This window comes from Macrosteles quadrilineatus, unplaced genomic scaffold (assembly GCF_028750875.1).
Source record: "Macrosteles quadrilineatus isolate MER2022 unplaced genomic scaffold, UCM_ALF_1.0 Scaffold_9__3_contigs__length_116548681, whole genome shotgun sequence".
NCBI lineage: Eukaryota > Metazoa > Arthropoda > Insecta > Hemiptera > Cicadellidae > Macrosteles > Macrosteles quadrilineatus.
The window spans coordinates 51,537,712-52,089,266 of NW_026542602.1; the positions used below are offsets into that span (position 1 = coordinate 51,537,712).

At 36.3% G+C, this 551,555-nt stretch overlaps 12 protein-coding genes and 1 long non-coding RNA gene across 18 annotated transcripts; 7 read left to right on the plus strand and 6 right to left on the minus strand.

The window, feature by feature from the left end:
* Positions 1 to 66,433: 66,433 nt before the first annotated feature.
* LOC129001958 (rho GTPase-activating protein 23) lies at positions 66,434 to 224,857 on the plus strand. Its single transcript, XM_054429407.1, has 33 exons — positions 66,434 to 66,651; positions 76,815 to 76,855; positions 129,636 to 129,737; positions 133,875 to 134,129; positions 138,446 to 138,599; positions 139,161 to 139,330; positions 140,678 to 140,798; positions 146,125 to 146,237; positions 146,471 to 146,654; positions 147,502 to 147,900; positions 148,445 to 148,552; positions 149,370 to 149,480; positions 150,306 to 150,644; positions 153,148 to 153,231; positions 155,117 to 155,228; positions 157,009 to 157,095; positions 177,372 to 177,486; positions 191,419 to 191,517; positions 211,114 to 211,314; positions 212,908 to 213,034; positions 213,140 to 213,309; positions 213,447 to 213,535; positions 214,355 to 214,592; positions 214,790 to 215,005; positions 215,839 to 215,959; positions 217,414 to 217,568; positions 218,305 to 218,413; positions 218,928 to 219,021; positions 219,167 to 219,297; positions 219,943 to 220,109; positions 220,352 to 220,442; positions 223,566 to 223,699; positions 224,029 to 224,857. Exons 2-33 carry the CDS (start codon positions 76,817 to 76,819, stop codon positions 224,596 to 224,598), a joined length of 5,205 nt encoding a protein of 1,734 aa, XP_054285382.1. The 5' UTR covers positions 66,434 to 66,651; positions 76,815 to 76,816; the 3' UTR covers positions 224,599 to 224,857.
* Positions 224,858 to 230,841: 5,984 nt separating this feature from the next.
* LOC129003433 (dynein axonemal assembly factor 3) lies at positions 230,842 to 233,612 on the minus strand. The gene is made up of 4 exons (XM_054431726.1): positions 232,937 to 233,612; positions 232,091 to 232,312; positions 231,663 to 231,816; positions 230,842 to 231,420 (listed from the first exon to the last, which is right to left on the minus strand). Exons 1-4 carry the CDS (start codon positions 233,548 to 233,550, stop codon positions 231,040 to 231,042), a joined length of 1,371 nt encoding a protein of 456 aa, XP_054287701.1. The 5' UTR covers positions 233,551 to 233,612; the 3' UTR covers positions 230,842 to 231,039.
* A 1,685-nt stretch (positions 233,613 to 235,297) lies between these two features.
* LOC129001953 (zinc transporter ZIP1-like) lies at positions 235,298 to 251,582 on the plus strand. 2 transcript variants are annotated; one of them, XM_054429403.1, is made up of 8 exons: positions 235,298 to 235,380; positions 235,671 to 235,785; positions 242,864 to 242,996; positions 243,932 to 244,034; positions 244,341 to 244,514; positions 245,655 to 245,840; positions 248,180 to 248,420; positions 249,579 to 251,582. In XM_054429403.1, the coding sequence occupies exons 2-8, from the start codon at positions 235,749 to 235,751 to the stop codon at positions 249,659 to 249,661; spliced, it is 957 nt and encodes a 318-aa protein (XP_054285378.1). In that variant the 5' UTR covers positions 235,298 to 235,380; positions 235,671 to 235,748; the 3' UTR covers positions 249,662 to 251,582. The 2 variants fall into 2 exon arrangements, with proteins under 2 accessions (XP_054285378.1, XP_054285377.1); XM_054429402.1 differs by having other exon boundaries at positions 235,319 to 235,785.
* A 146-nt stretch (positions 251,583 to 251,728) lies between these two features.
* On the minus strand, positions 251,729 to 259,081 carry LOC129001952 (cyclin-dependent kinase 7). Its single transcript, XM_054429401.1, has 9 exons — positions 258,784 to 259,081; positions 257,556 to 257,615; positions 256,940 to 257,048; positions 256,504 to 256,676; positions 256,268 to 256,395; positions 255,408 to 255,585; positions 254,825 to 254,997; positions 253,005 to 253,117; positions 251,729 to 251,881 (listed from the first exon to the last, which is right to left on the minus strand). The coding sequence occupies exons 1-9, from the start codon at positions 258,829 to 258,831 to the stop codon at positions 251,841 to 251,843; spliced, it is 1,023 nt and encodes a 340-aa protein (XP_054285376.1). The 5' UTR covers positions 258,832 to 259,081; the 3' UTR covers positions 251,729 to 251,840.
* Positions 259,082 to 260,895: 1,814 nt separating this feature from the next.
* On the plus strand, positions 260,896 to 281,045 carry LOC129001951 (sorting nexin-27). Its single transcript, XM_054429400.1, has 10 exons — positions 260,896 to 261,167; positions 267,586 to 267,688; positions 268,177 to 268,305; positions 269,193 to 269,326; positions 270,337 to 270,466; positions 273,193 to 273,370; positions 273,816 to 274,066; positions 275,085 to 275,234; positions 275,333 to 275,464; positions 276,799 to 281,045. The coding sequence occupies exons 1-10, from the start codon at positions 260,902 to 260,904 to the stop codon at positions 276,865 to 276,867; spliced, it is 1,542 nt and encodes a 513-aa protein (XP_054285375.1). The 5' UTR covers positions 260,896 to 260,901; the 3' UTR covers positions 276,868 to 281,045.
* A 2,819-nt stretch (positions 281,046 to 283,864) lies between these two features.
* Positions 283,865 to 326,702, plus strand: LOC129001950 (myogenesis-regulating glycosidase). Of its 3 annotated transcripts, XM_054429396.1 has the most exons (16): positions 283,865 to 283,954; positions 284,845 to 284,961; positions 288,467 to 288,573; positions 290,287 to 290,449; positions 298,068 to 298,202; positions 299,126 to 299,274; positions 300,329 to 300,490; positions 300,623 to 300,839; positions 301,013 to 301,283; positions 301,618 to 301,808; positions 302,308 to 302,482; positions 323,348 to 323,541; positions 323,729 to 323,840; positions 324,612 to 324,814; positions 325,400 to 325,579; positions 326,313 to 326,702. In XM_054429396.1, the coding sequence occupies exons 1-16, from the start codon at positions 283,943 to 283,945 to the stop codon at positions 326,448 to 326,450; spliced, it is 2,526 nt and encodes an 841-aa protein (XP_054285371.1). In that variant the 5' UTR covers positions 283,865 to 283,942; the 3' UTR covers positions 326,451 to 326,702. The 3 variants fall into 3 exon arrangements, with proteins under 3 accessions (XP_054285371.1, XP_054285372.1, XP_054285373.1); XM_054429397.1 differs by lacking the exons at positions 283,865 to 283,954; positions 284,845 to 284,961 and adding an exon at positions 286,525 to 286,683; XM_054429398.1 differs by lacking the exons at positions 283,865 to 283,954; positions 284,845 to 284,961; positions 288,467 to 288,573 and adding an exon at positions 289,331 to 289,376.
* A 1,092-nt stretch (positions 326,703 to 327,794) lies between these two features.
* Positions 327,795 to 348,879, minus strand: LOC129003434 (A disintegrin and metalloproteinase with thrombospondin motifs 7-like). Its single transcript, XM_054431728.1, has 25 exons — positions 348,822 to 348,879; positions 345,449 to 345,567; positions 344,793 to 344,889; positions 344,391 to 344,533; positions 343,431 to 343,575; positions 342,553 to 342,746; positions 341,960 to 342,049; positions 341,044 to 341,168; positions 339,833 to 339,982; positions 338,932 to 339,078; positions 338,112 to 338,256; positions 337,488 to 337,589; positions 337,198 to 337,407; positions 336,643 to 336,754; positions 336,013 to 336,137; positions 334,782 to 334,902; positions 334,188 to 334,314; positions 333,302 to 333,422; positions 332,362 to 332,502; positions 331,378 to 331,496; positions 330,423 to 330,630; positions 330,005 to 330,058; positions 329,132 to 329,329; positions 328,350 to 328,436; positions 327,795 to 327,881 (listed from the first exon to the last, which is right to left on the minus strand). Exons 1-25 carry the CDS (start codon positions 348,877 to 348,879, stop codon positions 327,795 to 327,797), a joined length of 3,225 nt encoding a protein of 1,074 aa, XP_054287703.1.
* A 444-nt stretch (positions 348,880 to 349,323) lies between these two features.
* On the plus strand, positions 349,324 to 423,844 carry LOC129003435 (histone-lysine N-methyltransferase ash1). The gene is made up of 27 exons (XM_054431729.1): positions 349,324 to 349,555; positions 351,864 to 352,019; positions 353,438 to 353,554; positions 354,923 to 355,063; positions 356,842 to 357,015; positions 363,018 to 363,692; positions 389,521 to 389,718; positions 390,374 to 390,673; positions 391,245 to 391,402; positions 392,459 to 392,627; positions 392,839 to 393,566; positions 395,126 to 395,375; positions 395,643 to 397,825; positions 398,463 to 398,561; positions 399,100 to 399,320; positions 399,710 to 399,930; positions 406,319 to 406,505; positions 407,564 to 407,724; positions 408,439 to 408,834; positions 409,522 to 409,789; positions 410,388 to 410,726; positions 411,379 to 411,639; positions 420,457 to 420,607; positions 420,941 to 421,112; positions 421,928 to 422,098; positions 422,681 to 422,821; positions 423,704 to 423,844. The coding sequence occupies exons 2-27, from the start codon at positions 351,912 to 351,914 to the stop codon at positions 423,842 to 423,844; spliced, it is 8,130 nt and encodes a 2,709-aa protein (XP_054287704.1). The 5' UTR covers positions 349,324 to 349,555; positions 351,864 to 351,911.
* Positions 423,845 to 461,970: 38,126 nt separating this feature from the next.
* Positions 461,971 to 480,540, plus strand: LOC129002806 (D-glucuronyl C5-epimerase). 3 transcript variants are annotated; one of them, XM_054430878.1, is made up of 12 exons: positions 461,971 to 462,144; positions 463,458 to 463,610; positions 466,552 to 466,695; positions 467,230 to 467,401; positions 469,378 to 469,611; positions 470,014 to 470,183; positions 470,409 to 470,549; positions 471,240 to 471,427; positions 472,927 to 473,086; positions 473,430 to 473,674; positions 474,189 to 474,326; positions 476,328 to 480,540. In XM_054430878.1, exons 2-11 carry the CDS (start codon positions 463,482 to 463,484, stop codon positions 474,316 to 474,318), a joined length of 1,713 nt encoding a protein of 570 aa, XP_054286853.1. In that variant the 5' UTR covers positions 461,971 to 462,144; positions 463,458 to 463,481; the 3' UTR covers positions 474,319 to 474,326; positions 476,328 to 480,540. The 3 variants fall into 3 exon arrangements, with proteins under 3 accessions (XP_054286853.1, XP_054286852.1, XP_054286855.1); XM_054430877.1 differs by having other exon boundaries at positions 474,189 to 480,540; XM_054430880.1 differs by having other exon boundaries at positions 463,468 to 463,610; positions 474,189 to 480,540.
* A 952-nt stretch (positions 480,541 to 481,492) lies between these two features.
* On the minus strand, positions 481,493 to 483,070 carry LOC129003436 (pickpocket protein 28-like). Its single transcript, XM_054431730.1, has 2 exons — positions 482,820 to 483,070; positions 481,493 to 482,522 (listed from the first exon to the last, which is right to left on the minus strand). Exons 1-2 carry the CDS (start codon positions 483,068 to 483,070, stop codon positions 481,493 to 481,495), a joined length of 1,281 nt encoding a protein of 426 aa, XP_054287705.1.
* Positions 483,071 to 488,014: 4,944 nt separating this feature from the next.
* Positions 488,015 to 498,340, plus strand: LOC129004064 (uncharacterized protein C3orf38 homolog). The gene is made up of 5 exons (XM_054432447.1): positions 488,015 to 488,287; positions 493,083 to 493,324; positions 493,684 to 493,836; positions 495,449 to 495,641; positions 496,394 to 498,340. The coding sequence occupies exons 1-5, from the start codon at positions 488,167 to 488,169 to the stop codon at positions 496,570 to 496,572; spliced, it is 888 nt and encodes a 295-aa protein (XP_054288422.1). The 5' UTR covers positions 488,015 to 488,166; the 3' UTR covers positions 496,573 to 498,340.
* Positions 498,341 to 502,647: 4,307 nt separating this feature from the next.
* LOC129004433 (uncharacterized) lies at positions 502,648 to 509,102 on the minus strand. Its single transcript, XR_008491709.1, has 3 exons — positions 508,871 to 509,102; positions 505,776 to 505,867; positions 502,648 to 502,980 (listed from the first exon to the last, which is right to left on the minus strand). It is a non-coding gene; the product is annotated as an uncharacterized LOC129004433 (long non-coding RNA).
* Positions 509,103 to 510,332: 1,230 nt separating this feature from the next.
* Positions 510,333 to 511,682, minus strand: LOC129003437 (uncharacterized protein K02A2.6-like). Its single transcript, XM_054431731.1, has one exon. It carries the CDS (start codon positions 511,680 to 511,682, stop codon positions 510,333 to 510,335), a length of 1,350 nt encoding a protein of 449 aa, XP_054287706.1.
* Between the last annotated feature and the right edge of the window lie 39,873 nt (positions 511,683 to 551,555).

Consider the following 551,555-nt stretch of genomic DNA (forward strand, 5'->3'; position numbering starts at 1 on the left):
CCTTGAGATTCTGAACATATTTTAAACGGTGTCCTACTATTTGCCACCAGTGTCGTTCGCCACCAGTGTCATTTGCCACCAGTAGGGTCAGTTCCTGGAATTCCCGCCGTGGCCGTTCCTATGAGTCATAACCATGTCGATAAATGTTTATAACTCCAGTTACAACTGTAAATTGTGAAAATTAATTTTACCATCTTGTTCGGCAAAAGAAAACGCACATTTTGAGTCCAAAATCACATAATCGCAAGTTAAACAGTATAGGCCTATCTATGTTAAGGTATTTAAGCTATTTGAATATTCCTTACATGGCCTAAGATTAGATAAATAATACAAAAATAACATTTGGCACAGTATACAACGCATCAATGAGATTAAATCCCAATAAAATACTTGAAAAGACGCAGTTTCTTTAGTATTCTGCGAATATACAGGGTGAAGAACTTAAATGTACCACCTTTGCAATCTCAGAAAATATTCGATTTAGAGAAAACATTATATGGGGAATTTCAACTACTATCTTATGACATTCAAAAATATGAAATCTCTTCCTTTAAAGTCTGATATTTTCAATATTTAACTTAAAAATTTCTTATCAGACACCTTGTATTTTATGACGATTTTAGACTGTAATTTTAAAAATGTTTTCAGTTTAATTTTTTCTATAAAGCTACGTAAAGGAGTTGTACAATTTAGATTAAAGTAGCTTTTGGATTCAGCATGATATAGCTCCTAAACGAAAGTGCAAAGAATAAATTGTAAATGTTTTAAAATTACAACTACATTCTAAAAAGATCATAAAATATATTGAAATTATTCCGTTGAGAGGTTAGGTTCATGTAATTAACACCCCCTACCACGTACCACGTACTGGTGAATATGGGATAAACAACAGACCTAAAAACTATGTTTTGTTATCATAAGTTATCTTGAAGTTCTTTGGAAAGAATCATTCATATGTTGGTATTATGTTGTGTAAAATTCTGCCTGATAACTTCTTAAAATTAAGCAACTAAAAACATTTATGTTAACCAAGTCCGTCTATCGTCTAAATTAATTTGTTGATTGAATGCGGTTTTATTTAGGCCTAGTACGTTTTATTTAGTACGTAGTTTACATTTTTATTTAGCCGCTTTAGATATGGTTTGTATTAAAGATTCATTTAACTGTGATGTAATTCTTGTGCAATATGCATCTACTTATATATAATTCAACTTTGAAAATCTTTGTACAACTAAATCTAGAGTTCTACTGGACCGATTTATTAATTCATTCATTGGAAAGCTTAATTCATGTAGATTTGCAAATCATTATGAACGTTTTAAGCGAATTAATAAATAAATTAATTAAACTAACACTTTGTAAAACTTGGTGAGAACAACACTAACTATGTCGTAACACACTACAAAACCACAGATAGGAATGAGCGTTTCCGTCATGTATTTCCCTACTCCTAGAGAGAGTGTTGGAATTGTTACCATAAAAATGTTGCAAGAGAGGGTGATAGTGTGAATTATAGGTATTCCTTGGTCCATCGGCCGGTGCCTAGAGGGGTGATGACCCACGGACTAGGGTTGGGGCTGATGACTCACCCAGCCAGGTATAAAGTGGTGGCAAATGACACAAATCCTAGAGTGGTGGCAAATGACACTGGTGGCAAATAACACATATTCATTTTAAACTAGAGGTTCTCCCCCACAAAGTATGTGTGGTAGCTACGAAGTATTAAAACAGTATTTAGTACAAACTATCGCTGTACTGAATCAAAATGTTCTAATCTAGTAAGATGATGTTTTCTTGACGTTGTATAATTACTAAGCTTAGGTATTGCATGTGAATTCGATGTTTTGTTGTAAAAAATATTGTTGAAAAACATTAACACTTTTTTATTATTAGTTTTATTTTTTGTTACAATTAGTCACTCACATAAAACTTGTTCGTTTTGTTATTTCGATGAGAACATCAGGGATTGTTTATTTGTATGAGAACTACAGTCAACTTTTGAACAAAAACTCGAATGAAACTTTGAATTGAAAAAGTTATATCGAACTAAAATACTGTTTTAAAACAAGTAGGCCTATCACTAGCATATTAGTTGTGTTATTGTTGAATGGGGTTACTTTGTTCTATAATCTTACTAGCATAATTTTTTTTATGACGCCAGAGCACAGATGCGTATGTACAGAAGAAAACCTAACCTTAACTTAAAGTTCAGTAGCTATTGCATGGTTCGAAAATGGACCCAGCTGATCCTGATCATCGGGCCTTAAATAAATTATCCTAGTTAATGGAACAGCTGATATTAGTCGGTAACAAAGCTACACAGCTGATTATCTCACTACATTCTTCTGTACTATTCTTCACTCATGTTTGGGAAGATGGCGTCCCCATCTCAATGATGATAATATTGATGATTGAAATTATTATAAAATATAAAAGAAGTTAGGTTTTTTTGTTTGCTGTGTGCTACCCACACAACACTAATCAATTTCCCTTTTGATTAAAAATATATGAAACTCAAAATGTAAACACAGAATACTAACTCAAAACATAACTGGGTGACAGTGTGTTGCAAAGTTACAACCGAATATCATAATTAATTGTTGATGTTTCCAAACAAACGTTGTAAAATGAACTAAGTTTAAACCACCCCAGTGAAAAGTAAAGATTTGCTTGCATTAAAAACAGATGTGTAGATATACAAATATTTATCAGTTATATTTTATTGTAATGTAACTTGTTAACTTATCAATTGCCTTGTTTAGTGTTAGATGATGACAAAGGGATACCCGTATACCTGTTACATTTTAGACAAATGTTTTTATTTCGCTGTTCCCATCAACGGGTCAAAGCTATTCCAAATGGCATCAGAACGGATTCACTGGCGTGAGAGCGTTTCGTCATAAACAAATCGAATGTGACAGGAGCAATCCACAAAACTGCATTTGTTCATTTCGCAGTTAGTAACGTTTAACTCCTGTACTTTCATCATGACTTTGGATTGGTTAAAACATTGTTATCAGCTGGTTGATTGAGTAACTTTGTATAAATAGTTATTACTGTTTCAATCAGAAGTGTTAAGAAATAGCCCCTTTATTTTCTCGGATTTCTATATTCGAAGAATATTTAACGATAATAAATAGAAAATCAAAAATACCTTATGGAATTTTGGTTGAAAGATATAATAGCCGCCTGCTTGAATATGTATTTAAAGTATAGAAGTGAACATACTTTTAACTGTATCTACTTATATACTTGATACAATAAGGGGTTTCTTTGAAGCCTCCCCTAATGTCGTCATACTTAACTGATTTTTACAATTGATGTGTCATTTCAAAGCTTATGACCTAGTGGAAGGTCGAATGGTAACTTTAAAGTGAATTAGGGCTTTGCCCTCTAGACTTTGATTTATTTCTAAAGGCTGCTTTAGAAGATCCTGTACCAATTTGTTTATGGTGGTTTCAGATGTGAATTTCAATACTTTTTCAGTGAAAAAATTTACTTTTTCAGCTTAAAATCTTCACCGCAGATAGATTGTAAACAAGAGACAAAACAGCTGATGACAATTGATTTATATAGACTGATTTTATTGATAAAATTGTCACACGATTGGTATATATAAATAATAATGTATTATATAGATCAAAAATTAATTGACATATCAAATTTACTGTATTGCAAAGTAGTAGTTTTATCCTATCGTAATACACAAACACACACATTCTAAAATATATTGCATAATCGTATCTCTTCCGAAATACGTGTTGAACCCTATTAAATTGCACAATTTGTGGGTCCCCTCGTCAATAATATAACTTGAACACTTGCTATAAACAAACAACCCCAACCCTTATGACAACACATGTTTTACTCCCAATTTCATTTCACTTAACAATCACAGAAAACTGCAAGTGTCACACAACCGAATTGTGTCATCTGAAACAGGAAATTGGGTAAAATTTCGCCAATAAGAGAAATTTCACTGCCTTCCCACCTTCAAAACTTCTTACATAAAACAAATTGTTTACAACATCCTTGTACTCCACTAGCCTTTATGAATACTTTGGTTGTTTTTTAATAAACTATTCGTACATAGAAAAACAGCAACTGACTTATTTTGAACATTATAACGTAAAGATTACTTGTCTTGGTTTCAATATGTAAAGCGGTCTAAACAATAAAAATAAAATAGTATTTTCAACTTTGCAACTTATTTTGCAAATATTATGAAATCATTGGTTTTCTATAATGTTCTACATGTTTATGTTGGTTTTAGATTTTTTTGCTTGTTTAACACCATAGGCTAATACATTTTGGAGTCTCTAACTTAAAATGTGACGAAACACTAAATAAATAAAAAATATTTGAATTCCATGAAAAGGAAACCAAATTATTTGCTACTCCGTAAACTGCAGATAACCTAAATGTGACATACAAAAATAAAATAATTTTATTGGGGTATTAAGAACTATTTGCCAAGTAGGATACTCTTATAGATGTGTCTACGAAATAACAAATTTCAAAAAGAATGACAATATGATAAGACTATTTGGCACATATATTTTCAGATCAAACCTACCTTGACACTGCATTTGTGTATGTGTATACCACATCAAGTAGTTGACTTGGTTTATCAGCTCTAAAGCTCAGATTGATGTAACGGGTGATGATAGCTTTATTGAGAAGAACTCTAAAAGCTCCAATCACACAGTTTAAATCACGTGAGAGTGAATGAGAAAAACATTGTCACTGCGAATACACTTTCTGTCGTGATAACCAAATTTTATCGATGTCGTTTTTTCCTATTTAGAGTACTTTATTTCAAAACTGAGTTCGTGAATAAAAGTAATTTTTCATCATACTGTCCGGAAAGCAGCCGTTTTTAGGTAAATCGTCAGCAAACGTTTTCGGGTACCTTCGAATAGGGGAAAAAACATGGTAAATTTGTCTGTTCGCTAACCTCAAAATTGTATCAGTGTATTATGAAAACGCTGTTAATCACACGATATTTTAAAAGTTATGTTTGTAAATAGTTATTTGTGTAACTAGTGGTGAAAGTGGCACTTTGCTGCACACGAGAGCAATGTTTACGCACGAGCCGCAGGCGAGTGCGGAATGATCTTGAGTGCAGCAAAGGCCTTTTTCTCTCGTGTTACACATTATATTTTTCCTACAGTCACTATAAAGCATATAAATAATTAGTCTTTCAAACACTATACAACACGTTTTTAGGTTCAGCTGGCAACACAAATAGGTGCCCTAGAGAAAGTAGTACCCGCGGTCTGTATCACTCCGCTATTTTTCCTCGGCAAGAAATGTGTTCCGCGTTTTGAGAATATAGTTCCGTATGTTTTTGTAATTTGAAGTGGTTTCCGCGCCTAAAAAAATGCTTTAAAGGTATTTTCTTGTTTATTAAGATCGTAGGAATGTTTTAAAAACGTTTAAATGAAAAGTCCAGAAAGTTCAGAAATGCCTAAACTATAAACACGAAATGACAGGTTAAATCGTAGTTATAATAGTCAATCAGCTGCTCATAGTATTATTATCTTTAAGTGTTGCCAACCTATTTCCAAGCGTACACGGATTACGTGTTATTAGAACCACGCTGTTTTGTGTTGTTTCGTTGGAATCCTGATGTGCGGCAAAGTATAAACCGTACGGCAAAGTATAAACCGTACGGCAAAGTATAAATATGCAGCAATTAGCAGCTTTCTGTACTATAAACAGTACAAGGAAGCCAACTTTGTCGGGTGACTGTAGGAAAAAATATTTACATTGTTGACGACTTCTCAAATTATGTGGTCTATTGTTGTAACGGTCAGAATGTTATTTTCACAGTAGTGATAGACAAAAATGTTTTTAGATGATTTCGGATTTACCAGAATAATTGGTTTGAACAGTATTTCATCTCATTGAAAACTAAAAATTGAGATACATTAATAGTACAATGTTTTTTATGAAAACTTTCAAACACTGACAAATTTGTAACTTTTGTTACTAAGGCTTGCTCGTTATGACCGTTTGTGATATTATTTTCACTTTTACTTTAAAAACAGTTACTTCACTACCAACAAAATTACATTTTCTCACTATTGTGGGGTTGTAATTGATTAAAATACCTGCACTGGAGTCACATGATTGTAATAACTGTCTCATTGTTAATCTTTGTAAACAGACTTCAACTAGGATGCGGGTGACTCTGTCACTGTCCGCTCGTCACGTTGCCCTCAGCTGGTTATTTTAGTAAACAGCAGTTATTTTTGGAAACATCAATGAATTAGTTTTAGGAAGTCCTATAGGTACTTTTAATTCAAATCCAGGCACTTATTGCAAAAAATGTACTTTAATGAGTTCCCGAACTAGTCCACCCCGATAGGAAATGGGTTTTGGTAGACATTTAGGGGTTTTCTAAACTGTAATAATTCTCAAGAACATAATAAAGAAGGTAATAAAATGAAGGTCAGCAAAACCACTGGTAATCTGATTAGTATGCAGGTTTGCTGCTGGGGGTATTTAAAATATGTACCATACGTGGTCAACAATCAGAGGAAAAACTACTCAAGATTATTTTTGTAAGTAGGTATAATTAATTTGAAAAAAAAAATTGATGTATACGTTAAGTTCTCCTGATTATGTTCATATCAATAACGCTTCCCTATATTTTCATACCTTGACCATTTTAAAATTTAGATTAACTACGAATAAAGAGTATAAAATATAGTTCGTAGGATTGACCATGAGCTAGGAATTTATAATCAAACTTTCGAATTTGCTTCCTTACAATTTTAACTCCACATTTTGACCAGTAAGGTACTATAGGTTCTTTCAAACCACAATGCTATATTCGCTCTTATATAATGTATATTTAATATCACATCAACAGAAATCCCAGTCGGTGCTTTTTGACCCTTCTATTTTGAATAAAATATCGAATGTTGAGAAGAAACTGAGCAAATACCTCAAGGGAGACTGAATATCTTCAGGAACTCGTCTGTTTGAATATGTGAACAGTCCAAAGTCGCATTAAAAATAACCTGGGACAACCTTATCGCATGACGATCTTCCTCAAATAATTGATTTCCGTTTATGTTCAAGACATTTCACAACTATTTCACGATCATTTTTTTAGATTACATTCCCAGTAAGAAAGTTAAAAGCAAACTAAATATTAATGTACTCCATTGAAATAATTTGTTGGTTGTTTAAGTTGAAATTTTAAACGATTAAAAACTCAAAATTGTATGATTGTAATTATTCTTCTGACGAAATGGTTAGTATTTTTTCCTACAGTCACCCGACAAAGTTGACTTCCTTGTACTGTTTATAGTACAGAAAGCTGCTAATTGCTGCATATTTATACTTTGACGTACGGTTTATACTTTGTCGTACGGTTTATACTTTGCCGCACATCAGGATTCCAACGAAACAACACAAAACAGCGTGGTTCTATTATGCACGTAATCCGTGTACGCTTGGAAATAGGTTGGCAACACTTAAAGATAATAATACTATGAGCAGCTGATTGACTATTATAACTACGATTTAACCTGTCATTTCGTGTTTATAGTTTCGGTATTTCTGAACTTTTTGGACTTTTCTTTTAAACGTTTTTAAAACATTCCTACGATCTTAATAAACAAGAAAATACCCTTAAAGCATTTTTTAGGCGCGGAAACCACTTAAAATTACAAAAACATACGGAACTGTATTCTCAAAACGCGGAGCACATTTCTTGCCGCGGAAAAATAGCGGAGTGATACGGACCGCGGGTACTACTTTCTCTATTGCACCATTTGTTTTGCCAGATGAACCTAAAAACGTGTTGTATAGTGTTTGAAAGACTAATTATTTATATGCTTTATAGTGACTGCAGGAAAAATATAATGTGTAACACGAGTGAAAAAGGCCTTTGCTGCACTCGAGATCATTCCACAAACAAACATTGCTCTCGTGTGCAGCAAAGTGCCACTTTCACCACTAGTTACACAAATAACTATTGATAACTGTTCTACAATAGTGATGCAAGTTGGGACAAGTTGATTGGAAAATGAACTAGGATTGAAAAGACACTTTTGCCCTTGATATGAACTTTATATATTTTTCGTTGCAAAATTGTACAAACTAAGTTAGAAAACGAAAATACTTTAGAAGTAAATATAAGTAGATATAATACCAGAATATGACCCCACTTTCGGCGTTTTTGGACCTAGGACTTTTGAATTTTTTTGGTGAAAAAACACCCAAAATAGGTAAAATATGATGGTTTTACCCTATTTTTGGCGTTTTAGAGGCTATATGGGGGCATTTTTTGGTTAAAAAATGTTATTAATACTGAAAAAACAAGCCTGGAAATGAAGAGCTTTTTTTGACCACTTTTTTTAAAGACCCGGCTCTCGGCATGCGAACTTGGGCGTGCTCCCAACCCATAGGCATACTTCTGATCCCCAGCGATGACAAACTAAAAGTCTTATGAAAAAATGTTAGAAACAAAAATTGAGGAACATCTAATCATCTATACTTCTTCCACTGAAAGTTTTTCTCTGACCGAAAAATAAAAAAAATCCTCGCTTACTTACTTTTTCATGTTTGCTTTGAGTAACCTTTTTATATTTTTCTTAATTAATAATTATACAGTGGCATAAATTAAATTATATTTATATTGTATTAAACAGTAGTTTATGTAGAATTTTAATATATAAATTTTATGCTATAAATATTTTTTTAGAAGCTAGACAAACATGTAAGTGATAGAAGGCGCATCACTTTGAACATCGTCATGCCCCCGACAGTGCCGTGCTGGTAATACCTAGAGTTTGAAACTATTGCTATTGTTGAAATTATATTATAGCACATTTACATACAAAAGAAACTGGTAAATGGTTTTAAATTGTTTAACTTTTTATGCTGTATTATTATGTTGAAGGCTATTTTGGTTGCTGGAATTTTAGCTGTTTTGTTGTATATCAAGCCTTTTTTTTAGATATAAGTATTTTTAAACAATAAATCAGACCTTTATTTACTAATGCTATTATTATATTACAATGCATTGGCATACAAATGAAAATGGTTTGATTTATTTGTACTCATATAAAATAATATAATTCTTTTGAGTTATAGGGATGTCTGGTGATTAAATCACAAATTTAGAATATTTAATAATGGACTTTTAAAATAATGGAATTAAGTATAGACTTATAACATTTTCATGATAACTGTTTGATTTATTTGTACTCATTTAAAATAATGTTAAAATAGTATTTGATTTTTATGTTGTATTATTGTTTTTTGTTGTTTAAAAGTTGGAACTAACATAGTGTACCTAAATTTAACCATTTGTCGTATCTCAAGCAGTTTTTGAGAAATAAGCATTTTAAAACGATAAAGTCACACCAGTAATGCATGGAGTTTGTAACCATTACCAACACTGATATTATGTTATAATACATTGTCATACAAATGGAACCATTTAATTTATTTACCAAATGGTATTCATATAAGTTTTAGATTTTTAAATTTTTACCCTGTATTATTGTTTTATATCAAAAGTTGAAATCAATGTAGTGTGCCTAAATATGTTTATTTACTGTATCTCAAGCAAATAGATAGAATAGGATAAAGAGGTGTTTTTGGTGTTTTACCTATGAGAATAACATGGGGAGATTTTAAGCCACTTTTTAAAAAATCGTGCTTATTTATACATTTCTATATAAATGTCCAACTCCAAAAATATTTTCAATCCATATTAATGTCTGTATCATGTGAGATTTGTACCAGTTGGTTTGAAATATTTATAAATATAATGTGTTGCTGGAATCACCTTAAATGGCAAGAAACACATAGTGTTGGGACCTCTGGTAAAATATTGGATTTTTTCTAGTTTGGATTAAATATTTGTGAAAAATTGAAAAAATATGTTTTTTACTCAACTATTTTAGCGTCTTGAAACATGTATTACCGAGGAATCAGGCAAATATTTCGTGCCGAAATTATATTTTACCTTACGTGAGAACTTGGAATCATTATTTAAACTCAGTCCTGCTCCACAGTATCATTGCAGGCTTGCTTCTTGTCCCAAGTGGTGAATTGTGTACAGTTTATGTGTGGTGCAAAGACTGGGTTTTCTTTTTAGTTGTGACCAGCTCATTCCTAAGATGCTAGATGGTATCCACTTTGCCTCTGAACATAAGCAAATTGTAATCTTCAGTTTAGGACTTAAAATTAATGTCGGATGCAATGCCTCTCTAATCGGAAGTTTGGGTTGTGATGAGCTCAACCCCTATCACCAATATCAGCATAGATCCATTGAACTATTATGTGTTATTGTACTTTGTGCTGATTAATATGTGTTTGGTAAATTAGCATGGCACAACACACAATCCCACATCTTGCTAATCGTAGTTGGTAGTTTAACTTAGCAACGATAATAACAAATTATTATGTCATTGCATTATTATGTCATGTCGGGGGTCTATTTGGTGGTCAAAGTAGAAGTAGGGAGCATTGACTTTCTACAATCATGATGAGATATCCAGCCAGAGCCTCAGACTGTAATAAAAAATAGATGCAAATGCAAACTCTAAAGGCCCTGACGACCATGTTGTATACTTCCAGGCTGGAACAACCTTTACTTGGAATATTGTATATAAAATTGTTTGTATACATAAGACTCTTTTAGTGAATGTACTCTTTGATGAAAATACAAAATAAAGATGAAAACTACTTTATGCAAAGAAGAGAAAGTAATTGTGAAGGGTAGCTACAAACAATTGCATTTTAGTGAGCAATGAAAGTTGCTATAATTATTGGGATTGTTTTGGGTAAGTTTATAGATATGCATTGTGTTTACAGGAATTAATCATAGTGGGGATGCCATTTACATCGAGACATATTGATTTAGTTAAAGTGATAAAACGAAGACCATGATAGTGGTGGATAAAGATTTTATTTGTTGAGCAATCGATATGAGAAGGAGTTTCTTGTTAAACAATAACCTGGAAAACCAATACAACATAATGCACTGTCATCCCTCATTGGTATTGTAACTTACAAGCTCTGTTGTTCTTTACTCATTTTCAAAAACATATAAATTATAAAATAAGCCATTTTGTTGTTTATTTTACTGTTATGTATTGTAAGTGTATATATTGAAATAAATGGTTAAATAAATGTAAGTTGAAAAATGAGCCTTATTTTGTCACTAGTTTATTTACATTGATTTGAATCACATTTTTGAACTAACAGATGATTAAATTATTAATTGCATAACATTTGAAACATAGAGATACAACATTTACATTATTAACTGGAAACTATATATCTATATTATTGTATGAACATAATTTCTGTATTTCATATATGTAAAAGCAATGAGACCATGCTAAATTACAGGATTCAATAACAAAGGAAGCTGATATTGTGCTATATACCTGAGGGTGTAAATATAGAGGTGGGTATTTCCATAGAGACCTAATGACGAATTAGAATGTGAAAGTTCTATGGTAGAAATATCAAGTATGCAAGAGTGATCATCAGAGGTAACATGGTCATCAGGCAATTCATAGAGAGGGGTCAGTCAGGTTGAACTAGTATATTGCAGTGATTCATCCAATATAGATACAATAGTTACAAATAACCAGAACCAATTACTGGACATTGTAGTTACCAGTTTTCCTATCCTACTGTTAAAATATGAACCTCATTTTAATATGAGTTGGTGAGTTCATGCCCGGTAACATGAATGTAATAATGGTTCTAAATGTATTTATCTTATTTTATGGTAGATTTCACTATGTGTGCTTACTCTATGGTAAAATTCTTTGAGATCATTTAATATTTAACACACTTAGATTAGTGAATAAATCATCAAAGTGCGATATAAATATGCTGGGTGAAATGTATTAAAACTTGCTTCCAGTTTATCTATTAAAGGATTGTCAAACGTCTCGGTTTTGCTAACTATGACCTGGTGTCCCAAAAAGGGCTCTTAAGACCATAAGATGACAATACATAAAGTTTGGACTATTGACTGTGATGTGAATTTATGCATACTTTGTCATACAAATTTTACACTATAGTATTTTTACGAGTTCTGACTGTGACTGTGATGTGAATTTGTGTGTATTTCATCACATAAATTTCACTCTATTTTCACTCATTTCACACCACTATTATGATGTGCTGTGCCTGCATGAGTGTGTTGAGCCATGAATATCATAGACTACCAAGCTATAAGGACGTATGCTAGAACTGATCTAACCTCTGCCAAACCCTGAATACGAGCCTGGAGGCACAGACTTTGGACCAAGGATCAATAATTGTAAATAGACAAACCTGTGTGATAGGATATAGAACACTGAAAAATAAAAATGTTAGAAACTTTAGTCTTTTACTTATTTACCCTTATCACCCTCTGTTTTGGAGGAAACTGCCTTACAACCAACATTATGAAGATTGCATTAATACTCATGATCTTGGTCATTATAAAATTTATCAAACATAAATCCGTATTTGCCATTATTCATAGACCTTTCCTTGTCTATTATGAAAAAGCTATCCAACACTGGTGGTAAAGACTTTTATATTGATGAAATGAAAAGTCATTATTAATATGATTGTTAAATATAAGGTTTAAAATTTATATTGCCTTGTTTGGATAATATTAGAAAATGTACGTTATCACATAAATGTTTGTGTACTTTCTAAGTAAAAGCAGTTAATATTTTTATGTTGACCCATTGAGAGAAATTGTATACTATTTGTACTATAAAAGGTCTATTCATGCATATCAGTCCAGTAAAAGTTCTGTTATAATCCAGTCATAGGTCAGTCTCATTTGCATCCATAGTTTCTCAGTCAACCTGTCAGTCATTTGGTTACAGTCTGTTTTTTAACTCTTCATTAACCGATGTTATATAACATTTTTTATTTGAAACACAATATTCTATAAAATTTTCATTGGCCAGTTTTTGTTGATTGTTATAAACTGTACTTGATATACAAACACATACGTTGTCATCAGTCAGGCGTCCAAACAATTAAAAAATATCGTTGAGAAGAAATCGGTTGTTGTATTTAACAACATAAAGGTCGATTCACAAACGGTATGTAATAGTTTAATCACGTCACAGTGTATACAGCAACTGACTGTGACTGTGATGTGAATTTGATTAGTTGTGTGTAATGTGTGAAAATAGCGTGAAATTTTTTAAATTGCTTCCAGTTTATATGTTGTCATTAAGCAAGCGTTTAAAAATCCAACAATATCGTTGAGAAGAAACCAGCTGTTTTATTTGACGACATAAAAATCAATTCACACATAACACGTCACAGTTCAATCACATCAGTTACGACACAGTGTATACACCAACTGACTGTGACTGTGATGTGAATTTGTGTGTACTTCGTCAAACAAATTTTACACAAATTTCACATATATTTTCACACATTTCACACAAATATTTGTGTGAAATGTGTGAAAATATATGTGAAATTTGTGTAAAATTTGTTTGACGAAGTACACACAAATTCACATCACAGTCACAGTCAGTTGGTGTATACACTGTGTCGTAACTGATGTGATTGAACTGTGACGTGTTATGTGTGAATTGATTTTTATGTCGTCAAATAAAACAGCTGGTTTCTTCTCAACGATATTGTTGGATTTTTAAACGCTTGCTTAATGACAACATATAAACTGGAAGCAATTTAAAAAATTTCACGCTATTTTCACACATTACACACAACTAATCAAATTCACATCACAGTCACAGTCAGTTGCTGTATACACTGTGACGTGATTAAACTATTACATACCGTTTGTGAATCGACCTTTATGTTGTTAAATACAACAACCGATTTCTTCTCAACGATATTTTTTAATTGTTTGGACGCCTGACTGATGACAACGTATGTGTTTGTATATCAAGTACAGTTTATAACAATCAACAAAAACTGGCCAATGAAAATTTTATAGAATATTGTGTTTCAAATAAAAAATGTTATATAACATCGGTTAATGAAGAGTTAAAAAACAGACTGTAACCAAATGACTGACAGGTTGACTGAGAAACTATGGATGCAAATGAGACTGACCTATGACTGGATTATAACAGAACTTTTACTGGACTGATATGCATGAATAGACCTTTTATAGTACAAATAGTATACAATTTCTCTCAATGGGTCAACATAAAAATATTAACTGCTTTTACTTAGAAAGTACACAAACATTTATGTGATAACGTACATTTTCTAATATTATCCAAACAAGGCAATATAAATTTTAAACCTTATATTTAACAATCATATTAATAATGACTTTTCATTTCATCAATATAAAAGTCTTTACCACCAGTGTTGGATAGCTTTTTCATAATAGACAAGGAAAGGTCTATGAATAATGGCAAATACGGATTTATGTTTGATAAATTTTATAATGACCAAGATCATGAGTATTAATGCAATCTTCATAATGTTGGTTGTAAGGCAGTTTCCTCCAAAACAGAGGGTGATAAGGGTAAATAAGTAAAAGACTAAAGTTTCTAACATTTTTATTTTTCAGTGTTCTATATCCTATCACACAGGTTTGTCTATTTACAATTATTGATCCTTGGTCCAAAGTCTGTGCCTCCAGGCTCGTATTCAGGGTTTGGCAGAGGTTAGATCAGTTCTAGCATACGTCCTTATAGCTTGGTAGTCTATGATATTCATGGCTCAACACACTCATGCAGGCACAGCACATCATAATAGTGGTGTGAAATGAGTGAAAATAGAGTGAAATTTATGTGATGAAATACACACAAATTCACATCACAGTCACAGTCAGAACTCGTAAAAATACTATAGTGTAAAATTTGTATGACAAAGTATGCATAAATTCACATCACAGTCAATAGTCCAAACTTTATGTATTGTCATCTTATGGTCTTAAGAGCCCTTTTTGGGACACCAGGTCATAGTTAGCAAAACCGAGACGTTTGACAATCCTTTAATAGATAAACTGGAAGCAAGTTTTAATACATTTCACCCAGCATATTTATATCGCACTTTGATGATTTATTCACTAATCTAAGTGTGTTAAATATTAAATGATCTCAAAGAATTTTACCATAGAGTAAGCACACATAGTGAAATCTACCATAAAATAAGATAAATACATTTAGAACCATTATTACATTCATGTTACCGGGCATGAACTCACCAACTCATATTAAAATGAGGTTCATATTTTAACAGTAGGATAGGAAAACTGGTAACTACAATGTCCAGTAATTGGTTCTGGTTATTTGTAACTATTGTATCTATATTGGATGAATCACTGCAATATACTAGTTCAACCTGACTGACCCCTCTCTATGAATTGCCTGATGACCATGTTACCTCTGATGATCACTCTTGCATACTTGATATTTCTACCATAGAACTTTCACATTCTAATTCGTCATTAGGTCTCTATGGAAATACCCACCTCTATATTTACACCCTCAGGTATATAGCACAATATCAGCTTCCTTTGTTATTGAATCCTGTAATTTAGCATGGTCTCATTGCTTTTACATATATGAAATACAGAAATTATGTTCATACAATAATATAGATATATAGTTTCCAGTTAATAATGTAAATGTTGTATCTCTATGTTTCAAATGTTATGCAATTAATAATTTAATCATCTGTTAGTTCAAAAATGTGATTCAAATCAATGTAAATAAACTAGTGACAAAATAAGGCTCATTTTTCAACTTACATTTATTTAACCATTTATTTCAATATATACACTTACAATACATAACAGTAAAATAAACAACAAAATGGCTTATTTTATAATTTATATGTTTTTGAAAATGAGTAAAGAACAACAGAGCTTGTAAGTTACAATACCAATGAGGGATGACAGTGCATTATGTTGTATTGGTTTTCCAGGTTATTGTTTAACAAGAAACTCCTTCTCATATCGATTGCTCAACAAATAAAATCTTTATCCACCACTATCATGGTCTTCGTTTTATCACTTTAACTAAATCAATATGTCTCGATGTAAATGGCATCCCCACTATGATTAATTCCTGTAAACACAATGCATATCTATAAACTTACCCAAAACAATCCCAATAATTATAGCAACTTTCATTGCTCACTAAAATGCAATTGTTTGTAGCTACCCTTCACAATTACTTTCTCTTCTTTGCATAAAGTAGTTTTCATCTTTATTTTGTATTTTCATCAAAGAGTACATTCACTAAAAGAGTCTTATGTATACAAACAATTTTATATACAATATTCCAAGTAAAGGTTGTTCCAGCCTGGAAGTATACAACATGGTCGTCAGGGCCTTTAGAGTTTGCATTTGCATCTATTTTTTATTACAGTCTGAGGCTCTGGCTGGATATCTCATCATGATTGTAGAAAGTCAATGCTCCCTACTTCTACTTTGACCACCAAATAGACCCCCGACATGACATAATAATGCAATGACATAATAATTTGTTATTATCGTTGCTAAGTTAAACTACCAACTACGATTAGCAAGATGTGGGATTGTGTGTTGTGCCATGCTAATTTACCAAACACATATTAATCAGCACAAAGTACAATAACACATAATAGTTCAATGGATCTATGCTGATATTGGTGATAGGGGTTGAGCTCATCACAACCCAAACTTCCGATTAGAGAGGCATTGCATCCGACATTAATTTTAAGTCCTAAACTGAAGATTACAATTTGCTTATGTTCAGAGGCAAAGTGGATACCATCTAGCATCTTAGGAATGAGCTGGTCACAACTAAAAAGAAAACCCAGTCTTTGCACCACACATAAACTGTACACAATTCACCACTTGGGACAAGAAGCAAGCCTGCAATGATACTGTGGAGCAGGACTGAGTTTAAATAATGATTCCAAGTTCTCACGTAAGGTAAAATATAATTTCGGCACGAAATATTTGCCTGATTCCTCGGTAATACATGTTTCAAGACGCTAAAATAGTTGAGTAAAAAACATATTTTTTCAATTTTTCACAAATATTTAATCCAAACTAGAAAAAATCCAATATTTTACCAGAGGTCCCAACACTATGTGTTTCTTGCCATTTAAGGTGATTCCAGCAACACATTATATTTATAAATATTTCAAACCAACTGGTACAAATCTCACATGATACAGACATTAATATGGATTGAAAATATTTTTGGAGTTGGACATTTATATAGAAATGTATAAATAAGCACGATTTTTTAAAAAGTGGCTTAAAATCTCCCCATGTTATTCTCATAGGTAAAACACCAAAAACACCTCTTTATCCTATTCTATCTATTTGCTTGAGATACAGTAAATAAACATATTTAGGCACACTACATTGATTTCAACTTTTGATATAAAACAATAATACAGGGTAAAAATTTAAAAATCTAAAACTTATATGAATACCATTTGGTAAATAAATTAAATGGTTCCATTTGTATGACAATGTATTATAACATAATATCAGTGTTGGTAATGGTTACAAACTCCATGCATTACTGGTGTGACTTTATCGTTTTAAAATGCTTATTTCTCAAAAACTGCTTGAGATACGACAAATGGTTAAATTTAGGTACACTATGTTAGTTCCAACTTTTAAACAACAAAAAACAATAATACAACATAAAAATCAAATACTATTTTAACATTATTTTAAATGAGTACAAATAAATCAAACAGTTATCATGAAAATGTTATAAGTCTATACTTAATTCCATTATTTTAAAAGTCCATTATTAAATATTCTAAATTTGTGATTTAATCACCAGACATCCCTATAACTCAAAAGAATTATATTATTTTATATGAGTACAAATAAATCAAACCATTTTCATTTGTATGCCAATGCATTGTAATATAATAATAGCATTAGTAAATAAAGGTCTGATTTATTGTTTAAAAATACTTATATCTAAAAAAAAGGCTTGATATACAACAAAACAGCTAAAATTCCAGCAACCAAAATAGCCTTCAACATAATAATACAGCATAAAAAGTTAAACAATTTAAAACCATTTACCAGTTTCTTTTGTATGTAAATGTGCTATAATATAATTTCAACAATAGCAATAGTTTCAAACTCTAGGTATTACCAGCACGGCACTGTCGGGGGCATGACGATGTTCAAAGTGATGCGCCTTCTATCACTTACATGTTTGTCTAGCTTCTAAAAAAATATTTATAGCATAAAATTTATATATTAAAATTCTACATAAACTACTGTTTAATACAATATAAATATAATTTAATTTATGCCACTGTATAATTATTAATTAAGAAAAATATAAAAAGGTTACTCAAAGCAAACATGAAAAAGTAAGTAAGCGAGGATTTTTTTTATTTTTCGGTCAGAGAAAAACTTTCAGTGGAAGAAGTATAGATGATTAGATGTTCCTCAATTTTTGTTTCTAACATTTTTTCATAAGACTTTTAGTTTGTCATCGCTGGGGATCAGAAGTATGCCTATGGGTTGGGAGCACGCCCAAGTTCGCATGCCGAGAGCCGGGTCTTTAAAAAAAGTGGTCAAAAAAAGCTCTTCATTTCCAGGCTTGTTTTTTCAGTATTAATAACATTTTTTAACCAAAAAATGCCCCCATATAGCCTCTAAAACGCCAAAAATAGGGTAAAACCATCATATTTTACCTATTTTGGGTGTTTTTTCACCAAAAAAATTCAAAAGTCCTAGGTCCAAAAACGCCGAAAGTGGGGTCATATTCTGGTATTATATCTACTAATATAACCTCTCAAAACGACTTCCAGCTCGTTTTTAATTTTGTTTAATCTAATAATCAGCTGTTTAAGAGAGGTTCGATCAGGTTTAGTAGAGGTTTGACCATTGCAATTAAAGTAATTGTGTTACTGTACATTATACTATCGATATATCGAACGAACCATTGACAGAATACAACAATAAGGCACTGGTTAAATCATTTGATAAATCATTTCGTTACATGTGATTGCTTAGGCCTACAATCAAAGCTTACAACAGCTGACTTTAACTCCCTAGGGACTAAAAAGGCGTTTTACTCTCTAGGGAGTAAAGATCTGCTTTAATGCAATGAATGCATTAAAACGGCTGCTTTTGCAGTATAACGAAAACTTACAATTTTGTCCCTGTCGATTTTATTTAGCATATTTCAACGATGTTTGACCATAGAGTCTCTAAGACATTATAAATTGACATTAAAGTTTTAAACTTAACTCCACTAACCACATTCTTAAGTTGAATTCAATTTCCCCACTTTAAGTTTAATTAACTAACGCGGCTGCATGTATAAGACGAGCGGAGTGCGACTTTAACATGTTTTACGCCTTTTTTACGTCCGACAAATGAAGGTTTGAGTTTTCCACGGAGGGGGAAATTAACTCGTTTTATTAGGTTTTAAACCGCCGAACGGAAATGGCGTGCGAGAAAAGTCGGTTTGCCAGCCTTTGTCTAGAAATCCTTCCGCGTCTGTCATAAATACGATTTAGGATTCATTTGGTCGTCATATTTTTAAACGACATACGCGCTTTTAACATACTCCATGTTGCGTTTTCAATCGAATTTGTCATACTGGAATTGCAATTAATTTATACTTTAGATGTTTTTACGTTCATTTAATTTTTTTATAGTAAATAAAAGATTTTGTGTCAAATTTCAAGCGAACATCAACTTAATTACACAAATAAAGTTGAAAAAGGTCGAAAGTAAATGGGATCTCCCAGAAATATGGACCGCATAAAAATATTACAACTTTGTTACCTTATCAAACGTCTAATTAAATACTTTAGTTTACTCACTGGTGTCATAAAAGGACACCCCTCTAAGGTAATATTGTACAACCCTGACCGCTCACTATAAAATCTCAAGGTCATTGGAAATTTTAAAACCTTTTGGTATCATTAAGCGCCTTGATTTAGGATCCGACATTTAATAACTAAGGGTGTGGTAAAAATCCTTAGTACCTGTATTAAATCAATTAAATGTCCAATACTTAGGGCCTTAAATGTTAAAATGAAATCTACACAATTTTAGACGCACTTTTACGTTAATATTGAATGAAGGTGTTTAGATACTACAGTGAATTCATTTTGGTAACGCTACGTGATTTAGGCTTATTCATTAACTTTTAATAATACAAAGTTAATAGGAATTATCACGTAAATTTGGGAAGATATTCTAGGAAATAAAAAAATAGAATTTGCGTTACCTCTGAGAATACGAATAAAATTACAAATAGATGCAACTAAATGGGTAATATATGTAGTTTTATAACGTTTACATTAGTTTAAAACAAAATAAAATTTAGTATTGACAGAAATAAAAAATTTTTTCAATAGTTTTTTAAAAACCTAAGTGGAAATATGAGACGGTTTTTAAGATGTATTCAAACCTAGGAAATCTGCAACATAATGTGCCATGGCTTACGGTACTGTGTCCTAAGACATTTAATCGATATTTTCTTAATGTCCATGTTGACTTGATCGGGTTGTTATAAAAATCGTTACACTCAGATGCAAAAACGTTGTATGTAAAAATTTAAGTAATATGCTACATTATTCACTGTATTATGCCTTTGTGATTAAATTTTTGAGGTGTGTTATAAATTTGAAATGTTGTCTATTGTATATAAATATTGAAATTAATCATTTTATTTTCATTCAGATGCTGTTATTCATTGAAAAGTGCTCATAACATGTATTTTGTCGGCCTGAATAACAAATTATTATTATTTTGGAAAATTTGTATTCAAATCTTTCAACTTGTATTAATTCATAAGTAATCAATAATTGACTAACAGCTGATTTTCATTACATTTTAAAATAAACATCTGGTAAGAACACATGTTAACACGCTCACAATGATAAGTGTAACAAACGTCCAATATGTTGAAGTGCAAGCTGAATCCGATATGGCTAAAGCCTGCACCAAAGCCTTTAGAATCTAAAAAATAATCTATTTGAACACGACGAACCATCATCGAGATTCCAAAGTACACAATTAGATTTATTTCATCATCTACTACAATCAGATCTCTTCATTTAAGTATTAAAAATCAAGGATATCATAAATTCAAAATTTTATTGGATAATTTCATATATTTGCGTTAGAAATGCTATTACTAAAATTCTATTTGCTATTATTTGTATTTTTTTAAATTGAATCTGACATAAAAAAATGTGTTTAATTTTTGAAAGTGTTTTGGTTCATATAACAAATAATTTCGTAAAAAAAACTTTACAACAATAAACTGCAACATGGTGTAAAATAATAAATTTATTAAAAATATTTCAAAGTATGCAATGTACAAATTATTTGCACTTTTAGATCTGTGTAAAGTATTTGATAACCGTTCTACTACGCAATTTATCTTGTATAGAAAATAATACAATTTTAAAACAATCCTATACACATTTCTGATAAAAGAAATTCAGTGAATTCCTGTTATAAATGCCGAATTCAACCGCAGTGTTCAAATGTTACATGGACAATATAATATCGAACACACATTTCCATAGCTTGAGTTATATGACATAAGTGAGAAGCACATTGTAACCCTATCTGCTATCATTAGCATTGATCCATCTGATGGAAGGTGACGGTAAACTTGGCACTGAGTTTGTACAAATACTAACATTTTATTGTACAAAATGGAATTTGTTTAAAACATTAAATGGGCTGAATTGCAACCATTTATATGATACAATTAAATGAAAGTACCTGCAGTTTTTCAACATTGATAAGTACTAGAGGTCGTCCGGTGATCGAAAACTTGACCAAAAATATATAATGTACAGACCTCTATTTTACCCCACGCTGTAAATAAAACATGTGATTGGAATTTCTTCCATTTCTTTTGATTTTCTGTTTATATTTCGTTGTTATTTCGTCACCGTCATAGCAACCCATAAAGCTCATGTTAATTTTTTTTTTATTTAAAATAATTTTTGTGCTCTTTATGAGACTTTTTTTTAAATCTTTCTAATAGTATGCTTAGACCTTCCTTGCGATACACACGTGCTGAGAAAAAGGGTTTTAAGAAACATGCTTGCCTATTATTATAAAGGATAGTTCATTCCAATTGAATACCTGATCAAACTATAAAACTTTTTATTTCATTTCATAAATTATGAAAACATTTCAGCAATACTTAATAGGTATACCGGTATAAAAAGTAGTTGCGAGCATACATTTCTACCAACATCTACTTGTTTTATGTTTTGCAAGAACTGTACGTTGAGTAAAGACCTACTTAATTCAAGTAAGACTAAAACATATTTTTGACATAAAATAAATGGATTTGGTTTGTCTATGCAATTGTAAACTACTGCTAGACTTACAATGTCAGTCATTGATCATTGATTACATCATTGTAATCATTTTTTCATGTAATTCATGTAATTACATCATGTAATCAATGATTGTTGTGAACGGGTTTCAGTAAAACGCCGTACTAGCACTTTTATGCAATATGAGTGATGTGTCTGTTTTGCATCTGGTACATTCCAGGCGTTGAACCAGAAAATGCTGCTATTCTTGATTATTAAAAATGCATAGTTTGCTGACGATAGAACGTTTATTTTTTGTTGTTAACAATTAATGTTTACCTTTTAGTTTACAGTTTTTTTTTCAACATCTGTGAGTAGGCCTACTAACGGGTTTAAAAATTAATTATGTCCAAGTGTATTTCAATATACAATTAATAATATTTTCAAGATGCTATTTATTTTGTTGTAGTTTTCCTGCTAGTGTACCAATTTCTTAATAACTTGAAAAAAAAATTACAAATTGTAGCTTAAATACAGTAGTTTCTATAGGCTTTCTAACTAATAAAGTACTTGTTAAAAATAAGCGTTTTAATTTACTACATCAAATAAATATGAGGACGTATTCATACTAGCTTTAAAGGGTTTTCCAGATGATAAATGATTATCAGAATTTGGAATACTTAAGTAGAGTGCCAGAAACTTTTTTTCGATTGATCAGAAACATACCTTTATTGAGTACTACGACTATCCGCAGTACTATCCTAATAATTAGACCAATTCGTTAATTACGAGGAAAAAATGTGGTTCGGATTCCACAATGAAATGAAATGAAATGAAAATGAAATGAAATGAAAAACGTTTATTTATCCCAAGAATATAAACTAAAACAGAGAGTTGCTTTACAACTAACAGTACAATATTTCTAAAATAAAATAAAATAAAATTGCCTTACTTATGGGATAGGCCTACATGGGCAGGTGCCTGTGCGTAGGCCTGGCTGTTATAAGTCTAGCAAATTGAGGGCACACACTAAAATTGGGAAGGTTTTTAAGCCTTGTTAATTAAACTTGATCGTTTAGCGGATAAGAGAATGTCGGCGACGACAACCAAAGCCAGTGCACTCTAAGACAGGAGACATTGTGAGGGCGAGGGGGGGTCGAAGGGTCAAGGATTGTTTAGTCAGGGTCAAGTAAGGTTAGGTCTGATCAAAGTTTCGGCCTCTTCATTGGTAATCGTGTGCAGTAAAACAAGCATCTGTTTTTTAAATTTCTGTATTGAGGGTAAACTAAAAATGTGTTGAATATTATATTTTTGAATTAGATTTCGATATAGAATCTGAGCAACATAAAAACAGTTGGTAGTTAGAACTGACTTATTAGCCCAGTCAATGAATGCAATAAAACACCCTTTTTCGCAACTAAATGGTGGAAAGCTGGATTTTGTATATGTGATAGAACCACATAAGAGGTGTATTTTCCCAAAAGTCCCCACTTCTACCCCTTGAGCTTTCCCCCCCAACCCCCTCCAAACCTAGAAATTGCAGTGTTTTTCTTAATTGATCATAAGTCGAATACTATGTAAGCTATCGAGATGCAATTTGTTTTGTTTTGTTTCTGATTAGTTTTCCTACAACTTTTGTATCTATAACATTTTTCTAAAACCAATACTTAGAGAGATATAAAATTTAAACTTCGTTAAAAGCTTTGTTTCAGAGTGCAAAACTTTGTTTTTATCTATGTATACTTTTAATTAGAAATAATACGCAAATATGGTTCGAACCAAAGTTTTAGTACGTTTCTCAAGGTTTACAAACATATTATTGGTTAGTCATCTAGGTGACCGGGTGAAGAGCTGGGCGTCGGCAAAGAGAGCGCGTGCGCGCTAGTTGAACACCTCTGCGCTGCGTCGTCGCATCTAGCCCAGCCAATAAACGCACAAACTGCCTTTTTTTCGTAGCAAAATAGTGGAAAGCTGAGTTTGTTATATGTGATGGAACCACTTAAGACATGTATTTTCAAAAAGTTCCCGATTCTCCCCTTGAGCTTTCCCCCCAAATCCCTTCCAAACCTGGAAATTACAGTCGTTCACTTTACTGGATATAATTCAAACTCTACGCATTCCATCGTAGTGAAATTTGATTTGTATTATTTATAATTAGTTTATCCAAAACTTTTGTACTAAAAGTTTTCTTATAAAACTATATCCAAAGAGATATAGCATTTTAACTTTTTTTATGTTTATGTTTTAGAGTACCTACACAATTTTGTTTTACCCTCTATATATTTTTCTAAATAAATTACGCAAAAAGTGTCAGAAACAAAATTTAAGTACCTATGTTTATTAAGGTTTATAAATATATTTTTATATTTGGTTAGTCGACAGAACGAACTGATGTAGTGAGGGCGTCAGCAAAGAGAGCGCGTGCAGGCTTCTTCAAAGCATCCGCGCAGCGCAGCCCTGCCCGTCGATGCATCGCGTCGTAGGCACCGACATCGCTAAGTTCTCAAAGATTGTGGTTGTATACAAATGCTAAGGCTTTGTACTTCGTACTTTACTACCAAAACAATCTGTATCCAAGCTTAACCGTGAACTGCAAAAACAATTATTATTTAGATGGAACCCAGTCATTTACTTTATAATAACCAGTTTTGGTTCAGGTAAATTAATCTCTACCTACTTACTTGTTATACTTGCAATGCCTGTAATACTTGATTTCTTCATCTTTGACCAATGGAAGTTTGATAGATTGAGGTATAGAACACTAGGCCTAATAAACACTTTAAAAATCACTTAAAAACATACTCTTTGCTCTTCCTTGCATTACAATGTGCTTTCCATTATCTACCACCAATGGGACTCGCTTTGTTCCCCGCAAGATTTATACTAACTGCGCCTCGCGGTCAGTATAGATCTAAAAAGTAAACTGCAAAAAAAATACTAATTAGATGAACCCTAATCATTTGTACATTTCTTGAATTTATTGTCAGTTATAACTCGTTTCTCACTTGAAATAATAATTGTTTTAATTATGTCTGTCAACGGCTACACCTATTGACAATAATATACACGGATACAAATATTGCATTACATAAAGCTGCGTAAGAAACATACTGAACCCAATGATGAGATGACCCAATTCGCCTATGGGTCTGAGGATGATTGGAGTGTCGAATCGAAATCTACCACCACTTACCATCTTTCATTTTTTTCCCTTTTTCTTTTTCTTTTTCTTTTTTCTTTTATGTATATTTACAGAATTGTGAGTAACATTATAAGGGTAAATTTATGTTTTAATTGTTAGGCTATTAGACGTATTTTCTTTTATTTACTTTCCAATTAATTAATGTAATAAGGCATTTATCCAAAAGTTATCAATAAGTAAATAGAAAACTATATTTGTGTCCCCATACATGCAGGCAAGACTATTTACGGGATACATACAGGTGGATTATTCAAATTTCCTTTCTTAACATATTGTGTAGATGTGTCAATCAAATTGGGTTTTTTTCGTAAAAATTGTCATCAATGTATTACGAATCTGCTTTACGGCACTAATACGTGGTAGAGATCAATCATTTTTAGAGACTCCATACTGTGAATCTTGGTGACGTTCTGGTCTCTAATATTTTGATTGTTTTCATGTTATCTTAAAAATAAGTCAGCATAATAGTTCTTAATTGGTTTGTGGTAGACATTATGCAAACGTTTAACATCGCTAATAAAGATGAAGGCGCTTATTAAGTGTTTTAAAATCTCCTCTATATAGACTTAATAAAAAGGTTAGTTTTAACATTGACTGGTTATAATTTGTATTCATTACCATGATTAAAAATGGCTTATAAATACTGTATTACCAACAGTTTTCTACGTTGTTCGGGATATTATTTTAACACAGGCTTACAACTCATGGCAGAGCAGTAAGCTAACCCTTACTAGCGGGAAGCGTGAAGAGAGGGACATATCAATGACGCAGTTTGTATCAAGGATTAGTGGGTCGATGAAAACTTTTACTGACCGCGAGGTGCTTCATTTAGTCACGGTTTCGATTGGAAACAGATTGTTTTGGTAGTTAAGTAGGCTACAAATTAGGGAGTCTTAGGATTTGTATGAAACAGTTGAGAACTTAGCGGTGCCGGTCCTTGTTATGCATCGACGGGCGGGGTTGCGCTGCGCTGTCTTTGCCGACGCCCACACTACATCAGTTTTTTTTAGATGACTTAAAGAAACTTAAGAAAAACCTTAAAAAATGACCTTAAGAAACATACTAAAATTTTCTTTCTGACACATTTTGCGTATTTTATTTCGAAAAAAATATATAGAGGGTAAAACAAAATTGTGTACTCTAAAACATAAAACATTATAAAAAAAGTTAAAATGTTATTTTTCTTTGGATATAGTTTTATAACAAAATCTTATAAATTATACAAATCAAATTTCACTACGATGGAATGCGTAGAATTTGAATTATATCCAGTAAAGTGAACGACTGTAATTTCCAGGTTTGGAAGGGATTTGGGGGGAAAGCTCAAGGGGAGAATCGGGAACTTTTTGAAAGTACATGTCTTAAGTGGTTCCATCACATATAACAAACTCAGCTTTCCACTATTTTGCTACGAAAAAAAGGCAGTTTGTGCGTTTATTGGCTGGGCTAGATGCGATGACGCAGCGCAGAGGTGTTCAACTAGCGCGCACGCGCTCACTTTGCCGACGCCCAGCTCTTCACCCGGTCACCTAGATGACTAACCAATAATATGTTTGTAAACCTTGAGAAACGTACTAAAACTTTTGTTCGAACCATATTTGCGTATTATTTCTAATTAAAAGTATACATAGATAAAAACAAAATTTTGCACTCTGAAACAAAGCTTTTAACGAAGTTTAAATTTTATATCTCCCTAAGTATTGGTTTTAGAAAAATGTTATAGATACAAAAGTTGTAGGAAAACTAATCAGAAACAAAACAAAACAAATTGCAGCTCGATAGCTTACATAGTATTCGACTTATGATCAATTAAGTAAAACACCGCAATCTCTATGTTTGGAGGGGGGTGGGGGGGAAAGCTCAAGGGGTAGAAGTGGGGACTTTTGGGAAAATACACCTCTCATGTGGTTCTATCACATATACAAAATCCAGCTTTCCACCATTTAGTTGCGATAAAAAACATTTATTGACTGGGCTATATGTAGCTGAGGGACAGATATTCCAACATTGAGTGAATATCTTGTGTAGTGTTGATGTGTGACTGCTGTCAGGATCGTGTTTGAGTGTTTGAATGTGTGACTAAGACAATAAACTGTAGGTCCCTTGGTTGCCATTAGCTGTATGGGCTATTAATTAACACCTGTGTCTAAGGAACATGTCGGCCTTAGTCACTAACAAGACTACAAGATCGCGCCACTCATCCTACACTCATCCTTCACTCATATTTGGGTTAAAATACGCACATAGTGGCGTCCCCATCTTAAATAATTGATAATTGATTACTGATTGTGGTATCAAACATACTGTGTATGTGTAACAATTGTTACAATATATTTTTTTACATATTGTCGAGTTTATAAATTGACAAGATGAAACCTGAAACGAAAGCTCGCCCGAAGGCGAAGTAATGACCAATGCTGAAACTGAAAAACACATCTAGTGAAACCTTTTAGTTCAATTCTGGTTTTGACAGTAAAATCAAGCGGTAACAGGAGTTAGCGTAAAACATATAACACTGGAGATTGGACCATACCAATTTAAAACGCCCATTGGACGTTTGTTTCTGGCATTCATCCCAAACATAAAACAGATTGACTTGAATTTGAGTGTTTCAAATCATGTGGTAACGGCTAGTTAGATTGATTTGAATATTTTATTTTTGTGTGGACCAAAATGCTGATTGCCAACTAAAAGTGATTTATGAAAAAAAAATATTAAGTAGTAACACCGAAAGGTGAAGGCATGTTTTACACAGTTATTTTATAATCTTCACTTTCTGTAAGGAAATTCGTTTCACAAAACATTATAGAATGATTTAGCATGAATATTTTATACATAAACATAAAATATTGCTCAATACATCATTGCATTATGTATAATTTAAGAAGTTGATGTGTTGGTTTGCGATTTCATTGATACTTATATCAATGAAATCGCAAACCAACACATCGCAACTAAATCGCAAACTAACACATAGATTAATAGTTTGTCTAACACCTTAGTGTTAGACAAACTATTAATCTATTGGTTAGTATGTGCACACCTCCCTGTACATATAATTATTACTATAAGATACATTTTTCTGAATTTTTTCTTTATCTCTAGACGATACCTTTTATCTGTTTATTTTCCCAATTTTCACTTTTATCACAAGTTACCCAGTGCAGAAAATTGCCGAACTTAATTTTAAGGTATAAATCAATGGAAGTATTCATATTGTTACAAGTCAGGAGCCCCGCGCAACAATAGCCAGGTGCCGTCACAAAAGGGTTGTTTGTTTACACGGGTTTCTCAGAACGCACCACTGATAGACAAAAGACCTATGTCAACGGACTACCTCAATAGGGGCCCTAGAACCTTCTACTTCTACGCCGGTTTGTAAACAACGGATGCTCGAACTCTCCACTCTAGAATGTTCCACGAAAAACTTATATAAGGGACCGTCCTCCAGCACACGGCAGTTGAGTTGAGTTGAGCCTTCCGAGAATCGTCGCAGCAAGCGCGTGTCGGTGTTAGTGACCAGTGCTAGTGCTTGTGGCAGTGACAGTGTAGTGACGGTGTAGAGACAGTGTAGTGACACTAGTGACAGTGTAGTGACAGTATTGTAACAGAAGTGATAAATCCTATAGAGGCTAGCTGTAAGTAGAATCATTGTAAATTAGAATAGGCTTTAGCTAGGTTTAGATAGGGTTAGCTAGGTGTTAGGTAATTTTAATATTTGTAAATATAGAATAATTAGTGTAAATAAAATAGTTATTATAAAATCGCCAAGTTTTATTTGTAAAGAACCTGCTAAGCCCGCAACAATTGGTGTCAGAAAGCGGCATTATTTTGGCGATTTTAATTGTAAAATATTGAGTTTTGTTTTAGTTGTATTAGAGATTAGTAAGAATCAGGGATTTTGTTTCATATTAGTAGTTTGTGTCGTAAATTTGTTTACGGAAAAATTAGTTTATTGCTATTGTTGAGCTTGTATCATCTGAAAAATAACAATTTATTGTAAAAATAATTGTAATTGTTTTTCATAAAAATGGCTTTCAAAGGTGTGAAACTTGATGAGTTAAAAGTAGCTGATCTTAGAAGAGAATTAGAAGAACGTGATCTAGATACCAATGGAACTAAATCAGCCCTTCAGGCACGCCTTAAACAAGCTTTGACTGATGCAGGTGAAGATCCAGATAATGTTTTATTTGAAACATCTGATATGAATAAAATGCTTAAAAACCTAGAGTCAAAAATGTCGGAAACTAGTAAAACGTTAGAAAACCTAGAAGCAAATATTGAGTCTAAAATGTTAGAAAACAGCAAATCATTAGAGTCAAAAATGTCAGAAAATAACAAAAACTTAGAAGCTAGCATTGAGTCAAAGATGTCAGAAAATAACAAAAACTTAGAAACTAGCATTGAGACAAAAATGTCAAATGTAGAATCAAAAATGCTGAACAAATTAGGTGAATATTCTAGCAAAGTTGATAGTTTAGAAAGTAGGATAAATGAAATCGATGAGAAAGTTAACTGTATAGAAAAAAATCTAGAAGATAGGTTAGTTGATAAGCTTAGACAGGAGATGGCTGCATCGGGGAGCTTCACACCTGCGTCATCGGCTAGCACTGACGAACTTCGGCAGGATAACACCCCAGAAACGATCTCCAAGCCAGCGCCCACCATTGCTGCCGCTGTACCTCAGAACATCGTTCCTCATTTCGATGGTAAAACTCCCTGGGAGGACTACATGCTTCTCTTCGAGACAGCGGCTATGGTCCATGGGTGGACCGAGGAAACAAAGGCTTCGACGCTGTGTCTTGCACTACGGGGCGATGCGTTAGCTGTTCTGCATGCTATGCCAATGGCGGAGCGGAAGAATTTCGCTGAACTAGTAAGAAGATTGGACATGCGCTTCGGGCATCGACACATGGACCAGCTTTACCGATCTCAACTGCGGAACCGGATCCAGAAACCCAGCGAGTCACTTCAGGAGTTCGAAGCCGACATTGCTCGCCTGGTGAGAAACGCCTACCCATCGGTCACGGATGATGTCTATGAGAGTTTGGCGGTGGATAAATTCCTAGACGGTCTACGTGAACCTGAGACTCAACAGGCAGTGAAGCTCGCCAGACCTAAGACCCTGAGTGACGCACTGACACAGGCACTGGAGTTCGAGGCTGTACGGCAGTCGGTGAGAGGTCAGGCCCGAGTCCGTGTGGCAGACGCAGAACCTACATCTCCACTCGACATCGAGGAGCTGGTGAAACGAGTTCTGGAGGCGCTAAAAACACGTCGCCGGCAGATACGCTGTTGGAGCTGTGGACAGATGGGACATCCCCGTAGTAAATGTCCTTCGACCACATCAGAACCGAAGCAGGAAAACTAAGGAGGGTTGATGGAAAGGGGCAACCGTCAGCCCGCAATTTGACAGCCCCGAGGAATAGTGTAAAAGTTGCTTCACTGGGAAGTCAGTCAAGCAGTTTCTACATCGACGGAAAGGTGAACGGTCGTCTCCAAAGCTGTCTTCTGGATACCGGGGCGACTATGACAATTCTGAATCCGAACACTGTGTCAACTGAAGATATTTCACCAACATCATGGTCTTTGCGTACAGCTACAGGTCAGCTGGCTCAGGTCTACGGGCAGACGGTTGCTACCTTCCACATCGGCGGCTGCGTATTTAAACATTGCGCACTAGTTGCCGACATAGACGAGGACGTGATTTTGGGAACTGATATAATGGTGAAGTACGGATTGAAATTAGACATGTCAAGAGGATTAGTGACTCTCGGAGACGAAGATGTCATACTTCGGCGTGGAAAAGACATCTCTGCACGCGTACTTCTACTAGAGGACACAACGCTACCAGCGCGCAGCCAGGTCATCGTTCAAGCTACTGTCGAAGGAGATTGGACTAGTGGGCAAAGTGTTCTACTGGAGCCAGCAAGTGACAGTGAATCCCAGCTTGGTCGGGGTGTCTTTGTCGCCAGATCCTTATTTAATTTAGGACACGGAAATCCGGTACGACTGATGAACTTGAATGGTTTTCCTGTGACGATAAAAAGAGGAGTGGTGATCGGAACGTGCGCGGCTGTTAACTCAGTGGTACGACAACTAAAATCATGTCCGCCATCCCCAAATAGATTGCCGAAGGAGCTGGAAAATTTCGTGGAGAGCACCTGTCAGGATCTGACGCATCAGCAAAGTGCGAAAATAAGGGACTTCATTACCAGATGGCAAGATGTCTTCGAGTACGGAAGCGGACCTAGAGGAAGAACAAACATAGTACAGCACAAGATAGACACCGGAGATTCAAAACCCATACGTCAGGCTCCTAGACGACTCCCGCTAGCAAAACGTGACGAAGCTGAGAAAATCATAAAAGAGATGGAAGCGGATGGTGTCATCGAGCCTTCTAGCAGCCCTTGGGTGTCACCTGTGGTACTAGTGAAGAAGAAGGACGGCTCAACAAGATTTTGCGTAGACTATCGCCTTCTCAACAATGTCACCAAGAAAGACAGCTACCCTCTACCCAGGATTGATGACACACTTGACACTCTGGGAGGATGTCAAATATTCTCAACTTTGGATCTGAGAAGTGGCTACTGGCAGGTCGGGCTCGCTCCTGAGGACAAGGAGAAGACGGCGTTCTCTATTGGGACAGGACTTTGGCAATTCACCGTCCTGCCTTTTGGACTTTGCAATGCCCCTGCTACTTTTGAAAGGCTTATGGAGAACGTCCTCAGGGGATTGTCATGGGAGACATGCCTGGTATACTTGGATGACATTATCGTCCTAGGAAAATCCTTCGAAGACCACCTGAAGAACCTGGAGAATGTCTTCATGCGACTGCGGACGGCTAATCTGAAGTTGAACCCCAAGAAGTGCAACTTGTTCCGCAAACAGGTCAATTACCTCGGCCATGTCGTATCAGACAAAGGAGTGTCTGTAGATCCGGAGAAGATCAGAGCTATCACCGATTGGCCAATACCACAAGATAAACACCAAGTTAGAAGCTTCCTTGGCCTGTGCGCTTACTACAGGAAATTTGTTAAGGGATTCGCTAATATTGCCAAACCGCTAACTAAGTTAACCGAAGACAAGAGAACCTTTGTTTGGGATGACGACTGCGGGAGGGCTTTTGAAGAGCTGAAGACCAAATTATGCAGCGCACCCATATTGAGCTATCCACAATCAGACGGAAAGTTCATACTAGACACGGACGCCAGCAATACAGCCATTGGAGGAGTCCTTTCTCAGCTTCAGGATGGAGAAGAACATGTGATTGGATACTTCAGTAAGGTCCTGTCAGCGCCTGAGCGTAATTACTGTGTCACCAGGAGGGAGCTTCTCGCGGTGGTTAAGTCCATAGAACACTTTCATAAGTATCTGTATGGAAGAAGATTTCTCTTGAGAACGGACCATGCCGCACTGATGTGGTTGCTAAGATTTAAGTCTCCGGAAGGACAGGTTGCAAGATGGTTAGAAAGGTTACAAGAATATGACTTCGAATCAATCCATCGTGCGGGACCGAGCCACAGGAATGCAGATGCACTATCTAGAAGACCGTGTGGGGACAACTGCGTGCACTGTACACGCAAGGAAGACAAAAGTGCATCAGTTCTTCGCGTGACCGCCGTTGACGACGAATGGGACAGTAAGAGACTGTCTGAGGACCAGAAGGAAGACCCAGACCTAAAACACGTCATGCAGTGGAAGATGGACAATAAAGGAAGACCGTCGTGGCAGGATATTGCTCCATTGTCTAAGAACGTCAAGACCTACTGGGCGCAGTGGAACTCGATTTTAATGGAAGAAGGAGTTTTGAAGCGAATCATCGAATCGGAAGAAGGGGGGCACCGAAAACTCCAACTAATAATTCCAAGGAAGAGGGTTCCTGAAGTGCTAAGGGAAGTGCACGATGGAATTTCTGGAGGCCATCTAGGGGTACATCGTACACTGGTGAAAGTAAGGGAGCGCTTCTACTGGGCTAATCAGAAAGACGACGTCATAGACTGGTGCAGAAGGTGTGCGACCTGCGCAGCATCAAATGGCCCTGTCAACAAACGAAAAGCCCCAATGAGGAAATACAACGTAGGTGCCCCGTTTGAGCGCATCGCCATTGACGTAGCAGGACCGTTCCCCATGTCCGATTCTGGAAATAGATTTATTTTGGTTGCAATGGATTACTTCAGCAAGTGGGTAGAGGCCTATGCATTGCCTAACCAGGAAGCGGTAACAGTTGCAGATATATTAATCAAGGAAATGGTGAGCAGATTTGGCGTCCCACTCGAACTTCATTCTGACCAAGGAAGGAATTTCGAGTCAGCGGTATCTATATATATAATACGTGAAGCCGTTTTTTGTTAACGCAACTCCTCCCTTATTTGTGGACCAATTTCAACGTTTAAGGTGTCAAAAGATTCGTCTCAATATGCAGTTTTGCAATAAGGTTTTAGAATTTTAAAATTCCTACTCTTAAGGGCTTGAGGCCCTCTCAAAGGTCGGGTTTTCCCCATAAGAAATACATAGAACAAATTTAAAAACAAAAACCAGCTGTTTATGAAAAGAAACTCATTAGCTTTTTGGGAGTAAATATTGATGTTTGTAATATTCAGTAGGTTAAGACCAAGTTAAACAGTTAATCAGTTTTGTTGGAAGAACAGAAATGCCTCAAGATCAAAGAAGAAATATTGAAAACGGGAGGATGAGACAATTAATAATAAGATATCTTATGCGTATGAGGAGAGTAGAAAAAGAGAGGCCTGGTCTAACAGATACCCATCCAGATACACATTCACTTGGTGTGATGAATAATATTGGCCAGCTCTGCTATGCAACTTACTTTGGAAGTGAAAAATATACGAAGCACATAGTGTTGTCACGGTGGTAAGGTAAATGTCAGATGAAATGATGCCTTGACTATGATAAGTTCAAGTACCGGTAGTAAGATTATACCAAATATTGGCGGACCTAATGAGTTTATTGTTAACTTTTGTATTACTCCTCTACTTCAATTGAGGAAAACGCAAATGGATTCTTTACTTCTATGTTATGTTGCCAGTTCCTCGGACAAACTTATACAAAGTTTTTTGACTGATTTCACCAACACAATCCAGACATTTCAAGTCGAAAATAAGAAGTTTCAAAAACCCATTTGCTATTGAAAGTTTTAGTGGCAATATTAGACCAAACATAAGTGAAGGAATTAGTATTTATGTAAATGACCCAACTTAAAGTACTTAACACAGGTTATCAGTAAGGCAACAGTTTTCTTCAATTCTCAATGCTGGAAAAACTTTGAAGCATCATGTTAACTCGAATTGAAGCAGATCGTTTAGCATTAATTAGAAGTTAATTATCAGTTAAAACTGAGAGCAGATATAATGTAAGTGAACCTTGACGACGAAAATACAGATATTTAAAATTAGTTTCTAACAAGTGTTTAAACAACTCTAAGTTGTAACTAGAATTACTCGAATTTAAGCATAACGTTTTCCTCGGCGTTATGTTTCATTCTGGGTCCTCTAGTTCTCTAGAATGTGTGAAGTTCTTGGTATCCGGAAGACTCGAACAACACCTCTTCATCCACAGTCAGATGGCATGGTAGAGCGCATGAACAGGACGATGGGAAGATACCTAACAAAAGTTGTCTCCGATCATCAGCGGGACTGGGACCAATACCTGCACCTGTTCCTACTTGCGTATAGGAGTTCGGTCAACGAAACCACCGGCCAGACTCCAGCCAACGTAGTTTTCGGCCGAGAGCTCCGTCTTCCATGCGACCTGCAGTATGGTTTGAAGCCAGATGAATGTGTGGTTGGCGAGGACTACGTATCGGATCTGCGGAAGAGGATGGACGAGATACATGAGAAAGTTCGTCGCAACATATCTGGAGCAAGTGACAGGATGAAGGAGAGGTACGACGTGAAGGCCGAGAAAGGAGGGTTCACACCTGGTGATCTCGTGTGGCTACACAACCCCCGAAGGCGTCGTGGATATTCGCCAAAACTCCAGAACTCGTGGGAAGGACCTTATGAAGTTATTTCCCGTCTAAATGACGTCATCTACCGGATTAAGAAGCAACCAAATGGCAAACCCAAAATAGTCCATTTCAACAGGCTTGCACCCTACAAAGGAGATCACGGCCAACAAAATGAACAACAAGTTCGCAACATCTCAACCAAACAAAGAGACGTCGTGCCCGAGACACGTGGAAAGGCGGAATTGAAACTGTTATATAAGGACCTCTTCACCTTGCCAGTGGATTATGCCTTGGCCCACTGCGTAGCAGAAGATCTGAGAGCGTCGCGAGGTATAGCCACAGTCTTCAGGAAGAAGTTTGGAGGGACTGAAGATCTTGAGCGTCAGAGACCCGCCATTGGTACCACCCTTCACCTGAAGCGCAATGGACAGCATTTGTTCTACCTCGTTACGAAGGAAGCGTCAAGCCAGAAGCCCTCCTACGAATCGCTGAAGAAAAGCCTGCAAGACCTGCGAGACAAGCTTCTTCGGATTGGAATCAAAAAGCTTGCTATTCCCAGGCTGGGATGTGGTTATGACGGACTGGAATGGAGGATTGTAAGAAATATGGTGCAGGAACTTTTTGAGGACACTGACATCGACATTGTGGTCTGCGTATACAACCCATGGGGAACCGGAGACATTATAGGTCCAGAAGATCCCAAACTTCGAGAGAAATCTGTTCTGGGTCAGAACAGTCTTAAGGAGGGGGCAGTGTTACAAGTCAGGAGCCCCGCGCAACAATAGCCAGGCGCCGTCACAAAAGGGTTGTTTGTTTACACGGGTTTCTCAGAACGCACCACTGATAGACAAAAGACCTATGTCAACGGACTACCTCAATAGGGGCCCTAGAACCTTCTACTTCTACGCCGGTTTGTAAACAACGGATGCTCGAACTCTCCACTCTAGAATGTTCCACGAAAAACTTATATAAGGGACCGTCCTCCAGCACACGGCAGTTGAGTTGAGTTGAGCCTTCCGAGAATCGTCGCAGCAAGCGCGTGTCGGTGTTAGTGACCAGTGCTAGTGCTTGTGGCAGTGACAGTGCAGTGACGGTGTAGAGACAGTGTAGTGACACTAGTGACAGTGTAGTGACAGTATTGTAACAGAAGTGATAAATCCTGTAGAGGCTAGCTGTAAGTAGAATCATTGTAAATTAGAATAGGCTTTAGCTAGGTTTAGATAGGGTTAGCTAGGTGTTAGGTAATTTTAATATTTGTAAATATAGAATAATTAGTGTAAATAAAATAGTTATTATAAAATCGCCAAGTTTTATTTGTAAAGAACCTGCTAAGCCCGCAACAATATAGTAATCATAAAAATATTCAAAGTCCATATTCTCTTGCTTTTACGTAAATAATTTACACAATTTAAGCCTACGTACTTCTTGAGAAGGAAAATTATAAATGGTTTAACATCTCAAACAAACATTACCAAGATTTTCTTTAGAAAATCTATTGTGTATTGAAAACTATAATTGGTTTAACAACAGACAAACAATACAACGATTAAATTAAGAAAATATATTGTAATCTAATTGGCAAAATTGTACCCACTAATAACAACATAGCGTTTTATTGTTCTCAATAACAATAATCTATCTATATATTAATAGGCAAGCATGTTTCTTTGAAACCTTTTTTCTCAGCTCGTGTGCATCGCAGGGAAAATCTACGCATACCGTTACAAAGCTATTTTCCTGTAGGTGTGCAGAATCCCTTTATAAATTTAAATAGGCTCAAAGATAAGCACAAAAAATGAGTTTAAAATTTTGAAAAAATTAACATGGATCTTATGCGTTGCCATGATGGAGACAAAATAACAACGAAATATAAACAAAACAGAAAATCAAAACAAATGGAAGAAACTCCAATCACATGTTTTATTTACAGTGTGGGGTGAAAATAGATAAGTGAGTACATTACATATTTTTGGTCGAGTTTCGACCACTGGACGACCTCTCGTAAAATATAAATATTTGGATATTTCTGAGTTTAAATCCAACACTAATTCTATGCCAAGGGGATTTGTGTTTCTAAATTTGTTTCATCACTAAACATTTATAATTTCACTGTATCATATGGGCTCTAGAATGTGTAATATAATACGATATTATCGTTACTACACTTAAAAATGTCGTGTTTATTATCTAACCTGTAGACAAACCCAGCCAAAGTCTTTAGTTAATTAACCAATGTGGGACAGTCAGGATTCCCAAACTGATTTTGTCCCCTGACTTATATACTGACTGGGATTCCAAACTACAAAACTTTTTGATAGTAATAACGTAATCGAAAATATGTTACCCATTCTAGACAAGAAGTTCTAGACAGCTTCTGTACTCAATATCATCCGATTCCAAGAAGCCATCGGAAGAGAATGAGGATCTGTCACAAAAGATTAATATAATTCATAATCTCAATATTTTTTTCTGCAATGTGTCAACCAGGCTAAAACGTTTTGCATAGTTTTTTCAATCATCACTGCCTTATAAAATGATATACCCATGTGTATTGGAGTTTCAAATGTACATTGTGTCAATTATTATGTCAGTCCGGAACAAGACTAAACTTTTTAAATATTAAAAAAACAGATTTTATTTTCAATATGGGTCTGGAGGGATTAGAACGAGAGTCTTCTGTCCTTGAGGTCCGGGCTCCTGTTCCGCCGAGTACTAAAGTAAATTTACTATGTAGTAATAAAATAATAAACCAGATGGCTCGGGTTCTACCTTAGTAGTAACATAGACTGTCTATGGTAGTAAGTCCACACCAAGTAAAATCTACTACAGGTCACTTTGGAGAAGGTAACTCTTTTCTGTAGGAAATCTTCATTTTTGGAAATCAACCCAGTTTATATTAGTCCCAAAAATAGTTGATATTTATTTTGGTGACAATATTCACCATTGCAAATCAGTTGCATCCTACAACCCTATTACACACCAGACTACATGAGTGGGTGTGATTTTATCAGCTGTTCGTATTTTCTATCGTCTACCGGAAACAGCTTGTCGTGGTACGAGCGTGGTTGGATGGTCGAATCTATTTCCTGTATTAGTTACGCTTTTGTATGGTTATAAGGTCCAAGTTATGGATACGCTCTCACATATACAATTATATTTTATCTACACCAATTTCTTTTAATGAATAAAATTTCCATAAAAAAATTAATATTGTGCTAATCAATTGTATGTATGTTTTCGTCTTTATTTTTCCTTTACCAACTCATAAATTGTGTACCTAATTATCCACGATTTACCCAGTGATTAAATTAAACAAATACTCCCGCCGCAGCAAACCTGACGCCTAAGCGAATTTCCATTTGGCTGAATTGATTTTCAATTGATCTATTTAAATAACATTAGGTTTAACGAGTACCTAGGTTTGCTGCTACAAGGAAACTAATAAAGTGTGTGTTTTAAGTAAAATAATTATTGCTTAGTATAAAATGAATATATTTGCCAAGTTTGATCAAAAGATATCCATAAACAAGCAAACTACAACATTTTACAATATTCTCCATAAGAATAACATGGGAATTTTAAATTTACCATTTTTTTAGTTTTCTCCGTAACCAATAACCGTGCAAAAACACTTTGATATACCAAATTGTTTGTTTTTTTAAGCTCTTTAAGAAGGTTTAGAGAAAAATTGGGAAATTTTGTGTTTTGAGGGTCAAAAGTGAGAAAAACCAATTTTTACCCCATAAAACCCCCCATAAAACCCTGTTCCCATGGTCCGATCATGCTGGATCGCGAACTCATTCAAGTTTATCCCGCCTTACACCTTCAAACCAAATTTCATCAAAATCGGATACAAATTACTCAAGTTATCGTGTTCACGGACACATATATATATATATATATATATATATACATATATAAAAATTTGAACGAGTGGTGTTTTTGGCCTCTGGGGACATCAAAATGAAAAAGTAAATCGGTCCCAGGCCTAAGTCTTACCATGAGACCTACGGTAATAGCTACTTCCCTATAGGGAAATTCGCTAATAATTGTAAAACAATATGAAACTAAATCGGTTTCTTTTTTAAAATTTTAACAATGAGTTTGTTGCTATTGTAACAATCAGCTGATCCATAGTTGTGTATTACGATCTTTAGAATAAACTACTATTTTATCATGTTCAGAATTTATTATTCAATTAAAATAGTGTAATTAATACATAAAATAAACGGTGTTTGTTTTACTTGAACTGTAAGAATTGATTGATTATGGACAGATTAAAATTAATTCTAAGTACTAACAAGCTTTACTGCGCGTTTTCTGAGGCATAATCAATGGTTTAACTACAGATTAAAAATTATACACTGTTCTTTATGTATACTCTTCATTTCGTCGTTTAATGTAACAAATAGGTTGTCCAAACTTTTTACTCCTGTCCTCCCCCCAACACACCTCACACACACACAAACACACATGCATACACTGATGACTCCAGTGGCACGGAAATCATCTCAGTTCAACCGTTATGATTCTGTTTGCAGTACTTTATTAATTTATACTCTGCGCTCGTTGTTGTTTTCCAATATTCCGTTGTCATTAACTGAGTTTGATTGTTTAATATATCCTGATCAGTATTCAAACAGTGAATGAAGTATCAGGTCAAATAAGCAAACTAAAACAGGAGTTTCTAAAATGCATAATTCCATATTTATTTCAGTTTAGTGTTTACTTGTATGAGAAGCCTAACACTGTTGTTTTATGCTAACACTGAGTCGAAATATATTTGTTCTGATGGAATTTTTCCCGCCATTAGTGGATGTCTTCCCGCGCAAAAGAAGAGCCAAGATTGATTTAAAAGTTTAAGTGGAAAGCTTAAGGCCGGAGGCTTATTGGGAGGGTTATTGTTCGATTTTCATTGTTCTCAAGAAACTGTATAAGACCACATAGACGTACTTGGTTTATGTGTATTTTTTACACTCTTAAACGCTAAATTTTATGATGATTTGTTTATGAAGTAAATAATAACCACGAAAGAAAAATTTATTTAGTAACTTTAATCTACTAAACCAACAATACATTTTTCTCAGGCTCTGTTTTGCTTGGACATAAAATAACAATGCATATTTTAGACGGTGTTTTGAATCTTGTACGGACAAGGCTCACTTCACTGGACCAAAAATAAACGATCTAATAAGCGATGTATGAATATTCTGTGGTTGCCAAGAAAATGGCCTTTGTCCCTCACAGACTTAAACGTAAGAAAGCCAACCAGGTTTTCACACAGTCACTTAGCTACAGCATGTCCCAAAGGATCTTTTGTGACAAGTAGTGAACGATACTTTTTATCAAGATGAAAAGAAAAACTCACAAAGCTACAAGGTGTCATTGAATAGATTTACAATAATTTATTTAAAGGTCAGCTGTTTGACCTGCCCACACAGTTTTTTGCCACACACGATTCCAACGAAACAACAAAAAACCAGCGTGCTTTTATTAAGCACGTAATACCTGTACGCTTGAAAATAAGTTGGCAACACCCACGTACTCGTGGCAACACCTAAAGATATTACGAGTACGATACGCTTGTGCAGCGTTTCCCATTTCGTTCAACGCTTGGATTTAACCACGATTTAACCTAACCTAAAAACAGGTCGTACAGTGTTTGAAAGACTAATTATTTATATGATTATAGTAACTGTAGGAAAATAAAATGTGTAACGCGAGTGCGAAGTGCCACTTCGGACACTAGTTCTTAATAACTATTGTTTGACAAAGGCGTTTATTTGGGTTAGAAAGGTTATATTTAGGACAGGCAAAATCATATGTTAATCATGTTAATTATGCTTAATCGGGAATAGATCATTTTTGGATAGCCTAGCTGTACGAAAAATGAACCATTTTCGTATACAGGCTAAAAACATATAGTTTGAAATTTGCGGTAAATTATTTTCCTGCTCTGATGAGGCAGTTCGCGGTCGGGTCATCTATGAGTGGGCTTCAGCTGTTCGTCAGAGGTTATACAACAATGAACAGTTTGAGTTCAGTGTTTCAATACGAATCCCTATTGTTAACACAGTATACAATGTTTGCTGAGAATGCAATTCTTCCTCGCCGTCAGACGTTTTGTTTTCGACATTGTATTTTGGGGTTTATTTTTTTTTAGTTCTCTGTCGATAAAGTTGTCCTAAATATTAGGGCTAATTAATTGGAGCTTGTTGCTGACTAGTATCTTTGATCTAGTACAAATATACTCCATCTCCATGTTATACTTTTCGCCAGGTTATGCTTTTTAAATCGTAGTTAATTTGAGACACCGACAGATTGCGCTGATCTGAATTACTAATTTCTGTCGAATACACAAGGTTTTTTAATGACTTATTATGAGCTGCCAGTATAGCAACTGTTATGACCCATCAACCATGACATCAACAAAAAATAAGGACGAAAATATCATTTTAGACACTAGAACATTCTGTGACTGGTTCAATCAACTACATTCGTTTTTAGTAAAACACTGGTGACAGCTGGTCCATATAAATGGGATGTCCACTTCTGTATCCAATAGTCAATGCAAAGTAGTATTTACAAAATTTAACAACATTAATGATACAATAGTTTATACATGTTTATGTTATAGATTTACGACTAATGTTATAGACACGGATCAAATAATCATATGAGGTAAGGTTTTATCAGTGCTATAGGGGTGTTATCAATTTCACAAGCATACGCGATAATGAGAATGACATGTAACGTTAAATTGTGCTAAATAAAACTTACAAACTTACTTATGTAAACTTTAATAGAACAAGAACATTTTCTGCGGTAATCTAAAAACCAGGAGAGGTCTTCACCTTCGTTCCTTAATGAAAATTGACCTTTCGTAAACAAGTTAAATTTAATCATCTTCATCGGTTTGTTCATGTTTTGGAGTGTTTTATCAAGAGTTTAATTTATAAAGGTGTTCATTTTAACATTGTGTCAATTTATAATAGGCATTGGTTATTTAGAATAATTTTTCAGATGTGTTTTTTAAAGATGTGTATTAAACATGTATTTTTACAGTATGTATTGCTTGAAACTAAAAGCGATAATGGAATTAATGGTTAACGGTGGTGAGTATAAATACGCCTGCCACCGCTAACTGGTTCACTAAGCAAATTTCCAATTTCCTGGGAGTATCACTAAATTTCCTTAAAATTGGCAGATTTATTTAAGTAAAGTTAATTTTTAATGACTACTTAGGTTTGCTGCTACAGAGAATGAAATAAAACCGTGTTTTTATACAAACATGGCGTGAAATACAAACATAGTATTAAATAGATAAAGTTGCTAAATTTGATCAAAAGATATCAATTAACAAGCAAACAACAAAGATGTATTCACTCCCCACAAAAATAATAAGGTAATTTTAAATTTACAGATTTATGGAATTATCTCCGTAACCATTAAATGAACAACAGTGCTTTAGTACTAAAGTATTAGATTTTTAAGCTCTAGAAAATTGTTAAGAAATAAATAGCAAAATGTTATGTTTCGGTAAAAGAAAATTGATTCTTACCCCATAATTTACCCTTTTCAGCTGTAGGCTCTAATTTTTTCACTTGGGCAATAATAGATTGTGCAATTAGAGTGAAGGGGTTAATTTAGTGTGTGGTTGTGCCGTAGGAATACATTGATTACATAATGTGCAAAATATCTTTATCCTACGCCACAAAATGAGAAACTTATTTAAAACCAACAAATCACGTTAATATCTCATATCGATTGCAAATATAGAACGGTATTTTGAGCGCACTTACCACTAACCACAAGTGTGTATCAAACAAATTGATGGGACTGATTGAGAATCCTGTCCGTAGCCCCACAATATAAAACCGTTAATAAAATAGGTATTAACATCTATATTCAATGGTATTAAACAAACATTGTTATTTGGTTACGAATCAAAATAATAACAAAGAACAAAAATAATAAACAAACGTATTTTAAATGTCAGCTGATCAATTAAATTAACAAAGATTAATCACAGTTTGCAGCGGATTAAATTGGTTGAATAAACATCGATTAATATAATACAAAATCATAGACTTATGAATGAGTAAGCAAACGAAAGGTGTTTGAATACACTAATATTATTTTAAGTACCCAAACAAACTTTCCAGGATTATTTCTACGTATCAATAGTTTTGAGGCTTTTTTAACCAAACAAAGATTTACGATGCTTCTAATAATAAAATGGAATACTTTTCATGTAGAAAGGAATATTTATTTATCGTATTGCACAAGAAACTGGGGTTGGCATGTTCATAAATATTCCTTATTTGTAAAAAATTACATAAGTATCCTAAGCTTAACCTATATAAATGGTATTTATTCATATTTATCTTATATATATATTTAATACAATAAATTCCATTTCAAAGTTAAATTCGAAAACTTTTTCGAACTGTGGTCATAACAAGTCTAGAAATATTAGTGATGAAAAACAATTTTAACGATTTACCCATACAAAAGAATTGTTTGGAAAAACACCACAAATTTATCATACTAATTTTATTTTCTTGAAATTTAAAAGAGGGAAATTATATTTTCTGTTCCAATTCCAAATATGTAATTAATTATCCACTTGACGCTCTTAAATAAAGTGTTAAGCACTAAACCAACATTAAAGATGTTAGCCAATCTTTATGGAATTGTTTTTGAAAAGTGCAGAATTGGAGATGATTACCCCAGGAAATTAAAAGGTGTTAAAGGTCGCACCAATAAAAGGTCTCAAAGAACTTGATGTCTCAGTTCAGTTTATTCCCTTATTTACACATCGTTAAAGACCTTTCATTGGCCTTTTATTGGCAGAACTTTACTTTGACTTATTCTCAAACACTTAAACAACGATAACCTTGGTTTAAATCAAGTTTTACCTACGGATTGATGTCTGTAGGTGTTAAGCGAATATAATGTACATTTTATATTTACAGTTGTCTGATATTTATGATATCGGCTATATTGTGCTATATTACGCTAAGATGTTACGCTAAGTTACGCTAAGATGTTACGCTATGTTATTATTACGCCATAAGATGTACATCTAACGTAGTTGCCATTTTTAGAACTTATGACATTAGATTTCAGCAATAAATAATTATTTAACTTCAGCAGATTAATTAATTTTGACCAAAAATCACATTAATCGATGCTTGTCGGATATTTATACTCAAGTATATTTTATATAACATTTTTATGTGTGTAACTATCAGACAAGCTTGATGTTGTTAAAAAGTAAAACTTTGACAGCTGCGATGTTACTAAAATTTAATTTAGTGAATGATGCTTCAGGTTAACTGTCACAAGTTCGAAGCATGTCCAGCATGAAGTACTTCTGATACCTCTTATGGCAACTATGTAAGTAGATCCTCATATAATTGAAAATCGGGTGTCAAGGCTGTTGAATTTCAAATTTTGTGTTATATTGTAAAGGTAACAAAATTGTGAACGAATGTCTATTCGAATATAATGTTGTTGGAAAATAATTTAAAATACACTATTTAACTGAGAAATTTAAGGTTGATGACTCAACTTACGTAAAATCTTCACACGGGGGAAACAATAAAACGTGATAGTTGATATATGATTTCAACTACTAACATTAAGGTAAAAGTGCAATTTACTACCAATAATTTTCAATGAAAAGACAAATTCGTAACCAACTATTGTATGATACATGCTCAAGAAGTGAAAACGTATCAATAAAATTATCATTACTTAATCACATAGAGGCGTTTACTATCAAGTAGTGAAACTTTTCCTGTCATTTCTTTAGCAGATTTCTTACAAAGGATACAATAGGATTGTTTAAAAACATGTATAATTATATGTTTCATGCCACTTTGCTTGCTTAGGGTCCAATCAAAAAATAATCTGTCCCGATTTTGACGACTCAAAACCCGTCACGATTTTGTCCAGATTGGACTTAATTTGATCTTACGGCTTCTAACAATATCACTGGTTAATAAAACTAGTTTAACAATTGGTCATTAAGGAAATAATAAGTGATTAACTTGTAATAAAACATTCCGTTGATAAAAAGACTAAAGTATTTAGTTAATTTATGAAATGGACTTTTTCTATTCATATCATCCTCCAAAACGTTCCCAATCAAAAATCTAATTTTTTAATCTTCCAATTCATGATACATAACGATACTGTATCAATCGTAACCATTCTTAAAATATACATTTTGACGGTCGAAAAGTATTATTTAATAACCGTAATAAGATTATGAGCTTATACGAAAGATGTATAAATCACATGGCCACATACGACATTTTCAGTAATTCAAAATCGAAAACCTTGCTACACCAACCTCATTTAAAACTTAGTAAAGGTCTACAGCTGATTTTAAGTACAACACTCACACATCAGTCTCAAACCTCTAATTTGAATGTATTAGTATTGATAATCCTACTAATATTATAAATGAGAAAGTTTGGATGGATGGATGTATGGATGAATGGATGTATGTTTGTGACAAGTGAACGCGAAAAATACTGGTCGGATTGGGCTGAAATTTGGCATGATGATAGCTCACATTCCCGATTAACATATAGGCATATTCTTATTTCAAAAATCCTTTCGGGCTCCGCCCCAGTGGCTCTGGAGTTTCCCATGTTAACCTTATGAGAAATGGAATTATTTAATCTTAACAGCTGTTTCAATTAAACAAGTTGGTTCTGTTCTATAGCATTAAAGTTACAAAGATTACCAACAGGGTGCAGCACTATTATTTCTTTTACATTTATGACAACAGCTAATTTCAACCAAAAGGTGAGTGAGCGTAGCGAACGAACTTCAATCTGGAGGCGAGTTAGCGTAGCGAACGAGCTCCAACCTAAAGGTGAGTGAGCGTAGCGAACAAACTTCAACCAGGACGTGATTGAGCCATGCGAACGAGATAATCTTGAAAATTAAGAAGTTAAACTAAGAAGTTAAATTAAGAAGTTAAACGGGCAAAGCCCGCGGGTTACAGCTAGTTATTTCATAAAACTGATGTTTTATTTTTAATATAAATACCGCCTGTGTAAATTTCCTTCTAAGGAAGTCAAAAGGTTTGTTTTAGTTAAACTTAGGAACTCGCAGACACTATGAAGTGTGTTTAAACAATGTTTTCGAAACACTAGGTTGAAATCTTGTTAAATACAATACTTTACATGGCTCAACTTATCACGACAATTTTTTAAGCCGTCACTTTGAAATTAAACTTATACTTTTTTAATTCTGACATTTTAATAGAATTTATTGTATGTATCCAACAATAATGTATCCTATAATGTACAATGCATTTTATATCAAAATGCTTTAGTTAATTCTTGTACAAAAGTAGACGAGTACTCGAAGTTATAAAATAATTTTCAGAACGTTCATGTATAATACCAAAGTTATTGCTGATACATATTAAAACACACTGAATATATATATTCATGATTTGACATTTCGATTGAGTATAGTTGATTTAATTTGCTTTTTATAAAGTTTGTTTTATGTAAACTTTTGTGTAAATACTCGTTGGATAGTATTAACCCAAAATTTGTGAGTGAGTGAATTAATAAAACTGCATAAATAAATTGTACACTTTAAGGAATAGATTATTGATATGAAAATGAATTATTTAAAATCATATAAGTTTATGAGTTATCAATAAACCTAAGAGGGGTTATAATAAAGCCCTCATAAATACACTTTTAACATTTATAATGTTTTAAAAGTGTATTGTTTAGCTGGAGATTACACATTGACATATGGGTGTGTTAAAAATAATTTAGCGTAAGTAACATTTTTTAAATACTTCATTTAAATGTAAACATTTTAAATTAAATTCTTGGTTATGAATTTGATAAAACAATAAAATACTGTAAAACATTTTGTTTTTCAAAACAGTTTCAAATGATGAATAGATGATCAATTAGTTAATAGAAACACTATAAATATGGTAATAGCATTACATAATACATCGGAGGGTAATGTAAAATAACATGATCAATGAAGTGAAACATATTTAATATTGTTTAATGAATAATACTGGAGCTCAGTTTGCAAGTGATCTAAAATGCATTACATCAACAATTTTAAGCTGATATTTACATTAGCTTTTTCCTATGAATTCCGTTTATATTTATTTTATTATATTGTGGTGTAAAATGTGTATATATAGTATTAAACGTAGTTAATATAACAGTTTCATTGTTTTCAAATAAGTTAAGACCAACTAGGACCGCTATAATGTAAAGTACTCATAAATTATATTTAGACTTAGGAATCTTGCTATCGTATTATTTAAATTAGTTTAGTTAACAATTAATTACGTTGCGATGGTTATAGCTTTATTCTTTGACTATTGGTTACCGTTGCCAAATTATTTGTTGTAAACGCAATTGGGCTTCTTAAATTAATTCTTGTAGCTTGTATATTTTTCGATGATTTTGAAGTTTGAAAGATTCTTAATTAATTGCAATTCTATCTTGAAATTTACGCGAAACGAAATTTTGTATTCCTTGTGATCACTGAAATATTACCTTCAATAGGCGTTGATAAAGGTGCTTAGTATTATTTTAACATGAAACTGTGAGAATAAAGTATTTAAAGATCAACTGTACTATCACAATAGTATCATTTATTTGTTCAATTGTTTAAGGGAGATATAAGGTAAAAAGTATGTATTTGAATAAGAGCAAAGATCATTTTTTCAGTATTTTATTTTTTTAACTACGGCTTTTAAACGCTTTTAAACACAAAGTAAAGTATTTAAAAGATTTTTTAAACAATGAAATCTTATTTAAATACTTTTAAGATCCAAGATTTATAACTTTCTGACCGACGCGTGTTTTAAATTATTAACAATTTATGAAATAAGTTTTTAATTAAATTCACTCTTTACAATTAAACTACATACTGGCCGATGAACCATTCCAACACAATCAGAAATTTTGAACAGTTTTAAAAGAGTTCTGAAAAGCAGTTGGTATAAGAACATATACATTTATTCTCATCCAAATAGTGTATAGTTGTTATTTTTCATATTGTTAAAAAAATCTCCAAACGTTACCATCAACATATACATATATTTTACGTATATATATAATACCGTGAAGCGCACCTACCTGTAAGACCTAGTCACCGCGTATGAGACTGTTGCACAGGGTAGGAGGGAGATTTTATACCGGTAGGTTGGCACTACTTGTATTGTTGTACCTCCCTCTTCCCACGCTTTTCCCTCCCATTTCCCTCCTCTCCCGCTAACATACTATCTCCATTTCTGCTGTCTCTATATTAACTTATTTCCTGACCGACGCATTAGTAAATGTGGTTTACTGTGTGGTTGAAGAGATTGCCTCGAAATTGACACAGTTGGTGAATCTGGAGTAATTTGAAGCGCAGTTTGTAAACCAACACAAGTTTGATTTATTTAGGTTATAAGTGAGTCAGTGACGTATTCTTAGTTGGTGTGACTTTGATTTTGCTCAATTTAAGCTTGTATAATAATGGAGGTATAAATAAATATCAATGATTAAATTACAGTCCTATCAAATTATGTAATGTACATTTTCTCTCACAATTCAAAAATATCATATTAACAGAGTTTGTAATACAAACTTTGGTGTCATGATTGTAAAATAAAAAAGTATTAAAGGTGTATACGTGTATATAAACTTGTAAGTGGTGAATCAAGAAAGAAAGAAGTACTTTTTTAAGATACCAACACATTTCTCATCAGAATAATTATAATGACGATTTGTTTTTGTATAAGGAACTAGACTTAATTAAGGAACTTTTAACCATAATTAAAAGCTTGCCATAAAAAAAAACTCCACCGAATGTGAACATTTATTTTTCTAGTCGTACTATTATACGGCCACGGCTGTTACGTGTAGGTGTTATTATATGCATGACTCACCAAGTACCATTTAAATATCCTTCTACTGTATATTGAATATCTACTATAGAAAGTTCAAAACATAAACCTAAATCTATGATCGGTAAATAGCCATAACAAATAAAAAGGTTAGATAACAAATTGTGACGAATATTTGTTTTTTTTTTTTTAATATTTGTACTTTGACTCCAAAAGTCAATGTAGTATCACGATAAATCTATTTTATGATTCTGGTGAGAAAATGGCAAACCTTTAAATTTCAAGCGATTTTCACATAAAATTTTATTCCAAATCATTTCGTGGGTTTTATAGTACGGTAACTCTAATTGCGAATATGTTTTTCAGCTTTTTACTACAATATTTAAATCTGTCCCTGCCTGAGGTAGGGTTGGATATAATTGAAAGCCAAAGTATCGACGAAGTTTTCCCCCCACACTTCAGGGGTGTTGTACCCTAAATGAAGTTTAACAAGGAAACTCTGAGGGTTTTAATGCGGGCTTATGTACTTTTGGTAAACAATTTAGTAGGATAATTCATATGACGACATGCGAGCATAGAGTGTTATAATATTGGATACTGAAGTAGACATACCATCTATATGAACCAACTGTTGCAATTTTTTTATTTAAAAAACACAGTTGTGTTAATTAGTCGCAGAATGTGCTAGTTTCTGTAATTCTATTTTCTACCTTATTTTTGGTTGCTGACGGATCATCATTGTAATTGCTATCGATCATAACAATTACTATAGCTTACAATTGGTCATTCCGTCAATATAACTTTGAAAAAAATTCGTGTATTCTGTATCAAAGGTTATACTGTTTCATGAAAATTTTTCAGGAAAATTGTCTTTTCACTGCGCACATATACTTGTCATCATTCGTGAAATATGAATCATGCTTTGCTGTGTATTTCATATAGGTTGTTATTTTAACAATTTTTTGCAAAAGGTTGTCGATTATAAGTTTCTATTATTATTTTAGAGTAAATTTTCTCTTTGTCAAGTCAGGGATATTTTAACGTATGATAGGCTACCACTAAGGTAGGAATCGTTTTGAGTTCATAAAAAAAAGGCTAAAGCTAATCAAAGGTGTAAATTATTTTCCACACGTTGTCCGCTGAGTGGTTATAGTGCTCTAACAATCAAAAGGGCACCGGTTCGATCCTGAGAAAAGTCATTAGCTTTTTGTAGATTCAAAACTGGACCCAGCTGTTCCTGAGAGCTTTAAAATTATCCTGTCTAAAGAAACAGCTGATCTTAGTCAGTAAAAAAGCTACACGGATCATAACACTTGAACTTACCCCTATTTGGGTTAAAATACGCACCTATACCTAGGCCTAACCTATTCATATAATTCACCTAACCTAACCTAACCTAACCTAAGCTAACCTAACCTATAGGTGGCTCCCCATCTCAATTGGTAATTGTAATAATATAACTGATGATTTGTACTGTTTATAAAATGTGTTCCTTTTCAGTTTTAACTAAAACATCATCGTACATAACTCTACAAACTTGAAATGTTTTGTTTACTCTGTGACATTGTACAAGGTAAGTCATTATCGGCTAGGCACGTCCAGACACGTCTACCTACAACTTTGATTGGTCATCGTGGAACGTGACTAAAACTTGAACTTGAAGTTATCTTCTTTTAGTTCAAGTTTTAACGGAACCATAATTTCTTTGGGTTTATGAGACATTAGCCTTCTATCAAAAATCAGTTAGGCTACAAAAATACTAACAGACCTTTTCAAAAACGTCGCAGCAAGCCTGCAGACTAAGCGAATTTTCCCTTTCCTTTTGGGTTTTCACAAACAACATTTCTTGTAAGGGAAAAATTTTCTATCTATTTTAATAGCGTTCAGTTCTTTATCTTTTAGCTATTCCCCCTTTTATACCTGTATGTAAACTAAATTAACAACAGCTGATCTTTGTAAAACAATTAATATTTTTTGTACAAATAAACATTCCACTGTGGTTCTTCTTCTGCAATGGCTTGATACATTCTCTCTATTAATTTTCATTTATTATACACAACCACTCTACAAGTAGCATTAGGTTAAAAAATCGCTAGTTTTCACCTACAAGGATAAGTAAACTGTGTTTAAGTGAAGTATATAGCTGAGTATGAATTAGATTGTCACTAAAATTTGATACAAATATATCCATAAACAAGTAAACTATTTATCAGGCTAATTATACAAACAACATGGGAGTTTTTAATTAACATTTTTTTTCCGTATCCATTAAACTAATGGGATAACATACGTACATAAGTACATAGCTTCAATGTACTTAATTATTTTTCCAAGCTTTACAAACTGGTCTATAAATTAATTGCAAAATGTTATATTTTAAGGGGGAAATTGGGAAAACGCTTTTTACCCCATAAAACCCCGTTCCCATAAATAAATTAGTATGTTAATGTATTTGTCGGCCTCTGGAACAAAACGAAAAAGAAAATTGGTCACGGTATGGGTATTACCAGGTATTATCATGAATCCAAAGACCTACGGTAATAGTTTATACCCAAAGTGGGAAATTTTCCAAAATCATACTCTTATCTTATAAATATTGTTTCATTCAAGCATAAAAACTACATTCAACAACAAGCTACATTTTTCAAAATATCAAATAAATACATGACTATAATATTAAACAATAATTTCCGGTGGTTTTGTAAGTCGATTAAAGCAAATCACATTTAATCCCATGTTGTTGACCTGGATAATTTGACGGAATCTACACCAATACAGTAATGCAGGTATAATTGTGTACTGACGATCTGAATCTAATACAGGAGTGATCTTAGCATTAGTCAATTAATGATTATAACTATACAATATGTAAAACTAGCACAATTGTTTAGAACAAATTACATAACTGTTACTGTTTTACTACTCTTGCTTTATATTTATTAAGCAAAACTACCATATGAATTAAATGACACCATAGTCATTTTCGGAATATATTTTTTTGGTACTTACGTATTACCACCACACCGATAAATAGACTTCCAAATAAGATTTTATAATGGGCATCTAACTTAAAAAGCTAATGAGCATAACGAACTTTTGAGAAAACCGTAAGCCACCATTCAACCCCATACTTGAATGAATGTTCTTGATGTAAAAATTCCCCAAAAATTATCAGTTTTTCTACAAACCCTCTCCTTAGGACGCAAACATTAATAAAAGGTTTGTATTTATTCAGATTTAAAATATTGAAGATGCATCAGCTGTTGTATTTTTATATTTATAGTTTGTTTACTTTTTGGAGTTAACCTATTGATTATCATCATAGATGTGTATAATAAAAGTTATCTATACTTATTTAATACGCAAGCAGGATTTTTGTGACAATTACTCCTCCGAAACTACTGAACCGATTGACACGTTTTTGGTGTCATTGGAAAGAGCGTAACGTGAAGTTGTGCAGGAAACTTTCTTTTTAGATAAATAATGAGAGAGTGAGGCCCTGGGGCCCTTTAAAGTTTCGTATTTCTCCATAAGATTAACATGGGAAACAAACATTGTTTTGAAACTCCAGCTGTGGTCAGAAATTAAATATTACTAATTGGTCTCCATGGAAGCATGAGAAAATTAACAATGTTTACATTTGCTTTGACATTTAAATGTAAACAACCAGAACTGTCAAATGCCTATTTCACAATTTCAGACAGCTGATCCAAAAGAATAAAACAACTATGTGGTAGGTTTATTTAATCTTAAACTTTATGATAGATTATTTATTATAAATCTATTTCAATGATTATGAAACAGATTTTTCCCGTTGCGAGAAATAACTTAGGTACGGTACATTATAAAAGCTGACAGCCTTTTTACTTGACTTAAATTGTAAGCTTACCTTTTCCCGTCCATGGGCAGTTTAATAGTTAAAAATTAACCCTTTAAACTGGAATAGGACTGTTATGTAAATTGTGAGTATTTCCATTAGTTAATAATCTTTTAGTCGACTCTTTTGAAATTATCGGAAATTACGACTGTCATTAGTTTTTAAACAAATCATTTGTTTATAAATAAATCCTGTACTTCTTTGCAATTGCTCGATTTCGAGCAACATGTACACTAGTTAGTTTTGATTCTGCCATACAGTTTAATGCAAATACACAAGATATTTGCTTAACCAATAAGCACGATTGAGATTTGCCTGTTTTATAATTGGTAAGTGTTAAACTATTTTTACAGTAGTATTAGAGTCCCTATTCTCTTAAGTATTCTTGCTCTATTCCGAAACACAGGCAGAGCAACTAGTACTAAAGCTGCAATGGTACAAACCTGATTAAAATTTTCAGTTTCAAAAATTTCGAATAGTTCTTCAAGTTAACCCCTTAAAAATAATACTTGCAGATATGTTGGTAGTTGTTTATTTCTAGTATGTAAATGGTGTAAACAGGGTACCGTAGCACTACTTTTTATTACACAAGATTTAGGCACATTACACTGATACCAAAAACTATTACGAATAACGCAATAACGCAATCTAATAAGATTTTAGCATTGATTAAGTTTCACAAGCAGCAATAAATGTGAAAAAATTGTAAAGAATTAATTCCCACACTATTTGTGCATAGCCACTTAAACCGGATTAATGCCTTTTTCTTTGCCATCAATCTATACGGTAATGCCGCCAAGTAGCAGATAATTCAACACAATATCTTGAGTACGTTAATCCATCTACCTGGATGGCCCTCACAGTGCTCCAGGATTCCAAATCCTTAGATAATTATTCTAATTAGGGAGATGTACGATTCCATTGAGATTTATCGTCATGTAAACTGTTGTTATCCTCTGTTAATCTTTATTAATAATGGTCCTCCTTCAGCTTTAGACACAGTCTTTTGTATCAGAAATTTCAGAGAGGACTGAATTTCTTGGTATATAAGGTTTTTTAGTCTAACAAAAAATATAACAACAAATAAGGTAATATAATAATGTCACAAAAAATATTTTTAAAGGTTTTTCATTTTGATTAAAGCTATTTTTAAATCCTTCATCGCAACTTTCGTTTGAGTACGCAAAATGCATTATTAACTTTTAATAGGTTCTTGATTATGAACATATAACGAGATGTCATATTATGAGTCAGGTCTGGTGGGATTAAGTTGGGTTAGATTATGTTGAACTGGGTTAGGTTGGGTTAGGTTAGGTTAGGTTGGTGCTAGGTGGTTGGCTTAGGTAATATTAGGTTGAGCTAGGTTAGGTTGGGTTAGGTTAGATTAGGTTGAGCTAGGTTAGGTTGGGTTAGGTAAGAGTAAGTTGAGTTAGGTTAGGCTTCAGCTGAAACAACAAATTTATAGTTAGGGAAAGTATTTGTGAAATACTAAATTTTAAAAATCAACACTACCAGCTTACCTACCACAGCAAAAAAAACATTATTCATTAATAATTTTCTTACGTTACTTTAGCAGATAGCTTACGGACCTAGCCTAATTTAACATATTTAATTCTGCACTAATTGAAACCGTAAAAGAGTAATCAAATGGAAAAACAAATTATGAGCTTAAAAAGGTAATCAATTCGAAAGCGAGAAGATTCATTTGTAATCAAGACGCTGGGAACGGTTGTGTTGTTTAGTCCCTTTTGTGTTGGGGAAGCCGAACGAAACCAATGTTTTATACCCCACCATTTAAAACAAGGCTTTATTAAATTCTGTTTGTAAAATGAGTTCTTATATTTGTTTCGTTTGCATTAAATATTTAATTACACAATTACATATACTGTAGTTTATGTAATCGTACATAAAACGAGATTCTGTGTTGTAGTGTTTGTAATTTTAATATCATTGTTAAAATTGATATGACATTTCCAATTATTTTATCAAATTATTCAATTATTTTCCACCAATAAAAGTTAGCGGGAACATCTATTTTAATTTATTTCTATTAACGTACTGTTGACTATTTATAATTCTTTCAGCATTAATCGTAGTAAATCAGCACCTTAAATCAATATTCGTTTCTGTTCAAATTTTGAAATACATTTGAAAGAGACATATAATTTTGTCTAATTTTAAACATCGAAGTTTTGTTTGCATACTGCTCTATTATATGGCGAGGCAAAATCATAATCATGATTGCATAATAATAATTGCATAGTAAAACTTATTTAATCTGAAGAATGAGTCAATCAAACTTCGAACACGTTACACATGTGTGTTGGACTATATTATAGTCCAATGTAATCCATTACCGTTATATGAAAACCACTATGATTTTCAGATTGAAAATTTGTATTTATCTACAATCTCGCTCAGAATTAGATGAGGCTAGGTTAAGTTAGGTTGGGTAAGGTGAGCTGAATGAGGTTAGGTTAGGTCATGTTTGGTTAGGTTGGCTTAGGTTAGGTTAGGTCATGTTAGGTTAGGTTGGATTAGGTTAGGTTGGGTTAGGTGAGCTGAATGAGATTAGGTTAGGTAATGTTAGATTAGGTTGGCTTAGGTTAGGTTAGGTTTGACTGGGTTGGGTTGGATACGGTAATGAGGTTAGGTTAGGTCGGGTTAGGTTAGGTTTAGGTTTGGTTAAAGCAGCTCCATAACCTAAAACTTCAATTGTGTATTGCTGCATACAAACTATATCACTTTACCCGTAAAAGGAAAACTTTCGATCCCTCCTCCCCCTTGGACGGCCTAACCAGATAAATCCCACTCTACGCGGTAAGATCCAGTAATCGCAAAGTTTCGAATTTGCGAGTTCGCGGTTTCGAAGAATCACTGCTCGTGCGAGTTGCGTCATTCGCGGGCCTTTGACCTCATTTGGCATCGAATCGCGGTCATAACGCACGAGATCTGAAGATTCGGTTGACTGGCGACGATAGCAATGAATGAAACTCTTATCTCGCCTTCAATAAGATGAAGGCTAGGTCATTGATGTTTAGTTCGTTTCAAAAATTGATATAACTCATAATTAGTTGCGTTATTTGGTCATTATTTATGTGTTTCTTAGTTGCTGTGAGGTTCATGCGGTCAAAAGTAATGTAAATATAATGTTTGCTAATGAATGGTGGTTTCAATATGAATAATAGTAAGTAATCCTATAGCATCAAAACGAAAGGATTTAAATTATGAAATTGATCACTATGTGGGCTACCATTATTTTTGGTTTGGTTTGGTTATGAAATGTGGAAAAAAGTGTATTTTAGCATGGGTTGTTTAATCGTTGTGAGGTGTTTACATTAAAAGCAATAGTCAGATCTAAAAAAAAATTGTTTTCATTATGATACGTCCACACTCAATCATTAGGATGTAATGCATATGAATCCAATAATCATTTGACATCGTATGATAATATTTAGACAGTAGGATAATTATATAAGTAAACACGAAAGAATATACATTCTTAAAAATTTCTCTCTATAAAATCTTAAAAAAGATTTTAATTTCGTCACGATACAGGACAGGACTACTGGGGCTTTCTATGTTCATGTGAATGTAAAACATTACGATTGATTTGACAGCACAAACGACGAAATTGTTTAAAAATCGTAAAAAATCAATCTTGCATTGATTTTTTTAAATGATCATTGATGTAAAATGTATTTGTTGTGTTTTGATAAAAGAATAGATTCGAATAACTTAATGAACTCATTTTATTGAAAATGTAAAACACAAAACAAAACTGTAAAATCAAAACATAAACAATCATAATAAAATAATGATCAGCTGATCAACTGGTATAGATCAGCTGGTATCGATCAGCTGGTATAGCAGTATTCATTTCAAGACGAGTTAAGGAACTTAGCATTTAATTCCCCACTTCAAAAAGTTAATGATTGACTGAACATCGGAAACAGACGCATGTAAATTATACAAACAGTTTTCGACGTTTGTGATAATTGTTTGGCTGCAGAAACAAAATCACAAATGATAATTGTTCAGCTGCAGAAACAAAATCACAAGTGGGACTTTGAAAACAACCTACGACAACTTTGACTTTGACCGTAAACACTGTTTTTGCAGCAACAATTACGCGCAAGTAGTACGCGCGATTCTGTGAAATCATTGAAGGTTTATTTGTTCGTCGGGGGCTCGTCCGGCCCTCGTACTATCTTGGTAGTTGTCCGTGGCCATGAGCTGCCGCTTATCAAACTGATAGTAAGTGTTATTTGTTATTGGTACTTTTTACACATCCGGTCGCGTTTTGTTTTTTTTTTTTTACTAGGAAAATTTTCATCTAAAGAAACAAAACTAGTAAACTTGACTGTCCGAAAATTCTTAAATCGATATTTCAATGTAAGATACTGTTTCAATATAGGCTAGGAACATAGGTTTGCTTATGCAAATATAGTCTAGTGTGTACCATTAAAAAAAATCCTATATATTAATAGCCAAGCTTGTTTCTTTAAAACCTTTTTTCCCGCTCGTTTGCATCGCAAGGATAATCTACTCATACTGTTTGAAAGATTTTTTCATGTAGATGTGCAGAATACCTTTATAAATTAAAATGGGCTCAACAATAAACACAAAAATGAATTTGAAATTTTAAAAAGTAACATGGGCCTTATGGGCTGCCCTTATGGGTTACGAAATAATAACGAAATATAAACAGAAAATCAAAACAAATTGAAGACATTTCAATCATCACACGTTTTATTTACAGCGCAGGGTGAAAATAGAAACTTCTGTACATTAGATATTTCTGGTCGAGTTTTCGACCACTGGACGACCTCTAGTTAAAATAAATAGTCTACAATAATAATAATAATAATAAATGCGATCAAAATACAAAATGTTAAAAATATAGAGCTATTTATTTTGTTTCCTTTTGGTCTGTACGAAATTTGGACTTTTGTTATTTCGTTTAACATGTATTTTTATGATGTTTCAAATACCACAGCCTATTCAAACGGGTTATTTCGGCAAAAAAATCGTGGAAAAATATTGTTCCATCTAAACATGGAGTAAAAACGAAGAATACGTTTTAAAGGGTATTGATTGTTGAAAAGTACACGATTTTATAGATGGTCATAAAACTTTAACTTTGTAAACTTTTCAGAATTTAATAAAAGCGACACATTTAACGCGATTGCTAGAGTTTTTATGATTTTTTATGAGGTTATATACAACAATTAACTTTCAGCAAAGTACACTCTATAGTTACACTGCTTAGGAATAATTAAAAACAAAACTATGAAATTAACGCAAATACTTATCAACTTTATGTCATAATAAGCTTAGTTATTAATGGGGTTTTAACGCAACAAATGTTTTTAACATTAAATATTTTTTAAATGCTACATACTTTACTGTAATTTTAAGCTATAAGCCTACAAAATATATTTTCCCAAAACTGTTACATAGCCTATGTGGCATCCTTTTCAGCACTTTTCACATACGTATACACGTCTAATTCAAAACACCCTTTATTATAACAGTAGTTTATTAAAGTATCGTGTTTGATTTTTCGTTAACTACGTTTTAAGACATTTTCGCTTGGTAATCAAATTGTATCCTTTGAATTAAAAGTCAAATGTGTTTGTAAGCTTTTCTTACAAGGCCAAATTCTACATACATTTTTCAACGACTTCCACTATTCAATACAATTTTCCAAAATTTGCACATAAATGAAAGCAAGCAAAAGTAAAAGTTCAACCAAAATATTTTGTGGTAAAATTATTTTTGCAATACCAACTATTAACGAATTGTGCATAATTATGCGTACCGTATTTAATTGGTTGAAACATCAAAATCATGCTAAAATACATAAAAAATACAATATAAAAACTTTTTACCTTATTTGTTGGTGGAGGAAAATAAGACACTGCTGCACTCTAGCCAACAACACTGATGACTACACTGTAAGAGGCTACTTTATAGACTACCAGCTGATCTGACTGGTCCAGCCTGTATGTCTTGGGCTTATCAGTGTGTTAGGTCAGATTATGACCTCTTCCTTATCACTCACCAATAGATTATCGGCGGTTTTCTTTGTGTTTTGAAGCGTTTTGGGTGTTAACTGGCATTGTTTATGATATAAGGTCAAGCAGCACTAATTTCATGGTGCTGAGCATTAGAGGTTCATTAGCGGATACTTCGAGTCAATTTAATGATGTTTAGAAGATGACTAACATGTAAAACTCAGTTAAATCCCATTACCATGACGTCGGCTAAAAATGAAAGGTCATTTCTTCTTGCGCTGTAGCATTGACGTTAGGCGGGCCTGCTGAAGCAGTCTGAGATTATGTGAACTAAATCATAGGAGAATATAACATTAGCTGTATGGGCTATTAATTAACAGCTGTGTCTAAGGAATGTCGGCCTTAGTCACTAACAAGACTACAAGATCGCGCAACTCATCCTACACTCATCTCCATTCATACTTGGCTTAAAATACCTACTATGTATGGTCGCCATTTCATCGAACAGTATTAACATTATTAACAGTATTAACAGAGAAATAGATATAGGGCAAACTATATAGTTTAGGAATGACAAATGTCTAAACTTAAACCCCGCCGCAGCAAACCTGCCTACTAAGCAAATTTCCATTTGTCTTAATTGATTTTCAATTAAATCTATTCAAATAACATTAGGTTTAACGAGTACCTAGGTTTGCTGCCCCAAGGAAACTAACTAATAACGTGTGGTTTTTAATAAAATATTAATAGCTTTGTATAAAATAAATAAATTTGCCAAGTTTGATCAAAATATATCTATAAACAAGCAAACTACAACATTTTACATCATTCTCAATAAGAATTACGTGGGAATTTTTAATTTACAATTTTTTGAATTTTCTCCGTTACCAATAACCATACAAAAAACTTTGATATACTAAATTGTTTGCTTTTTAAGCTCTTTAAAAAGGTCTAGAGGAAAATTGTGAAAATTTGTGTTTGAGTGTCAAAAATGAAAAAAAAAAACAATTTTACCCCACAAAACTCCCCAGAAATCCCCTTACTTGATCATTAATTCTCACATATTTATTTTTAGCCGTTTAAACTGCAACATTCAATATGTTGAACAATCATTGTATGACAGTCAATACCCTATACAAAACATGAACTATGCCAACACGAGGTTTTCTGGTTTAAATTAGGTATATATATTTTTAAAATCAATAATATTTTACCAGTAGCATTTATTAATGAATACCTGCGGTCTTTAAAGTAAAATTCAAGGGGTCTACATTTTTCACAAATGTAATAATGAATATTTTTTTTGCGCATAAAATGGCTGGCACTCTTTTTGTTATTACGATTTCACTAATGAATTCCCGAAAATTCTACGCGGTCCTAGCTGCTAACAATTCTTTATGTCCACCTCTTCAATTTATCCTCAAATATTTACCATAATCTACAACGCCCAATTATTACCACCATAGCTATATGGAGCTCAGTACAACATCTTCGAATCTTATAAAGTACAATGCCTCATAAAAAATAATTAGACAACAAATCTTTCTCGGTATTTTGTCTAAATTGTTGACAAAAAGTACGCAAAGTAAGCGTTGATTACAGGGTTCGTAGCAGAGGCCATGACAGTGAGATAATGCGCTGATTGATGGGTTAGATCACCGCCTCAGCATGAGATAATAAGTTACTGTACTGGGAACAGCAAGCCAGCAATACAGCAACAAAACAACACAGCAACACAGCAACACAGCAACACAGCAATACAGCAACACAGCAACAAAGCAATGTGGGGGGTGTCTCACCGAATGTTTTTTTATTACTCCGTACCGAAAGTAACTATTTTCGATAACAGCTGATATAAAAGAAAGTATATGTTTCACAATCTCTAATTTAGAGCGAGGGAAAAACGATCAGCTGATTTTCCCTCGCTCTAAATTTACTTTTCCTCGTGATTAGTTCTCAAACTATCCAATACGCGCGCTAGTTTTTTGTTATGGTTTATTTTAATTATTAAAATCAGCTGTTTTTATTGTTGCACGATCTAAATGTATACAGAAACAGGCATTAGTTTGTTTTGCTTGTTTGAAATTGCTCAAAATATGTCTGACATTCTTGACGACTTGGAAAACAGCTTCAGAGGTAACCAATCACCTTCCACCAGAGAAATCGTGAGAAATATATAAAGAGGAATACAGAAAGTTTACAAACTGTTGCAAATTACAAACTTTTAAGTCAATTAAATTAAGTAATCTATAACAATCTATAGTCATGAAACCATATATGTTGTGAAGTAGATTTTCAAAGATTTAATGAGTGGTATAAAATTAATTTAGTACTACTGAAGAATGTTATTCTATATGTGAGAATTTTTGCGTCGTGATGAAAAGTATCGGTCATAACGCGTAGCGAAAGCTATTTTCCGACACTTGCTCCATTATTCCCGTCCTCGGCTTCGCCTCGCACGTGAAAATAACTCTCACATGCTACGCGTCTCACGTAAAATTTGGTTTTCCTGTGTTCGGATTTGCCTCACACATGAAAATTGAGCGCGCGTCGGAAAATGCCACCTTCGGCCCTAGTAATGAAATATACTATTACTTTCTCATACCATGGAGAAAGTAAAGTACTGACCACAACCGCGATAACTCAACTAATACTTACATCAATTACAGAACTTGTAAATAAGTGAATGATAAGTGCGTTTGACGTCTGGTAGCCTATAAGTTTGACTGAGTGACCCAATTTCACAACTCATTTGCTAGATCCATCGAGTGATTCACGTAGACTTTGTCCCAGTCGTAGAAGCGCGGATTGAGCAAAACCTAACCAAATGTTCAAGTTCCTTCGGTGATGTTTTGGGAGATGTTAGTTTATCCAGTAACGTGACTGCAGATTGTTGAAAAATACTTAGACGCAAAAAATTGGTAGGAATATTTAGATTTTTGCAGCATTTTACAGTGTTTAAATAAAAAACATACGCCTCTGAAATAACACTAACTCTAATAGTGTTTATCATTATTAAAGAATAGTGGGGCTGTGTTGAAATCATTTATTAGTTTACAAAAATTATTAAAATTGTACATTTTAAAATGTCATTTCCTGGAATATGGAGTAGACTATGCCATTACAGGCCAAAACATATTTTGTTGGATAATAGCCTATAGTCTGTGTGCCTAGTGAAATTACTTTTGTTGGACCTTTAAATTGGGAACTGAATGAATGAATGATTGAATCTTTATTCCAACAAGGTATTTACATAATTTGTACACAAATATTTAAAGGGGGAAAACATAAGTGAATTTAAAAGAATAAAATAAAATTTAAAACATATTATAAAGCAGAGAACTATATAAAAACATACAACAACCGTTTCTACCAATCTTATTTTAAACATTTATTTAATTTCAGTTTACTTCTTACACTTTATTCTGCAGGATTGATCTCGATGAATTGGTTGGTTTTACTGTTTTAGATGACAATGTTCTCCAATACGCTATATATTTTGACCATATGTTTAGAAAAGTGGTACGATATTTTGAACTACTGTATACAATTATACATGTAACTTTTGACAAAGATTCCTTTCATTATTTGTATGAAGGTAGGAAATTAATATTCTTAGAATCAGAAATCAATGGTGGTTTCACAAATAATTTCCACAAAAACATATACGCATCAAATGAAACGTTCGATATACTCAAATACGTACATTATATATGCAACTGGGGTGATAACTAACAATAGGCGATAAGAATAACGCATTTCATTACAACTGTACTACTATGATCAATAGGGCCTACTTAAAATATCGCACTAAATACTTTCTCTAGATCTCACACTTTTTTGTGTCTATAAAAGTATTATCAGTCAATTTCAGTCTTTTTATTGGTTACTGCATCTAAAATGTGCATCTTCCTCCAAAGATATATCTTTATAATTAGGTACGCATATTGTATGTTAACTTTTCAACTTTTAAAACTTGTAAGATGAGCGTAGATTAAGCTATAAACCTACGTTTAAAACTCAGATTGATTGGTAAATCTGGATTCACCGATACTCCGGACTTGTACCGGAAGTAAAAGTCTTCAGGAAACTGGAGCAGCGGATCTTTCCACTCGAAAGACGCAAAAAACTTGCGCTTATCAAGTGCATTGATAACCCAAGTCAAACGAAGCTTGCGTTCAAGTCAGCCTGGACGGCTTTTGACCCTGGACGATCCTGACACATTTAGGCCTATACTACAAACACTACAGAATTATATAATATTCCTCTTCAATGTTGTTTTTCACCAGTTTACGTAATTTGATCAGTGGGCGTTTTATACACGAAACGCTCTCCGAGATCAGCGCGTCATATCATTTCGAATCCAAAATAAACAATGATTATGCAGAGTTGTTATTTAATTGTTTGTGTCACAATTATCTATTCAAATACATGTTTGTAAACACTTTTGGAATAGCTTCGGCAATCTTTTTTGTATTTTTGTGTGAAATAATACATTTTGAGCCCTTGTTTAATGCAATGTTAATACGTTGTCCGATTCTAGTATGATTTTGACTTGATTTCATGTATGTTTTAAAGAACAAAAGGGTCATATGGTTAAAATAATTCGGGATAAAACATACACCTCGTTTTTATGTTTACACATCTTTTCTAAGCGTTTGTTAGTTAATCGTAAGTAATTTTCGGGCCACAAAATACGAAGATAATAAATTTTACAATTTGTTATTGGCTAATTAGGTTGTCGTTGGGTTTAAGCTATCTCCTGTTGAATATCTAAAATATCTCGGATTAATAAAATCCAATGTATGGTTGTTTGTTCTTTATGCGTTACCAAACCGGCCATCCGAGCGTTGTGAAACTATGGGAAGTTGTTCTAAAGTATAAGCCCCCGGAAAGGTTTGTGTGAAATGAAATTCTGGAAAACTCCTCAGGGCTCTTCCCCGGTGGTGATTAAAATTACCATGTTATCCTTATGGAGATTTGTTTAAATTTTGAACGGATGAAAATTTTTGAGTTTTTGAATTTTACACAATTTCACTAATATATAAAGCAAAAAGGTTTCTCTCAGAGGCATCCTAAATAGGCGTCGCTAGTTCGATAGATATTATTCAAGTACAACTATTACACCTATTTCAGAATACTCTGGTTCACTTGAAAGTATATCTGAGATTACTGAGAATTTAATGGTTTGATTATTATCTGCTACACTATTGCCAACTGTAATGGAAAATAGTTTTCTTAAACGAAAATCGGGGTAGTTTTTAAGTTTAACCATTAACACAAATATATAATTACGTCATTATAGTTTTGTGAACTGTGATAATTATTTGGAATTAGTAAAATAATTTTTCATGAAATTTTGTGTCTATTCAAATACAGATTTTAGCAGCTAATTAAACTAGTAATTTTTTCGACGAATATTTAAGTGTAACGTGATAACATAATAATTAAGTAAACAGTCCAATGCAACTTTCCATGCAAATCCTCAAACTCTTTCATACAGCTCTCCACCCTTAAACTGTGACGGCCTCTTATTTCTTTAAGATAGTCATAAAGCTAGATGTTCGATTGCGATTGAGAAATCACAAGAGGTTATGACCTTCGAGTGATAAAGAACGGAACAATAAATCATTCAATGACCTGATTACGATTAGGATTCTTAGATCCATAAAATCATCCCTATCTTCAAGTGCAGTTGTGCAAACGAAATCTTTCATTGCATCACAAAAATCAGCCCATTTTATCAGTAATTTGTTTAGTTTTAATGTAAAAAAGCTTTGGAACTTTGCAACGCATACTTCAAGTTTTGGTTACATGTTACCATTATTAAAATGGCTACACGGTAAAAAATTATTTGTAGAAAGCAGTTAAATGTATTAAATTGTTGTATAAATATTAAGGTATATATTAATGTGACAAAACACAACAACTAACTCTCAAATAAACTATTTTAGGCTTTTTAGACTTATTGAAATGTAGAATATTTTTTTAATCTTTTGAATGAATTACTGACAATATTATGATGGATTAAAAGACCATAGAGAGGCTATCCGTGGGAGACAAGGTTTTGGAACGATTTACCTGCACATATGTTTTGGTAGGACAACAGGAATCATACAAGTATATATGCAATGCACACTTCTTCGTTTACAAACAGAAATATTTCATTGAAAGTTTGTTAAATATTTAAACTTTATGATTCAATAAAAAGTGTAGCTATCTGACTATTTCAGATAGATTGGTTAATCACAAATGAACGGGAGTGTATTTCGCTGTTAACGATATCAACAATGCTCGAGCAGAAATAGTTCCGACCGTGTTCGCTAGAGCTCACTAGTCATCACAGCAAGTCGGTAAAGCAGCACTGACTTTTTTGCCCACATTGAAGTAGGACTTCTCTGTGAGTAGGGCCTAAACACATTTTTACGACCCGTATTCCCTTATTTTTTTAAACTCAGCCCTAATTACAAAAGTACCAAGTGTAAATGGCCAAATGCAAAACAAGCTCCTAAGTTGGCAACCCTGCATCCTTTACTGATCAGCTGATATGCATTGTTGCCTACGCCTTTAATTGGAAAAGGCTCAAGTTCCAATAAGCCTACGTTTTTTTTATTTTCTACAGATCCGGTTTCCTTAAATGTTTAACGAGTCAATAAATAATTGATTTATTAGATACTAGAATCCCACATCTAAACACCATTTCAAACCGTTCTTAGCACAAAACTAATCATTGATTGACCTTTACAATGTATTCACCTAAAATGCATACCAATGAATAGGAGGTTTGTATTCAATGTGCATAAGTTGAATTTCACTATCAATAAATCCCCAAAAACCCTAATATCATAGATAAAACATAAGGGAGTATGTTTTATCTATGCTAATATCATTGACTTTATATCCACGCTGTGTAGTCAATGCTAATATGTAGCATTGACTAATAGTCAATGTATGTAGACAACAATGCAACGATTCCATCACCGACATGTGCTGCTCCAAGCAGCAAACTTCGGAACTACGTGTATAGTACTATGCTTCGCCACCAGGTCGCTCTTAATTACTCTTTCATTGTACTGTAGTTCGTGTTTCATCTCATAGATAGCGTTCACATGTTCAAAAGGATATTTCGAAATATTTTGTTTTGTTGTGTTGGTAAACAGCATTTCTCATTCCGCCATTGTGGCATTGTGGTCTGCTGGAGGTTTACGGTGTAACTGTTTAGTAAACGGTGAAACGAACGAATTTAATTTATATTTCGAGCGTTGTTTAGTGTTTTTGTTGAGAAATAACATGTTATTTCATGTGTTTGTAAAAGGAATGACGAGGTTAAAACAGTGTGGTGCAGTGTTCAGTGATTCAAAATTGGATGAAACTTTCAGCTAGTTTTCTGGATCAAAATCCAATAAGGTAGCACATTTTAGCCTAGGTTCTGACACTTGTTTGACATGATTTAGTTTAAAAGTTCTATAAGTTAGTGAATTATTATAAGAATTTGAATGATTTTTAGGTATACATTCCAATTTTCCTTTTCTTACCTTAGATAACTTACCGAGTAAGAATAAGTTACACAAAATAAACATGATGAAAAGTTTTTTGTAGGTCAAAGGTCTGAGACTCAGGGACATTAAGTTAGGGTAGGGTAGGTCCCAAATAAGTCATGTAACCCTTTTAGTGAACTAGACTTAATTGATAAATAAACTTAGGCTAACTTATGTTAGTAAGGTAGCCTAAGTTAGAAAGTTTGGGTAAGTTATTGGTTAAGTTTAAACTTAATTTATTGAATCGGATACTTTGGCTGCACTTTACTTGACGTCCTACACTCATTCGAATGAAAATATCGATCGATATATCGATTAATCGATTGCTTCATTCGATATACCGTTTGGTTAGTTAGGTAAGGTTAACCTAACCTAACTAACCAAACAATATATCGAATGCAAATATCGAATCGAAAAAAACAATCGAATGAGTGTAGGACGTCAAGTAAAGTGCAGCCGATACTTTTATGTTCTAATGTGATGGAGTCGGTTGCCAAAAAGAACGTAGGGTGATTAATCAAAACCCCAGTTTTCCATATGCTAGATCCTAATCCTATGCTAGTTCGCCTATGCTGCAGTTAAAGGCTCTAGATCATAACTTAACTTACCGGTACTGGTGCTTATTTTGTAAGTTAAATCTTGGACTAGAAGTTAGTGTCACCGATGGGATTCGTTCTAGATACCTCTTGTACAACAGCCGAGTAGGCCTACTCTATCCACTACACCACAAACACCGATACGGTAGCTGTAAATCGTATCGTCACTGCTGGACGCCTAATCCATGTTCGGTTACCTGACGCGTATCCTCCGTGTATTTTGCAAGGCTAAAACGATCTAACTTAGATTTCATCCAGACTAGGTAGGTAACCGAGAAACTGTCATATTTCTCCACACCACTCCCTAAGTTAAGGTAGGTAGGCCTAAGTTATTTACTTGCCTATCTGATGGGTTATGCTAAATCTTCCAATTGGGTCTGTCAAGTGAAGTGGGTGGATTTGTAAATTCACAGCTGTAGAAATGCTCAGAGCTAGGCCTACTTAAGTTATGGCTCCTGTGCACATTCCAAATAGGACCGCAAATCCCCCATAACATTTAGGCCTACTTAATCGAAGTGGGGAGGCCAATTTAGAAGTTGTAAAATTATTGAAGACTATTTCTTAAGGCCTATTTGTCAATTAGGCGCACCCATTAGGCCACCTACTTTTTAATTCTAATCTTTAAGTACAGTAGCCTAAATCTTAAATTTTGTTGATGTAGGCTACACAGCTAAAAGGGATGATTAATTAAGTTAATGATCCATAGGCAAATACCTATGTAAAGGTAAGCCAAGTACCTAACTTAGTGTTATGTTCTTTTTAAATCTGCGGTTCCCTGTTCAATCTCAACCAGAATTCAACAGCTAAGTTTAGTTAACTTTAACAGTATCTCACGTGCATCTTTCTGGGATCCGATTGAACATTATTTTGCTCTCACACTTCCCCCGTCAAACTCCTAATAATCAGTTGAAGCCTGAGGAGTCGTGTACCATGGAGTCCGGCTCCTGGAGTCACCGATCCTGGATTTGTTTTTTGTGATTTGTGACTTGCATGTAGGCCTATCTTTTTTATTTCTTAATTTGCTATACATATTTGACATGATCTATTTGGATTATGATGTTTAACCCTAGCAGTGGCCAATGTTAGAAGTGGGGAATGGCCAACCCATTTTGGCGATTTTGCAGACCATTTTGTGAAAATTCGTAAAAATTCAACCGTACAAGTAAACCTAGCCAACCTCATATTCATTTTGTTCGGAAAGAACAGGAGAATCTAGAAATAGTAATATCATAATGATTTAGACAGTGTATTTTATCGGTAAAGTGAAAAAAATAAAAAAAAATTGAATTTTTTTTGAAATTTCAAAAGCGGCCTCTGAATTTTTTTTCTACGGATTATTTTATGGGAAATTCATTATATACATTTTGTAGACAATCTAATTCCCTACATAGAAATATATAACATGTTAGGAAAATATTTTTTTTATAAGTTTTTGGGGCGAAATATAATGACAAACGGAGAATCGAAAAAATTGAAAGCCGTGCAGTGTTAGTTTATGTTGTAAAAAGTTCTATAATATATGTGTATACTAATAATGATATATACATGTTTGTAAAGCTAATGAAGTAAGGAATCAAAAAAAGTCATAAAGTTTATGGTAAAAATAATTTTTTACCTATAAACATGCGTATATAAAATAATGTTTTGATATTTTAGCGATTTCTCGAGAAAAAAATTCACAGTACTTAGTATACAACTTTTGTACCAAATTTGTTTACTTCAAACCAACATAATAATCTTGTGGTGTATTCAAATACCTACATAAAAATGTATAACATGTTAGAAATATTTTTTTTGTAGGTACGTAATAGGGACATAATAATACAATAACCGCAAAACCGCAAATAAGTGTAAACTATAGCCTACAGTGTTTGCTTGTGTTGTGAAACATTATGTAGGCTGATGATATGTAGCCTACATATTTGTAAAGCTAATGAAGTAAGGAATCCAAAAAAGTCATAAAGTTTATGGTAAAAATAATTTGTTACCTATAAACATACGTATATAAAATAATGTTTTTATATTTTAGCGATTTCTCGAGAAAAAAATTCACAGTACTTAGTATACAACTTTTGTACCAAATTTGTTTACTTCAAACCAACATAATAATCTTGTAGTGTATTCAATTACCTACATAAAAATGTATAACATGTTAGAAATATTTTTTTTTGTAGGTACGTAATAGGAACATAATAATACAATAACCGCAAAACCGCAAATAAGTGTAAACTATAGCCTACAGTGTTTGCTTGTGTTGTGAAACATTATGTAGGCTGATGATATGTAGCCTACATATTTGTAAAGCTAATGAAGTAAGGAATCCAAAAAAGTCATAAGTATGATGGTAAAAAGTTATTTTCACCTATGATTATGTATCAATTTGAAAACGTTTTGAATTTTTTGCGCATTTCGAGAAAATGGAGTGTACAGTATTTAGTAGCCTATATAATTTTTTTACCAAATTTTTTACACCCAAACCAATATAAACATGTTGTAGTGTATTCATTTACCTTTATAAAAATGTATAACACCTTGGGTAAATCATTATATAGCATATATAGCACCTCTGAATATCAGAATCGTCATTTTTGAACATGATGCTAACAAAATACAGTAGTAGGCCTATTTAGTATAGGCTATAACTTTTTTACAAAATTTTTTACCCCCAAACCATTATAAACATGTTGTAGTGTATTCATTTACCTTTATAAAAATGTATAACACCTTGGGTATATCATTATATAGGTACAACAATCTCTGAATGTCAGAATCGTCATTTTAGGACATGATGCTAACAAAATACAACCTTTTATGAACACTATTTCACACAATTCAGTAATATTTATGCATGAAGATTACTGTTATACACACACACAACACTTCACTAACACTAACACTACGAACTAATAACATATTTAGTAATAAATCGCGGATAAAACTATTACCAGCAACAACACAAACAAACAATGGCAATACAAGACAGCTGACAGACTGTAGCAAGCAGTCACTAATGACTCACTTGTCGTCTACATGCGAGCATACAGAAATAACCCTGAGTGCAGGGCTGCCACTCTCTGAATCTAAATTTCTTCCTCTTCAAAATGATATACTATATGACTAGTAATAATAACTTTCACTGTATATAATTCGTATTTTCCATACTGTCACCAGACGACTGTTGGCCATTTGTTAGAAATTTCGAAAACAGCTGTTTTCATAAAATCGTACCGATTGTGCAATCAATATTTAGTTATAAATATCACTACCACAATGAAGATAAAATCAATGGCTATCCAGTGGTACCACCCACAAAATCCCAAGACGAAAATTACCCGAGCAGGGTAATGCCAAACAAGACGTGTTTTGCCAGTTCCCAAGTGTCGGCTGCAAAAGTCGTACTGCGCCAAAATTTCATTTGATTTCTAATCGTCGTGACATTGTTATATACCTGCTACAGGGTTTGTTTATGTAATCAAATGAAAGTTCAGAATGTGATCTTTCGAATGGTATATATATTATTCTCATCTGAGTTGATTGTAAGTGTTTTTTTACCGTTAAAAAAATTTCGGCCCATACCGTCACCAGACGACATTGGCCATTCTAAGCATCAACGTCATACCGTCACCAGGCGACGGTTGGCCACTGCTAGGGTTAATGATCAAATAAATGTGTCTAGCCTGCACCAATGTAGTAGCAATTTTAATCTTTTTTATGAGATAGTGGTCCAAACCCTGGGGTCTTGTGTACGAGAGAGTCACAAACAGGAGAGGTGTTAAAGCACACTCAAAATGGTACCTAAGCGAGAAAAGGACCTTATGAGAAAAGGCAGAAGGGAAGAAAATTTAATTAGGCTAAGCAATTGTATTTCACATTTCACCTTCACTCTTTAATCACTTTTCGTTCATTTAATCTCAATCTTTCAATATTGTATCTGTATCAGCATGTCAACCCTGTAGTGTCAACCCTTGTAAAAATGGTGTTATACCGTAAACAAATAAATAAATAAATTAGCGGAATAAAGTCTAAATAGCTTGGGTTTCTGGACACTCCAGAAATGAGAAAGCATTGGCCAGAAAGGGTGCAGAAGAACAGCTGACAGAATAGCTCAGGCTTAGCCAAAGTCCGAGACAGAGTTAAGGTTCAGTAGGCGGAGTCTTGAAGGACCAACCTAGGTCTAAGGACTTCAAAAACAGACCCCCAATGAAGGACTGCATTGTCCATATGAAGGGGCAGACGAATACCCCCCCCCCCAAAAAAAAAACAAAACAAAAAACTTGGGAAACTGGTTTAAAAGCCAATCTTACTAATCCCCATCGCTTCTCTTCCATGACTGAGGTAGTAGAATGCTACTACCCTAAAAAAAAATACCCTCCCCCCCCAGAGAAAAAACGTGATGTCATTAAACTTGAGAGACAGCCGGTATGTATTAAAGTTGTGTCTACGACCGGGACACTAAGTTACCCCTTAAACAGCCTACCTGCTGACTGTCCTTCACACCATGTCAATGTTTTGAGGCTCAGCCGAAAATAACCTTTCAGTGGACTTTATCGTAAAGTTGCTTTGGTTTGTTCGTTAGTTAACCAGATTACTTTGAATCTTTCAGACATAAGTTACACTAGTCTTGTAGTCGCTGGTTCGTATTGCTATGTCAGAACTCAATACTGGCTGGATGTCGGATATTATCATTATCATTTGAGATAGTTTAGCCTACGTATTTTAAGCCAAACATTTATTTATTTATTTATTTCGACGGTAATCGCCATTTTACAAAATAATATTGATTGAGTGAAGGAGTATGGAATAGAGTGGGATAATCTGTAGCTTTGTTACTGACTAAGATCAGCTGTTTCATTAGCAACTTTGGTCATTGACTCTCAGACTATAAAGCATTGGCTCTACATCATTCATGAATGGTACATTAAAAAAAATATATATTCTTTAAAGTAGGGAGAATTATATAACCTTATAGCCTAATAAATAGTTTTATCATACAGATACAGCCACCTCAAATTTCTTACTGTATATAGCAGGGCCAATACTGTTAGAGTTGGTGATATATCCTACCAATTACCGGTAAGTGATGGTGGAGGTGCCTAGTATGATGATATTTTGCCAGAGGACCTGAGTAGCCTGTAGAGGTGAGGGGAGGGGAGGAATGTAACCTTGACATGTATACACCATGTGACCTCCAGCCAATCACACTGCGCCAATCGTCATTCTCTCTAATTGTTGTCAATTATTGTACTCCCCGAGCTGGTGGCCTTGCACAATATAACCTGCGAATCTTGGTGCTCTAGGGCTGCTGTGCTATGTAACAGTCCATCAACAAAATAGTAGTTCATCATTAAAAGTGTTAATATTGAAGTCCCCCACTATGCGCGTATGTCTACACAATTGTGCTTCTGGCAAATTTGAATTTAGATTGTAATCTTTAGTCCTTAATGTGTAACTAAAAATTAAAAGAAGCCAACAATACCTTAGGCTAATTCCCTGTGAGAAATTGTAGGCTTTTATTGTAGCTAAATGAGTTATGTGGTTTTAACCAGTTGATGTTTTCCCTATGCTTGAAACTTTCATCATTTACTTTAGTTCATCCCGTTGGTTGTTTTAACATGTCTCTAGTTTCTTGGATGCAGTAGATTAAGTTTGATTACGCCTAACTACTTCAACCAAGTAAGATTATGTTCTAGCAGAATAGAATGTTTTAAGAAAATTCTCTTATTTTAATTTTAGCAGATTTTAGTTAAATGGGCTAAATGGCTTATGTTATAAAAATGGATATCCATCCCACTGTGATGTATTTTCCTACTTCCTATTCAGTTGTTAACACATGTGTCATTTGTGATTTATTTTATCATTATATAGACCTAAACATATCTGTGTGTTATCTTTGGTCATAGCTTCTGAAATAGACTTATCCTTTATATGAGCCATTGATGCGACTGTCTATGATATTCTCTCACTTAAATGTGTTTCGCTGTACAGTTAATCCCTGAATGTAAGAGCAACTTGTTATAGTGACAGAATACTTTTTGTTGGACCTAAATACCTTCAATCGTAAGTAGGCTGTGTGCTTTGTATGGGGTTATTGAATGCCAAACTCATGTATGATCCTACTAATATTATAAATGAGAAAGTTTAGATGTATGGATGTATGGATGTATGTTTGTGACAAGTGAACGTGAAAAATACTGGTCGGATTGGGCTGAAATTTGGCATGATGATAGCTCACATTCCCGATTAACATATAGGCATATTTTTATTTCAAAAATCCTTTCGGGCTCCGCCCCAGTGGCTCTGGAGTTTCCCATGTTAACCTTATGAGAAATGGAATTATTGAATCTTAACAGCTGTTTCAATTAAACAAGTTGGTTATGTTCTGTGATGTTCAATAGCATTAAAGTTACAAGGATTACCAACAGGGTGCAGCACTATTATTTCTTTTACATTTATGACAACAGCTAATTTGCAACCAAAAGGTGAGTGAGCGTAGCGAACGAACTTCAACCTGGAGGCGAGTTAGCGTAGCGAACGAGCTAACCTGAAGGCAAGTGAGCGTAGCGAACAAACTTCAACCAGGACGTGAATGAGCCATGCGAACGAGATAATCTTGAAAATGAAGAAGTTAAACGGGGCAAAGCCCGCGGGTTACAGCTAGTGTTAATATAATTTGAATTTAATTAGTATATGAATCTTTCAGTTACTTCATTTGTTTATGTTTATGATCTATTATACTGAGTCTGTTCTAATATTTGTGAAATGCTGTAATAATATTTTAGAGGGAATAATTCTTTGTAAAAAAATTGTTCATGGATATAGGAAATAATTAAGATTCTATAATCATTGCCCTATCAATCTAGGCTCTTATTCATGAGGTTTATTGTGATAGTTTTTCGTTTACAGTGCAAACCATGAAATACATTCTTTTATTATACCTTAAAATCTATCTTTGGTTTTGTATGGTAGGTAGCATAAATAAGTAATCACAGTAAGATTTAACAAAAACGTACTATTATCAAGTTAAGTAGTACAGTTAAATTTTGTTTCTAAATTTGGCATTTGGAAAACCATTTGGCATGTTTCTAAGAACCAACATGGTCTCTTTTGCATACTGACCCCGATGCAAGGCCCGGGTATAGCTGCTAGCAAATAGAATAGTAGCGCTGATTTGCAGTAGCTGTTCAAATGGCGCTACTAATTGCACCAACGATAACATTAGGTTTAACGAGTACCTAGGTTTTTGCTGCCTACAGGGAGGGCAACGAAGTGTGATTTTAAGGAACATATCATTAGCTTACTATGAAATAAATACATTTGCCAAGTTTGATAAAAATTGATCCATAAACAAGCAATATTACAACAGTTTACTTATCCTACTAATATTATAAGTAAGAAAGTTTGGATATGGATGGATGGATGGATGGATGTTTGTGACAAGTAAACGCGAAAAATACTAACGCTAATTTTAACCAACTAGCAACAAAAAGTTGTGGTACACAATGAGAACTTAACTTTTTTTCATGGTTTAGGTGCAGTGGTAGAAAATTAGGGCTATGGTAGATACTGTAGGACACTATAGGATACCGTATAAATTAAAAGACAAAATTTTCTTAAACCGTGTCCTCTCCCATAACTACAATAAGCATTTATACTTATATGCCAACCCCGTACGAAGGACGGGTACTCTGCTAGTATGTAAATAAAATTGGGTGGAATGACGTGTTTAAGTAACTGACAAGAATCAGCTGTTACTTTCGCTTTAATCATAATGGTATGTTAAAACCGATCAGTACAAATTAATGATAGTAATGCCTTCAGTTACCTAGTAAAACCATAGACAAAAGAATTAAATATAGACTGTCAGCCGTGCTGCGGTTACCATAGGTTCTGGCGCACACCGTTACTGCATGGCGCTCCCAGCAGTGTGTGCCAGAACCTATGGTAACCGCAGCACGGCTGTTGGTCTATAGCCTATTTAATTCTTTTTGTATATGGTAAAACGTACCTAGAATATTACGCTGTGTTCACAATATTTAGGCAGTTTGAGGGGAAACAATTCCATCCCCTCCACCTCACCATAACTTCAGCTGATCAGCTGATTTTTATTCATCAGCCTTAAAAAAAGTGGTAGGGGAACCCAGGAAAACTTCTCTTTAAACCGCCTAAATTTTGTGAACAGACTTTAGTCCTCAAGATCTTTTGTCAGCTGTTTTGTCTTTGTCTACATTACAGTTAGCCTATTTGTTCACATATTAAAACAAAGTTTTAATCAAAGTAATTTTACTGAATGTGAGTTTGGACAATTCAATTGCATGGCAATCACAGAAAGTTTAATAACTTACTCAAGACATTGTGGGTGGCTGGGAGGTCATCTTAGATTGTTATCTCTAGATAGTGAAAGAGACCTTGCAGCTGAATCTGAGGATTTCCACGCAACTGAATGCTGATAGCCCCGAGCCGAGTGATTGTGAAATACTCAGGCTTTCGCTTTCCAACCTGCATGAGTGGCCGAGGGATATGTAATTTTGTGATGAAAAAGTTAAATGTCTCTAGAATCAGTAATGGGTTAATCAGTAACACCCCACGGCACAACTTTCGACGAATTTGAAAATCTATTAATTTCTGGTGGTTTTTGTTCTGATTTGAAATTCATCTTTTAGGCTGACCACTTTTTAATTGTTTTAGGTTCATCGTCATAGTTGATGGTGTTTGATTTTTGTATTCCCATTTAAAAAAAGAACGCTAGTTTGATTTTTTTAAATCTTTAAAGTCTTAGTTTTATATTGTCATCAGCATAAGCAAGAAAGAAAGACCCACCAGGACAAAGGATTTTGTGCATTCCTAATAATCAATAGTGTTCATCTGGTAATCAAAAAGTTGCTGGTTTGATCCTAAGAAAAGTTAGTACATAATCAGGGTTGCCACCTCAGGTCAGAAAAAAATCGGGACATTGCCTCCCTCCCTCCCGGATTAACATAGGCTTAAATACAGGCATAAGGAACCAAATTGGGACTGTCCCGGCAGAATCGGGACGGGTGGCAACCCTGGTACATAGCGTTTCTGTGGTTTGCTACCGGGACTGGACCCAGCTGCCCTTGATCATTTGATGATGGCTTTTAATAAATTATCCAGGCTAATGAAACTGCTGATTTTATTCAGTAACAAAGGATACAGATAATCTCATTCCATTATACACTCATCCTTACCTTATATTTGGGTTGAAACCTGTCGAATGGCATCTTCATCCCAATTTGTAATATTGGCATGATCCTTATGTTCCTAAATTTGTCTATTTTAATTTAAGTTATGCCTAGCTAATTAACTAGCAGTTGTATAGTGACTAATGCTCTTCATTTGCTTATATCTACTTCTCTCAATCCTGTATGTAATTAGTTTCTACTTTGAATCAGTAAATAATCCAACTTGTTTGTTCCAGGGATGGCGGAGGAGGCGCGCTCTTCGAGGCAGGAACCCAAGGTTTGTTTATAATTTCTAACCCTTAAGATTAGTTGAATTTTTTCAGAGCACAGAATAGCAACTACAGTAGACTCCCTCTTATCCGGACTCCTCGGGACTGAGGCCAGTCCGGATAACGGGTTTTCCAGTTAAACTGACATCCCCAAAAACTCTTTAAAACGGACTGTTTACTGTGATATTCGACTTAAATTTAGGTGAGCATTGTATTAAGACACGTGATCACTGGTCTCAAATCTTTCCCACGAGAACAGGCGTTTCAGTACTGCCCACTTCCTGCTGATCTAGTCCGGTTACACCAATGTGCTGATGAAAATTGTCCGGTTAAACCGATGTCCGGTTAAAAGGTGTCGGGATAAGAGGGAGTCTTCTGTATAGAGGGAAGGAAGAGAGGCATTTAAACAATTTTCAAAAGTTGCGTTAAAATCCTTCTACATATAATAAGCCTAACACACATAGTTTTCATGTGATTTCAACTAGTTAAGTAAGCTTAGCTGGGTGGTCGAGAGTGTCATATTTTCATGTTAGCTGGTTTAAACCCATTACGGGTCTGTCTGTACTGAACCGAATTTGCATGGTCATCAGGCAAAATTGGATGATCCTATGACCTTTCCAACATGTTGATGTACTTCAACAAAAACATAGTTTCGATCCCTTCCTAAATATTTATTAATGTCTGGTGTTAACATAAACAGAAAATAAAGACACAATAGTGATTTCACTTAAGATTGTAAAGCTAAGTTTCTAGAATGTTTGTAATAAAGTATGATCGTGACATAAGGTTTTTTATAGCGTAATTTGTCTTATGTGGTGACCGCACACACTCTGTGTGGTTTGAATTTATTTAGGTCATTGTTCTTGTATTTATCAGAAGTTTGTTATGTTTTCCACTTTGCTTTGTTTGGATTTTTACTTTATTTTGTAATTTTGAGTTGCAAAATTACAATAGCAGGTTGTTAGTTCGGTTTATTGACAAATTATGTAATATTTCCCTACCTATTAATTGCTTTAACCAATTTATTTTTGCCCCTGGTTAGGCCAAGGGAATTAGATGTGTAGAAGAAGTAAGACAATTTCACAATAGACAAGGATCTTAAAAAGATGATTGGAATAGGATGAATGATGTCATCATAAGATAGTTTAGTGATAGATGAAGTGACATCATTGTTTGTGTTAGATTGTCCATTAGTGGCCACTTTTAATGGTGGCTTTGTTGAAATTAGAAGATTTTCAATTTTTTATTCACTATGCTAATTTATGATTCTTCTATCTTAGCCCTTCATAATACAAGGTTTTTTGAGAGTTCTCTTCTAGGGGCTAAATGTAATTCAGCTAAAGTTTGGCAACAGCAAAAATTAATTTTCCATGTACCGTCAAGTTTAAGTACCGGTACTTAAAAACATGGACCTATTTTTTATTTCGTATAAACATTTTATAAACTATAGAAATATTTTATAGCATACAAATATGTTGCAACAAGCTTTTAATATTGTATGACAACACAACTGTTTTCTTCCTTGGTTATCGTTTGAAAATTCTTAAAAAATTAAAATTGTCGTCCTCATTTAATTGACAACCTAATTAAATTTAAGATACATAATTTCAAGATAAAGAGTAATTTGAAAAGTATTTAGTTAAAATCCTTCAGCCCACTATAATATGAGTTAAGTCTGCTTGATTGAATGTTTTTACTCAGATTTGGCCCCAAAATCACCTTTATTGTAGGGTATAAATAAGTTCCGGGTTCTGCTTATTATGTAATTGGGGTCTAATGGCCATATCAAAATGAATTTCAAACGTATAATGGCGAAAATAATCTAGTTTGCCGAAGAATACATTTAAAACTTGTTTACCAATAAGTCCTGTACGCTCCTTATAATTCTGACCGATTTTCGTACCCATAAAAAGCACGTCTGAAAATTAATAATTTTTTACACACCGTAAACACTATTTAAAAGCTCGGTTATTAAAAGAACACATCATTTGGCCATAATCCAACAGCAATGACGTCCGTGACTCTAGAAAGTAAACGTGGTCTTCATAAGAACAGTTTCAAATGGTAGAATAGGGCCTATTGTGTTTGCATTGTAGGCCTATTACACAAACACTAAACGCAAAATCCGTAAATGTATCTCGGTGGCAATATAATCAATCACACTCTTTTGCATCGTCGGGTTTATGTGATAAGATCTGGTGCTGGTAGCGTCTACGGGATACGGTCACAGAGTATCGGAGACGCACAAAGATGCAGACGTAGACGGTGTGACCTGGTTAGACGAGTGACCCTCGGTCATTTCCGGCTCATCCTGCGTCCGGCATATCGGGGGCGATACAACCGGCAACTAGTAACTGGGCAGATCTGCGTACCAGTCCTACGTTGTGGTTAATCACATTTTGGGAACGGTTGTGGGTTCTGTTTTAATATTATGACGTAATAGCCAGGACAGTTTGCCACGGCTTCCTATTATCCGGACTCCTCGGAACTGAGTCCCGTCTGGATTAACGGGGTTTCCGGTTAACTGACGTCCCTTGAATGACTCGAAAACAAACCCAATATCAAACGCGGCGTCTGTAAAGTAAAATGAAAATAGCCTGGAGATCACAAAGTTTACGACAATATGACTGGGATATGATTGTAAACGTGTTAGCCTACATAAGTTTTTGCCAGCGACCACAGCGTTTTTTTGTTACTAATGTAGGTTAGCATTAAATCGTGCAGTCTTTAAAATTAAAGTGCGTAGGATGACCAACCTTCCCCTTAAAACACAATACCGTCAAATTGTAAAGAAGGTTAGTTTAGGAAAGTGGAATAAGAATAAGAAAGTGATAAGATGGCCGATAAGGAGAGAAACTATTATTTTAAACGTCTAGTACTGTAAGTTTATAAGATGTCAATAGTTCATCCACATTCTGTTTTCTAAAATCACGACTATAGTCTGTACTATATAACCTGTACCCTAACCCTCCCTCTACCTAGGACTGGCCCGAGCCATTATTGGACCCCAGGTTAACGGAGGGTTGGAGACAGGTTTCTTCATACAGACTATAATCAGATGACACCAGTCGCACCTCGCATGCATGATATCCAGCGGGCGTGTACAGTGTTTGTTACGTTCCGAACCACCAATCAAGTATAACGTCTCAAGGTGTTTGTAAGCTCTGAGTGGTTTTATTGTGCAGTTTCCAATCAATGGAACCATTGCGTGAATGTCACCTCGAGTAGTCAAGGGCGGACGTTTTTTGTTCGATCGCTTCCGCAGCTTGGTTAACAAAGTGGAAGATATTCGCAACAGTTAAATTATACACCTAGTGCATTTACTACTTGGGTGTCCAGTTTTGCCCGAAAAGGTCGAAAGTGGAAGACGTAATTTACTATTTTAGTGTATTTCCCCTTTGGATAAGCTTAATTTCAGTTGGTCTCATGGTAAGTCATAGACCCGGGAACGATTGAAATTTTCGTTATGATATCCCTAGAGGCCAAAAACACCATTCATGTGCCCTTTAGCACGATAACACGAATGAAAAATTATTTTGTTGAAATTTGCTGCAAACGTGAAAACCTACGTTATTCTAACGTGTTCGTGAATGAGCATAGTCTGTGGGAATGGGATTTTAACCTTTTTTAGAATACTGTATAAACTGTTGTAGTTTGTTTTAGGAAAAATATTATCGTTTCTTGTGTACTTTATTGGATAAAAGTACTAATCTAAACATTATTAGACAAATGTTTGCGATGCGATTATTAGGACTGTTTGCTATGCTGGTGTATCTCCCCCTCATTGTCATTTGATGGTCGCGAATTAATCTAGCGCTCGCAAATTCATAAGTGGTTTATGCGGGGTACATGTTGATGGAGCTACTGCCGATGGTGAATTGTATTGTAACCCTGAAGGTAAAACTTGTTCGCAGAAGAATTAAGTCCCTCGATACTCCTTTTGCGGTTTCCAACCGGGAGTAAGGTTTTCTCGAACCCATGAACTATTTATTACACGTTTATTTTGGTATAGAAATTTAAAACCTGTGCACATCTATTTTGATTATGGAAATCATCGGTGGGGGATTTGAGCTTTGATATCTGACCCTGATAATAAATGGGCACTAAATAGGATGCTGTAACTTATTAATCCTCACCACACTGGGAGCTTTCGAGTTATCGAAATTCACTAATATATTGATTCTAGCTCAAATTAAATGTTTGGTTTTACTTATCTTGTTTACTGTAAATTTAAATGGTAAAAACATTGAGATGTCGTCCATTGTCAAAATAAGCTGACATAATTATCGATTTTCATTCTGTATGGACATTCCAGTGGTTTCTGCAGTTGTTCGCATAAAAAATATGCATAAAAAAGTCCTCGCATCGGAGTTAATTTTGGATAACTGTGAAATAGCCACGTTATTTTGGGTAATTTTAAATTGTAAAATGAACACGATCATTAAAGAGGATTGGAAGGCCCGTCTAAACCAAAAATGATGAAATAGCCACGATTGCAATGTTACATTCTGTGCAAGTGTTCACCAACTTGTTCGACTTGTTCTGGGTAGGCACGGAGCAACGGCTACAGTGGCTGCGGACCGGAAGCGTGAAAATAGAGCGAAGCGAGCGAGAGAAAGTGAACGGGACAATGAGCAATAGGCTGCACTTTCTCTTATCCGTCTGTCAATCTCTGGTCTTTGTCTATGTCTAGTGTGTAGTGTAGAGGCCTTTGTCATCATCAGCATTTCTCATGTTTATTGTTTACTCACACACATCACCCGCACACACACATAAACATCGTGTGAGGCGAGAATTGATCGGATCGTTCGAAAATATTGCTCTTTATTGTGGAGATTGAAAGGTCTAGACTATTTTGTTATGTAGTCCTATTCATGGATAACGCTGAATTCTAGAATCAGGGAACTGATTTCTCTTAAGTTCTTATATATTGTGTTGATGTCATTTCATTTTGAATCTTTTACATAATCGAGATGAGGACTAGCAAATACGTTATGCTACTATTTAGCTAAATAAATTCGCTGTTAATTAGTTAAATAAATTAACCCGATTACTGTATTGAGGAGTGTGAACACTGAACAGTGTCTATTGTTATGTATTCATGAATTTATTTATTTAATTGACCCTGAATTGAGCTCAACTAGTTTTGGCTGCAACACCAACTGATTTCACTAATCTACAATCCTTTATTAACCTGTATAACCTGTATTTTGAATCTTTAATAAACTCCTAAGATGAATACTTGTGATTAGATTTAGATGTTCATTTGGTAAATTCAATTTAACTGATATGATCTATATTAATATTACATAGAGGGAATTTGTTACATTGGCTAATAGGTTGGTCGTTGGTCCACAATACAAGAAACTACCAGTATGTTACATAGATAAAACATACTCCCTAAGATGTTACATAATTATTGTATCTGTGTATTTGATGTCAGACATACTGTATATAGCAATAGACTACAGCTGTGTCATTGGATAATGTGATCACTCTCATACCGAGATATGTTTTACATGAGTTTCTTAGACAGTAAATAATATCTTATAGCGGAAATTCCTGCTTACGGTGAGACTTCATGCCGAATATAAAACAATCTCGGGCAATATCGGTTTTAGGACCGTTTTAGAAATTTGATATAATGATTTGTGCATGGCGAGTCACATTTGAATTATGGTGAACATAAAACTAATAAAACTCGGGGGAGCGAGTGTAGGAAGACGGGCGTGGGCGCCGACTACACCACCCTAGGGCTTGACTCCCCCCCCTCCCACGATGTTGAAAGAAGCCTTCCAGAAGTATCAGACAACAAACAATAAATACAGGATTGTTTATTAAAGCTGTTTTTCATATTATTTAGCCCCCCTACTTACTGCATATTTCATAACTTTGAGCAAAATTAAATTGTATCAATACCAGCTTGAATTTGAAGGACGATGCAAATCCGAGGCCGATAATGAATGTTAATAAAAAACATACATTTGATCTGGAGGTGAGATATATTTTCCCACATAAGGATTTTATCAGATGTGTCCAGAATGCATTCGATTTCAGGCCTGAAAACCTTAAGCAGCGGCTACACTTAACGTTGTTAGCATACGTTAGGGGATTTTAACCTGACCCTTGGTGTGGTTTGTGTTCCACGAAAGATAGTAAACATCTCTGTTTTGGAGCGATATGAAGAAATAATTAGAATGCATTAAAATACATAATTGTATATCAGCCTGGAGAAAACTATTTAAATTCGCATCAGATAAGCGGCAAGATGGGCTAGAGATAGCGTTGCTATTTATATATTGGAAAGAATTGGCTATTCGGCATTCGTATAGTTTATGACATTTCACAGTTTATGAATATAATAAAATATTTGTCTTCTAACAGTAGATATTCAAATTAATATTATAATGTTTACAGTAAAAACGTAAATGTATGGACGACTGCACCACGACAGTTATGTCATGGGCGAGCGCTCATGAGATTCAATGGTTCACTATTGGAATGTGGTCGGTCCGACAGTGTCGTACGGCCGAAATCGTGTAGTGGGTGAGGGGCAAATAGAGAAATATTTTATTACATTCCTAAGACATTTATTCATTATATTCATACAGTAGTGCCAACACGTAATAATGTAAATTGTTCAACAGCATCTATCGTCTTAGTTTTAAGGTCTAGCTAACAGTTGATCTATTTTCGCCAGTTATTCTCTCGATGTGTAGTGTTTGTCGGCGAGTGGTGGTGAGTGTCCACTGATAGTTGGAATGATAACTCGCATACAAGGCGAGGGTCAAGTCGGAGTCAATGTGTCAACCGTCAGATATCTCGTGGCAAGCTGCCGACTCGTCGGTTATAGCCTATCTTTGTAGACCATGTGGTTGGAATATTTGTAAACTTGGTAGTTAGAATCATGTGGGTGTCCACAAACGATTATATTTTTAACCGACTTCCCCACTACCAACAAAAGGAGGAGGTTCTCAATTTGTTTGTGGCGATGTTTTTTTTTTCTATGTATGTTCACCAATTTCTCTGTGATTCTTTTACCGATCAGTGTGGTTCCACCACCAATAAAACCAGGAGAGTTTCTATTTGGTACCTTATATATTATGTTTAAGTATAATATTTGTTTCGGTGAACAATTCTGAAAAACTTAAATATTCAACATTTATTTTGTTTACATTTGTGCAGATTGTTTACATTTGTGTAGAGAAGGCAATAAATAATAATAACAATCCTACAGCTGTTAGTTGAAACCATTTAAATGAAGCTACAGACAATTCTTCATGAAACAGTTGCTTCATATTGATCAATAAACTATTTCTTGCCATGGAGCCTAAATGAATTACATTGAGAAAAATGCATTTTGTTTTGGTTACTATAAAAAATGTATTTTAACGTTTGACCTGATTTGTGTATACAGTAATTCTGTTTTTATTAGTATTGAATATTCTGACTTACAAAAACATATATGTTTCAGTGAATAGCTGTATGATATTGACAAATAAAGGTGTATTGTGAAAACCAAAGCATTCGTAAAACAGGTCTAAATATAAATTAAATGCAATTATTCCTTACACGACCTAAGAAGTGTGACAGTGCATAATCGTCAATTGTCTTAAAAGTGTTAAATACTTTAATTACATAACATGCATTTGCAGATGTGGAATGTTTATTGATATTCTCTACCCAGTTACTATATCATATAAATACTATTATGCCTGCTTCGGAAAGTCCTAGAGGAAGATGATTTGCAATTTCGACTAGGCTATATTTTGATCAAACAAAACCACCTACATGTGGCTTGCACCACTTTTAGCTGAACCAATCTTTCATATACATATTTCATTTGCAGATGTGGAATGTTTATTATTATTCTCTACCCAAATAATATAACATATCAATACTATTATGCATGCTTCGGAAAGTCCTAGAGGAAGATGATTTGCAATTTCGACTAGACTATATCTTGAGCAAACAAAACCCCCTACATGACTTACACGACTTTTAGCTGAACCAATCTTTCATATAATATTTTCCAAAGGTACTATTCGTGTTAACGACCAATTTTCCACTTTTGAGAGATTTTTTAGTGCTGGTGGCTGAGGAATAGCTTTCATATTGTTCCAAAAGGCTTGAGACGTTACTGTATTTCTTTTTATAATGTAGAAGTACACGGATTGCAGGAAACGATGATGTCTGATATTTCAATGTATCTAGAAAAGACAATTGGTTTTTCATTAGGCCTAATGTAATGGACAACTCTTTCTTTCTTAAGGAATATCTAAAAATGTTTATTTTCATACCCATTGATTATGTAACCTGAACAGGTGACTCAAGCAGTTTTAAAATAATGATTGTTCTGTGGAACTTTTGATTGTTTCAAACAGTTTTGCTTTTCAAAAAACCTCAAGTAATTAATACATAAAAAATTATACAGTCACTAAAAATCATGAAATAATTTATTTTTGTAAAAAAATACAACCGACTTCAAACGCTCTAAAAAGATTGAAATAATTTCAATAAAGTAAACTTTAGTATTAGGCAAGCTCACGTATTTCAAGTCGGCGCGGCTCAAACTGCAAATATGATTGAAATTAAATATTGTGTGTGTATTTTGAAAATCAATAAATTGTAGCTGGATAACATAAATATATAAAAAACATACTGAACTTGTTTATATATTAAAGGAAATATTTTCTTGTATTTTATGTTTACTTCAGAATAAATGCATTATGAAAATAACACACACAAATGTTCTATATGAATAGGAAAATAATTTAGTTTGATATTATGATAGGGAAAAGAAGCTAATTTAGTATTAAAATGTTACTTTTCTAAGTTAGAAACATTTAAATGCGTTATAATCTTTTTAAAGATACTCGTTAATACCACTATAATGCCGATCTCTGATTACGGCAATAAAATAACACTTAACGCATAACTATGAAAAAGACATGCAGATTAACACCTTTAGTTATAGATAGTCACCTGCAATATGGACCCCCTCTTTCAATTTTGTATCAGAAATCATCATAGAGCCGCACCGACTTAAAATACGTGAGCTTGCCTAATACAAAAGTTTACTTTATTGAAATTATTTCAATCTTTTTAGAGCGTTTGAAGTCGGTTGTATTTTTTTACAAAAATAAATTATAAACTAACCACGATGTCTCGTTTCGACGTACGATGTTCTAGATTTTACAAAGTTTAGTTGTACTTATTACTTATTGTTTCTGAGTTTGTTCATCTGCATAATTGTGACCGACATAATATTTTTTGACTAACAGATATAATAAAGGTCGATTCACACATATCAGTTCAGTCACAGTTCCGTTACAGCCCAGTTACAGTTCAGTCTCAGTTGCATCCGCAATTTCTCAGTCAATAGTCCGTCAGTTGGTTTCAGTCAGTCTTCCGTCTCTAAAATTAACAGTAATTTACAGTCAAAAGTTTTAAATTATAAACCTATATTCTATCAAGTTGTCATTGTCCATCTTGTTGATTGTTACAAACAGTACTCAAAATATAAACACAACCATTTAAACAACAATAACACTATTTTCTAACCTTAAACCGGTCCGTCAGTCGTCCAAACAATCCAAAAGTATCGGTGAAAAGAAATCTGAAATTAACTGACGGATGCCGGTAGAGCGACTGATGGGACTGCAACGGATAAGTGTAGATAGCGCAATAGAAAATCCATTAAAGAATATTTTGTTAACTGTGACCTGTGACGTGCCTGAAGTGACTGGACTGGGACGTTCCGGCTCAACCTACGACAAAACGTAACGATTAGTCGTTGCAGACAAGTCGTTATGTTTTATTGGAGCGTGTAAACCCGGCTTATCTGATGTGTGTGAATCGACCTTAAACCAGGTGTTGGCTGACATAGGGTACCTCGTTTTTCCTACATCACCCCTTATGATTTCTTCTGTTAAGGTGAATAAGGAACATCGTCTACCAGACACTAAACACCGTAGTTGTTGAACTAAGAGACAATTAAGGAAAACTTTTTCAAGTATTCCAATAAATTGCGAAGAAGGTAATTTCATACACGAATTGAATGTACCATTAGGTGGTGTCCTGAAAGAAAGACTTCATTAACTTTCCATTTAGCGAATTCCCCTATAGGGAAGTAGCTATTACCGTAGGTGGTACGGTAAGACCTGGAGCCGGGACCAATATACATTTTCATTTCGATGTCCCTAGAGAAGCCAAAAACACTACTCAAATTTGTATACATACGTCCGTGAACGCGATAACTTGTGTATTTTTCTGTCCGATTTTGATAAAATTTGGTTTGAAGGTGTAAGGCAGAATAAATTTAAATGAGTTCGCGAACCAGCATGATTGGGCCATGTGAACAGGGTCAGTTTAACTCAACATTCTAATCACTCAATGCTCCCTTTATTCGACAGCTAATTTCGTTCATGCGTAAACATGATTTACAGCTGCACGGGTTTATTTAACGAAGCCACTCAGATTTTGAGAGCCACGGGGAGTCCTGGTATTATTCTTCACAACGGAGGCGGTTTTATTGCAAAGACACCCCCTGGCGCCGGCCCGCCCAGATTACCCTTACAACCCTTATTATTTCCAAAAGGGGGGTTAAAGTGCGCTATGTTTGTAGTAATGGGGATTTACCGTTGGTAAAAAATCACAATTTAGTGGGAAACTTTGAGCTGAAAGTGTAGCAGCTTATGTATTTCTGTGGATGTTTCTTGAACACTTATAAACTACTAGACTAATTGTCGTCAATGTTCTACGATCAGACTCCACTTAAATGATGACGCTATCTTACTTAATACTGTATGGTTTTGGACCAGTGTTTCCACACATTTAAACCAAAAATCCCGCTTTTTGGGTCGAAAAAAATACCGTTTATCCCGCTTTAGCTTTATGAAAACCCCCGTTGCATCTCGCATGCATTTTTTTGCTTAAAGTCGAGAGATATTTTTGTCGTATCAAGTTTAAATGGCTCTTTAAAACCTTGGTCAAAAATGATCTAATTAAATCCTTTGCTACAAAATCCATTGGGGTTCGATTTCATTTGGAAAACAATATAAAAAACTGTCTCAAGAACCGAAAATCCCGTTTTATCCGCGCATGGTCTGAAAATCCCGCGTATATAGACACTGTTCCGAACATCTGCCCGTTAATTCAAAAGGTTGTGATCCACATTTTTCGGGTTTGTTTGATTCGTCATCTCTTTCTGTTGCACGTAATCTCGCTAATTCGTTTGTAAGATTATTAGCATCATTACTAACGCTATGGTGTACTCGCGTTGAAACAATAGAGTTGTATCAGCTGTCGACGAGAGGAAGTGTGTTATTGTCATTTCCGGTTGCAAGTCGGTCACTTCCGGTCTCTTGTTTGCTGGTAATTACCGGGACTTACCGTCAGTTGATACTGTAGCGGTACCAGCGGTACCGGGCGGTGGTAATGGATACAGTACTGTAGCGTCTCTGCTCGCTCCTCGCTCTGTAGTTTGTAGTACCCATGAACTTTTGAGAAAACTACAAGTCACACCACCATAAACCATTTCGGTACTTAAAATGTCCATCATGACGAGAAACGTTGCGCAAAACTATCCATTATTGTAATATTTTACTAAGAATTAAGTGAATGCACTGTTTTATGTCATAACTCAAACTCAACTAACTTTATTTACCTTTTTACAAACATAGAATAACAAATAAACATATGATAATAATTAATAGAAATTAACAGGTGTTATGAAATGAACTGTTCTCACAACATCCTCCCTTTTAAGTTTGAAAGTTCTTCAACCAGCTTGGTTTTTGTATATTTCTCTTTGGACGGTTGTATGGTTCTGTTTGATGTGTATTTGCTGACAAATTTTGTTCACTGTTTTCCTCTCTTAAATAAGGGGCAAGTTTGAGGTGGAATCGATTTCTTCTCACATTCCTCTTATCAGTTTCAACAATATATGAACGAGGGCTGTCCAGGATTTTCACAATTTTGCCATGTCTTCTAAGGTCCACAATCCAAACTGGGTCTCCTATATGAAGAGGATTGAGAGTTTGCACTTTGTGCCTTCTATCATAGTTGTGTTTGTACTTCTCACGATATGTTTCTTCTCTCCCTTTAAGATCCTTTAGATCTGGTTTTCCACAAAGCAAATGTCCTGTCTGAGGCAATGTGCTCCGTAATCGCCTGTTCATAAGAAGCTGAGAGGGACTGAACCCATTCCAGAGGGGTGTCGTTCGATAGGCTAGAAGCGCTAAATAAGGGTCTTCCACATTTTTCTTTAGAATCATTTTGGCGATTTTCACTGCCGCTTCAGCCTCTCCATTGCTTTGGGAAAATTTTGGGCTACTTGTTACATGCTTGAAGCCATAAACTTTGGAAAATGTCTTGAAATCTGAATGTTCAAGGACTTGAAATTGAGACCCACAGTCAGACCTAATTTCTTCTGGAATGCCATGTCGACAGAAAAAGGCTTTGCATCTCATTATTACTTCTCGTGATGTTAATGACTCTAATTCAGCTATCTCAAAATATCTGGAGTGTCACAGTCAAAAACCAAACGCCTTCAAGTTTGAACAAATCCATCGCAAGTGTTTTCCATGGCCTGTCAGGGAATTGTGTGGGAAGCAATGGTTCATGACTGTTCCTTGAATGTTTAATACAAGTAGGGCATGATTTCACCATACATTCAATGGCTGAAGAAATTCCTGGCCACCAGACTGACTCTTTTGCCCGTAAACGACACTTGGTGATTCCAAAATGACCTTCATGTACTCTTTGAAGTGCCCAAGACTGCAGAGCTGGCGGAATTACAAGTCTTGAACCTCGTAGTATCATCTCATTATCCACACTCAGCTCATCCTTAACTGAATTATACGGTTTTAGGTCATCTCGTAATGATGTCTTAGAAGGCCAACCTTGGATGATTATTTTTTTCAGTTCACGTAAAGTCGGATCTTTATTTTGTTCCTCCAATACTTTAGCAACTATGCAGTCGTTTATATCGATGGACGACAAAACCATTTGAACAAACGCTTGAGTTTCTTCTTCTAACTCACGGTCATCAGTGCCTGAAAATGGGAGAGGTGCTCTTGAAAGAGCATCAGGAACTAGAAGCTGCTTTCCAGGAATATAAGTAATTGAAAAATCATATCTCATGAGACGCAATCGAATTCTTTGAATTCTTGGAGACAATTCATCAAGATGTTTGGATTTCAAAATTTGAAGTAGTGGTTTGTGATCTGTTTGTATTGTTATTCTCTTGCCAATAATAAATTCTTGAAACTTTTCACATGCCCAAGCAACAGCTGTAGCTTCCCTCTCGATGTTTGCATAGTTTTTTTCAGAAGGAAGAAGGCTTCGGGATGCAAATGATACTGGTCGTATAGAACCATCATCTTGAACTTGAGAAAGAGTTGATCCTAGTCCTTGAAGCGAGGCATCACAGGAGATAATTGTTTCCCGATTTACATCGTAAATGGCTAGGCAAGGAGAGTTAGTCAAAATGAGTTTTATTTCATCAAATGCCTTCGCCTGCTCTGGACCCCATATCCATGGAACGTTAGCTTGAAGTAGTGAATTCATTGGGGCCAAAATCTTAGCTTTGTCAGGAATAAACTTACCAAGAAAGTTTACCATCCCATTGAACCTTTGAAGTTCTTTTACGTTTTTTGGGCAGTCCATTTTGAGAATGGCGGAAACCTTTTCCTTATCAACAGAAATTCCATCGGATGAGAGGAAATGCCCGAGGAATTTAATACTTGACTTCCCAAACTCAGTTTTGTCTTTGTTAAGTGTCATTCCTACATTTTTAAGCTTTTCAAGTACTTGCCGAACAACTGTATCATGTTCTTCTTTCGTTTTGCCCCAAATCAGAATATCGTCCATATGGACTGCGACATTTGACTGGTTGTCTAAGATTTTGTTCATGCATTTCTGAAAATGTTCAGGTGCTGATGTGATTCCAAATGGAAGTTTGAGAAATTTAAAACGTCCAAAAGGGGTAAGGAAAGTAGTTAGATCCTGGGAATTTACATTTAAGGGGACTTGCCAAAAACCACTGTTTGCATCAAGTTTTGAAAACCATTTTGCTCCTGAGATTGAGCTGAGAGACGTTTCAATTTTGGGAATCGGATGATAAGACCGCTGGATGGATTCATTCAACTTTGTTAAGTCAACACATATGCGGACATCTCCATTAGATTTAGGCACTACTACCATTGCTGAGCACCATTCAGTAGCATGCTCAACTGGTGTGATTACATTATTTTGTACCATACTTTCTAGTTCTTTTTTCACTTGACACATTAGGGGTAAAGGTACTGTCCTAGGAGTGGTTATTGCGTATGGTTTTGCGCCATCCTTAAGTGCTATTGTGTAGGGATCAGGAATGACGCCCAGACCACTAAACATTTCATGGTATTCGGTAAAAAAGTCACTGTCTACCTCTGCAACTGAATTAACAAAAGTTAAAATCTTCAAGTCCTGTATTGCTGGACGACCAAGCAAGGGTGTTATGAGTCCCTTCACTACGTATACCATGTGATTTATTTTAACATCTCTGTATTGGATATTAGCTCTAACACAACCTACAGTTTCTAATTTTGTTCTACCAGCCCCAAACAACTCAACTAGAGTCGGCTGGATCCTACTTGGATCAACTATGCCAGGGGGAATTACTGTTACATCTGCCCCTGAATCAATTTTAAATGTTTGTGGTTTTCCCTCAAATACTAATTCTAGTTTCCAGGGCTTACATTTTGACCCATCCCCAAGTGTACCTATGAATACTTTATTATTTGAAGGTCCAAGTTCACTTACTTCATTTTCGTCAGTTACTTCCTGTGCTTCTTTAGATCTGCAGACCTTCGAAAAGTGACCAATCTTTTTGCATAAGTTACATGTTGCGCTTTTTGCTGGACACGTGCTTCTTGGATGGGACGGTTTATAACCACACCAGATACATTGCGCTGGGTATTCTTGTTTCTTTTGACGAAACCTATATCCTTGATTTTGGTTTGAACTCGATGACGTAGTTGCTTCAATTTGAACTCTTTTCTCATCACATAAATCTGCCTTCTCTTTCTTTACGTTATCTGCATGTCTAATTACTGTGATGGCCTTGTCTAAATTCATCTCGGGATCTAGCAACAAGCAATCACTAAGTTTCTCATCATTTAAACCCAGTATTAGTACCATCAACACCATTTCATCATTAAGTGAACCCCAGTCACAGGTTCTAGCCAAGGAATGGAGACTAACTATAAACTCTTCAACTGTTTCATTAATTTTTTGTTGTCTCTTCAAAAACTTTGCTCTTTCAAAAATTAAGTTCCTCCGTTGAATAAAATGTTTGTCAAATAAATCTAAGACTTCTTCAAATGTTAGCGTTGATTCGGTTGCTAAATTAAAAGATGCAAAAATCTCATCAGCTTTCTCACCTAATGTGTATATAAGAGTGTTGATTTGTTTGTTCTCAGACTCTTCAGATAGCCCAGATGCTGACCGATATCTTTGAAATCGTGTTTTCCATCTTGGCCAATCTGCTGGTACAAAGGAGAAACTAGCTGGAGGTTGAATAACTGAATGAGTGTTAGATACAATGATTGACTTCATAGTTGAATTGTTGTATTCATTTTCTCTGCTTCTTTCATTTTGTTCTTGTTCATTTTCATTATCTTCATAGTCAGATTGTTTCCTTCTTGGATTTCTCTTCTGAGGCATAGCTCTAAACCGCTGCCACCATGTAATATTTTACTAAGAATTAAGTGAATGCACTGTTTTATGTCATAACTCAAACTCAACTAACTTTATTTACCTTTTTACAAACATAGAATAACAAATAAACATATGATAATAATTAATAGAAATTAACAGGTGTTATGAAATGAACTGTTCTCACAACAATTATTTCATCAATTATTGCCCTTTAAGGTTGTAATTTCTTTCTAAGGGAACTTTCCATATATCTAATGTTAAAAATACCTCAGCTGTACTTATTTGTATGTTATTCTTACAATTTATTGCCTTATTCAAATCAGGTCGTGATTATTTGTATGTATACTGTATTCTGTTTCGTTTATTTCAACTTAACTAAACCAATTAATAGTGTTATTAAAACTTATGAAGTCAAACGAGGTGAAGCCCGTGGGTAACAGCTAGTCATTTGGTAAAAAATGATTTTTTTTACCTTCCTTGTATGCAGCAAACCAAAGTACTCGTTAAACATCCTGTTATTATGAATAGGAAACATCTAATCTTGCTAATAGAAATTTTGAGTCTATCTGTTTGCTTGGGTGAGTGTATTGTTTATTTATACACAATTGTTTCTCATGGACATGTCCAATCTGTGAATGTTTGTCGCGTCACTGCTGAGACAATCGATCTGTCAACAGACTGAGGGTGACTCATCGCCACGTGGTGGACCACCCCCTCCTCCCCCTCCCACCACTCCCACCACCAACCCATCACTAGTAAACCGCGTGGAAATTAAAATTTCGCAACTACTAAGGAAGAAGTAAAATCATAAATTGAAATCTGACCCCCCTATCAGATCTGACACATTAAAAGCGGTTATTTTGTGAATAGGGTATTGCCAATTTATTGCACATATTAAATATTCTAGGAAGAGTATTTCATAGCAATTTATTGTTTTAAGGGGAGCAGTGAGCGAACACTCCCATGGGAATTATTATGGGAAAACATGTGTTTAGATAGGTACATTTATTTTTTAAACCGTTAGAGATAGCCTATTGATTTATTTTTTTTTATATTCATTTCTTAGATTGTTTTCTATGATTTCATGCTATATAAACAAGAAATTAAGTATAGTTTTTAAAATAAAAAATAAAAAATTACTAATTTGTTTGTGTTTTTTTTAATAATAAACAATTTATTTTTAAAGTAAAATTAATGGTAACATTCTAAAAATGCATGAAACTATTCACCATGGTAACAGGAAGTATTGTGTCAAATTTGGGCTTGATGAGTTAAGTAGTTTTCTTTAGAATGGTATCTAAACTTATAAAAACTAACTTTCGGATATTCACATTTGAACCCTTGAAGGGCAGGCTCAGTATAATCCAGAAGGGCCCTCTTTCAAAAATCCGGGGAAATTATTTTTATATACAATATCAAACTATGGGTACTCAAATTGTTCAGTTTTTTTTCCTAAATGCAAATATGCAGTTTGATTTAAGATTAGACTATTACAAGCTTAGTAAATCAGGAAAAACCAGAAAAATGGGTAGTTTCCTTAATGTATCTTAATGCAGAATTAAAGATTCCTTCTTATATAAAAAATTTCCAAAGTATAAAGTGTTATATGTTTTCTTAAACAGCACAAAATACACAATATTTTGTCATAATTTATTACAAATTTATTTTTTGGGCATTTTTGCACACTGCTCCCCTTGTTTGGTTTTATCCATATATTGGTTAATAATGCGTAGATAGAACCATTTTAAGGTTAGTATGTTTTGCTGTTTTATGCTGGGTAGAGATAAGTTTGTTTGAAAGGTGTTTAGTTGGATCTATAAGTACCGATTATTTAAGGTCATAATGGTAAAAACGTACATCATATTGTCAGGGTGAATTTTCTTCATGACTTCTTACAACTGATATATCTCTAATACAAATAGGTACTTTTCTGTTAAAGGGAAAATTCATTATTATCGATAGTTTTTTCGATACCTATTTTTGTTTTCCGATCCATTACAAATTGACAACTGATCTTAATAGGCTAAAATAGTCTATTATATGGGGATTAAGAAATGAAACTGTTCTAAGCTAACCTAACATAACCAACCAAACTTGCTGTACCATTTAAAAACTCTGTTTGATAGCAGAAAAGGCAAGTTAAACACGGAATTTTTAAATATTACAGCAAGTTTTGTTAGTTTAGTTGTTTTTTTTTAACAGTTTCATTTCATTATCGTTTGTTTATACTGAACAATATTTCTCGTAGTTGTCAGCTGATATGTTTTAATTTGTTAATATCGATACATCGAGAAAAAAATCATCGATAATAATGAATGTTACCTTTAACAGGAAAGTACCTAAAAATATTAAAACTCAAACATAACTTGATTTGTATGGAGTGGCCTAAGCAGTGTAGGTTTGTATTGTTTACTCAAATAGGTAAACAAATTGTACAAACAATTTTTTTGTTGTTATTTTATGGGGTTTTATGGGAAATCGCTATTACAATTCAGAAATCCAGCAAATGGAACACATCGTGGTTATAGGCCTATTGATTAGGGTCTACATGTCACATTTCATCAAAATCGGAACACAAATGTGGTCTCTGTAGCTCCAAATACATCCTCACACACAGGCATCACTTCGAAGTTCGAAAACCACTTTATTTGAGATCAAGGGGGCCCAATACGAATCCAACCAAAACCATCAAAACTTGAACTCGACAATTTTGACGAAAACGATAATTTCTCCGTGCTATGTATAGAGGGGAAAGTATAAACGAAGAAAACTGAATTTGACTAGTCAAGTAGCCCCATTCCAACGTAGCACACTCACTCAACATACTTGTTGATGACTGCGAAATTCCTCTGATATCTGGGCAATCCGCTACTGATAAGAAATGTTATCACACATTACACGAGAAGGTCGACGAGATATGACAACAAGGAGATAAAAGTTAAGTCATTGAAGCGTCATGGACATTAACTTCGGTGTTTATGACGTACTGAGTATAACCAATAACCATACATCCTCTTTGGTTTTGAATTTCGAAGATTTTTTGGCCCCGCCGCAGCAAACCTGCAGAAGCGCGTTTCCATAAAAACTGAATGGGATTTCAGTAAAATACAGGTATTTGCGTGTATTTCCTTAAACATGTTTTACATTACAGTATTCCATTTTAAATAACATTTATTTGACTGACTACTTAGGGTTGCTTCTAAAAGGAAGGTAAGAAGTTCTTAGTGAAATGTTGATACTGTAGCTTAGTATAAATACATGTTTTTTTTTAACTCTAGTTACATTATGGGAAATTCGTTAAAAAAACAACAACACAATCGTAAATTTGGTTTACCTCAATAGAGGTGTTTTAGTTATAGACATGTAGTGAACCTCTTTTTTGGTTCGTGATCCAATACTATATTTCTAAAGTAACCTTTAAGTGAGAAGTTAAAGCCCTACTAAGGCTATAGGTATTTTTATGTGGTCAACAAAATTAGATGGATGCGTCTTTTATCATCTATGCTGTTTACACCGATTGCCCAAAAGCCATGTAACTTACAACTGTGAATTCTATTCGTCTATTCGACATAATTTAAAATTAGTTGTAAACAAACACGGGCTATCTCGTCGCTGCCAAACAAGATAACGTCCATTGTTTGAACTGGCTGACTTGGCTAGAAACGCTTTCTGTTCTGTAATGACAATGAGAAGGTCATTCAGCTGTGAGGGTTGTTGAGCCTGATTGAATTTCTTGTTTGCTTACGTAAGTGTTTCCATTGTAGGCGTACTACAACGTATTGTTGAATAGTAACAGGGATCGCTTTAGCATTTGACTAGAGGGGCCAAAACTTGTCTCCGGGACATAACGAATAATGCAATACTATTTTACCTTTAAAAATTGCAATACTAGTACTTCATAGCAAAAAATAACATTCAAGAAAACTTCATTTTATAAAAAGTTGTACGAGTCTTATAAAGATAATCATTATAGTAACGACAATATAGTAATGATAAATACCCCGCCGCAGCAAACCTGCAGACTAAGCGAATTTCTATTTGCTTGATTGGATTTACACTAAAATTGCTCACATTTATTCCCTATTTCAATAGCATTAGTTTAACGAGTACTTTGGTTTACTATACAGGTAGGGTAAAAACGTGTTTTTGTGAAATGTTAATAGTTTAGTATGAAATGAATACATTTTTCCAATTTGATCAAAATATGTTCATAAACAAGCAAAATACAACAGTTTACTTACTCTCCATAAGAATAACATAGGAGTTTTATTTTTTATTTTTTATTTTCTTTGTAACTTTTAGATGCATAATAAAGCTTCAATATACAAAATTATTTCTTTTTTAAGTTTACCAAATGGCTTGGAGAAAAATTATGAAATTTTGTGTTTTTAGGGCCAAAAATAGGGAAAATACTCCATAAACCCCCATTCCAATAGTCCGATCATGAAAGTTCGCGAACTCGTTCGAACAACGGATAGTGTTTTGGCCTCTGGGAACCTCAAAACGAAAAAGTAAATCGGTCCCGGGTCTAGGTCTTATCATGAGACCTACGGTAATAGCTTATTCCCTATATGGGTAATTCGCTAAATACATTTTAATGAATTCGTCGCCTTAAAGGGTTAGCGATAAATATTACGAGCAGAGTCTATCGTGCAATTTTTAAGTACAATTTTGGTTTGAAAAACAACAAGTTCCAAGTGTTGTGTCTTGTCAGTATGTCTACATTGGTCTACATTCATTGGTACCGCGGGTTCCAGCTTGAGTAGGATTCTACAGTAAGCCCAGTTCATATTGTCATCGGGGATTTGATGATAAACAGCGCTCGGTAGACAATAATGTAGAAGGAACTGACCTTCAGCGCGCCACAACACGTACACGGCCAACAACGTGATACAAACAACAACACGGGCTTCCGTGGCTCTGAGTAATGAGATGTGGATTGTGGATTTGAACACTGTAAACCTGAGTCATAAAATCATCTGTCACTAAAGGTCAAGTCTTTGATACGCCCAAACATTCTGTAGAATCAAGTGTAATGATTTTTGTAGCTTTACTTACTAGATCAGGTGTTTCATTCGTCAGGATAATTTATTTGAAGTCCATATGATTATGGCTTTCATTATTGAGTTGGGCCTGAACGGTGGGATTCGAACCACTCAGTTGTGCCGTAATTGTTAAAAAAAAAATTGTTATCGATTGAAGAGATTTACCATTGATATTGTATGTATTTTAATGGACTTGTTGGTTAAGTCCGCCAGTTTAACTATTACTCCAATCAAAACCCCAATGTTACAAATAATATCATAAGTAATAAAAATTCCTTTAGTATAAAAATTATATTAACTCTGGTAACAATTTTGAATGCACGTTAAACGTAAAACTTAATAAATTTTTTTCTTTTTGGTCAGAGGATAACTCGTGTTACACCAACACTGGTAACTCAAATATTGTAAATGTGGCAAACTGGTGATTCATGTGGTTACAGTGCATTGTAATAATTTGCAACATAATCTCAGACGGTATTATAAGAGCGCCTTCAACGGACTGTTATTCTATCCGCCAGCTGCTGTGTACCAATATTGCTGTCGAACCTTTGAAGGCGTCTTGCCTTTGATTCGTTGGATGGGACTGAATTTAGAAGATTTGCAAAAATATTAGTGGCCTACTTCAATTTTACTTTTGCAATTTTCTTTTTTTATCTTAAGTGATAACTGTTACTTTTTTATTAGATTAGTGCCAAAAACTTATCACAATTGCATAGCTTACTTCAGATTTTTTAAATTTACTTAATTATTTGCGTGATTTTATTATTAGTAATGTGGAATTGCTTTTTAATATGGAATTGTTCAAAATTTGCTTTGTATTATTTGCAAAGTGTTATTTTATAAAAATCTATTTTGTAAACCAGAAGTTATAACATCCACCATAAATAGTTTGTATGGTAATTTGTATCGTCTCGGGATCAGTCGTAGCAATTTGATCTAATATTGTATCTCAAATGTACGGACTTGGAAGATAATTTTTATTTATGTTCAGTAACAAGTTTAATACGATATTAGGAAATGAATATCACTTTATGTCGCACCATGGACAAATAGAATAAGTATTTAATTCTTTTGTCTATGGTCAGACCTTCCCAAAAACACAGGTAACACAATAACAAGAGTCGGTTCAGTCAGTTGATGGCAGTTGGTTGCTGAGATAAGCTTGCTCTTCTCTTCCTGTGTGTGATTAGCCCATGGGAACTGAACCTGAGATACGTAACGTCATTAGTGCTGCAGTCAGGAAGTCTACACGGGGGGATTTGTCTGATTGATTGAGAATGTGTCATCGTTAATTGATTCTAGTGTTGGGTTTCGATAATCGATATATCGAAAAATCTTTGTTTTGAAGCCTATAGTTGATGTTTTTGCCATCGATAGTTGTCTTCCGATATATTTTTAGTATCAGTATTTTACTCCAATATTTTTGTTAGTAGCGTATAAATTAGAATATTTATTCCGATATTTATTTTATACTGTCATTTTGTTTTACTAAATATCGATGTTTTTTCGTTATTTATCGATATTTTGACTTCGATGTCCCAACACAACTCCGGCGTCGTCTCGCGGAGACATCGCGATAATATTCTCGATGCATCATTTTCGCATACGCTCTCTGCCATTATGGTGATTTCGTTATAAAAGCTCGACTTCGATAATTTGTTCTGACTTGTTTCTCATTCACTTGAGCTTTTAGGCAATAGGCTCGGCTACAAATCTAGCAGTTCCCTTTATTTTACCCCAACACAAATCCCAATGAACTTAAAATTTCCTCCACCCCCCTCTTGCTACTCCACTGGTTGAGTTACTCTGCGTTTCTTGATAGTATCCTGTGTGTTGTGACCTCGGCTGTAGGATGGTGAGGTTGTGAGGGTCAACACACAACACACTGACAGATTGACAGTTAATCCCTGTGATCCGCAGAGTTGACGACGAGACACGGACACTGAGGCTACAGTGAGGGTCTGACATACCGCGATACATCACGGTTCACACTACAAGCCGTACGGTCGATAGGACCGCAACCAAAGGGCGTTAAAACAATACAGTTCAATCAACATGCAACATCAACCCGTGGTCGCCGTGCTACGTTTTGCACTTCTTTTCGTTGATAGTAATTTGAAATCGTATTTTCATTCAGGAAAGCGTGAAATCACGTTGTAATTAGACCAATCGCAATACTTTTTAAATAAACCACGAATAATTTGTATGTGGTGACATTTTATCTTCCATTACGATTGGTAAAGAAACAAAGTTTCTCATGACATTTCGGGCTTGGGATCCGATTCCTTTCTCAGGTACCTAAAAGCACAAGGGCTGCCTAAGTTGTACAGTGTAAAGTTACTCCGTTGTCTGTGCTAAAAGGTAACAGGATTGGTACACAAATTCAGCATAAGCTGGAAAAATGTCTACTATGTGGGCTATTGTTATTTTTAAGTTTTGGTTGAGTTAGTGTACGTACTAATATTTGAGGTGCTTTCTATCCCGTCGATTATATTCCTAATCCCGAAATGACGAGATAACCCTTTTACTGATCGTGATGTAAAATGTCCTCATTCGTTTCTAAAATGATTATTGAGCTACACAAATCAACAATATAAACTGCCTCTAGTTTTTACTAGATCCAATCCTAAATCCGCTACCTTAGCAGGACACATTTACCTGAAGGAGGGATAGCCTTGGTGTGACAAATGGAGTCGGGTCTTCACCAGGGATTTATCACACCACCCTGCAGACTCCCATATACAGCTAGTGGCACGCCGACACCAAGGTTCTCGGGGAAAAAACTGATCAATTAATTCACCTGGCGAAAACATCGGGCGGTGGTAATGTACCAATTAATGGCGGCAAAAAACCTGTCTGGACACCGCTGCGGGCTACGCGGCGAAGTGTGGGAAATAGTGGAATGTCAGACATACCAGACAAAATGGCTTAGAAACGGATAAAATAGACACACATTGGTGTTGGTTGTGTTTATAACGTGTTTTGCTTTAAATTATATTTTAGACTATAATTAATTAGTGGTCTTTGCTCAGTTCTCGACATAGTCGCTTACAGCAGTTAAATTTATCAGAAATTAAAAACAACCTAGAGTGAGATTAGGATAAGCTGGGAAATTAATGTGTATCTGTAAAGAGAGGTGTCTATGGCTAGAACACTTATTTTCGTTCATGATTTACTATTTGGACAAAGGGACACCTAGCAGACAAAGGAATTGCAATATGTACTGTGAGGCTTGAGTGCTTATCAACGCCATTAGACACTCACTGCGATTAAATGTTCAAACAAGAGATTGTCAAAGACTGGTTGTTTTGTCAGAAATTTATTGTTAGCTGAATCATTAACTTTATATATGTAGGCTAATAGGGATTTATCACAACCTATTGTCGATGAATATATCAGCGAATTACCACAACCATTCGGATTTTTAAAAATTTAATACCGAGGGGTAAACCTACGAGTTCGTGAACTAGCAAGATCATCGGATCATAGAAACGGAGTGCCAAGGTGTTTTAACATTTTATTGTCAAATTGTTACCCTTAAAACACGAAAATGCCTATTTTTACAACCATCATTTAGAGCTACAAACCCCGATTATTTTGTTTGTTGAAGCTTTATGTACAATTTATTGATGGTTAAGGAGATAAATTTGAAGTATGTAAGTTAAAAATGTATATGTTATTCTTATAAAGAAGAAGTTTGCTGTATTTAGCTTGTTCGAATATATTTTCAGAGAATTTGGCAAATTTAGTTCAATTCAAAATATTAACATTTATATCACAAAACCCCAAACTATTAAATTCCTTGCATTCAGCAATAAGTACTCATTAAACCTAATAGGGGATAAAGCTGCCATATTTGGAAATTCGCTTAGTCTGCAGGTTTGCTGTGGCGAGAATATTTTTAAAATCTGTAGTGTCCTAACATTAGACAAAGCTATCTTCGTAGACCCCTGGTGTTCAGAATCAAACACTTCATCAGCCACTGCCAATGTCATTCATATTGTTCTGTTGCGATCGATACGATAACATTCAGTCATTCGAATCCTCCAGGCTAATATGAATACGAAATGTCAAGGTCAATACATCAAAGTCGCCGCCCTGCTTCCTAGTAACATTGAGTTAAATGTCATAATTTGGAGCGCTGAATATGTAAATGTATTCCCATTGACAGCTTTGCCTCAGTTTGGGCCTGTTTATAAGGCGAGATTTGTTTATGGCGATCTTTTGAGGTGTTATGTTAATTCGGACATCGTTGTATAATTCGATAATCGGCGCCTCCGGGGATGAAGTGGCTTTTGGAATATATTTTAATAAATTGTTTGTGTTGGGAAGTCCTTTAAGATTATGTTTTCAATGTTTTTCTTGATGTGGATTTGCGTTTAAATGTTTTCATTGTTATTTGTTTAGGTTTAAATTTGCTTTGTAAATGACTTGTTTATAGTTTGACTTTCATTGTTGAAGGTCATATTAATATAAAATAAATCCCAAGGGTCTGAAAATCAGCTAGTGGGGAAACTATAAATAATATCAAATACATAACAAAGTAAATTCCCTTCACATGGCTAAATCTAGGCCGTGAGCCCCTGAAGTCTAGCGTAAGGAGTAGAAAAGCAGTATATCACTCGTTGATTTTGAGCTACTTAGTTTGAGACCCTGTACTACGTTACACATCCACATGGCTGATCATCCGTCTTTTCCTATTTAAACTTAAAATAATTTAACCTAGTTTCCAAAATTTTAAAACAGTTAGGAAAAACAGCTCATAAATCTGAAATATTTCCATCAGTTTAGTCCATTGCTTCAGAGCAGTTTGTAACATAGCATTTTCATTCGGATCGGATTGAGATTTAAAAGATTCCCTTACTTTATACTTTATACTTTCTTATGAAATGGCAACCATACTATGTAGGTATTTTAAGCCAAGTATGAATGGAGATGAGTGTAGGATGAGTGGCGCGATCTTGTAGTCTTGTTAGTGACTAAGGCCGACATTCCTTAGTCACAGCTGTTAATTAATAGCCCAAACAGCTAATGGCAACTAAGGGACCTACAGTTTATAGTGGAATCCGTACCACATTTTTTCCTTGGTATATCCCGAATTGGTCTAATTATCAGGATAGTACTGCGGATAGTAGTAGTACTCACTAGTGCGGACGTTAATCCACACCAGGGAGTATCCCATCCACAGTGCATGCCTATAAATATCCACAATCCAAGACCTCCAAGTAGCTGGATTACATAATATGACCCTATTCAGTACATACTATAAGTTAGGGTAAATTAACTAAGTGGCTGACTTTAGTCGTGGTTACTTCACTCACCAACCTAAACCTTAGCAGATAATCGTAAAAAGTAGACCCTACCCATAAAATGTTCCATAAGATTTGTTTTCCTTATGTCTTGCATAGTTGATGAAACTGGCCTTATGTATTGAGTATTCCTGTGGGGGAGTTACGTTTCCGATGAAAGGTAGTATTTTTATCAGGTCAAGTGTTTTGGATGGAACAACAACTGCCCAAAATGAGGTATAACTGACTCCAAAGTTTAATGGATGCTTTGCAAAACCCCAACAAGAAACGGCTGACAAATGAACTGTACAAGGGAAATGTACTCAGAAAAGAAAGTATTCCGAGCAGCGCCATTTCCAAAACGGGAGACAAGTCACATTGTACGCTTGACCCCCTCACCTGTGAGATGTTGGTGACGTCATCTGGTGATGGTTGATGACTACGAGTGGTTGTAGGGTGATATAGGTATAGGTCAGGCGAAGTTAAAGTATGAGTATGTATTATGTAAATACAGGGTGTACACGAACTCTCTGGGAATATTTTGTGTTTGTTCCTTAGGTTAAAACAAAACAATAAAGAAATATTGTATCTAAAATGTCTGACTTTATGTCTGTAGGTGATTTTGATGTAACTTGAAATATCTTAAATGATTGGCTTCATATTTAGTACTTTTGTGGTGATAATTTGGACATATATTTTTTATACACTTATGTGTCAAATTTCAATTTGTACTTATTCAAAAATGGCTGTTAAAAATCTTCCATGTTCAATATTTTTTAACGTGTTATTCCACTAAAACTCATTAAGGATATGTATTTTTAGAAACTCGTATGACTAATCCAGCGGTTCTTAAATGGTTAGAATCGTTTCGTAAACAAGAAGTTATACAGTATGATAGTTTGTTTTTACTGTGTATGTGAATTTTGTATATTGAAGCGTTGTTGTATGCGCAACGGTTACGGTGATAATTAAACAAAATTTTTAATTCCCATGTTATTCTGACGTAGAATAAATAAACTGTTGTAGTTTGCTTGTTCATGGATATATTTAAACCAAAGTTGGAAATATTTTTTATTTAATACTCAGCTATCGACATTTCAATTAAAAAAACCACATCTTAAATATCTTCCCTGTAGCAGCAAACCTAAGTAATCACTAAAATTAATGTTAATTAAATAGGAAATAAATCTGACAATTTTTAGGGAATATTTTAATATAAATCCAGCCAGGTAAATGGAAATTCGCTTAGTCTGCAGGTTTGCTGCGGCGAAGGTATTCAGATTCTAGCATTGTAGTGAGTAGGTTAGTGTCGTCCCAGCTGAGCTACCTCAACACTCCGTTATGACGTCACCAGGCAGCATCAGATAGGAGTGTACAAGGGAACCCTATTACCGGCGATACTGCAGTGGTGTACCGGAGACATTGTGTTATCTGTGGGGAAAGTGGTGGCTCAAAATAGACCAGATAAAGGGGAAAGTAAGCTTATCTTAGTGTCGCCACTGTGCGGGTGTGCTGGCACTTTCGGGACTTCCTCCAGTTAGCTTGTCAAAAACATCACAATGAGCAAGAAGTAACTACGATAGTTTGGGAAAATCACAAATAATGCGTTTGTACCTTGAGCCGTTTTAGAAATAGAATTTTACCGATATTTATGGGTTTTTGTGCAAAATCGTTAAAAATCAAAGTTACACTTTTTAACATACAATGGATTGAACCCGCATACCAAGTTTCATTCAAATTGGAACACAGGTGTGTGTCTGTAGCTCTGTACACATCCACGCACGGAGACGTCCTTTCGACATTTACTTCTTGGGGGTTCAAGGGGGCCTAAGATTCAGAACATGAAGATTTTTAAATTTTTTACCCCCACATACTATGTATTGGGGTGAAGTAAAAAGATACTTGATTCACATGAAACATTATGTGAGATAGTTGATATAATCTTGCCATAACAACTAAAGGTGGGAACCAAGCTATGAGCGTGACCCTGCAACCCGAATGGTTGTTTGACTTTCACAACTAGAGTAGCCTACTATTAACGATCAGGGGACACATTAATTTTTTAACACTTTTGATTTAAAACCACAAACACACGTATACTAATTTTATTCATTTAGGAATTTTACATAACAGTAACCGTGCGATATTATAGTCTTCAAAATTGAACTTGTCCACATCATAGGGTCTTTTTAAACACGAATTTAATGTTCCAAAACAGTAAGTCTTTTGAATGAATGGTTAGCAGGCTACAACGGTATTATGGCAATCCCTGCGTGGCCATGGACGTTACCACAGCTGTTTTGGAGGTGCGGGTAGACGTGTTGTGGTATGTATGAAAATTGGCGGGTATGTTACGGTGGCCGCGCGCGAACAATGACAACCATACTTTCACCGACACGGGCGGCCGCGCACACTACACGCACCCGCATGTACAGGTACACGCGCACGTCACCAACTAAACAAGATGTGAGTGTAGGTGTCAGAGTTATCGGATTACGTCCCTGTATAGGCAGAGCTAACGTTATGAGGTTGTACAAGGTGTTAGAGATTAACTGTAGAAAGGACCATGAGGTCTTTAAAAAGTTCGCATCAATAAAGATTTTCATTTCATTTACAGGGTGAGATAATGAGAACATCCTGATTTGCAAGCATTGCAAATTGAATACGTCTAGCCCTATACATATAAAAATAGCACATTTCAAAGCTTATCTTATGCCATTTGAGCTTGATAGTCTTTTCCATTTGTTGGAATCAACGTCCTATATCTACTTAACATTTCTCGAGTCGCTAGGAAAATTCGTCGACAGCCCGTTCCAGAATTTCTTCAGGAATCGTCGGAATCTTTTGGGCAATGCTTCTTTGGAGCGACTTTGAAGAGTTTAGAACTGGAAACAGTCCTATTGGTCGAAAACTCAAACGGATAAATCTGCTGATTGAGATGGCCAGGGTGTGCTCGAAATCTTTAGATATACAATCACGTACATACCATCTTCCCATTCTTCATTTCTTTTTTCTTTAGATCATCATCAAATACAATTCTTGGTGCGGTCATGGATTGATCGGCTGTGAATGTAGTGCCTCCAGCCAGCTTAGTTTGATGGCTTCCACCCCCGCTTTTTTGGGTAGAATAAATTTCTAAAACCCCAGTTAGTTACCCAGTTACCCATCGTTTTCTAATTTGGAACAACCTAGTTGGTCAGCTTGAAAATGTGTACTGAAAAACGTTTTAGTCACTAATGAAAAGGTCTAACTAACAAAAGCTCGGAGTTTATGTCCCCCAAAGTGGTACAGTTTAAGGTTTTAATCAAAAGTATTCATTTTTTGCAATATTTACTATGTGACAGCGAAACAAATTGGGGTGCTCTCATTGGTTTTATATTGCCAACTATACATGACGATACTGTAGAGAGCTATTGGTGTAGGTGTCAATGGTTATATATTTCCAACTAAACGTGACAGACAGTAGTGCAGGTATTATCTGTTATCAGATTAGCGAGGTGTAGGCGGGGCTTGTGAGGTTCTGCGCGCTTGTAGGTTATGTCCGATGTCGCCAGTTGGTGATAGGTCGCCGGGCTGGGAGGTGCGACTGTTTTTTCCCAAAGTGGCGCGTTGAGCACACCCTGTATTTACGGTTTAATTTGTAGCTTGCGTATTTTCGTCTGTGGTTGCAAAAGTGTGCGATATTATGTGATAGTCATATTATATCGCGTTACTAGATGGGGGTTCTTAAAATGATTCTAGGAGGTGACCTTTCTTAAGAGATATAGACCTCGGTTTTTGACTAAGTGTTTGTGCAAAATCTTAATATTTCCCGAACACATTAAAAATATATATTTTGAAAACAAAGACTAAAAATACTTTGTGTGAAAGTGTGTTGTGCAAAGAGCTCATATCAGTGACAATATCATTTGGGTCACCGACAACACCAGGTAATGTGGCAATGAGGGTAGATTACCGTTGTTGGCACCAGTGTAGTGTCTAGCTTGGCTCAATTAACATACTGGCAATGTGAGGTAATTGATACGGTAATGTACTATTGTCTTCACATACCACAACACATGCTGAGAGAGATTACAATTCTATCTCGGTGTGAGTGTAACTGTTGTAGTGTTTATACGAGAACACATTTTGGTATTAAGGTGATTAAAGGCCATAAAATAACGGAAAATCTGATTTTTACAAAAAACGGCTCAGACAATTTTGATTAAAATTTAGTACGTTATGGGTCATCTTAGTTCTCAAAAGAACTGTACAACTCCCAATGCTGTACAAATTGAGGTGTAAACGGTATTATTTTTTTGTGTCTATACAATATTTTAGCTACCAACCGCTTGCCCATGACAGTCGTAAACATGTTAATTAAAGTTTATTTTCATATTTATTATATAAAGTTGTATTCAGAGAAGCAATTTTTTTCTGATGATTCCGCCAACATCGTTCCTCAACATACTATGTTAGTGATGTTTACTTGTCATGATGGAAAATGTCTGCAATAATTTAATAAATAACACTACTCATCACAAAAATTGAAGTTCACCAAAGATATGTAGTGATGTGTGGCTAACAGGGGTTACCCTTAAGACCACGATAGTGTATATAATCTCGACATGTACAGACAGTTAGTTAATGACTGGTGTCAAATGACTGCATCTGTCAGTGTCACCAGAGAAGTGATCCAAGGTATTCGTGCGGTCGCAAATATATTAATAATCTGTACCGGGTCATGTTACACGTCAAACATGGCAGATTGTAGGATTTGTAGTCGTGTCATTTAAGATTTTCTGCTAACAAAAGTCTGTTTGCTTCTCACATTCTCTCTAAATCAGTTTGTTCGATGTGTAGCTTAATGAGTTTTAAAACCCATCACTATGAAATATGTTGTACATACAAGTGATAATGTACTACACAAATCGACCTGTCAAAATCCAAACAAAAATTTCGATAAGTAGCTTTGAACATTTTACCCGATTAAGGGTTTTAATGGAACATGAAATTGAAAATCTGTAAAATCTTTGATATCGCGACCATGATGTATTTGCAGTCTTTAAAGGTGTTAACTGTACTTTTCAACGTTTGAAAAGTATGGCTTTGCACCTGAGAAAAGTAACAATTATGCACGTAAATAAAATCCTAATGTGGAATGTCTGTTCTTATTTCCTAAAAGTTGAATTAGTTACCGCCTTTATACAGTTTTGTTCGTTACAAACATTAGAAACAACCATGGTTAGAAATTAAAATCACTGTGATAAAACCGTTTACTAAAATATTTCAAACATAGTTTGTGAAAGATCCAAGGTTCCAAGGACCCTGCTTTTGTGGACATTAGCAACACGGCAAAATGAATGGTCATTGAAGCCTGTGTGGTTAACCAAAATTCATCAACTCTTCGCGACCTCCGACTTGAGCCTAAGGCTGGTTTTATGCACCGCGACAGTCGCGAGTCGCGAGTCGCGCCACGTCTTGCGGCTGACAAAAATGTCACGCGACAGCGACACTTTTTTGTCGCGTAAACTCACATCCGGTGGTGGGGGAATTAAAGAAATCAGTCTGTTCGTAATCCAATGTTGTGTGTTGTGTTTTGATGTAGAAGTGATTATTAAGTTGTTTAAATATAGACCCTGTAGTGTTGTACACGTTAATGACAAAACCCCAGTTATTTAAACAACACATACAATTTACAGTTGGAATTGGGTCAACCCTCTTAAAAATGTCATTACACAATATAATGATGTAATTTATATTACAAATAAAGAGTAAAGAACTCATTTATATACTAATTATTAACATTAATCAATATAAGTATATGGAGAATATACCACGTGGAGTATGAAAAATGCTACTGTCGCGCCGCGACTGTCGCGGTGCATAAACGTGCCCATTGGATCCAATAGAACTTGAACCGCGCGCGACGCATTTTTTGAAGCTGCGATTCTAAAACCTGTCGCGGGTATTTAGAGTCGCTCCGCGGCAGTTTGTCGCTGTCGCGGTGCATAAATGCTCCCATTTAACTCAATAGAACTTGAGTCGCGCCGCGACACGCGACACGCGACTGTCGCGGTGCATAAAACCGGCCTAATGTACATTATAGTCTGTATGGTGAAACCTGTCGCCTGGGACTGCTGTGGGCCTTTACTAGTCTCCAGGTGGACGAAGGGTTAGGAGATAGGTTCCATCAAACAGACTATACAGGAGTTGACGACGAACTCTTGTGTGACGCCAAAGTAATGTTTCTAAACCCTATAGGACTGTTAGAAGTACCTACCAGAAAATCTTCAGCCTATCACCTCTTTAGAGCTATAGAGCTAAGAGCTGGTCAGGCGTACTATCAGTTGGGATGGTGACTGAGTGTAAAGGTGTGATCTTAAAAGCGTTCACACTTTTTGGAGATTTTTCACTTCATCGTCCGTTTTAACTCTCTGGTGTAAACTGTCAAAATTATTTTGTGACCATGAGAGTGTTGTAATACGGACATTCAGTTAATTTGATCACCAAGAATATATCCATGACTATTTGTGAATAAAAATCTGTAAAACTTCCACCATGGATCATTCGCTAAAATGTATTGCACACTACAATCTTTCTTTATGTACTCGTGGTGGCAAATCGTTACTCTGATGCGTTTGAGAAGCCGGACCTCCGAATCCCCAAAGACCCACTTGTACAGATTCTATCATCAATAACCATCGTTGATGAGTCCGTTATGTAACTGCTTGCGTAACTCTGTGTGTACGTGCTGTAGTTGTGCCTACAATGTGACTGCTGTGCAATATAGTCAATGTTAATGATCGACTATTTCACTTTGGATGTGGTTGAATGCAATAAAGAATATCTCTTGTTTGAGGGGTTTCGAAAGGAACGTCCGATCTTGGTGGAGACACTTCATTTGATGTTGTTCAGTTTTAAAAAGTGGGAAATGTGTTCCTGAATCCCCCAAGAGAGTGCTGAAAGAGAAGAGAGCTGTGATGCACCAGTGCAGCTAAACCCGGTGGAAAATTGAGGTTAGAATACCTCTGGCGTACGAAGGCACTCTTTTTTTAAATATTGCAAACAGTGTCCGAGACGGTTTCCATTGCCTGAATCGACAGGTTTTTACTTTTTAGTGGCTGAGAGTCCTACACATTAAGACCATTGACTTGGATAATGAAGTGGAAATACCATCGATATGGACCAGCTAAGATAGTTCTGTGAGCCAGTCATAGATTGCACTCTGCACTTAGCACCAGTGTGTCTGAAATTAAATTTTCGTCCTTATTCTTTGTCACCGAGATTTTTTATGGGGCGAAAACTATGCTATTTACAGCCATGTTATTAGTCGTGCTATGACTTTGACTGAAACCCCCTCATATTCGTCAGAAATCAGTAATTTACAGTGCTTCTGTCGGTGGTTCACGTCAACCGGGGACAACTTCAGCATGGGGATTGAGTGTATTGTGTTATCAATAGTAAAAGCTTTGACACGGTGCATTTGCCCTCTTTAATTCTCGTAAAGTATCTTCTTTAGTTCCTCGTAATCCTCCTCTTTTTCTCTTTGTGTTAATTCTTGGTTAAATTCTGGTAAATTCGACGATACCTCTCAGTTTGATACAGCTTTAACAACGTGAAATGTATACGGTGGTGTGTTAAGCTGACCAGTATGTTGATAAATGTTTAGATCACAGAATCATTTACCAAATTGGTACTGTGTCATGTGTGATATCTTAATAGACACTCTCTAATACATTGATCAGTGGTGTAAAGGTTTGAGCCATACCGACTTCAACGATTATATCTAACGACACCTCAGCACAGATAAACCACGGTGAACATAGCACTCGTGTAAGTAATAGATTTAAATCTGCTCGTGAAATGCAAATTATATGGAGCCTCGTTATCGAAGCTATTACAACGAGTTAACAGTTAACTGAGCTTATCAGTGAATTGCAAGGACTTTCTGTGACTTTCACCGTTAACGGTTATCGCTAGCTGATAACGAGTCGAGACTTGACAAACAACGGTGTTAACGGGTTCTAATGCAGTTATTGATGTGCAATTGAGGTTGCAGCGAATGCAATTTTGGTTTAGTGTTGATGAAGTTTTCGGTTTACTTTTTGCTCAGTATGATCATGAAATTTGAATTAAATTTTAGATAGTAATTATTCGCAAGGTATGCGTACATAGAATAATTGAGAGCTGTAGAAGAATTACACAATATTTACGATTACCAAGTCATATACCAAGCTCCTGGAAGAAGCTGTTATGAATTTCCAAATAATTTATAGTACTTAATCACACTTATTGATGTGCAACATGCATCTTCCAAAAAGTGTCCGTAACACATTTTTTGTTGATTTTAAGCGGCTAACAGTAGGTGAAGGTCAAAGTAAAAATCAGAACTGATTTATGCATGAACTCAACCTTTTGTTCAATTTATCATGTGTGCAGCAACACAAATTTGTCGAACATTCAAATATTCTACACCCTAAAGGGAAATGTAAAATTAAACCAAAACATCGAAATTGTACCTTTGAACATATATTTGTATTTACCTATCTTCGTATATACTATTTCATTGGTATTTTTGCTCCATTGTCGACTGTATACCAGCACTACTCAAGTTCTACCACGCTGCCCAGAATCAACTACAGTCGAACCTCGATAAGAAGACCCTCGATAACAAGTCAACCATTAATCAAAGTGTAATTTTTAAATCCCCTTAAATGTATCTAATCCGTAAGCACGTGTCATCGCAAACCTCGATAAGAAGTCAACTTGACAAGTATTATTTAATAATTCCCATGAGAGTCTTGTTATCGAGGTTCTACTGTATGGAGGAACTGGTGTTGAGTTATCAGACACGTACAGAGGTATGAGATATGCGTCGTAGATGTACACGAGTCGGAAGCGCGGCTCATCGCAGTGTGGATGACCGATTAGACTTATCAGTAGCATTCCTGAGTCTTTGTGGCTCAATTCATCCAGTTGTCCGTCATCAGCCGAGATACGTGACCGGATGGTTAAACTGTGAACAAGGTGGTAAATAGCAAAACACTTTGTGTGAGGGAGGCTACCATACAGAGTGATTTACGTACATCAGGTTATAAGTACAATATCGACAAAATTATCTTTTTCAGATCCATTTTCATCAACTGTTCACAATATGATTGTGCGTATTCAACTGAAGAAATTACAACTTGTGTTAAAAATATATAAAGCAAGATGTCAGCAGTATTGAACCTTTGAAAGTAAAGTGAAGTCTAGAAATAAATAAACTCCATGGGAAGAATAATTCTAAAGGAAATTGCATTTCTACTTGCCATTCTTCCCTGCGCTGGATCATGTTTTGAAAATGACTCATCAATCGTAAAAATCGGTGGTACGAAAAAGGTGTGGTACTGAGAAAACCCTTATTGTATTAACGATTTGTACGGTAGTATTTCATAACTTCATAAACTGTAATGAAATGAAGGGTGTTCGATAAATTGAGAATGACCGCGTGTCTGCATTGGACGAATTTAATCTGTGGTCAATTTATTGAGGTTTACCATTATTTGTCCAACATTTTTAGAAACAAAGACGATTATTGTATTTAATTGATCTAGCTTTGATTCACTTTTGTATTGAAACTATGTTGTACTAAGTGCAACATATTAGTGGCACCATATTAGTGGCATATTAGTGGGATAAGTAACCCCTTTGGGATAATGGTGGACCTTTGACTCTTTTTAACAGCAAAAATCCTAATAGTGAATAGCCTTTTGGAGAACTTGAACGACGTGTTTCACTAGCAGTAAGAGTTGAATCGGGTCACTCTAGCTTTATTATACTATATTAGTGGCATATTAGTGGGATAAGTAACCCCTTTGGGATAATGGTGGACCTTTGACTCTTTTTAACAGCAAAAATCCTAATAGTGAATTGCCTTTTGGAGAACTTGAACGACGTGTTTCACTAGCAGTAAGAGTTGAATCGGGTCACTCTAGCTTTATCGACGTCAAGTTGTCTTCTGCATTTTGGTCCTTCAAAAATCTGAAGAATACACCTTGACGGGTTCGCCACCGTCAAGCTGTACCCTTTCTTGTCTGCATCAAGTTGTATCTACGTCAAGCTGTATCCTTTCTTGTCTGCATCAAGTTGTATCTACGTCAAGCTGTATCCTTTCTTGTCTGCATCAAGTTGTATCTACGTCAAGTTGTCTCTATGATGAAGAGAGACAACTTGACGTAGATACACCTTGACGCGGTCCCGTTGAGTCAGATGGTCAGCAATGACAGGTGTTAGCAGGTCGTGAGAAAGGGGATTGGAATCGGAATGAGCCACGGGAACGACATATTGGAATATCGTTGGCTCGTTTCCTGCTTAGGAATTGTGGGTTTGAATAATTCCTGTGCATTAGGCATCGTTTGATACTACTTTCACTACATTGCGTAATTTATAAGAATCGTCGTACAATGAAGTGATATTTTCCAAGTTTGACTCGGTTTTACACACTTTTTAGCGAATGTCCCATTATAAAGGTACTAAGCTATCACCATAGGTCTCATATAGACCCGGGACCGTTTTTTTGTGTGTTTTATTTTCCCAAAGACAACAAAATACCGGGTGATTCACAATGAATAGCCTGGTTTTAAGGCTTTATAACTTTCATACTATTAAACTTACTGCTATAAAACACACATCAAATGAAAAATCAACTCAAAGAGTTTAGGTCTTCCAAAGACACATTATTTCACAAAATCGATCCAGTAGGACTGTAGATTTAATTGTTCAAAGTTAAAAAGTGATCTCCAACTGTTTCACCACTAAACATTTGAGGTTGCTTGACGTTTGTGGAAATAACTTTTAAATGGTGAGGAAATTGACCAAAGTGGAAGGAAATATTCCGAAAGAGAATAACATTTCCTACAATTTATTATTATGAATTTCTTGACAATACTCAGTAAAGGCAGCCAAAAATTGCCAGAATGAAACAAAAATTTAAAATCCCTGTTTTTGATGTCTATTGTCTACATTGAAAACAGATATTTTCACATATTTTTATTTTGAGGCAATTTTTGGCTGTCTTTAATGAGTATTTTCAAGAAATGGCTGATAGTAAATTGTAGGAAATTTTATTCTCTTTCGGAATATTTCCTTCCACTTTGGTCGATTTCCTCACCATATATAAAAGTTATTTCCAAAAACGTCAAGCAACCTCAAATGTTTAGTGGTGAAACAAGTTGGAGACTACTTTTTAACGTTGAACAATTAAATCTACAGTCCTACTGGATCGATTTTGTTAAATAATGTTTCTTTGGAAGACATAAACTCTTTAAGTTGCTTTTTTTTTAATAAATCTGTCAAGTTTGAAGAAATGTTTTCTGTAAAAGCCAATCGGACAAATGGAAATTTGCTTAGTGATTAGGTTTGCTGCGGTGGGGGTATATAAATGGATGGAGTCTAGAAGTGCTGTGACAACAATGATTCTACACAGCCAGCCAGCAAGTGTGTTAGGGTGTCGGTGTTGGTGACAACAGTATTGTTTTGCACCTTGTTCACTATTTACGGCTCATTTATTAATAGTTGTAACTAGATTCTTGTTGGATGCAAGCTGGGTTACGCAAGCATATTGCCCGTGAGTCAGTGTCTCAATTCGTTCTGTCTTGTGATTGTATTTTTCTAATCAAAGATTTATCTTCGATTCTGTTGAACGATTGATCGCCAACTATTCGAATAGAATAATCCCTTGCCCAGTCTTGCCGTGAAATCGGTCTACTATGCCAATTCGATTTTAGGAATACGTATTAATAGGTGCGAATTCCTAAGTAAATAAAGTGTACACTACTTTTAAGGTAGTTTCAACGCACGTCGATACTATAGGTGGACGTTGTTTAGCGTAATAGGATAAATAATACTGTTACTGAAGTGTCACCTATTACCCTGGTAATAGGTTACTGGAAATACCATATTATTTTTGTAACGTCGTTTGAACTGTTTAAACGATTGAATGAAAGCTATCCTTCTGATCAGGACCTCCCAGTAACTTGGTACGGTTATTTTCGTAACTTTGTCCGAACTGTTAGAACTAGCGAGTGAAATAACGCTGTTCGTGTCTTCCTAACATCGGCTTGAACGTCATTAACGAGGAAGTTATATGTGTAAAAAATAATAGTATTATTTTACATATTACAGAAAAGCTTAGAAACGTTTCTGACTATTATTGCAAACTGTACGCGACAGTTTGTCTACTTGACGGAGTAAAACACAAGGCGGATCACGGCGATGTTGGTTGTGAAGGTTTCAACGTCAATCACAACAATACTATATAGACAGACACGCGACAGGTACCCGAGGGTTTGGGCGAACAACTCGTACTTTCAAGGTGCCGAAGCTAAGACAGAGTAAAGGTTACATTTATTGAACCAATTAATTGTAAATTTGTGTCATATTGTTGTGACGAGACATGATCTTAATGCATCAGTCAATCAATGACGCGTTGTTTCTAATACAAGTTTTGGAATGAGGCAAATAGAGTTTTGCCTATAGGGGAATTTTGCTAATATTGTTGAAAATGCGAGAAATGGCTCTCAGAAAAATTGAGAAAATGATCACGTTGACATTCACCTTTGAATTCACCAAATACCAAATGCACTAGTTTCAGATGAAGATGACGCACGTTGATTGTTGGCAGTTTGTGTAGGTATGGCGAACGTCGGCCACGCGCCGCGTCAGTTCGCCTTGTTTGTTTACTCACCAGACAGGGTTATGTCCTATTCCGCCCGAGTTTTATTTCGCCCGTAACCTAATTACTCCCAGTTCGCCCGCGGTCCCAGATTAACCCCTATAATCCTCAGCTCTACCTGCGTCAGGAGTCCTATTCCATCCACGGAGGCAAAGCCCCGCCTCCTAGGACCCCACCCACCCCCAACCATGTAAAAGCCCTCCCCTACCCATCACCCGGTTATCCACCTCCGATTGACAAACCAGACAAACCAAGTGAATTTCCTTTATAGTATTAATGTGAAGTTTAAACACGAAGTTTTTAGCATTAAAATATAAAGAGGCATGTGCCCTTTTTGATGTAGCCGTTGTAAAGATATGTTAAATCTTTATAATCTGGAACTTTCCTTTGCGTTGAAACGCTTCAACAGTGATATTGATACATGTTTACGACATAGCAGATTAATACAATTTTTTACCTATGTGCTGTTAGTTACTGTATGTTTGTCTCCCTATCCAAAATGTGCAAATAAGCAATTTAATTATTTAAAATATTGCGCTTAACGGCAAACAGAAACATACGACAACACTGCAATCCAAGACATGGCCAAACAAAGGCCAATAGTTAGCTGCTTCTGGTGTTAAATATCCAACTGCACACCTTTGAGTTTTCTTTATTATACAATTTAAATAATTCACCTATTGGGTTTGATGATGATTGGAGTGTCGAATCGAACTCGATCACCATTTGTCATCTTTTATGTATATTTATCGTCTGGTGAGATAACAGTATGAGAGCACAAAAGTTTTAAGTGTTATTAGACTATCTTTTTTTTACTTTTCTATACAATGTAATATAGCAGTTTACGCAAGGAATGCGTTAAGATAGTGTCGTTAACTCTTTTTACGCGAGTTGCGTACACTACTTTACCTACGACAATATTTTCTCATGAATAACCAGACAGGATGTGAATGAAGCGCGAGGGATGTTGACTTGGAAAGTCCAAGCGTTGTCCGTGCGAAATAACAGGGGAGAAATAGCAGAGTTTCGCATTTTTCCACGAGAGGGTGGTCATTATGGATTCGTCATCGGTATGCTTCTTTTTGGGGAGATGAGAGCTAACTCATTTCCATATGTGCCGTTGATTGTTACACATCGCGATGGAGTACACTAATGTCATTTATACTATATACATATTTGTATATTTATACTACTTGTCATTTATACAAAATATTTATTTGTTTTAAGTTTTAATTGACATCACAACACTCACCCGTTTCCACGCTAAACACGCATCTACTAAGTTAGCCATTTCAGTGCAATTCTTAGAATTAAAAAGATTAAATAGTTCGTTGCATCAGTGTCAGTGGGAATGAGATTTTATAAATTAAACGAAAACGTAACCTCTCTTAGGAGGTTGAATAGTGATATGAATCAATATGAATAGTGATATAAGTAATTTAAATATTGTCGTAGGTAAAGTAGTGTACGCAACTTGCGTAAATAAAATAAACGACACTATCTTGACGTATTCCTTGCGTCAACTACTACATTGTATACGAAAAGTAAAAAAAAACGTCTAATAACACTTAAAACATATATTTGTGCTCTTATACTGTTATCTCACCAGACGATAAATATACATAAAAGATGGCAAGAGTTCGATTCGACACTCCAATCATCATCAGACCCAATAGGCGAATTATTTACATTGTAGGCTATAATAAAAAAAACTCAAAGGTGTGCAGTTGGGTATTTAACACTAGAAGCAGCTAACTAGTGGCCGTTGTTTGGCTATGTCTTGGATTGCAGTGTTATCATATGTTTCTGTTTGCCGTACAGTAACTAACAGTTCATGGACAGTCAATTTTATTAATCTGTTATGTCGTAAGCATTTATCAATATAGATTACTGTTGAAGCGTTTCAACCCAAAGGAAAGTTCCAGATTATAAAGTGGTAGGGGTGATGGGTAGGGGAGGGCTTTTACATAGTTGGGGGTGGGTGGGGTCCTAGGAGGCGGGGCTTCGCCTCCGTGGATGGAATAGGACTCCTGACGCAGGTAGAGCTGAGGATTATAGGGGTTAATCTGGGACCGCGGGCGAACTGGGAGTAATTAGGCTACGGGCGAAATAAAACTCGGGCGGAATAGGACTACACGACCAGACAGTCCATTTATTCTCTCGCACGCAATTGAGCCAAGCCGTTGGCTCGTCGTATGTGTGTCAGAAGGCTTTTTAGCTGTACGGCCCCTCAGAGCGAACCGCTTACCTGTGGAATATTTATGATTCATAACTACAACAGGTATTGTGGTAGTTGATGGATATGGGATTTATTTGATTACTAAAACATACATGATCTTGTCGATTAGTTGATCAAGCTTAAAAGCAAGATACATTGTTTTGTAAGGAGACAATTCTTCTACACTTGACAATACTAATGTTGAAAGTACCTGATAAAAAAAAGTGTCTCAACTTCTTTGCCACAAAATTTCGAAAGTTTCTAAAATTCCTTAGATTTCGGTTTCAAAACATTTGACCCATGAAAATTGGCCGGAAATCTTTTCTTCCCCATTCCATCTATGAAATGCAATAACACATTATGTTCTGGAACATTTTGAAGATTCTGTCTAGGCCCAACCCACAACTAAAAATAAGTTTAGATTAGTGCATGCTATAAGAAATCGGAACTGCCAGCTTCTTCTAGAGCTATGCACCAAACCAGTGGCTCGTGGCTCTTGGCTCGTGGCTAGGCGAGAGGGGCGAGGGCGAGTGACGTGAGAGATGGATTGAGTGGCGCGGCAGTACGTAAACTGAGGAGAACGAGACTGGACTCCGGGCGAGGAGAAATTAATGGACTTGTCGGTAAACAAACATAGACACACACACACACATGCACACTCTCACTCACACAGATGCTGTACTCTCAAATTTGTACTCGAGGTCGGAATAAATCAGGAGCTAGCGCTACTACAGGAGTTGTGTGAAATAATTAACACAAAAAATCTTAGACCTTGAATCTTTATATGTGCCGTGAACGCGATAGCTTGAGTAATTTTTGCCCGACTTTGATGAAGGTGGGATAAACTTGAATGAGTTCGTGAACCAGCATGAGCGGATCATGGAAACATGGTTTTACGGGGGGTTTTATGTGGGTAAATTGGGTTTTCTCATTTTAGCCCCTAAAACACAAAATTTCCCAATTTATTTCTAAACCTTTTCGAAGAGCTTAAAAATCAAGTACTATAGTATATCAAAGTGTTTTTGTATGGTTATTGGTAACGGAGAAAATTTAAAATTCCCATGTTATTCTTATAGAGAATATTGTAAAGTTATGTAGTTTGCTTGTTTATGGATATATTTTAAATTTATTTATTTTTACTAAGATATTAATACTTAACGAAATAACACAGTTAATTAGTTTCCTTTTAGCAGCTACCCTAGGTACGATCGTTAAACCTAATGTTATTTTAATAGATTTAATTGAAAATTAATTCAGACAAATGGAAATTCGTGTAGTCAGCAGGTTTGCTGCGGCGGGTGTATTGTATATTCAAACGTTATACGACTAATGGTTGCAGAGAAACCTACAAAAAACTACAAATTTAAAATCCCCATATTATTCATAAGTATGATGAAATTAACTGTTGTAGTTTGTTCGGGGGAGGAATGTTGTTCAAATTTGGCGAATTTGTTTATTTTATAAGTACAGTGCTATAATACCATCCCCGTTGGAACAAATGAAGTACTCATTAATTATTGTAATTTATATAGAAAATAAATCTGACAATTTTAAATGGGATATTTGAATGAAATTCCAACCAGATATGTGGAAATTCGGTAAGCCTACAGGGTTGCTTTGGTGTATTATTGTATTAAATAGTAAACGTAAGTTAATTTTCGCCTCATAATAATTTCATAACATCAATGAAGTGATTAACATTTAGATATTTTTAAGTGAGTATTTAAATTGAATTTTTAAATTCCGAAACCGCAGTTATCCAATTTTTGTCCCATGAAATACTCGATAAACTGTTAGACCCAACATTAGACATAAACAATGTTCCATCGGCTTATATTCGTGGAGAACCTCATGTTTTACACCACAGAGTCATACATTTACATGTAATTTGTCTCGTAGACATTACGGTTGTGTAGGTTGAGTGTTGAGTGAGTGAGTGAGTGAGTGAGTGAGTATGTAGGCCAGTGTTACAGACTACTGTATCTACTGTTACTGGCTGGTAGCCAAACGTGGGTCACTCGTCCCGTCCTATGCCACTGGAATTTGGGTCCTTCTACAGTCTAAGGACGTTTCTGTGTTGTAGACTCAGTGCACGGTGTGTAAAAACAATTTCCATGATTATTAGAGCTTTTGTAACCTCGAGTAAAATTATGCAAGGGTCGAAAAGATACTTTTTGCTCGTGTAATGCTTTTTTATTCCTTATTTATAGTACACCATTCAAGAAACAAAATTATTAATTCAATGTAAATGTTGTTAATTTTAATTCGAAGGTAAAATAGATGGAATTTTCTTATTGCTAGTGTTTTAACCACTATGTAACAGTAAGTAAGTAAATCCCACCCACTTTCAGTGACTAATGTCCTTTCGCAAATCGGTTACTGTTATAAATTACAAAATTGTTTCATCCATGTTTTGCTACATGATCATCTCTTTTTGTTGTTTGGGTACTGTATTAAACAACATAATACCGTAATAAAATTATTTGTATTACAAATTTTATTTTGGATTTCAATGTGTCTGAATATTGCTGATGAGAGAATTTTTTATTTAAATGTACAATATAACAAGATGATAAATAAACAGGAATTTTAATAATCATACGATAATATGTTTGGTGATCAAACTATTTTCTTCGTAAAATCAGCGGATGAATTTTACAGTTGTAAAATGTATGGTTAGATCCCTCAATTCCAGCGGAATGTTTTTGCCCTATTGAGAAAAGAAGCCACTTGATCCAGCAACGCATTTTTATTCAAAGTTGATTGGCAGCAGTGTGTCGTAAACCTGTTTTCTTACTTGGACAGGAGTTATTTCAATTCTTAGTGTAGATGAGCTTTCTAGTCTGTATGATGGAACCTGTCTCCTTACCTTGCGTCTATTTGGGAACCTGAGACAATCTCGGACCATTGGTCAGTCCCCAGATAGACCCGGTCAGGAGACAGGTTCCAACATACAGACTATAACCCTTGTATTATACATACTTGCTTTCTCGTGACCCTATCTCTTCCTCTGTTTAGAGCTACTGCAATAAAAGTTCCCTAAAGCAATAAACTGTACAGGTACTGGACGTAGGGAGGGGAAAGTACTGGTCAATAGAGCTGCTACCGTATTATCCTCAATATCAGCTGTACTTCCGCCCGGAGATGGGTCACGTTATTGTCTATTACGTAACACCAGTACCCAGTATTCAGCACCCAGCAAGCCCTCACTGCGTTACCCAACCTGTTGTGGTTGTGCAACCCAAACTACCTCTAAACTAACGATTTGCTACTTCGCCACGCTTAGGTTAGTTTCCGTCGGTGAAAACTAGGAACCCATTTTTTACCCGGAGTTTGAACCAATTTGTTCGACAACGACGATTTATATCTAACTTTCTAACATTAAATGCACCGCTTCTGGACTGGTTTGTTGATGTGTATTGTTGATGTGTATTTACTTTATGGCACGGGTTTCGGGGTTTCTCAGGGACACATTCCCGGCCATTGTGTGCGAGTGCGATAAAGATATCGACCAAAAAGTAGCCGCGACACCCATGGAATGAGGAAGCCCCAGATGAATGGGCTGTTGCGGTTGTAAAGTTCGCTGCAAGTCGGGCGTCTGGCTCCACCCTATATAGGCACATGGATATAGGTAGGTTGTGGGCCCTGGTAAAGACTAGTCCAGTATTTTTTTTTTTTTTTTTTTTTTTTTTTTTTTTTTTGTAAGACCTGTTGTGTGATATTTATGGTGTTAAATGTTTAAAGTACTAACTTACCGTTGCTTTTGAATCTCTTAAGATATTTTCATTTTGTTTTGAGAAAAGTTGGAACAATTTTGTCAATATTATTTATTATGGTCTATATGTGCAAGTGAATATATTTTTGCGTAAAATCCAAATATGAAGCGAAATAGCAAATCTGAAATTGTAATCTACAAAGGAATGGACACTTAAGTTAAGTAACATAAGCGTAAAAGATGAGTCCGTGTTATTTTTTAACGGTTTATAGGTATATTCATATTGTTTTGAGAAGTATTGGGAACATTCTTATCAAAATTATGGTGTATGGATGCAAGTACATAGATATTTTCCCAGAAAGCCAAACATGAGGCGCAACAGTTAACTTGAAATTGAAATCGACAGGTAATAAAAAATTCGAGTACAGTACAACCCATAAGGATCAACGATGAGTAGATACCACCTAAGCTTCGATTGGAAATTGTTTGTAGCACAGATTAAAAAGAATTCTGTGATTGTAGGTCCTGAGCATTCCGTTGACGGCCATGTACAGTACATTGAATAAGTTGTAAGAATAATCCAATTACGAAATGTGGAGCATTATTGTTGTGTTGGTACCCGGATACGACTGTGGTTGTGGTGGACTTGGCTCGTGTAGATGACAATGTTTGAGAAGCGTATCTTCTCCAAACACGTGCACAGATATGACCACTGGTGGCGCCGGAGAATGCATAACATTCTATTATAAACGGTATCACCAAATGACATACAGTATATACTTTCGTCTAAGAATTACCCTTATTAATCTTACAAAATAAACATTCCCCTTATAATTAGAAACGAAGACAAGAGCCCCCTCCCCCCCCTTAGTTCCAACCCCACCGTACTTTTATGTTGTTTGAAGGCCCTTCCACAAGAAATGTACCAAATTTGGCTTTAACATGAATGTTTCCCCTGATTGGTCTTCGTTATAGTGTTAGCAAAACGAGAGTGCCGATGGAGACCAGATCAAGTCCCTTCACACGCACGCACCCCTACGGGCTTACCCCAACTCCGCGCGGTGGTCAGAAATCTGTCAAAACCGACTGCCCAACTCCGCGCAGTGGTCACTTCGGGTCCCTCGCGGCACATGCCCAACTCCGCGCAGTGGTCAATTTTGGCTCTCACAGCCCTGACGGATGAGAGTTTGTGCTCTAAGTTTGAAATTATGATATATTTTAATCATTTATAAGAAAGGGAAAGTAAAAAGGTATATGCCTACCCAAAACAGGAGACGAAGCTTAAAAACCACTAATATAAGAAGTTTTAAAAAGCCCGTGAGAAAGAGTGACTGTAAATTTATATGTTCCAAAGTCTACAATACTCAATCATTCACATTAGCACTGGGTTTATGAGCTTACTGATAAACTTGAGTACCAAATTCAAAAATGTTAGTCTTGTAAACAACCACAGATTGCTTCAACAAATTGGCTGTAATCTCTGTTTCATAAAACAGTTAGCTATACACCTCAAATTGGGGAAAAAATTGGCTGAAATTGGTTTACGAGCATATTTCTTTTAGGTACATCTTATTAAAATTGGCAAATTTTACGTCTATGAAGAGGGTTTTCATTGAATCCAGACCCAGGCCAACGTTTTAGCGGATTTCCCATTTACAGGGTGATTGATATAAGTGTGCCAGCCGTTTTATTCGAAAACTATAAGAGATATCAAAAAAAAGTTAAATGGTAAGTGCCTTGGATTTTTTATTAAAAAAATGGTAGTCAAGTCAAAAAAATTATTTTAGCCACCATTTTTTCAATATGGCCGCCAACTTTGATTTTTCTTATGGAACACCCTGTATTTTATGATGTATTCTGGTAGAAAATGTAATTTTAAGACGATTTTATTCTTGTAATTTTTTTTCATAAACCTAACCGTTTCAAAGATAATAATGGTTAAGTTTTGAAATTTTTGCATGAGAAAGAGTTTCGATAAAGGCCTAAGCAAGCATGCCAGCTGTTTTATTCTAAAACCATTCAAAATTTCACAACTTAAACCATTATTATCTTTGAAACGGTTAGGTTTATGAAAATAATTACAAGAATAAAATCGTCTTAAAATTACATTTTCTACCAGAATACATCATGAAATACAGGGTGTTCCATAAGAAAAATCAAAGTTGGCGGCCATATTGGAAAAATGGTGGCTAAAATATTTTTCTTGGCTTGACTATAATTTTTTAAATAAAACATCCAAGGCACTTACCTTTTAGTTTTTTTGATATCTCTTATGGTTTTCGAATAAAACGGCTGGCACACTTATATCAATCACCCTGTATAGGGAATAGGCTATTACCGTAGGTCTCATGGTAAGACCTGGACTCACTGATTAAATTTTTCGTTTTTATTTCCCAAAGGCCGAAAACACCATCCGTTCAAATTCATATATATATATACCGGTATATATATTTTATGTGGATATATGTAAGTCTGTTAGCACGATAACTCGAGCAAAATGATCTGATTTTGATTAAATTTGGTGTGAACGTGTAAACCGTTTATTCGAACGAGTTCACAAACCAGCACGATTGAACCATGTGAACGGGGGCTTATGTATATATTATGAAAGTATAACGGTTTGAAATTTCTTTTGAAACCACTTTGTAAAGCTTAAAAACAAATAATTCAGTATATCGAAGCGTAAAAGCGCCATAATAGTTACAGAAAAAATGCCAAAGAATTCTTATTTTTAAATTCTCATGTTATTCTTATGGCGAATAAGTAAACTGTTGTAAATTCCTGTAAAAGAAACATATTTTGATTAAATTGTCAAATTCATTTATTTTACACTTAACTATTAACATTTCACACTTTTACCCTGTCTCAAACACTTGTTGATGGGTCTGTAATTGACGGGTACCTAACCTTAATATTACAAGTGGCCACCGCGCGGAGTTGGAATCGGCCCTAAAAGTGACCACCGCGCGGAGTTGGGCTGAACCCTTCGGGGGCCATAAAACTTTTCCTCGGATTAAATTTGACCACTGCGCGGAGTTGGGCAATCCCCACCCCTACAGGTCTCCATCGGCACTCCCGTTTTGCTAACACTGTACTTGTTAATGGGGTAAGCGGGTTTTTTTGTGTTTAATGGACCCAAAACTCTAACTAGAAAATTTTGACGAAAACAATTTTTCCTGCAACAGGGGTAGAAAGTAACAAAAATCATGTGACTCCAAACGAAAAAAAAACGACGCAAAATATTTACAGATAGATCTAGCGGTTGCTGTTCCAATAATTTTGTTCGTCAGTTTCGTTCCAATTTCTAATTTTACTGCAATCACACCTGACCAGCTGGGGAAGTCTGCAATGTCGTCTGTTTAATTATATTGGCCGAGAGTATAGTATCGTTTGTGACAAAAACCGCGCGGTTTCGAGTTACCGGTGACCGCAGAGGTTTGACCAAACTGGGCGACACGACGGTTACCGCGAAGTGGCGAAGTGCGTCACTCAGGTCTGGCAGCTGCGATTGCCGCTGATGTTATCAGGAGCATCTGACTGGCTTGCAGACAGAAAGTGTCCAAAATTGTACTAAAATGCCCCAGTGCAATCCTACAGATTATAACCAAATTTCCGTATTGGATTTTACTTATGTTTTCCTTTATGTCAGAATCATTCTCGATTTAGGCCTAAATAACATGAGGTTAAACTAATATGTTGCTAAAGTGATAACGTGCGTTTTTAATGACATCCTAATCCTAGCTTAGTAAATTTTTAAAATTGTTAGTAAATTGCTTAATAAATTGCAGAATTATATCAAAATATAATCTATATCCAAAACAAGGAAATTGAACCTACATCTTACGCATATACCTTGCTAAAACTTCGTTTTGTTTTCTAAAAAAATACATTCAATATTTTTTAGGCTCTACAAAATTGCTTCGAAAGAAAAAGCGATAGTCATGTTTTGGTGTATAAAATTGCGAAACCCCAGTTGTTATGCATATATCCCCCCCATAATTTAATACCCCCTTTCCCAAACTCCCAATAAATGGTCGGTGGGAATAGTTCCCGATTTTTGGTTTCTTTCGACCTCAAAACGTAAAAGTAAATCGGTCCTGGGTCTGTTTAGTTCTTATGAGACCTACGGCAATAGCTTATTCCGTACATGGAAAATACGCTGACACGAAACTATTAGTATATTGAACTATCACTAGGAAAATTTACACTATGGAAACTAAAAAACCTTGGGGAATATGTAAGGTTTTCACTAGATTGGAAAGGCTAGATATTTTATGTTGGTAGAAACGTAGAAACCGCGTAAATTGCTTGTAGCGTTTCTGGAAGTAATTCAGCCACACTTCCGTCCAATTGGAGAAATCCGATAGTCTGTGAGGCGTGGTGTGGCGCAATGTGTAGTGGACCAGGCAGGCCCAATTTGTTGTGATTGTTGTTATCATGCAACTCCGACCATTCACTATCCGGTAGGTCCATTTCGTCGTAGTTCAAGTATTTATGCTTTGTTGATTCTATGTTTAATGTTCATCAACTCAACTATTTACGTTCGAATGTTGCTCAATGTTTTGTCCCTGTGAGTCTTGGAAGCGTTGCACAGTTCAGGTGACTACAGGTACGACTATGACTATGACTCTCATTTCACAGCTTTCTCTAGAGGTCATAACATCAACATGATTGCCCGATACGACAGTTTCACCGCTACTGAACACCTTACACCTTACATTACACCTTACACGCCAAACTTTACACCTTATATGCTACACCGTGACTAACTATTTCACCGTACTAGAGTGAATACAATAGGTAATCTATAATTTTAGTAACCAGCGAAATAAACTAGCTACTTTAACCACCTCAAAATTGATAGACCGAATTGAACTGTTTAGATATTGCTGCCACATCGTGGATACGGAACATGGATGTAACGGACTACGGTTCTGTCACCGTCACTGTCACTGGATGAAGACGAAGATGATAATGCCGAAGTAGTATGACGATGATTTGAAGGTGACTGCGTTGATGTAATGATAACGACGATTACCAAGATGGTGAAACCCCAATGATGACGACGACTACGATAATGACGAGGACGACGATACGAAGATGATAACGATGATGGAGATGATGGTGATGATGACGACGAAGATGACGATGATGACGACGACGAAGAAGATGATGGCGTCAACGGAGATGTTTATGCTATGATTATTATGACTACAGCGACGACGATGACGTTGATGACGATGGTGACGAGGAAGATGATGGCGATTATGACGTCGACGGAGATGATTATGATGAAGACGACGACGATGACGTTGATGACGATGATGATGATTGGGATGACGTCGCCAGGTGTATTTTTAGCGCGCCTCGTGCCCCGACTGACCGATGCCGTTCACTACTGTACTCGACGTCCGCGGCAACAATTACTTTATGTGAAGTGGGTTTGTTTCGTCTTCTGTTTGCATTGTGTTTTCATAGTTTTTATTGTGTTTGCGCGCTTGTTGTGGGTCTGTTATTGGTGATGAACTTAGTGTGCGCTGTGCGGATCTGACGAAAAAGTGAAAAAAATATCGTTTGTGCTGTAATAAAAACTTTATAATTGACTGTAAGTGATTTTTTAAATTAATTTAGGTCTTTTCTTTTACACAGCTGAGTAGTTATTTTAACAGATTTTGTAGTTTATCATGAGGTTATCTTTAGTCCCAAAACCTTTAAATATTTACCCTCGGCTATTAAAAATGTAGGAGAAACAATTTTGTTGAAAAATTTCTTTTACGTTATGAATATAGATTCTGTCTTGTAAGTTGGTCAGATTTCGAACATTTGCATTTAAACCATTATCTCGATTCATCGTAACTTTGGTTAGTTACTTAGTCTTTACAGATTTTAGTTGATACTTTCAGATATTATATATGGAACATAACAGTGCTTGTATTGCTCTTATACATTAAACAAGCTATGTTCAATTAAAAACCCCAAAAAAGTGACGGATGGACTTACATTTTTTTAACGCATACTTAAATATTAAAATTGTTAACGTAAACCACTATGGTTTAGTCATTTCTGGTTGAATCTTGGATGAAAATGCAGATAGAAGTATCTGGTAGAAACAAGATGCAAGAATGAGAAATGGCCAAATTAACCATAGCTAATTAGTAATTGACCTATGAACTGACTACTCCCAGTTCCCTCTGTGAATTTAATGGGATTAGTTCTTCAATTGATATGTTTACTTATAGATATGGTCATTTTGTTTGAGTTAAGCCTCCGAATCACTGATCAAAACGTGTAGATTAAAGATATGGTCAGCATTAATTAAATCTATAGTCAAAACACACCATTATTTTTAAAGCAAGCTGTTGTTTGTAAATTTTAAACTGTGCTGTTCAACTGAAATGCATTTTAACTTATAACATTGTTGAAAAGGGAAATTTAGTACACACACTATAAGAGAAGAAACACTACATAAATAATCCATACTCTAGTACGAGCTATGTCTGTTTATCTGTCTGTTTGTAATATATATATCGAAATCCAGCGGAAGGATTTTGACAAAATTTCGGAATTAGGGACCTAGCATATATGTAGCCCTAAAACGTGATTGACGACCAGGGCTACAGATATACACATTAGATTGTATATCTGTAGCCCTGATTGACGACAGGCACTGCACTACCTCAGGAAAATTTTTATTTCGCTACACAACTCATTTGAAAATTTTCAAATTTAACAATGGCCTTATGAATAATCTATCTACAGTATCTATATATTAATAGGCAAGCATGTTTCTTTACAACCTTTTTTCTCAGCTCGTGTGCATCGCAGGGAAAATCTACACATACTGTTAGAAAGATATTTTCCTGTAGATATGCAGAATCCTTTTATAAATTAAAATAGGCTCAAAAACAAGCACAAAAAATGAATTTATTTATTTTTTTAATTAACATGGGTCTTATGGGTTACCATGCTGGGGACAAAATAACAACAAAATATAAACAGAAAATCAAAACAAATGGAAGAAATTCCAATCACATGTTTTTTCCCAATCAATGTAATGATGCATTTTTACAGGAGATAAACATGTAACGAAAACAGGTTATTTCACAGTAGTGTAGCTAAAAACTATTAAGGTTAATCAGTTTTGTAGTATTGTTGGCTTGTTACTTAAATTCACTAATGTGACTATAAAGCAGAAGCGATTGTTCCAGTTATTGTGTTTAGTCGAGTTTATTTCCAACTCAACAATGGCACTTCATTCACTGGCTTTGTAAGAAGTATATTAGGCTGAACCAATTTCCTAATCCATTTAATTTACTGTCTCAGTGATTCAGTTTTGTTACGAGAACGAACCATGTGACAATAAACGGGATAATTTTAGGTTTGGCAGGATGTAAGTTGTAAAACTAAAATTGAAGCATGGTTTAGCATGTAATACAATTACATAAGAGGTCAACGAGTTTCAATTAAGTTTTTAAGTTGTAAAGAATCTACACCCAATCATAAATTATATGCTATCTTATTTTTAAAAAACTATTTCAAAACTTATGACGCAGCCTTTTGATACTACTAGACCAATTTTATTTATTTTTATTTTTATTTATCTTTATTGTTTTTTCCATACAACAAACAAACACAAAAATACATTTACACAAGAAAAAATAAACAATAACCACCTTAGGTTTAAAACCTATGTCGGTGGATTTATACACTTTCTTAAATTCTAAAATATCGAAGAATCGGTCTAAGGAGAATTCTGAAACCTTATTGCAAAACTACATATTCAGACGAATCTTTTGACACCTTAAACGTTGAAATTGGTCCACAAATAAGGGAGGAGTTGCGTTAACAAAAAACGGCTTCACATATTATATATGTAGATTTAGCAGTTTCCAAGCATGTACAAATAAATTCTGTTTTAATAAAAAGTATGGGACAGCTATAGGTTGTTGACTTTAGTATCCAGAAGTCAATGGTTAGACCAACACTGAGTAGTCAAAAAGCATAATGTATTTTCACATCATTTAGAAAAATTACTTAAGGTGTTTGATTTTCTCATGAAATAAACTGATTTATAACTCTGGTGATTATTGAAGTTTACATGTCTATGTGTAATGTTGCAGGGTTGGCCGAGTGGTCCGAGGAGTCTGCTGCTGCGAAGGGATCATGGAGGCTTTGGGTTCACGCTTCGTCACTTCATCGTCTACCCTCCAGAGTCATACACGGTGAGTAAACACACCAACTGTTAGTGGGTTAAACTCTTGAGAGATGCATACGCTATAGGTATTGTCGTGGTGAGGTCTATAGGTTATCCACAGAGTAGTTTAGGCAGTTAACACAGTCGTTTGCAAACTCACAGCCCAAACGGTTTAATGATGACACAACTGCTGTACTTTCAGAGCACCAAATTGGGGTATGTCAATCAGAGGTTTAACTTAAATTCATTCAATTACAGTTTAAACTATTGTTATCTATCACAAACCCGGTCTTCAGCGCTCGATCGCATCGCAAACATAAACTTACAACCAGGAGCTGACGTGTTTTCTATCTCGTTGCAGAAAGCCATTATGTAGAGAAATTATGCCATTTGCAGAGAGCTACTACTCCCGAAGTAATTGAAATGAGTTCCAGGAATAGTGACTGACACCTGCTCCGATGATGGCTATCTTTAACACCCAAAATGTCAGCTTCTAGTTATAAGTTTATGTATATTGTTGTTTTTTGTCATATTTTCTACTTTTATCTTGTATGTTCAGGCAGTACAATTTTGATCTAAAGATTTTTCTATTGTAACAACATTTTTTGTAAGCTGTAGTTCTAAATACATTAACGCTTACATAATACAGTGTTGTTTATTCCTGTTAAAATCGGCTATACTGTCGAAAATAAATAAATAAAAATCAGTGATGCGAAAATAATCAACCACCTGAAAGAAATGTAATTTGCATAGTCTTAAAAAAGTTTCATCTGAGAAAAGTTTGTCCACCCTTCTTGAATAGTACCGAGTCATTAACGACCTAGGTGTTTATAGGTTAATCTAGTGAATGTTTTTGTTTTTACACACTGCCATCACATCTGATAGCTCTCTAGTGGTACACACAATGCAGTGTGTGTTCACAGACAGGAACTAATCATATGATAGGATCACTCTTTTGTTCTCCAACCTCTACAACACAGTTAATTGTTTCCAACGACTAACTGGCTACAACATAAATTGCATCTGACTTCCTAGTAATCTGGCTGTGTGATGATGTGGATCATCCCAGCTATCAGCTGTCATAAAAGACGATCTGGATGATTAATTTTTGGAGAATATTTAATTTTGCCTATGCCTAGAGAAGTCAGTTATAGAGGAGAGACTCAATGGTACACTTAAGTGGTGTCTAAGCATTAGTCGCTGGTGTCTTGAGCAAAGTCCAATACTGTCCTCCTCGATATCATGTACTACAACGCTCACAGTGGAGGAAGACCTTGTGACCTGTGCGATAGGATTTTCGCCCAGTGCTCACCATCGGGGGCTCTTCCTTGCTTTTTCACAATTACGTATATTTCTGGCACAACATACTAGAGCTAAAAGTGCACGGTTGTCCCATAAGCATATTTCCTCTGTACCTTACTTCTGCGTGCCTTTTCCTCGTTGTTTGGTTAAATAGAACCCATTGACCATTCGATAAAATGTCTTGGAAACTTTTACAATTTGGTTGAACTCAGTTGATTTGAATATTGCTTATTAATTTCCATTCAAACTTTTTACCTTTTGATCGATAAGAAAACTATGTTTTACTTACCTTCTTTATCAGACATGCAGTTGTTGTTTATTTAATCATTTTTCTCCAATGGCTAAAAAATCATATTTTGCTCAAAATCAAGCCTAATAGACTACGTAATTGATATTGCACTAAAATATTGAGTTAATAATTAAAGTTGACGTCTTGGAGCTGTTTTTACACGACCCCTGTGTTTACACATCGGCCTTGCTGCGAGTGTTTTGGACTTGGAAAATTTTAATGTAGTAATTTCTAAGATAGCTAGTAAAAATAATCCAGTTTAAAAAAAGTTAATGCACATCGCTGGTAGAAAAATCAGTGTTAGTTTGTTTTAACTCTACTGGACATATGAAACACAAATAAATATAATGGAACAACACAGTTTTTATCATCAGTTTTAACAAGTTTTTAGCAGTTGAACAGAGTGTTACCGCAATGTTAGCTGGACTTGTGAGCCAAGTTTATCAGTTGGTGCGAAACTCACCAGATGTCTGTTGTTAGGTCTAGGCTGCATTACAGTGTTGTTGTAAAGCTAAATATACCTGGACTGAGTCATCTACAGCCTCATACCAGTACAATGTGGTCTGGTTACTGGTCTGCATAATATGTGCGACGGTACAGTGTGCACTGATGCAATATTGAATACCTTTCACCAAGAGAAGAATAGAGTTTTGACTCAATATTTTCTAGTTTATTTCATTTAGTCACTTATTTTGTTTTTACAGCGACCACTTTTTATTTTGTAAGAAGTATTAGTACTAGTATTATCATCTAGTCAAAAATAATTTACTAAATAAGAATTTAGTAAGGGGAGCTCCCCCCCCTCCCCTTAAAGGGAAACCCCTATTTTCTTCAGCTATACATTAGAACCCCGGTTAACCGAAATAAAAGGGGGAAAGCCGGTTTCGGATAACCAATTTTTTGGTTAACCTATAATATGATAAAATTGGCGATGTATTACCATGGTTTGTAGGAAAAGCTAATTTTCGACAATGTATATATAATTCAGTGTTTTATTTCAGCTACAAAAATGTTACAATGGGTTAAAAAATACTTTAAACTAAACAACTGAAGTTACTAAACCATTTTACAGCCCTGTATTATTTTATGGAACCATTTCTGTTAACCCGGGTTTTGGTTAAGCCGGGTTTCGGTTAACCCGAATTCGGTTAACAGGGGTTCTACTGTATTCACTATCAGATTTAAACTAGAACTGGTTACATTTTCTTTTTATATACCACAGAACAATTTTTGGGTGTGACGCCTGGCAATAGTACACCATAAAACAATTTTAGGGTGTGGCGCCAAGGGGATGACTAAGATTGGTTGTTAACTCAGAAATGAACTATCAACAAACTTGGATAAAAGCAGTGTTATTGGGAATCGGAGAAATAGAGCAGATGCCAGGCGTAAACAGTCACAAGAATATAACCCAGGTAGTGCTGGTTAACAGATCTTCACCATGAGACTAAATATAACCATTGATATCATTCCTCATCAGCATCTTTAAACATTTTTCCTTTACAAGTCTTATCAAAACTGCATTTCTTTTACTTAAAATGCTAATTAGTTTTTGTCTTTGGGTCTTGGGGATAGTAGGTAGTGGTGCAAGCACATTTTGGGAGTTGCAAAATCAAGATTGGCAAATGCATGTTTCAAATATTTTTCAAACCGTGACCAATTGACAGCTTCAAATTTTTTTTAAATTACGAGTATGAAAAACTTGATACTGAAAGATTATTGCGAAAAATCAAAACCAACAACAGGAACACTGTCAAACATTATTCACTGTTGTGTAACACTGGACCTCTCAAAACTGAATGTTGACCAGAAAGTCATCCGATACGCTACCAAAACTGAACCGTAGATTAACCTAAATCAGAGCAGGAGATGTGATAGGCAGCTTGACAGGCTGAATGGTTTAATTGTACACAATTAGAGATATCAGAGCAACGGATTGGGCTGGGCAGTGGGCTGATTACAGTGGAACCTTGTCAAACGGTGATTAGTTTTTACCTTTTGTGATTGTGATCGCCATTGTGGAATTGGTAGGCTGTGTGTAGGATTGTTGAGTAGGTACTTTTAACTTTGCTTGGTTGTTATTTGTAATTATTCGTAGAGTGATGAATGTTAAATTTACTTTAAGAATGTAATCTTGAGAAAGGGCTTAGGTTTTAAGGATTTTTTAGGATAGCAGGCTTATCTGAACCAGAAAGAGTTGGGTAAAAGTAAATTAAACTATACAAAAGTTAGAATTTTTCACTGTCACCGATAGCATATTTTTTAAGGAAGAGTAGGATAAAAATAGATTGGACCTGAAGAAATCAAATTCTTGGTTAAACATTCTGTCAGTGGCTTAACTTTTGTGTATAGTGTAATCTATTTTGTGTTTTTTCCTGCTGGAGTTGACTTTCTCATACAAGTAAGCCTGTAATGATAAAAAAAATCCTTTTCACATACTTTGTTATTTAAATACTTTGTTATTTAGTTTAGTGCAACAATACAATCAAATTTCAGTTGTACTCACCATTCACGATGTATACTCAGACGTAAACTTTCTAAAGACTTATTGTCAAACTTTGCCGTGGTGTGCAGGTTCTGGCTGGAGACCGACGGCTGGGGCTGCGTCCTGGCGCACTGGATGAGCCGATGGACACCATCTTCGTGAGGAGCGTCAAGCCCGGAGGAGCTGCAGATCGCGCAGGTTTGCGTACAGGCGACCGCGTGGTCAGTGTCAACGGAGAGAACATCGGTGGTCACTCGTACGCCAGTGTGGTACATAGGATACACAACAGTGGGCCTTCCCTGCATCTGCTGGTGGTTCCTCAGCAGCTGGATATCCTGCAATTGGTGAGTCGTAACTCGGATATGCATGAAAAATATTTATTTTAAAATAGGATCAGTGATTAATTTGAACAAACCTGTAAACTCAATTATTCCATGTATCTTTTTTATATTCTATATTTATGAATCAGGAGGTAAGAGACACAGGACCAATTATCATTGGCATCCAAAACCCAGCCTTTAAAGTTTGTTTATTTATATGGAAAAGATTACTGGTACATTAAATTGTACTGTTTTTATGTGACGTAGAAACTATGGCTTTTACGGTCACTAACACTAACACTACAAACTTGGTGATCAAGGTTTGACCATGTTACAGACATAAAATGATAACTAGACGCTGACGTTCAGGCCTTGTTACAGAAAGCTATCATTGGAGCAGTTGTTAGGCACTAATAATGACAGTGCTAGTACTGCCTGTTGCTAGTATTGATAGTATTGCTCTAGTATTGAGACCACTAGAGCCCAATAATTTTATGTCTGTGACGTGGGGGAATGCTGAAGACCAAGTTTTTAAGTAATACACTAATTAGTTTTTATGTGTTTTTACTTTTAACAGATTAATAAATTTTGTAATTTCGAAATTATGATTTTACTAGAATCTAATGTACATAAAAGAAAGATCCTAACAACAGTTTGCATTTTGTAATTAAGTTTTATATATTGTAAAACGTTAGTGAATAGAAACATGAAAGGAAGCGATTTGTTGGCTAATGATTTTACTAATTTTTATTAATTTTACCAAAGTACAATTGTCTTAAAACAACAAACTATTGGAAATTACAATTTAAGCAGTCTAAGTACAATACCTAGAGAGTGTGTAAAAGTCTCATTTCAAAAAGTACGTTTTGTAATTAAACACAGTAATTTGAACTACAACTTAGACTTTTCAAAATTAAAGATTTCTTGCAGTATTGAATTAATTTATAACATTCACTTTTCTCACAAATTCATAATTCCTTTGTTAAACATCTAATAGTTTTTCATATAGGTACATATACTGACTTAAATGTGTATATTGGTTCCTTTATGTTCCTTTATGTTGTTGAACATCATTAATATTGTTGTTAACTACTTTTTAATCACGTGAAATGAAAAATCACAATAGTGTAGTATAGTTATGGGTCTACACTTTAAACTGACTACCAGGCAAGCAATATTTAAAGTCTAAAATTCCGTGGCGCCTTCCTGACCCAGTAATTGTCAGTTTTTAATAAGCAAGCAAATGGCTGGATATCTTATCATATTAACGACATCATATAATAGTAATTTGACGGCCTTGAATGCCTCTACAGAGCTCCCGCAAACATAATTATCAACATAACCTCGGTAATTGAAGCATCAAATCTGCCCTTTTGTAGTTCAGGGCCTGGGAGCGAGGACACGTACATTTCTAGACCGTACTCGCAGAAGCTTTTAAAGACAACCTTAAACAAACATGCAATTATTTTAATCTCCTTACAAGTCTCCGGGGAGCTTAGAAACACAACTGACAACTTTCAAAATGTAGATTAGAAATGGCCATAAAGTTGTGCAGTCGTAAACGCAAACCTGCAGTTCTGTCTGACCAAATATAGACGCAGGGAAAGGACAGGCCGAAGAAAACTTGTAAATAATCCCGCTTCTGCTTGTGTGGTCAGGTACTCAGATGTCGTTTAAAGGACAGGATTTGTAGCCGTTTTGTTGATACTTTTATTTGTTATTCCTATAAAAAACTGTTATACTTATCACTGAAATTTAATAGCGTTTCCAGTATTTTGTATGATTTAAATCCCGTCCAAACAAAAAAAGTTTTGTATACCATTACTAGCATAGCCTATTTTGTTTTAGGCTATTGACATTATCCATTGAAAGTATAAGAAATATGGTCTACATAAAACTGGAGATAAATATACAAATCTAGTTTGTATGTGCCAAAAAAATTATAATTTGCCATGAAATGTTTTTAAGTTTGTATTTTACTTTGTTAAATTAAGGATGAAAGATTGGATATACAACTAACTTCAGCCCGGATACTATGTGACTCGCTATTGGCCCGAGAGATAATTACCCCCACTCCCCCCTTCATCGCAGGGAAATCTTTCTCTCTTGTGCCCCTAACAAACCATATAACCTCTTGTTTACCAATGCTGCCTTGACTAACTTACCTGAGAAAAGAGTTCAGAGCAGTTGAAATCACCCATAAGTCCACAACACAATAAACTTGATATTCACTCCCAGAGTAGGCTTCTTCTTCTTTTCTTCTTCTTCAGTGTATTTCTAAGCTAAGTGCTTTTTCCTCCCAAAAACCATTTTACTCATTTGTATTTTTGCCGACACATAAGTTTGCGTCTGTTGCACTTTCCCTACAAGGTTTGTTGTTACACAGTCAGATGATCGGATATTAGCATATCTACTTTCTCAGCATCATCACTTTCTCATCGGTTTATTGGATGTCACACCTTTCTCTGTTCATTGCCTCATTCGTCTGATTGGGATGCGTTACTTACATTGCATCTTAGAGAGAAACCTGTTGCCATGCAGTTTATAGGGAATCTCAATTAGAATGTACTGAATCATCAGGAGTTACCCTTGAAATCAGTTTAGGCCTATAATTTTTGCGACATGTTAATGTATCTTGATGTTGAAAGAGGTCATGTTACTTCTTCTCGTTTAAATATTTTGTGCTACAAACTGATGTAATTTTGAAATACTCACCAACCCAATTAAATTGTTCAGAATGATGATCAATACAACATAGTGAGCTTAATAATCAGGTCTCTGGCTCAATCTCCGAGAAAAGTCAGTAGCTTTTTGATGGATCGAAAGTAGATAAACTCTTATAACTTTTAATAATTGACACTGACTAATGCAACAGCTGATCTTAGTCAGTAATAAAGCCACATACTTCCTTCATTCGTATTTGCGACTTTTAATACGCCCTATTAAAATCCCCATCTTAGTTTTTGACAAAAATGATAATATCGATGTTTTTGCTAAATTGTAATTTTATATTTTGTTGTTTATTATTGAACAATATAAATAGCTTTTGACCATTACTGCATCATGTTAATTACAGTCAACAATTTTAAATTATTGTCACGTTGATATTTTGTTAAGTTCTTGTGAGTCTCTTTTGAATTTCTGAGTTTCTTATTTATTTGTAACAAAGTAGAAGCAAAGTAAACAAAGAGATTCCCGGGACCATTATACATATTTGAACAACAACATAAACAGACATAATTCAGCGGAAAGTCGGTCTCGCCACCGGGCCATGTGGCAGAACTGGACTGCAGTGTACCATTTGTCAACACTGGCCAGATGGCGCGAAATGAAATATTATTTATCGTTTTGGCAGCACTGGCTCCAACCTCATAAACAATCATTGCTAATGTTAACAGCCGGACACTGATCCCCGTAGTTTGGCGATTAACGTAACACCACCCATCGATGTTTGCTGATGTATAAATAGGTTTTATGCGTGTTCGGACGTGTAAGGCTGGCCGAGGTCCAAACAGACGTCTGACTGATCGGTAACTTCGCAACTCGCTTACTTGGTTTACATTTTTACACTGTTGTGAAATAAGGTATAGACCGCTATTGTGTTGTGTTAACTTATGTATTTGTTGATTTAAGCTAGGTTTTAAGATTTTTTTTTAATTTTATGTTTTAATGAAACCCTAATTAAGTTTTAAAATCGATTAATATTATTTTTGGAGCTAAATATATCCAAATGTCATGTAAAGATTTGTGTGTTCATTATACGCCTTACTATTGTATGGTGTCGTAGAAAACTAATGGTTCATTAATTTAAGTTCTCATTACAAACCTCAATCAAATCTCGGATTTGTTCTTATTTGTTAAATGAAACATAAGTGTTAGTTTTAAACAGAATTATAATTAATCTCTAGCTTACCTATTTTTGAAAGATTTAGCTGTTTATATTAGGTTGTACTCCTTCAGCTAATCCGTGTCAATAACCCTATAAAGTTTTTATCACCGTCAACAGGTGCTGTTTCAACATGTAACTCGTCTAATTTCCTTTAACCTTGCAATTATTTTCTTGTCACTTTGCTTGTCCTATTTATTTTTAATAGCCTTATAGTTTGAAAGAATACGACCTATTATGTGTTATTGTTTACTACAAGGTTTTGTTTGTTAACTAGGTTTCATCCTCATGTATTATATGAGTTAAGTATTAAAATATGAAAAACAAGCTAAACAAATCACCACTTGCTCTCCGCAACTCTTCCGACCTTTTGGGAATAGTAAACAAAACCAAACTACATCCATATAGTTTGTTTAGTTGTGGTTGCTTTAATAACAATATGACATGTTTGCAGTATTTCAACGAGACCGCTCATAGGCCTGAGTCAAACTTGGACCTGGAGCCAGGCATGGTGTGGGGAGGAGCAACACAACGGCGCGTACCTCCAGTACCAGCCAATGACAGCGACTCTACCAACACTGCGGGCTGTAGACTTAGTCTGGACGCAGGTAAACATATACATATACCTTCCAGTAAAGACAAGGATGTTTAAATACTGATTACAAAATACCACAGAGAAGTAAGGTCCAGAGGAATCTCGCTTACGGGACGACCGTTCCCTTTCAGCCCTAGTATGTTGCAGTTTTTTGCTACCAGGAGGAAGCGGGATGTTTTTTGGGTTTTGTGAAACGTTGGACATTGATTCCAAGGATGATTGCGTGTGATGTATGTATGTGTTTGACGAATCCTGGACATCACTAGACAAAAATAAAGGCGAGTGACTGAAGGCTACAAACAATCTTCATAAATGAATAACACCTCACTTAAAAGCATTTCATTTAAAAACACAAGGTCTTCCTCTATTGCGAGCGTTGTAGTAGATGATGGCGAGTGTGGTGGTGTTACACTTGCCCTAGACACCAATTAAGTAGACTGTAGTGAACTCTATGTGCGGCTTATTCAACTATGTTCATATTTGCATATAAATCAGATGTCTACTTCAGTATCCATTGTTTATTCTCGTCTCAACAAAGTCATTTTTCAGACTGTACTGTAATCTATGTTGGCAGGACTGATGTGCCGTCGTGACTCGAGCAGCCAAGACGGCAGTGTGGGAGACCTGAGCAGTGATGACTCGGTGATCATCAGTAGGATACGCAAGAGTTGCGAGCAGAAGAGGGAGTTCCTAGCAGCACCTCTATGGCCACAAGAGGCCCCCACGTCCCCGCCTGGCATCAAGGTAACTTTGCCTATTGTATTGCTGGGATATTGTTTGAATTGGTCAATTGGATATGTTAACAAGTGTTTCATGGCTTGAAACTAAATTGCTCTGTGTATCCTATAACAATTTTGGTAGTATCCTGAAACTGAACAGCTGCCGTGAGGTTGAACCTGCCAGATTTTAAAGTCCATTGCTGGTGTGACAGATTTTAGCAAAAAAAAAAAAAAAAAAAACTAAACCTTAAATGGATAGAAAATGTTGGTTTTGGCTTTTTGGTTGTTGCACGATAATTTTGAGATGATGACACAATTGCAAAGTCTTCAGGATTTCGAGGAACGTACAAGATTTTAAGGTGATCGCAGGTGACGGTGCTGATATGCACATGATTGCGGAAGATGTTTTTCCTGTGATTGCAGAAGACAATGATGATGTCTTTAAAGACTGCAGTATAACCTATACTTTTTTATTTTTTCCGTTTGATGATGTCTTTGTGACCGCGTCAGATGCTCTAAATTTGGTTGTGTTTGCATGATAGGATGTTGATGTCTTCAATATCATTACAGAAATTAAAAATTGTCTTTGATCGTGGGTGAAAATAATGAAATCTTTGCAATTGCAGCAGATTAAAAAAAATTTGTCATGGATTATGTTCATTTTTGTTTACACACTAAAATTTGTTATAGATACCTATACCTAACACTGTATTGGCAGAACCATACAAAACATGCTAAAACATTACAGTAGACTTCCTCTTATCCGAACACGTTTTAACCGGACATCGGTTTAAGCAGACTACACTCGGCAGAAATGACATCTCTTTAACCGGACAATTTTTATCAGCATTTTGGTTTAACCGGACTAGATCGACAGGAAGTAGGCAGTACTGAAACGAATGTTCTTGTGGGAAAGTAAAGATTTGAGGCCAGTACAGTGAGGATTAGGTGTCTAAATATGCTCTCCTAAATTTCAGTCGAATATCACAGTAAAAAGTATGTTTTAACGAGTTTTTGGGGACGTCAGTTTAACCGGAAAACCCGTTATCTGGACTGGCCTCAGTCCCGAGGAGTCCGGATAAGAGGGAGTCTACTGTACTTAGCCTAGATGAATGTTTAATGTTAAGGTATAAATATTAACTAATTTTTTTGTTGTTTCAAGGCTTATTGCATATATTTCCCATCAGTCAGACATATCACTAGTTATGGGATACAAATTTCACTGTATAATTGAACATTAGTGATATTTTTGTACCAGAAGATTAAAAGTCTAAAAACATACACAGTTTTCTATAATCCCCAATCTTGATTTGACTCTGTGTGACAGATATTTTAGTCATTTACACATAAATTAACTGTTGTTGTATTCCAGGAATTCTACAGTAGACCACAGAAGCTCCAGCCATCTCCTCATTGGCCTCCTAACATTCCTGCCAGTCCAAACCATTCTCCAAGCAGGAAGGAAAGAGAAGACACACCTCCGAGAGATAGAGGTAACGATTCAACCCATTGTAATAATAATAAGCAATCTTTCAATAGTAAATGTTATATTTTACATATTCGTTTTGCACACCGTTGAGCTTTTACAAGAGTGTAAATTTCCCAACTGAAGATTTCTCGGGTATGTCTGTTGTGTAAGTCCCAATAACAAACCAGGGAGTTTCTGTCAAATTTCAATTATCCCAGTCGTTGGTAAATTAATTTAGATTTTCGGGTGAACAAGTAAGTTTTTGAACAAAATAACCTCATGCAGTACATCCCGATGTGATTTTAGGAAAGGTCCATCGACCAATAATGCTTTGGACCTAATTAGAGGAATCGTCTGATCTTTCAAAGCCCAAAACAAAACCCATTAATACTATGCTCACTGAACATATGATCTCCCCTTTTATGATCTCAGGAAAGCGTTTGACTTGGATATTATTCTTTTACAAAATTAATTAATCTCAAGTTCACCAGCTTGGATTTTTTTTCAATGAAATATTTTCTAAAATGACATAGAATTTGGGTATACCTCAGGGTTTGGTACTAGGCCCCCTATTGTTTATAATATAAATGATATGCTATCATCTATATTAAAAAGTTAATTTCATCTACTGATTATACCACTTTTTCCCAAATCAGTAGAGGTGAGGTGAATCGTCACTCTGTTTTTAAGTTTTTTTCTAATAAGAAGCCATAAGACATATTTTTATGAGTTTGAATAAACCTTTACACAACGTTAGCTACAACGAAGCTATATATATACTTTTATGTTAGGCAGTTAATTCTATTCATAGCGTTTTCACTTTCATTAAATAAACATTTTCTTCTAGCTGTCTTTAGATTCGGATAAAAAAGTCTGCTCTCTATCCACTGATAACTTTGAGGAAACATATTCAAACAACTTAAATTCCCTAACAACACATATTCAAGGTAAAGACCATGTTATAAGTGAGAGTGGCCAAGATAGGTCCTGCCGATAAACATATGTTTCAGTCAGGATGAAATTCCTGGAAGGTTTGAGCAGACGTCTGCGGTCTGCGTGTCAAAATGCCATTACCTCATTATCCTAAGGTGTAATTTTCCGGTTCTACCTAATGCGCCCTTGAGACGTTGTGTCGACCTTTTGGTGTAAACTTGTTCAGTTAATGCTAATAGCTGTAATTTATTTGTCACTCAATTATGTTCAATAGCTGTTCAAACTGATTGTGTTCAGAAGTGATTGAACAAGATAAAACTTCTATGAGTTGTAGGCCTACTCAAAAGTTTATTTTATCTCCATGGAATTTTGCATGAACAGAAATTGTTATTTGTTAAAAAGTTGCTATCCTGAAAATTTAAGAATGTATTATTATTGAGTTTGGGAGCAAAAACTATAAAACTAAAATTTGTGGTTTTAAAACAATTGGAAATTTAGACCCTGCAAATATATTTTACAATAGCTTTTAACGTTAACAGTGCTTCAGTGCATGTTTTCTTGATTTCAACAAACCAGCAAAAAAGAATCAGAAAAAATAATTGATTACTAAAACCTATTGATTAGCAAAACCGCATTATAATGTTGTTTTAACTTTTGGTTCAGCAATCTTTGATCAAAGTCGTAAACTATGTGTACCATTCAAGAATCAATAGTACTTTACATAATATTTAACTACCCCATCCTCTTAGCCAATGAGCAAGAACCGATAAAGAAACTCTATCCACAAACTGTTCTGCGCAATATAAATAGAAGACATAAAATTGATCACAATGGGAAAGTTAACTCGCGTATCAATTGATCAGGTTGAACCTTGTTATCAGATTAAATCTAATGTTGATCGCCTCTTCATTACACAAGTGCTAAATATAAACCACTTTCCCTGTGAACCTCATCAATGGACCAATTAACCGAGCCTGTAAAAATAGCGTGTAACAGCTGCGAGCCACTTTCCAGCTGACTCGTTTGTCAACATTTCATGCTAATTTGTCACTCCTTCTTGTCGAGGTAGAACTTTTGAGTTGTTAATTATGCTTTCCACTGATTAGTAATTTGCTTGTTGTTTTATTTAGCAAGTTAAAATGTAGGCTACTAAAAATGTTTAGTTAGGATTTTATGTGTATGAATCAGGATGTTTAAAGCTTGACATGTTTGAATAAGATGAAAGTTGGGTTATATTGAATAATTTGTACAGTTTCAAAAATATTAGCATAGTATAGGCTACTATTTATACTCTACCCATATTATTTTTGTTCATTTTTATTCATAAAGAATATCAACTAATGAGGCTCATGATTTTGTTTTCCTATAGGAGTCTATCAGACACATTTTACTGTGAATATTATTTTATCAATGACTTGCAATAAGTAGTTGTTAAATAAACGGTATCAGCATTCTGACACATACTTTCTCCCTTAAGCTTGTCAACCTTTATCACGGATAAGCGGTGGGAGTAACTATGATATTTTATAGTTAAAAATCACAAAAGTTGCAATAACTTTTTAACTGTAATTGTTAGGGATGGACGGGTCCCGAAATTTCGGGAATTTTTCGGGAAAAAAATATTCCCGATTATCGGGACGGGATTACATTTGACTCGGGAATTTTTCGGGACGGGATTTGGTCCGATCGTCGGCGATTTTTCGCTTCGCGAGTGCCGATAACGCCGTTATTGCGAGCGATAGGTCCGCGAACGCAGAAGACGAAGTCATACCGACGATCGCGCCGTGACCGCGGAGTCCTACCGACGATCGTGCCGTGACCGCGAGTCATACCGACGATCGCGCCGTGACCGCGAGTCATGAGATCGCGCCGTGACCGCGGAGTCATGCTGACGATCGAGCCGTGATCGCGAGTCATACCGACGATCGCGCCGTGACCGCAAGTCATACCGACGATCATGCCGTGACCGCGAGTCATGACGACGATCGCGCCGTGACCGCGGAGTCATACTGACGATCGAGCCGTGATCGCGAGTCATACCGACGATCGCGCCGTGACCGCGAGTCATACCGACGATAACCCCGTGACCGCGGAGTCATACCGACGTTCGCGCCGTGACCGCGAGTCATACCGACGATAGCGCTGTGACCGCGAGTCATACCGACGATCGCGCCGTGACCGCGAGTCATGGCGACGAAAGCGCCGTGACCGCGGAGTCATGCTGACGATCGAGCCGTGTTCGCGAGTCATACCGACGATCATGCCGTGACCGCGAGTCATACCGACGATAACCCCGTGACCGCGGAGTCATACAGACGATCGCGCCGTGACCGCGGAGTCCTACCGACGATCGCGCCGTGACCGCGAGTCATGACGACGATCGCGTCGTGACCGCGAGTCATACCGACGATCGCGCCGTGATCGCGAGTCATGACGACGATCTCGCCGTGACCGTGAGTCATACAGACGATCACCCCGTGACCCACGAGTCACAAGTTACTATAGGTACCTGTAAATTGTTACCCATTTTTTGGTTTTTATAGATCAGTGCCACAAATGGTAAAAATTGATTTCGTATGTCTTTTTTTGGTAACTGCAATACAGTACTTTCTTTTTATGCACAGAAAAAAATCCCGTCCCGTCCCGTCCCGAAAATTGGGAAGGAAATAAAAATCCCGTCCCGTCCCGTCCCGAACTAAAAATTCAATCCCGTCCATCCCTAGTAATTGTTACAGCAATGGGGGGTTGTACTTTTTTTTTAGAATTATAAGGACCATAACATATAAATTTTGACCAAAACCAGATTTTCTCCAAAAATCTGATTTTTTATTAATTTTATGGGTTTTATGGGAAAATAAAATAAGTTACCTACAATAACTTTTAAACCGTAATTTTTACAGAAATAGGATTTATGTACCATTTTGTTCAGAATTTAAAGGACTATAACATACCTAAATTTTTATGAAAATCGTTTGAGCCATTCCCAAGAAAATCCTGTTTTCTATTATTTTATGGGAAAATCCCAATTAAAAATCTAAGTTTCAAAAAAATGAAAAAAAAACGCCTGGAAATACTGTGGATTAGTACCTAAATACCAAATTTCATCAAAATCGGACCACAGGTTTGGTCTTTAGCTCTGTACACATCCGCTCAAACAGACACACAGACATCACTTCGAAAACCACTTTTTTGGGTTCAGGGGATCCAAAACGGATATTTCCACTCAAAACTCAAACTCAAAATTTTTGACAAAAACAATACTTTCTCCATACAGTATACTATGTATAGGGAGAGGAAGTAAAAATTAAAATTCATAAACCTTAAATTCTCTTGGAATCAATTTTACCCGGTGTACTTTATTCTCGCTCCCAGGACTTCATTAACAACTATTTGTGTTTATTTATTCCAACGTTCGGCTTGACTAGTGAGTAGTGACTAAAGTTATTTTCACCATCATCAGTCTTCATCACTCTTGATTGCTGGCCTCATTCTTGTTTCTTTGCTGTAAATTCGCTTTATTTTGATTACCTTTGAATTCCAAAATCCCAATTCTTTTTTAATCAAAAATCCACAAAATACTATTGTGAATTTTTTGGAATCAGTTTGTCACTAATGATGAATATTAATTGGCTCATAATTTACACACCTATACAACTACAGTAGAATCCCGATTATCCACAATGATTGTATAGTTTATTTTACAATTTTGAATGTAAACGTAAAGTTAAGCTTCAATATAGGTTTATGCAATAATAACCTTTTAAAATGCAGTGTAGAGACTTTGTAACTTTGTTTTACATTTTACACCCACACACTTATATTTATAAACAAATAATATTGGAGAGCCTACCTATAGGCCTAGTGACGACAACAATTTAAACACACAAAATGTAACTTATCAACCGTTGGTTGTAATAGGGGACACATTGGTTGTCGGTGAAGTTAACAACTCTATAGTCTGCTTGTGAGATGATGGGCCTCCTCACAATAAATGTCTTGGTCGTAGTTGTATAACATAAATTTCTTTGCATAGTATACTTTTTTTGTGAGTTTTTTTGGACGTGGTTAATCCTCTAGTGAATAGTTTGGAGTCTATTGTTATAGCTGAGCAGCTGAGTGGTAGTGCTTGCCTATCAATCAAAAGGTCGCCGGTTCGATCCCGAAAAAAAGTCCGTTGCTTGATTGCTTTAAACTTGACCCAGCTGTCCTTGATCATTAAACTTTTAAATGGTCCTGGCTAATGAAACAGCTGACTTGGTCAGTAACAGAGCTACACAAGGCATACTTCATTCTACACTCATCTTTCACTCATGGTTGGGTTACAATACGCACCTAGTAGCATCCCCATATCAATTGGTAATCAAAATAATATAGTCTGTATGCTCGAACTTGTCTCTGACATGTCCGTGTTGTTGCAGGCTTTGTGTGCGGAGGTCCAGTTACCAACACTCCCGGTGATCGCAGACAGAGACAAGGTTTTGTCAACACTCTTACCAGGATACAGGAGACGACGCCACCACTACCCTTCCAGGTGAAAATTAACTATGCTAAGAGAAAAAAACAGCCATATATTTGTCACCGTTGTTTTGCACTCAATGTTCTTAACTGTAGTTAAAATTTTCAACTAGTGAATAATAGTGTTACGGTGGCCAGATTCTTAACGTTTGTATAACTAAAGTATGTCATGACATGATGACTTCTAACATTTATCAACATTCTAGGTATGAATTTTGTAAATTTGTAATGTATGTATAATTTGGTCAGGTGGTGTCCCAACGAGCAAGACAGTTTGAAAGCGGCAACATGCCGGACCGCACAAGTTTGTACAGGTCAGAACTGGCGCGTCTCAACAACAAGCGCATGGTGCCCGACGTGAATGTACGAGCTCGGGAGTTTGAGAACAAGACTGACCGCAGAAACAGGGAGAGTCGATCACTCGACAGTGCTGGTAAGTGACTCTTTATCTTACCGAACTGAAACCAAAAGGGTGAATAATGCTCCGAGCCACAAACAGCTTCGGCACCCCCTCCTCCTCCGGGGAGTTTGGTGCACTCCACTAGAAAGGGGAAAACACTGTTGCAATTAGAGTACAGTAGCTGAAAAATAATTTTAGCAGTATGGAATGTTAAAAAAAGAAAAGATAAGGCTAGAATAACTTTACGGAAGCTGATTAGGTTTTTTGTTTTTTCCAAACGTTGTTTTTCTTTAGAGAGGAATATTGTTACAAAACTATTAAAACAATATCTTTAAAATGGGAAATTCGGCACCCCTACTATTACGGTCTGAGGCCTGACTGGCCAGATAAAAATTTGAAAAATTGTTATTTTTACTGTCTAATGCAGAAAGATTCACTTAAATTTGTATTTTAAGAACCTTTAGGTATGTTTAGCTATAAATGTTTTAAAATTTGAGTAACTTTATGATTACAGTACCTTAATAGTTAGGAATTTTGGTTTTGGACTAGTTTATACAGTATTACTTAAAGTGTCGTCGGCATACGATTACAAAATAAGTTAAACTAATTGTAAAACTATGAGTTGTTACAGCATGCAGACAAAACCCATTCATAAACTTGAGTTCCTTGATGAATTAGATCTAGTAAAACAATTTATGTTTGTCAGGGAAGGTAGATGTTTTGGTATGTTAATGGAGAAAAAACTTAATTGAAAAGGTTTTGTGTGTTAATATTTACTATCTAAATCACAAAATCAATACCTAGCCTTTGTTCCAAAACTTGTTTAAATATTAAATAAATTTAGCTGAAAATTACATCAATGTTAATTTCTTTTATGCAGTTCGCTTTCTGTGTCGAGTTCTAAGAAAAAAGATGACGATCGATTGGTTATGGTCATCAACGAATGAAAAACCACTTTTGATTACGGAAAGTAAAAAACCTTTAAAAGGAGACACGAGCTTCAATGCAACTGTGGATAATGGAAAGGAAAACAAAAATAAATCTTCCAGTACTTTGTATTTAAATATGTATCGGAGGAAACGGAAAAAGAAAAAAGACAAAGATACAGTCTCTCTAGATGTTCAGTTTTATGATTCAGACAAAATAACAAAGCGTGGAACTGCTGTGGAAGGATACTCTGATAAATGTAAAGAGAGACAGAAAAATGGTTTTGATAAAATAAGTGAAAATAAAAATGAAATTCCTGAAAAGAGATTGGAGAGCAGGGACCAGTTGTCCTGTAAGTTAGAGTGTTGGTGTGGCATAGCATCAGCTGGTATAGACAGTGTGCATAGTTTGTGTGGGCATTTGACAGAAAATTATCTAGAACAGATAGTTGAACACGCTTTTGTTTGGGTATGGTGTGGGTTTTGAATTGTGTTTTTATGTTTGTAAAAAGTGGGATTTGGAGCTATGAGTTTTGACAACACAAATTTTTCCTGAATGTTAATAGATTTAATTAGGGGAAAACTGGATTAAATATCAGGCCTGTCAAGCTGGGAGGAATTTCAGGCGGGAGTGACCTTCCGGGAGGTCTGGGCAGTTTGACCCCTAGCGGCAAGGGAAATTTTGGAAATTTAAGCCTGAAAAACAGGGTTTTAACCATTTTTACTAACGTATGAAGAGAGTTTTAAATAATAATTTTTCCCATACTTGTTTGAAACAAATTTCCCTCAGATCTTGAGAATGCTCTTTTAATGTGTTCCCTCCTAAATCAATCCCTCAGTTATCTATTTACTTTAGTTTTATAAACGGTAACACTGTCAGGTTTTGTGTGTTTGCAGGCAACTTGCCACCCAGTGCTCTGTCTGGGAACAGGCTGGTACCTGTGGGTGGACGAAGGCTACATTGTGAACCTCCCAACTTGTCCGAGGCTCAACATATCTCCTATGGTAAGTGGATCAAATATAGCCATTAACCATCTCACACCTGTAGCTCATCAATAACAATGAAAACAAGCTGCAAGTCGTTTTGAAAAGCTATATTTTCATGAAAACAGGGTGGCTAGTGACCTGGAATACCTGGAAAACCTGGAAATGTCAGGGAATATTAAATATCTGGAAAAGTCATGGAAAAGTCAGGGAATTTTGTCATAAGTCAGGGAAAATTGTAAAAGGTTCAAACAAACTTTAATAATTGTTAGGAAAGGTCGATCTGGTGAGAGTATGTGTGCCGTGTGGATGGAAACTAAGAAATATGTCTGTACAAATAAATTTTGTGTTTTTGTACAATTTAAATTTTGTTATAAACTGCGTATCATCTTATCAAACCAAGTTTAATTTTATTAAGGAAGTTGCAAAGTTTGAATATAAGCTAGTCTGTATCTATAGATTTTATGTATGTTTTTCATATAAACAAACATAAGATATTCTTGAGATAAAGATTAGTCCTTTTGAAGAATTAGTTAGTATTAAAATTGTAATTTTGAATTTTTCGATCAGGAAAAGTTTAAAAAAATCATGGAATTGTCAGGGAAAAGTCAGGGATTTTTCAACGTGATTTCACTAGCCACCCTGGAAAAGTATTTCTGTTTTCTAGCTTAATTTGATAATTAGCTATGCAATATGGCAATAATTATCGTTCTTCATATGGGCAAGTGTATTTTCAAACCTCGCTCCAGAAAAGCTTGGGTCGAAAAGACACTTTACGCCCTAGTTAAGTATACTATTAAAGTGTAAGTAGTTGGTCTAACTGTTTTGTTGATGTCAGATGAGAACCTGAGACCGAGGAGCAACTTGGACGATTCGTGGCCTCAGAGACACCGAGCTGTCAGACAAGACTCTTACCTGGCCGCATGTAACAAGCCTCCTCTGCCGCCAGGTAAAACATTCAACACCGTCAGCCGGGTTGATAACGGATTTTAGTTCACCCTTGATTTTTTTTTAACTAAAAGGTGTAATAGAAATTGTAGTAGGATTCCTTGACACAAGACAGTGAAACCATTGTTCAGTGGAACTTGGATGATTCAAAAACTGAAAGACCAGTAAAACTATTTTTGGAACAAATGTCTAATAATTTCAGTTTGATGAGTTATATTAGATTAAATTTCCAAAATGATGTTTGAACCTTGTTATTTAGGCAATGACTACATAGTGTAGTTCTAATGACGAAGATACAAACTAAATCAAATTGAAACTGTTGTTGAACTCTAGTATGAATTAGCAAGTTCCACTGTACTTTTACTGCAGTCAAAAACTATTTTCTATGATATTGTAGTCAAATGAATATTATTCCCAGTAGCAAAACCAAATTGTTTTATTTTGCTTTAAATATCTTTAAAAGTAATTTGATTTAGAATACTTTGCGGCCCCTTAAAATAATTTATGCTGCAATCACCACAAACTGTAATAATAATTCTAGCTTACAAACAGAAGGTACACTTTCATTAGCAATTATCCTTAGGTTTTTTTTATTGGTTATAAATATACACCTACATTTCACATGTTTTTACAAAGTAATTTTTAGATATAGATGTTATCAAAATTTGTAACTAGATTGTGTTTTTTATTCAAGTTTATTTATTTGATTTTTCCTCGTGTGTTTTGTTAATTTCACTGAGTAACCCTTTAGAGCAAGGACACGTTTTTATTTATTGACCTTATTTTTGCATGCTGTTTTATTTTAATTTTTCCATTTCACCCACAGCTGAAGCACGTAATGGGTTGACAAAAAGCATTGCGGAGGAGGACATCGATGATACTCCCCCTCCCATACCTCCCCATGGTATCACACCCAGACCTGTTCCCCTTAGAGTTCCTGAAATCCGGGTGGAACCCTCACCCAGAAATGTCCGACCTGTTTCACTTGACTCAGATATTCCGCCTCCTGTACCTCCACATGGTATCCCAGAAATCCGGGTGGAACCGGTACCAAGACCTGTTAGACCCACCACTCTCAACCTTTCTCCCCCGTCTCATCAGTTCCCACCCTTACTTCACCCGCAACACCCGCACCCGCACAAGGCTCATGGAACTGCTGACGCAGGTTAGCGGCTTGAGATGCTTGGTGGAAGGATACTAACGCTAACCGAATGTTGTGTGCCCTTAAAAATCTTTCTTCATTGTCAGTAAACTTAAAGTGGTAACTTAGAGGTTTTATTAGATAGACAATTAATTAATGGGGATTTTATCTTTAAGCTATGTAATAAAATCTATTTAACTTAATCGAAGCTTGTCTACAACTTAATATGCTTTACAAATTTATCATCCTTTTTTGTGTGTTTTTTTTCATACTTTGAGTGATAGTCAAAACAAAAATATCAAATACCAAAAACCAAACCATAACTTTAAAAAAGTTGACTTTCAAAATCTAAATGCTAAACTTTTCATGTCTGGTTGGTTAGGGTTACAAAATCACAGGTCTTGTTATAAAAACATGAATAAACTGGTGGAATCTAAAAACTTAAAATTTTTACAAAGTTTTGGTGGTTTTGGAATTTGAGATTGGGTTTTGACATATCACTGAAATAATTCGCCAGATTTTTTAAAGGGCACATAAACAACGATTTGCTGTATTTCTAACAAATCACTGCCTGCTAAATTGGATAAATCATTGTAACAATTTGCCTAAATTTGAATAAACTTTAGTTATGCTTTGCTTAAGTTAATATTGGAAACAAAATATGCGAATTATTTCATATACGAGTTGATGGTGTACAACTCAAGAATGAAACAAGTAGGTATTATTTTCGCAATAACTTTTTAAACATTTGGTATCCTGTATAACCCACGCAGTGGACAATTCCTGTTGCCAAGCTAATTCCCGATTGATTTGTATTTTTTATTGTAGTTTTAGTTAACCCCGGTTTTGGTTTAACGGAGTGTGGTTAAAAGAAGGTTTATATATCTTAAAATAAGTGTAGTAAACTTAAACAAGCTTAATGCATGTCTAACATGAAAACCTTTTTTTAATTTTTTATCAGCTTGAATAGATGTGACGATCCCCTGACACAATTAAATTAACTACCAAAATACATCACTTAATGGCCTTTGCAAGTAACAATGTTAAGAGTTAGACGAAGAAATCTTGAATACTGTTCAGTGTTATTGCTTATTGAAACCACAATAGGTTTCTATCAGTCCTTGTGCTACCAATCCAAGACACATACTGCATAACTGTTGATGATGTTGTTTTCAAACATATTGCCTAGAGCATTAGAGCAAAGCCTTATATTTTTTATAATATTGTCTAGCTTATATTGATATTTGCAAGAGCCATTGGATTCGTAATTTGTAGAACTGTGTATTAACAATATTTAGATTTTAACCTTACATAGATATAATTGTAGAAGTGTAGGTTTTCCTAGCTGCTGGGTACAGCTGCAGAACTGTGTATGTCGAGTAAGTGCTTAAGTTTTTTTACAAGGGTATTTTTCTAGTACAGTAGACTTTCGCTCATCCAGACTAATTTGGCGGACCGCCCGGTCCGGATGACTAAGAATCCGAACTATCGAGAGTTGAGCAAATATAGTACTGTATGTATAGCCGTTTTTTTCAATTTTTTTCCAGGTCCACAGTATTGATAGCCATGCAAATACAGTTCCACTAGTAATAATTTTTACTGCCGTGTTATAAGAGTTTTTGATTATCCGAGGTAGTCTCGGTCCCGTTTAGCTCGGATAATCAGACTTCTACTGTACTGTGCCGCTAAAAGAAAATCTGGATTGCCGATCCAGACTAGCGGGAGTCCGGACAAGGCCGATCCGGATGAGCGAGAGTCTACTGTATAATGATATTCCAATACGGAGTGGGTTTATTCATCAGTTTTTAGTGTTTACAGTTTGTCCCTTTTGAAAGCATTCTTTAAATCTGGATGTGTGGCGTTCTTATAAACTCATGTTCCGCGATTAATTGTTCATTGTTAGACAAAGAAACTTTTCTTTTATTTTACATAGCCTAGCCAAATTACAAGAAAAGACGTTTAAGTAAATCAATTGTCTTAGCCTCAAGATGAATTAACTGTATTTTAATCTCCAAAACCTAAATTAACTGAACTAACCAAATGCAGTATTTGGCACAAAGTCAGTCATAACTGAAAACAGTCACTTTCAACAATTCAACACTGCAAAAACCATTGAACTAATGCAGGAGATTGACAGTTTGCTGCAGAGATTGGAAGTGACTGCTCTTGGAACAGTTGCTTGTTTCACAGTGTTCCGGGGAATACAGTCTGTGCTGAGTTCAGCAGCTAAGAAACCCCTCGTACCTAACCCTCAAGTGTTGGGGGAGCGAGCTGGTCTAGTGGTTAGAGCGCGGGTCTTTGGTTCAAGAGGTCCCGGGTTCAAATCCCGCCAAATAACCAATGGATTTTATCTAAGTGATAATGCCGCAACCCCTAGGTCTAGCCTGAAGTAATGTGAAAAACAATTCCGGGCTCGTGCCTAGCGTCCTAGGACAAAAAAACCCCTCAGGTGTTGAGTTCCGGAAAACGCAGCTGTATTTACCAGCCAGGAAATCCAGTGTTTACAATGTCGATTGTTTGTTTGCAGAAGGCTCAGGTACAGAAGAGGACTCCAACGCTTCCCCTGGTTCTCCCGGAGTGGTGTGGAGAGACAAGGCACTCAGTGATGCAGGTTTGTCCCTCATTTGGTACCAATATGCTGATTAGTATACAAATTAGTTCATTAATTGTCATTAATAACAGGTAGGGATGGACGAGATTGGATTTATAGTTTGAGACCTCTATTCCAAGTAAACTACATATTTTTAGATTGTGCAGTAAAAACATAAAAGTTAATAATCGACGCATATGACTTGAGTTTAGGTAATGCTAGTGATGTAAAATACCCGGGTATTTAAAACTCGGGGTAAATACCCTGGGTAATTACCCGGGTAAATACCCAAAATCCATAAATACCCAGGTATTTTGGGTATTTATGAAATCGATTGAAATTCATTTATATTTACCCCTAAATATGTTATTGTTATCATATTACATGATAAATTATGATAGTCTATAACACCTTTTACAGCCAACTTGAAGCTTTGCTAGTACCTTTTATTTAATGATTAACTAAAGCACTTTAAAAAAAATAATACATAAAGTTTCCAAAAGGCATGGGGTTTCGTGTCTTAAATCGAGTAACATCAGTTAAATTTAACTTACTAAAAATAGTATATTAAAAAAGGTTGTGGCTATTTCAATTTTTATCATTTCATAATTTTTTCATGAATTTTTTTCAATTAAATAGCATAAACAAAATTATTTTAATTTATAAATATCCAAATGTTATTAAATCATGATAGTACAAATTTTTATTGTATTAAATGGCTTGGAAGGCTAGACAGACCTAAGCCTGATTGACATAGGCAGAATGGCAGAATACTAAAAGTAATTAAACTTTTCTGTGTTACCGCTTAGTTGGAAACAATAATATATTTGGACAAACCTACAAAAAGAATGTATCTCTTCTTTTTTGGTCTAACTCAATATCATTTCAAAAGATTTATTGTGCTATAGATTTAAATGTTTTGTATCACAAGTTTATGAAAATATTTTTTTTTTATGTTGATACCATTGATACCAACAAAATATCTAGAACAAAAATATTATTAAATCCTGCCATCCTACAGATTGAATTTTAATTATGGAAGTGTACCCTTATTTTCTTAAGTTGTTTACACATAGGCCACTACTAGGTTAAATTTTCCTGTCCTTCTAAATAATAATTATTACTTTACAAATTATTTTTCTTCACTTTCAATAAATAAATTCATCTATCTATCACAGAAATTCATAAGTAGATAAATCATAAGTAGTTAGGACCAGTGCAACCATGCGACCAGGGTATTTATGCCGATTATGCTTTATGCTGAGACCTGGGTATTTATGGCGATTATAACCAGAAGTAAAGTGCTAGAAGTGACCATATGAAATTTTGTTTAACACATTTTATCATCATTTTACTATTCTTCCAGGGTAATAATTGCAAAAAAACATCTCAATCTTCTCTAACTTTAATAAATATTATAAATACCCAGTTTTTGGGTATTTACCCGGGCCTGGGGTAAATACCCGGGTAAAAACCCAATTTATATTTACCTACCCACTGGGTATTTACCCGGCCCACATCACTAGGTAATGCATAAAATACAACACGTTTTACCTCAAATTTAACTATTTTTTAGGGGAACCCCCTATACCCTCTGGCCCCCTCATAGAAAATTTCAATGGCACCCAAGTTATGTGTATGTATAAATAATCTGGGGATTTTCAACTACCATTTTAATTTAGCAGGGAACCTGAAAAAAAATAACTCCTGATTGGAACTGTGGAAACAGTTGACTTAATAGTCAGGTAGTTGACGGCTTTACATACCGAGCAAGTTTACTGAATTCTAATTTTAAAAATAACCTTTGTGTCTCCTGTATTATTTTGCCCATTTAACTAACTGTATTCAAATAACAATCAACTTAGGCTGCATTACTCAATAGTTGAACTGTGTGTTGTGATTTCAGGGTCGGAGGAGGACAGAGCCACAAGACGAGTGTCGTACCTCAAGGCTACGTGGCCGGACCGCATGAATGTGGACAGCGACCCCGACGTCAGCGACACTGAGCCTCCTATCAGGTATGTCAAATCTGATATCAGTGTCCTTTACTTTCCCCACCACAAGTCTAGTCGGAGCTTACCTCTTTGTAACATCACAGAGAAGGAAAGTACAGTGGAAACTCTCTGAGACAACCGTGCGCTTTCATCTCTAGTAAGTTGTGCTGGAAATTCACTTGTGAAGAGCAAGGAAGAGCCCAAGCGGCGAGCACTGCGGAAATTCCTACTCTCTCTTTGTAAGACACCACTTAAGTGTATCATTGATTGTTTCCTCTGTACCTCCTTTATCTGTGGTCAAATTTAGTCTTGTTGTAAATGAAGGGAGGAAAAATCAACGTACTTGCTGTGTGAACCACGTTCTGTGATTGTATATCTGTGATCTAAAGACTCAATCTCTATTAGGCCAGTGTGATGTTTGGTGTCAGACAGATGGACAAGTGTTTGGGTACAATTTTTTAGGGACAATTGTTTGGACATAAAATAAGTGGGTAAGAACAGGGTTGCCACCCGTCCCGATTCTGTCGGGACAGTCCCGATTTTTCGTTCCTTATGCCCTTATTTAAGCCTACAGTAGACTCTCTCTTATCCGGACTCCTCAGGACGTAGCCAGTCCGGGTAACAGTTTTTCCAGTTAAACCGACGTCCCTTGTTAAAATGTACCGATTAAATGCATACTGCAAACAGTATTTGACTTAAATTTAGGAGAGCATTGTATTTAGACTCGTGATCATTCGTCCCAAATCTTTCCCACAAGAACAGTCGTTTTAGTACTGGCCACTTCCTGCCGATCTAGTCCGGTTAAACCGATATGCTATAAAAATTGTCCGGTTAAAGAGATGTCATTTCTGTTGAGTGACTTCGAGAGACTTAGAGACATTGTCGTTTCGTCGAGACCGCAAGATATGCTACTCCGATGTTTGACTTTTAGGCTGTTCCGACCATAGCTTGGTCCCATCATGGTTGGATATGAAGGCTATACTGTACTACTAGTTCGCCATCGCAATGTTGGAGACGTTAACTTGAGGACAACCCTGTATATGACACAGAGTGAACAATATACTGTAAGCTGTTTGTCACCCAAGGAAAACAGTATTAAATTAATCCCTAATCGATAGAGAAATATATATCCCTAAGCTTCTCACTCTTATCTGTTTGGTTGTAAACAAACTCTTGAAATGTCTTTGATTAAAGCATTGATAATAAAAGTCCTCTTTTGTATATTTCTACATCTAAGTAAAGTAAGCTCTAGAATGGTTAACCGTGATTTCTCGTTTTAACAATTCAATTGTGTTGAAAATGATAATGGTAGAAAGTTAGTAGTTTCAAAAAACAATTTATGCTTGAGCGATCAACAATGTTCTTGGATTGACTAATTCACTAAAAAGTAAACATGATTTAAGTTGCATATTTTTTACCTTTTACGTTAACCCCCAAAATGATTCCCATATTGTTTTACTTTTAGAAACGGCTGTTATTAAGGTATTTGATCTGTTAAAAATGAGTTGATTTGCAGTAGAGTGATAATTATGTCTCTTCATAAACTGGTTGTGAAAATTAAAAATCAATTGATTTCCCATGTTAGCTAATATAATTGAGTGCCCAAAACTGGATTTGAAAAACTTTGCCTGTCTTAGTAGTTTTGTAATGTGATGATTATTCATATCCCATCGATCATGAGGTGCATGGAAGAGTAGCTAATGTGCTTGAATTTTTTAGAATAATTTCTGAACCTGCGCTATGTTTCATACCCTCAACAATTTCTGTGAGAACGACCATCATCAGGTTGTATTTCCATTTCTAGACCTGCTCGCAAGTGGCGGCCTCCTTTATTCCCAGACGACATAACCAAGATTTGCAGAATTTTTGAAGACCACTGGGAGAAAAAAGGGTTTGCAATTGTTGAACATTTTCCTAGTTTGGTTTTACAGCTGCTGCTTAACAGACCGCTTAGCCTTTTAGGTTTTGTTTTAAATTTTGAGGAATTATGTGTGTTTCAGTTTTGGTTTTTATTTCAGTTTAAGTATGATTTTGTGTTAAATGAAGTTTGGTTGGTTTTGATTGACATTTTTCGTGTTATTTCTGAGGTGAAGAAGATCAAGGTTTTGCTGTGTACAATTTTACTCTGTACAACAAAAGATTAGCATTTTGTGGCTTTGCCTGAAAAAACAAAGCGTAATATAAGAATTTTGGCAGTTTTTAGAATAGAGTGGAATAGGATAGTATGTGTTTTTATCTTGGTTAAAACAAAACACTATGCTTATTTTAAACGTTTAATAGTTAAGCTTTTTTTTTGGGGGGGGGGGGTTTTAAGTATTTCGTCACTGCACAGTTACAACACAAATAATTAACTTACGCTACAGATCACACACATTTTGCAGTGAGATTTCTCAATAGCGCTCAAGAAGTTTGTTGAATCTAACCTGCAAGCGCTAGTGTCGTCGTGTGCTAATAGTTTCAATCGACTCGTTTGGCCAACGTTGGCGTGCTAGCTCAGTTGGCTCATGGCACTGACGAGTGGAGTGTTGAGGTCTTTCTGCATGCACGGGTTCAAATCCTGTACATGAGCAATCCACATTGAGCTTACCAATGTGTGGCTTAGAGGGTCCTCCTTAAATAAATGGTCTCCGGCTCGGGTGGAAGTTGATAACGTTTTATAAGGATTGGACACAACACCTGTATTGCTTCTTTTTACATTGGTAAAATTGGTATTGAGGAGCAGAACACGGATTTTTCTTTTTTGGCTATTTTGGTTAAAAATAGACACATTGTGTTTAAATGCATGTACTGTATAGTAAAAGATATAAAAGGACATCATCCAAAAAAATACATGAATAGAGAAATTAAAAAATTCTGGCGTGAACCAGGCAATTTTAAAAGTTGAAGTTTCAAAATTTGAGATTCAGTTTTTTTTATAAAAAAAACTTCTTAAAGAGGTAAAAAAACTGAACATTTGTTTTTATGATAGTGTTAAGGATAGATTTTGCGAAACCTTCATAAACCCAAGATATTTATCATTCTCATCCAAGCAGTTAATACCAACAAGATTCCTGTTATCACTTGCTAAACGCTTGACTGGGATGTTAATTCCATTGTTGCTGACTTTGCAAATCACTCATAATCTATGCTTGCATCTTCTTATCTTATAACCACGGTTTTGTATAGTTCAACAGTAGATACCCATGTTAGCATTGTGTTCAGTCGCTGTAACTGAAATAGCCAGTTTAATAATAGGTATAACATAGTACAGTATTGTAAATGGCTATCTCTATTTAAAGTTGAAACGTACTACTAAATGCTGCTATCATAAAATCGATAAATAAGTTTAACAACATGTAAATTTTTGTTTTTTACTTCTAATCAAAGTTTTTATTGTTGAAGAAGACGTAATCTGTATGAAGTGGTTCCTTTTGGATTATATTCATGAAATAGACAGAAAAATGTTTAACTTGCGGGTATACTCGGTTCAGATTGCTGATAAGTCTTAAAAAATTCCTCCAGAAGTATGACTGTTATTGAAAAATAGGCCTGATAAATTAGAATATTTTTGTGTCACGCCTGAAGATGATTCTTATCATAGTTTTTAAAATAAAAATCTAAAAAAAAACTATAAATAAAAAAAAATAAGATAAAAATCATACATTTTAAATATCCCTCTTAATTATTTAAGTAGCTTAGAATGACAACTGTTTCATAATATAGTATTATAGTAAATTGAAAATAACATTGGGATTAAAATAATGTCTGGAATCTAAATGTTCATAGTAAAAATGTAATTTAGTTGTGATATATTAGTCTCTGTCTAGTGTTTTCTTCGAGGTTACATTTTTAGGGGACTACAGTTTTGTAGTGATTGGTACTTGGGGTTTTTATAAGAACAAATACATGTAACAATTAATTGTCCATACTATTTTTTTTGTTCTAACAAAATTAACAACCTGTACAATTTTTTTTTTATTTATTTCTTGTAGACTACCCTATAAAGTAAATCATGTTTCCAAAGTTTGACTGAAACAAGTGTTTGTTGTGCAGTCGCATATTATTTACTCAATTTGAGATGTTAATACAACAAAAAATCACCCAGTGTAAGGTCTTTAAGTAAATGTGTAGTGTACATTTGATTTACTGTTTTTAATGAAGTTTGAAAATTGTCTATTGGTTCCAAAGGTTTAATTCATGATTCCACTCGATATCAACAATTTTAATCTAGGTAGGATTTAATTTTGTTACCAATATTACAAAATCTAAATCAAGTAAAAACTGTGACTGTTTAGTCAGGAAACCTAAAATGGTTTAAAAAACCCCCTTTTATTTTCACTAAACACGACTTTGCCTTCCAATAAACTTTTCTTCTCAATTTGCTGTTGCTAATCCTATAATTCTTGCAATATACAGTAGGCTAAAGCTAAAGTAGTATCTTCCATGATTAATTCTGATAATCCTTGATTATGACACTGTTAGTCTTCAGTTATTGTAGCTGTGGAGGTCATCATGTACTTCTGGTTCTCCATTTAAACTATTTTCATGCTTAATTCCATCCAAATCTTCTTTTTCTATTTCATTGTTCAGTCCAGTCCCATACACTCCCACATAATCATCTGGAATAGTTTTAAGTTGAAAATCTTGTGGATTAAACTCATGTTCTTTTTCAAAACTGTCATTTGTCAGATTTTTCTTAAACAGTGTTTGAGTAGCGTTACTGATTTTGTCTTTCATTCCTTGTAAGTTTGGTGATGTCTTAATATGTTTATGAATAGGAGTTTTAGTTGTTTTATAAGTAATTTCATGTTTTTGTAACAGTGGTTTGTTGGATTCCATTTCATTTATTGGTGTTGATTTTGAACCAATACTGTGTCCTGTTTTTTCAGCCTTCTGACCAGTAGTTTCTTTCTTAGGTTCATTGTTTTCACTTATCAAGTTCCCATTTTCTAACTCAAACTTACTTAAAGTTCCATGTTTTTGCATTTCTGCCGAAAAATCATCATCAACAGCAGTTTGACATTTATCATTTGAGTTGGATAAGTTTCCCAAGTTTTCCAATGTTACAAGTGCCAAATGATCTTCCAGAGCTTCTAAAGTATTTAGAGCTCTTGAAGACCTGTTACAAATGTTTTTGCAAATTAAATCACTTACGTTTATGGTGAGAATTAGTTTAATGTGAGCAATCTTTCTTTGTTTAGTTTCCTTGTGTATAGCAGGTTTTTGTGCTTCCAGTGTCTGAAACATAATACAAATTCTAAGTGTATCCACTGACCTATTGAAATACTTTATAGTTTGACTGTAATAGTGAGAATACTACTTAATAACTAAAATCATTGGTTAACCACGATTGGTTTATATAAAAACTTTGTCTACTCATCATCAATTTTAGCTGATATTAAAAGGCCTGCTATAGATTATCAATCAATTTTTTCACTTACTATGCAGTGTAAAAATGCATTAGGGACTAAAATATTTTGATGTAAACAAGAAATTTTGTTAGCACCACAATTGCTGTTGTTGTATACTGCTTGTTTCTTTAAATAAATGCTAAATATCAATTTTAAATAATTAATAGGTTGAAAATAAAACATCTTTTACTTGTCGTTTCTTTTAATGTAAATTAAATAATATTATTATTGTTGTTAAGAACCCCTAATAGACCTATTATCCACTAAAAATCTATCTTGCTTTTTAATACCAAGGTTATTGTTTATAAAATATTTTTCAGGGGTGTCAGTGTAAATAAAAAAAGAGATCATACTAAACTATAACAAATCAAACTGATTACTGTTTTATTAAAAATAAGTTATTCTTCCAACGACAAGTTATACAGCCTTTTCTTAATAGTCATCTGGCTGCCTAGGGCATTAGTTGACCTAGGGGTAAATTGGTTGGGGGTTTTGGGGCAAAAATGAAAACCCCCTGAGACTTGAGGCATCTATAGCATATTTCCTGTTTTACTGAAAGGGCCGCAACTTAGACTTTCTCACATAAAACGCAGTTCAACCCTCTGTTAGAACCCTGCGGGTATACAAAGACTTACGAAGAACTCAAAAATCTTCAATGAGCTTCAGCGTAGTCTCCCCTACAAGGCTATGGCTTCAGTCCCAGGAGCCCGCTGCAGATTTGAAATAATGTCAAATTCCCACAGGCCACAAATTTATCTAATACACTTTCTGCAACTTTCGTATTCTTAATTTTCCTTACTAACGACATTGCCATAAACCGGAAGACAATAACTAAAAACAGAAAGTGTAAGGGCTTGCATAAGGCAAAGCATGGAGAGAATAATTGAATGTGTCACAGCACCCTGAATCATGAATGGTTTTTTAATAGCCTCACTGACATTGAATTCCACAATCAAAATATAAACCCAGGAATACAGCAAAATGTTTTGTTTATTGAGTGGAACACTTCCAAGAGACACTAAAAAAGTGGTGAAAAATACAGAAAAAATACAGATTTGTTGCAGGAAATGTCAGCAAAAAGCATTTGCTGTGTTCAAGCATGCTATGACTAAAGGACCAAGCATGAATGGCTGTGACGCAAAATTCTAGGGGGGGAATAAACTAGTATTCACCAAGTCAGGCTAGGCCTACCCCTAGAACCGGCCACACTCAAATTTCTTCCCCGGAGTGCTCAGAAGGAGCCGAGAAAAATCCAGGGGTCGATACGAAGGTGTCACGGCTTTGACTGATCAATTTATTTAAAATTTAATCGAAGGCTCAGAGCTCTAGAAGCGCTCAGGAAATCCTGCAGACGCTCAGTAGGAGCTCTGAGCCTTCGATTAAATTTTAAATAAATTGATCAGTCAAAGCCGTGACACCTTCGTATCGACCCCTGGATTTTTCTCGGCTCCTTCTGAGCACTCCGGGGAAGAAATTTGAGTGTGGCCGGTTCTAGGGGTAGGCCTAGCCTGACTTGGTGAATACTAGTTTATTCCCCCCCTAGAATTTTGCGTCACATCTCTGGCGCCCGAACATTTGGACTCGAAAACACGGTTTTGACTTCGAAATTTATACGAAATGACTGGAGAAACTAAATCCACGACTTCTAGTACCCCGACGACTATTGCCCGACCCGATACGCTACCGATCGGCCACATGACAATATCCACGGTGGGAATTCAAACGTCAACGACGACCACGACCACGACGACGATCTCCCAAATACCTTCGACGATGGAGAGCATCCCGAAATCACCGTTGGACGACTCACGCGTCGGCTGGATTCATACTCTGAGCAAACAGCTACTGATAGCCGAGATGAGTAAATATCATCTAGAAACTGAGGGTAGCGTTGCCGAACTTCGCAAACGGTTTTGTGATTATTGGAAGAACCCGTTGGGAAGCATCGGTCAACCGATGAACCCGACGGCGATAGCGGCATCGGGGCCTACAGCCTCGACAGCCTACGATACGCAAATCCGACAGTGGCTGGCACCTCCTTCCGCGTACCAGGAGATGGCCAGCGTGCGAGAAATGCTCGGAGTCTCTCCAAACGCTGATTCCGAATCCGTTCGACGAGCCCTCGCGGCGTTGGTAAAGCGTCCGGCCTACATCCCGTCGACCGGGGAAGACATTCTGTCGTACCCCGTACCCTCCGGTCTACCGACGGAACGCGAATCCCGCACGATGTTTGAGAGTCGCGGAGAACGGCCAACTACTTACCTGACGTCACACGACCTGACACTTCCTCGACAGCCTATCATACCGGCACGAACCCAGACGACGCGTCACGATTACGAAGACCGAACCTACATCCCTCGTCACGAGTTCGAAGACCGGACCCACGAATGGCCGCGATCCAACCAGGGCCTGGTGACGTCACAACCACGACCCGCCTTCTCAACCTCACGTCCAGACAACCCCAACCCGTGGGGTGGGACGAGAGTGGGAGACGACACGCCGTCGTTGTGCAATCGGGTCCGCAAGTGGAATCTGCGGTTTGACGGCAAGAAGGACCCGGTCTCGTTTCTGGAACGTCTGGAGGAGTTGGCGGAAGCCTACTCGATCGACCTCAACGAAGTGACGAAGGCGTTGCCGGAACTTCTTCACAGCCCGGCATTGCTTTGGTATCGGAACTGTCGCGGCAGCTGGCGGACGTATCAAGATTTCAAACGTCAGTTCGAAGATCAATACCTCCCTCCATTATATCGACAAGATCTAGACGACGAGGTAAGGCGACTCTCAACGTTGATTCGGAGGAGCGGTACGTTCTCGCAGCAGGGTAAACTCGACCTCATATACCGCAACATGCGCCCGGAGTACAAACTCGTCTTACGTCGTACCGATTTTTGTACTCTGGAGGAGTTGCTGGAAAGAGCTGAGGGGTACGAGGCGTATGTACGTTGCTGACAGACCTTCCGTCCGCCGCCACCACCTTCGATGTCGCTGATCCCGGAAACCGCCTACGTTCGAGATCGGAAAGTCGACCGGGTCTACAACAGCGCGGCGATTGATCGCTGGTCGGACGACCATGCCGAGGAATCCGAGGTGACGGCCAGGTCACGACCTGGTAAACCCTTGGAGGACGGCTGCAAGAGAACGACGTTTGCTCGGTCCAACTCCCGCGACCCTTCGCCACGAGACGATTATAGGCGAAGGCGGACGCCCGACCCTACGAGGACCAGATTACCCGGTACGGTAGACCAACGGTCGGCAAACTCACGGCGATTCGTGTGCTGGAACTGCGACGAAACCGGACACCTATTCCGTGAGTGTACGAAGCCCAAGGTCCTGCGTTGCTACCACTGCAAAAGAGTAGGCACCTCGACGCGTCGCTGCAACTGCGGCTCGGGAAACGGACATCGGGTTCAGTCTGCGGGAGGTCGCCTGAGCCCCGTAGAACGAAACGTCGCACGACCTCCGAGGAGTGGAATCGCTGGCTTGGCTTCATAACGGAATTCACGGGAACCGTCAACCGCGAACGCACCCCCAGAGATGACCGACCCTTCGTCGACGTGGTCATCTCAGGTGAGACGTTCAGCGCCCTCGTAGATACCGGCTCGTCGGTCAGTCTGATTGGAGATCGCGCCGTACGTCACCTTCGGACGTGCGGCAGCGTACCCGACCAGGCTGACGTCAACCTACGCATGGCCAACGGAGCGAGTTGCCGTGTCTCGGATCGGTACAGAGTGGACGGTGAAATCGTGGGCCAGGCGTACTCGTGGGATGCCCTGTATGTCCCGAACCTGAGTGTGGAGGTGGTACTCGGCATTCGGTGTATTACTGACCTCGCTCTTGTCAGTGTACACACCGCTGTACAGAACCTCCGCAACGACGACGTTCCCCCTTCCTGTCCGGTCAACGCTATCCAGACATTGACTTCCGACGAAGACACGCGACTCGCGGAATTCCTGGAACGCGAACTACCACTGTTTGACGACGTTTCGGGGAAAACGGCGTTGGCTGAGCACTCGATACGGCTCAAAGAAAACGCCGCCCCCGTCAAGCAGCGGTATTACCCCAGAAATCCCGCGATGCAGGCTGTCATCGACGAAGAGGTGGCGACGATGCTCCGCGATGGTGTTATCGAACCATCGGATAGCCCTTGGAGTTCGCCAGTCGTGCTGACGAGGAAGAGCAACGGAAAGTTTCGTTTTTGCATCGATATGCGCAAAGTTAACGAATGCTCTGTCCCCGACGCGTATCCGCTGCCCAGAATCAACGCAATTCTGGAGAAATTACGGCCGGCGAGATACATCAGTACACTGGACTTAAAACAAGGCTATTGGCAGGTTCCGTTAGCGAAGGAAAGCCGACCGATCACCGCATTCACCGTACCCGGGTTAGGCCTATTCCAGTTTACGGTAATGCCCTTCGGACTTCATTCCGCCGGAGCGACCTTTCAACGCCTCCTGGACAAGGTCATCGGTCCGGAGCTTGAGCCGAAGGTGTTCGCCTACCTCGACGACCTCGTTGTGGTGTCCGCCACGTTTACTGAGCACCTGCAGATCCTCCGGGTGGTCTTCGAACGCCTTAGAAAGGCTGGCCTACGTTTAAACCCAGAGAAGTGTAACTTCTGCAAAAAGGAGCTCAGATATCTCGGACACGTCGTCAACAACGAGGGGATATCGACCGACCCAGAGAAGGTCCGTGCTATCGCCGAGTTCCCACGACCTACGAACGGCAAAACCCTTCGGAGCTTCCTCGGTCTCGCGTCCTGGTACCGTCGTTTCGTGGACAGGTTTGCCCAAGTAACCGCCCCGATGCGACAACTGTTGAAGAAGAACGCTCGGTGGCTGTGGGGCCCTGAACAGGAGGAATCGTTCGAGGAACTAAAACGACGCCTCACTTCCGCTCCTGTCCTAGCCTGTCCCGACTTCTCGGTCCCGTTTGTCCTCCAGACCGACGCGTCGACCATCGGTCTTGGAGCCGCTCTCACGCAGAACCAAGAATCCGGCGAAGTCGTAATCGCTTACGCTAGCCGACTGCTTACGGACCAAGAGAAGAACTATACAACGACGGAGTTAGAGTGTCTTGCGTTGGTTTGGGCGACCCGAAAATTCAAGCCGTACCTCGAGGGTTACAAGTTCGTCGCCATAACCGACCACGTCGCGCTGAAATGGCTAATGAGGCTACACGAGCCTAGCGGACGTCTAGCGCGGTGGGTGATGGAACTTCAGCAGTACACCTTCGAGATCAAGTACCGGAAGGGCACCCTGAACCGCGTCGCTGACGCTTTGTCGAGGCAACCCGTGACCAACGAGGGCCAATCGGGCCTGGTCGCGGTGAGTCACCTCACATCGGAGGTGACAGACGCGCCTCGCGAGCGACGCACGACCAGACGCAGGGAATCGACGAGACCGGAAAACCAACCGAGTGACGCGATGCAACCCGACGAACGCCCCAACGAAGCCAACGACGTCCCTCCGACTGATTGGTACGACCGGTTGTACGCAGCTGTGACCGCCAACCCACGACGCTATCCGCGATATCAAATCGTGGAGAACCGCCTTTACCGAACCTCCCAACGCCATGGGAGTGGTGGTAGGCTGTCCTGGAGAATGTGCGTTCCTCCAGGGCAAGTAGAGGCGGTACTACGACAGAACCACGATGACGCTACGGCAGGACACCTTGGTGTCAAGAAAACACTTTGCCGTGTAGGGCCCGAATATTTTTGGCCTGGATGGCGTCGGGAGACGAAAGCCTACGTGAGATCCTGTGATGCATGCCAAAAGTACAAGGTGGCGCAGACGAAACCGGCAGGGAAGATGTACTTCCGGGCTCCAAAAGGTCCGTGGTACACGGTGTCCGCCGACCTAGTGGGTCCGCTACCCAGGTCTGGCAAGGGCCACCGCTTCCTGCTGGTGATCCAGGACACGTAAAGCAAGTGGGTTGAGCTATGTCCTATCGGGTCGGCAACGGCCAAGAACGTTGTCAGTAAAACTAAGGAGATGCTCCTTCGATACGGAGCACCTGAGTCCATAATCACCGACAACGGGACTCAGTTCGTTTCGAACCTCTTTAGAGACCTGGCGACGGATTGGGACGTAGCTTTCACAAACACAGCTCCCTACAGTCCGCAATCGAACCCGGTAGAACGAGTCAACCGTGTCGTGAAGACCATGATCTCTCAGTTCGTGAAGGAGAATCATAGGTCATGGGACGCCCATATCGCCGAGCTCCAGTTCGCCATAAACACCGCCGTCCACGATTCGACGGGTTACACGCCGGCGATTGCTAACGTTAGGCCGCGAACTCAGAGTCCCGAAAGCTGTCCGAGGGAAAACGTTGGAGGCGACACCCGACGTTGACGGACAGCCAACGCTCGCCGAAGTCCACGACAGACGAACGCAAGAATTCGGACGCATCTACGAGAAGGTCCACGCCAACCTCAAGACCGCCTACGAGCAGCAGGCAAGGTACTACAACCTCCGCCGGCGGGAGGTGAGGTACCGCAACGGCGATCGCGTGCTGCGGCGGATTCACACGCTGTCTTCCGCGGCCGACGCCGTGGTCGGGAAGCTCGCCCCCAAGTTCGACGGACCCTGCGAGGTTGAGGAGCGGCGTGGGGCCAACCTGTACACGGTTAGAGACGTGCGCACGGGGGTGTCACACGTGGTTCACGTGAAGGACCTGAAGCCCTACCACCAACGTTGAGGGCCGACCCCTACGGATGATTCAGAAGTTCTTTAGTTTTATCGTTCTTTTATTCGTTTTTCGATTTTACGAGAGGTGTTTTTATACCAGTTGGTTTTTATTTTCGTTCAAGAAGTCCTTTTTATTTTGTTTTCAAGAAGATTTTATTTTTTCGTTTACTTTTCCCTCTCGTACACGACCTCTTCTTCACGACGCCGTTTCTTCAGCTGCCCTTTTTTGAGACCCTTTGGACCATCCCCCTCACGTTAGAAATCTTTTTTTTTTCTCTTTTTTTTTGTGAAGTTGGTAAGGGGTGTGAGGTACCAAATTTTAAGGGGGGTAAAAACGTATTGCTAGTCAACAAACACCATTACTTACCCGATTTTTATCCACAACATCCTAATCCTAGGCCTATGTGTTGGCCCTAGCTTGGGCTATGGGCCAAAGAACGTAGGCCTACTTTTGATAACAGTGAAGTACACGAACACACCCACAACTACATATTTATTCATAATGGCACTCCGTTTCACATAATAAAGTTAAAACGACCGATTTTACGAATATTTAACGCCGATTACAACATCACTTAGCCTCAAAATGGTGTTTGTTGACCAACGACAGACGACAACTAGACCGGCTCAACAGGTGAATTTCCGATCAGCTGTTGACTAGTTCTCGAACTCACCACCAGAGCGATTAAGCCTCGACCGAGGAAATCATGATTTGAGCCGGACAAGATTATTCGCGGTTCAACCGTCGACTTGTTCACGAGAAGCTCTTGCGAAATTACGATCACGCCATACGATTCTACGTTATTGATTCAGGTTAGCTAACTTCGTTGTTAGACTTTCTAACGTTCATTTTATTATTCTTTTAATATACGTATACTCGTCTGCCACTCATTTTTACCCGTACAAGTTCGATTTTAATTTTCTAAATTTTATTAACTTATTCTCTGTATACACTAACTTGGCGTCTGAACCCTAGTCTACCTGCGGACGGACCGGGGCCGAAACCTTTCTCGCCCACTGTTGAGCAGCTGTTTCCATAATTAGTCTCCTAGTAGCACCTCCACTGCAATTATGAACTTTTTTGTGCGGGACGGAATTTTATTTTTTTTTCTGCACAAGCAAAAAGTTCATGAAATTTTAAGAAAAATGATACTAAACTTGACCATATTCCGTTAAGTTAAGCTTACGTTTAAATTATTTGTTATCTGGTTGATGGTTGATATAATTGTATTTTAATATAATTTACCAAAATACCTAACAATGTTATTCATATTATAAATATGTCGAGTGGGGGGGGGTAAAATATTCATATTATGCATACCGTTGATATTGTTATTTATATCTTTGAACTAACCCCCATGTCTTCCGGGAAATGAGTGATTCACGTCCTAAGACCTCTGACGATTCTGACGTGAGGGTATCGTCATTAGATTAATCGCGTATTGAAATGCTATTGATGAAATATGTATAATCTGCCGAAAAACTACGGTAGGCCCGTCGTAGGCCTACGCTTTATACAGAAATTTAATTAGCTTAAAAACATTTACTCAACCCATACACATAATTCTGTGATTTTTTATCGACAATTGCCATATCCTTAGAAACATGATGATTGTATGATTATTTTAAGTTCCATTTGGCCCGTACAAAATGACGCAATTTTGACTTTTCATGCCAAATGCTACTTTCGCTCGCATTTACGATTAGTTTTTTTTACCTTTTAACACATAACATTACGTATACTTAATGAAATGTACGGTTTAAAAGTGTTTCACGTTTACAATAGTCTTAAATGTGATTGGTTAGATCTACTCAAAGAAACATATGAATTAGGTTGTGACCATCGACATGTTAGTTTTATACATCGATGGTTGTGACAAACTACATCACCTCAACACGTTTTACATGTTTTTACTTCTTAAACTTTATTCCCCTAACAATATTAGGAAATTTAAATAAATCACTATTCCTTTTTTGTGTTTGTAGATTCGCGATGCACGTCTGATTTAATTAAAGATAATTCATACATAACGATATTACAGTTTTATTTCTATCCCTTATAAAGTTGCTATTCCTCGTTAGCTACTGTACATATGCCTGTAGGTTCTACAAACGTAATAAGAATATGGTCAAGTTTGGTATCATTTTACTTATTTATTCATGGACTTTTTGCTCGTACAGATAAAAATGTAAAATTCCGCCCCGCACAAAAAAGTTAATAAGTGCATTGGGGGTGTGACTAGGTGACTAATTATGGAAACAGCTGCTCAAGAAGTGAGCGAGCAAGGGACGGTCCCGACCCGGTCGCAGGTAGTCAAGGGTCCAGACGCCAAGTTAGTGTATACAGAGAATAGTTCTTGCCGACTCGTCCAAAACCCGCCAGTTCCTGCCTGCCAGTGACTAGCGGTGGATATTTTTCGGCTCTTTTAAACCAATTGGCTATTAAATTACGTTAATTCGGTTCGTTTCACGATTAAATTATTACTTAAGTTACTCCAGTTAATTCGACGTTTTAATACCCCGAGACTCGTCGTCTGAGTTCTAAACCCCGTCTTTGGCGGGTGAAAGAATCGAGTCTTGGGAGCAGGCTGAGTTGAATAATCAGCTACAAAAATTAGTATTAAATTTATTTTAAACCACTCACGTTAAATTATCCGTCCAATTATATTAATTAGGCCCCGACGACTCTGTAGGAATTGCTTTTTACATTAGATTCGATTTTATATTATTTACCTAGGCCTTTAGCTAATCATTTTAAAGTTCATTACGAGTAATTGAATCACATTGGCTTCAGATTGAATACTCGTCAGCCCTACAGAGTCATTCTAAAAGTTAGGCAAAATTCTCTAAAACACTTTTACGAAGGCTGGGATGATATAGCTCCAACTGGGCGTCTGCAGGATTTCCTGAGCGCTTCTAGAGCTCTGAGCCTTCGATTAAATTTAAATAAATTGATCAGTCAAAGCCGTGACAACTTCGTATCGACCCCTGGATTTTTCTCGGCTCCTTCTGAGCACTCCGGGGAAGAAATTTGAGTGTGGCCGATTCTAGGGTAGGCCTAGCCTGATTTAGGTGAATACTAGTTTATTCCCCCCCTAGAATCTTGCGTCACATCTCTGGATATAAATACTCGTATTAAACTGTAAACTATCTGGCTAAAGACGGTGGTGGATAATAAAATCGAATCTAATGTAAAAAGCAATTCCTACAGAGTCGTCGGGGCCTAATTAATATAATTGGACGGATAATTTAACGTGAGTGGTTTAAAATAAATTTAATACTAATTTTTGTAGCTGATTATTCAACTCAGCCTGCTCCCAAGACTCGATTCTTTCACCCGCCAAAGACGGGGTTTAGAACTCAGACGACGAGTCTCGGGGTATTAAAACGTCGAATTAACTGGAGTAACTTAAGTAATAATTTAATCGTGAAACGAACCGAATTAACGTAATTTAATAGCCAATTGGTTTAAAAGAGCCGAAAAATATCCACCGCTAGTCACTGGCAGGCAGGAACTGGCGGGTTTTGGACGAGTCGGCAAGAACTAAGTTAATAAAATTTAGAAAATTAAAATCGAACTTGTACGGGTAAAAATGAGTGGCAGACGAGTATACGTATATTAAAAGAATAATAAAATGAACGTTAGAAAGTCTAACAACGAAGTTAGCTAACCTGAATCAATAACGTAGAATCGTATGGCGTGATCGTAATTTCGCAAGAGCTTCTCGTGAACAAGTCGACGGTTGAACCGCGAATAATCTTGTCCGGCTCAAATCATGATTTCCTCGGTCGAGGCTTAATCGCTCTGGTGGTGAGTTCGAGAACTAGTCAACAGCTGATCGGAAATTCACCTGTTGAGCCGGTCTAGTTGTCGTCTGTCGTTGGTCAACAAACACCATTTTGAGGCTAAGTGATGTTGTAATCGGCGTTAAATATTCGTAAAATCGGTCGTTTTAACTTTATTATGTGAAACGGAGTGCCATTATGAATAAATATGTAGTTGTGGGTGTGTTCGTGTACTTCACTGTTATCAAAAGTAGGCCTACGTTCTTTGGCCCATAGCCCAAGCTAGGGCCAACACATAGGCCTAGGATTAGGATGTTGTGGATAAAAATCGGGTAAGTAATGGTGTTTGTTGACTAGCAATACGTTTTTACCCCCCTTAAAATTTGGTACCTCACATGGCATCCAAGTCTAAATTAAGTTTACACACATTGCTATTGACCTGGTGAGAGTCGTGATGCAGTGCTAACAGAGCATTGTCAGTTTAAAAAATATATTTAGCAGTGTTTTAACTGTTACTGCATGGAAGTAAAGAGGTTGAACAAGATTGGCCCTAGACTACTGCCTTGAGGAACGCTGATTTATTTTACCAATGAGGTTTAAAATCCCCTACCCTATTTGATCTTTTGGCTCCTACCAAATAGATAGGTTTGGAACCATGGTACAACCAGATCAAAATCTGAAACCCTAATCATGTCTACAAGATCTCTTCACTGCATTCTACCCACCCTGCTGTCTTCTGCTCCATAATAATATTCAGTGGTTTATACAATAAACAAACTAGGACACTATCTTAGTAAAGACTGATTAATTTAAACTATGTGTTAACAAATATCATTGATTTTAGCAATTTTGCTTGAAAGGAACCAAGGTAGATTTCAAAATTGGTTTTTACAAAATGTCCAAAATAATGATCTGGATCCGAAAAAGGTCATATTTTAGGAAAGCCTTGAAAACGCAACAAAATAATTAACCTATGAGTAAAGAGTTGACTATTTCCTTGTTACGACTACAATGTATACAAACCTGATGCGCCTGCAGGGTAGATGACGACCAACGCAGTACAGCCCTCCCTCCCCTCATCGAGAGATGACGCGTCATCACTTAACTTGAGATAAATCATGTCACATGTCAACGTCTCAGTTGCTGTCGTAACTGACCGCGCGTAGTGGCGGCGCGTGCGCGTGTGTGAGTGTCAAGTGGTGACAAGTTTGAGGTTAGGTGTGCCTATTAGTGGCAGCCATTTGCCATTTTAGTGCCGAGTTTTTATGGAGTGTTATCTGTGTGAAGTATGCAGTGTTATTTTCTGCTAAATGAACTTCTTATCCTTTTGTAAATTTGCGGTTTTTTTATGTACTTGGGAAAGCATTGGGTTATTTATTTAAAGTACACGTTCGTTTTATTTTATCACGGAACGTAGTTGTTGACATGATACACATGATTAGCCAAGAACGGCAGATTTTGTGTATAAAATTAAGGAAATCCACTTTTCAATAACAATTGTATGTTTTAATTGCATTTTACCCGTGTTTCAGTCGGTTTTGAGATTAATTTTAGAGTTTTATTTCAAACAGTAGTTAGGAAAAATGTAAAAAAATATACTTGATCTAATACGTTCACATGTTAAAATTCAACCTGTGAGTGGTAAACACTTCAATCAATTTAGGTTCGCAATTTTCCCATTCCTTCAAATTCTATTTGTTTTCATACTGGGAGTCAACGGTTTGATTCTTATCTCTAAACTCAGTTAATTCCGACTTAAGTTTCCATTAACAAACTGTATAGGGTCTTATCTGGAAATGTTTGCTTATCTCATCCACCGTCAAAATAACACCTTCCAGCATTGTTGACATGACGTGATTAATTCTCGAAAATATTCTGCTGACCGTTACGTCATTTGTTGTGTCAACATTTTGATCTCGTTAGGTTTTGTGTAGCTAAAAAATATTTCGATGTGAAGTTCCTTGAATTCCTTATCGTATACGAAATCTTACATTGTTTATCTAATCTCAACTGGTTTAACACTAAATACAGATCGAAGAATGGTGTACTCGACCACCCAAGGAGTCCAATCTCGAATGACTCACAAGTTCGCTATCAGTTTTATCTGGTTCAGTGCCGTATAAATGTGCTAATCGATCGTTAATTGAATTTGTTGTTTTGAAGCTGATAGCGCTAGTTTGCAAGGGCAAATTAATTTGATATCCTCAATTTTATTGATCGGTCCCCTTGGCAGTTAAAATTCAGTTTTATTGTATTGTGAATAATATTTTAACAATAATATGTACTATTTTACTCTGTAAAGACGATTTTCTTCGGCGATCAAGATTTAAACGATCCAGTTTTTGTAAATTATTTATTGTTATTTCGATTCTTGGTTTTATTCGTGCCTTATTTTCTACATCTATACGCACATCTTGACATTGCTAATCTTAAAAGCCTAGAGTTTCACAAATAAACTAAATACAGAAAACATTGTTTTTCACCTATAGACTACATGTTTCCATAACGTAGTCCTTTCTAACCGTTCTGTAGTACATTTCTAAATCCCAACGCAAGTCGAATGTTTTATTTTATTTATCGATTTAAAGAAGATGGCAAACGTTAACGATATCAGACATGACACATTTCGTACGAAGATAACAACAGACAGGAAATTACCTATAAAAATATATCGATACCATACTAACAATCAACAATTGTTTTTCTCATCTCTCTGTGGCAAATACTTAATTTTTTTCCTGATTTCTGCTGCAGGCTGTTGAGCTTCTACCAATAGATTAATTAGACACGATTTTTAATAGTGAAATGCATTAGATTACTAGATAATTTGGGGACTTGCGATGGGTTCTGTTGCGAACCCCATATCCGTACAGAGGGAAGTGACAAGTGACATGTGCACTGATAAGCGTGCGCGAGCTACGGAATGTCAGTGATTGTTGATGTTGCCGCGATGTGTTGTTGCTGTGTGTCCGTGACGGATCTATGGCGGTGTCTGTGTCCGTTTAGCGCCGTTTTCAAGCCCAATCTGTCGCCACTCAGCGTCTCAGACCGTCTGGACTTGATTACCCAGGAATTCTCTGTTGGCCTCTCCACGCCGAAACTCGGGTAAGAAACGCCGAAACAGAATAATTATTTATTTTCTGAATAAATAGTTTACCACTCTTTCTAAATGGGCCACACTATCGTTGAACGAATAGGATTTGGTTGTTATGTAACGTGTGCATGTTTGTGTTCGATCTTTTTCCTTAATTAACTTATTTTTCTGAAATTCAGTAGAACGGACAGTAGGAGCTGAATGGCGTAAGATAGGACTTCAACGAAAACAAACTGTTTAATAGCGTGTGCGTTTTTCCAATAATTAATATTTACATTTTTATCTTCACTAAGAAAGAAGGGTAGTTTTCTTTTAAAGGTTGAAAGGGAAACTATTTATTTAAAATACAAAATAAACCAAATGTTTCCCATTTGTTGCCCAACATAGAAATAAAATGAAATTATTTCTTAGGTAGTTATGAAAAAAATACAAAAAGAAAACAGTACTCAAACACAGTAAACGGATTTATACAGTAACTGATTGTACGAGGAAATCAATTTTATTGCTGTATCAAGAACGCTTCATAAACTTTAAATTTTATAGGAGGTTATGCCATTTGAAACTAAATTAAGAAACTATTATTGAGATGAAATAATAACATTTTTACGTTTTTTACGACTGCGACTATTATACCGTTGTTGCTCTGCCACTTCACAAAAACACGTAAAAAGCGACTGAATTGATATTGTTTTAAAAGTAAAGTTTTTATCTAAGGTTATCAAAATAATATTTACACCATGAAAATGCAATTTATTTCCAATTAATTGCAGTGGTACTACTATATACCAGTTTCTTTGTTGAAAGAAAATATTACTTGGTACGAATTCTTTTAACAGTTTTGTGACAATTACACGGTAAAATTGACAGTTGCAAATTTTCGTTCGCTTTTATGCTTAATTAAATCGATCCGTTTGTGATGTAAAGTTAATAAATATAATAAAATGATAGTTTGGAATCTTTTCTTTCAATTGGTGCACAAATTGTTCTATTTTAACAATTTTTTACTTAACAATAACTAACATAACGGGACTACAGTTGTTGGGGTAAGTGGAAACGTGGTCAAATTATAGTCGGACTTATTGTGCAGTATAGGGGTCTTGTAAGATTCTACTTTGCGTAGATTGGTTGGTTGTTGGTTGTCCGTGTTATCTTTGCATTCCGACATCTCTGCCTCGTGACAACTGACAACAAGGGGTCTATTGTATCCTCACTCCGCCAAGCCACTACCAGGAATCACCTTATCACCAGTTGCTAGTCCTCTACCCAATGTTAACGATAATTCTAACTTACTCATTCCTGAAAATCACTATATAGTTTACCATATTATAGTGTGGTTCATGTTAATTTATCAACTTCTTTTTATAAAACTTGTTTGTTTCATATTTATTTTGTTGGGGAAATTTCCTGAATATTTCTATTCTGTGCTCTCTGGAAATTTCAAATAAATTATTTTTCCTATTATTTACATATGTTTAAAGTGCAAATCAATAATAATTAATTTATTTAAGCAGAACTGAAAGAAATGTCATTATATTTTTTCCATTTTAACCACCAAAATGAATTTAAGACCTTAATTGAATATGAAGTTATGTCTTTCTGTTAATATAGCCTAAAAGATGTTGATAACTAATTTTGTACTATATTTCAAGCATATCCCTCTTACAACTTATGAATTTATTACAAAAGCTCCTCATCATTTTTCAAAACTAGATTTTATATGAATTGCTGATTATGTTTTGTACAGTTTTAGTACAAATTTACAAGATATTGATTCTTAAAAAAAAAACAGATTATTGAGATTCCTATAACCTGTGAAAAGTTGAAATAGCTGATGATCACATAATGTTAGATTTATATTAATTCAAGATTTTCAATACAGAAAAACTCTTATTAGTTTATTTATTTATATTCATTCTAACAGACATCTCCATTTTTTATACCTGTGACAAAAATAATTATTACACTTTTGTAGTGGTTATTAGGTTATTTAGAAAAGTCTTACAATATCAAATTTTAAATCTTAAAGCAACGTTGTACAATTTGTCATTGAACCATTATTGAATATTAATCCTGTAATGCTAAGCTGTTCTGATTAACGAAACATTAACATTTGCCTGGTGCCTCCAGCCTAGTTAGGCACTGTGCTTGCTACTGGAATACCAAGCTTGTCCTTCTGTGTAAGGCATTCACTTCCTGTCATTGTAATATCATGATATCACTACTTAACATAAACATTCCTAGGTGCTGTTCATCTGCGTTGAGCAACTCATGAGATCGTGCTAGGCTGTGTTCTTTCAAGTTCAGTATGTTTTGTTAAAACTCAAATAGAGCTTAAAAAATGTTTTGACTGTGAAGGTTATACTAATTATTTTGATAAAACATTACTAAGTAACCCAGTAAAATTGTTTGATGGTTTGGGGATGAGCATTTTTTTGTTCAATTGAATTACTTAACGTTATAACCCTTGATTAAAATTTTTTTAACATCTGTGGCTCGTACATAAAACATGACGTGCAGAACAAAATTTGTGTTTCCGCTTCAAAAGATAGAGCCGTTTTTAGGATGTCTCGTTTCAGTTTGTGCAAGCTTCTCCTCAGGAAAAATAAAATATTAACATTCCCTTCGTTATTCATCCTCAGTTGCCTGCAATTCGTACATAAAAACTTAAAAAGTTTCTGACCACATCATCAACAAACACAATACCGATACATGCTTCGTAGCAGAAACCCTACCCAACACCCTAAACACAAGGCTAGCTTCTTCTAAAAGACAATTGTGATACAACAGAATCAAATCCTATATTGTGCTCCCTGAACTTATAGGTGAAACACGATACTGAGCGATAAGGGAGAAAAGTTAGAAGTTTTTTGCTAGAAAAGCCTATTGGATTTAGGTTTATAAATAATAAAATAGTGACCGGGGAAAATTGTACTACAATGTATTAACATAGTATTTTTTTATTTTACTCAATAAGCTTTTGGTTTTTTAGGTTAAGAATTTTGACGCTATCATACAGACTATTTCTGTGCAAAACTTATGTTTATTTGATTTATTTCAGAATCTTGATTATCACAGGAAGACACAATTTTTATTACAGGGTCGCTGTTTAGTTCGAGAGTAACCCAGTGACAGTTGTTGTTTGGACCTGATGTTAGTATACAGTTGTTGTTTGTTGTTGTTGTACTATGTGATGTGTTATGTTTTGTTACAGTGGTGTGGAGCCCAGAGTGAGTCTGTGTGAAGATCTCTCCCTGCCAGACAAGGAGAACCTTCTCATCATCAAGGAGGGACTTCTACACTGCAAGTTCAGCCTCTTAGATGGCAAGGTGGGTTTTTATTTTTTGTGTTTTCTACATCAGTGGTATATTTTACGTTTTATAAGGGAACTATCCAAACCCTGGTCTTGTTACTATCTAGTTTCAGGTTTGAGTTTTAAATCTTGAAACTCACCCATTAAAATTTAGACTTGGAAACTTTTCCAAAGTTTTGATTGTTTTGATATTTGATAATCAGTTTTTATACATCACAAGTTTCTTCCTTTTCAATTCTTAATTTTTTAGCAATTACTCATAATTTCTAAGGGGAAACTAACTCTGCAGTTGGTAAACGAAGCAAAATTGATAAAGCCGTTGAACAAGCTGAAAAATCAAATACTGAATGAACTTTTGAACTTGTTGCTCTTACTTAATAGTGTGGACAGTTATTCATTTCAGAGATCTTGTGTTGGTTGTGTTTATCATAGTGTGTATACAAAAGTTCTGCAATCATTCTTTACACACTGTTTAACAGTTAATTTATCTCTTGCAAACAATTGTTGCTTTAAGCGTGTAATCAACAAATTAGAGGTTAAACCATTTTCAAAGTTTACTAAAATCCCCTTTTTTCTCCATTCTTCATAGAGAAGTATGCAACTCATTGAAAGAAATTACTTTTTTATACGTAGATAGTTTAAATATACCAGACTTGTCTAATGCCGCATTAAAATCTAGATACCCCTTTGGTTGTTTTTTGTAAATTTTTTTTTCATTTTGTAAATTGAGCTGTACTAAAGCTCGTGCGTTTCCTGGTGAAGGCTGGGGGTATGTGGTTAGAGTGGCTCTGAACTGTGGGGTCTTGACTGGAATTAACCCAGCTAGATCCACATTTAATAAATATCGTGCTGATTCCACTACCCAATAGCACTCACGTAAACCCTGCCCAGCGTAAGCCAGCTTTGATAAGTCGTGAATAAATTCATTAACTACATTTTTATTTAATTTTAACTACCCCTCGCCATTGAAACTCGCCTGCAGCAACTTGCCCTAAACATGATATCGATAATTGTAAAGTTAATTTAGTTACATCAGTTAATTTATTGTTGGTTGAACCTGCCCTAATTTAGAAAAGATACCCCTTACCCCCTTTATCCCCCAAAAGATTACAATTAATTAGACATTATCGGTACTTTACCAACTGTTGACCAAGGATCAGGACCTCCTTCTTCTTCGGCGACGGATCTCAGACAAACCTGCTTGCCGGCGGTTGGTCTTTTCCGGTTGGAGCGCTAGTCTCGGTCCGACTAGAGCTGTCTGCCTGCCTTTGGATCAGCCGATGGGGTTGACTCTTACCTCAATATATATAATTATTGGCGGTGATGTGGGTTACTCCCACAGCTCTCCCCCGCTCCCCAAAAAAAGGAGCTGGAGCTAGCATGCTGGACCTGGAACTTCTGGTTAAAAGGGGGCAAAAAATTAGTGTTTGGGGTTTTGGTAGGCAAGGCTGCTGCCATGGCTACACTAGACTGCAGTTCCAGTGTTGGCAATTTACTTAGTTGGCGGGGCTTAAACAGTTTATTATAAATATACAAATAGGATAGTAATCCATAAACAAGTAAATAAATATCAATAACAAATAACAATGAATAAATAGTTTGAATTATAACAATGCGATGAAACATATAATTCTTAAAGGTGTATGATCCTGTAGGGCGCTTTTATGTAGGTTCGCTGCCCTAAGGTTAGCATGTTGATCGCATAACTGACTTAATCTACTTAAAACTACCGGTTTGAAGATGAGAGATGTGTTTGTGTAAGGATTGGTGTGTTAGTGTTGGTGAGCGTGTATCCTCAAACTATTTCGAAGTAGGTTGAGGGGAACAATCCGCTCTTCCCCACGGTCATTAGCCCCTGAACTGCGCTAAAAGATGAAAAAAGTTAAAAAAAAAACTAGGCACAGTTCACGGTCTAAAAGAAAATAAAATAATTTTAAATATGCGCAAAAAATGAATTTACTCTAAAACCAATGACGTGGAGGAGAGCTGCAGCTCAGGTTGTAATGGGCGATCGCTAAACCCTGCCGCCTTCTGAAGGGCGTGCCTACGCGAAACACGACCTTAGTCACAGTTGGCGACAGGTGCAGGCTCCATCACAACCCTGTGTGTGTATGTGTGTGCTACGGAGTGAAAAATTGTACAGTATGGACTAACCTAACTTAATCTAATATCACCAGCTGAGAGGGTTCATGAGATGCGTGAGTTTTTGATTTAACGGGTGGGTGGGGGTTTAATTGATGTGGTCGTTCGTGGAAGTCCCTGATTCGGGTGAAAATAGTGCTTGAGCTGAGAGACATGAGCTCGCCTCACAACCTTTCCTGTCTTTGGATCCATTAAAATTACTGTGACAGGTGACGTGTATGCCTGTATAATAGCGGGTTGTGACCAGAGTGGAAGCAATTTAGCATTGATTTTGTTGATTGCCTTGCTCTGGTGGTGTAGTCTAAACATGACCCAATCGCCTATCTTGAAGGATGGGGGGTGTCTTCCCTGATTGTATTGTCTTTCGCGGGCTTCTCGTGCTTTAGTTAAATTTTGGTGCGCTTGTACCCATTTGTCCCTGGTTGTTTGGGGGTTTGTGTTGTAATTTAGTAATTGGTCCAAATCCCAGTTTAGTTCTAATGGATGATTGATCTGAAAACTTAAAAAAAGGTCTGCTGGGGAATATCCGGTGCTTGAGTGTTTGGCTGAATTAAAGGCTATCTGGAAAAGATGGATATTTTGGTCCCAATCAGTTTGATGATCTGAGTGATAAATTCGAATGGCTATTTTGATATTCTTGTTCACTCGCTCGGCATGGCTTGGGTTTGGATAGTATGGAGTGGTGGTTATGTGGCGGATCCCTAACTGAAGACACATGTCTGAAAATTCTTTAGATGTAAAAGACGAAACGTTGTCTGACACCAGATATTTTGGGAAGCCGAAGTAAGCAAAGAGGCCTGAGCGTAGAAGTGAAACTGTGGTTGCTGACGTTGTGTTCTTGGCCGGAAGAAAAATTGCAAATTTTGAAAATGAATCGACAATTGTGAGAAGGTATTTATTTCCTTTCTTGGAACGTGGTAATGGACCAATGTGATCTATGAAAATTTTTTCAAATGGTCTTGTCGGTACTTCGGAGGATAAGAGTCCTGCTCTAGAATTTAGGGCTTGCTTAGATCGTTGGCAGAAGGTGCAGGTTTTGACCATGTCGGTTATGGTTTCCTTAAGGGTTGGGGACCAAAAATGCTGCTCGATTCGAGACCAAGTCTTTTTGATGCCTAAGTGAGCTGTGGTTGGGGCTAGATGATAATATTTAAAGAGAAGTGGTATTAATCGGTCTGGAATAACTACTCTGGGTTTGGTTTGGCTTGGAAATTTGTGTGTCAGTACGTTGTCTACCATTGAATAGTTTGGTGGTGGTTTTTTTCCTTTCAATGACTTAATGATTTGTTGTGTAACTGTGTCTTCTGACTGATGTTCCCTAATATCTTTAAAAGCGTCTGGTATTTTAAATAAAACATTGATTTGATGTGGGTGATCTGATGTGGGTGAACAAGCTACGGGTGATGTGATTGGGGGTGGACAAGCTACGGGTGATGTGATTGAGGGTGGGCCTTCCTCGAACATGCGAGAGAGACAGTCGGCTACTACGTTGTCTTTTCCCTTAATATGATAAACTGTGAATTGGAATGAATTGATTAGTGTGATCCAACGTGCGATCTTGCCTACCTGTCTAGGATGGTTCAAAAGCCAGGTTAGTGCGTTAGAATCTGTATATAACTCAAAATGTCTGTGTTCTAAATATACACGGAATTTCTCGAGGAAGTGAGCTATGGCAAGCGCCTCTAACTCGAAGGCACTATAATTTTTCTCGTGATGTTTGTGGGACGTGAACCATATACCACTGGCAGAAGTGCATCGTCGTACCTTTGGGACACTATTCCACTAATGCTAGTTCTACTGGCATCTGTATGCAAGACAAAGGGCAGATCAAAATTTGGCATCTTAAGGACTGTAGCCGAAGTTAAAGATTGTTTCAATGAATTGAAGGCCGTTTCCTGCTCTTTTCCCCAAGTGAACTTTTCACCCTTCTTTTTGAGTTTGTTTAAAGGAGCTGATATTTCGGAGTAATTGGGGATAAATTTAGAATAGAAGGCGGTCATACCTAAAAATCTGGACAACTGTTTGAGTGTTCTAGGGGTTGGAAATTCATCTATGGGTTTGGTTCTAGTGTTGCTAATTGATAGGGAGTTGTTTTTGATTTGATGACCTAAAAATTCGATTTCCTGCGAAGCTATCACCATTTTTCCGGGATTGACTGTGAGACCTGCTCGTTCGAGGCGACGAAGTACCTCTTGGATGTGCTGAACATGTTGTTCAAAGGAGTCTGAATAGATTACTAAATCATCGAAAAAAGAAAAAACATATTTAAATTTGATATCACCTAATACTTTGTTCATCAAATCGTTGAGTACCATAGAACCGTTGGCCAGTCCAAAAGGGACATAATTAAATTCATATTGGGCCCAAGGGACCACAAAAGCTGTCAAGGGCTTTGACTCTTCATCGAGGGGTATTTGGTTGTACGCTGAATTGAGGTCTAAAAGAGTAAACCATTTGGCCTTACCTAAATACTGGAATGCCGTTTCAACTGTGGGGGTAGGGACTGCTTCTAGGGATAACCCATTATTTAAGGCTTTGTAATTGACGACCATTCTCGTTTTCCCTCCTTTTTTGGGAACTGTAAATGCGGGAGCTGCGAAAGGTGAAGTGGATTCCCTAATAACGTTGTTTTTTAAAAGCTCGTCGATATGTTGTCTTAAAATTTCTGCTTTTGGTGGTGAAAATTGGTATGGGCGGGACTTGGCTTGATGACCTGGTTTCATGTTTATATGGTAATTGATGAGATTGGTTCTTCCTAATTTCTTGGTTACCGTATTGGGGAACTGCTCAATTAAATTCTTAAGTTTGCGAATTTGATCGTTTGTGAGATTGTCACCAAAGGTTGGGCCTATTGGTTGTTGTTTGATTTCCTGTGGTGAATCCTCGCCGAGTGTTAATATAAGAGGTTGGGTGTATGGGAAAATGATGGTTTGCTTTGCTATGTTTATTACTGCTTTTGTATATTTCAAAAAATCTACGCCTAAAATAACTTTGACTGGTAATGTTTCGGCGATGTAAAAGGGAAATGTCCATGAGAGGTATTGAATTTTAAAGTGAAGATTGACCTTGAATTGAAATTTTAAAGAGCTTGACGACGCTGTTGTGGCTGAAGTGGAAACTTTAATTGGCGGACCTGTACCTGTAACCACTCCTTTTATTGCCTTAATGATGTCAAAAAATTCCTTAGAGATAATTGAGCATGATGCTCCGGTGTCTACTAAAGCCTGTGATATTTGATGCTGAAATTTTAGAGAGACAAAGGCTGATTTATTTAATTTGGCTTTGAGGTTGTTGTTACTATTGTTGGGTTGGGTGGTTTTTTGTTGTTGGGGTGTGCTAGTGTTGGTAGAGGTTGAGGCCTGAAGGGCTTTAGTTTGTGGTATGGCAGACTGAATGGTCCGGAGAGATGCGCTGCCTAATGACCTCCCCTGGTGGAGTTTAAATTCCGCTTACTATCAGAGGAAGATGGTTGATTTTCACGATTGGGCTGCCGATTGAAGTTAGTGTTACGTGGATACGTGTTGAATCCTCGACTCGGGTTACTTGGTGGCTGATATTGGGGTCGGAAATTGGGCGGTTGTGAATTGAATTGGTAATGATTGGGAAATTGTTGAGTCTGATGATATTGTTGGGGGTAATTGGTTTGCCAATGGGGTTGTCTGTGCTGGAAATTATTTGAGAAGTTGCCTCTATTTGGGCGAAATTGGTAATTGCTGTGGTACTGAGGTCTACTAGTGGATGGTTGCTGGTCTCTTGGTTGATTTTGGGTTGATTGGTCTAACAGGCTTGCTGACAGGGGGGCCACATCAAGTAAATCCTGAATTGAAGTGATAGGCTTAAGGCCTGCAAAGGTTGTTCGTGTTTGCTGATTAATACCTCTAAAAATGGTTTGAAAAATTTCCTGTTCAGGGGTGCTAGGAGACAAAATGGTGTGCAGGGTTTGAATGTCTTTAACAAAATCGGCTAAGTGTTCCCGTTGGTGCTGACGCCTATATAAATTTTGGTTCTTGAGTTCTCTCAGAGTGTCCGAGGTGAAAAAATTCTCCCTAATGCTATGTAGTGTTTGGGGCCATGAAAGATTTTGTGCGATCGCTGTCATCCAGAATTCTCTGAAACGGTTCGACGTATAAGGCATTATGTTCATTATGATGTATCTATCTTTGACGAGATTTAATTGTATGATTTGGTGTAGCTTCTTAAGGAAAGTGACCAATTCGCGAGTATCAGCGCCGGAAATTCTGGGAAGCTCCTTTAGCAACTCCGTGACGTATGGCGGACAACTAAAATTTTCTGTCTGGCTCTGACTTGGCGTATGAATTACTTTAAATTGTTCTGTGAATGTGTTTGCCGTTTGAGCGACCGCGTTCAAGGTCATTGTTTGCAAGGACTGAATGAGGACTTGTATGTTTGGGTCTAGGATTGGTGAAGGACTGTGAAGGGTGTTGGTACTGGTTGTAGCTGTAGTTAGTGGAGTAGTCGTAGTAAATGTTGTGGTTGTCATGGTGGCAGTAGGAGGTGAAGTTCCAGTGATTGTCGTGACAACAGCGGTAGGTGACATTTCAGTGTTTGTTGTGACCGGTTGCTCAGCGTTGGGTGCTGGCGATTGAAGGTTGGCTTCATTTGAGCCATTATGCTGAAGATTTTCTCCATTGAGACTTCTCACGAAATTCTTCAGAATTGACCTATTTTCCTCTAAGGTCGGGGCTGAGTTAATATTCCAAGCAGCGCATTGAGCTACTGCTTGTTGAGCGTTAAGCGCATTAATCCATGTTACCGTGCTCGGTACATTCTCAAGAGTATAAATTGGCATATTATTCAATACGAAGACTGGGGGCTTAGAGGGGGGTGGGGGTATCGACTTAAAAAAGGTGAAAGGTGTTGGCGATCCTAAAACTGTATGATTGGTTCTAAAAAAAAAATTATTATGTGTGTGTTTTATGTACCTATACAAAATTATAAAATTGTTTAATCTATAAAAAAAAAAATTTATTATTTGAGCGTATTGCACCGGACGCATTGTCGGGCCACAATCCCTATTTTCCCATACCCAATTACTTTCCCTGAAAATCTGCTTATCGTTTGATTTTTTATGTTAGGAGGTAATTACAAGTGGAGAGTTAATATGGGATTGTAGGATTGTTTTGTCATGGAACCACCCTATTCTATTGGACACCATACATAAAAGTTTGGAATAACCAGCAAACTCTTGTCTCATAATGCACTGTCCCTATACAGCGACAATAAGTCAACGGTGAGCCTCCAAGGCGTTCGGTTTCCCGGATACCTTATGGTGAATGGAGGAGAAGCGAACCCCGGTTGAAACCTTTTTTGGGTTTCACAAACGCAATTCAATCCTATATCTTGGTGTTCAAAGGGGGCAGCAACAAAAAAAAAAAAAAAAAAAAACAATTTATTGATTTGGGGAGAGGCCTCCGAGTTGATGGTAGGGGAACTTTTTTTTTTTTTTTTTTTTATTTATTTATTTAGTTTTTTTTTTTGGTTGAGCAAGTAGTAAGGAGGGTGAAGACAAGGGACGTTGATACCTTGGCGGCTTTGAATTTATTGACTAGTCACATTCCATTCCATGTTCCCCGACGACGCATCGCGGGCTACCAGTGTCACCTTGCTGGCATTTCTACTTTTTTTTTTTTTTAAATACCAGGGGTATGCACTAGTCCCGCGGATGAGTGATACGATGGGTTTTTTTTTTTATCCATCCCATCACCACCCACGGGTGCCATGCTAATGGGCCGACAAGCAGGGCCGGATCTAGGAACCGCGAAACCCCGCAATGCGGGGGGGCCCAGGCCCTTAGGGGGCCCAAAGAGGTCGTAAAAATTACAATTATTTTAATGCATATAAACATAATTGAATAGGACGGCAAGTTTAGTTTTGACAGACAAATAAATATTGTCAACATCAAACCTAAAGTTAGAATTATTAAGTAAATTTAGACTTGTGATTTTACTCGTCGACAACTCGGGACCTCGCCCTAGCTAGACAGTTCAATCTCGCCACTTTCAGTCAGTCCATACTCAGTCAGCTCAGTCCAGTCAGCACGTCAGCTGCATCGGCGAGCATCACAGATCCACTACAGTCCGATCGGACCGAGCGACGTGGACGACGAAGTGTCAACTAGCACTAGCACTCACTCTCACGTCTGTTGAGCTGAACAATAAGTCATAAAAGTCTGTCGTGGTACAGGAGGGACTTACTTGTACTTATCTTTAGCGTTAATGACCTAATTCGAATCGAAGGCGTTTGGGACTCCGTCCAAACAGTAGTTTAAACTATTGCCATGACAAGCGCTGGGTTCAGCGAGCGATCTCAATCTGTCAACGCAATTATTTAGAGATCAGTCAAAATAGTGAATACTACTGTAGTTTTGTGAGGTTTGAGGTTATGTTTATCGTGCCGTGCCGCCGGTATTCTATAGTTGTTAAATTAAATAATTAATTAATACACACAGTTGTACCTGTACCTCTGTTTCTTTTCGTTATAAGTGTAGTTAAGTGCGAATTAATGAACAATGAATTAGGTGAAAAACATTTCTACGAAGTATGCCAGTGGTGGGTTGTAAGCAGCTGTAGGGGCCCTTGGAGGACTTTTGCAGGGGGGCCCATATTTTGTAGATCCGGCCCTGCCGACAAGGGGGGGTTGTACCCGTCTTAACCCTCCCAGTGTTACTTGACGAAAATTCGGCAAGCACCACACTTTGTATAGTGTTACTTGCCGATTTTTCGACAAGCAGACATCGTTTACGGCGAAGGCTCTATAACTGACTGAATCGGATTGAACTGGATCGAGTTAGGTATCGTTCTTTCCGTTACATTCTAAGCTGTCTCCAGATGTCTGTCTCTAAGCGCTATTAATTTTAGTTCTGAAAATATTGTAGCAGACAGCTGACGTGCGTGTATTTGTAAACAGCTAGGTTCCCCCGGACCGATGACTGATGTGTTTTATTACGTTTATCATTGTTTTAGTGTTAAAAATCAAAAGTAGTGATATACGTGGTGCATTATAAGAAGATTTAAGTGGTTTTGAAGTGCTGGTTGATGATCCTGAAGAAGTAGGTAGTGATATTGATGTAAATTATCAGCCAGATTCCTAGCTATGGTTAGGCTATGCATTCTTAGCTAAACGCTATGTACTGAAATCAGTTTTTTGCCCATAACTTATTTATTTGCAAATATACTTCCTTATATTATTATATATTTGTAATCCTCATAAAATTTAGAACAAAGTGGCTATTTTCAAATATTTATAGGCCTATAATTTATACAATTTCATTAGCCGCGAACTTATTTTTTTTTTGAAAATTTTCGAAATTATATTTTTTTTACCTAAAAAATTTTTTTTTTTTTTAAATGTTCCTTATGTTTTATATATAATATTGAAGCCCATGATTTTCCAAACAAAATGGTATATAGAACATTAGAATTAACATTGTTTTAAGCTTCTCAGATCCGTTTTAATAAAACCTTGCAAATGCGCCAAAAATAGGTGGACATTAAGGCCTAAACTATGGACACTTGGAGGGTTAAGCTGGATTGGAGTTTGGAAGCCGCTTAATTAAATATTTTCCAGGTGAGGTAACAAGGTGTGATAGGTATAAAGGTACTTGCTCATGATGATTTTTTTTTTTTTTTTTTTTTTTTACATATATATATACATATATTTATAACATATAATATACATATATACATACATTTTTTTTTTAACAAAAGGGGATACCATTCAACTCGAATTAAGTTATTGTTTTTTGTTCTAAAGACTTGGACCTCAAAACCATCAATCATCTATGTGATGTCATCACATCACCTGAAATGTGACAGTGCATCTGAGAGACATGTTGACTACTCGCCCTAGTTCTATTTCGGGTTGAGTAACCCAACTAAATATTGACAGAGTCCCTACTTGGTTCCAGACTGGATAAGGTGGTAAGGTGACCTATCTTGAATTCGTAGAAAGCAGACTTTCGTTTCAAATGAAATTAAATTGACGATTTCCATGAATATATTTTTTTTTTTAACATTCATCAAAATCGTCATAAATATACCTAGGCCTACACTAAGAAATGCATCGATGCTTGTGGCTTGCGACAATGGTCGGCTCAAACGCTTTTGTAAATTCGCTGCAATTAATTTTTAAAAAAAATTATTTATTTTGTTAATTTAAAGTGAAATGTTGTTCAAATGATTCCCTAGTATTTCCACGAGGCGCGAAAAAGTTCTGGCATTGAAATGGATTCCATCTTTTCTTCCCGAAGGGTAATATTTTGCTTCAAAGTATCGATGAGCGCTGTGAGTTGGAATATCCAAACGTAGTAAGTGTGTGGAGTGAGACTGTAAAGTGGCTAAGTATTTGTTGAAGTCATCAATGTGAGCGAGTGCGTTGTTGTTCTGTGCAAGGCGTGGAAAGTTAGGCAAGGCTAGGATTAATAACAGTTTGGGTGTGTGGCGTTTCTTAACTAATTTCAATAAAGACAAAAATTGATTCTTCATATGCATCAATGGCGTATTTCGAATTATGTCATTCGTTCCTAAGCAAATAAGGATAATTGAATTCGGCGGTATCGACGAATGCGTTGACTTATAATGTTTTTTGTAATCAGCTATCGTCGCGCCGGAAAAACAAAATGATTTTTCTAAAGCTATTAATGATCTGTGCTCCTGCAGAAAGTTGGCATATCTACAGAATTGGGAGTCACCCATTAAACTAATTGCGTACATTTGTAATTGTGATTTTGTTTGATCCTTGGATGGTAATAATTCGAAGGGGGTGGGGGGGGGGGGGTTATGATGTGCTGATGTGCGGGGAGGGGAATTAATATAATAGGCCTACTAATGAGGTGAAAAATGCAAAATAATTAGTCGTGGGAATTTTCAACCATGTGGGGAAAGCCTAACTTATGCATATAGCACATTAAATAATAGGCCTAACCGATAACAGAGTTAAACAATAAACTTATAAGTTAAATATAATTAGCCTACTGTATTACTCATCAACAAGTACGCTCCAACGCATCGCAAAAAAGAAAATTTGGTACAACTACTAACTGCGGGAAAAAAATTTACTTAGGCTACTGTGGCTGTAACTAAGAATAATGCAACTGTAACTAATTTATAAACAATGCAAACTAATTTATGAAAATTTATTGCAGGCTTAATAATCCAGTAGGCCTAACTGTAAAAAACAAAGCGCTAGATCATGAAAGAGGACCGCCAGTAACAATTAATCTATATCGATGTTTGCGTGAATTGAGGGGGGGGGGTGATTGTCCCGAGTAATGATAGTAAAATGTTACTACCTTTTGTGTATCGCATGCTTTACTCAGGTACTGAATCAAGTCAGTAAAACTTATTACATCTTGCGGTCAACCCACCCATTGCCTAATTCAACCTAAACTGTTCTAGCAATCACCGTACTAAATCTAGCAAATTGTGTAAAAAAAAAAAAAAAGGGGTGTAAATTTCACTATTAAAAATAAACTAGGCTGCTAAGATCAAGAATAAAGAACAATGACCTGATTCTCTGGTAGGAATTACTTAAGATTAACTACTTAAGACTAACTAGGCCTAGGCTTACCTAGGGCTAAATTGCTTGAAACCACCACAAAAAATTATTGTACCCAAAAGGAGTTAGCCTACACAAAATTACTGTGCATGGTGATAAATATACCTCTTCTGTATGTAAAAGTCAAGGGCCATTGCATTTGAATACTTAAATCAATTTAATCTGAACACACTGCAGCTTTAACCTAACAAACTTACCTACTTATGCTGAATATACTGAAAATAGGCCTAACTAACCTTGGGGAAAAAATATTGGGAATTATAATTATCTGTAAAATAAATAAAAGGTACGTTACTTACTATTACTATTGAAATGTGTTTCGCAGCTCAAAAGGATGCTTCACATAGCCTAGGCACTCACATGGGTTAAGTAGTCCCACGTCGTACTAATTACACGCATATTCGTCACTTAAAATCGGATATTGAAATGAAAATTTATTGTAAACACGCCTTGACATTTGGAACCTCAACTTAATAAATAAATAAATTCCCAGAAGTTAATTTAATATCTTGATGAGTCAACTTGCTCACACGAGGTCACGCCGGAAATTCCAAACTCGATCACGTGATCTGACCTTGCATGATTACACAATGGAATTCATGTTCTAAACCATTACTGAACACCTTAAATTACCTTCCCCGAAAATAAAAAATCGTTTTAAAAGTGAAAATTATGGAACTTAAGACTTACTCAAAGCCTGGCCAGCCGAACAGGATCCCGCGATAGTTACTATGCAGGCCATGATGATGTTACGTAACGCTTTGCTCTGCTACCAACTGTGGGGTCTTGACTGGAATTAACCCAGCTAGATCCACATTTAATAAATATCGTGCTGATTCCACTACCCAATAGCACTCACGTAAACCCTGCCCAGCGTAAGCCAGCTTTGATAAGTCGTGAATAAATTCATTAACTACATTTTTATTTAATTTTAACTACCCCTCGCCATTGAAACTCGCCTGCAGCAACTTGCCCTAAACATGATATCGATAATTGTAAAGTTAATTTAGTTACATCAGTTAATTTATTGTTGGTTGAACCTGCCCTAATTTAGAAAAGATACCCCTTACCCCCTTTATCCCCCAAAAGATTACAATTAATTAGACATTATCGGTACTTTACCAACTGTTGACCAAGGATCAGGACCTCCTTCTTCTTCGGCGACGGATCTCAGACAAACCTGCTTGCCGGCGGTTGGTCTTTTCCGGTTGGAGCGCTAGTCTCGGTCCGACTAGAGCTGTCTGCCTGCCTTTGGATCAGCCGATGGGGTTGACTCTTACCTCAATATATATAATTATTGGCGGTGATGTGGGTTACTCCCACAGAACCGGTTTTGTATGGGCTTCAACCCTACCCCCAGGCTTCACCAGGCAACGCACAAGATATACCGAGAAGTAAGGTACAGAGGAAACCTGCATATGGGACGACCGTGCTCTTTCAGCTCTACAGTAGTTTGTTGTACCAGAAATATACTTGTGACAAGCAAGGAAGAACACTGTGCGCAAAATCCTATTTGCACATAGCAGAGGGTCTTCCTCCTCCACCTAAGCATTGTAGTACATGATGGTGAGGGGGGTCTTTGCCCTAGACACCAGTGACTAGTGCTAGACACCACTGAAGTATACCGTTGAATGTTTCCTTTGTACCTTACTTCTCCGTGGAAGTATAATACAGTATTAGCTCTTCATTAACATTTACTCAGAATTGAACTATCTGTCATGAGCATTTGTTTCTTCTTTTTTTGATCTTCATCAACCCCAAGTTGAGTTACGAAAGAACAAAAATATCTCATCAAAACATTATATCAAGGCAGAATCAGGAAGTCAGTAAATAAATAATATTCCAATGAAATATTTCCATTCTTTTTCTTCCAAATCAAATTAAGTAGTTTAAAAAGTTTAACAAACCTAAATTCACTTGGTCTTCTGGTGATAGTCGCATCAAATCACTAGAGTCTCATTTTTGCCACAGAAGATGCCTTATAGGAGGAGCGATAGTCTGGTTTTGTAGTGTAAATATTGATTTGACGGACACTCACCGGAAGACTGAATCTTAATCTTAAGCTGGTGATCAGTGTGGTTAATAGTAGAGGAAACATCTTGATAGGGCAGTTTAATTTTCAAAGAGAGGTTGGTTAACATCTTGACATAACAAAAGAGGCTTACCAACATAGTCCTAGCGTTTAGCTAAATACAGGGATTATTATACTAACGTGTTGTCCTTGTTACAGAGGGCCACTGACAGGTCATGGAAGCAGGTCTGGGCAGTGCTGCGAGGACCTGTGCTCTACCTCTACAAGGAGAGAAGGGACTCTTTGCCCCAGTCTGAGGTAAGGTGTCATATTTATGCATGTAAAAAGATTTAGTTTTTTTTTTTTTTAGGACGCTAGGCAAGAGCCTGGGATTGTTTTTCACATTACTTCAAGCTAGACCTAGGGGTTGCGGCATTATCACTTCGATAAAATCCATTGGTGAGTTGGCGGGGATCGAACCCGGAACCTCAGGGACTGAAGTCCCGTGCTCTAACCACTATGCCAGCTCGCTCCCCGAAAATATCACCATACAGTAGAACCCCTCTTAACCGACCTTGTATTAATCGTTAACCGGATTATCCGCCCTAGCTCGTAAAATATTACTGTTTGTTTTAATCGACCTTCTTATGAGAGCAGTTCAGTTTAACCGCCGCTATCTAGCATCATCTCTGCATTTTCGTTCCCTCACTCGGCGATACAGTGACGTAACTACGGGGGGATGAGGGGGATAGAACCCCCCCATGGAAAGGAAAAAAAGCTGTTTTAGTTAGGCTGAACAACCTCTTCCATAATGGTTTAGTAATGAACATTTTTCTTAGAGGATCAATCAGGAATTTTTGCGGGTAATTTAATTTTTTAATCTATGTATCTTTAATTTTTGTAACGTATATTTAAATTGAATACCGTACATTCATTATACAAAGCAAAATGTTTTTAAGTTTGTCCACCGTCCTTAGGTCTGCCTTGCTTCCGTTGCGACGAGGCGCGGTGTAGGGGTGGGTGGCGGAGGGGTTCTGATGCCTGGGGAGGGTCACTCTTTCCACCGCAATAATTTTACCTACAGTCAGGGGTAAATCGCGAAAAAAATATTGGGGGGGGAGACACTTTGGATTTCCCAACTATATTACTCGAATTAACCCAACTATATTACACGAATTTCCCAACTATATTACACAAATTTCTCAACTATATTACACAAATTTCTCAACTATATTAATATCAAGTTTTAACTGTAGCTTATGGATATTTTACATTTAAATCCTCTTTATAGCTGACATACAAAAATAACAAGAATGCAGTTTCTCACATTATTGGTTTTGACGGTCAATCTTCATTGTTGATTGTGCCTTAAGTGTCTCAACAAATGTCCACACTGTAGATCTACTGATCAATTTTCAGCCTGTTAAAATCAATTCATAATAAAAACTCAGTAGATAGATAGGCTCTTCACGCGCAGCTCAGAAGGCTACAGTACAACAACAACTTGAAATGATAATTTGTTCGTTTGTTGTGTTGTGATAACATTATGATTTAGTTACTTGCTATATCCTGATTCTGACCGGCCAGAGACAGCCTAAATTGGGTTGATTTTTGTAGTTCTTTTGAAAGTGATTACCTGTGGAATTCCAGAAAACGCAAGTTTGGAGTTCTGATTTTTCAAAGTTTTCCGGAGGGGACCAGGACTTCAGATGCTTTGATGACACACTATCACAGCCTGACAATGGCTTTGTTTTCATGGAATTGATTACAGTATTTCTACTACCTCCTTCTTGCTTACGGGTTTTAAGAAAAACGAGGTTTCAGAATAAACAGATTTCAAAATTAGAGGAATTTTGACAAGCATTTAAATTTCCACTGCCTACTTCCACAAAAAAATCTATCGAACACATTAGAAACCAATTTTGGATCAAATGAACAACTCTCATCCTTGATGTTGCTGAGAATATCAGAACGTAGTTTCCTCAAGCATATATTTTCATTTACAATGAATGTTTGGTTTACACTGTGCTTAGTTGTATTTGACAATGTTTACATACTAAAATTATAATTACACCTTTAAACAAAAGAATAAATCATTTTTAATTTAAGAAAATGATAGGTTGGTTACAACATTTTAAGATAGCCTAAGAAAACATAAGTTTCTGTTGTATTGTTGACACAATCAGGGACCATTTTCTGTCTCGGACAGGGTAAGGTCATCTCATGTAGGGTTCTGCTGTGGTCCCTGGTAGGGTTCTGCTATCGTCTCTGGTAGGGTTCAGTTATCATCTCTGGTAAGGTGCTGCTATTGTCACTGGTAGGGTTCTGCTATTGTCTATGGTAGGGTGCTGCTATTGTCACTGGTAGGGTGCTGCTATTGTCACTGGTAGGGTGCTGCTATCGTCTATGGTAGGGTTCTGCTATTGTCACTGGTAGGGTGCTGCTATCGTCTATGGTAGGGTTCTGCTATTGTCACTGGTAGGGTGCTGCTATTGTCTATGGTAGGGTGCTGCTATTGTCACTGGTAGGGTTCTGCTATTGTCTATGGTAGGGTGCTGCTATTGTCACTGGTAGGGTTCTGCTATTGTCTGTGGTAGGGTGCTGCTATTGTCACTGGTAGGGTGCTGCTATTGTCACTGGTAGGGTGCTGCTATCGTCTATGGTAGGGTTCTGCTATTGTCACTGGTAGGGTGCTGCTATTGTCTCTGGTAGGGTGCTGCTATTGTCTCTGGTAGGGTGCTGCTATTGTCACTGGTAGGGTGCTGCTATCGTATATGGTAGGGTGCTGCTATCGTCTCTGGTAGGGTGCTGCTATCGTCATTGGTAGGGTTCAGCTATCGTCTCTGGTAGGGTTCAGCAATCGTCTCTGGTAGGGTGCTGCTATTGTGTCTGGTAGGGTGCTGCTATTGTCTCTGGTAGGGTGCTGCTATTGTCACTGGTAGGGTGCTGCTATTGTCACTGGTAGGGTGCTGGTATTGTCTCTGGTAGAGTTCTGCTATGGTGTCTGGTAGGGTTCAGCTATCATCTTAAGTAGTATTTAGCTACAGCCTCAACTAGGGTTCTGCTATCTTCTTAAGTAGTATTCAGCTACCACCTCAGGTGGGGTTCAGCTATCGTTCTTGTCAGATACCTCAACTAGGGTTCTGCTATCTTCTTAAGTAGTATTCAGCTACCACCTCAGGTGGGGTTCAGCTATCGTTCTTGTCAGATACCTCTACTAGGCTTCTGCTATCTTCTTAAGTAGTATTCAGCTACCACCTCAGGTGGAGTTCAGCTATCGTTCTTGTCAGATACCTCAACTAGGGTTCTGCTATCTTCTTAAGTAGTATTCAGCTACCACCTCAGGTGGGGTTCAGCTATCATTCTTGTCAGATACCTCTACTAGGGTTCTGCTATCTTCTTAAGTAGTATTCAGCTACCACCTCAGGTGGGGTTCAGCTATCGTTCTTGTCAGATACCTCAACTAGGGTTCTGCTATCTTCTTAAGTAGTATTCAGCTACCACCTCAGGTGGAGTTCAGCTATCGTTCTTGTCAGATACCTCAACTAGGGTTCTGCTATCTTCTTAAGTAGTATTCAGCTACCACCTCAGGTGGGGTTCAGCTATCGTTCTTGTCAGATACCTCAACTAGGGTTCTGCTATCTTCTTAAGTAGTATATAGCTACCACCTCAGGTGGGGTTCAGCTATCATTCTTGTCGGATACCAACTACGTTTTGAAACTTAGAACCAATTAGAAAATCTCATATAACGGATTTATAATTTTAAATTTATCTTTAACTAAAATTTTTTACATTAGTTCAACTTAGAATTTTTAAATATGCAAACTAAGTTTCTATGGGAACAATTTAAAGTTTACTAACACAATTAATTATTACTAGCTGTGTACCCGTTCTACGCACGGGGATCTTATAATATTCAGTTGAAACCTTCTTATATAAAGAACAGCAGTTGGTTTGCATATTTTAAGATATGCTGGCCAAACTATTATACATAGCTTCATTTTATGTTGTTTTTTGTTGTTCCGGATCGGTATGACAATCAATAAAAGGTTAAATTACCTCTGTGTCTGCCGGTCGATCCTATAACGGTAGGCTTACTTTTATTTTTACTATCTGATCTCGTTTGCATGGCTCAATCACGTCCTGGTTGAAGTTCGTTCGCTACGCTCACTCACCTGTATGTTGGAGCTCGTTCGCTGCGCTCACTTTCCTTCAGGTTAGCTCGTTCGCTACGCTCACTTGCCTTCAGGTTAGCTCGTTCGCTACGCTCACTCGCCTCCAGGTTGCAAATTAGCTGTTGTCATAAATGTAAAAGAAATAATAGTGCTAGTGCTGCACCCTGTTGGTAATCCTTGTAACTTTAATGCTATTGAACATCACAGAACAGAACCAACTTGTTTAATTGAAACAGCTGTTAAGATTCAATAATTTCATTTCTCATAAGGTTAACATGGGCTTCCAGAAATTCCACGTCAAAAATCGACAAAAACTTGATTTTCAAGGGTTTACTGTTAAATATCTAACTGTCTCATATTCGATGAAATACGTCTAAAACCATCTCATATATGTATAGTATTTGGAAAATAAGTTTCAGGCGGGACAGTGCTATAGTTATTGAGGAGTAGTTGTAATAAAGTGCGTATTTTAGCGTTACCAAGAGAATGACAGATAGACAGACAGACAGACAGACAGACAGAAATTGAGATAAGGTTTGATTCGGTTTCTCTGACCTATGAAATGTAAAAATAACCAAAAAGTTCATTATTCTAAGCAATGTACAGACAAAACTCTAATTTTATTTATATAGATTATGTTTTTGTTATGTCTTGTACTAACAAGGTGATCCTGGTCTTGTTAAGAAAACTCTTCATCACCGTGTTGATGCCAGATTGGTTCTAAAAAAGATTGCAACATTCAATTATCCTGGACCCCTCTATTTGCTGGGGGGGAGGGGTATTCCATACTCCCCAGGCCCCCCTAACTGAAAGCACCATTCCCAGACATTACGTTGGTTTTGTACACTTCACACACTTGATCTTGACAATAAATTGCTACGTGTCTTCTTTGAAGTGTATGGTCAGCCAAAAAGTGTGTTACAGTATGCATTCACATGTAGTGGGTTTTTACAATTGCAGCACAATAGCAAGTCCTCAGTAATGGGGAAAAGTCTTTGAGAAGGCCAAAACGTCTGTGCTAGTAAGTGCGCTATCAGGGCATGCCTATCGGCGTCACACAAAAACGTTCAAAATTACCTAATCTATAAAACCAAAGATAATCTCAACGAAGTGGACCATGACCCCGCTGCTGACCGACTCCTTTCAAATACTCGGTAGTGCAGGGCATCTATGAATACTCAGTGAAGTACTCATAGTACTCATGAGCTACTCAATTCACCTTATCTGCTTGCCAAAAGTCGTCCTATCAAGCACAATTTAAGGTATTTTGTGACACATTTAGTGTAAATCTCCAAGTGACCAAACCAAACAGGAATAATGTTGGGGATCCTTTGTTTGTTAGAACAACTATCTCTGTCATTGCAAATGCCAGTGACAAGCCGTGTACATGCATCTAAAGCATTGCTCTTCTGAATCTTAGCTTTGGTTTCTTAGACGCCTCTCGCTGCAATTAAAGTAGGACTGTTGTAAGAAAAGTTTGACAGATCATGTACCAAGATAGATTCCTGTGCAGCCCTGGAGGTAATGGAAATTTCTATTCAACCTTTTGGTGGTTTCATCAGAGCACGGTCCAACAGGTACTCCTCGATCATTCGCAGAAGGTAGATAAGAACGCAAAACATTTGCTCAAGCACCCTTAAGAGTATTGCATCACCGGGCAAAGTTGAATGTTCTTCATGGCAATAGTGACAAGAAGAACAACACGGGATGACCAGTGGTTGTGATTTTCCATCCTCAGCACTGTCTTAACTGGATGGCATCTATGGTAAATTGACCAGGTCGGAAACCAAGATATGGCATGGACAAGCCTGCCTCAGTCAATCTGAAGCAGATGAGTTTTTTCAACACCATGCCGGTGGTGTAAAGCATGCATAAGGGATGGTATGTAGAGGTAGTCTTAAGGATGAGTTCAAGGCTTCTTCTGATTGACAGGAATACACCTTCAACTGTATTGGATATTCAAGAGAAGTCTTTGATTGATCTCAGCAATGAGCTTTAAGTATATCTACATGATACCTTGAGGACCAGATGCCCTTATGTTTAGAGGATGTACTTGGTTGTGCTGTAATAAAAAAAACAATCACATTTTCACTGGTACCGCAGGGGACTTTCACGTTTTTGTTGCAATCTCGGGAGACATGCATTACTGTATCACAGGAAATAATGTGAAATTCATTAAAAACCAATTAACGTGTATAATGATAAATAATTTTAGGAAATCAACACATTCCAAAACAATCCAATATTGGCCTGATCTGATTTTGACCAGACAAAGGGGTCTACATTTTTACCGGAAGCTTAAGTAAAAATCTCTAGTCCTGTAGTTCAAAATATTTTTGAAAATTAAGGGCTTGAATGTATTTTACAACAAATTGCACTAAAACTTTGATGAACTTTTGGGCCATCAACATGCGTTTTTATGGGGAAAATATGTTTTTTATCACTAACAAATTAAAAGATACCGATAAGTTTAAATTTGAATGTTGCTAAGAATCGCAATACTGTAGCTGTAAAATGATATTTTTTTATATACGATGGTATTTGGAATGTTTTTGTTTTTGCCAGCAAACTATTATCAACAAATATTTTTTTGAAAAGAAAAATTGTTTTTGTGATAAAATGACATATTCATATTGGATTAAAGTTTAGCTCATTAGTAATGTAGAATTCCAATCAGAATAGAGATCCGGTATATGCTTTTTGATTTTTCAAAAAAAACTTCTGGGTATTTTAGAAATCCACAAAAAAGAGTTACCAATTTTAATCACCAATAAACAATAATCAAATTCTTAATGCGCTAAAATTTTTAATTAAATAGAGCTCTAAAACTATGTATAATATGACTATGATTGTATGTGAATTGAAAATTCTGAGATTTGAACTACTGAACTTTGCTTTTCAAACATCCTTTATTAAAAAAAAACACAATTTTAAATATTAGGCCTAACGTTATTCCTTAGAGTTGGTTTAGTGGGAAAAAATTATTTCTTTATTGTAATACCACCTTACAAGATTCACTCTGTATAATGTTTTAACAAAGTTTTTTCCTTGTGTCTACGCCAGTGGAATTTTTGTAATGATGTCTTATCATACGCTTTTTAGGGGAAAGCTTGAATTGAATCATCCACATTTAATTTGCTCACGAGTTTTATTGGACACAAAGCTTGATTTAACTGTTTCGACCAGCATTGTCATATGCTTTCGTCCTGATATGATAACACAACTGTACTAATTTTTTATCTGTTAATTTTCGAATTGAGTACTGAGTAGTCTATGAGTACGTGGTGCTAAAGTTTTTTCTACCAACCAATTTTTACATGACTTAAGAAGCACTTAACCTGAGCAACATGAAACGTCTACTCGTATTCGTAGCACCGTGGACCGTGGCCTTGATAGCGCCGCTACGTTATGCGGGTCGTGCAGTGGCTGTGCGCATGTGCGAGTGTTGCGCACGCGCTTTCTCGTGCTTCCGGCGGCGCGTGGCGTGCCCGCGTTGCGTTGCGTTGTCATTTTGTTCCGTCGCTCTTCTTACTGCAAATAACCACAGTCCTACTGTTGGTCCTTCGATGATGAAATGAGAAACTTTCCAACCAAGAACCAACTCCAATGAGCAACGTGAAAATATGTTTTTAATGTAGGGTGTTATGAAAATTAAGTATACTGAAAATTTTGGTTTTGAGTTCAAATCTAAGAATTATTAAATAAAAAATAAACTTCATGACATACGTAATTGTAAATTTTTAGAAACATTCTAGTAGGCCTACAATCCGAAATAGATTGTTGGTATTCGATTCAAAATGGTGGCTTTTTTCACTTTTTGTAAATGTATTCTTAATAGCCTGTATCCTCCTAAAAATGCAGATAGTTCTACTTCGATTAAAATTCCACATTCCTTATTAGCTAAACTTTAATCTGACATGAGTTGTGACAGAAAAACCACAAATATAAATTTTCAATAAAAAGTTAGATCCACAATATGAATCTGAAAATATTGGAACAATTGACTTGCAGTATTGTTCCCTCGTTTTCATTGGTAAAATTGCTTATGATTGACAAACATTGTTTACTTCTATCAGAAAATACCCGTAATTAAAAATTCAAACTCTTAAGCAGCTCGGCTTATTGAATAACATTGCAGTTCCGTTAATTTATACTAGGACATGTTTTTCACGACAGTCAGTGATAAAAATATCATTAGAGCTAGAGGGGTGCGGACAATATCGCCAAGGTCGTGGAATCTTGGAACCACACTTCTGTACGCTCGAGTAGCCAATGACAATAGTTATCGTGTTCTTGTGTTAAAAGCGGAGGTAAAAACGAAACCCTTGTTAACAACCAGTCTGTTTGGAATGGAACTGGCGTCAGTATTATGGCAGGGGTGTTTTAAAAGTCTACTGTAAGCAGCGAATTCATTATAAATAATTTCTTGAATCCGGCTTTTTCGACCTTTCCCCCTGCTAATTAGTAACAACTAATATTCGGTCGTTGTCGTAATATTTGAATCGCAATACCATAACCAAAACTGTCATCGTATACAGTGTTTCAATAGCAGTATAAATGTTGCCAACCAAAAGTTAAATATCTTTAAAGTGATGTCGAACAAAATTCAAAAAGAGATATTTTTGTTCTTTGAAATGTCTTGAATTATAAAACAATTTAAATTGGAAGGAAATACGACCGGGGTTTAAAGTTTGCCAATTACATGAAGGAAGTTTGATTTCTCTTAATTGATATTTATATTTCCCGTATGTATGAAGGTTGACTTTCAAATGTGCATCCTAATTCTAGCATAAACGGCGCTGTTTAAACACAGTTCCGTGGTTTTATTGTATTTCTTTCGTGTGCACAGAATTTATTGAAATGTTAAAATATTTCTGTGCGTATGTTAGTAACTATTTCCCGACTGGACACAGCATATCGTGAAATCCAATAATGTAAAACTAGCCTGTAAATTATATTTGTAAAATGTAACACTCATTCCCTACTTATTTATCTATTTTGCATGGTGTGCTCTTTGGACATTTGTATGTGCTCTTTGGACATTTTTTTTTTTTAAATCAAGAGGAAATGCATCTTTGTTTTGTTATTTTAGTTCAGTGTTAGTGACTTGGCCATTTGTTAAAACCGAACGGCTCAATAAATCTTGAATCTTGAATCCTATTGTATTCTCTTCACTAATTACTTATATTCTAATGTTGTAAAATAGTTGTTCCAATCCTGTATTTGTCCTCATATTAGTCCATCGGTACCTAATTCATCAGTAATAGTAATTCATCGGCTTGTGCGTTTTTAAACACGTTTGAAAGTTCACCGAATCCATTTTAACCCCCAAATTGCGCAATGGCATCGAGCTGTGAAAAAAATGAACTAAAGGCGTCACTTTCCCTCATTCATACTGAGAACTAACATCTAAATAGGACGTTTTTTGCCAGGTGCATTTAAATATCATTACTACATTATTATTTCTACTTGGGCGAGTGAAGTCATTTGTTTGTATTTATGATCCATCCCGTTTCCTGTTCTAATGTCCGTGTTGGTTGTTGTGTTGTTTTATCCTGATATTTGAAACCTGTGGTCCAGGTGGACTTGCATGTAAATGAGAAGCGGTTGACTTCAACGGCTAAAATCATGAGGGCGGAAAGTTGGTTAAAATATGCGGGCGTGTGCGCACGCGAACGGCACGCGCGGTCGACCGCCAAACTGTATAAACAATTCCCCCCTCCAGTAGCAAACCTGCAGACTAAGCGAATTTAAGTATACCTGATTTAATTTCACTAAAATGATTTTTTATTTTAGTCTCTATTTAAATAACATTTGGTTTAACGAGTACCTAGGTTTGTTGCTACGTTAAATGAAAATGGATAAAAAATTATAATGGTATAAAAACTTAATATGCCAAATTTTATCCCAATTCATCCATTTTTAACGAACTGAAACAGTTGGATTGTTTCCCCTTAGGAAAAACGTGGGGATTTTGAATTTCAATTTTTTTTAATACTCTCCGTAACCTTTTATCGTACAATAGTTCTTCACTGTACAAAATTATTCGTTTTTTAAGATGTACTTGATGGCTGTAATGAAATTAGAGCATTTTCATGTGGTAGCCTATGGGTAAAATTTTGAAAACCCCATTTGTTTAACCCGGGTTTTCATGACCCGAATTTGCTGGCTCGCCATCATTCAGGTCACGTGCATGCCAAATTCCATCAATTCGAACCGAATATGCTCGAGTTATCCTATTCACGGATACAAACTTGTATAACAAAAATTTGAACGATTTGTGTTTTTGGCCTCTAAGGAGTCAAGGAGGCCAAAATTTAAAAGTAAATTAGCTTTGGGTCAATGTTTTTGCCTTGCCACATACAATAACAGCTTCTGCCCAATAGAGGAAACTTGCCAAAACTACAATAGTTTTTTTTATGTTTAATTATGTATAAAAGGTACATTTTTATTTGGATTAATAATAATGTGGACATACGTATTTATCTAAAGCACCACAGCCACAGTTCGGCCTTGATAAACCAAGTGTAAACATCGGACGTAGCGGCACAGCCTTCCTACTGAACGACGCACCTCCTTATGGAATGTTACGAGTATTGACTTCAGCTATTAAACACGTGCTGGAAATATCACTTGGTGGAATGTGATATAACTCAACTCTACCGTACTTTGTACATTAAGCACAATTTGGATATATACAGGGTGTCCATAAAAAACGTTTCAGGACTTTGGGAAATGAATCCTCATACTAAAAGAAAGAAAAAAGTTTATGGGAAGGTATGTCCGAAAATACATATTTACCCAGATATCCGCCATTTTGTTTTTTATACAAAAATATTTTTATTTGCTAAGTTTTGTATTCAATGATTATGAAATTTGGTAAACATGTTAACATGCACAAGACTAATAATAGAAAAAATAATAAAGTTATTCCGATTGAAAATTTCAAAATGGCGGCCGTTTGAATTTTTCTAACTTAAATAATTTACAATCGGAATAACTTTATTATTTTTTCTATTATTAGTCCTGTGCATGTTAACATGTTTACCAAATTTCATAATCATTGAATAAAAAACTTCACAGATAAAAATATTTTTGTGTAAAAAACAAAATGGCGGATATCTGGGTAAACATGCATTTTCGGACATACCTTCCCATTAACTTTTTTCTTCCTTTTAGTCTGGGGATTCATTTCCCAAAATCCTTAAACGTTATTTATGGACACCCTGTATATAGGTGGTACGAATCGAAAATTACACAATCTTTCATGGTTATTGATTGTTTTTGAATGGCCGACGTCTTAATATAGTTTCTTTTGGGGATACTAGTTACCGTGTCGGAAACTATAAACTTTATTTTACCAAAACCTAATCTGTGTTTTTCACACAGTTAAGACTTCAATAGTTATTTGTGTAACTATGCGACGTGACACTTTGCTGCACATAGGCAATTTGCACTCGCGTTAGAACATTATATTTTTCACACAGTTATTATAAATCATAGACATAATTAGTCTTTCAAACACTAAACAACACGTTTAAGAGGTTAAATCCAAACGTTGAACGAAATGGGAAACACTGCACCAGCTGATCGTAGTCGTAGTATCGTTTCCAACCTATTTCCAAGCGCACACGGACTACGTGCATAGCACGCTGTTTTGTGTTGTTTGGTTGGAATACTGGTGTACGGCATAAGTAAAATTAGTGCGGCAAAAGTAAGTAAATGCAGCAATTAGCAACTTTCTGTACTGAATCAGTGCAAGAAAGCCCACTTTGTCAGGTGACTGTAGGAGAAACTATATTTCTGAATAGAAAATAATATAAAGCATTGACTATTGGTACTATTTTGTATTTCAATATGCTGCTTGTGTTATTTGCTAAGAAAGACTATTAGTACGAATAACGTTTTTGGTTTCAGACACTGGAAAATAATTTCTTAGTTACTTGATAATTTAAATGTGCAAAAATATTTTAAATATTGCCTCCAAATGATCCACCCTATCTAGAAACTCGATAACAAGTCAATATGGAATTATAAAAACTAGAATATTCGTAAATGACCCTTGTTATAGCAGCCAAATTTTGAGTTTCTTAGGTTTCACCTATTTCAGATTTGGTTTGCACCGTGAACTTCAATTGCAACGAACAATTAAATCAGTTTCAACCCAAACATTATTAACATAATTGTTCATAGTGTTGAAAAATGTGTTGTCGAAATCGCAGTATCCCGTACGTGTGAGACGTTTCAAAATATCCGCCTCCAAAATCACGTGTACTCAAGTCGGCATTGGGAAATCGGACGTGGCATTACGCAGCCTAGAGCGCAGCGACCGAGCAACCGGAAGTTCCGGTGCAGTTTCCCTGACGATGTTACTGCAGCAAGCGTGCGTGCTCATGTGCTCACGAGGGAAAGCTTAGCAATATACAGTAGTGTACTGTGACGGGCAGTTAAAGTTTGATTGTTATGGCGTCTACTAAATTATTTTACCCGAAGAAATGTGATGGCTTTGTTTTTTGTTTATGAATATCCGTCTTGGCGTTAAATACCCCCACCGCAGCAAGCCTGTAGACTAAGCGAATTTACATTTACCTGGTTGAATTTTAAATTAAATCTATTCAAATTACATTAGGTTTAACAACCTAGTTTTGCTGCTACAGGGAGGGAATTCAAGTGTGTCTCTAGTAAATATTAATATTTTTACTATAAAGTAAATAAATTTACCAAAAATTGATAAAAAATAAAGCTCTTAAAATAGGTATAAAGATAAATAGGGAAATTGTATGTATTGGTCGTCAAAAATTAGAAAAATCTATTTTCCTCCATAAAACCCCCCATAACATACCGTTCCCATAGTCCGATCATGCTGGTTCGCGAACTCATTCAAGTTTATCCGGCCCTTCACCTTCAAGCCAAATTTAATCAAAATCGGACAAAGATTACTCAAGTTATCGCGTTCACGGACGTATATACATTAATAAAAACTTTAACGAATAGTGTTTTTGGCCTCTAGGGACATCAAAATGAAAAATATCGGTCCCGGGCGGCTTCCTAGGTGGCTTACCGTGCCACCTAAAGGTAATAGCTACTTCCCTATAGGGAAATTTGCTAAAAACAACGACAAAACAGTCATACAGTAACTCAATATTCAACATTAAGATCCATGCCATTTTAAAATAAACGGCTTCAACAAACTGACCGTTTCTCCCATTAGTTCGTCAACAACCCTTTTGGGAGTGAGTAACAATGATATTTTATGGTTAAAATCCAAACAAATTGCAATAACTTAAAAAAGTCATTCTTACAGCGTTGGGTGTATTATAATTTTATTCAGAGTTCCACATACCCTACCATATTTTATCAAAATCGTTCCAGCAATTTTTGTTAAAACCTGAGTTTCCATTATTTTTACGTGGTTTAATTGGGAAAATTCCTATTAAAAATCGAAATGTGAAACAAATTTCTCAATTTTTCCTCTATAGGGGGAGAAAGTAAAAATGCTTGAAAATGGAGTCATAGATAATTTTATAGCAACGTTACGGAGAAAGTGCATTTTGAGTTTGGATGGTTTTTATACAGGCCTATCGTGTTGATGAATTGCCTTTGCGTTTTCGTCGTAATTAATGGGGTTAGTGTCAAGTCTTGCCGCATCAAACTGTCGTTACTAGTCTAGAAAACTAAATTACGTTTTATTATTCTTTTCTACTATTATCCGTGTAATGTGTAATATTCGTTTTACTAGCGACAGCTGTACATGTAGGATCTAATGTGCACTTTATGGTCACATGCTTCAAATAACAATTCACTTCTTTTATGAACTCTAATAAAAAGGATTGGCTGCATATTACGTCCGGGTATTTCTTTTAAAACAAAACGTGCTTAAGTTGTTGAATTGTCTTTTCCCCTGTGAGATTCATATAGCTTCTCGTATTGTCATATATCAATATTTGTGGCTCGATAAACAAATATTTTACACGTTATTTATTTGTTATTGGTTCACCGTGGAAGTCACCGAATTTTTATTCTGTTACGGAAAACTCGCGATACTCTCCAACACCGGTTTGATTCTATCTACCTGGATTCTACAAATGTTAATATTTATCATTTATGTGTGTATGTGTATCCGTAAGCACGAGCACTTAAACAAGTATGATCTGAGATTGATGCAATTTGATAAAAAACTGTTAAACCTTTATTGGAATTTTTCAGCGAAGCGTTGGACAGGTTGGGTTGGTATGGAGTATAAATGAGGTTTCCCATTTTTTATCCTAAAATTATAAAATTTCGCAATTTTGTTTTCACACCATTTTTTAGGCCTAAAAACAAATAATTTAATCTTTGTTGTAAGCTTTAAATGGTTACGAAAAAAAATTTCATTCTCGCGGAGATATAAATAAACTGTTGTATTTTATTCGTTTATGGACATATTAATGAAATTTGGCAAGTTTATTTATTTCATTCTGTACTATTGACATTTTGCTAAAACACACTTTATTCTCTTCCCCGTAGCAGTAAGAGCAAACCTAAGTACCCATTAACCTTAATATTATTTTCATAGGGAATAAATCTGATATTTTAGGAAAGTTTAGTGAAAATCTAATTGGAAAAATTCGCTTGAGCATGTTTGTTGCGGTGGGGTATTTAAATTATGTACAATACTTAATTATAGACGAAATAGTGTGTGTGTGTGTGTTAAGGATGCACAAGGGTTACGAGGTCCAATGATTGCCAGTGTGGGTAAACTGCCAATTATACGTAGTATCGGCCTCGGGCCTGCGATGACGACAGAACAGCATGGCGAAACTGTACTTGCGGATAAGACAATAATTATACACAAATTGGTGGTTTATTTATAATTATTCATCTTATAACACCACAGATTGTGGGCTACGTCCAAATTCACCAACATTTTTGGGGTCGTTTCTAATGTCCAAATTCACCAACTTTCTACCTGGAGCAGGTACGATATTTCTCCCGGCGGGCGGGGAAGGAATTCCGAATAGTTTGCCCTCGCCTGCTCCGTCTCGTCTCGGCGAGAGTGTACTGCTTAGCCCTAATAGTACTGTTTAAGCTGTGATTGTTTAAGGCAGCTTTAGGTTAGGTTAGGTTTAGGTTTGGTTAGGTTTGGTTAGGTCAGGTTAGGTTAGGTTAGGTTTAGGTTTGGTTAGGTTTGGTTATGTCAGGTTAGGTTAGGTTAAGTTAGGTTAAGTTAGGTTAGGTTAGGTTACAGTGCACTCTCGCCGAGACGAGACGGAGCAGGCGATGGCAAACTATTCGGAGGGAATTCCTTCCCCGCCCGCCGGGAGAAATATCGTACCTGCTAAAGGTAGAAAGTTGGTGAATTTGGACATTAGAAACGACCCCAAAAATGTTGGTGAATTTGGACCTGGCCCAGATTGTGTGTTGCTATCCAGGGGGGGGTTTAATTGTGAGGAGGGTTAGGGTAGGGGTTTAACCCCCCCCCCCCCATTGGGCTTAAAATGTGCCAAATTTGTTTACAGTTAAAAGTTATGGTCTACAATTCAAAAATCTCTTATCTGCCTCTAAATAGCCTAAAAACGCGAGTTTATAGGTCTAATTTTCAGATGTTTTCCTGGAGAAAGGCCCCCTCCCTTCCCTAGAGGGGGTATTAGACCCCAGACCCCCCCCCGGTGTAACCCCCCCTAGGGTCGTCCTAGTTACGCCTAGAATAAAGGGGCATATCTAGCCGCCAGTTGTGTTTGTCTATAATGCTTGGATAACCAATAGATGCGTCAAAATTAAATAACACCTCAAGAATGTCAACATTGTGACTTAAAGTTGCGTCAACTGTTCCGTTTAAGAACGTGATCAAAAAGTTCAGAGATGCATATTTATCGCACATAGATGTCGTTAAAATCGCAAAAGAAGGATGATAAACTGTCAACGTGTTTTACTGAGTAGTAAATGATCACTAAAAATGTTTTGCCCAGAACAAAGTTAACACTGTACATATAAATGATGTTTATGAATACAAATAATGTACTGGATATAGGTTATGGCACGGTATAGTGGTTTAACATTTTATTCGGTGTTAACAGCAATTAATCACATATAATAACGAAAGGCTTACTAGATAAATATTTTAAAATACAGTATCTTAAGCCCATTTGTGTATTTCACCTTCTGTTAAAAAAAAACTCCCTTGTCGACTGCGTAAGATTATCCAATACATTATATTCATATATCATATAAATTCGGGTAAATTGTGACTTTGACTTGGTTTTCTCCTCATAACTGCAAGTGGAGCTATTTATAGAAGACAGACAAATCCAGATAAGTTGCTGTGATTAACATCGGAATCTCTGTGGTTAGACAGAGTCTGTCCAGTGATGTATTGATGCGATGACACTGTCTATGAATGGACACCACTGTTTTACTGTTGCTGGATGAGCATTTTTTTTTCTAACGCCGGGTGTATGAATATCGGTTCGATATCTGTCGTCGTATCGACCATTCGATTGTCACAATTATCGTTAGTCCTCATCGAATGAAAACACACAATGTGACGCCACTACACAGCCATTAGCGTTGTTTTCAAAATTGATACGATCGATTTTACCGATTTTCCGGTAACTCATGAAACAAAACAAAATTAATTCAGGGGTTGTTTTTTAATCACAATAGTGAAAAATATTATACCCAATGTGACAATTACTGTACCCAATCCCCTCTAACTACATCTTGTTAACATTAACTTTACATCAATATTCAAGTCATTAATAATAAGTTGTGCAATACTGGTTGTGACCGTGAACTCTGCTGAAAATTCTACAAGGGGGGAATGAAAGAACAATCGAAAGTAATCGAAATTCGATACATATTTCGATACGACAAACCGATCGATGTCTGCCCCCGTCGCTCGCAAGAAAATGTGCTCACCAGTGTGTGCTAGTGTGCTGCGCTGCGCGCGCTACGCTAAAGTCTACAGTACAGTTCAGTTCAGTGTCAGTCCAGTACTATTGTTGGCTGCGTCGTGTTGATTGTTGAGTGTTGTTCGGTATCTTGACGTGTGTGTTGTGATTATTTCCGTGAGTGTAGTGCGCTCTCGCAAGTTGTCGGGGTTTCGCTGTTGGAGTGTGTATAATATTGTGGTTTATAAACTAATTTTTATGCATACTGTACTTGTAATTTGTGATTGTATTATTTGATTGCAACAATGGCTTTATCTCGTGAGGGTTTTTATTTTTCGTTTTTAATAATAATAGGTTGAAATTAAATTAATTCATTTAATTTTCATTTTTTTTATAGGCCACTCAATGTAAATTTGATTTTTTTACATCCTAATCTTATAATAAATAGGTTTTATTTTTGTATTGGAAAACAAAATAATCCGTCTATAAATCTTGATACAAGAAACCTAATTTATTTTCTTAATGTTGTATCTAAATATAGAACTAAATTTTTAGGAACCCAAAATACACGATAGTTGGATAAGATAATTTATTGGACAAACTCATTGTGACAAAAACAAATTACAGTTAAATAAAATATATTCTTTTGTTGAATATAAAAACCCTCTTTATATATCCATCAAACTAATTTAATTAGAAATAGGTTGTTCATTATTTCACTGTGACTATGTTTGCTATTAAATCAAATTTAACAAAATGTTGTAACAGCAACAAAATTATAACTCCATTAGGTAGTTTTCTCTGTGCCTCTTTAAGTATTTTTCGAATTCAAAATCAGGGTTATGGACTGTTCCCTTTAAAAAAATTTAAACGCAGAAGAGTGGAATGAAATTAGTTGTGTTAAAACTATTTTTATGACTAAACTTATTGTTTAATTTCAGTTTATGGACTTTGCTTATGTTAGTTTAAAACACAGTACAACATGCATACAACACTCAGCTTAGGAAAAGTCAAGTCAAATTAAAATATCTCTCCCAATAATTAACTTTTATAAACACTATTGAGACCGTTTCCAGCACAATAAATGTATTCAAATTAGCATAACTGTTTCATTGACGAAGTGGTTCTAATCCGCAAAGAATGAAATGTTTTCCGAATTCCTCGAGTGTGGACGTATGTGTCCCGGAGCGTGACGGATCTGCGGAAGTTTGACGTAACGCTAAGCAGAGTGTGACAGAACTTGCACTTACATTATCTCATACTCATCTTATACACTTTCCCTCACATCACTATTCTTTAATATTTATGTCCATGTACACATAGATGCACAGGAAACCTGAGAGATTTAAACTTTCTCTGCAGATTTTTGAGTGTTGAAAACCCTATATTTTTACCGGTGCATTATTTACCAAGGCTAAGTATGAAGTACAATGTACAATCAAATTCAAAACTTAAACTAAGTTCCAAGGGGTTGTAAATAGTACATTATCTAAAGCTAAAAAATTAAAAGTTGTTTTATTTGTGTTGATTAACCAAGGTGATAAAAGTTAAAGAGACATTGACTCGAATAAATTTGTTTCCAATCCATAGTTGAAGAGAAGCTAAAGAAACAAATCTTATACAACATACTGAAGCCAATAAAGTAGTCATTGTGTAAATGTTATGTAGGGGTTTTGTCACACCACTAAGTACTGTAACTGCTTAGGGAATTAGTTTTATTTAACTTTATGACAATTCCATTATTAAATGTCCAAAGATTGAAAGTTGTTCCTAGGTTGACTTCTTTATTTGTAACAGTAAAAGAATTCATATTTGATTGTTGTTTTGATCCAGCGCAAATTGATGCATAAATGTATGTTACTAACGTTTAAACAGTTAAATAGTTTCTGTTCTGTTAAATTTCAAAACTATCATAAAACTTTATTTTCATATTTTATTTAGTCCACATCCATTTTAATTGGCAAAACCAATCACAAAACAAATTTCTTTAATAAAAACAGTGCCAAAAATCTGAAGCATTTATGAAGGATATTTGGGTTGAAACACACTTTCCCCAAGTCTACCTTAAATGTTTAAAACCATTATATCAGTGCGCAATGGGCCTTCTCATTGCTTAACATGATTTTGATAGAGGCTCATAGTTTGATAGGGCTTTTACTAAGTAAAAAATAAAAGTTCTATAACTCATTGTTCCAAAGAGTTCTCATAACAACCGAATGAAGTTTCATAAAATCTACAGTGGAAACTAAAAGTTGTATTTTGGAAGAAAAGCGGTGTAGTGTTTGAAGATGGTCGTAGTGTACACAGTGAGTGTTAGGACTTGAGCGATGTTGTCCGGAGCTATCAGTGAGTGCGATCTGACCAGGGAGGTTCACACCACCAGAGGCTACTCGTCCTGTCTCCCGATATTCTTTCATTACCGTCGACCCAGGCTCAGGCGATGGGGAAGCTACGGCTCTTGGGTGGGTAGTTGTACTAGAAATTATATGGTTTTGGACCGTTGACGATGAAAAGTTTGGGTTATTTTAGTATTAACACAATTTAAAACATAATTTAGGCATTCAAGATGAAAATAGCTTTACTTTTACTTGGAAAAAATGTTTCAAACTTTTGAAATTGTGTTTGTTTTTTTGTTTTTTTTGTAAGATTTTCATTCTGTAAATGTTAGGCTATGTGTGGATCTAAAAATCTTATGGATGGTTTGTGATAAGTTAATGGTGATAAGTTTTAAAAACCAAGATTCCAACGTAAATCTTAATCATCTATATCACCTCAATAAGAAATCAAACTTGTTTTGCATTTTCCCTATATTTTGTGTCAATTGGATCTCTCGAACGGCAAAAGATATAATTGTTTATTGTATGTTACAGACACCAGCCGGAGCGGAGGCCGAGCAAGTGGATGTGAGATGTGCTATGGTGGGACCTGCAGACAACTACACGAAACGCAAACATGTGCTGAGAGTCAAAACACTTAGTGGCTCTGAACTGCTGCTGCAGGCTGCTGATGCTGCTCACATGGCTCACTGGATTGTCTCTCTAGAAGAGCAAGCCAACAACAACAACACCCAGGTAAGTCACCAAACACAAACATGTGCTGAGAGTCAACACACTGAGTGGCTCTGAACTGCTGCTGCAGGCTGCAGACGCTGCTCACATGGCTCACTGGATTGTCTCTCTAGAGGAGCAAGCCAACAACAACAACACTCAGGTAAGTCACCAAACACAAACATGTGCTGAGAGTCAACACACTGAGTGGCTCTGAACTGCTGCTGCAGGCTGCAGACGCTGCTCACATGGCTCACTGGATTGTCTCTCTAGAAGAGCAAGCCAACAACAACAACACCCAGGTAAGTCACCAAACACAAACATGTGCTGAGAGTCAAAACACTTAGTGGCTCTGAACTGCTGCTGCAGGCTGCTGATGCTGCTCACATGGCTCACTGGATTGTCTCTCTAGAAGAGCAAGCCAACAACAACAACACCCAGGTAAGTCACCAAACACAAACATGTGCTGAGAGTCAACACACTGAGTGGCTCTGAACTGCTGCTGCAGGCTGCAGACGCTGCTCACATGGCTCACTGGATTGTCTCTCTAGAGGAGCAAGCCAACAACAACAACACTCAGGTAAGTCACCAAACACAAACATGTGCTGAGAGTCAACACACTGAGTGGCTCTGAACTGCTGCTGCAGGCTGCAGACGCTGCTCACATGGCTCACTGGATTGTCTCTCTAGAGGAGCAAGCCAACAACAACAACACTCAGGTAAGTCACCAAACACAAACATGTGCTGAGAGTCAACACACTGAGTGGCTCTGAACTGCTGCTGCAGGCTGCAGACGCTGCTCACATGGCTCACTGGATTGTCTCTCTAGAAGAGCAAGCCAACAACAACAACACCCAGGTAAGTCACCAAACACAAACATGTGCTGAGAGTCAACACACTGAGTGGCTCTGAACTGCTGCTGCAGGCTGCTGATGCTGCTCACATGGCTCACTGGATTGTTTCTCTAGAAGAGCAAGCCAACAACAACAACACCCAGGTAAGTCACCAAACACAAACATGTGCTGAGAGTCAACACACTGAGTGGCTCTGAACTGCTGCTGCAGGCTGCTGATGCTGCTCACATGGCTCACTGGATTGTCTCTCTAGAAGAGCAAGCCAACAACAACAACACCCAGGTAAGTCACCAAACACAAACATGTGCTGAGAGTCAACACACTGAGTGGCTCTGAACTGCTGCTGCAGGCTGCTGATGCTGCTCACATGGCTCACTGGATTGTCTCTCTAGAAGAGCAAGCCAACAACAACAACACCCAGGTAAGTCACCAAACACAAACATGTGCTGAGAGTCAACACACTGAGTGGCTCTGAACTGCTGCTAATTTCTAAAATTCTATCTACTACCCTTTTGTTTGTTGCTGACCAAGTTGATGGGCCATAACAGTTACTATAGAACAATCATTAGTTGGACTTAGCAAAAATTCTGTTTATTCGGCTGAAATTAGTAATTAGATCATTACAATCTGTTAGTGGCTTACATCAACTACCACAATTTTGATTGAAAAACTGGCGACAACTTTAACATGGAATTGGAATTTCTAGTTGTTTCAATAGTCAAAGCTTAAAACTGTTTTATTAAAGGATTGTGAATTGTTTTAGAATGCAACTGGGCCAAGCCTGTCCCCTGCCTCCGCACAGAAGGGACTTCGTAAACTGACCTCCCTCAGAAACCGCTCTCCTACAGGACAGTCGCCGGTCAACAAGACTAGGAAACCAAGTCAGCAAGGTTTGTACAGTACTTTTGTTTGGCTTGAATATTAGAATTTGAATATCATACATTTTTTAACCTACTGATATTTGCATTATTACAACACTTGTATTTTGATTGCAGTTGAGCCGATATCGTCGCCCAAGAGCAAGACGTGGAAGGGTCGTGTAGCTAAGCAGCTGCGGAGGATACAACACAGTGGGTCGCCTACCACCCCTCACCCTCCCTCCCCCTCCACACCTGTCTATCCTGAGGGAGCGACTATCGGGATACCGTTGGAGGACTGCCCACCGGTAAATACAGAAAAGAAATGTCAAATTATTTAACTTTACTCTTTAAGAAGTATCACTGAGTTTGTCCAGAGTTCCAAGATTGAAATATGAATGAATGATAAGTGTAAACCTGCAATTATATTTTTGTTTTGTTTTAGTCCACCGTGAATGAGTTTGTACCGTTGATTGTGGAGTTGTGTGCAAATATCGTGGAGGAGAGGGGGCTTGACATCATTGGAATATACAGGTTAGAAATTATTACACTTTAGAATTCTATGTGCACAAAGCCAATTAACTCATCACCGTTGCTTTTGTTATTTAATACTACAGTGCAGTGCAACTATTAATAGCTGTAAGATTAATTTAATACCTAGTGTTGTGACTCTCGGTGTTTTTGGACACGTCCCTTGTAGACACGCTATTCTAATTGTCACTATTTCTATTCCTTAATGGTATATTACAATAACTTTCTCTGTTTTTCAAGCTGCCAACATTTTTTTAAATATCCTACTTGAGTTCAAAGTTTTGAGTTTGAGCTACTTTCTTAATTAAGAAATTTGCTGTGTTTGCTACTGACGAAACGCTGTTAGGATACAGGAAAGGTCAATGCAGTGACCACGGATAAATGTAGTCCATTCTTTTAACTTTCAGAAGTACCTCATTATAGTAATATTTACAGTATTCCTGTGTTTATGGATGTAGTGTAAAAGCTAAACTAGAAACAGCACTGTATTCATAGCATTAAGCCAACAGAGCATAAAAAAGGCCTGCTAAAGCAGAGAAAAGTCCACTCCATTATGACTGAAATTTGTTCAAAACCCTAAAAAAACATGAACTACTGTTATACAAGGTGCTGCTGAGACAAAAACCTCCCTGTACAAAAGCTAACATCACTAAGCAATTTAAAGTAACATGGTTGTTAGCGGTGAGTGCCAGTTCTCAAATTCACTGATTCATTTACTTATGGGCTGGTAGGAAATTTAAATGTAGTGGTTTTAACAAAAAAACTGAACATTTATGAGAAATTTTACCGTCTGAAAGAGAGTAAAACTTATTACTTACGCAGGGTCCCCGGCAACACAGCGGCTGTGTCGTCACTGACCGAGGCAGTCAACCGAGGACTAGATGCAGCATTGTTGGACACAGATCAGCGATGGAGTGACGTCAATGTCATCTCGTCACTGCTCAAGAGCTTCTTCCGTCGTCTGCCAGATTCCCTGCTGACCACCGATCTCTACCCCTCGTTCATACAGGCTGACAAGATAACAGACCCGCACCTCAGAATGGTTACCATCCGTAAATTGGTAAGATTTACTTTTCCAATTTCTATGACAGTATGCATTGCTAGTTCTACAAGCACCCCAGGTTCACTTTTTTCTACCTGTCTTAAAATATTAAACATTATCTATGGAATAAAATTTGATTCAAGTTATGCAAAATATCTATTTGGACTGATTCTTACCAAGTGTCACATGACCTGACGGCTGATGTTGGTCTGCAGGTTCAGGAACTACCAGACCACCACTATGAGACTCTGAAGTACCTGCTGCTACATCTGAGGAAGGTGGTGGACCACTCCGCTACCAACAAGATGGAGCCCCGCAACCTTGCTATTGTGTTTGGCCCCACATTGGTGCGAGCAGCAGACGACAACATGGTTACCATGGTGACGGACATGAGCCACCAGTGTCGCATCGTGGAAACGCTCATCCTGCATGTGAGTGGTCTTGTAATACAGACAGAATAATACACTGAAAAGTTGAATGTCTCTAGGCTATTCTTTCCGGTTTTTAAATATTTTTGTTGAAAGTCTAGAAATCCTAGCGACGTATCATATTTAAAAGTGATAACGAATAAAATATGATTTTATGATTGGTTTTTTTGTGTAAGCTTTTATGGCACCGAAACATTTTTGAATACCGGTATGCATATTCACCAATTAAATTTACAACTATCACAATTTTTCTCCTTTTGTATCATTGTGTCAAGTTAAAAGATATTGATTGTAGAAAACAAGATGCTGCCATGATTGCGTAAATCACAGCAATTGTAGACAGACACTGCTGCGATTGCAATAATTTATTATGGAAGTCACCGCCATCAAAATTCTCGAGCGATGAGGAAATTCTCAGTCATTGCCCTGACCACCAAAAAAATAACAGGAGTAAACATGGTCTTCGGAGATGTTAACAAATGTTGCCGATATTGCAGGATTCATGACGGTTGTGCAGTGATGGCAGGTAATCAACTTGGAAGTTGCCACTATGACTGGAGATAATTACGAATGTTGTTGTGATATCAGGAAATAATGACGTTTGTACCGCAATCCCGATAAATCACCACAGATGTTGTCACAACTGCAGGAAATTATCCCTGCGTTTGTGATGAATCAACATGGGTGCTTTGGAAGATCCTCAGAGTTATCGCTATGACTATGAAAGTTGATAACGGGTCTTAACATGATTGTAGGTGATAGTGGCAGATTTTATTGCGACCTCGAGAAATCAACTGATGTTTGTAGACTACTAATTTTGCTGTATTGTTGTATAGGTGGACTGGTGTTTCGGTGATGACTCTGATTTACCAGAGCTGGAGGTAGGGGAGGGGGCAGAGCCCGACCCAGCGGTGGCCAATCACAACCTACTCCTGGGCAATATACACAAGGTGGAAGGTGAGTAGAGTAGACAATACTTTGTGTCAACTACAGATTGATGGTTTCTGGCTAAGGATCGGAAGATAAAAGTATGTTCTAGTGCTCAGTTGAATACAATTTCATGGCTAATTTATGGACCAATCATTTGAGATTGAAATTATGTTAAATATTCAACAGTGATATTTTTGTTTTACTAATATTACACTTGACGTTTTCTCAAGCATCGTCATTGAAACTTTTTCCTCTGATAACTTGGTTGAAGTGGACATACTCTAAAACAGCCACAGAAGGTTTTTATTTCAGCCCACTGAACTTCACAATCACGTCACTAAATACTGTTTTTACTTAGATACTGCTTGTTGAACGAAGGTTGATGAATTATTTTAGATTAAAACATAAGACTTTAACGTTATCTTTACCTAAAAGCATGATTTATTTTTAACTTCCTTTGTACACAGAGTGTCCCACGAAGAGGTAGCTATTTTTTAATCAATATACCACACGTATTTTGTAAGCTAAAATCTTGAAACTCTCACAATGAATACATATGTAGAAGAAATACCCTAAGTGTCACTTGATTTTTTTTTTAATCAGAACAAATTGACAGAACAGTAAAATAAGCAAGAAAGGTTTTTCTAGCTTTTTTGAAATAGTGCATAGCAATTTATGGAAATCAGTTTGAACGTATGCAATTAATGTATGTAAATTAGCTTATGTAAGCTAATTTACTTCAACCAAAACACACCCATTAATTTGTTATGTTATGCCATTTTGTTCTGATTACTCAGAATCAAGTTGGGGCGTGGTGTTTTTTAGCATATTTCACATAGGAAACGTGGATGGGCTATTTTTTTTTTATTTTTTTTTTTATTGCAGCTGTGGAGTTTCAAGTATGTAGCGTGTATTTCATGGATCTGGTATATTAGTTCAAAATAGATATCTCTTCATAAACACTCTAGGCCTATATCATTTCCTGTAGTAATTATTTAGTTTCCTGTGGAATGTATAGTGTTATTCTTTATATAGTTGTCAATTACTAACCATTGCTATATTTTTATTATATATTTAACTTTTCTCTAAATAACAAAGATTTGAAATTATTTTTCTCGTATACTTGAAATTTGTGTATCTAAGTATTTTGACATATGATTCATAGTATTATTTTTTCTTAGAGTTGTTTAACTACTTTCTACAGTTAAAAATTTTAAATTCTTATCTAATGTAAAAGCATGAAATATTTCGAAACCCGTGTATTAAGACATCAATGTATTTCACTTTGATCTTATTTTTCTCTAATCATGCATCATACTTCAAGTTTTCCAAACAGAATAAATTGAAAGTCCAAGCTGGTATAGTTATTTAGTAGTGATCGGTGTTATTGTTGTGCACGTTTAATGGGCAGCGTACAGTAGATGTGACTGAGTACAGAGTAGTGAGTGTCGTACCATTGTTGTATTGGATGTCGCATGCAGGCATGACGAGGGATCTATCGGCTCGAGACATTGTCTCTTCCATCATTTGTGCAGCAAACCGCAAGATGATGAAGAGCAAGACACGCAAGACTCATCCTCAGACGCAGCCGCAAGCCGCGACCCACAGCGACGACACCACCGAGGACAAGAGACAGGTAAATCAGATCAGAAACTTTGAGAATTAATATTAGGGTGCAATAAGTAAACAGACATGATTGCGGCAAAGTTCTGGAAAACTCCCATGGTCCATGTAGACATCATCATCGTCTTCCGTGATCGCGGCAAAATCTTGAATATCTCATGCGGTTGCGTAGATTACACCATTGTCTCATACAGTTACGGAAACATTATCATAGTTTTTCATGATTGCTACCAAATCTTTAGCATTTTCCACGCTGTTGTAGACATCATCTTTGTGTCTTCTTCAGTCAAGAAAAATCATTGCCATTGTGGTAAAAGTGTGAATTCTTTTATTGTGAGATCACTTTAGGCACATTCTGCATTTGTAATAGTAAAAGCTCGGTTCAATTTGTCCTATTTTGTATAGAATACTCTGAATTTTAGCAAAAATGTATCCATCCGAATGTAGTACGGTCTAAATTAATTTGGATGATTTGAGTTCTACTGTAATTTAATTTGTTTGTACTATATACGTTCCTTGTATCAGTGTGGACCAAGGTTTCGACCTTTTTTGGGGGGAAAATAGATACGAGACACCCCTCCCTCAAGAATTAACATATGCTTAAACATAGGCCAAAGCGACCGAAGTCGGGACTATCCCGCTAGGATTGGTACGGGTGTCAACCTTGGGCTGAACTCTTTCCTATTCACACGATTCAGGTTAGCATGTTATCTCCAAAATGCTGATTTGTGGATCATTTTGTGCTCTAGGTTGAGAAGAGTAAAGTACAACACAGGAAAGAGAGACTCACAAGTACATCTGGTGAAGAAACTGTCAGTACACAACAGACTGTCTCTCCTGCCAGCCGACCTGACCAAGGTTTGTACCATAGTTCAGTGTTCGTGTGATTGATAAGGGTGGTGCTGGCTTATTGGTTTTCTTGCAATCGGGCAAGATAATGATGATGTTTTTACAATTATGGGAAATGTTTGTCTTTCAAAGGATTATTGTACTTGCTTTCCATGAGTTATTAGTGAAGCATCTGCAATAATCCCTGCAACCAAACATAAACCTACCATCGCCAACAATAAACCAAATAAATAACATGAATATTGTATGTGGATTACGCTAAAATATACGCTGGTGGTAATTTTATCAATTTAAAATAAAAAATATAGCGGATAACTGATAAATCAAAAACATAACTGAAACCTAACCAATAAAGCTTATATTTGACTCATCACTGAATAATTAATTTCAATTCAAATACCTCAATGTTATTACTGTAGTCAATTGGCTTTTGCTTAAATTAAAACCCCAGTATAGTTAGTGTAGTACAACTAACATTAATAGTCGGCTGCAAACTGTTGATGATTTATGTTTGATGTTCTAGTGGCTGAGACAAAAGGACAAGCGCAGATAGCAGAGTCAGGGACTATTAAGACGTACGCAGGTCTCTCCGCCACCACACAGGAGAGGATACGAAGGTGATAACCTAGACTTAATTGGCTGAAATGTTTGTATAAATGGTTACATTAAAAATTATTGAACACTAAAATATCAAAACGTTTTTCAATGTTGATCTTTTTCATCTATCTTTTATCAATTGTTATCCAATTTATCTTTTTCCAGGTTTGAGTTGGAGACGAAAGCGATGCTACACAGAGATGCTGCCAGGTTACGGAGGATAGAGGCCGAGAGAGACGGAGATAGAGAGCAGAGCAAACGAGAGTTGGAGGTGGACGATCACACCAACACACCAGGTAGGGTTTTACTCATGATGCTAAGGTCTGTGGGTTGCTGCTATATTAGGTCAGGTCGGGCCTAAGGGATCGGTTCTGGCTTGAAATAATTTTTGTCTGTAATTAGTAATTATATGCGAAAGAAAATTGACGATTTGTCATAATGGCGGGTGATTTTCACAGTTTTGCTGCCGCTGTGGGTGACGATGATGATGATGCCACTAATTAGTTCGCAATGGCAGATGATGACAATTAAGTTTCTTCGACAACAGGAGACGATTATGATGTCTTTTCCACCACGTGAGACTTTCAAAATTTGCCCTGGTCGCAGATTAATGATGATATCTAAATAACTGTGAAGGACGTGAAGTAGGGCTTTTCCGCAATCACGGAAGACTATGTCGACTATGTTCAAATGACCGCACCATATCTCCAGGATTTTGTTGCAATCACAGAATCAGATCAAAACTTTCAGGCTCTAACTCATATTTTTAAAATTAATACTTCCTCAAAGTTTTTGATCAGACTTAACCTAAAGTGTAAAAAGGTTTGGCCCGCAGAACTCTATGCTCAATTCTACACACAGAGACTGCAAGGTTACATAGGATAGAGACTATGTAAAGTACTTTATCATAGGTTACATAACACCCAACTGTTGTGTTGTAGCTATCGGGAAGAAGATAGCAGAGTGTGGAAGGAGTGGAGTGTCTCCGAGCAGTGCAGGAGACAGTGGTGTTTTGCTGAGGCGGGGCTCCTCCGTAGAGAACATTCACCAGGCAGAGTCGGCCACTGATACCGGCAATCTCAAGAGGTTCAAGTCCAGCAAAGAACAGGTCAGATATTAATCTCATTATTACCATAGATAAATCATACTCCCTTAGTAGATTTTTCATACTACTGCTGAAGTCAATCAATAAGTACGTACATCAATTGTGTTATTAGACTCAATTATCTTGCTGAAGCCTCTTGGATTATTCAGTTATGACAGTACTGATGAGACTTGACCACAGTTTGGTTTTGTATGGCTTTGTACATGTATCTAGAGCCCAGTTTAACTGTTTACTGTATTTGTCAGGGAGAGGCAGGACTTACGAGATGTGGCTCTCTAGACTCTGTCCATGACCTGACGCCTTCTGAGAGACCTCCTAGTCACTTGTCTGATGAAGGTAAGCTATTCACTACCTCTTAGGCTGGGCTATTGACCCAAAATTTCCATTTATTTGGGGTCTGTGGGATACACTAGTTTACTTTCGGTTGGGTCAACAATTTAGACCCTCGGGGTTTGTACATTATAGAGCCTATTGTAAATGTTCAACAACATCTTCCCCGGTCATGTTGAAATTGTGAACAACTTCTGTAGTCACAATATAGGATGTCTCCTGCAGTCGTCTTCTGCAGTTGTGGCAAAATTGTGAACATCTTCATTGGTCTTGGGGAAAAAGTATAGGTCTTCCGTTGTTACGGTGAACCTGTCAACATCTGTTGTGGTGACATCATCATCGTCTCCTACAATCGGATATAAACTGTGAACATGCAGAGCTCGATGCTCTCGGCTCGACCCAACCCGAATGTGGCTTGAAAATTATTCCTTTTTCAAACTCCTTGGTCAACTTTTGGCCCAACCCAACCCGAAAGTATAAGGGACCTACAGACCTCTATCATTTATTTGATGAATGGTTAAGTTTAGTTTAGGCCTACCTTTAAAACCTATTTGTTATTAAACAGGTTACTTTTATACTGTATATGTTGTGTATTGTTTTCAATCATCCTTAATGCCTCTTGTAATGTAGGCCACTTTTGCTTTGAAGTCCTAAACCTTATAGTTTATTGTCTCTTGATAATATCGATGTTATGCAAAATAGTGAATTTATATGTTATATGTTAACTCAAGTTTACACTGTCACTTCCCATCTATAAAACCAAATCTGAGGGAAAACAGCCTAGTGGTAGTTGATTACATACAGTATATGGTTCTAACTTCGGGTCTGTTGGATTTGCGTGCAGGCCGAAGAAGGGGCCGAATTTTTGCTCCTGGTTTCCAATTTGACTACGCAGACTCTAAGCCCCCGTGGCGACATTAATCCCTCAGGTAGCAACCCCTCCACACCTTCCCCGCAACTCCTGGCTTGTCTAGCTTTGCTGTACATAGACCACTGGCGAAACTACGCATAATAGTGGGTTAGCCTCCGGACGTTGTTTCTGGTTTTGATTAACTGTTAACTGATTACGCGAAATGATCGTCATATGTAGTTTCAGTTCTACTACTTTGGAACCAACATCAAGCGTGTCGTCTGTAACAAAAACCTTTAAAAAAAATATTTCAAAAAACCTTAGTAACATTAAAGTGTTGGGGACGCTCACAATTGGTTTGATATAGAAATTCTCAACTTGGTGGCTCAGTAAGCTGGTCGGACTGCAAAACCAAGGTACAAAGTCCTCACCGACATTTCAGTGCCGCCAAAATTTATCAGCGGCGTTAATTCTTGTACTGTACTAGCTCCTTGCTTTACTTTATATTTTATAAGCACAATCCTTTGAGGCTCATGTAATCAGGAAAATTCAGAAATAGACGTTAACCTTTTAAAATATATACATAAATTGCAGAGGGTGCACCTGCAATGAATCATAATTGTTAATCCGTCAAAATACTTTCCTATCCTTATCTGTGCGCAAGTTTGTTAAAAAAATTTTCATCTGTCACTGAAGTGCAGATCGTATTTGTTTGTTGAGGTTTTTGACAAAGCAGTCTCGACACCTAGAAGCATCGGTCCGCCCAATAACCGGGACCCTAAATCCGCCAATTGTATTGCTTACAGTACAATATGTTGAACCCTTAGCATCAAATTGATGTGTCAGTTCTATGGGTTATGATCTATGGCCAGGAGCTTGCCATTAACTCGTACCTGTCCTCTGCATGTTGTTTTCTTCTTAATCGTCTAACCCAATATTTGGTCCTAACCTTCATTTCATAAACCATCCTCACACACTCACCCACCCCATCTTCATTTTACTTTTTGTGAAACTAAAAGTATTTAGAATTTAGATTTTATAAACTGGTGTGACAGTTGATTGATTAACATAAAATTTCTAAAACGTGTTTGCTTAATAGAAAGGGGCAAAATATATTTAGTTTGGTTTTTTTCCTGTTTATCATTTGGTGTTATATCTATTCATGTTATTAAAATGTCTCTTAAAAGAGAATATTAACATTTACATCATATATTATTTATTATTTATTTTGAACTTATAGGGTAGCTTTTTTATCATAGAAGGATAAGTAGGCTATGTTTTTCTACTAGAGAATTAATTTAAAATGAATCAATTATAAAAATTACACAACCCTGAGGATAGCGACTTCTTTAAATATCCGATTTTGAAAATTTACAACCAGAATCAGTTTGCAAAAATGTGTACATCAAGTGCATGTTCTTACATTTTTTGCTTGGACGATAAATTTATCGTCCGTTATATTAGTTCATTTAAAATTGACACAGTAGTATCATTTTATTTTATTCTTTATTTGTGTGCATTTTAACCTCTGGATTTAACAATGTTTTGTGTTTGGTGTATTCTGAGGACAACTTTTCATTATTTACTATTGTATTTAATGTTTTCCCACGCCGTTTTTCTTCCACTGTTTTCTTCCTTGCCATCAATTTTCATCATTCTATATTTCTGAATGTACTGATTGCTTGTTTTTGTTGTTTCTTGGCATTTTATTGTTGCGGAAAGTAAATAATTCTTCATTTTATTGTTCAATTCTAATGTGTTTCATCATTTCTTTTCTTCTGATAACCTTTAGCTGTCAATGAAATCACCGAATAAGTATGCCCATTCTGTTAAAGCGCTTAAAGATATGTTATTATTTTGGCTATTTTTCTTTGTACATTCACAGACATTCCTCGCAATAGCAGTTTAATACAATCCGATACTTGCTTTTTTCATGCAATTTCAAGTTAAGAATTTTTATGATTTTTCCTTGTGGTTGTGAAATAACAAAAATTAAGAGTATTTTTACTTATACATTCATTTAATAAAATAAAGAATTGTGTGTTTTTCTGCGTAGCAATTTATTCAGCCGGGTCTTTTTCTAAATGTGTCTGTAGCACTTGTTTAAGGATTACGTTTTCATAATATGGCTATATCCCCAAGTAAATTAATTTATATCTACAAAATTTATTAGGGTGAGAGAATACTGTTGAATAAAGTTAAAAGTCTACTTTTGTAAAAATAAACAGTGTACTGTGTTTGAAATCAGTGTCTGCCACTGAACTTGAATTGTTGTCCAGGTGGGGACTTGCTGGTCAGTTTGACGTCTACGTTTGATGCCAAACTGAGATCTCTGTTGTCGAGTGTGTCAGACAGTTCCTCGCCTTCTCCTCCTTTCAGCGACCCCAGCCTTCACAAGGCCACGGATAAGGAGGTAAATACTTGCTGGCAATTCTCTTTATGGTTGTGGATTATATATTGTCGTTTACAAGATTAATAGTAGATATCATACTATTCTAAAACAAGTTGGTCGTTAAAAATACTAAAATTATGAATGTTGATAGCACTGTCAACTTATGTCCATATCTGGCGTGTTTAGTGATAATTTACTTGACATAACCGGATGTATTTAACCTTATGTTGTGAACAAATTGATATTGTTAATGTCCATAGTATCTGAGTACTTGCAGCTTATGTATTAATGAACATTAATGCATTTAATGTACCTTATGTTAGTTGTTACATTGCATTTTATTGTTTCAGGGAAAGGAAGATGAGGCCAAGGAAGAGTGCTGTACAGAAAAGGAGAAACCAGACCAAGAATTAAAAGTTTCTAAAGAAGACAACGCAAAAGACAATGAAGAAAAAAATAAGGAGAATACTGTAAATAACGACTCGCGAGTTTTGCACCCTTATAGGTCAGAATCTGCCAGCAAAGACGAGAGAAACTCCCTGACCAAAAGTGATTCTTTTAAACTGAGGCGGTCTGAATCTCTCAACAAAGACTCCAACAGCAAGTTGAAACGGAGCGACTCGCTGACAAAAAACGAAAAAACCGAGTCAAACTTGAACAAACGAAGACAGTTGGAAGCGGGTAGGTGGAACAACGCGGTGAAACTGAAGCGGAAGACAGGGTCTGCTATAGATAGATCCATCAAGAGACGTCACACGGTCGGAGGAACGAAGGACTTTGATAAGGTTCACTGGTTGGATAATAGACAAAGAGAGGCGCAGGAGGAAAATAGTAAGAAGGAACGGAGGACAAGTTCCCCGGACCTCAGTACCTCACGGTTGTCTGCCGTCGTCTTGCTGCCCCTAGAATCTCATGTGTAGCTAGTCCCGTAGACTTTACTCGTCAAGAATGTTTATAAATGGATTTTTATAGTGTGAATGTTGTTATACTGAGGCTAAATGAACGTTGATGTGTGTCGAAAATGACAATTTTTAGTATTATTAGGGAAGAAAGCTGCAAAGCAGCAAACTGTCTCTTGGAAATTGTTTTTTTCTTGGTTATTCGCTTTTATTGTGAATATGATTTTATCTTCGATACTCTATTAATTTTAATAAATTTTAATATCAGTGTTTACTATAACTTGTTATATTTATCTTTTTTTAAGAAACCTTAGTGACTTTAGAAACTGATTATGATTAAATTATAAGCACTACTGTGATAATGGAACGCATTTAAATGAGGTTAAAAAGGCATTTAAAATGTTTAAATTACTATCTCTTATTTCAAATTTAATTAATTACATGTAAAGCGACGACAGCTATGGTAGTCTGAAGTGGATTATTTGTATCCTTCTTTACTGTTTCTACCAGAATAAAGTGAAATACACTCAAGTAGACAACTCTCAGATCTTTAGATTGATTTGAAGAATTTAAGTTACTAAACAGATTTTACGTAAAGCGTAATTTGCTTCTTCTTATCACTTTTATTGATAGGGTCGCAAGTAAAATTGCTCCTTCAAGGATGTGTACAAAATTCTAACTTGAATATCTATTAGGGATTTTTTTTTATCAGGCAATTTTGATTTTTTCATTAATAACTTAATGCAACTTTTTTTAAAGTTTAAAGACTTTAAAAACCATTTCTACCCAAACATCATGGGTTATTTATTTATCAATATATTTGATCTCTGGTTTACTAGATTAAAAGTCAATCAATAGTTAATCTATCATTTTCATGTGATTGATTAACCAAGTTGTGTTGTAAGAATGCAACAACTTAAAAATTTATTGCAGCTTGTATTTTAAGACCTTTAGCAAAGCTTTATTTCGAACATTTTTTTGGAATTTTTAGTTTCTGTTGGTCCGTTTAGATTTTTAAGATGTATATATATTTTGTTGTGTATAAATTTGTTGATAGTGCATTACAAGTTGCTATACTTTTACATAAGGTTCTGCTCCTGGTTGCTGGGCTATGGTGGAAGCTCTACAAGCTTGTTTAAGATTCTCGTTTTCATATGTTAAACTTTAACAATATTTTATGTCTGCAATATGAAATTCAATGTATTCCTTTTGTTTCAATTTTTTTATAGTGATATTATTATCTTTTTTCATTGATTGCTTAAAATTATTATTCAGCAAAAAATACCGTCCTTTTTACATATATTCTCAACTTACCTTTTAATTATATTTTTCAATTTTTATTACTACTGATTAAAAACTATTGTTATCAATAGTGTAACAATTATTCATGACAAAAATTACAAGTCAATTTAACCATGGATTACGCCATCTCGATCTTTGTTATAGAATAGGTCAGTTATACCGTGAAAATTGTAAAATATTTACAGTTCAATAAAAAATTGGTAAAATTACTCATTTTTATTCTGCTGGACTGAACACGTTATACAACATTATGTGAACATTTAAAATAAGATTTCTGTCCAATATACATGATATTAAATATAAAAAAACAGCAATATCTATATAAATAAAATTAGAGTTTTGTCTGTACATTGCTTAGAATAATGAACTTTTTGGTTATTTTTACATTTCATAGGTCAGAGAAACCGAATCAAACCTTATCTCAATTTCTGTCTGTCTGTCTGTCTGTCTGTCTGTCTGTCTATCTGTCATTCTCTTGGTAACGCTAAAATACGCACTTTATTACAACTACTCCTCAATAACTATAGCACTGTCCCGCCTGAAACTTATTTTCCAAATACTATACATATATGAGATGGTTTTAGACGTATTTCATCGAATATGAGACAGTTAGATATTTAACAGTAAACCCTTGAAAATCAAGTTTTTGTCGATTTTTGACGTGGAATTTCTGGAAGCCCATGTTAACCTTATGAGAAATGAAATTATTGAATCTTAACAGCTGTTTCAATTAAACAAGTTGGTTCTGTTCTGTGATGTTCAATAGCATTAAAGTTACAAGGATTACCAACAGGGTGCAGCACTAGCACTATTATTTCTTTTACATTTATGACAACAGCTAATTTGCAACCTGGAGGCGAGTGAGCGTAGCGAACGAGCTAACCTGAAGGCAAGTGAGCGTAGCGAACGAGCTAACCTGAAGGAAAGTGAGCGCAGCGAACGAGCTCCAACATACAGGTGAGTGAGCGTAGCGAACGAACTTCAACCAGGACGTGATTGAGCCATGCAAACGAGATCAGATAGTAAAAATAAAAGTAAGCCTACCGTTATAGGATCGACCGGCAGACACAGAGGTAATTTAACCTTTTATTGATTGTCATACCGATCCGGAACAACAAAAAACAACATAAAATGAAGCTATGTATAATAGTTTGGCCAGCATATCTTAAAATATGCAAACCAACTGCTGTTCTTTATATAAGAAGGTTTCAACTGAATATTATAAGATCCCCGTGCGTAGAACGGGTACACAGCTAGTTTTTTATAAAATTATATTTTTAGAGCAGACTTTGATCAAGAAAAGCGACTCTATGTGATTTTAGATTTAGGCCAAAGAGTATAAAATATGTAAGATATTGAAAACTGTTAAACAAAGTTTTAATTTGCAGAGTGATTTTTATTTGAGCTTTTGTAAGCATATTTCCTTAAGCTCTTTTATTTCAGAGTTGTTATTATGTTGATGTTGTATCATTTTATCATATATGCGTTAGTTGTAATTATTTATTTAGCCACAATGTACATTTTCATTCTGATCGTTGAGAAGTTTATTAGGTTAATGATTTAAAATGTACTCATGTATAAACGTGATTTTAGCTCTGTACCTTTGTAAAGAATTGTCCAGTGTAAATATAGAAAAGTCACAGCCTCTTCTGTTCTTTTACTAACATGTCACCTATCACAATCCCATTGGTAATTGTTTACTGGCTACTGTATCTGTTTTGTGTTCTTATCATATACGTTTTTTCAGACTGTGGTGTTTATCATTTAGGAATGATAAAGGATAGTCATGTATGAAGAATTATCTGTTTTGGTTAACAAACATCTGTGACCTAATTCAACATTTTGCTAACATGACATTTCGCCATGTGACATGTGCATCATTACAGACAAATTGCAATTTTTAATAGAATGGAATCTATCTAGGAACCATTTTTTTTTACCAGTCCTTCCTTAGTAATTAAATTACACTAGAACCTCAATAACAAATATAAATAAGACTTATCAAGGTTGACTTCTTAGCGAGATTTGCAATAACATGAGATCAAGGGTTGAATAAATTCAATGGGATTTGAAAATGGCCCTTATTATATATCAAGGGTCTTGTTATCGAGGTTCCATTGTATCTTTTATTCACTAAGGAAAAGGTTTTCAAAAACAAACAGTAGGAAAGGAATATAAGTTTGTATCAAACTTAACTGAGATATTAGAATAGTTTAATATTGTCTGTAAATATTTCTTGATCGTAATTACATCAGTGATAGTATAGCCTGCTGAGTAGTGGCATGCTGCCGGCTGCGTGTTCGCTTTGCATGTGAAGGCTTCACACTTGTATCCGTTCCCATCACTTCACAGAATTCACCGCTGTGGCTGGCCTTGGTCATGACCTATCCTATAAACTGTGAACGTGCAGAATCACTACAGTCATTGTCACCCAATCTTTTAATGTTCAGGAATCTTAAAGTTGCTACGAATTCTCTGTGGGTGATCTTCACTGCATTCTTTGTAGTGCAATTGCAATATGCATCAATCCAAACAAGAATCTTTTAATGCCAATGCATCTAAGTTTGCAAATAATATATGTGGCTGTTCTTCACTGAACTGTTTGGAGTGATGTGCAATGCAATATGCACGATTCAAAACTTTTTTATTGTTCTATACATTCAAAATTGTATTGATGAATACTTAGTGCGCATCCAAAAATCATCTATATAATGGTATGTTTTTGGGAATCTATTAAAGTACCTTAACACATTTTCTTCAATACACATCTATTTATTGTACAAAAAGTCCTATACAACAACAAAGCTATTTTGACTTTGTGGTTCGTGCCATTTTAATAGCATTTTGTATCATTAATAGAGAGAAAGATCCAAAATTGAAGGATTGATTTGTAAGACAACAAGAAATAAAACGTTTGATGCAGACATTGACACTGACTGAGTACTACAAGAAAGAGTTTATAACTATAAATTAAGCCTGTAAGAGATCTACGTAGCTGGAACAGATTAAACAACGTTATTGTTTATGAGGTACTGCCGTTTGCAAAACAAATAGTTTTTAAGATTAAATACATTCAAATGCATAATGTGAAACAATCTAAACGAGTCATTTTGAAAATGAAATTCCTTCAAACCTAGGGATATGGCCGGGACTCGAGTTTTCGAGAAATTTGTGAGATTAAAAAAAAAACTCGTTGGTTTGAGGGAGATTGACTTTGCCCCAAGAGTTAAAATAAATAAGAATACTAAGAATGCCTTCGCAAAGGAAACGCAACAACAACGCGCTCCTGTATTACGGGTATTGCAGAGACTTTCTGAAGGCGTTTTTTAACTGTGTACATCTAAAAAATCTGTTTTCCTACAGTCACCCGACAAAGTTGGCTTCCTTGTACTGTTTATAGTACAGAAAGCTGCCAATTGCTGCATATTTATACTTTGCCGTACGGTTTATACTTTGCCGTACGGTTTATACTTTGCCGCACATCAGGATTCCAACGAAACAACACAAAACAGCGTGGTTCTATTACGCACATAATTCGTGTACGCTTGGAAATAGGTTGGCAACACTTAAAGATAATAATACCATGAGCAGCTGATTGACTATTATAACTATGATTTAACCTGTCATTTCGTGTTTATAGTTTCGGTATTTCTGAACTTTCTGGACTTTTCTTTTCAACGTTTTTAAAACATTCCTACGATCTTAATAAACAAGAAAATACCTTCAAAGCATTTTTTTAGGCGCGGAAACCACTTAAAATTACAAAAACATACGGAACTATATTCTCAAAACGCGGAGCACATTTCTTGCCGAGTAAAAATAGCGGAGTGATACGGACCGCGGGTACTACTTTCTCTAGGGCACCATTTGTGTTGCCAGCTGAACCTAAAAACGTGTTGTATAGTGTTTGAAAGACTAATTATTTATATGCTTTATAGTGACTGTAGGAAAAATATAATGTGTAACACGAGTGAACCCTAGTTACACAAATAACTATTTGCGGTCATTTGTTCATCCTAATCATATTGTTTAGGACACATTTGAAACTTGGCCAATGACAAATAATTGTTAGTAGACCCGTACCATGTGGACTTCAATGAGCATTGGATATTAGTTTACAAGGTTTAACCTGCTATTGTCCCCTGAAAGTGTGTCTTAGGTCAATAATGTATTTATTAACTTTTCCATTCACATCTTAGCCTGGTTAAAAGGCTAACAATGGTCCTATCAACCTACCACGAATCGCATGTTCGACATGATGGCTTGCAGATGTGTACAAGATTCATTTCCCTCCAAATAACGATCTGTTTTATCGTAGTAATTCTCACGGTAGTTTGCCTAGTTAGCACGGAAGGCGCCGATGTAAAGTTTACTGACATCCCGTCACAGAGTACCTTCCAGTGCTAGGCTACGTTCCTTATTGTTACCCTTTACACGTTTTAAGTCCTACCTATTTGTAGTTCATACACACAAGTATACAGAAATGCTTAGTAATCGTTTAACATATAGCAGAGCTTTATTAACTCTAAAATAACAACTCATAATCTAGAAAGTTAAAAATGTAATCTGCATCTAAAGATTGGAAAAATCTAATTAATTTGACTTGCGAAGCAGAGATGATTAATTGTGGACAAGAGTCAATGATGTGTCACTAAATTAAATTTACATTTATACTAACAATATATCACAAACTGCCTTATGTCTATATAATTCAAACAAATAGTTTTAAACAATATAGGTAGAAAATATATATCATGTCGGAAAACGTATTTACTTAAAGTTAGCTAGTCCTTTGAACTTAGAGTTAACAATTTATCTTGGTTTTTACTTAGAGTAACACGCATTTACATAAATTATACTAAGCAGTAATAATGTTTAAATGATAGTTGTTATGATTTCAAAAGAAGAATTAAGTTTCAGAAAGTGAAACAGAAACTTCAACTTAAACCTTGATAACCCGCGTTTAAAATTGTTTCCTCGCCAAACACCTGAACGTCTGCGCAAAGCTCTTTCACTGTAGAGAATTTCTGAGAGAACCAGTTACACAACTTCCCTGAACAATTGTTACAAGAGCTTAGGAAACTGGATCTCTGACTCCTCTCTACTGCAGTTTTACTGAGACTTTGCGTCGATGGGCCAGGATGTTTGGCGATGCATTACTCAGTCTTTCCGTTCGACCAAAAATTTCGCAAGATAGTCATTGACGCCATCAACCGGCCGCAACGGACGACAGGAGCGGTCCTTCCCCAGCTGGACCAGATGTTCGGCAAAGTCTTCCTTCTCCTTTTTTGACGTCCCAGTGATGAACTTTCTCGTCTCAGCGAGAAGGACTCCGCCCGGCCTGACCATTGACATGACGTCATCACTGAGTCGTTGAGTGAGGTTCTGGGAGACCATCACCACGTCGAAGAAGTTGCGGAACCTCGGCCGCCGAGGTAGCTCCAGCAGAGCATTTGTGGAGAGGAAGTGAACCTTGGTGTCGGGCACGGAAATCGCCGAGTAGTCCTCCTTCCTTCGACAGTCCTCTTGGATGTCTACAACCTGTGAAACGACACAGACTGACGGAAATGATCGTTTAAATGTGGTAGAACTTTGACCTGACATAAGGTGGAGCAAAGTAAACAAAGACGAAATAGACACAGTAATCTTTTAGGTCAAACCATGTTAAAATACAATTGTATTGACACCAATGTTAACTCTTCGTTTTACTACTGTACATTTAAATACTAGGCTACTGATAGTAAAACCTAATTTGTGACTGGACACTGTGTCTGCATCCTTACCTTCTCCTCACACTCCGGCACCTCTAGAACTTCTGGTAGCTCTGTGATGACTGCACCAAGGTGGGGATCCGGTGCTGCTTGAGGCTCATATGGTGTTTGGGTGGCTATCTCATGAAACATCCGTCTCAGATTAGCCTCCACTATATCTGTAGACCTGTAGCAAAGAAAGAAATTTCGGATATTTTGTCAATCGGACTTCCCAAATGCCCTTCCCAACACTTAGCCAATTGGTATTCCTATCATAGTATATTCTAACCTTTAACTGATTTTTTAACTCACTCGTTACCCAGTAGCCCAAAAATTGATCGATAGATGATGAATCAAACATCAAAGTTTCTCGAAAGGGGCTTGAGTTAGATACAAATGTTTATGTAGAGTTTAAAGTTGGTTTTAGTTTCATTATGATATTCTTGAGTTAGCTCACTGACCTGTGTGTCATAACGTTGTTTCTGACCTCCAGGAGGTTCTTGTCCTCGCTGTCAGTTCCGAAAGCCAGGTAGGGCGGAGACACGATGTCCCCCAGGTAGCCGTGGTTCAGTAACCTGCTACCCAGCTTGACTATACCGGACGCCATCGTGGGGTTGGGTTCTGTCTCCTCGCACTCCAGCCAAGTAAATGCCACCCCTGTCCCTCTCCAATGTTTGTACTCCCTGAAAAGCCACACTTAGTCTCTTTGTATGGTGTATATTGTATTTATATTCAATTAAGAAATTCAAACTATATAAAAGGCAAGAGGTAAATACTAAAATATATACGACCTTAAAAATAAACACCTACGTAACTGACAGGATTTTTCAAAGATGATGGATGAGGTGCTAATGTTGTATGAACTTTAAAAACGTTATTGTGGACAGAACAGTGCAAACTCTCGTTTTATTTTAAAACGTGGGACACATCTAGCCTACTGCATATTTTTGACTACTCTAGAGCTCTTCCAAACTATCACAGTTATTGTTTCTCAACGTTGTATAGGCCTATAAGGCAACCTGTAACCAAATGTTCATTTTTTAGAAATTATATGCAATACGATTGAGTGTGTTTATTTAGTTTCATAATCACTCTCATTTGGGGGCTTGATTTAAACCTCAAATTCGTTATCACAAAACCGATAGCTACATGCTTAACTGAAGAATTCCAAAGGTGTTTGACATGAATAAATTTTTATTTGCGTATACTGGTATCAACCCATCAATTTTTCTGTCTCCAGAATCGCTACCACTCTCTTCTACTATTAGATTTTATTTATTTCATACACTCACTATAGATTCACTCACCTGGGGTTAATTCTTTCCCCTTCTGGTATTTCCTTGAGTCTCATGTAGTAGTCCCAGTCGAACACACCCTCCTTGGAGTCATATCTCGTCCCCAGACTTTGCCGAATCCTCCCGTCCCACAGCTTCAACACGTTTTCGAACCTATTTTTCGCCCAAAACTGAAATATCGTCTCCAGATTGTCTCTTTCCTTGTACTTCATCATGCTCACGCTGACCAACGGTAGTCTAGAGTTCAGATATACCTCACTCGTAATCATATTCACTAACTGATATGACTTTTTTACTATGTACTTATTGGTGTTTGGTCTAACCAGAATGTTTCCATATACCTCCATCCATAGTCGCGTTTTATCAAAAAGTCCCAGTTCATCTGGAGGCTCTAACGCGATTAGTAGTAGAAGAATTTGTCTCGCCACCATTTCTAGCATTACGTCCGCCACGTAAAAATTTATTTTCTTTCTAGGACGTTTGTAATATCTTGAGATTGTCTGTAAAATGTGACGCGCATCAGATGCGCCGATTATCAAAATGTTAATTTCGTTCTTTGACATCACAGATTTCACGTCACTTATTTCTTCCAGCACATCCACTGCAGGCCCGTAACCCCAAAGCATTTTGAAACTTATAAAATGTTTAATTTTAGAAGTTGAAATGTTTAACCTATAACCACTCAGTCACCGCGTCGCAACCAACTGATGTTCAACTAAGTTCAGTAAACAAGTGTTGCCAGGCAACGGTATACACTCACGCTAGGGCTTTCTCACACAACTCTTAAAGGTTTACTGATGCATTGATTAGCTTTCTGGGAACCACAACAAGGTTCTTGTTATATGTTATTTACCCAGGACATTGTCCTTTGTCAACCCCCTGCGGGGTTAGGTGAACAATGAATTGTGTATCAATCCTTAAACTTTGAAGAAAGCCAATTTCCTGAATTAACCGAAAACTATAGTGTATGAATAGTTTTGTCAAAATAATCAGCATTTCTCTGTGGTGGCTATAAGAACATTTTAGCCTGACAACGCTTTTATGTTTCAATATTAAAATTAAATTTCACTTAAATAAAATCCAAGCTCCCTTATCATTTAGCCTACTTCTGGTTTGTATAATTTATCGCACAGAAGAGGGTTGCACGGAATCACTAAAAGAAGTGGCTACACATTAACAGAATTACTTAGAGCATTGACTATTTTTTTAACTTTCCCCATTCTAAGAAAAATAAAATAAGTATTTGAATTCCAACAAAGTTTTGAGAAGTAGTTCAAAGGATAGCTTAAAAGTATTTAGACATCCATGCCAACATCACCATGGTTCAACCTAACCAGAACTAGTAAAGAACTAGAACTATTTGGTTGTGCTTGAAGGTGTCAGAATTTTACATTTTCTCAATTGTGTCATATATGACTGGGGAGGATAGAGCTCGCCGAGTAATCAGAAGTTTGCTAGTCAAATATTCCGAGGAATATCAAAATATGGTTTAAAGTTGCGTTTTTCTAGACGCGGAAGAGGAGAGCGCGGAGAGTGGAGAAGCGTATAACATGGAGTTCCGCTCTGCTTCTAGGAAAACAGTGACATTAAATTACCTAATACAAGAGGAGTCCGCTCTCCACGTTTCTTCTCTCCGCGCTCCGCTTCCGCACCTAGGAAAACCCAGCTTAATGGTTCGAAAGTGGACCCAGCTGTATTGATTGTTGGAAATGATCCTGTCCAAGTAGCCAAATGATCTTTGTCAGCAACAAATCTGGCATCATATACAACATAAATCATTCGCTCATATTTGCTTTTAAATTTGCATCCTATGGTGTGTCGATGTTGTAAAATTCCAATCTTTGTAACAGAAATAACCCAAAATCATCTGGTTTTTTTACAAACCTTGATAAGTTGCCAAAAGGAAACTAGATCCAAACCACACAATAGATTCAAGTTTAAAAATCTTGTACCAAAATGTTCTATCATAGATTAACAAACAACTATGGGGTAAACGGGGGTTCCCAGTTTTCTTCTAACGAGGAATCCAAGATTGATTGGCCCCAAGCGGGAAAAACCAATCCACCTGATCCCAATCTTTACGCCAAGATTGAAATAAAGAGGTATTTTACTTTTATACTTTATTCTGAAATGGCTAGAATAACAGCACATAAATACCAAATTTATATACCAAATTTAATTTAAATATCTGTTATGTAAATTGTTAATGAAGATAATCAATAACACAAGTTACATTTTAACATGTTTAAGACAATCTGTATAAGAAGCTACATGACCAAGTAGGTGAAGCACGCTTAAACACGAAACACAAAGAATCAGCTGTTTGACTTTTGATAAAATCAAATCAAATGCTTTGCTTTGTTTTTGTTGTCTGTTGTGCTATGGCTATGAGTTGTTTTTGTTTTGTTTTGTTGAGTTTTTAGTTGGAGTTTGATGATTTTGCGATTGCGATTTCTGTAAGGTTTAAGGTTAATTTCATGCATGATATTAGAGGTTTGCGTTTTATCTTAGATCTTTCTGAATTAGACCACTTAAAGATATTATTGTTTTGATTATGTTGTCCTAGAAAACTCAAGTGTGTGTCTCATGTTTGAACTTGCTTCTCCTTCTCTTCTTCTCTTGTTATCATTACAATAAATTTAGGTTAGGTACTATCCTGTCAGAGAAAGAACTTGAATAGGCCTAAAATATAACTAGCGTAGCGAGACCACTGCCAGGGAAGTTAGTAACTTCAGGCTGCTTCCAGGTTAAAACTAGTTAAACTGGACTGGACTAAACACAAATTGTCCTCTACAGTATTACCGTACTTTTGGAAGGAAAGGAAATGTCTGGAAATAGCTTCAGTCTGGGAAATATTTCAAGTAAGTAGGCCTATCATATATTAAATAACTTGGTTTAATGGTTAATATGTATGTGCTATCAATGCATGGCCTTAGGGTATTTAGGCTATTCAATCAATCAAAGTTAAGTTCCTTAATTCTCAGCGTTAAACTGGTCTACAGAATAACTCGCGGTAATTATTGCGATGAACGTGACCATGGGAACCTATATAGATTTTTATATCACTAGAAACTAGATTTTTTGCTGAAAATAACGGTGCAAAAATTTTTCCGCGCTCACAAATATTAACGGAGTTACGGCTGTTTTAAGTTTTAATTACCTTTGTAAGTCTACTGACTAGCCTATTTAAATTGACGATATTTCCTCACCAGAAACTTTGTATAACTATTAAATTTATGTAAATTGTAAGTGATTTTAAGTAAATATTAGACTCACACTAACAATCAATAGGTTAATTAACGCAAACTTATTAATTTCAGCATAAAGAACGTTCGGGAAACAAAATAGCTTATCTGTACGCAGCTAAGTGAAATGGTTAGTGGCGACGGCATGATGGATTTGACAAAATCCAGTTCCAAGTTCTAGTAATCCAATCCCCTCCACAAAATAGGCCAACATTGTTACTTTAACCATGTAGCTTTTATGCCCTTTTGAATCCTTATACATGCTTATACCTAGAATAAGGATTTTTACCTAGGCATACTTCTAAAGTCTAACAACTAACAACTACTATTAAACATACACTAACAAACAATGTTAGACTTCTCATTCCATTCTAAAATCTGAAGTTTTTTCCATGTCTAGTTCATGTTGGTGACACTTGAGCGCTAGTGTCATAACACTTTGTTAAATATTATAAGAGAGTACTACAGTAAAGTATTATTAAATATATTAGTAATGAACTGTGCTTTACATTTGGTAATATAACCAGGGGATGAGTGATTGTGTTATTGACTTAAATAACACGTTGATTAGTCTATGAATACATATCTATCTATATATTAATAGGCAAGCATGTTTCTTTAAAACCTTTTTTCTCAGCTCGTGTGCATCGCAGGGAAAATCTACGCATACTGTTGGAAAGATATTCTTCTGTAGATGTGCAGAATGCCTTTAAAAATTAAAATAGGCTAACAAATAAGCACAAAAAACGAATTTGAAAACTTCAAAAAATTAACATGGACCATATGGGTTGCCATGATGGTGACGAAATAACAACAAAATGTAAACAGAAAATCAAAACAAAGGGAAGAAATTCCATTCACATGTTTTATTTACAGTGTGGGGAGAAAATAGAGAAGTCTGTACATTAATTATTTTTGGTCGAGTTTCGACCACAGGACGACCACTAGTTAATATTAAAATAAAACTATTCTAAACTAACCTAACCAAACCAAACTTGCTGTAGCATAAAATATAAGTATGATGACAGAAAAGGCATGTGTGGAAGGCAAGTCGGACTTTATGCGGATTCGTGACTGCATTAAGTCCTTTGAAGGTAGGTTAGATTAGGTAAGTTAAAGTGTAGGTTATAGTGAACTGAGTTGATAATTTATATTACACACAGGCAGTTGTTGTGCCATTAAAATAGTGTGTTAACCACAACAAAATACCTTCCTAATCTAACCTAACTTCAAAACACTTAATACAGTCACGAATCCGCATAAGCCCGACTTGCCTTCCACACATGCCTAAATAAAATCATTCTGAAATAAGTTATTCAGTGCCGTGTTGTTTCTTAGATGTTTGTAGCACATGTAATTGAAATGACTTGATTGACTTATTTTTATTCTCTTTTCTTCAATTTCGTTTTCGTATTTTCATTTTCATTTCAGGTTCAGTATAGTTGTACAAGTAAGTAACAGTTAGTCCATTCCGTTGTTCCGTAATTCCGTAATGCGGCAACGGCAAGCAGTAGCAGTTAGCAGAAGCAGACTAGAATAGAATAGAAAGTAGATAAAGGAATTCAAAACGACAAATTATCTTAGTTACCTTAGTTAATATTCGTGGCCTCGGAGACATTTTTGCACTGTTATTTCCTGGTAAAAAGTGAGTCTTCTACTTTAATTACTTACAATTAATTAACGTAATATATCAAGTATCTGGAGAGAACATTTCATAGGCTTATAAATAGGTTAGGTCAAAAAAACAAAGTACCGGTTGGTAAATAAAACTTAAAACAGCCGTAACTCCGTTAATATTTGAGAGCGCGGAAAAATTTTTGCACCATTATTTTCAGCTAAAAATCTAGTTTCTAGTGATATATAAATCTATATAGGTTCCTATAAAATAATTAATTTATAAAACTCATTTAAGTAAACTCAACCAAAACTATTTATTTACAAAAACAATAATCATGTAAACAAACCAAATAGCAGATGATTCATAACTTTATAACTCAGCTGATAACAATAATCCTACATTTCTCCCCACCCAATTTAGGCTGAATTTCCGAAACTGTGCTCATCTTCAGGTTCCGTTTGCATTTTCCATTGAGGTGGATCAGTTGCACCTTCTCTTGCTCTCAGCTGGTCAGCGTGTTTTCTCTTTATTTCTCCCCCAACTAAAACGTTGTATGATAGCTCTCCCGTCCTTTCTTGTACTGTTCCTGGTCTCCAGCCCTTCTTCGTTTCATTTTGAACCCACACTTCTTGTTTGGCAGAAAACTCCTTTTGTTTGGATTTTAAGTCGTGGTAGTACTTCTGTCGCCACACTTGATTTTCTATTCTCTCTCTGCTATTATACCTCCACCTATCCAAAGCTGTTGGTAATCTTCTACCATAGAAAAGGACTGATGGTGGTTGTCCTGTGGTCTTTTGTGGGGTATTTCGATAGGCAAGCAACACTTGTAAAAGTGCAAGTGATGAACTGAGACCTTCTTGTTTGCAAGCACTGTATCTACTCTTGAAGGTTCTGATAATCCTCTCTACTAAACCATTGGTTTTTGGATGATACGGTGCCGATGTGACATGACATATGTTATTGTTCTTACAAAAAGCCTTAAACTCATGGGACGTGAAGGGGGTGCCATTATCGGATACAATTTTTTTAGGAACGCCGTACCTCGAAAACCAAGTCCTTAATCTATTTACAAGAGCAGCAGTTGTCGTACGGTCCATAACTTCGATCTCAACCCACTTTGAGTAAGCATCGATTCCTACTAACCAGAATCGGTTGTCGAATGGACCTGCGAAGTCGAGATGAATTCGCTCCCAAGGATCACTTGGCACATTCCAAGGATATAGAGGTACTTCTGTGTCAAATGATCGGTTACTCTGGCAAGGGTGGCATCTACGGACATAAACCTCGACATCCTTATTCAGATTAGGCCACCATACATAATACCTTGATAGGGATCTCATGGCCTCTATTCCAGGATGTCCTTTGTGGAGTTCTTTTAATACATTTTCTCTCAAAATCTGTGGCACCACTATTCTTCCTAATCGCATGATTATACCGTTTTCTAATGTCAGCTCTTCTCTCTTATTCCAATATGGTTTCATGGATGGTGGCAAGTTTCCTGTATCTTTTGGCCAACCATGTTCCAGGTAGTCTATAAGTTTCTTCATATTTGGGTCTTTCTTATATTCCAGTACAAGTTCATGATTTGGATAAACTACGTCGATTTTCTCCTGAACCAATGCTCGAATCTCTCTCTCATCTGGATCCAATACTTCTTGTGTCTTGAGTGAAAATCTAGACAAAAAATCAGCCAAACAATTATCCTGTCCTTTGATGTACTGGATCTCAAAATCATACTCCATTAAATACAAAGCCCAACGAACCAAACGGTTGTTTACTACTTTGGTAAGATCTCGATGCATTCCAAATATTCTTTCAAGTGGCTTGTGGTCCGTCCTCACCTTGAAATGTCTCCCACTGAGGTATTGTCTAAACTTCTTTACGGCAAAAACTAACGCCATAGCTTCCTTGTCAACTGTAGCATACCTTTTTTCTGCTTCCGTTAGTGTCCTCGAGGCGTACATGACTGGCCTTTCCGTTCCATCCGGCATCAAATGTAACAGCACTGCACCAACCCCTTGTTCACAAGCATCACATTCAATAATGATCGGCTTTGATATGTCGTATGGAACTAATGTCTTCTCTAATGACAGGATATTCTTCAACTTGTCGAACGTACTTTGTTCGGTGTCAGTCCATTTCCATTTAGTCTTCGTACCAGTCAGCTTATGCAAGTTCGAAGCGATAGCATGAAGATTAGGTATGTACCTTTCGTAAAAATTTAGTGCTCCTAGAAAAGCTCGTAATTCTTTCACGTTTCTTGGCCTTGGTGCGTGTCTTATGGTTTCAACTTTGTCTTCGGAGGGATGAATACCATTCCCATCTATTGTATGACCTAAATACTTAACAGATTTCTGAAATAACTTACATTTTGATAGTTTTGCTCTTATTCCACTTGATTCTAGCCGCCTCAAAACTTCTCTAAGAGTGGTTATATGGGTAGTCTTATCCTTACTAGAAATAATTATGTCATCAAGTAGAACTCCGACATTAAGTCCTTTTAGTAAACTTTCCATGTACCTTTGAAATTTTGCCGGACTCGAGGAAAGTCCAAAGGGCAACCTTTTGTAGCGAAAGTAACCTACATGAGTTGCTATTGTCAGATACTTTTGTGACTCGGGGTGTACTTTCATTTGCAAGTACGCGTCTCGAAGATCTATGACTGAAAATATCTTTCCATCAGTTAATTTGGAAGTCAAGTCATCAAAGGTTGGCAAGAGGTGTCTTTCCGGGACGATGTTTGGATTCAAGGTTGTACGAAAATCGCCACAGATTCTTACTCTACCTCCGCCCTTGTCTACGTTAACTGTTGGGGTACTCCATTCTATCGGTGTTTCGGAAGGGTCCACTGGTTCCAAAACTCCTTCCTGTACTAATCTCTGTAATTCTCGCTCCACTGCCTCCCTTAAGGGGAATGGAACTCGTCGTGCCCCGTAAGATACAGGTTTTGTTCCACTTTTTAGATGGATGACTTCATTAGAGTCAGATATCGTTCCTAGCTCATCACGGAAGAGTTCGGAAAACTCCTGAGTTAATGCCTCTACTTCTTTTTGTAACTCTTTTCTATAACTTTCTTCGTTCTTACCTGCCTCTTTACTACTTGTCTTTCCATTGTCAATACGCCTAACCATTACTTCTCTAGGCAAATTAAGATTGAAAGCTACACTCCACGGCAACCCAAATAATGGAACATCATCTTCTAGTAATACAATGACCGGCAATCGCTTAGTACGATTACGTAAAGTAACGTCCACAAAAGCCTTACCCATGACTTCTAGCTTATTTTTCCCATAGCCAGTGATGACATCAGACGTCTTTTTGAGAGATTCGCCACTTGAATTTATCCTATCCCAAAGAGACAAACTTATAGCACTTACCCGAGCCCCGGAATCAAACTCCATTCTAACATTATACCCGTTCAATTCTACATCTATTGTAGCTCTGGGAACCTTACTCTTGACTGACCTAATTTGTGTACCACTAACATCAATATCAGAACTACACTCATCATCATAAGTTTGATTACAAGAATCATCTACTTTTCTCAAATTACCATCTGTTCTCTTGACAAAATTATTTTTACTTTTGCACATTCTTGCGAAATGGCCTCTCTTTGAACATTTCTTGCACACAGCAGAAATAGCAGGACACCTATCTTCACTAGGGTCATGTGTAAACCCACATCTATAACACCTATTGAAGCCAGTAGATTTCTGTACCTCTGGTTTCCTATTTTCCTTACTGTCACTTACTTTGAAAATCTCATTTTTACACGCATGTTTGGAAACTTCTTCTCTCGCACGTTCCATGGATTGAGCTAACTCTAGTACTACTGTTGACTTAACTCGCTCACCTCGGTTATCAACTCCCTCGGGCCATCTTTGTCTGACTTCGACTTCAAATTCTGGACAGTTGCTTCCTACTGCAAACCTATCTCGTACTCGTTCATCTAAGCTATCTCCATATTTACAACTTCTAGCTAAAGACTTCAATCTGTTATAAAACAAAATAAATGTCTCACCATCTTTTCTTATAGCTCTTTCAAACTCAAACCTTGTTGCAAAAAGGGTCCTTGTAGGCTTGAACAACCGGTTGGCTTCCTCTTTGACTTCGTCGTAGGTGCACTCCTCCCAGGCCCTTGGATACATCTGGTCCGACAGTGCCCTGAGGTGCTCCTCTCCGACATTTGCCAATAGAAGATCTCGCCGAGCCGCCTGTTCTTCTGAGTCAGCACCACCCAGTCCCTTAACTCTGCAGGTCAACTCAAAACGAGCTATGTAGTCTTCCCACAATTGTTCACTATTGTACTCTTTAAATGAAAATCTGCTCATTCTATCTTGTATGCAAGACATGTTACTAAAATCAATTACACTCTTATACTGAGATTGGTCTGTTTTCCTCGGCATTTCCTCGTCGCCAATATAAAATAATTAATTTATAAAACTCATTTAAGTAAACTCAACCAAAACTATTTATTTACAAAAACAATAATCATGTAAACAAACCAAATAGCAGATGATTCATAACTTTATAACTCAGCTGATAACAATAATCCTACAGTTCCCATGGTCACGTTCATCGCAATAAATACCTAACTCGCATAAAATACTAAATACACTGTCACTGTGTATAAATAAATAAATAAATAAATCGAGACATAACCCATAAAATCAATAATAAAACTTGCAAACAAATTATAACTTAAGTTAATGATGATTTTATTAGGAAGGGTATTTTTTTTATAATGATTGAAGTAAGGTGAAATTGTATCACAAAATATGTAGGCTAGAATAAGAAATCATAAGGCTACATACTTTTTCAACTAAACCTTCTACTGAGCTATCACAATAGTCTTTTTTCATATAACGTACCCAAATTAAATTAAAACCCCTAGACCCTTCGTAGTTTTAATGATTTTTTTAGAATTCAAATTTCTTCCAGTAACCTAGTTCAACTAAATAAATAAATAAAAATGCCTTTATTTAGTTTAAGTTATAGTTACAGTTATTAGTTTATTAGTTATTAGTTTAAGTTTAGCTTAAGTTAAGCACTAATTCATGCTTAACTTAATTGCAGGTGAAACATGGACTGTAACAACAAAATGTGCCTTTGTCACTTGGTTGTTTTTGCTCACTGTCATGTTTGCGTTGTTGCCAATGGCCATCGTCAAAAGTTATCGCACAGAAAGAGACGCAGATAAGCGAACCAGGTTGGTTTCAATTTTATTACTGTATGTGTTTGTCCAAACTTGATTTCAGGCGTCCCTTGATAAACCGACACTTTGTAATCTGTTGTAGGCCTACTCAGCAGTACAAAATATATTAGATTCCCTAAAGTCACATTCTTTAACTTAGGTTAGGTTAACTAACCGACAGAAATATTCGATATATCTAATAACGATACGATATTTTTATTCAGATTTTGGCCCCACTTATGAAAGTCCACCTTTCCTCTATACTACCCTCCCTACGATGTATGTGCAGTCACTTTGTGATTTGTGACCTACCTAACCTATAAAGTAGTTTCAATAAAGAAATATATGGTTTAGGATTTGAAACTTCTTTGTGTTTTTATTTTTTGTCTATTTTCCATGCCAGTTGTATTTTTATGTTTTCAAAGGGAATTGTAGACGGTCCAACGTCGACCTTTTTGTTAGATAGCATCATTAATTCATTGCCCTATAACAAATGGCATCTGGGTCTGGAAACGATCTTGCTTTGATTTGAACCAGCGACCTTCGGATTTGAAGGCGAGCACTATAACCACTTGACTACCCAGACATATCAATGCTGTAAATGCATAATTGCTTGTAAAAATTGTAATGGTGAGTACTGTATTACTTACCTATTGTAATTCTTAAATACTGTTTCTGCACCTGAACCATCTCTTTTTTCCCTGGTTTGGACTCTAATACACACAACCAATGTAAAAACTGTTTGGATTTAATCTAATCTTGAGTTTTAACATTCATAATTTCTAGAACCTATTTTTTTAGAATTCAGGAAGTAAATTACTGTTTGATAAAACATTCTAAAGGAAGCAAACGTTACAGTACTGGTACTCACATAATTTTTTTATTTCATTATTCCTTTGAAAAATATGGCTTTAATTGTATATCAATTATGAACTTTTACTCTATTTTAGATACTCAAGACTTATTGGGATGCTGAACTGTTTTGCCGGTGGAGTATTTTTAGGCACAGCTTTACTTCATCTTCTTCCAAATGTTATGAAACTGCTGAGTCAGGTAAAATGACAAAAATGTCTACCATCAGTAAGTTACCTGATTTAGTATGTTCTTCTAATATTCATGAGTACTGTTGCAGTGACATAGCTAGGGGGGGGTCGGGACCCCCCCTTCCGGTCTTAAATATAATATTTTTTGTTAAATTATAAGTCCTCCTTAAGTGAGGTCCATCTTTCTATAAAAGAATAAGTTGTGCTGTGTATTGTGGTGTGTTAACAATAATTTCTTTATTAGGTACCCTATCAAAATAACAAACATAGCTAATTTCTTTTACCTCAGGGTTTTTCCTTCCTCTAATGATTACAGTTGAAAGGCGACACCAACTTCCCTGTGGCTGAGTTCACCGTGGCGCTCGGGTTCCTAGTGGTGTTGGTGATGGAGCAGATTGGCCTCGCGTGTAAGGAGCAGGAGGTCGACACAATGAGTCCCATCGAGCGCCTCAGTCAGCCTGTGCTGCACTCTGAGATACTCTCATTGAGGGTTAGCAATATAGCATCTAGAAATTGTGTCACTTTTGTGTTGTGTTCTTAATCTGTCTTTTGATATAGCGATACAGCAATCTTTATTTTAGCAAAATAATAATTCTGGATTAATAAAGTAGCAAAAATATTTATTTTGTGTTGAGATGTCATCGGCATTTTTTATGTGTTTTTAAGGGAACAGTCCTAATGTTACAAATTTGCTATAGGCACACGAAAATATTGTAAATTATAGCAAAGACATTGTTGGGTTTGGTAAAAAATAGGTATTTATGCACCAAAGTAAAAGTGGCACTTTATGAAACAAGAAAAATATTTGGACACACGAGGCTTGCTAAACATTTTATTGAGTTTAAAAACTATACGCTGGTCTGTTTTGTTTAAAGAGCTCATTAAAATGCTTTTAAAAGTTTTAAAACTTTTATTGACACTGGTATATTACTGCCGATTGTAGTCTATAGGGGAAATTTAATGCGAGTGGTAGACACTAATACTCGCCTTAGGCTGGAGCCCCCATCCCCCCTTTTTGGTTTGGGGGTAAATACAAATGAGCCACAGGGGACAGGTTGTTGTCCAGTATTTTTCCTGCACCTACTTACATTTGGGCCTAGTTTGCATGTCAATGCATGCTAATTCTCCATAGGAATACGTTAATAAAGCGTTAAAAAACAATCTTTTTAATTGAAAATCCCCCATTTTTAATTTTGTTTATTCGGTTAAAATTATAGAAGGTCACTTTAGGCACTTTTCTTTCAACGTTAGGAGTATAAAAAGTATAAATATATGTACGAAAAGTCGTTTTAAAAATTAAAAACACGTAAAAAAATCGAGAAATTTTGCAATTTTTGGAAGTAGGGCGTTTTTTGAAGGTGAAGGAACACTAATATTAGATTACTATCTTCAGTGAAAGTTTGATTAGAGTAGCCTACATTAATGTATCAACTCGCTATGACTCCAAATATTGATGTTTACTTTTGTTGCATTATTCTAAATCTATAAACGTAGTGTACATCAGACATACAAAGAGGACAGTAAAGAAACTGACTATTATTCCGCTATGCTATATCTCATCCTCTCCAATGGTTTTAAATTTTATTGCCTAATAAATGATCCATTGCTACATCATGTCTGTCTGTTTCAGGCAGATGAAGTGCGGGCTTGTCCTGAGCTGCCCACTCCAATACAGCAGGAGCCCACGTCACACCTGCGCTCGGTGCTGCTGCTCGCCACTCTGTCTATACACTCGGTGTTTGAGGGACTAGCCATCGGCCTACAGACTGATCTTGACTCTGTGCTTAACATATTTGTAGCAGTCATGGTCCACAAGGTGAGTTGACTCTGGGTTCTCTACTTGCAAGTTAGAAGTTGTTTCGTCATGAGACAAATATCAAAGTAATATACGGTAGAACCTCCAAATACGAATTGCTTACAGAAAGAATTTTTAAAAAACTTGATACCCCAGTTATAAAAAATTGCAGATCTTTTGCGGTCTTGTAGACATTATCATAGTCTCCCGCAATCATGAAAATATCGTCATTGTTTTCCATGATCGCGGCAAAATATTGAACATCTTTCTGAAGTTTTGTAGACGTAATAATCTTTATCTCCTGGAGTAACAATCAAAATTTTCCTTCGCTATAGTGGCTAAAGCGTGATTTTTTTCATGGGAAAATCTTTTTATGCTATCTGAGGTACCAATAGAAAAGTTCAGCTGGATTTGGCCTATTTTTTTTAAATACCCAAATTTCAGTAAAAAAACTAAGCATATCCAAATTTTCAGTATCAAATTGTGGTTTGGTTCCAATTAATTCGGATGGTTTGAGTTCTACTGTGGGCCTAACAAAAAGATTTTTGTTTACAATTAACCAGCTCTTTAGCAAATTGATAAGATTTACCGAGCAAACACAAAAACAAGTGAATAGTAGCAAGCATAATGAATTTTATAAAAAAGTTTTTGGGCTTCTCAAAGCAGATGTAGACACTAGAGTGTTATGCTTATGACTTAATTAACTATTTAACTATTTTTTAACTATTTAATAAATAAACACGCTCGTTTCAATAATGACTTAAATTTGGCAAAATTAGGATTTATCGAAGGCGTTTGATAGCGTTAATCATGAACTATTACTTTTTAAATTAGAAAAAATTTGAATCAGATATAACCCTCTTAATTGGTTTAAATCATACTTATCAAATAGACAACAGTTTGTTGAAATAACTCACATCACTAAAGACAATTATAAATCAAAATACAGTTCAAATATTGGAACAATAAGATCTGGTGTACCTCAAGGATCGGTCCTGGGACCTTTACTTTTCATTTGTTACTTAAAAAATTTTAAAAAGTGTCTAAATTTTGCCCCATGTACAGGTTTGTATCTCTATGCAGATGACTCTAATCTTAAAGTATCTGGGAAAACTGCAGAAGATGTTGAGTTGCTATCCACAATAGAAATAGGCCTAGCTTGTATTGAGGATTTTTTTAATAATCACAATTTAAAATTAAATGAAAGTAAAACCAAATGTGTCCCATTCAAAACAAAACAAAAACAATTCCAATCCTAATATTGAAGTAAATAAAAATAAATAACCAATTGAAATAACAGAAGCCGTAAGGTTCCTTGGCCTGACATTGGACAGCAACTTGTCTTGGGACAAACATTGTAAACTTGTTATCAATAAAATAAATTCTGGTCTTTGTGCGATTAGAAAAATGTCAAAACTATGCAGTATTGATGTTTTAAAAATGAACTATTTTTCCCATATTCAATCCCATATATCTTATGGCATATGTGTATATGGAGCCACCTCAAATTCGAATCTAGACCAAATTTTGACAATACAGAAGCAATCAATCAGAGCTATGTTAAAAATGAACAAAGATGATTCTGCAAAAGAACACTTTAAACGTTTAAGGATCCTCACTGTTTATGGTTTGTATGTTCTTGAATGTATTATGTTTGTCAAAAACAAAAATTTTATTCCACCAATTAAAGAAAATAATCATAACTACAATACACGTAACAAAAATAATTTTGTAATTGGAAAACACAAATTAGAGCTCTTCAAAAAAAAATACTGTCAATGCAGGACATGAATTTTTAAAATTTATTCCTTTGAAAATTAAAACTGAACTAAAACCCAACATTTTTAAAAAACGTCTCAAGGAATATTTAATGGACCTGTCCTTGTACTCTTTAGACGAATTGAAAATGGCGATATCATAGTTTTAAGCATTAGTTTTAACTTATTTGACACTATTCATGTACAACTATGTATACTATGAATGAAGATTCTTGACTATGACTATGACTATTTAATAGCCACTTATATGCCTTTTTGTTATTTGAAATAGCCAATTTGTGTATGTGTCGTACAGATCTAGCCTAATCCAATCATTGTTGGTAAACATTTAACGATTTAAATCATTAACCTTATTTAAAAATTTGTTTGAATACTGTTGATTAGTCTTATAATTAATGAAACAATTGTGAAATTAAGAAGAGAATTATTTAACTTTAGAGGTATTACATTTCCAGGTGCTACTGGTCGTGAAAGATTGTTTATAGCCATAAATACTATTAAGAACTTTGAAGAAACATTCTGGTTTCACTTGTCACGATTTATGTGCCTAAGTTTGAGATTTGTATGGTGCTATTTTAACAGGTGATTGTGTCGTTCAGCGTCGGCCTCAGTCTGCTACAGTCACAGCTGAGGTTGGTTGCTGTTGTCGCGTTGGACGTTCTGTTTGCCCTCATGTCTCCTCTGGGCATGGTGGTAGGACTGTACGTAGACACACTACACAGTGTGAGACAACAGCTGTTCTCAGGGATGCTGCAAGGCATAGCTTGTGGTACCTTCCTCTACATTACATGTTTTGAGGTTCTACCACGGGAACTGTCACAAGGTTAGTGAATATGTTCGGGTTGTGTGGTTCAATCAATTTAGGAAACTCTCTGTATATGAGTCATCAAGATTATGGATGGATTTAACGTTACTTGAACTCAGTGTCAAATAAATCAAGGTATTCTTGCAAAATGTTTGGTTTTAACTTTGACATTGATAAAAGTAGAAGTTTAATCCCTATGTAAAAGATGTTGGCAGTTTTAAAATCAAGATGGATGTAGGCCTAGTTAAATTGAGCCTAACAGATCGCGATAATACAAATTACTGATTTCTACAGAATTTGCAGACTTTTTAACTGTAGAAAGGTATTGTCATACAGTATGACACTATGGATGTCAACACGTAAATTTTACGAACATAGGAATCGCGTACCGTAAAAGGTATTTTCACAGTCACAGTGTGACGCTAAGTGTATCAATACGTAAATTTGACGTGTACATAGGAATTGCATACAGTAAGGTATCGTGGGATGCTAAGGGTACCAACACGTAAGTTTGACATAATGCCGGCCATTTTACTATACACAAAGGGTATTGTTATGTAAGGTTCCAAGAAACCGATTAGCAAGGACATAAAGAAACACACTACAACCCAACCAAGGCAAATGACTGCTGAGAGCACTGCTGGAAGGAGGGTAGCATTGGTTGAGGGGGGTGGATGCTAAAAATAACTTGTCCTACGTCAAATTGACTTGCGATACCCATCTAGGGTTTACCAGCTTGATAGATGACGTATTGTAAGTATAGGAATTTGTTGAAAAGGAATAGAGATCAGCGAGCTTTCTTGAGACAGAGTCTAGAATTACACAATAAGAGAACATAATGCGTAACAGTGATATTTTGATATTTTCATGTACGACTTTTCAGAGAGGAGGTTTAAAAGAAAATGTTATGTTGTCGTTATTGTAAGCTATAGATATATTTATGTCACTTCAACTATCTCACTAACAAAAAAAAAAAGGTAGAAAATATAATTTTTGACAATAGTGCACACTATGTGAATGGCTCATTCAATTATTTTAATTAAGAAAATTGTCAACAGCTGGTCCATATTAATTGATGTCTTCTTTACTAACCAAAAGTCAATGGTTTTACTTTCTTCCATGTTAGTTTGAAAATTTCATTTCAATAAAATTTGTTAAAACAATTTTGTGTTTTAGGTCGAGACAGGCTGTTGAAGTTGTTGTTGCTAATAGTTGGATTTTCTTCAACTGTCGGAGTAGTGTTCATGGACAAAAGCTGACCAGCAAACACAAGAAAGATTCCATCGTACAAATTAGTATCTAATACTAGGTAACATTTGAAACGTGGCTATTCCTCATAATGATCCGGTTAGAAGCTGCATGGTAATTAATTATTGTTATAATGTAAGGCTTACCTTACGATTTAATTGATTTATTGTGGAGACCTAGGTTTCTACGCTGGAGTGTTTTTGTCAGTCCTAGGCTAAGCTCAACTTTATGTTTTTCATCTCTTACTTGAGATATTGTCGGTTGAATCGAATTTTTTCAATCTGTTATGATCTTTTTAATCCTAACCTCCACTATGTCTTTGTAAATATTTATGTATATTCAGTGTTTGTATTTGTAAAAATTCTATTCAACCGACAATATCTCAAGTAAGAGATGAAAAACAAAAAATTTAGCTTAGCCTAGGACTGACTGATAACGCTCCGGCGTAGAAACCTTGGCCTCCACAATAAATCAATTGGATCGTAAGGTGATCCTTAGATTATAACAATGTTTAATAACGATCCAGAGGCTATTTCTCCAAAAGAAAACAAGTAATTAATTAATTACTGTCACATTATTGATCACACAGAAAATGTCTTTCACATGAATTTATTAGAGATTAATTCAAACTATAAGACTGAGAGAAAAACATGTCAATTATTTCAAACTGAAATTATGTTGAAAGTAGATATAATGAGAATAAGCATTACTAAAATCACTAGGAAAGTAAAACATAGGCTACACGAGAGTTTGATAGTATTAAAGGTAGATTTTTCTCTGAAAAGTCAATTTTTATTTGTTAACATTAAAAACCATACATTTGGTGATTATTTTCCCTAAGAAAGGCTTCACTATTAAGTTAATTCTTAGATGTTTTGTTAGTTCAATTATGTGCCGATTTAGTATACATTCCAATTGGTCATCACTGATGGCATTATTGTAAGGTCGAGCCCCTCTTAAGAACAGACTATTTATAGCACCATTTATAAACATCACAATATTTTATCTTTTATAATAGGTCTACTGATTTGTTTTAAGGTCCTAAGCTCTCGCTTTCTATATTTCTTTTAGGTTTCTTTCAAAAGGCAAATTTCATTTACGGTGGTTAACTTTAATTTAATTAAAATAGATTATACAATTTAATTTCAAACTTTACATGCCTATACTGGCATAGTTCCGTATTAAGTTGTAAATCATGTAGTTTTAATTGCTGTGTGAAACTTAAAATGTAAAAATGTATTTATTTTGCAAAAAATATTCTGTTAAATTAGAACTTAACAGTTATATTTAAGATTGTTCTGCACATATTTTCTTATTGGTTGACAGAATATGAATATTTAACCAATAGGTTTTTACATTTCAATTGTTATTTTAATAAGTCTTCCATTTTTATAAGCTTGTTTAGTTTATAAGGAAGAGCTAAAATGTATTGTGCAAGAACTGTAAAAGGTAAACTGTGGCAGAGGGTTTATGATTTCGGTTATGTACAATACAATTGTATAATTGTACAATTGTATATAACTTTTCTGCCATAAAGATACCAAGCAGCTAAGGGGAAAACTTTTGATTTTTTCCTCCTGCATATTGTTTATACTGAATATACTAGTACTATCTTGAACAATATGTGATATTTTAAGTAGTGAACTTGTTACTTTGTAGTAATTTAATACCTTATTATTACTATTATGAATGCTGGCATATAGCAGGTACAATACCAACATGATCAAGAGTTACTGAATAGATGGTTAACCAATTATAATAAACAACCAATCATAATAAACCAATTATATTATAACAGATAAGACAATAAGCCAATATTTTTCATTAGCATTATGTCCGGTGCCTTTCAAGGAGTGTTTTATATGCTTTGGAGTTTTGTAATTATATTATCTTTGTAAATAAAATGTAATCCTCAAAGTAAAATTCAGCAAATGTGGTTTATTACTTTCAATTACCATTTAACACTAAAAGCCATCAGCATAGTTTCCTGTCGACAATTCATGGGTATAACAATACCAAACATACTTAAATCATTAAAATTAATCTTAAAACTTGAGGTAATAAATTAAACTCACAAAAAAGTAACAAAAATGTCTATTCTTAAAAAATGTACACAAATAACAGTCTTATGAACAGTGGCCAGCACTTTTATCCTGAGATTATTATTTTCCAAGGATGAGGACCAAAGCTTTAAAAGGTCGTATCAAACATCAGTTTCTTTGGTTGCACACCTGGAAAACAATTTTTAATTATTACTTACATATACTATTTTACACTGCTATTTCTGCCGACATGCACGTATTCTCTTGCTTTAACATTCAATCGATCCTTTCTAATGAAACCGCTGATCTTAGTCAGTAACAAAGCTACACAGGTCATCACACACCATTCTACACTCATCCTTCACTCATATTTGTGTTAAAATACGCACCTAGGTGGCGTCCCCATCTCAATGGTTGATAATTTGAAATTCTTTAGGATAAACTTGTATACATTACTACCCATGCGAGTCCAGAGTTTGACTAAAGCTGGTTCTAGAGCGGAAAACAAACAGACTCACCCTCGAACACACAGACATAATGACAATTATTCCGAATAATAAGTACTGTGTATACATATTTGCTAGACAGATAAAGATAATGAAGACATGCATTTTTCCCATAATCAATTAATTATTGTCAATGATTTTCAACTGCAGACAGACCATTCAATGTCCGATTTAATAGTTCATGATTATTAAAGAAAGGTATCTAGAATGTGGTAACAGTAGAACATCGATTAACCAAAGTCTGGTCATCAGAAACGTTGGTTAATCAAAAAGGCTGAACCGCCAAAAACCATCAAAAAGGGTGTTGCCGCGATCACAAGAGATTATCAGCAGTGATGCCAAGACTGCAATATATGACATAGACATATCCTCACGGATGTTAAGCCGGGTTTTCCTAGCGCGGAGTCGGCGAGCGGAGAGAGGAACGCGGAGAGCGGACTCCAGGCAATTTAATGCGTTTTCCTAGGAGCAGAGCGGAATGCCATGTTAATTTCAATTCCGCTCTCCGCGTTCCTCTCTCCGCTCGCCGACTCCGAGCCTAGGAAAACCCAGCTTTAGAGTGAGATTACTAGTGTCACCGATACCACAAGATACAATTGCAGGACACAATAAAAACCAGTAAAAAATTGTTAATGTTAATAATCAAAAGTTATGTCATTATTTTGGCTGTGAATGACCAGTTATCCTAAAAAATCAGTTATCCGAACACCCTTAATCCCCAATTGTTTCAGATACCAATAATCTACTCTTTACTGTTACCTATGTAACATCGAGGCTTAATCAATTAAAACACTGCTAACACTTACCGCCCTCTAGTTTGTCAGCCAACTTGCGCTTCAGGCTGGGGCGTTGAGAGTCCTGACTGACAACGTTTGATGGCAGAGGCAACTGTTGGCCTAGAGATGGACAGGGCTTGTTGCTGAAATCAAAATTGAACACATTTTAGGTTAACATTGACTCAAGTATTAAATTCTTTTATTCCTAAAGAGTTGTCTATTGTGTAAGAGTGAATGACGTGATAGTGGTGAACAGGTTTAGAATCTGACACACTTTTTCACAGTCACAAAATCCCAATGCAATTATTTTTCTGACTATGGGTAAAAATTATAGTTTTCCACATTTACTTTCACAGTAACTCAAACAGATTATTGATATAGGCTTATCAATGTATTGACAAATCATTTGATCAATAATTCATTCAGTTCCTCTGTATATACAGTGGAGTCCCGATAATCCGAAACAAAAAAATATTTTTTTATTAAACTTTTAACACAGTTAGCTGTACCTCGTCAAAGTATTCCGTAGCGGCCGGGCGAGATAGAATTTTGTTGTAGAGTATTTTACTAAATATTTCACCATTTTGTTATCAACATTTTTCATTTTCGTCCCGGGTTCCAATCCCGCCAAATCACAAATGGATTTTATTAATAAGTGATAATGCTGCAGCCACTAGGTCTTGCCTTAAGTAATGTGAAAACAATCCCGGGCTCGTGCATAGCATCCTAAGAAAAAAATTTTTTGTTAAAATTTAAAAAAATAAAGAAAAAAACAAAAAAAATGTTTAATCCGAAATATTTGGTAATCCGAAATGGGTCCGGTCCCAACCATTTCGGACTAACGGGACTCTACTGTATACACTTCTGTTCTGACTCCATTATTTTAACAGATATGAGGTGTTCTGATCTTTGTCGCCCCTAAACAATTTTGGTTCTGTACTGATTCCAAATTTATGAAAGTTTTATCACTAGTGTAAAATCTGTCCAAGGGATGATCATTTAGAATCTTGAAAAAATCGTAAATCTCATTTAAAATTTAATCTATAATTTACTATGGAACTTTATTATTAATAATTATTTACTTTCAACAATCAATTCTGAAACTTTAGTACTGTAATATTTTAAGATTCTTATGTCAAAGGAATTCCTAATTTTTTTAGAATAAAACATCTGTTTTCATAGTACATAAGATTTTCTTCTCTAATTAACACAAATTTTGATAGCACTGGCAAACAGTTAAAAGTAACTATATATGAGATTAATTTTTGTTTTAATTCATAAAATGTCGTACGAGTACTCAAATCCTTTATTGAGATATGTGTACAATAGAACCTCTTTAATCCGAACCCCTTTAATCCGAACGTCCACTAATCCGAACACCTCATTGGTGTACTCTATACACAGTACAGTAGGTAGTTCTATATTGTATAGGCTATTTAATGTAGGCCTACAGTTCTGTTTATTCACTGACTTTACTACTGTATTAAATAAACACTGTATTTTACTTTATAAAGCATTGTTTAACTTTTCCCATAGCAATTACGATCCATTTTAGCCTTGTTTTAGCTATTGGTATGTAAAAACAACAGTATGTTCTGTAATCCGAACTATTCAATAGTCCGAACTACCTCCGGTCCCAATTAGTTCGGATTAAAGAGGTTCTACTGTATTTGATATTAAAATTGACACATTACCACTCAAAACCCGTAACATAGGTATAGATGTCATGCTAATAACCTTTAGAAAATACCAAATATTATTTGTCCACTGACAAATTTATCTTGGAAATATTGAAAAAAATCATACTCCCCACTAATACGTAAAGAGAGGGATTTTTTCAATGAACTTACCTAAAGTATGGCATCTGCAGCGCCTCAGAGCACGAGAGTCTGTTGAGAGGGTTGAGTGCGAGCAAACCTGCGATGAGGTCCAACAGATCGTCTCCGGCCGCTGTGAATATGTGGTTCAGAGGAGTTCCAGGGAACGCTTTAAACTGGATGTAATCAGTCAGACTGGTCACTCCCTGAAACAAACACTTCACTTAAAAAAAATAATATTACATCCTATTGCATAAATAAAAGTGGCATAGCTGCTGAAATATCGTTAGTGAAACTAGGTTATTATGGGTGGTAATGTGAACTATATCACAATTTGTCCACTGGTACATCCACACAGAAGATTAAGCATTGTAAACACATTGGATTTATTGTCAGTAAATTCCCACACTTGGTACAACAAATATTTTGATGGCTACAACAATCACATTGTTGTTTGTTTTCATTAATTAGAAACATAAAAACTACAGATTTTTTTAAACTTACTGTATTTAGATAGTTCACTTAAGCTTACATTTTTAGGATTTACTGCATTCATCTCACAAAGAGTATGCGTTTCAAGCAAACATTGTACAGTATTATTCTACTATTGAGTTACCGGCCAGGTCTCCTCACTGGGGGTGCCGAGGGCCTGGAATATCTTGGTGAGCTGGTCGAGGTCTGACTCGCCGGGGAGGAAAGGGACTCTCAGTAGCAGCTCGGCCAGTATACAACCCACAGCCCACATGTCCACACCCACCGCGTACATTCTCGCACCAAACAGCAGCTCGGGGGCTCTGTAACAACCATGTAGCTGTGACAGAAAGGTTAACCAGCTTTGAGGCTTATGTAAGAGTGACTTTGTAGGATCTCAGCAAGACTTTTGACTCAATTTCTCACAGCGATTGTTTCTAAAAGCTTCATTATATTATAATGAAATAAATATTGTACAGTTACATATTTTTAAAATATTAATACTTTTGATACTTTTCAATGAAATGGCTTCATTCATATGGTTTCATTCGAAAATCACTCATGATTTTAAATAGGTTCTTGCTGGAGTCCCACAGGGATCAGTTCTAGGCCCTTTGTTATTTATATTGTACCAACCTGTTAGTTAGATTGTGACACATGAGGACATAACATCTGTGCTAGCACATGGACAATGTTTGAATGATGTGATAGAGCAACTGTCTCAGCCAACTGTACTTCAAATACTTCAATTCTAATTATCTAAATATAAATTAAATTAAAACTGAAATCATAATATTTATTTATTTTGAGATAAATGGACAATATAATGATGCTTAGTCAGTAGAGGTCCTTGCTGTCAGAGGGTTTGTTTTCAACATTTAAAAGTAATTAAAATAAGTTAACGAATATTTTACTTTTATATAGGTTAAAAAACACCAACATTATATTATTGGAACTGTATTTGAGTAACAAAAATATAAAAAAAATAAAAAATATATACTATACCTGTACCACCTGGTGACGACTTGATGTGTGTATATTCTTGTTGGAGATCCAAAGAACTTTGCCAAGCCGAAATCACCAATTTTCAAGACACCTTTTGAGTTAACCAAAAGGTTGTTGGGTTTTAAATCCTGAAAAGATAAAGCTATCGTAAATATATAAAATATATTCGGTTAAATCTGTAGTTTTCCAAGGTAAAATTATTAGTCAAAATTATAAAAGCAAATATTTTACATTACCCTATGTAATATCCAGTTCATATGAAGGTATTCCAGGCCTTCTAGTGTCATAATCATGTAGGACTTGATGTTGGCAGGAGTTAGCACAATGGAGGTGTCTTTCACTATCACCTCTAGGTCTGTATCCATGAAGTCAAACACTAATGAAATGTTGGATCTGTGTCCAAAAACATCTGGAAGGAGACAAAGTTATTAAGTTAAGAACAATAAGAACATATATTTTTTTAATCCATATGATAGTAGGATAGTTGAGACTCTACTGTATTTTCTCAACCTTATTATTCAAATCAAACAACACAATTGATTTCGGCCTACTTATTAAGTTTTTGTTTCACTTTAAAATCAATCTACTGCCCATTGATCACATAAAAGTTTCCAAAACATTTTGCAGCTTAGCGTTTGTTTATCTGCTAAATAGACTGGTTAGTCTACTTACCTCGAAGAGTTATTAAGTTCTTGTGACTTAACTCTTGTAAAAGTTTTATTTCCCTCAAAGCCGTGCGGTTTATCCCATCCTTGGCTTCTGCTTTGCTACCTAGTTTGATCTGCAATCATTAAAAACACTCTAAGTGTGAAAAATCTTTATAAAGTTTTCATAATTAAGGTACCGTAGTGAAAAATGTTACTGTGATAAACTGTTTAAAATAAGCAGCCTAAGATTACGCTGGTCGTAGTACCAGACCTAGTCTAGTGTCAGCTCTATTCATTCATACCAAATTTGATCGAAATATGACCACACATAATTTAAATTGTAACGTGTTCAAGGACGTACATTTATATGCATATACATTTTAACGATATTAGTGTTTTTGGCCTCTGGGGATATCAAAATGGAAAATTTAAAAAACAATAAGTTATTATTTGGTAATAAATAGCTTCATTCCTATACAGGAATTTCGCTAAAACTTGTTCAACTTCCATGTTTTAAAATCACGGGTACTTAGTGGAACTTCCCTTTCAGCTTTGAGGTATGAGTTTCAACTTACATAAGCTTCTGTAGGCTAGATTAAGTTTAAGTTGGACTCTTTAGTTGAATTAAAACACTTAGGTACCTTTTTTACAGCAACAACTTCATTGGTCTTCACATCCCGAGCCTTGAAAACTGTAGCAAACTGAAATAAAAAATTGCATCAGAATTAATTCTGTTTTGGAAAGGCAGCAATATAGACTCCCATTAAAAATGCTGAATACTTCACCTTAGGACCTTGTATTGTTCTGTTAGAATTTGGAACCAAAGTAGGCTTATGAATAGCCTAACTTTTATTTAAGTTTATAGTTAAGTTAACTTAGATATAATGAAAGGTTAAAGCGAAATACCGTACTTAATATTTAAAAAAAAAAATCCCAGGTGAGGTATCGATAACATTTTTGTTGACCGACAAATTAGATGATTCTTAAAAAAAATTGTATTCCAACAAAATGACTTGAGATTGTTAAATTAGCCTACCAATCCAACGGTATTAAAGTAGCCTAATTTAACTGTGATAGGCCAACTAAAAGTAAACAATCTAGGTAGGTACCGGTACTGTAAGCTAAACCACATGATAAAATATCAATAGGCCTGAGCAAAAATAAACATTATATATTACCTTTTTACATATATAACTTAATGCCCATGGTTTCCATGTGATGCGCTATGGACCCAAGAGATAATTGTGCCCCTATCCACTTAGCCTACATTATAGGGGAATTCGTCTCTTCCTTGCGACCCCGACAAACCTAAAACCTACCCATTGCCCGCTCAGTGTAATAGTACCCATATAGTAAGTTAATAAAGGATATTAAGGTCACGCATATCAGAGTATCAACATTGTATCTCTGGAATGTTTGGGAGTCATTAGAGGGGGAGAAAAATTACGAAGTGTTGCATGCAAAAACCTAGGCTATTGATGGCAATATTCCAGGACAATAAGCCTGTGTATAGTAGCCTAATACACATATAGTTATGTGATAAAGGACATGTTTATGCATAGCGTTGTATCTCCGGAATGCTTGAGTCAATAGGTTTAGAGAGGGTGAAAAGTAACAAAGCACTCACGCACAAATTTATTGGTGGTGCTATTTCGGGATAATAAGTTAGTCCCGAGTAGCATGATACCTGTATATTAACGTGATAAAAACATGTTCACGCATAGCAGGAATGTCGTAACTCAGGAACACTTGAGAGTAAATTAATAAGTTACAAGAGAGTTAAAATTTAAGCTCGCACAAAAATCTATTGGCGCTATTCCGGGCCATACAATAGGTGCTTCAATAACACAATAAAACGTTTTCACTTACCTGTCCTTCCCCAAGGAAAGAAATTTTTTCATATCTCAATCTCTCCATTTTTTTTTTTTTTTTTAATGGGTAAGTTAGGCCTATAGCTATTAAGCTAAAAAAAATTGAGTTAAAGTTAATATGCTATGCACTCTATCTTTTCATCCGTCTGTTATGTGTAAAAATTACTTCTGTTACTATTTGTAAGAAGCTAAACTTAGATAGGCCTAAACACTTTGTTTTTATAGGCTACTAAGTTTAAACCTAATCCCTAGTCTACCAGGTCTGGTTCTTATACTACTTGACACATCTTTATACTGTATTTACTGTGGTTGAGGTTGAACTAGTAAACATACGATAAAGGTTTAACCAATGAGAAAAGGCTAATAACATGAAACGAGAGACCTATTTTAAAACGATTAATTAAATTTCCATCAAAAACCTAGCGATGTAGAGAATTAGGTTTTTAAGGTTATCTAAATGTTTTGTTTTGTTTCACTTTTTTGCTGATAAATTGCCTAGATTCAGCTTTGGCAGTACAAAATGTCATCATGAAGCTGATCAGTACCGGTACTTCACAATGGGCGCGTTCAGGGAACATGTACCGGTGCACCGGTGCAGATTAACCGGTGACTTATTCACCGGTACCGACCCGGGGCAAGAGTCTTGGTCTCCCAGAACGGTTATTCACCGGTTTACGGTACACATCTGATTATAATTTACACATTCACCTATTATTTACTTTATAATATTTAAACCAAACAAACTTGTCCTCACAGAATAAATTATTTGAAAATTATTCACTTAATACGTAATTTAACCCCCTCATAGAATAAATTATTCACTCATTACGCAACATAACCTATAAAACTGATGAACATTATTCGATGGACCCGCCATCTTGCCGTAGCTGCATGCTGTTGTCCAAGAAACAGACCAATCAGAGGCCGCCGGTGTATTATGCACCGTACAATTTCTCCGGTGCATAAATCTTGCACCGGTGGAGGAAAAAGAGGAAATAGCTGTCTGCTAGGTTAACTCACCGGTCTCCCAGAACGACACATTTTTTGCACCGGGGCAACACCGGTGCACCGGTGCATGTTCCCAGAACGCGCTCAATATCTGTCTGTGTACAGTCGGGCTATTTTAACAATTAATTTAAAGTAGCACCCACCCAAATGAGTTATTCATAATCTTCTACTTAGCAGAAAATAGAAATCTTCATTCGCGATGGTGGCGGAATCATGAACATTTCCATGGTCTTTGCGAAATTGTGAACGTCTTCTTTATTGGCAGCAAAATTAAGAACATCTCCATGGACGTGGTGAGAAGAGATAACTATGAGATAACTAACGGAGGCAAACTAACTTCTCCTACGATCACGGCAGAAGCGTTAAAATTTTCCACGGGCGCACCCCGCAGTTATAAAGACATCATCGTCACCCACGATTGCAGCAAAATTATGAATATAGTATTATGATCGCAGTGAAATCATTACAATATTCCTTTTCTCAGCGAAATCATGAACATCCCTTTGTATTGATGTATTGTGAAACACTGAGTACTTTTTCAGGGTTAAACCAGGGCCAATTTCCATGGTCGCTGTAAAATCGTGAATATCACCATAGATAAAATACTCCTTTGTGTAGTTTAGTCTATGATATCACAAATGCAATGTTTTCAGGCGATGGCAAGCGTTCCCACCCTGGCTAATCCACTATAATGAGAATCCCAAAGCACAAGCTCATCAGTTGTTTCGATGCACATTTTTTTTTATCTTTTTACGCTTAATTTCGCCGATTTTTCCTCAATTCGTTTAAGTAACTTAAATGTTTGACTTCATAGATAAAACAGATCTATGCTTATATTATATTATAAATGCTTATAAGGTGTATTTATTCTTTAGTTATTCATTTCATACATAAATTGAAGGTATCAACCATTGACTATATTATCAACGCACCCAAACTCTATTGGACTTAAAAATCATGAAATTAATCAAATACTTTCATATAGTACCTTAACATTCTTTTAAAAGAATGTTCGCAATAATGTTCATTAGTAAAGTTGGTGAACCTGAAATGTAAGCTTCTTCTGCAGAGTGTCGAATCCGAATGTCGTTCTGTCAAAGGAGCAAACATGGCAGACACCGAGTCGGACTCTTCTCCACCTAATGAACAAATTTTTAAACCTATTACGCCAGGGTCGCCAGGTCCTAGAGTTGTGACAATTTACAAAACTGAAACGGGATTTGGGTTCAATGTTCGTGGACAAGTTTGTGAAGGAGGACAGCTTAGAAGTATTAATGGCGAATTGTATGCCCCACTTCAACATGTCAGTGCAGTGCTTGAAGGAGGAGCTGCAGAAAAAGCTGGAATTAGAAAGGGAGACAGGATTCTTGAGGTGTAAGTATTGTCATTGTCGTGGATATCGTTTATTCACTTTTGTCGTTATTAAATGTTTCTCTTTGGTGTCTCGTGTTTAGATGTTTTGTAATGTCAGCTAGGCCTATTGAAAAATATTTAATTTTGTTAGTAGGCTACTAGGCCTAGTACCAATGTCTTTTAAATATTACTGAAGGTATGATTCCTAATCCCTTAATCCTGTCATTTGCTACATTTAACGTGGTAATAATAGCATATCTTCTTCCTTTTCAACGCATTCTGAATTAGTAAGTTAACAACCTCAATATAACCAATATTACCATTTAACACGTTCGCTGCGGGTGGGTCAGTACTGACCCACGGCGATCGAATCGCTCATGCTGCCGGGTCAGTACTAACCCACACTGCAGTGAATCAATATGTTGCTCAGTGCTAGCCTAGCGTCAGTCGAAGGTGGACCTACACCACGTTAGCGTGTAGTGTGTGACTTGCTTTGTTCACCGTTGAGTTGGTTCCCGCGGCCCGCTCCCGCCGTGGCGGCTGGGTCGGTACTGACCCACATTACTGTGAACGCCCCTCGCTTTGCTAATTTTTTGTGCTTTATGACGTCATATTCAATTTCAATTATTTTTTAAACTATTTTATTTCAATAATATTAACATTTCATATCTTTTATATCTGTAATTTTTGTTTAATATTTAAATTTTTTATACTCCGGTTCTTGATGGGTCAGCACTGACCCATGTATATGACGTCACATTATGAAGTCATAATCAATTCCAATCAATTGATATACTATTTTATGTTGGTTATTTTATCATAATGACTACATATATATTTAGAACATATATTTTTAGTAACATATATAATGTATTCAGTGACATTTCAATTTTTTTCTGACTCTGGCTCCTGATGGGTCAGTACTGACCCATTATTATGACGTCACTTTTTGACGTCATATTCACTTCCGATCGTATTATATAATATTGTATTTCAATAAGGACACAAAAAGGAATGATATCTATATAAATAAAATTAGAGTTTTGTCTGTACATTGCTTAGAATAATGAACTTTTTGGTTATTTTTACATTTCATAGGTCAGAGAAACCGAATCAAACCTTATCTCAATTTCTGTCTGTCTGTCTGTCTGTCTGTCTGTCTGTCTATCTGTCATTCTCTTGGTAACGCTAAAATACGCACTTTATTACAACTACTCCTCAATAACTATAGCACTGTCCCGCCTGAAACTTATTTTCCAAATACTATACATATATGAGATGGTTTTAGACGTATTTCATCGAATATGAGACAGTTAGATATTTAACAGTAAACCCTTGAAAATCAAGTTTTTGTCGATTTTTGACGTGGAATTTCTGGAAGCCCATGTTAACCTTATGAGAAATGAAATTATTGAATCTTAACAGCTGTTTCAATTAAACAAGTTGGTTCTGTTCTGTGATGTTCAATAGCATTAAAGTTACAAGGATTACCAACAGGGTGCAGCACTAGCACTATTATTTCTTTTACATTTATGACAACAGCTAATTTGCAACCTGGAGGCGAGTGAGCGTAGCCAACGAGCTAACCTGAAGGCAAGTGAGCGTAGCGAACGAGCTAACCTGAAGGAAAGTGAGCGCAGCGAACGAGCTCCAACATACAGGTGAGTGAGCGTAGCGAACGAACTTCAACCAGGACGTGATTGAACCATGCAAACGAGATCAGATAGTAAAAATAAAAGTAAGCCTACCGTTATAGGATCGACCGGCAGACACAGAGGTAATTTAACCTTTTATTGATTGTCATACCGATCCGGAACAACAAAAAACAACATAAAATGAAGCTATGTATAATAGTTTGGCCAGCATATCTTAAAATATGCAAACCAACTGCTGTTCTTTATATAAGAAGGTTTCAACTGAATATTATAAGATCCCCGTGCGTAGAACGGGTACACAGCTAGTACAACAATAAAGCTTTTTAGCAATACGATTCGATTTTATAATTTCCTTTAGCAGTGAACGTGTTAAATGTTAACTTTCTCATATCGTTGACGTTCATATGCAAAAAGTCGTATGTAAAAAAAACTATACTTTTCAAGAAACAAAGGCCTCTGCCATTGGAAACATTTTTCAAGAATTTTTCTGCCTGTTTCAAGAAACAAAGGCCCTTCAAGCCATGAGGCCTCTGCAGTTAATCTTTGTGATTTTAATTTTATAATTGTAAATGTTTACCGTACACCTGATTCTAATTTTTATGATTTTGTAAATAGCCTAGAATGTTTATTATTAATGATAAGTAAGTCAAAGTATGCCAACATAGCTATAGTAGGAGATTTCAATGTTAATATATTAAGTTTAAGTCAAGAAACTAATCATTTTTTAAATATTATGAGATCTTTTGACCTATATCCAGCCCACAACCAACCAACCAGAAACTCATCTTGTCTTGACAATGTTTTTACTAATATTCACAATGATTTTTTGTCCTGTTCTTTCACTGCTCAAGACATTATCTCAGATCATGCTGCTGTTTGGGTTAAGTTTTTATCTATGAATAACAATTCAATCATTGACAAAAATAGATCTCAACTAAACCCCAAACCTGCAATAATGAAGAAACGCCTGACTGCGGACCATAGGGTTGAAAACTTGAGTTTTAACTTAGATATCTATGATTGGTCACCTCTTTATGGAACTTTTGATGTAAATATAGCTTGTTCTTTTATATTGAATGTACCTATTAAATTATTTCTTGAATTTGTATTGTCCTATAATTAATGTAAAACATAAGGGTAACTCTAGGCCTACAAAAAAAAATAAGAATTGGTATAATGCAGAACTTAGATCAATGAAAAAAAACTTTGTTGTGTCTATATGATAAGTGGAAGGTTAGCTTAAGCAATGATGATAAAACTAGATTTAATGCCTTTAAAAAAAATGTATAATAATGCAATAAGAGATGCAAAGATAGCGGCTAATGATTCAATGATCTTAAATTCATCTAACACATGCAAGGCTGCTTGGCAAATAGTGAAGAACGAATCAGGACATTCAAAGGTCAACACTGACATTCCGTTATCCCCCAACACACTCAAAAACTTTTTTGTTAATGTTGCAACACAGTCCAACGCCTACCCTCCTACCAGCCCCAAGTATACAGACTTTATCAAAAACTTTCAACAGCACACTGGAAATGGTTCTAGGCCTAGTAATACTAATGTCTTCAAATGGGAGGAAGTGAGTGCCAAACAAGTTGCCTCTATTGTGTCTGAACTGAGCAACTCCAAAAGTGAAGATGTGTATGGACTTAGTAACTGTATTGTGAAAAAAATAGGTTCTTCCATTGTTCATCCCCTCACCTTTCTTATCAACCTCATTTTAAAATCTGGCATTTTTCCTGACTCCCTTAAAGTATCAAAGATCTCTCCAATTTTTAAAAAAGGTCAAAGAAGCAGTCCAGAGAACTATCGCCCAATAGCAATTGTTCCCATCATCAGTAAAATTATTGAATCATGTATTTTTAAGCAGCTGTACAAATATTTCTCAGTTCATAATTTACTATATGACCATCAGTATGGTTTCAGACACAAGCGCTCCACAGCCATGGCTGTTGAAACAGTTGTGGACTATATTCTTAAGGGGTTTGAAAGGAAACTGGTAGTTGGCTCCTGCCTAGTAGACTTAAGTAAAGCTTTTGATACAATCTCTCACAATGTTCTCTGTAGTAAATTAAGTTTTTATGGTATCAACAATCTAGAGTTAAGCTTGTTAAGTTCATATTTAAGTAATAGAAAACAGATTGTTGTAATTAAGGATACTGTTTCTGAAATGCTTAATGTAACAGCTGGTGTTCCCCAAGGCTCCATTTTAGGGCCTTTTTTGTTTCTAGTTTTTGTAAACGATTTTAGTTGCAATATTCCAGTACTGAGTGTGTTGTATGCTGATGACACAACTTTTGTAGTGTCTGCGAAAACTGAATTTGATGTAAAAACTCAACTCAACAATGCCTTGTCAACTGCAAAGTCATGGTACTCAGCCAACAATCTAACCTTAAATGAAGATAAAACCGAATTCCTGTACTTTTCCTTAAAAAGTCAACTGTGCAATAACCTCACTAAACCTGTCAAACTCCTTGGTATCTATCTAGATAGTAAATTGACTTGGGAAGAACATGTTTCTCAACTTTCTAAAAAGCTGTCTCGTATTGTCCACCTGTTAAGAAAGCTTAAGCATAGTGTCAGCTTAGAAGTTCTTCTGATGACATATTTTGGCCTCTTCCACTCACAAATTAGCTATGGAATTCGATTGTGGGGAAACTCTGCTGCCTCCAACAAAATATTCACTTGGCAAAAAAAAGCTATCAGGACTATTATGGGTCTTACTAAACCTGAATCTTGTAAACCTAGTTTTATTCAGCTCAATATTTTAACTTTGCCATCACTGTATATTTTTTCCAACCTTATGTATGTAAAAGAAAATTTAGTTAACTTTCCCATGCAGCACAGCAATCATAATCACAACACTAGAAATAAGCACAATATTGTTACACCTTATATTAGATTAAGTAAAACCTTCAAAAGTTACCATTATCAACAGTATCTATTGTTCAATAAGTTACCATTAGAAATTAGAAATCTGTCTGTAAAAAATTTTAAATCGTATGTAATGACATTCTTAAAAACAAATGCCTTTTACACTGTAGAAGATTTTTTAAACTTGTAGGTTAAGCCACCAATGTCATGTGGATAAAGTAGTATCTAAGTTGAAACTCACTCAAAATGCTACATACAACCCTATGTGTTGTACTGTATGACGTTGCCTATTACTGTAATAAGTTTAATGGCATTAATAAATTCTTATTGAGTCTTATTGAGTCTTATAAACAATAAAAACTAAAATCATAAAAAATAGGTGTCGTTTTGTTTTTATAAAATAGCAAAATGTCTTCCGTTGTCAGTGGTTGTAATGTAGTTGTTCCAGGCTTCTCTGCTGCACTGCAGCAGCGCAGCGCTTTACAGCTCAGTTTTTTTTAGCTCAGTGGGTTAAGTCGCTTTGGCAAAAGCGAACAGAGCGGGTTTGAAACCCACCATAAGCTCCTTGGGAGTTGGTGTCAGGGCACAGGCAATGATATCGGCATCCTTGGGATAGGCTCCTGGCACAAGCTGCCAGGAAACCCAAGAAAGGCTCCGGTGTGGCGTGGCTATAGATTTAGGCCTGCATTGATATTATACGCTTCCTCCTTAAGAGCCTAGAGTATTAACTTATTCGCCCGCTAGAAGACAACAGCAAATCATAGACTTAGGCATAGGTCAATATGCAAATCAAATTAAAGGTCTTTATTAGTAGAATACATTGCTGCAAATTTTATCTCAAAAGAACAACTGAGTAAAAAAAGGCAGCAGTTTAATAGCTATTTACCTTACAAGTGTAGTAAGAGCGTCTTTACATCACGCAGGTGAATGTTGTGCAACAAGCGGTAGCGAGTTGCATAATTTACCTAAGTGATGTAAACACGCTCTTGCGTAACGTGTAACGTACAAGATTTTACCTGACCCGACAATACAGGAGGTTACGAACAATATTTTTCATCATCCATTTCACTCATCTTCTAACAGTAACGTTCATTAACAAACTAAAGCTAGGTTAGGAAAATTCTTCAAAACATAACAATAAAATTCAAGCGCACAGCTGATTTCTAGCGTTGAACGTCGTTGGCTCCATAGAGGTATATTTTTTAAGTTATGCACTCAATGTTGTTTAAATGGGTTTCATTACATCACCGAGTGAGTTTTTTTCAACTTTACATCACTCGAGAAGTAAAGAAGTTGTATACATCACGCTTGGGATAGGGAAGTTTAACATGACGGGTTAGGTAAAGATTTAAAATGGCAAAATCAAGTTATCTTTGAACGCCTGCAATTTTTGACTTGGTTAAGCTCACTTGAGGTCCGGGTTGCGACATTGTATTCTACTAAGTTAACAGAGACCTTAATTTGAGGTACGTCAACGTATGCTTACATTTAAGAATCTTGACATACTCCTCGTGGACCGTCCCCCATTGGAGGTCGGGAGTCAATTAACCCACGAAGAACAAGATATTTAGGTCTAACAAAGATGTGCAGAGTTTAAACATTTTAACTCTTACTGTTTTTAAAAAAGTAGGGGGGAGGAACTTTATAACCACCGTGTATCATTTATTTGTGCTGTGATTTGTCTGCAAACTTTCTTCAGGCTAGTTAGCTGTGTCTTCTCAAGATACACACAATATACCTACAAGAAGTCCACACACTAAACCCCCCCCCTCACTAGCTTCTCCTACCCCTCAGGCTTGGATCTTTTAACTCTCCTTACCCTACTTTGTCCCTACCCCTCCAACGTTAATTACTAAAGATGACACACATTGCACATTACAGAGGTCAGATTCTATTTTTTGTTTCAGGAACCATGTAAGTGTCGAGGGAGCTACTCACAAGCAGGTCGTTGACCTTATCAAGTCAGGAGGGGACGTGCTTACGTTAACTGTTATATCCGTCACACCTCAGGTAATAAAATCAATTGAAGAATAGAAAACATTTATAGGCCTAGTCATCATTACGGTACTTTTGATTGAACCAGTAAACGAGGATGTATTATGACTAGGGATTAGTGGAATATAACGTTTGACGGTTCTTAAAACTTTAGTGTAAGTCCTGTTAAAGCATACAGTACACAAAATAGAGGTCAAATACATGGTGTATTTGAACTGTCACTGTGTGCATACAAAAACGTCACTTAAAGAGCAAAGCCTTTAAATAATATTAACTCAGTGAATATAAAAGTTGTTGCTTATGGTTTCGGTTTAATGTTTTTAAGTCTACTGTAAATTACTAGAGATAAATTAACCAGAAAAGTTTGCTAAATATTTATTTGACATGTGCTATAGTGTTTTATCCAGCTTGTGTATTGAGGGATCCTTATGAATTATCTTGCAAAAATAAAATATCCATCCTTAACAAGCCTTAATCTCAACTCTGCTGTTTATCGATTGCAGGAAGCAGAGAGGCTAGAACCAAGTGAGGACCAATCAAGCTACAACTATATTGACTACACTGACAAACGCTCGCTGCCAATCTCAATACCTGATTACCACTGCATAGACAAGGCCGGCGAGAGATATGTGGTGAGTAACTCTTAATAAATGAATTACGCCTATATTGAACATTAATAGGTTGGGAAAACAACAAATAAAACCTGACTACGAGGAATCCTTTTATATAGGCTATTTAGAATAAATTGGTTGATAAAATTTATTTTTAAAAGCCTAGGATGAAACGTTGTTTTTTCTTTCTTTCCCTGCGTATGTAGGCTATGGAGAAAGATTTTTTTTCTTACATTTTCAATTTGATCTTTCTGTTGATATATTTGTTTTGGGGCCCCCGAACCAAACCACACCTGTGGTCCAATTTAGACAAAATTTGGTATGTGGTTACTAATCTATGGTAGAATATCTCCAGGCGCTTTTTTTCATGTTTTTTAAAATGTTTTATGGTGATTTTTCCATTAAAATCCCATTAAATAACGGAATATTCAGATTTTTTCAAAAACGACCCAAACGGTTTTTATTAAAATTTAGTATAGGTAGTCATTTGAACTCTAAACAAAACAGTACAACCCCCATTTCTGTAAAAATAACAGTTCAAAAATGAAATAGTTAGTGTGGGGTTGGACTTTGTACTATTTGTACTTTGACCTTAGGTCCTATTGTATTTAACTTAAAAACTGGCTTCTTGATATTGTAATAATGAAACTAAAATATTCTTCACTTTATAACAAAAAGATATTGCAACTTTTGTGATTTTACCCATTAAATACCATACTTTCTCCTATAGCTTGCCCGAGATAAGGATTGAGGGCAATCTAATGGGAGAAAGTATGCGTTTTAGATTGCTGATAACGTTTATTTTATTTATTTATCGTGATAGAATATGCTATATAAATTAACCATCACCATAAATGATCTTCAAACGAACAACTTTTTGTCATATTTGATAAAACTTTGTTTCCCAGGTATTTAACATTTACATGGCTGGAAGACATCTGTGCTCCAGAAGATATAGAGAGTTTTCCAACCTTCACATGAATCTGAAAAAAGAATTCATTGGATTTAGCTTTCCTAAACTACCAGGAAAATGGCCATTTACGTAAGTTTCTGTATAACAAGTTAAAGCTGTTGAAAGTACATGATTCTTTGTTATAAAAATTAATATTTAGCTTCCTCGTCCTTGAATACAGCTGACTGAACAAACTAGGTGTAATAATTATCTAGTTATTGGTTTAGATTTGCTGTGATGAATAAATCAAACTAAATAATCTATTTTTGTTTTATCGTTTTTCCTTGTAAAAAATACAGTTTTAATGCTTTTAAGCCCTTGAAGTAAAGTATCTGGGTTTCTTTTTTTCACACTATCCCTAGCTAGGTTCAATGGCAATTACTCAATCCCCTTTTGCCTTTTAACTTAAACTAGTGTCCCTGTTGCTCGATTTCGAGCAATTGCTAAGTAAATATTTGTAGCAAACTGTTATAATACTATATTAGCAAACTTATTGACTGTTTATGATTAACCTATGCTCTTCTTCTCACTTTTGATTTCTGACAACAGCTGGAGTTTCATAAAAATTTTTGTTTCCAATGTTAATCTTATGGAGAAATACGAAACTTTAAAGGGCTCCAGGGCCTCACTCTCTCATTAATTCCCTAAAAAGAAAGTTTCCTGCACAACTTCACGCTACGCTCTTTCCAATGACACCAAAAACATGACAATCGGTTCAGTAGTTTCGGAGGAGTAATTGTCACAAAAATCATGCTTGCGTATTAAATAAGTATAGATTTTCAATTAACCGTAAGCAAACCATCGTAAAAACCAAGGCAAGTGTTAACACTTGTAAAACGATGAAATGGATGAAGCAAATATTTTGGACCACAGTGTCTGTTAGTTTACTCAGTGGCTAACAACAATTTGACCACTTAAACTCAAAACCATGCCTAGATACTGATCCTAAAATACTTAACACCATTGGCTAATTTACTTAAACCTTAACTAACAACTAATTTTAAGTTTTGACGCAATGATATTGTTTTCAAACAGTAGTTTTAATTTTAATTCAGAATTGGTGCTGGTAGACATTTTAAATATGAATGTTGAATGGTTAGGTTGAGCGAACAACAACTGGACAGCCGCAGGAGAGGTTTGGAGCAGTACCTGGAGAAGGTGTGTGCTGTCAGAGTCATTGCAGAGTCGGACATCATGCAGGAGTTCCTCACAGACACTGACGACCAACAGGTAATTGACCTTTAATACCACTGTTACGAGACACAAGGATACATAACTTATAATAGGTAACATTAGGTGATAAATTCAACATCAAACAACAATTTTTAATCATGTTGGACAGAAACTGTATGGCCACAGATTGGAAATTCTGGGAAAACTGAATTATCTGTGAATTTGTTGTACCGGGAAAACCAGGAGTTATGCGTTAGTTTTGGAATTTCGGTCGGCTAAACCATTGTTAGTGCTTTTTATGGATTCAAAACAAATTCGAAGGGCTTAACACCCAGCGCCATACTTTACTTGCTTGCCTAATGCTCATGTAACTTCTTTAGTGCTTAAAAACCCTGACTGTTAAAACATTGTGAACATTGTCTCTGGTCACAACAAATTTGTTAACGTTAACCACGGTTACAACAAAATTGTAAATTTCTTCTGCGGTCACGTCATAATTGTGAACGTCTTCAGCAGTCATGGTTAAGTCAAAAACATTGCGGTTATAGGAAAATCAAGAAAATTTTTTGATGTCATGGCATAGACATAGACATAGACATAGACATATTTTATTCATGAATTTGGTACAAATGATACAATGCACATCTCAATCGTCAAATACATTATATGGTCTAGTAACATTTAAAACAAAACGAAAAATAATTAGTTAAATCTATTTTATTCTAAAGATTTAAACAAATAAGTTAAATAAAAATGCCATGTTGAATGAGATCAGGCAGACAGGAATTCTTCGGTACTATAAAACTCGCCTTCCACCAAAAAAGTTTTCAGCTGTTTCCCAAAACCTTTAGAACCCAACCTTGAACTGCACTGCTTTACTTCTTCAGGAAGCCTATTAAAGAAAAATGGGCCCGAAAAACTTGCATTCCTTTCAGAAAGGGTCAGACGATGACATGGAGTACGAAGATCTTCTCCGTGCCTAGTGGGGTATCTATGACATTGACCAACCGATGGAATATCCTTCAGATGATTTACTGCAGACATTATTGCTCTGTAGATGAATATAGAAGGCAAAGTTAAAATGTTGTTCTCCCGGAAGACTCCTCTGCATGAATGGAGTGGTGGTAAGCAATTGAGGATACGCACTGCCCTTTTTTGTACGGTAAAGACCTTATCAGCATAGGAAGAACCACCCCAGACTTCAATACCATAAGTCATGACTGAGAAAAAACAACCATAGTAGACTGCAACTAACATTTCCCAGTCAAGAAGAGGTTGCAGCGTCCTAAGTGCATGACAGATGCGGTTCAACTTGCAACAAAGCTGTGATACATGTTTGGACCATGACAACATTTTATCCACAGTTACACCTAAAAATTTCACAACAGAGCACTCTTCTATCTCGAACTTATTCAACGAGATAGATTCAGGGATCTTATTGAGAGTTAGGAATTGCATGAAAACGGACTTATCGGAGTTCAGTCTAAGATTGTTCAGCGATAACCAACTTAAAAGTGAACCAACTGACTCTTCAACTCGGGATTGCAAACTGGAACATGGACCTCCAAACAGTAAGGTTGTGTCATCCGCATAGAATAGTGACTTAGCTGAATGAAGATGTGCTGATAGATCATTAATATACACGATAAAAAGCAATGGTCCGAGAATACTACCCTGAGGAACCCCGAACTTGCATTCAGCGAGATCCGACCGAATTCCTGAAATCTCAACAAATTGCATTCTATTTGAAAGATACGATCGGAACCAAGCTAGGGGAACTCCTCAAACACCATATTTTTCCAGTTTCTCACAAAGAATATCGTGATTAACTGTATCGAAAGCTTTCGAAAGATCACAGAATACACTCAGGGCTGGTTTGCGCTGTTCAAGGTTGGATAATACATCCTGAACAAACTCCACAATTGCTTGAGTGGTTGAGCGACCCGCTCTGAAGCCATATTGATTTTGTATGAGAATGTTATTCATGTCTAGATGATTGATTAACCTGGAATACATAACCCTCTCCATTACCTTTGATAAAGTGCAAAGAAGAGCAACCGGCCTATAGTTGTTAACATCGCATTTGTCAGAATAATTGAGAATGACCATATTCCGCAGTCACATTAAAATCGTCAATATATTCCATAGTCACAGTGACATCAGAACTATGTGACAATAAAGAATTATTTATTTTATTTATTTATTTATTTATCACTGTCTTCCACAATCACGCTTGGCCTGACAACATTTTTGGCCTGAACTGATCCATTTGGGTTAACTGTTAGCCCGATCTGACCCAAACATATTGGTGACTTGTAGACGCCAGTAAAAAGGTACACTTGGGGACTGGAAATCTCGCCTGGGTAAACCAGGTTTTTGCTGCCGGGAAATTGAGGGAAATGCGTGAATCTATTTCAGGTGTTCTGAGGCCACCCTGATGTCATTAATATCAACCTCTGCTCCTACTGTCTATATCCATCCTCAGTCTGTATGCCTAGTTAGTATGAAGTCAATGACTTTTATTTCAAAATTAAATATTTTATTTGCATTTTTGCTATTCATTTAACATGTCATTTTGGATTTCTTGTAATGTTTTGTCGATATCTAACTCTTCCATTGTAGGCTAAACTATTTTCAACTCTCTACATGATGCATATGTTTTTAATATTTTCCATCATTCATAATAGCTTAACCTATTTTTTATCTGTAGTTCACAAATAGTTTCACCCATTACCGTTCATATAGTAATGTAAGGTTTTGTAATAATTTAATTGATTTTGTAGGGTCACATAACTCCTGTGGATCTTAAAATCTTGTTGCCTGACCGTGAAATCGTCACTGTTACTGCCCGCAAGAACTCGACAGCAGACCAAGTCTATGCAAGTGTTGTTGAGAAGATCCGCATGAGTAAGAACACTGCGCTATACTTCTACCTGTTTGAAATTGTTGAATACAATTTTGGTAAGTGTTCACTTGGTACAAATTATAGCTACTGATTTAATAAAAAAAACATTGCAAATTAGAGCACATAGGGGCCTACATGACAAATTCAGATTTATTTTTTAGAAATATAAAATATTAATAATATGTTAATAAACTGTTAAATTTTTATCTAATTATGAAGGCTGTCCAGTTAGTAAAAGATGTTTTGTAATTATGTAACAAAGAGACAAAATCCTATTTCACCACTACATTCTAAATGGGAATTTTATGCTATGTTTTCATATTGTCATTAAAATTATACATAACTCATGAACAGTGCATATAAAACTTAATTCTACATATCAACCAAATAACCCTTACATTAAGTGTTCTACAAATTAAATAGATACTTGTCTACTAAGTCTAAATTTAACATTCATATTTTAAACTACTTCACTACTAACTTGTTAGGTTTATTCCTCAGAAAGAAAACTGCAGCCCATCGAGCTGCCCCATCACCTATACATACAGAACTACAGCACTGCCAGTGCGACGTGTCTGTGTGTGAGGAAACATCTGTTCTCTCTCAAGGCAGAACTGTCGCTGACCAATGATGAACTGGCGATGACGTATATATTCTGGTCAGCTGTGGACGCAGTAGACCGAGGTCACATCCGTGCGGACGACAGGCTTTATCAGCTCAAGGCTCTGCAGGACGCCTCCCGCAAACATGAGGTGACACACATTGAAAAAGTACTTGGTACAAAGTAGTAGAATAAACATCTTCGTACAAAGTGTCAACACTCAGTAGTCGGTAGTAGGCCTACTTAACAACCCTACCTACTGTAGTAAATCTCCTAACCAAGCCTGGGGGCAGAAGTAATAGAACCTCACAAGCTACTGATAAGTTTTTAAGTATGCTAACTATGATTGGGTGTTGATTAGGGTTCTGCAAGTCCCCGATATTTTCGGGTCAAGTTGGGCCGACAGGGGGCCAAGGGATCAGTTAAGGCCAAGATCGGATCGAGCCAAAAGGAGCTTTTGTTTTCAAAAAACAAAAAGTGTCTATGAAGATGGGCAGTTGAAAATTGACGATTTTTCCTTAACCACAAAGCGGTTCTCGATCACGCCACAACCGCAGAAGACGTTTACGATTACATCGAGACCGGGGAAGATGTTTAGAACTTTGCTATTACAGAACCGCAAAAATATTTTCTATTCCATCCTGCCGGTGGAAGATGTTTTTTTTTCTTTTGCTGTGACTGCAGAAGACAATCACTATTTTGCGAGAACCGGGGTGGATGTTCTCGATTTTGCTGTGACCAAAGAATATGTCTGGGATTTCACTGTGACCGTGGAAAGTGTTAACAATTTACATGTTGAAGAGGTTTACAATTGTAGTAGGCCTATAGCATTTTTTTAAAAATCAATATTTACCAAAGCAACCTGACTTTGGCCTGAGACCGAAGAGCCAACATTTTTAACCCAACTTGACCTGACCTGAAGTAAACAAATCTGGTCCGCAGACCCCTAGCGTAAGAGCAAGATTTTGAGGTCACTTCTTTCTTTGTAATCACTATTTTTTTTTAGTTCTTGATACTATTGTTTAGTGAAGCTTTGATGTGCAAGTCTGCTTTTACTACTATTAAACATAATTTATGTTAGGACAAATTAATATTTTGTACGTTCAAGACGAATCTTAATTCTGTTTAATAATTTTAAAAGTTGTTTTGACAATTTCCACTGTCCACAGTATTTAGCGCTGGCCAGAGAGTTGCCTGGCTACGGGGAGGTAGTGTTCCCTCACTGCGGTTGTGATTCTCGCAAGGACGGCCACGTTATAGCCTCTGTCGGCTTCAACAGCTTCAAACTACTTGCTTGCCAAAATGACGGAACCCTCGAGGTATAAACTTCATGAAGTATTTTGTGCTACTATATATTCACCACAATTGAATTGGAGGGTAAGGTTAGTCAGTTGTACATTTTGATGTTCTGTTACAGAGCCAAGTAGTGGAGTTCTCGTGGTCTCATATCAAACAGTGGCAAGTAGATAAGGAAGGAATGGTGTTCTGCTTCCAATACCAGAGAAACAACAACCCTAACCCAAGATGGGTGAAAATTTTCTCTCCTTATGTAAGTCTTGTATTTTCTAATATCATTGTTTACTTATTGAGTGTCAGTGTCAAAAAAACTACGTTGAAATTGGATTTCTCTTTCTAAATAGATTTTCAAATAATTCTAATTTAAATAGTTTGAAAATTGATTTATTTGATAAAAATATTTAGGTAAGCTTGTTGGGTTAAAATAAATTCATAAAGTGTTGTGCATACTTATGCACAAATTACAGTAGAACTCAAACTATCCGAATCGTACAAAAATTGTAAAACATAAACTATAGTAATAAGAATTATTTTTTAAGTAGGCAAAACCGTGCAACCGCAACAAAATTCTTAACATACCCCTTTGTCTTGTTAACATTATTGGCATCTCCCGCGGTTTTGAAACATGATCATTTTCTCCCGTGATTGCGGCAAAATCTTGAATGCTTTCTGTTTCTGCATTTGTGTAGACATTACCTTCGTCTCCTGCGGTCACAAAGATATAATCATTGTCTTTTCTAATTGTGAAAAAATCTCCTGCGGTGGTATGGATATGATCATTGTCTCCCGTGATCAAAGAAACATCTTAACCTTTTCCGGGATCACAAAAGAATTATGATTATCCCTCTTCATTGTGTTTACATCATCACTGAATTTTTGAACGTATGGCCATGGTTGGTTTGTCCTAGGGGCTTGTACGCGTGGTTGGTCACTGACAGATGTGCTTGGTGTGTGTGTGTGTGTGTGTATGTGTGTGTGAGAGAGAGAGAGGGAGACAGGAAGATTATTTTTGTACAGTTTAAAATGTAAGTTATTTTCTTTTGTTAATGTTTCTGTATCCATCATTTAGATTTTGTTTTTGTTGTATATTAGTGTAATTGTTAAAATATATGTGTTATATTTATGACAGGTTAAGTGTAAGAAAGGGCCATGTGGCCCTAACTTTTGCCTGTATAAATAAATAATATTTCATTTCATTTCACTGTCTCCCGTGATGAAAGAAAAATTCTGATTATCTTTTGCGGTTGTGTAGACGTCATCGTCTCTCGCAGTAGAAAAGAAAATCCTCTGCAATCACGATGAAAGTATGAAGTTTCATTCACAAAATCTTTGCGATTTTGTGATCGCGATAATAAAAGCTTAGCTTGACTCGTCCCATTTCCTATTAAATAACACCGATTTCAATAAAAATCCTACCAGTGCGTTTGATTAATTAATTGTATGTGGTCCCGATAAACTTATATTGTTTTAGTTCTACTATACTGTAATACATGCACACTGCCTATATGAGTGGTCAAGTATCGTGCAAAGGCGGTGTAGTATATGGTTAGTCACTGTGTTTAGTAATCAATTTGTTTACATTTCCAGTACACATTTCTGGGCGAATGTTTCGACCGAATACATGAGGAGCTCAAGTGGGCCGACACGGGCGAGTGATGTAGTGACGACCTAGTCCATTAACTTGACTCTCAGTATCGAATTTGTTTCAATTAGACTATGTTATGTGATATTACCCTACCAGATGAGCTCTAGAATGTTTGTGGCGAACCTACGTTGACATTCCACTAGATTGTAAAATCGTCGTTTAAGTAACAGTTTTTAAAACCTAAATTGAAATTCAGTTGCTTGATTCATTCTTGGATTTTTTTACTCATGATTGAGTAACCAAAAATGTGTGTTTTGTGGGCAATACAGTTCACTGTAATTAACTTAGCATATATTTATTTTCGCAAACCAAATGTCTTGAGTAATTTGTATTCGACATCAAAGAACTGTTACTGAACTGACGCTGTCCTGTTTAATCTCACCCGTTCCTGCAGAAGCTACAAACACTCTCGGCTCACTTGGAAGTATGATCTTGTTTTATTTTACGAATTTTATAATACTTATTAGTGTCAGAACGTGTTATTTTTGTAATATATTTTATCGTTTGTAATGTATTAGTTATTTAAGTGTGACAAGTGAGTTGGAACATGAAAGCCATTGTTTGTAAATACGATTCCTATGTTTTGTTATTGTATGCGTGTTGTGTAACTTGTCACTCCAGTAGAACTGCACTCACGTTTTCTCTCACTGTTATCATGGTTGCGGCTTGCCCAAAAAGTTTACTTGGACGTCGTTGCTGGTTCTCATCATTGTGTTGACAAGACAGTAGAGGCTCGCTAATATGGCACATTCCAGACTTTAGCATTGCTGGATTATTGAAGGAAGTTTTTGCAAGACTAGCAGAAATACCCCGAAATAAAGAATCGACATCTGCTGATTGCTACGGAAGTCTGAGTGATCGCTACAGAAGTTTGAATGATCGCTACAGAATTCTGAACAATCGCTACAGAAGTCTAAACGATCGCTACAGAAGTCTGAGTGATCCTTTTAGAAGTGTGAATGATTGCTACAGAATTGTGAAAAATCGCTACCGAAGTCCGAACAATTGCAACAGAAGTCTAAACGGTGGCTACAGAAGTCGAAACGGTCACTACAGAAGTCTAAATGATCGCTACAGAATTCCAAATGATTGCTACAGAATTCCGAGTCATTGCTAAAGAAGTCCAAACGATGGCCACCTCAAAGGATTGCTGAAAGTGCCAGACCATCGGATGCTGAACTAGCGGGCTATTACTGTACTTAAACATTGTGTAAGTAAGTGCACAATTTCTCAATCAGTCACTGTAAATTTAAATGACATTAACAATTTGGTTTAACAAGAATATTGCTTTACTTTTGGAGAAAACTTGTTATAAGTTTTGGACTTTTGGTATTTATTTAATATGAACACATGTTCAACTCCGTCCCCATGTGTAACTGTTCATTATCAGCCGAGTCACCATAAAGGTTTTTGGGCAAGCCTAACTTAATCAAATTTGTTAATATACATATTATATATGTAGATATCTTTGATCTTTCAACAAATTAGATCTACACTGGCATTATTATAGAAGAACATTATTGGTATTTTTAAATATATAAATCTGTATACTTTGTTAATCTGTACATAAAATATATATATATACATTGTACCGTTCCCTCATGTTTATGTGTCTTATGGTCTTAATTCTAAAGCGGTGTTTTCTTGCATCTTATTTACCAAGAAAGTAAATACGTTTTAGTGTTTATTTAAATATTCAGATAAATTTAGTTATTAAAAATTATAACTACAAGTTTTGTTATAAATAATTTCCTATTAATTCGTTACATCACAGAACTGAATTAAATGTAATGCAAGAAAACATTAAAGGAGTAAAGATATTTTTTTTAGTATTATAATCGTTATTGTTTGAAATGAGGAGTATTTTGATTAAGATTTAATGGATTGCCTTGTATTGCTTAGTTGGATTGCAGTGGTTAGTAACATTCAAATTGGTTGCCATTTGATTACAAGTGGCCATTTAAAACCAGAGGCAAAGGCTGATTAGGTACAACTGCAAGTAAAGTAATTATTGTTTGAGAAAATAACGTAAAAATGAGCAGGAAATGTTGTCTATTTATTTTTTAACATCAGTATCATTAACTTAGTAATCGTGTACATAAATTGTCTCTCAAATTTCATTAGTATCAAATTGGGATGGTTGAGACCGATTTATTTAAATATTTTTTTAATATTTTAAGAATTATTTATATCTTATAAATAGTGCTGTATTTGTTGCCAGAACAACTGTATTATGCAGGTCGCAGGATTTTACAAACTTCAATATCATACCAGTTTATAATCTATAACTTTCCAGCATTTTATTTTATTTCACTATTCTTCTGATTTCATGTTTTTACTTCAAAAGTTTTATCTCATATTAAAATGACCTTATGACTACTTATTTTGTTATCTTATGATTAAAATTTTCTTTTGAATTAAAAAAAAATTGATCGAGGTTTTAAGTGTATTTTTAAAGTTTTGTAACATAAAAGGTGTTTTTTCTAACAATTTTTCCTAAGATGCACACAAGCTGAGAAAAAATGTTTTCAAGAAACATGCTTGCCTATTTTAATATATAGGATGTTTTATTGATTTTTATTGTCTATATATAAATTTGTTGGATTATTATTGTTGGACTAACCTAAAAGACATTATGAGCATTATGGAGCTTTCCTAACTCCATATCAAATCAAATCAAAACATCCTTTATTCATTGTGTACAAAATATACATGAATAGTGTCAATTCCTAAGAATACCAACATAAAAATAATATAAATAAATAAGCATATTATGCTGAAACGGAGTTCAGTCTCAAATACAGCATTTATTATATACTATCTCCAAATTTATTAACTTCAAAGTTATTACTAATATACTTTTGAAATTAAGAATGGATGGGTTATGGCTGTCTGAATTTGTTCTAATATCAATATCTAATGTTATTTCTGTGCACGTAATACAACTTGCACATTGTGCATTTGCTTAAAAGAATTAAGAAGTATATTTATAGTTAGTATGTATACGTTTCCCAATCAAAATTTTTTAAATAATTAGTTTGTAAAATAAGTGTAGCAGACAACTATATTATTTTGGTAGTATGGGATCTGTTTGTATTTTCATTGCTTCATTTTCCCTTAATATTTTATTTAATTAATATCATGTTATTGTTTTATCATTGTACCATGATTAGCCTATACTTTCTATAAATAATTAATTGATTATCTTGAAATAAAATGTATTATATATTTGATATATATCATGATTACGACACATTAGAATAATCTAGTTAAACAATCTTACTTATTTAAAATATTTTATCATCGATTGAATTTTGTTTACCCTTTCATTGAGTGATAAATTTGATATTTTATTGTTTACTTAATTTAATTAGTTGCCTTATTTAAGTGCTAAAAACAGGTCCAAAGGATTTAAAGGAATTGTAGGTAAAGTTTTACCAGGTAAAAATTTCAGGATAGTGATATTAATGATATTTGGTCTTTGTTCTAGTTATGCCAATTAATTTCAACCATTAAAAGTTCCATATTTATTGGAAAAGTATGTTGTAACTTAGGAAAATGTTTATTTTACCATACTCCCGAACTTGGGTGATAGAAAGAAGTATAAATTACAACATAAAACCATCTACTTATTTAGTCACTCCTTCATAATTAACAGTTTCTACAAATTTTCAACCTATCGTTCAATCTCTTACGTCCAATTTTTAAACTGTAATAGTTTAAGGAGTTCTCGATGATAACTGTCTGTGTCTTTTAGTTCTGTAAATTCTTAAATTGTGTATCGATATTTTTATATTTTAAAGCTGCATACTACATAGTACAAAATTATTGAAATGGTCCTAATAAATAATGAAACATATCTTAATTTTTAATGTTTCAACTTTCCGCTCACAATATTGTTGAGCTATGTGAACATTGCGTAATCATTAGCTTTTGTTTTTATTTATTTACATTAGATGAAGTTAAATTTCATCAATAAGTTTCCTGTTCGGTTTTAAATTTCAATCTATACCTTTAGTTGTATAATCTACTTCATGCTACATGTTGTTGATGGCGTATTCAGTTGTTGTTTGTGTTTGTTATAGTTTTATCCAACAATGGTGTGATATTTTTGTTGTTCATTTGTGATCTTCAACTATGCCTCATGTGCAATCTGTTTCACTGGTGTCAATAAACATTATTTCAGCTATTTTGATGGTCTTTAGTCACAATACCCTGGAGTGTTTGGTTTTGTTTTATAATTATTCATTTTCTTTGAAAAAAAAGAAAATGGTACCATAATCTGTGAAATTAATAATAGTTACTGCTGTATAAATTATTTCTAGAGGACGCTCTTAAAGGTCTAGTGGTGCTGACCAACGTCCTTATAACGGTTTACGGTATTAAATATGAATTGTAATTCAATTTAACAGCTGATTAGGCCTACCGTTTCCTTTAATTGCATTTTCATTTTCAACCACAGTCAGATTGTAAACAAAGAAAAATGATGATGATAAAAGTTTATGGAAAGGGATTTAAATATGCCTCTTTTATTGATAACTGCAACCTGAGGTAGCTAATCACTCTTAATGGTATAGATATACAATTTAATGTATACATACTACACGATGGTCCGGCCTTTTCATAAACCCGGCCTACCAGCTGCCTGTTCTAGCCGAATCATCGAGGTCCTACTGTTTTTTTAACTATGTAAATTTTTTAGTTTTTCATTTAGTGTTTTTCCAATTACAAAGTAATCTTAGAAGGGTAAAAGGTTGTTGCATAAAATCTTGGTCTCAGAATTGAGTCTTGAGCCTTACTAAAATGAACAATTTGTGCTAAAGCTCCTTCATCACCAATGATAACAATACAAACGTTCGGCCGCTTAGAAAGCGACCTCCTCCAGCATTGGTTTAGCATTAGCGCGCAGGTCGTTTTCTAAGCGGACGAACTATAACAACATAAAAACTCATCTCCAGCAAATAGTATTGTCTGTATACATTCCATCAAGTCAATTTTATGTCAAATTAACTTGGGGTCTTGCCTTTTCTTTTGCAGTTCTATATCAAACCAGACAAATGAAGTAATAAAGAAGCATTTATCTATTCAGTAGTTATTGCCAAAGTGAATATTTATTTGTACTAGATGTCGTCCAATGGTCAAAAACTGCCAAAAATATGCAATGTACAGAATTCTCTATTACCACCCCACACTGTAAATAAAACATGTGATTGTAATTCCTTCCATTTGTTTTGATTTTCTGTTTATATTTTGTTGTTATTTCGTCACCAGCATGGCAACCCATAAAGCCCATGTTATTTTTTTTTATTTTAAATCCATTTTTTGTCCTTATTTTGAGCCTGTTTAAATTTATAAAGGGATTCTTCACATCAACAGGAAAATATCTTTCCAACAGTATGCGTAGATTTTCCCTGCGATGCACACGAGGTGAGAAAAAAGATTTTAAAGAAGCATGCTTGCCTATTGATACATAAGATATTCTTGCAATGATAGTGGTTACTTGAGCATATCAAGAATCTACAAAAAATATCCTCAGTTTAGGATAGCCAACTAAAAAGGTACAACTTACAAATCTTTAGGTAGTTTAACGTGTGACGATTGTAAGCCCCCTAGCCCCCAACAAATGGTTTACCCACTGGGAGTATCCACAACTCTAAAATGGCTATCCTGTAAATGTCAGAGGACGTAGGAGTGACTCCTACACTCATCAGCACTTGTTAGTTCTTTCTAAAAGGTAAGTCAAGTTACATCTCTCTAGCCATTTATTTTGATATTAAACACTCACAGTTACTACGGTATATACTAGTATAGGCCAAAATTGAAAATAACTTTTGTTTTTATATATGATATTGGAAGGAATTAATCTTAGTATCCTTAAACATTTTATAAAAAACTGTTTTGTTTGGTCTAATAGTAGACTGACCACTTCAAGACAATTCCAGGTATATTTTAAACTGAATCATTGATTTTTAAATGGCAGTTTCCTAGAAAAAGACAAGTAAAATTAATGTTTAGTCAAATATAAGCAAAATAAGTCAAGTATTTTTTCTGTTTTTTTTTTGTTTGATTTTGCAAAAATTACTACATAGGGTTAAATTTTAGCAAGAACCTATTTTCCCTTCAAAGTTTCACTTCTGCTCTGCCCTTCTCCATGCTGTTTGTCCATGTAATATTTCGGATTATTAAACTATGTAAATAGACATTCACTTAAACCTACGTTGGTTTAAAATTATGTCAGTGTTAGGGAAGTTTTTTTTTTTTGTGAAGTTGGAGTGATTCTTGTGCCAAGATGATCAAATTTCCGTTCAGATAAGTTTTTGCTAAAAAAATCCACTTATGTAGGCCGTAAAATCTTTCATTCCTTCTTTTTTGTGTCTTTTCAATGCCATTTGCTTTTTTAACGTTTTTGTAAGGAAACAGTTTAAACCATTGTTTTGATTGTTACTACCTAAAGTTGACGTAATTGGGCTATTGACAAATAGCATCTGGGTTCAGTTACGATCTTGCTTGGAATTAAACCAGTGATCTTCAGATTTGAATGCGAGCACTATCACCACTCACTCCTAGGGGAAGCAAGATGTTTACTGGTAGAGCACGGAACTTTGGTCCCCGAGGTCCAGGGTTCAAATCCCGCCAATCACCAATGAATTTTATCTAAGTGGTAATGCCACTTCCTCTATACCCTAGCCTGAAAGTTATATGTAAAACAATTCCCGGCTATCAAACCTAAAGGAAAAAAAATACCATGTCTATTTGGATACCCAGATCATTTAACAGCAAAACAATTATGCATATCATTATAAGATAATTTACTTCTTAATTGAAATGTACATTTAAATACTTTCATATACCACTTCACAAAATGTTTACACAATAAAGTACGAAGCTGAGCCAGCTGAGAGGAACTGTCAACAGACTGACAATTAGTGGCTAATTAGCATCTCCATGTGGCTAAAGTCCTTGAAGTGTTGGCCAGTAAGATATTTGGTTACCTGGTCAGACTCCTGACTGGCTGTTCTACAGTAAACAGCCATGCAACTGTGAAAACATGTGTTTTACCCTCTAAGAACTTAACTGCTTTGCAAAATGGCCAGTGAGGTTAGTTTTGCTTAGTTTATTCATTTTTTGGTTAGTTTATTCATTTTCTTTATATCTGCTGAGTAGTTTGTAAATACTATGTGTTTACCTTATTTTACCAATAAAATAGTTTATTTTGATTCAACTGTTGCACAGAACAATAATTGATTGGTATTAGAATATTTACAAGTTAAAACATTATTATTTACAAAATACCTTTTTTAACCACAACAACTTTTGTTGTTGAGAAAATTGTTTAGTTTAGACTTGGTCAACTTTGTGAATTTTTTAATAAATTGGGTTATTATGTTTTTATTGTATTAATTATCAGTTACAAAACATTTATGATCTTTGTGAATAACACTGGTTTGAAATTAAGGGTCTTTAATAAAGTTAGTAAGTTATTTCAAACACAATAACATTCAGTAGTTCCAAACTTTTTTGGTTTGAGTTTTTTCAGTACTGTACCGGTAATTTGGAAAACAACCAAATAAATTGATTTTCATTCAATACATTTTCTAACCATAAATTATGCTCTGCTATTTGAGAAATGCACAGTTGACTTAGGTATTCATCAACTAAATGTTAAACTGTGAGAGTAGAATCCTGCTCAAGGACTCTTAAACTGGTTCTGAATATTGATTAAAAGGTCAACGACTGAATCTATAGAATTATTAAACCTCATCCAACAAACTTTTTTTCTCGTCTTGCAAATAATTATACAATTTATTTAACATAATTTAATTTGTGTACAATAGGTTTTATAACATGTTATAATTACTAAGTTGTGTCTAAAGGGGTGTCACAAGTTTATTGAGTGTTTTGTGTAAGTATTAAACGACCAGTATATTATGTATTGTTAGAAGGCGCAATATGTTATTAGACTAATACTGCAGGATTGTTAATTGCAGGAACGCAGCCAGCTGCTCCCTCCGGAGATGCAGTCCGCAGTCAGACTGTCCCGGAGAAACTCTGTGTCCCTGCCCTGCGGACTGGAATCAATGGAGCCTCCGGAATACGAACCTCAGGTAATATCCTATATATTTTTTTATTTACAACTTAAAAATATTGAGTGCTAACAGTATTTGCATTGGATTCTGGTCTGTATGATGTTTATAAAACGTAATAATCTGATTTGTTTAGGTAAGGTAACATTATATTTGTGCACAAATATTTATTAATTAAAAAAAAACTTTATTCTTCAGAAATTTCAAATGTGGATTTTTACTCTAACAATGAGCAAATTTAAATTCTTAAAACCAATAAAATACTGTAATTAATTTTAAAATAGGTACTTCTGTCAAAAGTAAAATTAAATATATTGAAATGTTTTCTAAACATGTAAAAACGGCTTAGTATTATTTATACAACAGTTTACAGTTTTAAAACATATCCTAAATAGCCAGTCTTATTCTTTAACCACCATCCTGTAACTAACTTAAACCTTCTAAGAGAGAAATAATTCCTTCAAAAATTCAGTATAATATAGAATTTAAGCATGAAATAATAGTCATTAATAAACTATTTATTGAATGTGTACTAAAAAATAAACGAAGCATATCTATTTAACAACAGAACCAAACAAACAACAACAAAGTACCAAGTCTACATGTCTATTTATGGTTGGAATACTAATTGAAGTGGTTATTGTCAATTGAGCATTTAAGAAGTCTTTACAGTTAGATACGACATTGAAATGAAGAGCATGTACAGTTTAAAATAATTCCCCACAAATGTAGCCTACAAGAACGTTTTTGAAAAAGGCTTGAAATTAAATTTATTAAATCTATAAAATGTACCATTATTACCTACTGAAAATACATCTATAACTACTTAAAACCATACAATATTGAATTTCATTGCACAGATACTAAATTTTTTAGACCGTTACATTTTAATTTTATTAAATTATTAGTTTGACAAAAGAGCGGTTTTAAAATAAAACTAAGAAACATTTTTATGTTGATTTTTGTGTAAAATTGACAGAAAGTAATTTTAGTTTATTTTCTACATAATTCTCAATAGACAGAGAACCCCTTTACAAATTTTTATTTCTCTTAGCTATCAATGAGTAATGGTACTTATAATGTTTAGTTGCGATTCCAACATACGTTTAAAATCATCACTGATTAGAAAAATTTGTCATTAGACCATCAATTTACAATATGCTATCAATCTAACAGAATTTTGGTAGATAGTTACAAGACTGTTCCCTAAGGAGACGTAACAAATGTCACATGCATGAATATTCACAAAAAAAATAGACAACTTTAAACTTTTTAAAGTATTTAAATTCCAGTCGTTAAAACAATTTGTACAAAAATAAAAAATCTAAATTGCATTTTAAAAGATATTAGGAAAAAAGTTAATATTGATAATTCTTAAATAAATCTATTTTGTCTCTGCAACATAAATTGTTATCTAATTTTCTGTTTCTTAGTCATAACTATACTAAAAAAGGTTTTGTATTTTTTCATCTGATTCATACAAACAAAAGAGGAAGTTTCCAACAATTTAATCTTCTGAGGAGGGCAAGGCTCTTGACCTTTTCAAGATAATGATGAAGAATGCAAGTTTGAAAGTATGTAGAAACAAGATAAAAACAACGACCATGCCTTGTTGGTTGGATTTGGAGTTGGGTCCTTTTATAACTGTTTTGCTCATTTTATTAATACAAATATTGATTTAAAATGTAAAGGACATTATTTGTGTGTTTTATGTGATTTTTATGCAAACTGGCTTCACAAAAGGTTTGTAATATTTACACAAATGTAGTGCATAGATCTATTAAATTCATAACCAAACCCTATGTGAATAGGAGGCGTTAACATAGATTTAGTCTGATTAAATAGTTTTTCATTTTTGTTGGATCATTAATTTTTATTAGTATACATGTAACCTATAGGGCAATTAAAGGTAAGTTAAACAGTTTCTGGATTTTACAAGGAATCCCAGGAAAAGGTTTCACATTTGAAATTCTAAACATATGGACTGAGTGAGAATCAAGTATGGTTAATCAATTTCCTTTTATTATTATTTCAACTAACAATAAAAAAGTTAATTGAACATGTGTGGAAAGGAGTAAATGTTACCATAACTAATACCAGATTTTCATCTAATATTCCCCAGAAAACTCATTTGATTAGAATACAAAGGTTTGTTGCTATTTCTTTTAAAAAAGTTAACTTAAACGTATTTACTCACACACAACAAAAAACCTAATATACTGGCTGAGGATAGCAACTAATCCTAATGTAACTTGTTGTGATAAAACTTGTTAAGTTACTGAATGTACAGAACTATTTTACAATACTTTGTTAATGTCAAATGTTTAAACTGAATTGTTTATTAGGTACCTATAATAATTGGATCAAGTATCACAAAAGTGTAAGGAAAGTACTAAACAAAATTAAATCGGCAAAAAGCATGGTGGGATTTAAGAGGGGTCTTAGAACATTTCTCATCAACAAGGTATTGTATTCCCTTGATGAACTGTAGAATTTTAGGAGCGTTAATTTTTAATTTGTATAAACTTATGTTAGATTTTAAGAACTTAGACTTTAACTTTTAACTTTTAAGACTTTAGACTTAAGAAAAACATGTAAGAGAATTACACTATTCATGTACTTTGTGCTTTAATGAATAAAGAAATATTGAATTGAATTGAATCAACTAAATACAGTTAGGATAAAAACCTTTAAATGATTTATTTTGTTGAATGCCGTATTTTATAAACCATAGCCTATATTAAATTAACAATGACACATCCTCAGATCTTAATGAAAACTGCCTGATGTAGATGTGGTATTGCAAGAATTTAAGTTTCAAGTTACTTTGAAGGTTCAGCTATAATACAGCAAAAGAGAATTAAAACAAGTTACTCTTTTGCTGATAAAATTTGTAGTTGACAAGTTTTAGGTACTTCGAATGACCAACGAGACAGAGATTTGTACCGATTATTTGATGGCTCTCAGGAAGTCCTTATTGAAAAATTGATTGTCCCTTCTCCCCCCCCCCCCCCCAGGGCTGACAACGACCATCTCAGAACTTATCATTGAATAAGTTTGAAGAATTTTGCATCAAAATATTCCAAGATTATCTACAAAATACAATTATCTTGTTAATAAAGATTTCTGTTACCAAATAACAAAATGATCCTAAAAATTGTTTAAGAAGGATGAGTGAAAAACGGATGTTACGAAGAAAATCCTTGTATTTAGATAGTATAGAAAATTATTCCTGAGCCAGCTAGTAACATAATCATTTTGACCCAAGATAACAACTTGTGAGGAGTGTTAGCAAATGGAGCAAAATGCTTTTAAGGGCACCTCTCGGATTTACCGTACTATATTAATGTTAAAATTTTCTCTGGCTTAACAAACTTATGTGATAATATTAGAAATTGAATTTTATTTCAAAGACTTTTTTGTCCAAATTGACACCTAACCATGCAAAACTCAAGTGCATGTTTTCCCGGTCATTTACAAATCACAAACCATTATTGATTGCATTTTTAATTGTGGATGTTTTCAGCTAACACCAGAGAGGACGCGGCATCACACTGGAGATGGTTACGACACAAGCGACACTTTCAGCGATGGGGGGGTTACTGAGGAGGACAGTGAACCCGAACAAACCAAGTCAGTAAATGTTAGGACGTTAGAATTAGTGGTGTGCCAAAACCGAATCTCAAATCTCAAAGCTATCAATACTTTAGAAAGTTTTCAGTTTCGAGGTTCGATCGGCAAGTTTTGAGATTCAAAACTCAAAACCAAAACGTTTAGCCTTAAATATAGACCACTAATTACATGTTTGAATTGATCTAATATTCATGTTGTTATCAGTAGCAGGAGTTTAATTTATTTCAGTTGTTTATCTAAGTTAGGCTTAAAAAGTATGTGATTAAATAATCCTTCAAATGAGGTTCTCGCACATAGGAGAGGGTTTATAAAAACTTATATTTTCGGGGAAGTTTCACTTCAAGACCTTTCAACCAAGAATGTGGTTGATAGGTGTGCGGCTAAGGGTTCGGCGAACTAAAAGTTCAAGATCTTTATTAGCTTAATATATAGATTATAGTGGTACATACCTTTTGTTTGCCTTACACCATGTGAATGTTTTCTTTAGTACTGTAAAATATATTGTTATTTTTTATAAGCATAAACAGTCAACCATATTACAGGGATATAAAATTTATCATCCATAATACAAAAAATATCCATGATATGCTAACAATAATTTTACTAGAAAAAACAAACAGCAAATAGTAAATAATCATTTCAGAAGTTTAACATGGATTAAACACTACTAATTGAATTACCAAAGCCCACTTTTAATAATCAAATGATAAAAGAAATAGTGAGGTTAAAGAGTGCATTTTATCTATTCAGTCTTCAAGAAACAGTCTCGATCACAAGATTTCAGTTTTCAATGGAGTTGTTTGGTAAAGTTTTTGGAATTTTTAATATGTTTTCATTGTTTTATTCATTTCAGAATCAAAAACTTTAATGTGTATGAATTTGATTTTTGCAGTATTACTCACTGAGTAAAATTTATTTCCATAAAGATTGACATTAGATTGTACAATTTTTAACTCCATCTCTTCCAATGTGCTACAATTTATTTACAAATTGTACCGTGTTATCCTCTAAATAACCGGTTTCAACTTAATGTTTATTTTATTTACAGATTACACTTAAAATAGTGGTTGTACAAGTTTGTTCAAGCTAAAAGATATGCCTATCTTTTTGAACATGTTTCATAGAATTATGAGTTATCAAGTCAAGTTTTGGAGACTTTGCTGCACAAGCTGTTAGAAAAAACATAACCTCCAAATTTTTTGTCAAACTGCCATATAGTTATATTTCAAAATGCCTTCGGCAAAGTTTGCTATGAAACATTGTAGGAATAGATTTTATTTGTTTCAACATCAACTGGCCATCATCAAAGGCCTATCAAATAGTGAAGTACCATCACAATTTTATCATAGGCGAGCCAGTGGTGACTAAAGAGATAATATAATATATAGAACTGGTCTTGAAGCAGTGATGTTTGGCATTTCAGACGAAGCATTTGACAATTTTACCAATTTGTACCTGGAGTTCAAGAAAGATACGGTTGTAGTATCCAATGTAGGGCTGGCTAAGTCTTATTAACTTGAGGGTGCCACACTGCAAAATGTATTTTGAGTGTTAACATCACCCTTTAAAGAACTCAAGAAAAATTAGAGTAAATGTGTATATTGTTCATGGTGTTTATATCTTTATGGACACATTTATATCCAAACCCCACCCTTAACTAGATTGTTTGAATGTATTTTTTTCTCTACGTTGAATGTGAGTGTTGTACCGTAGGACTCCAGCTCGCAGTATGAGAAAGAAGTCCATCAAACCGGCTCCTGACAGTGGAGAGTCGGATGATGAAGTCATTGACGTTCCGTCCGACTCTCCTGCTAACTCCATGTCCAGCATCAACTCCATGAACTCAATCTCTAGTCTACTGAAGGAGAAGTTGCTGGTAAGTAAATCTTAGACATCACAGAAAAGTATAAAGGAAACATATTCAATGGTACACTTAAGTGGTGTATAGCACTAGTTACTGGTGTCTAGGGAAAAGTCCAACACCGCCCCCCCTCGTCTTCATTACTACAACGCTCATGGTGGAGGAAGACCCTGTGCCCTGTAAGATAGGAACTTCCGCTCAGTGCTTGAGCTCATTCTTGCTCGTCACAAGTATATTTCCCGTACAACTAGAGCTGAAAGTGCAATCAGACAATGACATATTACTAAATTAATTTATTTGATCTTAAATGAAATTTATTTATTTCTTAAGTGATACAACCATTGTCCCTAATTGACAACATGCCAGTTTGTTTGTATTGATTTGACCTTAAAAATTGACATGGGTACATTGAACACATGATCGCACCATCGATGTATATAACCTAACACCATCGATGTTAGGTTATATACATCAATGGATCCCACTCACTACAGCCTACAGCCAAAAAGGTTCATCCCCAAAGATATTCCACCATACCTCAACCGCTTCTAGCTAAAAAAATCCAACTACATATTTATGGTCGAGTTTCGACCACTGGACATCCTCTAGTATTTATAAATATTGTAATAATCTATGCCTAATCTATGCCTGCCTTCTTTCATATACAGTTGAACTAACATATGTTTTATTAATTGAGCGAAGCTCTTATACGTCGACTCTTATGCATTTCGTAATACGCAAACTCCTCCTAGACGGCTGAATCAATCGTTTTCAAATTTTGCATGGTGATAAAGACCATATCGGTGAGTGCTAACATCTATATGGCGTTAAAAAAGTCTCTCAGGAATCCGCCCCACAGGGTCTCAAAGTTTCAATGTAATCCTTATGGAAGCAGTATTTGACACATAAACATAAACATATGATCAGCTGTTTTTGAATGCAGTAAATAAAGAGATAGCATTATTCCACAGATATTAGAACAGAAACGGTATGGGTCATAAATATAATCAAATGACGACACTAGCTTGAGGTCCGTGACGTAGGAAGTGGTGAAGGAAGTAGTAAAGGTTAGCAGTCTGGAGTGTGGAAACTGTTTATGACGATTAGATTAAGGTATATGCATTCCTAAAATTTTATGGAAAGGGATGAAAACAGGCCCAAGACGTAGGAAGTGGTGAAGGAAGTAGCCAAGGAGAGCTGTCCGGAGTGTGGAAACTGTCTATGACGATTAGATTGAGGCATCTGCAATCCTAAAATGCTATTGGAAGGGAAGGAAACAGGTCCGCGACGTAGGGAGTGGTGAAGGAAGTAGTAAAGGCGAGCTGTTCGGGGCGTGGGATCTGTATATGACCATTATATTAAGGTATCTGCAATTCTATGATGCTATGGGAAGGGAGGGAAACAGGTACACGACGTAGGAAGTGGTGAAGGAAGTAGTCAAGGCGAGCTTTCCGGAGTGTGGAAACTGTCTATGACGATTAGATTAAGGAATCTGCAATCCTGAAATGCTATGGGAAGGGATGAAAACAGGTCCCGTGACGTAGGAAGTGGTGAAGAAAGTAGTAAAGGAGAGCTGTCTGGAGTGTGGAAACTGTTTATGACGATTAGATTGAGGCATCTGCAATCCTAAAATGCTATGGAAAGGGATGAAAACAGGTACACGACGTAGGAAGTGGTGAAGAAAGTAGTCATGGCGAGCTGAACGGAGTGTGGGAACTGTTTATGACGATTAGATTAAGGTATTTGCAATCCTATGATGCTATGGAAAGGGATGAAAACAGGTACACGACGTAGGAAGTGGTGAAGAAAGTAGTAAAGGCGAGCTGTCTGGAGTGTGGGAACTGTTTATGACGATTAGATTAAGGTATTTGCAATCCTATGATGCTATGGGAAGGGAGGGAAACAGGTCCGTGACGTAGGAAGTGGTGAAGGAAGTAGTAAAGGCGTGCTGTCCGGAGTGTAGGAACTGTTTATGACGATTAGAATGAGGCATCTGCAATCCTAAAATGCTATGAGAAGGGATGAAAACAGGTCCACGACGTAGGAAGTGGTGAAGGAAGTAGTCAAGGTGAGCTGTCCGGAGTGTGGGAACTGTTTATGATGATTAGATTAAGGTATCTACAATCCTAAAATACTATGGAAAGGGAGGAAAACAGGTCCGCGATGTAGGAAGTCGTAAAGGAATTAGTCAAGGCGAGCTGTCCGGAGTGTGGAACTGTTTATGACGAATAGATCAAGGCATCTGCAATCCTAAAATGCTATGGGAAGGGAGGGAAACAGGTCCGCGACGTAGGAAGTGGTGAAGGAAGTAGTAAAGGCGAGCTTTCCGGAGTGTGGAAACTGTTTATGACGATTAGATCAAGGCATCTGCAATCCTAAAATGCTATGGGAAGGGAGGGAAACAGGTCCGCGACGTAGGAAGTGGTGAAGGAAGTAGTCAAGGCGAGCTTTCCGGAGTGTGGGAACTGTTTATGACGATTAGATTAAGGTATCTACAATCCTAAAATACTATGGAAAGGGAGGAAAACAGGACCGCGATGTAGGAAGTCGTAAAGGAATTAGTCAAGGCGAGCTGTCCGGAGTGTGGGAACTGTTTATGATGAATAGATCAAGGCATCTGCAATCCTAAAATGCTATGGAAAGGGAGGGAAACAGGTCCGTGACGTAGGAGGTAGTGAAGGAAGTAGTAAAGGCGAGCAGTCCGGAGTATGGGAACTTTTTATGACGATTAGATTAAGGTATCTGCAATCCTAAAATGTTATGGGAAGGGAGGGAAACAGGTCCGCGACGTAGGAAGTGGTGAAGGAAGTAGTAAAGGCAAGCAGTCTTTGGCAATCACATTGATGTATCTGCAATCCTAAAATGCAATGGGAAGAGAGGGAAACAGGTCCACGACGTAGGGGGTGGTGAAGGAAGTAGTAAAGGTGAGCAATGTTGAGTGTGGGAATTGATTAATGTACGGTATCTGCAATACAAAATGCTATGGGAAGAGACTGTAGACTGTAGGTTAAAATGATTACGAAGCTCGAATCAATACATATTTTAGATACATGCAATCGTTTACAATCGAAATTTACAACTGAGTTAACAATAACTGATTTTTACTCCATTGAGGCTAAAAACGATTTTTACTCCCTAGAGAATAAAAATGCTACTTTAGACCCGCAACGCATGCATTAAAAACTACTGTTTTTACTGCAGTATGATAAAAACAATATAATATGAACCCTTGATGACTCCGCTCAATTTTGTGGATGCCTCTGCGAACGCCACCTAGTTATTATGATTTTGTAAACAGTGTCCAAATAAATACACATTTTTTGGTCAAGTCCTATTTTTTGTCTTGTCTGTCTAATATTTTTATCATTGGTGCCGAAACCCGACTTATAAATCATGCCAAGAAATATGTCAATTCGAAAGTCAGGGAGAGAGAAACACCCTCCAAATAGATATTCCCCTGAAATGGTAAATGATAAGAATGATGAACCCATAGAAAGAGATAGTCAACCTCCAAAACCCCCTACTGAGACAAAAGCCACATCTTCAACTTCCAGCAAGCGCCGGTTACTTCAACTGCAACTAGAAGAAATAGAAGAAATGAACAAACTAGAAAAAATGCAGGAAGAAAAAGAAATGCAGCGCCAAAGAGAATTCGAGGCTAAAGAAAAAGAAAGAGAGGAGAGGGAAATGGAACGACTACGTCAAGCTGAAGAACGACAGAGGCAAACAGAGGAGAGGGAAATGGAACGACTACGTCAAGCTGAAGCAAGAGAATTAGAACGACAGAAGCGTCTACTGAGAATAAGGACCGAACTTGAGTCTGCTTCGGTCTTGGGAAGTAGTCAGTCCGCCTCAGTCTTGGGCAGTCGTCATTTGGAATTGGAAGATAATGAAGACCCTGAGAAGGTAAGCTTCAATATTGCTACTGTTGAGGAGGACTCTAATGTCAAAGTCAATAGGTGGCTGAATGAGGAACCGTCAGTTCCTTTGACATCGTCAGCCATCGTGTCCACGGCTATTGATAAACTAGCAGACTCCTTTTCAAAAGCTATCAATTTATCTAACCCCAACCAACCTGTCTCTTGCCGACAGCGTCTTCCACCCTTTAGCGGGAAACCAGACGAATGGCCCATGTTCTATTCCTGTTACAATAAGACTAAACACCTTTTTAATGACGATGAAAACCTTGACAGAATAAGAATTTGTCTGGAGGGAGATGCCTTCAAAATGGTAAAACCTCTATTTATATCAGGTAAAAATTTGAGTACAGTAATGAAAACTTTACAAATGCGTTTTGGACATCCAGAGTTTATAGTCGAGTCAATGTTGAAGAAGGCGCGCATGCTCCAACCAGTCAAGGAGGATGACGCTGTCAGCCTTATTGAGTTTTCAACAACTATTTTAAACCTGACATCTACCGCAGAGTCGTTGGATTTGGAAATGTACCTAATAAATCCTCTCTTGTTGAATGAACTTTTAAGTAAGCTTCCCTATACTCTGAAGTACAGGTGGGCTGAACATGTAAATAGCATGCATTTAGAAAAACCTACTGACCTGAAAGTATTCTGTAACTGGCTTGAAAATCAGTGTTCCATTATGAGTATTTATTTTCGTCCACTCGAGGAGACAACGCGGAAGAGAAGTGACCCTAAACTAGTTTTTACTCATTCGCCCAATGAAAACGTTTGCATGTTTTGTCCGGAGAGTCATGAAACCGATAAATGTAAGCTTTTTAGAAAAGCAGAAGTCTCGCAGCGGTGGAAGATGATAATTGAGAAAAAACTGTGTTTCTTTTGCTTCCGTCGTCACCACATCAAATTTTGTAAGTTAAAGAAACCTTGTGGAATCAATGGGTGCAAACTATACCACCATCGTCTTCTGCATACTGACAGTGCCTCTAAAAATACCCAAGAAATCAGCCGGGATCGAGTACAGAACACTTTCAGGCAGGAACTGTATATGAAAGAAGGTAGGCATAGATTAGGCATAGATTATTACATGATTTTGTAAACATATGTTAGTTCAACCATAGATAAAACATCTGAAGACAATTTTATTGTTAGTTCATGTACGGTTTATGTAGAGGTCGTGTTTTGTTAACAATTTGTTTCCCATTATTACAGCCATTTAAAACCTCGTTTAACCAAATAATACGATCTAATCATAAACAATAACTTGTCCCCTAGTTATATAACCAAACAGTAAAGCACAAATCAAGAAATTAACCCCAAAATAATGGAAACAAAGTTTCATCGACACTAGCGCCTTTGTGTCACGTACATGAACTAGGCACAAAAAACGTGCTTCAAAATTTACAATGGGATGAGAAGTCTACTTGTGTTGGTTAGTCTATGGTTCAACTGTATATGAAAGAAGGCAGGCATAGATTAGGCATAGATTATTACAAATATCTTGCTTCTTGTTTTGCGTATTTACTTATTTTTGCGAATAACAAACAATGTTGTGTTGCCATGGAAACCAGATATCACAAAAAATCAGCTGCCGTAAGGTAAACAAACAATTGTTTTTCTATGTTATCTATCTAATATATAAAATTCTCGTGTCACAGTGTTTGTCTGCAAACTCCTCCGGAACGACTTCACCGATCGTTATGAAATTTGGTGTGTAAATTCTGTAGGTATGCGAATAGAAAGTAAACTATTTCCCGTTTCGAAATTCTTAAAAGGGCTCCGCCCCAGTGGCTCTGGAGTTTCCCATGTTAACCTTATGAGAAATGGAATTAATGAATCTTAACAGCTGTTTCAATTAAACAAGTTGGTTCTGTTCTATGATGTTCAATAGCATTAAAGTTACAAGGATTACCAACAGGGTGCAGCACTATTATTTCTTTTACATTTATGACAACAGCTAATTTGCAACCAAAAGGTGAGTGAGCGTAGCGAACGAACTTCAACCTGGAGGCGAGTTAGCGTAGCGAACGAGCTAACCTGAAGGCAAGTGAGCGCAGCGATCGAGCTCCAACCTAAAGGTGAGTGAGCGTAGCGAACGAGCTCCAACCCAAAGGTGAGTGAGCGTAGCGAACGAACTTCAACCTGGAGGCGAGTTAGCGTAGCGAACGAGCTAACCTGAAGGCAAGTGAGCGCAGCGAACGAGCTCCAACCTAAAGGTGAGTGAGCGTAGCGAACGAGCTCCAACCCAAAGGTGAGTGAGCGTAGCGAACGAACTTCAACCAGGACGTGATTGAGCGATGCGAACGAGATCATCTTGAAAATTAAACTTAACGGTACTTTCTTTCCATCGGTCTGTCTTAGGGGAAACCTATAACTTTGGCGATACGAAGTTCGCCGGGTCAGCTAGTACTATTATAAAAATGAGGTGGTTGCTGTATGTATGGGAAAAGTAAACGCGAAAAATACTGGTCGGATCGGGCTGAAATTCGGCATGATGATAGCTCACATTCCCGATTAACATATAGGCATATTTTTATCCCAAAAATCCTTTCGGGCTCCGCCCCAGTGGCTCTGGAGTTTCCCATGTTAGCCTTATGAGAAATGAAATTATTGAATCTTAACAGCTGTTTCAATTAAACAAGTTGGATCTGTTCTGTGATGTTCAATAGCATTAAAGTTACAAGGATTACCAACAGGGTGCAGCACTATTATTTCTTTTACATTTATGACAACAGCTAATTTGCAACCAAAAGGTGAGTGAGCGTAGCGAACGAACTTCAACCTGGAGGCGAGTGAGCGTAGCGAACGAGCTAACCTGAAGGCAAGTGAGCGTAGCGAACGAGCTAACCTGAAGGAAAGTGAGCGCAGCGAACGAGCTCCAACCTAAAGGTGAGTGAGCGTAGCGAACGAACTTCAACCAGGACGTGATTGAGCCATGCAAACGAGATCATCTTGAAAATTAAGAAGTTAAACGGGGCAAAGCTTGAGTATAATTGCAATAAGAATTTTATACTTATATTCCAACCCCGTACGAAGGACGGGTACTCTGCTAGTAACTTATAAAAGTAAACCACTTGTGATTTTTCTACGTAGGGAATCAATTGAACTTTATAATAGAACTGTCATTTGGTGCTTGGATTAATCTTAGAATTTGTAAATCAAGTTTACTTTCAAAATATGTTTAAAAAATGTTTATTTTTATAATCTTTATAATGTTGTTGTTATTGTTGTTTTACACTTTGACTATCCAATTACCAATTTTTTGTAGACAATTTTACTGTTAACAAAATGGCGAAAGAGTTATTAATTATTTATCTTAGGTCTTCATTCTATAACAATTAGAGTAAAAGTCTACAAATTCGGTAAAACTAATTGCCGACAGAGGGTGCTGCAGGCAGCGCATTAATTCCTTCCCCAATGGGTTAATTGTCAATTTATCTTCTTAATAAACTGTATAGGTTTGATGAAACGTCACAATGTTATCATAAAGTAATCATACTTGTCTGAAATTTATTATCAAGATACTTTATCTGGCACATTCTTGATTTTGAGAACTGAAGAACTCTTCAGTGATAAAAATAAATTCAAAGATATAATTACCCAATTGTATGGAAATTTTAATACTCTACTTGTTTTATTATTGAAAGTGAGCCAATACAAAAGGTCTCAGTGTTGCAGACCCTGTTTTTGTTAATTTCTGAAAACTTGATTTATTTCCTTAGATGACATTTCCACGAGGGATCCGACAGAAGAAACCCAAAGAGTACAAACTTCAAGGGTTTGTCAGCCTGATGTTCCTAACAGTTGTTTTCCTTGTTGGATTTGCTCATGTCTTTTACCATCAGCAAGTATTACAGGTATGTAAACTAAAAATGTTGTGTACTTTATTAGAATTTTTTGTTCACATTCATAAATACTGATTTATTATTTGCATATTATTTGATTCAATCGGAGGTGTAGTGGGTGACGGTTTTGAAAGTGAAATTATTTCAGACCTGTTCTTAAAAAGAAATGTGATAGTTACGGTGACATCTGCGACAACTGTCAATCGTATTTTTTTACTACAATATTTGCGCCCAAGGTAACACTCCATAAAGCACCTGTCAAGGGATTTTCCTTGATTTTCACAAAATTTGTCCAACATACCACAGTGTTATATTGTATTATGCAGAGTTCTATAAATGCAATAAATTAAAATAAAACACTTTTTTCCACAATAATTTTTGATAAATTATATGGTACATGAACAGCGTGTTGAAAATGTATGCACAGCGGCATTGAGTAATGCAATGAAATAAATATTTACAAACCTTTGCTGTTGATACAACTAGGCATTCCATCCCCATGTTAAATGTGTCGCAATTGTCGTAGTTGATTTGAGGCATAGATTGTACTGATCTAAATCGCTAATTTCTGAGGAATACACAGGCTTTTTTACCAAGTCAAACTGATGAATCAACTTATTGTGAGCTACCCATCAAATTGGTCGGCAACCAACAAAATAAGGGAGAAAATAGTATTTTAGACATTAGCACATTCTGTGACTAGCTCTCACAACTATGTTATTTTTTAATAAACAATTTGCGGCAGCTGGTCCATATAGATGGGATGTCTACTTCAGTGGGCCTATCCAATAGTCAATGGTAAAACCCTTTAGCCGAAATCAAGTAGTAAAATACCAGCAATGTCTAGTTTTGAATCCAAGAGAAATTCTTGGATCTTTAGGCTAAATCTGATTGACATTTTGTGACACGATGAACAACATTGTTTTATTTTTTAGAGAGCATACTTTGATAGAATAAGATTCAACAACATGGAGAGGCTGGTGAGAGTGTTCAACTTTGAAGGACAAGAGATAGCTCTAGGATACCTCGGCACCGAACTGCCAGAAACCTACAGAGTGTTCGACTGTCTGCCTCAACATGAGAGGTAAACAAAACTTCTCTTTATATTCACATAATAGACAATTAATTTATACAGTCAGTAATGAAATTGTCGTTGGTTTAAAATAGTTTATTTTACATAGCTTAAAAAGAACAAAATGAAAAGGAACGAAATAATTGTGTATTTTACAAATGAAATATTTCTTCTATGTTTTTTTTCTTTCTAGAAAATTTGATTAGACAGTTTAAAAGCCCTTTGAAATGGATGCACTAAAATCGTGCAGAAAAAATATTTTTTGAAAAGAGAGAACACATGGCATTTTTGAGCGATTGAACTCTTTCACTGAGACTTAACAATAATATGAAGGCCGTTTGTAAATTAAGGTCTTCACTTAGCTCCAGTCGCAGCCAAGCAAGCTAGTTCTAATCTTAGACCAACGTCGTCCTTACTTTATCCACCACAATTTTAGTAGGTTTCCACCCCTTTGGGACTATTAGTGTTGTCATAGTATACGAAAAAGACGCTCCCGCCAAATATAAATCAAGCTTTATGATAGTTTAGTGGTCTCGGTCAACAACCGTCAGTTGACAGACATTAACAGAGCAAGGTGTTTGGACGTTGCAAATGTGCGTAAGGGGAGGGAGTTTGTATGTTCCCAAACATGAACACGATGTTTTGCATGGTTTTGGCTGGTTGTGGGCTTTCGTCACTCTTGTTAATGACAGTGACCAATGTGGAAGTAATTTCTCCTGCAGATAGCGCGGTGTGACTGAACACAATAGATTGCTGAACTGATCTGTCAACTGGCAACAGATTCCTAGGGGTCAGGAGTTGGCCTCCTTCCTACAGAAACATATATTTACAGAACGTGATTCATACTTGGCTGGAGCGTACATTTTTGTTTATAATGTTTTTGAACATTACGACGATAGTAATGTGAACAAACTGGAATAGAAGTGGATAAAGCAATTAAAACATTAAATTTGTGTCAGATTCAAGCTAACATGCTTGGTTGCAATAGGAGTTCAATGAAGACCACGGACAACCCTATCGTGGCAGCTCTTAGACTACAGATAGATTTTTCTGGTTACTGTTGTAGAGACGACGGGTCTGTATGTATGGAGTGGATGAACCTGGCCAGACTCTACCTGAGTTACTCCGAGCAGGCCGGACTGAGATGTTACCACTTTGATTGGCTCAGTCAGGATCCTAACCTCCGACCTACAGACTGTTACGAGGACGGGGACAACTACGGTCATTGGTGAGACTCAATTAAAATAATCACTTGAAACATCTGCAAATTCTTTTGGATTTTAACCAAAGTGTACTGAAGATTTGCAAGGAGTAAAGAATTGAATATCAACTTACTACTCTGTACTTTGTTCACTCCCAGGTACGGAGGTGGTCGTACGCTAGGCATGGAATGGCCAGTGGAGTTGGGTCGAGTGGAGATGTCTGCATTTGTGACAGGACAAGTCGGTCGACATCGCTGGGGCGGAGTGTTGAGGAGGTATTTCATAAACTCGAGAGGCGTTGCGATTTCAGTTGATCCTGACACACCTCTTTACGTCTCCATCAATGCTGATAAGTCCACCAGACTTTGCCTTCAGGTGAGAGTGAATACTTTGTGCACTTAGATGTTAGATGTAGCAAAGCTACAAAGATAATCTCACAACATTTTACACTCATCCTTCATATTTGGGTTACGTATCTAGATAATAATATTGATGATTAACTGATACATCCAATACAATATAAATTTGCACAAAAAATGTTACTTTAGGGTCGGCACGATGAGTTTGCTTACATGTCTTCACGAGGACTTCCGAGGCTCAACTACTCCATCTGTACGTCTCGTAACATGAAGCTGCTCCACTCCTCCCTCTCCGAGAAGTCTCTCTGGGACGGACTCCGTGAGGAAGACAACTCGGTCATCAACAGTCTGTTGACGGAGCCTGTGTGGCAGATCGCACCGCAGAACAAGCACCAGATGATTGAACAGCTGATAGTCAACTACACTGAGGACGTCATTGCTCTAGGATTCCTCCGTCAGGGTAGATAACATGTTTTATCTCATCTTGGTTTAAAAAATGTTAGTTAAGATCTAAAAATTAGTATCCTATATAATAATAAGAGTATCGGACCACAGGTGTAGTCTATAGCTTAGTACACATCCACGCACACATACAGACACTCAATAAGACATTACTTAAAAAAAACACTTTTTTGGGTTCATGGGGACCCAAATTGGATATTTCACCCAAAAGTCAAATTCAAAAGATTTTGACAAAAACAATCTCAAAATCCTCTTTAGGGAGGGGGAGGGAGTGAAATCAATCAAAATGTATTTGGAATGAACCTAATATAATTGAAGTTCCTAACTTTCAGGTCACGTTCTGTTAAACGAGTTTTGGCAGGGTGAGGTCGGTGATTTCACTGTAGACAGAGATAGGTTTCCTACGATGCAGAAAACAATCGAGATAATTCACCGCAGGGGGTTCAGAATTGCTCTTACAGTGCAACCTTTCATCGGTACTGAGTCCAAGAACTTTGCTGCAGCTGTGAAGAATGGACTACTGGTACAGTATTCTTGTTAAAAAAAGTCATAAAAAAACTCCTAAGAAATATTTTTTATAAAAACCGTATTATTTCATAGTATATTTGTCTTTGACTCCTATGTTTTTCTCAGCTTTACTATTGAAACACTTTTCAATAAAGGTGGAGAGGATGGGAGTAAAAACCAACTAAACATATATTATAAATCTGTATCTTAATATTTGAATGCAACATTTTTGCCAGAAAAAGAAAAATGAGATTAAAAAAAAAAAGATTATCCAATATTACTCACTTTTAGTTCAAAATTGTAAACCTCAAATGGAAATCCTAAGCCTAAACTTTAATAGAAAACGTCAAAAAATCATAGTATACAAGCAGATAGGCCTGCTACAATTTGTATTTAAATAATACCAAAGTATAAAGAGGTAAACCCATATAGAATTGTTTATTTTTATTTGTTTGTTTTGTGGGGGAGGGGTTCTAACATGTTGTTTGATAGTAATTATTATTGTAACTACACAGGTGACAGAGCGAGGAATAGACCCGTCAAGGCGTATCCCAGCTTTGACATCGTACAAGTCAGTGGCGAGCGCTGGCATGATAGACATCACCTACAATGACAGCGTCCCCTGGCTTCAAAGACAGCTGCTTCAACTGGTCAAGGACTATCAGATTGACTCCTTCTATCTGGACACTGGTACATCAGCATAGCTATATTTATGTAATACCTGATTAATATCTCCAGTTGTTGGGTGAGCTGGTCTAGTGGTTAGAGTGCGGGACTTCAGTCCCTCAGGTCCGCAAAATCACCAATGGATTTTATCTAAGTGATAATGCCACAACCTCTAGGTCTAGCCAGAAGTAATGTGAAAAACAATCCCTGGTTCGTGCCTAGCATCCAAGGACAATAAATATATCTCCAATTGTAAAATCTGTCTGAAATGAAGCTACAAGGGTTCAAAAATAAAGGCGTCTTTTGAGCTCCCGTTGCGGCCATGCAAGCTAGTTCAAATCTAACACCAACCTCATGTTCCTTTTTTTATCCGCTATTTTAGCTGGTTCTCACCCCTTTGAAACGATTAGTCTCGTCATAGTAGCCAAAAACAATGTAAAAGGAAATCAACGCTTCTACCAAGTTCAAAAAATGTTCTATGATTATATTTATGTGGGATGGTAAACCCTTTTGAAATATGTTGCCTGTTGATATAATATACAGAAAAGTGTTCAGATGTTAATTATATGCACACTTGGCTAAGGGGTTTGCAAAGGGCTGTAACCAACAATTGCACAACGGGGCTGGTAGCAAATGTTCAGGACTAACCAACAAGGGCTAGCCCACGGAGCAGAGAAAAGTGACTCCAGCCCCTCCCAGCCCCTCCCCCCCCCGTGACGTCATGAGAAGGAACGATGCCACACGCCGCCAGCACGCAGCGCCTGGTATTGCGTTTGCGTTGCAAATACACTGTCCTGCAGCTCTCTACGTTAATGGAATTAGAATCAAACTTATATATTTCTATTCTGCATGAATTGACGATTCCAACGGTGCAAATATATTTTGGTTTAATAATGTCTGTGATTTGTAATAACAAGAAATACTTACCTATTTTTAAACGTGTGACATGAAAATGTAAGTAAGCGTAAACTTTTTTTTATTTTTGAGGTAGAGACAAACTTTCAGCGAGAAAGTTGTAGATAATTAAATTATCTACAACTTTTATTGCAAACATTTTTTTATAAAACTGCTGGTTCGATCAGTAATGCAATGAAAACACAAAACTTCATTTAACTGCTGTCCCGGGGCGACGCACGGCCGGCCGTACCGCGTTTTGCCGCATATTGTTTTGCGACAACAATTGACTTAACATATTATTATAAATATTTTTAATAGATATAACTTAATAAATGTTTTTCTAAAATACATTTAAGATTTACAGTAATAAAATAGATCAAATCTAACTAGTATAATGCCTACAACGGAAAGTGTATTGTAATACTGTAAAATCCTTCAGTTGTATTACAATTTCATAATGTGATTTAAATTCATAACATACGGTTATATGTAATAAGTAACAGTATATTCCAAAAGGGTACATTGCTATATTCATTTACTTATAATATTATTTTAGTTTAATGATATTTTCTCAGTATACATTAGATAGCTCATGAAGAATAACAACTTTTGTCCTCATGTATTAAACACCGACAAATAGGATACATAATATTCTAAGGCAAACATGGCTGAAAAATAAAAACATTGGCATTGGTGCTGTGAATATTTTTAATTTACATAAATGTAATAAAATACGGTAAACAACTTACAAAATAATTACTTTGGTGTTTTGTTCCCTGATTGTACCCATTTTGACATTTTTTGTGTACTTTTTCTATTGTCTACTACTTTATTCAGTCTATTCAGATGCCTAATCCTAATTATAGTCCTTAATTTAGCATAGAGTTTAATTGCCATCGGGCAGACACTGGGATACTTTTCTTTTAATACTTGTTCGAATCTTGCCACTACTTTTCTTTCCCTGTCAAGGCCACTGCCATGTTGCATTTTGAAATCATTTTCAAATAGCATCACTTGCTTCTTCCATCCATCTGATGGTTCCGTAAGACCTGAAATATAATGACCCGTTTCAGTTACATGTTGTATTTTTTCAGTCGCAACTATGCATTTTTTAATTTCCATCTCAATTTATGTATGTAATTAATCTGTACTCAAGGTAATAGGTGTAAGAAAGGATAGGATAAGCAGGCTTACCTTAAAAAATGTAGGCATCCCACTTCATTCACTACAGAACACAGAAGAAAACACAAACAAACAAAATAAACACTGGATATTTCGAGGCCACTGGCCCCTTTCTCAACATGGAGAGTCACATTAGATATTAAGAGTCTTTCACTGGTAAGGAAGCAGTGTTGCCAACACAAGGTTATGAGTCATTGATTTTATTTACACTTAGTCTAAGCCTGCTTTTTAGGTGTGGAAGGGGAAAGGAAAATGTTAGGCCTATCTGAGATTGAGGTTTGGGGGCTCCCTGGATTTGGTGAACCATTGATAAGAGAGTTCCCATCTCCTTAGTTGTGATGGGTTACAGGTGGGAGGGAAAGATCTTATTGTTCCGTATTCAAGCATCTACGCAACCTAGGTGAATCCAGACTTCATTCATATTTTGTTCTGACCCTTGCCCTGTCACGTGATGTCTGGCAATTCCCCCCATTCCTCATGTACTCTTCAACCCGGCATCATGTTCTCGCCATTTTCCCTAGTTTTGTATTATAATATTCCCCTACTCTATTTGTGGCATATAAATTGAACTTATATTATCGTATGTTTATCTTATGTATTTATTTGTGACACACCTAACAAAAAAGTGAACTGAATAGTTAAAAACTGTATTCAAACTGTTCTTGGTGCAACTACCGGTCGCGTACGCGAAAGCTGGCCAGCAAACATCAAGTGCGTCAACGGTCTACTAGACATCACTTCAGTAAAAAGGAAGGTACCAAATCACATTTCTTCCTATTTAAAAGTTTATTATTTTGTGCTCACAGTGTGTCTCTAAAGCTGATCTTAACATAATATATCTCACATCCCTCATTTTTTATACAGTCCACCATATCGAAGTTTACCCCCCATTCGCTGGTCCTGTCGAGCCGGACTACATTTGCCAATTAAAATATAATTGATACAGTACAATAATTTATTTCTCAAATGAATGTTTATGATCAGTGTCACATCCCTAACTGGTAATATTTTGTCTTGTGAAACATTATTACGAACAATTTTAATGTCCATTCCTGTTTCATACCAGACAATTATTTTCATGTTCAATTTTGTCACTGCCACCTAAATCACGTCAAGTTAGGCCTACCTAGTTTGTCTTGAAATAAATCAAGCTTAGAACATTTTTCAGGATTGAATATTTATTCACATCTCATCCATAAAATCCTTTTAAATAATAAGGTCTCACAATCAATTCAGCCTTATTATTTGGGTGTATAAATAAAACTGCAAAGTTAGTAGTTATTTCCCTGAAATATTCTATCCCATTGTCCGCCATTTTGCAACAACGTTCTGTCCTTTGCGATACACCTTGGTAGTTGGTAGTTCTCAACTTCGCCAACAGATCGCTCTGCGCTACATGGCAACCAATAACCTACAAGATTAGTGAAACGGTGGAACTGAGGACGAACCAATCACCTGTCTGCTATTAAACTGAAAACTCAACTCATCAAAACTCTGTTCATCTACATCAGCTGTTTGTTTAAATATAACCCGATATTGAATTGAAACATATCAACATAACCTGCAAGTTTGTTTATGTTGTTGAAAAATGAAGACATTATTTATTTAATCAAATACTAATTGATAAGGGTCCTGAACTGGAGAAAACTGGTAATTATTGTTATTGCTATACTCTCTTTATTCATTATTGTAAATATTATTGTCAACAGAGATTATTGGTGATAATAACAAATTGATAATTGACTTCACTTTACTATTGAAGTTGAATTGCAAATTGATTTATGCACTTCAGTAGGCCTAGATTTATGAGATCATTATTAATTTAAGATTTTGGGCTATTTTATGAAAACCCATCTATTCTTGTTGTGTGTTATTTAATTTGTTTGTTCATGATGAGATTCACTACCCTACAAAGAAAAGCAAAACTTGTTAAAAACAGGTTTCAGAAAATAAATAAATATTTGTCAAACCAACTTCCTCGAACTGAAGGTCAAGAATTGACTCCTGCTAATATACAGCGTTTACACAATTATAATGAGGAGGTCAGAGATCTATTTACTGACTTTAAAACTTTATTTAATAGAGTTGTGACTGATGACCCTGCTTCTGATTGTGATGAGGAGGAATCATTTTCAATGCATGATGAACTTTCTGACTTGTATGTAGCCCTTATAAGTGACATTAAAGTTCTTTTGCCAGTTGAACCTGTTGTAACACCTACTCCACCTCCAGCTTCTCTGCGCCTGCCTAAATTTGAGTTGCCTAAATTTAGTGGTAACTATGAAGAGTGGGTTAGTTTCTATAATATTTTTGAAGCCTCTGTCAATGCGAATAATTCTGTCTCCCCAGTGAATAAGTTTCAGTATTTGCTTAGTGCCCTGAGTGGTGAGCCCTTAGACTTGGTTAAGAGTCTTAATATTACTCCTGAAAACTATGTGGTAGCCCTTCGACTTCTCAAGGATCGCTATGAAAACAAGAGACGTATTGTCACTCAGCTTGTTACAAAAATTCTGGATTTGTCGCCTATTACTAGTGGTTCGCTTAAGAGCTTACAATCATTTCTCACTGTATATAAGGAAAATACTCAAGCCTTGAAAAACTTAAATCATGACATTACAACTGAAAACACCCTGTTAGTCTTAACACTTTTAAAGAAGATCCCAGCTGATATTAGAAAATCTTTTGAAGACTCTCGCGCCTTAAACAACGAGATCCCTCTTGTTAATGATTTAATGACCTTTCTTGAAATGGAATCCAAACGTTTAGAAGGTGCTAGTATTTGTCTCAGTTCACCATCTACCTCAAAGTATTCCACTGGCCAAAAGTGTCCTACAAACATAACTAGGCCTAATAAGTTTACACGTGAAAGTAAGCCACATTTCACCAACCATACAAAAACTGCTCTTGTCGCCACAACCAACTCTTGTAGATTTTGTCAAGCTGCAGATCACAACATATACAAGTGTCAAAATTTCCTAGCTAGAAGTGTGAGTGAAAGATCTGAGTTTATTCGCAAGAATAGGATTTGTACAAACTGCCTCGGTTATCTTCATAACACTTTCAACTGCCCCTCAAGTAAAGTGTGTCAGATTTGCTCCAAACATCACCATACTCTATTGCATGAGCCCACACGTAGTTCACTTCAGGCACAGTCAAGCTATCAAACTAAGCTGTCTCCTCAAAATAAGACCTACACACCTAATTCATCTTCAAAGAATACAACAACTATTAATCCTACTGCTTCTACAAACGTTAACGCTTTTGTAGGATTGTCTAGTCAACTCAATCCAACTAAAACCACAATCCTTCTTGGTACATGTTTAGTTCATGTCTCTTCACAACATGGTCAACATACTGTACTCCGTGCTGTGCTCGACTCCGCTGCCCAACTTACCCTTATATCAGAGAAAGCTATTCAACTCATCAACGCCCCACGTACTCGACTCCATGATGAAATAAAAGGAATCTCTGGTGCAGTTATTAATTCTAGAGGTATCGTACATGTCAACATGTCTGCGATCAATGGAAATCCTTTGGCTAAAAACCATCCTTGTATGGTTTTGAGTAGTATCACATCACCCCTGCCTCAGATACCAGTTTCACACCAGGTTAAGGAATCTTTGAAACATTTTATCCTAGCCGATCCCTGTTTCGATCAGCCTGGAGAGATAGATTTACTTATCGGTGCAGACTTATTTGCCCTAACCCTCACAGGCGAACAGCATAGATTAGGACAAAATTTACCTCAAGCTCTTGGAACCATTTTTGGTTTTGTTGTGATGGGCCTCGCTCCTGTAGCCTCTGTAGCAGGAAACTCATCAAACACATTTCCCATCTCACTCTTGACAACTCATGATTTGGACCTTCATAATTCACTTCAAAAATTCTGGACGCTAGAAGAACCCCCAATACGGATCAAGGCTCAGACTGAGGAAGATACCCTCTGTTTACAACATTTTGAAAACACCCATAGACGTGATGACTCAGGTCGTTACATAATCGAGCTGCCCAAGAAACCAAATCATTCCCCTCTTGGTGAATCTTGTACCAAAGCACAATTGAGACTTAGCTCGATGGAAAGGAAATTCTCTAATCAACCCGAGTTACAAAGGCTCTATTCTGAATTTATGGATGACTACATTGAATCAGGTCATATGACTATTTGTAAAGAACCTCCCACCTCTGAATACTATTATTTGCCTCACCACGGTGTCTTCAAGGAGAATCCCCCGAATTCAAAAATACGTGTTGTTTTTGACGGCAGCGCTAAAACTACTAATGGCATATCATTGAACGACATTCTCATGCCTGGTCCCAAACTTCAAAATGATATCAGTGATGTTTTATTGTATTTTAGATGTCATAAAATTGTATTCACCTGTGACATACGTCAAATGTATCGTCAGATCTTGGTTTCTGATAAGGACAAAAGTTATCAAATGATATACTGGCGTGCTAGTCCAGATGATCCACTCCAAACGTACAAACTCAATACAGTTACATATGGGCTTAATTGTTCCCCTTTTATTGCAATCAAAACCTTGCACCAGCTAGTTTTGGACGAAGGTCAACCATACCCACAAGCTTCTGATATCTTGACCAAGTCTATCTTCTATGATGATATTATAGCTGGAGCTGAAGATCTTGATAAAGCTATGTCAGCTCAAAATGAACTGAAAACATTGCTGTCTAAAGGCGGTTTTGAACTCCGTAAGTGGATCAGTAATGCACCCCAACTCTTGGATCAGATTCCAGTCGAACACAAAGAATCACCAGTGGAGTTGACTGATGGTAGTGAGGCCTTCTACAGTGTATTGGGTTTAAGATGGACCCCAGAGACAGACATGCTCTCATACAAAGTAAAGAATGTTGAAGTAGGCCACTTGCTAACCAAGAGAATGATTCTCTCAACAATCGCTAAACTCTATGATCTCCCAGGATTTCTCACACCTGTAATATTTTGGGCTAAAACACTCATTCAATATCTTTGGACCACAGGTCTAAAATGGGATGATCCAATTCAAGATGAGATAAGAACAAAATGGATTTCCTTTTTAGAAGAACTACCCGTGATCCAAAACCTAAGGATCCCACGTTACATCTTTACCTCAACTCATAAGCTTGCAGAACTTCATGGTTTCAGCGATGCTTCGGAGAAAGGATATGCTGCAGTAGTCTACCTCCGTGTGATCAACTTATCGAATGATGTTAAAATTAATCTGATAATGGCCAAATCTAAAGTCGCCCCACTAAAAAGAGTATCTCTGCCTCGTCTCGAACTGTGCGGTGCTCACCTACTTGGAAAGCTCCTGCAATACTGTTCAAATCTTCTTTCGTCCCACATTAAGATTGACTCGATGTATGCTTGGTGTGACTCTACCATTGTTCTTACATGGATACGCACTCACCCCTATCGCTTAAAAGTCTATGTGGCCAACCGTGTCTCTGAACTACAAGAATTAATCTCTCCTGAATCATGGCATTACGTCAAGTCCCTAGACAACCCAGCAGATTGTGCAACCCGAGGACTCTCCCCATCTCAACTCTTAAGCCACCAATTGTGGTGGAAGGGACCTGAATGGTTATACTTGTCATCAGATCTTTGGCCAAAGCCCGAATTCAGTTTAATCACTGATCAAGACACTCTTGAAGTCAAACCAAATCCCTTGAATGTCCTAGTTAACGTTGAAAAGTTAGAAAATGACAGATTTGATTTACTTGAAAAATTCTCATGCTTTAGAAAACTTGTAAATGTCACTGCTTATGTTCTACGATTCATCCATTATCTTCGTGGGAACGCCCGACTAGCTGGACAACTTAGTTATAAAGAGATCTCTTCTGCTAAAATGAATCTCTTCAAACTCATTCAAATTTCATCTTTCAAGGATGACATCACAGCTCTGAAAAAGGGCACTCAGTGCAGCTTAAGACTGGCTCGGTTATCACCTTACATTGACGATAACGGTTTGGTAAGAGTAGGCGGTAGGTTGAAACATTCGAACCTTACTCAAGATGCCAAATACCCAATCCTGTTACCTAAATCTCATAATGTTGTAAAACTGTTGGTCATGCACTATCATCTCAAATATTTACACGCAGGCCCTCAGTTGCTGCAATCGATCCTCACTCAAGAAGTATGGATATTATCTGCTCGTAGTGTAATCAGATCTGTAATCTTTAAATGTCAAAGATGTTTTAAGTTGAAACCTACAAATCAACCTCCACTTATGGGAGACTTACCCGAAACTCGACTACGGCCTGTAAGACCATTCTATCATACTGGCATGGATTATAGCGGTCACTTTGAAGTGAAAGTACACACCACTAGGAATTCTCAAAAGCTTAAGTCATACCTCTGCCTATTTGTTTGCTTTACCACAAAAGCGGTGCACTTGGAAGTTGTAACTGATCTCTCAGTGGACTCATTCATTGCTGCTCTTAAAAGATTTGTTTCTCGTCGTGGACTTTGTGCTCACCTATACTCTGATTGTGGAACGAACTATGTCGGTGCCTCCAAGCAACTGAATAAGACCTTCCAGAATTTCATTGATGAAAGGAATACTCAAGATGCTCTCACTAACTTCGCCCTCGATCATTCAATTAATTTTCATTTCCAACCACCAGCCGCGCCTCACCAAGGAGGCCTTTGGGAGAGTGCCATAAAGAGCTCAAAGTACCATCTCAAGAGAGTAATTGGAGATCAAATTCTAACACTAATGGAGCTGATAACTCTTGTCACGCAGGTGGAAGCAGTATTGAACTCTCGTCCACTAACAGCTCTATCAGCAGATCCATCTGACATCACAGCACTCACCCCAGGTCATTTTCTCATCGGGACATCTCTTGTTGCAGTACCTGAAGTAAATGTATCCGATATTCCTGACAATCGACTAAAGCATTGGCAAACAGTTCAGGCTCTACATCAACGCTTCTGGAGAAGGTGGCACCAAGAGTATTTGCACCAGCTTCAACAAAGGAAAAAGTGGATAAAGCCAAACAAGAATCTTGAAGTAGGCGATTTAGTCATTATCCATGACCCAAAAACACCACCACTTCTCTGGCCTCTTGGTCGCATTGTGAAGACATCACCTGGAGCAGATGGCATCGTTCGAGTTGTCTCCATCAAGACTTCGAGAGGAATCTTCTGTCGCCCTGCTACCAAGGTGTACCCGCTCCCCTAATCACAAAATATTTCTATTTAATGTCCTATTTCATGTTTATATTTATAATTGTCATATATATCATATCTTATAATTAGGTGTGTCATCATTATCTATTGTGTATATATATCTACATTGTATTACTTGTGCCCATTTATGAGTCAATGAATCAATTTATGAATCTGTTGAACCATGTATGGTTCAAGGCGGGCGGCATGTTCCGTATTCAAGCATCTACGCAACCTAGGTGAATCCAGACTTCATTCATATTTTGTTCTGACCCTTGCCCTGTCACGTGATGTCTGGCAATTCCCCCCATTCCTCATGTACTCTTCAACCCGGCATCATGTTCTCGCCATTTTCCCTAGTTTTGTATTATAATATTCCCCTACTCTATTTGTGGCATATAAATTGAACTTATATTATCGTATGTTTATCTTATGTATTTATTTGTGACACACCTAACAAAAAAGTGAACTGAATAGTTAAAAACTGTATTCAAACTGTTCTTGGTGCAACTACCGGTCGCGTACGCGAAAGCTGGCCAGCAAACATCAAGTGCGTCAACGGTCTACTAGACATCACTTCAGTAAAAAGGAAGGTACCAAATCACATTTCTTCCTATTTAAAAGTTTATTATTTTGTGCTCACAGTGTGTCTCTAAAGCTGATCTTAACATAATATATCTCACATCCCTCATTTTTTATACAGTCCACCATATCGAAGTTTACCCCCCACTTATTATTTTTGAATTGAAACAACTGTTTAAATCTTGCATATTGTGGCTGGTAGCATGAATAGGCACTGGTTTTTCTGGATGGTTGTTTTTTATATCTGTCCTATGATTGTTCATTCTTGTTCTAAAACTGGTGGTGGTAAGTCCAATGTATTGAGATGGGCAATGGTTGCATTGAAGTTGATATACAACATTTTTCGTGGAGCATGTATTGTGTCCTTTAATTTTGAAGGTTTCTCCTGTTGATGTGCTTGTAAATGTTGTGCTGGGCCTATTAATGTGGCAGGTTTTGCATCTTGCCATGTCACATGGGAATGAGCCTTCTATGGGTTTGTCTTGGTCTTTGTTAGGTTTTGACTGTTTAGGGTGAACTAACAACTTTTTTAAATTGGCTGGTTGTCGGAATGTAGTTGTGGGAGGTTTTTCCAAGAAGTCTTTGGTGTGTGGGGATGCTCTGAGAATTTTGAAACCGTCTTTTAAAATTGTGTTTAAGGATTGGAGGCCGTGGTGGTAGGTCGTGATAAGCTGCAGGTTTTGTTGGGAGTTTCTTTTTTGAGTAGGCCTAACGTTGGTGGTTTCTGATTGAGCCAGACGGATCTGGTTTTCAACTAGATTGGCCGGATAACCTCTTTTAGTAAGGGAGTTTTTCATTCTGCTATTGAACTTTTCCAGTTCTATGTCAGAGGAACAAATTCTTTTGGCTCTCATGGCTTGGCTGTAAGGAATTGAACGTTTGGTGTTGGTAGGATGGCAGCTATTGAAGTGAAGGTATTGCAGGTGGTTGGTTGGCTTAATATGAATTCCAGTTTCGATGACACCATTCTGTAATTTTAAATTTACATCCAGGAAAGTGATTTCTGTGGTTGACGTGGTGTGGGTGAATTGGAGGGGACTGAAATTGGAGAGGTCATTTAGAAATTTAGTCAGATCCTCCTCTGAATTTGTCCAGATCATGAAGATATCGTCAATGAAACGAAACCAGCAGGTGGGTTGGGTTTTTTGTGTTTTCAGGAATGATTGCTCAAGGCGGCCCATGAATAAATTGGCATATGATGGGGCCATTCTAGTGCCCATTGCAGTACCCTTTATTTGTAGGAAATTTGTGCCTTCAAATTGAAAGTTATTTTTTTCTAGGATAAATTTGGCTAAGTTAACTAAAAAAGCTGTACTCGGAGACGTATTGTTAGGCCTTTGGTCCAGGAAATGTTCTATAGCAGCTAGGCCATGTACATGAGGGATGTTTGTGTATAGTGAGGTGACGTCTATTGTTACCAATATGGTATTTGGTGGTAGAGGGGTGGTTATTGAAGATAGGCGGTCCAGAAAGTGGTTTGTGTCCTTAATATGAGAGGGTAGGCTAATGACATGTGGCTGAAGATAAGAATCTACGTAGGCTGAGATGCGTTCCGTTGCTGAGTTGCATCCGGCTACTATTGGGCGTCCTGGAGGAGGTGTAATGTTTTTATGTATCTTAGGGAGAATGTAAAACTGTGGAGTGGTGGGACTTTGGTTTATTAGTAGATTTAAAGATTCCGGAGAGATATTTTGGTTGGGTGCTTCTTTGTTTAGCCAAGTGGTTAGTTCAGTGTTGAATTTGTCGGTTGGATCTTCTTGCAATGGTTTGTAAACACTCTTGTCAGCTAGTTGTTTATAGGCTTCCGTTTGGTAGTCTTTTTTATCCATAACTACTGTTGTCGATCCTTTATCGGCCGGGAGAATCATTATAGTTTCATTTTTCTGTAAGGACTGCAGAGCTCTTCTTTCTTCTTTTGTTAGATTGTTGGTTTTAGGAAGGTTTTGTATGAAATTTGGGTCGGTTATGGATTGCATTATAAAGTTGATGTAAAGTTCTATGGGATGATCAGGTGGCAGTGGTGGTGGGTCCCAATTTGAAGGTGGTTTAAATTTAGTCAGACATTCTTCAGGTTGAGGGCTATTCTTCAGAGCAGTGGGATTTTGATGAAGGAAATACTGTATTCTTAAATTTCTGGCAAAGTTAAAAACATCTTTTCCTAGAGAAAATTGATCAATTTTTGAGGTGGGTGTGAAAGTTAGGCCTTTGGACAAAAGGGAAATTTCTTCACTTGTGAGGTTATGTTCAGATATGTTTAGTACAGAGTTTGTGTTAACATTGTTACCTGGATTTATAACATCACTTTTGTCTTCAGCTGTTGGGCATTTCATAGGTTTTGGTAGCATTGGTAACTGGCCTATTGGTGTAGGAAGATTGAACAATGTTGCAAGGCTAGGTTTCTCGCCTAGTAAAGGCGCATTTGTGGGTTGTGGTTGGGCCTTGGTCATCTCAATGTAACCTTGATTGCGAATTTGTTCAAGGCATAGATGTGATAGTTTCTTTAATTTTATACCAGCTAAAGTGTTCTGCAATTTGTTAGCTTTGGTCATTGTATCATTCATAGCTTCTATCAAATTAGGATGATTGGAGAGTAAAAGTTTGGTAACTGATTTTAGGCTAGTTTGTAGGTTAAGTTGCTGGATTCTGTATTCATTGAGAATCTTTTTGGTGGCTTCTACAGATGTATTTTTAAATAGGTTAATAAGTTCAGGCCACATGAATTCAGGTGTACCAGACAAAGGAGGTTTGATAGTAAGTCCCTTTGGAAGTAGGCCTAGAGTAAGGCAGGCTTCTAGGAACAATACATGTGTGTTGACTTTGGCCAGTTTGAAGGCATCATTCTTTAGTTCTTTCAGCCATGGTTTTGAGAGGTTCATGATTGAAGAAGTGTAGGGAAATGTTTATAGGAAAGATGGATAGGAAAAAGAACAAATATTTTGTAAGATTTGGAAAAGGAAATGTTGTGAGTTTGAGGTTAGGTTTGGAGAGAAAGGGCTAATTGCCTGAGAATAGGTGTAAGAAAGGATAGGATAAGCAGGCTTACCTTAAAAAATGTAGGCATCCCACTTCATTCACTACAGAACACAGAAGAAAACACAAACAAACAAAATAAACACTGGATATTTCGAGGCCACTGGCCCCTTTCTCAACATGGAGAGTCACATTAGATATTAAGAGTCTTTCACTGGTAAGGAAGCAGTGTTGCCAACACAAGGTTATGAGTCATTGATTTTATTTACACTTAGTCTAAGCCTGCTTTTTAGGTGTGGAAGGGGAAAGGAAAATGTTAGGCCTATCTGAGATTGAGGTTTGGGGGCTCCCTGGATTTGGTGAACCATTGATAAGAGAGTTCCCATCTCCTTAGTTGTGATGGGTTACAGGTGGGAGGGAAAGATCTTATTATTTTTGAATTGAAACAACTGTTTAAATCTTGCATATTGTGGCTGGTAGCATGAATAGGCACTGGTTTTTCTGGATGGTTTTTTTTATATCTGTCCTATGATTGTTCATTCTTGTTCTAAAACTGGTGGTGGTAAGTCCAATGTATTGAGATGGGCAATGGTTGCATTGAAGTTGATATACAACATTTTTCGTGGAGCATGTATTGTGTCCTTTAATTTTGAAGGTTTCTCCTGTTGATGTGCTTGTAAATGTTGTGCTGGGCCTATTAATGTGGCAGGTTTTGCATCTTGCCATGTCACATGGGAATGAGCCTTCTATGGGTTTGTCTTGGTCTTTGTTAGGTTTTGACTGTTTAGGGTGAACTAACATTTTTCGTGGAGCATGTATTGTGTCCTTTAATTTTGAAGGTTTCTCCTGTTGATGTGCTTGTAAATGTTGTGCTGGGCCTATTAATGTGGCAGGTTTTGCATCTTGCCATGTCACATGGGAATGAGCCTTCTATGGGTTTGTCTTGGTCTTTGTTAGGTTTTGACTGTTTAGGGTGAACTAACAACTTTTTTAAATTGGCTGGTTGTCGGAATGTAGTTGTGGGAGGTTTTTCCAAGAAGTCTTTGGTGTGTGGGGATGCTCTGAGAATTTTGAAACCGTCTTTTAAAATTGTGTTTAAGGATTGGAGGCCGTGGTGGTAGGTCGTGATAAGCTGCAGGTTTTGTTGGGAGTTTCTTTTTTGAGTAGGCCTAACGTTGGTGGTTTCTGATTGAGCCAGACGGATCTGGTTTTCAACTAGATTGGCCGGATAACCTCTTTTAGTAAGGGAGTTTTTCATTCTGCTATTGAACTTTTCCAGTTCTATGTCAGAGGAACAAATTCTTTTGGCTCTCATGGCTTGGCTGTAAGGAATTGAACGTTTGGTGTTGGTAGGATGGCAGCTATTGAAGTGAAGGTATTGCAGGTGGTTGGTTGGCTTAATATGAATTCCAGTTTCGATGACACCATTCTGTAATTTTAAATTTACATCCAGGAAAGTGATTTCTGTGGTTGACGTGGTGTGGGTGAATTGGAGGGGACTGAAATTGGAGAGGTCATTTAGAAATTTAGTCAGATCCTCCTCTGAATTTGTCCAGATCATGAAGATATCGTCAATGAAACGAAACCAGCAGGTGGGTTGGGTTTTTTGTGTTTTCAGGAATGATTGCTCAAGGCGGCCCATGAATAAATTGGCATATGATGGGGCCATTCGACATGGGGCCATTCAACACACATGTATTGTTCCTAGAAGCCTGCCTTACTCTAGGCCTACTTCCAAAGGGACTTACTATCAAACCTCCTTTGTCTGGTACACCTGAATTCATGTGGCCTGAACTTATTAACCTATTTAAAAATACATCTGTAGAAGCCACCAAAAAGATTCTCAATGAATACAGAATCCAGCAACTTAACCTACAAACTAGCCTAAAATCAGTTACCAAACTTTTACTCTCCAATCATCCTAATTTGATAGAAGCTATGAATGATACAATGACCAAAGCTAACAAATTGCAGAACACTTTAGCTGGTATAAAATTAAAGAAACTATCACATCTATGCCTTGAACAAATTCGCAATCAAGGTTACATTGAGATGACCAAGGCCCAACCACAACCCACAAATGCGCCTTTACTAGGCGAGAAACCTAGCCTTGCAACATTGTTCAATCTTCCTACACCAATAGGCCAGTTACCAATGCTACCAAAACCTATGAAATGCCCAACAGCTGAAGACAAAAGTGATGTTATAAATCCAGGTAACAATGTTAACACAAACTCTGTACTAAACATATCTGAACATAACCTCACAAGTGAAGAAATTTCCCTTTTGTCCAAAGGCCTAACTTTCACACCCACCTCAAAAATTTATCAATTTTCTCTAGGAAAAGATGTTTTTAACTTTGCCAGAAATTTAAGAATACAGTATTTCCTTCATCAAAATCCCACTGCTCTGAAGAATAGCCCTCAACCTGAAGAATGTCTGACTAAATTTAAACCACCTTCAAATTGGGACCCACCACCACTGCCACCTGATCATCCCATAGAACTTTACATCAACTTTATAATGCAATCCATAACCGACCCAAATTTCATACAAAACCTTCCTAAAACCAACAATCTAACAAAAGAAGAAAGAAGAGCTCTGCAGTCCTTACAGAAAAATGAAACTATAATGATTCTCCCGGCCGATAAAGGATCGACAACAGTAGTTATGGATAAAAAAGACTACCAAACGGAAGCCTATAAACAACTAGCTGACAAGAGTGTTTACAAACCATTGCAAGAAGATCCAACCGACAAATTCAACACTGAACTAACCACTTGGCTAAACAAAGAAGCACCCAACCAAAATATCTCTCCGGAATCTTTAAATCTACTAATAAACCAAAGTCCCACCACTCCACAGTTTTACATTCTCCCTAAGATACATAAAAACATTACACCTCCTCCAGGACGCCCAATAGTAGCCGGATGCAACTCAGCAACGGAACGCATCTCAGCCTACGTAGATTCTTATCTTCAGCCACATGTCATTAGCCTACCCTCTCATATTAAGGACACAAACCACTTTCTGGACCGCCTATCTTCAATAACCACCCCTCTACCACCAAATACCATATTGGTAACAATAGACGTCACCTCACTATACACAAACATCCCTCATGTACATGGCCTAGCTGCTATAGAACATTTCCTGGACCAAAGGCCTAACAATACGTCTCCGAGTACAGCTTTTTTAGTTAACTTAGCCAAATTTATCCTAGAAAAAAATAACTTTCAATTTGAAGGCACAAATTTCCTACAAATAAAGGGTACTGCAATGGGCACTAGAATGGCCCCATCATATGCCAATTTATTCATGGGCCGCCTTGAGCAATCATTCCTGAAAACACAAAAAACCCAACCCACCTGCTGGTTTTGTTTCATTGACGATATCTTCATGATCTGGACAAATTCAGAGGAGGATCTGACTAAATTTCTAAATGACCTCTCCAATTTCAGTCCCCTCCAATTCACCCACACCACGTCAACCACAGAAATCACTTTCCTGGATGTAAATTTAAAATTACAGAATGGTGTCATCGAAACTGGAATTCATATTAAGCCAACCAACCACCTGCAATACCTTCACTTCAATAGCTGCCATCCTACCAACACCAAACGTTCAATTCCTTACAGCCAAGCCATGAGAGCCAAAAGAATTTGTTCCTCTGACATAGAACTGGAAAAGTTCAATAGCAGAATGAAAAACTCCCTTACTAAAAGAGGTTATCCGGCCAATCTAGTTGAAAACCAGATCCGTCTGGCTCAATCAGAAACCACCAACGTTAGGCCTACTCAAAAAAGAAACTCCCAACAAAACCTGCAGCTTATCACGACCTACCACCACGGCCTCCAATCCTTAAACACAATTTTAAAAGACGGTTTCAAAATTCTCAGAGCATCCCCACACACCAAAGACTTCTTGGAAAAACCTCCCACAACTACATTCCGACAACCAGCCAATTTAAAAAAGTTGTTAGTTCACCCTAAACAGTCAAAACCTAACAAAGACCAAGACAAACCCATAGAAGGCTCATTCCCATGTGACATGGCAAGATGCAAAACCTGCCACATTAATAGGCCCAGCACAACATTTACAAGCACATCAACAGGAGAAACCTTCAAAATTAAAGGACACAATACATGCTCCACGAAAAATGTTGTATATCAACTTCAATGCAACCATTGCCCATCTCAATACATTGGACTTACCACCACCAGTTTTAGAACAAGAATGAACAATCATAGGACAGATATAAAAAACAACCATCCAGAAAAACCAGTGCCTATTCATGCTACCAGCCACAATATGCAAGATTTAAACAGTTGTTTCAATTCAAAAATAATAAGATCTTTCCCTCCCACCTGTAACCCATCACAACTAAGGAGATGGGAACTCTCTTATCAATGGTTCACCAAATCCAGGGAGCCCCCAAACCTCAATCTCAGATAGGCCTAACATTTTCCTTTCCCCTTCCACACCTAAAAAGCAGGCTTAGACTAAGTGTAAATAAAATCAATGACTCATAACCTTGTGTTGGCAACACTGCTTCCTTACCAGTGAAAGTGTGAAAGACTCTTAATATCTAATGTGACTCTCCATGTTGAGAAAGGGGCCAGTGGCCTCGAAATATCCAGTGTTTATTTTGTTTGTTTGTGTTTTCTTCTGTGTTCTGTAGTGAATGAAGTGGGATGCCTACATTTTTTAAGGTAAGCCTGCTTATCCTATCCTTTCTTACACCTATTCTCAGGCAATTAGCCCTTTCTCTCCAAACCTGTACTCAAGGTAAGTTATACTTGAAGTTGTTTTTTTAAATAAAAACCAAGAGTCAATAAGTATTAGTTATTACAAGATAATTAATTAATTAACTAATAATTACAAAATATGTTTTGTGTGTGTCAGTTACGGAGAGGCTAAAAAATATGACAATTACATTTGTGGAATTAGGTTAAACTGTAACGAGTTATAACTAAAAATATTCATACTCGCAGTAAACATGAATAATCAGCGAATTTCAAATGCCAGCATATGTAAAGTACAAGTAAATAAAGTGTTATTAACCACTACGTTAATAACAAAACAGCTAATTTCCTATACGGGAAATTCGCTAAAATTAATCATTATTTATTAATTTAGTAAATTAAAGCTTTTACCTCCACGAGAAATAGATGATACCCAGCTTTTCTCCAGGGTTGAATTCTGCGGTAGAAGACTTCTTGTAACAGTTCCCAAGCTTGGGTCAAGGTGTTTGACTTTGAACGCTACGTATCCTGCAATATAATTAATAGCTTCTTGTTCAGCCCAGTCCTTTTCTTGGCCAATAGGGAAGTCGTCAGCAGAAAAACTTTCGTCTTCATCAAATGGTTCATCAACCGTTTCTGTGATTTTGACCTGCTGAGGTTCATCAAGAGGAGTTACTTGCTTATCGGCTTCTTCATCGGCTTCTTTAGCACTGAAAGCAGAGTCTAACAATTCAGCTGTTAGGTAAGTGCTAGTTGATGTCTTATCATCCTCAACAAGCTGGTTCGACTTGGGAGATGGCTTAGGTAATTTATTAGAAAGTAACAGTTGTTTAATCCTGTATGTTACTTCTGTGGCAGTTGGATGGTCGTTAAATCTTCCCATTCCCCTCAGTTGCCCAAACAAGCTTTCTAATACATCCTGTGTTAGTCTCACGGTTAAAATGTGTTTCAAGCCAATTTCTTTTAGATCTTCGTGAAGTTTCAGAAGTGAGGAGATGGACATGAGAATCCCTTTTTGGAAAGGAAGGATGTTCTTCTTTCCAATGACCCTCATTGTTGAAATTGTTTGTTCAACTTCTGCTAATATTTTCTTCTGATCTCTAAAAACATTTTCATCAATGCCAAAGGCGAAATTCATAGGGTTATTCCCATACAATCTTTTGCTGTTCATGAGATCGGAAAATTGGTCCATTAAATCGAAGAAATCTGAAGCCTTATTATTACCTAACAGCACCAATATAGCCTTAGCCACTGTGTGTGAGAATACTGCTTTAGCAGGGCCGACTTTTTGCCTTGCATTTCCCTTTAAAGCTAGAAACTCCGGTTTGAGTTTATGGCATAGCCTTATTTCACCTTTGTCTTTCTCTAACAAATCAGTAAGTAAACTTACTTTTATTTCAGTTCCGTCCCCTAACTTTAAGCCGCTGTCCAATAAGTGATTTCTCATTAATTTAAAATAATGAGGCATGTCTGCAAAAACGTAAATGTTTCGAGATGCACAAGCAGGGTTTACAAAAGAGTTATTGTCAACGCATATTTTTAACTCTTTGTACAAGGTATTGCAGCCCCCTAAATCGGATACAACAGCAACAACCCGTATATTACTTGTTTCTAATTCTTGTATTATATTAAACAATATATCTTTATTCATCGTTGTATCAAAAGAGTAGTAAACAGGTTGTTTCCAGGGGGATACTAAGCCTCTTGCCAGAACAACCTGGACTCTTGAGAAGGGTCCTAGAGCTTGGTCGAAACCTGCGTGGTAACAAATTTTACTATCGATGTGCATTTCATCGAAGCTTAAAATGCACGTTCTTTCAAGGTCAGTCATTGTTTCTGAGCTTTTAGACATAAGTTCTAAAACATTAGTCAAAAGACCAGGATCACATTGAAACTTTGAACACCATCTTTTTAAAGTTGATGGTGAAGGCAAGGGGAAGTTCATTTTTTTCCTTAAAAATTCATAGGTTTTCTGATTGAGAGCTCTTAAAACTATAGCTCTAGAAATGTCATCAGAGTTCCACTTCACTGTACTTTTTTTACTAACAACAGCTTTTATTTGGTTTGCAGTAAAGATCTTTTTAGCATTGTTAAAAAATGAATGACACTGTTTATTACATTTCGAACTTTTTACTGAAATGTTTTTTTGCTTGGTTAAGGCCATTTTCAAATTAGTTTTAGTTGTCATTAACCTTTTAAATTTTTTTGCATTTACTTTAATTTTTTGTTTAGCTTTTTGTAGTTCGCTTTTTAGTGCGAGCAATTCACTTTCAATGGCTTCAATCTTTTTTTGTTTTTCTAAACAATTTAAACAATCAGTGATGTTCTCTTGACTACATGATGTGTTAATACTTTTACTACTTACATTAATAGAATTACTTTCAATATCTTCTGTCATTGATTCAACATGTTCCAATCTAGGTTTTTTAGGGCTTAACGTTTTTAAGCGATCTAAAGCTGCTTTCTTAATTATACGATTGTTGTGTCTTTCATACCTTAAGTTTTCATGGTGGTCTTCGTCACTCGTCCTATTTAAGTTGATCGATGGAACAGCACCCTTTTTCAAAATCTTTTTTTGTGGCAAGCCAAGGAGTCTGTTTTTCATATCGTCCTCATAATCACTAGGAAGAAAGTGGTCACTACAAATCCTAGCATTGTTTTTATTTATAGGATCTGCCCTTTTGCATTTAATTTCCCAAATAGAACTGATCGCTGGATCTTTAGGAAATGTGTGATAAACAACACCATTAGTTTTTCTTTGATAATTTGCGCACGTTGCTACAGAACAATTAACAACCATCGTAAACAATTAGAGTACAACTCACATTTCACCACACACTATCACCAACAACACTACTATAAAACTGTAACACACACATGACAGAACGCGGTGAGAAACGCGACTAATAAGCCGGGTAGCAGCCACGTGGTCCGCGAGTGTCCTTGTAGCTACGTCATCGAGGGGGGAAGTAGGGGAGGTGGCGGGGCCGGGCGGCGCGCTCAGACTTCAAAGGAGTGGGCCAGCCCTTGTTGGTTAGTCCTGGCAAATGTTCATCAGTTTCCATCAAGACTGTGATTAAAGTTCAGTTTTGCCGATCAGTGCGATAAAAACTAACAGGGTTTACCTTTGTTCGCTGTCCTTGGTTGTTTTATAAAGACACACCTTATCAGTTCACTTATCTAGTTGGGTAACACCACTTGTAAAACTCTTCTAAAATTTGGTCACTCCTCAAACCAAACGATGCAAAGCATTGTGGATGAGTTTACAACCACCTCCGTAAAAAAAATACATTGGTGATATTTCAACTTAATTTGAAGTGTAATTATTTATCTTGGGTTGTGCAGGAACGGCCTACGACATGCCACTCCACTACAGCATGCACCGTAACCTTACAAACCCTGACGAGTACAAAGCATTGTTCACCACCGCCATCTTGAATGCAGTCAGTGTGATTGGAGTGTCTGGTGCGATCAGCCGACCTCCGGCTCCCATCTTTGTATCTCTTCCCTCCCTCCCTTCTACATGGGAATCTCTGCAGGTACACTATTGTCCATAGTAAATCAGGTTTTGTATTACAGTTTTATTCACTTCTCTAGGTTCGTGTGAATATTGCTTAAAGTTAGACAGTTTTGTTTTCCCATCTCGACCTACCAGTAGCATAAATCAAATTAGCTCCCGGTATTTGCTTTAAACTTTGACGATATATTTGATGGTGAATTCTTTAGGTCATCATTCCAACAACACTTACTTTTGGAATCATTGGCTACCCTTTCCTCATGCCAGGACCTGTCGGAGGAGATTTCATTGTGAAAGACCCGTTGAGATATTCCAGTTCAGGTAAGGATTGCTAATCATTCCATCTGATTACTAAAAGTATGTTATTGATTTGATATGAATATTTTGTGAAATCTTATTCAGCTTGCTAACGTAATTCTTTGTCACCAAAAACCAAATAGGGCCCTCTCTATCCTAAGTAATCATAAAGAGTAAAAGCTTTGTAAAACTTAATATTTTTTTCAAGGGAGTGGCAGTGCTAGCTGTAGACACCTTCTAAAAATATCAATCAAATGAAAGATAGTTTTAGAAAATAAACATTTTATTCTTGATTTTATTCCAAAAATTGAAGTATTTTTGCAAATCTTTCCTTACATCATATTAGCAAAAGCCTGAATTAGAAATCAAGTTTTCAAGCAAGTTTAGAGTCTTAATAAATGAAAATTATACCCATAGCTGATATTAAAGATATTTTTATTCTTAAACTCTTAATGAGCTTTCAGCTAAAAAATTAAGCAAACACAACCTTGACAAAAATGTGTCATAACCTTTGACAGTGAGCCTTATTTGACAAAAAGATTAGTAAAATAGTATTTGTGAATATCTGCAGGATTTTAAATTAGACAGATACTGGATTCAATTCTTTTAGTGCTCATACACAAAAACTGCTTAGTGAAATTGTTTTAAGATTTTGACGCATAGTTCAACATTATAGTGTTAGCAAAACGGGAGTGCCGATGGAGACCTGTGGGGGTGCGTGCGTTTGAAGGGACTTGACCTGGTCTCCATCGGCACTCCCGTTTTGCTGACACTGTAATATCACTTGAATTCCAGGTAACCAGTCCTCGCCTGACTTTGACTTCACCTTGGAAGAGTTGATGGACAAGGGACTACCCAACAAGGAGCTGTACATTCGTTGGCTGCAGCTTGCAACGTTCCTACCAGTTATACGCTACTCCCATCTGCCAAGCGAGTACAAAGACGACGATCAGGTCTTAGAACTGGCCAAGACACTTACAGCTCTACGTCAAAAAATGGTAACCCTTCAACCAGCTATATAGTAGATCGCGCCACTCATCCTACACGGGTGTCATCTCCATTCATACTTGGCTTAAAATACCTACTTTGTATGGTCACCATTTCATTGTAAAGTATTACAGTATTACAGATTAAAATTAACAAATTAACCCTTCTTGGGTGATTTTAAAAAACCAATCGTTGACACAAGGAGTTTTTTTTTGTGGGTATCGAAACCTTATACAGTGCAATTAATTGTATACATGTTAAGGTATAAAACCATGTATAATCAGTAAAAGTGTACATTGAATCAATAAATAAATTCAAAATTAAGTAAATTGGCAAAATATATCCCCAAAAATGAAAAATTCAAAATACAAAACAATATTTTGTAGGTCTACAAATAGTTTATAGGAACACCTAGTAATTTTAATATGAGCGTCTATAAAGAAAATGTTCATTGTTAATTCAGAGAGTAGGTTCTTCAATACCAGATTGAGCTTATTGAACAAAGTCGAGTAAGAAAACATTTATTGCAAAAGTATAACTCGTGAAATTTGTTTATTAAATTTCTAAAACAAGTGTTGCTCCTTATCTTTTTTCAGGTAAACCCTCTCCTGAAGAAGTACGCACAGGAGGCCCTAGACTCTGGCACTCCTCTAGTCCGACCTCTTTGGATGTTAGATCCTAGCGACTCGGCTTGTCACCTGGTCAAGGACGAGTTCTCAGTCGGAGAAGAACTCATTGTCGCTCCCATCCTGCGGCCAAACACTCACGAGCGAGAGGTAAGCTACATCCTTGTCCCACTTCAAAAGGGGAAGGGTGAAAAATTCTAGAGTACGATTAATTTCTCCTTCAATTCCCCTTTACAGCTATTGATATTCTGGCATTCCGACTAAGATGATTCCAGTCAAAAAGTTCACAAATTAAATGAATCCCATGAAGGGTTAGAATTCATTTCCTACTAGTGGAACATCAAACAATCAATATTGATGTTTTTACCTTCCGACGTTCCTTAACAGCAAATAAAAACACCAGAACGTAAAATCATCAATATTTATTAAACTTATTTGTTTATTTACCTGCAAAAACAAGTCAGTTGGTTGTGTTTGTTCGTTACCATGCCACAGAGAAAGCGCAGAATACTATGTTCTAACAGTTTGTGCTTACCAAAACTACGTAATTCTGTCGAGTACGTCGGATATGTTTGATGAATGTGGTATATTATTTTTGAACAAGGCAGTAACAATATAATTCACACAACACAGTCGGTTGAAGAATTGTTATTGTTGATCAGCAACCTTACTTATGCCAAGCAAATAACTGTTTTGTATCCCAGTATTTACTATAACTTATATTCTACATGCTTATTCTGGTAAATATCTTGTTCTGTAGTTTTTTACCTTAAAGGACACAATTTAAACAAAATATTTAAAAAACTCACTGCTATCGTTTTTTTTATATTTTATAAAGTATAATAAGAGTACACTTATTTGATTAACACATATTTTTTTACAGGTCTACCTGCCAGCAGGAGTTTGGAAGGACGGAATAGACGGCAGCCTTAGAAAAGGTTCTCGATGGATCCACAGTTATAAAGTTCCCTTGGAGAAAATTGCTTATTTCCTCAAGATGCCTGATAACACTAGGTTTTGAAAATCTATTTCCTTTAGTAAATCAAGTCACAGACATACCTGAACTAAAGTTGTGATGTTAGTCAATCAAATGTTTTTAGAGGTATTAAAATTGTAAACATTTTACTAGTGATGGTTTTAACTTTTGGTTTCAACCAGCATTGTGATAAATAATAATGGATAAGTTTTAACTGTAAGAATTCCATGTACATTTAGACTGTTGTGTGATAGTGTTGCATTTTGTAAATAAATTTATTGTGATTTTTTCATTCAATTTATTTGGTTCTGTGTTGTCAGAATAAAACAGTAGGCCTAATGTGTTGATGGATATATTAAACAGTTTTCCTTGTGTAATTCAATGTTCCATCAGCATAAAGGTAGCCATCAGGGTATTAATACTATGTAGGCCTACTATGTAGCTAAATTGTTATGAAATTTTGAATTAAACACCTTGGGTACTTCGATACAGTACAATGCAGAAAAGAAGGTATACAAAATTGAATCCACATCCATTATTACATAGCATATGTTATTTAAATTAAATGGCACAGGTTTCACTTTTGTTTAACAGTGAATGATGAACGTCTTGTGTAGATTGGGCTTTTGTACTGTTTCTTTTCTCGTCTTTAGCTTGTTCTCCCTAAAAAATAGCACAAATTATATTTCAAATATTGAAAGTGTTTTTTTATCATACTGTCCGGAAAGCAGCTGTTTTTAGTCCTCTAAATCTTCAGCAAAATCATCGTTTTCGGGTAGCTTCAAAATAGGGAATAGAAAAAACATATGGTAAATTTATCGGTTCACTAACTTTAAAATCTTTTCAGTGCATTATGAAAACTCTGCTAATCATGATATTTAATGTTATGTTTGTAAACAACAGAAATATAAACATTGAGGACAACTTTATATAACCTCAAATCATGTGTTCTAATTTTGTAACAATTGGAAGGCTATTTCCACAGTATGATGAAAATAGTTGTTCATCACACGGAGCAAAAGTGTCTTTTTGGTACATATTTAAAACATGATTGCGCACCAAAAAGAGCCACTTTTGCTCCTAGTGATGAAAACGGCTATAAAAACCTTATACAAGGTTATAAAAACCTTGTATAAACTATAGCCATGACTATTATAAGAAAATGTTGGCTGCAAACAGTTGCAGTTTTTGTATCTAGGAATAGTTGCAAATAGTTAGGAAACACATTATATTTTTTTGTTGCCTTCATTCTTGAGCAAAGAGGTTTGTATTCACCCCAATGCAATAGAAACCTTAGGGTCGAGAACAAAGGCAACAAAAAAGGTAATTATAATTCAAGTTCTTGAAACTGGTAGGTACACAAAGTTAGAAAACAGTTTAGAAAGAGGTTCAATACGGGACTGTTTGTAATAAAGATCTCCAACTAGCTCCCGTCAGTTGCATGATAACTTGGCATTTTCTTTCTCCTTTGTCTCCCTGTGCAGGAAACATTTTGTAACAATTACAAAGAAAAAAACAACTTATTTCATAATTTAGTGAAAATGCAACAAGTTAAAGGTCTTATATAAATATAGAAGTAAAGAAATTTTTCAATTTCAATAAATTCTATAAAAATTGCCACAATGTGCTTTCCAAGATGATTTACATTCTGTCAGTCTTTGTCTGTACCAAATCTATCTTCATTCTACGCTCGTCCTTCACTCTTCTTCTTAAACTACGCACTTTGCTGTGTCAAGATCGTCTACCTCTTAGAGTCTTCAATATAGATACCAACAGAGAACAAACATTGTTTTTGCAAACTATTTACAAAAGATGTTTTTCACTGTGGATTTACTGGGTATTTTTTTCAATATTTAAATTAAATTACCCAAATTAAGATCGTATAATTAAATTATTTAAATTATAGTAGAGTATTTTAATTGCTCAGTTATAATTTTTACTTACCATGGATACTTTTGTTGAATTTCTATTATAGCCAGGCCCATGGATGACTTCCTGTAGTCTTTCCAATGCATCTTTACCTGTCAGATTCTGCAGCATAAAATAGCATCTCATTGTAAAGTATGAACGTAAACTGTTATCACCACTAATCAGAAAGGAGTGTAACTACTCGTATTGTTTTTTTTTTTTATTTAATTATTTAATCTTCATCTATTCATACTGCAATTGGTTTTATATTACCTGTCGTCAGTTCCAAATTACAGTTCCCACTACAATGAATTTTAATTAATATCCAGAGCGATAAAAGGACAGATACATTTGGCAATAAAATTAAACCAGCTATATTTACAACAAAACCCACTGGTGATGAATTTAGTTTACTATTCAAAAGTTTTCCCAGTTGAAGATCAGAAAACAACAGCTAGTAGTAGTAGAAACCTTAAACACCTCCCACTTGAGAAATATTATTATATAAAAAAATTACATACTTCTAGCTCCAACAAAAAAGCTGCTGAACACAAAGGATAACAAATAACAATTGAGGGTAATCAATTATAATCACAGGCCAGAGAAAGGGCAAGCTGTTCCCCTGAGGACGACAAACTTCAGTCCCCGAGGTCCCAGGTTCAAATCCAGCCAATCACCAATGGATTTCATCAAAGTGATAATACTTCAATCTTCAAGCCTAGAATGTGAAAACAATCCTGGGCTAAAGCCTAGCGTCGAAGGATGTGAGTGGACGAAAAAATCACTGGGCAGGAAAAAAAACCCTCGGAATTACTTACTTGCATCTCACAGGAGAGAACCTTGCTGGGTACCTCATCTCCCATCTCTTCGAACTCCTTCTCCGTCAAGTTGAGGTGGTTCTCGTCCAACATGACCTCGTGCAAGTGTATAGTCTCGGAGTGGACTACATCCTTGACTGGGACTATTGTGGATCTTGACATGTCACTGAACGACTTTCCTCCTGCCTCGTTCTCCCTCTAAACCCCCGTACATACATTTGTTGTTTTAATAATGTTTCTTGTGTTTCCGCTGAATTCTTTGGTCTTTCGGTGAGAGCTGTGTCAAATCGGTATTTGCAGTATTTACAAAACCAATAGCTTCACCAATTCTAGGATGCCTATTATAGAATGGGGGAAACATATGGTTTTGTAAATAGCCATTTAACGCAGATCTCACTGTAAGACCGAGAATTTAGTGATGACACCGGATGCTACAATCTAAGATTTTTAAGTTTTTTCTAAAAAAAAATAATCAAACTTCAAAGCTGTTTTATGTTTAAGTCTTACAATGAGACCTATGGTAATAGCTCATTCCCTATGGAGCACTTTCTAATAACACAAAAACTATGAAAAACTGTTGTAGAAGTTTTTAATGGTAACGGGTAGTGCATTATTCTCTGATATAATTATTTTACTCTCGAATTACAGTCCTACTTTGTTATGAAGAATTGCAATATTTATCAATGTAGGTGTTTGCCAAGTACTGTAGTTAGTTACTGTATTTTCACATAATTTAATCACTTATACTAATTGTACTTTTTCAGCTTCAACACATTTATATAGATTTGTAATACTTTACGTCATTTACATTAGTTTTAAACCATTATAGTAATGATGCTGAATATTTAGAACATATTCGGTATGCACACTTACTTTTTCAATCCACTTTTTCATCGGCACCACTAGTACTTCTCTCTTTTTAGCAAGCTGTAACATGCAAATACATGAGAATTAAGGGACCTTATTGTTCATCAGTACTGTTTATGATCGGATTAGTTACAATAAAATAAAATCTAACAATTTGACCGACAAGTCAACTTATGATTTATACAGTTTTCCTGGAATTTTGAAGCACATAATCTGAGGACTTTTTAATCTGCTCTCCGAGGGTCTTTATTCAAGACTGCATAAACAACAGACATATAATGGGTAATTTTATTCAAGAGAATATGCCTGTCCAATCGGCACAACAGCTACGAGCTAATGATACAAAGATACTAAAGGTTCACGAATGGAATCCCTTGCTAGACATTACTTCTGGACAACTTAACCATGACTCAGTGACTCTTACATTACTGGTGATATTATCCGTACAAGGCTTGGGAGAGTTGCACAGTTGAGACTTGCTGGGCATTTCTCCGCAGCACTCACTCGGCTCCGTGATGATCTCCTCGTCATCGGTCAGCGTCGGACTCTCCTTCACACACTCCACCAGCCTCGTACGAGTCCCGGATCTGAACAGACAGCCCGAGCACGGACCCCACTTCCACACCTTCCATCTGGGAAATGCAAAAAATACAAAAACCTATATTATTCAACTAGATGTTTTATTTTATTTTTATTTTTTTTTTTTTTTTGCCTCCTGATAACAATTTAAATTATTACTAGACGTTAAAATACCCTAATACGTCAATTTGATCAATGTCACCGATGAGCACAGACCGGTTTCAATCCAGCAATGAGGTCATCCTCAGGCGAGGAAAGACCTAAATCACTACAAAGAGGTTGTCAGAAAGTCTAAAAATACGTAACGAAGAACACTTAAACACCTTTTTGTTAAGTAATGTGTAATTTTTATGTTAATTTAAAAAAATGTGTTAAGTTTTCTTCTTTGCGTACGGTATTTTAAAACTTTTTGACGACCTCTTTGTAGTGAATTATGTCTTTCTTTGCCTGAGGTTTGGTTGAAACCGGTCGCCGCTCATTGGTGACGTTGATTACATTGACGGATTAAGGTATTTGGAGGTTTAAATAGAGAACATCATGCAATTTATACAATGTAGAAGTCTTAAATTCTTCATTGTAATTTGGACTACATTTTGGATGGTATATTAATCTATACAGCGTGTCCTAAAAGTAAAAGCCAATTCACAGGAAATCTTTCTATGAATCAATAAAAGAAAATCTTTTATCTAGATCTTGTTTGATAGGAAATTTTAAAAGTCAAACAAAAGCGTTTTTGACATTTTTTAATAAAATCCTATCCTATAACATACGTAGTTCCAAAGAGTAAGGAAAATTATCACCTTGTGCGACAAGGCTGGTCATTACAGGCTCTCGCTCTGGGTTCAGACTTGGGCTTGTCCTTACAATATGAATCTTTAACTTTTCCATCTCGCTCTTCCACACAGATTTGTTTCATAAGCTGTAAATAGATAATGCTCATCTTTTGTTAATTGGAACATCCTTAGAATACTAAACAAAACAATAATAAACAAATTGTTTTGCACTAATTCTGATTTTATAATGTATGTAGAAAGACTCTGTTGATAAGAAAGTGGTTTTAGGAATCTTAATTACACCGATTGTTACTTAGCTAATATTCAGCATTTCTATTTAATTAGTTCAATCATTTTGATTCTTGTTGTCCAAATCTATTTTGGAGGAAAAAAGTTTAGAAAAGGCTTATAATTATTCAAACATGACTATTAAAGGTGTGTTTTACTAGCTAGAGTTTCTCGAAACAACTGTTCACTCTAGGGTCAGATATTTACAGGGGTTTTCTTAGCTGCTGAATTCGGCAGGTCCTAAAAAAACGAAGGTTGTGCAAGATTTACAATGCCACAGCCATTTTCAGCAGCCAAATTCGGTAGCTAGGAAAACCCTCCTTTACACAATTGATTTACAGAAATAAATTATTTTGTAAGGTCAATTTTGTTTCTAAATTAGATCTGTGGTAAGTTTCCCTTACAAAAGGCAACTTTTTTTTCAATAATTCCCCCTTCAAACAATCATTTAAAAATTGCCATGTGTATTGCGATTGTGTTTATTTTAAATTGAATCCATGGTATATAGTACTTACTTTTATTTATTTTCTCATCAAAAGTCATTGCATGTGTTTAAGAATTTAAATCCTCATACATGACATTTCTGCTACTAACAAATTCTGTTATCAATTGTAGTTCTGGTGCAGAGGGTAACAGTTAAATGAGGTTCCACTGTAGTTACGAAAACACAAACACTTGTGATTATCTATACCAAAATACTCTGAACAAGTCTACACAACTGACCTGTGTGCCTCCCCCACATCGTGCTGAACAAGGACCCCAATCCGCAAACTCCCAGTGGTACTTGGGAGAGTAAGTTGGTTTCTCCGATGGAATCGAAAAGGAGTATTTCATCCCTGGATTAGTATCCTCAAAGAAGACCCCCTGAAGTAGAATTTATTTTGTTAGAACAGTAGGTGAAGAATCAAATCTCTGAAATCTCAACACTTTTTATCAAAACTGTGCTTAAATTACGTTAGTAAATAAGTCCTTAGAGTGTAGGTTTTCCCCATAAAGCTTGTCGGGGGTTCAAGAGACTGTTGTGTCTAAAGACGAGAGGAATTAGAAGATTCCCAAGAAAAAGGAACAAATAAATGAGGTTTTTTCTAGGGAACCTCCACAGGAATATCCTTGCAGACAATATCCTCAACCGAGCTTGTTCTAAGATAGCTTGTTCTAAGGCACGGCAGGTATCTAAAGTCTTCATCTGTAGAATTTCTATGTCCTCGGTCTCGGCACCAGCAGAGAATATGTCAGGATGAAAGGAATTAGATTCATAGTTGTGAGCCGATGCTTCACTGATCAGTGTAGTTTTCGACGATACGCCGCAGGAATTGATGCCATGTTCCGCGATCTCAGTGACTACCGCAATAACGGTCAACAGATGTTATACATGAGTTTTTATAATGAAGTTTATTGTAGAAATTTTCAATATAGATTGATCGTCCACATGAAAAAGTTTGTTAGGTAAATTAAAAATGAGTCTAATGTCTACCAAAAACGAATTGACTAAAACTAAATTAATCGTGGCCATACTGAAAATATTTGTAGGCTTATAGGTTTTTTTAACCTCTTGAACAAATCAAAGACCTCGAGCAATGCTTGGTCCCCTGGTACTCATTATTGAATTCCTTATGGTCTTAACAAAAATTGTGGATAAAACATTTTATGTTTGTTAGTTTACCCATAAAACAAGTGGTTCAACAATAGGTCCTTTTATGTGGATTTCACCTTTTTCTTTTTCTGGCTTTTCATGAACTCCTTTTACTCCTCCAAAATCATATTCTCCTTCCAAATATTCAGTGCTGCAATAATTCAAAATTTGAACATAACTATGATACTGTGGTTATAAAAACAGAGCGTTATGAGATTTTTTCAAAAATATTGGTTTTATTTAATTTTTACCTTTAAAACACGAGATTGTTCAATTTTTATAGGAACAAAATTTGTATGTTGAAATTAGTTATGTTAATTTAGTATGTTGAAGCGTAATTGTACGCAAAGGTTACAGAGAAAATTTAAAAAACTGTACATATCTGAAATTCCCATGGGAGAAAAGTTAACTGTTGTAGTTTGCTAGGTTATGGATATAAACAAATTTGGCATTTTTTTAAAATTTTATACTAAGCTATTAGCATTAAAAAAAAATGACTTTTGTCTTTCCTTGTGGCAGTAAATAAGTACACGTGTCCTAATGTCATTTAAATAGGGAACAAATTTGATATGTTTAAGGAAATATTTTGGTGAAAATCCAATCAGTGGAATGGAAATTTGCCTGCGGTTTTGCTGCAAAAGGGGTATATTTTTGTTTTGTTTTACTAACTTTGTACGTTTTTCTGATGGGTAATGGTCGTCAAAGGTTTTTTTGCTTGGTTCTTGATGATTACATAAAATTTTGAATACACCGGAGATTGCTATGTTAAGCATCTCCGTAATAGTGATTACATTTTCTGCTAACACATTTTTTCTGTTCTTCCAGGATCACAGAACATAATTACCAGCATATCAGTGTTTGTTTATATTAAAATAAACTTTATTCGTTACAAATGTTAAAATCGGATTTCACTTACTATCCTCCGTTTACGTAAAATGTTTTATTGTCTATTGCCGAGACAGCAATCATGTTCCCTGTTGGCTTTAACTCTTCAAAGTGAATATTTCTTGCTCCAGGGGGGACTACAACTAACTCAGCATAACCTGGTGAAGAGAATGAAAATATTAGGTAGGTGCATATACAAGTTAATCTATAAAAAATGTACTATATTTATTGACTCATGGACAACAAATAATTTAGTATTTACAATTAGAATGATACTATGTGAAAATTGGTGTTGAGAATGAATACTTAATATCTCAAAATCAAATTTCAACTTTCATTTCGCTGTTTGCAGAATGATTAGATTTGTTCAAACCAACAAACCTTTTTTAAGCATTTTTAAAAATTAATCTGTTGAGACTGCAATCAATGCAGAAATAATATATTTATTATTTGGCAGATTCTAAATTAATTATTTATATTGTGAAAACCAAAAACACACAAAAAACATACAGTATTTGGTTGTTGAGTACATTTAAACTGTCATTTTTGTTGCTTTAACCATGAATATTTTTCAGGTGATAATGAAAATCACAAATAAACAGTTCAATCAGGTTGTACCACCCACCTTTCTTCGGGATAGTTTTGATTGTTTGATCAACAATGGTGCAAAGAGTTCCATCTCCTTCACAGTCCCCGCAAACATCTTCTACAGCATCAGAGAAGAGTTTCCAGTCACATCCGACAGCCTGAACCAAAATAGTTAATGAAATGAAGATAAACCTATTACGCATGTCTTTCTGTCAGACGAGCTCTGGTGTAACTTACACCCTTGCAAACCCTGTTTTACAGGTGGGGAGGGGGGGGGGAATTACAGACAACCTTAAAACTTGTAAAATTGTGTTCTAAATAGTACATATTAGAGGTGTGCGTGCTGGAGCTGATCCCAGCCTTAAAACCCTAGAGATCGAATACCAAGTCATAAAATCAAGTTCAAGCCGAGTTTTTACAGCATATCAAGATCGTATGATTTAAATCTCACGCTTTTCTGATGGAGGACGACAATAAAGAGAAGATGATGATGTCTACATGACATGATCACAGAATACGTCTAAGATCTTGCCACAACCACTGGCAGATGATAATGTCCACATGATTGTAGTGGAGTCCAGGATTTTTCTACAATTACAGAAGACAATAGTGGTTTTTCCAGGATCGCGGAAGACGTAGATGATGTCCATACGACCAAGGGAACTGATCACAATACTACTGTGATAACATAGTGATGAATTTAGTGATGCACCAAATTTAAGATTACAAAATTTGATACTTCTTTTCTAAATACATCATAACATTAAATTGTATTTTGAACAGAAGATTTGTGACAATTTAATTTATACTATGTGGTACTAAGTCAAATTAATTATTTTAAAAAGCTTGGCTTGAAAAAAACTCAAGCTTTATCCAAAACATCAGTTTCATTAAGATTCTGAGGTTTGCACACTTCTAGTACATACATAATTCTCTTTTAAATGTGTATTCTATTATTATTACTAGCCCACCAGTTAACAGCGGAAGTCTTTGTAGTTTATTAGCGGCGTTTTAATTTGTTTTCCAGAAGTATTTACCTGGCTGGAAGAAAAACACTAATGCAAGTCACTTAGTTTATAATTTCTAATTCATCATCATTGTACATTTTTCCTCTGAAGAAGCCTGTATGGGGTGAAATATCAAGTTTATTGTGTGTTGAACTTTCTTTCTGCTCTCAACTTCCTGAAACTTTTTTCTTTGTAGGTTAGTTGTTTATCCATTTCTTCTTCCTTAATGTATTAATTTATAGTTTAAAGTATGTTATGTACCAAACAAGAGCCTTGAACACAAGTGTCCTTGGTGCCACGTTTACATCGAGTCCCGTCTTTAACTCTGGGAGCGAGCTTGGTGAATACGTTCTGCTCGTTGATACAGTACAAGGCACAGGGATTTGCTGGAAATAAAAAAAGTATTTACAAATACAATAACTTATACAGCAAATTCAAGATTTAGAATCAAGTGTTGCAGTAAAACCCCTCTCAACCGCATCTGGTTAAACCAAAACCATAATAAAATATCCAAACAATTTGAAAATCACCTAGGCAATAAAAATTGCCAATGAGGTTCGGTAGTTGGCTAACAGAATGAAATGGAGCAAGACGACACAGATCTCTTACTGTGATAAAGATGAAGTTTTATCAATTTTCAATTATTTTAAGAAATATATTTTGTTTATTTAGTTGTACATTTGAAGATGACACAAATTATTATAACGTAAACTGTTGAACATCTCTTTGAACCTAGCCTTTAAATTTAAACCATTGATTAACTGTTAAACTGTCATCTTAAACTACCTCGCTCCCTTTATTTTATCAGAGTTTTACTGTATCTATTGGGGTTGAACAAAAATAATAAACATAATTAGTAAGATTGGTAATCAACAAAAACATATAACTTACGATCTGAGTCTGGTGGATCAAATGGTTTCCAAGTATGTATCAATCCCTGATATGCTTTATCATCAAACTCAGAGCATTGTGTTGCTTTGAATGCAGGCCCTGGAGGACAGTCCTTAGAAGGAAATAATAGATGCAATAATGAATTAGTTTAAACTCTACTTAAAATTTTATTATTTGCCTAAAATTAAAACATTCATTCTAGTAGTGAATATCAGGATTAAAATGTCTAAACAATAAGATTATCAGGATTGCAAAAAAAAATAAAATTAAAAATCTAATTTGTAATTTGAAAAATCTTCCAAAGCATCCATTTCTTCGTTCTATCTTCTCTAAGCAATGGTTTACGGTATGACAATGACGATGTTCAAGGGAAATGACTCCAAATCTACCTTTTACCTTCCTTTTTAGATATGCACTAAATATCAACAGGTTCTCCTCACTCCTTAACGGCTATAAGTCACTGAAGTGTGGAGCCTCCAGCAACAAGGTTGCAAATAAATAAAGTCACAGTGACCTGACAGCAGTAGTTGCGGAGCTTCGGTCGCCAAGTTATACCTGTGTATTGCACATTGCGTATTCATGCCGCTGGCCGAGGCAGTAGCGTCCCTTGTGCTGCGGCTGTGGGTTGTCACACTTCCGTTCCCTCACGGACACTCCTCCGCCACAGCTGCGGGAACACTCGCTCCATCCCTTCCACTCTCCCCACTCTCCGTTGACTGCTGCCAGTCGCTGTCCCTGAGCCACACACTCCTTGTTGAAACACCACTGCAATGAGAAACATACTCAGAATAATGATTAACAACTTATTTTTGATTATTTTTTACCTTATTTCTGATATTCTTTACCTTGTTTGGGCCGCAGTTTGTTCCTTCCGCAGGTGGATCTCCCAGAGACATCGTAGAAGCTGCGTCTCTCGTCTTACACCACAACTGGCTACACATCTTGTCCTGAGGACAAAATCATCTCTCAAAATTTTTTTGTTCTATATTATCCGTCATTTAAATATATTTGGTCTTAATTGAGTAAAAAGTTGTGTTTGAACCTATCCCTATACACAATACCTTAGTATATATCTTATCACCTGAAAACTCTTTTTGACAAGAGCTCAAGTAACATACAAATATTTGGTTGAGCCAGGGTTGAAAAGAGACTTTTGCCATGTTTTATTAATATTTTTTGTAATATACTATTTGTTTAGGTAACTAATTTACAAATAGAAAGTGTCTTGTATTTGTACCATTATGAATTAGCTACCAAAATGGTTTCCATCGTAGTTTGTTAAGATAAACCCACATTTGTTAACGTTAATAGATATAGTAGAAAAATAGAGTAGATAAATAGTCAATACTATTACTTAAATACCAGTATAATGTCTCCGACGCAATAATGAATGAAAATTCCTAACAGCAAAGCAGTAGTATTTGCGGTTTAGTACATAAATGTTTATACTGTATAACACAAGTGATTACCCCTCCTTGGTCGTAATGCATGTAGTCTGGCCCGAACAGGAAGGTACATTGTTCATCAGCATTGTAGAATGCTCCGGGCGGCATCTCGTCCAAGGGGAATGCATGGTCCTTGGGCTCGTCCAGCATACACTCTCCCATCTGGGAGCTGGAGAAAAGTTGAGTACTTGTTAACTATGTAACGACATATACTCAGTTCTAATGAGTGAATCTGTAGAAGTAAAATAGTTTTCATTTTTTAAACTCTACACAACAATTAATTTGCATCAATACACAGTTGATATACACAATATATCTCCAGCAGAAAAGAAATAACTTGAACTTGGGGAACCTCATTCTGTCAATATTGGTCATTCTCACCACTTACGAAGGAGTCAAAATCTTTTTGGTTCACAACGGGCCAAGACCCATTGATCATTGGGCTTATCTTAAATGCTCATGATTAAGAACCAGCTGATATTAAGGTTTAGTTACAAAACTGTCATGTCATCTGTTAAACACTCATCACCCTAAAATACGCACCCTGCTGTTTTAGTATTATAAAAATCTAATCCAAACCAGTTCTAAAAATGTTCTTTTTTACATAGAATAATTCGTTCAAACAGTAAAACCCGTTATAAATATAATTCTCATACTACGTCCAAAAGTGATGTATAAAAATGTTCACAAATCAAACACACTACTTTTAGCTTTGCAATGAATTTACTTAAATCAAAGTGGAGTGAAATAGTTGTCGAAGGTTGTAACGTATACTCGGTATGAATTATTAGATTTAACGCATTGATTAGACATTTTGTTAGATTTGTTGTAAAAGTATACACACTCAAAGAGTCCAGTGATGAAGCCTCGGGAGCAAGAAGACCAAGCACTGGTAGCGCCAGTCACAGTCGGGTTCATGACCGTAGAGTCACCGCCCGGCGCCACCGCCTCACAACCACTCTCATCCGGCGCATCGTGAGTACAACCCAGTCTGTAGACAATCATAAGCACCAGTGAGCTTAATTGTTTGGTTATAAACTTGATTAATGCCAATGTATATTGTTGAAGTGGGCACCATAACGTCGCAAAACGTTATCTTTATCACAACAATTCTAAATTCACAAGAGTAAATAAATTTATTCCACATCAGTGATAAATGATATACAGTTTATATACTTAATGTATTGATATATATTATATTGGGAAAACAAACAATACTTGGTTTTGTATTAACTATAAACCAATTATAACCACAATAAGCTAACAATATTTTGTAGAGCATATACCGATAATCATAATCATATTGTGTTTATTCTTTGTGTACAAGGAATGGTACAATTTGTTACACTAATGGTATTGAATCTAATCATGTATTCAATTTCCTAAAGGTCTCATATAATTCATCATCATTATCAATTACCGTGGGTAATTCATATACAGTATCAACTTGTATTTATATTTCACAATTTAAATTTATTACTATCTTTAATTTAAACATTGGTTTTCATGTAGTTAATAAGGAGTATAATAGCATTTTGTATATTTATTTGTGAAATTTTACCATTATGTTAAACTTAAAATCATACAACAAAATATTTAAATTAATCTACACTTTGAGTATGACATGGTTTTAACAAGAGAAATGCTGTGATAGCTAAGAGATGACCTTTTAAACTCTTTTAAGACATCATCACTCTCACCCTTCCTCCCAATGACTTAAAAACATGTTCTGTATAATATCTCACGTGTGACCAAGCTCGTGCGCTGTGGTGACTCCTAGTATCAGCCCTGCGTCCTCGTTGATGCAGCAGTTCTGCGTGTCCGAGCAGGCAGAGCCCAGGTTGGCCAACCCGAGCAGTGAACACGAGTTGTCCTCCTCTGAGCAGATGTCGTACCTACACTGTCAGTCTGTATCAATACAACATGATAGCAACAGTTGTGGAAGGGTGTGGCCAGGTTGGCTAGTCAGCAATCACTTAGGGCCACTAAACAACCTCTGAAACTCTGATTTGTTTTTACTAGTGATTAATAAATAATGCCTACTAATTCTTAAAAAGACAACAATAATATCTTTGCGATATAGAAGGATGTTAAATTTTTCCAAAATGACAGGAGATGATGATGATGTCTTTGTGGTTGCAGTGGATGTACCTACTATCGTTACTATCCTGCGTGGGGACATCATTATCACCACCCGCCATGATATCCTTGATAGCGGCGAATTTAAGAACATCTTCCACAATCGCAAAGACATCATCATTGTGTCCCGTTATTGCATCAAAATTAGTAACATCATAATTGCAAAGACACCATCATCGACTCTCGTGATCGTGATAATATTCCCTGAGATTGGAAGCCATCATTATCGTATCCCACAATTGTTGTAAAATTGAGAAAATCAAATTTGATCGCGGTGACATAATCATGAATCCCCTGTTGATTGTGGAAAATTTGTTTAAATCTCCCTTAATAACGAAGACAATATCGTTGTATCCTCAATGATCTCACAAAATTGTTGATATATATCCGTCATGATGGCAAATGTAATTATCGATTCCTGCTATTTAGACAAAGATCAATGTCATCATAATGAAATTTTAGTACATGAAATATGCCGAAGGTACATGAAATAAGTCATTCAAGGGCTAGAGTCCCGGGGCCCTCGGTGATTGCCCACTAGCAAGTTTGGCCAGACTACTCTTGAGTGAATGCAAACCAATAAATGTAAACTATATAAATAAAAAAATATAATTTATCATTCCAAACAGGTGTTTATTGCTAAATCTTTTATTGCTAATTCACAATAATTATTGCAATAACTAATATTCGTTACTGTATGCACAAACAATTTTAATTTTTGCCAAAAATTATAAGATAGGTATTGTAAATATTATGAATGTAACATTTATTTAACACTACTCAATAGGGAAGTATTTTTCACAATGATTAGGCCTACCTGGTAAACAATACTGCAATGTCATGATGGTTAGGATGGTTGTGGTCCTTAGGGTTCATCTTATTCTGCCACTTACAGAAGCTACTCAGCGTGTTTTCACCTCTTGTATTGATTTCCAGGTCTAGCTGAAACATAAAACATTCAAGATCCATCTATACAACTACAGGGTGGCCGAAAAGTCCCTTTACACAATATTGCAGTACATATTACACTGTTTAAACGTGACTGATCAGCAAATATTCATTACTTGAGTAGTAGGGGAACAGTGGGGGTAGAGAATAAGGCCTCACCTTCCTTCTCAACCATCGCGACAGCCCTAGGACGCGGTGACACCCAGTAGAGAGTAAGGGCGTTTGCACGAGTCACCCCGGAAATGCTGAAATAAAAGAGCCAACGAACTTGGCGTCGAGTCAAGCTTTGCCGAGACAATGGAGGTATGCATGCCGATGTTTTGGACTAAAATGTTGTTTACTGGTGTAGTCTACAATAAATTTCAGATTAAAATAGATTTCTATGATTTTAATCAGGTGTAGTCTACAATAAATTTCAGATTAAAATAGATTTCTATGATTTTAATCAACACCAATTGAGTTTACCTTTAGTGTACAGGGACTTTTCGGCCACCCCGTATATATTTAACTCCACAAAACTGACTGTCCTTGACTATTCAGTTGTATGCAAATAAAATGGTAGATATTGGAAGGGGTCTCATTTTAAATAACTATGACTAATATTTTGGGGGATACTACTTTATCATTATTTATAATCATGAAAAAAAAAACTAAATATACAAGAATAACCTTGTAAAAGAAATAATTTGTGATTCAAATTAATCCAAAATACAATACTGTGTAAAAATATTGAAAAATATGAGACTTCTTTATTTATAGTTATATCAAGTAACTAACTGTCATACCTCATTCTCTTGTTTTTCAAGGTAAACAATCCTGACAATTGTAATGTCAATGAGATTTCCAATGCTGGCATCGTGATAAAAATCTGAGACCTGAAACATAGCAAAATATATGTCGGTTTTGACACTCGATCGTCATGCAATATAACATACTCAACCTGTACAATTTTACTGTGAAACTATCCCTTTCTGACAAACAGTGAAAATACCCAGAGTCGATGTTAAAGAAGGCAATAGCCGTTATCGCGTCAAAATCCTTAACCCTCTTGCGGAGGTTTTTTTCATCATCTCCAGCGATCATGGAAACTTGTCACCGTTTCCCACGGTCTCGGCAAAATCTTGTATGTCTTCCGAGGTCTTGAAGTCATCAACATCGTCTCCCGTGGTCACGGAAAACAACGTCACCGCTTTACGCGATCTCGCTAAAATATTGTACATCTTCCGAGGTCTTGAATTCATCATCAACGTCTCCTGCGGTCACGGAAAAACATCATACCAAAACTCAACAATGCTGGTATGATTTTCTGTCAATTGTTTAAGCCCATACTATTTAAAAAATTGCATTTAAGAATAACCAAATGTAATATAACATTCACCATGTTCATGATACAGATGATGTATTCTTCGACATCATGGTCTTTGTGAAACATAAGGAACTTCCTGTCAGCCACGACCATAGCCTCGTACCATCGTTGAGTGGTCACTCCGACCTCCGAGCGCTTCTCGAGTGCCTTTGTCTCCAGCATCGAGCGCAGTCTACTACACCACATGGCCCACCAGTCTTCAGGTGCTTTAAAAGTATACATCGGTAGACGTGAAACATATATTTATTGAAATAAACAAGACATTGTTGATTCTAAATTGGTGCCATAAAATTAAGTTCCAAAAGTATAACTTATTTGAAAGCAAAAAAAATTATTGTTGGATTTATTTTAAATGTATATTAACTTGCCCTTTTATTGTAGGCAAATTTGTTAGCCCACTGAAAATGATTCATAAAACAATCATAGTCGGGAAAATTTGTATCAGCAACATAGCTAAAAATTTCAATAGTACCACAACAATAGTACCAATTTCAAATGGTATGTATTTGGCAAAAACTTGATAATTCATTACTGACCTCATTGACAACCCGATACTGTATTTAAGAGACTCGAGTAAACATCACGAAAAGTGTTTTTTTTTTAGGGGTGCTATAAGACAGCAAACACTAAATATACTAACTACATTATATTGTGTTTTGAAAAACCGTAGTCAAAGTTTGATAAACAATAATTATGCCAAACTTGTGTAACAGAAATCTTTAACTTCTGACCTCTCCTATCATTCTTATTTCATTCACTAGTTTAAACTAAAGTGATTTCCATCCGGTTTAGGACTGGGTAATTGACACCTGGCACTCACTCTCAACAGAACAGTCTTAGTAGTACTGAGTGAATTCCAGAACTAAATGGTTGTTTAATCTATCTTTTACCTCCTTTAACATTGCATGTTTTGTTGTGGGAGTTGTCGAGGGATCGTTTGTACACAACGTGGACATGTTCTTCCCCCTCCTCTGGACTATCTCCGTGCACTGGCTCGACAAAAAACAATCCATCCTTGGTGCGTACGTATCCAACCTGTATGAATACAAACGATAACATCATTTACATTCCAGAAAGAAAAGAACCCAGCGTAAAGGTGACATAACTAAAATTAATAAAAACTATCAATGGAAATGATCCCCATAAAGACAGTTGATGTGCGTTTTGGAAGATTCTTCATTGTTGTTTACTTTGCACCCAAGAAAAACTCCTGAATGAGTAAACTATAATCTTAATAAAAATTAAAATCAGATATATTTACAAATGTACTGTTACTGAAAAAGAAAGAAAATCAATGCCCTATGTGATACACAAAACTCATAGTTTAAACAATTAAAAATGAAATTAAATTGAATGAGTACATTAGTACTGGAATGACAGGCTGGGGCCATATCAAATTGTTCCCACCGCTACTACTGGCATAAGTCTGGGACTTATTTTCCAGGCCACTTTACGGGGAAAAACATTCTTCTCAGACTTTGGCCATTTTCAATCCTCTTCTGCATACTTTATATTTCCCTAAACCTGAACAGCACGTCTCGCCTCCCACTACCACCCTGAGCAATTGGGATCTTTGGGATTCCCTCCAACTTTTCCCCTCCTTACTGGAATGAGATTCCCCTACCACCCTGACTGTGCAGCCATGTAGCCTTTCTACTAAAAATCAGAATATTCACTGATAAATCCCAAAATTAGTTTTAATGTAATTGGTTTCCAACATTTACATGCCAGTAAAATACGGTTGAATAAGAAAAATCACCCCAATACTAGGTTTAAAATGGAACTAATGTCATTACATTATGAGATGCGACAATAATATGACTAGTTAGAAGTATCTGTAAGTTGTTTACCAATCCGTCGCAGCCAGACAGAGCGACTCTTGAGCCAGGTTGTCCACGCACAGAGCCTCGGTAATGGCAGAGATGTTTACGTGGCCGTTGGAACGTAGAACCACTCACGTCTCTGCTTCCTCTTCTGGTTTCCACCATCATTCCTGACAAAAAAGATGATGATACAATTGGAAAGACTAAAAACTGTTGTAAAGTCTTCAAAAGCATATAATGATTTTTAAGTTGCTGTCAAAATTGATTGGATACATCTATCACACCTCCCCATCGACACATTATTGAGGATAAAATAGACTATCAGTCTTTGAAGGTCTTTCGAGAATTTCGTGTAGGACCAGGATCATGATATTACAAAAGTTGGATTTTTCAACTTGTTCGAGAGTCTAGGGTACTAGATATGCTTACCTGGCGACGTAACATGAGGGTTAGGTTCCAGCTCTAGGATATGAGGCTGTCCGTTGATGTCCAATCTATAGTAGACTCTTTCACCATCTAGATTGCGCTGTAAACACCCAAAGAATTAAAACGAGTAAAATACTGACAAACTCTATTACATCCATTACTCTATGTTACACAACATTTTTGGAGGATGAAATTCAAAGGTATATATTGATATATAAATTAATACAATTAAGTTTTTTCAGTATAAAAGAATTAGAAACTGACCCAGAAAATTTTGTTTTGCCATATTAATTAATACATTCTAGGGAATATTTTTGATAGGCCTAGTCAAAATTAAAAATTAACTATAAGGAGCTGTGGGTATATAACTGAATTAAAAATGGGACGAGCACTGTGAACAATTACGGCACACAGCTTCTATTGTGTTGATCGTAAGTAGTATTAGTTCACTCTCTATCACTCATGTACTTGTCACACTTGTACTTGTTCACCATGTGTTCACTATCGTTCACCAAGATCTAGGTCGGAAAGAATGATCATTTCCACATCTTTTTTTCACAACCTACCACTATTGAACAATATGCTAGGTATTCTATATGTGTACAGTACACACACATTAGGTACGGTAGCCTATATACCTATTACAAAAGTAGTCTTACCTTTTTCCTCACAGATGGTTCATAGTAATGATTCAAGAAATGTGAATTGAACGATTCGTTTGAGTGAATTTTCTGAGGGACGACTACGTGAAAATCTTTTATATCCCGTGTATAGCGGCCTATAAAAAAATAAATAGAAAGCCTCAACCCTAAGAACAGTTAAAAACACTTCTAAAATTTATGAACAGACCAACGCATACAGTGGATGACTTGTCCAATGTCATGTTGGATTTGTCAATTGGTCTTATGAACTGAAATTATAGTAACCCTCCAAATACTATTAAAGACTGAAGACAGACGAGGTACCATATTTTGTTGTGTATTTGTAATATTGTATATTTTTAGATTTTAATGACGTAGCTTTTCCTAAAAATCTGTAAGAATAAATGGGTAATGTTCGGTAGCAATAAATTAGAAGTACATGTAATAAAATAGGTACCAATTTAGATAGGTACCTACTATTGTACTGCCTTTTGTGTAAATGCTATAAATCAATTAGTTATCAATACATACAAACCATTAACAATTATATTCTACTCGGTACCTACCATGAACAACATGGATTTCAGTTGTGGGTTCAACATTTACAGTACATGAACCAATTAGAAAATTAAAATTAACTAATATTGAAGCATAACAGAGTTGTAAGAAAACTAAGTTCAGCACCATTATTTCAAATTACACTCTTAAAATGTAAACATAAATTGAAAAATTATTAGAATTTATAATTTTTTGAAATTTTAGAACTGTTTTGTTTTGTTTCACAGCTGTAAATTTGATGGTAAGGCTGAATGATCACATGATAGGTAGTTAAAAAGAACAATAGTACATTATCAGACAGCTGAAAAACGTTTGGCAGCACACCTGCGCAAGCTAATATCCAATCAATCAATTGATGTTTTACCAGCGGTTTCATCAAAGATACTAACGAAGAATCAATAATCAAGAATTGTTATATATCAGGTGCTGTAATTGTATTGTTTGTATTTATTATAGATTGTGGTATGATGTATTCATTGTAAATTGCACTAACCGTTGATTATCAAATAAAAAATTGTAATAAACAATACCGGTAACTGGTAACTTAAAGAAATGAAAAACCCTATGAAATGAAGAAAATATCTATAACAGATATTGGGCTATTGTTATATCTTGAAGAAGTGATTGTTGCAATGATTGTGTGCTGTCAGCTGCCATGTTGCCATGGGAATAATTTCTTTGGATTCACGTTTTATTTATTTAGTTCCAGTACCTACAATGGATTAAGTTACCCTGAAAAAAATTGTCCCCACCACAAGGACACTGTTTTTTTAGCAAATTTCTAATATAGGGAATATGCTATTACCGTTGTAGGTCTCATGGTAAGACTTGGACCCGGTACCGATTTACTTTTTCATTTTGATGTCACTAGAAGTCAAAAACACCATCCATTCAAATTCATATATATATATTCATATATTCATAACCTTATATACTGTATATGTCGGTTAGCACATCTATCTATTATATTATTAAAGTGATACAATCAAATTTTAACGGTTAAGGTAATTTACCAAATAAAAATATAGGCATATGGCACATCAAAATGAAGCTTAGAGTATGTAGATTTGCCGAAAAGTATTGATATGGATGAATTTCTTAAGGGCTCTGCCACACAGGCTGATTTCCAAAGGGCTACGCCTGGCATGCTTCTAAAGTTTAGATGATTTAATTTAATTTATTTAATGAAACAGCTGGTCAGTACAATGAACTGGTGTTTGTTTATTTACTCGAAAAACATGTTTGTGGCGCTCTATGTAGATTGAGGAGGGTTATGTTTGGTTTTAAAGAAAGGTTGTATACGTTTTGTAAAGTATTGCTCAAAGTTTCATTTTGTAATTTTTTAAATAAGCTACGTATAAAGAGGCTTGACTAAAATTGAAGAATTATGGTAAAAGATGTCATTCATGAAGCATCAATATGAAGCAATTGATGCTATTGCTACACTAAGGTATGTAGTCATGTTCTTTTGGATCTATTAACATTAAAAGTAGGGGTTTGAAAGTAAGTAGGTTTACACTTTTGTTAACGATTATTCGATATATAGTTGTTTAGTTAGAGGTAAGGTTAATCTAACCTAACCAACCAAACGATATATCAAATTAAACAATCGAATAATCAATATTACTCATTCGGTTGTTTGTGCCAACAGATATGGAAGTGTACCCAAATCAGTTTATATTTTCATACTAAATCATAGAGTTGTTGTATTTTAAAACACACATCGGCACCACTTTAATAACTTTCTGGGTCACATTTTCTTCCCGTTGCAACGCACGGGTATAGCAGCTTGTACTTATTTAATACGCAAGCATGTTTTTTGTGACAATTACTCCTCCTAAACTACTGAACCGATTGACATGTTTTTGGTGTCATTGGAAAGAGCGTAACATGAAGTTGTGCAGGAAACTTTCTTTTTAGGGAAATAATCAGAGAGTGAGGACCTGGGGCCCTTTAAAGTTTCGTATTTCTCCATAAGATTAACATGGGAAACAAAAATTGTTATGTAACTCCAGCTGTTGTCAGAAATTAAAAGTGAGAAGAAAAACATATGTTAATTTTAAACAGTCGATAAGTTTGCTAATTTTACAGTTTGCTACAAACATTTACTGACATGGTTGAAATGAAATATTTACTATTTGAATTCGGGTTGGCGTAAATATTTCAATGGAAAAGCGAGAGAGCCTGGATAAATTAATATATTCTGTTATGTTCATCTTGAATATTTCCATAATCTTTTGATCGAATCTTTTAAAGTGATCAGAAATTATGAACGTTATTCCTTTTAAAACAACGACTCTAATACTTAGAAATTGCTCGAATTCGAGCAACAAGGACACTAGTATATTATATTTCACTGTAAAAAAAACCTGAGTTTATTACTAAATTTAATTCTAAATTTAGTTCTGAGAAATCAAACACAAGATAACATTTTTAGCTTTTTTTATTCATCCCAACGAATTGTTTCTTAAAGTCCATGGTCGTGTATATGGATGTAGCATGGCCGCCTTTAACTCCAGGCCGCGGCCGTCGAAGTGGCAACGTCGCAAGTAGGGTTGTAACAGCTGTGTTTTGTTTTGGGAGAAGCTAATGGTATTTGTGTATTTAAGAAAGCTTGGTTACTGGTCTATGACAATATTGACTTTGCTTGTACAGATACAAATTTTCAATTCATATTTTTTTGGTTTTCAATTCTGTAGGCCTATGTTTTATTTTCAATATTTTAATAAATTTATGTTCATAAATTTTAATTTTAATCAATAAAGTGTGAATAAATGAGCTGATGTCCCCTGTCTGCCATGTTATCTTATGGTCTGACACTAAACAACCCTACTTGCGTCATTGCCAATACTACCAGGCTGCGGCCTGGAGTTGAAGGTGGCCGTGGACATAGTCCTGCTGCCGGTCAAAAATAAAAAGAACAAAAATGATGTGATTATAATTTATAAAAAAAAAATAATTATAAAATACTATAACTAAAATATTAAAACCCTTTCAGACCCAGTACACTCATAAAATATAATTTTCTAATAAATGTCTACATAATAAAGCCAAAATCTAAAAAAAAAAATAAATAATAAAATTAAATTTAAAAAAACACTGCCCAGGCATGTACTGTATATGGAAATATCATTTCTCGGACTTTAAGAGGGTTCTACCACTTCTACCAACCACTACCACAGTAAAATTTTAATTTTGGAGTTTTGAAATAATGGCTCTCTAAAGCCGGAAGGAAACCAGGTTGAGTTTCAGTTTCGAGAACAGACTGAACACCTGGACTATTAGTTCCGATTTCCTCCGATGAAAAGAGAAGTTTAGTAGAGCGCTGATGTTCGTTAAGGAGTCCATTACAGGCGTTAGTGCTTTACCTTGCAATTAATAATATTTATTGCATTTACAGAGCAAGTAATTTGGTAGAAGTGTTTATGGTGAACAATATTAGTTGTTACAGTGATAACAAGTTAATTTGTAGAATGTTTTTATCCCCAAACTAGTAAAATAAGGTGTTCTTTCTTACCCGCCATTTTGTTCAACCAGGAGTGTTTATGGAGAACGGCGAAGATTCAGGTAAACAAAAGTCAATATTTTGGTTTTATCAACAAAATGATTAAGCTCACCGTTACTTTCGTTATTATTTGAATAACTTCGTTGACATTATTAGTGGTTGATTACATTACATTATTTTAATGCGTATTGATAAACGATCTCACAAGAGAAAATACATTCTGTTACGAATGTCAATGTTCGATGAGAAATGTAAAAGCTGATTTATTTATTCGAACCAGTTAGTATAGCCTACATTATTATAATTTTTTCACCTAATAGTCACATGTATACGCAATACATTGACCCATAATAGTGAAAACCACAAGATTTGCAGTTTAATGAAGCGTTGTATTGCCTGAAACATGATTTGTGAAATTTTAATAGCAAGTTTGAAAGGTCAATCTTTGATTCCTGATTGGTGTCTGCTAAAATGGTGACTAGAACCAGAACCTAGCCTAGACCTGTAACTTACTAACTTAGCCTATCAAACAAATAAGTTATTGTTTTCAAATTTGATTCTAGGCCAAATCCATAAATAAGCTAAAGTTAGTGTTAATCGATGAATTTAATTTGATAGGTACCTAACAAAATAATGATTTAGGCTTAACTTAACTTAGTTTAGGCCTACATGTCATTGCTTAAGTAAGTTAGGCCAGTCAAAAAATCCATGCTCTTAGGTCTATAACCTGAGTTAGTGACCATGGGAACGTAGCCTATGGATCTAAATTAAAACCTAATGTATACGTCCTAACTTAAATAACTAGGAACTATAGGCTATAACTTATGGCTGCACTTTACTTGACGTCCTACACTCATTCGAATGAAAATATCGATCAATATATCGATTAATCGATTGCTTCATTCAATATATCGTTTGGTTAGTTGTAAGGTTAACCTAACGATATACACTAACCACGATATATACTAACCAAACGATATATCGAATGAAACAATCGAATTAAAATATCGAATCGAAAAAAACAATTGAATGAGTGTAGGACGTCAAGTAAAGTGCAGCCTAACTTATGGCTATAACCAACTTAATAAGGTTAACTTAAATGCTTTTTGACAAGAACAAAAGGTACCTATAACCGAAGAAAGAATGATATTGTAGCGGAAGCGTGGAGGAATGTAGGTAGTGCTATAACACTCCGTCAGTGACACCATTGAGTTTTACTCCGGGTGCCGTTTTTATAGGTAGAAAAATATATGATATTGCCATCCGGCAACTTTAGGAGTAGGCCTACCATAACAGTAGCTGCCTAGACCTCATGTACACCTTTCTAGGAACCAATTTAAGGACATAATTTTATCTCACACCTCCCCCGCTAAACCTCTATTAAGTTTTATTCAGTTCCGAAGAGCTGCTTAGCAAGGCACCTGGCCATTAAGTGCAACATTTAATTTAGAACGAACTAAGTTTTTAAAGTTACATTCGGGTGGTTTTTTACTAACTTAAATTGAAACAGCCTGGAGGTTAACAACTTAGTTCTAAATCTCAACTTTAAGTTAAGTTACCTTATCCTTATCCAACCTAACTTTCTCAGCACTAAATTAATCTTAATACAGTCACAAATGCGGAACAGCATTAGACCTATCTTCTGGAATCAAGCTCGTGGTCATCAAGCGGAATTTTGAAATGTCATACAGAGGTTAGAGTAGAACAGTGTCATTCCATTACTTAAGTACAATCCATTGCAAAAGATGACAAGTAACTAACTTATTTTTAGCGTCTACGAAGCCATAGGCCTAATCATGCCACTTACTACTCTGCCAGGTTTGCGTTATCATTTCATCTATAGGCTGATCAGCGTAATTACCGTGAATGTTTTGCATTTAAATGCATTTTTAACAATTAACTTTGCCGATCTTCCAAGGTAGCCTAGATGAAAATCAATGTCCTTGTGCCGCTTGATGATGCCTCTTTGCAGAACTGAAACTAGTTGCTTCATCTGCAATTTTATATAAATTGTCTATCTGTAGGTATTTAAACCATTAAAAAATATTTGACCTCATTGACAATTTGGGGGCTAGTATCTACAAGGAAATTTATTCTTCTCACTGTACCTGGATCAGTTTATATCATTCAACCCTAAACAGTAGGGTAGGCTATATTCCTGTATATTTCTGTAACAACGTTTAACTCGTCTCCTTAAGTTAGTTGCTCACATTGGCCTACCAAATCTTCATAATTCAAAATAATTATGCTGCCACATATAGTAGGCTAGGTCTATATTTGTTGTGTAACTTGTTTAACGATTTACTATAGTACCTATATTTTTAATAGGTACGGTAGACCTATTTTAATAATTGTTACATCTTCCTATAGGTGACAGTTCCAAGGAAGGCATGAAGGCTTCAGCATAGCACTTGTGCTATGGAGCTCTACAGCATGAATATAGACAAAACACCGGTTTACCCAGAACATGTTCCATACGAGGCGGCTGCGCCTCCCCTGGGAGTGGGGCGCTCCCCGGTCAACAAGGTATGTTACAACCATCGTACCATTTAGCTTGGTAACTACATAGGATATAACATATGATAAATGATGGATATATTATATTACATTGCAATCTCGATTGAGGGTAGGCCTAGTTCTTATTGTGAGCGCAATTTACACATCTATATTTTTCACGTCTGTAATGGCATATAAGTTAGGGGGTAGCAAATTTTTATCCCCCTGGAATTTTACTCCTGGGCAAACGTGACGTAACAAACCAGGGGGTAAAATTCCGGCCGCGAACTTTTGAGTTTTGCGACATCAGCTCGATGGATTAAAGGCGGAATTAAACATATATTTTAATGGTTGTGAATTTAATCAGAACACATCAAATTATACAAACCTAGAGTGTACGGCCCGGATTTTTACCCCCAGAATTTTACCCCCTGGCCCAGATATATAAATTAGTGAGAATGATTAATTATCTTCATTCTGTTTTAATTTATTAGTAAACATTTTATTTTTAAGTAGCCAATATTAATTTATTTGTAACATTAACTAATCGAACAGGTTTTTAATTTTAATTTTGAGATTCTAGTAGCCTATTAGAATTCAATCTTTGAAGCCAACAGTTGGTTAATATGACGTATAAACAATCAACTGAATGATAATTGTTTCGAACAGTTCTTTGAAAAAAAATATAAAGATAGGCTACTAAATAATGACATGTTTACAATTAATTAAACAGAAATAAGGAAATCAATAATTCAATTTCTAAAATCGGCCAGAGGGTAAAATTCTGGGGGGTAAAAATCCGGGGGTAAAATCCGGCCCGTACATCTTTAGTTGTCTAAACGCTAGTTATATGGACAGGGGGTAAAATTCCGGTTTTTATCGCTAATCTAATTAATCACGCTCTCGCTATTTTCATTAGACTTCCAAATCTGCGGGGGTAAAATTCTGGCCGCGAACAAACTTTTGGCCACTCAGGTTACTACGTCATAGTGACGTCAGCTTTGCCCAGAGGGTAAAATTCCAGGGGGATTAAATTCCGGCGACCCTAAGTTAGGTTTATTTTAGGAGATAGCACTACCAGAGGCTTAGCCTACAGGAGACTGTATGAATTTATTATTCATCATTGAATGTCTCAAAGAATCTAAAAAGGGACCAACCCAAGAACTCCATATAGCCTAGCCTACATTGTGTATTAAGTTTCAATAGTGATATTTATATTTAAAAGTCATCGTAAAACGGTATAGTTTTTACTGTCCATCAACGCTGACAAATTGATCCCCACACCGTGCGATTGAAACTTTCCACAAAAGCTGATGATCTTTTTTTCCCAAGTTTACTGTTCTGATCAGAGAGTCTATGACTTAGCTTTCATGTTGAGACGTAACTGTAAATAATTTAGGAGTAAATTATCTAAGTTAATCATTTAACTGTAAATATGGCATTTGCAGTTTGGGCCTGTGTCTGGTGACTTACTGGCCAGTTCCTGGAGTGCTATAATTCATCGGCCTGCCGAGGATTCAGAACCGGACGATCTTCCATCAACTGTTGACATGGACGCTATCAAGGTGTGTGGAATAAACCTTAATAACAAAAGCGACATCCTGATGTTAATTATTAGTAATTATTAGACCAGTAACAGCACTGGAAATTGAAGCTGAAGAAATAGAAAGCTATGGCAAAAAGGTGTTTCCCAAACATTGAATTTTTTCATACCGCAGAACTCTTACAAACAGAATTGCCTAACCATTGTTAGAATGTTAGAATACATTGTTTATGAAAAAGGCAAGATTGTTTGAAAAAAAACTTAAGTATGTCAAATCACTAGTGTCATTTGTGTTTCAACAAAAGGTCTGTTATATGTAGGCCACATATTTTACAGCACGCTGCGGCAGTTATGTTTATTTGGGTTATCATAAATATGTCTGTAGGAATTTTCTCGTTTCGTTATGAATCAAACGATACCAGATGAGTCATACTTTCTATTTATGATAATCCAACGTAACAAAGTGGTACATGACACAGCGTGCTGTATAAGGGTGGCCTCCGTATAATACCAAAGTACCCAATAGTGTACGGTAATGTCTATGATGGCAGATGCCTCTCTGGTTTATTATCCAAAGCCGCATCCCCACTGCTGATGGTGTCCGCACGGCAAAACCAACCGGCTTCCTTTGATATGGACTGACAACCTGTCAGTTTGGAATCGGCCTGTGGCATTACTGATCGTAATAAGCCAGCTATGTGTCCACACTTGCTGCTTGTCATGCCGATGTATGCCATTCTGCATAGTGGGGATGCGGCTTAATGCAGGTAGAAGCCCAGAGGAGCTTAGCAGCGTACTTGCGCTTTTGAGATTTTTTTTTTTTTTGGTGGGGGGAGGGGATATTTTATTTTTCTAAACAACATATTGTCATTTATAACTTTTGTATACGTACTGATAACCCTGAAAAGTTTTGTTGTTGAGTTGATTGCACGATGAGTCTTCAATGTGATGTGATTTCTTGGGTGGTTTCAATTTCAACCTAGATCGCAGGAGTATAATTTTGTCTTGAATGGAGGAGATAGTGATGATATCTTTGTGATTGAGGGGGATGTTTTAAAGGTTTAATTGTAATCACAGGAGATGACGATCCTTAATTATTGCCAGCGATGTTCAAAATTGTTAGATTTCACCGATTATAACATTATGATATGCACGTTTCTTGTACAAAAAATGCCTGCAGTAATTTCTGTAACAATGTAAACCTAGCATCACCAACAAAGGAAAATATTAATTTGTCTAATATTTTAGTGGTTGGTAATTTTATCTATCTAAAACAAAAAATAACTAGTCAGTTATTTTTTGTTTTAGTTATTTTTTGTCTCTGATTGGTAGTCACCAATCAGAGAAAATCCGAACCGATTCATGACTAATTTAGTGTTATGTTGTCCAGGAGCCATTGACCCCGATGCCTGCTCCGGTTCTGACACCCAAGCCAGAGCCTCCGGAACCTAGTGGTGACTCGAGCTCCGGGTCTGATACTGAGGCAGACTCGAGCTCCGACACAGGCGGAGAATCCAACACTGACTCTGAGGTAACGGACCAGCTAATACTTGGCAAAATATTTATTTTAAGAACCAATACTCTACAACCATGCAGCCGAAATAGCTTTAAGATTATCCATCAACTTATTTACTACGTTTTGAACAACTAGTTAATTGGTACTAAAGTAGTAGGTAGGGATGTGTTGATTCCCGATATTGACGATATTTGGATTGGTATTGTTATCGAGATCGATTGTCAAAATAAGTCAATGATAATGACCATATGACTACAGGAGTTATTCAATATTTCGTCGTTATTGCACAATGAGGTTTACCGTGGCCGTAGGAGACAATTATGATGTCTCCACAGCCATAGGAGATGATCAGAACTGAGCCAACTTCACAGAAGATAATTACCAACCGACCGCAGTAGATGTTCATAATTTTTTTAGCATTGTAAGAGACGAGGATGATATTTCAGTTACAGCAGAGAAAATTCAGGATTTTTCCATGAACGCAGGAAAAGAAAATGATCTACACACGTCTGTAGGAGATGATAATGATGTCTACATGGCCATGGGAAATGATTAGAATTTTACCACAATTGCAGAAGACGATGATGATGATGTCCACACGGCCACACTAGACGATTGTTATAATTTTTCCGTGACAGCAAGAGGCAATAATGATTTCTGCGTCCATGGGAGATGATCATGATCTGGCTGTGATCGTAGAAGACAATATTTATGTCAACATGGCCTCGGGAGATATTTAAATTGTTACCGTGATTGTGGAAGACGATAACTTTTCCGTTACTGCAAGAGACGATGATGATAGATACATGTCTGCGCTAGATGTTTAGGATGTGGCCTCTATCGCGGATGACGACAATAATGACCGGAATCGAATATTTTGCCGGAATCGCACAAGACTGGTATGATGCTTTTGTTACTGCAGCAAATATTCAGGATTTTTCCATGAAATAATGATGTCTTCACGACCACGGGAGATAATCAGAATTTAGGCCCAGTGATGTTTCCATTACCGTGGGAGGTATTCAGGATTCTGCTTACGGTGGAAGACGATAATGACATCTACACAACCGCGAAAGACGATAAAGACTCCTACACAACTGGGGAATGACTGCACTGCCGTGTGATATGATCAGAATTTTGCCGGGAATACAGACGACAGTGATCATATTTCTGTGACTGGGAAGATATTCAGGATTGTGCAGTGATCGAGGAAGAAAATGCAGATACCTCCATCTCCAGTACATTCTTAAAGAAATTTATGATCATTGTCCACTTGAGCTATTTGATATCTTATTCATAGAAAAAATATATGTCTCAGTCAGAGTTGGGACAAGAAAGCTGATGTATAATAAATTATTACAGTAGAGTCCCGAAAACTAAGCGTAATGTGGACTGGAAGGGTGTCGAGTTTGTGAAATGTAGGGTTATTGGGAACTAGGGTTATAAATAAGAACAATACAATTTGTAATCCTTTTAGCTGCCTTATTTATTTATATTTATGTTACAAGTCGAATTAACTGCTCCAATGTTGTAGAAAGGGATTAAGATATCCTTAAACATAAAATGTATGTGGCCAGTATTGTAAATAATAGTACAGGGTTTAGTCCTCATTTTGATGTAGTAGGCCTAAATATCAAGCTATCCAATAAATTAGATGTTGAAAAAAAGTGGAACCCAATGAAGAACGACCTTAGATGGTGTAATGTCATATTTTTTAATGATGTGTTACTTAGGAGTTCTGATTTCGTAGATTTGTAATGCTTATGAAACTAACAGAAAGTTTGTGTTTACAGGGAGACAGCCACAGTCACAGCAGCTGGTGGTCTCTGTGTGGAAGTGAAAAACAGGCACAGGCTTCTCCAGTCAGGACCAAGGTCAGCTCTTGTAGCTCCAACAGCAGTTCTAGTGGCTCGGAGCATTCTACCACCAACGGACAACCACCTAAACACTTCTCTATCCAGGACCAGGTAGGCCTACCGCTATAAAATCTCATATACGCTACCTAATTGTTTTCTGCTGTACAACATATTTACTGTAAGGACTAACACCTTCAGTTGTGCGGCTACAGAACTGGAATTTTGAAAATCATCATGAATCATGAATTCCATTGATCCATAAAAACCCTGACTGTTAAACCATTGAGAACATCGTCTGCAGTCAGGGAAAAATGGAATACATAATCTGCAGTCTAGGTAAAATCGACAACATATTCTGTGGTCACGAAATAATCGTGAACGTCTTCTGCTGCCATGGTGAAATCCTGAACATCTTTTGTCATGGCAAGATTGAGAACATCCTTAGCCAAAGCAGTGTTGGTGAAATAAAAAATATATTCCTTAGTTAAATTCAAGAATATCTTTAGCCGTCAGGGCCATATTGAGAACATAGTCTGGGGTCGCAGCATAATAGAGAACAGTAATGCTGCGGTCACAGCTACGTCATCGTCTCCCATCATTACGGCACAGCTGTGAATATCTTCTGGAATCGCTCAAGATCGTATCATTTTTATTGCACATTTCTGCCTTTACAGAAATATACATTCTGCTTGGTTCAACTCGACTAAGTTTGGTCTGATGATAATTTTTGTCCCAAACCAATCCCTCGGCTAAACTTTTGTTTGACTCAACCTGAAAATAACTAGGACCCGCACTCCTAGTAAAATAGTACACTTGACTACTTCAAAGATATTGCTGCAGGGAGAAATGGGAAAAATTTGTTAATTTTTCCAGGTGTTCTGTGGTCACTCTGAGCTGTTATCCCTAGGCCTATACAGAATCTCCTCACTTCAAGACACTACCCCATTGGTGAATTATGGTGCCTAGCACAATAAAAATTTCATCCCATTTGTTTGATTATTTCTTTTACAACTACTTCTTTAGAGCTTGGAACACTTTTTTATACTTGATTCCTCCTTAATTCGAGACCTACATACATGTTGTGTAGGTACTGTTTGTATGTTCACCCAGCTTCATAGCTCAGGTTATACCAAAAGGGCAGACTAACACGGTATAGCCCTACTGTACAGAAGATGATCAAATTTTGTATGGATGTAAATGAAAAAAAATTAATGAATAAAGGAATAGTATATAAATGGATACAGACAAACTGATGAGCATTTTTTTAAATACAAGCTTCAGAACTCGTTAATGATATTAAATGCAGTGTTTCATAGGCCTACATGTTATAAATTATGCAAGTTTGTAAGGGGGTTTCATATCTCTCTTATCCTTAAAGATATCAGCTTTTCACTATGGAGAGGATAGTCAACCCCCTTTTCCTGACTCACACACTATGTCCACTGCGGGAGTTCGGAAGGGTTGACAACATCCTACTGTTCAGTCTTGAAGAGTTTAAGGTAGGCGTTCTATCTCTGAACAACAACAAGGCTCCTGGACCTGATGGGGTACCCAGTGAAGCCCTCAAGAAGTTTTTATTGATAAATCCCCAGATTCTTTTTAACACTGTAAGGTACCAAATTTTAAGGGGGGTAAAAACGTACTACGAATAAATGAACACCAGAACTTACCCGATTTTTAACCACAATAGCCTACTCCTAGGCCTATGTGTTGGCCATAGCTTGGGCTATGGGCCAAAGAACGTATGCCTATTTTTATTCACAGTGAAGTACACAAACACATCCACAACTACATATTTATTCATAATAGCACTTCGTTTCACATAATAAAGTTAAACCGGCCGATTTTACAGATATTTAACGCCGCCGACGACATAACCCCAAACTGGTGTTTATTTGTTGACAGACGACAGACGAAACTAGACCAGCTCAACAAGTGAATTCGATCAGCTGTTATCTAGTAGTACTAAGGTTCGCCGCTTGAGCGCGTAAGCCTCGAGCGGGCACGAACGAAGGATTTTACTCCAAGACAGGATTATTCGTTCGTACGCCGTCTTCAAAGTAACTTCGTCGTTACATTCGCCCGGTATCAACGCTTGCACGATTTGACGATCGCCGATAGAAGGTTAGCTATATTAGTTAATCACATTGCTACGATTTACGTTTAAATTTCCGTTTAACATTCGCATTCCCGTTTCCAAATTTGATTTTCAATAACTAAATTTAATAACTTAAATTTCGCTGACTTGATTCTAGACCCGCCAGTTCCTGCCTACCAGTGACTAGCGGTGATTATCGTTTGGTTTGATTTAGATCAACTGGTTTCAAAATTACGATTTCCACGAATGATTATTATGTCCGTTTATTCTAATTAATTCGCCGATTTAATACCCCGAGACTTGTCGTTTGAGTTCTAAACCCCGTCTTTGGCGGGTGAAAGAATCTAGTCTTGGGAGCAGGCTGAGTTGAATAATCAGCTACGAAAATTAATACTAAATTTATTTTAGACCTATCACAATAAATTATCAGTTCAGTTATATTAATTAGGCCCCGACGACTCTGTAGGAATTGTTTTACCTTACATTCGATATTAGATCGATTACCAACGTCTTTAACTAATTAGTTGCATTTTAATACGAGTATTTACATCACGTTGGCTAAGATTGAATACTCGTTGGCCCTACAGAGTCATTCCAAAGGTTAGGCAAAATTCACCAAAACACTTTTAACGAAGGTAAGGATGATAGATAGCTCCAACTGAGCGTCTGCAGGATTTCCTGAACGTTTCCTGAGCTCTGAGCCTTCGATTAAATTTTAAATAAATTGATCAGTCAAAGCCGTGACAACTTCGTATCGACCCCTGGATTTTTCTCGGCTCCTTCTGAGCACTCCGGGGAAGAAATTTGAATGTGGCCGGTTCTAGGGGTAGGCCTAGCCTGACTTGGTGAATACTAGTTTATTCCCCCCCTAGAAATTTGTGTCACAACACATACAATGTCTCGCTCCATTGTGTTTCACTCCAGCTGGAAAACAGTAAGGCTTGTGCTCATGGGGAAGGGGAAGGGAGACCCAGACCTGCCATTCTCTTACAGACCTCTCTGTATGTTGGACTCAGCTGGGAAAGTCCTAGAGAAGTTGATCCGTTCCCGACTGAATGTCCGTGGGTGCTGCGGTCCCCTCGTCAGTATGGCTATAGGAAGGGGTGGTCAACAGTTTAAATTAAGGAGGTGAAGCGAGCTGAGGATTTTAACCACTAGTTTTGTAGGGCTGTGCTGCTCGTAACACTTGTTGTGGGAAATGCATTTCATTCCGATAGGTGGTGCGATATGCTTGACGCGCTGAAGAACACCTTCCACGTGCAGGCATACTTCATGCGCATCATAGAGGACTACCTTCGGTTCCGCCTCATTTTATGACATTAGGGAAGGCTACCGGACCATGAGTGTCACTTCTGGTGCCGCTCAAGGTTCTATACTCGGCCCAGACCCTTGGAACCGTCAGCTACGACAGCCTCTTGAGGTCTGTCGAATGCCTGAAAAAACCATTATAGTTGGGTACGAAGATGATGTTGTGGCTTTAATAGCTGCACGTAGCGTTGAACTGGCCCAGTTGAAACTGAACAGAGTCATGTGCACCATCGAAGCATGGATGGCAGACTCTCGCATCCTTTGAGCAAAACCAAGAACGTGATTCTGACCAAAAAGAGGATTGACACCATTGATCCGTGAGAACGTTTAAGTCCGAACCGTTTGTGCTGCCAAATATCTTGGGTTCATGGTGGACTGAAATCTTAGTTGGCTGGACCAGATCTTCCAAATGGCAGACAAGGCCGCTAAGATGGTTTCTTCCCTTAGCCGGTTAATGGCCAATGTTGGAGATCCACAGTCCAGTCACAGAAGGTTGTAGATGTCTGTGGTCCAGTTCATACTCCTGTACGGTGTGGAAGTGTGGGCAGACACACTCAGTCAGGTGTACAGGATGTGGCGCGCATGAGTGCAGCGTCAAGCAACACTCAGAGTGGCATCCACCTATCCAACAGTGTCCGAACCGAGTCATTCCCACCACACTTTTGACGGGGGAGAGGAAGCCACAGGGACGCTGGACCAGGAGACAGATTTAACAAGTACTGCATTCTGTTAACCAGCAGAAGTGGATTATTACTTTGTCCAATTTCCGACGGAACCTGGATTTTTCCAGTCATACCTGTTCAGGATGGACAAAGCTGTGTCGCCCGATTGCATCTACTGCCCAGGCACTCCCAACATTGCAAAACACACACGCTGCCCTGTCTTGAGACTCAAAACAATGTAGGACTGCTGTCAGTGAACACGGTCATATCGATGATGACGGTGAGTGAGGACAATTGGACCTGTGTGTCACATTTCATCCAGGGTATTCTCCGTGCAAAAAAGACCTCGAGATGCGGTCTAGGTCATAAAAGAAGTGAATGCCAGAAGCAGAGGGAACCCTGCGCTTAGGTCACAAGTTGGACTGACTTGAAGAAATGTGAACACTCTGATCCATTCAGGAGTCTCAGGCTGGCCACCTTTATTGTGCGTTTTAAAATGATGCACTTAAGTTTTCTACATATTCCAGTTGAGGCTCTATAACTAGCAATTCCAAGATATTTGACAAGGTTCATTCTTTCAAATTTGGGTGCTCTGATGTCTTTCCCATTTTCCACCATAGAAACATTTTTTTTTGTTTTGTTGATGTATGGACTAGATGCCATTTGCTTGATAGTACTCTGCTTCCTATTAATGGCAATGTATAATCCAATTTCTGGTGGTTTTAGTTTGAGGGTTTGCAGCTTAAGTACCGTCTCGTCATACATTAGCGTTGAGCAGTAATTTTCTAGCTATCCTGGAAAATCACTGACAAAGAATAGATAGATCCTAGACTGACGCATGATAGATCCTAAAACAGATCCTTGAGGTACCCCAAGGGTGATGGCTTTGAGATAGTGTTTTAATGAATCCCTGCTTTGGGGAAGAAGCTGTTTTCCGCCATAGAAATTTTTTTGTTTTTGTTGATGTATAGGATAAGATGTCATTTGCTTGACAGTACTCTGCTTCCTATTAATGGCAATGTATAATCCAATTTCTGTTGGTTTTAGTTTGACGGCAGAAGCTGTTTTGTTATTCCTCTTCCTATTGTTTGAGTTTTGACCTATTGAGTTTTCCCAGCGAGATAGCTTCTTAAACATTTTTCTGTTCCTATTACTCCATTGTCTTCAAGCTGTTTTATTAACATATCAATGTTAAAGCAGTCAAAGGTGTTTGAAAAAAAAACAGGGAAGATTGCAGTTGTTGTATTTTTTTTGTTAATTCCTCTGAATAATATGCCATCATCCAGATCATTGCTATTGTTGTTGATCTATCAGCCATAACAGTATGCTGCTCTTTGGGGTATTTGATTTTTAAAGTTATTGTGGAGCCTTTGAGAAAAATAGTCTAAGATAAGTAAGCCTGTGGAGCAGTTAGTCGTTGAGTGCTGTCTTGCTGATTTTCCTTTAGATTTGTACTTCAAAACAGGGCTGTTGAAGACACCTTGGATTTAGATCTGTGATGAGAGCTCTTTTCCTACATCTATTATGGAAATGTCATGACATACATCTATGTTATTTATGTACAATCCTCTGTTTAGTCATTCTAACTGGCCGATAGTGTAAATGAACCTTTAGTATTCAGTATGTACAATGGTGGCTGTCTTAGGCACATCATAGTACTTACATGATGTCCTGTTGGAGTCAAAGCACTAAACATCCTGTGCTAGTCGGCTATCTTTAAATTCCAGCTGTCTCATGTTTGCCTTGGATAATATTAGCCTTGGTAATATTTAGAACCAAGGGATAGCATAAGGTTCAGGAAGGCTAAAGTACTCATAAGATAGAGAAAACTCATAATATTTCGTCCACTGGGGACACTTTTTTATTGCAGTAACTGCAACTAATATTGCCTACACTTTAAAGTCACTCAGCGACGAATTATTGTGTATTTTCGGTGTGTAATATGACCTAACCTACCTAGACTTTTTTTCTAAGGCAAGCTTAACTGCTATACCTTGAATCAGTCTTGTTGAATAACTTATACATATTCTACTTTCTTGTTTCAGGGTGGTCTGAAATTAAAAATATCAGCTTTGAAGATTACCAAAAAACCACCAGCTAGGGAAGAATCATCATCTTCTAGTTCGAGTAGTGAAGAAAGAAGCAATTCTTCGTCAGATGAAGAAGCAGACAAATCCTCCGATGCAAGTCAAGGCAGCTGTAGGTCACCAAGACCTAGAAAACAGATTGAGCCAAGAAAACAGGCGCCACCTACTCCTGAAGTAAAGAAACAACCGGACGAAGAGCCTACAAAACCAGTGAAAGATGAGAGCCCTGTTAAAGAAAAAATAATTGAGAGCCCTGTAAAGGAAGTGGAAGAAAAGAAAAAGCGGGTCTTTGAAGAAAAGAAAGAGGTAGCTTCTAGAAGTTCGAAATCGGTTGTTGAAGAAAAACCTACTAAAGTCGTCAATAACAGCACAAAACTAGTCAAAGAAGTGAGCCGCCCTAGTTCTCTACGAGGCTCAGCGCGTTTAGCAAATTTGAGATCAGAAACAAAAAACGTCAAGTCTCCAGTGAAAGTGAACAATAGGACTAGTGAAAGTGTTAAAAACAGTCGGGTTGCAAAAGTCGTCTCCCCTCCTAAAAGTGCTGAGAAACCATCCCCTCAGACTACTAACAAGCTGAGGAACTTCAGACGGAAGTCGAAACCCAGCACAGAACAAGAAAAAACACCTTCAAAGGTGAGTGGTTACATACATTTTTTATTTATTGTAAACATAGTAGTGTTGTGAATTTTTTTGTAAAACACTCACCATGGTCTGATAACTGACTAACATCTGAAGTATCCTCTATTTAACTGCGATACTGGGAAATATATACAGTCTTGTCACATATGACCTATCGCTTACACAAATGCCCATTAGCTCTAGCAAATGAAATGGCACTTTAACAGCAGATGAACTTTGAAAGACGCAAAACAATAATTTATCAACCGAATTACAAATACTTGAAATCAACTAAAACCTAATCAGTTAAAACATCTGCTCAACAGCTCTTAGCAAGATAACACTTTGGTGACAGCTTAATTTCAAACTGTCCAAAATTATATAGATTAGCAGTACTGTACTTGTAGACACTAGCCCACTCCTTATAAACTAACAGGGTACCCAATCGAATCTGAAAACCTTAATACGGTGATCAAGTCGTGAATTTTGTTCAAATATAATTAGAAACAGGCCGATTGGGATCCTAGGTTTGAAAAAGATAAGGGGAGTATCAAGGAATTGTCAATTGTATTAATTGTGTTACATTATGATTTTTTTATAGATAATTACCAGTAAAAAATAGTATTAACCTAACACGTTCGCTGTTACGGACGTTCCGGAACGTCAGCGGGGCCACGGCGCCAGTAGCTAGGGACGTTCTGGAACGTCACCGTTTATTGTTGTGTTGTTTAATGTTTTCATGGATCAGCCAGCTCGTCACGAGCGTCTTATATCTTTGCAGCTCATGGGGACGTACTTTTCTGACAATAGAATATGTAGTTTCCCAAAATCACCACCAGAGACACAGGGGGGTATAGAACAGGGCTTTTACCCACCTCTTTTCTGCTAGATAGCGACACTACTACCGACTGCAACCTGGGTCGTGCTGCTATCTATCAGAATCGCTTGGTACTATGTCTAAAGCCTGTTTTATTGCAGAACATTGCTATCCAGTATAACTACTGTTGTTTTTACTGCAATTCAGTGTATCAGCAGCGAGCACTAGTTCAGCTCTTGGCGCCGTCCCGGTATCTAGCACTTGGCAGCAAACGTGTTAAGTAGTTATAATTTTGGGGGGGTGTGCATTCAACACTTTGTCATCACGACTATTATCCGTGATCGCGGCACTCGCATGATTATACGCTATGGTCGCCAAGAAAACTTTATCGGCTTTCAAGATTGCTGCGAAAACGTGAACATCTATGGACATGGAGACATCATCATTGTCCCCCAGTTTCAGGGACATTTTAATCGTCTTACGTGATCAGTGGGACACTGGGAATTTTAGATCGAGCGATTTTTTGCAGACGCTTTCTGCGATCACAAGAATAAAAGCTCGGCTGGGCTCAAATTTCTCACTTGATACTCGTCACTCAAGCTTTTAGCGAATAGTACTGAGTCAAGTAAGTAAGTAACTTAGCCAAGAATATGAATTATATTTGATCGGGTTGGAATCTTACGTATCTACACCCCTCAGTGCTAAACTCAGAGCTAGGCCATAGCCACTTCTGTGATGTCAGCAGCCGCTACCTCCGTTGCCAAGTCTGTGATTCAGCTATGGGGTGACGAAGCGAAGATCTTAAACTTGTGTAGACTGTTCAAGACAATCTAATTTAAACTCTAAACACACACACATCTCTACCATAACTACAACATAACTATGTTATGCTTTCATTGATTTAGCAAAGACAGGGAAGAAGATTCTTTCGTGGTGGTACAACACCTAGACTAGGACCAATTTTTTTGGTTTCTTGGCCCCAGAGAAGAAAAACAGTAGTACTGTAGTTCAAATTCTGATTTATGTATGTATGTGCATGTATTAACTTATGAGGTTTTAGCTAAAACAAAACTTCATTACCTTCCCTATAGAAGAAACCCTAAGGACTCGTTAAACCTAGTGTTATTTAAATGTGGAATAAATCCTACGTGTCTAGTGAAATATTTTTGTAAAAATTTAACCAAGTAAATGAAAAATGATTTGCTGCAGCCCCCAGGTATTGCCCCACATCCGCCTCCAAACCAAACCAAAATATAATAAAAAGCCAAAGTAATCAAAAGCGCTTTATGTCAATTTCTTCCTCATTTTGTACAAACAATTTTTTTTAAGTATTGGAGAACCAAGTCCGGGATTAAACCAGCCCTGAATGCATGCAAGTGTGAAAGCGTACATAAGAGCTAATATGTTATATTACCCATCCGATACGAGCCTGCATTGGAAGTTTAAGATCGTCTTGGTGTTTTTGCACCCGGACAGAGGTTTATATTTGTCGAGGTAAAACCGCACTAGTGTGAAAGCTGCCATAAGATTTAACAGTCAAAACAGTTTCATCTGATACGAGCCGGACCCAAACCGCACTACTGGTGTGATTTTGTGAAAGAAAACTAAATTTAAAGTCTTCATGTTAAATATCACCCAGCCGATAGTTAAGTTATTGCTAACAAACAAGTTTCATCAATTCTCAATCGAGGCCATTTGGTTTTAGAGCTCTCTTATCAATCTGATTATTTTTTTATGAAGTGTTGCACAATAAATACCTGGGGTTTTCTATATTTTATTGTAATCAACTTATTTTGTCTTGTAAGAATATTATATTAGCTAACATTTGCTAGGCTTACTAGCTTAACTATCAAAAAGAAGTTGATTAAATATTTGCTTATATAGTAATTACCGGTACTTATTTTTGTAAAAAAAACAAACAGAAAAATTTTACCGTATTAATATTCTATGAATAATCAATGCATATTTAGGAACCTTCCATAATCATGGAATTTAAATGCTAAATAAAAAGTTTCTAAAAACTTTTTCATAAGACTAACCATTTTTTCAGTAAAATTAAATTTTTAAATTGTAATAAGTTAACTTTTTGTTCTAACATAGGTATCTCACTATTGTACCTTAAGAATATACATTCCAAGTTTAACAAAGATTGGTTGAAACAATCTAAAGATAGAAATGTTTATGTAAAAAATCCAAAATGGCGGATATCTGGTTGATGAAGTTTTTTGGAACATTTATTCTTGATTATATCCTTAATTTGACCTTTTCAAAGTTTGGCTGTTTACTTACGCACGTTAGCACAATAACTTAATAACATAAAAATGATTAAACCTACTAGGGTACATTCATTCAAAAGAGTTCGCAAACCAGCATGATCAGGGGCCATGGAAACAGGGTTTTATGTGTTAAAAATAGGTTTTTCCCAATTTTGGTTCTTAAAACAATTAGGTCTAAACTATTTTGTAGGACTTGCAAAAATAAATTGTACATTAAGACTTTGTAGTATACCTCTAATGGTTACAGAAAAAGTACTAAACACTGTAAATTTAAAATTACATGTTATTCCTGTGTAGTGTGAATAAACTGTAGTTTGCTCTTTTAGGGATATATACAGTATATATATATTTTTATCAATTTCGACTTATTTGTTTATTTCATACTAAGCTATTAACATTTCAATAAAACACACTTTATTTCCAAAGCAGCAAACCTTCGTAGCCTACTCATAAAAATTATTGTCATTTAAAGAAAAAGAAATATAACAATTTTAAGGGAATTATTTTGTAAAACCCCCATTTAGGTAAATGGTAAATAATTTGTTTTGTCTGGAGGTTTGCTGCGCCGGGTGAATTAAGATAATATTTTTGTGAAAATCTGATCAAATAGAAATGCTAACAGTCTGCAGGTTACATGCAGTGGGTGTATTTTTAAATAATTTTTATAGTTGAAGAACTAATTAATAGCAAGAACAGTTGGTATGTTTGCACTGTGTGTAGAGAGGCTGCTATTGGTGCATGCACTGTGCAGGTATTTGTCGAGTGCAGTGAAGCAAGCCAGTTGACTGTTGACAGAGACAGAACCAGACTGGTGTGACCGGTTTATGACAAGATGTCAAGGTCGTGAAATTCTTAACTAATAGCCGACTCCATTTGTCAAACAGTAGCTAAGCCACCGTCTCTGGTTTTCTTGTTTAATGCTTTCAAAGTAATCTGTATTTGAATCTCTGTGACAATTGGGAAAAATTTGAAACACTATTGGATATGTTATGGAGCGTTTAAAGTTTGGAAAATATTACAGAAAATAACTTATTCAATTAATGTAGATGTTTTGTTTAAGTTTATAACTAAAAACAATCTTGAACATAGTTTGAGGTATAAAATTCTGAAAAACTAACAAAAACTATTTATTTATCGGAATTACGAATATTTTTTCATTTCTTATCATAAGTTAGTATATTGGTAGGTCAATTTTCTTTATTTATATAATAATATAACTACGGGACTGTTACAAGTTAAACGTTATTAAAATCCTATTTAAAAATTTGTATTGTACACCATTGGCATTTTATAACGTTTTAGAAGGAAACGGTCCAAATCCCTAAATGTATTTTAACTAGCTTCAGTATCATATAACCTGTTTATTCATACGTATGTGGCAAATGAATGAAAACTACTTTGTGTTATTTGTTCAAGTTTTATTTAAGTACAGTAGTTACCTCTCTAAACAAAATTAATCCAAATTGTGCAGCAGTTGATGACCAGTTTTTACTATTTAAGCATTTGTGGTAAAACCAGTACAACATAAAACTTGAACTTTAATGACTAAATTTCACTTTCATCCAAGTATTTAGTGCCTATAATCTTTGTTTGAAATAAACCCCATCGTCTACGCACATTTGCCTACAAAGTACCCATATTAATCGGGCGAAACCAAAAGGACGAGTCGTCAATGGCCGGATAATGACGGTGAAATGAGACGAGACAGGAAAGGCGGCTAGGTACAAATATGGCAGGAACATTAAATAACGAGTCTGGGTAAATTAGCGGTGAGTAACGACCGCCCGGGCTATAAAGATTTGCTGCCGGTTGCATATTTTAATTGAAGGCTAAGGTCCCGGACCAAGGTCGGAGCCGTCACACCGTGACTGGGAACGTGGGACGTACCTGTTTGGTTACGCTCACTGCAAATCACTGACAATGTTAATCAGACTGTGAGAATCGTCTGTGAGGTTCTTATATCACATTTATTACCGGTAATTAAAACATAACAGGGATAATTACCAGGGTGTTGTTTTGTTATGTGGATCTTCTCTGCAGATTGTGTAATTATTAGTCATTGTTTATGCAATTCGTATTTGTACGTTTTTCTACTCTGTACTGTGAATAACATGTATCCACGAATCTACAAGTTTTGATCAGGAAAAGTTTTCCAGACAATTTTTTTACTATTTTACAATGTGTTATTATGGTATGCCCCCAAAGAATTAATAAATCACACAAATTCAGAAATCAAATAAGGATTGACTGTTTATTCATTTTAGGCTAATTTGCTATGGGTATGAAATAGAGATGGAAAACACTGTTACTTTGCAATAATAGTCAGGAACGTTCTTTAGCTTTCTGGTAATCACCAAAACAATACTTTTACTTTTTCACCTATTACTTCCTCGTCCCGTGGTTCTGGATAATTATTTCATTCGCTTGTTCAACAGTGCGGAAGACTTAACAAAATGCATAGGGTATTCTCAACAATCTACTGTGTTTTAAGTTAATTGGTGAAACTCCCAAATACAGTATTATCCTATTTTGTTTAGTAATGCCTACCTCTTGAAAAATATGCTTAAGATCTATCTAATTATTTATTTTCTGAGCGGTTTCCGCAGTATAGACATCTTATGTTATTGATCAGTTTGAACCAGAAGGTTGAGAAGTGAGTGAGTTGTTTAATTGTGCCACTCAAAACCTGTTAGTCCCCTTGAACTGTGTACAGGTCGAGCTGTCATTTGTACAGTCCGCTGGCAAAATATTTAGTGGTCATACCATGTGTGTTCAATCAACACTAAAGCTTTGAGAAATTCATATTTCTGTGGGTAAAAGATCGTCTGGTAATTTTAATCCTATATTCTATGTGTGCTTATCACAATGGTAAACATACCCTCGCCATAGTAAACCTGCAGACTAGGGGAATTTCCTTTGTCTGATTGGATTTTCCAAACGATTTCCTTAAATTTATTATATTCACTATTATTTACTCTTAATATTATGTTTTCCATATTTTAATCAAAATATAACCATACACGAGCAAACTACAACCAAAACTTACTACTTTTTCTCCATAAAAAAAACTTCAGAAATTTACAAGTAATTGTTTTTTCTCCGTAACATTGTATAGCTGCGCTTCAATATATAAAAATATTTGTGTGTTTTTAAGTTCAACTTGGCGGATTAGGGAATAAAATTTGCATTTTAATGTTTCAGGGTTTAAAATTTGAAAAAATCAATTTTTGAAAAATTGTAAAACCTTAGAACACTGTACATTTAACCAATTCTGTGGGTTAGCGAAGTTTATCCAGTCTAACACATTCACACAAAAATTCTTAAAAAAAAACAAAATTAATTAAGTTGTTGTTTTCATAGACACATATAAATAGAAATTTCAAAGCCAATTTTTTTTTACCTCTGAGGATGTTAATAGCCTTATAGCAAAAAAGTCTAAGGAAAAGTCCCTAAAATCAAGTAAGTTCAACAGCTCGAACACCATGAAAGCATATTAGGCTATTTTATGTTTCTGCCTAGATGTAGGTGGTTAGTAGACTATGTTGTCATTAGCAATTCACATGAGACAATTGGTAGTTGCGTCTGAAGCACTCTCACGCCCACCGACTGACACCCACTCTTTTATGAATAATTCTCTCGGCAAATCACTTGCTCACAATAGGTATACACTTGTGTTGCAACGTCTCAATATAATATGACGCGGCTTTATCAGCTAATAGTAGTTTATATTGTTGGAAGGTTTAGGTGGTTTTCGTAATGTCTGTTTCTACAATAGAGTAAAAGCTGTATTACTATGGTTGGTGTGGGCAGACTTAATCTCTTATAGGATTTTGCTGTTCTTAGAGTTGTAAATACTATTAATGATGAAAACTGTATTAGTTTTTATTTTTAAAAGGACGTTATAGGCTGAATAAGAGATATTATTGAGCCGTTATTTTACCCTTTGGCTATGTCAAAACATGATTTTCACTTGCATACTAAAGGTCTAAAACTGAATTCAACATAGAGAATCACATTGAACAGAAATATCACTATCAAAAATCCTACTAAAACTATGTATCTGAATTTCGGGTTAATTTATTTTTTACCTTTCCAATCTTTGTATTTTTGTTGACTTCACTAATGGATTAATTTGTTATCGATTTATTTTTCACATCAAACATTTTTAGTAAGTAATCGTTGGGAAATCGAGTTTTCCTTTTCAATCAACTTCTTTTATCGGATATAAACTGATAGTTTACGTTTCCCTGCTTGTTAAAAATATGATTATGTAAGTTGTCGGGAATGACTTTTCCTACACAAATATTCACAGGGCTGTCTACGTTAACTGGCTTTTTCACTGTTGATCTCAAGATAGCCACAGCTGTAGGGTCTACTTCTCAAGATAGCCTCAGTTGTAAGGTCTACTTCTCAAGATAGCCTTAATTGTAGGGTATACTTCTCAAGATAGCCACCGTTATAGGGTCTACTTATAAAGATAGTCACAGTTGTAGGGTATACTTCCCAAGATAGCCACAGCGGTAGGGTCTACTTCTCAAGATAGCCTCAGTTGTAAGGTCTACTTCTCAAGATAGCCTTAATTGTAGGGTATACTTCTCAAGATAGCCACCGTTATAGGGTCTACTTATAAAGATAGTCACAGTTGTAGGGTATACTTCCCAAGATAGCCACAGCGGTAGGGTCTACTTCTCAAGATAGCCTTAGTTGTAGGGTATACTTCTCAAGATAGTCACCGTTATAGGGTCTACTTCTCGAGATAGCCACAGTTGTAGGACATACTTCCCAAGATAGCCACAGTTGTAGGGCATACTTCCCAAGATAGCCACAGTTGTAGGCTCTACTTCTCAAAATAGCCACAGCTGTAGGGTCTACTTCTAAAGATAGCCACAGTTTTTGGGTATACTATACTTCTCAAGATAGCCACAAGCCACAGCTGTAGGGTCTACTTCTCAAGATAGCCACAGTTTTAGGGTATACTATACTTCTTAAGATAGCCACAGTTTTAGGGTATACTATACTTCTCAAGATAGCCACAAGCCACAGCTGTAGGGTCTACTTCTCAAGATAGCCACAGTTTTAGGGTATACTATACTTCCAAGATAGCCACAGTTTTAGGGTATACTGTACTATACTTCCAAGATAGTCACAGTTTTAGGGTATACTATACTTCTCAAGATAGCCACAAGCCACAGCTGTAGGGTCTACTTCTCAAGATAGCCACAGTTTTAGGGTATACTATACTTCTCAAGACAGCCACAAGCCACAGCTGTAGGGTCTACTTCTCAAGATAGCCACAGTTATAGGGTATACTTCCCATTTGCAGCAAGTAAAAGATGCAAAGGGTCATGTCTGAAATTATATTCACTAATAAAACTTGGAAGACCAACTTAAGCATTTCTGAATTTCTATAATCGTTTCTTGGATTTCAAAAAGAGGTTGGAGAGTATTCAAATAGGCTATAAAATAAACAGTCAGATTGTGAATGGGAAGGTAATGTCAGAGGTTATTAGTAAGCAGTAATTGCTGCCACTACCGTATGTTGTTAGACAGCAAGGCAGCTAAACTGCATACAAGGAGCATGATGGGGAGGGGAGGAGAATGCACCCACTATTGAGTTGATTATGACGCACTTGACTGAGCGAGTCGCTAAACGAGTCGACTCCTTTGGAAGAGTTGTTGTTAGATCATAGTGAGTGCATCCGTTCGGGAATAGTGCTCTTAGACGTTTATAAGTGTCTTTATCTGTCTTTGGTTTGTTAAGTCTATTAAGAAGTAGATATGTAGGATTTTCCCGGGGTGATAGGCAGTTTGAAACTAAATTAAAAAAAAATTAGAATCAGTTAATTAACGATATTATATAAATAGGTCATAAAGTACTACAAAAAAATAAATGAAAAATAGACAAGCTTACAGCGTATACGTCATACATTAACAGGTATATTTTAAAATTTGAAGAGTTAAAAATAAATATACTCCATATTTTCGTAAAAAGGACGTTTAAACAATCAGGTGTACAATCTAACTTTAAATAATGATTTTGATCGAACTCTTGAATTACAGTTTGACAGCACAGTTATTAGATAAGAAAAAGTGAATTACTAGATTGGCGAAAAGTGTTTGGTGGGGAAATTATATGTTTGAATCTCATTGAGGTTTAGTTATTTACCTGAAAATTTGTATTTGTATTCGAAAAACAGTCACTGTTTTTTTACGCTGAACATAATATTCCGCATTTTAATATATAAGCTTACCCATACCCTCTCAGTTGGTTGTCGCTTTCTGCGTCGCACCTCGGAACAGCTCGGTCCGCGAGATTCGACTCTTGTCCGCGAGTAGTTCAGTGAGCGACTGTTGGAGCAGGTCAGTTCTCTCCCCTCCTGCTGCTGCGTCGACGACACGGATCACAACAGACGACGTGTTGTGCCGCTCGATACCACGTGTGTTTGTTTGTGTCGCGTCGTGTGTTGTGCAATATGTGATTCCTGTCGGTGATTGGCTGATAGTGTTCAGTGTTGTGCGTCATTCCCCCGCATCGACCAACTGCTGTGTCAATCGCTAAGTTTGATTTGTGAAGAATTGTGAGTTGAAAGGTGATTTGTTGAGCGTTGATTTTTAGACTACTAATTTTCAACCGAAGCTATTTATTTCAATTAGTTTTCCAAGATGGTTTGAAATTTTTGATTGTGGAGGAGCATTTTCTTCAATGTAACCGGATAACATTTATTTTTTGTCTAAACGAAATTATTTAACAGATCGAAGCGCAAAAATAGTATTTATCCGTATTGTTTGAAAGATATATTGTGTTAAATCTTTTCTATGTATTGTTTTCAAAATGTTTTGAGCTCAGAAACTGTTAGTAAACCTTCCTTTTGAATCATCACAAAGATTTTACTGCCGCTTAAAATTGTTGTTGAAATGTTCGTCTAAAATTAACTACGGTCTGTGATTGTTATAGCACAGTATTGAACAACGTGATTGTATTGTGTTGTCTACAATGTGTTTCTCGCATTCAAGGCCGCGGCGAGGCTGTTGTTTTGGCGGGAGAGGCGCCGTGACCTTGAACCGATCTCGCCTCTTATCACGTTATCACTGATTGCTTAATCGCCGCCCTTTTATTTAAATTTGACTTTCTTTTCCGTTGTAATTATTGAATAAGCGCTGCTTACATTTTATGATTCAATTTGCATTAATCTTAATATATCTTTGGATAGTTAGTTACTTAGATAATTAATTGGTATAATCCAATTAATTGATCAAGTAATGAATAGTTGAATAATGCTTATTGTGAACGTTGTTTCATACGCGTGTCAAATTTGAACCCTAAACGAAATCGTTCAGTTATTTAAATTAGGCTAGCCTTCATCCTCCACGATGGCATATATTATTTTACGAAACTCGAAAATAAATTTATTTGAATATTTGGTTCCGTCACAGCTTTTCATAACTTTTACCCCTTCCACGGTTTGTTTAAACACATGATTGAAAAGCCCCTTTCTAGTTTCAACGAGTCGCTCGAAAGTGAGCCAATTTCTGTAATTGCCGTGCAGAGCCGTGTGTGTGTGCATCCTTTCGCGAACGGGGACAGGGCAATTGTTTAAAGTGGATTTTTCCAAAAGAGGGATCGGTGAATGAAGTTGTGGGAATGGAACAAAACAGAAGGGGTGCGAGCGGCGTAGTATGTAGTAGGATGAAAGCGAGAGCTGGTTGTGTATTCACCCTAGTGCGCCCTCCCTTGCAGCCCTCTAATTAGGCTTTGCCACTGTAAGTGGAGGGGTCGACACGGGGTAATCGTTCTGGCGACTGCTGTAAGTGATAAATGATAGGTGACACCGGGTACACCACAACAGTGGGTGGAAAAACTATAGTGTTAGTGTTTGAACAAAACTTCCGAGTTGGAGGAGTACTCTAATTCAGTAACTAGACTTATTCATGATGTTTACCAAAATCACTAGATTTTTTAATATGAGTTCATAGAGAATTCATGGCGTTTCGGCGTCATCAGTTGAAGATGAAAAACTTTTTTAAGCTGGAGGATCGTAGGTGAAAAGTTTGTACCTCTTGAAGAGGTTGACGCAGAAAATCTCCATTGATTTTAATATTAGCGAATAAACTAAGGCATCGATCTATGCATTACAGTATACTAATTATTACGGATTGAAATATGTTTGGCAACCATCTTGGTAACAGTTAGACAGTACTATTAAAACAATAGGCTTTGCTATGTCCCACCTGCGCATCTGACGAGAACCTTATACTTCATCGCAGCTTAATGTATTGGTGTTTGGCAAGATTCGAACCCGGGAACTCGGGTATCGAAGTCCCGCGCTCAACGCAATGGACAATGGATTAGGCTACTTAGAACTTAGAATTTTAGGCCGTTTTCGTGGTTCGTATTACCATGTTGAGATACTCTAAAGTTTAATTCTCGCCAGTTACGACACCAATTTGTAAGAACGTCACCATTGTGTGATGAGTGATGCCCCCCTCGCGCGCCTCCGGCCTCGCTACTTTGCTTGTATTTTTAACCGGCAAACATTCACCAAGGTCGCATCAGTCATCCTGGCACAGCTTTGCTTTATTGCTATTCACTTACAGCTTCAGTCACGGTCTGTTGACTTTGTTGGTTTTACATTAGCGTCACGATTGGTTGATTACTCGAGTCAATATAGTCATTATTGATCAGTAAGTTAGCCGCGAAGTCAAACCTGCTGTTGAACTGGATGTTCCTTTATTCTGGTTGTTCGATCAAATATACAGGGTGTTGAAAATGTCTGGAACCAACATTATATCTGGTGAGTGGTTAAAGAAAAACAACTTATATTTTGTGTACGGATATACTATGGTTTTACCTATCTTTTGGTGCCTTATGAAATTTTTTACCATTAATAGGGAACGTCCTGTGGAGGATGCAGTAAAGATTTTTAATGGAAGCCTATGGTAAATGATACATCATTTTAAAGGCCATTTTTTTCTGAGTAAGGAGCCGCAAGTTTTATCTCAAAAGGACCACCCTAGCAAAAATGGCGACTGTTTGAAATTTAAAAACCCACTTATAGGGAACGTCCTGTGGAGGATGCAGTAAAAAGTTTTAATGAAAGCCTATGGTAAATGATACATCATTTTAAAGGCCATTTTTTTCTGAGTAAGGAGCCGCAAGTTTCATCTCAAAAGGTCCTCCCTAGCGAAAATGGTGACTGTTTGAAGTTTTTGAAAATAATTGAAAGCTTAATTGGTATTTCTGTTAAAAATAAGTTTAGTAAAACAACACAAACAATTTAGTTAAATGTTTTTTTTCAGTCATTTTACAGTTTATCACGTGATAAACTACTGTACTTCGTAACTGGCTTGTAATTGATAGCATTTAAAGGAAACAAATACGGACCATTTAAATAGCAATGTTTTTAAATTTCAAACAGTCGCCATTTTCGCTGGGGTGGACCTTTTGAGATGAAACTTGCGGCTCCTTACTCAGAACAAAATGGCCTTTAAAATGATGTAGGCCTATCATTTACCACAGGCTTCCATTAAAACCTTTTACCGCATCCTCCACAGGACGTTCCCTATAAGTGGGTTTTTTAAATTTCAAACAGTCGCCATTTTCGATAGGGTGGTCCTTTTGAGATGAAACTTGCGGCTCTTTACTCAGAAAAAAATGGCCTTAAAAATGATGTATCATTTACCATAGGCTTCCATTAAAACTTTTTACTGCATCCTCCACAGGACGTTCCCTATAAGTGGTAAAAAATGTCATAAGGCACCAAAAGATAGGTAAAACCATAGTATATCCGTACACAAAATATCAGTTGTTTTTCTTTAACCACTCACCAGATATAATGTTGGTTCCAGACATTTTCAACACCCTGTATATTGGGTTCAGTTACGCTCGAGGCACCAAAATTGTCTCCCTTTTCACTTAGGTGAGGGGTTTCGGGGAGGGTAGATTATTAACTAGGTTCTAGCGTGATTTTTCTCATTACTTCAGGCTAGACCTAGAGGTTTCGGCATTATCATTTGCAAATCCATTGGTGATTGGCGAGATTTGAACCCGGGAGCTTGGGGATGGAAGTCCAGCGCTCTACTGTACTATTAAACCAACTTTCTAGCCCCGGGAAAGGACAATCTAAGGGAGTATGTTTAATCTATAGTACAATGGTACATTATAACTTACTAATCGTAAAGAAATATTCCAACAATAATGCAACATCGACAACTTTACACTGATAATTACTTGGGGAGTGAGATATAGTGGTAGAGCAAGGGGCTTCGGTGCCCGAGGTCCCGGGTTCAAATCCCGCCAATCACCAATGTGTTTTTATTTGTGTGATAATGCCGCAATCCACTAGTACTAGCCTGAAGTAATGTGTAAGTTCCGGGTTAGAACTAATGTCCTAGAATGGTGAGACATAAACAAACAAAAAAAAACACTTTTAAATGTAATAATTACTTTAATCGTGGTCTAAAATTTGGTTGGTTACTTGGGGTGCAACTAAAAGGAAATGCGTTGCCCCTTCTAAAATCAAATCGGAGTCAAATCTTCTCCATCAACTCGGTCACGAACTGCGGAACAGAAGATGAATAGTTGTAACATCAGCCGATGATGATGTGTGTTACCACTTGAATGTATTAGAGGGGCGGACCGGTTAGAGGGGAGTGACGATATCCCAGGTGTGACGACCCCTCTAGACTGTCCCCGTGTCCCTACGTGTTTTGATTCATTTTAATTATTACGCTCCGCGGGTGCTTTGGTGGGATTTTTGAATTTACAATACTTATCGATTTAGTCTCGTTATTTTCAAATTATTACGATAAATCCTTTTCAATCACAGTTCTTCAGTGCCTCTTTGCCACAGTGTGAGTGAGACAGTGATATAGTGATGTAGTGATGTAGTGATAGTGACAGTGACTACCACAGATGACACGCCGCCCATGGATCTGTGGGAGATTGTCAACCATCTGCTCAAGACATACCGCCACCAGAAGGTAAAACAGTTGAATCGAATTTATATGATCAATTTTGTTGTCGTAGCTTTAAAAATATGTTAATAAAAATGTTTTAAAAATATAAAAACTAGTTTTTCGGATCTACGAAGAAACACAAGTTGCTCAACATTGGGTAAAAATATAGATAGCCGCAAAACAGAAGGTAACGAGCCAACTGAACTAGTGGAACGATTAAAGCAGAATCATCAACATTATTCCAAACGAAACGTCTGATGATGTGTTGGTGTTGGTAGACACGGCTTGATAGCACGATGTAATGGTCGATGTCTGATGCTGAAGTTGACCTTGACAAGTTGCCAAATGACTTCCGCGCCTCCCCAGACAAACAAGCGCGCTAACCTCTCACACTCACATCAACAAGCAAGGCTTTTGGCACGATTGTATTCTGGTGATTTCAGGTCTATTCAAAATTGAATTCTGACCATTTGTCACTTAGGGATGGAGAAACGAGTGGTCTAATCTCCTTGCATATTTTTAGATTCTCCCCATAAAATCCCATTGTCACTCCCACCGTTTACCTACTACAATCGTTCGTTTTCTTATCGAATGAGTAATTGCCTCTTCGTATTCACGTGTCGTATTTTTATAGGACGAACATTTGTGATCCCTGGATAACATTTTGTTTTTAACAAGTACACTTCTTTCACCTATCAGAAGACAAGTGTATCCTCGCATCTAAGTTGCATAAATGTTTGAAGCGTTTGTCCATGAAACATTCAGGAGTCACAGGACAATCCGTGGATCATTTAACATCACTAAAAGGTCAGGTGAGTTGAGTGGCAATCACAAGAAAGTCCAGAGCGACGGCACTTTCCCTGGTGACGCAATAGATCACTGCTGGTTGCTAGGCGACCATCATCATAGACTACGCTTGCGCAACTCGCAACCCCGCAACTAGGCTGATCTGACAAGGTGTCAGGGCTTCGAACACATCCAGAGAACTAACTGGGAATGGATTCAGTGTTGACATACAATATGTATAACTAGTGTTTACTTACAACCTTTGGAGATGACTTTTAGACATTACGTCATGTTTTCTCGTCAGATTTTAATCAAAATGACAGTAGTTAACAGTTAAGCGATCGATAGAAAGGCAAACTTGGTCCGTTGTTAATGTTTGAAACGAATCCATAAACTAAGTTTTATAAACATTGTTTTCCCAGTAAACCTCCGCGTTTTTTCTAACTTATATGCAGCGTTAAAATACAATACATAAATAATGTGTCATGTGTACTGTAGTGTGTATAGCGAATGAATTTTGTATTCATTGGTATAGCACAGCCTCCTCTAATACAAAGCCACGGAAAAAATAAGCGGATAAAATTGGAGGAAAAGTGGCAACATCGCAGTCCCGTCCCACCGTAGCTGCATCACTAATATACGTCTGCGCAATGCTAATGTTAACACGTTGTTGTATGGCAATATGCCGGCGAGTGAGTAGTGCGGCGTTGCCACATTGTAGAGGCTATGTTGTAGATATTGTACATGGAATGCAGTAGCGTTACCCGTCCTTGGTTACAGACACATGCTTGACACATGCGCCTGCGTTCACAGCTGCCACGACGGCGTGGTTACTGCGCGCGCGCACCACCCACCACCCACACAACCGATCAATCTAATGTCACCGACATTCAAGCCAGCAATTCATCGTAAAATATAATTTGAATCTTTACGATTTATCTTAACTGGTTTAAGACAACTAGAAGTTGCAATATGTGTTAGTGCACCTTGTGCTGTTTATTACGTATCTTGTTTCATTTTCTCATTAACTAACTCAGACGTACATACTCGTTTATGTCACTCAACTTAAACACACTAACCCTCTTGCCTTGTAGAAATTGATAGAAATTGTAGAACTTTGTATGAATTTAAGTGTCCAAAATTTAGCGTTTCAATGTTATAGCTATGATAAATCGGTGAGGCTCTGGATAACAGATTTGACCTTTGCTTGTTTAATTCCCCCACTGAAGTCTTTCCACCCCTATAATAGTAAGCAATGGTCGAGGAACGGAGAGGATTTAAGTTAGTGAGTACAGCATGATTAGCCGGGTACAAGATGGTGATCAGTGAGTGGTGAGTGGCAGTCGCAGGCTAATGTATGCTTACACATGTCGGGTATGCTAATGTGGGTTGTTTGACACCAGGTTCACTGTTCGCTGCCTCGCCACTCGCCACTCTACACATCTGTCACTATATCTATCACTACTCTATCACTATCACTATCTATCACTACTCACCAGTCGTTTGTACAGTACAACCTCGATAATGCCCCCAGTACACTCTCGCCGAGACGCTCGCCGAGGCGACTCGCCGAAGCGTTCGCCGAGTAATTCGGGCGAGAGCTTATGCGAGGTAACCGTGTACACTCTCGCTTTGTCTCGCAGTCGAAATGGAAGCAAACATCGATGTGGAAGTAGCGCTCGCCACTCGTGCAGTCTCGGGTCCTTTGACTCGTGCCAAAAAACCGACTCCAGATGGAGCGCCGGCGAGCACGAGGCTAGGCGAGGCGAGGCGATCCGAGTCGAGGCGAGAGAAGACGAGCGCACCGAGTACACTCTCGCACTCGCCAACGCTCGCCTTGCCTCGGCGAGAGTGTACTGGGGGCATAACAAGTCTCAAGGTTGCCTCTTATCGAGGTTTGCATTTATTACCCTAATTTCCCCACGTGAAACTCGAGCTCGGGTCGAAAAGAGTCACTTACGCCCTGTGACGCAATCTACAGCGAGGAATCACTTCGTGATTTATGAAGGGACCTTTTTGAACACCCTGTTTATCCACCACGTGGCATTGAGGTTGGTTGCAAAACAAGGAGAGTGAGAGAGGACCGGATGTGCGATGGTCCTGTGGGTTACGCAATGACACCTCACCTTGCCCACATTATGCGCCTTACTGCACAGTTCATAAGAGCTTGTCAATTTAAAAAGGTTTTAATTTTTGTTAATTTGAAAAGGGGTTAGTCGATATCGTACAGCTGCCTGATTGCAATTTTAAATGCGACGGTTGCCACTCAATTGTCCAGTGGTTTCTGATTTTTCCGCTAATAGTTTACTGCTGTATCGTGTACACAATTTCACAAAGATACCTTCTATACTTTTAGCGAATTACCCTATTTGAGATACGAATCACGAAATAGCGGACATTTTGCTAATCCATAAAATGTATTTCTCTTTTCCCATAAAAACCCACATGAATATGACAACCCATAAACATTTTGTTTTCTTTGGGACACCCTTTATTTAGCTACCGTACAAGTTGTTATTCATAGGTGACTCATGAAGTGTGTCAGTCCCGAGTGAGTCATCGTCACACACATCACACGCTACACTACACTACACACAACACTGGTCACACGCGCGACAACGGTACTGGGGTACACCTACGAATGGTTTGTTTGAGATAAGCTTTGTTTTCAAATCGTGTGTTTTCTCAGTTATTAAATTTATTGTCAACCGATTCGGCTGTTAACAAGGCTGTAGTGAAAAAGCCACGCTGTTTTATGATCATAATCCATAGTCAAAAAGCCACGAAGATTGAGTAGGAAGGGTGTTTTCGAATGGAATGGAAATGGTCGTAAAGCCGCAGTAGATTCATCATGAAGGGAGGTCAGTTTGGCAACGTTTAGGGAGAAACGGGAATGAGAAAACTCCTTATTTTCCTTACCTATCACAATGACGATATCGATAGGATTTTTTAGTAGCAATGACATTTGTATCCCAGATCAGACCAATGATCGTCGTTAGATGAGCTACTTAGAATGTTCCGAGTCTACAATTGTATTTCCTGTTTTAGCTTTTGTTATCGAGATCATTTATGAAAGATAAACGATGCTATAGCTTCCAATAACTTGTCCTATGAGTTTGACTTGATTAAAAAGACGGCGTATTCATCAGAGTAATTTACATCAGAGCAACTCCGTCAGTGGTCCCGTTCAACGACGTCCATTTAAAACTGGCGACAACTTTAACACGAAGCTGTAATGTCTTGCTCTATCAATATTCAAAGGTGCTATCCTATGCATAGTCGAGTTGTGGGTTGTGTTTTCACAAACCGTCCCAGTTACAAACAAAAACACAAGTCACCGTACGTGGGCGGGGAAAGCTACGCTTTCACAGTTCCTGGGTCACAAAATTAGCACTTTGAATTCTACGACCCGTTGTTTGACGATTGCCACTCGTTCAATTCCAATTATAGTTAAGACGCGTGAGCGGGCGTGATAGCGTGCGTGCGTGTTTGGAGGGAGTGGTGGGGAGGGGGTAGCGCCCTAGGAGGATTAAACATTAAGGAGAGGGCACGCGAATAGGAATACACGTGTTGCGGTGAAGCCAGCTTTAGCAGAACACTAGAGGGGCACGCGGAGCCGTAGAGTGGCAAAAAGCCTCGGCTATAACATGGGAGAGATAGGGAAAAACGCGACGCGCGCTGTTTCGAATTAAAATTGCCGCTAAACTAAAACACCTGTGTTATTCACCGATGGCATTCTTAAAGTAAATTAAATTTCCTATCGAACGGTGTCAATCATTCCTATAAAAACTATTATTTATTATTTATTATTGAAGATCAAAGTTGAAAGAATTGACCTGGATTTTGAACATATGATTACTTTAATTACGTTTTTGAAAAAAATACGATGTATCTACACAAATTAACAATTTATTCGTGTTCCTTAAGAGTTTCTCGAAATAAAAAATATATATTTACCTATATTTAAAAGTGATATTTAGAAAAATAATTACAATAAAGTTTATTTTTTATTTTTCCAGTTTATAAAACAATCTTACTAATAATAGGTTAAAATGAAAATTTTAATTCGGGTGGTGAAATACTTTTTAAATTTGCATTTTTCATAGTTTTCTCGATTTGTTGATATCATTTTTTACTAGTTTTAAGTCATTTATGTGCTAGGCAGGTGATTTTAAATAGCCAAAGTTAAGAAAAAATGCAAAGCCGCTCTAACTTTTTTTACACCAACAGCCGTTACAATTAAATTACAATCATAAAAAGTAAAACAATTTCTTGGCAATCAAATTCTAGATTTTTTAAATATCATATTGAACTATATTTGATCTGTTTGCCCAAAGAAAATTCGAGTAAAAAAAGTAAATGTTCAACAATCTCGCGTCTTCTGACCGCCAAAGTGCGTTTATCATTCTTTTAAACGATCAAAACTTATTTTATTTCTCTTTAAGAAAATGTTGAAATACACATACACAGTACTACTCATGATTTAAGTTTTAATTTATGAACAGTAAAATCCATTGGTGATATGGCGGGATTTGAACCCGGGACCCCATGAACCGGAGTCCCGCGCTCTGGTTAGAGTATTATAAATAATACACAATACAAGTATGGCAAAAAATAAAAACAAGGGCAACGAATTCCAAAAAAAAGTCATCCTTGTGTAAATTACTCACCATTGAACGTACTATTGGTTATTGGTTCATAAATACGACTTTCCTCTTAATAGGTTCCTAATATTACGGTTAGAATTTAACTTTTTAATTTTCGTAGCATGATGAAGTCTAATTTTTAAATTGTTAATTGTTATTTATGTTACCAAATCTTCCAGTAACGCATACAACGCAGTATGAGAGGGGGGCGGGAGAGTAGCGCTGCCTCCCCCCCTCCCCAGTACGCTGGCTTCAACGAAACTACAGCGTGTCCTCTCCTTAATGTTTAATCCTCCTAGGTAGCGCCGCGACGATCATATCAGGGTGATGTTGATAACGTCGGTGTGTGACTGGTGACTCACACAACTACTCTGGTTATTACAACGCTTCTTATTATGTTTAAACTTTCTTTGTTCAATTAACAATTTTATGAATGCTGTCAACTATATGAATAATTTTTTTATTATGTTTCGACTTTTTTGTCAATTTCCATGTTATACGTCCGATCAATTTGACAGTTTGCAACTTTGAAATTATTTCGTTACCATTTTGTAGAACTTACAACTATTTGTTTTTGTACAAAACGTGTTTGTACAATTTATGGTTACGGGAAAAATTTCCTACATAAAAAAATCGTATGTATTCTTAGGGAGGATAAATAAATTGGTGTACAGTAGTTTGTTTATTACATTTTGGCCAAATTTGGCAAAACTATTTATTTTACAATATTAACGAATTACTAAAAAACACTTGATTACCTTCCATGTAGCAGCTTACCTAATAATCAGGCATACTCGTTGCATCTTATGCTATTTAAATAGGGAATAAATCTGACATGTTAAGGCAATATTGAGTGATACCCAATCAGACAAAATGTAAATTCCCTTTGACTGCAGGTTTACTGCTTCGGGGACATTTCATTCTGTGACAGTTTAGTTATTTACCATCAGTTTTATCAGCTGATTTTCTTTCACACAACATTGATTGACCCATATGGAAGGGTGTAAAGCCGATACAAGGTGGGGCAACGATGCACTGATACACATATTGCATAATGATGTGGAAAATATAGCGAATGTGCATGTGACAACCGCTCCTATAGCCTTATAGGGCATAACTAGCGACTGGCTGCTGTTGGCTCATTGGTCATCGCGGACACGGAACATTAAACGCTCGTACGAGTTTTACGTGCGGTAGACGGGTAAACATCAGTCCAGCAATTTGTAAATAGTAGACAACATAGCCTTAAATGTTCTGTTCATTTTTCCTACCACAAATATTGTGACGTTGCTCAGTTTAATTTGCTGTCCTATTTCACTTTTAGATATCGCGACAAAGTCAGACGATTTTGTAGCCTCACGATTAATGTAATTTATACATACCGGCATAGATAAGAGGAGTACCGGTAACTAGCTGTTACCGTCGGATTTGCACGATATAATTTTGTGTTTTATTTATACTATGGAACCGTTGAAGGCTAAAATTGCCTCTTGCATTAATTAGTCTGTTCTTTTACCAGCAGCTTTAAATTACTTCTGGATAGCAATAAAAATGGAACATAAATAGTGTTCTTTATCAGTCAAATGTTTAACTGTCTCTTTGTTTAGGATTAACAAGCGTTCAATACCTACAAGGAATATCAGGCGTACCCAAATTATTAAGAGTCACATGTAAGAATTGTGCACGAATATCATATTTCAGCCTTATTCAAACATCGATTCACTCAATACACAAACATTTTGAAAATATATTTTATGGTGTAAATTAGTATTGCCACTCGCCTAATGTCTTCTGGCTTTTATCAACGAACGCTAGCCAAATATATAATCTAATTACTCACAATTTACAAACGAAACCCATTAAAACAAATTAATACATGTATCAGATTACATGGAGACGATGCGGTTGTGCGATAAGTGGTAATTTCATTTCGGTTAGCATGAATTAGAGGTTCCCAAGATAATTATAGTTGTTGAGAACGGAAGCGTGTTTGAAATAATTAAGCGATAAAGACGAGCTGCGCCGTGTTTACCTTTGTTGACCACGCCACGTCGCTACGGCTGTTAACAGGGTGCGCGGCTGGCGGCGTCACTCTTTATGGGATAATAAACTGTTGTCATGATAGTAGTGTACTGTACTGTAATATGATCACGTATTGGCGGGTGAAACAGTACGATCTTCGGGTAGACTTCCGTATCTGTTGGCACAGACAACCGAATGAAAATATCGATCGATGTATCGTTTTGTTAATTAGGTAAGGTTAACCTAACCTAACTAACCAAACGATGTATCGAATGAAACAATCGAATAATCGATATTTTCATTCGGTTGTTTGTGCCAACATATATGGAAGTCTACCCCAATCTTGGCCCACTCGTTGGGTAATTAATTGCTTTTAGGTTTAGATAATGGCATTAGTAAACTATCTTATACTTTATACATAAACTTTATATGTATTTAATTTATATGGGAATAATTGGGTTTTGATGTACTGTAATTGATCAATTCATTAACTGCATCGTAAATCAATGCAAACTCTTTTTGTTTTCATGTGGTAGGCCTATTCAAACTACTGTAATTTGATATTCGTTGACTGTTGTGCAATAATTGAATGGATCTAGATTGATAGTAATAATTTGTATGCTTTTATCAGTTTCAATGATTGATTCTTCATTTTCTCGTAAATTTTAAAATACATTACATTTTCTTCACCACTGGACATAGAACTGGGTAAGTGGTTATCATGCTTGTCTACTTATCAGAGGGTCACCGGTTCGATCCTGGGAAGAGACAATACATTTATTTCGATCGAAATCATCTGTCCTTGATCATTGGGCATTAAACTAATTATCCTGACCAATGAACCAGCTGATTTTATTCAGTATCACAGCTGTTATATTTATCTCATTCATTTTCAGTTGCTTAAACTTGAGGTGATGTGTTAGGCCTATTGTAAATATCCAAGAAAAAGTATACTTTACAAATTGATTCAGGTAATTTTTGGTTACTTGTTTATTGTGTTGGAAGAATATGGTTTTCAAAAACACAAAAGTACATGAATAGGCTCAAACACATAGAATCTCTGAACGAATTCACCACCAAGAAAGCCTAAGTCACCTTTTCTATATTCAATACACCTTTAAGTAGGTCAGTGGAATATCGTCATGCATTACCTAAAGTAAATTCAGTGTTCAGTGTTTGGATGACATGATCAGCTGTTGTTTTCCTGGCTAGTAGTGTCGGGGTATTAGTGTCTAGACTCTGAGACGTAATTATCTGCTATCAGTTCCCACAGTGGCAGTCATCAGCCTGTGACCGTTGTGCCACGCCCTCCGAGCTTGCTTACCTACACAATGTAAACACAAACAGCAGTCCTCTCTACTTTGTTGTCAAAATACATAAATGTTACTTTAACTTACTTTCTCTTTGAAAAGAGCTGGATTGCCATCTTGCGATGAGCACAAAGATAGATATTGAGATGATACTTTGCTTTCTTAGGATATGAAATAGAAAATAACCAAATATTTAATGGTTCTACGCAATCTATAGACAAAAAATTACTAGCGAAATTCCCATATAGAGAATAAGCCATTACCATGCATGGTTTAACATAGACCATCGACCGATTTACTTTTTGGTTTCGATCTCCTCAGATGCCAAAAACACAATTTGTTCATGTTGTGTTTGTGTCCGTTAGAACAATAACTCAAGTAAAATCATCCAATTTCTATGAAATTCTGTACACAGAAGTAAACCTAGATTTAATCTAACGAGTTTGTGAACCAGCATGATCAGACTATGGGTATGCAGATTTATGGGAAAAATTTTGTATTTTGTATTTTTGACCCCCAAAACAGGCTATTTTGTAATTTATTTTCAAACTAGTTTGTAAAACGCCCAAAAGCTACGGGGAAAATTTAAAAAACCCGTATATTCAAAATTCTATGTACAAATTCCTAAATTGTAAATTCCTATGAGAATAAATAAACTGTTGTAGTTTGTTCATTTAGGTATAATTTATATTTCGATAAAATTTGAAAAATTTATGTCAGACTAAGCTATTATAATTTTAATAAAAAACACACTTTATTGCCTTCCCTGTAGCAGCAAACCAAAGTATGCATAAAAATAATGTTATTCGTGGGCTCCCAAGGATTCACTTAGTCTGCAGATTGCTGTAATGGGGTTATTTTTATATATACCTCTACTTAATTGTATTTATTTATGTAAATTATCAAATTTCTTCTATGTAGCTTTTTATTCCTCCAAAGCTTACGGATTTCTCATTCATCTACTGACTGTTTTCGCAAAATGCTTCTTCATACTCAACTGTCGCTCAAATGTCCTTGAATATGTTTGAACAGTAACAACGACATGTCTGTTGTGGTACTCAAGGTTGAGATGTGTTGGACAGATGTTAGGTGTGGTACAACAGTGATAACTATGTTTAACAGCTGGGTTGGTAGAAAGCCAACAATTGTGAGTATTGTTGAGCAACTTCTTTGCTTTCTCTCTGACTCATTCTAGATTTGACCTCTTCCATCAGATTTTCTATTTAAATAGTCTAAGGTTGGAGGTGACATTTTGGGCCTGATTGAGTAGTTTAAGCGTTAATTTTTTAATTAAATTGTTTGCTGTATTTTATTGATTTAACGATAGATACTCTCCACAGTACCTGTGCAGACTAATTAATTTCCATTGGTCTGGTTCACTAAATACTTCTTTTAAATTGTGAGTTTTATTCCCTATTTGAACAGCACTAAGTTTGATGAGGTTTGCTGTTAAAGATAAAGTAAAAAAAGTGTGTTATTGATGAATTGCTTGGTATAAAGCCAATAAATTTGCTAAATTCAATCAAAGTATATCTATAAATAAGCAAAATACAACATTATTTATTCTCCATAAAAATAATAGGGGCTTTTAAAATTTAATTTTTTTTTTATTCAATAATCATTAGACGTACAACAACGCTTCAACTCCACATGCAACACACACATGAACTTCTTCGTGAATAACTTCTTGATCAGCAATTTAGGTGTCCATTTCCTTAGTCCGGTCATGCTGCTTTGCAAACTCTTTTGAATGTTGGTTTACACTTTTGTACCTAATTTAATGGAAATCAGATGATTTTTACTAAAATTATCGTGCTAATGTACACATATGAATTTAAACCGATTTTTATTTTGGCCTCAAGAGACATCAAAACAAAAAAATATATCAGTCTTGGGTCTAGGTCTTACTGTGAGACTTACATGATAGCTAATTCTTTACACGAAAAATTTGCTGTAGCCTAAAATAAAAATCATCATTATTCACTTAATAATGCTAGTAGGCCTGTAGTGATGTGGCCAGAGATTTAAAATGTTAAATGTAAATATTATATTGTAGTTATCACCTAATTATTAGCTGACAGATTTTTAAATAGTTTTGTTATTTTTGATTACTAAGAAGATAAACAAAACAAGGATCGGTAGCCTATATTTTAGACTTCCCAACAAAAACTGATTTAATTTATTTGTACTAAACAATTGCTTGTTACTTTAAAAAGTATGTTGAATCAAATCAATCATAATCGGTGGAAAATCTTTAGACTTTTCATTTCAGGTATTTCTTCTGTAATAAGTCTTATTTTAATACGAGGTTCTTTCCACTCATTGATCATCATTGATCAGTTTCTGTGTGTGTGTGTTTGCTGTGGTTGGGAGAAATGTGGATCAATTAGGAAGGCTAGACACAAGACAGGTTGTAGCAACATTCCTGTCCTCCTCGCCTCACTTGCTACTTGCTCAGTTGTCACTTCACTTTCTGCTCAAACATGGACATAAACAACTTATCCCTTTCGTTAAATTGGAAAGAGACGTGTAATTGGTTAGATTGTTTGAATTACAAATATGTAACGGTAAAACAGTCCTACATGTAAGAGGATCTGGGTTAACTTCATCTATGGTTTAAGTTATTGATCGTGTCAGAGATTCCAAGGATCAAAGATTGATTTAACCACTTTTATTAACTAATCTGCAGTATCGCATCTCTCTCAGTCTTACATTGATTGTTGGTTGAGTGTGACAGTTAGATGGTGTTATCTTTTTAAATCTTCTATTGATAATCATTGTTTGTATGCCTGTCAACAGTAGGTCAATGATACCACTCAGTTGAATAAGACTTGAAAATTAATGTTCATTTGTTACTGGTTTTAGGCTGTTTGGTTATTTTTTCTATCACAATGTATGCGTCTTTTTCATTAATTTTTCGTAAAGTATCTTTGTATTCAAGAAACATGTAATGTTATGGAAACAAATTGTTAGAAAAAATTGTTGCTATGTCCAACAAGGTTTGTCTAAATAGTTTAAACCATGTTGCAGGTGCGGTGTGGAGCAGTGGACAGTTGTGATTCGGATGACGAAGATGAAGAAGAAACAGAACGAAACAGGGAAAGAGATGAGAAGGATAGAGATAGAGGAAGAGAAAGAGAGGGCGAGAGTGATGACATCTCACGACTGGCTCAACAGTTGGGGGAGACAGAGACGGAAACTACCATCCCCATCTCTGAGCAACTACAGGTAAGAGATGAGAAGGAAACAGAAGTAAGGCAGGACACATAATGAATAGAGATAAAGTTATGAAAGACGTTAAAACAGACACCTAAATATTAGGCGAAAGAATTTTATTAATAATAAACAGGTTTTTTAGTAGTTCTATCTAAACTGTAGTCTTGAATATATTATTTTTGGTTATCCGAACTTCTGTGTTATCCGATTCACTTTGGACGATCAAGTACTGTGAAATCTTAACCTATTCAGTGTTTTCACTTTATATCATTGTGCACATGTCAAATTGATCCATCTTGCTGCTCCTGTCTGAACTTGGAAGATGTTTACCTTGGACATACCTGCACTTGACTACTTTCTGATTACATTAGCGTGTCGCATATTACAACCTCAGTCATGTACTCATATCTCAGTATCCTTCTGCTACCCCTAAAATTTTAGTCTGAGTGGGAACGACTAAGTAGACATCACTGTATGTTATTAATTTTACAGTTGTAGTAGTGGTGTTTTTACTTTGTAGATTTTTGTAATGATGTGCTATCTCTTCGTTATCCAAGTTGCCGCAACCATTCTAGGTTGGATAATGGAAACTACCGTTATACCAATTTATAACTAACGTACTATTAGGATCTCCCCAAATTGCTATTAACATGTGTATGTTGTACAGGTAATCAATCAGGAGGACCTGGCAGCCATTCTACCCGACGTAGTGGGGTTTGATGGTTTCGAGGATGTCAGCAGTGGGGAAGGCAGGAGTGGGGCAGGTGTGTCGGGGGTGACCAGCAAGCAGCCGCCAGCTAGGGTAGTGTCCCAGGATAGCTCCAGTGATACAGAACTGCTGCCAGAGCAAGAGCAGATAGTCAGTGAAGCAATCAAGAGGATAGACCTGGACTCTGACGAACCCGGGGATGACGAGGAACAGAGACACCAGAGTGGGGGCAGTGGCGACGAAGATGATCATGACGAGGTACATCAGATACACTTACTTTTAATTGAGTGTTTTCTCAGGTCAAGTGGTGGCCTGAAGTTGTCTAGACCAGTGGTTTGTGAAATATAGACAACCCCCAAGCCTATACCTAAGATAACACCTTTAATCCGATAAACTTCAATATCCAACCTAGTAAGCAGGCTTACATTTAAAAAAAATGGTGTAGTATAATGTATACTTATCGTCACCAATGATTTACTCCATTCTAAAAGTTAAGGCAGTTTAAGGGAAAGATTTCCTGTGCTCCCCACCACTTTTTTTAGCTTAATGTATACATCAGCTGTAGGCTCTTGTTTCATAGTCAGGGTGAAAAACTTAAGGTCGTTTGGACTCTTCCCTCCTGCCTTTCCTAAGCCTGTTAACCTCATGGAAATCCTAAAAACCAAGGTTCTTGTGATCCATGTAAGGTTCACGCTGTCAGTTCCTTAACTAAATAAATCTTTATTATTATTCTAACTTTAATGTGTTTCTATAGATTGGTAAAGTAATACTAAAGCGTCTGTAAACAATACAGGATATTTTGAATCTGTATATTGTTGTCTTTTCGCAGGTGGGTGGTTACTCATCTTCGTTGCTACAACAATTTGTGGAGAAAACAGAGCAGCTATCCAAGGGTCCACGGGAGCAGCCAGGGTCCAGCTCACAGCCTCCACGTCGTCGGAGAGGCAGACCTCCTAAGACCTCAACCAACGCCAACGAGCAAAACAGGTATTTACAGTGTTCTGGAGTTGTATCATAGCTTGGGCTACACTGCTTGGGAAATGAAATGTATGTAAAAGTTTCTGGTGAATGCTTTCTGTGTTATTAAATGGAGACTACTACACTAGACAGGACATGAAACAACATTTCATGCCAGTACACTCGCAGGTTTTGTGGAATCCTCTAAAGAGCATTGAATCAACATTTACTTGTGGCGTTTCGTTTCGCCATGTGTTAGTTATATCCTACCCTTGGACTATACTACTTGAGCAAAAACTTTCAGGTTAGATGCAATGCGCAGTCGATCAGAGAATGTTCGGCTGCCCGCAAGAGCGCACACTCCCAAAATAAATTGTTCCTTCAGAGTAGTGCAGCTCTATCGCCAGAATTGGTCCGTGTTGTGTCAGTTTCCTTTCCTATGAAGCATATATGAACCTTTTATGTAAATTTCAAAAGGTAGTATATTATTATTTTATCATATATAAACTAGTGAGGGTCGACACCAGAAATTCTACATCTCAAAACAAAAACTTTAAAAATAAATAATATCTTAACAGGACCTAAAATAGGCGACAGACCTAAGATATCTAAACAGTTTTCCACACAAATTCACTTTGCTCATGAATTATTGGAGGATTATTTGTGAACGTCTGTGGTCGGGGAGTCATCATCGACTCCCGTGATCGCACGATCTTCAAAGATTACGATACTGTGTGTGTGTTGTAGCTTGACACTGATTTTATCTTTCTGGAGGTCTCTTTCCCATTGTCTAACAACTTCACCCACTGGTTTTTTTTTATTATTTATTTCCAAAAATACAAATTTACAAAACACATACGATTCCAAGCCACAAAAGCCAATATGGCTTGTCTGCAGCAATTATTCTAATTTTGTTATTTCACAGTGCTTTTTTATTCAATCAGTCTTTGTTATTCAATCAGTCTTTAGTTTCCCTTGTTTTTCTGTGTTCTCCTTTGGAGATATTACCCACAGAAGTAGAACAATCTGATTACTTTACAGTATAAACATAAATGTATTTATATAGTGTATTTGTTCTGTCAGCAGACTGGTGATGCCGGAGCTAGAGGCCTACATGAGGCTGGACTGTTCTGTGTCTAATGTGTCTCCAGACAGTGGGATACAGAGTGTGGCCGGGTCACCCGCTCACCAGTGTTCACCCACCCACTCACCCGCCCCACCTCCCCCGCACCCAGACAAGCCCAAGCCTTCTACGGTAAGTGCATGCGAAATACACCTTACATAACGATTTTCAGATGATAGGTGTCTAATTAAGTGTAACATTGCTCTAAGGAGTTATTTTTAAAGAATTACGAATTATTTAAAAAAATATTTATTGTCAGTGTAATTTCGTCAGGAGTGAGAACTAAAGCAAAGCTCAATAGTTGTCTTGTGCAGTTACTAAAATTCTGTATTTTAAATTACAGGAAAAAATCTCAAAACTGTACGCTACAACAGCAGATCTGCTGGGAGAGATTGGTGGCAAACGAGGACCAGGAAGGCCGAAAGGTTCGGGGAGACGTAAGAAAGGAAGAAGACTGATAAACCCGGAACTGTTGCTAAACAAAGAAGAGTTTCGACACGCAAAAGATGTTTTAAAGGTTCCTCCCTTCTACCGGCACGCTTCTCACCACAAGACTGTTGTCAACATGGTGGAGAGCAACGACGAACTACCAAGATTACCTGGGATGATTCCTGGAAAAAGAGGTCCCGGAAGGCCCAAGAAAACACCACCTACTCTGGAACCTATCCTGCCTCTGGGGTTGGGGAAGAGTAAGAAACCTATCGGCAAAGAAAGATCGGAAGACAGGTTCTCATTATCAAGACATGACAGCCATTTGAAAAGCAGCGGCAGTCTCCTACACGACATATGCGAGAGAGTGAGCAAAAGACTAGACATTCCCCTGCCTATTGCGAAGCTGCCCAAAGCGGTTTATGAACGCAGTGAATCTTCAGGGTACAAAAATTCATCGGTGGATGCAAAATTGAATTCAAGGAGCAAGCTGGAAGCGATTATTGAGAAGAGGAAGAAAGGGAGAAGAAAGATGATCCAGAATCGGACCCTAGCAGTGTCCAAAGGATTGATGAGAATGAGGCAACACAAGCATAAGAAAAAGAAAAAGATGAAAAAGACTGTTATCAGCCTTGACCCTAGGTAAGTTAAAAAATATGTTCCCTACCTTTGTTACTGTTATTTACTTACTAAGATTGAAAAGGAAACAGACTCAATGTAGGTTGAAATAGGTAATTCATTTATCCTTTGCGATAGGCTTCCAATGTCTTTTTCTATAGGTGGTAAATCCTGATTTTTGGGTGACAGCTGCATAGATGCAGGTGGCAGTAATTGCTGATATTTCAGACGCAATGCGGGAGTCCATTCTAGAGGCACACTAATGGAATGATCATGAATTTGTTAATGCCTTGAAAATAGACTGCTGCATTGCTTCTGAAACGTAGGTAACTACTTCATTGTCACCTGCATCTATGTGGCTATCACCTGATGACAATTTCTTACAATTCTTGTTCACTATTTTCTTACAATTATTATCTATAACAGAAATGATGGACTATTAATCACTACTAATAAAATGTACAGGGTGGCGCAGATGGATCGGGTGGTTTTAAAATACTTGTCAAACAGTCAATTTTAAAGGCATTGGATTGAAATAAAGTGCAAAACGTGTAGTTACAATGGAAGTTTTTTGACAAAAACATTGTTAAGTTAGTTTTTAAAAATTACATCCATCAAATGCCTTCCTTCTCGAGCGACGCATTCTTGGAGTCGGTCCTTGAGGTTCCGCATTGCTCGCTCAAGCACATCACCAGGAATTGATGTGATTTCGTTGTGAATTGCAGCCTTCAACTCCTGAATGGTCCGGGGTTTGTTCATGTAGACCCTTGCTTCAGGAGTTGAAGGCTGCAATTCACTACGAAATCACATCAATTCCTGGTGATGTGCTTGAGCGAGCAATGCGGAACCTCAAGGATCGACTCCAAGAATGCGTCGCTCGAGAAGGAAGGCATTTGATGGATGTAATTTTTAAAAACTAACTTAACAATGTTTTTGTCAAAAAACTTCCATTGTAACTACACGTTTTGCACTTTATTTCAATCCAATACCTTTAAAATTGACTGTTTGACAAGTATTTTAAAACCACCCGATCCATCTGCGCCACCCTGTATGTGTCAGTCCTAGTATAGAATCAGAAACCTTATTATCTTCTGTTGTTAATTGACTAATGTCAACGTTATCATTACTATCTCTGCAGAAGATTGTTGCAAAATCCCTAGTTCCAGTGAAATTAGTAGAAATACCTACAATAACTGAAAATTGATGTTTGTGACAATAAAGCAAAGATTAGCACAGTAACTGTGACAAAAACTCATTTAGCTGAGACATATCCATATGTGATTTTTATCCTTCGTAATATTGCAAAACTTAATGTTTATATTAAATAGAATTTTTCCAAACAACTTTACACACTTTAGATTGTTAAATTTAATATGAACAAGTCAGATAAGAATTTATTTTTGTTTAATGACAACTATTAACAAATCTTACAACATTGATATTGAAATTTTAGGAGAAAAGAACGATAACCAATATTTATTTTCGCCAACAGAAAAATCCCTTATCCAGCCTACATCAGATTAGGACTCAGCATTAATATGTCCAACAAATCAAAAATGAAATGTTATTAAAAATTGTTACAGGTTTATTACGGATTTGGAAAAGCTAATACAAGACTTCAACAAGATGTGTTGTATTAACACGGAAGCAGCTCCACCAAAAGTCTCCGACAATCCTCAGCTACCCTCGATATTCCGGGTGAAAAGGATTGTAAAGAAGAGGAAAGGTAGTGAGAGGGATCGGGACTCTGGTCCAGAGGTGGGGGAACCGACAGCTACGACACCTGCAGTGGTCAAACGGAGACCGAAGAAAGGAGCTGTGGAAACGACCAAGGTAAGAGTCTTAAATTAGTCTATTAATTTGCATTGTTATTGGTTTCCATGTTCCCTAATTCTAGATTAGGTTTTTCATAACCCTAAAAAATGTGGTCTTGTTTTGTATTGTCATTGAGTTGTGAACTAGTCTCTTTTTGCACAAATAGTTCAACTTGTAAAAGGTCTGTGTAAAAAACTCAAAATATTTTACCACACATCCATGTGGCATGTTTGAATATGTATGTGAAATGTCCCTCAGAGTTTGTAAATGTTCATACATTTTCAGAACCGAGATCGGCCAGAAACAAACAACGAACAACGTCTTCCACTGAAGAAACGACATTACCATATCTCGGCCCCATCAGCTCCCACAAGTGAACCTTCTGATTCACCCAAGGTAGACGTCAGTCAGGAACCCTCCAAGTCATCAGGAGCCAAAGCTGCAATCGTCAACACAACTGAGAAGTTTGGTGATAAAAGTCACGTTACATCCGGCGCGAAAACTAGCACAGGAAGTACAAAATCAGTTCAAGATATCAAAGCCAAAGTTGAAACCCACCGAAACTCGATTGATGAAGCTATTGAAGCGACTATCACCAGGTATTCACATGAATCGAGATCTGTTATTGTTACTCCCAAAAAACGACATCGATTAGAAATGGATAAGAAGGGATCAGGTACATCTCCTGTGGTAAGAAATCTATCTGGAAGTAAAACGGAGGGTTCAGTCGGAAGTCCTCAACCGACGAAGAGAGTCAGTTCGAGAAGTTCAAGCACCAATCAGTCAGCACCGAGGACAGTTTCTCCCTCTCCGACGCCATCGCATAGTAAAAGATCAACGTCGAGGGGAACCAACAAGGCCGAGACTAGGCAGAGTGTGAGTGAAGCTGCTCAGCCCTCAGCCAAACGAGCCAACAGCAAGAGAGCCTCCAGACTGGATAAAACTGAGGAGAAACCCCTTCCTGTTACTTCAGCGACTCAAGCGGTTCTCAATAAAAGGGTCGCAACTAGAGAGAAAGCTGCGTTGGAGAAGACAGCGGAATCTAAATCAGCAGTGGAAGAACCGACAAAACCACCTGTTCTGCAACATGTAGGGCTCCTTAGTACCAGATCAGCGAGTAAAATACCACCAAATGCTCCCTTGATAACACCGATACCTCCGACACCCGAGAATAGTTCCTCCAAATCTCACAGGTCCAGATCAAACAAACCTCCTGCAGGAGTCTTTGAACCGTCCCTGAAAGCTGATGAGCTGATGAATCTTGTCTCAATCCCTCCCTCTGTGGTCAATGATGTGGATAATGTTCTTTGTCAGCTCAATGAAAAACTGAAAGGGTTTGATAAATCTGATTCACTTCCAAAACCGATATTAAAATTGGATGAATCTCACAACGGTAGAAACAGGCCAAAGAGATTACTAAATGACTCTAGTGGCGATGAAGAGAAGAAATTCAAGAAAAGAAAAGTCATTAGGGACATAAGGGTCCATGTTACTAAGCTTTCCCCTTCAGATTTGGTTCTTAAAAAAGTTATGGGTCATCACGGTGTACTTAAGGCTAAGATAAGAAGGAGAAATCGAATCAATAGAACAGGTTTTCCTGTAAAGAAAAAGAAGAAAAAGAAAGTGGTTGAGGTTGTTCCGCAAATTGATGTTGTACCTGAGTTAATTGTAAGCAAAGATGTAAGGAAGGAAAAGCCATGTGATGTAAACACAGTTTTGAGTGACTTACCAGCGCCAGTGTTGTGTGTGAAGAAAGTGGATGATCCGGAAGTTACTACAGACGAAACATCAAAAGTGGAAGACAAATCTGATGTGGATACTGATTCCAAACCAGACGAACTGAAAACGAAAGTAGAAATTAAAACCAGTAAAGCCAAAATTGTAGAAGATAGCAAAAGAAATAGAAATAAAATGGATGAAGTCAAAGAACCTAAAATAAAAACTGACAACAGCAAAATAACAAAATCCAAAACAGAAGATGAAACTAAACTAAAAGAGGAAGGCAAGCTTAGTGATTTAGATGAAGATAAATCACTTTGTGATAGGTTTGAAGAAGAACAGGAAACATCTCCTCCGAGTAATAAGATTAAAAAAGTAGAAGAAGTGAAACCACCGAACGCAAGACTCACAAAAAGACAAGTATCGACAAAGGCTGAAATCCAAAACAACAATAAGACTGAAACTACTCTAAACGAAGAGACAACTATGAAAGGTAAAGTTGAATTGCGGAAAAGTAGCCGAAGACTGATGATGTTGAAAGCAAGACAAAGGGTGGAGGCTAGCAAAAGAAGGAAAAGAAAACAGAAACTGACGCTGGATCAAGATATTATTCCGAGAGAAGAAAGATCGCCCAGTCCAGAGTTGCCACCTCCTTCACCAATGGAAGAGAATCTACCTCCACCAGAAGTCAGAGCCCTTCCTTCCAAGAGGTTGAGAAGAGCAAGGGAGGAGGGGGAAAGAGAAGACAGGTGAGGGGGTAGAACTATCTGTTTACTGTATATAAGTCAACTTGGCTCAGAAATACCTCTATTTAGCATATTTTGTTATTGGTGAAAAATTAGTAAATTTCCACTGTTTTCTAACTTGTATGTTGTGACTGTATCAATGTGAAGGGAGATGATTTTCATCTTACTGTCAGGAAAGCAGCCGTTTTTAGTTCTCTAAATCGTCAGCAAAATCTTCGTTTTCGGGTAACTTCAAATAGGGAACAGAAAAAAATATGGTAAATTTTTTTGTTTGCTAACCTCAAAATTGTATCGGTGGGTTATGAAAATGCTCCTAATCACACGATATTTAAAGTTATGTTTGTAAACAACAGAAATGTAAACATTGATGACGACTTTGTATAATCTCAAATTATGTAGTCTAATTTTGTAACGATTTATGTTTATTTCAACAGTATGATGAAAATAGTTGTTCATTACGTACGGGGAAAAAGTGTCTTTTTGGTCCTAGTTATAATAACTACTAGTAAAATAACATCACTTTCTATTACTCAAGCATAACTCAAAATAATTTAAAAAGCACAACATAAAGTAAGTGTTACTTATCCTTGAATTGCTTCCCACATTTATTATTTATTTACCATGACATTTATTCTTGCAGTGATGCTGATTCAACAAAATCCCGGAAAAAGCCTCCTCCAAGATGGCGTAAGAAGTTTCTGACTGCTGGCCTGTTTTCTGATTGTTACAAAGAAGACGAGTAAGTAAAACATAAATAATTTAAATTTATATTCAAAGAAGTTATAAATCTCATAATTCTGTGAAACAATTGCTTGCTAAAAGAAAACCAAAGCTAGCTTATGCTTTTTCTGTTTACATTTTTATTTTTGAACAGTAAAAACAGCCGATTGTAAAAAATAAAAAAAATTTAAAAATATTCAAAGGAAATGTAAATCTATGAATTCTGTTAAAAAAGCATTGCATGCTAAAAAGAAAACCGAAGCAAGCTTATGTTTTTTTCTGGTTGGATTTGTATTGTTGAACAGTAAAAACAGCTTATTTATATCACAAAAATAAATGGTAAAAAAGCTACTGCATGTATTGGGCAAATTTAGAACTAATTGAGAGCAAGGAAAACTAAATTTAACGAAAGGGTAAATCAGCTGTTCGGTTTTCTCTGGTTCTAAATGAGAGTTTGGGAAAAAGTTTGCTATCAGCTGTACTCAAAAATAGCTACTTTCTGTATGGGGTGATGAAAAGTCAATAGACTTGTATTAAGACCAGATTTATCGTTTCAGACCTCGCAAAAGCACAGAGATAACTAAGATGGGTCGACTGACGTACAACCCAGCAGAGCACAGGTTTGGTCTGCTACCTCCGCCGTACTACTGTGGCAAGTGGGTGAGACAACGGAGAATTCACTTCCAGCTGCCACACGACCTCTGGTGGCTCCACACCAACAACCAGCTGCCTGGACGTGACATAGTGCCGTCCTGGAACTACAAGAAGATCAGAACAAGTGAGTGTAAAACTGAGCAAAAAACAGGATAGGCAAATAGCGTAGATGTGTAAGAAGTTTTAGGAGTCTGCTACCAACCCAGCGTCGCGCCAGACCAAATCAGTATCATGATAGCACTATCTAAATGTTTATTGTGTATTCGTACCATTTTAATGTTTTTTGTGTTTGTGTCGTCCGTGTTTTAAACAGTTGCAAGATTGGAAAATGTTGTCTTCGCAACAAAACATGTAAGCTGATGAGCGATATTAATCGTTACTGACTATTTGACGGAGGTATGTAAAAACCTATTATTGTCTTAACAATATAGTCCAGGGGCCAGAAACATAAACTTTCCTTATTTTTTACTAAAGACAGAATACAATGTGTTAATGTCTGTTGTTTGATTGCAGATGTGTATTATGATGTAAAGCCGGTTCTGCTGTACGAAGCGCAGGCTTGCAACTGCAAGGCTCAAGACAACGTTAAGGCGTGTGGTGAGGACTGCATCAACCGCATGACTTACACAGAATGTTGCCCACATCAGTGTCCGTGTAGAGAACGATGTAGCAACCAGCGGATACAGCGGCACGAGTGGGCTCCGGGCCTTGACAAGTTCATGACCAAGGACAAGGTTAGCCCCAAATTCATCTTGGTTCCACATTTAACTATTATAAGTTACTGATGTTGTAGTTTGTACGTCTGTACAAATTAGTTTAGTACCAGTCTTCTCAAAAGTGATAGTAGTTTTGTTTGTTAAAATTGCAGAATTATAATGTATGTTTTACTACTCTAGCTCCAAGACGTTAACCTAACCTCAGTGTTACATCAGAATTTCCTTATATTACAGGCCTCCAAGTCGTCCTACTTTTCCTACTTTTTAGTAGGAAAGTAGGAAAAGTCCTACTTTTTACACATTTGTCCTACTTTCCTACTTTTTTATAAAAATTATGTCGATTTTGCGATATTTTTTTTACTTATCAATATTTCCCAATGAGAAGTTTTTTCCTAAAAAATATGACTGACTGAGATATATTTTTTGTAAAACAATCTGTTAAATGATTTTAAATTTTAATTTATAAGTTCCAGTACTGGTAGTATCTGTATGGTTAATCTTATCAACATTGTTATTGGGTGAAAACATTTTTTTTTCAAAGACATGGCAATACTATTGTGATAGAAAATAAAAATTGTGATTATTATCAGTGCTTACTATTCTGACATGTCTTTTAGATTCCCCAATGAAGTAAACTGAGGGGAAATCAATGCTCCTGGGGAGCCCTGGGATACTAGTTCAAAAGTAGTTAACTTAGCACTTATCGGTCCAGTGTTTCCCTGATTAGCCTAAACATGATTTTTTGACATAACTGTATTCAAAATAAATTAAGGCTTAACCCTCCAAGTGTCCATAGTTTAGGCCTTAATGTCCACCTATTTTTGGCGCATTTGCAAGGTTTTATTAAAACGGATCTGAGAAGCTTAAAACAATGTTAATTCTAATGTTCTATATACCATTTTGTTTGGAAAATCATGGGCTTCAATATTATATATAAAACATAAGGAACATTTTTTCAAAAAAAAAATTTTTTAGGTAAAAAAAATATAATTTCAAAAATTTTCAAAAAAAAAATAAGTTCGCGCCTAATGAAATTGTATAAATTATAGGCCTATAAATATTTGAAAATAGCCACTTTGTTCTAAATTTTATGAGGATTACAAATATATAATAATATAAGGAAGTATATTTGCAAATAAATAAGTTATGGGCAAAAAACTGATTTCAGTACATAGCGTTTAGCTAAGAATGCATAGCCTAACCATAGCTAGGAATCTGGCTGATAATTTACATCAATATCACTACCTACTTCTTCAGGATCATCAACCAGCACTTCAAAACCACTTAAATCTTCTTATAATGCACCACGTATATCACTACTTTTGATTTTTAACACTAAAACAATGATAAACGTAATAAAACACATCAGTCATCGGTCTGGGGGAACCTAGCTGTTTACAAATACACGCACGTCAGCTGTCTGCTACAATATTTTCAGAACTAAAATGAATAGCGCTTAGAGACAGACATCTGGAGACAGCTTAGAATGTAACGGAAAGAATGATACCTAACTCGATCCAGTTCAATCCGATTCAGTCAGTTATAGAGCCTTCGCCGTAAACGATGTCTGCTTGTCGAAAAATCGGCAAGTAACACTATACAAAGTGTGGTGCTTGCCGAATTTTCGTCAAGTAACACTGGGAGGGTTAAGTTCAAGTTTAAATGTCCAAGTCTCACTGGCTCAAATAGTTTTTACTCATTACAATTCAAACATTCCTACTACTTTTAAGATAGCTCTAATCTAACTAATTCAAAATACTTTAGGAACATATTTTTAGAATTTTATATTATATATAGTTCCGTACTTTATAGGCCTACTTAAATAACTATTCATGCTTCTGTTTTCCACCCAAAAAAATTCATTTTACTTTTATATTAATTTTAGTTCTGAAATATTAAATAATATAAAAAAAAGAACAAATTTCTTATTTACAGCACCATTTTAAACACAAATTAGGGCTGGTTGGTAACGTTAGGGAAACATATTTACCTTAACATTTTAATTTCTCTTGTGCGTTACTTCTGAATATTTGGTGTACAATCTCAGCTAAAACTTTATCCGGCCTTTTAGTTGAAGATTTTTTAAATAAAAATAATTAATTATTGATATTAATTTTAAAATTTATATCTATATAATTAATACGCTACATGAAACTTTGTCGGTTGAACTCCTCCGCCATTTCTTAACCGATTTTATCCATTGACGTCTCATTGGAAAGAGCGTGTCGCGTAGATTTGCAAACTGGCCTTACATTTTTGAAAAAGTCCCTTGGACTCTGCCCCATTGGCTTTGAAAGTTCCCATGTTATCCTTATAGAGAACACAATTGTTTACATTTAGATCAGCTGTATAATTTAATTGCTGTTATTTATTTTTCAATTCAATGAAACGCATTGAGTACATTTATTTACTACAGTATTTGAGTTTGTGTAAACATAACCCCCAAGACGGATCGTGTTAGTATGGTTGTATCTCAAATTTGTGCATTTATCGTTGTTTTGTGTAGATATAATGTGTTTAATTGTTGTTTTTTTCTTTTAAATGTCTACGACGTGACGACAACGAAACATAGACAGGAGGCGTAATCGTGATAACGACCGTAGCTACAGAACAGTGGCGCGTAATAGGCTTAACTCATCAAGTCAGCACCTGAACCTGGACAATCTATATTAATTTGAAACTGTTTTTCTTTGTGACAGCTATTTTGAGAGAACGGCTGGGTGTAGAAACTCGGTAGAGGTGTCTAAAGAAAGATCCTGGTCTGTAGATGAGCCATCAAAAGAGAAACATGGAAAATTCCCTCGGGGCTCTGCCCCAGTGGCCTTTAAATTCCCATCCCATGTTATTCTTATGGAGGAAAACGAGGTTTTTGTCACAGCTAATTTGAGAGAACGGCTGGGCGTAGAAACTTGGTAGTGGTGTCTTAAGAAAGGTATTGGTCTGTAGGTGAGCCCTCAAAAGAGAAACGATGTAACTTTCCTTGGGGCTCTGCCCCAGAGGCCTTTAAAGTTCACTCTGCAATTTTGTTTACATTTCGACCATATGGATAATTTTACACTACTTTTAATGAACCAGCTGTTAATATAAAAATTGTATTCAAAGGTCTACTGAAACTGTCAAAATTAAATGTTTACATTATTATTTATGATTTTAAATGGATTCTCCACTGCATGGCAAGTTTTTTATAGTTTCAACTAAATGATGAATTTATGATACATTTTAAATGTTTTGTTCAAAAATCTATGTTTTATTGCTCTTAGAAAATTTTAAATTATGAAATAAGTGTGACTTATCAATTTCAAAGGAACATATAACTATTCCTTATCGGGTTAGCTTATACATATTGTAAGGTTGGCACTTGCCTTTTTTTTTCTACTTTCAATCACCATTTATTTTTAAATTCAAGAAAGAACACCTGAGATTCATTTATTGGTATAACAGTTTTTTATAATCGGGTTGAAAATTGTGTCATAGATGAGTACGTTGAGGATGAGAGCTGTGTTCAAGTTTTGGAATAGACTAACTACGGAGTCTATGGTTTTGGTAAAGTAGGTGAACTAATGTCAATTCAGGGATTTAAAAAAATGTGTACACAGTTTTTACTTTGATGTACACATGTAGCTAGGTTGAACAACGTATATAAAACCTCACTACATACAAAACATTCGGAAATACAACAGTGTCATCACATCTCATCGCATTTGCATAATTTGTTACCAATGCTGGACTAGGTTATGGATTTGGTTCCGCAAATGTTCAAGATTTGTGATAAAATTTCCTACAATTATGGTTCATTCCAATCCACGAAATACATGCACAGCTTTATGTGATCTATATGGCCAAGGCAAAACTACCCCATAAGTTAATGAATTATCAAGTAAGAACAGGATGATTAAATACATGGGTCGATGTGGCAAGAGAAGGATTTAAAATTGCTGAGACCGAAGTAAGAATGTTACTGCTTTCTGGAGAATCAGATATTTTTATAAAAAAAAAGAAAAAAAGATGAAGATTTACTTATAAATCCGGATACAATCTGAATGATTTTCCTAAAGCAGATGGAATTAGTGGTTAGTAATAAATATTGACTCCTTCCCTAACATGATAGACTAATTATATGAACTCATTCTCCCATATAGTGAAAGTGGCTTTGGTATGAAACAAACTCATGAACAAACAATTATAAGACTCCTAAAAAACCTTTTGGGCAACCTAAAGCCGATAAAAAGAAAGGTAGGAAATATTGTGTTAAACGAATTCACCAATCACGTTTTTTAGGGAACACAATCGTCATACTTATTATTGCTTATCCTCCCTTCATATAACTAAGATTTTAATGACTTCACTCTATCCAACGCAGTTAGCTGAATTTACATAAAACCTCAAGACTAACCGTCGATTTCGACGGGGTTCCACTAGTATAGAATTATTTTAGTTATGTTTCCAAATTGTCTGGACATATTTTGTGGACTTCTTTCTTGGGCTAAAGCCGGGTTTTCCTAGGCGCGGAAGCGGAGAGAGGAACGCGGAGAGCGGACTCCACTTGTCTTAGGTAATTTAATGTTTCTGTTTTCCCAGAAGCGGAGCGGAACACCATGTTAATTTCTTTTCCGCTCTCCGCGTTCCTCTCTCCGCTCTCCGCTTCCGCGCCTAGGAAAACCCAGCTTAAGACAAACATAAAATTCCATATAAGTATGGGTCTAAAATGCCTAGATTTTAATTTGTCGGTCTGTTTGTGATTTTTAAGAATTATTTTATATCTTGGGCTTGGGCATTTTTCAAGATAGAACTTTTAAAATGGTTATAAATGTGTATTTTAGAAGGTGATAAGAGCTTGCAAAGTTTCGATCCAATATCTCAAGCCGTTTCAATATGGCAGCCATTTAAAATATTTAATGCCAAATTTAATTTGAAACCCTAAATATTTAGAATATAGTTTCCTGGATCAAAAAGATAGAGAATTCAAATACAAATCAAATGAGACCTTGTTTTTTAAAATCTGATGTCAAACAACCAAATCAGTTTTTTCAAAATTTGTTTACGCAATTTAATAGGACTACCCATACTGCTCTGAAAAATAACAAATAAGAATACAGTATGGTAGTTGGTAGTGCTATTAAACTGTGTAACCGAATGTTGAAAAAAAACTTATCTCACAAACTCAACCTATCAATAAGGAGATATTTGCTAGCTATTTATATAGCTAGATAATTATATAGCTTGGTCGTTGACAAAGGTTGTTTGTCATCCGATTTTACAAACAAGGTCTCATTTGATTTGGATTTGAATTCTCTATCTTTTTGATCCTGCAAACCATTTTCTAAATATTTACGGTTTTCATGAAATTTGGCATTAAAGATTTTAAATGGCTGCCATATTGAAACGGCTTGAGATATTGGATTGAAACTTTGCAAGCTCTTTTCACCTTCTAAAATACACATTTATAACCATTTTAAAAGTTCTATCTTGAAAAATGCCCAAGATATAAAATAATTTTTAAATGTCACAAACAGACCGACCAACAAAAATTTAGGCATTTTAGACCCATGCATACTTATATGGAATTTTATGTTTGTCTTAGCCCCAGAAACAAGTCCACAAAATATGCCCAGACAATTTGGAAACACCCTGTATATTTATATACACTATTCTATTTGATAAACTATTGTGTATGCTAGTATTATTTGGTTTTTAATATATATTGTATCAGCAAAAAAGTTCGATTTGTATGTAAAATTAAGTCCTACTTTTCCTACTTTTTTGAGGTCAAAAACCACTTGGGGGCCTGATATTATACCAGTGTATCCTTACCTTGACTTGGCACTATCATCTGTCTAGTTGAGTGGGGCGATAACGGCTTCGCCTTGGCTTGAGACTGTTATTCAGGTTACACCTAATTCACCATAACTGATGGAGTCTCTGTCCTACGTCACTGCAACCCATTCAATGTTTGATATAAAAATCCTTCCTAAAGACCTAAAAATAAAAATAAACTGTTTATCAGAGAGGGGGGTTTTCGATCCAAGTTCCTTGTATTTGGATACTTCTTTCTAGGCTTGTCACCCAAACTGAGTGGAGTCTCAATGAACGAATTTTTAAGTGTCTTAAGTTTAAAATCGATTTCAATTGGTGGCTTGAAAAATTGATGAAACAAAAATGGTGTTGATCTCATCAAATTGAAGTGTAATCTGGTTGGTTTAGAATGTGATTACAAATTGTATAGTGTGATTGTGTGTTTATACTTTAACATTTTTAAGCCTAGGCCTACGTTTCATTGCACATACCTTAACCTGGCCAACACATAGACCTAGAGCTAGAATTAGCCTATAGTGGGAAGCCCTAGTGTTTTTTTACTCACAGTACCCTTAAAATTTGCTACCTACAAGTAATTACAATCACTTTGCAGGGTTGGGGAGTGAAGACCAAGTATGCTATAAAGTGTGGCGAGTTCATCTTGGAGTACGTGGGAGAGGTGGTGAGTGAAAAGGAGTTCAAGAACAGAATGGCGTCGAGGTACCAACACGACACCCACCATTACTGCCTCAATCTGGACGGAGGACTCGTCATCGACGGCCATCGAATGGGGGGAGACGGTGAGTCATTAACAACAAGATATGTTGTAGCCATTGAATATTCTAAAAGAGTACACTAGAGTTCACTAATCCAAACGTCGAGCTAATCTGATTTACCTGTCGGAAAAAGGTTACTGCATTTTTATTACGAAAACAAAGCAAAGCTGTGTTTTTAAATACGGACAAGTTTGTGCAGCCAACCGAGAAACCAGGAAAATACCAGAAATTGTATTTTGATGACCGAAAATGTCTGTGAATTAAATATTGTATGAAATGGGAAATTTTAAAAATCGCTTATGGTCTATAGTCGAGGTTTAATACATTAACGGTTTTCCATTGGTTATCTTTTAAGGTCATTCTGTAGTAAGAACGTGATAGAGGGAAATGTTTGTCACAGGTATTGCCAAGACCGCCAGAGATCATTGTATTGGCGTGATTGTAGTAGGAATATTTGGCCATTTACAGTCATAACAATTTATTCAAGTATTTAACACTATTTTACTGAATTTCTGGCTAATCTAAACGCTATAGACCTTCACCTACCTTCGCTACAAATTATTCGCTTTAATTAGCTACAAATTTGCAACTGTTATTACAGCTTTTTTGGCATTATGATGCACATCAGACACATCATCTTTGGCACATTTTTTGCATCATCAGACACATGTAGATCTCAGATGAAGCTGCGTAATCGTTTTTAAAACACATAACAAATTTTATTACCTTCCCTTAACCAGCAAACCGTACTCTTTGAAAATTTTAATGGAATTTGTCAGCGGAAATCAAACCAGGTAAATAGAAATGCGTTTAGTCTGCAGATGTGCTGCATTGGGAATATTATCTATTTCAAATGCTTTACCGGCTTTTATATATTGAAAACCTCTAGCGACAGAAATGCTGTATGACTCATTATTTTAGTCATAAATAAATGCATGCCAAGAGTTGGGAGAGGGGGAGGGGAATAGCAAAGTAGCAAAGTATTCATTGTAGACATTCCGTTGTATTACTCATGTACACATTATGAATAAAGATTGATTTGATTTGATTCATTGTGTGACTGTCTTACTGATTTGTAACAGGGAGGTTTGTAAACCACTCATGCCAGCCTAACTGTGAGATGCAGAAGTGGAGCGTTAATGGACTGTTCCGCATGGCTCTGTTTGCTCTAAGAGACATCCAGCCGCATGAGGAACTCACCTACGACTACAACTTCTCCTTGTTCAACCCTGCGGAAGGACAGGTAATATACAAACATTGTACCATTCCAGTAAAAAAAGTGTGCGGACATAAATTAATTGCTCGTTAAAATTCATGATTTAGCCCCTGAACTGTTTATTAGACTAATATGATCAGGTACATACCTTTACGTCAACAGTTCAATTTTGTGAAAAAAGTTCAAAATTGAACTGTTGACGTAAAGGTATGTACCTGATCATATTAGTTTAATTGCTCGTGTAGTTAAAATTAAGGCATTCATGCAATAAACTTGTCAAAACATCTGCAGTGATAAAGCACACATTCTATTGGTTTCACAACTTGGTTTTATATATGAAAAAAAATTATTTTTTAGGCGTGCAAAAGATTTTGCTGCTTTGATTAGTATTGTTGTTTAAAATTGAATGTGAATATTTTAATTTACCATCTGATATTCTTTCAAACTCTGATATATCAACACTCTTAATTGTACTTGGAATTTAAAGTGAGTAAGCATCAACAGTAGATATAACTTTGTGAATGGAATTCTTGCATAGAGAATAATTCCACCAAATGGCATAGTATAGTAGTAGTGCTCCAATTTGTATTTTGGACGTTTTGGTTTCTGGGATTCGTTATAATATTATCTTATCATCTCTCACTGCCCTTCAAAATAATTTTTTTGAATTTCCTTTCTCATGGTCTTAAATCTTTTACGTTCTTACAGCAGTCTACAGGTAAATACAACTATTTTTTCCAGAAATGCAAATGCGGCTCGAAGAACTGCAGAGGTGTGATAGGTGGTAAGTCACAGCGTGTGCCGATGAACAACTCGACATCAACGACCACGAGTACCGAGAGTTGTGAGAAAGCGACACGCAGGCCTCGTAAGTCGTGTAGGTCTCGGACAGATAGCCGCAAGTCTCAGGTGAACAAGACGCAGGGTGTGGTGAGTGTGAGTGTCGCCACCACAGCCACCGCTACCACCGCCACTGCTACCAACACGACACCAGTAGTAGTGAGGGAGAGCAAGGAACTGAGCCAAGAGGCCATCATGGCCAGACTGAACGTGCTGTTGCCTCTCAAGCCACTCGCTCCACAACAGAGAACATTCGTACTGCAGAGTCGAGTCTTCTTGCTGAGGAATTTGGAAAAGGTAATTCAGTGTGAATACGTTGTGTGTGATTATTTAGATTGATAGAAAATATAACTTTTCTTATGTAACAAACTAAATTTTTTTATAAATTCTACAAATTGAAGCATGTAGGAAGCACAATGTAAATCTTGGCCTAGGATAGAATGGACTTTTTTGTAATATCTGATCGATGTCTGGAGTTTAATACCTGTGGTTGAAATATATTGTTTCTGCTGTTTAATTTTTAATGGAATGTATGTCATTTATTGATTCTAGAATACATAAACTTGTTCATGTCTGAATGTTGAAATGTTGAAAATGTTTCTTAGAAGAATTGTGTGGATAAGGATTAGTTATAGTACAAATCATCCGTTTTTGTAACCTGATTATATATTTTATACCGGTAGCTTGACCCATAAAATTATGCCATCGCTCAATATAGACTCCTACATAATACACTTCAAGTGTCTCAATAGAAACACAATTTCTTAAGCGAAAGAGTACGGATGATATAGACCAAATTTTCGTATGTAAATTATATAAATGTAAATCCCATTTAACTGCTTCATCTACATCCAGAAGAGTGTATGAGCTTCAACCAAAAGGGAACAATTTACTAGATTTTTTTTCTAGAACAAAATTCACTAATGTGTTCTTTTGGTCATCATTAGTTGCTAAACCATTCTCTAAAATATTGACTGTTGACAGGCTAAACAGCTGAGAGAGAAGCTGAAGCAGGTTGTGCGAGGGACAGAGGAAGTTCCAGGCTCCACCACTGCTACCACAGCACCCCCTGCAGCTGCTCCCACAGTCAAGGAGTCAGATGTGTTCCTGTCCCAGCTGAACGCCCTCAGTACACCTCGCAACATCCGGACACGCCGGCTCGCACAAGCCCAGGACAATCCGGAGATGACAAAAACTGCGAAGCTGGCTCACATCTTCCGCAACTTGTACAACTCAGTCGCTCAGGCTAAAGGTGAGGAGTGGAATCAAGAAAATGGCAAAATTGGGACTCTTTCACAGTTACAGAGTCGTCATAATTGTCTTTTGTGATTAAGGTAAAATTGGCAAACATATCCTAAGGTACTGATGATATTGTAAATGTCCTTTGCGACCATGGCAAAATTGTGATCAACATTTGTAGAAAAACTGTGAACATATTCTTTGACTGCTGCAAAATTATGAGTTTATTGCGCAATCGTGTAGACATTGTGAATTTGCGATATTGCAATCTCCACTAAACCTTTCCGTTGGATTAAAAGCAAACCTTTCTCTTAGGTAAACTATTTCACTGGCCTGACCTGAGTCTCCTGAGTTCCAGTACTGTATTTCTCAAAAATTTTAAAAGTTTGTTTTTACTTAACTTTTAGTAGTTCATGTATAAGTAACATTAACTTAAAAAAAGGTGTCATAATATTTTTACTAAAATTGTTATTAGTAATCCTTTAATTAATACATATTAAAAACAAATTAAAAATCCAATATATCCAGGTATTCATATTCATGTAGGTAACTAATGTCAAACGTTCAATCTTGTACTAAAAGATTTAACAGAATTATTACTTTGTTAACAGAAGAAGATGGGGAACTGCTGGCGGCGCCACTGGTGACTTTGCCATCCAAACGTAAACTGCCGCAGTACTACCAGCGGGTCAGTGAGCCGATAGATCTGACCACTATTGAGCAAAACATCGTCACAGGAGTGTACAAGACAGTGGATCTGTTTGACCAAGACATGTGTCGATTGTTCTCTAACAATGTGAGGTTCCACGGCCGCACCTCTGATATCGGCATCGCAGCCACGAGGTTACGCAAGATCTACAGCGTGGCTAAACTAGAGTTTGTGGAACAGCTGAGGGAGATCCTTGGGGACGAGTTGCCAGCAACCTTCATACCTGAGCAGGAAGATCCGGGTATGTGCAATTACGCTTAGAATAGTTAGAATAGAAACATTTTTAACTAAGCTACACATCTCTGAATTAGCTTAATCCGCTATAAAGTGAGTTTATTCTTAATACACTTTCATAATTATATCTTTCTGTGTCCTGTAAGAACTGAAAAACTGGGGCAAGATTTTGTCTTTGGCAGTAAGGGTTGTTTTGGAGACTTAGTTTTGCATCTTACCAACTGTAATAAACAACAGATTTATTTACCTTAATAATATTATGGTCAACATTGGACCACTCAAGTCATATTAATGCAAAGAGTTATTTTTTGTTGTTTGCCGTTTTCTTTTCTCCTATTACGTTTTCATCCGGTCAGACCATAGTTTTCATTCCTCGTCTGAAGTCACTCATACTGTACTTTATTTATTTATTTTGTAGTGTTGTGTGTTTGTCTTTTAGTGCGCTAAGTTTTTCATTGTTGTTTTCTAAATCCTTAATTAATTGAAATTGTTAGTTATCTCATGTATTCTTTTATTTCGTATTCCACCTGAAGGAGACAGTGGTTTTCTTCTTCTGAAATTACTCTTACTGTTCTTTGTTTATTCCCTTTGATTTCTATTGTTGATTGTTCCTACAACAGATTGTAAATAGACTGATTGTAATAAACCGAACTTTACAGGTGCAGAAGAGGAGGATGTGATCCGCTGCATCTGCGGAATGTTCAGGGACGAAGGGCTGATGATCCAGTGTGAGCGATGTCTGGTGTGGCAACACTGTGACTGTGTCAAGGCTGACACCGCGGCAGAGAAGTACCTGTGTGAGAGATGCAGTCCGAGACCTGTAGACCTGGAGATTCCTCTGGAGATTGTACCTGACTACGCTACCGAGGGACAGACTCACTACATGACTCTGCTGCGCGGCGAACTGCAGCTCAGGCAAGGTATGACGGACAGCACAAATAAAAATATATTATGTAGTATGTCTTCAATAACTTTTATACATCTTAACATTGCTGAGTTGTGGCAACTGCTCACAGAATGCAAATAGAACCGATATGCATGACATACAAATACTGTAAGGTCTTCAAATCAAATCAAATCAAATCAAATCAAAAATTCTTTATTCATATTGTATGTACATACATGAATAGTGTCAGACTATAACTAATTTGTATGCATTTTGATTTCGATTTACAGAAAAGTAAGAACCGCATACAGTTTCATTTTTTTATTTTTTTCCATCAGAGCACCTCAACCTTATTTATTTAGTCGTTTTTACATTGAAAAAACTCTTCAAATGAATAATAACTCGTTTGCAACAGATGATTCTTAACTAGTTTTTTGAAATTATTTTGGTTTATTTTACTTTTTAATTTTGTAGGAAGATGGTTTAAAAATTTTGATCCCATAAAGGTTCCCTTTTTTTCAAAGAAGCTGAGGTTATGTTTTGATAAATTTATATCATTCTTATTTCTAGTGTCATATGAATGGACATTTTTTCTAATTTCCAAATTGTGTAGTTGATTTTTGACACACATAATACATTCTACTATATACTGATCATAGACAGTCAAAATATGTAGTTTTGAAAATTTATCCTTCACAGTTATTCGTTTGTCCAAGTATAACATGATTCTTATAGCTTTTTTTTGGAGTTTCAGAACTGTATCTAAATTTTGTTTAGACGTTCCTCCATAGATTGCCAGACCATAAGACAGATGGGAATGTATATGCGCAAAATATATTGATTTTAGGGTGTCCAGGCTACATAATAGTGACATACGCCTCAAAACATATAACCCTGAAGAAATTTTTTGTGTTATGAATTGTGTATGATAATCCCATTTAAAATATGTGTCTACGTAAAGCCCTAAAAATTTAGTATGCTTTAGATTTTCTATTTTTTCGTTTCCAACCAGGATGTTTGGTTCTATTGTTTCTTTTCTTTGTGAGGCTGAAAAAACGATTTGGTTGGTTTTTTGACAGTTTAAAAAAAGTTTATTTTTAAGAAAATATGATTGAACTTTACTCAAATTTTCATTACAGGCCAGTTCAAGATTTTGGTAATTTTTAGCTGAAATAATTAGGTTTGAATCGTCTGCGTACAATAGTAACTGGCTTTTGGCTTCTATGTTTGATTTTAAAATTGAGGGCATTCCACGGACATAGCAGAGAAATAATAATGGTCCTAAAATAGATCCCTGAGGAACTCCATGTTTAATTTTTAATGTTTGTGATTTATTTTTTACGACTTGGTTTCCTTTTTTTGAAACTATTTCAACATACTGAGATCTATCGGAGAGGTATGATCTAAACCATTTTAAAGGAACATCTGGCAGGCCCAAAACTTTAAGCTTCTTAAGTAGTATTTCATGAGACACGCTGTCAAATGCTTTTGACAAATCCATGAAGACACTGGCTACCTTATCCCCCTTGTCAATAGATTCAATTATTGTTTCCGCAAACCTCAGCAGAGCTGAAGTGGTTGATTTTCCTTTTTGGAAACCATGCTGTTCTTCGTCTAAAAGGTTATTATTTTGTAAATGCTCAAACAATCTATTATACATCACCCGCTCATATATTTTTGAAATAGCAGGTAAGACAGAAACAGGACGGTAATTACTTCTTTCAGTTTTTTCACCCTTCTTAAAAATGGGCACTACTTTGGACATTTTTAAACTTTGAGGAAAAACTCCGGTTATTAAGGAACTGTTAACTAAGTGAACTAATGGCTTTAACAAGGGTTTTACTGTATTTTTAATTAACTTTAAAGGAACTTCATCGTGGCCACTTGATAACTTATTTTTTAAAGACAAAATAATTTTTTCAATCTCTGCTTCATCAACTGGTTTAGATTTAAAACGATTCAAGATTTTAATATGATTTATGTTGTCCTGTAAATTTATTCCATTGGGCAACGTTGAATTATTTGAGGTATCCTGAACAAGATCATCTATTACATTGATATAGTAGTAATTAAACAAGTTTGAGATGCTCAGAGGATCACATACAGCTTCACCATCTATATTTATTACATTGATTGCTCCTCTTGAGCTATTAACATTTTTTCCTGTCTCTTCATTTATTATCTCCCAGGTTTTCTTGCAGACATTTTCAGATTTGTTAATTTTTGTATCATAAAAAGTTTTCTTAGCCTTAACAAGTTTATTCTTGTAATCTCTATCTTTTAATTTACAGTAATTAATTATATCAACATTACCACTAAGTCTAGCATATTTTGATAGTTCAACTATATCCTTTTTCTCCATCATCAGCTCTTTAGTAATCCAGTTACTTTTCCTTTTATACAAGTATCTTTTGATTTTCTTTTTTGGAAAAACTAAATTAAAATTATATTGAAAAATGTTGTTAAATACATCAAACTTATTCTCTACTTTCGATAAATATAATGGAAGCCAGTTTTCATAGGAAAGAATATTTTTAAAAATGTTCATATTATTATCTGAAAAATCTCTACATTCAACATATTCACTGGGCAAATTTAATTTCTTAGATTTGGGTAATGTTAGTTCTAAAATTTGTCCATCATGATCGGAAAGAGATGTTATGATTCCAGTAACATGTGTCAATGACTTATCTATATTTGTCAAAATATTATCTATAGCTGTGGCAGTATTACTGGTTACCCTTGTAGGAAAATTTACTAAATAATTAAAATTGTAGCTTCTTAGGATGTTTTTGAAAGTTTGAACTTCATTTGTTGTAATTAATACATTAAGGTTAAAATCTCCAGCAATAACAAAATTTACTTCGTCTTTTAAAGAAACTAAAAGTTCAATTAACCTATCTAATCTACTTAAAAATTCTAATGTTTGTAATTGAGGTTTTCTGTAAACTCCTACCAGCACAAAAGACCATTTTTTTATTCTATATTTAGCCAGACAACACTCAAAAAGCTTGTCCTCGGTCAGTTCATCAACTTTTTTTAAGGTTAGGGGTTTTGAGTTCAAACTCTTCTCCGACAGAATCATCACGCCACCGCCAGAGGTGGTTGTACGAGAGTATGCAGAAGTAACAGAAAAGTTAGTTAAATTAAATCTTTCTATTTCATATTCTTTCATGTTGTGTTCGGTCAAAACAATTATATTGGGTTTAATTTCTTCTAAAACAACTTCTAATGGTTCTTTCCGGGAATTTAAATGTTGAATATTTTGATGAAAAATTGAAAATGTGTTTATTTTGTTGCTATTTGTTGAGTTTTGATTTTTAAACTTTAGTCTGGATCCTTGAAAACTGTCGGCGAAGAGTTTAAATCCGGTTTAGGGTCAGGAAGGATCCGGTGTGGTTGATTAGTTGAAGGGGACTGGGTCGAACTATAACTATTGCTTATATTTAAACTATTGCTTGTATTTAAACTATCACTCATGACACTTTTATCACTGCTCTGCTTTAACGCCTCACAGTATGTGAGGTCGCCGGGCACCACTTTAACTTCTTCACCATGTGTTGACATCTGGTTTGTAAGTTGGCCGTCAGCTCCAGGTGCTTTACAATCAGACGAAACCATCTTAGTTGTGTTTGTTGAGTTACCAGAGCCCCGTGAGATCTCCAAAGACTGCAGATCCTCTGAAGGTGAAGCAGGCGGGTTGATGCAAGCATCAGTTAGAATGTTTGGGGCATCAATTTCACAACAGCAACTGTCTATTGTCTTCCTTAGCTGATCCAGAAATGCAGTATGTGATAGTCCATTCCATAATTTTCGCTGAGCAGCTGGTTGATCACAGGACACTACATATATCGTAGCATTAGTCACTTTGTGCAGCTTTACAATATTTTTTGCAAAGTGGTTGAGAGGTATTAAGTCACGCACACAGCCCATAGGAGAACATATTAAAGTATCAAATTGCTTTACTTTAAAATCCTCAATCAAGTGTTCAAACGCCTCATCATACGTTGGTAGTGTTGGCTTTCCTCTATATTCTTCCTTTGTGACAAGACTGTATACTGTGGCACCCACTGATTCAGTCTGGCAAGTCAATCTTGAGTTGATGAAGTCTGTGTCCTTAGGCCTACCAAATATCTTACGAAACACAACCGCTACACCAGCAGACATGTTTCTGTAGTGTTGTATATCTCTTGATATGGTATGCGCAAATGCTGTGGTAGGGGCTTTTTTGTTAGCATTAATCACTTCCCACATGTTAGCTTCAATGACATTAATATTATTGTTTTTTATGTAAGCAGACTGTGTTTGTTCTTTAGAACCAACAACAGTTTTAATCCTTGGAACAAATATTTCTTTAATCATTTTTGATATTATTAATTTGCCTTGCTTGTTAAAGTGTAGTCCATGTTGTGTATAAGACTGACGAGATAGTTTATTTATAGCCAAAAAGGTAGCATGGTTATACTCTGATACAAGTGCTTCAATGTCCATGTTTATGTAATATATTCTATTATTTAGACCAGGAGTGTGATGTCGGTAAGGGATTGCTGACACCACTACATTAGTGTGTTTAGTGCTCTCCATCAGCCATTTAACAGTTTCACAATACCTCTTCTCTGTGTGTTCAATTACATTGTTGGATCCCCCCAGCACAATAACTGTATCAGCTTTTGAAAATGAACTTGTAAGGCTTTTTACATCCTTTATTACATTTTCCATTGTTGCATTTGGCTTAAATAAACAGTCAATGTCATAATCATTATCTTGCCATATCTTTGTTATGTTTGACCTAAGATGTCTACCATGGCTATCAGCAAGAATTAAAATCCGTCCGTTGGTCCTTTTCTTTGTTTTTATTAACTTTTTAGCAGGGTTCTTGATGCTTAAGTTGGAGTGGTTAACTTGAGGGTCCTTGGACTTAGACAGCGCCAGTTTTTGACTATTATGGGTCACATCAGATTTTTTTAGATTCTGTAATACCTCAAATTTGTTTGTTGTAATAACAGGATCCATGTTGGGGAAATTTAGATTCTTTGATTTAGACGTTACTTCAGTCCATCCTATAGATTTAGTCGTTAAAATTTCCTTACTGTTAGTTCTAGTGGCAGAAACATATGATTTTCCCTCCTTTTCAATCATGAGGGAGTGGAACAATTTTTTATTTAGAGTTGGGAGGTTTTTTATGAAGTAAGCCAAAAGTGAGCGCTTTAGTATAACTTCCTGTTCAGATAGTTTTTTATTTTGTATATAGTTAATATTCAATGAACCAGAAGTAACAACATCCTGTACCAGCGACTCAATAATCCAACAGCAGTAGATGCCACAATCAAAACTGTTAGGCTGCTGTGGTCCATTCAGTGATCTAAAACATGCTGAAGATACCTCGCCACCCAGATAGTCGGATAACCTTTGGGCGACTTTTTTTGCAGAATTGAGGTTAAAGCCATTGAGTGAATCAAAATACAAAAATTTGTTTTCAGTTCTTTCTAAGACTAACACGCTCCAATGAGTTCCGCTAACTACTCCACACAAATCTACAGAATCGTTTATGGGCATGATAATTAATTTCTTGTCTTTCACAGTGAGAGGGTCCAGGAAACAGTGGAAATCTGGTGAGTTTTTAATAGCGTGAACTACCAATGGATTAATTATCACACAAGATGTTGAAGCCAAAATTTGATTATTTAACATATCCAAGTAGGGCTGGAGGGTCAAATCTGATATCCATGATTCTCCCAACAATTCTGACATAATTAATGATTTATTATCGGATGCAACATCTGTTTTGGCTTCCAAAGATTGAATAGTTTTAACATCAGCCTGTGTAGGTTGAGCCAGATCACAGGTGGATGTAGAAGAAGTAGCTGTCTGAGGTTCACACTGGACCGCACATTCTGTCATTTGAGGAGCATATGTTTTAGGTAAATAATCGGGAATGGGAAATATCTCTTCAGTGAATTCCAATAGACGGGTGTCAGACTCAATGGAGTGATCAAGAACACATTTAAGTTGCTTCTCGAGAGTTGCATTGTGCTCTTTAAGTCTCTTATTCTCTTCATGTAGTACCACTACTGCAGGGGAAGCAGTGTCATGTGCATTTTTAAGCTGATTTAGAGAAGACTCTGCTGTAGGAGTGCACGACTGTGATGGTGTTGATGTTTCAAAAGGGTATTTTCCACATGGTGTTGACTGAGTAGAGGACTCCTGACTTAAAGTCTTTGGAGATAGAAGCGACCTCATTGTGACTGGATGAGGGCCTGTGTGTTTATTAACTGTTGCTAAGATTGCTGATTTATTTGTATCAGTCTTAATAGTTGAGTTGCAATTCCTTCCAAGGCAGCGCCAAGTGATTTCGCCCGTTTTGGCCACATAGTTTTGCCTATATTTATAATTATTAAATATAATATTTGGTTTCCCATTTTTAGTTTCCTTAATTTCAAAGTCCATGGCTATTAATAGGTTCTAATGTAACTCATAATAAATTAGCAAGCACTTTCAGATTGATTATTCTTTATATAACTAATTAGCAAGTAATGTTTATAATTTTAATGATTTGGTTAGCAATAATACACCTGGCTCATATAAAAAGCAGTCAAGTAAATTAATAAAACAATATGGATAAAATCTTCTATTTAAACTTAAACTGACATATTAAAAGGCTAACATCAACAATGAATGTTCATAGTCCAACTGGAAGTTCCAGCATTGTCATTCACCAGAATCCCCTTATCAGTCAGTATTTCCCTCTCACTCACTCCTTGAGCACAACAACTGTTTCCAGTCAGTTGTTTCTTGGACTTGAAACCAGTTTATTGAACCAGTTGTTTCTATTCATGCAATCCTCTACAGGAAATAACTACTTTAGTCAGACTTTTAAAACAAATATTGTAATAAGTGATTTTGGAATAAATCAACTTAAATGTTCAATCCAAAATGTTTTTTGTCTTCCATTAAATATATTCACAAGGAACAGTGCCAAATATTAATTCTTAAGTGAATAGTGTAGTTAAAATGGTGCAGTGAAAAACCATGTGATTAGTCCACAGAAAAATGAAGGTAACGTTTAACTTTGAATATTTGTTTTAATTTATGAAAGCTTTCTAAATTTAACGTTTTTATAAAAACTAAAATGCTTTACCAAACTTTTCTTGTCCACTTTATGCACTAAAGAATAAAGTAATCTTTAAAAAATTAAAATAAACTGGAGAACTGATTACTTGTTCTTGTTACCACTGGTCATCCTCAAAAAACTTATCTTAGGTGGTATCATGCATTTTTTGCGATAAGAAGTCGAAAGAAATGCTGCATAATTTTCAAGAACATGGTGTCTACTCTCCGGGAAATTCGGAAAAACCGGGAAACCTCCGGGAATTTTATCTTACCTTGAAATGTCCTGGAAAACTCCAGGAATCCACCCAAACCTCCGGGAATCCGGAGCCCGGTCATCGGGATCGTCAGCTAACCGAAACACTACCGCTTTTGTTGCCGCGATCGTGGGAAACAATTATCGGTGTTGCCGAAACCGCAAGATATGCCTACGGGTGTTGCCGCGATCAGGGGAGATGATTATCGGTGTCGCCGAAACCGCAAGATATGCTCACGGGTATTGCCGCGATCGCGAGAGACGATTATCGGTGTCGCCGAAAGTGCGAGATATGCCTACGGGTGTTGCCACTATCGTGGGAGACGATTATCAGTGTCGCCGAAACCGCGAGATTTCCTCACGGGCATTGCCGCGATCGCGAGAGACGATTATCGGTGTCGCCGAGAGTGCGAGATATGCCTACGGGTGTTGCCGCTATCGCGAGAGACGATTATCAGTGTCGCCGAAACCGCCAAGCTAGCTTACGGGTGTTGCTGCGTCGCAGGAAAATATTACCGAAACCGCAAAGTTAGCTCACGGGTGTTGCCGTGATCGTTGACGCTGTGACGTTTTGTCGCTGGTGTTGACGATACTGCAAGATATGCTCACTGGTATTCCCACGATCGCGGGAGATGATAACTGGTGTTGCCTCACCTACCAGTTATACTGTTTTATTATGTTGTATAAAATATTATTCTTTGGAAATGTTTTTTTTTTTTTAATAATAATAATAATAATCTAATTAATAAAAATAATAATCATTAATAATGGTAATAATAATCATTTATAATAATAATAAATTATTATTAGCGGGTTGCGATTAGTTAAACGGGTTCCGATAGCTCTTAAAATTCAGGAATTTGTCTTGAATTCTCCTGGAAAACTCATTGAATTTTTCAAACCAGGTTTAGTAGACACCATGAAGAACGTCCACCGCAGTTGCAGAAAAATATAGAACTTCTTCCGTGATCGCTAAGACATCTATCACCTATCGTGTTTGCATAAAAATCTTAAACATATCCTGCGATATCAAAGATATCATCGTAAGATCTCACAATTAGGTCAAAACTGAAAGCATCTGCCAGAATTATCTTCTGCGATCGCTAAGACATCCATTCTCTATTACATTTGCATAAAATCTTGAACAACCCCTGTGATGCCAAAGACATCATATCTCACGATTACGGCAAAATTGAAAGCATCCAACTTAATTGCGAAGATATCATCATCATTACGAATTGCCACAATTGCTGCAAAATCTTATAGTTCCCTCTAGATTTCAAAGACATCATTATCGTCTATCGTTGTCAAGACATAATTATCCGTTGACTAATAAACTGAAACCATAATTTTCTATACTTTCAATTTTGGTTTTTTTGTGTGCTTAAAAACCAGTTAACGGAAACTAATAAAACGTCACTTGATAGTTCCTACTTTTTCAATTCAAATGCCATGTTAGTTGAGTGTTTAATCATTTTATTGTTGCAGGGGATACGGTGTACGTATTGAGAGACATGCCCAACGAAGAGACTGGCTCCTCGACCACTCCGCCCTCCAAACACACCTACAAGACTATCAAGAACATCAAGTTCTCCGACTGTGATATTTTCAAAATCGAGCGACTCTGGAAGGATGAAAAGTGGGTTGTTTTTTCAATTTATTAAGGGATTTTTACTATATTTTGCAAATAGTACCAGACCAATATGAACAATTAGATATTTTTTCGGTTATTTTGGTTTTACTTAAAGTAACCTTTACCTTTGATACGGAGTTTTTTTTTAGCAGCATTACAGCAAGTGGTTACTAACCTCTTACGTAAATATCAATGTATAACATAAAGCAATGAATTTTAATTTTTTTAAACTTAAACTATGACATATTTTTAATTTCTTTATTTTAATGAGATTGTGTAGAGGAAGACTGACAAAGAGAAGTCATATTTGTTTAGTGATAATTTAACGTTTCTGTGCAGGGGTGAGAGATACGCGTTTGGTCATCACTACCTCAGACCTCACGAGACCTTCCATGAGCCGACGCGGAAGTTCTTCCCCAATGAGTTGATGAGAATCCCCCTGTATGAAGTGGTGCCTCTGGACCTGATCATGGGCCACTGCTATGTGCTAGATATAAACACTTATTGCAAGGTGAATACATCAATCTTGCTGTTACATGCTAGTTTAGGGTTTACTGGGGCTGTTAATTTTATTGGTTTTAAGATGTTGATTGTCTAAGTAATAAAAAATCAAGTTTTGTCTAACTAATAACATTGGAGCTACAATAGTTTTTGGATGTAATAGCACTTGGCTTCAAAATAAATTAAGGAAGAATAAATGGATAGATTTGTCTTACTAATTTACGTAAGAAAAAGTTCCAAGTAGTTTCCAGTAGAAAAAGCATTCAGAAAAGTTCACACACACAACAAAATAAACCAGGTCCCAGGGGGGTGCTTGTGTTTAAATAAACTTGACATTTCTCCTCGACAAGGACCCTTCTTCAAAGGAAGTTGAATGACAGTTACAAAAGTAGATTTTCTAATGCTCCAATTTATCTTTGAGTCAAGAACTAAATTTGTCAATAGAAGTTTATCTGTCGTCAACAGCAAAATTTAGCCTTGTGATTTTATCACGGATATTTTTTTAGAGGTGCGATTCCTTAGGTTTCCTTTACGAAGAACAGTTGTAGATGTTAGTACAGTTACTGTAAGCCGACTGGAAAAACTGGTGATAGTATTTTTTAATGCACAAAATAGTAGGTAGTTCCACCAATAAACATTGTAAAATTTTTTACTAAATTTAAATTTTTAATTCCAAACCAAAAAAAAAAAAAAAAAAAAAATTTGAATTGTATTTTCATGGTTTTGTAGACACCCTTTAGTATTTCCTAAATTTTGTGTGTCAATTTGAGTTTATCATATCTTATCATCAGTGTATTCAACTAACCTGTGTGGTGGTGATTGTAGGGCCGACCTGTAGGAGCAGACCCTCAACACATCTACATCTGCGAGTATCGGGTGGACAAGAGTGCCAGACTGTTTGCCAAACTTGCCAAGTCCAAGACGCCCCCGGTGTGTCTCAAGAGCTATGCATTTGATAAGTTCGACCAGCGTCTCAAGATTACCAGGACATACACTGTGAGTACAACTTAAAACAAACTGTCTCTGTTATAAATGGTTCAAGTTGTGATGTGTAAATGTAAATACCAAATCTCACACAGGAAAAAGTACTAGATATTGAAAGTTAAACTCTATCAAAAAAAATTTTCTCCATGTGACACTTTAAGTGAAAACTACATTCTATAGCTAGCTGAGAGAGAAGTAAATTTTAAATTGTGGTTAGGTGGATTTCTGGAGTCTTTAATACACTGGTAGGCTGATTACCACCTTCTCAATTCGGAACGTTTGCGGTCTTTAGGTATAGTGTTGAAGTGATGAATTAAAATATAAGTTACGATTTTCAGCATGCATGGCTATGGGTTTCTCTATGTGGGTCTTTTCATCTTTCCTGTATCTATCGATCCTCTTTTTGAGGGTCTGTGTTGTAAGGCCTATTGAGCTTGACAGAGGGTGCAATAGTTGGTAGATTAGGTTTTCACTATTGCAGTTTATGTGCTCTTTGATCTTGTATTCTTGTTTGTGGGATGTGTTGGTGAAATCTTTCACTGGAAATACCGCAGGTTTTGCACTTGTTTTAACCAGTTGTATTGTGTGTTGCAGCCTCACGGGCAAGTGAAGGGGACGAGTGTGAGTCGGGGTCGTGGAGGTCGCAGTGCCATGGAGGACACAACAACAACAACGGCAACCACAGTGTCTATAGCCACAACTACAGAGGATGATGAACTACCACTGGCCACTAAGGCATGTACACCTAGTTTATCATTTGTTTTACCATGGTCTAGATTTGAAAGTTATTTCAGTCAGTTCAAATCATTAGGCTACCTTAGTAGTTTTATACACATTTATTTTTAAATTTTGCTAATGTGTAATTTTGTCATAATTTTTCCTCCAGGTTTCAAATATTCAATTTTCTTAGTCATATTGGGTTACATTACACTTCTTTTGGTCAAAGAATAATTTATTTTTTATGTTATGTATAATTGAAAGAGGACAACCGCAGAGAAGTAAGGTACAGAGGAAACCTTCAATGGTACAGTTAAGTGGTGTCTAGCATTAGTCGCTGGGATCTAGGGCAAAGTCCTACACCACCCCCCTCGCCCTTGTGTACTACAACGCTCATGGTTGAGGAGGGCCATGTGCGATGGGAATATCCGCACAGTGCTCGCCGTTCAGGATTTTCCTTGCTCGCCACAAGTATCCGGCACAACATACCAGAGCTGAAAGCTTACAGTCGTCCCATAAGCGTGTTTCCTCTGTACCTTACTTCTTTGTGAGGACCACAGTACATAGTTATTGTAAAGTACATGATTTTAAAGATTTCTTTGATTTGAAATAGTCGTTAAATTTCAACCATTGATTAACAGCAATATCTTTTCATAGTTCCCTTTATTTTGGTTCGGTGGAATTTTACTGTTGATGCTATGTTTTTTATCTCATACATTTTAACTTACAATGGTTAAAGGGTTATTTATAAGAGTTCTTTGATGTAATCCTCTTAGCTGAAATGTCCCTTGGAATAATTGAATCAACAAAAATTACTAAATGAGCTTGAATAACACCTTAGTACAGTACTATTGTCATGCGAAATCAACACTATTTTACTGACTGATTGTTGTGTTATAGAGAGCGCAACAGAAAGCCTCGCTGAACAGCCTGCTACTGCGACTGCTGGCAAGACTACCCAGCAAGCAGCCACTGGACCTGTCCTACTTACTGGAGCCCGGACGTCGTCATCGCAAGAGACCTGCACTGCTCAGTCCATGAGAATGGCTACTGCGCTGAGCTGAAGAGAACATTACCTACCAAACACGTTACTAAGGGTAGGCCTTTCGCAAGGAACTCCCGTGTGAAATTATTTTATAACCCTTCAGGGTAAAACATGTACGATCTATTTTCAGATTTCTATCGATTCGGCAAGAAAATTAGTTGCTAAAACTTAAGAGAATTACCCCAATAATATTTGTCGGTAATCTGAAAAAAATATGAGGACTGAGTGTAAATTAGTCTTCATCGAGCTTTAGTTACGATCAAGCGAACTAGTTCAAATCTGAGACCAACAATGTTGAGTGGTTGTAAAGAACACGACTTTGGTCTTTGATTTGTGCAAGCTTGCTTGGGTGCAATAGAAGACCTTAATTAACAGACAGCCCTCGTACTAACCTAAAGTTTTTTCGTACTTTTCAAATTCATTCATCTCTTGGTGTTTCTTAGAAATTATCCTAGAATGAGTAGAGTTTAAAATTACCGTATAAAGAAAATTTTCCAATTTGTATCTAGTGTCAAGTAACTGGCTTTGTATTCTCTACTGTGGCACAAATATCATTACAACATTTTTAACGTTAAGAATCATTAACTTTATTATCGATTTTTTAAAATTTGAATCATTAGTTTTGTCATGGTTTTAAGTCTATATTTTTGTGAACTTAAATTTATGTATTAATTATTCGTGAATGGTTAAAGAACTTTTTTGTTTGTCCATTCAAAAAGTAAACGGGTATTAATTCAATTGAATTTATTTTATAATTAGAAGATTTTTGTTTACTGAAAAAAATATAATGTGGTTTTAGGCTGATTGATCGTGAAACTGAAATCGTTACGTTATGCATTTAAAGTATTTATTACAATGTACTTAGGTTGTAAGATATAAGGGCATTGGTGGTGTGGTGAGTAGTAGTTTAATGTGTAAAGAAATGTGTGTAAATTTTTGTAGATTTTAAAATTTGATCTTAAATATCAAGTCAATCAGACAAATCATTTTGTTTGCCATATTCTTTACAAATCATAATGACTCAAAACGTTTAATTTTCTTCGGAAGTCAAACATGACAGTGAAAAATAGTTTGGTTCACTTCAGTCCAGCAAGTATGTACATAGTGTGTGTATATAATGTTTATATGAATATGTGGATAGTATTTATGTGATTAAGTTATCACCCCTTAGGAACAGAATATGTTGTAACATTTGTAAATCTTAGGTATTCGTTACATATTGTATTTTATGTAAATATTTTTGTAGTTAAACCCTTCGTCTGTCCTTTATAGTAAACAAAAGTGATTTACTTTTGTTGTAAAGTCTTTAGACCAAAAGAGTATTTTTATAAAAAATATTTAAAAAAATAAAAAAGGTTAAATTTTAATATATTTTAGTTTTAGATTTTTATAAATTACTTTGAGAAAGTAATTTAAACTGACACAAAAGTATTTGCATTTCTCTTTTTGCTGTTTGTTAAGAACCTACGGTTTGTTTTTATAGTTATAATGTTTTTTATCAGTAGGTTAAGTAATTTATATATGTGTCAAAAACAAAATGACATTGTTTTGAAACTAGTCATTGGAATTTTCTCTGCAATGAGATTTTTGGTTTTGGTATTATTTTGCCATATTTCATTAATTAGCCATGAGATAGACGAGCTTAGAATTTCGATTTGACGGGTACTTGAGTTATTTTTATTGTTGTTGCACAATTTCACCCAAGATCAAAAGTAGTCGTTGGAAATCTCTTGTTTGGTTAAGCTACTGTTTGTATGTTAGGCTGGACCTTTTATGTTTTGAAGTGTGTTCAGAGTGAGCGATATTGTAAATTGTCATTAAGCTATCATGTTTTTATGATTACTGGATTTATATTTTTCTTTATAGATTTTGGTAGATTGAGAATCCTTTAAAAAACTGTTAATATTCTTAGTGTTTCGAGCTTTAGCACAAACATGTTTTTAAGTCACAAAATCAATCTAAAATATTTACCGGTATATTTTGGGTTGGTTTTTTATTTTTTTCCATTACAACAATGCTTTATTTATTTATTGGAATCTTGTGACATTTCATATTTCACTGGATACAAAATATCTCGAGCTATGGCTGCTTTAGTAGTCATCAACTGAGCCTATTATACAGATACAAGATGATATGTTAAATTCCAGTTCAGTTATTTAAAGTGTAATTGTCTCCAAAGCTCAAGATAATTTATGTCTAACTTGTGTGAAATGTTTTTTTTTTATATTATGTTTCCACATATTATCACATTATTAACTTTTACTGTTTAATATAGATAGGTTATTGCCTACATCACATTTTGCTCGTAGAATGAAAACTTTATACTCTGTTAAATATTTACTATTTCTGCATATTTTATGTTTGCCTCGTAAGTAGTGGTCTTATTTATTTTCGTCTAAGATACTTTTAAGTTGTTTAAATTTTATGTTTGATAAGGGTTGTGATTGTAAGTTATCAACTGCAGCTTTATCTTGGTTTAAGAATCATTTCTTTGGCTGGTAAGGGGTTCAGGAAACTATCAAATTTAAAATATCCTTTGAATTCCACCTTTAAAGCTAAAATAAGTATTTCAAATTATACACATTAGTTTAAATGCTTTTAAACACTTCTGCTAACAAAAATAATTCAATTACAAAACATGTTAAATTAAAATTGTTACAATCAGTGACAAATAATATGTAATTTAATCTCAAATCAAATCAAAATTTATTTTACAAATAAACAATTTACAAGCATTTTACAAATATTATTGCATGAAGGCCTACAATATATACTATACTGCAATTGCTAAAATATAAATAAACTAAAATAACCAACATGAGGAAACCTGTGGGTGGGAGAAGTTGTATGCCCAAATACCTCAAAGAAAATTAGGCTGTGATGCTTAATTTTAATATTGGAATAAAGAATATACAAAACCTTGTTAATCTTTGTTAGGTTATGCTTGCTTTAAATTGTTCAATGACAAATTTGCAAAGAATTAGTTGTACTTGAATAGTTTTCGTCAAAATTGGATAATGAGAACACATTTTTAAGCACCCCGGAAAAAGATTTTATAATTGCGTTATTTTCCTGAACTTCTTCACATCCAGTTGCAGGTTTAAATTAATTTGTTTATTCTATTCATTATTTGGTTTTATATTGTGTTTGTAAACCTAAGGACAGATCTTCATGCTCAAAAACAGCAAACAAAGTTTCTGAACTGTAAATTAATAATTTTATATTTAAATATAACTTTATATCATCCTATATTAATTAGTATGTATTGGTTTAGTAAGGTTAACAAATCCAAACCCCCCAATGTGCATGTAAAATCGTGAAAACTAGGAAACATTTTATTTTCAAAGTATTTTTCTATCCGTTGACAATTCACATAATTAGGTGGTGTTTTTGCATTTCCATCGAGTTGATGTCTTTATCGTTGCCTTTATTAGCTGTAGTATGTTATTGTTTGACCTGAATGTACTGTCCGTGTCCCATATGATATGCTTTAAAATGGTTTCATACTCATAGACATAATCATGTAGATACAAAGTGAAATGTAGGATATTAATTATGTGGCGATTATAACTATGCAATTAATACCATTGTATCCCAGAGATCTGATAGGTTGAAGGTTGTATATACAATTTACCGGCTGGACAAGCAATATGATGCATCACGGAAATCCATGTTTGTTTTACAATGGCAATAATTGCTTTCTTAAGAAGTATGTCTTTATTTCTCTAAAAATAAACAATGACACATATTGCTTAGTTTTTATTCACCCATTGTCCTACTGTAAGAGGAATATCAACAATTAAATTATATTGATAATATAAACAGTATCTGTAATCTGACACATACTTTTCCCATTAGTTTGTCAACATATCTTGGGTAAGTGGTAGGATGAGGAACAACTATTATGGGAGAAATGGAAATCACAAAAGTTACAATAACTTTGAAGTGCAATTATTACGGCAGTGATTTTAGTCAAAAGAAGCTATAACATACTAAATTGTTTTCAAAATCAAGCTTTTTTTAGAAAATCAGATTTTCCAAATAAATTAAAAATTCCCTGTATACCATGGGTACATACGGTACCAAATTTCATTAAAATTTAACCACACAGGTGTGGTCTATAGCTCAGTACAAATACACACACACCAGGAGGACTAAAAACAGATATAAGTTATCCACTCAAAAGTCAAAAATATTGAGTAAACCATCCTTCCTCCATTCACTATGTATGGGGAGAGAAAGTACAAAACAAAGTTTTCTCAATGCAATCCTCAGATGAGAAATTTTTACATCATTACAAGAATAATCCTGACAAGGACTGCAGTCTCCCTTTTTTTCAACGCTTCTAGAATCTAGAAGGGAGAGAGATGATTTTTGGTTTGTTTATTTTGTTCAGCTTGTTCAATTCTATGATCTGTAAGATGGATTTGAAGGAAACCCTAATAGAGCTTTTTTAGTACCAATTTTTTTACAAAAAAAACCTAGTTAAAACATTAAAAATTGTATAGGACCATTAATTGTTTGTATTTAAACCAAACCCATCCTACAAATCACAGAGCATGCTTTAACTTGGCTTTAAGAAACACTTAGCAACAAAAAGCTATCAATTATCTTGTATGGGTTAATCTCTACAGGAAGCCCTTGTAACACGTTGAGTTGAATAATGTGGTGCTGTTTAGTGTTTACCAATCACAAATTCAGATCAGAATTGCCACACACAAATGGGAATGGGAGTCCGGAGTAGTGAGGGACAGTTCGCTACGGGCGTTTTTTCACGCACAAACGCAGCGTGAAAACACGCGAAAAATTAGAGTAGCATTGAAACAAATAGGCGACCGCTAATGCGGGAAAACACATGCGTGTGGCATACCTCATTACATTTAATGCTGCTCATATTTCTTGCGTTTTTTCACGTTGCGTTCTTGCGTGAAAAAACGCCCGTGTGGCCGTAGCCTAAGTTCAGTCAGTAGCAGTAGCTCAGTTCGGTTCAGGTTCATTGGTTCATTCAGTTGACTCAGTTTCGTTTCTCACTCAGTGTCAGTACTGTCAGTGGCGACGACGACAACGTCGTACGACACGACCTTCTCACCGCAGTATTCCACCTTCCTTTTTTTGAACTTTTGGAACAGTTACACGGAAATGTTTGGAATAGATTTGTTAAAACCGTTACATTACAAACAAAGAGTTCCATTCCATTTCCTTTTTAGGCGTTCATTAGTTCATTTTGTTTTTCGTGGATCTCTGTCTTTAACCTCCATTTTGTCAAGTGATTGGAAACTTTATCTCAAATCGATGGTGTAATTTCAAGTTAAAGAGTTACTGGATCAGTATGTCTGATATTAATACAAAAAAGTTTGAATGTTCATTTTATTGTGACAAACACTTTTGCTAGTAAATTTAATTTAACGCGCCATACACGTAATGTGCATGATAGTTGTTGTAGTAAACAATCTGACTGTTCAAACAACCCGAAAAGGCTTATTTGCCCAGAGGCCCAGAGGGTGATTGCTCTCATCAATTTTCGTGGTTTGAAAACTTGATCCAGCATCTGGAAGAAGCCCATGCCATTGAAATTGCGACGATGTTTTCTGCACTGGAAAAATATAAATATTAAAAGTGCGTGCAGTCGCAACCGTTTGCCGGGGATAGCTCAGCCTACAATGGCTGGGTAAAATTCCAGGGTCTGCGATAAGGTCAGGGAAACCACTAGGCCAAAAGCCGGGTCTAACCGGTATAGGACTGGCTCATACACGGGCACTGTGAACAAGTCAAAAACAAGTCACCAAAACAAACGTGCAATAATCACTACCAGGCCTACGCCGATTCTCCACTCTCCTAGGGGGTCGTTGCTGACTACGCAACTCGGGCTTCGTCCTAACTATCCAATAGTTAAGCCCAGAGTGCCTAAAACACGGTGAGTTACACGGCGACTTGCTAATAAAAACCACAACGCGTGTTATCACCAGGCGGGGTCTACTAGGCCACTATAATCCAATACACAACTCTATTGCCCAAGCTAACAATCAAACAGTTCACTCAATAATAATACCAGATAACAATACAAGTGCACAATAGGTAGAGTGACTACACCACTAGTAGCTGGTCTCAATAAATACCAAGCCAAACAAGCAAAACTAAATGGCAATTGCACTATTAAAATATTGAGCTACTTAGTAGCAGATAAATAAATATTAACTACGTTCCAAACACTAGATAAATATATTATCTGATAGCCGGTACTCCGCTACCCAAGCTACCGAGATAACGTGTTGGACTACCAAACAAGCTGTTCAGGTTAAATTAAAATAATAAAATGAATAAACAATAACAACCCTACTACTGCTACTGCTACTACCAACTTTATGTTACTTAGCTGGGCTTCTGTTAATAGGCTAATAATATTAGCTACTAGCCTACTGGCCACGTGTTTCCAACTACGCACGCTAAATCGTGCAGCCTAGGTTTGTCGGGCCTCAGAGTTATTAGTAATATAACTAACTCTTGGTACAACGCAAAATAATAACTACTACAGTCAATAAATTATATTATTTGCGCTCCAGCACCTGCCCAGAACCGTCAGGAATACACTTTAATATTATTCCTGACTAATATAAATCCTAACTACTGACAGGCTTTGACCAGCACGGTTACAACTCTAACTCTCTAACTCTCTTAAACCAAAATATAATAAAACGTCGTCCACTCACCACAAGTGGGTTACTGACTCACTACCCAACTTGAATGCCGACACTCACTCCTTGAGCACCAATATCACACGACACCGTACACTTCTCTGTACCACCCACGTACGCCGTCCGTCTCCACTGGACACCAACACTGCCTTCTTCACTGTACGGGATCCACCACTAGAATGTCCGTCCTAGGCTATCCTGAGAAACTAGGATATCCCAGGCTTATCGGCACTGATAAGCCGGGTCAAAGGGCGCTCGCTAGCTTCGCCGCCGCTGCTTGCTGATGCCAGCAATAGGTGCGCGGCCAAAAAGCAAATATTTACCCCCCTAGGAAAAATAACTCGTTACATCCCCCACTTACATCGGGATGAAAAAAAAAGAAAACGGCCAAAAGAAAAAAAAAATTTTGAACTCCGGCCAAAACAAAATACTCAAGCCCCTAACCCAATGGTGAATCCTACACCACAGGTCTCAAACTCAAAATAAAGAAAAATCTTCTATTTGCCACTACCAGCCAACATGGTGCTGGAGGATTTAGCATCAGAAACCAGACGGGGATTTCCATTGCAAGGGCCTTCGGGGTCTTCGTCACCAATTTTGACACTGTCTATGCGGCCACCTTGGCCAGAACAGTCATCACCTACGCCCATTCTTACTACCTCTGTCCCACATGTCACCAATCCGAGGTCTTGGATGACATCCATACCCAGAATCATGTCTGTGGTGAGAGTGGGGACGTACAAGGCATCTCCTATCCACCGTCTTCCCGCAGCTTCTCCTGCTAGCCGAAACGAGTACTCGGCCATTGACCGTGTCCCATCTGCCATCCTCAGAGGAGTGGTTTTCTTACAAGGCTCTATCCCCAGGCGTTGAAGATGTTCGGCGACTCCTCGCCCAACCAAGTTGACGACGGACCCAGTGTCCAGTAACGCCACAAAAACGCTGCCCATCAGCACAACTTCAACGAAGGGTCTAGAGTCCAAAGTTAGCCGGTCCTCGTCTACTCCACCAACCAGGCTGTTTAGTTTTCCGAGCCACTCGGACCACTCTTCTGAGGTCGTTCGTTTTGGGTGGCCTTGCCCAGTTGACCTCCTGATGTCTGAGCTGGCCTGCCGTTTCCCGCCCGACATCCACACTGATTCACCGTCAAACCAGGTTTGCCACATCCATAACATGAGATGGTCCTCGGCTTACCACAGCCTTTGGCAAGGTGACCAATCTCCTGGCACCTAAAGCACCGCACACCATCAGCATCTTCCCTTGTCATTGCGGGCCTTCGTACACGGCTCCGTGTTTAGCCCGGACGTGTTTGACGCGGACACCCTCAAAATGGTGGTGCGCGCGGACGGACGCTTTAGAAATCCCCGCGCCAAGGCCGGTTGGGTAATTCTTCACCTTTCGCCCCCATTATCGAGTAAGGACGCTCGGTGGCTTTTCCCTCACAACACAAAGATTTATAATTATCGTAACCAGAACTGGCCCGTAGCTACCAGTGGGAGAAAAAACTTTTATTTATTATTAATTCCATTCGGATTTGAAAAATGAAACATTATTATTATAAGACCTGTATAATTGCAAGCACGTTGCAATGTGCAACGTAATCTACACTATTATAAATTATAAATATTGGTTCTAGTAATCACTTTTAAATTTAACAATAAAATTTAAAAAAATTGAAAGTAAAGCCTTTAAATTTTAGTATTACATCAAATATTGCACATGCTTATGAACAATGAACCTGAGCATGTCCCATAACAATTTACTTGATAATGATTACTAGGTGTCTATTTTACAATCAAAATTTAAACTTCACTTTTAGTCCTGAACCACGGATGGGAACAAGACTGTTTCATGATTCTCAGCCTGTATTTTATATACTGCTTTACTGCGGTTCCGGATTCTATTAATTATGACACATCTATATACTGTATATTAACTAGGTGGCGTTTGCAGAGGCATTTACAAAATTGAGCGGAGTCATCAGGGTTCCATATAGTATATTGTTATTGACCTTCACCATTGAGCTTCATAATTATTTTTACCAACAATTTTAATAGAAGGAAGAGAACGTTTGTGTAAAGATAGGTATTGGTGTAATTAGATACACGTTGTTCGTAATGAAGGGGAGTAAAAAACACAGATAGAGATGTAATTTTAGACATTTTCGGAGACCTGAATTTACATATTAATTAAAAACCCTCAGGATTGGTCATGAACTTATTTTAAAACAGAGCGGTACAGTTCTAGCTAGCTATAACCTAGAAATAAATCCTTAACAGTTTCGGATTCCACCATTTTGGCTACTAATTACTGCATAAGAGGACATGATGGTGAGTATATCAGCGAAACCCCGAAATATATACGAAAAATATCGTTAAAAAAGTTATATTGACATTCACATTTGCATTGATTCAAGCGTTTAAACCATAAACCATGTGTTCCACGTTAATAATTGTATAAGCAATCGGAACTGGGCTATAATGCCGTTATTTTAAATACAAAATTAATGTAGGTTAAGATAAGGTTTCCGTCATAAATATGACATATTTAAGTAAATAAAATATACATGTTGATCTTTAGCTTATGTTCTTTATTTTCATACCTACTAATAATTGTTGCGGCACGTGATGCGCCAATGTTTTGGTAATAATACAAACTAACACTTTCAACTGAACTATGATTTTATTGATGTAGATATGATATAAGCAAATTATATCAGTGGACTGTATAGTGAAACTGTAATAAATTAATTTCTATAACGAAACTACTAAATGTGGATTAAGAGTCATAATTTAAGACTAATGAAATACGTGAGATGCTGAAAGAAAACAATGTTACTCGGCTGACACGACAATCAGTAGGCTACTGATCACATAGACCACAGACCACATAGGACTACCACCCCACGGTCCTAGATAGAAAAGGAGTTTTTGTGACCGTATTTGTTCTTTACGCAGAAGGACGGTCTCAACTGCTTTGTTAAGAAGCCGACTAATTGCCCTAGCAGAACGAATGAGTGGTTTATGCGATCGTAAACAACTCTAGATGTTTGACAATATTTGAAATTTAGAAACGTAACTATCTCCTAACAGCATAAATATAAATATACCCAACAGATTAATTAAATACACTCTCCCCAACAATGATTGTTTCAAGCAAAAAATACTCATAAATAAAAAATGTTTGAATGAACAGTATACAAGTATTTGACAAAAATCGTTTACGCCATCTTTAATTTTGGACTTCACAGACTCCGATTTCTTTACACCGTTTCACTAGTAAATGCACACAACTTTCTTAGGGTTGTCTTACGAATTTACTCGACTATATTCAAATCTTTGAATTATGTTTCAATTGTTTACTTATTAGTTCAGTATATTTTGAATACACAGAAATTTATGTTGATGACTAATGCTGTGAATACAATTCAGTGACATAAGAACCAAAAATCTATGTAAATATTACCCCCGCCGCAACAAACCTGCAGACTTTGCAGAATTTCCATTTACCGGGTTCGATTTTTACTAAAATATTAATAAAAAATTGTAAGCTCTACAAAATGGCTTGGAGGGAAATTATAAAACTTTGTGTTTTTAGGGTCAAACATAGGAAAAATCAATTTTCACCCCGTAAAACACCCTATCAAAACGAAAAAGTAAATCGGTCCTGGATCTAGTCTTACCATGAGACTTACTGTAATTGCTATATGGAATATATGGGAAATTCGCTAAAATTAGAGTTTTGTCTGTACATGGCTTAGAATGATAAATGTTTCGGATAGTTTCATCGTATGGAACGAGTCATACGATAGGAAAGCAGAAACGCGTGCTTACTCAATTTCTGCCTGTCTGTCTGTGACGCACAAGATCTTATTTTATGCTCTCTTCGACGGGAAAACGAACAAACTGATCACGATAAAACTATTTTGATGTATTCTCTACAAGCTTGAGAAGGATTTTAATTACTTGAAACGTGCCTATGTCCATTGGAAATAAAAAACACGAACACTCAAAACCCCGGTTTTACGCGTAAGGCTCATTTTGTTCTAGGTGAAACCATTGACTAACCAACCACTAGTAGACTTATTATCCCATTGTAAATTTTGAAGCTCGTCTTTCGTGTCTAGTTCATGTTCGGCGACACTGCGTGCGTTAGTGTCGACGGATTTTTTTTATTATTTTAGGGTTAATTTAAGGATTTGTGCTTTACTGTTTGGTTATGCACCGGCTTCAGCTGTTCCATACGGGATGAGAAATCTACTAGGGGAGTATGTTTGATCTATGGCTTTACTTTAATCAAGTCAAGTGATCTATAAATTAAATAATACTAGTGGTCGTCCGGTGGTCGAAAACTCGACCAAAACATGTAATGTACACCGTATTCACTATTGGGTACTGAAGTAAACATCTCATCTATATGGACCAGCTGTCGCCATTTTTTAACTAAAAAACCATGTAGATGTGTGAGCCAATCACCGAATGTTTGTCTTAAATTCTATTTTCTACCTTATTTTTGGTTGGATTCCACAGCATTTTAGAGTTTCATAATTTGTCTAACCCTTCTAAAATGTTAACATTTAAAATTTGGACGTCCACGGGGAGTAACCAGAGGTGAATAGGCCTACATGTTACTGTAATTGGGTTATTAGAAATCTACTAGGTGAAACCCGTCGAAATCGATCGGTTACTTTCTTCAAGGCTTACCTTAATTTATCTAACTGCAATAAATTGGGTGAAATATACACATTTTGAGCATTTAGCATTGTTTTAAGAGTAATAAGTGTAACAACAATAATGATATTAATTGCGTTAGTTGCCAAATTTGGTTGATCATTCAATGAATAACATATTCCCCATACCGTACGTCATCGGTGTTATTATTAGTATGTTAAATTGTATCTCTTTCTTAGGAAGAACTTTTAAACAGTATTAAAATCGTATTGGTGGGTCCTTTGTAGTATAACACTTCCGTGATTTGTAACATGGTTTTATTTCAAAAGAAAATAATGTTTGGGAAGACATATTCTAACTTCATGGGGTATATCCGTTACAGTGTAAGTTTCATTTTTCCTTCGTCACGTCGCGTCGGTTCATATCGTACTTCTGTGCTAATGAATGAACCTTCTAGCATATTTTTGGGAAATTGATTGTGGTTTACTGCTGGAATTCCTTGACATGGGGGATGTCAGTTAGTTGTCTCAGCCTTATCCATAAAGTTGTCAATATAATCTCTCTACGGAATGTTAGGTGTAGTGGAATACTTGAAGTGAAGTTGGCTTAATTTTATTCTTGAACTGTTAGTGGTCTCCTAGTTCATATGGGCATGCGGTTTCATTGGCAACAAATAATGCAAATGACATAGCAATGGGACATTTCCAAAAAGCAAAAATACTGTAAATTGGCTGTTACGTATATATTGACGTTTACATATTGTTAATCAACGTATCTTATAAAGGATTATGTGATCTAGTTTAAAAGGAATATGGCCTTTCTGTCATGAGAGTAGCTGCTTAAATAGTATTTTCTCTTTGTGCCATATTTCACAGCCAAAACGTCGTGTTATTTTCAATAATGTTACCAAACCAGTGTGCCAAAGTCCGTAACAAAGGCAGGTGCAAATATTTTTTCAAGATGGGTACCATTTTAGGCAAGGTTTCTATGTTTGGATTTTATTAGACACGATAAGAGCAGATATTTCCACATAAATATTTGATATGTGTAGAATAATATGATAAAACTAGCGTACATGTTGCTCGAATTCGAGCAATTGCAAAGTATTACAGGAGTTATTTCAAAACGAATAACAGACATATTTACAATGAGTCTAAAAGAGTCAACTCAAAGATTACCGGAGTGTAACTCAGACCATGTTTATCTTCGTTATTGATAAACCTAAAGCATTCCGGCCGGTTTTCTCATACTCAAAATGCCTAACTGTACAGGCAACAAAGGTCATCGATAGCGGGCCAATTGAGAACGAAAAGTCGTTTTGGGGTACTGTTAGGGCGCATTTGTAACCTAATAGTTGAGATTGTCCAGGGTCAGGTGCTGACTGTGATGAGTTACGCGCCACTGTACTGTAGCTGCGGTGATCGTTATCACGATTACGCCTCCTGTCTATGATTCGTTTTCGTCGCGTTGGAGGCATTTAAAAGAAAAAAAAAACAAATAATAAAAAAATTATAGTTACACAAAACAACGATAAATTCACAAATTTAAGTAACAATCATGCTAACACGATCCGTCATAGCGACACAAAACAACGATAAATACACAAATATAATATACAACCATACTAACACGATCCGTTTTGGGGGTTATGTTTACACATACTCAAATAGTAAATAAATTTACTCAATGCGTTTCATTGAATTGAAAAATAAATAACAGCAATTAAATCAAACAGCTGATCAAAATGTTAAAATTATATTCTTCATAAGGATAACATGGGAAATTTCAAAGCCACTGGGGCAGAGCCCAAGGGACTTTTTCCAAAATGTAAGGCCAGTTTGCAAATCTACGCGACACGCTCTTTCCAATGAGACGTCGATGGATAAAATCGGTTAAGAAATGGCGGAGGAGTTCAACCGACAAAGTTTCATGTAGCGTATTAATTATATAGATGTAATGTAGGCAAAAATGGTGAAAAAGCAGACACCTACCCGTACAATAGATATAAGATAGTTCAATAAGAAATAATTTAAGAATTGCTGTGATAAAAGGATTTTCCACTGATTTCGTAATGGAACGTTGCAAAACATGACATGATAAAGAAGAAAATCAATTTTTGTTTAATCAGAAAATAACATTGCAAATACTTATTTGGTAGAATTCAGTAACTCCCAATAAATGTGTGTTGTTTGAAATACAATTTAAAAATGAACAGCTGTTTCATTAAAAAGTATTATTCACATGGCCAAAATGTAAACAACTCTGTGGAGGGATCTTTAAAGGCTTCTGGGGCAGAGTCCTAAGGGATTTTGCTTAGTTTTTCTTTTGATAACAACTCATCTACAGACCAAGACCTTTCTTTGGACACCTCTACCAAGTTTCTACGCCGAGCCGTTCTCTCAAATTAGTGGGGACAAAGTTTCCAATTAAATATTTATATTCACCCACGTTAATCTTATGGGAGAAACTCCAACATTGATAGCCTGTGGGGAAAAGCCGGAGGACTTTAATTACAGGTATTGGTGAACGGGGTTTACACAAAAAATACTTTATTTTGACACGTCGTTTGTAAAAATCCGTCCATCATTAACGGAGGAGTAGCGTTAGTAGTATAGGGAGGGTGCATTTGGGGCAACAGGTGTTGCCCCCCGCAAAGCCATACCTTGTGTTATTGTTTACAATCCTTGACCCCTGACCTCCAGTAATCAGCCGATAGCGCCAATCAAACGTTTAACCCCAATTGACCTCAATTAAAAAACAATTAGATAAAAGATATCGCATTCCGGCGTTATCCGTTATCGGGGATTCCCCGACCCGTGGGTCGCCGCGTCTGTTTACATCGTCCGCCATTGTTGTTTACACTTCTTTATCTCCTTTTGCGCGCGTGATCAAGTCTGTTGATGTGTGCTAACAGCTATTCGCGCTCTATCTATTGGTAAAACAGTGAACTAGATGAAATACTAGATTTTCATAATTAGTGTTTTAAAAGTGTGGCAAAAAGAAGTCATGCCGCCTCAATGGGATTTTTTTAGTTTCCCTAACACTCACTATTTACAAAGCTAAGACGTTACCACTGAGCCAGCATGACTTCTACAGACTGCCTTGTATTTTATGTCATATAGCCAACCTAATGAATTCAGTCTTAGTGTGTCCATCGATCTAGTACAATGTCTGGACCTAATCAAGAACGGTCAAATTCATCTCTTGGCTCTTCAAATGCCAACAGAGCCAACCTTACTTTGGATTTTTCCAGACCACATCAACGCAATTATGAACGCATGGCTGGAGATAGGAATCGTGAACAGAGTGGGTTCGTGTCATCATCTACTTGGACGACTGGAGATGACAGGTGGTACAAAGCTCAAACGTTGTTACTCGTCCAATCCAAGTTTCAAAAGTGACTAACAGCCAGAGTGATATAGTTGAAAACCAATTGAGGATTTTGTTTGGCTAGACAGAATTCTTGGTATAAAAGCCATGTTTCAAGTTTGTATGGTTTCAGTATACTTTGATATCCGACTGTGTGGAAATGTCTATAGCAGTAAATATGGAATTTCACGAAGAATTTATTATAACAAATGATATGAAAATTCAATTCAAAAATGACCAATTGGAAACAAAAATAATCATTAGTGTATACACACCAAATGGGAGAGAAAGCGTTTCGCTAGATGTTGACAAGTGGACAGAATTTAAAAAATCAATCAGTGATGTGGATCAAGAGTTTTACAGAAGATTTAATCACCAGCCATCTTTGTAAATTGTGATAAATTGACAAAAAAAATTGTTGATATAATCATTAGTTGTCATTAGTAACCCTACTGAATTTTACTCATTCATCATCTAGTCAGCGACGAGTGCACTCTTTTGCGGAGATGGATTATTTACTTGATATTCAGGGATATAAGGGTGATGGAGAAGAGTTCATTGTAAAGGAGCTAGCTCTTATTTCCACTGATTGTCAGATTTATGAACTGCATTTATTCAAACCACCTTGTAATTTTGTTACTTTACCAAACCATGTGCAAAAACAAGTGATGTGGCTTGAAAAACGACACCATGGACTTTTTTGGGGTTCGGGATTTCGGGAGTATGACCAACTTAAGGATGTGTTAGCAAGTGTTCAAATACAGGGTAATGTATATGTGAAAGGAAAAGAAAAACAAAAAGTAGTTACTAAACTTTTACCAAGTGATGGTGTAAATGTGGTCAACCTTGAAGATCTAGGATGTCCAAACCTACAGGATCTTAAGTCGAACTTTTATCACTCTCAAATGATAAAACCATGCAATTTTATTCACAATCCATTAAAGTGTGCTTATATAAATGTTTATGTTCTACTTCAGTGGTGGAAAATGGAAAAACTTATTAATGAAAGGCTCAAAATGGTCAATATGGCTATTGTGGAGTGTTACAGAAAAGGGTACAATGGCTTGAGCTCAGAACTAGTTAAATACCTCCCTAAAGAGTTCTTAATATCACACTATGAAGATATTGAAAATATTTTTGACAGACTTCCAGGAATGTTAAAGAATGATGTCAGCATATTATTAAACATGAGATGCACAGATCACTACAACGGTACATCGAATGGTGATATGTTTGATGGACCCAATCCAAAAAGAAAACACTGTCCTCATTGTGTAATTACATTTTATCAAAAGTCTAAAGTCTAATGTGGATTGATAAGCTAATATTATTGTGTTATCCAACTCTCCTTCATTTGTCATAGTGAGGCTGTTTGGATAACATCAATGGACTCGTCTTCATTTACATCTATTACACTGTCATCACCCTCCTCGTCAACTTCATCTGTTTCACTTCCATCGCCTTGGGAATCTTCCTTCAATACTGACTTTGGTTCAAATATTTTTAATGCACGAGAAGAAGATCTTGTAAAATCGGGTTTTTATAGAACAAAATGCTATGAACAAGTAATATGCTGTGGTTGTGGTTGGCAGTCGGATAGTGAAAAATTATCACTTAGACACTTGAACTTTCTTCATAAAGTATCGAACCCTAACTGTAAAATGAGTGAATATATTGAAGGAGACTATACTAATTACTTAAATTATAAAAAATCTATTGAAAATACTGAAAGCATGATGAGAGAAAATTTTATTATATGGCCAAAGCTATATCCAAATATTGAAGATATGGTAAAAACTGGATTCTACTACACAGGAGTGGAAGATTCTGTTTCATGTATCAACTGTGGTGTCGTCTTAGATCATTGGAATCTCGATGATATACCTGCGGCGGAACACAAGAAGGCTTCACCTCATTGTAAATTTGTACACTGATTTAAGTATGATAATAAATTGTATAAAACCAATTCTACTGTCTTCTTTATCATCACTCTGACCTAGTCTTTAAGATGGCAGCATCAATTAGATCTTGTATAGCAAAAGAGTTGCATAAACAGGCACGTAAAAATTATCCAAGACGTAATGTTGTATTAAAAGGTATGCATGATTTGTATCAAGCGGACTTAGTGGACATGTTGAAATTTTCAAAATACAATAAAGGATTTAAGTATATTTTAACAGTTATCAACTGTTTCACAAAATTTGCTTTTGCAATACCACTGAAAACCAAGAGTGGACCTGAAATGGTTAAAGCTCTTATGCCAATACTAGACTCTAATCCAATGAAACATTTCCAAACTGATCAAGGAACTGAGTTTTTCAATTCAAATGTTAAATCTTTAATGAAAAAGTATAATATCAATCATTATTACACATTTTCTGATAAAAAAGCATCAATTGTTGAAAGGTTCAATCGAACACTAAAGAGTAAAATGTGGATTATGTTTAGTGAGCAAGGGACTTACCATTGGCTTAGTAATCTCTCAAAGTTGGTTTTAAAGTATAACAATACAGTTCATCGCACTATAGGAGTTAAACCAATTGATGTTAACAGTCAAAATGAAAGTTATGTAATGGAAAACATAATTAAGAGCCGTAAAAAATATCATTTGAAACAAACATTCAGGGTTGGTGATCGAGTGAGGATAAGCAGAAAGCAGAACGAATTTTCAAAGGGTTACTGGCCGCGTTGGAGTAATGAGATTTTCACCGTATATAAAGTTCAGTCTACCGAGCCAATAACATATATTTTAAAAGACGATAGAGGTGAAGTTGTCAAAGGTGGATTTTATGAGCAAGAGTTGAGAACGACTAAGTGCGGTGACACATATTTAATAGAAAAAGTAGTTAGATCAAGTAAAGACAAGGTTTTAGTTCGTTGGTTGGGGTTTGATAAAACATATGATAGTTGGATTAATAAAAGTGATTTGGTAAAATGAGATTCATCAAACAAAAGAAAAGTTTGCCAATTGTCAATTTGGATATAATGTTATATAAAACTAGTAAGAATCTTAAACGTCATCATGGACAGTTGTTACCTAATGCAATAAGATGTATTGTTTGTGGACCATCAAACTGTGGTAAAACAAACTTAGTTTTAAACCTTATATTTTCCCCTCAAGGGTTACTATTTGAAAATGTGTATGTGTATTCAAAATCTTTATATCAACCTAAATATGAGTTTTTGTCATGTATCTTAAGTAAAATTCCTGAAATTGAATACAAATCATATTCTGATAACGATGATGTGCCACATCCAAGTGATGTCAAACCAAACTCCATCATGATATTTGATGATATTGCCTGTGGTAAACAAGAAAACATTAAAAATTATTTTTCCATGGGCAGACACAAGTATATTGATACATTTTATATATGTCAAACTTACAGTTATATCCCGAAACAGTTAGTTCGCGATAATGCAAATTTAATAGTAGCTTTTAAACAAGATGATCGCAACTTACGACATATTTTTAATGACCACGTGATACCAGATATGACCTTTGAACATTTTAAAGAATTGTGCAATAAAATTTGGCAGATAGGCATTAATAGTTTTATCGTAATAGATAAGGAAGCAGAATTAAACATGGGACGTTACCGATCAGGATTTGATACATTTGTAAAACTGTGACGAGTCATTCTAGTGTGAAACGTTGAGCCGTTAAGATGGAAGATAGTGTAAGTGATAAACAATCTTCAAACAAGACAAAAGAAGATACTGTCAAAGAAATAACGGAATTAAGAAAAAATATTAAACATAAACATAGATTGCTCAAAAGAGACATATTAGAGAGTGATGAAATGTGGGAAAATAGACTCAAACCGATCACGGAACCACTCAAAGTTACTGGTGGAGGAAAGTGAACAAATTCAGCAGAAACAACAGCTACAGGATATTGCTCAATACCAAATGAAACGGGAACGAAAACGCAGAGTAGAAGACTATTCTGAGACGACTCCGACAAAAATATTTATTCCAAACCCTGTTCAAGGTGTGAAGAGAAAGAAAATAGTTAACCATCCGCTGCAACCAGAATATGAGAGTGATTATGAGTACGGTGAGGATGATGAACAGCAACCTGTTCCAAAGCGATTGGCTAGCCATCATTCAAATATGGAGACAACAGAAATAGAAGGTGTTGAAAGTGGTAGTGAGATGATAACAGAACCCATACAACCTCAAACATCCTTAACAAGAACCCCCTTAACACCCTCAAGGGAAGAAGTATTCGAAACTCCCATTTCTGGAGAGGATCTAATAAAAACCCCACAAGGAAAGAAACTTGCAAAAGAATTTATTGAGACAAACTTCAAAGGAAAAATAGCCAGAAAATATTTTTTGAAATTAATTAACGGTGGTAAAACCATAGACTACAATTATGGTGTTCGAATTGAAGAAAATTCTTGGATGATTGGTAGCAAACCGATTGATATCGATGATGATGACATAATAATTGATGGAGTAAGATATCGTGGAACACCCGGTCTTTATGAGTTAATATTCATGAATATACCGAACGATTTTATATACAGTCAAGAAGATTTGCATGTATATGCACAGATTTTAGCAGTAACAAATGCACACAGAATAAACTATTCTAGCCAGGGAAGGGTTAAGTCAAATAGAGGAATTAAATACAAAACTATTATATCCAAATTACATGCCAATAACATCGAAGAACGACAAGATATGATGACTTATCCAGACATACTGACTCAAGCTGCAAGTGGAAGTGGCATCCCTCTTACAAATGATAAACCAAAATATATTTATTTTGATGATCCAAATGAACTTGTGGACATACTACAGTTTTTATTAGCATCTGAAAAATCGGGGAACACAGCACATACAGAAGAGATTAATTCAATAATGGAAGAGTTATATGAGTTGAAACCTGTTCTATCTAAACAGCTTGATGATTTGAATAGTTAATAAAGACGTTTATATTACAAATTGTTTGTATTTTTCATTTAGTCCGATCATAAACCTCATAGTGTTAACATAAGAACCTAAAGTTTACTGAAATTAGTATGAGTGTGGATAAGTTTGGGCGTCATACGAATGATGGAAAATGTTTAAGAGGACCAAGAGGTGAGGGTTTTGACTTAACTGTAAATGGAGATTTTAATATTAACAATAAAAAACTGTGCAATGTTGGGAATGCTACAGATTTAAATGATTGTGTTAATCTAAAAACTTTACAAAACTCTATAGAGAGTTGTCATAGATCATTTAATGAAGTTTTAAAACCAATAAATACCGTTGTAGATCAATTAAAAGAGAACAGCATCAATCCAGAAATATTACAAAACTCTATTGCTAGTTGCCGTGAATCAATTAAAGAGACTGTGAAATCCACAAATACAGCAATTGAAATTATTGATCAATTAAAAGCAGGCTCATTATTAAAAAATGATAAAGGAGAATTTAATGCTAATGGGTCTATTATTATTAATTTATCTAAACCAAAACACTGGTTTGATGCTATTCACTTTACATATTTTATGGAAACAATATCAGATATAACATATGCAATTTACACTCAATTAAATAAAAAGAGAAAGAAAAAGTCAAAAAAAGAATGGAAAGATTTGGTTGTCAGGATCCATCCTCCTGATTGGAATGAGCTATTTAATTTTAGAGATGATCCCAAGAATGTCTCAGTTGAAGATAAACCGCCGACATAAATACTTGGCAATGGATTCGCGTAGAGTCAGTTCTGTTCGTGGTGGTGGAGTGTTAGGTTCAATAGGCAACGCCGTAGGCACTGTTATAAATCGTGCTATTGATATTTTACCTGTAGAACTTCACATACCCGGCTATCAGTACTGTGGACCTGGGACGCATTTAAGGAAGAGATTAGCAAGAGGTGATCCCGGCATAAATAAATTGGATGCTGCATGCAAAAACCACGATATAGCATACTCAAGATCAAAGGATAGTAAAATTAGATCAGTTGCTGACAGCTTATTAGCTGAAAAAGCTTGGGAGAGGGTAAAAGCTTCAGACTCTAGTATTGGTGAGAGAGCCGCCGCCTGGGCAGTTACTAACATAATGAAAACTAAAGCAAAATTTGGTGGGGGAAAAGGACTGACTTCGAAAATTAAAAAACAAATAAGAAAGGAAAAACCTGTTGGGAAAAAAAAAAATCCTAAATGCTCCTGCAAAAGGAAAAATAAAAGTGGTAAGGGGCTGTATTTGAGACCATATACTGGATCTGGTAGTAGTAGTAAAAAAAAAAATGTACTCATCGGAAATAATTGAAAGACTCCCGGAAAAACCATTAAGTAGTTTGGATATAATAAAACTTGCTGTTGATTTAAAGTTGCCTCATTTTAGAGGAGTTTTTATGAGGGACAGTTTACCATTAAGAGTTCATGAAAATGAATCAGCAGTTATTAACCTAGATAGTATAAAAGGAAATGGTACTCATTGGGTGTGTTATTATAAGAGAGGTTTTCATATTGAATACTTCGATAGTTTTGGCAACTTAAAACCACCAATTGAGCTGCAACAGTATTTCAACTCAGGATTCCATCCCATATTTGTTAAATATAACTATTTCCCAAAACAAAAATTCAACTCTGTCAACTGTGGTCATTTGTGTTTGGATTTTCTCGCTAAAAGAAGATGATTTGTATTACTGGAAATTCGTCTAATTTAAATTGCTCACTGTTCCCTCCAATGGACTTATCATCAGCAAATGAATGGGAGCTGGGATTCCTGGATTTAATGACATATAACTCAATACCAAATGTGGAGGAAGGCATAAATAACATTTTACATGTTGGAAACGATATACAGATATCCTTACCAACAGGATCTTATGAAATCAGTGACATCAACACGTGTATAAATAAACAGATTAAAGAGAGGCATCCTTCTGTTACATTTGAGTTGGTTGCTAATAATAACACTTTGAAAAGTGAAATAAAGTGTTCGGAAGCTTTAGATTTTAGCAGACCTTCAAATATAGGTTTGTTACTGGGATTTAGTGAAAAAGTCATTCTTGAAGCTAATAAATGGCATGTATCTCCAACTCAAGTCACCATTAATAAAGTCGATGTCATACGAATAACATGCAATATTGTGTGTGGATCATACAGAGACGGTATTGAAGGACATGTGTTACATGAGTTTTATCCTTTAGTTGGACCTGGTTTTAAAATAGTTGAAAAACCAAAATCAATCATTTACCTACCTATTTTCAATAGAAAAAGTCTGTCAGAGTTTAACATTAAATTAGAGGATCAAGAAGGTAGGCTTGTTAATTTTAGAGGTGAGAACATCAATCTACGTTTACACATAAGAGAGAAATCACAACATCCATGATGGGATTCATTTTTGATAACCAAAAATCAGTAGGAAAACAGCAAAAAACATATAAGCCAATAAACCCCAATCACACAATCAGTAATAATCGAGAGGTTAAACAGTTAACACTGAAGAACCGTTTATTCTTAAAATCACTGAGGTTTTACAAAAAATAAGATGAATGACATCCTGAAAATTAGTGAAAGTGTGAACTATGACGATACTATATGCGATATAGAATATCACAGCCACACACCATACTCTTCCAATTCACTAAAGAACAGTGATGAAATACGAATCCCAGTTCATCAACAAGATGTCTATACACTGCCTAGTAAGAGTTTTCTACTAATCGAGGGGAAAATTGTAAAGGCTGCCGATAAGAAAGATGATACTACGACTGAATTGATTACCAATGCCATGTCTTTTTTGTTTGATGAAATTAGATATGAGTTATGCGGAACAGAAATTGATAGAGTAAAAAATGTTGGAATTACAACTACAATGAAGAACATATTAACTTCCCGCCCTTCTGATCAAAATTGGATGGAAAATGCCGGATGGAAAGTTAGCACAGTAGGAGTGCTAGATGAAAAAACTAATTTTTCATTTTGCATACCACTGAAATTACTCTTAGGTTTTGCGGAAGACTATAATCACATTTTGTTAAATGTTAAACAAGAGTTGATTCTTTTAAGGTCTTCAACAGATAAAAATGCAATTTTCCAAGCTGCTGCAGCTCTTCACGATGTCAATATAATCCTAGATAAGGTTGTATGGAAAATACCCTATGTCCGAGTTGAAGACAATACAAGACTTTCTCTCTTAAAAATAACTGATAGGGATCAACCTATATCTATGCCTTTTAGAAGATGGCAGCTGTACGAATACCCAACTCTCCCAGTATCAAAACTACATTCTTGGACGGTCAAAACAAGCTCAATGATGGAAAAACCGCGATATGTAATTTTAGGTTTTCAAACTGATAGAAAAGATAAATCAAATAAAAATACAACTCATTTTGATATGTGTAAGCTAGAAAATGTCAAACTATATTTAAATGCAAAATACTATGAACCAAAAATGATAATGATAAATGATTAAAAAAAAATTTGAAAAATGATTAAATGATAATGTTAACGGAAACAAATCTCTAATGTTTAACTTTTACTCATCATTCCAGTCTTCTTATTATAATGGAATTGATGATCAACCATGTCTTAATAAGGAAACCTTTATTAAAAAGGTTCCACTGTTTGTAATAGATTGTTCAAAGCAGACTGAAACAATTAAAACCGGATCTTTAGATATCAGAATTGATTTTCAAACTTCGGATGACATGCCTGCTAACACATCAGCTTACTGTCTTATTATACATGATGCTTTGGTTCAATATTTACCACTGTCTGGTTCTGTACGAAAAATCATGTAATGTATGATCAATAAAATAACTTTTTATTACATTATTATTTTCATTATTGCATCTTTACCAACCATTATGATAATCTTAATTGTAATACATTTGGGTATATAAAGAATATACACAAGTCTGGTTGAGTTTACAAACATATTTTATTTACATTTTACTCTTGGCAGTGTACACAAGTAGCGTTATATCCATATGGCATGGTATGTATTCCATCATTACAAATGATTACTTTATTATCATTAGCACTCAACGCAATTTTGTTGACTACTACAGTTTGAACAATATGGTTTTTAGATCTAAACATCCTATTTCTTCTCTTTTGAGCAATTGAATTTTCTAAACAATCTCTAAAATCCTTAAATGTTATATGATTCTTTACTACCGTTTTCTTTACACCTTTGGCTTTTTTAAATGACATGTTTTTACTCTTTTTTAAAAACTCATCATCCATAGTGGAAAATGTATACAGCTTTGGTCTAAGGCCAATGTATTCTAATATAGGGATGCCATTCGTTTCATCTTTAAATTTACCTAACACCTTTTTATTTACATTACTGAAACATGGGTGAACTTTTGGATAATCTGACATATCAAAATAAATTTTCAACTCAGGCTGATTTATGTCACTGTAAAAATCTTTAGTATATACCTGATAAAAAAAAGAATCAGTATCTAGGTATAAGAGCTTAATCCTATTACCATATCGTTTTTTCATTATATCATAATGAAAAAAGTACATCAGTTCTTTGCTTAGTTCTAGCACAGTGAACCCAATGAAAATTGGTTTATCAAATTTAACAGACACTTTTTGTGATTCTATAGCACACAACTCATTATTGTAAACTATGGACCTAATAAAATTAGGTTCAGCAATAAGTTTATTGGCTTTCCTTTCTGAACTAACTAGTTTCAAATTCATTCGTTTCCTTATGTTTTCAATTGATTTGCCAAACATGGAATTATTTAATAATTTGTAAAAATCTTTTTCAAAATCATTAGTGGCTTCCTTTCTTTTTTGTGTGTTAAAATCAATATAACTTTTGAGCCAAGTGCTTTGGTTAAACTCTAAAATTCTATGTATCTTTTTTATTACAAGACCATGTTGGACTGCTTGTTTTAAATTCAAATAGTGACAAACATAGTTTGTCTTGGTATTAAAATGTGTTAACAATTTCTTTTGTTTCGTGTTGGGTACACAACTGTTTTCTGGTAAAAAAGGAAAATCTCTATGATCCTCATGAAGATATGATGGATATGCAATATCAACTTCAAGAATGAAGCCTTTTGGCGAATCTTCTGGTATGGCAATCACATCAAACAAATTTAAATTACCCCGCACCCACTTAAATCCATCCTTTGGCATAGGTCGCGACATGGCGTATCCATATAAGTTATTTGCATCTATATATGCGAGGTAGTTCACATCTTCATGATCATTGAAATTTTCCCCAAGTAAAGGGTTATTCGCTTTAGCATGGCGAGTAATACAGCTTGTAATACCGCCACGAATACCTTTTTCAACAAACATGTATTTATCATATTCACTAAACAGTTCTAAATGCACATTAGTAAACTTAAGCATAGCATCAAATGTGAGTGATGGTATTGATAAATAGTAAACTGGATCTAACTCATAATTCTCCATGCAAATAAGTCTGAAATTTTCAAATATATCACTTAAAATTAAAACATCAGTTCGCAAATACAAATCAGAATAATCACCTAAAGTATGACAGTTAAACTTAGCCCACATTTCCTGAGCAAAGCTATAATTCTCTTCAGATATGCCTTGTTCCGTCATACTATTAAAAAATGCATTTTTACATGGCAATCTGGTTTCTTCTTATTTATCCCATGAGGATATGTATTCATAAGGGAAAACCCCTTTTTTGTGACAAAATATAACTCATCATCATTGTAAAATCGTTTTGTTATACAAAATTTCTCTTTTGGCAAATTAGAAGCTAATGTGTCAAGACTTGCGCTTAAAAATCTATAAGAATCAATAAAACGCAGGGTTATACCGTTAGCTGTTTTTTTACTAAATGATATGTATTTTTCACTACTATTAGGAATAACATGAATATCCTTTACATCGCATCCTAATTGACGGATGATGAAATGAGAGTCATATGAAGAACTATTGTGTATAATGATGGGCAGAAACTTTTGATTTTGCCGTTGTAAATTACATTGGTTACAGAGTACTGACCTAAAGTATCCAGAAAGATGACAATAATCTCTCACCTTTGAACATAATGCTGTAAATTCCTCCCCACAGTTTTCACACTGAGTAGCATTATCAAATCTTTGCTGTTCAATATCTGTCAATGGATGCATGGCGATATGTGTTTTCAGTAACTCACCAATTAGATTAGCTAAAGTAATTAAATACCTCATGAACACGGAAGTGGCATTTTCCCCTCTATAAAGATAGGGATGACTAGGTAGTTTTGAAGAGATTTCTTCAGGAATACAATCATCAATTTCTAAATGACTACAAAAGCTCATGGGTTCATGTGTGTTAGTTATAACAGTATTGCTAACAGTAGTGTTTTCCTTTTTCAAGATTGTTTCAAAATCGGCTTAAAGCACCAAAGGCAATCTAGATTTGTATTGGTGATTCTTGAATTTTAAAACAGGAGGTGTTCCATCTTCACTCTTTTGAGGCATGATAACTTTAACAGGACTGTTACCTGAGCAGTTTCTTTTATGATCATTCAGTTTGGCTTGATGTTTTTTACCAAATGGAGTAAAGCAACGTTTGCAATACAGCATTTGCTTTCTTGAACGAATGCGTTGAGAAGTTATAAGACGGGAAAAATTCTTTATATAACAAAAGTGAGATGAGCCTGATTGGTTTTTGACTAACAATAAGTCAAAATGCTGTTCTTCTTCTTTTTCGCAGACCCTTAAAGGATACACATCATCGTTTTTGTCTAAGCCATAGACATTCACACTAACACCGGGATTTATCTTTTCGAATTTCTTAATTTGTGAGGAGGAAATGCATTTTCAGTCAATCTTTTGAATTTCAGCTTCGGAACTGTGAATTAAAAATAAAAAAATAAGTTTAAAGCTCATTAACAAATAGATATGACAAAAAAGGATATTTTCATATTGTATTTCAGTTTTTCTTGGCATAAGAGCCCAACTTAAACTTATCCTTCTTTAAATTTGGAATAGTCTCTTTAACTTTTTTACATGCTCCAACAAGAATTGAATCCAATTGTGAAAGAATAGCCTTGTCTTCATCGTTTTTGTTATTCAATAGAAAATATCCTTTTTTGTGAACTTTTTGCCAATATTTATCACTCTGACATTTCTTCAGATCCCGAGTATCTGTTATTTCAATTTTTATCAAGTGGCTCCCTTGTTCACCCGGTGTGACGATTCGTTGTTTTAGATCTTTACCAGTTACAAATATAAACTGTTGTGAGACGTATGGGATTTTATTTTTAGATTTATCTTTAAATAACTTTCCAAATTCCTCTTCTGAATCAGAAGAAGATGAGGATGAACCAGAACTTGATGAATCCGAAGAAGAAGAAGACGATGAATGCTTTTTTGAAACATGTTTTTTAGATTTTTTCGCACTTTTTTTCACTTTCTTTGCCTTACGTTTTTTTGGCTCACAACAGTCTCATCCGGTTGCAATGCATTTCTAATAAGTATTATGAGCTTATTCACAACATTATGAGAAAAAAGTTTTTCCTTAAACGATTTCTTTTTCAACAGGGGATTCAAAATTGATAATAGTTCTTTTAGGCTTTTTTCCTCTTCCATTAATAAAGGCAATTTATACTGGCTTGGATCACAATTTTCATGAATGAAGCTTCCAAAGGCTGCTGATAGCTGTTTTAGGATCATATATATTTGTAGCAGAAGAGGATCAGTTTGAACTTCGAAAGACTTCCCGAAATTCGTAAGAACCCTCTCCCACATCAAATAACTAGTCATGCCAATCGAAAAAAGCATTTCCACAATCTCGATTAGTTTAAAATCGGTTTTACCCGTCACTGGATGGGCGTGAGCGGACTCTTCAATCTCCGATCGGCCTGCGTCTGACTTGGATTCACAGTCAGATTGGAGATGTTGGTGATTGGATTGATCTTCCATTTCTAAAGCACATAAATTATTCACAATTACTTAACTTATAGATATGTAATTTTATACTTTAATATGTGTTTAGTAAAGTACATATATGCATAAGATTTTACTGACCTCTAAACATTGTCTCAATATTTAACTGTTTGTATGTTTTTATTTTTATTTCACTATAACGATAACTTCTTATTGTGCTTTCATAATATGATGTCATTTTACTTTGACTATACTGCTTTAACTCTTCTTTATTTACTATTGGTTTCATTATACTGAAATAAAAATAATTGTAAATATTAGAATCCTTCTATGTATGATTGTGTTCATTTGTATAAAAAAAAATATATCATAGCTGTTGTTTGATGTTTTTACAAAAGTAACTTGGACTAATTTAATTAAAACAAAAAACATAAAGTTAGTTTAGCTAGAAATATTATTATTACATTTAAAATTATAAGTTAACCCTTTTAGTGCTACAGCGTCGCTGTCAGCGACGATGTATTTTTACACTAAAGTGCGAGCGTCGCTCACAGCGACTATTTGTATTTCGTATAGTACACATTGTTGTCATGGATGTATTTGCTGGTTAATACGTCAGTTTGTTCCAAAAGCTTCAAATTATCGATCGCCAGCTCATTTCACTCTTTTACTGTCACTAGCGGTCAGCTGTTTACATTTCAATTCTTTGTTTCTTTGTGCACAGTGACACAGTTGACTAAATTATAAAAATGAAATTTCAGCAGAAAAATTAGCAGTAAAACCAGATCACTATATGCTTGTTACCTAACTGTGAGGTAACATCATATGTTTAAATGTAGAATAATATAACCATTACACATCTCACCTTAATGCGTTGTTAGACGAGGATGAATGTACTATATAGTTGATCAATTTAAGGCAAAACCTAAAACATAATAACAAAGTTGTAAATATTCACTAATACAAAGGATCAAAATATTAAATTATTTTTTGGCTTGTTGGCAGCTATAAAGTTATTCATAATGAAACATAACCCCTACCATAGATTTGATTCAGTAATTAATATAAAAATTTAAGATTTCATTTATGAATCAAACTAGAAACTGTCACTGTCATACAAGCCCAAAACCTAAAAGTTCAAATAATAAAGGAGAAATTAAATCAGGCAAAAGTCAATAGTTAAGTACAGTTCAAAACATGTCTCAGAGAAATGTAAGTTACATGCATTATGTATAGTAAACCTTCTCCATACTTTTTTCATAAAAATATCTATTATATTTGATCAAGCTCTTAACGTTTCTGAGATATATATTTTTTGAGAATTTAATATTAAATTAGGTGGGACATTTAGTCAACACTGTATGGTTTCTATCATTTTAAATTAGTTAAAGCTCTAATATTAGGTTAAAATTTAAAAAGTTAAAGTTTTAAAAAATATAAAAAGTTAAAGTTTAAAAAATGCAAAAAAGTTAAAGTTTCAAAAAGTAAAAATTTTAAAAATTATTCTAAGACTAAAAAGTTAAAGTTTCAAAAATGATTCTAAGACTAAAAAGTTAAAGTTTCAAAAATGATTCTAAGACTAAAAAGTTAAAGTTTCAAAAAGTGTAAAAAAGTTAAAGTTTCAAAAATGATTCTAAGACTTAAAAATATAGTTGTTTTTTACTCACCCAAGTTTGTAGAAGGAGGTGTTTACTGAAGATGATTCAAAACCACAACTTGGTTAAACAGAAACATCTCACAGTATTTATACTGAATTTATCACGTTTACAATTGACGCAAATGAGTGATTATCACTACCATGTTGCAAAGGACACACGTGGTACTTAGGTTTGCAGTCCACAGTACAATAAAACTTTCCACTAAAGTCAACAAAATGTTATATCACGTTTTCAATTGACGTAAATGAGTGATTATCACGGGCATGGCGTGAAGGAAGCACGTGGTACCTAGGCTGTCCACTGCGTGTGAAAAGTTTCCACAAAATTTTGTAAATTTCAAAAACAGTACTAAAAAAATCAATTCCAAACAAAATAGATTTCAAAGAAAATTCGAGCGAGTACCAGGAGCGCTGAAGATACTAGGAAACAAAATCGACGGATTCAAAAGTGCGCGCAAAAAAAATCAACTCTAAACAAAATAGATTTGAAAGAAAATTCGAGCGAGTATCAGGAGTGCTGAAGATACTAGGAAACAAAATCGACAGATTCAAAAGTGCGCACAAAAAAAAATCAACACCGGACAAAATAGATTTGAAAGAAAATTCGAGCGAGTATCAGGAGTGCTGAAGATACTAGGAAAAATAATCGACAGATTCAAAAGTGCGCGCAAAAAAAATCAACTCTAAACAAAATAGATTTGAAAGAAAATTCGAACAAGTATCAGGAGAGCTGAAGATACTAGGAAACTGAATCAACGGAGCCAAAAGTGCGCGCAAATGGAGATAAAGAAGTGTAAACAACAATGGCGGACGATGTAAACAGACGCGGCGACCCACGGGTCGGGGAATCCCCGATAACGGATAACGCCGGAATGCGATATCTTTTATCTAATTGTTTTTTAATTGAGGTCAATTGGGGTTAAACGTTTGATTGGCGCTATCGGCTGATTACTGGAGGTCAGGGGTCAAGGATTGTAAACAATAACACAAGGTATGGCTTTGCGGGGGATGCACCCTCCCTATACTACTAGCGTTTCGTAGAAATTGCCTTCACGTATTATACATATAAGGATACTATTATAAAGAAGAGGTGGTGTCTGTGTGTTTGAATGAGATAATCTCAAAAACTACTGAACCGACTGGGCTCAAATTGCACACAACTGTAGCTACAGCTCAGAGGATATACATATAGAACTATTCCCGCTTCGATATTGTCCTAGGGCTCTGCCCCGTGGGCTTTCAAAAATTTGAGGTGAGAGATTTAAAAGTAAATATTGATTGATGGTATCCATGGTAACAAAGAACAAACCTACAAAGCTCAAAAATGTAAACAAGCAGAACTAACAAACTGTCAAATGAATTTTGATTTCACAATGCCACACAGCTGGTTCAAACAAATTAAATACTGCACGAATGTTAGAACAGAGAGGGTGAGGATTATAAATTTAAAATAATGATGTCACTAGCCCTATTGTAAACATTATTTAACATTACTTAAATGGAGCTGTCAAACCATAATATGTTAATGTGATTTCATAAGTATATGATTCTTTCAGTTACTTCAATTGTTTATGTTTATGATCTATTATACTGAGTCTGTTCTAATATTTGTGAAATGCTGTAATAATGTTTTACTGGGAAAAATTTGTTGTAAAAAATCCTTTATAGATACCGGTATAGGAACTAATTAATATTCTATAATCATTGCCGTATCAACCTAGGCCCTTATCGTGAGTTTTATGAGGTTTATTTCTTTGAATTATTTTTGTGTAAACCAGTAATATATAATCCCCCTGCCGCAGCAAATCTATAGACTGAGCGAATTTCCATTTGCCTGATTATAATTTCACAAAAATATGCTAGAAAATTACCCATAATTTTCCATATTTATTTATATTTTCCTTTTTTTCTATTTTTTGGTTTGGAACTATTGTGATAGCTTTTCGTTTACAGTGCAAACCATTAAACACATTCTTTTATTAAACCTTTAAATCCATCATTGGTTTTGTATCGTATATAGGTAGGCCGAGCCTAAATAAGTATTAACAGTATGAGTTAACAAAAACGTACTATTATCAAGTTAAGTAATACAGTTAAATTTTGTTTCTAAATTAAATGGTAGGAGTGAAACCATTTGGCATTTTCAAAGAACCTATGTGTATCTTTTGCATACTGACCCCGTTGCAAGGCACGGGTATAGCTGCTAGCAAATACGAATAGTAGCGCTGATTTGCAGTAGTAGTTCAATAAAATAACAAGCGACCGGCTGACCGGCACAACTAATTGTGACCAACGGGATTGATTTATTTAGTATCTTATATGCATTAGAAATCATGTACTACCACAAAGTCTTCTTTCTACATCAATTACAATTCCATAATACCCCCACCGCAGCAAACCTGCAGCCAAAGCAAATTTCCATTTGTGTGGCTTTATTTTCAATTCAATCTAATTCAATAACGTTAGGTTTAACGAGTACCTAGGTTTGCTGCCTACAGGGAGGGTAACAAAGTGTGATTTTTAGAAAAATATTATTAGCTTAGTATGAAATAAATAAATGTGCCAAGTTTAATGAAAATCTATTCATAAACGAGCAATATTACAACAGTTTACTTATCCGACTAAATATTATAAGTAAGCAAGTTTGGATGTATATGGATGTATGGATGGATGGATGGATGTTTGTGACAAGTAAACGCGAAGAATACTAAACCGACAAGGTTGAAATTTGGTATGACGATAGCTGACATTCCCGATTAACATATAGAAATATTCTTACCTTAAAAATCCTTTCAGGCTCCGCACCAGTGGCTCTGGCCATGGAGTGTCTCATGTTAATCTTATGAGTATTCATATTTAAAGAAATTAAAGACTTTTGTCAGCCTTTTCAACTGCACAAGTTGGTTCTATGATATTAAATAGCATTAAAAAGTTATAAGGCTTGCCAATAGGGTACAGCACTATTATGTTTTTTGCATTTATGACCACAGCTAATTTGAACCAACTAGCAACAAAAAGTTGTGGTACACAATGAGAACTTTACTTTTTTCCATGGTTTAGGTGCAGTGGTAGAACATTAGGGCTATGGTAGATGTGTGTTACACTATAGGATACCGTATAAATTAAAAGACCATACTTATACTTATACTTATATGCAAACCCCGTACGAAGGACGGGTACTCTGCTAGTTATAGATAAAACATAGTCTCTTAGCCATTAACCTACAAAATCAGAGCTATATTGCTTCGGTAGTTTAGGTGTGGTTGAAAGAACTGGGCGCTGGGAGGCAAAACGCGATAATTCCTCGGACGATTCGGTAGCGGGGATATTCCCCGCGAGCCGGGTAGATGCAGGGAGACGTCCGCTCAATTACCCACCCGAACCAGTTTTGTCCGGCTCACGCACTGTCCGCCTCAAGCACGTCCGGGGGAAACACGGCACCTCGTACACGAGCCTCGATCGAGTATGAACCAACCCGCTGCCCAACTGACTTGGCTTCAGGAGACGGTCTTTCAAAACTACCTCTTTCGAACGTGACAGTCTCAAGGTTCTTTTCAGCTTTCTTCCTGGGAACGTAGGCGGTTTCCAAAACCAGCGCTACATTTGGTGAAGGAGGAGGTCGGAAGGCCGCCTTCTCTCGCAGATAGGCCTCATAGTCTTCAGCCAACTGCACCATCTCGGCCAGGTTGCTGAAATCACGCCGGCGTACCATCAGCTTGTACTCGGGACGCATATTGTTGTAGATCAAGTCCAATCTACCATGCTCCGACAACGTACCGCTACGCCTAAGCAAGGTACTTATGGCAACGACGTAGTCTCTAAAGTGTTCGCCTTCACCCTGTGTCCTTTTCCGGATCTCCTCATCCAAGTTCCTCCAATATCCCGGTGGGAAGAACTGGATTTCAAACTGATGCCGGAAAGCTTCGAATGAATACAGGAGCTCCTTACAATTCCTGTACCATAGAAGCGCTGAGCCTTGCAGCAGCTCCGGCAGCGCTCTGAGCAGGTCCTCTGATGATATAGAGTAGGACCCCCTCAGCTCTTCAAGACGCTCCAGGAATGATACAGGGTCTCTACGGCCATCAAACTTTAAACCCCACTTCCGTACCGTGTTGCATACTTTGGAGCAATCCTTTGGCTCCACCCTGCTGGCCTCATTTGAGAGCATATCCGAGCCTCGTGGCAGCTCCAAGCTAGAAGGCCGGGCTGGTCTCTCAGAAATATCATTGGGCCGCTGCCATCCCTCGGGTCTACTAGGTAACCCAAAGGTAGGCATTGGAGCAGCCACAACAGGGGACGTAGGGTTGGCGGGTCTTTCGAACCCATAGCCGACCCCATTACTCGGCGAGCCTCTCGCCTGTCGCACCACCGATGCCAGATGTTCTCTAAGAGTCCGGGTATCAGTCTCCAAAGACAACCCAAGGATCTCTTTAACCACCTCTAACTCCCTGCTAAGTCCCACTATCTCTGCTTGATTCGATTCCGCATTACCCAGTACCTGAGGTACGGTTCTCGGGGGGTCAGGAAGCTCCACAGTTGTAGTAGCCGGCGGTACATATGTCGGTGCAGCAGCCCCAGCCGTACACAGCCTCTCATCGCTGTACCGACGGGCACTCCGCTGCTTCCAAAACGACGAGAATCTCTGCCGTAATTCCGCAGAAGTTCCAGTGGTCACCAAACCATACTGGTCCATCGTCCTCATGAGCTCCCCTTTCGAGAGGTCATATATCCAACCCACGCGACCGTCCCGGGGCTGCGACCCCAAGGACATAGTCGCTGGCGCGGAATAAGTCAGAGACGTTGTCACCGTCGTAGCCACTACCGAAGAAATTGTCGGCCAAACGGGCGAAGACGCCGGCCACAATGACGTTGTCGTCATCACCGACAGTTCGGAGCTAACCCCAGAACTAGTCGTAGCAATAGCAGACGTAATAGGCGTACCGCCCAGCACGGACGTCGTACTCGTAGTCACAACCATATTTAAAATTCAAATACCACGACTAATCCGCAAAAATAAGAGCGAAACCGATTAAAATCTATTTAACACCGTACTATAAATCAAACCAAATATAGGTGTGAAAGTCAAACCACAAATACACAATAAGGGTTCTCACTCAAATAATATTCAATAATAAAGCTCAATTAATTAGCAAAATAATAAATCAAACCAATTATAGGTGTGAAAGTCAAACCACAATTACACAATAAGGGTTCTCACTCAAATAATATTCAACACTAAAGCTCAATTAATTAGCAAAATAATATTTACCAACTAATATCTATGTATACAACCACTAAATAAATTAGGGTTCACAACACGCCACGCTGTAACAGAAAACAGGTTAGGCCTACCCAACCGACTACAAAATCACAGCAGGTCTGCCTAAAACTCTGCTCAACAGCTCAGGTCCGCAGCCAATCTGCACAAGTCCACAGCAAATCTGCACAAATAAAATTATTTTGTTCGGGCGCCGTTAATACGTCAGCAACTCAGCACCACTGCCAACCTCAGTCCCTGTTCGCAGGCGCCATCTTGCGACGATGTTTTCTGCACTAGGAAAATATAGTATTAAAAGTGCATGCAGTCGCAACCGTTTGCCGGGGATAGCTCAGCCTACAATGGCTGGGTAAAATTCCAGGGTCTGCGATAAGGTCAGGGAAACCACTAGGCCAAAAGCCGGGTCTAACCGGTATAGGACTGGCTCATACACGGGCACTGTGAACAAGTCAAAAACAAGTCACCAAAACAAACGTGCAATAATCACTACCAGGCCTACGCCGATTCTCCACTCTCCTAGGGGGTCGTTGCTGACTACGCAACTCGGGCTTCGTCCTAACTATCCAATAGTTAAGCCCAGAGTGCCTAAAACACGGTGAGTTACACGGCGACTTGCTAATAAAAACCACAACGCGTGTTATCACCAGGCGGGGTCTACTAGGCCACTATAATCCAATACACAACTCTATTGCCCAAGCTAACAATTAAACAGTTCACTCAATAATAATACCAGATAACAATACAAGTGCACAATAGGTAGAGTGACTACACCACTAGTAGCTGGTCTCCATAAATACCAAGCCAAACAAGCAAAACTAAATGGCAATTGCACTATTAAAATATTGAGCTACTTAGTAGCAGATAAATAAATATTAACTACGTTCCAAACACTAGATAAATATATTATCTGATAGCCGGTACTCCGCTACCCAAGCTACCGAGATAACGTGTTGGACTACCAAACAAGCTGTTCAGGTTAAATTAAAATAATCAAATGAATAAACAATAACAACCCTACTACTGCTACTGCTACTACCAACTTTATGTTACTTAGCTGGGCTTCTGTTAATAGGCTAATAATATTAGCTACTAGCCTACTGGCCACGTGTTTCCAACTACGCACGCTAAATCGTGCAGCCTAGGTTTGTCGGGCCTCAGAGTTATTAGTAATATAACTAACTCTTGGTACAACGCAAAATAATAACTACTACAGTCAATAAATTATATTATTTGCGCTCCAGCACCTGCCCAGAACCGTCAGGAATACACTTTAATATTATTCCTGACTAATATAAATCCTAACTACTGACAGGCTTTGACCAGCACGGTTACAACTCTAACTCTCTAACTCTCTTAAACCAAAATATAATAAAACGTCGTCCACTCACCACAAGTGGGTTACTGACTCACTACCCAACTTGAATGCCGACACTCACTCCTTGAGCACCAATATCACACGACACCGTACACTTCTCTGTACCACCCACGTACGCCGTCCGTCTCCACTGGACACCAACACTGCCTTCTTCACTGTACGGGATCCACCACTAGAATGTCCGTCCTAGGCTATCCTGAGAAACTAGGATATCCCAGGCTTATCGGCACTGATAAGCCGGGTCAAAGGGCGCTCGCTAGCTTCGCCGCCGCTGCTTGCTGATGCCAGCAATAGGTGCGCGGCCAAAAAGCAAATATTTACCCCCCTAGGAAAAATAACTCGTTACAAAATAATAGTTGGGGAGCTGAATTTTGAAACAGAAGAAGGTAAGTTAAATTTATTATAATTATGAACTTCACAATACTGTATCCAAAATATAACTATAAATATAATAATAAAACTTTTGATTTTAATTTGTATGTGCTTTTTCATTGTGACTCCTGCTCCATCAACAATACCTTATACCTTATAACCTTTCTCATTGTTAGCAAATTTAACAAAACTGTGCAATATCTTTGAATAGTTTTCCTTAATATGCTATTATATCATTGTCTTTTAAGAATAAGCCGGTTTTCGTGATGTAATGTAAGAATAATTAAATAAACGAAACCAGTTAACTAACTTACAGGTTATGTCCATGTCTATAAAAGACTTGTTATTATTATGAGGAGGAGGAAAAAAGGTATATCATAATAATTAAATTGTCATGCAGGAAAAATAATAAAGTTGAGAAGGAACGGAGCTATTTGTAATATAACGGTTTCGCCTAACCTATTCTATACTTTTTGTCACAGTTGTATTGAACATTATCCCAAACAGTTCCGTGTAACTGTTCCAAAGGTTCTAAAAAAAGGGAGGTGAAATACTGCGGTGAGAAGGTCGTCGAACGACCGACTACGGACGGACTAGTCTGTCAGTCCGCTCCGCTGTCGACAGCCTCCCTCAGTACTCACTCAGCCAGCCTGACCTGGGGCCCTATTTTTGAAATGGTTGACAGTTGAGTCTACCGTCAACACTCAACTCAACCAACAACAGGATTTGGTATTTTTGAAATCCAACAGGTTGGAAGTGAGTTAGGAATCACTAGTTGAGTGACTTGTTTTGGAAATGTAGGCATACGACCGTACGAAATTCAGATGACGTCATTTTGAACCAATCACAATGCAGAGTTCTTGCGATCTTCGATTTAACCTCTTCTTACTCTAAAATCTGGCAGCTAATCTCAATCTACCATATTTCGAGACACTGAGGTAAACTGTCAACTCCGTTCTTGAGAGATTGAGGTTATGTCTTGCTTAATCTTAGTGATTGCAAAAGTACCTTAATATAAACTTAAGTATTAAAAATAAAATTTACTATGGATGTTTGTTTTAGGGTGTAGCTCATTATAAGTTTAGGCATATCCTAAATACATTATTATTTGCTTTCTTCGTCTCTATTTCAGAACACATCACCTTATTTTAGTTTCCTTCATCGTTTTGTTTCATGTTATTTTTAATTAGTTTTTTTTATTTAGGCTAAAGCTTAAATGGCTATTTGCCCTTGCACTGAAAGCATATCGTAACTTATTAATTTGATCCCTTTATTAGGTGAATGGTATTGAAACAAACTATGATATTGTTTCTCTTTACCACAATCTTTAATACCTTAAATCATAGGTCTAACAACAATAATTATCTTATAATAAGTTAAATTAGTATGCCTAGTCTATTTCAAACATACCAACAAGGATAAAACCCTTGATTAAATAGTCTAGTATTGACACAGTAAATAAATTAAAATGCAATTAATTACAGAAAACAATCGAATAAAGTATTGGGTGCTAAGACATTGACAACAAATACATAACCTCTAAATCGCAATTAGTAATTTTAATTAAAGCAATAGCAATATGGCGTCGACTCAAAAAGAGCAATTTTTGCCGAAAGAGGAAGAAGAAAGTGCAGTCAACCGTCCACTCAACAGCTCAGTAGGTGGTGAGTAGTTTTGGTTGGATAAGTCCAACGTCAATCGTTTCAAAAATACGAAACGATTGGAAATAGAATGACTCAACACACAACTCAACAGTCAACCATTTCAAAAATAGGGCCCCTGACACTGACAGCACTCAGCAGTGACAGCGAGCTTGAGTCCGGGAGTCCCTTGAGTTGAGTTGAGAGTTGAGACTTGAGTTGAGAGAGATAGTGCATAACATAGTTCGTAGTCGTACAGAAAGTAAAATGTAATTTACATATTGATCAATATTATTATCTCTGTAATGTTTTATATGAAATGTTAACCATTTCAGATAAATTTACTCAGTTCATAATCACAAATCAGGTTCTACACTACCTGTTGAATTGCACACAGTCTCTTTGTGAAAGCAGGTAGGCCCTAATAACCTTAAATTTTCTAGAAGATTGATAAACGGAACTACACCCAAGTTGCGTAAACATACTGTATTCAAGCTATTTTTTCCTAACTTGTCAGTTAGGGCCTAAGTTGTTTTAGAACATAATGATTTAAAAAATGCATAACCGATTCAACTAACTTGGTTAATAGGCTAGGGCATATAAATGTCTTTGTATAAACACTGTAACCTGGTTCTGTTCTGTCATAGTGTTTACTATTTATCATTATGTTTATAACACATTAGGCTACATAGCCTATTCAACCCTTTCAGACCCAGCACACTCATTTTTAAGTCCTGACAACCTAACCAACATGATTGTGTAGGTTAGATGTTTATTTTTTTTTGAAGTTTCTGGATCTTTCTGTTGCTCAGACCTGAAATATTCATCTAAAAATATTCTACAATCATTGTTCACTCTTATATATTTGGGTTAAAATACATACCTAGGTGGCGTTCCCACATGACAATCAATTGATAATTACCTAGCCTATGCATTTTGGAGAGCATGGTGGTCTAGTGGAAGAGCATGAAACTTCGATTCCTGAGGTTCCGGGTTCAAATCCTGCCAAATCAACCAATGGATTTTATCTAAGTGATTGACTACCTATACCAAAACACCTAGGTTTAGCCTGAGATAACTTAGGTTATGTAAAAACGATCCAAGAATTTTTGAGATTGTTATTTCTCTGCATTTAACAGACTAAGCTACTTTAATAGCACAAAAGCCTTCTGTAGGCCTACCTAACTTCGAAACACTTGATACAGCCACAAATCCGGATAAAGTCGGACATCTGCCAACCCATATCCCTAAATAAGATCTGAGCATTAGTCTCCAGTGTTCAGTGCTCAGTTGTGTTGATCAATTGATGCTGTTGATCGTTCGTTACATTTGTACTTAAATGCCTTTGCATTAACTTTTTATCCTCTATTCTCCTCATCAGTTTTCCTATATTCATTCCTGTTTAGTTTAACAGTGGAGCAAGTAAATTATACTTGAATGTAAACAAAAGAAATCACAACTTTACCTCCATCCCGTAAGTTTAACTTGGTTTGGCTAATATTTGTGAGCTCGGACAAACCTTTGCACCGTTATTCTAATATAATCTAGGTGTGGTGATATAAATCAATATAGGTCCCCATGGTCACATTTTTAAAGTAATTCTGCTTAAAAATCTAGTAGGCCTAGTTTAGGATTGCAAATATAGGCCTAGGTATCAGTTTAGCCTACTTACTTGTTTAGCCTCCATTTTAAATTTATGCTACCAAAACATGACCTGATGCTTACAGATGGTTGCAGACCTGTGAAGTACCATGAGGGTGAATCTGAAGATGTCCGTAGTGTGTCTGAGTGCGGTTGGAGTGTTGGTAACACTGTCAGTTTGGAGTCGATGTGGTGGTGATTTGAGAGCCTTTGCACATCATCTTCGAGATAATGACCAGGTAACATACATTCATGATCGATCTAAAATCTAAAAACTATAACTCATGTGACAGTTTATAGAGTTAACAATTCATAGTATACATTTTAGTACCGGTAGCCTACATTATGGCAAATAAACACATTTGGTTTGAAATAGTAGATACGGTAATGAGTTTAATCATTTGGATTATAGGCGTAAAATTATTAAGTGTAGGCCTTTTAAATTAACGAGATTTTCCCTAGAGCTCAGTTAATAACACAAGACAGTAAGGTGTACAAAATTTGTGTTTTTTTAATTGGTTAGCTTGAAGAATAGTGCAGCATAAGAAAAAATATCTTCACAAGAACTAGGCTAAATGTGTATTTTCAAGATTCAAGATCTTTATTTGTCATTAAGCAATACAAGTATTACAATAGACATCGTCAAAGTTTTTTCTTTTTTTTTCTAATAATACATACAGTTAATTTCCTGTTAGAGTAGGCCTAACATCAAGAATGCACCAAGTGAGTAGCAATCACTCTTTAAAAAATAACAGTTAAACATAATTAACTCTAAAATAAATAAATTAACAATTAACATGTCAATGATCAAAAATAAAATCTGTAAATATAATAACAATAAAATCTTTAAATATAATAACAATTAAATATTTAAATATATTAATATTAACATTGATGTTCTAAAAACATAGGGAACTAATATCACAGGCCAGATAATCGTCTATGGAATAAAAAACATTTTCCTTAAGCCATTGTTTTATGATAGAAACAAATTGTTTAAAGGGTACAATCCATGCCTTTTTTGGCAATTTATTGAATAGTTGTATCTTCATACATATGTGGCTGCTCTTTGTTTTTTCCAATCTTACAAAAGCTAAATCTAATTGATAGTTATTCCTAGTATAGTACTGATGAGTTTCGTTTCTAGTTGTAAAATTTTTCAAAGACTCCTTAACATCTATTAGACAACAGTAAATATATAGATTAGGCAAAGTCATTATTTGTAATTCTTTGAATATTGGTTTACAAGACTGTCTTTGTGGTATATTCTTGATTGCTCTCAGTGCCTTTTTTTGCCATCCAAGAGCAGTCTGTGCACTGCAAGAGTTGCCCCATAAGGTTATACCATATCGTAGATGGGAATGAAAAAAAGCATAGTATGCAGTAATCAGCATATCTGCAGTAACACAGTGTCTTAGTTTTCTGGGAAGACAAACCACTCTGGCCAGTTTCTTACACAATTGCTCTAAGTGACTATCCCAACTTAGTCTGCTGTCTAAATATATGCCTAGCAACTTCACAGATTTAATATCCTTATAAATAGAGTAGTTAAGAGTAAAAATTATATTTTCAGTTTTCTGATTATTTACAATTAAATGATTGGATTGGAACCATTCTTGTGCAACTTCTAAAGCCTGACTCTCAGTTTTTTTAAGTTCCTTTAAATCTTTATGGCTGTTTAGGAGTGTTGTATCATCTGCATAAAAAGCAGAGGTACAAGGAATATTGAAAGAGAAATCATCAACTGCAATGATAAATAGTAGTGGCCCAAGCACTGACCCCTGGGGTACACCATTTTCAATTTTCTTAAAGCTAGATTTGTCTTTGCCCTGTATTACCATTTGCTCTCTGTCACTTAAATAAGAAGCTAACAAATTCAACTCTTGGTCCCTTATACCATAGCTGTACAGTTTCTTAATAAGAAGCTCATGTTGCATACAGTCAAAAGCTTTTGTTAAATCAATTAGTAATGCGGACGAAAGAAGTTTATTTTCAAAGTTCATTAAAAGTTTACTGACAATACTTTCTACTGCTTTGCATGTACTTACCTTGCATAAAACCAAACTGTTCATCACAAAATAGATCATTATTGATAAAATATGTATTGAGCTGTGCTTATGCAGGTTTCAAAGATCTTACTTAGTATGGGTACAAGAGAGATTGGCCGGTAACTGGATGGGTTTTTTTTTCTCACCTTTTTTTATAAATTGGCATTACCTTACAAAGTTTAAGTTTTTTAGGGTATATACCCTGATCCATCATTTTATTGAAGAGAAATGTTAATGGCTCTACTATTTCATTAATAATTTCTTTGATAACCCTATTAGAAAAACCATAATAATCTTCACTTCGTGAAGATTACCATGGTGGGGCAACCAAGACATCGCCTAAGTTTATATGAAAAATCTCCTATTTTATGGGTTTAAGGCTTTACAACAGTCTACCCACTGACTTCAAAGAAATTGAACAGTGTCTCAAAATTAAATAATGATTTTAAACAATAAGGAAAAATTGAAAAATTATTATATTCATTTTCCGAATATTTAGATGATAAGTAAATGTATTTTAGTTTAGGTAAATGTCATTTTAGTTTTATTTTGTATTGTTAAAAATATGACAAAGTCAACTGTTTCACCAGCTACGTTGGATTTGTGAAATGTTTTGAGACCATAAAGTAGGTAGTAGCAGTCAATAACAGTTTCAAATTTCCCAACCCAAAATCCCAACTCATGTTTTCAAATACTCAAAATTCCCAGCTTTTACACTTTTTCACAGGTCCCCAACAGGGTTGCCACCCGTCCCGATTCTGCCGGGACTGTCCCGATTTTGGTTCCTTATGCCCGTATTTAAGCCTATGTCAATCCGGGAGGGAGGGGGGTAATGTCCCGATTTTTCTCTGACCTAAGTTTGCAACCCTGATCCCCACCCAGTCACAAGGTGGGGTGACTCCTCCCTACCTCCCTGGGCGATGTCCCTGAATGTACATAGAAATAATGAAATATAAAAGGGTAGTTTTATTCATTGATTTTTAATTCCACACGCTTGTAAATAAGTTACTGGTGAGATTTTCCAAAGGAGATTTTGAAAAATGTCAACACAGACTGCATTTGTTGCAGTGATAGATTTAACATGGAATATTGTGGTTATAGGAATGATGTTTACGAGGTTTTGTTCTTCTAGGATGGACAGAGTGAGCGCTCTGGCAACGAAGGACAAGGGTTTGAAGAACTCGATTGCAACATTAATGGAGAATACACGATTGGCTGCCGAAGAGAAGGAGAAGAAGTTTATATACCTTTTTCATTTCTTCATAAGTACTTTGAGGTAGGCTTCTGTTTTTAAAGTTTTTAATACCTAATAAGTGTATTTATTGGTTAGCATAATACAATAGATGAGGTGACCACAGTATCATATATTATACCTATTGTTAAACTCAAATCCATTATAATTACCAAACAATTTGAATCAATTATTCCTAGTTTACCTGTAGGCTATTAGATTCTAAGTTTTTGATTTTTGTACAATACTGGTGAGTAAAATTAATTTAAGGGTTTTAAAATACTAAAAATTTAGATAGAGACAACTATAAATTAGACTATATGGAAATTACATTATCTGATAAGATTTCAATTAATGTTGCCAAATTAACGTTAAATAGAATAAGAAATGTCACCTTGTACTTGACCGCTATTGAGACGTTTAGGCCTGCTCAAGAACAATTCACTCGTGTCAGTAAAACCTTTTTCAAGGCGAGGTGAACAATTGCATATTTAAATGTACCTTACATGGATGGTTTGCTCATAGATTAAATAGAAAATGATAATGAAGTTATTGTAAGTCTAAACTCAATGTTTGTAGGTATATGGCAAGCTAGCAACGTATGATGGATATGAAAGGTTTGAATGGTCCCACTCTTACTCCAAGGTCTACTACCCCAAGTCTAGATACGAGCCTCGCGGCGTCTTTCTGTACTTTGAGAATTACAATGTCGAACTCAGAGAACGAGTCAAATGTATCAGTGCTATTGAAGGTTAGTTTCATTTAAGTTTTTACCAAGAGAATAACAACATCATTGAAATTGTTGAAGCAGTAGAACTAGAGCTACTGTACCATCGAATCAATGTTGAAATATCTCAATTAGCACAAAAATAGTTTTGACATCAAATCATTGTGTAGTGTTGCACACTGCATACCACACCGAGTTAAGGTACAGTAGAACCTCCATAGCAAGACTCATGGGGATTATTAAATAAGACTTGTTATCATTTTGACTTCTTATTGAGGTCAGGGCCGGATTTCCCAATAGGCCCGGTAGGCCCGGGCCTATGGGCGCAAGCTCCCAGAGGGCGCACGGCCGAGAGGATTTTTTTTAAATATGTAAAAATAAAAATAAATAGTCATAGTTGATAAGAAAATCTCTGGCTAGTAAAGCATTCTGATTCTGAAGTTCATAGGTAGAAATAATTGTTAGAAAATGTAAACTATTTTACAGAATTTTGCATCACTTTCGTTACAACATTGGTAACGGACATTGGTTATACGGGAGTAGGCTGTAGGGATGTTGCCGTTGACGAGCGCCCGAGCGGTACGGTATGTATCGTATTGCCACTGCACTGCCACTATGCTGGCCTGGCGCTACTGATCGGAGGAATTAGGGGAGTATGCATTCTAGACACTGTTACCACCCTCACCTTACAAAACAAAAGTTATTACCAATCTTTTGAATAGTTTACAACAATCTGCATGATCAAGTTAAAATATATATATAATACGTTGTGTTGAATATTAAAAAAATGATGAATTAATCTTTAAAATTAACAAAAAAATATTAATATTAGTTTGCAATTGTTTTTAGAAAAATTCTATACCCTCCAAAGCCCTACTGTACGCCCCTGCACGATATAGTTTTAAATAAAGGTTTGAAGGAAAGTAACTGTGGCCAGACTAGGGGGCGGGAAATTATTTGGGCCTAGGGGCGCCAAAATGCTAAATCCGGCCCTGATTGAGGTTTGAAATAACATGTGATTAGGGGTAAAATAAATTCTAGGGGATTTGAAAATGACACTTGTTATGTTAGCAACATAACCTATTGTCATTTTTTGTGTAAGCTTGTTTACATAGTGAGGCATTGGGATACTTGTAAAATCATACAATGGTGTCATCATCAAAGCCAAACAAACCTAAAAATCTTTGACTCATGGAAAAAAAACAGCATTTTATAATAAATTGAAATATAAATTTAGTGTTTTCAGTTTTCATGTATATTACTAATGCCACTTGTTGTCAACTGTACAGTGTGTTTATTTTTAACTTGTTTTGTTGAATTAAATTCTTAATTCTTGATGAACTCTTAAATTTACTGAAAACAGTAGAACCCCACTAATCCGACCTTGGCTAGTCCGACCCCTCGCTTAATCTGACTATGCCATCGCTTATCGATGACAATTTTATCGTGGTAATACTGTTGGTCATGTGTTCATCATCACGCTCTCTCACAATCGAGACAAAAATCTTGCTTATCCCCTACAATCACGTACACATTATCATTGACCGATATCTCTAGTCCCAATTCTTTCTAAAATATGAAACACTGATCACACTAACAAATGTATTCATATTTTGAAAAAAAAATAACTTGTTCAGTGACAATCAAGGCCTTGCAAAACAAAATTACAGATATTTTTAATGGCTTTGATACTAAAATTAATATGTCTGCTTCATTAGTAGATTTGGCTAAAGCTTTTGACTGTCTCTCATGAAATTCTTATTAAAAATTAGCTTTTTATGGAGTAGCTTAAAAATCATTAAATCTGTTACGCTCATATTTAGCGATCCTTTTTCAGCTGGTGCAGGTAAATAGTTCAAGATGTAATATGTTGAAAATAAAAATTGGCATACCTCAAGGATCAGTCCTTGGGCCTCTACTATTTATTGTTTATATTTATCTCAATCCTTTTTACTTGTAAACATTTCAAAATGTACTAACCTTACTGCATGCCTATGAAGGTGTGCCAGTGTCTACCCAGTGGGAGAGTCAAGGCTACTTCTACCCAACGCAGATCGCCCAGTTTGGTTTGTCTCACTACAGCAAAAACCTGACGGAGCCAGAGCCGAGACGCAAGATTCTCGAGGAAGGCAGCGGAGCCACTCCGGACTGGACGATTGGTCCTGGTGCCATTGCTGTGAGAAGTATGGAGCAGCCTCGCCACTCTCATGTGCTCAAGTTTCAAACTTCCTCTGGTAAGAACTTGACTTGTTGACAGTGAAAATTCAGAATGTCCCTCTCTACGTCTCTGAGGATACGTTATCAAATTCCCCTGGCCCTTATCAAATTCACAAAATATACAAGTTTGAGTTAGCCATGTTTAACGAGATGGACACCTAAAAAAACCCCTCTCTCACCTGGTATATTTTTCAAGCACTGTAGAGTCCCGCTATCCAAACCCCATTGTTTTCAGATATTCAAATATTCACCGATTCAGATATTAACATACAAAAAAAATGTTATGTCTGTGGGGTTTTTGTGTGGTTTGCACCAACAAAATGTTGTTGGTGGTTCAGATATTATTTTTTTTTCCTTAAGGTACAGTTGATATTAACTTGACCGAGTTGCGGAGTGTTCACTTGGTTTGCTTTTTACAGAGGCTGGTATCAGCCTAGTGGTAGACCACGTGTTGGACTTTGTCCTGAGTGCAGATGTTCGGCTGTCAGTTGAAGACAACTCGTCTCTGGCCGTAACACTGCACAATCGTGAGAAGAAGCAAGTCTGGACTTTGCACTACACCTGCTCCAATCAGCTGCTGGATGCCCAAGTATATAACTTACATAATACCATGATGATAACGCTATTCCTCTAATTCATATACATATATATATGTAAATAATAGTAATTATTAAAATAAAGCGACAAACTTTTTCCCCCTTGATTGATTTAAGTAGCAATTAACTTAAAAAATCTTTTATATCACCTACTATCTTTATGGATGGTTTTATATGATGAACAAAGCAAATTAATTTGTGTTTTCTATATTTTTCAGGAGCAAAACATTTTCTACGGACTCGGCTGTCAGCACCATAGTGATTGGCATCACATTACGAGAGATTTGCTCGTGGATTTGCAGAAAGGCTTGGTATTGCTCAACATGGGGAAGCGCAAGATATCTCGATCTAAATTCAAAGTAAGGCAGTTTTCTCCCGCTACTACAGGAAACCAAAATTTTTTGCATTCCCTATTCAAATTCCTTCAGTTAGATGAGCATTTTTTAAATACCGTTATGAAAAACTTGCACTTTTAAGTCTATTAATTACAAGCCAATGGGGTGCAAGTTTAGAGTATTCTTCATACAAGGAGGCAATTATGACCACTGTTCAAACTTCATACACATGATACTATTAACAGGGTGTATTAACGGGGGGTGTACAGCTGACGTGGAAAATCGGGAATCGTGAATTTTGGTGACTGGAAAAAATACTGAGAATTGTGTATGAATTTTGTGCAGGACAAGAAAATTCCTGCCATTTGTTTTCTTTTTGCGTTATCTTGTCAAGTAAAAAATGGTGATTGGAAAATGATATTGATGTTGCCAGGTTTGGGAAAGTCGCTGCAATTGCATGAAATCAACAGAATTAAGAATGAAATCCTCATATGTTATTATATTTCATACAGTAATAATTGGTGTAAGTATGGAGATTATCGCGAGGGTTGAATTGGTAAAGTTCTCCTCCAAAATGAGTTGTTACGCTTTATATTTTAAATTGTTATTACAGTATCATCACAACCTGTTGAAAGTCAAGTAGGCTATGTAGGCTATCATTGTTTGATTTGACGCCATTGTAAATGGGTTCTCTACAGAGTTTTGTCATGTCAGGTGGGGACCATCACTCTAACTGGATCTGGTATGTTGGACAACCTGACTCTGTCGTCCAGCGAGCACATGTCGCAGTTCTACGCGGCTGCACGGTGGTTCGTACATCATCAGGACCCAGACACAGGTGGCTGGCCCAATCCTGTCCGGCGTCGTGGCGTGCAAGGCATGCGCGATTTGCAACCGGGCTGGTATGTAACACACCTTATTGTTTAGCAGTTGAAATGTTGATTTTAGAGGTCATTTGAATAGAGATTGAGAAGTTTGATCAACAATAAAATCTAAAATTACTTACAGAACTCTAGTTATTTACTTTTATTCTGTAACCACTACAGAATTCTTGTACGTAATTTATTTTCTGCAGTTAGCAGGTCTGATGCCTTGTTTTGTGAATTTGCTGCCGTCCAGTTTAGTGCAATTTGTAACATCACAGAACAAATACTTTGTATCCCTTGGATTATGGAAATGGTCACTGACTATATCCCTTCGAGCGTCCATCGTCGAAAAATCGACGCGCTACACACTTTGTGTAGTGTCACGCGTCGATTTTTCGACGCACGAACATCGTTTACGGCGTAGGCTCTATGACTGACTGAATCGGATTGAACTGGATCGAGTTAGGTATCGTTCTTTCCGTTATATTCTAAGCTTTCTCCAGAGGTCTGTCTCAGCGCTGTATGTTCTCCGAGCCGATCGTAATTGTAGCAGACAGCTGACGTGCGTATTCGTAAACAGCTTGGTTATCCTCGGACCGATGACTGATGTGTTTTATTACGTTTTTGTTTTAGTGTTAAAAATCAAAAGTAGTGATATACTTGGTGCATTATAAGAAGATTTAAGTGATTTTGAAGGGCTGGTTGATGATCCTGAAGAAGTAGGTAGTGATATTGATGTAAATTATCAGCCAGATTCCTAGCTATGGTTAGGCTATGCATTCTTAGCTAAACGCTATGTACTGAAATCCGTTTTTCACTCATAACTTATTTATTTGATAACTTACCTCACTATATGATTATATATTTGTAATCCTCATTAAATTTAGAACAAAGTGGCTATTTTCAAATATTTATAGGCCTATAATTTATACAATTTCATTGAGCGCGAACTTATTTTTTTTTTTTTCAATTTTTCCAAAATAATTTTTTTTTTACCTAAAAATTTTTTTTGAAACAAATATTCCTTATGTTTTATGTATGATATTGAAGCCCATGATTTTCCAAACAAAATGGTATATAGAACATTAGAATTAACATTGTTTTAAGCTTCTCAGATCTGTTTTAATAAAACCTTGCAAATGCGCCAAAAATAGGTGGACATTAAGGCCTAAACTATGGACAATTGGAGGGATATAAGGTTTCAATACGGTACCACAAAACCTTAGTTCGCGGAGTTGTTGTCAACTGGTTTTATATTGGAAAAACTCCTGATATGCTGCCCAATACCAGAGAGTCATTCAGAAATCCAACTTAGTTCCGCTGGATCAGCAAGACAGGTGGTACGAGGCTGTTAAAGACTTGATCCATTCACAAGAGCCTTTTCAAGTAGGCCTACCCTAGTACCTAGGGGGGGTTGGTTTCTTCATAACATACCTAGCAGCTACTTGGCTGTTTAGGAAACTACCGCTCCTTCAACATGCATTGTGCTCGGTTGATCTTCTTACTTCACATTTTAAAATGAGATGTGATTCCAGGTTGTCAGCAATGGGCCAAGGGCACGGCATTTCTGTGCTTGCTCGAGCGTACTACCACTCAGGTGGTGATCGTCAGTACCTGGACGCTGCGCTCAAAGCACTCAAGCCATTCAGAGTGCTAAGTAAAGACGGGGGAGTTTTGGCTCTGTTTTTAGGCCAGGTAAGTGTTTTTTTTTTTTTTTTTTTTTTTTTTTACATTAACCTATGTGGTACTTGTGGTAGTAATATATAAGGCAAATTTCATTAGGAAAGTAATCCTCATGTCATTACATTTTAGATAGTAACAATTGGTGTAGGTATGGAACATCATACCGTTGGCTACACCTTTATTAAATAGCCAACTGACACACCGTTAACATATACTGTACTGAATAAATGAATAATTTAGTACTTGTTTGTAATGCTAAAACGTTAAAGAGTTTTAACTTGAGGTAGAAAATAGATGCATATTCAATTTTGTACCTTAATTCACCTCAAACACTCATTACCCAATGATTGTCCAGATCCCATGGTATGAGGAGTATCCGACAGACCCGCCTTCGTTGGTCCTCAATGGGTTTATCTACTCGTTGATCGGACTGTACGACCTGGTGAGTCTGGCTCCTGCGTTGCAAGCTCGCGATGCTGCTGCCCTCTTCAGTCAAGGCATCAAGTCGCTCAAGAAGCTGCTACTCATGTTCGACACTGGATCGGGCACAAACTACGATCTACGCCACCTCACTATCGGTTGTGCTCCCAACATTGCAAGGTAAAGTGTAAGGATGGGTTGGTTTTAAAGTAAATTTTAGTAGTAAAATAAAATTTAAACTGAATTGTTATTAAGTGTCTGTTTTTGCTTGTTGGTTGTTGCGCAGCAACTGGGAAGCAATCATGCGATATTTTACAATCATGTTGATCTCAGAAAAAGACTGCAGAACATATATCTCTCTCATTTATTTTATCTGTCCACAGCCATTTACAAACCAATGTCTACTGATGTTTGTTCTGAAAACATCTTACAAAAGTGATTGAGATATATTAAACGGTATATTAAGTAAAACTGAATGGAAAAGAAGTGGTAGGAAATAAAACGCTAAATGCATTACTTTTAACTGTGTTAAAACTGATTAGTATGATGACGTGACAAGTAATGACGTGAACCTTTTCAAAAGTTTCATTATGTGAAACTCGCCGATGACAAACTGAATCGGTTTTGATACAATCCATTATGCGAATATCAGAGAGAACTGTCAGTAGCCTGAAATGTGCATTTTGAATTTCAGGTGGGACTATCATGCCACACATGTTAACCAGCTGTTGCTGCTGGCCACGATAGACAAAGATCCTCTGTTATCGACAACGGCAGGTCGGTGGGTCGGATACATGAGCGGCAAGCGAGCGCCTCACAATTGAGCAGCAAGGTTTGTGGCACGATTCAGTGTAGTCCTTGAAAGATATGGTATTTTAATGCCAATTTTGTACTAAACTGTGAAGAAATGTAAATTCTTTGTTATTTCTCAAAGTGCAAAGGGCATTAAATGCCACTTAATTACTTTGAATATTAATGACAATTTTTTGTTTTATTTATTATGAAACGAGTTTTCTGGTCTGATATGCTTTAAACTTGATGTATAATCTTCTAAAACTGAGACGTGTTTATTTTTGTATACTTATGTTTCATTAGGGACGTTTTGTACCAAATTACTATTTGAATCTTTTCTGTATCATTTTAGTCAACTGAATTACGTACTCAATACATATCATTTATAAGTAATGTATATAAGACACGAGATGTTCATGTAGACTAATTTTTACTCTGTAGTTACTAAGCAGTTTTATTCTTGCAAAAGTTTTATTTAAACAACATTTCATTGATAGTAGGCTGTGTTTTTTTATTTTTTAAACTAAGTGGATTCATCATTAATTGAAAGCTTTGTGATAAATGACATCTGTGTCTGGTAACGCTTCGCATGGAATCGAACCAGCGAGCTTCAGATTTTAAAATGACCACAGTAACCACTTGTCTTGCCTACATAATAAAATTATGTTATTTTTTACTTTACATCAGCGTAGAATCATTGAGTTTGTGGTAATATAAATATACATTCTGTAGATTTTAAAAAAGCTATCTATATAGATTCTATATCTAGGCCTATTTATTTCTTGAAAATTTGATTATTGTTTTCAATTTATTCCCAGGACTTGTTTTGTGTCAGAATTTGCTTGTGTGAACTTTATAAAAGAATCAAATATTCAAATTCAATACTTGCTCATGTTAGGAGAGTCCAAACAATGTTACCACAATATAATTAAAAAATGAAAAGCTGATTTTTTTTGGTTGTATTGTAATATATTTTAGGTTTAGCTTTCCTTTTGGTGAGCTCATTGCAAAATTAGATACACTAGGGCCTATTTATTGTGAAAATCTATGGGATTGATCGGCCAACTAAAGTTTGAATTATTTCCAACTTCACTTTGTGAAATTATCAGATCGTGACCTGTTTTACTGCCAAGGATAGCATGGACACAGGTAATGCCTAATCGATTATAATTATTATACAACTGAAAACAACAAGATTGTTGGGGCAATAATCAAGCCTATCAAATTACATATCATTTGATGTCTGACATATTGTGTTTTAAAAAGAAATTCGTACCCTAATTCTTTAAATAAAGGAGGTTTCCCAATAGTTACAAAATTCAAAATTACTAAACGTTTCCTTTGTTATGAACTATTCTCTATTTGAGTTATCCTTTTTTCCTGCCATCTCTAATCAACTTAGGTATAGTGTTTAGACTGATTGAATATGTAGTAAATACTATTTGGTGATCTCATAACTTAAGACCATTTCATGTTTGGAATGCTGTTTTAGTATTTAAGTTCTGAGGTAAAAATACTGAGACATGCAACAACTTTGTAGATTTAGTGAAATAATTGTAAAATATTTGTTTAGTTGGTAGCTGTTAGTTATGGAAGGAATATTTAATTTTTTTGTTTAATAGTCTTAAAATAATCTTTAACCTATTGTTTATAATTTGTTTTCAACTGTATCAGAATTCTAGGGGTGTGTGAATAGGGATTTTTGGGTTTGAATCAAATTAAATAGAATACTTCATAATATATCCGAATATCGAATATTACTGAGTAACTATTTGCAGTAACTATATCCAGTCGTCATTATTCTCTATTTTTGCAACATGTCGGTTATAGCTCTCTGAATGATCTGAAAGGTTTGATGAGGGACATGATCCCATGCTGTAAGTCTTACCAGTGCAGGTTTGACTGTGCGCGAGTACTGTGACGTGGCCTTTGAAAAGCTGATTTACAAGGTTCTGAATAGCTGTTTCGTATATGTCAACCTGTGGTGTGCTGTTGTCAAACACATAATTTCTCATCTTGGTTATAATTTGCTGTGTCTTAGGCTCAGAAATGACTTCCACTCAAGATCTACATTCACTATCCAACTCACAAGGCACTAACGACCTCACATGTATGGCAACTTGGACGGAATCCATATGCATGATTTAAGTGTTATCTATCTTGATACTCTTCGATGAATTTATATGAAAATTATATGAATAGTGTAATCTGAAAACTAATAAGATCTTGCAGCTCCTCCATAAATTAACTTTATTGTATAAAGTAAAGTTTATGAAAAACTTACTGGTACCGTTAGGTCTATTTACTATTTGAATGTTTGAAATACTCATCAATATCGAGCGGGCTCAAATATTAAAGAATTCATAAATTACAAGGCTAAAATGTGGTTCGGATTCCACTATAAACTGTAAGTCCCTTAGTTGCTGCCATTGGCTGTTATTAATTAACAGTTCTGTGTAAGGAACATGTCGGCCTTAGTCAATAACAAGACTAAAAGATCGCGCCACTCATCCCACTCTCATCTCCATTCATACTTGGCTTAAAATACCTACTTCGCACACTCCTACAGAACTCTCAAAATTAGTACTATAATAGTTATAATTTTGTTACGTTAATCTATTTTTTTCTCGTAGCAGGTGGGAAAATGTCTCACTGTTCAAATAGGTAATTGGTGCTAATTGTAAATATTACTACCTATATATATGTGTAATTACTTGTGTATCTATAGTATATTAATTAAATGTAATATTTACATGATTTGTAAATAATATAGTAGGAACATACATATTAATATATTATTTTTATTTTTATTAACCTTTACTAATATTATATATTATACGAGTGAATATCTGATTTTCTTTTCTGCTATTAATGCTTGATTCTTTCATTTACTTATTTTTACTTTAACGTGCAATTGCCAATGTTACCTTAAAGTAGTTCAGGGAAAAGAGTCAATTAGAATATTATTAAATTGTACACAAAATTGGGGTACATAAAATATAGTGTAGATTATACTTATATTTAATACATTATTTCATATGCCACTTTTGCTTGTAATTGCTAGCATAGATAAAACATACTCCCCCAAGTAGATTTCTCATCCTTATACAACAGCTGAAGACAATTTTATTGTTAGTTCTGTACGGTTTATGTAGAGGTTGTGTTTTGTTTACAACTTGTTTCCAGTTATTACAGTCATTTAAAACCTTGTTTAACCAAATAATACGATTTAATCATAAACAATAACTTGTCACCTAGTTATATAACCAAACAGTAAAGCACAAATAAAGAAATTAACCCTAAAATGATAGAATCAAAATTTTGTCGACACTAGCGCCCAGTGTCACCGTACATGAACTTGACTCGAAAAACGTGCTTCAAAATTTACAATGAGAAGTCTACTTGTGTTGGTTAGTCTATGTTGCTAGTCATTTTACTCCGTTGAGGTTTTTGCAGTTAAGTTTATGAAGTACACTAGAGATCATATTTCAACAAATTTATAGACTTTATTAATAAGTTTTTTGGAAGTAAAACACCTGGCTTAGGAATACATTAGGGAGAAGGGATGGATACACAACTAACTAACCTATGAAGAGGACAAGGTTAAAAACACACAAAAAAGTTAAATTGGCCATCACCTTTTGTCTGACGAAACCCGTTGTTGGGACGACATAGAAGGAAAATACAGAGGAAACATTCAATGGCACACTTAAGTCATGTCTAGCACCAGTCGCTTGTGTCTAGTTCAAATTCTATTGGTCGTCCCCTTCAGCTCTCCTCTCCCCCTCACCATCACACACTACAGCGCTTACGATGTAGGAATAGCCTGTGTGCTACAACTGCTGTTGTAAACAATAGCCGTTCGGGCTCTTCCTTGCTCGGTACTAGTATATTTCCGTCCCACCATTCCAGAGCTAAAAGCACACGGTTGTATCATAAGCATGTTTCTTACTTCCTTGTGTTGGGACAAAATATCAAATTTATTGTGTTGTGAACTTTTTTTGTGTGCTTTTAACTACCTGCAACTCTTTTCTTAGGTAAGTTAGTTGTGTATATACATTCCTTCTGTATTATCTGCTCTTTAATAATTGTTTTTGTCTGATTCATTGACTGTCTAAGTGCATATCATTATCATAAGCTTTCAAAAAACGAATTGAGAACTGCTAACAATGTTTGGTTAAATTTGGTAATTCTTTGGCACATTCTTTTGCCATTAACGCTTGGTATTCTACATAGCCTACTTTAATTAAATTGTTTTTTATGTATATTTGTTGTAGGGTCTTCTTCTCTAAACTCAAAGTCAAATATAGGTTAGATTGTTTACATCTTGGAACTGATTTTATGTACTTTTCTGTTTGATATACTATCAGTAGAATTAGTAGATTGCCTAAGATGTCTATAAGTAGTGCACTTCAATCCACATGAGCTTATTACCTCTAGTATACCACCCTTGTGTAAATACAAAATATTTTGGATAGAGTTATAATTTTGTAGAGAGAACTGTACATCTATTGATTGTGATTGGCTTTGTTAAGCCCTAAACGTGTACATAATGTTGTTACTTTGTGAACTAAACATGTGTAACTTTGTGTATGTAAAAAGTGTCAAGATAAATCATGTTTAGTCGAACTGTACTTAAATGTGTATTGTTTTATAGATGAAATTTTTATTTATTTGACTATATAAACTTGAATTTACAATTTGATTTGGAGCCAAGAAGGAATTATTAGTTTGTTAGCTCAGGGTTTCTCAATCTTTGGTACGCAGAAGGTGGTACGTGGTGACATTTTTAAGTATGAGTATTACATGTCAGGATTTTATGCAGCATTAGTTCGCGGTCCATTGACAACTGTAGTTAACAAAAAATTAGAAAGTTGAATTTCTCCAAAGATATTTTCTAACGAGTGCAATATAGTTTTTGTAACAAAAACTACAAATTGATATGAAATAATAGCACTCAAATAATATAAAATTTAAAACTCGAGCCCAAAGCTCAGTTCTTATACTAGGGTTTCATCTTTTGTGAACCCATAATCTTCTCAGGAAAGGTCCATGTTTACAACAGGAAAATGTGTTAGTTCCGTTAGCAAAATAATTAATAGGTATTAAACATATTCCATCCATAATAATAAATAAATAAATAATAAAACTACGTTCGCAGTACTGTGAATTTAGTTTTAAAGATTTCTCTGTGGTTACAGTGTTATGTAATTAAAATACCCACTTTCTTCTGATGGTGTATAACACTTATAAATACCACTAGGGATTTGAAGTGAACTGACTCGGGTACACTGGCTACATTAATGCAACTAAATACACTTTATTGCAAAATCATACCGTATTAAAGGAAGTGCTTTTCACAAATATTGAGCTTTAAACTTAATTTCACCTTGAACACTTGTGTTCACAGTGTATTTTTAAATAAACACAAGAAAATGAGGTTGAGGAGTCTTATTTACCGTTGCTCAACAGTTCAGTTATTTTGTAATTGAATGGTAAATCTGTTGAAATACTTGAATGTAAAAAATGTCAGGCTCCGATAGATCTCCATCTAGATAAAAGCCACACTATTCATTGTACCGGGAAAGATATGATCTTAGCTCCCATGGTAATGAAAACTCTGTTGAGAATCGCAGTAGTAATAATTTGTCTGAAGGTAGCTTTTCTGAGCTACGTACACATTCGAAACGTGGCCTTGAAAAGAGTCCAATGCGGTCTCATTCACCTCCAACTCAGCAATGTTCCTCGTCTCGAGGATCTGCTTTCAGCTGATATTTTTGGTTGTAGGCTTCTCGTTAAACCTAAATATTATTTAAACAGGGAATTAACCTGACATGCTAAGGAAATATTTTAGTAAAAATTTAATCAGTCATGAAATATTTTAGTAAAAATTAATTCAGTCAATCGATCTTGGCTTAGTCTGCAGGTTTGCGGTGGGGGGGAGGAGAAATTTGTTTCTAATAAGAATCTCCGTTCAGCTCTGTTTTTCACTTGTCCTTACTTTATACGGAAATTATACTTCCTTGTGAATGACAATAACTTCTAAGTGTTGTTTAATCTTAACGATTGTATATTGTAAAAAAGGTTTTTAATTGTCTTTTGATTGTTCGCTTTACGTTGATTTTACTGCAATTCTATTTACCATAATCAAAAACTTATGTGTTATTGTGAATGAAATAAATGTTATGATTGAACCTGTATTTTGCACATGATACTATAAGCACTAAAGGAAAATAAAACACAACTTTATAACATGAATGTGTTTAATTTACCTGGCTTGTTTTGAATTAGTTTACAAAAAGTTATCAAGAGGTTTACCTCGTAACTACCTTTTAAAAATGCCTTTTGTTGAACAATATTTTTTTTACTTTTGTTTGTTTTACTTTTGAATTGTATTTCCCTAACTCAAGATTTTCAACTGATGGATTGCTGGTTTAGGTTTTAGACGTGCGGCCTAGCACTCTCAGCTACCTATACACTCTCCATTATAAAACGTAGAAATTTGGCTGTTTCCCTGGGCATTTATACGTAATTTTAATGTTGCTGGTACATTTATTAGTGTTTAATAGTTAATATTGAGACAGTAGTTGGCTAACCTGGAACTTGCTAACCCGTGTTGAGTGGAAGAAATGGCTAACCACTGAACTTAATAACTGTTACAATCCAGAATTGTTTAATCCCAGAACTCGCTTACTTAATTTTGTTCAAGCCTGATTTCAAGCACTTTCGAATCATGTTCCACTGACGAGTAGATCCAATGCGCCACTAACAAATAAAATTATGCACAATGTCAGCGGTCTTGGCCCCAACAGTAACTCGTAAGCAACGTCTGCCTGAGTCCATCATCCATCAATTTCTTCCATTATTAATCTGAGGTTCGACCACAGGCACTCGTGAAGCGAGTCTACCAAGACAATCAGCCATCTATGATGATCTGAATCATTGGAACTCTCTCCATCCTTTTCTTTGGGAGTGAGGGATAACAATCTAACAAAAGAGGCTTGACGTTGGCAGAAAATCAGCTGCTATTTAAGAGTGAAACAGCAGCTTCAACTGCAGCTAGTATGACTATGAAGAACAGTCAAAAGTACATATTTTCCTTCTTATCTTCTCGAGTAAAGACACTATATAAGACATCTTATCATGTACGGCTTACTACTTACTGTCTACTAAGAATCCCAATTCAGGTTTTATAAAATTATTAGACTAATTTTGTATTCCTCCCACACTTATTAGACTACGATATGCATATACTGTTGACACTATTATGAACTGTTTTATTGGTCGAAAAAGACCGTAGTACACGACTTCAAAAAAGCTTATGAAACTGAATCCAAACAAGAGTCCCAGCAATCCACCGACGTTCGAAAGAGTTACCCCAACATCTGACGTTCTCAGTCGGGTGATTGTGTTGAATTGATCGATGGAGAAGTAGATTGATAATCGAGCGACATTGCTGTTGGGTGGCTGACCAATCAGTTTCTGGAAACTAACATCAAAATCGTAAGACATCCAAAAGCAACCGGGAAAACATGTACACTCCTCCAAAAAACTAAACCTGCCTTTACTTTTCGAAACCAATATTGTATTGAATATTGTTGCTAAACATTTGTTCGAAGAATCATTGCAGTACGGGTAACCGAATTCGCCTACTATTCTGTGTAAGTTGGTCGGCACACATCCACAATGGCGCAGTGTTGTTTTAGTGTAGCACTCCACCTGACATGCCGATTGACTGTAGTAGTTGAAGAATTCCAGTAGAGACTCGTTCTGAAAAAGGCACTCTCTATCATCTACAGGTACTGACCTCAGGCTTTCATTTGCAGTTATAAAATTCGGAATTAATTTGAACTGGGTGTGGACACCAGTGGGAATCCTCATATAGCTTTCAGTTTCCGGGAACCCATCAGGTGGAAGTACGAAAACCTTGAACCCGCTGTCCATGGAACATATCTGTTGAGCCTCTTCTCTATGATCTACCAGATCAAAAGTCAAACCGAAAAATTCTCCCCTGACCCTCACCCAATACGGGCGAACGTCGTCTCCTCTAACAGCCCTTTGCGGATAACCCTTCTCTAGACCCCAATATATTATATCATCATCATAAAACAATTTGTTCTCAGACAACGGTCTATAGTGCTTGATAACAATTTCACCTGGTAGACTGTTGAAAACATAACACAATCCAGCATTAGTCAAAATTGGTTCGAACAATGTGCAACAATCTGTTTGTTGGCTGTTCCATCTACAATTAGTAATTAAATCTTGGCACGGTATCGCTACTTTTATCCTAAAGTCGAAAAAATCTTCATCAATACTGTCATTGAACGTTTCAGAAATAAATAAACCACTTCTTTTTGGACAAATCAATTTGCTAAAATGCCTGAATTTCTTTTCGCTTGCATGTTTTTCTAAATTAAAAACAGATTTTCTTATTTGGTAAGAGCATACTATCACAGCAGGGTAGGGAATTTCCCAAACGTGTGTGCTAATTGGATTAAATACAAGTTGAAATTTATTAGTTATATAAGACCAGTAAGCGTCTTTCACTATGATTCCGCTTGCAAACAAGCATGTTAGAAATATTCCCAGCCAAAAGACACGTTCTATCCGTGGAAGAGATGAATCTCGAATGTACCTTAGCCCATGTAAGGTACTGAACTTACAATACTCGTCCAACAACCCACGGATACATTTCACTGAAGTAAATACACTCCGATTTCTTGCTTCTTCTCTACTAATCCTCCCATCCTCACTGTCAATATCACCATTAGCATTATCCATTCCAGAACTCATTTATTTCTTGGTAAATTTATACCGATATCTCAAATTTTACAAATAATGAATTTTAATGTTTAATTTTCATACCAGTGAAAGATTTTTCTGTACAAAGTAAAATGCCCGTCTAGTTCACAACTGAATACAAAAATGTATGTAGATTATGAGAATTAAACTCTAATTTTTGCCCACAGAGTTTTTTACTGAATTCAAATTATTGGAAATGGTCAAAAAGATCAACAAACTTTACCACCTAGGGCAATTTACACAGACCTTAAAAACAATGTTTAAAGTGCAATTTTAGATAATACGCCGGGTTTCAAAGGAAATACTGTATTCACTAAGTACTTATAAAAAAGTTGTTTGCTTTCACATCTGGTTCAGTGAGCCACAAGAGAAGTCCTCAATGATTCAATAAATGAATGCTTCCATGTGTGGAAGTAGTTACATGGTTTGAGCAATGACAATAACCATAAACATTTGACTTATTTTAGTAAGGAATAAAAATAATTACACATAATTTTTGCTGTTTTGCAAGAAGTTAAACAATTTTTTCTATTAAGTATTTAGTAACTGGCTTTTAGTGTGATATATGTTTAATTTGATCCAATTTTTATAATTAAATTTTGCTATGAGTGTTTTTAATTTGTTTTAATGAGTTGAAGATGTGGTTGAATTCAATTATTTAAAGTCTGTAATGAAACAGAGAAGTAACAGCCAACCTGTGTTTAAAACTATTGTACCCAACTACCAGAAAATAATAATCAATTTGTGAATAGGGAGTTTCTTTTTCAGTTTAGTATTTTTATTTTTAGGTATATGATAAGATATATTAAAACATGGCATCTAATTTATGTGAACATTGAACTTTGTGAATCTTCTAACAATAATATAAATCAAATTGCATTTCATAGTTGTACATTAGTATGGAATGGCTTCAAAAATTATAAAACTTAATCTAAAGAAAGATAAGCCTCTATAAGAAATCAAACACTAATTTTAAATATGGAGTGGCTGAAAAATTAACTTGCACCCCCTCCCCACCCACAACCTTTCAACCATTTGAGATATTTGCAGTCGGTTTTGCAACAACCTTCTCATATGAAATGCTATAATGATGGTGGTTAATTTTGTAAATTTGGCCCGTTGGGGCAGTGGATCATAACATTTTAAAATAGAGGAAGTATGGCCAACTCTCAAATCATATTTTATAAGTCTTGGCGAAACTTAACAATTGAAATAAAGAAAATAGAAATCGGACCAATGATAACAAAATGTCAGCTAAAAATTGCTTTTACCCCTTTCAAACCCAGCACACTCATTTGTGTAGGTAAATTTTTAAGTCCTGACAACCTAACCAACACGATTGTGTAGGTTAGATGTTTATTTGTTTTTTTTTGAAGTTTCTGGATCTTTCTGTTGCTCAGACCTGTAGGCATCGATTGTGTAGGTTATGGAGATCAGCTGGGAATTTTTGTTTTGCAGTCAGCCTTAATGTCTTATGGTAACACTGATTGTTTTGTTGCAATGTCACGGTAAGATAGGAGAAAGAGGCAACTGTTAAGGTTAATGACTGTTTTATTTACGTTTTGAAACGTATATAATGCTAATTATTGCTGAAACTGAAATGGTTAATATGGTATTATGAAGGTTTCGTCTTTAAAACAAACCTGATCAATAATTTTAGTATTTGAAATCTAGGTTAAAAACCAATATTTATTCAAAATTTGCTCAGGACTTAAAGCGGTCGAGATGACTAAGATTCCCGGGTCTAAAAGGGATAACCAGCGTCTTAAACATGTTTGGCTGCCATTTTGTTATTAGAGGTCCGATTTCTATTTTCTTTATGTCAATTGTTCAGTTTTGTTAAGACCTATAAAATATGAAAGTCGACTATACTTCCTACTTGAAAATTTTGGAAATGCGGAATACTATACCCCCCGAAAAACCACCTCCTCAGGTGAAGCCTGACGTCACGAAATTTGCGAACTAACCAATATATGGGAGCCTGTCCGCGACTGGAATACTACCCCCACTAGCAATTAAAATGTGATGCTATGTATTAAAGTTAATTTCATACGTAATAAATTATCAGTGAAATTTTAACTCGAGTAATTCTGTTTGATAACAGAAAAGGCATATGGGGGGGAATATCAAACAGAATATTTAAATGTTACACAGTTTGACAACGAAACTTGAGTGTCCATGACTGGAAAACTGCCCTCCCCCATCTCTGACATCATCGTGACAAGAACCTGCTTGGGACTTGGAATGTAGTTGTCCGGGTGGCAGTTGGTAGTCTTCCGGTTCCGGCGACTCACAATTTTGAGCTACGCCCACAACCCCTAAGGGCAATTTTTTTAAAATTACTCAATATTATCGTTCGTAGTCCCTTATATCGTACCCAAAGGTAACTCCAAACAGCCCCCTATAAACCATAGTTTCTGTAGTTGGGTCGCGTGGATTGACATAGGCCTACACAGTAATCAGTAATCTGTACATAAATATCGGAATTCAAGACTATAACAAAAAAAGAACTTGAGCAAATAATGACTAAGCTACCCCCAAAAAATTCCTCGGGGATTGATGAGATAAATAACAAAATGATTAAGCATTGTAAAAATCAAATAATTGAGCCCCTTTTAAACGTAATAAATGCCTCAATTAAACAAGCAACCGTACCAGACCTAGCAAAAATAGCCCTAGTCTATCCAAAGTATAAGAAAGGAGAGAAGACAAATATTTCAAACTATAGACCGATATCTATCCTACCAACATTGTCGAAATACATAGAAAAAAGCATACATAACCAACTGATGAACTATTTAGAAAATAATAATAAAATTTCCCAATCCCAACATGGTTTTCGAAGTGGCAAATCTACCAATACAGCATTAGCAACCCTTTGTGATAAAATAACTAATATATGGGAAACTAAATCCCAAGCAACCGGCATCTTCTTAGACATCGAAAAAGCATTTGACAGCTTAGATAGAAAAATTCTTATAAAAAATCTTAAGCAACTTAACATAACTCACAAAGCATTAGATTGGATCCAGAACTATCTAACGAACAGGAAGCAGCTAGTCGAAATAGAATATACGAAGAACTATTATGAAATCAACTGCAGGTCTAAACTACAGACAACTTACAAAGGAATTCCGCAGGGCTCCATACTAGGGCCCCTGCTTTTCTTAACATATATAAATTCATTCCCCACCAATTTTACAGAAGACAGCGCCTGTATAATGTTTGCAGACGACACAACAATCATCACACCAACAGATGGCAAAACTCTGGAGTTAGTTTTTAATTTTTGAAGTTCTGGAACTTCAAAAATTAAAAACTAATGAAACTCTACAAATCTCTACAGCTGCTTGCAACGAAATAATCTTGACAATAAATAAACAGAAAACAATAGTAATAAACTTCAAACCTACAAACCATAACAATGAAATTTCAACTACAGATGAAAACTCACAAACCAATACTAAGTTCCTTGGAATAATTTTGGACAAAAACCTAACATGGCATGATCACCTTTTAAAGCTAGGTGGAAAATTGTCACAAGTTGTGTATGCTTTACGAAGAATTAGAAATAAATTACTATAACTGCATATCATGCAATCTTTTCATCGCATATCAGATATGGCATCATAGCCTGGGGCTCTGCAAATGAAATTCACATTGAGAAAATAATAACCTTACAGAAGAAAGCAATTCGAATAATAGAACAAATTGAACAAGAAAACCCACAAGCCCACTGTAAACCTTTCTTTATCGAAAACCAAATCCTAACTGTAATCTCCCTTTACCTTTTTGAAACAATTACCTCAATCAAATCAAATCCCCCCCAACTCAGAACCCAATGTCACAACTATAACATCAGAAACAAATCAAACCTTGACATAGGCTATCACAGGCTAAACAAAACCAGTAAAACACCAAACAACATGGGGATCAAAATGTTTAATCTTTTGCCAAAAGAACTCAAAGAAATAAGTGAAAATAAAACTTTTAAAAAACAACTCAAACAATACTTGATTAAACGACCATATTATAAATTAATTGACTTTATAAATGAACACAAATATAACCTAAACAATAAATAGGAGAGCAATGCTCAAACTCACACACACGCATACACATATTAACAAGAATTTGACGATTCCCCTGTCTACAAGGACGGCGGAGAAGACATCGATGGTAAATGGTAAATGGTAAATGGTAAACTTTCGTGATACTCCATTGCCAGAAGTGCCAGCTGATTGCTTATTAATTAACGTGTTGTTTGGTTGTTCCTGGCTAACCTGACACTGGCATTGTGCCAGAGTGGACTGAATATAATATAAGGTAAGGATAATGGGTCTTCTAGAACGATAATGGTTGGCTGAACGGACTAAACGGCAAAACACCTTTATTTACTAAACATTTTTCTTGAAAGGTATCTATATCTATAATCTATATTGTTTTCTTTTTCTTTTGACGATTGTCATGAACTTTGTACTCAGTTTTAACGACAATAAAGCATTTCATTTCATTTCAATGATACTGCCACAGTGCCACGGCCACCTTTAAAGGCGGTCGTGATCACTGAGCTAAAATTATAACTGGAGGTAGCACTGCCATGGCAGAAGTCTGTCAAGAGCGTGTCGCTGATTTTGTTAGGTTGGTATAGCAGTGAGTTTTTTTAACCAATGACATGGCTTCTATAACTAGGTCTGTATAGCAGTGAGTTTTTTCATCCAATAACATGGCTTCTTTATAACTCACACCTCACGCAAACATGGCGGCTGGCGACACGCATCTTTGACATTCAGTGCTACCTCCAGTTAGAATTATAGCTCAGTGGTCGTGATACAGTACTGCCAACTCCACGTTCCATCTACCTACTCACTCTACTCTGCTACCAGAATCAGGCTGTATAAACTATCTACAATACTTGGGATTGTAATGAAATGTAAACACCTCAACCTAACCTCCGAAAAATAAAAAAACTTATTGTTTATTTTTATTTAGTTCCAGAACTACTAAGGGCGAGGTTATGTTGTCCCTCTGTTGTCCTATGGTGTTAAAAATTACGAAAGTTTAAATTTTAAGACATGCTTTCTCTCGAAGAAAGAATTAATGTACTAGAACTTCTAAGTGGTTTGGATGAAGATGATATATTGTCATTAGCTTCGACTGTCACTAAAGGTCTACTGAAACCAGGATCAAGAGAAGGTAACTTAAGCCTAGTCCTATACCTTATTTTATCAACATTTTGTGATAATAATGCTAGCAACTAAACTGCATTATTACATATTGTTTGGCTTTCATACTTAATCCCATGCACGTTCACCTCGAAAATTGGACTACATTTAGGCTAGATTTATTTTCTGATTTTGATGAGGCCCTAGGCTCTACTTAAATAAAAATTTGCCTGACCAAAGACTAACTTATTAGGCTAATTTGGGCTGGACGGAAAAAAATCATTGGAATAATAAATTCTTGAATGATGTTTAAATATGTTACCGGTAATCATTAAATCAAGCCACACAGCTTTCCACTGTCCATTCAACCATTTAAAATTATGATTGCTTGGTAGGCCTATGTTTAACGTGGCCATACGTCCCGCTTTCGGCGGGACAGTCCCGCTTTACAACAAGTTGTCCCGCTGTCCCCACAATCGGCCGGGGGACGCCAAAATGTCCCGCTTTGGAGGTCAGGCGTTTGAAATATTCAATGGAATATGAAAATTCGCCTTTTCACACTAATGTTTAGTTCGTGTAAGAATACTAGTTAGTAATTTTAAGGAAAGCTGACGGAAACCAACCTATTAACCTATTTGGTTAACTGTACAATTAGCACTTCATCGTTCATCCATCGATCGCGTGAACTCGACTATACAATACAATATACTGTACTAGGCAACGATCGGCACTAGTACAATTTATTTCCGCGCGAGTGTTGAAGCGCTGTAGGCTACTACGGCCTCAAAAGACGCATGTTGTCAGTAAACTAAACTGTCAAGTTGTTTGTGTACCTTAACCTCTAACTTTACATTCGGTGCAAGTTTGTTTGTGATTTGACTATTGTAGGTCTACGGTTTAATTACTGTTGCATTAGATAATGCCCAAACGGAAGTGCACATTTAATAGTGAATTACAATCGAAATATCCGTTTATTAAACTTAAGTTTGAGACGAACAAAAGTGATGTAGTCTGTGAGAAGTGTCGTACTGAGTTTAGCGTTGCTCATGGAGGAGCTAATGATATTGATAAACACTTAAAGTCAAACAAACATGTTGCTTCTGACCATGCTGCGTGCTCGAGCAAAACTATATCTTCATTTTTCAAAAGCAACGTCCCGAACAAAAAAGACCTGGACGTCTCAGCGGCTGAGGGTGCCTGGGCCTACCACACCGTACGTGAGAACCACAGCTTCCGCTCCAACGACTGCGCATCCAAGGTAATAAATACTTGTTTTGAACCAAAGTTCCACTGTGCTAAGACCAAGACGCAGGCTATAGTTACACAAGTTATTGCCCCATTAGCTCAGGCTGAGCTTAAAAAGGATCTGACTAGTTGCAACTATGTTTGTATAATGACAGACTCATCCAATCATGGTTCACAAAAAATGTTTCCTGTTGTAGTACGCTATTTTGATAAATTTAGCGGCATTAAAGTAAAGGTTTTAGATTTGCAATCCCTCCCCGGAGAAACATCAGATATTATTGTCAATTATTTGAAGGACGTGCTGCAAGAACATCAATTAACACAAAAAGTAATTTCATTCAGCGGGGATAACACCAATACAAATTTTGGTGGTGCAGCTAGAAAGGGGAAAGAAAATGTTTATTTCAAACTAAAAGGTTTTTTAGGCAGAGATATTGTAGGCATTGGATGTGCAGCACATATAGTGCATAACGCCATACTAAGTGCATCAGATTGTTTGCCAGTAGATGTAGAGGTTATTGTCGTTAAAGTGTATTCATTTTTCTATCTGTACACAGTAAGGGTGGAAGCTTTCAAAGAAATATGTGATTCGGTCGACATTGAGTACCACAAAATGTTGGGATACAGCAAGACTCGCTGGCTTGCTTTAATGCCAGCAGTTGAAAGAATTTTGAAGCTTTTTGTGCCACTTAAAGAGTACTTTCTTAACCAGCCGAAATGTCCTGAGATCCTGAGGAAGTTTTTTGGAAACCCACATTCAGAAGTATGGCTTTATTTCATACATAGCCAAGCAGCTACGTTTCAACAAACTGTTTCAAATGTAGAAGGTGACAAGGTCTCAGCAATCGAGGTAACTGTTCAAGTAAAAATCTTGAAGGAAAATCTCAAACAGAAGGCCGTGAACAAATTTGTTCCACACATAGTTCGCAATTTGATGACGAAATGTTGCTCAGAAGAAGAAAAACAAAGTATCACAAAAAGTACACAAAAACACAAAAAAAAAAAAAAAAAAAAAAAAAAAAAAAAAAAAAAAAGTAAAGTATCAAAGTAAAGTAAAGTAAAGTAAAGTAAAGTAAGTAAAGTAAGTAGTAAAGTATCAATTAACACCTTTGTTTCGTTTTACGAGACATCACTGCAGTATTTAGATCAATGGACTGTCCATTTTCAAAACTTGGAGATATTTCAATGGGTGATGTTGAAGAACACTCCAAAGTGGGAGGACATCCAACCGTCAGTTGACTATTTAATTAAGAATAAGTATTTTCCACCAGATTGTGATACTAAAGTATTCGATGAAATTGGGTATGTGTTGAAATATGTTGAAAGCAATGTTGCTAATTGGAACGAAGAACAAGTTGAAACAGATTCAAGATGGTCTAAGATCTTCACGCACTTTAAAGATAACTCAATAAACTGCGAATACGCAAGTAAAATTGTGGAATATGTGTTGACTCTCCCAGGGAGCAATGCATCTGTTGAAAGAGTATTTTCATCAATGACAAAAGTGTGGACATCTGAAAAAACTCAACTTTCTGTCAATGTTTTAAAATCGATTCTTCAAACAAAATTTAATTTCAATTTGAGTTGCCAGGACTTTTATGCAATGTTACGATCATCTCCAAAAGCGTTGCAACAAATAGCCTCCAGTGACAAATATACCACTAAACTCTGAGATCAAATAGACTGAGCTACGGTTTGAGCAAATATTTAATTAAGTTAAGTGGTTCCCTTGTGTCGTTTACCGTAGTGTGTTTACATTTGCTAAGAAAAACTAAGATGCAAATAATTATTCAATTTGAGCTAGTATTCATTTACAGTATTATTTGTTATGTTTTTGTAATGTAATGTGAATGGTTATTTTATTATTAAGGACGATTTTGTGAATTTCTTGCACTGTAAATTAATAAATGGCAAACTTTTTATTGAGATTCTTATTGTAAATCCATTTGTTGGATGTTAAGGATAAAGTTGGTTAACATTTACATAGTGGAATAATAATTTACAAATGTTTATTTGACGATTAGAATTGAACAGCGAGATTAAACTTGATGATTTTTGCAGGCCTACCAATTAAGGTGAGCATTTATTGGTGTATTAGGATATTTACTTTTGAATAAAATGTTATATAGGGATAACAATGCATTTTTTTACTGTATGATAAAAAATTACATTAAAAACTGTCCATGTTACTTTTTATTAGTTATTCCCGAATCCCGATGACATCCATCCGCCATTTGTAAATTCAGTTCCTTTGCTCATTTCCCGCTGTTAGGGTGAGCTTGGTGAAGCTATCCACTTTGACTTTTGAGGATATTTCGAAGTAAAGATATGTTCCGTCCAATGAACTTAATTTAAATTCATGTTTAAACACCTTAAACAAATAGGTTAAATATAGTAAAAACTCAAATAAAAATCAAATTATGATTTAAAAAATATCACGTCTAGATTGCATAAAAACGCTAGTTTACACCTATTATTTTTCAAAATTTTTCAAAATTCCATACCCCCCAGACCCCCCGGCAAGGTTTGTCCCGCTTTGAACTCCAAAATATATGGTCACGTTACCTATGATGCTTCTGTTTAGTCAACATGAATTTATCATTCTAAATCTAAAACATGTTCATATGAAAAAGTATCTGAGAAAAACTGAATCTCAAAGTCGTTTTAGTGTAGCCAAGCCTCAATTGATAAAACTGAAGTTTGTTCATCAGTGTAATGAAGTCTTAAGTAAAATGTGATAGGCCTAATACTTAGAACAGATTTCGGCCAAAGCCCTGTCGACTGTTGCTGGTTAAATCAGTGTCTTCTGTTGGCCATATTAGAAATCATGCTGTTTTTTATTACCGTACTAAACTTTATCTTATTGTATAGAAGGCCCTATTGTTTACGTGTGTCAAAACAATGGTAGGCTAAGTTATTAAAGAATAATTTACAATTGTTATTTTTGTATGTAGGCCTAATTAACTTATTTATCTGGATATCCTGGAAAGGGCATATCTGGTAGCTTTATTTGGATGTTGGAAGTTAACTTACTAAAAATTAGAAAGATATTGTAAGGAATCACACAAAAGAGTTGTGATAATTGAGTGTTGTTCACTATATTTAACTGTATTATCTGTTGACTTTTTGTCTTATTATGGATTATGTTTAAGTAAACTTAATTAATTAATTTGATAAGCCCACTAGCAGTAACTTATTGCTTAGTTTTATGCAAAGAAGAAAGAAATCTACAGTTTTTTCTAAACAATTGTATATTTTTACATTGACATTAGCCTGTACATTTTTGTAATGTTTTCGGCAATAAATATATTCTGACTACCTATTCTATTCTAATGTGCTGGGACGTCCCTTCCCAGAATTTAACATAGTTATCTAATTTCTAAGATTTTAACTATTTACCAAGTAATAGCAATCTTTGCGAAGGAGTTTTTTGCATTTTAGCCATAATTATGACAAAACATGTCAAAAGGTATTCTACATAAAAAATGTATACCGGTAGCTAAATATTTAACATTCAAAACTTTAGTTGATCACTATAATAATTAATTAGGTCTAAGTTAATTCCACTAAAATATTTTCAGAGGCAAACGAAGCTGTTTTACAACACTCTGACTCAGTTGAAAGTATACTCTCGAGAAAAAAGATCTCACGAGAACTGTTGTTCAATTATTTACATTGGAAAAAAGTGACCACTGACAGTAATTTGGATAAGAAGTCACTTACCTCTATGCTTTTGAGATTATGGAAACAACCTGTTCAGTCAAATAATGAGCAACCGAATGAAAATTTTGCGAATCATTCAAACAATGAACGTAACCTTCAGGTAAGTGTATAAATCCTTAGATCTGCGGACGGTGTACACGCAGCTGTATATTCCAGGCGTAATTACACCGTCCGCCGACCGATTATAAATAGTGTAGTTTGGTTAAATGTAAATACATATTTTTTCAATTAACTGTGGTCCTGATGATACCACAAGTTGTTGTGAAATGTGCATCGAGCTGAACATTCAATAAAGTCAAGAGCATGGCAATGCAACCAGAAGGTAAACTTACATTGTTAATTGTTCTTAAAACTGAAGGGAATACTTAAAAATCTTAAAAATAATTACTTTAACCCTAGGTAATGACGAAATGTTTTCCTCAACTCTCAAAGCCATATCCTGTGGATTGTTTTTGTCAGGTGACCAGTCATCTTGAACCTCTCCAAGTGGATCTGTTTGCCCACAAGTTTACCGAGTGGTATTACCAGCTGCTTAACAAAGACTTTCTACAAGGGGGAAACTTTGCTGTCGGAGCGGAACATTTCTGGAACGATGCAACGCTGCAGATAGAGGTTTGTTGTTTATGATCATCATCATCTTCTTAATTTCATAAAATGTACAGATTGGTAGGCTACACGAAATTGTGTCAACATAATAAGTTTTCTTATCTAGATTGTAGCATAGACTAACCAACACAAGTAGACTTGTCATCCCATTGTACATTTTGAAGCACGTTTTTCGTGTCTAGTTCATGTACGGTGACACTGGGTGCTAGTGTCGACAAAATTTTGTTTCTATTATTTTAGGGTTAATTTCTTGATTTGTGCTTTACTGTTAGGTTATATAACTAGGAGACAAGTTATTGTTTACGATTAGATCGTATTATTTGGTTAAACGAGGTTTTAAATTACTGTAATAACTGGAAACAAATTGTAAACAAAACACGACCTCTACATAAACCGTACAGAACTAACAATAAAATTGTCTTCAGCTGTTGCATAAGGATGAGATATCTACTTGGGGGAGTATGTTTTATCTATGATTGTAGGCTTTAATTTGTTCCCAGTTTGTTTTGTTTAAAATGATACAAAATTGGACTTTTCTGAATTTAGAAGGAGATTCCGGCTATCTAAAAAGTCTTTAATTAATGATAAGCCAATATGGAATTATATGATGATAGTTATCATTCTTGTACAGTAGAACTCCTTGTATACAGGCATTGATTGTACTGATTCTCGGTATATCCGGCCAATTCTTGGAAATCAATATCAAACAGTATTTACCAGCTTAGTTTGCTCTAGTCTTTACGACTCAAGCGCTCTAGCGATTTGTCTGTTTGTTTACATTTTACTGTGTTCACTACTCAGCTGAGCGAGTAGGCCTAATCTTTATAATGCAGTTGGTTGATTATTTTAATTTATTAAGCTAAAAGAAAAAAAATTGCTTTATGGACAAGGGTGTTCAGTAGAAAATTACGGAAGCTTTTCAAATATTTACTTTCATTCAGAAAACAATCATACACCAGTAAATGTGGTCCATTGTTTGTCTCAAGATCCTTTTTTAGCTATCACTCCTGGTAGGCTTACTACCACTGACTTTATATTACCATTGCAGACATGTTGTTTTTAGAACCAGCTGTGTAATTAATTATTTTTTTTTTTATATAAAAAGAGGTTGGCGGCCTCTTTTAACCTTGCATTTGCCCGTCCACATAGACTAAGCGCCCGTGCGTGGATCGTTTACAGCAAAGCAAGGAGTGAGCCGGTACAGTACAAAGGTGAACTGTACTGATAAAATGTTATCGGCAGTGACCAGGATCCGAACCCACGACATCGCTGCCTTGGGCCCGAAGTCCGCAACGCTACCGACTGAGCCACCGACTCACTAAAAAAATTAATTAACCTAATTAATTAGTTAATTGATCTAGAGCACAATTTAATGAACCACCGAGTGTGCTAAATATTGTCAAAACTATATTTTATATATTTTTTTGATAACGTACCATGATTATTTTTATAATTTAGTTGCTACAGTTTACAACAATAAGTACATCTTTAGTTTGTCTACAATGCTGGTGTACACAACAGGGATCAGTTTTAACATCAGTGATCACTGTCTGGCTCATTTCAGCTATAGTCTACAAGTAAGCGGAATGTTATTTCTGACCATATTTCATATTCACAGATGATGTCCAATGGTCAGACAGTGACGGAGGAGGCGGAAGGCAGTACAGCCAGCGTAACTCTGATAAGGGACATCAAACAACGACACAAGCTGTACTTCTCCCCCAACCTGAGCGCGGAAGGTGTGCGGGGAAGATCAGAGCCACATGGTGCTGTGTGTGTGCTTGTGTGCGGCACACTGCATCAAAGCGCGGGTAGGTACCATCAACTCTTGGGGGAGTGTAGTTGGCATTGACTAGTTAAATATAAATTATAAATATATTATTTTAAAAATCAGAAGTAGTTGTCAGAAGGTGTCAAATGTGGGTTAAGAAACTTTCTCTATGGGAAAGAAGCTATAACGGTAGGTGGCACGGAAAGACCAAGACCCAAGATTGATTTACTTTTTCATTTTGATGTCCTCAGAGGCCAAAAATGCTTTGTTTGTGAGTAAACAATAGCTTGTCTTCTGATTTTTAAAACCAAACAGTAAAGTAAACATTTTAAAATTAACCCTAAAATACTAGAAGTCTCTGATTTATCTTCAACCTACTCTCTGAAGTAGTCATATTGTAGTATGAAATATTAGTGTTATGCTTTTTTACTTTTTACTGTAAATAATTAGCCCCTGTAATAATTAGCCTGTAATCTATTAGCCCCTGGACTTTCTCTGGTAAGCTAGCTGAACTCTCTTATTCGTTTGAGTAGCAACCGGTTTTGATACACTAAGATGTCATCGTTTAGCCCTACAATGTGAAGTTGTTGCTTCCAGGAGATCAGTCTTGAAAACATATGAACAAAATACAAACACAAATACACAAACTTTTACAAACAGAAAACTCCATGGCCATGCAACTAATAAATTATTATGTGGTGGCTGCGGATCCAAACCTTTAGTTTAGTCTACCTAAGTTGAAGTCAAAAAGTCAAGGTATTCTTACCGATTATTTGATGACTTATGTTCCAGGTGTAGTCGTTGGGGTATTTGAACAAGTGTTTTGGCTTATCAAAGACCCATTGACGAATAACACATGGAAAATCAAACGCAACCAACTGCGCCTAACCAGTAAAGAGAGGACTGTGATGCCGACGTTAATAGAAGGAGAGATCACGAGACAACTGTTACCTATTGAGAGCCCAGACTAGGTTAAGATTGTATGGAAATTTATCCTCTATGGGTATTAAAATTAGATCAATATCAATTCCAATGTGTCGTAAAAATGCAAATCAGATTTGAAGAGTATTTTAAATTCTGAATTAACCGTTTTTGATCTATGAGACACTTTTAGGTCATTTGTATAGGTCGGCCGGCTGTACTGATCGAGTATGCACAGCTGTTTGGATAAATTCTTATCAGTGTTCCTGCTACTTAAAAGTCCACTGTACTTTAGTATTGTTAAAAATACACTTTACTTAAACCTGTGCTTCTTTCACAGCTCCAAGCCGCATCATTATTCACTAAATATTTTGTCAGCTGTATTTACACCAGAGTTGACAACAATTTTTAAACATATGTTTACAGCAATCCAAAGGAAGCTCTAATACAAGGCCTAGGTGAGAAAAAATAGCATTGCCACAGACCAAGGCCCCACTAGAAAAACAGGCCATGCTGCAGGATCCATGACGTCACACTAGTGGATAGATTTCATTGATAAATTCATTGCCATTGCCATTCCCATATGTTTTAGGTAACTAAACAAGCTAGATGTTTGTAAGATTTTAATGTTAAGAGTTTAGTACAACTATCAACCACTGTGACGTAGTGTTGCGCTGCCCGTGCTGCAGCATGGCCTGTTTTTTTTCTAGTGGGGCCTTGCACAGACCCGGCTTACCAATACAGCTGTTGCACTAATTCATAAAGGAGTGTCTGCACAATGTTTATTTTTACACATTTGTTATTACTTGTATTGCCATCGCAACATACTGGGCGGTTAGACGTTGCCACACTCCAACGACGTTCTATTAGTGGAGGCTATGCTGGTTAAAAAAGATGTTGATGTTTTGACAGTTTAGTGTGTTTATGACTGACATTTGGTTTTTCAAAGAGCGTTGTTGCTTACAGTTTTTTTGGTTTTACGCCCTTTTTACACTGAAAGTAGCAACAAAATGTTCTAAACATTTGTCGACGTCATATTAAAACATTATGTGGCAAATTCCAGTGTGAATGATGCTTTAAAAATGCAATTACTGTCTGTCAAAATTACTTTCAATTAAAAAAAAAAAATCCTTAAGATGAAACAGATACTTTTTGTAGTATCTATTCTTTCTACTGACATTTTAAAACCTTGTGCATTGTTTTCTTTGTTACGTATTTGTTTCTCATTATTTTTACTTTTACATTGTACATGTGTTTGTAAATTAAGTAAATACAATTCAACAGATAGGTAGATGTAATTATTGAAAATCTATCAGTGTGACAAAATTACTGTTAAGAGCAATTAGAGAATAACAAAGATGGCTAATTTACTCACTCATTATTAGTAACAGTTACAGTTATTTAACTTGTGTCACAAATTTTAAAAAATAGTTGGTTAAAAATTATTTTCGAATAGTCGATAGGTTTCTAATAGACTTCTTAACCAAATTGAAGCATAATAAACTAATTAATCAAATACATCAATGATATGTTTCATTTATTTACTGATTGGTTTTATTAGAGGCACCCATTTAGGTATCAATGCGATTTTGTTTACATGTGCTGTTTGTTACAAAAAACACGTTTCTGAAGGAAATTAATTATGATTTGTTAAATCAAAAGGTTAAGTTGACATAGTTTAAACTTTGACTGATTTTGATTATCAAGGGAGTGATATTTTTTTGCCTTAGATATATAGCCTCGTTCCTACTGAATATACTGTATGTTTATTGTATATTTTGTATATGATGTATATAATGTTGATATAAATAAATTAAGTAATACTAGTCAAAGAAAGTTAATATTTTATGCACCTTTTAGGATTCCCTGTTACAGATGCTATCTATTTTTTTAGTGAATTTCCCATATGGGGGATTTTTAAGTTAGTGTGTAAAATGAAAATGTTAAAATTCAAATGATTATTATGGACTATCAGTTACTGTTGTAGTTTGATTAGGGATATATTTTTTCCCATATTTGGAGAAGTTGTTTATTTCATAAAGCTATTAACATTTCAATAAAAACACACCTTATTGCTTTTCCTGTAGCAGCAAACGTAAATGGGCATACTCATTAAATTTGAAGTAAGTTAATATAAAATAAATTTGAGGAATTTAAAGGAATAATTTAGTAAAAATCCAACCAGGTAAATGGCAGAGAAGGGCAAAGGAACTGGAGAAAACGTAAATCAATCCTGTGTTTTGAAATCATCTATATTTTAACAGGTAATCGAATTAGCAGCTTAATTAAGCAATAAGAAAAAAGTCCTGTATGGACCTAGGACAGACCCTTAAGGTAGGTACCCCACCCTTGTGACTGAAGCCACGGAGGACCTGAAATGCCTCACACATCCAACACTATCAACAGCTGTTAACTCAACAACCTGTTTCCTTCCTTTAAGGAAGGTTGAAAACCATTCCAAGGTCACACCTCTGATACCCAATGCTTGAGTTTATTCAGCAGCAGATAATGGACAACCAAGTCAAAAGCTTTACTTAGGTCGTAGAACACACCCGAATAACGGGTTTTGGCGTCAAGCTTCATGACTATTTTGTTGACCAAGGAGAATATTGCACTTGTGGTGCCTCTGCTCTTTAAAAATCCATGCTGATCTTCGAAGAGGGTTCTGTTGACCGATAAAATAAGAGCTGAACAATAGAGATCAACCACGGCCACCTTTAACGCAGAGGCGGAATTAGAACAGTCACAAGGGGGGGAGAGCGAACCAGGGGGTCTGGGGGATTTGGGGGTATCCCCCCCTCGAAAATTAGGGCAAACTAAGTCTACAAAATGGCAGATTTATACCATTTCTTTGTCCAAAGTTAGTGTGACAAATTATTTTACGCAATTTGTATGCACTACTGTATTACATGAAGTAAAAATATATGTATATGTATGCCCGAGGGGGGGGGGTGGTCACCCACGGCCGCCTTTAACTACAGGCCGCGGCCTTGTAGAATTGGCAACGTTGCAAGTGGTGCTGTCCAGCCCCGGAAGTCCCATAAGATAACATGGAAAGCAAGTGACACCAGCTCAGTAATTTACGGATTATTTATTTAAATTTAAATGTATGATTAATGATTATAAATCCATTAAAATATTTAATATAAAACATATATAGTGTTCTAAACCAAAACAATTTTAATTGAAAATCTATTTCTACATTCAAACAGGAGTCGTTTTTTATAGCCCTAACCCACTAGCCCAGTGACCAATCCGTCCAATGTCCTACTCCTAGCCTATCCTATTCTAAAAAAATTCTCATTTCAAAACTAGGTAAGTTAAGCCCGGTTTTAGTCTTGTAGTTCAAAATAATTTATCTTCTCGCAACTCTGACTGTTCTGTTGGTTAGTAGGCTACTTGGTTTAAAGGAAAATGCAAGATTTACTTGACAGAAAGCAGGGCCGTCCAGAAAGCTCACTAACTTAGTAGCCTAGTAAACAAATATTCTGATAAGTTATACCAGTACCAGTAGCTTACTTAGTTGAGTTGACACCGAGCCAGTAACTTAGTTTGTACAATTTACAAATCAAACTAATAAGAGTTAATGACAAACGTCTTTGTGTTCAATAACGAAAATTCAGATGTTTTCCTTTATTTTTGTTGGTACACAACTACACAAGCCTTGATTAGCAATGTGTTTAAAATTCTTGTGAAGCTACAGTTTCACCCTAACCGTTGAAAGAAAAACCTCTAATCTAAAAACTCATTAGGCCTATTTCTTTTTCTAATGGCTTTACTTTGGTTGGACTAGGTAAGTTACAAGGATGATCAAACAAAAATTTTATCTCAGTCTCCCAAGCTGATTTAAGTTAGAGCTAATGTTAGGGGATATGGTAATTATAAATCACTTTTGAAACTTTAGAGTATTATGCCTAACTTAGGTAGGCCAAATAGTTTAGGCCCACAGGCCTGTCATTGGCATCTACTGGTACAGCTAAGCTAACACAAGCTTTGATATTTATTTATTTATTTATTACACACACGGCAAACGCCATTTTACAGGAGAGTTGAGTTGAGATTGATAGTTAGTGCGATCAATAATTAAATATTTTAACAAATATGAAATACTAATAAATAATATGAAATATAATAGTAGTGGTGAACCCAGAAAGATACCCCACTTTCGGCGTTTTGGAGGCACTTTTAGGGCACTTTTTATAGGGGAAAAATGAGAAAAATGAGTGGCTCATTTTTTTGGCCACTTTTTTAAAGACCCAGCTCTTGACCTATACACCTCTATATAAATTTTCTACTTTTTTAATACTGAAAAACACGTCTGGAATATGGCTCATTTTTTTGGCCACTTTTTAAAAAATCCAGCTTTTGTCCAATACACCCCTATATAAATGTTCAAACTCTATTAACATTTCAAATCCACATCTATTCACATGTATATTCTCAAAATCATGTGAGATTTGCACGCGAACTCGGGCGCGCTCCCAGCTTATGATGTGCTCCCTTGGACATCCTTAGTGGAAATCCATGAGTTCTGGCTACTTGGGAACCCAAGCCATTTGACATACAACGAATCACCCTTTCTCCTAATTACCTTCTCTACCAAATACATGTCCTTATACTTGGTCTTTAACAACTCCTCTGTATAGAAGCCTCCCCTGATTATATTGCCATTTTCATCTTTCAAGATATAAGTCACAGGCTTTGTATTCTTCTTCTGCTATTGTAAATAGTTCCCCTGTCCAATTTGGAGTATAACCTTTACTAAAAACATGTTTATACTTGGAAATCCTTACGCTATCACCTACCTTATATCTTGGCTTTTTAACTTGCACTACTTTAGAAGTCAACCTCTCATGCACATATTTACTATTCTTAACATTCACTTGGTTAGGCTTCATTCCTATAGATCTATGTGTCAAATAAAGAAGTTTTATATTGATTAACAATTTTTATCTTAGGAATAAAATGTTACCAACTGAATTATTTGTAAATACAAAACAACAACAATCTCCAGATGATCTTAATAATAACTAGGGTTGCTTTCAGAGAGGTGAAAGCCAGTTGAGCGGAACAAACGTGATTTGATATTTGTATAAAAGTAACTAAATGTAAAAAATCAATAGATGCTGGTTTTATTGATTAAAATTATAATAATTCAGACTTGTTTTTACTACATCTTGTTATTCAGATACCTCTTCCAAAAGTGCATTATAGTAGTTTTGACCAGGAAAATATTATCAGTTTATTTGGTGCAACACAAATCCCAAGTAGCATAACAATGTTGTTGTCAACATTTAATCAACATTAATTTAATATTGCCCCAATATTGATCAACGTGGTAACAATATTGTTACAACGTTTTCGTGAAACAAAATACATTGTCTTGACAATGTTGTCTTAATATTTTTCAACGTTGTTTCAATGTTGTTTTCAACATTTAAACAACATTCATTCAATATTGCCCAAATATTGATCAATGTGGTAACAATATTGTTACAACGTTTTCGTGAAACAAAATACATTGTCTTGACAATGTTGTCTTAATATTTTTCAACGTTGTTTCAATGTTGTTTTCAACATTTAAACAACATTCATTCAATATTGCCCAAATATTGATCAATGTGGTAACAATATTGTTACAACGTTTTCGTGAAACAAAATACATTGTCTTTACAATGTTGTCTTAATATTTTTCAACGTTGTTTCAATGTTATATGGAAATATTAAGCCAATATTAAGACAATTTTGAAAAAAATTTAGAAATAATCAATTAACAATATTTTGATTATTGTTTTTACAACATTGTTAAAGTATTTTTGTATCGGCTGTATTATCCTGTCAATATTAAGCTAATATTTTAAAAAATTCACAAAATAATTGTTAAACAATCTAAGTATTCAAAATGCTTCGGCCTGCATAAATGCATAATAAAAATGTCAAAACAAAAAAAACTCATTTTAGGTAATACTCTATTGACTGACAAAACTATTATTAATATATTATTTTATTCTTGAATAACAGTAGGCTATGCTATTTCATAAAATCTGCAAAAAGTATTTCTGTGGAATATTGTTGACATAAGTTGTATATTTATTTCAAGAAAAAGGTAAAATATAACGTCACAATTTAAAAATATTTTGTTTATTCTTTCACAAAGCCCAAAATATACATTTTTTATAGAAGGTCAAATCACAAAAGTAAAAGAGACCAAAAAACCAAGCGAACAAAATATTCTTATAATATATCAAATCTGTAAACAAAAGTAAATCACTTTCAAGATTTAAAAATTAATAACTGTAGGCTCAATGTATAGGCCAAAGTAAATCACTTTCAAGATTTAAAAATTAATAACTGTAGGCTCAATGTATAGGCCTAGTGATTGTTGAAAAGTGTTTATATCTTCGCTGACATCTCCATAGGCCCGATTCTCTTCGACTGTAGCGGCATCCTTCCCTTTCCTAAAAAAAAGTCTTTGTGTCAAGTTTATTTTGCATGGGAATTGGGAGTATCTGAAAGTATAGAACAAGAACAGCTGCTATTTCATGTTGTTGAGGGTTGGATAGAGCTTATGAAGTACATCAGGCATGTTTGATCTATGTTCCACGCTCTCACAATTTTTATTTCAGCTAATACTGCGGTTTCAATGTAGACGAAATGAGAGTAAAAAAATGAAAAAAATATAAAACCTAACCGTCATAAACTAACATAACTAACCAAACTTGCTAATAATATAAAAAGAGATATAAGATAAAAATCTAATGAAGGTTTACTACCTATTCGAAAAAATTGTTCTGTTCATAAAATAAAATTATAAATGCCTCAATTTCTAACAAAAAATAAAGTAATCACATTCTAAGCAAAATCTTTAACAAAAAGTTAGTGTCACTGGAGGGATTCAAACTGGATAACTCTTAGACAACGTTTGAGTACTCTATCCACTACACAACATCGATAGTTGAACTTCGTATCGTTGCGCTAATGGTGTTCTCTCAAGAGAAGAGAGTGACGTCAGACCATGACAGCCAATAGAATGTTCTCATTTCGTCCGTATTGAAAACCGCAGCTGAAATAAAAATTGTGCCTCATGGCCCTGGCCCACTTTAAAATAACTATTTTAAGGTTAAACCTAGCCTTGGAGATTGTTAATGATTTGCAAGGTCTGTAATTTAAATACTCCCTTTTCCACTATTTTCTCCACTGTCAAAAATTTTTTCATATTACCATTGACTAAATTGTTGAATAGGGCCTACTTGTATTAATAGCCAAATATAATACAAGACCTATATTAACCTATATTATGTATGAAAGGCATGTATTTAAAAATTTAGTTAGGCAGAGAGTCAGAAGAGAGTATAAAGGCTTATTTATTTACTCTTATACAAGCTTCAAATTATCTAGAAATATTTTAATATTGCTATTTATTGCCTTATTTTTAGTTAATGAAAACAAAAACTTAACATAAACAATGCGGTAGGCTGTTGTAAAATTAGTCATTCGAGAAACGATTTCCTAAACATACAACAAAACCAAAAGCTATTTTTTGCCATTATATCAAACCGTATATAGGCCTACCAATATATTTTTCAAACCGGTAGTCAATATATTTCTTGGCTACCGTACTTCAAACATTAGGTGTCAGAGAGAATCTTTTTTTTTATTTTTTTTTAGTGAAATGATCAAATTTGTTTAATCTTTTTAAGAGGGTGAGCAAATTTTCGTACAAAAACGCCACGTACTATCGGTTCAATAACGAAATACTAAGTATTTATATTATTTCGGACCAAATAGGCTCGATCCAATCGATTAATGGTTGAATGAATACATACAGGGTGTCCCGGAACTCTCTACCAATATTTTAGGGCATTGCTCCTGGGTAAGAAACATACCTAAATATCATATTTAAATTGTCCGGAAGTCCTTAGTTACTCACACAGCCGCCATTTTGTTTTTTTCACTTATTAATTTTTTTCTAAGGAGTGGTTAAACATACAAAATTGAAACTTTGCACAAACATTTATGACAACTAGACAAAGCTACAAAAAAATTATGACGATTTTTCATATTCATAAAACAAAATGGCGGCCATTTAAAATTTTGTTTCTTAAATAGCTCAAACACCGTTGATTTTATAAAAATTTTAAATAGCCGCCACTTTGTTTTATGAATTTGAAAAATCTTCATAATTTTTTTGTAGCTTTGTCTAGTTGTCATAAATGTTTGTGCATAGTTTCAATTTCATATGTTTAACCATTCTTTAGAAAAAAAATTAATAACTAAAAAAAACCAAATGGCGGCTGTGTGAGTAACTAAGGACTTCCGGACAATTTAAATATGATATTTAGGTATGTTTCTTACCCAGGAGCAATGCCCTAAAATATTGGTAGAGAGTTCCGGGACACCCTGTATAATGAACACTGTTACCGTACCGCAACGGTACGAAGTGCTGCCATCGGTGTTCGAGGTGAAGTGGATAGTGTTCGGCTCATAATCAAATACTTATCAGATCGAATCCCACCGGTGACACTAACATTTTGTCAAAGATTTTGCTTAGAATGTGATTACTTCTTAACTGTACATCTTTTTTTAGAATTTGAGGCATTTAAGTTATAATTTTATTTTATGAACAGAACAATTTTTTCGATAGTAAACCTTCATTTGATTTTTTCATTAACAGCATGTTTGGTTAGTTAGGTTAGGTTATGACAGTTTGCAAAATCACATGGCGTTTTTAGACAAAAAAGTGCTCACCTTGATAGCCTACCTAGTTTTTACCATCTGGTCAGCCTACTTTACTAATCGATCTTGGCTGAGATTACCTACAACGTAGCCTCATCAGACACAACACTCCCTATGATTATTAATACATGTTTTGTGATTTGATTAATCTAGTCAAACGATAGGCCTAGCCATACAATATGATATAAAGCAATTATTAATATTTAGACAATTACATGCAATTGATACTGTCATGAAAGCTTGAAAAGCACAAGTCAGTCATACAACAGTAAAATATGATACATTAAAGCAAAATAAGTTAATAAGTTCATTGTACTAAAAACCAAATAAGAGTACTGATAGCTATATTTTAGAAAAACATCATGCAAGATTAATAGAGCTAAAGTCCGCTTTGAAAAATCTTTAAGTCTGTAAAAGGGCCTTACAATACAATCAACCATGCATACATCACATTCTTAAAACTATCTAGGCTAACATGCTGAGCTGACAGAGGAAATCAATTGAAAAGGCCAATTACCTGTAGCTTCAAAGGATGTTAGAAACTTGGTCAGTCTTGTGTAGAGTCTACTGATTTTATTTTGACCTCGTGCCCCATGGTTTTATACGTGCCTGTGAAGAATGAGAGTGTTTAAGTTAAGGGATTTTTGTATTTATGTAACTTAAGACACCTGCAAAAATGTACAGGTTGATTACTGTTTGAATTAGGCTTTAATTACTGCGCCATATTCATAAGCAGTGCGACTAAGTTAAAACAAACAAATAAGAATAGCCTATATAAAGTACAGCAAACCTTGATCGGAACAGAGCAAGTTAGGCCTACCAACAAATTAATGTAAGTTAGTTAGGGGTACTTTCCTGTTAGAGAGACATTCATTATTATTGATGATTTTACGATCTTAGTTTTGGTTAACGAAAACAAAAACTCAACATAAACAATGCGGTAGGCTATTATAATATTAAAGAGTAATTTAATGGTACCTATTAACTAAAATAACAAAACCCAACTACACTAATGTAAAGTGAAATGTAAAGTGATGATGTTAACAACTGATATTTTAGTTTAAAATATCTTTTTGGTCTAACTTATAACTGATATTAGGCTACTGTAGTTGTAATGGTAAGTTAGTGGTTGAAATTAACTTAGTAACTTAACCCTCCAAGTGTCTCTACTTTTGGTCTTAACGTTCGCCCATTTATTGCGCAATCGCAGGGTTTTATTAAAATGTATCTTAGATACTTAAAAACAATGTAAAGTAAGTTATACTGTTTTATATATCATTTTGTTTGGAAAATTATGGGCTTCAAGGTAGGCCCTAACATATAAAACATTACAAAAAAAAATTTCAACAATTTTTGTGGGGTTAACATTTCTCAAAAATTATAAAATAGGCTAAATGAAAAAAATTATGTTTGCGCTCAATAAGTTGTTATAATTTATCGGTCTACAAATATTTTAAAATAGCCACTTTGTTCAGAATTTTATGAGGATTCCAAAAATATAATAATATAAGGAAGTAGATTTGAAAATAAATAAGTTAAGTTATGGGCAAAAAACCGATTTCGGTACATAGCGTTTAGCTAAGAATGCATAGCCTAACCATAGCTAGGAATCTGGCTGATAATTTACATTAATATCACTACCTACTTCTTCAGGATCATCAACCAGCCCTTCAAAATCACTTAAATCTTCTTATAATGCGCCACGTATATCACTACTTTTGATTTTAACACTAAAACAATGATAAACGTAATTAAACACATCAGTCATCGGTGCGAGGTTAACCAAGCTGTTTACAAATACGCACGTCAGCTGTCTGCTACAATATTTTCGGAACTAAAATGAAGAAACAGACATCAGGAGAAAGCTCTGAATCTGCTGAAAAAAATTATACCTTACTCGATCCAGTTCAATCCGATTCAGCCAGTCCCAGAGCCGTCGCCGTAAACAGTGTTTGTGAGTCGCAAAAGCGACACATAACACCACAGCGGGTGTGTTATGAGTCGCTTTTACGACACATAACACTCGGAGGGTTAAGGTAGAGCCTACCGTAAAATCAATTTAGGCCCTAGCATAAAAGTTATTTTAGGTGTTAAATAACATATGTACCGGTATTGTTATTCTGCCTCGTGCCTGTGAAGAATGTGTGTTTAAGTGCTTTTTGTATGCAAGAGACAAGCAAAAATGTACAGGTTGGTTACTGTTCGAGTTAAGTTAAAATTACTGCCATAACTTAATCATAAGCAGTGTGACTAAGTTAAGTCATAACAAACATAAGAATAGCCCATAAGTTAAAGTACAGCAACCTTGACCGGTACAGAACAAGTTAGGCCTGCTACCAACGAATTAAATAAGTTAAGGCTAAGTTAGTTAGGTACCTATGAACTAAAATAACACAGATACCCAACTAAAGTGATACGGTAATGTTAACAACTGATCTTTCAGTTTTAAAATAATTTTAGTATAAACTTAACTTTTTACTGTTAAGGCTACCTACTGTAAGTAGTTGTATTGGTAGGTTAAGCTACTTAACTTTAGAGGTCGAAATTAGCGAAATTAGTGTAGTAAAATCGATCAATGCAGGCCCTAGCATTAAAATTAAGTTATTCTTGGGATTAAATAACTTATCAAGTTGTTCCGCTTAAGTTATAAAAAGGCCAACGGTAACTTAACGTAAGTTAGGCCTAGGCCTACTTTAAATTTACAAATTATTGACCAATTCATAGGATAATTAAATTGTAGCCTACTTTGAAGTTGTAAATTGGCTTTGGTATGTAACGTAAGTTTAGGTAAAATAATATTGACATCCTAGGCTAAAATATGTCAAAGGTTACACTGCAATGGCAAAACAGGAAAACGCATTTTCGTCTAAATTAAGGTTAGGTAAAAAAGATGTGAGATGATTCAAGCCTTGGAGATGATTAACTTATAACTTCAATTTTCTGGGCAAATGCATTCACAATGATCTCAATGATTAGGCTAGGTTTTACTTTTTCTTTCAGCATTCAAATGAGTTTTTTTTGTTTGCTTATAAATATTAGCCTTATAGGCCTAACTTATTTAGCCTACATAGCCTTGCATACTATCACACTTACATATTTTATTTGTGTGTTAACAATTAATTATCAATTATCAATTATTTAAGATGGGGACGCCACTATGTGCGTATTTTAACCCAAATATGAGTGAAGGATGAGTGGCGCGATCTTGTAGTCTTGTTAGTGACTAAGGCCGACATGTTCCTTAGACACAGCTGTTAATTTTAATAGCCCATACAGCTAATGGCAACTAAGGGACCTACAGTTTATAGTGGAATCCGAACCAAATTTTTCCTTGTAATTTACGAATTGGTCTAATTATCAGGATAGTACTGCGGATAGTCGTAGTACTCACTAGTGCGGACGTTAATCCACACCAGTGAGCATCGCATCCACAGTGCATCCCTATAAATATCCACAATTCGTCAATCTTAGCAGTCGGTACTGCATTTGTAGGTTAAAAGATTTTAATAAATTAGGCTTGGCTCTATTAAGTTACGACTAGAGTGCAAGCCTAGCCTACTTTGATATGTAACTATGAATGCAAAACTTAACTTCATAACAAGATGCACTTACCTTAAAGCTGGTATCTCAAGTTGGCCACCATTAAAAAACTGTATTCATCCGTAAATAATTGTATTATTATACATCAGAATCTCAAAGCAAAGGGAAAATACAATCATTGCAACATGGTGTGAAGTGAAATAAAAATTACGAGATTGAGACTAGGACTAGAGATGATTGATTGAAATGAAAGATGCTCTGGAGCTGCCGAGTGCCGTGCCGATGATGGAAGATGAGATGACTCGATGAGATGAAGAAGATGGATGCTACCATTGCTACCATGCTAGTTTGCTAGATGCTAGCTAATAGATAGATCCATTCGCGCGCGTTTTAATGGCGCGCACAAGAAAATAGTTCTAATTTAAATTGAAGATATTTTTGTTTCTACCCGTTTGGGTAGAATTTTTATTTTAGTATTTTGTTTTTAGCATCAACCTTATTCCCTTTATTACTTAATAAAAGCCTAGTTTATATTTATTTTGATTTTCAGGATGAGCTGAGTCCATAAACAGTTTTCAATCTTATTAATGTTGTTTCAATGTTGAAATAAAAATTATTTCAACATTATTCAATATTGACAACAATGTTTTCAATAAATGTTGATCAATGTTGGGAAAATAATGTGTTAATGTTGAAATAATGTTTTTTCAACATTAATCAATATTATCAAACAATATTTTCATAAAACGTTGATCAATGTTGGGAAAATCTTGCTTCAACATTAAAACAATATTCTCAGAACAATATTGTTGACAATGTTAAGCAACATTATTTCAACATTTTAACAATATTGTGTTGCTACTTGGGAAACAACTCGATCACCTACCTATAACCATAGATAAAACATACTCGCTATAACCTACACTTTACCTCCCAAATCTAACCTTATTTCAAAACATGTAGTCACGAATACTTATAAACCCCGACCTACCTTCCCCACATGCCTAAATTAGACCAGTGTTCAATCTGCGTTTTATTAATAAGTGTAATAACTTACTGCACCGTCGATGTAATTCAACATAATATAACCTGTGATGTGGTATCGGATTAAATATCGATTTCAATTCGGTTCAATATATCGCTTATTAAATCCTGATTTCTAACATTGGCTGTTTCTGATCAGCTGGCAACACAAATAGGTTCCCAAGAAAGTAGTCACTGGTTCTCTTGTTTACATTTTTCTTGTAAACAAAAAACTGTCATATGGCTACTTTAGTCCCATAAGCCTAATGTTAAAATTTGGAAATTTTAAGTTCGTTTTAAATTGCATTAGCATTATCTAATTGAAATTTGTTTGTTTATTAACCATCTCACTATTAGTCTAAGTAATCTTGTTAAGTTTAGCTGAAATGTGTTCTGCCGTTATTGAGTGATGTTGCTTTATTTGTTGCATTGAAGTTGATCCCAAAGAGCTACGCTCAACTAAATAAATATAAAAGAACAACAAACATATGACATCTTCTCTTCCCTTTTTTTAAAGACACGTTCTTCTTGGTGGATTTATTTGTCTACCAAATGAGGAAAAACAATTAGGCTCAGTTCCAGGGTCATCAGATGTTTTGGGTTGTAGTTGTCTTAGCATTACCCCGTTGCGACGTAACATGCCTTCGTTTGTCTTAACTGTGTATGATCTTGGAGCTACTTTATTAACTATCTTCCCATCTTCTCTCCTATCAGGAATATACACATTGCATCCAATAGTGAATTGCTTTTCATCTCTCACTCCATGCCGTTTATTGAAGTAATCTGCTTGAGTTGCTCTATATAGTTTGTCCAATTCTCTAAATGTCTTGTGATCTACCATTTTAGGCTTGAGATCTTTCGTCAATGACGGTAGTCGGGTTCTTAGTCTTCTTCCCATCAACAATTCCGAAGGGCTGCACCCTGATGGACCTGGTGTTGACCTGTACTCCAGTAATGCAAGAGTGGGGTCTTTGTTCTTTGTAAGCATCTTTTTAAGCGTTTGGACTGCTCTTTCAGCTTCACCGTTTGCCTGATGGTGTAAGGGACTACAACAAATAGTTTTAAACCCAAAATCGGCTGCAAAGGCTCTCCATTCTGAGCTTGTAAACTGTGAGCCAGAATCAGAAATTACGATTTCAGGGATCCCATGTCGAGCAAAACAGGCTTTCATCTTCTTGATTAGTTCATCTACAGTCATTGTGGACACATTTATCATTTCCAAGTACCGTGAATAATAGTCCACAACAGCCAAGTATTTGCCTTTCACAAAGTCAAAGTAATCAACTGCTATTCTTTGCCATGGATAGTCAGGAGTGTCTGATTGAATCATTTTTTCTGACTTTTGGTTTTGGTGTTTAGCACAAGTGTCACAATTTTCAATCAAGTTATTTATCTCTGTTGTAATTCCTGGCCAAAACACAGATTGTTTCGCTCGGAGGACTGTGCGTGTAGACCCGAAATGACCATCGTGCAGTTTATTAATGATATCTTTTCTAAGTTCAAATGGGATAATAATTCTTTCTTTATAACATATCAAGTCTTCTATTATAGATAGGTCGTCTTTAAAGGTATACCACTTTCTCATACTCTCTGGCACATCCTTCTTATATTTAGGCCATCCATTTTCTGTGTATTTCACCAACATCTGACATTCTTCACACAGGATCTGGGCATTCTTTATTTGTTCCAATCTTGACTGTGTTGCTGGAAAGTTTAAAGATATTACCTTAATGTGTGCCTCTACCTCTTTTGTGAACTCATCTGTAGAATCTGGGATCGGCGCTCGGCTTAATGTGTCTGCTGTAAACATTTCTTTTCCGGGAATGTGTTCGATGGAGTAGTAAAATTTCATCAATCGCATTTTGAATCTCTGAATCCTAGCTGGTATTGTGTCTAGGTCTTTGCTTCCAAGGAGTGAAACTAATGGTTTGTGGTCTGTTAGGATTCTAAATTTTTTTCCAACTAAAAACTTAGAAAACTTTTCTGCGGCCCATGCACATGCAAGAGCTTCCTTTTCTATCTGGGCATATCGTCTTTCACAGTCCCCCTAGTGGAAGAGATCAATATATATCAATACAAAAATTGTATATTGATACTTATTGATGTGTATGTGTATTTGGGCCAATACACATCAATACACATCAATACATATCAATACAAGTAAATAGGATCCGAGTCATTAGCTTATTTGAAAATAATTTGTAGCTTGTTAAAAAACCATTTTTAATTTGTTTCAAAACATTAAATAATATCAACTATGCACTAAAAATAAAATAAAAATAAAAAAGTAAAAAAATTCTTGGCAAAAAGTCCAGTGGGTTCCCGAGATTTGAACCCGGGACTCCAGCATGGAAGCCGGTTGTCTTAGCCATTACACCACGGACGCTTCATATGGAATTGAGTAATGATAGCAATTTTGAATGCGAGAAGCTGTGTTAGGCCTCATAATTAACTTTAAAAAGATGTTCAATGGCATTTGTGTCATTTCAAGCATGTACTTATATGCTTTAACATGTTTCAAAACTGTTTTATTACCAGTTCAAACTGTTTTCTTGCTACTTGGGTGATATGAATAGTGTCAATACAATTTATTTTTATTGATTTCTAGAAATAAGGAATTCAATAATGAATTTGTGAGCCATTTTTATCCCTAACGATAACCTAATAAGCAAAAAAATTGTTTAAAGTTGTCGAAAGCTGTATTACAATAATTGTTGTATAAAAATTTTAAAACATTTTTATATAAACTTCATATTACAACAATTTTGATATAAGATTGAAACAATTTTAAAATTGTTTAACAATAAGTTTTTTGGAGTTTAAAAAAATAAGTTTCAATACGAGCTGTAACGGTTTTACAACAATTTTAAAATTGTTTTACAACCACTTTTTTGAAGTTCTAAATCAGTTTTAATACAAGTTGTAAACTGTTTTACAACAATTTTAATGTTTAGAACTAGAGTTTTTCCTTTTTTCAAAAAATAACATTTTTATAACTGTTTATTTCACAAAGTTTACATTGGTATTTTGTATAATCCATAATGTTCATATGTGATACATTTTATAGATATTTTGCATTTTATTTATCCGTATTGATGTCTATTGATTTATATTTACATCTAACATATTTAAAAAATATTCTCTATTGATATCAATGAACGATTTGTTTGCTCAAATGATCTATATTGATATATTTTATGTTTATAGATGTCTAGTGATATGTATTGACTAAGTTTTCAGTGATGTCTATTTGTTTGTATTTACTTGTAATGATATCCATGAACATCTATTGATATCACTAAGCATCTAGTGATATCAATAGATTTTTTCTATTGATTTCTATTGATGTCTTCCACTAGGGCCTGTAAGGTCCTTGAAGCAAACATCACTACTTTGGGAGATTTATCTTCAACCTGAAGTAACATTGCACCCAATCCATATGCTGATGAATCGGCTATAACAATAGATTCAGCATTTACATCATACTTAGTTAAAGATATTGATTCATTGACGGTCTGTATAATGTCTGAAAGGGCTTCTTGATGTTGACTTGTCCAACAAAATTGTCTATTCTTTCTAGTAAGCTCACGGAATGATTCAGTTTTATCAGCTAAGTTTGGAATGAACTTGTTCAGTTGATTCAACATACCATTTAATCGTCGAACTCCCGCAATATCTTTAGGAGGGGGAAGTTCCTCGAGTGCTCGTATACGATCAGGATCGACCTTGATACCATCACAGTCGATCAGGTTTCCAAGAAACTTCACAGATGTTTGGGAAATAGAACATTTTTCTTTGTTCAGTACAACCTTTGCTTTTTTTAAGCGATCTAATACTTGAGTGAGCCGGTAATCATGCTCCTCTTGTGTTCGGCCATGTATAAGTATGTCATCCATGTGACATAATACCCCATCGATACCATTTAAAAGTTTAAACATCTGTGTAGTGAAAAACTCTGGTGCGCTTGTAATGCCAAAGGGTAATCTCTTGAAATAAAATCTTCCGAATGGAGTAATAAAAGAAGTTAGTTTAGCTGTGTCAGGTGATATTTTTATCTGCCAAAACCCTGACTGGGCATCTAGTTTTGAAAATATTTTAGAGCGCCCAATTTGCCCTAGTGTTTCTTCTACATCTGGTAGTATTATCTTTGGCCGTTTAACATTCCTATTAAGTTCAGTGTAATCAACACACAAACGTAGACTACCATTGGGCTTGAGTACTGGTACTATTGGTGCACACCAGTCAGTTGGAGACTCTACTTTTTCTATCACTCCTAAGTCCAACATTCTGTTCAATTCTGTCTCCACTTTTGAACGTAAAGGAATTGATATGTTTCTTGGAGCTCGAACCGAGTGCGGTTGAGCGTTTTTGTTCAATTCAATCTTATATTCTCCTGGAATGCTACCCAGACCAATGAAAAGCTCAGGGTGGCTCGTTAATACAGAGTCTAAGGTAATTGAGTTAAGTCCTGCAGTATCAGCTTTTCTGAGGGTTATGAGATTTAAAGATTTAATCGCAGGAATTCAAAGTAAAGGTTCATTTAATCCTGCAACAACATACACCTTTTCTTTTACCATTTTCCCATCGTAAGCTATGTCTGCTATAAACATACCTCTTACATCTAGTTCCCTCTGATCAGCATTCCTAAGTATACGGTCAGATTTCATAAGTTTTGCATGAATTACATTTGAAGGAATGGCTGTAACTTCTGCGCCTGAATCAAGTTTCGCTTTAACTAACTGGTTATTGATAAATATTTCTACATACCAAGAACTGGAGTCATAGCATGAAGCATTCACAGGTCCTAAATATGCTACTGAAGCTTCAGTGTTGTCAGGCTTGTCCAAACGTCCTATTTCGTTGAGTCTCTTCGTGTTGTCCGTTGTTTTAGTCTCTAATAATCTGCTTCTGCAATGTTTGGCAAAGTGACCGATTTTTTGGCAGTAATGGCATGTTAAATCTTTAGCAGGGCATGGGGTGCATTGGACCTCCACAGTTCCAACAACATTCTTTCCTAGCTGTCTTTAAATCATGGGTTTTGTTAAATCTTGCACTTTGTTTTTGGTCTGATTTGATTCGGTCAACTTCTGCATGTTTTCCTTGGCATATCATTTCTAGTTCAGCTGCTTGTTTGCTGATGGACTCTTTTTGTTTGCATTTTTGAACTGCTTCTTCCAATGTAAGATTTGAATCTTCTTGTAATTGGGCCGATAAACGTTTATCAGTTATACCCACTACAATTCTATCACGTATTAGTTCTGCTTTAAGGTTCTTGAATGAACAGTGTTCGGCCATTGAGCTTATGTCTGCCAGAAATGTATCAAATAATTCATCTGGTTGTTGTGATCTTGAATTAAACTTTGCTCGTTCGTATATGACATTTCTTTTGCCAGTAAATATGTTGTCAAAGGCTTCTGTTACAGATTCATATGAGGCTTTGTCATCTTCTGAGAGGTGTGCTGTTGATAATATATCCTCAGAATCAGGCCCCATACAGTAAATCAAGCAGCTTACTTGTTTTACTTGAGGTTCATTGTCCAGTCCTGATGCAATTCTATACCTTTCAAATCGCTTAAACCACTTTTCCCATAACTCTGGATATTTGGAATCAAAAGGTTCAGGAGGTTGAAACATGACTGATGTAGTCCTATTTTGCTGCTGTCTTGGTTCTAGAACATTATGTGTTTCTGATGATTGATTTGATTTGTTTCCTCTGATTGATAATCTATTGTTTTTTGGCATTTTTAAAAAAACTAAACCGCTGCCACCATGTCAAATAAAGAAGTTTTATATTGATTAACAATTTTTATCTTAGGAATAAAATGTTACCAACTGAATTATTTGTAAATACAAAACAACAACAATCTCCAGATGATCTTAATAATAACTAAATAAATATAAAAGAACAACAAACATATGACACTATGCACCTTATTATTATATTTTCGAATTAACTTTGGAAGTAAATCCAACCATTTATAACTCCCCTGAGCACTAAATTCTCTATATAACCAATTCTTTAAAGTTCTCTGAAACCTCTCCACAATTGCAGCCTTAGTTGTAGAAAATGTGTGATAGTGATTAATATTTAATTTTTTCATTAGTTTGCTAAAATATTGATTAAAAAATTCTTTTCCATTGTCAGATTGAATGTTTTTAACCCCCTTTGGTAGAATGGTTTTAATGGCTTCTGTAACCACCAACCCTGTCTTATTCTTTAGTGGAGCAGCATAAGCTTTTTTAGAAAATGTATCTATTAAAGTTAAAATATATTTATTGCCAGAATTTTCTCTAGCATAGTTTTGCATATCAATTAAATCTATTTGTATGGTTTCGTTTATACCCAATACTTTAAAAGACCTTCTAATGAAATTCTTTCTTACAGGCTTATGAAGTTCGTATGCAATTTCATTCATTTTTTATAACATCATCCTTTCCTGTAACTCTAAATACATCACCATTAGCCCCAATCAATAGATTATCTTCCATTCTTTTAAATACATAGTTTTCTGGTATATATGGTCTATTATCTATATACTTAAATCCACTCAAAGATGTGGGGTCAGCAACTAATAAATCAGGATTATATTCCATCAAATTAAAATAGTTTTCTCCATATACAAATTTTGATCCATCGTAATGCATAGATTGTGACATTAAACAAATATCATCCAAATGTTCCCCCTCTGGTAGATTTCTTATAAATTGTTTTTTGGCATCCCAACATTTTTCTTTTTTATCAAAAGTTATAGTCTGTTCTTTTATAACACAGTCAGTGTCATCAATGGCAGGTTTAACACGTACTAACCTTTTACTATTAAAACTCCAATAGCCTGCTTCCATTTTTGGAACTTGTGAAACATTCACAGCATCTTTACTATCTGTACCTTCCATCAAATTACTAATTTTCTGTTTCTTTGCATTCCAAACACCATTCTCTGATTCTAAAAATTCATAATTATTATCGTCTTGTACAAATTTACCATCTTCTTTTCGTATTAAAGTCTGTTGTAAAGTGGGCACATCATCTAAACTTTCACCCTTTTCTACATTAGTAATTTTCCGTTTCTTAGCATTCCAAACGCCATTCTCTGTTTCTAAAAATTCATAATTATTATTGTCTTGTACAAATGTACCATCTTTTTTTCGTATTAAAGTCTGTTGTAAAGTGGGCACATCATCTAAACTTTCAGCCTTTCCCACATTAGTAAGTTTCTGTTTTTTAGCATTCCAATTTTTATTCTTAGATTCTAAAAACTCATATTTAGTTTTACCTTGTAAAAAGACATCACCTTTTCTAGTTAATGTCTGTCCCAAAGTTGATACATCATCTACAAACTCCCCATCTTTAACATTACCAATTTTACGGTTTAAACAATTCCAACTATCGTCTTGTAAATTTAAAGTAGGTTCATTACTAGCCCTAGGTTCTGCAGGCTTATTATATGGATTATATAAACGATAAAATTTATCTATAAACATATTTTTATTTAATAAATAATTCCACTTTCTCTTAATTCCTCAATAATGGAATCTATTTCATTATCCACTCCTGAGTTACCGGCTTGGCGACTTAGCCAAAGAAGTCTTAACCGATCTACAAGCTCATTAGGATCATCCCAATAAATATAGTCTATTTTATTACCAGTCACTTGTCTCAAACCTTCACCAACAGATTTAAAAAGAGGTTTAATTATATTAAGATATTTATTATGTCTATTACTTGAAATTGGTGCACCATCTTTGTAACTCTTTAAATGTCCATTTGTAGCTTCCAAAATCTCTTTATAATTTTGCAAATCAGCCTGAGTACAATCCTCAGGTTCTTTTAAAGTTAACGATTGCCACAAACCTTTTGTCCCCTTGTAGGTTTTATTTGCAATTGTAACATCATCATTGGCAATATCAACTTCCTTATTTCCAATAACAAATTTATTTGCTTCTCGTCTAATACCATATGTAGTGTCTGTCATACTACTTTTACTGAGGTAATTTCCTAAATAGTCTAATGCTAAAAGACCAAAATCTAATTTCTGTGGGGTGGATTGCTGTAATGGTTGCAATCTTGGTATTATTGGTATTTATTCTAGATGGAGTCATTGGGAGAATCTCCATTCGAGGCCTCTCTGTTTTGGCAATTTTTTTTAATTCTTGTAATAGCTCTATTAAAGGTTGGAATGTTTGAAACCTCTCTTCAGCCTCTAGAAACTTGCCACGTTTTAAAGCTCTATATTTCTCTCGTATTTGATTTGCAGAGTCAACCAATTCTTGTTGAATGTTTTTCATCTTTTATTTACATTTTATTTATCTCATTTGACAAAGGATTGTACTCAAACACTTTATCATGTATTATCAAACAATATGCAGATGTATTTGCTGGCACATTTTCTGCAGTTTCAATCTCTAATTTAATATCAACAATTCCTTCCTTCACTGTTTCGTTCTGTCTAGAACAGTCTATTACAATTAGTGGATATTTCTTCATAAACTCAGCCCTACTAATCATAGGATCTGGGATAGTATTATAGTAAGTCTCTCTAAACCTCATAAACATCTCATAAGCTTTAGATGTTATAAAATACTATTGTTACAAGTTAAATAGAATGAAATGAAAAGAATACTTTACTGGAAGAAACTTTTATAATGTACTAAATTGGTCAAACTTATTTACTGAATAATTAATGAACAACAGAAAACCATATGTAAAACAAAAACATTTGAATTCTCATAAGGAAGTCAAAGAGTACTAAATATAATAAACAAAGTCCAATAGTTATTATATGCAACACTCCCCCTACTCAAGGCTTCCTTAGAGACTTCATGGGAACGTTAAGCCAGTCCAATTTTCTGTCTTAAAACCTTCAACCTTGGTCCAAGAAGAGGTTTTGTAAACAAATCAGCTAGTTGTTCACTTGTGTCAATTTTCTTCACTTCCAGGTTTCCTGCTGTCACTTGTTCTCGAATGAAAAAGTGTTTTATTTCAATGTGTTTGGTTCTTCTGTGATGCTCTGGATTCTGTGCTAGACATATAGCAGCTTCATTGTCTACGAAGATCACAGGTGTACTTTTAAGTTCAGTTAATGAGCTTAGTAATCGCTTTAACCAAATTGCATCCCTGGCCGCCTCACTCGCAGCTACTATCTCTGCTCCCGTAGTGGAAAGTTGAACAGAAGGCTGTCGTTGGCTGATCCATGATATCGCTCCACCTGCGTACAGAGTCAGTAGTCCTGTTGTCGATCTCCTGGTTTCATGGTCACCACCAAAGTCTGAATCACTGTAGCAATTAAGAACGCCACTTCCAATGTGCTTCTTGTACACGATTCCACAATCTTTAGTACCCTGAAGATATCTGAGTATTCTCTTCACTCGACACCAATCATTTATTGTAGGATTTTCTAGGCTTCTGGAGACGACACTCACTGCGTACGCTATGTCCGGTCTGGTACTAACCATGAGGTACATAAGAGCTCCGACAGCTTCTCGATACGGAAAAGACGTCTCATCTGTTCTTTTGTCTTCCTGTTCAGATTTTACTATAGGTGTTGGTGCTGATCTGCAGTTGTTCATGTTGAATCTTTCCAAAATTCTTGAAACATATCCTCCTTGACTTAATTTGATATTTTCACCAGATTTGGAAATCTCCAATCCTAAAAAATAATCTGCTGGTTTTGACTTGATTTTAAATTCTTTTTTCAATTCTACTAGGAATGAATTTAAGTCTTCATCATGAGTTGAAGCAATGAGTCCATCATCAACATATAGAACAACGATTAACTTATGTCCATTGTTGTTACGGATAAAAAGACATGGATCATCATCACTCTTTTTCAGTCCCAGTTTTGTTAGGACCATTCCAACTCTCTCGTTCCAGCATCTTGGTGCTTGTTTCAAACCATACAAACTTCTATTAAGCTTGCAGACGTGATTACTGTTATCACTGAATCCTTCTGGTTGATGCATATAAATTTCTTCATTTATTTTGCCGTACAAAAAGGCAGTAGACACATCAAATTGTGTAAGTTTCATGCCTTCATTAGCAGCTACTGCGATAACACTTCTGATTGTTGGCATTTTTGCTACTGGACTAAAGGTTTGATTATAATCAATTCCTTTCTTCTGTACAAATCCCTTTACTACTAGACGGGCTTTGTATCTCTCTATGGATCCATCGGCATTTGTTTTTACTTTGTATACCCATTTACAAGGTATGGCTTTGTGACCTTTGGGTAGTTCAGTAAGTGTCCACACTTCATTCATGTGAAGTGAGTTAATCTCATCTTCCATTGCTTTTTGCCATTGCAGATGATCTTCACATTTCGATGCCTCCATGTATGTATTAGGTTCATAGTGTGTGTTCCCCATAACAGCACTCATCACAAAATCTTCAAAACGAATGGGCTGCCTTACCATAGCTCTATCTCGGAGTTGGCGAGTTTGCACAACGTTTTCTTCCTGTTGTTCTGCTTCCTCGTCTGTCAATTTATCTTCTTCCGATTCATCTTCAGGAAAGAGAATGGGGACATTTTCTACTACAGGGGCTGAACAGTTCTCATCTTTTGCTTCATCGGGGACTTTTTCTTCTGAAGATATAGGCCTATTTACTATGGATTCACTAATAGGCTCTTTCAAAAATTTTACATCCCTGGACCGAATGACAGTACATTTCCATGAATTCCAGAGACGATATCCATCATTACCATCATATCCAATAAGTTTGCATTTCATCGCTTTCTTGTCAAACTTACGTCTTCTCTGCTTTGGAATATGGACAAAACAATCTGTCCCGATAACCCGTAAATGTTTTATCGTAGGTCTTTTTCCAAACCATGATTCATATGGAGTCTTTCCGGCAACTGATGACTTAGCAGTTCTATTCAAAATGTAGGCTGCAGTGTTTATCAATTCAGCCCACAAGCCTTGAGGCAGATCACCGTGAGCATGCATCATTGACCTTGCACATTCAACTATGGTCCGATTTTCTCTCTCTGCAGATCCATTCTGTTGTGGTGTGTATGGCATTGTGATCAACTGTTGTATTCCATTCACTTGAAGGACTCGTCTAATACTTTCATTGTCGAATTCACCTCCTCCATCACATCTCAACTTACATATTACATGGCCTGTGACTTTGACTTCTGCAAGAAACTGCTTCAGCTTCTCTACAACTTGAGATTTTGTCTTCATAAAATAAACACTGCGGTAGCGAGTAAAGTCATCCTTGAACAATACAAAGTACTTTGAACCTCCAATCGACTCAAAGAAAGGTCCACAAACATCAGAGTGAATGATTTCACCAGGTACTGAAGCTCTGTGTTCATCTCTGCTTCTGAATTGTGTTCTGTGCATTTTTCCATAAGCACAACCTTCACATACCTCATTGTCAAGCTTGAGATTAAGGTTCAGTTCTCTCCTTGCAATTTCTTGTACATGAGTTTTGCTTTGATGTCCTAGTTGTTCATGAAGTAACTGCAACTGATTAACAGCTGGAACTCCTTCCATAACAGCCATGAGGTCTACTGATTTTCTTACTGCTAATTTAAACAAGCCTCCGCCTTGACTTCGATGTCCTTTGATGAGTGGTTTACCATTTCTATCAAACAAAGTGCAATCCTTGGATGTCGATACAAATTTACTATTTACATTTAAATCTTGAGCAGCGGTTACTGAAAATAGGTTTGCAAAAATACCAGGTACATACCATACATTGGTTAGCTTTACTGTATTCCAAATACCATCCAAATTTGCTTTCATTCAAATTGTTCCTCTACCAATAGCACTTGTCTGTTGTCCATTTGCCATTGTAACTGCATGAGGTAACTCAAATTGTTCAAAGTCAGTAAACATTTCCCTACAATGTGTAACATGGTTGGTAGCACCACTGTCCACGTACCAATCATGTGATGCGGTAGTATTCTGGGTTTGAAAAACACAATTACTTAATATGGTTAGTGCTGCTTGTTTGGATTCTTTTTCCAAGCTTTTCTTTTCAGGTTTTCTTTCAGGTTTTCCATCCGCTATCCATTTCTGACACTCTTGCAACCAATGTCCTTTCTTGTGACAATAGTGGCATGGAAACTTTTTCTTTTTATCATTGTTTTTGCTGTTTTTCTGTACACCTACTAAGTTACCTTTGGCTTCTTTAGATCTATTGACCGCCATTAAAGCTGTATCTTCTTTCTCTTTTTCCTTTGAAGTCAGCTTTCTTGCTTCTGTACACAGCCAATTTGTAAGATTGTCAAGGTTTCTCGCTTTATCCTTGTGAATCATTAACCAAGTTGTCTGAAAGTTGGAATATTCTGCTGGTAGGATTTCAAAAATCTTGCAAATCAACAATATCTGAGGTAAACTATCTTCTTTCTTGTCTTGGATTTTCTTAATTTCTTCTTGAAGCTTTACCCATAATGACTTGATTGCAGATAGGTTCCCAGCCATATCCAAGTGTTGATCCCATTTGTAGGTGAAGAACAGAGAGCATATATCATAGGCTTTATTTTCCTCTATTTCCGCAAATAGATTATGCAGCTCCTTCCAAACCTCATCTGGTTTTTCTAGGTTTCTTACCTGAGCTCTTACTTCCTTACTTAATGAAGATGCTAACATAAACATTACTTCTGACTGTGTTTTGTTATACTTATCCATCTTCATTTTGTATTCTTTCATTTCTGCAGCTTGTGTTTCATCTTTAGGTTTCTCTGGCAATTCCATTTTACCAGAAATGGCTTCGTATGCATCTGGGATTCCTTTAAGCCTAATTTGCATGAGATATTTCCAATCATCCCAGTTGTCCTTTCCATGCAGCAATTCCATTTTTTGCATAACGAATTCCATACTAAAGATTTTATCTCAAGCAATAAATTATTCTATTTAAAACCTGTAACAGACAATATAAGGGTGTCTGGGCCCATAACCTGTTATAAAATACTATTGTTACAAGTTAAATAGAATGAAATGAAAAGAATACTTTACTGGAAGAAACTTTTATAATGTACTAAATTGGTCAAACTTATTTACTGAATAATTAATGAACAACAGAAAACCATATGTAAAACAAAAACATTTGAATTCTCATAAGGAAGTCAAAGAGTACTAAATATAATAAACAAAGTCCAATAGTTATTATATGCAACATTAGAGACATCTCCATTTTCAAAGTCGAGATTTAAATCACTAAAAGGATAATATTCAGAGTTTAGAAATACTTTGAGATTTTTTAACTTACAGTGATCAAATTCATCAGTTCTTTTTCGTGCACTATTATCCCTAGCTGTTTGGAAACCAAATATAATATACCTAGGCTTCTCCAAACTTGAAGATGTCTTTACTGACCATGTATGTCTTGTAGTATTGGGATATGATGGAAGTTCATGCAACTCTAAGCTTCTAAATGCAATTTGCAAATTTTTATTTTGCAGTAACATCTTTTGTAATTGTAACTTCTCCCCATCTGATGGTATTACATGTGGCATCACCCATTGAATTGAGTTAAGTGTAATTTTAGGAATCATATCAGCAGTACCACTGGCTGGAGCACTAGTGGTTGTTAATATACAATTCAAATCATTTTTGGATCTTTTTAACACCAATTCTTGTTTGACATTTACTAATACCTTATTAAAATCCTCAAATACACCCATTAATAGTTCTAATGGCAAACAAGTACTAAACTTGCCACCTTTATGGAACTCTTTTAAATTCGTGTCAGAATCAAATGCCACATTTGACAATTTAGTTGTTTTATTGTAAGAGCTCAATATTTTCATAAGACTAGAAATTCCTGGGTTTCTTACAATGTCTATTTCTTTACCTGCGACTTCATATCTAATTTCATCAAATAAGAATGCAAATGCATTATTTATAAAATGACCTTTATCATGATTTTCAATTTCTCCCTTAATACTAAATACAGATAACTCCTACATGGGAGAGTTAGCAAATCTTGATTATTAATACATATTCGAATTTCATCAGAATTATTTATTGCCAAAGTGTTGTGGGGAACATAGGAGTGATTTGTAATTTTAACCACACTATCGTCGAATTGGGATTTCCCTGTAACGTCTAGAAAATCTTCCATTTTTATTAATAGAAAATTTTAACTTTAGTCCTATTGACTTTAGGAACCTAGCATTTTGTACACTTATAGATAAATTCTTATAAATTCTCATATCTTTTTTATATGACAAGTAATTGTAGTTTCTTCTCCGTTAAAGTCAATTGCCTTGTCGTGCTGATCGGCAAATGTAATACTGACAACATCTAAACTTCTCTTATTTACAGGAAAATATATAATATTTCTTGGAACTTCAATAATTTTGTAGCCAGGAGGAGCTTCTGGATAAAAGCTATGTATGGTGTGTGATTTGTTGCCATTTAAATAGGACCCGTTTGCGATATTACATTTTACTCTAATCACATTTACATTATTAATGTTTATTTTATTTGTAGATTCAAACTGAACACCAGGAGTAGAAACACCTTTAAATCCCAATAAAACAGACCCTAAACATGGTTTTGTAAAATCAAACACGTGGCTAGAAAGTAATGTCGCTTTCATAGTTTTGTTATTAGCTGTAAGGAAAAAGTTTGGAATTTGCTTTTGAATTTCCTTTGCAAGCTCAACCACTTCATATGTTCCTTCAGAAATTTCTATTGTAACTGGAGCATTGTGGTTATACATTTTACATTACATTTTACGTTACATTTTAACATGTTACATTTTAACTTCTTATATTTCCACATGTTACATTTTTACATGTTACATTTTAACATGTTTTACGATCAAGTCATTCCCTTGCAACTGACCTGGTAGCCTCGTCTAGTATGAGGATGGATGGGATTTTCAGTAGAGCGCGGGCGATAGCTATCCTCTGTTTCTGGCCCCCAGACACGGTAACTCCTCTCTCCCCCAGAATGGTACTGTAGCCATCAGGGAACTGTCGGATAAAACTGTCAGCATTGGCCAGCCTAGCAGCCTCGTACACCTGTGACAAAGATTAATTAAATTAGTAATACCAAACTAGTGACAGGTAATACAAACAAAGTAACATAGAATCAAACCAGCTACCTTCTGATTACAAGGCGAGTACAGCAGTACTATAATCACTCAACCACCAAGCTGACATAAAAACTTTTACTCATACCAGTACTCATAACGTTTTTAATGTGTTACATTTTAACAAGTTACCTTTAAGCATGTTACATTTTAAAAGGTTACAATTTTACATGTTACATTTTTACATGTTACATTTTAATATGTTACATTTTAACACGTTACATTTAAGCATGTTACATTTTAAAATGTTACATTTTAACACGTTACATTTTAACATGTTACATTTTAACTTCTTATATTTCCACATATTACATTTTTACATGTTAGATTTTAACATGTTTTACGATCAAGTCATTCCCTTGCAACTGACCTGGTAGCCTCCCTCGTCTAGTATGAGGATGGATGGGATTTTCAGTAGAGCGCTAAGAGCGCTTGTAGCGGCGATAGCTATCCTCTGTTTCTGGCCCCCAGACACGGTAACTCCTCTCTCCCCCAGAATGGTACTGTAGCCATCAGGGAACTGTCGGATAAAACTGTCAGCATTGGCCAGCCCAGCAGCCACGTACACCTGTGACAAAGATTAATTAAATTAGTAATACCAAACTAGTGACAGGTAATACAAACAAAGTAACATAGAATCAAACCAGCTACCTTCTGATTACAAGGCGAGTACAGCAGTACTATAATCACTCAACCACCAAGCTGACATAAAAACCGTCGTCGTCGTCGTCGTCGTCGTCGTCGTCGTCGTCGTCGTCGTCGTCGTCGTCGTCGTCGTCGTCGTCGTCGTCGTCGTCGTCGTCGTCGTCGTCGTCGTCGTCGTCGTCGTCGTCGTCGTCGTCGTCGTCGTCGTCGTCGTCGTCGTCGTCGTCGTCGTCGTCGTCGTCGTCGTCGTCGTCGTCGTCGTCGTCGTCGTCGTCGTCGTCGTCGTCGTCGTCGTCGTCGTCGTCGTCGTCGTCGTCGTCGTCGTCGTCGTCGTCGTCGTCGTCGTCGTCGTCGTCGTCGTCGTCGTCGTCGTCGTCGTCGTCGTCGTCGTCGTCGTCGTCGTCGTCGTCGTCGTCGTCGTCGTCGTCGTCGTCGTCGTCGTCGTCGTCGTCGTCGTCGTCGTCGTCGTCGTCGTCGTCGTCGTCGTCGTCGTCGTCGTCGTCGTCGTCGTCGTCGTCGTCGTCGTCGTCGTCGTCGTCGTCGTCGTCGTCGTCGTCGTCGTCGTCGTCGTCGTCGTCGTCGTCGTCGTCGTCGTCGTCGTCGTCGTCGTCGTCGTCGTCGTCGTCGTCGTCGTCGTCGTCGTCGTCGTCGTCGTCGTCGTCGTCGTCGTCGTCGTCGTCGTCGTCGTCGTCGTCGTCGTCGTCGTCGTCGTCGTCGTCGTCGTCGTCGTCGTCGTCGTCGTCGTCGTCGTCGTCGTCGTCGTCGTCGTCGTCGTCGTCTACATTTTTACATTTTACATATTTACATATTTACATGTTACATTTTAACATTTTTTATGATCAAGTCTTTCCCTTGCAACTGACCTGGTAGCCTCGTCTAGTATGAGGATGGATGGGATTTTCAGTAGAGCGCGGGCGATAGCTATCCTCTGTTTCTGGCCCCCAGACACGGTAACTCCTCTCTCCCCCAGAATGGTACTGTAGCCATCAGGGAACTGTCGGATAAAACTGTCAGCATTGGCCAGCCCAGCAGCCTCGTACACCTGTGACAAAGATTAATTAAATTAGTAATACCAAACTAGTGACGGGTAATACAAACAAAGTAACATAGAATCAAACCAGCTACCTTCTGATTACAGCAGTACTATAATCACTCAACCACCAAGCTGACATAAAAACTTTTACTCATACCAGTACTCATAACGTTTTTAATATGTTACATTTTAACAAGTTACCTTTAAGCATGTTACATTTTAAAAGGTTACAATTTTACATGTTACATTTTTACATGTTACATTTTAATATGTTACATTTTAACACGTTACATTTAAGCATGTTACATTTTAAAATGTTACATTTTAACACGTTACATTTTAACATGTTACATTTTAACTTCTTATATTTCCACATGTTACATTTTTACATGTTACATTTTAACATGTTTTACGATCAAGTCATTCCCTTGCAACTGACCTGGTAGCCTCGTCTAGTATGAGGATGGATGGGATTTTCAGTAGAGCGCGGGCGATAGCTATCCTCTGTTTCTGGCCCCCAGACACGGTAACTCCTCTCTCCCCCAGAATGGTACTGTAGCCATCAGGGAACTGTCGGATAAAACTGTCAGCATTGGCCAGCCTAGCAGCCTCGTACACCTGTGACAAAGATTAATTAAATTAGTAATACCAAACTAGTGACAGGTAATACAAACAAAGTAACATAGAATCAAACCAGCTACCTTCTGATTACAAGGCGAGTACAGCAGTACTATAATCACTCAACCACCAAGCTGACATAAAAACTTTTACTCATACCAGTACTCATAACGTTTTTAATGTGTTACATTTTAACAAGTTACCTTTAAGCATGTTACATTTTAAAAGGTTACAATTTTACATGTTACATTTTTACATGTTACATTTTAATATGTTACATTTTAACACGTTACATTTAAGCATGTTACATTTTAAAATGTTACATTTTAACACGTTACATTTTAACATGTTACATTTTAACTTCTTATATTTCCACATATTACATTTTTACATGTTAGATTTTAACATGTTTTACGATCAAGTCATTCCCTTGCAACTGACCTGGTAGCCTCGTCTAGTATGAGGATGGATGGGATTTTCAGTAGAGCGCTAAGAGCGCTTGTAGCGGCGATAGCTATCCTCTGTTTCTGGCCCCCAGACACGGTAACTCCTCTCTCCCCCAGAATGGTACTGTAGCCATCAGGGAACTGTCGGATAAAACTGTCAGCATTGGCCAGCCCAGCAGCCACGTACACCTGTGACAAAGATTAATTAAATTAGTAATACCAAACTAGTGACAGGTAATACAAACAAAGTAACATAGAATCAAACCAGCTACCTTCTGATTACAAGGCGAGTACAGCAGTACTATAATCACTCAACCACCAAGCTGACATAAAAACCGTCGTCGTCGTCGTCGTCGTCGTCGTCGTCGTCGTCGTCGTCGTCGTCGTCGTCGTCGTCGTCGTCGTCGTCGTCGTCGTCGTCGTCGTCGTCGTCGTCGTCGTCGTCGTCGTCGTCGTCGTCGTCGTCGTCGTCGTCGTCGTCGTCGTCGTCGTCGTCGTCGTCGTCGTCGTCGTCGTCGTCGTCGTCGTCGTCGTCGTCGTCGTCGTCGTCGTCGTCGTCGTCGTCGTCGTCGTCGTCGTCGTCGTCGTCGTCGTCGTCGTCGTCGTCGTCGTCGTCGTCGTCGTCGTCGTCGTCGTCGTCGTCGTCGTCGTCGTCGTCGTCGTCGTCGTCGTCGTCGTCGTCGTCGTCGTCGTCGTCGTCGTCGTCGTCGTCGTCGTCGTCGTCGTCGTCGTCGTCGTCGTCGTCGTCGTCGTCGTCGTCGTCGTCGTCGTCGTCGTCGTCGTCGTCGTCGTCGTCGTCGTCGTCGTCGTCGTCGTCGTCGTCGTCGTCGTCGTCGTCGTCGTCGTCGTCTACATTTTTACATTTTACATATTTACATATTTACATGTTACATTTTAACATTTTTTATGATCAAGTCTTTCCCTTGCAACTGACCTGGTAGCCTCGTCTAGTATGAGGATGGATGGGATTTTCAGTAGAGCGCGGGCGATAGCTATCCTCTGTTTCTGGCCCCCAGACACGGTAACCTCCCCCAGAATGGTACTGTGTAGCCATCAGGGAACTGTCGGATAAAACTGTCAGCATTGGCCAGCCCAGCAGCCTCGTACACCTGTGACAAAGATTAATTAAATTAGTAATACCAAACTAGTGACGGGTAATACAAACAAAGTAACATAGAATCAAACCAGCTACCTTCTGATTACAGCAGTACTATAATCACTCAACCACCAAGCTGACATAAAAACTTTTACTCATACCAGTACTCATAACGTTTTTAATATGTTACATTTTAACAAGTTACCTTTAAGCATGTTACATTTTAAAAGGTTACAATTTTACATGTTACATTTTTACATGTTACATTTTAATATGTTACATTTTAACACGTTACATTTAAGCATGTTACATTTTAAAATGTTACATTTTAACACGTTACATTTTAACATGTTACATTTTAACTTCTTATATTTCCACATGTTACATTTTTACATGTTACATTTTAACATGTTTTACGATCAAGTCATTCCCTTGCAACTGACCTGGTAGCCTCGTCTAGTATGAGGATGGATGGGATTTTCAGTAGAGCGCGGGCGATAGCTATCCTCTGTTTCTGGCCCCCAGACACGGTAACTCCTCTCTCCCCCAGAATGGTACTGTAGCCATCAGGGAACTGTCGGATAAAACTGTCAGCATTGGCCAGCCTAGCAGCCTCGTACACCTGTGACAAAGATTAATTAAATTAGTAATACCAAACTAGTGACAGGTAATACAAACAAAGTAACATAGAATCAAACCAGCTACCTTCTGATTACAAGGCGAGTACAGCAGTACTATAATCACTCAACCACCAAGCTGACATAAAAACTTTTACTCATACCAGTACTCATAACATTTTTAATGTGTTACATTTTAACAAGTTACCTTTAAGCATGTTACATTTTAAAAGGTTACAATTTTACATGTTACATTTTTACATGTTACATTTTAATATGTTACATTTTAACACGTTACATTTAAGCATGTTACATTTTAAAATGTTACATTTTAACACGTTACATTTTAACATGTTACATTTTAACTTCTTATATTTCCACATATTACATTTTTACATGTTAGATTTTAACATGTTTTACGATCAAGTCATTCCCTTGCAACTGACCTGGTAGCCTCGTCTAGTATGAGGATGGATGGGATTTTCAGTAGAGCGCTAAGAGCGCTTGTAGCGGCGATAGCTATCCTCTGTTTCTGGCCCCCAGACACGGTAACTCCTCTCTCCCCCAGAATGGTACTGTAGCCATCAGGGAACTGTCGGATAAAACTGTCAGCATTGGCCAGCCCAGCAGCCACGTACACCTGTGACAAAGATTAATTAAATTAGTAATACCAAACTAGTGACAGGTAATACAAACAAAGTAACATAGAATCAAACCAGCTACCTTCTGATTACAAGGCGAGTACAGCAGTACTATAATCACTCAACCACCAAGCTGACATAAAAACCGTCGTCGTCGTCGTCGTCGTCGTCGTCGTCGTCGTCGTCGTCGTCGTCGTCGTCGTCGTCGTCGTCGTCGTCGTCGTCGTCGTCGTCGTCGTCGTCGTCGTCGTCGTCGTCGTCGTCGTCGTCGTCGTCGTCGTCGTCGTCGTCGTCGTCGTCGTCGTCGTCGTCGTCGTCGTCGTCGTCGTCGTCGTCGTCGTCGTCTACATTTTTACATTTTACATATTTACATATTTACATGTTACATTTTAACATTTTTTATGATCAAGTCTTTCCCTTGCAACTGACCTGGTAGCCTCGTCTAGTATGAGGATGGATGGGATTTTCAGTAGAGCGCGGGCGATAGCTATCCTCTGTTTCTGGCCCCCAGACACGGTAACTCCTCTCTCCCCCAGAATGGTACTGTAGCCATCAGGGAACTGTCGGATAAAACTGTCAGCATTGGCCAGCCCAGCAGCCTCGTACACCTGTGACAAAGATTAATTAAATTAGTAATACCAAACTAGTGACGGGTAATACAAACAAAGTAACATAGAATCAAACCAGCTACCTTCTGATTACAGCAGTACTATAATCACTCAACCACCAAGCTGACATAAAAACTTTTACTCATACCAGTACTCATAACGTTTTTAATATGTTACATTTTAACAAGTTACCTTTAAGCATGTTACATTTTAAAAGGTTACAATTTTACATGTTACATTTTTACATGTTACATTTTAATATGTTACATAATATGTTACATTTTAACACGTTACATTTAAGCATGTTACATTTTAAAATGTTACATTTTAACACGTTACATTTTAACATGTTACATTTTAACTTCTTATATTTCCACATGTTACATTTTTACATGTTACATTTTAACATGTTTTACGATCAAGTCATTCCCTTGCAACTTCAAGTCATTCCCTTGCAACTGACCTGGTAGCCTCGTCTAGTATGAGGATGGATGGGATTTTCAGTAGAGCGCGGGCGATAGCTATCCTCTGTTTCTGGCCCCCAGACACGGTAACTCCTCTCTCCCCCAGAATGGTACTGTAGCCATCAGGGAACTGTCGGATAAAACTGTCAGCATTGGCCAGCCTAGCAGCCTCGTACACCTGTGACAAAGATTAATTAAATTAGTAATACCAAACTAGTGACAGGTAATACAAACAAAGTAACATAGAATCAAACCAGCTACCTTCTGATTACAAGGCGAGTACAGCAGTACTATAATCACTCAACCACCAAGCTGACATAAAAACTTTTACTCATACCAGTACTCATAACGTTTTTAATGTGTTACATTTTAACAAGTTACCTTTAAGCATGTTACATTTTAAAAGGTTACAATTTTACATGTTACATTTTTACATGTTACATTTTAATATGTTACATTTTAACACGTTACATTTAAGCATGTTACATTTTAAAATGTTACATTTTAACACGTTACATTTTAACATGTTACATTTTAACTTCTTATATTTCCACATATTACATTTTTACATGTTAGATTTTAACATGTTTTACGATCAAGTCATTCCCTTGCAACTGACCTGGTAGCCTCGTCTAGTATGAGGATGGATGGGATTTTCAGTAGAGCGCTAAGAGCGCTTGTAGCGGCGATAGCTATCCTCTGTTTCTGGCCCCCAGACACGGTAACTCCTCTCTCCCCCAGAATGGTACTGTAGCCATCAGGGAACTGTCGGATAAAACTGTCAGCATTGGCCAGCCCAGCAGCCACGTACACCTGTGACAAAGATTAATTAAATTAGTAATACCAAACTAGTGACAGGTAATACAAACAAAGTAACATAGAATCAAACCAGCTACCTTCTGATTACAAGGCGAGTACAGCAGTACTATAATCACTCAACCACCAAGCTGACATAAAAACCGTCGTCGTCGTCGTCGTCGTCGTCGTCGTCGTCGTCGTCGTCGTCGTCGTCGTCGTCGTCGTCGTCGTCGTCGTCGTCGTCGTCGTCGTCGTCGTCGTCGTCGTCGTCGTCGTCGTCGTCGTCGTCGTCGTCGTCGTCGTCGTCGTCGTCGTCGTCGTCGTCGTCGTCGTCGTCGTCGTCGTCGTCGTCGTCGTCGTCGTCGTCGTCGTCGTCGTCGTCGTCGTCGTCGTCGTCGTCGTCGTCGTCGTCGTCGTCGTCGTCGTCGTCGTCGTCGTCGTCGTCGTCGTCGTCGTCGTCGTCGTCGTCGTCGTCGTCGTCGTCGTCGTCGTCGTCGTCGTCGTCGTCGTCGTCGTCGTCGTCGTCGTCGTCGTCGTCGTCGTCGTCGTCGTCGTCGTCGTCGTCGTCGTCGTCGTCGTCGTCGTCGTCTACATTTTTACATTTTACATATTTACATATTTACATGTTACATTTTAACATTTTTTATGATCAAGTCTTTCCCTTGCAACTGACCTGGTAGCCTCGTCTAGTATGAGGATGGATGGGATTTTCAGTAGAGCGCGGGCGATAGCTATCCTCTGTTTCTGGCCCCCAGACACGGTAACTCCTCTCTCCCCCAGAATGGTACTGTGTAGCCATCAGGGAACTGTCGGATAAAACTGTCAGCATTGGCCAGCCCAGCAGCCTCGTACACCTGTGACAAAGATTAATTAAATTAGTAATACCAAACTAGTGACCGGTAATACAAACAAAGTAACATAGAATCAAACCAGCTACCTTCTGATTACAGCAGTACTATAATCACTCAACCACCAAGCTGACATAAAAACTTTTACTCATACCAGTACTCATAACGTTTTTAATATGTTACATTTTAACAAGTTACCTTTAAGCATGTTACATTTTAAAAGGTTACAATTTTACATGTTACATTTTTACATGTTACATTTTAATATGTTACATTTTAACACGTTACATTTAAGCATGTTACATTTTAAAATGTTACATTTTAACACGTTACATTTTAACATGTTACATTTTAACTTCTTATATTTCCACATGTTACATTTTTACATGTTACATTTTAACATGTTTTACGATCAAGTCATTCCCTTGCAACTGACCTGGTAGCCTCGTCTAGTATGAGGATGGATGGGATTTTCAGTAGAGCGCGGGCGATAGCTATCCTCTGTTTCTGGCCCCCAGACACGGTAACTCCTCTCTCCCCCAGAATGGTACTGTAGCCATCAGGGAACTGTCGGATAAAACTGTCAGCATTGGCCAGCCTAGCAGCCTCGTACACCTGTGACAAAGATTAATTAAATTAGTAATACCAAACTAGTGACAGGTAATACAAACAAAGTAACATAGAATCAAACCAGCTACCTTCTGATTACAAGGCGAGTACAGCAGTACTATAATCACTCAACCACCAAGCTGACATAAAAACTTTTACTCATACCAGTACTCATAACGTTTTTAATGTGTTACATTTTAACAAGTTACCTTTAAGCATGTTACATTTATTTTACATGTTACATTTTTACATGTTACATTTTAATATGTTACATTTTAACACGTTACATTTAAGCATGTTACATTTTAAAATGTTACATTTTAACACGTTACATTTTAACATGTTACATTTTAACTTCTTATATTTCCACATATTACATTTTTACATGTTAGATTTTAACATGTTTTACGATCAAGTCATTCCCTTGCAACTGACCTGGTAGCCTCGTCTAGTATGAGGATGGATGGGATTTTCAGTAGAGCGCTAAGAGCGCTTGTAGCGGCGATAGCTATCCTCTGTTTCTGGCCCCCAGACACGGTAACTCCTCTCTCCCCCAGAATGGTACTGTAGCCATCAGGGAACTGTCGGATAAAACTGTCAGCATTGGCCAGCCCAGCAGCCACGTACACCTGTGACAAAGATTAATTAAATTAGTAATACCAAACTAGTGACAGGTAATACAAACAAAGTAACATAGAATCAAACCAGCTACCTTCTGATTACAAGGCGAGTACAGCAGTACTATAATCACTCAACCACCAAGCTGACATAAAAACCGTCGTCGTCGTCGTCGTCGTCGTCGTCGTCGTCGTCGTCGTCGTCGTCGTCGTCGTCGTCGTCGTCGTCGTCGTCGTCGTCGTCGTCGTCGTCGTCGTCGTCGTCGTCGTCGTCGTCGTCGTCGTCGTCGTCGTCGTCGTCGTCGTCGTCGTCGTCGTCGTCGTCGTCGTCGTCGTCGTCGTCGTCGTCTACATTTTTACATTTTACATATTTACATATTTACATGTTACATTTTAACATTTTTTATGATCAAGTCTTTCCCTTGCAACTGACCTGGTAGCCTCGTCTAGTATGAGGATGGATGGGATTTTCAGTAGAGCGCGGGCGATAGCTATCCTCTGTTTCTGGCCCCCAGACACGGTAACTCCTCTCTCCCCCAGAATGGTACTGTGTAGCCATCAGGGAACTGTCGGATAAAACTGTCAGCATTGGCCAGCCCAGCAGCCTCGTACACCTGTGACAAAGATTAATTAAATTAGTAATACCAAACTAGTGACGGGTAATACAAACAAAGTAACATAGAATCAAACCAGCTACCTTCTGATTACAGCAGTACTATAATCACTCAACCACCAAGCTGACATAAAAACTTTTACTCATACCAGTACTCATAACGTTTTTAATATGTTACATTTTAACAAGTTACCTTTAAGCATGTTACATTTTAAAAGGTTACAATTTTACATGTTACATTTTTACATGTTACATTTTAATATGTTACATTTTAACACGTTACATTTAAGCATGTTACATTTTAAAATGTTACATTTTAACACGTTACATTTTAACATGTTACATTTTAACTTCTTATATTTCCACATGTTACATTTTTACATGTTACATTTTAACATGTTTTACGATCAAGTCATTCCCTTGCAACTGACCTGGTAGCCTCGTCTAGTATGAGGATGGATGGGATTTTCAGTAGAGCGCGGGCGATAGCTATCCTCTGTTTCTGGCCCCCAGACACGGTAACTCCTCTCTCCCCCAGAATGGTACTGTAGCCATCAGGGAACTGTCGGATAAAACTGTCAGCATTGGCCAGCCTAGCAGCCTCGTACACCTGTGACAAAGATTAATTAAATTAGTAATACCAAACTAGTGACAGGTAATACAAACAAAGTAACATAGAATCAAACCAGCTACCTTCTGATTACAAGGCGAGTACAGCAGTACTATAATCACTCAACCACCAAGCTGACATAAAAACTTTTACTCATACCAGTACTCATAACGTTTTAATGTGTTACATTTTAACAAGTTACCTTTAAGCATGTTACATTTTAAAAGGTTACAATTTTACATGTTACATTTTTACATGTACATTTTAATATGTTACATTTTAACACGTTACATTTAAGCATGTTACATTTTAAAATGTTACATTTTACACGTTACATTTTAACATGTTACATTTTAACTTCTTATATTTCCACATATTACATTTTTACATGTAGATTTTAACATGTTTTACGATCAAGTCATTTCCCTTGCAACTGACCTGGTAGCCTCGTCTAGTATGAGGATGGATGGGATTTTCAGTAGAGCGCTAAGAGCGCTTGTAGCGGCGATAGCTATCCTCTGTTTCTGGCCCCCAGACACGGTAACTCCTCTCTCCCCCAGAATGGTACTGTAGCCATCAGGGAACTGTCGGATAAAACTGTCAGCATTGGCCAGCCCAGCAGCCACGTACACCTGTGACAAAGATTAATTAAATTAGTAATACCAAACTAGTGACAGGTAATACAAACAAAGTAACATAGAATCAAACCAGCTACCTTCTGATTAACAAGGCGAGTACAGCAGTACTATAATCACTCAACCACCAAGCTGACATAAAAAACCGTCGTCGTCGTCGTCGTCGTCGTCGTCGTCGTCGTCGTCGTCGTCGTCGTCGTCGTCGTCGTCGTCGTCGTCGTCGTCGTCGTCGTCGTCGTCGTCGTCGTCGTCGTCGTCGTCGTCGTCGTCGTCGTCGTCGTCGTCGTCGTCGTCGTCGTCGTCGTCGTCGTCGTCGTCGTCGTCGTCCGTCGTCGTCGTCGTCGTCTCGTCGTCGTCGTCGTCGTCGTCGTCGTCGTCGTCGTCGTCGTCGTCTACATTTTTACATTTTACATATTTACATATTTACATGTTTACATTTTAACATTTTTTATGATCAAGTCTTTCCCTTGCAACTGACCTGGTAGCCTCGTCTAGTATGAGGATGGATGGGATTTTCAGTAGAGCGCGGGCGATAGCTATCCTCTGTTTCTGGCCCCCAGACACGGTAACTCTCCTCTCCCCCAGAATGGTACTGTAGCCATCAGGGAACTGTCGGATAAAACTGTCAGCATTGGCCAGCCCAGCAGCCTCGTACACCTGTGACAAAGATTAATTAAATTAGTAATACCAAACTAGTGACGGGTAATACAAACAAAGTAACATAGAATCAAACCAGCTACCTTCTGATTACAGCAGTACTATAATCACTCAACCACCAAGCTGACATAAAAACTTTTACTCATACCAGTACTCATAACGTTTTTAATATGTTACATTTTAACAAGTTACCTTTAAGCATGTTACATTTTAAAAGGTTACAATTTTACATGTTACATTTTTTTTACATGTTACATTTTTACATGTTACATTTTAATATGTTACATTTTAACACGTTACATTTAAGCATGTTACATTTTAAAATGTTACATTTTAACACGTTACATTTTAACATGTTACATTTTAACTTCTTATATTTCCACATGTTACATTTTTACATGTTACATTTTAACATGTTTTACGATCAAGTCATTCCCTTGCAACTGACCTGGTAGCCTCGTCTAGTATGAGGATGGATGGGATTTTCAGTAGAGCGCGGGCGATAGCTATCCTCTGTTTCTGGCCCCCAGACACGGTAACTCCTCTCTCCCCCAGAATGGTACTGTAGCCATCAGGGAACTGTCGGATAAAACTGTCAGCATTGGCCAGCCTAGCAGCCTCGTACACCTGTGACAAAGATTAATTAAATTAGTAATACCAAACTAGTGACAGGTAATACAAACAAAGTAACATAGAATCAAACCAGCTACCTTCTGATTACAAGGCGAGTACAGCAGTACTATAATCACTCAACCACCAAGCTGACATAAAAACTTTTACTCATACCAGTACTCATAACGTTTTTAATGTGTTACATTTTAACAAGTTACCTTTAAGCATGTTACATTTTAAAAGGTTACAATTTTACATGTTACATTTTTACATGTTACATTTTAATATGTTACATTTTAACACGTTACATTTAAGCATGTTACATTTTAAAATGTTACATTTTAACACGTTACATTTTAACATGTTACATTTTAACTTCTTATATTTCCACATATTACATTTTTACATGTTAGATTTTAACATGTTTTACGATCAAGTCATTCCCTTGCAACTGACCTGGTAGCCTCGTCTAGTATGAGGATGGATGGGATTTTCAGTAGAGCGCTAAGAGCGCTTGTAGCGGCGATAGCTATCCTCTGTTTCTGGCCCCCAGACACGGTAACTCCTCTCTCCCCCAGAATGGTACTGTAGCCATCAGGGAACTGTCGGATAAAACTGTCAGCATTGGCCAGCCCAGCAGCCACGTACACCTGTGACAAAGATTAATTAAATTAGTAATACCAAACTAGTGACAGGTAATACAAACAAAGTAACATAGAATCAAACCAGCTACCTTCTGATTACAAGGCGAGTACAGCAGTACTATAATCACTCAACCACCAAGCTGACATAAAAACCGTCGTCGTCGTCGTCGTCGTCGTCGTCGTCGTCGTCGTCGTCGTCGTCGTCGTCGTCGTCGTCGTCGTCGTCGTCGTCGTCGTCGTCGTCGTCGTCGTCGTCGTCGTCGTCGTCGTCGTCGTCGTCGTCGTCGTCGTCGTCGTCGTCGTCGTCGTCGTCGTCGTCGTCGTCGTCGTCGTCGTCGTCGTCGTCGTCGTCGTCGTCGTCGTCGTCGTCGTCGTCGTCGTCGTCGTCGTCGTCGTCGTCGTCGTCGTCGTCGTCGTCGTCGTCGTCGTCGTCGTCGTCGTCGTCGTCGTCGTCGTCGTCGTCGTCGTCGTCGTCGTCGTCGTCGTCGTCGTCGTCGTCGTCGTCGTCGTCGTCGTCGTCGTCGTCGTCGTCGTCGTCGTCGTCGTCGTCGTCGTCTACATTTTTATATTTTACATATTTACATATTTACATGTTACATTTTAACATTTTTTATGATCAAGTCTTTCCCTTGCAACTGACCTGGTAGCCTCGTCTAGTATGAGGATGGATGGGATTTTCAGTAGAGCGCGGGCGATAGCTATCCTCTGTTTCTGGCCCCCAGACACGGTAACTCCTCTCTCCCCCAGAATGGTACTGTAGCCATCAGGGAACTGTCGGATAAAACTGTCAGCATTGGCCAGCCTAGCAGCCTCGTACACCTGTGACAAAGATTAATTAAATTAGTAATACCAAACTAGTGACAGGTAATACAAACAAAGTAACATAGAATCAAACCTTCTGATTACAAGGCGAGTACAGCAGTACTATAATCACTCAACCACCAAGCTGACATAAAAACTTTTACTCATACCAGTACTCATAACGTTTTTAATGTGTTACATTTTAACAAGTTACCTTTAAGCATGTTACATTTTAAAAGGTTACAATTTTACATGTTACATTTTTACATGTTACATTTTAATATGTTACATTTTAACACGTTACATTTAAGCATGTTACATTTTAAAATGTTACATTTTAACACGTTACATTTTAACATGTTACATTTTAACTTCTTATATTTCCACATATTACATTTTTACATGTTAGATTTTAACATGTTTTACGATCAAGTCATTCCCTTGCAACTGACCTGGTAGCCTCGTCTAGTATGAGGATGGATGGGATTTTCAGTAGAGCGCTAAGAGCGCTTGTAGCGGCGATAGCTATCCTCTGTTTCTGGCCCCCAGACACGGTAACTCCTCTCTCCCCCAGAATGGTACTGTAGCCATCAGGGAACTGTCGGATAAAACTGTCAGCATTGGCCAGCCCAGCAGCCTCGTACACCTGTGACAAAGATTAATTAAATTAGTAATACCAAACTAGTGACAGGTAATACAAACAAAGTAACATAGAATCAAACCAGCTACCTTCTGATTACAAGGCGAGTACAGCAGTACTATAATCACTCAACCACCAAGCTGACATAAAAACCGTCGTCGTCGTCGTCGTCGTCGTCGTCGTCGTCGTCGTCGTCGTCGTCGTCGTCGTCGTCGTCGTCGTCGTCGTCGTCGTCGTCGTCGTCGTCGTCGTCGTCGTCGTCGTCGTCGTCGTCGTCGTCGTCGTCGTCGTCACTCAACCACCAAGCTGATAAAAACTTTTACTCATACCAGTACTCATAACGTTTTTAATATGTTACATTTTAACAAGTTACCTTTAAGCATGTTACATTTTAAAAGGTTACAATTTTACATGTTACATTTTTACATGTTACATTTTAATATGTTACATTTTAACACGTTACATTTAAGCATGTTACATTTTAAAATGTTACATTTTAACACGTTACATTTTAACATGTTACATTTTAACTTCTTATATTTCCACATGTTACATTTTTACATGTTACATTTTAACATGTTTTACGATCAAGACATTCCCTTGCAACTGACCTGGTAGCCTCGTCTAGTATGAGGATGGTTGGGATTTTCAGTAGAGCGCGGGCGATAGCTATCCTCTGTTTCTGGCCCCCAGACACGGTAACTCCTCTCTCCCCCAGAATGGTACTGTAGCCATCAGGGAACTGTCGGATAAAACTGTCAGCATTGGCCAGCCCAGCAGCCTCGTACACCTGTGACAAAGATTAATTAAATTAGTAATACCAAACTAGTGACAGGTAATACAAACAAAGTAACATAGAATCAAACCAGCTACCTTCTGATTACAGCAGTACTATAATCACTCAACCACCAAGCTGACATAAAAACTTTTACTCATACCAGTACTCATAACGTTTTTAATATGTTACATTTTAACAAGTTACCTTTAAGCATGTTACATTTTAAAAGGTTACAATTTTACATGTTACATTTTTACATGTTACATTTTAATATGTTACATTTTAACACGTTACATTTAAGCAAGTTACATTTTAAAATGTTACATTTTAACACGTTACATTTTAACATGTTACATTTTAACTTCTTATATTTCCACATGTTACATTTTTACATGTTACATTTTAACATGTTTTACGATCAAGACATTCCCTTGCAACTGACCTGGTAGCCTCGTCTAGTATGAGGATGGTTGGGATTTTCAGTAGAGCGCGGGCGATAGCTATCCTCTGTTTCTGGCCCCCAGACACGGTAACTCCTCTCTCCCCCAGAATGGTACTGTAGCCATCAGGGAACTGTCGGATAAAACTGTCAGCATTGGCCAGCCCAGCAGCCTCGTACACCTGTGACAAAGATTAATTAAATTAGTAATACCAAACTAGTGACAGGTAATACAAACAAAGTAACATAGAATCAAACCAGCTACCTTCTGATTACAGCAGTACTATAATCACTCAACCACCAAGCTGACATAAAAACTTTTACTCATACCAGTACTCATAACGTTTTTAATATGTTACATTTTAACAAGTTACCTTTAAGCATGTTACATTTTAAAAGGTTACAATTTTACATGTTACATTTTTACATGATACATTTTAATATGTTACATTTTAACACGTTACATTTAAGCAAGTTACATTTTAAAATGTTACATTTTAACACGTTACATTTTAACATGTTACATTTTAACTTCTTATATTTCCACATGTTACATTTTTACATGTTACATTTTAACATGTTTTACGATCAAGTTATTCCCTTGCAACTGACCTGGTAGCCTCGTCTAGTATGATGATGGATGGGATTTTCAGTAGAGTGCTAAGAGCGCTTGTAGCGGCGATAGCTATCCTCTGTTTCTGGCCCCCAGACACGGTAACTCCTCTCTCCCCCAGAATGGTACTGTAGCCATCAGGGAACTGTCGGATAAAACTGTCAGCATTGGCCAGCCCAGCAGCCTCGTACACCTGTGACAAAGATTAATTAAATTAGTAATACCAAACTAGTGACAGGTAATACAAACAAAGTAACATAGAATCAAACCAGCTACCTTCTGATTACAAGGCGAGTACAGCAGTACTATAATCACTCAACCACCAAGCTGACATAAAAACCGTCGTCGTCGTCGTCGTCGTCGTCGTCGTCGTCGTCGTCGTCGTCGTCGTCGTCGTCGTCGTCGTCGTCGTCGTCGTCGTCGTCGTCGTCGTCGTCGTCGTCGTCGTCGTCGTCGTCGTCGTCGTCGTCGTCGTCGTCGTCGTCGTCGTCGTCGTCGTCGTCGTCGTCGTCGTCGTCGTCGTCGTCGTCGTCGTCGTCGTCGTCGTCGTCGTCGTCGTCGTCGTCGTCGTCGTCGTCGTCGTCGTCGTCGTCGTCGTCGTCGTCGTCGTCGTCGTCGTCGTCGTCGTCGTCGTCGTCGTCGTCGTCGTCGTCGTCGTCGTCGTCGTCGTCGTCGTCGTCGTCGTCGTCGTCGTCGTCGTCGTCGTCGTCGTCGTCGTCGTCGTCGTCGTCGTCGTCGTCGTCGTCGTCGTCGTCGTCGTCGTCGTCGTCGTCGTCGTCGTCGTCGTCGTCGTCGTCGTCGTCGTCGTCGTCGTCGTCGTCGTCGTCGTCGTCGTCGTCGTCGTCGTCGTCGTCGTCGTCGTCGTCGTCGTCGTCGTCGTCGTCGTCGTCGTCGTCGTCGTCGTCGTCGTCGTCGTCGTCGTCGTCGTCGTCGTCGTCGTCGTCGTCGTCGTCGTCGTCGTCGTCGTCGTCGTCGTCGTCGTCGTCGTCGTCGTCGTCGTCGTCGTCACTCAACCACCAAGCTGATAAAAACTTTTACTCATACCAGTACTCATAACGTTTTTAATATGTTACATTTTAACAAGTTACCTTTAAGCATGTTACATTTTAAAAGGTTACAATTTTACATGTTACATTTTTACATGTTACATTTTAATATGTTACATTTTAACACGTTACATTTAAGCATGTTACATTTTAAAATGTTACATTTTAACACGTTACATTTTAACATGTTACATTTTAACTTCTTATATTTCCACATGTTACATTTTTACATGTTACATTTTAACATGTTTTACGATCAAGACATTCCCTTGCAACTGACCTGGTAGCCTCGTCTAGTATGAGGATGGTTGGGATTTTCAGTAGAGCGCGGGCGATAGCTATCCTCTGTTTCTGGCCCCCAGACACGGTAACTCCTCTCTCCCCCAGAATGGTACTGTAGCCATCAGGGAACTGTCGGATAAAACTGTCAGCATTGGCCAGCCCAGCAGCCTCGTACACCTGTGACAAAGATTAATTAAATTAGTAATACCAAACTAGTGACAGGTAATACAAACAAAGTAACATAGAATCAAACCAGCTACCTTCTGATTACAGCAGTACTATAATCACTCAACCACCAAGCTGACATAAAAACTTTTACTCATACCAGTACTCATAACGTTTTTAATATGTTACATTTTAACAAGTTACCTTTAAGCATGTTACATTTTAAAAGGTTACAATTTTACATGTTACATTTTTACATGTTACATTTTAATATGTTACATTTTAACACGTTACATTTAAGCAAGTTACATTTTAAAATGTTACATTTTAACACGTTACATTTTAACATGTTACATTTTAACTTCTTATATTTCCACATGTTACATTTTTACATGTTACATTTTAACATGTTTTACGATCAAGTTATTCCCTTGCAACTGACCTGGTAGCTAGTATGATGATGGATGGGATTTTCAGTAGAGTGCTAAGAGCGCTTGTAGCGGCGATAGCTATCCTCTGTTTCTGGCCCCCAGACACGGTAACTCCTCTCTCCCCCAGAATGGTACTGTAGCCATCAGGGAACTGTCGGATAAAACTGTCAGCATTGGCCAGCCCAGCAGCCTCGTACACCTGTGACAAAGATTAATTAAATTAGTAATACCAAACTAGTGACAGGTAATACAAACAAAGTAACATAGAATCAAACCAGCTACCTTCTGATTACAAGGCGAGTACAGCAGTACTATAATCACTCAACCACCAAGCTGACATAAAAACCGTCGTCGTCGTCGTCGTCGTCGTCGTCGTCGTCGTCGTCGTCGTCGTCGTCGTCGTCGTCGTCGTCGTCGTCGTCGTCGTCGTCGTCGTCGTCGTCGGCGTCGTCGTCGTCGTCGTCGTCGTCGTCGTCGTCGTCGTCGTCGTCGTCGTCGTCGTCGTCGTCGTCGTCGTCGTCGTCGTCGTCGTCGTCGTCGTCGTCGTCGTCGTCGTCGTCGTCGTCGTCGTCGTCGTCGTCGTCGTCGTCGTCGTCGTCGTCGTCGTCGTCGTCGTCGTCGTCGTCGTCGTCGTCGTCGTCGTCGTCGTCGTCGTCGTCGTCGTCGTCGTCGTCGTCGTCGTCGTCGTCGTCGTCGTCGTCGTCGTCGTCGTCGTCGTCGTCGTCGTCGTCGTCGTCGTCGTCGTCGTCGTCGTCGTCGTCGTCGTCGTCGTCGTCGTCGTCGTCGTCGTCGTCGTCGTCGTCGTCGTCGTCGTCGTCGTCGTCGTCGTCGTCGTCGTCGTCGTCGTCGTCGTCACTCAACCACCAAGCTGACATAAAAACTTTTACTCATACCAGTACTCATAACGTTTTTAATATGTTACATTTTAACAAGTTACCTTTAAGCATGTTACATTTTAAAAGGTTACAATTTTACATGTTACATTTTTACATGTTACATTTTAATATGTTACATTTTAACACGTTACATTTAAGCATGTTACATTTTAAAATGTTACATTTTAACACGTTACATTTTAACATGTTACATTTTAACTTCTTATATTTCCACATGTTACATTTTTACATGTTACATTTTAACATGTTTTACGATCAAGACATTCCCTTGCAACTGACCTGGTAGCCTCGTCAAGTATGAGGATGGTTGGGATTTTCAGTAGAGCGCGGGCGATAGCTATCCTCTGTTTCTGGCCCCCAGACACGGTAACTCCTCTCTCCCCCAGAATGGTACTGTAGCCATCAGGGAACTGTCGGATAAAACTGTCAGCATTGGCCAGCCCAGCAGCCTCGTACACCTGTGACAAAGATTAATTAAATGACAAAGATTAATTAAATTAGTAATACCAAACTAGTGACAGGTAATACAAACAAAGTAACATAGAATCAAACCAGCTACCTTCTGATTACAGCAGTACTATAATCACTCAACCACCAAGCTGACATAAAAACTTTTACTCATACCAGTACTCATAACGTTTTTAATATGTTACATTTTAACAAGTTACCTTTAAGCATGTTACATTTTAAAAGGTTACAATTTTACATGTTACATTTTTACATGTTACATTTTAATATGTTACATTTTAACACGTTACATTTAAGCAAGTTACATTTTAAAATGTTACATTTTAACACGTTACATTTTAACATGTTACATTTTAACTTCTTATATTTCCACATGTTACATTTTTACATGTTACATTTTAACATGTTTTACGATCAAGACATTCCCTTGCAACTGACCTGGTAGCCTCGTCTAGTATGAGGATGGTTGGGATTTTCAGTAGAGCGCGGGCGATAGCTATCCTCTGTTTCTGGCCCCCAGACACGGTAACTCCTCTCTCCCCCAGAATGGTACTGTAGCCATCAGGGAACTGTCGGATAAAACTGTCAGCATTGGCCAGCCCAGCAGCCTCGTACACCTGTGACAAAGATTAATTAAATTAGTAATACCAAACTAGTGACAGGTAATACAAACAAAGTAACATAGAATCAAACCAGCTACCTTCTGATTACAGCAGTACTATAATCACTCAACCACCAAGCTGACATAAAAACTTTTACTCATACCAGTACTCATAACGTTTTTAATATGTTACATTTTAACAAGTTACCTTTAAGCATGTTACATTTTAAAAGGTTACAATTTTACATGTTACATTTTTACATGTTACATTTTAATATGTTACATTTTAACACGTTACATTTAAGCAAGTTACATTTTAAAATGTTACATTTTAACACGTTACATTTTAACATGTTACATTTTAACTTCTTATATTTCCACATGTTACATTTTTACATGTTACATTTTAACATGTTTTACGATCAAGTTATTCCCTTGCAACTGACCTGGTAGCCTCGTCTAGTATGATGATGGATGGGATTTTCAGTAGAGTGCTAAGAGCGCTTGTAGCGGCGATAGCTATCCTCTGTTTCTGGCCCCCAGACACGGTAACTCCTCTCTCCCCCAGAATGGTACTGTAGCCATCAGGGAACTGTCGGATAAAACTGTCAGCATTGGCCAGCCCAGCAGCCTCGTACACCTGTGACAAAGATTAATTAAATTAGTAATACCAAACTAGTGACAGGTAATACAAACAAAGTAACATAGAATCAAACCAGCTACCTTCTGATTACAAGGCGAGTACAGCAGTACTATAATCACTCAACCACCAAGCTGACATAAAAACCGTCGTCGTCGTCGTCGTCGTCGTCGTCGTCGTCGTCGTCGTCGTCGTCGTCGTCGTCGTCGTCGTCGTCGTCGTCGTCGTCGTCGTCGTCGTCGTCGTCGTCGTCGTCGTCGTCGTCGTCGTCGTCGTCGTCGTCGTCGTCGTCGTCGTCGTCGTCGTCGTCGTCGTCGTCGTCGTCGTCGTCGTCGTCGTCGTCGTCGTCGTCGTCGTCGTCGTCGTCGTCGTCGTCGTCGTCGTCGTCGTCGTCGTCGTCGTCGTCGTCGTCGTCGTCGTCGTCGTCGTCTTCGTCGTCGTCGTCGTCGTCGTCGTCGTCGTCGTCGTCGTCGTCGTCGTCGTCGTCGTCGTCGTCGTCGTCGTCGTCGTCGTCGTCGTCGTCGTCGTCGTCGTCGTCGTCGTCGTCGTCGTCGTCGTCGTCGTCGTCGTCGTCGTCGTCGTCGTCGTCGTCGTCACTCAACCACCAAGCTGATAAAAACTTTTACTCATACCAGTACTCATAACGTTTTTAATATGTTACATTTTAACAAGTTACCTTTAAGCATGTTACATTTTAAAAGGTTACAATTTTACATGTTACATTTTTACATGTTACATTTTAATATGTTACATTTTAACACGTTACATTTAAGCATGTTACATTTTAAAATGTTACATTTTAACACGTTACATTTTAACATGTTACATTTTAACTTCTTATATTTCCACATGTTACATTTTTACATGTTACATTTTAACATGTTTTACGATCAAGACATTCCCTTGCAACTGACCTGGTAGCCTCGTCTAGTATGAGGATGGTTGGGATTTTCAGTAGAGCGCGGGCGATAGCTATCCTCTGTTTCTGGCCCCCAGACACGGTAACTCCTCTCTCCCCCAGAATGGTACTGTAGCCATCAGGGAACTGTCGGATAAAACTGTCAGCATTGGCCAGCCCAGCAGCCTCGTACACCTGTGACAAAGATTAATTAAATTAGTAATACCAAACTAGTGACAGGTAATACAAACAAAGTAACATAGAATCAAACCAGCTACCTTCTGATTACAAGGCGAGTACAGCAGTACTATAATCACTCAACCACCAAGCTGACATAAAAACTTTTACTCATACCAGTACTCATAACGTTTTTAATATGTTACATTTTAACAAGTTACCTTTAAGCATGTTACATTTTAAAAGGTTACAATTTTACATGTTACATTTTTACATGTTACATTTTAATATGTTACATTTTAACACGTTACATTTAAGCAAGTTACATTTTAAAATGTTACATTTTAACACGTTACATTTTAACATGTTACATTTTAACTTCTTATATTTCCACATGTTACATTTTTACATGTTACATTTTAACATGTTTTACGATCAAGTTATTCCCTTGCAACTGACCTGGTAGCCTCGTCTAGTATGATGATGGATGGGATTTTCAGTAGAGTGCTAAGAGCGCTTGTAGCGGCGATAGCTATCCTCTGTTTCTGGCCCCCAGACACGGTAACTCCTCTCTCCCCCAGAATGGTACTGTAGCCATCAGGGAACTGTCGGATAAAACTGTCAGCATTGGCCAGCCCAGCAGCCTCGTACACCTGTGACAAAGATTAATTAAATTAGTAATACCAAACTAGTGACAGGTAATACAAACAAAGTAACATAGAATCAAACCAGCTACCTTCTGATTACAAGGCGAGTACAGCAGTACTATAATCACTCAACCACCAAGCTGACATAATATAATCACTCAACCACCAAGCTGACATAAAAACCGTCGTCGTCGTCGTCGTCGTCGTCGTCGTCGTCGTCGTCGTCGTCGTCGTCGTCGTCGTCGTCGTCGTCGTCGTCGTCGTCGTCGTCGTCGTCGTCGTCGTCGTCGTCGTCGTCGTCGTCGTCGTCGTCGTCGTCGTCGTCGTCGTCGTCGTCGTCGTCGTCGTCGTCGTCGTCGTCGTCGTCGTCGTCGTCGTCGTCGTCGTCGTCGTCGTCGTCGTCGTCGTCGTCGTCGTCGTCGTCGTCGTCGTCGTCGTCGTCGTCGTCGTCGTCGTCGTCGTCGTCGTCGTCGTCGTCGTCGTCGTCGTCGTCGTCGTCGTCGTCGTCGTCGTCGTCGTCGTCGTCGTCGTCGTCGTCGTCGTCGTCGTCGTCGTCGTCGTCGTCGTCGTCGTCGTCGTCGTCGTCGTCGTCGTCGTCGTCGTCGTCGTCGTCGTCGTCGTCGTCGTCGTCGTCGTCGTCGTCGTCGTCGTCGTCGTCGTCGTCGTCGTCGTCGTCGTCGTCGTCGTCGTCCGTCGTCGTCGTCGTCGTCGTCGTCGTCGTCGTCGTCGTCGTCGTCGTCGTCGTCGTCGTCGTCGTCGTCGTCGTCGTCGTCGTCGTCGTCGTCGTCGTCGTCGTCGTCGTCGTCGTCGTCGTCGTCGTCGTCGTCGTCGTCGTCGTCGTCGTCGTCACTCAACCACCAAGCTGATAAAAACTTTTACTCATACCAGTACTCATAACGTTTTTAATATGTTACATTTTAACAAGTTACCTTTAAGCATGTTACATTTTAAAAGGTTACAATTTTACATGTTACATTTTTACATGTTACATTTTAATATGTTACATTTTAACACGTTACATTTAAGCATGTTACATTTTAAAATGTTACATTTTAACACGTTACATTTTAACATGTTACATTTTAACTTCTTATATTTCCACATGTTACATTTTTACATGTTACATTTTAACATGTTTTACGATCAAGACATTCCCTTGCAACTGACCTGGTAGCCTCGTCTAGTATGAGGATGGTTGGGATTTTCAGTAGAGCGCGGGCGATAGCTATCCTCTGTTTCTGGCCCCCAGACACGGTAACTCCTCTCTCCCCCAGAATGGTACTGTAGCCATCAGGGAACTGTCGGATAAAACTGTCAGCATTGGCCAGCCCAGCAGCCTCGTACACCTGTGACAAAGATTAATTAAATTAGTAATACCAAACTAGTGACAGGTAATACAAACAAAGTAACATAGAATCAAACCAGCTACCTTCTGATTACAAGGCGAGTACAGCAGTACTATAATCACTCAACCACCAAGCTGACATAAAAACCGTCGTCGTCGTCGTCGTCGTCGTCGTCGTCGTCGTCGTCGTCGTCGTCGTCGTCGTCGTCGTCGTCGTCGTCGTCGTCGTCGTCGTCGTCGTCGTCGTCGTCGTCGTCGTCGTCGTCGTCGTCGTCGTCGTCGTCGTCGTCGTCGTCGTCGTCGTCGTCGTCGTCGTCGTCGTCGTCGTCGTCGTCGTCGTCGTCGTCGTCGTCGTCGTCGTCGTCGTCGTCGTCGTCGTCGTCGTCGTCGTCGTCGTCGTCGTCGTCGTCGTCGTCGTCGTCGTCGTCGTCGTCGTCGTCGTCGTCGTCGTCGTCGTCGTCGTCGTCGTCGTCGTCGTCGTCGTCGTCGTCGTCGTCGTCGTCGTCGTCGTCGTCTCGTCGTCGTCGTCGTCGTCGTCGTCGTCGTCGTCGTCGTCGTCGTCGTCGTCGTCGTCGTCGTCGTCGTCGTCGTCGTCGTCGTCGTCGTCGTCGTCGTCGTCGTCGTCGTCGTCGTCGTCGTCGTCGTCGTCGTCGTCGTCGTCGTCGTCGTCGTCGTCGTCGTCGTCGTCGTCGTCGTCGTCGTCGTCGTCGTCGTCGTCGTCGTCGTCGTCGTCGTCGTCGTCGTCGTCGTCGTCACTCAACCACCAAGCTGATAAAAACTTTTACTCATACCAGTACTCATAACGTTTTTAATATGTTACATTTTAACAAGTTACCTTTAAGCATGTTACATTTTAAAAGGTTACAATTTTACATGTTACATTTTTACATGTTACATTTTAATATGTTACATTTTAACACGTTACATTTAAGCATGTTACATTTTAAAATGTTACATTTTAACACGTTACATTTTAACATGTTACATTTTAACTTCTTATATTTCCACATGTTACATTTTTACATGTTACATTTTAACATGTTTTACGATCAAGACATTCCCTTGCAACTGACCTGGTAGCCTCGTCTAGTATGAGGATGGTTGGGATTTTCAGTAGAGCGCGGGCGATAGCTATCCTCTGTTTCTGGCCCCCAGACACGGTAACTCCTCTCTCCCCCAGAATGGTACTGTAGCCATCAGGGAACTGTCGGATAAAACTGTCAGCATTGGCCAGCCCAGCAGCCTCGTACACCTGTGACAAAGATTAATTAAATTAGTAATACCAAACTAGTGACAGGTAATACAAACAAAGTAACATAGAATCAAACCAGCTACCTTCTGATTACAAGGCGAGTACAGCAGTACTATAATCACTCAACCACCAAGCTGACATAAAAACTTTTACTCATACCAGTACTCATAACGTTTTTAATATGTTACATTTTAACAAGTTACCTTTAAGCATGTTACATTTTAAAAGGTTACAATTTTACATGTTACATTTTTACATGTTACATTTTAATATGTTACATTTTAACACGTTACATTTAAGCAAGTTACATTTTAAAATGTTACATTTTAACACGTTACATTTTAACATGTTACATTTTAACTTCTTATATTTCCACATGTTACATTTTTACATGTTACATTTTAACATGTTTTACGATCAAGTTATTCCCTTGCAACTGACCTGGTAGCCTCGTCTAGTATGATGATGGATGGGATTTTCAGTAGAGTGCTAAGAGCGCTTGTAGCGGCGATAGCTATCCTCTGTTTCTGGCCCCAGACACGGTAACTCCTCTCTCCCCCAGAATGGTACTGTAGCCATCAGGGAACTGTCGGATAAAACTGTCAGCATTGGCCAGCCCAGCAGCCTCGTACACCTGTGACAAAGATTAATTAAATTAGTAATACCAAACTAGTGACAGGTAATACAAACAAAGTAACATAGAATCAAACCAGCTACCTTCTGATTACAAGGCGAGTACAGCAGTACTATAATCACTCAACCACCAAGCTGACATAAAAACCGTCGTCGTCGTCGTCGTCGTCGTCGTCGTCGTCGTCGTCGTCGTCGTCGTCGTCGTCGTCGTCGTCGTCGTCGTCGTCGTCGTCGTCGTCGTCGTCGTCGTCGTCGTCGTCGTCGTCGTCGTCGTCGTCGTCGTCGTCGTCGTCGTCGTCGTCGTCGTCGTCGTCGTCGTCGTCGTCGTCGTCGTCGTCGTCGTCGTCGTCGTCGTCGTCGTCGTCGTCGTCGTCGTCGTCGTCGTCGTCGTCGTCGTCGTCGTCGTCGTCGTCGTCGTCGTCGTCGTCGTCGTCGTCGTCGTCGTCGTCGTCGTCGTCGTCGTCGTCGTCGTCGTCGTCGTCGTCGTCGTCGTCGTCGTCGTCGTCGTCGTCGTCGTCGTCGTCGTCGTCGTCGTCGTCGTCGTCGTCGTCGTCGTCGTCGTCGTCGTCGTCGTCGTCGTCGTCGTCGTCGTCGTCGTCGTCGTCGTCGTCGTCGTCGTCGTCGTCGTCGTCGTCGTCGTCGTCGTCGTCGTCGTCGTCGTCGTCGTCGTCGTCGTCTTCGTCGTCGTCGTCGTCGTCGTCGTCGTAGTCGTCGTCGTCGTCGTCGTCGTCGTCGTCGTCGTCGTCGTCGTCGTCGTCGTCGTCGTCGTCACTCAACCACCAAGCTGATAAAAACTTTTACTCATACCAGTACTCATAACGTTTTTAATATGTTACATTTTAACAAGTTACCTTTAAGCATGTTACATTTTAAAAGGTTACAATTTTACATGTTACATTTTTACATGTTACATTTTAATATGTTACATTTTAACACGTTACATTTAAGCATGTTACATTTTAAAATGTTACATTTTAACACGTTACATTTTAACATGTTACATTTTAACTTCTTATATTTCCACATGTTACATTTTTACATGTTACATTTTAACATGTTTTACGATCAAGACATTCCCTTGCAACTGACCTGGTAGCCTCGTCTAGTATGAGGATGGTT

Bases quoted from the DNA above. Each gene is read 5' to 3' on its own strand.
- LOC129001952 (XM_054429401.1), bottom strand. From the start codon at position 258,831: ATGGAGAGATTGAGATATGAAAAAATTTCTTTCCTTGGGGAAGGACAG. The intron at 256,677-256,939 runs GTAAGTAGACTA...GTCTCCTTCCAG, and splicing joins GAACTTAATAACTCTTCGAG to ATGTTTTTGGACACAGATCC. The intron at 256,396-256,503 runs GTAATGTAAAAT...TTATCTTTTCAG, and splicing joins TGAACTGGATATTACATAGG to GATTTAAAACCCAACAACCT.
- LOC129001950 (XM_054429396.1), top strand. The intron at 302,483-323,347 runs GTACATCAGCAT...TGGGTTGTGCAG, and splicing joins CTCCTTCTATCTGGACACTG to GAACGGCCTACGACATGCCA. The intron at 324,815-325,399 runs GTAACCCTTCAA...ATCTTTTTTCAG, and splicing joins CAGCTCTACGTCAAAAAATG to GTAAACCCTCTCCTGAAGAA.
- LOC129003435 (XM_054431729.1), top strand. From the start codon at position 351,912: ATGGAGCTCTACAGCATGAATATAGACAAAACACCGGTTTACCCAGAA. The intron at 352,020-353,437 runs GTATGTTACAAC...TGGCATTTGCAG, and splicing joins GGCGCTCCCCGGTCAACAAG to TTTGGGCCTGTGTCTGGTGA. The intron at 411,640-420,456 runs GTATGACGGACA...TTATTGTTGCAG, and splicing joins CGAACTGCAGCTCAGGCAAG to GGGATACGGTGTACGTATTG.
- LOC129001951 (XM_054429400.1), top strand. From the start codon at position 260,902: ATGGCAGACACCGAGTCGGACTCTTCTCCACCTAATGAACAAATTTTT. The intron at 269,327-270,336 runs GTAAGTTTCTGT...TTGAATGGTTAG, and splicing joins CCAGGAAAATGGCCATTTAC to GTTGAGCGAACAACAACTGG. The intron at 275,465-276,798 runs GTAAGTCTTGTA...TTACATTTCCAG, and splicing joins TGAAAATTTTCTCTCCTTAT to TACACATTTCTGGGCGAATG.
- LOC129001958 (XM_054429407.1), top strand. From the start codon at position 76,817: ATGGCGGAGGAGGCGCGCTCTTCGAGGCAGGAACCCAAG. The intron at 215,960-217,413 runs GTGAGTAGAGTA...TGTCGCATGCAG, and splicing joins CAATATACACAAGGTGGAAG to GCATGACGAGGGATCTATCG. The intron at 218,414-218,927 runs GTTTGTACCATA...TTGATGTTCTAG, and splicing joins TGCCAGCCGACCTGACCAAG to TGGCTGAGACAAAAGGACAA.
- LOC129003433 (XM_054431726.1), bottom strand. From the start codon at position 233,550: ATGCTTTGGGGTTACGGGCCTGCAGTGGATGTGCTGGAAGAAATAAGT. The intron at 232,313-232,936 runs GTGAGTGAATCT...GTGGCTTTTCAG, and splicing joins GGGGAAAGAATTAACCCCAG to GGAGTACAAACATTGGAGAG. The intron at 231,817-232,090 runs GTCAGTGAGCTA...TCTTTGCTACAG, and splicing joins AACAACGTTATGACACACAG to GTCTACAGATATAGTGGAGG.
- LOC129004064 (XM_054432447.1), top strand. From the start codon at position 488,167: ATGCTTTCTCTCGAAGAAAGAATTAATGTACTAGAACTTCTAAGTGGT. The intron at 488,288-493,082 runs GTAACTTAAGCC...AAATATTTTCAG, and splicing joins GAAACCAGGATCAAGAGAAG to AGGCAAACGAAGCTGTTTTA. The intron at 495,642-496,393 runs GTAGGTACCATC...CTTATGTTCCAG, and splicing joins CACACTGCATCAAAGCGCGG to GTGTAGTCGTTGGGGTATTT.
- LOC129003434 (XM_054431728.1), bottom strand. From the start codon at position 348,879: ATGTCCACGGCCACCTTCAACTCCAGGCCGCAGCCTGGTAGTATTGGC. The intron at 330,631-331,377 runs GTGATAATTTTC...TGCATTTCCCAG, and splicing joins GACCAGCCTTGTCGCACAAG to ATGGAAGGTGTGGAAGTGGG. The intron at 328,437-329,131 runs GTAAGTAATTCC...TTTATGCTGCAG, and splicing joins TTCTCTCCTGTGAGATGCAA to AATCTGACAGGTAAAGATGC.
- LOC129001953 (XM_054429403.1), top strand. From the start codon at position 235,749: ATGTCTGGAAATAGCTTCAGTCTGGGAAATATTTCAA. The intron at 242,997-243,931 runs GTTGGTTTCAAT...ACTCTATTTTAG, and splicing joins GACGCAGATAAGCGAACCAG to ATACTCAAGACTTATTGGGA. The intron at 245,841-248,179 runs GTGAGTTGACTC...CTATTTTAACAG, and splicing joins TAGCAGTCATGGTCCACAAG to GTGATTGTGTCGTTCAGCGT.
- LOC129003437 (XM_054431731.1), bottom strand. From the start codon at position 511,682: ATGCGATTGATGAAATTTTACTACTCCATCGAACACATTCCCGGAAAA.
- LOC129002806 (XM_054430877.1), top strand. From the start codon at position 463,482: ATGAGGGTGAATCTGAAGATGTCCGTAGTGTGTCTGAGTGCGGTTGGA. The intron at 463,611-466,551 runs GTAACATACATT...TTGTTCTTCTAG, and splicing joins ATCTTCGAGATAATGACCAG to GATGGACAGAGTGAGCGCTC. The intron at 470,184-470,408 runs GTATATAACTTA...TATATTTTTCAG, and splicing joins ATCAGCTGCTGGATGCCCAA to GAGCAAAACATTTTCTACGG.
- LOC129003436 (XM_054431730.1), bottom strand. From the start codon at position 483,070: ATGGATAATGCTAATGGTGATATTGACAGTGAGGATGGGAGGATTAGT. The intron at 482,523-482,819 runs GTCTTATATAAC...TAGATGGAACAG, and splicing joins ATAGTGAAAGACGCTTACTG to CCAACAAACAGATTGTTGCA.